Source organism: Pipistrellus kuhlii, unplaced genomic scaffold (assembly GCF_014108245.1).
Source record: "Pipistrellus kuhlii isolate mPipKuh1 unplaced genomic scaffold, mPipKuh1.p scaffold_m20_p_36, whole genome shotgun sequence".
Taxonomy (NCBI): Eukaryota; Metazoa; Chordata; class Mammalia; order Chiroptera; family Vespertilionidae; genus Pipistrellus; species Pipistrellus kuhlii.
The window spans coordinates 5,201,647-5,764,427 of NW_023425536.1; the positions used below are offsets into that span (position 1 = coordinate 5,201,647).

At 46.2% G+C, this 562,781-nt stretch overlaps 6 protein-coding genes and 2 long non-coding RNA genes across 10 annotated transcripts; 4 read left to right on the plus strand and 4 right to left on the minus strand.

The window, feature by feature from the left end:
• Positions 1–14,940: 14,940 nt before the first annotated feature.
• Positions 14,941–302,493, minus strand: LOC118732247 (aminopeptidase O (putative)). 2 transcript variants are annotated; one of them, XM_045570736.1, is made up of 17 exons: positions 301,552–302,493; positions 287,386–287,552; positions 262,387–262,540; positions 254,116–254,361; positions 155,707–155,896; positions 153,686–153,792; positions 131,461–131,563; positions 130,432–130,539; positions 121,111–121,154; positions 112,237–112,297; positions 87,679–87,732; positions 87,306–87,380; positions 37,668–37,784; positions 28,042–28,164; positions 20,224–20,310; positions 18,511–18,655; positions 14,941–15,427 (listed from the first exon to the last, which is right to left on the minus strand). In XM_045570736.1, the coding sequence occupies exons 1-16, from the start codon at positions 302,343–302,345 to the stop codon at positions 18,515–18,517; spliced, it is 2,571 nt and encodes an 856-aa protein (XP_045426692.1). In that variant the 5' UTR covers positions 302,346–302,493; the 3' UTR covers positions 14,941–15,427; positions 18,511–18,514. The 2 variants fall into 2 exon arrangements, with proteins under 2 accessions (XP_045426692.1, XP_045426693.1); XM_045570737.1 differs by lacking the exon at positions 28,042–28,164.
• Positions 52,352–55,625, minus strand: LOC123651096. Its single transcript, XR_006739575.1, has 2 exons — positions 53,384–55,625; positions 52,352–53,034 (listed from the first exon to the last, which is right to left on the minus strand). It is a non-coding gene; the product is annotated as an uncharacterized LOC123651096 (long non-coding RNA).
• Positions 271,865–284,485, plus strand: LOC118732248 (60S acidic ribosomal protein P1-like). Its single transcript, XM_036461371.2, has 2 exons — positions 271,865–271,878; positions 283,996–284,485. Exon 2 carries the CDS (start codon positions 284,093–284,095, stop codon positions 284,441–284,443), a length of 351 nt encoding a protein of 116 aa, XP_036317264.1. The 5' UTR covers positions 271,865–271,878; positions 283,996–284,092; the 3' UTR covers positions 284,444–284,485.
• A 116,911-nt stretch (positions 302,494–419,404) lies between the features above and the next one.
• Positions 419,405–442,523, plus strand: FBP1 (fructose-bisphosphatase 1). The gene is made up of 7 exons (XM_036461362.2): positions 419,405–419,707; positions 428,923–429,085; positions 431,189–431,281; positions 436,025–436,165; positions 439,207–439,344; positions 440,351–440,470; positions 442,043–442,523. The coding sequence occupies exons 1-7, from the start codon at positions 419,538–419,540 to the stop codon at positions 442,232–442,234; spliced, it is 1,017 nt and encodes a 338-aa protein (XP_036317255.1). The 5' UTR covers positions 419,405–419,537; the 3' UTR covers positions 442,235–442,523.
• LOC123651097 lies at positions 432,100–434,900 on the plus strand. Its single transcript, XR_006739576.1, has 2 exons — positions 432,100–433,313; positions 433,525–434,900. It is a non-coding gene; the product is annotated as an uncharacterized LOC123651097 (long non-coding RNA).
• A 16,339-nt stretch (positions 442,524–458,862) lies between the features above and the next one.
• FBP2 (fructose-bisphosphatase 2) lies at positions 458,863–486,523 on the plus strand. Of its 2 annotated transcripts, none has more exons than XM_045570739.1 (7): positions 458,863–459,197; positions 464,363–464,525; positions 468,490–468,582; positions 475,334–475,474; positions 481,042–481,179; positions 483,296–483,415; positions 483,653–483,738. In XM_045570739.1, the coding sequence occupies exons 1-7, from the start codon at positions 459,028–459,030 to the stop codon at positions 483,707–483,709; spliced, it is 882 nt and encodes a 293-aa protein (XP_045426695.1). In that variant the 5' UTR covers positions 458,863–459,027; the 3' UTR covers positions 483,710–483,738. The 2 variants fall into 2 exon arrangements, with proteins under 2 accessions (XP_045426695.1, XP_036317260.1); XM_036461367.2 differs by lacking the exon at positions 483,653–483,738 and adding an exon at positions 486,122–486,523 and having other exon boundaries at positions 458,877–459,197.
• A 5,729-nt stretch (positions 486,524–492,252) lies between these two features.
• Positions 492,253–496,767, minus strand: LOC118732242 (procathepsin L). Its single transcript, XM_036461368.2, has 8 exons — positions 496,628–496,767; positions 496,040–496,176; positions 495,624–495,746; positions 495,377–495,523; positions 494,963–495,187; positions 494,389–494,551; positions 493,430–493,547; positions 492,253–492,947 (listed from the first exon to the last, which is right to left on the minus strand). Exons 2-8 carry the CDS (start codon positions 496,163–496,165, stop codon positions 492,848–492,850), a joined length of 1,002 nt encoding a protein of 333 aa, XP_036317261.1. The 5' UTR covers positions 496,166–496,176; positions 496,628–496,767; the 3' UTR covers positions 492,253–492,847.
• Positions 496,768–521,599: 24,832 nt separating this feature from the next.
• LOC118732227 (NUT family member 2G) lies at positions 521,600–536,120 on the minus strand. The gene is made up of 8 exons (XM_045570743.1): positions 536,109–536,120; positions 527,398–528,263; positions 526,924–527,052; positions 526,327–526,475; positions 525,651–525,895; positions 525,103–525,219; positions 523,962–524,633; positions 521,600–521,674 (listed from the first exon to the last, which is right to left on the minus strand). The coding sequence occupies exons 1-8, from the start codon at positions 536,118–536,120 to the stop codon at positions 521,600–521,602; spliced, it is 2,265 nt and encodes a 754-aa protein (XP_045426699.1).
• Positions 536,121–562,781: the final 26,661 nt, after the last annotated feature.

Here is a 562,781-nt window from a genome sequence, read left to right on the forward strand (position 1 = left end):
CTGCCTGGTCCCCCAATATTTCCAAACTATTATTTCCGAACCCTGAACCGTGCGGGACGTGGGTCCCTCACAGCCGGCACCTCACAGGCCTCTGAGGAGAGGACTCTCCTGGAGCGGAAACACGGGGTTTCCCGGGAGGTGGGGTGGGACGCCGTGTAGGAGGGGAGTCTCGCCCGCGCAGAGCCCCCCTCAGCTGCAGAAACCGCGACCTGTAAGGGGGGTGGGAACGTAGCTTTAACCAGGCTAATGGGGCAGGATTCGATAAAAGAGGAAGGAACTTCATTATAGACATTTGGTTTGGTGCTTAAGGAATTAAGGTTTAAGAAGGTATTCTCTTACAGGTTTTGTTTGATGTCATTATAGAACAAAACGCTTGGTTTCCTGAAGATCTTGAATGTTTGGGGGGAAAATTGGTCAAAATTTGAAAAATCTCAACAGCAGGGAAAATACGCCTCCAAACTGCTTCTCCTTGTGGAACACAGTGCTGCAGCTTCTGCAGCCTTTTAGAGAGACTGAGGGTAAACCTCCTCCCCTCGCACCTCCCTCCTAAAGAGGAGCAAAAGGAAAAAAGGAAAAAAAATTGGAGGAATGGCCTTCATGGCCCCTCCACCGCCATGTCCTAATCCTGAAATGTTTAACTCGCTGTTAATAGAATCACTTGTCCAAGAGCTATCCCGGAAGGATTACCGGAGAAATTATGGGCACTGTTTCGGAAGCATTCTTGGCTCCTGCTGATCGGTATTCTCGGCTCCTGCAGCTCCCGGTGGAGGAGGGCCTTTACTGTAGGGAGAGCTTTGGAGAAACGCTTCAGGCAGGGCAATGTGGGCTCAGGCACTTCTCACGGATGCTACAGAACAAACCAGACTGCTGCTTCTTAAAAAAGATGGCAAAGATGACACGAGGAAAATACACAGGCTGGATTTAGGCAATAGGATTGTTTCCATAATAATGATAGTTCTTGAATAATAATGTATTGCCTCCCAAATCTTGGAGGCACTCTTGTTTTTATAAAATAAAATAATACTTTAGCATTGAAGCCACTAAAAGTCAACAAGTTATCTGTGTTACAATATTTACCAAAAGAAAATGCTTTGGACTGTAATTAGCTTAGAAATCTTAAAAGTTGCTAGAACGTAAATAACAAAAATAGCTAAAATAAAGAATGTGTGGTAAAGCTTTTCGGTAATAATGTATCAATGATATATTGTAATATACCAATAATATATCAATGATAAAGGGTCAGTCACTCTTCGTGTAAAAGCGGAGAAGCCGGCGGCAGCGACGTGTTCTCTCTTAGGAAAAATGTGGCGGTTTTAAAATTCCCCTCCCCCTGCCTTTTTGCTAGAAACATAGTTTTCCAAAGCCTTTCATAACTTAAGACTTTAGAATGTTGCTAAATTAAATAAAAATTACTGGATATCTGGGTATTTTTAAAATAACAAGATACTAAAATATTAATCTAAATTTGCCTCATATGAAAAAAAAATCTAGAGGATAGAATTTAATCTATTTGAATATGCCTTGTATTATATTTTAATTGAAATATATTCTCAAAAAATGTAAAAGTATTAGTTAGGGAAATGCTAAGTATTTAACTTGCTACCTGAAATTAGAAGGTTCTAAGGAAAAGCATAGAAAATACATTTCTTCCAATAAGATGGAAATTAATAAATTTTAGAGACTGTCTCAGAATATTCTGAAGTTAATAAATGTCTACACCCCGTTTTTCCCCTTGGGAAGCATGCCTCTGATTATCTTCATGGAAGATTCCCCAGACAAAGGGAGGCAGAGGCAACTAGAAAAGACCCCAGCCCATGTTGGGCTTTATTTTTGAATAGTCCATAGGGATACACTGAAATTCTAGAGCGGGGCAGTTCCCAAACCAGGGACAAAAGACACTGCTTTGGTAATTTTTAAGGCTGGACATCCTCTGGTATACACTTTCAGTGTGTTCTGCATGCCTGTATAAGGGTGTTCATGTTTTTGTGTCTCTTTGTTGTTGTTTGATTTATTTAAAGAAGAGGCAAGTCCCACTTTGGGGAGGCCTAGTTATGTGTGGTGGGATTGAAAGTGTGAGAGACATTGCAAGAACGTCCCAGCAGCTGCCGAGAATTCTTAATCCTGGGGGCTCTTCTTGCTCTCCCTCGCAGGGTTCAGCCACCAGAAACAGCTATGAGATTTCTGTCTGTTTGTCTGCGATATAGTTTTGACTACCTTTTAGAGATTTTGGTTTGCTCTTCCCTTGTTTATTGTGAGAATAAACAAATCATCTTTTCTGTCAAAGAACAGTTTAGACAGCCGCCATTTTGGACTTTGTGACTTGGCCGCCATGTTGGCCACATGGCTTGCCACTCCCTGGCCAACCCCTCCCTTTGAATTAGCCAATCGGGAAAGACCATGCACCTGGGCTCCAATTAAGAGCAAGGGACAGGTCACATGCATTGTTAAGGAACTCCCAAAGATTCAGAGCCAAGTTCAAACAGGGAACTTTCAGGGGGAAGCATGTGTCCAGTCAGGGACACTGGGCAAGCCAAGAGTCATGACTCCCTGTGGGGGTGTCTGCTAGGATACTCTGGGTGTTTGTGTTTCACAGATTGGGAGTTTATGAATTATTTTCAATGCTCAATACACCATGCAATATGCCATGTGCCTCATTTTTAAGTCTTACACATTATTTATTCTTTATATCCTGGAATTATAATTGAATCCAAGTAAAGTCTAGGAAAATTACTGAAACCTCCCATAATCCTTCTGTATATGCAAATAAGCCAAAAGGGATACTCTTTAAAAATATAATTTTAAGCTTAATAAAAAGGAGAAATTTTAAAACTTTGAAATCTCTTCTGCTAATATTTACAGGGTAAACTAAAGATTGTTGTTAAAATATTAAATCTGACTAATTACAGTCACCATAAGTGAAAAATTACTTGAAATATATGGCTTTGCGGCAGTATTTGTTAAGACCTCAAAAAACAACCATGTTTGTTATATTTGTTGCTTGGTATAAAAAAAGATTTTTAAAATGAAGTTCCCTAAGTATGGCATAGAGATTACTCTGGAAGGAAGTAAAGGGCAGTTTTCTTCAAATGTTTGGAGAACTGTAATTAAAAGTCAACATATTCATGCCTTGCTGGTGGGAATGCAGACTGGTGCAGCCACTGTGGAGAATAGTATGGAGCTTCCTCAAAAAACTGAAAATGGAACTCCCATTCAGCCCAGTAATCCCACTCCTAGGAATATATCCTAAGAAACCAGAAACACCAATCAGAAAGGAAATATGCACCCCTATGTTCATAGCAGTACAATTTACAATAGCTAAGATTTGGAAACAGCATGGATGCCCATCAGCAGATGACTGGATCAAAAAACTATGGTACATCTACACAATGGAATACTATGCTGCCATAAAAAAGGAATTCTTATCATTTGCAGCAATCTGGATGGAATTGGAGAACATCATGCTGAGTGAAATAAGACAGTCAATGAAAGAGAAACACCACATGACCTCACTCATTTATGGATAATAAAGAACATTATAAACTGATAAACAAAAAGATAGATACAGAGACACTAAAGCAACAAACAGACTGTCAAATTACAGTGGGGAGGATAGGGAGATATGGGGGAGATAAGAGATCAACCAAAGGACTTGTATGCATGCATATAAGCAAAACCAATGGACGTAAAACTCGGGGGGGGGGGGGGACATGTATGGGAGTGGTGGTGATGGGGGCAATGGAAAGATATGTACACATAATACCTTAATAAAAAAAATGTTTTAAATTCTTAAATAAAATAGAATTTACAAAAATAAGTCAATATATTACTTCAAGAGGGAAAGTAAATAATTTGTGTTTTTGCCTCCCTGACAAAGCTTATGTAATGTTACTCAAAGACTAATAGCAGAAATTTAATGTCATCTCCTGTCCATAACCTAAGATAAGTAAAGTTTTTTAAAAATCTTATTTCAGATTGATTTAAATTTGTTAATTAAAATAAATGAACATTCATAAAAATGTTGTATTGGGCAGGAAACTGTTCCTGAAGCATTAATTAATTTTTTACTAATGGTTTATCTCATAGTTCAAAAACTGATTAACATGCAATGAATCCAAAGCAGTCATATTTCTGTGCATAAAATTAAAATTAAAGTTATCAAGACTGCATTGCAAAATTTCCAAAAATTTATATTATTTTAGTCAAAAAAGGAAGGGGGATAGTGGAATAATCCCCTGTGAGTAAATTATATCAAGAAAAATTTTTACTCTAAAAATTATTTTTCACTTATAATGCTGAAGACAAGACACCCATGAAAATACACATGTTATCAAAATAAGCCAAAGGAAAATGGTTTGGGAACAATTAAAAGAAAGGATCTCAAGTCTGTTTTATAGAAAATATTCTTTTATTAACCTTTAGTGGAGAATATGTTTGTATATTTCCAGAAAACTCCTCCAAGCCTGTGTGGATTCCTGCAACCACGGATCCCAGATAGAAACTGACCAGACTGCTCCAGCCACGAAGACAAGAGGAGAAACAGTCCAGAGATGGAAGATGGTGAAGACACCTTGCCATACTAGCAGTCAGCAGCTGAGCGTCGCTGCAGGTTGCCCAGGACCAAGCCAGAGAAGGTTGGATCTGCATTGTCACTGTTTGCCCACCATCCAGAACTAGCATGTACACATAAGGAACTGTTGGACACTGAAATTGGGATTCAAAAAACTGTTGGCCCAGGAAGAAACTTACTACAGACTGATTCATTTGCCTCTGAGCATAACCACGAATGCTTGTCTCATTTTTGTTCTCCTATGTTTATTTCTAGCCTGCAGGTGTGGAATGAAGAGTCTTAAAAGGACTCGAACCCTTCAGGCGACATTCACTTTTCAGTATTTTTTAAGGAAAAGAAACGGGAGATGTGGGAAACGGCCTATTGTCTTCACTAGCAGAGAGGTGTGGACAGGAGCCCAGAATGCTGGTGACCCTTGGGCTCTGGCAACGGTCAGAGCTATGGCACCCACTGTTTAGTTGAGACAATGGCAGCTGAAGCAACTTCCCCACCAGACAGTCATGTAAATCTTACTGATAAGAGAGTCTGCCTGTTACTGGAAATTGCCTGGCTATAGGTGTATCCCAAATTGAATAAAAGGATGGCAAAGCCGGAGCTCAAGCAGAGTCCTTCCTCTTGGGTTGGGCTTCTGCCTGATCCCCCAATATTTCCAAACTACCGTGTTTCCCCGAAAATAAGACATACCTTGAAAATAAGACCTAGCGCATGGAAAGATAAGACATCCCCTGAAAATAAGACCTAGCGCAACTTTGGGAGAAAAAATTAATATAAGACACTGTCTTATTTTCGGGGAAACAGGGTATTATTGTCTTGTCTCTTTCATTTGTGTGAAAGCTTCTTCCAGAGCTTAAACCCTGAACCATGCAGGATGTGGGAATTCACAGTGGACCACCATTCACACTATTTTTAAAAAATCTTTATTGTTGAGAGTATTGCAGATGTCCCCTTTCCCCCCGCCACCCAGTTCTCACCTGCCCCAGGCCTTCACTACCCTACTGTCTGTGTCCATAGGTAAGATCTTTGGTTAATCTCTTCTCATCTCACCCCTTCCCTCTGAAAGTACAGTGAGACTGTGTGTAGGGAGAGGGTTATGGCCCTCCTTTATAGATAACTAACTGCTTTTCTCTTGCTGCTTTTAAGGTTCTCCCTTTGTCTTTAATCCTTGGCATTTTAATTATGATGTGTTCTGGTGTGGGCCTCTTTGAGTTCCTCTTATTTGGGACTCTCTGCTTCTTGGACTTGTAAGTACATTTCTTTCACCAGATAGAAGTTTTCTGTCATTATTTCTTCAAATAGGTTTTCAATATCTTCCCCTCTCTCTTTTCCTTCCAGCACCCCTATAATGTGAGTGTTGGTGTGCTTGAAGTTGTCCCAGAGGCTCCTTACACTATCTTCACATTTTTGGATTTTTTTCTTTTTGCTTTTTTCCATTGGGTGCTTTTTGCATCCTCATATTCTAAATCATTTATTTGATTTTCAGAATCCTCTACTGTAGGATCCCTGTAAATTTCAGTTATGCTTAATTTCTGACTGTAACTTTTTCATGTCTTTTACATTCTAAGATCCTTGAAAGTCTCTTGAAGATCCTTGAGTAACCTTATAACCATGGTTTTAGACTCTGTATCCAGAAGTTTTCTCGCTTCCATCTACTTCATTTGTGACATGTGTCTTTGTCTCCACATTTTGGCTGCTTCATCGTGTTGTTTCTATGTATTAGGTAGAGCGTCTATGTCTCCTGGAATTGGTAGAATGGCCTTGTGTAGTGGGTGACCTCTAAGGCCCAGGAGCTCAGCCTCCCCAGACACCAGAGCTGGGCACTCTAGGTGCGCCCCTTTGTGGGCTGTGTGCAAAATCTTGAAATTGAGCCTGGATTGTTGTTGCCGTCACTAGGAGTAGTTGACTTCTAGGCCAGTTGGCTGTGAGGACCAACTGCTACTGCAGTGGGAGAGCTGCTGTGCAGGAAATACCCCTCAGGAGCAGGACTTGTTCAGTGGGGCTTAGGTGCTCACTGAGTCTGCCTCTTGAGTGTGTCCCTTGTGGATGTGTAGAGTTGTAATCTGTTATGGTCTGAAAATGTCCCCCAGGTGCACTGGCTTGGACCTCCAGGGAGGTGAAAAGTCAGCCACTGCCTGGAGCCACCTGCAGATGGCTGCTATTTGCTCTTTGTATTGGGCTTGGAGGTGCCCAGGTGAGGCCCAGCTGTGAAGCAAGGAGGCTGGTGCCGGTGCCAGGTCTTGTTTTTTTTATAGACTTGGGGCAAACTGTCCCACTGCAGCTTGCTTGAGAGGTTTTAGCAAAGTCTGAAGCATGATCCAGGACAGGCCATTCATATGGAAAAGCTGCTGCAAGCAGCTTGGGTGAGGCTGCAAATTGGATGGGGCAGGGTCTCAAGGAATCCCCAGGATGAAGCGAACAGTGTGCTCCAGGCTGATGGAGACTCAGATATGGCTGCCAGTCAGCCCTGTGGACAGGGAGTCTCAGCCCAGGGAGAGTGATCCCGTGAGAAAGCTGTTTTCAAGTTCCTGCCCCAATGCAGACAGTCCAGCTCCTCCCTGACTGTGTCTGGGTCCCCTAAAGCTGCCACCTGGTGCTAGGAGTCTCCGCAAGGTCATGCACTGGCCCTTTAAGGGAGCACCTGGTCCTCCAGCAGCCTGTGTGTCACTCAGCCACAATCCCTGCTGGTTTTTACGGCCGTAGCTCTGGGACCCTGGGCTGGGGGTCTGTTGTGGGGCTGGCTGGGCAGCCTCCACAGATGGTCTCCCTCCTGATCAAAACAAAACAAAACAAAACAGCACCTGCGGGTGCCAGGCCAGCCTGGTCCAAGCCTCCACCCTCTTACCAGTCTCAGTGTGCTTTCGTCTTTACTTCTCTCATTGCAGACTTCCATTCCGCCAGCTTTCAGGCGGTTCTGAATGCGGTTGTTCTGTATTTCAGTTGTAATTCTGAGATGGTGGTGGGAGTACCTGCATTTCCTACACTGTTCAGGGCATTTCCAAAGCTCCCTCTTCACGTGAGCTCAGTGTCCTCATGGCTTCTGAGGCCCCACGCAGCCAGACCCCCTTTCACAGTCTGAGCTCACCTCCAATATTCTAACACACAGCACCAGCTCCAACACTCCAGGGGCTTCGCTGCACAGCCCGTGCCCACACCTGCTCAGTCACAGCCTGGCCACCCCCGGACAGTACCCCGCCCTCCGCCCTCACCCCGCACCTCAGCTCTGCCCAGCACAGCCTTCCACACGCCACCGCAGGGCCATGCTGACGCCTGCCCAGTGATGACGGTAAAGGTGCGGTGTTCTCTCCCGGGACCCTCTCCCTGCCAAGGCCCGGGCAGTCACAGGCACACCCAGGCTCCCAGTAGCTGCCGTTAGATCCGCCTGCATGGGCTCGGTGCCCGCCAAAGGCTTCCGTCTGAGGGAAACGGTGTGGGGAGTCAGGTGGGATCCGGCTCCTGGGTGAAATGCCCGTCCTCGCCCTTTACCAGACGCCAGGCCCGGTCCTGCTGGGCATGGGCTCTCCAGAGCGGGCGCCGGCAGGTCTGGCTGGAGAGGGAGGGGCCAGGAGGGCGGCTGCCACTTGGAAAAATAAAAAGGTCACGTATAAAATCGGGACTCCCCCTCCCATCCTGTAGAAAGAATGTGACCTTTCACTGACCTTTCACTGCTTCCTGGGTTTGCAGACTTTCACACAAACCCTGCCTCAGCCTCGGGCCCCCCACACCCAAGGGCCGCCCAAGGGTGCGAGTTCACAGGCCCTTTGATCAGGGAGGCTGCTTGGTCCTCTGGGCGAGGGTGCCGGGCAGAGGGCGGGAGCACCCTGAGGCCCCCCCCAACCCCCTCGTCACCGCAGACTCCCACAAATCCAGCATTTGGGTCCTCAAGGCCATTTCTAAGCAAGATGCAAAACCCAGAAACCGCGGAAGAAGGGGAATAGCATTGATCATACAGACAAAAAACAAAGTAACCAAAACCTAAACATAAATAACAAATGGCGTGGGGGGAGGGGGGGTTTGAAACAGAGGACAGAGCGGAGTTTCTCGCTTCTGAAGTGCTGCTTTCAATCAGCACGGAAAAGCCATCAACAGAGACACTTTCTGGCCAGGATACAAACAAGCACACAAATCGACAGCAGGAGAAATACGCACACGACTTTAAAACCTTTAAAATATTTAACACAGCTTACGAGAAATGCAATTATTTCCACCCGGGGGGGAAAGACAAAAAGCTTCGGGAACAGTGTGCTGGCAGGACCCTCGGGGATCTGTCCGTCCACGTGCACAGCAGCTTTCTCACAAGAGCTGAAGGGAGAGCTACCAAATGCCCTCCACAGGGAATGGACAAACGGGGTCTACGCAGACGACGGAATATGGTTCACCCTTCAAAAAGGAACGAAACTCAAACATGTTCCCCATGGGGAACCCTGAGGACATTTTGCGAAGTGAATAAGCGGTCACAGGGCAAACACTGCATCATTCACTCAGGGCATACGGCGGGGGGGGAGAGGAGGAAGGTGAGTGTCTAAAGGGGACGGAGTTCAGCTGGGGAAGAGGAAGAAGTTCTGGGGATGGATGGTGATGGCGGCACAACAATGTGAATGTACTTAATGCCACTGAATTGCACAGTTGAAAATGACTAAAATAGTAAATTTTATGTCCATTTTACCACAATCTAATATTGAATAAAGATTTAAGTATATATTTGTGCTGTATCCAGTAACAGGGATCAGATCTTCAGAGGAGCCTGCCTGTTTCAGGTTGGAGGGACCCCACCACAGGGAGCACATCCAGGAACTACACACCTGCACCCGCGCACACACACAGGCACAGGCCCACTCCTGCACCTGTGCACACGCACGGGCCTGCACCTGCACCCGCGCACACGGACAGGTCCACACCTGCACCTGCACCCGCGCACACGCACAGGCCCAGGCCCACACCTGCACCCACGCACACGCACGGGCCCACACCTGCACCCGCGCACACGCACGGGCCCACACCTGCACCAGCACACATGCACACGCACGGGCCCGGGCCCACACCTGCACCCACGCACACGCACGGGCCCACACCTGCACCAGCACACACGCACACGCACAGGCCTGGGCCCACACCTGCACCCGCGCACACGCACGGGCCCACACCTGCACCCGCGCACACGCACGGGCCCACACCTGCACCCACGCACACGCACACGCACGGGCCCACACCTGCACCAGCACACACGCACAGGCACGGGCCCGGGCCCACACCTGCACCCACGCACACGCACGGGCCCACACCTGCACCAGCACACACGCACACGCACGGGCCCACACCTGCACCAGCACACACGCACACGCACGGGCCCAGGTCCCTGCCCGCAGGGTTGTTCACAAAGCTGCCTGGTGGCAGCAACTCAAAGGCTCCCGGGCAGAGGGTGCTGGACACACTGTGCACCAGCGACCAGATCAGCTTCTATTGAACGAGTACAAACGTTTTACAAAGGATCATACTTTAAAAAGACGTAGCTTGTAAGAACATGTAATAAATAACTTCAACATGCAATGGGTATTTGATTTTGGGGCGTGCCTTAAACATTATGTGACACACTGTGTAATATGAAAGCACGAGAACGCTCGCGATCCGCCGCAATGTGTTAAGTAAAGGAAACCAAGAATACGTAGCACATAAATTATAACTGATGTCAGGCTGTTCTCGGGATTTTGCATAAATTCATTCCTTCAATTCTCACAATCGTGCAGCGAACTTACCAGGGTTTGGAGGACAGAGGTGCAGAAGGTGCGCAGCGGCCCCTGTCGGACAGACGGGGCTCTGCACCGGGGCCGTGGGCAGCTGTGGGCCAGTGCCTCCCGGTACGTGACCTTCAGCGGGAGCCTCGTTCCGTCCTGGAGCCGCTCCGTCCCCGGGGAGCCGGCGCGGGTCCGCTCCCGGCGGGGCGGCGGGGGGCCGGCGCGGCCTGTTTGCGGAGCCTCTCCTGTCGTCCCCACCAGCGGTGGGCTGGAGCGGGGACAGGCGAACAGGGGCGGCCCTCACCTGGGCTCACAGGTCGTTTACATCCGCCAACAAAGCGGCGCCGGTCGGCGTCGAGTGAGGAAGGCTCGCCCTGGCCTGTCGCGCCGAGCAGGGGAGGAGGCCAGCGCCAGCTGAGCGGCGGCAGGCGCGCCCTCCGGACTCAGTGCCGGCGCTGGACGCTCTCCTGGGAAAAGCAGCCTCTCGCTGTGGCTGGATCCATGAGCCCCAGCACAGCGGGAGGCTGGCCCGCGCCTGGGCTCCGAGCCCCCAGCGGACCGGCAGCCTCCGCAGTGAGGCCCCGGCTGGCTCTGCCTGCCGCGCCCGCGCCCGGGCCCGCACGTGGGGTTATTAAAGCTGACACGATCCTAAAGCTACAGCTCCTCCCCATTAAGTGCCTCCTTTCCTTTGTAACCCCACAAGCGCACACGTGTCCATCCCAGCACCGACCACCATGGGCTCCTCCGAACCCCCTGCGTCTCCTCAGGCACACGCCTCTCACCCAGAGCCTCCCTCTGCAGCATCACACGTTCAAAGTCCTGGAGGCTTAGACTGAGCAGCCGGACGTGGAAACCCGCCGACTGAGGGTAGAGAGTGGGGGTGGTGGTGGGGAGCACGGAGGGCTCACCCAGGGCGATCCCCCCTCCCCTTTCAAATCCGGCCAAGGCTCCTCTCCTGCCTGAGACAGGGGGAAACATCTCCACAGAAAAGAACTTTCCGGGACTATGGATCCTGGGTGACTGCACCTCCCAGACCGCCCCACAGCAAAAGCACGTCCTGGGCTGAGGGAACAGGCAGAGGAGCCGGTGGGGCAGTGGGCAGAGCCCGCCCCCGCCCTCAGCGCAGCTGCAGTGGCTGGTGAAGTGCCAGCAGCCAGCACAGGCTGGGGGAGCCCGGGTGGGATGGGGTGTGAGGGACTGGGGACAGGCCTTCGGAGTTTTCCCGTCTCCCACTCCAGTTCTTGGGGCTGAGAACCTCTTTATCTCCAAAGACCAGATCTGGGCTATGTGAGCTGCTGCAGAAGGTGGAAACGGGGTCATTTCTACATTGGCCTTGCTGCACACATGCATGCGCATACACACACACACACACACATGCACACTGTTGTTTTTCTCTCACTTCCCAGCCCCAGCCCCTAAGAGTGGGCTCTTGCCTCTGCTGTGATGGCCACCTCCACCCCCACCAGGCAGGCGGCCTCAGAGGCCAAGCGCCAGTCCTGGGGAGTCTGTATTCTGGCAGCTTCCTCGGCTCCTGGACTCAGTTCTGACCTCAGTCTTTTTTCACAGCCGTCAGTTAGCAGATTGTTGTCGGATTCAGCATCCACAGGTGGGGTAGGTCTGTAAAACGGCCTTGGATAGCCCCTAAGCCTAAGGCCTCTCTGCCTCCACCTGTAAGCCCTCAGGGCCAGCCAGGGAGGGGCCAGGCCGCTGTCATCAGGATAGAGTTCAGCCCTTCCCTGAGCGTGGCCCCTGGGCACCGCCCCGCGTGCAGGGGCCCTTCCCGCCACCAGGCCTCCGGGGCCGCCTGCCCAGAGCCCCTGGGCTCGGTCGGCCACCACCGGCCGGGTGTGCGGACGGCTGGGTCCTGCGGAGGCTGCCGCCTCTGCTCTTGTTAGTGATTCGGCTCAAGTTGCCCCGGGAGGGGGTGCTCCAACTGTCCCACCCAGAGGCAGCGCCCTTCCCTGGCCTCTCAGGAACTGGTGTGCAGGCCCTGCCCCCCAGAGGGGCCCGGGACACCGGAGCCCTGCTGGTCGGCCAGTGTCGCTCCCTGGGGGAGGAGGGGATGTGCCTCGCCCAGTGCTGGGCACCTGCCCTCAGGTTCCCCTCCCCGCGGCGGAGGCGCTGGCCCGGGAGATGGGAAGACACGGGGTCTGGTCAGGTCACAGCCTCTCCACCCACCTGCGCGCTCAGCTCAGGGAGAGGTCGTGCAACGTCCTGGGCGCCCGCCCCGCCCAGGCCTGCAGCGTTGGGGGGAGCGGGCCCCCCTTGCAGGGGCAGCCGAGGTCTGCGGCCGGCTGGGCGGGGCCCCGGGGGCGGCTTCCGCAGGGCTGCAGCTCCCGCTTCTGGCTCCCGCACGTGGGCCCCGAGTTCTGCCTGCTGGTGCGCCATCTCTGACCCCGTTCGGGACGGAGCCTGTTATTTCAATGTTCTGATTTGAAATTCCAATTAAAGTGCTGTAAACCGCGGGTTGCGGGTTTGCGGAGCCCGCTGGGCGCTCTGAGAGGCAGCTTCTTCCCACAGGGCAGCTGCTCGGCCATTGCCCACTCACTGCGCGCAGGGCAGGGCCTCCTCTCCCACCCGTTACCGTTACCAAGCCTGCGCCCCCCACCCCAGTCTGCGGGGCGTGTCCGGGCCCGGGGCTCCGTGGGCCGGGCGTCACCTGGAGCATCACCTAACCCCGATCCGGCCCGCCCGCCCGGCACGGCGACCTGCAAGGCCGCTCCCTGCCATGGCCGCTGCTGAAGCCCCTTCAGGTCCAGTTCACAGACAGGAGGCCGCAGCGACAGGCCGGGCTGGCTTTGCTTTCGCTGGAGAGGGGCCGGCGTGTGGGGCTTTGCTTTCGCTGGAGAGGGGCCGGCGTGTGGGGCTTTGCTTTCGCTGGAGAGGGGCCGGCGTGTGGGCTGGTGCGGACCCTCCGCTCGGTGGAAGCACCGCCTCGCTGTCCCCCCTGCGGTGCTCCCTGCACTCGGCCCGCGGGCCGCTCAGGGGCAGAGGCCGCAGACGTGGTCTTGGGGGTGGGAGCCCCGGGAATGGTGCTAAGAAGCGAGCCAGACTCCCGCTCGGCAGGTCTCCGCGGCCTCCCCATGGGGACCGGCGTGAGGATGGAGGTTCACGTTTGGGCCCGGGGAGCAGCGTCCTTGGCCCGCCCACCCCAGTCTGGGCGGCTGAGTGGCTGGAGGCCCCTCGGAGGCACTGGCTGGGCCTCTCACTACGTGACCCTGAGAATAATATCTGTCTGGGAAGGCACTTCCCTTCGCCCGCACTCCCCGACCTGGGCACGCACGGGGCAGGCTCAGCCAGTTTCCAACTCAGATCCTATCAGTCCCAAGTGGCCCTCCAGTTACCAAGGTGGAGCTTTAAAAAAGATGAAAAGCTTTAAAACGGAGAGTTCCAGTCTTACTTCTGTGTCTCCTTACTGACTGTGGGCTCCCGGGGCCTCGGCGGGCCCCGGCCACAGCCTCCCAGGAGCGGGGCCAGCTCGGAAAGCGGTCCCTCCGCAGCCTCCGGGCGGCGGTAACCGTGCGGCCGCCGCGCAGACAGGCCCCAGGCTGCCGGCCACTCCTCCGCCCCTGCGGACACCTGGCACACGGTGCCTGTCAGCAGACTCGGGTTCGACCACAGTCAGCGCCTGGGTTCTGACGGCTCTTCCGGGACCGACTGCAGCCTGCTGGCCTGGCCGAGGCTCAGAGCCAGCGGCCACGGAGGGGACCAGCCATCGTAGTGCAAAATCCCACGTGGCAGTTTGGCTCGGCCCTGTGGTTTCTAAAGGCGGGAGAGTGTGGCTTTAACGTTCTACAACACGGGGCCGCACCAAACCACCGGGCCAGCCGGTGCCCACAGCCCACGCGGAGGTGCCAGTTGTCTGCCGTGGGCGCTGGGTGGGTGTGTCTGTGCCCGCCCCATCCGGCTCCACCTCACTTCACACCTTCCAGAGGGAGGGAAAAGGCATCTTCACAGAAAGCAGCCTTCTTGTATTTTATTAAAATTTAAAAATCATGCCGGGACTGGTTTGGCTCAGTGGATAGAGCATCAGCCTGCAGACTGAAAGGTCCTGGGTTCGATTCCGGTCAAGGGCATGTACCTTGGTTGTGGGCACGTCCCCAGTAGGGAGTGTGCAAGAGGCGGCTGATCAATGATTCTCATCGATGTTTCTAACTCTCTATCCCTCTCTCTTCCTCTCTGAAAAATCAATAAAATAATTAAAAACAAAACAAAAAGTAAACCTTTTTTTAAAAATTTAAAAATCACGTCTGGATTCTTCTACCAATGTAACAGCAGCACAAGCATGCGTAGAGTACACGCAGCTGCGCAGAGCGGACCCTTCCAGGAGTCACAGCTGGGCAGCCCTGAGGCTCTGGAACTGCAGAGGCTGCCGCCACCCCATTGGCCAGTCAGGTGAAGGCGGCGCCAGAGCTTTCACGCTGGCCCCGCCCCGCCCCTCGCCATCACGTGACAGCAAGGCTGGCGCTGCTCTAGCTCTAAGCTGCGTGTGCACCGTGCGGGAGGCTGGTTTCGCCCTTTTTACGTGGGTGGGAAAGAGGCTCTGCGAGGCAGGGCCTCTGCGCATGCCTGTCGGACTACCGATGTCAGGCTGCCTCTTAAACACAGTATTAATTAAATTCAGGAACAAACAGGAATCCAAAACCATTAATCTATTACATTTTATTATTAAATACATCTTAGATTCTTATCCCATACTTTTACCAAATGGCACTAAAATCTTGGCAAGTATGTAAATAACAGAACTATCAGCCAAAACAATTCTGCAGCGTCTCTCTGAAACGAGCCGGAGCAGCCCATGCAGCGCCAGCCGCGGATGGGGGACCCGCAGTGTCTGCAGGTCTTCCGTGGCCGCAGGTTCTTCGGTGGCTCATGAGAACTGCCTTCTGCTCTGACCCTGGCGGGTTCAGTGTGTCGAGGCGGCACATTCGGGATGGGGACGAGGTGACCCGGAGGATGGGCCTTTCACGTGTGCCCTGCTGCGAGCAGCCGCGGGAAGGAGCTCCAGACGTGGACCCATGTTGCTCACGGCCCAGCAGCCCTGTCACCTTCCTCTCATGTCCGGGGTCAATGCCATCCTGGTCCCACCAGGGCTACTAGGAGCTTCTGAGAAAGCATCTCACTGTGATCTTTCCTGCAAAGAAACAGCAATAAAATCACTGCCCGCTCACCCCGAATTCCTGGGCCTTCGGGTGCCTCCCGCTCTGGAGGTGGCGGAGGGCAGGGCGGGCGGGGACCTGCCCCCTCTCACAGCCCCGAGAATGGTCTGCAGCTCACACGGCTGTGGGAGCCAATGCGGACACCAGAGCCCGTGTCAGAGCCGCCTCCACGCCGTGACGGAGGCGAGCCCGTCACCCCGCACTGGCCCTTGGAGCTGCACGGCCCTGCCCACGTGCACACCACGGGACACATACAGATGGCGCCCGCGGCACGGGTCTGCGGCCAGCGCCGAGGCCGGTCTTCGCCGAGTGGAGTCGCAGCCTCTGGGCACTTAGGAGCAGGCAGGCTTTTTGCTCGAGGGCTCGACTCCTGTTCCTGCTGAACTGAGCCAGTGTGTAAATGAGAACTGATATCAGCTCAGTAGGCACCGGAGGGCGGGTCCAATCCACAGCCGCAGCAGCAGTGCCTCAGCCGAGCTGCCGACGTCCTGGGCTGCAGGAGACAGAGGCCTGGGCTGCAAACACAAGAGAGAGTCACGGTGCTCCCGAGCAGCACAGGGTCTCCCCGCGCACCCAGCCCCACGCACATGCAACAAACCACGACAGTTTTTCTCGGCTACTGTGATGCATTTGGTTTCAGTGTTTTATATAAACCACTTCTACAGAGAGAAATACATGTGACCTTTCAGAGAGCTATCGAGTCAGAGTCCTCGTTCTGTAGCCTGCTGGTTCATTCCTCGCTTTGGCGACAAGAGGAAGTGCATCGTTGGGCTGAGCAGGTCTCTCCTCCAGAATCGGGCTCGCACCCGAGCTGCCCGCTCAGCAGCAGCCTCTGCCCCAGCGGCTCCAACTTACTGTCCCATCTCACCTTCTCTTCAGGTGCAGAACTTAGCCACTGTGAACAAAGCGGAAACCAGTCACTGTTCACCAATCAGCTAAGCTCTGCACCTCGGCAGAGAGGTCTCCAGCTGGGCACGCTGGAAAGGCGGGAGCGTCTTCGTGGCCGCTGGCTTCTTCTGTTTCCGGGAAGAGCTACCGAGTGCATCGTTCCCCTGCGGAGAGCGAGCGCCTCTGGCTCTGGAGAGCAGCCAAGGTCGTGGTTGCGTGGTAATCCCTGGCAATGTGATTTTACTCTTAAGTCACAAATCAGCATGCCAGGGACCCAAGCAGCCAGAGCACTCCGGAGCCGCGTCCTGCGCGCCGGGCCCACACCGCACAGCCAGGTCCTCGGCCACGAGCGCCAGCACCTCCAGGCCGGCCGCACTGCCGCACGGTTTTATGTTTGTCTTTCACTTCCGTGCTGTCCTAGAGCAGTTTTTTTAAACCAAAGGACTCGGAGATGCCCGTACAAACGCCAGTGCAGTTTTGAACGTAACTGAGGCAGGTTTGGTGGAGACGGCCGTCCCTCCTGTGACTCTGGGCTCAGGGAGGTCTGCCAGGCCCCCAGCTGCTGGCAGGAGCAAGTCCCTGGTCCTAACGGGCGGGCAGAGGGGACGCATGTGACCCCGTTCATCTGGAAGGGGAGGGACAGGAAGGGCCAGTGCAGAGGGGAGGGAGAAAACAGACTCCTCGCCAGGCCCACTCCTTTGTCTGCTTGGGGCAAAAACGGCACCAAGAGCCGTGAGAGCTGCGTGCCCACTGTGGTTCCCACGCTGAGACGGGCGAGCACGGGAGTCTGCCCAGGGCAGTTTCACACACTTCAAGACACACAAACTCCCCATGCAACTGAACATGGAAGAGAAATGATTTACACTGGTCGCTGTCGGAGGCTGGCAATAAGGTAACTGCAACTGCTCTGTTTTGTTAACTGGCCCGTCCGTGACCAGGGCCGGAAGCCGCCTGGGAACGCTGTTGGGATGTCTGCGCATAGCGCCTCACTCCCCACACCCTCCATCCCCTCCATCCCCTTCCCCCGCACACACACCCCCTCACTCCCCACACCCTCCATCCCCTTCCCCCGCACACACAGCGCTCACTCCCCACACCCCTCCATCCCCTCCATCCCCCTCCCCCGCACACACACCCCCTCACTCCCCACACCCCTCCACCCCCTCCATCCCCTTCCCCGGCACACACACCCCCTCACTCCCCACACCCCTCCATCCCCTCCACCCCCTTCCCCCGCACACACAGCGGCACACACAGCGCCTCCCCTGCAGCCCTGCAGCCGCGGTTCAGAAAGCCGTTCCTCCTCACATTCCACTGCTTTCCAGTGAGGCAGGCTCGTAAACATACTGGGCAAAAGTGGTTTTCCAAGACACAGCAAACTAAACGTACAACAATGGGTTAGGAAGACCAACATAAAATATTAAATACCCACTAAAATTATATAGAGAGAAGCTATAGAACATGAAAAATGATTGACATCTACTGTCATGTTTTTAAAAGGATACCAAATTAGAGATGCCCTATGTACAGCATGCAACACCTGGGAGAAAAACTGAGACCTGGGGATGATGGTTGCTGGAGAGATAGCACACTTATAACCCACAGTTCTATTTGAAGACGTTACCGGCCGTTGCTCAATTACTGTTCAGATGCATGACCCTCCACGGGAAGCCTAATGCTAGGAAGTAAATCTTAATAGGAAAAGCAATTCAGAGTTCAGCACTCCCTGCGAGTCTGCCCAGCTCGGCGAGCCGCCTGCAGCCGCAGCGCAGCTCGGGGGCCAGAGGCAGGCTCTGGCGGGAGGGCTCCTCCCGGCTCCCGGGTCAGCAGGGCCAACCCGAGCAGCACCAAGCTCTCACACAGCCAGGAGCGGGCCGCTGGCCACGCACTCCTGCCCACCCTTCTCTCGTGCTGGGCTTCCCAGGCCACCCCTAACCATCTCCAAAATGTGCTCCCCCAACTTCTGTCACTACAGGGATAAAGCCAAGGAGAGCTGTCCTACTGGGCGCACAGCTCTGCTCCCGGCGACCCCTCCCAGCGCGGAGCTGCAGGCGCCGTGCGGGGCGGAGGACTGATGCTGGGGGCGCTCGAGGCTCACTGTTTGGTCCATCGGGCTCCCAGGAGAAATCTGGTTAGAAACGAACAACGGGGAGAGGAAGGGGAGAGTTACCTCTTTAAAACAACATCTCGGCCACCACCTGGGCTGAGCACCTGTCCATCTGCTCCTTGGTCAGCTGGAAGCAGCGGCGGGCGAGCTGCTGCTGCCTGGCGTCCTCGCTCACCATCAGCTCCCCGTAGAGGTAGATGCCCATCGCCTGCAGGGGCAGAGCCGGAGAGGAGGAGACAAAGAAATCTGTGTCCAGTCTGAGTTTGTTTCACACAAACTTGCTGGTCCAGAAATTACAAAAGACCCCAGAAAAGCTCAGACAGTTGAATAGTTGTACTTGAGGAACCGTAGTCTTCAACCCCTTCTTTCTGGCTTCCACTGAAACTCTACGGAATTCTCAGCTCTCAGTTCCACCAACAGAACCGTGGGGACTTAACTGATGACAAAGTGGTGACCGTGAGCGCTTCTCTAGCGATGGCCGTGCAGGAACGCTCTGGAGGAGAGGGGTCTCGGCGCAGCTCACGGCAGCACGGAGGTGCTGTGTGCGTGTCCTGAGACATCGGCTCCTTCCCAGGACAGGTGCCCTCGGCACTGCGGGCCGCAGACCGCCGCGCCACACGCAGCCACCGCAGCACCACCACCAGGCGCCTGGGCAATGCCTGCTGCTCCAGCCCCGACCGCGTCCCTCCCTGAGGCCAACGCTGGCTCTGCTGCTCCAGACGCAGTGCTGCGAGGACCCCCGTCTGCATTTTCCCTCGTTTTAAAAAAGCCAATTGTGCTCTGAAGACCCGAGAGCCCTCGGCGTGCCTCCTCTGCACGCTTAGCTGTGCCGTGGTCTCTGCTGGGCAAATGAACAGGGGACCTCAGCGACAGCGCCAAAGGCTCACAAATTCTTCCCGTGAAGGCTGAGCTACGATAATCTGTATTTAGAAAAGTTCATGATTCTAGTACTCTGTAGTTAACTCTGGTTTTCAAACGGACCTAATTTTCTCTTGCATTTTGTCCTCCTTATACTCCACTCTGTTTCCAAACACCTCCTGCTCCACTGTGCAAATGTGACATTTCTTCTGGTACAAAGTCGTGCATTTTTCTTTGTGGGAATAACAAGCCCTTCCGTGCCGGCAGCCCCCCTACTCCGGCCCTCTCAAAAGCCCCTTTGTCTGCCCTGCCCCCGCTCTCCGCCCGACTGGAACACGCTCCATGCCATCAGCCCCCAGCTGGGCAGAAAGCTCGTTCACGGGCACACACTGGTCAAGCCCACAGGAGCTGCGGGCTGACTTCCAGCCGCACAGACTCCTTGGCACATGTCCCGCACGGACAGCCAGGCCAGGACAAGTGTGGATGGGCACAGAGGTGGCACGGAGGACATCCCCCAACACGGTCACCGCGCACGCTTCCTGCGGGCTCCCGGGAGGATGACCACTCTCCTCTGGTAGCAGGAAAGACACTCAGCACAGGCCGGTCTGGCGTCACAGGTGCAGACAGACAGACAGACAGACTGCTCCCGCGGCCGGGCTGTCAGGACCAGCATTACCGAGCCACCTGGACCCTAGGTCTGCGATGCCACGAAGTCAGCACAGGCCTCACTTGGTAGTGGCCACGGCCACCCCAGGTGAAACCAACGGTGCCTCCGAGCACCAAGGCTCGGTGCGTTTAAGGGACACTGAGCTCCTCCAACCCTCAGACTTTTGGAAAATGTTTAAGTATTTGTTATCCTTGGGTCCCGGACAGCCAGGCAGCAGCACGGCAGAGCACGAACTGCAAGGAACGACCTACCTGGTCCTCCTGCAGGAACTCCTCCACGGTTTTGTACGCTCTCGTGTACTTGTGCTTCACAATGAGCTCACACCACCGATGGCGGACCTTAAACGAGAGAAAGCCCAGTAAGCCACACTGGCAGGTTCTTCTTGCCGCGGGCGTTTAAGACTCGGAGCTCCTGTGTCCGAGTCCCCGCTCATCCTTGGGGGGATGTGCCAGGACCCGGTGTCCTACACACACACCTGTGCCCAAGTCAACGCCTTTCCACCTCAGCTAATCGCTCGGCACACTGTGGCTGTAACTTCTGCAGAATGAAGTACAGAAGCAAAAATAGCCCCAATTTCTTTTTCCTTCTTCGCAATTTCAAAAATAGAGGACTGGTTCCGACCACAGATCTCAGCATCCTCAGGTATGATTTCTTCCTTTCCTTACTGAGGGCGTCCACTGTTTTACACTGAGGACGCTCCACACGGCCCTCCCTGGCAGACGCGCACTGCCGCACGGCTCTCAGCTCTGGCGGGGACACGGCGCTGGGAGGTGCGGTGACAGCGGCCTGACTGCAGAGGCCGCCACTGACCCGTGTGCGGGGAACGCTCCTGTCCAGCCTGCAGAGACTGGACAAAGGAATGAGTCACGTTCTGCGGGGGAGGGAGGAAAAGAGCGAGGGCTCAAGATTTCATCACACTAAGAATGGCATGCAACCTCAATCTCATGAACTATTTATTTCTGTAATTTTCCTTTTAATATTTTCAGACTGCAGTCGACTGTGAAACCAGGTAACGGGGGCGCTGTACTCTCGGAGTGTGTGAATGTTGGCACCTTCAGCTTAACTTCCACTTCCGTTTCATTTCACCTGGTCCTCAGAGCAGCACTGAGTCCGCTCCAGGGGAGGAAAGTGCATGTCCCAGTGATGTTGTGATGTTTTTAACCATTTTGCTAGGAAACAGATAAACGAAAAATGTAGCTAAAAAACAAAAGACACATCCCCGGCCAGGCGGCAGGCTGGCCACGAAGGTTTTCTTTGAAACCACTTCTTAACTTCCTGTAATAACCAATACGTTTCAAAGCTGCTGATGGTTACAATGAAGGGAAGAGTCACTCTCCACATATCTGAGAAGAGGCAGAGTGGCCTCTTGGGAGTTTGGTTTGGGATTTGTGAGGGGAGACGTGGAAGAGGGACCCCAGCCTGCAGCCTCTGCGGACAGGACAGCAGCAGGGCCCTGGCATTTCCCAGCCCTGAGGCACGTCCTTCACTAGCAGATCCCACTGCACCAGGTTTTCAGAGTCCAGTTTCAGGCCAATCCTATGCATCCCAGGTTATGCTCAGTCAGCACCGGCCATGTTGGTCCACAGCGTGATCCACACTGGCCACACCTGGAAGGGGCTGTGTGCATGCAGAAAGCCTCCTTCCATCCTGTTTCACTGGCTTTTAAAGGAGCCCTTGTGTGGCAAAGGTAAAATATAAGACATTTTATCATTACCCACCACCTGGCCAGCTCTCTCCATCTCCTGTAAGTAGATTTACACGCCAACAGTTAGGAATGAAGGAAAGAAACATCTTCTGGAAAGAATCCTTCCCCAGGGCTAACTGCGCTCCCCGACAGTGTTAATTCGGGGACTCTGGTGGCGTTGCCCTTTGCCTGTGGGCAGCCAGGTCCTTTGAACTTGTAAGGACGGGATACCCGTGAGCGTTTACATCCAGGAGGGAATCCCAGAGGTGCACGGGAAGGAGTTAACAGCCTCGGACATCACAAGGAAGGAGAAGCTGCTCAGAGACAGCCTCAGCAATCTCTCCATCTTCGATAGAAGGTTCTTTTCTGTGCAAGCGACAGAAATCAACAGACCATAAAAGGGGAAGGCAGCCCAGAACTGCTCTGAGCGGAACGAACACGTGAGCGGAGGTCGGCTCCTCAGACCACATCCATCGGAGGAAGCCAGACCCCTCCCCCGCACTCCACACCCGGCCACGCACCAGAGGCCGCAAAAGGCGCCTCTGCCCCTCGTCTTATCCCAACTCAGGGCCATCCTGCCAAGCACCAGCGGTCCGTCTGGAAACGGGCTGCTCCCGGGCCACCGCGGGGGAGGGACAGAGACCGGGGAGCTGCTGCCGCGGCTCTGGCCTCAGGAAAGCCTCCCTCACGCACGGTGAGCGGGCTGTGCTCAGTTCCAGAGGCTCTGCAGCTTCACAATGTGCCAACTCAGATTCGCGTGCCCCGCTCACACCGTACCCTTGACAACTGCCTTTTCTCATTCTAAAACTTGGGGGTAAATTCACTTTTTAGCCCAGATTTTGAAAATGGAGGTTTTAAAAATACATATATTTTATTGATTTTACACAGAGAGGAATTGAGAGGGAGAGTTAGAAATGTCGATGAGAGCCAAAACACGTTTGACTCAGTGGATAGAGCGTCGGCCTGCGGACTGAAAGGTCCCAGGTTCGATTCCGGTTAAGGGCATGTACCTTGGTTGTGGGCACATCCCCAGTGGGGGGTGTGCAAGAGGCAGCTGGTCAATGTTTCTCTCTCATCGACGTTTCTTTTTCTTTGTTTCTTTTTTTAAATATATTTTATTGATTTTTTACAGAGAGGAAGAGAGAGGGATAGAGAGTTAGAAACATCGACACTCTATCCACTGAGCCAAACTGGTTTCGGCAAGAATGGAGGTTTTAGCCTCTCGTCGTTCCTTCCTGTGCTCACCCTCCGTCCTGTATGCACATAGAGAAATAACTCAGCATTAATCAGACCCCGACGAGCAGGCAGGGGCGGGATGGCCCTGTCCCCGCCCCCCCCCCCGCCCCCCCAGGTGAAAGAAGCTCCAGGGTGCACACACAGGAGCGCCTTTACATCCGTGTGGAGTCAGCATTAGAAATGGCGCACTGTCACGGTGACCAGGAGACTGGCCTTCTGGCCGAGGGCTGCGCGCGCCCAGCCTCCCTCTCCCGGAGAGAGGCCAACAGCAGGCCCTTCGTGTCTCCACGGCGGGGCGCTCAGTCATCCCAGGGCCCAGCAGACCCTGCTGCTCCGGCAGGAGCTGACTTCTCTCCCCATTTCCCTGAGAAACAAAGAAAGTCCTCATTTTTACCACTTAACCTGTTCTTACCGCCTTTAAAATCTCCTTAGCTACTTGTTGCCACATGGAATCGGGGTTTCCCGGGAATCTGGCAGCAGAGTGACTTCTGTCTCCATTTCTCCCAGAATATGTGACAGTGGGCACTGAGGTCAGCCTTCCTAGGTCGCTGGGAAACTAAAAATCTGAGAGGCCGTCACACACTGTCAAGGTCCTCGCCCCGTTGGCCAGCGGAAGGTGAAGGCCAGTGAGGGGAGCTCAAACAGAACTGAGCAGCAGCCTCGGAGGACGGCTGTCCGCTCCGCACATCTGCTCCTGTTTTCCAGTAAGTTAATGGGTGAGGTGGCTCCGTTTCTCACTTCCCCGGGGCGATTAAAGACGGCCACCGCGCACAGCTCCACCAGCCCTGGAGCAGGAGGCGCGGCGGCTCCCAAGCTCCAGTCCCTCCAGTCAGTCCCAAGAACGCCCTGTGCACACATACTCCGTCCAAACGGACCGAATCCCACTGGACACATTCCCGATTTGTTCCGCTTCTGTCCCAACGGGCCACCAGGGGGCAGGGCCGAGGCCAGGATGCCGCTCCGCCGCGGTCTGGGCCCTCAGGACTTTCTCAGCCACAACTCAAACCCAGCAGGTCACTCTCTCTCATGCTCGAGATCTCCAGAAGCCTGCAGTGGCCAAGGTCTGAGCTGACACCATCCACACAGGCAGGCTGGACAGAAGTAGGGCAAGGATGAGGAGGGCCAAGAGGCAGGCAGGGATGCCGGCGTGGGGCACAAGGGGCAGAGGAGCAGAGGGGACGGTGCAGAAGGGAGAGGCCGGGGTGGCGCTGCCTCCCCGGGCACTCGGAGCCTGGCTTCCCAAGGGTGTGCCCATCCGTCCCTCACTGAGCCTTCAGGGCAGACAGCAGCTGGCCCTGGCCCATTTCCCGCCATCCAGTGCCTGGACCAGAGTGCCCCCGGCACACACAGCCATGCTGAAGGTTCTGGAACCTCTGAGAACTATTAGCATAGTGCCTGGCACACGAGTGAGGGATGATTAACGAAGGGGGTGTACCTGGGGTGGAACTGGGGGCAGGCTAGAAGAGGTCAATGGAAGAAAAAGAGGGACATATGTAATCAAAAATAGAGATTTAAAGGGGATGGGGGTGTAGGCCCCTTTTCTTCCCATGAAGTCCCAATGAAGTCGTGATATACAGATGTGCGTACACAGGAGTACACACGTAAATACTAATAAAAATCAGCTTGCAAATCTGCTTTTCAGCGTGTTCTGCTGAGGGACACTGAAGACCAGGCGCTGCCCGCCGTGCACAGCAAAGCTGTGACCCAGCGGCACTCGCACCCCCTGCAAATGGCCTCCACGAGTCTCCAGGGTTCTGAAGCCTCCGAGCAAAAGGGGACGAGCACCCAGCAAAGCAAGTAGTGCAGGAGGGAGAGTCTCAGAGTTGGGTGGGAGGATGAAGAATGTTTGCAGAAGCCGATTCATGCCAGCCCCACGTTTGATAGCAGAGTGAGAACCTTCAGTGATCCCTGAACTGCAGCTGGACCGTGTTCCCCTGCTCCATAGTAGGGACCCCGCCAGGGCAGACTGTCTGCGGTAACAGGCCTCAGTCATCTGGGAGGCCTGGGTATCCAAGAGGAATTCTGCAGGAAACATACACGTAAGCCTCTAACTACAAGGCTGGTGGCTCATTCGCTCCAAATGCATTCACAGCAGCCAGCACTTATGTATATACACATGCATGTAGCAGGTACACATGCACACACTCTCCATTCTCTGTTCCTTATGCTGGCTGGTGACCTACTAAACTGACCTCCGGACCCACTGTGTCCAGGGAGCGGTGTCCGGGTCCAATGCAGCAGCCCTGGCCGCTGGCTGGTTGCTCTCCAGGCCCGCCCGGCCTGGCCCTGTGGCGGGGCTGCTGTGAGAACTGACTGTTTGCCGACCAAGTGCTAGACTAGAAACTCCCACACAGGAAGTGCTTTTCATCTTAGCAGGAGCCACATGCTTCGGCTTTATATCCTAATTCAAAGTTCATTATTTACTGAGCTTATAAATCTGGGGACTATTACTTCTAAGAGCCGTTTGTTCCCTGGTGAAATGAAGAAGCCAGTGCTGTCAGGGGGCTGCTGCGTGCGGAGGGAAGGGTGGGGAGGACTCGGAGCAGACTCCGCAGGGACAGAGTGAGGAAGTGGGGCACCGCCAGGGAGGGGCCGAGAGGCCTGAGGGAGCTGGGACTTCTCAGCCACCCCTGGGAAGTACACCAGGGGCCTGGGGCCTGGAAATTTTTCAAACTATTTGTAAAGGCAGATGTCTCTGCCTCGTGCCAGCATCAGCCTCGGTCACATGGCATATGTGCCATTTGAAGACAGCTCACTGCCCAAAGGCTGGGCTGAGCCGAACCATGAGCTCAGAAAGGCAGTCCAGGAGGAAGGGAGTCCTGGATGTCCAAGGGTGCCTTAAAAATGGCACCTGGGGGGGGGGGGGAGAACGTGTTCCCAAACCACTCCTCAGATTCTGAGGTGGTGTAACCACGGCTCGCCCACATGAAGTGTTCTCTCCTGGAAACGGAAGAAAATTGCCAAAGGACAACCCCATGCCTCACCTCAATCTCTTTCATCCCGAGACATTTTAACGGATGCAGATCCAGCCTGTGGTCTGCTAGACTCCAGGAAGGTGACAGTCAGCAAGTATTTTCTGTCAATGGCCAGCCAGTGAGCATTTCTGCCTGTTCTGCTCATTTGCCTTTGTATCACAAAGCAGCCCCGGACGACGGGTGAGCGATGGGCTGGGCATGGCTAGGCCAGGCAGGTCGTGGGCGGGACCCCGCTCTATCTGAGACCCACGCCCGGCTCAGAGTGTGCGTGCAGGCAGCGGGATGCCAGCAGACGTCTAACCCCCAAGCTACCAGCGTGCAGGCACAGGAGCTGTGAGCTGGCTCCCCAAGCTGCTCCCGAATGCGGCCGGAGCCCCTGCCCGGTGGGTAAGTTCACCTGCACAGCACACGCTCCGGCACTCCTACCACCGTCTCCCGCCGGCACGGCCGGACACACGCAGGTACAGGCCTGGTGTCACCCTGACTTTGAGGAAACGCAGCCTTTAGGAAGAGGAGCCTCACCCCAGCTCACGCCCAAGTCTGTCCATGCCAGAGAGGTGCCCTCTGGGAATCCCCCCCGCAGACCCCACGTTATTAACACATGACAACTCCCACTGCTCTTTTACAGCTTTTAACCCCAAAGGTGTGTTTCTAACTTCCATTTTAGATCACTGCATGAAGCTACTTAAAAAAATCATCATCTAATAAACTAATTTTCTGAAGTGGTTTTCAAACACTTCAAACGTAATTCTAACTTAATAAAAATGCAATCTGAAACCCCAGTGCAGCAGACAGTAGAGAGAAGACTGCAAGTGGGTTCTTCAAGCAGCTTCATGCTCCGGGTCAGGCAGGAAAACCGGGAAATAGGGAGCTCCCCTGTGGGCCATGGGTTCCTCGCAGATGGAGTGTGAAGACCAGTGTCTTCCGGAAGTTACTGTGCCTGAGGAATACATGGAGTCAGAGGCTGAGGAGACAGTGCTATAGGCAGAAGATGACAGTAGTTCCAATAACTTCTCAAACCAACCCCCGCCTGGGCTCTGCAGCCAGGGTGCCACCCACAAAGTGCAGGCGGCGGTCAAGGTCACAGAGTGAGCGAGCTGCTCTGCTCCGGCCACTGGAACCCTGGAGCCAGGGTTTGGTTCGCTGCACGCCCACTGCCCTACTTAAAAAAGCACCTACCTCGTATGTCTCCTGTAGGCAGCTGCTTCCCTTTTGTTTTAAATGTTTAGAAATTATAAACAAGTGACTTTACCCCCAGAGAACCCAATGAACCAGCCACTCAACCGAATTCATCTGACTTCGCAGCAGCAGCAGCAGCAGCAGCAGCTAATACTTTGCTTGCGTTCTCCCTTCTCTCCACTGGCCTCGGCAAGAGCGACCTCTCATTAGCCACAGACCTCACTCACGGCGCTGCAGGGCACTCCCTCCTGCTAATGCACTCCAGCCCCGTCAGGCCTTCAGTCTCCCGACGCCAGACGGTAGATCTCCGTGGTCACAGAACGCTCCCAAGTGGGTTAACGCCTTCCGAAGAAGGCTGTGAGGGGCCAGCAGACAAAAGGGACAGGAGGCCCAAGGCTACGTCAGATGGCGCTGTGCGGCCCCGCCTCATCCATCCAGCACACCCACGGGTGTCGGAGGAGCCTGGGCCGGCACTGTGACTGCCGCAGAGTGCGCCTGGCAGTCCCTCCGCTCACAGTGCTCTCGGACGGGACGCTTGTTCCCGGCTCCTGTGTTTACACTACAAGTCGAGCCTGGTGAGAGCGGGCCTCGGGGCCTGTAGACTGTCGCCAGTGCACTTGATAAACGTTTCTCAGCGAATGTACTACTTTAAAAATCTCAGAATGCTGTCCAGCTACTCTGAAATTATAACGCACAGTTGGAAACTGTGAAACACTTTGAAGAATGCCACCCATCCCATTTATGACAGGAAGCACTCCCCTTTCTTTTTAGTCCTTTTGATTTCAGAATTTACTGTTGAAGAGAAAAAAATCTGCCTGGGGAACATGATCTGGGAAGCCCATTAACCCTCATTTAGAGATCCATTTTGTAAGTGTAAACAGAAAGACAGGCTCATGGCTTTTGTGAGTTAATAAGTCTAACACTGCAGTAAACAAACCTGCTTTTTCAATTTGCGTCCTTAAATTAGATTTAACTTTGCTTTAAAGTGAGCTCACTGCTGGTAAGAGAAGCCTGCCGGGGGGCCAGGAGCGGGAAGGCAGCCGGACAGACGGTATTTCCAGCAAGTGTTTTGTCTGGGGCGTCTGTGATGGTCCAGTGTGGCTCACCTGCTCACTCTCCCGAGAAAAGATAGGAGAGCCGTCAGCTGACAAGGAAAGATTTCCAACATTTTACTGAGATCCTAGCACTTCCCATCGTTTCTCTCACCTTACTCATTCTTATTCTCAAAGGGCTACAATTGTAACACTATTTTTTTAACTAAAGGAAATGAAAAGCCACTCTATTTGCTGTCACAGAGCCAGGTTAATAAATCCCAGGCCTGGGGTTAAGACAACAAAGGAGGCATCAGAGGCCCTGGCTCTTTCTCCAGGACTCACCCTGACCTTGCTCAGCCAGGGCCTCCGCCCTCACCTGCCTGTCAGCTGTCTGTGCCGGCTGTCCCCAGTGACAACCTGAGCGGCAGGGCTGCCAAGACAGGGTCCCCTGACACCTCTCCCGCACCGCCCTCACAGGACACTCTGCAAGGGCGCGGGCATGGAGTGAAGGCGAGGCGGAGGCGACGACACACCTCCCTGTGCGTCCTCTCAGGGAAATGCTGCTCGTCTCCTTCCTTAGAGACACAATTTTATTTAAGGATGTTAGTGCCATTAAAGGCAGACCTCGGAAGCCCATGTTGGCTCTCCCTTGAAATACACCAGGTTTGCCCTCCTTCCGTCAACAGTGCACTTGCCACTGCGTTCTGATCAGTACCAGGTGTACCAGTTAACAGTGAAGATTTTTTCCAAAAGACGGCATTACACATGTGTTGATAAATATGTGGTTTGATATGTATGCTATTTTGTTGTATTGATAGCAAGCTTCAAAACTTGTATGTCAAATTTGCTGAAGGTGTCAACATATTTTTACGCTTAAAGATATAAAATTTCGTGCCAAAAAAAAAAAAAAAGCATTTGTGGGAAGTTGCAATTCATTACTTTATTTTGAAGAAAAGTGCTGCTGAAAGTTATTGTATACTTCGAGAAGCTTATGGTGAACAACTCCATCTTAAGATATTTGTGAACGCTGGTTTAAATGCTTTGAAAGTGATAATTTCTATGTGAAAGACAAAAAAACGTCCAGGTCAACCAAAAAAGTTTGAAGATCAACAATTACAAGCATTATTGGATGAAGATGCATGCCAAACTCAAAAACAACTTGCATAAAGATTAAACATTGTTCAGCAAACAATTTCCGATCGTTTACAAGCAATGGGAAAGATTTTAAAGGAAGGTAAATGGGCGCCCCATCAACTGAACGAAAGACAAATGAAAACTGAAATGTCATCAGTGAAAGGTGGCTTCAACGAAAGAAGGTCTTTTTTGCATCAAATTGTGACTGGCGATAAAAATGGATTTATTTTGAGAATCCCAAATGCACAAAATCACGGGTTGATCCAGGTCAACCATCAACATGGACTGCAAGGCCAAATCGCTTCGGAAAGAAGACAATGTTCTACGTTTGGTGGGATCAGGAAGGTGTGGTGTATTATGAGTTTCTAAAACCAAGTAAAACTGTTGGTACTAATTGCTGCTGACAACAAATAATCAATTTGAACCACGCTGTGATCATGAAACAACCAGAATGTTCCAGAAGACACGGCAAAGTAATTTTGCTTCATGATGATGCACCATCACACACTTCAAAATCAGTTAAAGACACGTTAAAAGATCTTGCCTGGGAAGTATTAACCCACCCGCCGTATTCACCAGACCTTGCTCCTTCAGATCACCACTTGTTCTGATGGATGGCACACGCCCTTTCTGAGCAGCACTTCAAAAAGTACAAAGAAGTGGGAAATTTGGTCTCTGAATGGTTTGTCTCAAAACAAGAAAAGTTCTATTGGGTCGGTATCCACCAATTACCTGAAAGATGGGGGAATGTGTAGCTAGCAATGGACATTACTTTGAATAAAGCACTTTTGGTGTTTCTCTTGAAATTATCGTGTTTCCTTTGATTATAAAATCATTAACCAGCACACCTAGTAAGCCTGCAACCAGGAGATAGCACTGCTTTTTCCACTGTGTAACAGGGGACACAGGGCCTCTGCTGGGAAAAGGCTTTACTGTTGCCAGAGATGTGAGCACGGGTACCTCCGCTGACAAGCTCAGAAGGGATCCATGCCTCACCACATCCCTCCATACCGCCAGGGTCCCACGCTCTAGGCTTTGCCATGGCGGCCAGAGGCTGGCTCTCACGTGTGCTTCATCACGGCCTCTGCTGTCCCAACCACCACGTGTCAGACTCTGGTACCTGCTGCTCCAGAAACCCTGGCAATCCAGGAAAAGTCCTCTAGAAAAATGAAGTACTGGGCACTGAGGATAAACAGAGAGGCTCTCTTGGGGCTTACAGTTCAGTAGAAAGTTTAAGAAAAACTCAGTAACCAGCAAGTGTGGATATCCATGTCACGGAACAGGGTGCAGTGAGGGAAGCAGGGGGACCCCAAGATGTGGTCAAAGACTCCATGTGCACTGAGAGCTAAAGGGGAAAAGACACCTGCTCCTGGTCAGGGCCCCCAGACCGTGGTCAGCCGTACCATGTTCCCCGAAACACTATCCTCTCTTCTCCCAACCTGATGCCATTTCTCCCAAGCCGTAACGTGCCGAACTGAGTCAGCTTCGGTGTTAAGTGCTCTGTTCCTTTTCTTTACAAACTCCAACAAGGACGACTGGACTGTAACTGCTTGCTTACAAGATCCTTTTTGGGACAATCTGGCAGATTTTGCCGTCGATGGCGCACTTTTTTTGTCTTTGTTGTTTAACAAACATCTGACCAGCCCAATGTGCTGTAGCAATCCTGGCCTCTGGGGTAAGAGCGGATATTGATTTAAAAGGTGAAGTCTTTTACTTTGTCATTATTTACAACTGCTTCTGAAAAATCGCTTCATCGCAGTCTACCAGAGGAGGTAGTTATCTGTTGCAAGGTTTCTACAGAAAACTTCCAGCGGCTCCAAAGTGAGTAACAGAGAAAGAAAACTCAAAGAAAGAACTACCCAGGGATAGCTTTCCAATCCTGGAGGATATCTTCTAGAACATTTATTTCATAAGCCCAATACCACAAAGAAGCCTCACACACATATAACTAAAGAATTACGTAAGGGCTCTGTTCTCTCCACATCGTTAAAGGCGCCTGGTTTAAGCAGACAGCTGTGTCTAGAGCGAACTGAAACAAACAAACAAACAAACAAACAAACTCCCTCTTCAATCCATACCTAGGCCAGCTCTCAAACTCGGGAAAGAACAGCAGCGTTGTGTCGAAGGGCAGCTGTGCCCCTCACACACTGTCCTGACTTTAAAAAAATCAATAGTCACACATTTATAGCTCACCTACTAACATTCAGATTCATCAGCTCGTGACCAGGTCAAGGGGCCGATGAAGAAGCTGGGACAGGCCTCGCCCTGCAGAACCACTTCACTAATTGCCACTCACTATTCTGACCCCCCACATGGGTCTCCTGTTATGTTCCATCTGTCAGGACGGTGCCTCCGACAATGCGGGTCATGCCTGGGAGGGGACGACCTGGGAAGCTCCGGGGCACGGATGCACCCAGGGAGGCCTCTGGGAGGGAGGCAGACACCCAGCCAGGCTGGGGCAGCACTAAGACCGGGCGGGGCGCCTCGCAGACCCTCGTCTGTCCAACCAGCAGACAAGACACGGGATACAGGACCTGTGCTCAGCACGGCCAGCCTGCCTCTGTGCTGCTTAGGTTCCCATGGAGCGGACCAAGGAGGAAGGAGGCACCAAGTTCACTACCAGGCATCTTACTAACGTAAACTGAAGTGGCAACAGAGCCAGAGATTACACCTCACCTGTCCTTTAAACTGGCCGGACGCCACCGGAAAGCCACCGGGAGAAGGGAACAGAGCCTCCCCGCTCCTGGCAGGAGGTCTGCCATGGGAGGGGATGAGCTGGACCACAGCTGCTGCCCACTGTAGCCTTCAGAGATGTGACGCCTGGCTAAGCCTGGGTTCTCTGCCCTGCCCACGCCGCTCCAGCGGTCTAATCATGAAATGCTCTCAGTTCACAGGACCTATGCTTTTGGCCCAGATAAAATTTAAAAATGAGCAGCAGAGCTGTCAGACCATTGCATGCTGGGAATCGTAACTTCCGCCTCTGGGCTTCAAATAAATGCTGTCCTGTTTTCTTTTCAAGCAAACAGTGGTTCTTAGGACAATGCTCTGAGATCCGTGTGCTCCCTGCACAGGCAGAACCCACCGTGGAGGGGCCTCCACAGGGCTCCGAGGCCGCCTCAGCCAGAGCGGAGGACAGGCAGTGATGCGGAGAAGGCCTGCAAGGCTGGGTGCTTTCCCATTTGCAATCGACCTTGAAGGCGTCCTTTTCGGAGCAGGAGGCGCCGGCCCTGGCTGAGCAGCGTGGCCCCTGTGCATTGTGGTGGAACACGTTTGCCTCACAACTGACTGGCTCCTCTGGGTGTGCTTGCTCCTACGACTTCTGCTTTGCCATTCTTTCTTCTTCCCAGGAGATTCTGTTCCCACCTCTCCCAGGCTCTGTTCTCTGGGCTCTGCGCAGGGTGGCCTCACAGCTGCTGCCACCTTCCTAGCCTGGCTGTTGTGGCCGTGGCCGGCACTGCGAGACGAGGTGAAAACACTTTTCTTTGTGAAGCAGTGGCTGTTGGAGCTGTGTTCTAACTGGAGCGGTTTTGCCTGCACTACACCTTTGGCAATGTTCTGGGGACATTTTGATGCCAGAACTGGGGTGGGCTACTACTGGCATCTCACGGGCAAACACCAGGTTGCTAAACACCCAACAATGCACAGCACAGGACAGCCCCCACCCCCAGCGGCAATGATCCATGCACATGTCAGAGCAAGGCGTCCCCCACCCCGTTAGAGTTTACCAGGTGCCTCGGAGCTCTAACAGCTGGGTAGATTATACTTTTCTCCCTGTCATTCCTGATAGATTAAAAATTAAAAAAAATCAGTTGAAAAATAAAATCTGACCATTTTATACCAATTGAGTGATGGTGAATATCTCAATAGAAGTCACATGACATTGGATGCTCACCAACTTTTCTCATGACAATCCTGTGAAGGGGTTAAGGAATTTTAAAAGCAATTTGCTGCATCACAATGCACTTTTTTTTTTTTTTTAAGTAAATGGAACAGGAAATAATAGAAAATATAAGAGTTAAGACGGTGCCATGAAACATTCTTTGCCACCTGGCTGCAGTCAAGCAGCCAGGAGCCAGCAGCCTTGTCTAGGTTCTACTATGCAGTCGAAGAAAACGGGCCGGGCGGGGGGCAATGTATTGGGACCTGGGCCCACGTCCATTGGTTGTGAAACCAATGCCTGGGCCAACACCAGGTGCTCAGCCTGGGCGCTCCATGAGATCAAAACACGGAAGAGTTGCTCACACGCTCACGAGCAGGTATCTGCCTTCTCACATGGGGCCAGGCACAGGTGGTGCCCGACAGACCGACTGGCAGAAAATCAGGGACACAATCCCCTCACTCTGCATTCCAACCTGACCAAGGCGGCTCTTCCTTTCAATCAGCAGTGTTCCCCACACACACTGAGAGGACGAACCGGTAATGGCTTCTCCCACAGAATTACTTTCTTGCTCAATCCACCTGTCACAACATCAGAGCGAGGCACGCTACCGTGGGGTCTTTCTAAGCCATGTCCTCCACTTCCTCCCTCTGAGACAGTTAAGGTGATGAGTTGCTGTTTCTGAACTTTCAAAAAATTAACTTGAGGTGGGTCCCCAATTTTGAAGTGCCTAACTGCAGTCTGTGGAAATAAAGTTGATTCAGGGCCAGCCATGCGCTCGGGGAAAAGGTCACGCAGCCACACTCCCATGGATCTCTGCTCACTCCCAGGGCCCAGCTCTTTTACAGCTGAGGAGCCTGCTACAGAGGGCAGAAATCCATGACTTAAAATGGGATCTTAGAAAACGTCTTTTGTTCCAAGAATCCATGTCCAATATATTTTTAAACTTTTATGGCTCTGGTTGAGCCAATCTGCTCAAAAACAAAGAAATATTCAGCTCCTTTTCCGTCCTGGTGAGAGGCGCTGGCATCTGGCTAGTCGTGTCGGACTCAGGATGTAAGAGGTGGTGACCCCACAGCCAGGTTCCTCTCCAGGCCCAGGAGCCGAGCATCCCCGCAGAGCCCACTTTCCAGAGGCGGAGTGGCCACAGGGGGTGGTTTAGGATGGATGCTTCATTCTGTTCGTCCTTATGCACTTTTCCTCTAAGACTCTGAACACGTGGTATCCCTTTGCCCAGAGCAGACCTGGGGATTCACATCACCTGGAGGACAGGCCGTGTAACCTACCTTTTTTTACCTCAGATGTAAAAAAAGCTGGTGGGCAACAGACCAGGCATCGTGCTCAGAAACTCTGGGACCAGACCAGACATCCTGTGAACACAACCAAGCCCAGAGCAACACAAGTAACCCAAATACTGAGCCACATAAAGAGAATTATTAAAAATAAACTTCCCAATGGACTTGCACCTGTCCACACACACAGTGGGAGAAGGGAGGAGGAGGAAAGGGACAAGGGGGGTGGTGGCGGAGAAGCAGCTGAAGCAGCTACTGAACGGAGGCCCCGGTCTGTGCTAGGACAGGCGGTCGCCTGCCAACAAGAGCTCTGAAGAGACGGGTGATCGGGAGTGAGCAGTGAGACTCAGCTTCAAGGACACATGTGAAATAAGAGGCTCACCCCTCAGAAAGTGACTTCCCATGAGCATGTGCTCTCGGGAAAAACGCCAGTCCAAAGGAGAGGAAGGGGCCTTCTATGCCTTAGGAAATACGGGGAACACCCCGCCCCGGTCGCATGCACTCCCTGCTCTGTGCTGGGGTTCGCAGACACCCAATCCAGCACTCCGGTCCCAGGGCTTGAGGGGGCGCCTGCACAGAGCACTTTCCCCAGGGCGCTGCACAGCCTGCCGCACTCTAGGGTCTCCGCCAGCTCTGAAGAGCCTGCCATTTATTACACATTTGAGAGCCCTGATAATGACTGAAAGACACTGTTCCTATTGGCTCAGCCAAGGAGAAGCACTGAGAATGAAGTCAGAGCCCTCAAGACTTTTCTCACCAAAACGTAATCCTTTCTTCCATGAAATGTTCTGTCACTTAAAATAAGGGCAGATGGTTATTCTACTAAATTCTTGCTAATCAGTGTCACAATAAATCACACGTAACCAATCATGTTTCTAGAAAACTTGATGCTTTTCTGCTTCCGAGTGACATTTCAAGGAAACACCAGTGAGATGGACTGCCAGTGCAACTACCTACCACATGTCAGGACGAGAGAGCTGGGGAAGGAGGCACCCCGTTACAATGAAAGCCCAACGGGGCCCAGGCCTCCAGGCCCCCCTCGGCCAGGCCCCTGCCCACCCCCACACAGGGGTCAACCAACTCCAGATGGGGCAGACCCAATCAGCTCCCTCACTAGGAGTGCTGTCTATGTTTTAAAACAGTTCAAAGGAGGAACGACAAAAACAAAAAGAATTATTTCGAGACGTGCTAATTACATGAAATCCAAGTTGCAGAGTCCATAAAGATTTACTGACAGATGGGCATGGCTGTTTGTTTGCATGTCTCTCTGGCAGCTTCCAAGCTACAAAGGCACAGGTGCACAGTGGGGACAGGAACCGTGTGGCCTGAAATATTAACTATCTGTTCCTTTACAAAGCCTGCTGACCCCCGTCCTAGCACATGCCAGCTCCCACGGTGGCACTTGCTGCTGCCTCTGTATGAAAGTTACCCTTGGCCCCTTGGGTTCTGCCCCGAATGCCACTTGTCTGTGTGGTCTTTCCCAAGTGCTCTATCTAGAGACAACCAGCCCAGTGTCACCTGTATGCCTCCAGTGTCATTCATACCTGAGAGTGTTTTGTTTATTTACTTATGCACTGTCTTTCCAGAAGAACCTACATTTCCTCAGGGTGGCCCCCAGTTGTGGTGCCCCCTGCTGTGTCCCTAGTACCTGGCACGGTACTAGTGAACTGTGTGACACCAAAATCAGCTCAGGCCCTGGTCTCCTGCCCCCAGGATCCAGGCAGAGGAGACGCCTGGCTTAGGCATCATGGTGTAGTTTGTGAGTTGTAAGACAAACAACCAAATAACACCTGTTACGCTTTCCAAAGGTTTGGGAGGTAATAAACAACTAAACTGAGCTGTAAGTTAAGAACGTGACATGTTTTATGCCAAAAGGAAGGGGAGCAAATAGTGTCGACCAGCTCATGGCTTCCGGCTGAGTGACAGGTGCCCGGGCCTGCTTTGATCCTCCCGCCTTCGTCTGTTCACTGCCCGTCACGGGGGCCTGGCATTTCAGTGGTATTCAGCTGGTTAAAACGTAACCTCATGTCTGTATATAGAAACATCTTTAAACACTAAAATATAAGAGCTGAAATAAACAGCACATCTGATCTGTGTCTTCTGAAGCTATAGGTGTCTTCTCTGAAGGTTTTCAATTAACTCTTGAATTCACTGAATTTTAAAATGTAAAACAATGGTCCTTTCCAAGTTACTCAGCTGGTTTTTCTCTCTCTCTTCCCCTCCCTTCCTCCCTCTCTTAAAAAAAAAAAAAAAAAAAAAAAAAAGATCAATGAAAACATGCCCTTGGGTAAGGATTAAAAAAAAAAAAAAGTAAAGCTATGTCCAACTTACAGTTTAATCTAATAATAAGCTATATTTTCTCCATTTACCCTGTTTTAATGATTGTAAAATTAATTTTAATAGCATTTTATTTAACCCAAAATATCATTTTGACAGTTTAACCAACAAGAAGAAATTACTAATAGGATATTTTGCTTTTTTTTTCATGCTACGTCTTTAGTATCCACTGTTCCTTTCACACCCGGAGCCACAGATCAAGGGATCAACAGCCATGTGTGCCTGATGGGCACCCTGAAAAACTGCAGTTTTTAAATGCTCAGTTATTTTCACCTGAACACAAACCAAACTTACTTGCATTTTAGGAGTTTTACATAACAGAACTTTTCTTGTATTTTACTTAAGATGACTAAATACATTAATTATTTTATAGACAAAAACCCTTGGCACTCATCTTAGGATTCATGGTGTATTCTTTACAAGAAGCTAAACGGTATTACGAACCACATCATATTGCTTTCCCACAAGCATCCAATTTTGCTTTTCAACCCACAGCTGTTAGATTTCGTTTTCATTTCCGTTACACATGGTTCCCTCCTTGTCCTGGCTGAAGGCGACCGCGCAGCTCTGGCACACGGGCCTCCCATTTCCCCACAAGCAGCAGGATGGCGCCACCAGCCCGCAAAGCTGACCGCCCCAGTCTGTAACTCAGGAGCACCCCACCCTGCCTCGCACATTCCTTTAGGAGACTGTGTCCCTCCTTAAGGTTTAAAGAGGGAAAACCGGTAATAAGCAGGTCCTGGGGGGCCCCTGCTGGAGGGAGCCTGACCAGGGAGCAGCTTCCACTTGGCTGCAAGGGTCTGCTCTTCACTCACAGCCACACAGCAGGGGAGGGGGGGGGGCACTGCTGATGGAAATCACAATGCAGTTCCACAGTCTGGGAAGCTCTGGACCACTCTGTTCACAACAAGAGGGCCCACTGTTTGCGCTGAGGGCAGTCCTGTTACCTCTGCATCCTGCTGGGAGAGGCAGTATGTCCTTTCGAGGCTCCGCAGAGTTCTGGGGTTCAGGGTCTTCTGCTCCAACAGATGCTCCAGAAGTAAGACCAGCTGATCTGGAAGGAGCTGAGGGCACACAAATAGCCAGTGAAAATGCCGTTCAGCTTACAAGGACTAAAACACAGACATTTAGAACAAAGACAGCAAGCCCAGGGCGGCCAGGTATTCAGCAAGTGTCAGAGGACTCTGGCCGACCTCAGGACTTACCTTGTACCCTCAGAACAGAGCAAACCTTATGTACCTTTTTTTAGGTTGTGTGTTTAAGGTGTACAATGTGATGATTTTAATATACAGACACTGTGAAATGACAAAAACGATATTTATCTTCATAAAACATCCTCATGGTTAATTAGATTCCTTTCTTTATGGCAAACATACGCCAAAAATGTCATTTAACCTAGACCAAGATTCCAGGGACCTCCTGATCTTAGGCATGGGAGTTTAACAGAAGTAAGCTGCTTTCAGAGTTTCTTTCTCACCACTGGAACCTTGCCAATGTGTACCAAGAAATGGAGAGCATGTCTCACAAACACTCCCTTATAAAAATCATGTTTATTATTCCATTACAATTTTTTAATATGTTGTAAATATGATCACACACACACGCTCACCCATACTCCTAAGTTTTCACACAGGGTAGGTAAAAATTGGTGTTATATAGTAAAGGACAGAGAGGAGGGCGTTTTTATATGGTACAAAAGTAATGAACGGTTTATGAACAAACACTGGGAATCCAAGAAGGTAGAGTCTTAGTCATGATGTGCTACAATGCCTAGTTTCGCCCCTAGAGCAGAGAGCTCTCACACACTATAAAAGGAGGAAAGAATGCATTTTAAATACATTTTGGAGGAGCTGAAAAATATTCTAGAACCGAGGTTTTAATATTATTACTATGAATGCCACTACTCTCGCCATTCAGCCTTACTCCCTCCCGACTTATGTCCTGAGCATCTGTTACTGAGCCCAAACTTACAAGTCTGCAAATCCATGCTAGGCCAACAGAACATTCACAAGAACACTGGCTGCCAGCTAGAGCCTTCCTTCGTTTTGTTATTCCTAAGAAATTTTAAACATTATTGGCATCTCTCCCCACCTCTCATTACCTTTCTGCCCCCAAGTGTGCACTCTGCCTGCACCCCCTCCCTCAGAATGCACATGGGGAAACCAGGTGAACCGCAGGTACAACGCTCACCATGAAATTCCACAAAGAAAGCATGTTTTGTATGTCCACACCCCACCCTCCTAAGTTCTACTATAATCCCTCTTCCCCACAGGCACACCCTGGCTTCTTGGGCATTTTTCCTTCATAACATCACCTACGATCCTGTGGACCGCCTCCAGCTGACAGGAGGAATCAGGTGCCCTCAGCTAACACAGAGAATTACAACCAACACGAAGCCCCCAGGGACTTGGAGACAACTGACAATTTCCTTCCAGGGGAGTCACGTGCCTATAAGATACTTTAAAATAACACATATATACACACATATATGGCTAACAGGAGACTGACTGCTCGCTATGACACGCACTGACTCCCAGAGGATGGTGCAAAACGAAGGAAGGCTCTAGCTGGCAGCCGGAAGGCCCCAATCAGCCCTGATTGCTGGCCAGGCCTACCTGTGCACAAATTCCGGTGTTACTACATAACAACCAGAAACAAAAAAAGCCAGTTTTCCATTTTCTATAGTTTTAGAACATGAGCCCACTTTTACAATATTAAGAGAAATCCAGGGCCACCAGCCTCTGGAGCCTCCTGACCCGGCCACAGCACGAGCCCGTGGCTGGTGGGAAGTCAGGGTGCTCTACCCCAGGCTCGGCGGCTCGGCCAGCGCCCAGGCTGCCTGGCCCTCCTTCCTGTCCATCTTGCCCTCCAGCCTCCTCCTCTGGATCTGCCTTCCTTGAGGTCTCTGGGGACGGGAGGGGTTCATCCAGCCTGACCCAGAGTGCCCCCTCAGGTCACTCCCTGGCTGCCTTCCAACCTCTTCACAGAGCTTGACCTTTATCCCCCACTAAAGTCTCTTCTACCTTAGTCATCCCTTTCCCAAGTATGGTCCACACAACCACTACCCTGAGGTGGCCTGGCATGGGCACCCCTGAGCAGCAGCCCACCTGCCTCAATAGGTGGTGGAGAGAGGAGGGGAGGACAGGAACCCAGACTGGGTCAGAGTGGCCGCCCAGCCCTGAGCCCCACAGCATTCTCAAAACTGGTGCAGCCAAGCCCAGGGTAGCAGGCGCTCAAATGGGGAGGCCACACCGGGTGCAGAAGATGGGTTCTGGGAAAGGGCAAGTACACCCAGCGGCTGGGGGTAGGGTCTGGTTCACTGAATAAGCCAGCTTGGACAACTGGCAGAATTGCAGCGAAGACAGAGGAGAAAGAAAAGCATCCCTCTATTCTGTGTCCACACTTACAAACAGGCCTATTGTTAGAACTTAAACCAGAGACCCACGGAGGAAAGAAGCCCCTGAGGAAGATTAGCTCAGTCCTAGACTTCACCTAACTGGGCTCAATCAATAAACCAATTCCAGTTTGAAATGGAAGAATCACGGTTATGTGAGCCCATGGAAACATCTGGAGTCACCTTTTATGTCTTATGACCTTTCTCTAAGCAGAAGTCCGTGCATCTACACACAGAGACCGAACAAAAGGATCCCTGAACGCGTCTGTCCTCTCCCGATTTTACACAATGGTAAACACTTAAAGCTAAGCCCCTGACTAAAGATAAACAGCTGAGATGGAACGGAGGAGGTTTTTAATAAGTTTAATTGCTCTAATTAGAGAGAGGTAAAGAACAGGCACGCACACAGTGCTCCAGGTAGCCCTCCTGGGCACGGAGGCGCCACGGACTGCTTTGTGGCAAGAGCCGGCCTGTTCAGAGGTGGAAGGAGGCAGAGGACCCCACGCAGGCGTGAGAACGGCCCTCCCTCCATAAGCGTAATGCCCCAGGGTTGCCCGGCCCACTCCAGAATGGGCTTGCGTAAGGGAGTCTCACTCAGTTAACAACTTGTAGTCACCTGCCTTTCAACTCCAACGCTTCTAATTTTCCAGGGAAAAACAGTTTCTAAGCAACGAGAAAAACGGAGAAAAATCAGTGATCAAATAGTTTAGTATAGACAATAAAACTAATTATGTATCCTTCATTCACCAATGAGCAAGTAAACATTACACAATTTTTAGATTACAGACCTTAGAAGAGGATATTAAAGCAAAAGTGTGGTAAGTAGAGAACATTTCTCTTTTAAAAATAATCATTTAATCCCTGTAAAAACACCATATGATGAAAGAAAAAATACTATGTAATAAACCAAAAGTTTGCAAAGCAACTGAGAGAGATGCACTTCCAATGTGCTCAGATGGTGCAGTGGGGACGGGAAATGTGTGGGTCATTCCCCTGCTCAGACACGGAAATCAAATTAAACGTCAAGTGACTTCCAGGCCCCCCGTGTTTTAGTACAGCAGTTCTGAGACGAACATGGCTTTAGTCACAGTACAAAGTGATTAGAAAAATACTGTGCCCGGTTCAGAGCATGATCTCATTAGAAAGCAACTCCGACAAGCATTATAAAAAGAACTTGCCTTTATTTCTGAAGGTCTACTGGTGCTCACAGCCACATTCGACAGAAACGGGAGTAGAAAGTCCTTTCCTTGCACAAAGAGTTATTATTTTTTCCACATGGAAACCAGTTTGGTATTTTTAAAATGCATCTGCCTCAACACTTAGACAAAACAAGGCTACGAGGTGCCAAAGTCATGTGGGTACTTGAAATAGAGAATTCCACAACACTGTAAAGCTTATTCAAATACAAAAAAAACCCAAAATACTAAAGGAGTCAGGCAGTGCAAATGCCATTTGTTACGGATTTAGTGGTCTGTATTCTTGCGCTGAATGAGGAGGAGTCCATAGTTGCTAACTGCCCAGAAATTTACAAAACAAAGTCTACCTGGTATTTTTCACAGTCAACTTAAGAACTGAGGCAAGCCACACAACTGAATAGCTTTTGAAGTTTCTAGACTCTTGGAAAGAAAATATGAATTTTCCAAGCCCACCCTCCCAGTCTACAAGCGGCAAAAAAGAGCACACCCTGACTCCTCCAGAAGCCCCTTCCTGCTGTCAGGGACGCCACTCACTCCTGATTCCAGAAGGACCACCCATGCGACTGGCCCTCTGCCGTTCCTTCCATTAGCAGGATCCGAAAAGGCCAGCTCGCTTCCTGTAGAAAAGGTCACCGACGCATCTCACACTGACCTTGTGCAGGCAGGTCCCGACCCAAGGAACGGGGTGCACAACATCTGAGCCCCCCTGTCCACCCCTCTCCAGAGACACGGGAGGGCACCTCCCTCAAGGCCCAGCCGGCGCGGGCGGCAGCGAAGGAAGTCTCTGAGCGGCTCCCAGACAAGGAAGGAGCCTGAGACTAATGCAGCCTCCGACCCACAGTGGCGTGAGTTCTATTATTACCCCATTATCACTCTGGGATCTGTGCCTAAATGAAGCATGCTTCCTCCCTGATGCCATTTCCTTTTATCCTGGCTGGAGACTAAAAGCGGATCAATGGGGGCAATACTTATGATGTCACTTCAATTTACAGCATCGGCCCCTCCCTCTCTTTCAGTCTGTCTGAAATACACACAAAGATCAATTCTTCCCAAAAATGGTTAAAAAATGCTTAGGGAGCATTCTTCTTCCAGAAAAGCATTCTCTGCTATATTTGTCTATGTTTCTACGGCAGGAACTGTTTACACTGAACAAAAAGAGAAGAAATGGGGGAGGGAGAAATCTCAAATTCTCCCTATGCCGGAGACTTGCTGGCTGAAATTCAACACAAGCAGGGTCCAAACCAGACTCAAGCGGCTGACCTCTGAGAGTCCCATGCGGAAGCTTTTCTGGCACCGGGCGCAATAGAGACCGCAGTTCTCCTTTGCCCCTTGGATTAAAAAGGTAATCCCATAGATATGCAATGCTTTTTATGAGACTTCTCCTTCCCTCCAACTCCTCCCAGAAAACACACCCAATACCCACTATCAGGTGCCCCAAAATCCACAGGTATCAGAGCAAACAGTTGCCATTCACAGTTTTCTCCGAGGGGTAAAAGGACACAAGACGGAATCGAAAACATGTCACCTTTCAGACACTGCTCTGAACCAAAATAAAATAAGTAGAAATCTCTACGTTTCCTTATGGTTTTTGAAAATGGGTTAAAATTAAAATATAATTGAGGAAGTTCCTCAAAACAAGAGCTTTTCCTCACAACTCAAAAGGAACACAAAATCCTGAAAGTATCAGAACGCTGGCATTGCAACTGACCCTGCCCACCTCAAACACTAGCAAGACCATGTCAGTGTGTAATCTTTCATCTATCATTTTCCTAATGATAAACAACTGTTTAATAATATGTGCATTGTCAAGTCTCTGCCCAAGAGTAGCTGTCAATTAGGGTATCATTAGTCTAAACTAGTAACTTGTATACAGGAAAAACAGAATTATGTGAATTGCAACCAAAACAAAGCTGAACACAAAAATTTCAAAAGAAAAACCATCCTTTACAATGTTAAAGCAAAATCTTAATACATTTTAAAGAACTGTGACGTTTAAGTATAAAAGTTTATAGTTCACATAATTTTGGGGACATAAATTTAATTTGCCAGTAAATAAGAGTCACAATAAAATAATTAGAAATGTAAATAACTTTCTTCAAAATAAAACAACCAAGGGGCATATATCCATCTAGCAGAATCATTATTTTTAATTACCAAACATTCTTTCGTCTAATTTAAGAAAGAACATTCAAGCAGAAGCAAATATTCGTGTAATTCACTTTACATAGGAAAAAGCATATTTACTGTATTCTTGGGAAACGGTTCTAACAGCTGCATTTTAAAAAGGCTGCTGCACTCTGAGCCCTGGCTTGGTCACGGTGCTCCCAAAAGTGACAAAAACAGATACCATCACTAGCAAACAGTATCTGAAATAACTCACTGGCACAAATTATTCTTACGTTTCTAGATTACAAGGGTCAAATTTTCAATTGCTAACATTCCCCTAACTTTTATAAAAGTTATTACTCAAACTATATACAATCTGACACAAAGCATATTATTTAAACTACATAAAATGCCAATTGGATCTCATAACCATGTGCACACTAATGTTTATATTACACATTTTAGAAAATAAACCGTTGTAAATACTCAAGTAGAAAAATCCTAAGTATTTTGTAAGAGATGCTTGGGATCTTCATGCTTGTCCCCCCTCATCCCCCCCCCCCCCCCCCCCCCCCCCCCGAGATCCTGCAAGACCAATAGCCAAGAGGGCCAACGGGGCCCATTCCTTACCTGAGTTTTATGCTTCTGAAGAAAATCACTGCTCATGAAGAAGAAACTATAAGTTCCTAAGTGACCCAGCCCGTTCACTGGCCATGACAACAATGGCATGCTCCATGTGGAACTTGATTCAGGCCTTCTAAAGAATTAGTATCGGAGAATACTTTCAATTTGTCTTGCATTTGCAGGGTTTTTTTGTTTTGTTTTCATTAAATCTGCTTCCTTTTTTTTTTTTTAACTCTGATTTCTCACAGCTTTTAAAAAAATATACATATATTATTGACTTTTTTTTACAGAGAGGAAGGGAGAAGGAACGAGTTAGAAATATTGATGAGAGAGAAACATTGATCAGCTCCCCACCTGATTCACCCCCCGACTGGAGATGTGTCCGCAACTAAGGTACATGTCCTTGACTGGAATCGAACCTAGGACACTTCAGTCCGCAGGCCGACGCTCTGTCCACTGAGCAAAAGCGGTTAAGGCTACATCTGCTTCTTTTAATTTCTTTAGAATTAATGCTCTTGCCTAAGTTAATAATATTGTATTTTATAACTGATATATTTATCCTGAATAAGCATATACATTTTATAAACTTGAATTCCTAACTTTTATAAACAGTGGTATTTCCTAATTCAAAATTCTAGTTATATACTACTTTATGATACTCTAAGGAACATCATATGACTGAAAACTGTCAGCTGGTTTTGTGTGTCAAAATGAAGGCACACAAATGGGATATAATCACACAATGGAATACTATGCAGCTATTAAAAAGAATAAAATGGAATTTTCTGTAATATGGTAAGATAGCAAGAAATGTTATTAAGTGGGGGTCAAAGTTAAGGACAGGTTACAGAATATGTTTGGATTTGTGTAAATAATTTCCTAGAGATAGGTTTTAAAAAATTAAGTACCGTATTTTTCGGACCATAAGACGCTCCGGACCATAAGACGCACCAGTTTTTAGAGAAGGGAAATGAAGAAAAAAAGATTCTGAAACAAATAGTGTCCTAAAATATTTTATGTGCATTAAAACCCAACATCACAGTCATAAACACATGTAATCAACCCTGTAAAGTAAACAGCAGCATTTAGAACCATTTTAGAGCCGGGCAAGCACACAGAGACCACACAGAGCTGGGCAAGTAAAAAAACTTATTTTTTAAAGTATATGTGTAGGCTATATTTGGACCATAAGACGCAGGGACTTTTCCCCCCCACTTCTGGGGGGGGAAAAAGTGCGTCTTATGGTCCGAAAAATACGGTAACTCTTTGAGTCCATTTTTTCTCTGAGTAACCTCTACCAGCTGCTTTTTTTTTTTTTTTTTTTTTTCATGTTTCCTTTTTTTCCTGCCTCCAGCTCAAGTTCAACTATTTTTTTTAAATCATGTTTTAAAATTCCCCCCCAAGTTTACCCACTGGAGGGAAGATCTACCTTAAGAAGGAATTCAGTGCTGTGACCTAACCCGGGAGCACTGAACTCTGTAAATGACTGAAGCACAGGCTCCACGGAGGTGCTGAGCGAACCAGGGCCTTCGGACAAAGCAGGGCTAGGTCACAGCAGGCCCTCGCACTCACACTGGTTTGCACCTAGAAACCTATCAGTGCCTCTCTGTTCTTAGTCGTAACAATAATACTTGAAGACAGCATAGATCTCAACTGTTCTGATTCCAATACTTCTACAAAGAGATGAATGCTAATGCCATTAAATATAAGGCATAAGTTCCGTGAGCAACACACAAATATTGGAATACTCTTAAATTTTCCTAATACTCTGCAAATATACATAGAGCAGTGGGTCAGTCATATGCCCAGACTATCATGTTGTCACTTATAATATTAAATGAACTAGAATTTAAGTGTTTTCAGTTTTGACGTTGTTTTGTTTTTGTAGAGGGGGGAAAAACAGTAACTGTAATTTCACTCAAACCCCGAATTTCTTCCCATTACTCCCGCTATGTCACAATGAGACATTTTGTGTGGGATTACTTATTACAAATTTAACACTTTTAGTAAATAACTATCAACACTAGGTTCTTCTTTGCAACATACTGCCTTATGTTCCTGTTGAAAAGTGATCTATATATATTTATAGTATGCACAAAATTAAGGTGTTCATATGCACAAATATGCAATCCTTAGGAATATTCCATCTGAAAACATAGATTTTTCTTCTAAATTATAAGTGACTGATTAGCAAATAGGAAAAAAACTAAGCTCTTACTGAAAATATGCTCTTCAGAATCTTAGGAATAAAAACAGACTCCTCTTCTTTTAAGTTTAAACAATGAATAACTGAGTTCAAACAAAACTATATGTTAACCCCTATAAAAAAAATGTACATTTTTAAGGCAACTCCTTAAAGATGGAACCCAATGTTGTTCATTTCATGCACCACCTGTAGCATGCCCGATACAAGTCTGTCCAATTTAAATGAAGGACTTCATGTCCTTAATGTCCTATCCAGTACAACAGAGTAACACTGTAAAAATAAGTACAAGATAGCTATCAATTAGCAATTTGGTCAGTTAAGTAAATCTATTAAAAGATAATTTATACATTGACAAATGAAAATTCAGGCCAGAAGCCATTCTCACTTCAAAACTAAGAAAAAATCCACAAAATCCACACATTCAAATATATCAACTTAGAAAGTTTTATAAACATTCTATATAACAACCAATGTGGTAGATGATTCTTACTTTAAAAATTAATGGTAAAATAACTGAAATGTCTCTTCAATTGTAATCAACCATGATCAGTGAAATGATGGCTCTGCAATGTTTTTAAAAAGCTAATAAGTTAGAGTGCTCTAAGTGGAAAAACTCAATACTAGTTCTAAGAGAGATCTTTCCTTTTGCTTTCCATAGCCTCCTTGTTTAAACTTGTCATAAAAGACTTAAACTTTTTCAGATTATTAAAATTAACAGCTAAAAAAAGGCAGTCATAAGCACTTAGACACAATGATACTAAAAGAGTTGCAAGGCAGGAAAAGAAAAAAAAAACAAAAAAAGAAAAGGAGCAGAGAGAAACTAAGTCAACTACTCTGGCTCTCGGCTTAGACAAACAACTCAGGCCTGGATACACACTTAACATATTTTTAAGCATAGAACACAACTTATAAACTAATTTCACTCTTGGGTGTTTATTATAGTCTAAAATACAAACATCCCATACTCCTAGTGCCTGCCCTTACTTCCTCATAGGCCCACAGTCAAAACAACCTAAGTATCTTCCTTAGTCAGATTTTATTTTCTGATATTCTTTCCATATTTTCTACCAAGTCCAAACTAAGCATAAATTTTAGCCACATGTCCACAATTTATTGTGGTTTCTGTCATAGAGTAGACAAAGAAACATATCCTTAAATATATGTATAGCTGACCACAACTAAAGAGGAATTGTAGGGAGTGAGATGGAAGAGGGTAAGGAGTCAAACCAATTGAGTTATTGCTGAAAAATAAAGTTGTGTTTATGTAATAAAAATGTGTTGAGAGTACTATACAACTTACTACCAATGACTCAGTGTTTTTTCACAGCAGTCCGACTTCACTCAAATCCTGCACACTTTTGGATTCTAGTCTAGACATTTTATATCCTGGATTAATTTTGAAGTTTTATGAGGAATAGAGCAAAGGATTAATTTAAAGGACAGAAATTTGTATTTTTGAAAAAGATAAGGACTTAAAACTTCAGGAGAAAGGCAGGAAACAAATTTCACATCTTTTCAAGAAATATTCATTTTTAACTTCTTTTTCTATCTCCCACCTCAAGACCAGCTCATATGAAGGGAGTGAAAGTTTTAGTGATCCAGCATTCTGCAAAAAAAAGCAGTGGCTGTCTCCGGGAGGCACACGCCTGGGAAGCTGAAACAAACAAGTGGATGGGAAACAACAATAAAACCATACGGACAGAAATGATGTCAGGTTTGTTTACCCCAAAGTTTCATGCTGTGCACAAACAGCTGAATAATTCATAAATTAATGTACTTCCCTTCTTAATAGGAACTACTACCAGCTACACAAGTAGACTGAAATAGCATTATAAAAATGTTCTGTTAGGGCAAAACGGCCATTTTACTGCAATGAAAGTTCAGACATTATAATCTTTTACTGCGAACTCCCAACTTGGACTCAAGGCCCTGGAGCAGCCTGAAGCTGATATAGGAGCAGGAAATGTGAAATGCGGCCTTGTTTGCTGCCTTGGAAATAGTTTCTCAAGTGAATTCAAATACTTGAAAGTCACTCAACAGAAGTTAAGTCTTCAAAAATACAAAACAAATACGTTTTAGCCGTGGGCCTAAAAATCCTAAAATTGTTGATCATGAATCTGAAATTCTAGTAGGTCTTCACAGGTGCCGGTCCAACCATGATTAAACCTAAGAAATCTTTCCTAGTAGCAATTTAAAAATCCCAATATTTGAGATTTTATTTAGTTATTTTTTATGGATTCCTAAAGAAATTTCATAAAAATATAATTAAGTTTTAGCATTACTACTATTTTATACCTGCCTTTATGTATACATAATGTGCTTATGTAAGAAAAAAAATTCAGTATTTTATTTTTATATGTTTTAACAGCACAGAACTTTTGGAAATTACAGGAAAGCCTCTGGATTTCGAAGTTTTCTGGCTGTTGAACTTAATAGAAAACAATCAGTCTATGGAAAACCAAATTTCCTCTTCCCTCAGTATTTCAGCTTAACTTATATCTATATTAATTTGGAATTTATCTTTTTTAAAAAAAGAGGCAGGATCGCGTTTTTTTTTACATAGGTTTTTAGAAAATTTTCTTATATAAAAGTACAATCTTTTTATAAAATGTCTACTCTTCACATTTTCATGGATTTTCTACTTTGTTTTTCACATATCAAAGTTACAGCATACCAATTATGACCTATTAATACATATCCTATCCCAAAGTGAAGTTTGATTAATTTAAAACAAATGAACTTGCATAACCAGTAATCCCCCAAAGGAAAGGTGGACATAGATTCTAAAATCACGAATCACAACCTCACAGGCTGAGCAGCACTTTCCTGCTGGAGGGTCCCCACTCAGACCTGTACAGACAATGGCTGAGACAGAATGAGAGGTGACCGGGCGGCCTGCGGGCAGCCAGCAACCTCCCGCACCGCCCGTTTAGCGCAGCTTCTCTCTGAGCGCCCGGGCTCCAACCCCGGCGGCCGGGGGCGGCGGGGGACCAGCGCCTGTCGGCGGCGCCCAGCCCCGGAGGGACCGTCCGGGACCGGCGAACCCGCGGACCTGCCCGGGAAGCTCCCGCCGGAAGCGGGCGTGTTGGGGCTCTTCCTGCGGCGTTCGCCCTTCACAGGAGCTTTCTGGAGCGCGGGCTTGTTTACCTGGTCTTTCCAACTTGAAGGCTTGGTAAACACAGGCACACAAAGAATTACAATTCTGACGCCCATTTATAACAACTACAAAAGCATTAAAACAAAGGCGACCTTAATCAATAAAGAAATATATATATATAAAAACAAAGGCAACCACCCGTCCGAGGCACACTTTTCCTTACGTAGATTTCTAGAAAAACTTAAGGGCGACTAGAACTGCCATCACACCGTATGCTCTTCCCGCAGGAGGGGATGCCAGTGGCCACGGAGCAGGAGCGACTGCGGCGCATGACGAAGCGGAACGGGTACAGCGCCGCCCCGGCCGCCCCGCCGCCCCGCTCCCGGCCCGGTTCCCGGCCCCGCGCCCGGCGGGAAGACGGCGGTTCCAGGAGGAAGGTGAGAGGGTGTGGACAGACCAACCGCCCCGCAGCTGTCAGGCAGGCCGGCGGCGGCCCGCGGGAGGGAGGAAGGGACTTACTCTCCGAGGCTCCCGCCGGGGCACGACTGGCCCGGACTCCTCCGGCGGCGTCCCGGGCGCCAGCCGCACAGTCCCGCGGCCGCCGCGCCCGCCCCCTCCCTCCCGGCCAATCCCCGCGGAGGCCGCCGCGCCCCGCCCCGCCCCCTCCCTCCCGGCCAATCCCCGCGGAGGCCGCCGCGCCCCGCCCCGCCCGGCGTGGGCAGCCGGGCCGGGTTCTCACCGCGCGCGCGCGCGCCGCCCCCTCAAGCCCCGCCCCCCCCCCCCCCCGCCCTCTTCTCCCTCCCCCCCCCCCCCCCCCCCCCCCGCCGCCGCCGCCGCGCCAGCCAGCTCCCACCCAGTGATTTCTCTAATTAGAAGTTTTAGTCTCAGCGGTTAAACAATGTAGAACCAGTCTCAGCACAGCCTGCAATTCAAATGGCTTGGAGAACAAAGGCAATCAGAGCTGTAGCAATTTTTCCTCTAATTTACAGAACGTGAAGACTTTCACTCACTACGCATTGTGCTTATAATTTAAAAAAAAGTTTAACCTCTAAGGTACATGCCACTTCACAAGGAAATTAGCATTTCTGTGCAAAAACGCCAGGCCATGATGACTACAATTAACAAACAAACAAACAAAAAAACACAGTCTCAAAAAAATAGATATTAAACTTGAAAGTTTGGTCCCTCCTGCAGAACAAATGTTCCTGGATCACCTGGTGGAAATTAGCAAGATGTACAGCGATGTGGGGGAGCTGTCTTCTTATAGTTTACAGACTTTGTGAATAAAAGAGAAGCAAACTGCCCAGGAAACTTACCTTTTATTATCTTTCCAGTAAAATTATGCAGAATTTGCATAATTTTTAATTAGTACTATTGGAGGTTGCTATTGTTCACACTAGCATCAGTTGAGGGGCTACTTGTCGGTCCAAATGGGAAAACACCAAATGCCAGAATTCAGTTTTTTGGGTGTAAGGGCAGCTTTAATGCCTACTGACTGGCATCTTCACTGGAAACCACCAGAACATTACAGCAACACACCAGAGGCCAGTCTTATTTCAAATCTCACAGCAATCCCAGTAAAGGTCACCAGATTCAAACAACAAAGTCAGAACTACAACTATAAACTAGAATAATTATTTCAAGGATTATGGGGAAATTTATTTATTGAGAAAAAGTGAGAGGAAGCCTCAGAAAGGGAAATAATCAGGCCTGTTTTCCATAAAAAACTAGAATACTCCATTCACGTTCTGAATATTAAACTCTCTAAGTTTTATGTGTTGTTGTTGTTTTTAATTGACTTCAGAGAGGAAGGGAGAGGGAGAGAAATATCAATATTGAGGAAGAATCACAGATCGGCTGCCTCCTGCATACCCCACACTGGGGAATTAAGCCTGAAACTCTGGCATATGCCCTGACGGGGAATTGAATCATAACCTCCTGGTTCATAAATTGACGCTCAACCACTGGACAACACCAGCTGGGCTCAAGTTATAAACGTAGAGTGAAATTTTTAGGATTAGTAAAATTATACATGCAAATATGTGCTTACAAAAAGCCAACAAAACACCAAAAAACAAAGAAAAAGCCTTTTTATACTTTATTTTCTACTACTGATTTGATCTTTAAAGCAATCTGCATCCATATTAAAAGAATTATTGAATAACTTAAAAGTTTATGAGCAAGATTTAAGAAAAAAACATAGGCAATGAACTATGAAATGGAGTAGAAAAGTAATAAAAACAAGCACTACAAAAATGTTGCATAAAATAGGTTATGACTCACATATCTTCCCCTTTCACTGTATATATTTTTTCAAAAATAGATTTTAATTTTTTGAAAATTTCAGGAAAGTATAGTTTTCAATCTCACTCCAAGCATTTACCAGGGCATGCTCTAAAATGTCTCCATTTTTTAAGGAAAAAAAACAACAACGCATTCACTTCGTGGAAAATTAATTTACTGCCTTATTTTTATTACAAAATGCTATTTTTGTTTGGCAGCTAAGTTTACCTCTCTAAATATGAAATGACAAATATCTGAACACATTTTCACTGTAACCATTTTAAAAGTTAACCTCTTTTTAAACATGAAAATAAACTAATTTCAAGTTAAAACAAGTGGAAAGTGAAAAGCAATTAAAAACAAATGCAAACATTTTCAAATGCTAATGTGTCTACCTTGCTTAACTTTAATGCCCTGAAAATAAGATGATATTCTTAAAATGCGTAAATTAAAAAACAACAACACAAAAAACAGGTGCCTGATAAAAATAGATCAGATGAGCAAGTGAGAACACAGGCAGAAAGCTCCTTCAGAGAAAATGTAATAGTCCCCCAAAACTTATCCTTTCAAAATTCCCCACTGAGTTAAAATAGAAACTTTTAAATGGCTTTAAAGTCTTAGCTAAATCAACCTTTGTGTACAAGACAGGACACCTCCCTTAACATCTATAAGCTTTATACATGCTTTCAAATATATAAGAATATTTAACTGGTTCAGTATAATTCTTTAAAAAAGGAATACTTCAGTTTGAAAAATCCACGATATCTACCTGCAGATAATAAACACTATAGTAAACATAATGAATATTCCGTAATGAGAGATAAAAATAAATAAATTCTACAAAATATACCAAAATATTCTTGTAAAAGTAAAGAACACCCATGCTGGCATCAGTCTCCGCGCTTAGTTTAGCACTTACTTTTAAAAGTAAAACGCCATTAAGCTAGTAGTCAAATCTGCCATTCTGCTTTAAATTGAAGGATAGAGACCGCAGATTAAGATGAAACCACGTACTGTCCTGAGAGTACCTCCAGTTGGCACAGTTCCCACCAACATCGCAGTTACCCTTTCTCGTTGATCCAATCCTATTTGTTGACGCTGTTTTTATAATAACCATTTATTTCCTCCTTTGGAAGTCAAATCGACAGCCCTGCTCCATAAACGACTATTTGTTGAAAGAAGCTGGGTCCCAGCTTCGGCGTGGTCCTCCGCCGCCCGCAGGGCGCCCTGCATCCCGCCCGCCGTGGCGCCAGCGGGGCCTCCCCGGCCGGCTTCCCAAGGCGCAGGGCCGCCGGGCGACGCCGCGCGAACCCTGCACACACACCTGGCTCCTCACTCGCAGCCAACGTCACTAAGTTTGAAGCCGGAGAGCACTACTCTGACATCTGTCCCCCGAGCACGTTCTTTTCTGAAAGCAAGACAGCCCAAGTGAGCGGCACGAGGAGGAAACGAGTGCCCCGCCGGGAGCGCTGCGGGGTGTGCAGCACCTCTGCCGCGAGTGCTTCTCCGGGGATCCGGAGCCCAGGCCCCGGGGTGCTCGGGACCCCCCGACATCGCAAACAGATGCCCTTCACCAGAAGGATCAAGCCACCAGCATCCAGCAGGCCGGCGCAGGGCCCCGCAGGGAAGACGGAGGAGAGATGTAGGGTAACTCCTGTCGGTACAAGCCGGGAGAAACCTGACTCAAGAAAGCTTTCACCAAGCTGGTCTTGCCAGCCCGGGGGCTCGCGGCTGCAGTTCGTCCTCCACACCCAGACCCTCACCAGCCTGCAGGCCTTGGCTAAGGTCCACCGTGGCACCAATGCCCAGGGCAGCTCCGTGGTCCCAGGGTCCGCACGTCCGGGCAGGGGCAGCATCTGGAGGGAGTTGGCAGATGGGCGGGGCCGCGGAGACCCAGCGAAGAGGCGGTGGTGGCCCCGCCCTGCCTGCCTCCCCGCAGTGTCCAGGGTGGAGCCCACTCCTCTCACGCGTGCTGCACCGCGGGGGCTAGGGTCTTGCTTGGTGCAGATGATCCGAGCCTCAGAACGCAAACAGCAGGTCTGATGATCACCTAGAACCCAGGTCTAATGCTGCTGGATGCTCACCTAGTTAGTAACCTTGGCACAAACTCTGCAACCTCCATTCCCTCAGGAGCAAAAGCTCCACCCAGCTCCAAGGGTGTCAGGAACACCACACGCGTTCTGTCTGTCTAAAGACCCTCTTTCTGTCCCAACACCCACTTAGCTCCTAGACGTGAGTTTACAGTGGCCTGCCCTCCTTAAAGGTACTGTGCAAAATAGCATGCAGCTGCGAGGTGCACCCCAACCCTATCCAACTAACCACCAAAGGTAAACCAGTGGCCAAAGCAGCTCTCCATCCTCTCCCCTCATTTCCAGCAGCCCCTTCCATGAGGCCCTCACCAGGCCTGCCTGTTCAAGGACATGGATAATAAACCCACTTTGCCCACCACCTTCAGGCCAGGTGAGTTACATAAAAGCACAACTCTGACCCTTCTCTGTCCTTGACTTAAACAGTGATGTGCATGCCCCAAAGGGTGTGGCACAGTGTGCTCATTTCCATCCCAATCCTCTCCTCAGCCAGCCAACAAACTTTCTGCAAACTGATACAACTGCTAACAGCAGCCCCTCTGCCTGGATTGTGCTCTCTCCTTCCCCTGCCCGCCCCCCCCCCCCCCCCCACACACACACAAACCTCCCACCACTTTTCAAGAACCCTTCTAGAAACCACTTTTGCTTTCTGGGTTTTATCCTCATCCATTCTTATGTAAGCAGTTCTATTCTGCCATGTAACAGAACTATTAGCATGCCACTGGATATGCTCAAATCTCTGAGCTCCTTGTAGGGCTAGGACTCCTTTTTAAAAATCTCCCTACTGCCAAGTATCCAGCACAGCCAATTTTGAGTTAATGTACTTGTAGCAAGAATCAAGGTTCATCAATCTTGTGCCCATTAGCACTGATTTTTAGCAACTACATGATGAAAAAAATTTTTTAATAGCGTCAATTTTTAAAGAGAAATTCAAAGATAAAGCAGTTTTTAAAAAAGCCTTACACCATTAATTTCACGGGAAAAGAAAGCCATTACAGGTAAATGTCATATCTATTTCAGGGACATTTTCTACGAGGAAGCTGCTGACAGCTGAACCACTGTAGCTCTGCTTTATGCAAATACAGGTGGTACTTTTCTCCTAGAGAACCTCACACATCTGTCTGTCATCTCAGGGGATGGAGCCATACGGAACAGGGCACACACTACCCAGCCTTAAATGAGATGACTGGGGGAAAGGGTCACAGAAAAGTCAAGCCACTTAGCACACAAGAACATGTACACAACGGTTAAAACCATGTAAAAATTATTCAGATATGAGCACCAAAAAGGATGTTTATATTGTCAAAAATAACATCATTTTTATTAGAGGTTCCTCAGTGAAGTCAAATGTCAAGAAAAAATTATAGCACAACAAATTCACAAGATGAATTTTTTATGCTATAAAAAATGATTAATTTTAACATTCTTAAGTCAATAAAAGCAGGATTAATTCTAACATTCTTAAGTCAATAAAATTATAACTAGATTATACTTTTGAATAAAGAAATGACAATTTCCTCCAAACTAACACTATAATTTTTTGTATATCACATTTACAATTTCTCTTTACATTCAGTAGCTGACATTAGATATCACAGCGAAATAGAAACGTCATTTAAACTGAAAATACAAATGACTTTTTCTATAGTGTAATAGCGTATGTGTGTGCACATGTGCACACATATGTATTTTTCCTGACAGTAGTTATAACAAAATGCAAGAAGTTATAAAAATCCACTTCTAATAGCACACCCTGTATCTGCCTACTCTGTAACCCTATGAACTCCCCAATTCACCACCCTTTACATTATCCACATTCTCTGGTGTGCCAAGCACGGCAATGGCCACACCCGGATCTCTGGAACCTGTGGACACATAAAGTGGCCTGACACAGGGAAGTTAAGGTTCATCAGCTGACCTGGAGATGGGGAGATGGATTATCTGCCTGAGCCAAGGCAATCACAAGGCAATCATGAGTGAAGAAGGCAGGAAGGGAAGACAGAACCAGAGAGACAGCTGCTGGAGACAGACTGAGCCTGACTCCGCCGGCTTTGAGGATGGAGGAAGGGCCCATGGGCCAAGGAACGCAGGGGCCTCTGAACGCTGGCAGAGGCAAGGACAGGATTTTACCCTGGAGCCTCCGGGAAGGAACAGAGGCCTGCCCACACGTTGACGTTAGCCCAGGGAGCCTGTTTGGACATCTGACCTCCAGACACTGCAAGATAACAGATCTGTGCTGTTTTAAGTCACTGGATCAGTGGTGATCTGTTATAGCAGCAACAGGAAACCAATGCATCTGGGTTCCAAGCTCCTCTTATAATCAGCATCAATGCTTCTCAATGCTTGGCTCAACCTGTGAGGAAAATAAAAACCACCTTTGAAAGCTCTCAGCTACACCTGAACTCTTCTAAGAAGGAAAGATTTCCTCCAGGTCCCTCTGCTCACCTTCCCCCAAGAACAAGCTCTATAGGGGACTGCAGGCTCGGCTCTGGTGGCTGAACGTCTGTTGTTGGGGGTGGGAGGGAGAGAAGAAAGCTGGACTGAGGAGAACAGCCCCTTTGGGTCTGGTTCCTCGCGGCCTGGCTACTTTTGTAGTGCCACCGAGGCCAGGGAGAGCATGTCAATGAAACAAAGGACAAGCATGAAACAAAACGCCATGGGCAACCCCGTCTTGATCAAATCTAAGAGCGATTCAAGTTAATAAGTAACATAACCCCACCACCTTTTCATGGCTTTAATTATTACAGCCAGTAAAAAATATTCAGGCCATCCCTGTTTAGTGATGTTTTATTTACCCCTAAAGGCTAAAGTCTTCATTAAATGCAGAAGAGCTGTGTTCAATTCAACACATATGGTGAGATCACAGCCGTTTATGGTAGGTTTTTCATGTGTCACCCCCTCCCCCAAACACAATCAATCAATCTTCCTCCCCCCTCCCCCCCATGTGTGTGTGTGTGTCTCTCTCTCTCTCTCTCTCTCTCACACACACACACACACACACACACACACACACACACACACGACTCTACATACACAGCACTGCCATTATAATCCTGCTGTATCAGATTTTACATTTTGCATAATTGATTTAAAAGCTAATCTTATTTCTGACTAGTTTCCCTTACTATTTTTCTAGCACAAATCAGTCTTCTAACAGGGTCTGCCTTTGCCCCCAAACACACAAACCGGGCTCAGTTCGTGAGCGGCACGGGCTTTTTGGACTGAGAAGCCTCACAGATGTGTAAGCAGTGAAGGGAATGGGTAAGAGGTTGAAGCAACCCACTGTTCACACGATCAACACCGTGACTCCCCCGCCCCTGGTGTATTGACTTTTTCAGGGACCTGCCTGGTTATGATGTTTTCCAAAGTTCACACTGTTTTATTTTCCAAAGGGAAACAATTAACCAGCCTTATCTTTTCAGGTAAACTCTTCACTGAGGAATGACGTGCAGTTCTTTATCACGTCTTACATGAGAAAAACAAATTTCCCCCATCATTTCACACTCAGTGTTTTTTACACCACTGATTCTCATTACTGTCTGCGGAGCTCAACCAAGATGAGAAGAGCTGGGACCACCGCAGGGGAGGGTCGCTGAGGCCCTGGCCGGTGTTGCTCAGTGGATAGAGCACCAGCCTCGGACTGACGGGACCCAGGTTTGATTCTGGTCAAAGGCATGTAACTCGGTTGCAGGCTCAGGGTGCATGCGGGAGGCAACAAACAAGATGTGTCTCTCTTTGTCTCTCCCTCCCTTCCCTCCCCTCTCTGAAAAGCAATAGATTTTAGAAATAACAAAAACCAATAGAGAGAGGGATGCTGAGGTGGGAGATTCTGCCTCCATGACCATGACCCCTGGAGGGAGCACCTCATCAGGGAGGTGTGACGGAGAGGAGGAGAAAGAAGACTCAGCTCCCGCTCTCCCTGAGCCTCAGGGATGGAGACAGGTTCCGGGGAGACTGGAAAACACGGAGTCTCTGGACATTTTTCCTCTGGAAAAGGTGCTTATCCTGTGGCTTTACACAATGGTCAGAGACTGAAAGCTCAATGTGGCTTTGTGTCTGATCATCTGTTTTATTAGCAGAATTGCAACACCCTCAGGTACAGCCCTCCTTGGTCTCTAGTTTTCAGAAAACCACTCCAGGTAGTAACACAATTCTAAAACAGGAAATAAGATTAAATTTCACAAAGGACAGGAAAGTAATGGCTGTCTGGCTTTGTATGGGCAACTGTTGCTGTCAGTGTAGGTGCAAGCCCCCGTGAAGCTGTGACCTGCAGCTACCTGCCCCATGCCCTGCTCTCCCCACGGAGGTCGCCCGGGACTGAGGACAGGCCAGGTGGTGACCTCCTGCAGCTCGGCATGGCACAGGGCTAACAGGTGGCCTGTGCTCGCCTCTTCCAGCTCCCCTTACAAGCTTCTAATGCTATTATATCCTCAGAATCAAATTAAATTAAAACAGCAGCTTTAACATGCTTTAGTTCTGTGTGTGTGTGTGTAATCAATCATGTAGTAACTGAAAAACTCAACATCCCCAAAACTGTTTTTATAAATGCTGAAGAGTAAGCAATGTCATTTACTCTGCCATCACAGATCCTTGTTCTTGACAATAAATAACACAGGTGTTATTTTAAGGATTTCTTACAATTAAAACCATGAAAAATGAATGACTGAATAAACAAACAAGATGCAATGGCAGAGAAAGCAAAACAACAAACGCAAAGGTTGTTTCTGTTTGTATAGCTTGCCCTAAAGCTTCAGAGAGAAGTATTACTTAAGTAAAATACTGTTTTTGCTGGTAGGATGAGAATTACTTATAACTGTGATCCAGTTTTTATTTTATTATTTTATTTTTTATTTTTAAAAATATATTTTATTGATTTTTCACAGAGAGGAAGAGAGAGAGATAGAGAGCTAGAAACATCGATGAGAGAGAATCATCGATCAGCTGCCTCTTGCACACCCCCCACCGGGGATGTACCCGCAACCAAGGTACATGCCCTTCACCGGAATCGAACCCGGGACCCCCCAGTTTGCAGGATGACGCTCTATCCACTGAGCCAAACCGGTTTCGGCATGTGATCCAGCTTTTAGCAAAGCCACAAATAACCAACATTGAAGACAGCCATGTAAAAACACGTACGTTTGTAAACTGTCTCTCTTAGTAGTACAGTATATTTGTTATTGACTTATTATTTGTAAACACATTATTCTTAAACCTGCCAATGCAACTTAAGTCATTTAATATTTGTGCTGAGAAAAGAAAGCACTGGCAGTCACCTCCCCTGATGGAGGGAGTGAAGGCGCCGAGGAAGGAGGTCCAGCTTCCTCTCTGCAGGTTACAGCCCAGGCCTGAGCGACCTGTCTGCAGGCCTAGGGTGGCAGCCGGCGTGGCTCACCCCGAGAGCCCTGAGCAGTGCCCTCACCGGTGGGGCAAATTCCATTGTTTAAAACTTTTCTCATAGGTCTTCATATTTCTTTTACTTGGACCTGTGTTAATTGATCTGCACTGCTGAAGATGCAGGCTCCAAAAGCATATAAAGCAGCCTGTCTGTCACCTCCTCACCTCCCTGCCATTATACCATTAACAATTCAAAGCCACAGAGCACACCGCTACGGGTGCTGCATCCAGCAGGTCCACATTAACCCTCCTTCGACCCCACAGCTGTCAGTCCCCACCTGGGTCTAAACAGTGCCTGGTCTAATGAGCGCTTAAGTCGGCATGCTTACTGGAAGCCTTATTAAACCTGCCTGGTCAATAAGTTCACCAAAGGTTCTCTTCAAGTTCAACTGCTCCTGTTACCTCCGGCTGGTGGCAGGGGTGGCCCTGATGGGCACCTGCCCCCTTAAAGAGGAATGGCTGGGTGAGGCTAATAAAGTCAACATTCAGGGCACCAGCTGGTATTCAGTCATGAAGGGCTTGCTGCTGGTGATAAGATCTACAAGTTCTTAGAATCATAATGCAGGACTAATAAAAAGTACAGGAAAAGCAATCTCCCTTTACAATGCAAACTGTCCCCATGAGGAGATCCCTTCTCCAGCAGAGGATCATGGAGGCAGAGTATCCATGATTTGCTTGCAATATGGAAATATTAATCATTTTGCAACAACAGGAGTTATTTATGACTGCTTTGTCTTGATTTGCTAGGGTTAGCCACCAGAATCTCTACATAACCAGGTAGTGGTTACTAAGGGATACAGCAAACAGGAGTTATATCATTAGGTTTTCTATAACTTTATTCATTTCGGGGGGAATATGTGTTTATATTCAGATTTAAAATTTGCGCAAATTGCCTAGAAACCAAAGCACAGAAGAACGCACAGCCTGATGCACGTTAAGGTGCAGCTGCTGGGAGCAGTTTCCCAAGCACACGCGGGCTGCGTTCACTCCTATCGTCATTCAAGGCTTTCCAGGAATCTGCCATGGCTACACCACCCCTTTGGGTATAACCGGAGAGAAATCACTGCTGTTTCTGTTCACCCTGCTTGAATGCACTTGATTCTTCAGGAAACTTAGATCCCTTCTCCTGTGTCAAGTCAGTATATAGCTTTAGATTTGGGTGATACAGTCCTAAGAACTTGCTTTGCGATGAAGCATGGGTGAAAGGATGGATGGATGGATGGATGGATGGGACCATTTCCCACACATTTTCACCTGAAGAGCCCCAAGCATCTCCCATGTATCTAAGGTGTGACCGTTCCCCGCCAGGTCCTCTCACTCCTTGTCACGTTGTAAATGGGAGCTCAGTCAGATAGCTGGTCAGGATCACTGCCGATCAGAAAGTAGACCCAGATCCACCCTGTGGAACTGATTAGCTTGTTCTGTCAGGTGATGGGCCAGGCCATTTGGATCAATCATTTGTAACGTTGCTGTAGTTCTCAGGACTACACGCTCCCCTTTCTCCGAGTGTCCGAAGGCGGCAGAGAGCAGCTGGAGAGGAACAACTGCACCGTTTATGGCTCAGAGGATGCTCTCTCTGCAGCCCTTCAGCAGTCTCCGAGACTGCCCAGAGCGAATGCCATGCCTTATTTACATCACAAAGGAGCGAGGGAGAGAAACGTAAATATTCCAGGGAAAATGCAAGTTAAACTTCACCAAAACTTCAATAAAAAATGCTGTGGTTTTTAAACCATAACCTCAAATAATAAAACCCTGCATATCCTGTATAACCAAATATGGCAATACTTTGGACAATGACTTTTAGGGGCCAAGAACAAAAACATTTTTCTAAGTTATTTGTCCGGCCTATCATTTTCTAGCAAAGAATTGGCTTTCTAGTTAAAATAAACAACGGATGACTTCAGAAAGAATTCTTAAGATAAAGTGGCTAGAGGTTGATAAAGGAAATTCCTTTATTATAAAAACTCAATAAAGGCTAAGACATGGATTAAAAAAATACGATTCCAGAAACTTCTTAAAACAGTCACTCATAACCAAACTACCAGCAATGCTCCGAGGTCTTCTGGGTGAAACACTTCAAAAGCCTCTGTGAGATCCAGTGTTCGTGCCCGCGAGGCTGCAGACACCTCGTCCATTAGCTGTGTTCCAACGGAGCACCAGCCTACCTGCTTGGCATGGAAGTCTAAGAGATGTTTCCACTTTTCCAAGTGGCACACTCAGAATGCATATCCTGCCGAACTGCAGTGAGCATCCGAACCCACAGCCGCTGACCGGCCAGAAGCGACGCCCAGGGGCTGGCTGCAGAGGCGAGCTCGGTGCCCGGCTGGAGAACAAGGCCCCGGGCTCTAACCCCAGACTCCAGCCTGGTGTGCAGTCCGGTGGAGCTCAGGGCAGCCGCTCTCCTCCGTCGGCCCCTCTGCCACACCTGCTAACATTCGGAACCAACATCAGCATCCCCCCAAGTTAAAAATCTCCCCACCATTCTGACATTCTGAAAATAATGCAATGCCACACTTGTTTTTCAAAAGCAAGTAAATTCATATTTTACTTTATAGCTAATATACTTAAAGACAATTAGGAAATAAGGAAAGCTTTTATTTAAAAAAAAAAAAAAAACCCACAAAAAACACACACACCCTTATGAGGGAACAAAGACCTTTCCCCAACCACCTTCCATTATGATTCTTGTCATTTTAAGGATCAGCTACTCTTAGAAATTTATTTAAAATTTAGAATTTTTTTTTCATAAGCAAAGAAAATAGGGCATACCAGATAAATTCCATCTTCATGCATTACATCAAAATATAAAATAAAAATATTTTCTTTTCATATTTTCAAATGTGAATCAGAAGTAAGATCTTGAAAAAAGCAAGATTCCAACTGCCCTCAGGCTTAGAGTTGGAGAGATTTGCTTGCACGTACATCCTCATAAAGGAAGTCTTAAAAACACCCCCATCACTAGATAGCAAGAGCCGGGGGATTTACACACGGGCATTGGCATCATCTTTGTGTTGGAGAACGAGTGCCTCCAATGCCACAGGCGGTCTCCGGGGCCCGTGGTCACTGCGCTCACGTCCCCTTTCTGTGAGGAGCATCTGAAAGCGTGGCAGGCGGGTCTGGGAAAATGAATGAGGGGACGGGTGACCGCCTTTGCTGACAGACATGCTATATGCCATGCAGCAACTTCTCCAAAAAACCATTCTCTGAGTCTGGTGTCAAAGGGGTTCATTTAAGAAACAGCAAACCCGCCCACAGAGGAAGCTCCTTAGAGATTTACTGCTCCTTAGCTCTTCAGGACATTCCAACGGGTCCTCACTGGAGCCACACTGCCAACTCTGGCTACTTACTGCTCGTTTCCAAAGCATCATTGAGCAGCAGGTTTTTTTCAAATCTGACAACAATAAGCAACAAGTTTTAGGAAAAAATTGGGGTGTGATTATTGTTAAAAATGGTTTTCTTCCAAATTATTAAAAGAAATGCTAGGTATGTAGGGTGCCTTCCCACTTCTCTCCCAGGGTCTTAACAAAACCACAACTGTCTCAATCAGTGCGACCCAGACACCACAGGGAATCAGCAAGGCCTGCCTGTGCAGCTCCCCTCCCCAGTGGCCCGCGTCACACCGTCACACTGGGGTGCCAGCTGCTTATCTTGGTGCGGCTCATGTCAAATCAAAGGCCCTCAGAGGGTCAGAAACGGAAGCATGCCTGCTCCAACCATTTCCCCCACACAAATATGCCTTTAGCCACTTAGAAAACTGATGAGCCAAACGAGGCCTCCCGGGTAGATATCCAAGTAGAGTTTAAGAGTAGCCATCTTTGCTCTTAAACTACGTACTTCAACCTCACTCCTCATCCGTTTCTGCCCCATTTGTAATTCTCTAACCATAAGTGTGGTCTCCAAGGCTCTCATCTCGGTGCTCTGTGTCAGAGAACTCAATTTTTGAGTTCTTGGGCATCCTGACATTATGCCATCAAGCTGACCATTTCTGCGAGGAAGGAGAAAATGGGGGAAATCGTGTTTTAATGGGTGTTGGGATCTATTTCCCTTTGTCAAGGATATCCAAAAGACAGTAAGAACGAAGTTGAAATGATCTCTGCCTGCATCTTGGCTTTGAGCAAAAAAGTGAAAAATCCGGCCTTCATACATGAACCCCGTAAACAAAGCACCAGGAACGTGAGCTCGGACTCACATGTCCAGCGGACGGCCAGGCCCACGCAGGGCGTGTCCTCGGGCGTCTTCAGACGCAGCTCTCACCTTCTGTGGCTCCGCTGCCGACAGCGAAACCGAGCGCAGCATACAAAACTGACCAATGTCCACTGGGTTAAGCGAATAATGCAATTTGATATTATAAATTTCTATTTATAGTACACCCGTTGAAGCGCTCAATTTCTGACTATACAATATTTTTACTATTTCTGTATGTAAACTCATTTTGTATTTCATACTCCATGACAGTTTCTGAAATGTCACAAAACAAAGACAAAAAAAAAAAAAATAGTATTGTGATCTGCTAAATCTTGTCAAGGACTCAATGTAAACCTCATATTTCCAGGTGTCAAAAATTTTCCAACATGATCTTTTTGATGAAAGGCATATTAAGTGGATTAAATTTATTATTAACTATAGTGTTATATAATTAACCTAATATTTCGTTTTCAAGAGGGGGAAACGTGGAGTTATGGGACTGCACCTCTCATTCATCTGACTTAACAAGAACCGCTGGCGGAGGGAGAGGCTGGCACCCAGGGCAGCCCATTGGCCCTGCTGGTGCGCCACGCAAGCCCCCGTGGAAGGAAAGCGAGGCAGGAAGGCACCGGGGCGGGGAAGGAGGGGACTGGGCGAGGAGGCTCTGGGGAGGAGGGAGACCCATGTAGGAGGCTGGCGGGTCAGAGAAGAGAATGGAGAGACATGCTGGACACCAGGACAGACAAGTCGGGGGACAGACTAGCAGCAGAAAGGGGAACAAAGGTATCAAAAGGTGAGGTGAGGGGAAACGAGGACACACAAGTACCTCAATGAGCGGTAAGGACTGCGCCGAGATTAGCAGCCGGCAGGGAGCTATTCTTAGCTATCGGTGTTGGCTGCAGCTGCCGGCTCCTTCCCCAAACCATGTCAGGTGTGCCTCCAACTGCATTTTTTCCAGGTGAAACCTCCTGGAAAGTCACACAGGGGCCCTAAAACCAGCCGTTCTAAAAGGAGCCCTCGGCATGGCACGACGGAGGAACAAGCCGTACGCACCCCGGCCTCGGGGGCCTGGGGCCCGGGCAGCACAGGCCCGGGCGGGAGCGGCCGCAAAGCCGGCTGGACGTGACCCGGGCTGAGCCCACGGGCGCGCTCCCTAAGCGCCTGTGCCTGGCTCCTGTCATCAGCCGGCCTCTGCGCCCCTGGAACAGAGCAGAGGGCGTGCTGGAGAACATCGTCTTCCAAAGGCCCCACAGACAGGAAGCAGCTGTGGCTTCACCCTGCGGCCTCTGCGTCAGTGCCAACACCTCTGGGTGACACTTCCTCACCTGAGGACGTGCCTGAGAGGCAGGTGTCAGCACCGGGGCCGCGGGCCCGCCTGCCTCCCTCGGGTGGGAGCCGCTCTGGTCCTGAGAGCAGGGCCTTCCGAGGGCCATGTGAGGACTGACAGGCCTTGGGGTGGTGGCGGGGCCCCAGGTGTGCCTGCACCTCCGGAGGGTGACCGGGAAGGAAGGCACACTGTGGACAGCTGGCCTCGGCTAGGCAGGGCCGAGGGTTTTCTCATACACGCGTGACAAAGCGCGGTCGCAGGCACCATGCTGCAGTGTGACAGCCTGGGCCACGCGTCTTCTGCTCAGGCCCCTCTCCATGTGACGGTTAGCACAGCAGCAGGGGGGAACCACAGGCACCGAACACTCAGGGGAACAAGGACCACTCATGTCCCTGAGGCACTGAAAGGGACGTCGTTAGGAAAAAGCACACACACTGAGAGGAGTGGGGGCTGTAGACCATCACAGCCCCTCAGCTGTGGCACCCAGTCCACCAACTGGAACCGCTCCAGAGAGCGGGGCCAGGCAGGACTGTCTGCAGCAGACAGCGCTCCCAGACTGACGGAGGCACATTTCCCCCGGGGCTCCAATGACAGGGCCCAGCCACCTGTTTGGTAAGCCTGCCCCTCCACCCTCCAGGGTTCGTCAGAACAGGACGGAGGAGCACGGGTACACTTCACAACTGCTTGGCTCCTCGTGGGACTGACACCCAGCAGCCCCTCTGGGGTCCAGGGCATGCAGTTCTGACCTCCTGCTCCGGGCATCGGCTCAGAGATGTGCTCCTGGCCTCTGGTGGACAGCGAGCTTTCAGGCAGGTGTCGGCTCCTGTCAGACACAGCCCGGAGGGACTCCGTTCCCTCCACACTGAGGAGGAGCCCTAAGGCATCCTGGGAGCACATTCTGCTGCTGCAGGCTGGGAGAGAAGGGCACCCATGCTTTTTAAACTCAGAGCAGATATATGAAGAGCAAAAGCATTTCACTGAAGTAAATACAGGTAAGTGCAGAGAAATCTGTTCATTACCAAAATAATTACTCCTCCTCACCCAAATCTGCACCTGAAACGTACTTTGTGTGCAGGGCGTGTGTGCCTGCCCACCCCAGGGTGAACTGGGCACTGCAAACGCCACACCTCCCACCAGCCTGGGGCCAAGCCTCCCCCCACCAGGGTTTTCCACGCAGAGAGCAAGCAAGGTGGTCGAAAAGCCAGCCAGGCCGACAATCGCACAAAACACCAAAGGAGAGGCAGAGCGTCAGAATCACACCCCTTTCCGGTTTGATGACGCTCCTCTCAAGTCAAAGCACCTGCATTTTAACAAAACAAGAACACGGGAGACGGCTGTGTGGCTGCACGCTCCTTAGAAACAGGCTGGGAGTATCGATTCCAGCAAAAGAGAAGGCTATCCTCGTAGAGGAGAGCAGGAGCCGCACAGGCAATGCTGAACCTGAACGAGGTGTCCCCACTCCCCGCGGGCGGCCTGCGGAGCGCGCCCACCCGCTCCTGACGTGAGGCCAGTCTGGTTCGGGGAGGCTCTGCTCCGGCACACGAGGGCCACACGCAGTCAGAGGCGGAGGGGGACAGGCACACCTCGTGTGACGGACCTCACGGGTGTGTTTTTACAAACCGAGGGCGTGACCCTCCACCAACAAAAAGACGGACCAGCCCTGAGGTGTGCCTGTCTCCCACAAGCTCTCGCCGCCCACGCCTACCACGGAGTCAGGACATCACGCCTCAGTGTGCACGGCCGCATGCCCTCCAGGACACGGGGTGTTTCCAGAGGGCTCGGTGGAGGCACACCGGCTGTAGGCCAGGGCCATGGCGCAGTGAAACGCTGGATGCAGCGCTCAGCGTCACTCAAGGATCTTTTTCTAAAAGGCACAGATGTTTCCAAAAAGGCAGAATTTCAAAATCGCTGAATTCAATTAGCTTTAAGAAATTAAAAGTAGCCCAAATAAACCACCTTGGGATTTCACCAGGAGACTCTCAGAGGCATATGTCAAGGCCTCGTGGAAACTCAGGTTTTCACATCCGCAGGGGACGTGCTCGTTACAAATGAGCAAACTAAATGCCCTCCAGCCTCCCTCCCGCAACGTGGCTGACTTCCTGTCCTCCTCACTGTGCCTCAGGAGCTGCCGGGAGAGGCGCTTCTAGCACCGAAATGTCTAAAATGTCAGCAACAAACTGCCAGAGCAGAGACACTCCCTGGTGGGAAATCTCCCGCCTTCAGCCAGTGCGGAAGCTGAGGAGCCGGGAAGCGCCAGCTCTCCCACCCGGGAGGGGCTGGCCGGCACCGGGGCCTGGCGCGGGGATGGTGGTGGGAGGGGAGCCAGGACGGGAGATGCTGCACCAACCCGAGGGCTCCAGCTCACTGCGCCTGCCGGGAGCACACGGGCTCTGCGGGAGCACACGGGCTCTGCGGGAGCACACGGGCTCTGCCGGGCTCTGCGGGAGCACACGGGCTCTGCGGGAGCACACGGGCTCTGCGGGAGCACACGGGCTCTGCCGGGAGCACACGGACTCTGCGGGAGCACAGGGGCTCTGCGGGAGCACACGGGCTCTGCCGGGAGCACACGGGCTCTGCGGGAGCACACGGGCTCTGCGGGAGCACACGGGCTCTGCCGGGAGCACACGGGCTCTGCGGGAGCACACGGGCTCTGCGGGAGCACACGGGCTCTGCCGGGAGCACACGGGCTCTGCGGGAGCACACGGGCTCTGCCGGGAGCACACGGGCTCTGCTGGGAGCACACAGGGTTCTGCCGGAGCACACGGGCTCTGCGGGAGCATACGGGCTCTGCGGGAGCACACGGGCTCTGCGGGAGCACACGGGCTCTGCGGGAGCACACGGGCTCTGCCAGGAGCAGACGGGCTCTGCGGGAGCACACGGGCTCTGCCGGGAGCACACAGGCTCTGCCGGAGCACACGGGCTCTGCCGGGAGCACACGGACGGGGCGAAGACCCGGGAACCGGCCTCGTGAGGGGCTTCATGTCTGCGCCTCCTAACGCCCTCGGGAACGTGGTGATGTCAGCAGGAGGCCGGCTTCATTCCCGGCTCCCGGCTTTGCCCTGTCCTCTCCGCCACCCTCTTCTCAGAAACAGGCTGTTCGGAGAGGTGCTGTGAGCAGAGGATGCTGCGCCAGGCGAGTTCAGAAGCTGAGTCCTGGGAACACCAGCCCGCAGAGCCATTAGAGAATCAATCACTGAACCAGAGCGCGATCAATGACAGACAGCTCCATTCCCAACAAGCCGGCCCCTTGCTCCCGCACCCTCTGAGAGCTGCCTTGGCTCCATCGCCTCCCCTCCCCCCGCACTCACAGGAGCACAGGAGCTCAGCACACGGACCAGAAGCCTGTGGTAGCCTGGAGCCCTGGCTCTCATGGCACCAAACATGACGGCTCACTTTTAAACCTGTACTGAGGTGGAATTCTTAGCTACCTTCACTCACAAAACAAAAACAATGGGAGAGGGTCCCCAACACAACACCCCCTCTCTCGCCTAGGGGGAGTGCCTGGGACGGACTCGGTGTTACAGGCCTGAGCGCCCGGTGAGACGGGAGGGCGGGACCTGTGAGCACAGCTGCTGGCACACTCGGCGGCAGGTGTGTGTACCCTGCAGTCAGACCCCAAGGCTCCCCCACTGACGACACGGCTTTCTGAAAGGGCAAACAGCTCTTGGGAAAATTCAACAAAGTACAATCTTCCCAGACTTACCAGGCAGTAGCGTTGCTAGAAAGTTCAGTAAACATTAAAACTGTGCACATAAAAGTTAGGTTCTAAGCTCAAATATTTTTCACTTGTAACTCTGCAGCAGGCATTGGGCAGAGGGAGGTGGCACAGTCCTGGCCATGCGGGCAGTGAGGTGTGGGCAGCCCACTGGAGGCCAGAGTGCCCCCAAGGCACCCCACGACAGTGATTCTGCCCCGTGAGAACCAGTCTTTTCCACCAAACTGCCCCCCAGAACAAAGTGCCAACGGAGGCCAGAATCACTCATGCAAATGGTGCTGCTTAGAGTGTCCAGTCAGACAGCAGGCCACAGGAAATCTCCACTGCGCCCCCCGCAGACGGCCCCTGGGTGCCCCTCTCGCCCTCCCCTCTGGGTGGCCCGGATGCCCCTGGAGTGTTATTTCCCCGGTCTCCGCTGCAGTGGCCTGGGGACAAGCGCACACTCAGAAGACCAGTGGCCTTCGGGGCGTGCTCACCACAGAGAAAAGGCTACTTCCACAGGCTGCTTGGTTACGACTGGGAATACGACTTTACTTAGGAAAGTAAGCTTATTTGATAAACTCATTGCCAAAATAAAACGCACCTGCAAATCCTACAGTAAACAAAACGAAGGAACAACTTTGGTCAGTGGGTCCCGGCCAGGCCCAGTACGTGCCGACCCTTCCCCGGGCAGCTGCCCTCGCCCCGAAGAGCCCCGGGCGCATGTCTAAGGGGAGCCCTTACCCAGAACCTCTACCCGTTTAATTATGTAAAGCACCGTAGAGCACGGTTCTACAGACATGTGTGCCCACTCTGAATTTAAACAATGTGCATAATCAGAAATATAAACTTACAACCTTTGGTGTGAATAACAGGGAAACTAAAAAAAAAAAAAAGGTCCACAAAATGAAATAAAATTCCTTTTCAAACTAATTTAATGTTTAGACAATTGACATCTCTCTCCCACATATACGCCTTCCAAACTTTACATCAAGTTCACGAGAAAAACACAGCACTAAACTAGTGACCACATGCCTGCGGCAGAACGAGAGAGGAGGCCGGGGCGGGCCAAGGACTGCACCCTTAGTTAAGGTGTTGGCAATGCTTGAAAAATTTGCACAAACCTTAAAGTGGTTCCTAGCTTTCTTTGGTTCACAGAAACGTCAGGAGTCAAAGGTTAAGAGTATTCCTTACGTACGGCCTGTGGTCAGGGTGTGGAGAGCGGAAGCCTCACACAGCACTGGTGGGAATGTGACCTGGGGGAGCCATTCTGGGAATGCAGACTTACTGTACGGCTCCCAGGTGCCTACCCGAAAGAAACGCAAATCCGTGCGTCTTTATAGCAGCGTTATCCATTCTGGCCCCAACTGGAAGCCTCCCGGGTGCCCCCCGACAGGCGGACAGACAGACAGCATGTGGTAAATCCACACCCCGGAACACTACTCAGGAATGGAAGGAACAGGCTGCTGATGCTCAGTGGAAGGAGACACTCACAGAGGCCACATACATGATTCCTGTAGGAAATGCCCAGAAAAGACACCTCTACGGAAACAGAGTGTGGACTGCTGTTGCCTGGGGCTGGGGAGGAGAGGAGTCGGTGATTGGGATCTCAGTGGGATGGTGCAGACGTTCTGAACCGGACTGTGATACATGCGCAACCTGGAAAATTTACTCAAAACCAGGGAATTACATACTCTTTTTTAGGGAATGTGAATTACAAGTCCAAACTGACACACACACACACACACACACACACACACAGCCTGCAGCTGAATCCCTGGGCAGCTACAAAGTGTAACATCTGCGTTTTGGTTGTCCCTCTCACTTTCTTGACTCCAGAGTGGAAAAGATGACATCAGGCCATTAACATTATGAGAATGCAGAATTTTGCTATTCAATTTCCTCTTAAAGATAATAAAGGAGCGTGGGGGGAGGAAGGCGCTCTGGGGGTGCAAATAAATCTGCTCTTTCCTCATTACGGAGTTCAAACAGGGTCACGGCCCTATTAGCCGGTAACCATGAGAAGCTTACTTATTACTGCCCGCTGCCAGGGGCTGGCTGGGGCCTGGGAATGTGGAGCCCCCCACCCCATGAACACAGGACCTTTGTGATGGCAAACCCAGGCTGGCACAAGCCCAAGCATGATAACGGCGTTCCGAACAACCAGGAAATGAAAAACTCAAGAAATTCTAATACAAGTCACCTACCTCCCAAACCTCAAGGTTAGGTTTGTTAAAATCAATATCAACCGCATAACTTTGCATAATGAAAAACCGCAATCGGGTAAACAGGCGGTGTGTGTGTGATGCCCTAAGATGATCTGTCTCGCCTTCCCCTCCAGTCCACACATGAATCAACTTTCACCGGGCACCTGCTGAGTACACACACTTGGTGGGACGGGGCCTGAGAGCCAGCGTGGCCGCTTGCTGTGCAGACGCATGACACACCCCTCCTGGGCGAGAAGAGGGACCGGATGGCGGCCGGCACAGCTGCTACCGAGAAAGACCGGGCTCTGGGGCCACGTCTGAATGCCGGGCTGACAGCGTTCAGGGAAGGCTACGGCGCAGGGCAGCAAGCACGGGAACAGTCCGGCTGGGAAACAGCACGCGGAAGAAATCAGAGCAAGGACAGGCCGGGCTCCGTGGTTTCCTGACGACCCCCAGCCCAGACGGCAGCACTGCCTGGCCCTACTCACAGGAAGTCCCAGCTGGAAGCCTCGGCCCACGTGCCACGTCTAGAAGACATGCATTTTAGAATTACTTTACACGTCTCTGTGCACAGTTTCTGAACAGGAAAAATATTATAGTACGTATGTAAGTGGTTAAGAGGGGCCAATCTGATAGAAACTGTATTTAATTCCCTGTAGCTGACATTGGTAGGAGAAAAACTCATGAGAAATGAAATGCTATGGAAAGAGTCGAGGGCAGGAAAACAGAAATGCTATATTTATCTCCTGCTCTTCCCCCCCCTCTCTCCCCTCCCTTGAGAATTTCCTCTATTTTGAGATGGCAGCAATAAGATCGTTCCCCCTACCAATGCTCTCCCCCCTCGGAGACACACTGTCAGACGAGCAGGCCAACGGGCATGGTGAGCCCACGCCCGGCCCCGAGGACAGAACCGCACGCCAGGGCAGGCGGCACTCATACCGCGTCAGACAACACACAGGGCCAACCACCGACTTGGCCGCCTGCTCATGGAGACGGAGGGAACCCCCTCGGAGGGAACGGGGGTGTCCAGCAGCCTCCTCCAGCCTGTCCCTGACTTACGTGAGCCTGCTGCTGAACTGCTGGTCTTTGTCAACAGTGGTAAGAATATTCCAGAACGCCAAGGACAAATGACATCGATCAGCAATGTCTTCTCATCACTCATTCCCCTAGGTCCCATCCTTTTATCATGCCTTCATCTCTACTTAAAATAAATTTCATAGGGGAGAAGTTGGGATCAGGTGGGTAAAAGTGACAATCCACATTTGACATGAAAATTAATCTACATTAAAAAAAAATCTTTCCCCATAAAATATTCAAGCACGCTCAATATCCATCTTAGAGGGCATGTGGTGCTTCAGTCCTTACAGTCAGGAAGCCAAAGACAAAACACTGGGTTTTGTCCAATGACCCTTTTAACTACTTGAAAATGATGTCTGATTATCAAATAATGTTATGGCTTATCTATAAAAACTTCTTTCTAAAAAATATCGATCCTGATTTATAGAAGCAAGGACATTCGGTGAGGCCTTTTAAAATCATGCTTAACACATTACTCATACTTGGAGACAAACACTGGGCCCTGTCTCCTGCGTCTAAGTGGGTTTCTATTAGTAAGCCAGTGCCTGGGGAGCATTACTGTGCCACGCCAGGTCTGTAAGAATGGCAGTTATTGTAAGCTCAGACTCCATAGTCGCCGGGGGGGAGTGCCCCAGCCCTCGTCGCTGAAAGCTGCCTGCAGCTCTGCCCCGCTCGGGGCACCGGCAAGCACTGCGTTTCTGGACGGCCAAGCCTACTGCAAGCTGAGCTCCCGTTAGTGAAGCCCTGAACGCAAATCAATAAGACAGCTCTGATGACGTCAACGAAAACTCTCTTTGGAGGAGCTGAGTGGAAACTTTCAACAGAACCTGAAGTGGTATTTGCCCGGGACAGAGTGGCCCACGCAGCAGATTCCTGTGTCAGCCTTGGGGACAGGTGCACCCCTCGGAGGGGCTGGGGCCTGCCAGACAAGTGATGGGGACACTTACACTGGCCCATGGAAGCCACACACCTCTTGGTCTATCCTCCTGGTTCTCAGGGCTTCTTTGTTCTTATAATATACCACAGATGACAGAGGACTTTACACCCTGAAAATGGTAGTGGAAAAGCCCACCACCAATGACAGCAGTAACTAGTGTTAGTAATATTACTAACAATGTACCGAAACCGGTTTGGCTCAATGGATAGAGCGTAGGTGTGGGGACTGAAAGGTCCCGGGTTCGATTCCGGTCAAGGGCATGTACCTTGGTTGCAGGCACATCCCCAGTAGGGGGTGTGCAAGAGGCAGCTGATCGATGACTCTCATCGATGTTTCTAACTATCTCCCTCTCTGTACAAAATCAATAAAATATATATATATATATATAAAATATTACTAACAATGTGAGCAATGAACCCATGGCAGCTTCTGCTAAATGCTTTTACAGAAACGATTCTATAGATGAGGAAACCAAGGCTTCCATAGGCTTGTGGTCTGAGGTACGAAGGTAGCAACGTGTGAAGACCGGATTTCAGTCCATCCGTCTGACTATAGATTCCATGTCCTGAAGGACTTGAGGGAGAGAAATGCACTTTACATGTTTCCAATTTAACTCTAAGAGCACAGATGACCCACAGGCATCAGCTGAGGCCATCTCCAAAATTCTATGGAGAGGGACATAAATGGAAACCATACATTTTGGGAAAAGGATAAAAAAAAAACAGTATTCATCCCCAAGAGATTAACATTCCCTTGCTAAGCAAACTAGAATTGGAAAACTGCTGGAGAGGTGAATGGTCTTGACAGAGGAATACCCTCTGAGCTCTTGTTACAATAGCTACTTTATTTTAATTATTTACTATAATGAACAGTCTTAAAAAATAAAGTATTGCCCTGGCTGGGTGGCTTAGTTGGTTGGAGCATCATCTTGTACATCAAAAGGTTGCGGGTTAGATTCCTCGTCAGGGCACATACTTAGGTTCCATGATCAATCTCCAGTTGGGGCACATATGGGAGGCAACCAATCAATGCTTTTCTCACAAGGATATATCCATCTTCCTCGCCCCCCCTCCCTTTCTCTCTAAAATCAATAAAAACATAACCCCAGGTAAGGGTTTAGAAATAGTAATAATAAAGTCTTTCTGAATATGCTGGACAGTGTTTCACAGGAAAAGGCCCTGCCAAGAAGACCACAGCGACACTTCCCTGCACGTCACCCTCCTGTGAACGACCCTCAGGTGCTGGCGGCCGTCCCGAGGAGCGGGACTTGGTGCGGAACATGACATGCGCTCTCTGCTCTCCACAGTGCATGGTCCCAGACAGGCCTCATACCAAAAATTAAAGACTGAGGAATTGCGAATATACGTTCGGAATCTACAACCACCACCTGTGGTTATTTTGCTCTCTTTCCCTCCTCCTGTTTAAGAATTTGAACACAAGAGCAAGTAACAACAAGTCAGAGTTCCTCTCTCCTATCATCTTGAACTCCATCAGGTTTATAGCAATTCCCCAAAAGAGTGATTATGAAGTTCAGCAAAACTAAACAAATAACATATTTCTTGCCTTCTGTTCTTGAGCCTGGTTTGCTCCACCTACACTTTTTCCACTGAGCCTCTCCCAGGATGGCTCCTGATGACCATGACTTTGCATTTTGAACAGGGCGGTCTCTGAGTGTGAGTCAGAGTCAGAGGCCAGGGGTGCCAGCTCTGGAAATAGCGCCTTCAACTTCCCTCAAAGATCGGAGCCAGCGGGCCTGGGCCCAAACCTCCCCTGCTTAGAGGTCAGAGGCCCATGGAAGATACAGAGTGTGCGTGTGTGTGTGTGTGTGTGTGTGTGTGGAATGTGAGTGTGTGGAGTGTGTGTGTGTGTGTGTGTGTGAGAGAGAGAGTGTGTGTGTGTGTGATTACACATGTGCCTGAGCTGCATGCACATGAGCACATCAGTAAGCTTTGCTGTGCTCTTGTCTGTGCTCTATGGTTGGGCAATGCTGCTGTTAACCATGTTATTGACTCCAACTCTAACAAAGACTCACAACATGCCAGGAGCAGCACCTCAGGGGCCTTCTCTCCAACATCTTTCACTTTGTGTGGAGGGGGCCTTCTACACCCTGAGCAGCTCACCGCCTGCCTTATTTGTTCACCTGCCCCGGTGGGCACTACTCTGCACCTGCCAGCTGTGTTGCAGAGAAAACACAAGCAGCTTTTCTCCTAAACAAAACAATGCATCCCTACTCGCTCGGCCCCGCCTACAGTACAGGGCGCTCTGGAAAACTAGCCTTTCCTAATCCAAGTTCAGCATTACTTTCCTCCAGACTGTTTTCTGGGAAGAAGGAGGTACAACGTGGCCTGCAAGAAGGCAGCCAAGTCAGTGAGACTGCAGCCAAACTTCACATAACTCTAAATCTGCGACACATCAAGGTATGAAAATCATAGTTACTGCATTTTAAAATAAAATGCCTAGTGATCTGGTCACATTCATGTTTGACTTAACGCAGTCTGGCCGGGTTTCTGGGCCACAAGGGAGGGACCTGTAGGGGCACCCGAGTCTCCTAGACCAGCGGTTGCCAGCCTTTCAGACCTCCGTGGACCACCGGTTGGCGACCGCTGTCCTAGACCGTCTTTCCCTACTTCCCTGTGTCTGTGCCCCACAAATCAACAAGCTTGGCATGGTTTCCCTCGCCAGGAACCAAAGGCTGCTCCTCCTCCACACCTTAGTTTGAGGAGCCGCCCAAGCAGACAGCAGAAAAGAGCAAAAATGGGAGGCGCCCGTTTCCAGTCCCAGGCCAGCCTTCTGGCCCGTGACCTAAACCCTCTCCGGGCTGCCCTGGCCAGTGCGGCTCAATGGGTTGGAGCGCCGTCTGCTGCACCAAAAACTTGTGGGTCCAATTCCCGACCCAGGTACATACTCAGGGTGCGGGTCATGGCGTGTACAGGAGGCAAGCTAATGATTAAAGTTTCTTTCTTACACTCTCCGTTCTTCTCTCTAAAACCAATAAACACATTCTTGGGTGAGGATTACAACAAACACCTCTCAGGGCCCCCATGTTCTCACGTGCACAGACAGGAGGAGCTAGAATTAGAGACATTGTAAGGCCTTCTCCACGTCTGACACTCCTGGCCGAGCACTGCACTCTGACGGGCTCCCAGCAGGCGCTGCAGTAAAACCCGAGTGCTCGCCTTTCCCCGGGACAGCCCCTCGCTCCGCTGGGCCAGGCACTCAGGTGCTGGGCTGCTCCGGCTTCGCAGCACCATCCCCGCCCGGCGCCCTCCTCCGGACCCTGGCTTAGGGCTTCTCCAGTTATCTCACACAGCCCTCGCTGCCGGTGAGGTTATTTTCTGCAGTTACCTCAACTTTCAGTTCTTCCCGACGTCCAGTGCACCGGCAGGGCTCCAAGATGGGTCGTCCACCCTGGAAGCCAGGCCCGAGCCCCCGAGCCTGTGCCGGCGGCTGAGGGGCAGAGGGCACCCTCTGGGCAGGCGCACACAGGAAACTCCAGTGAGGATGAGAAGGGCGTGTGCTGCAAAGATCAAAAGAAAGCCACACCCAACGGGCGAGGGCCGCAGCGGACCCTGAGTCACAGGGAGCCGGAGGCTGAACAAAAGCAGGTTGTTGCGGCTCTGACGCAGGGGGGCCGTGGGCTCAGTGACTCATTTGGGAATGTGAGGTGAGGCATTCACATTTTCCACTTACGGGCCACTGCCTTCGGACCTGTGAATGGAGGACAAAAGCTATGTGGGTACCTGGGCGCTTTCAGATCCTGGCAAGGAATAAAACCGTCCTGTACAAAAGGCCTGATTCATCACCCATGAGAACGGCTAAAATAAAGTCTGGCAATACCACATTCTGTGATGAGGCAGAGAAACTGGGAACCTTAAACGCTGCTCGTAGGAATGTAAAATGGTGCGGACACTTTGGAAAAACAGTTTAGTAGTTTCTTAAAAAGTTAAATATACACCAACAATATGGCCTGGCCAGGCCACGCCCGTCCTAGGCATTTACCCGAGAGAAATGGGTCTACACAAAGATAGCTAAGTCACTATTAATAGCCAAAAACTACAAAAACAATCCAAACATCTGTCAACTAATAAATGGATAAACAAAATATACATCCACACAACATAACTATATGATAAGGAACACATTACTGACACATCAACATGGCTGAACCCCAAACAGCTATAATAAATGAAAAAAGCAGCTCTGCCCTGGCCTGGTGGTTCACCAAAAACCTTTGGGTTCGATTCTAAGTCGGGGCATATATGGGAGATAACTGATCGATGTTTCTCTCTCAGATCAATGTTTTTCTCTCACTTTATTCCTTCCTCTCTCTCTAAAATCAATTTAAAAACAACACATATCCTGGAGTAAGGATTAAAAGAAAAAGCTAGATCCAAAAGCTAAAGTTCTACATGATTCCATTTTGATGAAACTTCCAGAAAAGGCAAAACTATGAAGACAGAAAGCAGATTCGCAGTTGTTTGGGGTGAAGGACCAAGGACAGACGTGACACCAACTGGACAAAGGAGGCTTTCTGGTGATGAAAATGTCCTCAGACTGGATTGTGGGGATAGCTCACCAATGGGTGAGTTTCTTAAATGTCAACCAACAGTATGCGAGTGAATTTCATGGCATTTAAAGTGTATATTACACAGAACTCAATGAAGTTGCTAAGAGAAAGAATCGGGAACACTCAGCACCTTTTACCCGTGAAAAATAACTGCTAAAGGCGGATCTTCAACAGTGAAAGCGAAGGCTTGAGCGTGACAGCTGAGAAAAGATCAGACACCAGACTGCACATGGACGTAACCCACAGCACGCCCTGTCTTCCTGCGGACTGGGTCCTGCTGGTCTCTTCACTATCTCGTCCCTCCCAGGCATCAGGAGTTCCTTTCCGCAGACACCAAGTGAAAATTGCCACTCAAAATTAAAAGCATGAGCTTTATGGCTTTCAGTTATAAATGAGGCCACATAAAATGACTACCGTTGCCTGTTCTATGAAAACGCCAGAAAACTAAAAACATATATTTCAGACCATTTTTTTTCTCATTTTACATGGTTTCCCTGGCATTAATTATCATAAATCAGTTTATTTCCCTGCTTTCATATATATAAAATCTGAATCTTCACAGATGTAAGATTTAGGACTTAATACTCTGAAAAACCAACATTTCTTGACTTATAGATACATAGAATGTTAAATGATTTGGATAGACTTTGGTACCATTTTTGTAACCCACCTGACAAGTCCATTTGCCCTGATCATCAGAAAGATACAAGGTGTATATACCTGTTTTTAAGTACCTTTTAAAAAAAATATTTTTTATTGATTTCAGAGAGGAGGGGAGAGGGAGAGAGAGATAGAAACATCAATGATGAGAGAGAACCATTGATCAGCTGCCTCCTGCATGCCCCCTACTGGGGATCGAGCTTGCAACCCAGGCATGTGCCCTTGACCAGAATCGAACCCGAGACCCTTCAGGCCATAGGCTGATGCTCTATCCACTGAGCAAAACCAGCTAGCACAGTACTTTTTTTCTTTTCTTTTTTTTTTTTTTTAGATGTCATGCTGTATCTGTGGAGCTGAAAATATGGGATTTAAAAAAATATATGTATATATGTTTATTGATTCCAGAGAGGAAGAGAGAGAGAGAGAGAGAGAAATATCAATAATGACAGAGAATCATTGATCGGCTGTCCCCTGAACTCGGGATCAAGCCCACAACCTGGGCATGTGCACAATTGAACTGTGACCTCCTGGTTCAAAGGTTGATGCTCAATCACTGAGCCAAACTGGTTTCGGCTGTGGGATGCTTTTTGAACGACAGAACATAACATCCAAACATCACAAAGGAGAGCGGCTCTGGGAAGTCACCATCCTTAATCCTGTAAGATTCTTACCTTGCCTTGAAACCAAAAGTTCACAGTGAAGAAAAAAAAGAAAGGCACCAAAACTTAATAGGAATGAAAGAAAAAATAAGGGAGTGAAATAGATTGGAAACTCTATGTTCCCAAGTTCAGAGGGAGTCTAAACATTTGCTGTAGCATGAGTTCCATATTAGTGAGGCAGAGAGAAATCCTAATTTCAGTTTCAGTTATGTTCTTAAGAAGTCAATCTGAATTTTACAAACAAAAGTCATGGCACCCTCATTCTACCAAGTAATAAAAGTTAAATGAAGGAAAACAGCATCTGTCCTGGATCCGCCCAGACGAGGCCGTGGGCAGTGCCGACAGCGTGAACAGGCGCCTGTCCTCGGAGACACGCCCGCTGCAAGTCTGCACAGGTTTGGTTCCGTTCTGTCTTCTGCTCCTCACAGCTTTCTACTTCTCAACTGTAAACCCTTTGAGGACCATTTCCCATTCATCTTTGCTCCTCACTGAAGGTTTTGTATGTTGTGAATGTGCAAGGCAGTTAGTAAATACATTGTTTAAATAAATACAGAATTTAATAAAGAATGCGTTATGTACAGAATTATAGGCAGTATTAAATTTCTGGCCTTGGCTTTCCAAATTATCGTGACTCATAAGTGTCAGCAGAATTTCTATGATGGGTTCCAGCTTTACTCGCGAAACGTGGACAGATTTATTTTTAAAAATCACAGATTCAAATAAAGACACTAGCACTATTTATATATCTATCAATCAACCCCCTATCTGTGCTTACAAATCAGGTAAAAGCATTAAAATGGACTCAGTTGATTCAATTACCCAATTTCCCACCATAACTTCCAGCCTGCATATTTAAAGGATTGCTTTATCAAAACAAGGCCCAGGCATGGAAACTCTAGGCCAGGGTAGCCCCAGGTGGCAGGCATCATATGCCCATGACGACGGTCTGCGCTGCCCTGGTTTGGATTTATTCGTCACATGTGCTTTGTGAATGATCTGTGATGTGTTGTGTGTTTCATCTTCACGGACAGAAATGACGTCTCCTGCTTCTCTAGGCATTTTCCAGCAGCTTCCTACATCGACTTTGTATACAACAAACCCAGGAAAACACGTTGGCTGATTAGACCGACTTGGGTTCCCAGCTCTCCTCGTTATTTGAAAAGTAAGAGTCCTTTAACTGTTTCCTGTGTATTATTTCTACGTGCATATAAAGTATGACCATGTAACTAACATCCGACGGGAAACTAACATATGACGGGCAAGAGAGTGAGGAGAATGGGAGGGAGATGGCGTTCCATGGATGAGACGCTCTGCAAGCACCACTGCTTTTGGCCAGCAGCTCCTACGAGGGTGTGGGCAGCCTGTTCACCGCATGGAGCCAGGTACAGATTTATTCATTATTTATTGCCAGCGTACAGATTTCTCACAGACATAAAGCCAGCTCAAGTCTGAAGGCCCATAAACTTTAATGTGCCTAACAACAAGAAAACAAAATGCATTTAAAACCGCTTTAAGTTATCATTATTCTCATTATATAAATAAGGAAAATAAAGCTCAGAAGTCAAGTTGACAACTAGGAAAACTGACCTACAAGGAGGCCTATTAGAGAAAAAAACCTGGAATTTAAGGGAAAAGATCTGAGCATCCAGGAGAAAAGAGCAGGTCGCTGTGAGGGAGATAAATGAGACCAGCATCAGACTTTACTCAAGATAATGGATGGATATATTAAAGATGCTTTAAAAAGGAGCCATGAGCCATGCTCGCCGAGCTGGCCTCCCTGTGAAGAGCACCCACCTGTGAAGCACAAGCTCGGGAAGCAGCCGCGCAGCTGCTCCGCGGACGATGCTTTCAGACGCCCCTCTGGAACCAGCGTCACACCAGAGTGGAGGGCAACCACGGTGGCCGACGAGCATTAAAGAGAGATTTACTTGCAGAATTAAAATGAAGTGATTTCATGAAAGATTCGGTATAGCACACAGGGTCTATCGCTCTGACATCATAAATGCAGTGCAGCTAACACACAAAACCGGGGAGGGGAGTAGGAGGGATACACGAGAAACACAAAAAACGTGCTGGTTGTGTTAAAAGTGTTTATCTGGAAGTAAAAAGACAATATTTCAGGTCACATAATACCAGTTAAAGAGGGAAAGGGCAAGGGAATCATTTCATTATTTCTCACAGCAAGAAACCAAAACAAAGAGGGGTGGAGGAGTGGACGAGAGAGCAAAGCTATGCTACGTCCAAATAACCACTGGAACAAAACACCAGCCTTCCTAAGAAACAACAACAACAAAAAAAGAGATAACATAAAACTATAGGAAAGAATCAAGGCCAAACATTAATGTCATAATTAATGTAAATTGGCTGCACTGGGCTATTAAACAACAGGATCTTCAGATGAAAGCAAAAGTCAAGTGGAAACTGGAGGAGCGCAGAGCCCGCAGAGGCCCCGGCTGAGCGCGCTCGCAGAAGCGGGAAAGCTGCCCCGCGCTCTCAGGGAGGCCCGGCTGGAGGGGACGACATAACGAAGGAAAAACCCGAACGGCGGAATCTTTCAATGCGGCAGCCACGTGGGACTCTATAAGACAAATGACACTTTGGGGAGTCACTCATCTAATTCACCCAACAAGCATTTATCAGGGCCGCAGACCCAGGCCTCGGCCTCACTGCTCCTGTGCGGAGGCCTGGGCACAGCAGAGGAACACGTGTTGCTGGACGGAAAGATAGTGGTCGTGTCGGTCTCCTGAAACAGAAGATTAATGGAAACCGTGGCAGGCCCGACGGTACCCCCACACCCGTAGGTGCCGGTGAAACAATGCGTCTTGTTAGTGCCATACGGCACCAGGCACAAAACCGCAGCTCATTAACATGCCTGCGATGAGAATGATTGCCAAGCAAAGCCTTTTGTCATAGGGACGTAACTAATGCTTCCTGTAAAAGTAACTAAAAAGTCACAAGTTTTTTTCTCTGCCTGCCTCCCTTTTCCGTCCAAACCCGTGCTTTATATTAAAATGCCTTTCATCTTCCGTGGCATGGAAGAGTTGATGGCTGCTGGCATCAACTCTGCTAAAATCAACAATAGTGTAATTACCTACACACTTTCAAGTGCTTTCAAAACACACTGCCGGCTGGGATTTTCCTAATTTAGAAATGTGTGCTTTATGCTGGTGGTCTAGGGCTGAGCCGGGTAGAGAAGAATTTTTACATCTTGCCTAAAGCATTCTTTTCCACAGCCATTACCTGATTTGCTTGTACCTCACCCACCTTCATAAAGCGTTTGGCTCAGTCTACAACACCTCACATCACACTACTGGTTTGTGACACGATTTTAATGTACAATTTTACATGAGCTGATACGCGGAAAGCTCTTAGCAGCACAGTGCTTGACACATGACAAGAGTCAGTTTTATTATATGAATAGTTCTCTTTAAAGCATGTAAATGAGGGTAAGTGGATGACTATATGTGTGTGAGGTAAGTGGATGACTATTCTTTCATTTTCCCCATTATGCAAGTTGAAAAATGGGAAGGAATTTTAGTACATTCAGATTTCTCAGAGTATTTTTTTAAACTGCAGATTCTAAAAAAAAAAAAAAAAAAAAAAAAGAGTAAATCAACAGATGAAAATTTAATGGTATAAAATAATACAGATCAGACTTCCTTCCTGAGGATACCAAAAAATACATTTTATCAGCAATTCTCCCTTGGTCCAGCTTTAAAAAAAGGGCGGAGGGAAGAAAAAAAATCCAAGCTCTTGTGAAACCAGATCCAACCTGAGACCTCGGTATGGAGTTTAATAAATTATGTATCTGTTAGGGATTTACAAGGAAAGAAAAAAACAAAAAATGGAGAATCACTCACAAGATCAAGTTCCAAATATTTCGATAAAATAACAAACTGCATATTAACAACACTATAATCGCTCCTTTTGTTTGGTTTCTCTGCAATGACTTTTAATAAATTACTCTGCCTCCCCCATCACTCAAGTGAGCTGTCATCCGAAGGCACAATCAGTACAACACAGGACACAAAGCCACTCTCAGGCAGGGAGGGTCCGGGGAGGGCGGCTGGTGCCTGGAGAGCTGGGACTTGGTGGAATCCATAAAGCTCTTGTGTGGAGATCAAGTATCAATGACGCTATTGTGAGATTACAGCCACACACACGGAGGCTCGCTATGAATCCTCACAGGGCAGGGCACCGACTCCTGGGAAAGGCGCCTGAGTGGGAAGGGGGGCCGGCTGCCCGTGCCCGCCCTCCTGCTGGCCGAAGCGGAGGGACCCTCCGTTCCGCTCCCCAAAGCCACCCGTGCCGCTCTGTAGCCTGTCCACTCAGGAGTCAAGCCTGTCATGGCTGCCGTCTGCTATTATGGATCCAAGAAAAAGCCTGGTAACTTGTATTAGTCTTAAATATCGTTTTCCAGAAATCACAAACCAAACATAAAACACACCTTTGCCACAAAAGGCAAACAGGAGTAAAGCACGTGGTTAAAATATTTGCACCTACCTTTATAGAGTATTTGAATATTAAAATTATAATAAAAGCATTCTCTTATTATAAGGGGGCCTCAAACTTTTTAAAGTGGGGGCCAGATCCCGGTCCCTCAGAGAGCTGGAGGGCCGGACTATATGAACTACTAATTCCTACTGTAACACCTCGGCTGCGCTCACTGCCCAAAAAACCTGGCGGGCCGGATCAGACTCCTCTGCGGGCCGCATGTGGCCCGCAGGCCGTAGTTTGAAGACGCCTGTAAAGTTTCTAGAAGCAATAACTGTGGTAAAATAGCATAAACCAAGTTAGGTTTTAAATATAATTTTAAAAACCTTCTATGAATTATTATTACTCATATGAAGATGATCACTGATTGCAGTTCAGAATCAAGTGTGTGAAAAGAACAAATGAAATGAAAGCTGAGTGACAAAGCTCCAGAATTTAGGAAGGATATTACCACAAAGAAACCAGTCTGGCATTTTTTTTTTTTCTTCAAAGACTCAGAAAATAGAATTTATCTTTGGGCTCCAACTAAAATGGCCACTAAATACTATAAAGTCCACTCTTGCACAACCCTCTTTCTAGATGTTTATGTTTCACTTGATACATCAAGGAAAATGTCACCAAGTTTTAAGCAATTTTCTGCTCAAGAGCTGCTGGCAGGAGAGAAGAATTAAGGTGACCTCACAGGTGCTCTCCCTGAAGCCGCTCGCACCCAGCAATCTTTACGGCCAATCGCACAGAGGCCTGACTCCTCACCCTCCCAAGATCACTCGCTTCCAAACACACACACACACACACACACACACACACACACACACACACGACGCCTGCTAACAATAACGAACAACCTCAATATTGTTCAACTGTCAATGTTTTAAGAGTATATCTATGATGGATTCTGGCATCACCATAAATTCTTACTGATAACCAGAAATCAGTATTTTAAAGTTTATTCCCCATATATTATCAAAGATGCATAAAGTAGAAAGGGTTGTTTCTTTTAAAGCTGAACACTGAAATTTTCTTCTTTTAAGGGAAGGAAATATATGGCATTTGTATATTTTCCTCAAATATTTCACAAAATATTATTCGAGTTATCCCTAATCTTTAGAATACTTACCAAAAAATTATTCAAAACTTGGCTATTTTACATGAATACGTATATTTATTAAAAGAACATTATACTATTCCTTAATCTTTTAATGTGATGGGTAATTTGTATTATCTTTGACTCAGTTAAAAATGCTGAGTCAGAGATAATCAGAAAAAGACACATGGGTTCTTCTTCGGAAACCGACAGCCATTTGGTAAAATCCATCCACGGAGTTTAACTCCCGGCGGCAGTGCCCACTGTCTCAGCGGCCCTCACAGCCCAGGCTGAGCCATTCACTCGGCCCAATTGTTCTCGGTGCGGTTGTTCATGCTCCCTTGCCTTCCTGCTACACAAACTGCTCAAACTAAGTAAAAGGAACTCAAAATAATGGAAAAAGAATAATATCAGAATGTAAGGAGAACGCACCGAAAGCAGAAGCAAAACAGATGACTTTTGTCATTTAAAATGAAGAAAGCAAAACACGGTATAAAGGAATTCAGTGATACCCAGGGGAAGCACCAGAACGTGATGGAGTAAGATGGAAACAAATGTCAAAGAAGCCAGAAGACGGGCAAAGGGGTGGAATACCTTCGGGAAGATGGAAGTCTGTGGGACAGCAGCGAGGCAGGAGCGTCGGGGCGTGGGGGAGGGTGGGAATGGCACCCACAGCAGCAGACCAGGGAAATCCAGAGCATTTCACGTCGCTTCTCTGGGTGATACCTCCCGTCCACCCCATTTACTTTATTTCATTATTCGTTATCTTAACCCACAGCTGAGCACAGGGTAAGTTTATTTTGCTTCCCCTTCAGAGTTCACTGAGAAAATCAGCTCGTACAGTATTTCAAGTGACTTCAGGCTGTGCCTTCCACTTGGCGCCTTTCTTTAAGGGGGAATACCAGTGTCTCCTGTGGGATTACAAGCCTCACACGGAATGGGCCGCCCCCTGCCAGTTCCAGACCCTGGCCTTGCCCCACTGCTGCTCTCCTCCCTCTCGCAGGACAGAGACTGCTTCCCACAAAGCAGAGCTGAACACAGACTAGTTAACCAAGTTCACTCAGCTGAGCTGAGCCCTGTGTGAGGCCTGAAGACGCAGCCAGAGACGGGATGGGCGTGGGAGGGGCACCGGGTAGATAGAGGGCAGGGAAACAAAGCAGGCAAGTAAGGAAAACAGCTAGATCTAAAATGTACGCCTCCCCGAAACACTCAAACCCAGGCTCTCACCTTACAGCAATGTACAGCGAACACCACAGAAAAGGTCATAGTTTTCATGTAGTAGCAAAATGCAGTGGATGCACGAAAAAAAAACACCCAGAAACTAACGTACTTCACTTGTGGCATGGCAGACATTTTTTAAAAAATTTACTACACGAAACAGTAATTTTACCTAGATTCCCACTAACAACAGGTTCAAACCCTAGCGAAAGATTACCACATGCCCGCGGTTTGAACACTCATGGCACACAGAATTCCATCCGCATTTTGGAATGGACGCTGGGGCGATCGGGGGACACCTCGGCAGGACACCTTTGGGCCTCCTGGAGCTTGGCCTGGTGCCCTGGGCTGTGCTGGCGGCACTGCCTTTCACCTTGCCCTTGAAAACACTGCATGCTTGGCCTCCCCAAGCTGCAAGCCAGCTCCTGGGCATGGCAGAGGCAGACAGCGGGCAAGGGGCTCAGCTGCTGTCCAGAGTCAGGAGGGAAGCCTGGAGACACCTAAAAACTTACTTTCTGACACAACTTTGAAAGTTCCCCCTTTTGCCACTTCTACCTCCAACGCTAGTTGAAGCTTTAGTCCTTGAAAGGCAGTTCGGCATGTTGCCCCCAACCTACTTCATTTTCATATCGTGAGAGTGCTGCCCGCGTTTCCTAAGAGGAGGGACGTGTGCATTCTCCCCGTAGGCTCCGGCACAGTCCCCTCTCTCACGGAGAATGCTCAGGGAAGACCTCCTTTCCTGGGAAGGAGATTCCGGTCTCCCCACCACGGCCCTGGCTCATTCTCAGATCACGGATGTCACAGACATGGTTACCTCGAGGTCAGGTTTTGGTAGTGACAGATAATGGCTTCCCCTTCTTGATGCATGATACATTAAGTGTTTGGGCAATCTTGTTTTGGGATTAAAAAATGATAACTAGGAAATATTGTTTGGCTGTACGATGTAAGCCGTAATTCTTTTTCCTCCTTTGGGCATTTTATGATCTCCTCCATCAACTCACGAACATTTTTACAAACATCTAGACCGTGGAAGTTAAACAAACACCACCTACCACAACATGCTGAGATATGATCAGAAAACTCAAGTCTGTTCAAAAGGACGACCTCTGCTACTCTCCACGGCCCTTTTTTATTCAGAAAGGGACGCGCTGGGCACCCTTTCCCCGTGCTGAACGTCCAGCTGCAGACGACTCTCCTCCTCCTCCAGTTCTCCGCGGAGCGCCCTCGCTATCCTCAAACGCACTCTGGGCCTTGGGGATCACCTTCACCCTGATGTGCGTTGTGCACATTCTCGGACGGACGCTGCGATGCCCATACTAAGGCAACACATCACAGAAGTTGGCAGCAACGCTATCAGCAAGAATTTGGCTTCAGAATCAGGAGTGATTCATCATACATTCTAGCAGCAGAAAAACAACACACCGCTATTTTAATCCCCTGGTGTTATCAAGAACCAAAAAACAGTGCATCGAATAATTTCAAAAAGCAACCGAAGTCCTGTCTGCTGTAACATTATTCATTTTTGAAGGGTTTTCAATAAAAGACACTTGGAAAACAACAGACTACTTACCTTATTTCACAATATTTATTACAATAACAAGTCACGCTTTTACTTAATACAACTTTAGGAGGTAAAGGGGAGTCAAACTTCTGCAAAGTAACACTGAAATTCTAAAGTAAGAAAAACAAATGTCTTGTTTGCTTTACAAAAGTAATGCACTTTTTTTTTCAGCTTCTCCTTCCATACCTGAGATGACTCCAACACCTAAACGGAGGGAGCGAGGGAGCATGCCAGTGTATCTGTCACAACCAGACAGAGAAACCCGACACCGGGGTGATTTACTGGGAAGATTCCACCAAAAATACCACCGGTCCCTGTGGTACTGGGACCCATGTCCCATTGCTCTGCTTGATGCTGAAACAAAACTCCATCCCGGTCACTCTTACCTCTGGAGAACACAGGATGCTGACCATTAGGATCCCCAGCCAATATTTTCACCGAGCTGTCCGTGAATTAAATTTAAACTGTGTGCAAGTCCTCACTCAGGGCCACTAACCCCACTCTGCGCGCTCTTCGGGGGACCCCTACCTTTTCAAACACTTCTCCGCTCCCTCTTCGTTTCCGTTTTCGGGGTCTCCGGTTCACTCGAGTCCATTTCGCGACCTGAAGTTCAAACACCGCGGAGCGTTGGAACCCGGCCCCGGCCCGGCGCCGCCCCGCGCGGGGGAAAGGCTCCGGCGCCGGCGGCTCGGCTCACGGCCCCGCGCGGCGGCCTCGGGGCGGGGACGGCGCGGCCCTGACCTTCGCGGCCGCCTCCTCCCTCCCGGCTCGGGCCCGGGGGCCACCCCCGCGCCGGCGCCCCCGACACGGGGCCGGCTTCCCCCCGGGGCTCCGCGGAGGGGATGCGGCGGGACCGCCGGCCCCGGAGGGAGGCTGCGGGGACCGCGCCGCCCGCACTCACCTCGGCGCCCACCTGCCGCGCGAGCCCGCTCTCCGCCCCGGCCTGGCGCTGAGGCTGCGGGGAAGGGACAGTCAAGTTTACCCGGAGCCGCCCGCCTCCTCCCGCCCGCGTGCCCTCCGCCGCGGCGCTGACCGGACCTCGCCCGCCGCGGGGGAGCGGTGAGCGGGGCGTCGGCGCCCGGCCGCCCGCGGAGAGCGCGGCGCGGGCCGCACACCTCCGGCGCGGGGCGGCCGCGGCGGCGCGGGGCCGGGCGGCGGGAGGCGGGCGGCGCTGGTGGGGCGGGGCCTGCCTTAAAGGTATAGGCGCCGCGCCCGCTCCCGCAGGTGCCCCCGCCCGCGGCCGCCCGCGATGTTATTGTTCTCCGCGAGCGCCGTCCGTCCCGGTCCGGCCAGGCCCGCGCCGCGCCTCCCCCGGGCAGAGCGCTCGGGTGCGCACGCCTCACCTCTCCGGCCCGCCGCCGCGGCTCTGCTACGCACTGGGCGCTGCCACCCGCGGGCGCTGCCACCCATGGGCGCTGGCACCGCGGGGACGTCTGGGCCGCCCCGGAGCGGAAGCGTCGCCCGCGCACAGAGCGCCCGCACCCCGCGGCCAGTCTGCGCTCCTCTGGCCAGAGACCCGGTGCCCACACGGCCTCGGCCGGGAAGGAACTTTCCTGAGGGAGTTTTCTCCAGAAACGCATTTACACGCCATTAAGGAGGCGTTTTCCTCTGGCTCTCAGGCCCGGGGCGGCGGCAGGTGACCTCCCCGGGCAGGAGAGGAGCCCTGCTCGCCCGCGCACACTCCCCGCACCACGCGCGCTGCCCATGAACCCGAGCTTTTCGGGAGAGCTTGAGAGGTGGACTGTCTGCCTTCATCGTTTGAGGAAAGGTTTTCATTTCGTTTATAAAAATGTGTGATGTCCCAAGCTTTTCCCGCCGCCGACCCCAGAAAGGCTTTTCAAATCCCAATCAGAAATGGGCTGAACCGGGCCGGGGCGCGCCTTTGCTGAGCCTGACCAGCACTGGGACTTTATCGCAGTTCTTTAAAGAAAATCTGCCTTGCCCTCTCTTTATTGCTACTCCATCCTTCTTTCAAGATCAAAAGCTTCAGATCAAAGCCAAGATCAAACTCACTACTTTAAATAGAAGGAACTTTGTCACGGACTCTTTTACACAAAGAGGAGCTTCTTAATGGAGACATCACAGTGGAAAACTTTATGTTGCCTCTTCATCCCAGTCACAATTGAACGACCTAAAATTACATTGATGGTGCACTTCTACTTCCTAAAATAAACAACAGGTCTGGTCAAATGGGGGATTCTTGACTTGGTGTTTCCAGGAATACTGAAAACAAAAACTATAAGATTTATACTATAGACATAGTGACCGTTTTGTATCCGTATTAGTTAAGTGCTATGAAATGCATGCTAATTTGCTAAAGATTTTTTTCAGATATCAAACGTGCTTTTATATAATGTATAAACAGCACATTCAAATGTTCTGTAAAAGAAATGCATAAAAAATAGTTAATGTCTTGCAACTCTCAAGCGCACATTTCAGTAGGCAGGTAAAACTGACAAATGATGAAGCAGATTATGTAATTACAGAGCTACTTAATTTTACATGGAAATAAAACGTTTGACTATTTAAGCTTCCATGCTACCAAAAACAGCTCCAGAGTCTATAGAAATCTATTATAGGCTGACATGGACCCTGGAGTTGTTTTCCTTGGGAACTCACCATCCCTAAGAACAGTTCACTATTGATGGACTAAAACAGTGCCCCAGCTTAATGGACCTTTCTTAACTGTTGATTTATCAACAATATGAAAAGAAGTAGTCTTTGAAGAAACAAAATCAAAATAACTGCCAACAATCCAGTAGCAGAAATAAAGATAACTATTGCAAATTAAATCTTATACAGCCTTCTACGAAAATAGGCTGTTACGCCTGGGTAGTTAATACTTGAAAGCTTTCCCCCCCTTGTAATTCTCATCTGGTTGTACTCTCAATCTGTCTCTCTCTTGGTCTTCTTCTCTCTCTTTCTCTCCTCCCCCCCTCCCCCCCCCCTCTCTCTCTCTCTCTCACACACACACACACACACACACACACACACACAATCGTTTCTCACACTATGAATTCCATTGAGCCACTGGAAAGACCTTAGGAACCCCATCTTGCTGCCACTCATGGTCTCCTTTCTTCCTAACATCCAGCATCTGAACCTGAACGTTTCTGGCATAAGCTGAGCCAAGGAAACATCCTACTGTCGCTCCCTTCTAATTGCCTCCTAATGTGCTGCCTTTGTACTCTTGCCTCCCCACCCCACCCACTCCCACAGTGCATCCTCCACGGAGAAACATGAATGAGGTCTACAAAGGTAGTTCAAATGGTCACTGTGCGCTGCTGGAAAGGTTTCCTTCTCTGCCTGGCCAGGCCCTACTTGTTCTCTAGTTCTGGTCTTAAATAACTCTTCTCCAGACAGGCCCTTCCTCATTCCTGATCCAAATTATGTCACCCCACTATTCTTCCTAATAGCATCCTGTTTATTTCCTATAAAGTGCTTATCTTTTATAGCTATTTACAATATTTTATTTCTTATTAAGACTTTATTTTTTAGAGTAGTTAGAGAAATTTACATAGAAGGCACAGAGTTCCCATATGCCAACATAACAGTTTCCTTTTTTATTATTTTTAAAAAACATATTCTTATTGAGTTCAGAGAGGAAAGGAGAGGGAGGGAGAGATGAAACATCAATGATGAGAGAGAATCATTGATCAGTTGCCTCCTGCACATCCCCTACTGGGGATCAAGCACACAAACCTGGCATGTGCCCTTGACAGGAATCGAACCTGGGACCCTTCAGTCCGCAGGTGACACTATCCACTGAGCCTCATGAGGGCACATGCTAATCCGGGTAGGGTAGTTTTCTTTATTATTAACATCTTGCATTCCTGGAGGGCATTTGTTATAATTGATGTACCATATTTAATACATTATCCTATCTAATAAAAGAGAAATATGCAGACTGGCCATCACTCCAACACACAAGATGGCCACCCCATGTGGTCAGAGATGGCTACCCACATGTGGACACAGATGGCCATCACAAGATGGCCTGCAGGGGAGGGCTGTTGTGGGCAATTAGGGCAGCAGGGGAGGGCAGTTAGGAGTGACCAGGCTGGCAAGGGAGGACAATTAGGGGTGACCAAGCCTGTAGGGGAGGGCATTTGGGGGGGACCAGGCCTGCAGAGGAGAGCACTTAGGCGTCAATCAGGCTGGCAGGGGAGTGGTTAGGGGGTGATCAGGCTAGCAGGCAGAAGTGGTTAGGGGCAATCAGGCAGGCAGGCAGGTGAATGGTTGGGAGCCAGCAGTTCTGGATTGTGAGAGGGATGTCTGACTGCCCGTCTAGGCCTGATGGGATCCCAGAGGGGTCCCAGATTGGAGAGGGTGCAGGCTGGGCTGAGGGGCACCACCTCACCCCACCCCCGCATGAATTTTGTGCACCAGGCCTCTAGTTATTAACTAAAGTCCAGAGTTTACACTAGGGTTCATTCTTTATGTTTTACAGTTCTATTATAGCTATTTTTAAATTAGTTTATTGAATGTCTATTTTACAGACTAGCCTTTAAAGTTCAGGAAGAAAGAGATCCTGTCTTTTGTTCCTGATTTTTGTCCAATCACTAAAAACACTGCCTTACACATAGATGCTCAATAAATTCATTAAGTAACGGAATCTAATATAATAATAGAGGAATATGCAAATTAGCCAGGATGCTGTAACTTCAGGACCAATCCACGGGCAGAAGGCTACCAGTGGCGGAGAGCTACAGGCGGTGGTGGGTGGGTGGCCAGCTGAGGCAAGGGGCAGCAAGCTACTCACACATAGATTCATGCATGGGGCTACTCGTGTAAAGAGAAAGGAATGAATGGCTTAATGAAAGGCATATGAAATTTCAAGAAGGGGAGTCTTAAGGTGAAGATTTTTCTAATTAACTCCTGTTTGTTTCTCCACTAAAATACCTTAATTTGTAGAAAGCATATAATTGTGCTTGAGAGAGAGAGAGAGAGAGAGAGAGAGAGAGAGACACCATGGGACACAGTTACATTGCCAGGGTACTTCTAAAATGATCTCTCTCTCTCTCTTTTTAATAAAAAGAAACAAGAAATAAAGATTCCTAATTTCCTCATATATTAACCACTAAAACTATATTCCAAAATGGTGCTAGCAGTTGAGTTTAATCTAGAATTAAATATTAGCCTGCTGGCATGACACTGGAAAAGTATTAATATTAAACCATGTTGACTGTGCCCAGTACATGCCTCCTTTTGTCTCAAGCTCCCTTTCTCCAGGGGCTGATCCCAATGAAGGTAGGGTGTGGAGAGAATGGAGGAAGACAGCTTTTTAAAATTGGAATTCTATACTATCTCTGAGAATGTGGTGGAGGTACTTTAAAGTTATTTTTCAAAAACAGATGTTTGCTATTTGAAGTATATCTTTATATCTACTTCGTCCAGTAGAGATGCTGGTTTTGAAAGGAAGTTGTTCCAAGAAATCCTTGTCAAAGCAGTTCACAATGGAGGCAACCAATCCATGTCTGTCTCTGTCTCTCTGACTCTCTCTCTGTCTCTCTCTCTCTCTGTCTCTCTCTCTGTCTCTCTGTCTCTCTCTGTCTCTCTCTGTCTCTCTCTCTCTCTGTCTCTCTCTCTCTCTGTCTCTCTGTCTCTCTCTCTCTCTCTCTCTCTCTCTCTCTCTCTCTCTCTCTCTCTCTCTCTCTCTCTCTCTCTCTCTCTGTCTCTCAATAGCTGCAATTCCAGAGGCTGAGGGAAATGCCTAGTTGCGGAGATTACTTCTGGAGGGAAAACCTTTTTTCCTGCTTTCTTCTGACTTGCTTTAGTGGAGAAGAAATGACTCCTGCCTTGTGATGAGGCTCAGCAGGCGGCATAGAGAGCAGCTCACTTTCCTGGTCAACCCACAGGCCGGAGGGCAGACAAGGGGCCCTTTAATTGGACCAAACCACCTCAGATGACAAATCACTACCCTGGGCACAGCAGAGGGGAAACTGATATAAGATGTCAAAAAAAACCTTTTAATACCAAACAAGGTAGGCAGGTCCCGAAGCCTTGGCTAACTATAGAGGGCTCTATAACCAACATACATTTGGGTGAACTAAAGAGTCTAGCTCTGGAGGGTGTGGCTTAGAGGTTAAAGTGTTAGCCCACAGACTGATGGATCTCGTGTTTGATTCCAGTCAAGGGCATGTACTGGGTTGCAGGTTCAATTCCCAGTCCTGATCGGGTATATGAGGGAGGCAACCAGTCCATGTGTCTCTCTGACACCTCTCTCCCCCCCCCCCCCCCTCTCTCTCTCTCTCTCTCTCTCTCTCTCTCAGTCTCTGTCTCTCTCTCTCTTCCTCCTCCCATCCCTCCTTCAGTTCCACTCTCCCTAAAAACCAATGTGGAAAAAATATCCTAAGGGTGAGGATTAACAAAACAAAAAAAAAGTAAGAGTCTACACATCTGGAAATAAAATCAAGCCTGTTTAAGTTGCAAGTAATAACAAGTGAGGATTAGGGGCAAAGTTATAAAATATTTATGCCTTTAAATTTTGCTCTATCATTTAAATGTAACATTCCTTTATGATACCTTGCTAGTTGACTTTAGAAAAATTATATACAATTTGTATTATTGCCCACGTTGCCTGTGTTAGAATGAACACTGGGTTTCTTTCTGAGGAGGATTTGGCCCTGCCAAGTGGGACTCTTAGTGGAAGTTGAGAGAAAGCATGGCTTTCTCGGCAGGGGCCTGGCTGGCAGAACCTGTGCCTCTGGCCACCCATGGCCCTGAAGCCCCTGCTGCTGGACACCTTTCACAGAGCTTGTGCTTCCATTTCTTGACACCCCCTCGCCCCCTAACCCCTACTGTTCACCCCCACCCCCGCTACCCCCACGCCCGGAATCTGATGAAGCCTTAGCGGTCAGCTATTGGCTCCCTGGAGAGAAACACCTACAGAGCCCATCCCCACCCACAGGGGCTACGGGAGGTCCACAGATGTTCCTGAGCCCAGACCCCGGCCAGCGCGCCCCAGACCAGGAGAGCTCACAGCCGCGGGCCGTGCTGGCCGGGCCCGAGAGTCCTCCCAGCACACTGCGTTCCGTGCGATGCCATCAGCCTTTCCTGAGGTGCATTATAGAAACAGCCCATAAAACCCGTCACACGCTTCCTGCAGAGAGGCTTTGGGGGGCTGTTTCTTACATTAAGGAGTGCTTTTCTGTGAGGATCACGGCAGAAACGTGCTCTGGCCCCAGCGTCAGGAGCACTGGGCCTGGGCAGCGGCTGTTGTACCCTGAGCTCTGCAGCTGGCCTCCCTGAAGCCAAGGCGGGAACCTCAGGGCGCGGACTGTGTGCTCATTTAACTCCTGGCCCTCACGTATTTTCCTACCGGTATTTCCTGTTGCTTCATTCTCCTCGTTTTAATTTATTTTTGATCATGCTGTATGTTGCATTGGAAGCTGCCTTAACAATGTTTTGTACAAGGAGGAATATGAATACATAAAATATTCTGGGCTTATGTTTCCTTTCTTTAATTTTCTTTTTGGGTGGCTAGGGGTTCTGGAAAAATTTCCGGTTCCAATATACCTCTCCATTAACAACATTGAATACTTATACCATTCAAGGAAAAAGACCCTTAAAATAATACAAAAATTAAATATAATACTATATCAACATCACGCAGGCCTAATAGGAAAATGTTAACCAACCAAGTGTTTTATATCCTTTGATATCAAACCGGAGGAAAGGGGCTTGGGTTGCAGGAAGAGGAACGTAAGGTCAGACACATGGATGGGCTGGTCACGCAAACACACTCGGTAGCTCTGCAAAGCGGAGCGCTCGCCCTGTGAACGCAGAGGGAACCAGGGCGCCGCGGACCAGGCATCTGTGCGAGGCCCTGGTTGGAGCCCAGCCATGGCCACGTGTTAGCGGTGTGGCCTCGCTCAGCCTTCCTCACAGGATGGTCAAGGTCAAATGCTGCGCGATGTGCGTGCTTGCAAGAGGACCAGAGGAGGAGCTGATTATCAGATCCCAGGCTCCTGGAACTCAGAGGCAGACAACATCGCTGCAAGTGGAGGAAAGTGACCTACAGACCAAAAGGTACTAACGTGCTACATGGATGTGAGACCAGGGACCTCCGACTGCGGGGGAGACCTGGACTGCCCAGTCCATACGGGCAGAGCCGTCTACGAAGCGCTTCCCTGTGCCGCCTGCTCATCGCGGTCTGGCTCAGCCCCGTCTCCGGACAGAGACACCGCGTCTCAGGGATCTTAGTGCCTTTAGGGCTGCACAGCGCACGGCCCGCCGTCTCCTGCTGGAAGCGCAGCGCTCTTCCCACTCCAGCACCACAGCTGAGGGCCGCCTGGCATGACCGTCTCTCTTTGACGTATTTGCTTATTATGTAGACAGATCAACCGCACATCAAAACACAGCCCAGGAAATACACCCCTATAGCACAGCCGGCGACGGACACAACCAGGTTAGAAAGCAGACAGCAGTCTATCTCCCTCAGCACCTGTCTGACTACAGTTCTTTATAGGAGCTTGACATTCATGACACTAAACCTTAAAGAGCTTCACGGGTGGAAGGTAAGATTCTGCAGGAGTGGCTCCGGATCATGGCTCCCTCCCCTGTCTGCTGGCTAAGATGGCCGGCTGTCACACATCCCCGAGCCCAGGCCGCGCCCCAGGGCAGCGGTCGCCAACCTTCCTTCCCGATGACCCCGGCTCCGGAGCACGAGGCTCAGAGGAGGTCCGGCCTGGGAACCGGTCCCATCCCCGAGAGTGGGAACCAGGCATCAGTCTTTCTTCCAAGTCCCCCACCCCGCCCTCCACCCCCGATATTCCAATGTGCAGCCAGTGTTGAGAACCACAGGTTTAGATCATCTTAATGATAACCCAACTCTAACAGGTTATTTTGAAGAAATTCCAGATAATTGGCAACCATCAAAATTTCAAGGTAATTGCCACAGAGAACAACCACTTTTTTTTTTTAAGAAAACCTCTAAGATATCAAATGTAAATGCTACCTGAACCTTTTGCCAAGTTTTTTTTTTTTTTTAATATATTTTATTGATTTTTTACAGAGAGGAAGGGAGAGAGAGAGAGCGCTAGAAATGTCGATGAGAGAGAAACATCGACCAGCTGCCTCTTACACACCCCCTACTGGGGATGTGCCCGCAACCAATGTACATGCCCTTGACCGAAATCGAACCTGGGACCTTTCAGTCCGCAGGCCGATGCTCTACCGCTGAGCCAAACCGGTTTCGGCGAGAACAACCACCTTTTATGTCCTCTTCCAGTGAGTCCCCGTGGGCGGACAGCAGTCACCGCTCTGGGTGGGCCGGGCTGTCAGGCTGGCCCACGTGGCATTTCTTACAGCTCACACTTAGGAATGAGCACTAGGCAGGAGTAGCTGTGCACACATACACAAAAGAACTAAGAAGACGTGGGAGATCTCAACCCAGCGAGGAGGCAAGGGTGAATGGATAGTTCACTTTTTAGGTTTCATTGAAGGTTCCTGGTTAATATGGTCTGGATCCTTGTCCTTAGGAAATCTGAATGTAGAGCTGACCTGGAAGGCTGTATATATGAAGCGGTGTGGCCTAGAAATCCTATATAGTAAAGAAATCCTATATAGTAAAGAAGGAATATGCAAATTGACCATCACTCCACCACAAAGATGGCTGCACCCACAGCGGAGGCCAAGTTCCTGTAACAAGCCTTAACGAGCAATCAGCAGGCATCTGAGGCTGTCCCCCCATCCCCATGGGGCTTGACAGGGGACCTCAGGCCACACCACCTGCCCTGGCGCCAGGCGGGGGGACCTCAGGCCTCATCCCCCACCCAGGCACCAGGCCGGGGACCTGAGGCTGCAATCCCCACCCCGATGCTGGGCCAGGGGGCTGAGGCTGTGCCCCCCACTGCCTAGCAGGGCTTGGCAGGGACCTGAGGCTACGCCCCTGACTAGTGGGGTTTGACAAGGGTGAGACCGGCTGGGTCTGGATCTAGCCCGGGGTGTGTGTGGGGAGGGGACGGCCGGGTCTGGGTCTTGTGTGATTTTGAGGCACATGTGGATGGGCGGGGACTTGACTCTGGGTCCTGTGGTGCGCCCCAGACTCTGACAGGAGGGAGATTTTCATATCCATTTTACTAATTCTCTTTCATCTCTGACACTTCTATTAGAGAAAAAGGGCAAATAGCAATATTAAAATATTTCCTCTAATGAATCCCCTTATAATGCGCACAAATTTCATGCACCAGGCCACCAGTGTTCCAATAATGTCAACAGCGCCCATTTCCTGAAACATTTTGCATTTGGAAGCTGATGGCTAGGATTAGAGGACAGTGAGCACCAATGCAAGAGACCCTTCACTGTGCGCAAAAGCTGCCGAGCCATGCAGGATGCCGCCAGGCTAAACTTCCTCTGAGTCTTGGGCACCCTGGTCTAGCCACATGGACTTCCTCGTTTAGAAAAGACACAGTACATTGATCCTACAGGACAACTGCTCTGGAAATGCCTTCCAAAAGATAGTAACTTACTAGTTACTTAAAATCACAAACCTCTGCAGTGACAGTCCCCGCAGGGAAAGCAGGGAGGCCCCTGGGTCTGCCCTGAGACGGGGCCGGTGTGGTCCTGTGAGCCGTGCGCAGGGCGGCCCTTGGAGGAGGCGGGGCTTCGGGGGGCTGTGGCCCCAGCGTGACCACCATTCTTTCCCAGCTTGTCTAGTTTTTAAAACTTTGGCACTCAGACTGGGTTGCCTGTGATCTGGCCTCCCAAAGGTACCCAATGAAGACACAGTTTGCAACAAAGAGGAATGAGCCTAAATAATCCTACCTCTAATCAGAAGACCACACACACACACACACACACACACACACACACACACACACTAATGTAAAATCCTGCACAGTTGGGGGGGGGGGGGGTGGCTGTCCCAAATAAAAACAGTGTCTGAGAAAGCTGTTTTCCAGCATGTTTGTTCACCAAACACTTAGATCCATGGAGAGGTGTTCCAGGAAGACAATGGGAAGGGCCCATTGATTGGCTGCTAATCCCTTTACCTTTTGTAGGAGGTTTCCTCCAGCAGGGGATTAAGTCCACACTGAATGCTGCCCCGGCCCAGCTGTGTCCATATTAGGACAGCCCACTCCTGGCTCCCTCCCTCTCTGCAAAGCCAGGCTCTGTCCTTCCTCCCTGGGCCCTGTCCCCCCTCGCCTCCCCCCCCCCCCGCCCCTCGCGTGTAGGTGGGAGAGGAGGAGTGGGGAATGTGAACTTGATCCAGCATCGATCAGCCAAGCAGCAAACTCTCATTGTTCTTCGGATACCAAACATAGCTCCTTTCTTCCAGGGATAAGCCCAGCCATTCTGCACACAACACCACTTTTATGCTCAGTTGTGTGAGGGATGGAAAAGAAGCACAAAGGACATGAGAGCTTTATTAGACTCACCCCAAACACCTCCTAAATAGGCAGAATTTAAGAATCCACCCAGTTAACTTATATTCATATCAACTTTAGGTATATTAGACTCTCTTAAAACCCAACAATCACCTGGTCCTTCCTGACTTCTTGGTTCATGAGAAAAAGGGGTGAAGTACTCACTTGTACTGTGAGTACCTGACCCTGTGATTCTCAACGGTCTCAAAGCAGAATCCTTAGATAATGGGTTTCAATTTATAGTGTAAATACTATGGTTTGTATTACGTTCACCTGTTCTTCACGCATTTATTTCACTGCCTTGCTCTCTGAGGTTCAAGGGCATTGAGAATCGTGCCAATGTACAAACAAATATGCTGCTGTCTCTTTTTTTCTTTTTTAAGTTAAGGTATTATATGTGTGCATATCTCACCATTGCCCCCTTCCCCACTCCTGTACATGCCCTCCCTCCCCAGAGTTTTGTGTCCATTGTTATGCTTATATGCATGCATAAAAGTCCTTCGGTTGATCTCTTATCTCCCCCATCTCCCCCTACCCTTCCCGCTGTAATTTGACAGACTGTTTGTTGTTTTACTGTCTCTATATCTATCTTTTTGTTCATCAGTCTATAATGTTCTCTATTATTATGCTGCTGTCTTTTTAAGTGCTGCCCCAAGAATGTGTCTGGCCTGTTTGTGCGCAAAGCCACGTGTGATGAGAACTCAGACCTCGGTACCCTCCCTTCCTGCCACCGAGAAGCTGTGTGACCTTGGGCATGTCCTGTGAAATGGAGAGAATGCTATCTGTGAGGAGGGGATGATGGCACATGAAGCCAGAGGCGCATATAGACCAATAAGTGCCCATTCTGAAACAAAAGGCTTTCTGGTGTTTGGAAATTCCAAAGGCCTCAAGTGACTGATGTGTGACACGGTAAGAAAGAGCCCTGCGTGGCCACAACACAAATGTGATGCCGTCGGATGGCACCTGCAGAGACATGGCATGTCTGAGCCACTGCAAACAAGTGCCTGTCCCTTCCCAGAGGCCGGGGCTGGGGGAGGGGAGTAAGCAGGGTCTCTCTCTGGTCTGCCAGATCAGAGGCATCACTCCCTCTCTGGTCCACGCACCCAGGATGAGCCCGCTCTTGTTACAAAGGGATCATAAAAGGGGACTGAGCGTTCCGGCATCATTCTCCGAGGCACCAGCATGACCAGGTGCAAGGCGCAAACACACTTAAAGCCCTCCCAGTAGCTACATGCAATTAAAACCAATGTAAGAATAACGTGGGCTTTTACGTTAGATTTGTTTCCTCATCCATAAATGGGTATAATGATAATGTCTACCTTCTAGAGCCCTGACTAGAAGTAAATAGCTGTGATGTTCAATGAACGTAGCATAGACCCTACTCAATCAGCAATAGCCTTTCTTTCATTTTGGATGCCCTAATTATTAGGGCATCCAAAATTTTACATATTAGGGAATGTGTAAAACAGCATATCCGGTATACTGGGGGGAAGAGGGGAAATGGAAGAATTGGATGAACATACAATTTAATAGTTACACAACCTAAACATTCTTGGATTTACCCGTCTACAGCTTAATTTGTTAGAAGCATTTATGCCCAGCCCAGGCAGACATCCCTCAATTACAAAATCAACCTCGGGGACGAAAAATACAGTTTGAGGAGGAGAGACCCGCTGAGCACTCCGAAGGAGCCCACTTTGTGATAAATGAGAACAAGAGTCTTAAAGAGAATGCACCTCTGCTGGGCTGCACAGAGGATGAAGATCGAAGGCTGAGGGAGGAGGGAGGAGCCCGGCCCCGGGAGGAGTCCATGCATCAGCCCCGGGGCCACGCCACGCCTCCGGGAACTGGCCGCTCCCATTACCACTTGTCGCCCTGGAGTCTCAGTCCCCAGCTCTGATGTATTGACTCTGCCCTTCCTCCCATGCATTTTCAAGCCAATAAAGTGGCTGAAATTAAAGAAGAATTGAATTGTGAAGCTTTTGGGGCATAAATAATGTCATACTGGAAAGCCGGGATAATGACAACCAGGATGCCCTTAACGCTCTTAAGAAAAACCATCTGATCCATGCAGCCCTCAATGCGGTCTGAAATTTCCTTTGACCTACAAAGGAAAATATTTTTAGCATGTAGCACACTTTGTAACAGACACATAAATGCACTGAAAATACAATTTTAGGAAAGCATCTGGCTTTGATCATTTCTTGTTCTGCCGCACCCCAAACAGGTCTGCTTTCTCAGTACGGGGAACCCGGACACGGCCCCGTCCTGCTGGGAGCGATGCTGCGCCCACCCGAGCAGCTTCCCCTGACATTTCACGGCTGGCTCTGCTTGCTTTTATTTATTTTTTTTAAGTGGCAAATACGCTAATTGTTTAAATATAAAAGCAGCACAGAAAAACTGCTCCGGGAGCATTTGGCCACAGTGATTCTCCTTCCTTCAAAAGCCACTGGGCTTCCCCCCCAGGCCTTTCCGACAACAGACATACAGGAGTGAGTGCTGACTTATTGTGTGTCTCCAACTGTATCTTAGAAAGAACAGCCGCCACTGTCCACGGGAAATGTCACCTCAGTTCTTACTGACTTGCAGGAATTTCAAGACATTAAAAAGCTGCGGTGCATGTACACGCTGGAATACTATGCGGAGGTGAGAAAGAAGGAACTCTTCCCCTTGGCAGCAGCGTGGAGGGACCTGGAGAGCATCATGCTGAGCGAAATAAGCCAGTCAGAGCAAGACAAGTGTCACATGACCTCACTCCTCCTACGTGGAATCTAATGAACAAAATGAACTGATGAACAAAATAGATCCAGAGCCATAGAACCATGAAGACCGTGGCAGCCCAGAGGGAAGGGGCGGGGGAGGGAGAGGGGCAGAGATAACGGGGAATTTATGTGCACACAAGCACAGCCGTGGGCACAGGCAATATGGCGAAGGCTTGGGCGGGGCGGGTGCAGGGTGGAAGGGGTCAATGGGGAAAAGGAGGGGGGACATCTGTAATACCTACAATAAAGATAAATTTTAAAAATAAAACTAGAATAAAACCCTAGACAATTTTTTTCATCTCCTACTAGTCAAACAGGTTTATCATCTGTGAATAATTGATCTGAATTACAAGCAAGTGCCTCTTCTTCACTGAACAACCAGCACAGATGCTTTTGCAGATTGATTATTACTTGAGGTTTCTCCCATAACCTTTCAGACAGCAGCTCTGCAGTGGGAGAGAGGAGCTGCGCCAGGGGGTTCGCAGTGCACGCTGGTGAGCAGCACTCTGGACGCCAGGGAAGAACTCCCCATACCTCTCCACGCCGAGGACAAGGCTCCAGTCCGAGGCCTTTAGTGGTTCCCAGTGAGGAGGGGGAGACACAGGACAAGCCGATCCCAACTCTCCTCCGCTCAGAGCTCAGCAAGGCAGCAGGCACAGATCAGTGACAGGCGCAAAGCCACTCCGGCCTCCCCTGGCCAGCTGCCCTCACTCCCCGAAGAAGCAGTGAGGACTCAGAGAAGGCAAGTGCCTCCCCCCGCCCCCCCCGCCCCTGCCCCCCCAGGCTACGGCGCTCAGGGCTCGGGAGCTGCCTCCAAAGCTGCATCTGCTGCATCAAAGCTCTGGGCACCAGTCCCTGCAGCGTGCTCCGTGCTCCGGAGAACAGCGCGGGGGCTGTGACAGTCGGCTTCCTCACCAGCCTCCATTCCTGCTCGGTCCCTCAAAATCACACAGCCTCGCATTTTGTGTAACGGTCCCCCCCACCCCCACCCCCACCCCCACCCCCACCCCCGCTTAGAATGCGGCAGTGGCCGCGGAGCTCCTGGTGGCCCAGCCCGAGGGCTGGCCTGGGAAGATGGGGTCTTCTGGACACGTGCCGGACACACGCGAGACCGAGCACCAATATACTGTGGACAAAGGTCACACAGAGTGTGCCATGAACTGTTAGCCACACGCTTGGACTTGGGCAACTTGACAGTCACCAACTCACCTTGACCTGGCTGGCCACCTCCAGTCAGGATGTGCTTTGGAGAGCAAAGAGGAAGCTGTAGGAAACACCCTTACACGCTTTAGAAGGCACATACACACTTTTCTGCTCAACCAGTTCTCTTCTCCTTGGTTTTGGGGGCCTGGTATGTACTGTCTCGTTTGCTTCCACCTTGAAAGAGGAACAGCTCTATCTTTCCGAAGGCAAAGACCTACACTCGTCTCTACACCCGCTCACGTTCATTCTCACCAAAACATACCCCAGCCCCTTCCCTGCAAGAGAGCTCAGTATTTCCTCTGCGGAGCGCTCGGTCGGATAGAGATACCCAAAGCAAGAGGGGCATGTGTACCTTTGGCACACGCTCACAGTCCTGGACGGGGGGAGGGTGTCACACTACTGCGCACACAAAGCACACTCTGCCCAGTAGAGAGCAAACAACGCTCAGGCACGCTTAGATTAAACCCGTCCCTGCTCGGGGCCCTCTGCTGCATTATTTATTATCTCCTCCCGGGTCTTGTAAAACCTAAGGCAAGGATGGGATCAAGCTGGTTTGGATTAAAAGCAACCCTGCTAAAAACACAAAAGGCCTGTCACGGGGAAGGCTCATGTATCAAACCTGGCCCCGGACCGTGCACCTTGGGGGCCATCCTGCTGCTTTCCCTGCACACGGAGCTGGCCGACGAGAGACCAGTGAGTGTGGCCGGCCCGCCCGCAGGCGGCTGCACTAACGCACGTGGTCTCCGCCCCGCCGGGCACGCAAACACGGGGTCACCCTGGTGCCTCCGGGTCCCGACTCCAGGCCGAGGCCCTTGCGCGCCTGTGGCAGCGGCGGATTCACAGCCACCCCCACGGGCTGCGAGCTCAGGGGTGGCACTTTGCATGCCCGCTGCCCAGCACAGTGCCTGGCATAGCGGTTGAACTTAAAAACCAGGTCAGAAAGCCAAACCTATGCATTTCTCGGGAAGAATATAAAACTGAAGGATTCTGAGAGTTTATTTAGATTGTTCTCAGAAATGAGGGAAACTCCCTTTGACAGAATATATTCCAGACTGTGATTTTAGATAGAGTACCTGAGAAATGGCGTTTGTCTAAATATATGTGCTGTGGGATCCTGGGTTCTTTTGGATCAGTAAACGCAGCTGCCGCAGCGGGCTCTGCTTTTGGGACTCTACTATCCTGGCTGTTCTCTCTGTCCGTGGTTGGACTCACTCTCTAAGTGACTACGTTTAGATAACTTGGATAAGGTAACCTTAGATCAGGGGTCCTCAAACTTTTTAAAGTGGGGGCCAGATCACGGTCCCTCAGAGAGCTGGAGGGCCGGACTATATGAACTACTAATTCCTACTGTAACACCTCGGCTGCGCTCACTGCCCAAAAAACCTGGCGGGCCGGATCAGACTCCTCTGCGGGCCGCATGTGGCCCGCGGGCCGTAGTTTGAAGACCCCTGCAAGTTAGATTCTCTCTACGGGTCAGAGCCTCTTAGGGGCCCTTATTCAGCAGGGGTGGGTGTAAACAGCTTCCTGGGTGAGTCCGGGGAGCAGGGCTGGGCGGAGCTGGCCAGGTGGCCCTCGGCCTCACGCCCCGCCTGCTGAGCTCTGCTTCTAGACAGCACCAGCCTCACCTCCTCACCAAACCATAGGCGCCCCGGCCACGATCGTCCACCTCCATCTCTGGACTGAGCCACACACACTTCAGAACTAGTGGCTCCAGCCTCCTCCTCCTCCTGTCCATCCTGAACCCACCACGCAAACACTGGGCTTCTCTCCACAGGGAGCACCTCGGGGAGAGGGAACACTGTCATGCTCAGGGTGCTCTGGTGTCTGGCCTCAGACTCCTGTGAGCGAGGTTCCAGTTCTTTCTGGAATCAGGTTTTGGGAGGGATAAGGGGAAGGAAAACGCCTCCTGGTTCATCCTGGGCCTTGCGCTGTGAGAGGCTGGCCGTCTGGACAGTGTTGAATAAAAAGCCCAGCACCGACCTTCAGTACCGCCTTCTCTCTGGGAGGATGCACCCCGTCTCTCGTGACTGCCCGGCAGTGCACCCCACTGAGTGACTGTGGCAGCTCCTCGCCAGGCCGGCCTGGCCCCCGGGGAGGCCAGAGGCCGGTGCTGCACTTCTAAGGACGTCTGATAAAGTGTTCCGTCACAGAGCGTGAGTCCGACCCCGGGCAAACCGAACAGCCAGGTCATCAGGCCCCCAAACACACACACTGCGGCAGCTCCGTTTCCGGGTATGAAAGAACCAATGGTCTCATAGCACGTGTAATGCGACAAATACAATTTCTCAGGCATTTTCAAAATAAGTAGTCTCCATTTCCTTGAGTGACCGTTCGATGTAGAACTCCTCTGGGCACGCTGAGCCTGGACCCTGATGGGCCTTAGAACCACGTGGCTGTTGTCGCCAGCCTGTGCTAAGACGCCTCGGCGCTCAGCGCTCAGTGACACACGTCTCACGTCATATCAGGTTTCCTCAGCTGCGTGACTGCGGCATCTTCCCTCCCAGACTGAAGTTTTCCACCACTTGCTGTGTGTGTGGCCTTTGGCCGCTGAAGGTGTCGGCTTGGAGAGAAGTGGCATTTTCCAGATGACACGGTCACCTGCTGCTCTACATTCTGATCAGGAGCAAGTCTGGGAGCTGGCGTTGACTGCTGCCTGTTTCCAGGACACTGTGACTGGCCGGTCCCCGGCCGCTCTGAGCCTCTCCCTGCCACTGCTGCCAGTGACTTTGCCACCTAACGGCTGCTGAGTAGAAAGAAGACACACAAGGGCTGAGAGGGTCACGGGCACCAGAGTGTCGCCTGGCGATGAATCAGGCTGCTCTGGGTGTCTGCGGGCCGAGCCTGCCCTCCACGGAGCCGGCAGAGAGGGCAGGGTGGCTGTGGAATGGCCAGTGCTCTTTCTCCATACGTTTGAAAAAAATACAGGTGCTTTCAATGATGCCCATTTGGTGGTGATGCTAAGGCAGTGGTCATCGGCAAACTCATTAGTCAACGGAGCCAAATATCAACAGTACAATGACTGAAATTTCTTTTGAGAGCCGAAAACCAACTTCTGCGCATGGGCCACGAAGTTTCAATCGCACTGTACATGCCCACCCGCACGTGGTATTTTGTGGAAGAGCCACACTCCAGGTGCCAAAGAGCCGCATGTGGCTCTTGAGCCGCAGTTTGCTGACCACTGTTCTAAGGTATTATGCACTCAGGTTTTAACTCAACTACGTACTAGCCTGAGAGCAGCACTGCCCAGCAGGAACATATGCTGGCCACATTTGTCATTTGAAATTTCCTAGCTGCCATGTTTAAAAAGGTATAGCAGCTAAAATTAATGTTAATAATATGTTTTATTGGGCATATAAACATTGGGTTTATGATGTGTCCAAAATATTACGATGTAAGCAAAAATTTAAAATGATTAATGAGCTATATTACCTTCATTTTTTTTGTGTTTGTGACTAAGTCTTCTAAATTGGATGTGTTCTCATGGTTCATCTCAATTTGGATGCTAAATTTTAATCAGAAATGCTTGGTCTGTATTTGATTTCATGAAATTTACAGCTGAAAAAGTGAGTTTCGTACACATACCTACATTATTCCAAACAATAACTGGATTACTAGATTTTAATGTAGATTGAGATTAAATTAAGTTAAAAACTCAACTCTCCAGGTGCACTAGATAGTCTTCAAGTGCTTAATAACCACACGTGGTGCAGCGGCTGCAGGAAGCACAGTGAGTCTGCCATCAGCCCAGTACGCACAGCAGGTAAGACGAAATGAATTGGACACACACATCCCACCCCTCGCCCTTGCTTCTGATGGGATGTATGAGACACATATACAAATTGCAACAATATAAAACAGGATGTTATACTCGCTAAATGCAGAGGAAGAAAAGCATTCATTCCAAGGAGAGGAAAAGTCCCTACAAAGGACAGCTGGTGTGGAAGTTCAGGTACCTGCTGCAGGTGATCATGGTCGGCACGTGCGTAGGAGGCAGCGAACGGAGTGTAAAAGGGAGCCTTGGGGCATTTCTGCGGGCCGCCTGAGACTGTGGCCCAACGGGCACGGCATGGGCACTGCTGAGAGGAACGGGCTTCTGGTGAGGGCGGGTCTGAGCTTTGGGGAGACTCGCTCACACTGCTGTGGGTGATGGCGGAGGGGGACAGCGTGGCAGCTAAAAGACCAATTAGCTCCGGCACTAGTCAGAGCAAAACATGAAAAACTGCGGGAGGCACCAGGAAGACCACCAGAAAATGAATAAATATGCACAGAAGATGATCAGGATGCGGGCAGGGAATCAGAGGAAGGGAGGAGTTGGAGAGCCCTGGAGCAGTAGAAATACAAAGTGCAGAAGAAAGGCTGATGGGCAAAGTCACTCCTAATGTCCTCACTTGTAAAACTTCTCAAAGAAGACTGGAATATACACATATGTGGGTTGGAGTGGTGGAGACCTTTGGCAGAGATAAAAAGAAATAAAAATCTATCTATAGAACTGTAAATTTAGCAGAATGGGCAACTTTCTGAGGAATGTGAGGGGGAAAGGGGGGCAGGTGTGAGTAAATTAAATTATTACTATTTATTAGAAAGCGTTGCAACTGTTAAAAATTATTACTCTTGAATTGTATTGAGGAATATGGAAGCTAAAGATATTTATTTGTGTTATGTTTTTATTTATTTTTTTAAGAAAATCTCTAATTCTAAAATCTTAGGAAGTTCCTGAACCACCCCAGTTTTGTTTTTTAAATATATATATATTTTTTATTTCAGAGAGGAAGGGAGAGGGAGAGAGAGAAGCATCAATAGTGAGAATCATTGATTGGCTGCCTATACGCCCCCTACTGGGGGGTCAAACCTGCAACACTGGGCATGTGCCCTTGACCAGAATCAAACCCAGGACCTTTCAGTCTGCAGGCCAACTCTCTATCCACTGGGCCAAAAGGCTAGGGCCAACCGCCCGTTTTATATCTACCGTGTTTTCCCAAAAATAAGACATCCTCTGAAAATAAGACCTACTTACAGGTTTCCTTCTGAGTGATATATAAGGCATCCCCCGAAAATAAGCCCGCCCCCCCCCCCCCCCCCCCGCCAGGCTAAACATGAGAGTTTTGGTCCACTGATTCTGAAAGAAATGGAGTCACAAGAAATTCACCAGGAAATTCAGGAATTGGATTGTTATGATGATGTTCCAGAAGATGTTAATAGATTGTCATTGAATAAATGAGTAAATTCTTGATACTGTAGGATTCACAGTTTGTCTGGTTTGTGTTGACAACTACCGTACTACCGTACTGTATACAGGTAAATTTCCTTTATTTTCTTTCTTTTTTTTTAATATATTTTATTGATTTTGTACAGAGAGGAAGGGAGAGAGATAGAGAGTTAGAAACATCGATGAGAGAGAGTCATCGATCAGCTGCCTCTTGCACACCCCCTACTGGGGATATGCCTGCAACCAAGGTACATGCCCTTGACCGGAATCGAACCCGGGTCCCTTCAGTCCCCAAGCCGACGCTCTATCCATTGAGCCAAACCGATCTCGGCTAAATTTCCTTTATTTTCATTTAACAATAAATGTGTACCATATTCTTCTTCATGGAAAAATAAGACATCCCCTGAAAATAAGACCTAGTGCATCTTTGGAAGCAAAAATTAATATAAGACAATGTCTTATTTTCGGGAAAACAGGGTAGTCCTTAGGAGCACAGAGCAGGGCTGGTGAAGCTCCGGGACTCAGTATCAAACCCCACTGACCGGAATGGAAACCTCACAGCACACAAACGTTCACCTCTTAATGTTCTTTGTGTTCCTTAAGGTATGCTTTTGTGGGTGACTATTTATTGTAGAATATTAAATGTGAGAATCCTTTTTTTTTTTTTTTTTTTTTAATACAAAGTAAAGTGATGTAACTTCCCGCTTCTAAAATGGGCAAGGTATGGAAGATAGTTTTATTCTCCAGCTCGTTAGCATTCTGGGTAATCAGGCAAATACAACTCTCATCACAACCCAGAGCACAATGGAATAAAATCCAATATCTTGTGAAATAATTATGACAACACAAGTACAGGAAATTGTTTTTTTCCTGTTACATTTTAAAAATCTAGTAATTGCTCTTTTTTAAGGTCACACATGGTTCATTTTCTAAATCTTCCCCCTGTTCCTCCTTGGCAACCACCAGTTAGTTCTCTGTGAGTCTGTTTCTGTTTTATTTGTTTATTCATTTGCTTTGTTTTTTTAGATTCCACATATAAGTGAAATCATGTGGCATTTGTCTTTCTGACTTATTTTATAGCACAATACCCTCTATGTCCATCCATGTGGTCAAAAATGGCAAGACTTCATTCTATTTTATGGCTGAGTTAATATCCCATTGCCTATACACTATATCTTTATCCATTCATCTATTGATGGACACTTAGGTTGCTGCCATATCTTGACTACTGTAAATAATGTTGTGATGGACATAGAGGTTTTTCTTATGTTTTAAATTTAGTGTTTATGTTTCCTTTGGATAATATCCCAAAGTGGAATTGCTATATCAAATGGCAGCTTTATTTTTAATAGTTTGAGAAACTTCCATACTGCTTTCTACAGTGGCTGCAACAATTTACAATCCACCAACAGTGCACAAGGGTTCCCTTTTTTCTCCACATTCTCGCCAGCACTTGCTATTTGTTGATTTATTGATGACAGCCATTCTGACAGGTGTGAGATGATACCTCATTGTGGTTTTAATTAGCATTTCCCTCATGATTAGTGACAGTGAGCATCTTTTCATTTGTCTGATGGCCATCTGTATGTTCTCTTTAAAGAAGTGTGTATTCAAGTCCTCTGCCCATTTTTTAATTGGATTGGGCTTTTATTAGTGTTAAGTTGTATAAATTCCTCATATATTTTGGATATTAACCCCTTACCGATCATTGGCAAATATCTTCACCCATTCAGTGGGTTGTGTTTACATTTTTTTAATGGTTTCCTTTCCTGTACAAAAACTCTTTAGTTTGATGTAGTCCCATTTGTTTATTATTTTCTTTTGTTGCCCTTGCCCAAAGATCAGTATCCCAAAAGTTATTGCCAGGAATAATGTTGAAGAATTCACTCCCTATTTTTTTCTTCTGGGAGTTTTATGGTTTCAGGACTTACATTTAAATCTCCTTACATTTAAACTGATTTAAATGAGTTTATTTTTGTATGTGGTAGCAGAATGTGGTCCAAAACTGAACAGATACATGTCCAATTTTCCCTACACCACTTGATTCAGGTGTATTTTTAAGTGAAGACTTCCAATTTTATTTTAAAAGAATATGCACCTCCATGCTGTACGGTCCTGACACAGACACACGAGGCAGGAAGATGCGAACTGCGCTCAGCATGGATTCCTCTGGTGGGTGCGGCTGAAGGGCCAGGCCTTTGATGCTATCTATTTTGCTCCAGCTTGAACTTGCTACAGAGGAGATATTATTTTTATTTTTAAAAAGGGAGACAGCCGAAACTGGTTTGGCTCAGTGGATAGACCATCGGTCTTCGGACTGAAAGGTCCCAGGTTTGATTCTGGTCAAGAGCATATACATTGGTTGTGGGCACATCCCCAGAGGGGGTGTGCAAGAGGCAGCTGGTTGGTGATTCTCTCTCATCGATGTTTCTAGCTCTCTATTCCTCTCCCTTCCTCTCTGTAAAAAAATCAATAAAATATATTGATTCATCATATTCATCTTGGAAAAGGACTGAAAGGATTAATTTTAAAAACTATCTCTGGGCCATTTTTATTTTATTACAAACTCTTTATATTCCAAAACATATATGTAATACTTCTATTGTACAATCAGGGGAAACAAAGCCATGAAAGGAAATAATCTGTAATACCAATGGTAGAACCAATTTTGATCTGTTTGCAAACCCAAAGGTTATGGGTTGGGTGTTCTTTAAGGAGGTGTGGATCCAATTTCTTTTACTTCCTTGGGGCTCATGCTTACTTTTATTGCTGGTGAAGCTATTTCCACATTTTAAAAATGATTTCCATTCAATGTGGCCAAAAAGGAAAATCAAGGTCAACCACAAGACACACCTTCCCGGGGAAGACAAAAAGCCACTGTAACCCTCGGAATGAAAACTTCACCAGTGGAACAGCCTCTTTTGTCGCGAGTGGCTTTGGTTGCTGGGGGACAGGAATGTTTAATGAGAACAAAGAGCAGCAGAGTGATTTCAGGGCTCCGGTTGGCGTTCCAGGTCCAGACACCGTAACTTTATATCACAGTGACGGAGACAAAGAACAAGGTGTCCCATTCACCCCGGGCCCTGCAGGCAGAGGGCCCCGCCTGCAGCGCCTTCCCCCGGAGCGGAAAGGAGAAGGAACTCCCGAGGAGGCGGGAGGTCATCACCACGAACCTTGTAAGTGCGGCCGGAATGGCAGGGATGAAAAGGCGCCGTCCGGTCATTCGAGGGGGAGATGTGCTCTAACTCAGGGCCCTTTCTGCCGCTATTGTTTTCACTGAACAGTTAAGCACCCAAGGAAATACCAGTTGGGTCTTAAAGACAATTTATAGCGGGGCTGGCCTCCTTGCACCTGGCTGTGTTTTGACAGCAGAGATGCTTGTCTGCACAATAAGCTTTCACTAATGCACCTAGACCTTCGGGAGGAACCTGGGGCTCAGAGGCTAATCTCTCCCCTCCAGGTGCCCTTCCCCCTTTCAATGAAAAGCAAAACCTCCCGCTGGCGGCAGGCCTCGGCCTCTTGGGGGAAATAAGGAGCCTCCTGACAGGGAAGGGCAGCCCCCAGAGACCGAGGCTGGGGCCCCGGGTAAGGCCTCTTCCCTGGGGACTGACCTCTGGGACTTATTTGGATCCGGGAGGTTTGGGGGTCTGCTCTCTGAGCACGTCCGGGACCCTGGCACCAGCTGCACTGGCACACCAGGCAGTGCTTCAGGGGATGCCCCGCCCCCACCGCTAAAACAAGGGTGAGTTTGGCTTTTTAGGGTCCGGTGGCCTCACCCTGTTTCCCTGAGCTTCTCAGAAGTCAGAGGCTCCTCACACCAGGAGAGCTGGAAGCACTGCCCTCCCAGGGCCAGGTGCTGCCTTACCGGCCCCTGCTTTGTTTAGCCTTTTAAGGACTCAGGGTTTTAATCTCCTTTTGATTCCAGAAGGATTGGGCCAAACAAACAATTTCTAACAGGTGGCCCCAGGCGATGCGGCTTTGCTAGGCATGAGTTCCCGGTGGCTGGTGGGGACAATCCGGCATTCCCCTGTGGTGGGGCAGCACCGAGATGTGAGGAGAGGGTGGAGAGGTAATGGAGAACACCCCCTCCCGCTCCTTAATTTCATGGTTCACAGACATCCATTGACATTCAGACACTCCCAGAGGGAAGCTCACATACCAGCCATGAAACCAGAAACGAGCAGCTAATGGGGCTAACGGGTCCAGGGAGGGTTCTCTCCGCCGCGGGGGTCCACTTCCCCCCCGGGGGCGGGGCGTGCAGGGGGGGGGTGCCGTGGTGGGCAGCCGGTGGCAGAGCTCCAGGCCTGCAGGGGCCTCCGGCCAGCCCACCCAGATGCCCCCCTGGGACTCGCCTGGCTGGTGCGGGGCAGCTGGGACCTGTCCCTGTGAACAGCAGGGAGTTCATAGGGGCAGGTCCCAGTGTCTAAGGCAGAAATGCATCTTGCCGTCCTTGGGATGCGGAGCCAGCCTGAGGAAGGGATGCAGAGCTGGAGGAGGGAGCGGAGGGGCAGAGATCATGATAGAGAAGCTACTGGGAGCAGGTCAGAGGAAGCTGTGGGCGGGCGGCTCACTGGCCACATCCAAAGAACAGAGCGGGAGTCCCCGCTGCAAACCCACCCTGGTGCCGCCATCGCACCCCAAATCCACACGGCACCCCAAATCCACACGGCACCCCAAATCCACACGGCACCCCAAATCCACACCGCACCCCAAATCCACACCACATGTCGCAGGCGCTCCCATCCCTCTCGGCCAGGGCGGGCAGTATCCTCCTGGCAGTGTCACCCGGGCAGAGGCCGGGGGCCATCGCCTCCCTGACTCAGGGAGGGGGGCCTCCGCCTGGCCTGGGGGTGAGGATTCTTCCCCGTTTCTATCAGCAAGCACCCCCTGCGCTCCTCCCTGGGGACCGGTGGGCTCACCTGTGGCAGTCCCGGGCGCTCCAGCCAGTCTCGGAAGATGCTTTCCACAGACAAACCCAGCCTTTACAGACAGAAAACAAGAGGCCAAGGGTTAGACGTTACAGAGCGCGGAGGACAGAGGGTCTAAACTAGGGGTGTCGAACTCAATCAGAGAAGGGGCCAAAATCTAAAATCCAGCCTAAATCGCGGGCCGAATGGTTTACTGAACAGTCATAAACTGTCATTGTGATGGAAACGCAGCGGAGTGCAGTGATGACAGCGCGGTGCGGGCCACATTGCAAGGCCTGGCGGGACGGATTTGGCCCGCGGGCCTTGTGTTTGACACATGTGGCAAACATTGGGGCACAGGACAGCAGGGCGGTCAGGGGAGCCGGTTCTCCCAGCAGGAGCCGCCGCCGCCGCCCCCTCCACGTGGCCGCAGCGGAGGATGGGCCTGGACGCCAGCAGCCAGCCTGGGCGCCAGGGCGGGGACCGGGCACTTCAGACACATCAGGCCCGGCCACTTCCTAAGAGGGCCACGTGAGGCCTGAGCCCTGCGGCCCGGGTGCGTCCACGTGAACCTGGGACTTCACAGGGACACGAGCATGACCACCGCGAGCGCAGGAGGGCGCAGGGCCGCCTCCGCCGCCTCCGCCGCCTCCGCCTCGGCCGCGAGCAGCCCTGAGAGGCCCCGCTCGGCAGAGTCAGCGGAAATCCTTCTGGTTTCACGCCCACTGACTTGAGTCCTCCCTAAACGCGCTGAGTAACCAGGATACTAGTATATTTAGGGCCAATGGGCTTTAGCTTGTGTCTCCCTGAAGGCGTAAGCAATTCCGCTCCTGCAGTCGGTGTCCCCGCTCAGACGCGGCCCCGTGCTGGGTGCCACAGCTCCGAGGTGACCGCGGCATCATCGGTTTGTTTGATTGGTGACTCCTCCCCGGCTCCTCGCTGCACCGAACTCTCGGAGACCAGGGTCCACGCCTGTTTCACTCACTTCGCAAACCCAGCGCCAAAATGGGCCTTGGCATAAAAGAGGTTCTCTATTGATATTTTTTTATTTGAATGAATGAAAACACGTTTCACTATTGGTGCAATAAGAACCATCCCTTTTAAAGACAATAATCACCTTTCCCACTAAGATGCTCCCAAGTTGTTAAGATGTGTATCTTTTTAAATTTTATATGCTCTATGCTACATTTTCTCTGTGTGGAAAGATGGGTGCTAGAGGCCCAGTGCGCCCCTCACCTCATGGGCGGTGTGGCATCGCAGTGGGAAAGGGAGGGAGGGAGGGAGGGAGGGAGGGAGGAGCGGCTGGGGTGAATGGGGGTGGGGGTGAGGGAGGAGGGGCTGGCCGGTACTTTCCCTTCCTCTTCTTCCCCAGAGAGAAGCGTGTCACTCGTCCATTTTCTCTCTCCTGGCCAGGGCAAAGGAAGAAGCCCTGACAGAGGGGACACCATACAGAGGAAGTGTTTTGGGTTCATTTTCCAAGACGATGCCCATTGGTGGGACAACAGTACAGGGAAGGGGAGAGCATAAGTGAGTCTGGGGGAGATGGCCACTTCCAGAGCCTGCGGGCCCAGGTTCCCAGACTCCGTGGTGCTCCTGGACACACCACTGCAGGGAAGCCAGGCCGCCATCCCTGGGCCTTTCCCCGCTTCCTGTTCTCACTTACCAGCGTCCATCTCAGGGTGAATGGCCACGCCCACTCTGTAAGCTGGGAGAGTGTGGACACGTGTGCACTCTCATGTGCTTGTGTGTGTGCATGCGTGTACCTTTGTGTGGCACACTCGTATGTATGCGGGCATGTGTCCTACAACTAAGTGTATCCAGAAGAAGCCACATCAATATGACTAGAAGGGGTGGAGACATGGAATGGGCTGGACCCACACCCACATGGGATGGTTAAACATTGGGAAGGAAATCTCAGCTGCAGAGGTCCCCCTGAGCAGCCAGGGCTCCCTGCTCCACACATCTCCAGTCCAGGGTTCCAATGCCTGGGAGAGAAGTCCCCATAACTTCTGATTGTAAAAACCAGCAGTGATTGTGGCTGAGCCCAGCTTCTGGCTGAGTGGCGCTTTCCTTGTGGGAGTGCACTAACTCCTGTGTTGAGTGTCTGCCTCCTGGTGGTCAGTGCACATCATAGCAACTGGTCGTTCTGACATAACGGTCACTTAGGCTTTTATTATATAGATAGCCAAGATATGAAAGTAACCTATGCCCATCAACAGATGACTGGATAGAGAAATGGTGCATATATACAATGAAATAGCATCCTACCTAATAAAAGAGTAATATGCAAATTAACCATCATCTGCTACACCCACCAGCCATGCCCACTAGCCAATCAGAGTGAGTATGCAAATAGACCCAACCAACATGGCTACAGCCACAGAGAGCAGGGGGGAGGCTTGGGTTTTCCAGGCAACAGAGGAAGCCAAGCTTTCCGCCTGCCCTTGCTGGCCTAAGCCTCCACTCCAGGCTACAAAGTTTCAATTATAGCAGGTAAACAAATCCAAACAGAAATGGCTGCCAGCCATGGAGCGAGCAGGAGGATTGGCTCCACTCCAGGCTACAAAGTATCAATTGTAGAAGGTAAATAAATTCCAGATACCAGGGCCTCCGCTTGGGTCGCCAGGGTGCCCCCATGTGGACACAAGATGGCCACCACAAGATGGCCAGCAGAAGAGGAAAGTTGAGAGGGACCAGGCCTGCAAGGGCAGTTAGAGGCGATCAACCCTGCAGGGGAGGGCAGTTAGGGGAGACCAGGGCAGCAGAGGAGGGAAGTTGGGGGCACACAGGCTGGCAGGGGAACCTTTAGACATCAATCAGGCTGGCATGGGAGTGGTTAGGGGGTGATCAGGATGGCAGGCAGAAGTGGTTAGGGGCAATCAGGAAGGCAGGCAGGCAGGCGAGCAGTTGGGAGCCAGCAGTCCTAGATTGTGAGAGGGATGTTCGACTGCCCGGACATCCCTCTAGGGGTCCCAGGTTGGAGAGGGTGCAGGCTGGACTGAGGAACATCACCCTACAGACTCATACGTGAATTTCGTGCACCGAGCCTCTAGTTTAGCTATAAAAAGAAATGAAATCTTGTCATCTGCAAGATTTCATTTCTTTTTGGATGCACTTAGAGGGTGATGTGCTGAGTGAAATAAGTCAGACAGAGAAAGACAAATGCCAGATGATTTCACTTTTATGGGGAATCTACAAAATGAAATAAACAAGCAGAACAGAAACAGATTCATAGATACAGAGAACATTTTGACGGTTGCCAGCTGGGAGGGGGTTGGAGGATAGATGAAAAGGTAAAGAGTTTGGGAAGTACAAATTGGTAGCTACAGAACAGACATGATAATGTAAAGTACAGCATAGGGAATATAGTCAATAATATTGTAATAGCTATATACGTTGTCAAATGAGTACTAGTTTTATTGAGGTGATCACTTTGTAAGTTATATAAATGTCTAATCACTGCACATCAACTATAATTTTAAAATAAAAAATATTTTTAAAAAGGAGTAGCTTGTTGAACATCTTCTATGTTCCATACACTACCAAAAAAAGATCTCATTTAATATCTGTGCAAAACCAGTATTATTGCCAGGTGTCACGATGCATCACTTTCTGATTTACGGTGCAGAGAAGCCTGCTCCAAACAACGCTGACCCCTCCATCTTGCGTTGAAGGTGTCCTGTTTGCCTGCTCTTGGATTAGAGCTTTGAAGAGACGGGGAGATTCTTGGGAGGGGCAAAGGTGTGAGGGCAGGAGAGTTCATCTTTCAGCTGCATCCAGGAGGGAAGTCTCAGATCACTTTCCTTTGGGAAGCTCTGAAGCATCTTCTAACCATTATGACTTCATTCTTCGTATTATCTTTGTGAAGTGGGTGTCAGCTGGGTGTGGCTTTTTAGCAGATGGAGCAACTCCAGCGTGAGAGGAGTGGCCAGTGTCAACCAGACAAAAGGCTGCGGACAAGACAGGTTTCTGGACTCGCAACATCCGTGCAGATGTCACACCGCACCCACGGCTGTCTATGGACGGCTGATGTGGACCAAGGCCTTAAGCCCGGAGAAGATGAAAGCATGAACTCCAGCTGCTAGAAAAATTATAGATACTCTAAGGGGCCGTACCTCACAAGGAAATGATGAGAGGCAGTGTGAAAATGCTCAACAGTCAGGGTGTTTAAGGAACATAAAATAAAGCACATAGATAGTTTTTGCGTTTTGATCCCAACGATTTGACGTGACAGAGTGGGTGGATTTTCGTTCTGGACAAGGATCTACAGCAGCAGTAAAGCCGAAGGTCGGCTTTTCTCGTCCAGAGACTCAGAGTCCAGCCCTGGGGGCTGTTTTTCCCTGAGGTCATGTGGCTTGAATCATCACCACAGACAAGCAGGAGCTTTTCCACTTCGCCGGGACCCAGGACTTACAGGAAATTACTCTTCTGCATGTCTGACCGCTATGGAAATTGATTTCCGACACATAGCTAAAAGTACACAGGCCCTCGGCTGCATGCCTTGCAGATCTGGGCCTGTGAACGGCACTCCACCTCCCGACCGAGGCCTCAGGGCCTGCACGGCAGAGGTGGGTCCGCCCAGTGGCCGGAGAACAGCCTTCTCGGGACTCTATGTCCTGGAAGGCGACTGCATTTCAGGGGTCTGTCTCCAGTCCCTGTGAGCTGCGAATGTGGTCACACGTGGTTACTGCAGCAGGGGAGAGAATATGTCAGAAAACCTGGCATGATGTTGGTTGGAAGCCACAAAGTGAGCAATTGTTTGTCTCTTTGTGAAGTTAAAGTATGAAGAAATAGACCCAGGCTCGCGTGGGAATGGCATGGCACATGCCGCATTGCTCCTTCAGTTGATTTCTGAGGGAGGAGCATCAGCCACATCTGCTACTTGTTCCTGTCAACGTCTTGTTGATCCGGAGAAATGTCTGTACTGACATTTCACTCTTCACTCCCGTCTTCTGCCTCTCGGGATTCTAAAGGACATGATCTACCCACGTCTTAAGGGAAAGCACATGGCCCAGCTTCCACATGACCTGAAGGACGAACGGCAAGACCTTGGAAGCTCGGGTACCAGACGGAGGCAAGCTTTGGGACCTCAGTGCTTGGGTCTGAATCGGAAGGTGCTCTTATTCTGGAATGCAACTAGTGGACATCTCAACTTTACTCACAGCTGTTTACTTTCTCGATCAAAACAAGTAGCTTGAGCTGGGGTAGAGAATGCAGGTTGCTGACTTAACATGTATAAAACAAGTATGCCCAGCTCCGCGGGGCAGGAAAAGCACTGAATGGGACCAACACAGGAACATGCACACACAAGCACAGTACTGACGAGCAGAGGAGGACCGGCTGCTGTTGATACCGTAGGAGTAATGGGTAGCAGGGCGCTCCCCAGCGAGCTTTTGCCAGGCAGGCCAGGGCCCAGGATTTGTCCCAATTTCCTTCCAAGCACTTCCGGCTTTCCTTCCCGTGGTCTCCTAAACATCACCCTTTGAACAGAAACCTCTCACTGACAGTGTCTAAAACACAACTCTCCATCTCCCTGCTTCCACTTCCAAACACCGCCTCCCATTCCCTCTGCACCACACGGACGGCTCAGACAAAACTTCCAGTGCAACTTCAGAGTGACAGAGTGCCCAGAAGGGAAGGCCAGCTTCGTGCTGGATGCCTCCATTCCACTTCACAACCCATCACCCGAGTCTTCTCTCCGGAGTCTCTCAGATTGCTCCTTACGCCGCCGCCACTGCCAGCATCCCTGCCCTCATTCCAGCTCTAGATCTCTCGAGTGAACTGCTGAACTGGTTTCTAATTGGTCTCTTGACTTCTAGTTCTTCCATGTCCATCTGTCTCCCATGCTGCCCCCACCCCAGAGTACCTCTCCAATCCGCTGGTGGCACCTCCTACCTAAAACCTCCAGTGGCGCTTCTCTGCCTGGAGGCTGGAGGCCAGGGCTGCCGAGGAGCCCTTCCTCTGCGCACCCAGGGCTGGGAAGCTCCAGAGCACCTCCCGCACGGAGTCCCAGCGCTCTGCTCCCGGTATGTCTGCAGCAGGCCACTCGGAGCTCCCTGGGGGCTGGGCATGGGATTTATTCCTTCTGCTCCCCCGAGTCCAGCTTAGCACCAGTGTAAAAGGTGCTCAGCAAAGATGTTAAATTAACTGAAGCAAGAGAACGACACAAAAGAAGCACGACAGCCCCTCTGCCCTGACTGGTGGGTCCAATCTGAAAACCCTTGCCCGGCAGAATGGCTCAGGTGCCCAACAGATGTGCCCGAGAGCCATCCTGCAGTGGGGCCAGCAATGAGGGGCTCTGGGGCCAGCTGTGGGGCCTCCATCTACTGGGAGAAGGAGATAAAATTGGTACAATATGCTGCCCAGGTAAAAGGGCAGACAGTCTGTTTCAATAGCTGAATTCGATTCTGAGATTAGTTAGCAGGAAAGACGGTTGAGTTTCAAAAAGTATTCCAGGACACTTGCTGAAATACATTCACTGTAGGAAAGAAATTGCCTTAACTTTTCAGGAGAATTTGTAAAAGAAGCTTAAACCTGTTGGCCAGAACACGATCTTCCTGGGAGAGGCGTCCCCCCAGAGGGGAGGGAGGTGGTGCCGCTGGCCACCGTCACCCTGAGATGCTGCTCGTAGCTTCCACCATCATGACAAAGGCCTCTTTGTGGGCCCACAGTGTGTCTCCTCCATAAATACGCCCGGCGACAATATCCAGGACCCCAGAACCACAGTGCTCAGGGCCGTGCAAGTGAACTCACACCCGCATTAGGAAGAGGACAAAAAGAGAGAAGCCTTCCCAAGCTAACAAGGCACTCCGTTGCTGCCATGAAAATGACTATATTTGTGCCCCAAGGCACTCCGCTGTGAAAGAATGCACAGTCATTACTCAGAAACAGACTCTGGTGACGAGGTAACACACAACTTCTATCAGTTCTTTTCTTGTTGCATTCGGTGTTAGTAGGTAGGGAAAGCACTCCATCCAGGCCAGGTATACAAGAAAAATATCGCAGGTAAATTATTGTTCCTGACCTTAGGAATAATGACCACCCCGTTTTGCATGACGAAAACCGCATTTCTGTTTAAGAAGAAAAGACGGTAAATCCAAAACATTTCAGACCTTCCTAAAAAAGCCACACCTCCTTCGAGCGGTCTCCGGGAAAAGCCAATGACTGCAGCCCACACGATCTCCCTGGATAAGACTTCCTTCAGCATCAAAGGCAAGAACAGAAAGAGGTAAATGAAGGAATTAAGAAATGATATGGCTATGTTAATTCTGTTTGATGCACTAATTTGAGTGATGTGTGAGTTTCCATCTGATTAAAAAAAAAAAAAAGCCTACCAATAACATTTCTAACTGTTGAAGGTAGGCAACGGTAGAGGATGAAGAAGAACTCTCCAAGCCCTCATGGCCCCCAGATCCTCCCTGAACTTCATGTCATCTCCTGGGGGCTCAGTCCTGACACCTCACCCTCACAACCCCAATCAGGCTGCCTGTCAGGCAGGCGCGGTGACATGGCGGGGTCTGGCCTTGCATGGGTCCATGTCAGTGTCTGTGTGAAGGAATTCATCTCCACATTTGGAAATCAGTTCTGAGCATAAATTCATGGCTAAAACTGGGGGTCAGAAAGGAGAGTAATACTGGCTCTTCTTGAAAGAAATGTTAATTTCCCAAGATGCCCCCTTTAATGTTTGAATACCAATTTTGCTTTTAGAAATTATGTTTCAGGCTATTTGCTTTTAGTGCCTACATTAAGATAGAAAATTAGAAAGAAAGGGTTGGGATGAATCTATCCAAACTTTGCGGTGGGCCTTACACCCTCCGGGAACCCCTGTAGGTCAGCCAGGCGAAAACGGGGCACCTCCAAGGAAGAGGTCTCCCTCTGTCAGAGCGAGCTTGCATTGCCAAGAGCGTGGGCGAGGCGCAGACAGACCTCACTGCAAACAGCTCCCCCCTCGCTCACTAAGGGATCTTTAAGTCACTGGGAGCCTCTGCTTCCTCACGTGGAGCATTGTGGGTAAGAGCAGAGGTTTCAGAGCGGCCGCCTGGGAGCAGCCCGCCTGCCACACGGAGCTGTGCCCCTGGCTGCTCACTGGGCCCTCGGCACTGCAGGCCTCTGGCCGGTAGAAGAGGAATAAAAACACAATGCCCGGGTAGCAATATTCAGATTTTAACTGAGCGCCTGCAAACAGCAACGTCCCACGAAGTACTGGCTTAAAATAATCACCATAATGATGAAGAGAAAAAGGAGGAGACGGGTGCTGTAATAAGGAGCCAATGTTCTCCTGTAAGCAGAGCCCGCAAGTGCCTGATGCACAGAAGCTTTACTGTTCTAGCGGCATCATCATTAACTGAGCACCTACTTTTCACGTGTTATCCCCTCGGGTCCTCTGGGAAAGCCCGCCAGAGAGGGCAGAAAAACGGGAATTCGGAGGGAGGAGGTGACCTGCTCCCAGTGTTACATATGGGAAGGGGCAGAGCTGGGTTAGAACCTTGAAGAGCCCGACTTCGACCCCCAGGCTTTTCTTACTCCCCACAGCTCACCTTCACCGACAGCGTTTCCTGTACCCAGCCACGTTATCCACAGTCCCGGGCTTTAGGACGGTCCTCGCTGCTACGCTTTCCACAGCAGCTGAGGCCACGCCGTGTCCTTGGCTCGCCTCATGTACCACTTCAACACTGGGGAACCCCTGCTGTGCCACTGGCTCCCAATATTCACGCGAGCCCATTGCTAAGTTTGGCGGGTCCTCCCAGGACCCCCGCGGGCTGGGCCAGGCCCGGCCTCTATTCAGAGAGGAAGGCGGAACCTCCTCAGTTTAGCAAACGAACAACGGCAGGTGGTTTTTAACGTTAAAAGTAAAACGAGGCTCTTGACTCCTAAGTTGGTGCTCACCTTTTTTCTTCTGGGATGTTCTCCAACAGCATTTGAAGGAAATCCTGGAATAAGAAAAAAGCACACCATGAAAGATGTCCGCCGATGTGTCACTGCCCCGGCTGCCGGCAGCTCACCTGCTCTGGAAGCTGGGTCCACGCTGGATCATTAGACTCTGCACCGATTTATTTATTAATTACGGCGCTTCGGTCCGATCAGGTAAAGAGGTTTGTTTTGTAAAAACCACAAACAAATTGAAAAATGTAATGTTTGCTATTTTGACCTAAAGCAACAGTTTATTTCATTTCATGTTTCAACTATTTATTTTCAAAAGGCTGGCCACAGCATAGAGCTCTGTCCCCACCGAGCCGAGTCCCCTCAGGAGCCTTCCCTACGGACCGAGCGACCGCAGAGCCCAGAGGCCGGGGAGTGACTTGCAACTCTCTCCTGGGCTCTATGGAAAGATAATGCCGAAGCTCAAGAAGACGGCTACCCCCCCACCGTCCCCGGGGAGGGACAAAGCGGCCACAGCCAGGATGCTTCCGGCTCCCTGGCTCCGTCTGCAGCCTCTCCCAGGGCCACTGACAACCTAGGATGTTTCAATAATAAATTTTTTAAACCTAGAGACATGACTTACACACACTCATTGTTTCCTACACTATGGAAAATTTCAAACACATTCAAAAGAAGACAAGAGTGTAATTAACCTTCATGTACCCATCAACCCACTGCCACTGTGCCTCTTGTATCACTTATCTGCCTCTTGTATTATTTAGAAGCAAACCCCAAACATTACATAATCTCACCAATCAATGTTTCAGTAAATTGCTCTGAAATATAAGGACTCTTTTTAAAACATGACCACAATACCATAATTCGCTGACTGGCTTATTTCACTTAGCATAAGGCCTAAAAAATTCACATATGAATGTTCAATGTCATTTATATTTAATTTGCACCTTGAATACTGTGACCAACCATTCCAGTCCATCTAATTCTAGAACCTTGATTTGGCTTCAACTAGGTTTGTCAGATACAATACTGGATGCCCAGTTAAATCGGAGGCATGCTTACACTAAAAGAGTATTTGCTGTTTATCCAAAGTGCAAATTTAACCTGGTGTTGTGCATTTTTACTTGCTAAATTAAACCTTCTATCATCTGAAGATTTGACAAGATACATTTTGGAAAAAATATAGGCCATGAAGCAAACAAGAACATCCTTTAACATTTTTGGGATCTACACTTGAAGTTTTTCTTTTAATAAACTGAAAATCTTGTAAAGCAGGTCCTTGCAAGGGCTCGGATGACCAGCTGCAGCAAAGCCAAATGAACATCCCTGATGGAAGCCCCGCCCCCCTCCTCTCCACGAGCCCCCCTCTCCCCCAGCCAAGCCTGCTGACCTGGGCAGTGCAGGCTCTGATGAGACCCATTTAACTCAGAATGTGAGATGGAAGCAGCAGCTCAGACCCTGGGATTACAAACAGATGCAAGCACGAAGGAGTGGAAATCTGCAAACAATTTGTATGACAAGGTGTTCCTCTTCTATCAACACACGAGGCAAAGCCGTCGCACATGGGCGAAGCCTGCCAGCCCTTTCTATGAGTTATGGGTGCATAGTAGGTCCACTTCTTCCAGAGGCAAAGTCTCCCTATAAAGGGCAGTAATGAAAAATTTATTTCTTGCAAATTCCGTTCTCCTTCTAAGACTTTACTTGTGTATTGTTGCTTCACCCCAAATAAATGATACCAAGAATAGCAACTAATATTAAAAAATGAAAGGTGACAAGCCCAAACAGAATGACCCCTCACATCTGCTATCCCTCTTTGCACCTGCAGTGGACACAGTCATGGAGAAAACAAGTACAAAGGGAGCAAGAGCACCATTTAGAATGTGAAGAATTGTTTTTGCTCGAGGTCCTTACTTTAGTAATTATTGTGTATAACTGTTGAATTAGAAATTAACTTATCACACCTGATTTATTAATAGGTCACATTCAGTTATTTCACTGGTTGAATATCTCGCTTCCTAAAAATCCAAGTACAGTAGTATAATTTCTTACTAATTTTACTTCATTATCTCCTTAGAGCCCATATTAACTTGTCCCATATTTGTCCAATAATGTATGCTCACTTACATGTGTGTATGTGAGTGTTTGTGTGTGTGTGTGTGGGGGAGGGGTTATATTAACTCAATGACAAAGGGGAGAATTTAATTGCTTGAGAAGCAGGAAATACAGAGTTAACTTTAATTCTGCCCTTTTGCATTTTCCAGTTACAACTGGATCTTTCTTTATAGAACTGCAGAGAACAATGTTCCAGAATTTTCAGTGAATACGGAAAATTTTTGTATTCTATTTTGTTTTTCAATTTATTTTACCCTATTTTGTTAGTCAATTTATGTTGTTCATTAGATTCCACATATAAGTGAAATCATGTGATATTTTTATATATTTTATTGATTTTTTACAGAGAGGAAGGGAGAGAGATAGAGAGCTAGAAACGTCGATGAGAGAGAAACATCGACCAGCTGCCTCTTACACCCCCCCCACTGGGGATGTGCCCGCAACCAATGTACATGCCCTTGACCGGAATCAAACCTGGGACCTTTCAGTCCGCAGACCGATGCTCTACCACTGAGCCAAACCGGTTTCGGCTGAAATCATGTGATATTTATCTTTCGCTGATTGGCTTATTTCACTTAGCATAATAATCTCCAGGTCTATCCATGCTTTGCAAAGGGTAAGAGTTACTTCTTTTTTTTACAGTCCCATAGTATTCCATTGTGCTTTTCTATCTACTCAGCTACTGATGGGCACTTGGGCTGTTTTCAGACCTTGGCTATTGCAAATAATGCTGCTATGAACATAGGGGTGCATATATCCTTTCTGATTGGTGTTTTGGGATTATTAGAGTATATTCCCAGAAGTGGATTCACTGGGTCAAAGGGCAGTTCCATTTTTAATTTTTTGAGGGAACTCCATACTGTTCTCCACAGTGGCTGCACCACCTGCATTCCCACCAGCAGCGCAGCAGGGTTCATAACTCTTCACATCCTCCCCAGCATTGGTTGCTGATTTATTGATGGTAGCCACTCTAGTATGAAGTGATCTCTCATTATAGTTTCAATTTGCATCTCTGATGATTACTGATGTTGAGCATTTTTCATATACATATTGGCCATCTACCTGTATGTCCTCTTTGGAGAAATATCTATTCAGATCCTTTGTTCCCTTTTTAATTGGATTATTTGTCTTCCGGGTGTTGAATTGTACACATTCTGTATATATTTTGGATATTAACCATGTATCAGGTGTATCATTGGCAAATATATTCTCCCATATAGTGGGTTCCTTTTTCATTTTGATGGTGGTTTCTTCTGCTGTGCAGAAGCTTTTTAGTTTGATGTAGTCCCATTTATTTATTTTTTTCCTTTGTTTCTCTTGCCCTAGGAGATTTATCTGCAAAAATATACCCACTACATAAGATGTCTAATGTTTTACTGCCTATGTTTTCTTCCAGGATTTTTATGGCTTTGTGGCTTACATTTAAGTCTTATCCATTTTGAGTTTATTCTTGTATATATCGATAGTGTAAGTTGATGGACTAGTGTTTTTTTGTGTGTTTTTTTTTGCATGTACTTGCCCAATTTTCTCAACACAATATATTGAAGAGACTGTCTTTGCTCTATTGATGCTCTTGCCTCCTTTGTCAAATATTATCTGACCATAATGACATGGGTTGATCTCTAGGTTTTCTATTCTGTTCCATTAACCTATATGCCAGTACCAGGCTGTTTTTTTTTTTTATTTGTTTGTTTGTTTTAAATCCTCACCGAGGATATTTTTTCATTGCTTATCAGAGAGAGTGGAAGGGAGGGGGAGACACACACACAGAGAAAAACATTGATGTGAGGGAGACACATCAATTGCTTGTTTTCTGCACATGTCCCAACCAGGGCTGGGGATCAAGCCTACAACCAAGGCTCATGCCCTGGACTGAAATCGAACCCGGGACCCTTTGGTTGGAGGGCAACACTCCATCCACTGAGCCAAACCAGCCAAGGCAGTACCGGGCTGTTTTGATTATAATGGCTTTATAATATAGTTTGATATCTGGTATTGTGATTGCTCCAACTTTGTGCTTGTTAGGATTTCTGAGGCTAATTTTTGTTTCCATATCAATTTTTGGAATATTTGTTTTAGATCTATGAAATATGCTATCGGTATTTTAATAAGAATTGTGTTGAATCTATAGAATGATGAGTATATGGACATTTTAATGATGCTAATTCTTTGAATCTATGAACATGGTGTATGCTTCCACTTGTTTGTATCTTTCTCTATTTCTTTCTTCAAATACATAGTTTTTTATTTCCCCCTTCATCTCATTGGCAACCCATTCATTGCTTAATAACATGCTGTTTAGCCTCCCATGGGTTTGAATGTTTTTTAATTTTTTATTATAGTTGATTTCTAGTTTCATGTCATGGTGATCCAAGAAGGTGTGTGTGTGTGACTGGGTGTGTGTTTTAAAATATATTTTTATTGATTTTAGAAGGAAGGGGGAGGGAGAGAGATAGAAATATCAATGATGAGAGAGAATCATGGATAGGCTGCCTCCTGAACATCCCCCTACTAGGGATTGACCCTGCAATCCAGGCATGTTCTCTTGGCTAAAATCAAACCTGGGACTCTTCAGTCCACAGACCAATGCTCTATCCACTGAGCAGAACCAGCTAGGGTGAAGAAACTGTTTGATATGATTTCAATCTTCTTGAACTTGTAAAGACCATTTTGTGTTCTAACATATGTTCTATCTTTGAGAATGTTTCATGTGCACTTGAGAAGAATATATATTCTATAGCTTTGGGATGAAATCTTCTATAAATATCAATTAAATCCACCTGATCTAGTGTGTCATTTAAGATTGCTGTTTCCTAGTTGACTGTTGGAAGATCTATCTAGTGATGACAGTAGGTATTAAAGATCCCTATTATGATTGTATTGCTATCAATGTTTCCCTTAAAATCCACCAAAAGTTTATATGTATATATAAACTCATGCTTTTTATATATATGTAGTGACTTTGTCTCTATTATAGCCTTTATTTTAAAGTTCATTTTGTCAGATATGAGTATTGCTACCCAGCCTTTATTTTCATTTGCATGAAATATTTTTTGCTATCCCTTCACTTTCAGCCCGTTCTGAGGTAAGTCTCTTGTAAACAGCATATATATGGGTTATGTTTTCTTTTGCATCCAGCTACCCTATGACTTTTGACTGGGGCATTTAATCCACTTATATTTAAGGTTGTTATTGATAGGTATTTGTTTATTGCCATTTTTATTCTTTATGCCTATCTCTTTATCTCTATTTCTCTCTTCTTCTTACATCTGTCTCTTTAACAGTTCTTATAATTCTGGTTTGGTGGTAAAAAAAACTACCTTAGCCTTTTTCTTTTTCTTTTTTTTTTTGGGGGGGGGGGAGAAGCTCTTTATTTCACCTCCAATTTTATTTTATTATTTTTTTTCACCTTCAATTTTAAATGATAGCCTTGCTGAATAGATTAGTCTTGGTTTCAGATCTTTGTCTTTCATTACTTTGAATATTTCATACCTTTCCCTTTTGCCTGTAGTGCTTCTGTTGAGAAATCAGCTGACAGACATCCTTATGGGAGCTCCTTTGTAGGTAACTGACTGTCTCCTTCTTGCTGCCTTTAAGATTCTCTCTTTGTCTTTAATCTTTGCCATTTTAACTATGATGTGTCTTGGTGTGGGTATCTTTGAGTTAATCTTGATTGAGGCTCTCTGTGATTCCTGAACATGTGTGACTTTTCCCTTCACTGGTTAGAGAAGTTTTCTGTCATTATTTTTCAAACAAGTTCTCTATCTCTGCTCACTTTCTCCTCCCTCTGTACCATTATGATACAGATGTTGTTACTTTTCATATTATCCCAAAGTTCCCTTAAACTATCTGTATGTGTATGCTGTTTATTTATTTTACAATTTAAAAGAATTATTAGTATTTAATCCTCACCTGAGGATATTTTTCCATTGATTTTTAGAAAGAGTGGAAGTGGAAAGGACAGTCAGAGAGAAACATTGATGTGAGAGACTGGTTGCCTCCTGCATGAGCTCCAGCCAGGGCCCAGGCTGGGAAGGAGCCTGCAACCGAGGTGTCTACCCAGAACCCTTCGTTCCGCAGGCTGACAGTCTATTCACTAAGCCAAGCCATCTAGGGCTATCAATTATTTTTTCTTTTTGTTGCTCTGATTGACTGATTTTTTTTCTATCTTATCTTCTAATTTGCTGATTTCATACTCTGCTTAATCTAACCTACTGCTCATTCCTTCCACTATATTCTTTAATTCAGATATGCTATTCTTTATTTCCAACTAGATGTTTTTCATGGTTTCTATGTCCTTTTTCATGCTGTTGAGCATTCTTTTTTCTTTTTTTTTTAAGATAATCATTCTTTTTTTTTCCTAAATATATTTTATTGATTTTTTACAGAGAGGAAGGGAGAGAGTTAGAGAGCTAGAAACGTTGATGAGAGAGAAACATCGACCAGCTGCCTCCTGCACACCCCCTACTGGGGATGCACCCGCAACCAACGTACATGCCCTTGACCGGAATCGAACCTGGGACCCTTCAGTCCACAGACCGACGCTCTACCACTGAGCCAAACTGGCTTCGGCCTGTTGAGCATTCTTGAAAACATTACTTTGAACTCTTTTTCTGATAAATTGATTACCTCCATTTTATTTAGCTCTTTTTCTAAAGATTCCTCCTATTCTTTCATTTGGGGCCTGTTTCTTTATTTCCCCACTTTTATTTGTTTCTATGTATTAGATAGAATTGCTATGACTCCCAGGCTTAGTAGGGTGGCCTCCTGTAGTGGGTGTTCTCAGAGACACAGAGGTGTAGTCTCCTTAATCTCTTGAGCCGAGTGCTCTAGGAATGTCCCTTGTGTGGGTTATGCTTGCACTCCAGTTCTAATTGGGTCTTGACACCTGTTGCCCCATTTGTAGGTAGGCTCGGCTCTTGGGCTGGCTGCCTGTGAGACTCAACCCCAACCATGTCATGCAAACTGTTGCACAGGCACTGACAGAACAATACAAAACAAAACAAAAACAACTTGGAAGAAAAAAAATCAACCCACCACCACAAACAAAAACAACATAGAAAAAAAAAAGAATAAAAAGGAAAAAAAGAGGCAAAGAAGAAATAATAAAAGACAAGAGGCACATGCACACACACACACACACACACACACACACAGGGGGCCTCCTAGGAAGGCACAAGGGCATTTCTTTTAATTGTTGACAGCTGAGTCCAAGTCGATTGGCAGAGCAACGTCTAGGATACACATTTCCCCAAGATGGTGGAAAATGTAATCAGCTTGGCCTTCATATCAGCCTAGGTAAGGGCAGGTCTAGATATGTTAATCCAGACAAGCAACAGGATTGCTCTGGCCTACTCAAGAATACAAATAAGCTCCTTTGATCCTAAGTTTTGGTGTTACTTCCTGGTATTGGGTGTATAAAATAAATGTGCTGGTGGGCTTAGTCACTGTCATGCTGCCTCTCTATCAGAGAGGATGGGTGCCACCCAACTCCCAGCTTTAAATCTATCTCTGTGACTTCTTTCTTTTCTTTCCCTCTTCCCCTTCCCCTTCCCCTTCCCCTCTTCCCTCCTTCCCTCCTTCCCTCCTTCCCTCCTTCCCTCCTTCCCTCCTTCCCTCCTTCCCTCCTTCCCTCCTTCCCTCCTTCCCTCCTTTCCTCCTTCCTTCCTTCCTTCCTTCCTTCCTTCCTTCCTTCCTTCCTTCCTTCCTTCCTTTCTTCCTTCCTTTCTTTCTAAATCCATGGCCACCTCCACTTAGAACCTGTTAGTTCATCTCTCTGTGCCAGATGCAGAAAAGAGAGATCCCCATCATGTTTGGCCCCACCACATCAGGCCCCCGCACGTGCACACACACAAGATCATGAATATCGATAGAAAGAAGGAATAAAAAAACTAAAAAAAAAAAAATAAGCCTGAAGGATGGCTGAATTCAAGACAGCCATTAAGGATGTTGGTGCCATTTTCAAAATAGGGAATCAGCCCAACCAGCATGGCTCAGTGGTTGAGTGTCAACCTATGAACCAGGAGATCGAGGTTTGATTCCCAGTCCAAGCATATGCCTGGATTGTGGGCTGAATCCCAGTGTAGGGTGTATAGGAGGCAGACAACTGATGATTCTCTCTCACCATTAATGTTTCTATCTTTTGCTCTCTCTCCTTTCCTCTCTGAAATCAATAAAAATATATTAAAACAAAAACAGGTAATCACCAGAAGAGGATCAGAAAGATCCTCCTCCATACTGAAGCACAAAAGACCCCTCCGGGCAGGAGTGCCCAGCAGGGGACTAGATAAAGTTTTGGAATCACTGGAGAGGTCATGGAGTATAGGTCCCTCTTCTTTGAAGGCACACCTCACCTCCTTGTTCTGAAAGTGGTAGATGAGCAGGTTGAGCATGACCCTGATCGAGGCAGCCAGCCAACTTCCTGTGACCCCCCTCCTCAGCCAGCTGGTCAACCTCCCATGGCCCCTGCCCCTTCCAGGCAACCCCCCATGGCCCAAAACGACCCTGAATTGCTGGCTAGGCCGACGGACTCCACCCATGCACAAATTCGTGCACTGGATCTCTAATATAATGATAATTAATGGCAATGACAATGAAGGCAATGAAAAAGGTAAAGGATAGAGATTAGCAGGGCGGATGCAGATCTGTTTAGCTGAGGTCACTCTGAGTGTGTGGCATTTGAGCTGAGACAAAAGGATAAAAAGGAGCCAATCTTGCGAAGATCACTGCAGGTGGAAGAACAGCAGGGCTGCTTTGTTTGCTTTTGTTTTTAAGGTCACATAAGATTCAACTATCCACATCCCTGCTCAGGACAGCTTTGGGTCTCAGATGGTCCCAAAACTCTAGGGAGATCCCTCCCTAAAACAACACTTTCCTATGTCTAATTCATTAACTTCCTATTGTATTAAATCATAAATCTTTTCCCCACTTTCTAATACATACTCTAGTCCAGCGGTGGTTGGCAAATTCATTAGTCAACAGAGCCAAATATCAACAAGTATAACGATTGAAATTTCTTTTGAGAGCCACATTTTTTAAATTTAAACTTCTTCTAACACCACTTCTTCAAAATAGACTCGCCCAGGCCATGGTATTTTGTGTAAGAGCCACACTCTGGGGCCAAAGAGCATCATGTGGCTTTTGAGCCACAATTTGCCAACCATGGCTCTGGTCCCCAGATGCCATACCTTCACGGACTCACAAGGACTCATATATTACCTGGGAAAGAATCAGCTGCCCATGAAATGTGTGCACAAATTTTCTTAAAAAGGAAAAATAGGTGTCATCTCCAAGTCTTTTGGCAAGGAACCGGAGAAGAAAATAGCCCTGGAAGACAGGAAGTAGGAGAAAAAAGATCCTATCATGAATTAATCAGAAAAATTCTTACACAGTCAGCCCTAGTGTACCCCCAGCTCTTTATGCACATCTAGAATGTGCCATGTGATGTGTTCCAGGCTGCCCTTTATATTCTTTATTTTAACTTTATCTTTATTGTTGAAAGCATTACAGATGTCCCCCTTTTTCCCCTCATTGACCCCCTCCACCTGGCTCTCATTCCCTCCCCAGGCCTTCAAAGCACTGTTGTCTGTGTCCACGGGTCATGCACATATGCATGTAAGTTCTATGGTAAACCTCTTGCTACTCACACTCCACCCCCATCCTCCCCTTCCCTCTGAAATGCATCAGTCTATGCATGCTTCCATGTCTCTGGGTCTATTTTGTTCATCAGTTAATTCTGTTCATTAGATTCCACATATAAGTGAGATCATGTGATATGTGTCTTTCTAGAAATTAAGGATCGACTACTTTGCTTTCAATTCATCTGGGTATTCCCCTTGGGTTACAGGTAGCCTGGACACACACGCCTCAAACCAGAGGGGCCGGGTCCTGGCTCCTTTCTCCCTCGGCGATCGGGAAAGGCCTTTCAACTTAAAATGCTTCCTTCTTGCGCCTATCTTCCACTTGGAACCTGACAACAATTTGAAGATTCTGCTCTTCAAAGCTGATGTGAAGCAGGGAGAAGGGAGCTACAGGGCAGGAAACAGTTCAGCTTCCTTTGATTCGTGCCTCATTTTTGGGTATAAAGTGTTTTAATTATTAGACAGTTACCTACCCAGTCAAATATCATCATAATATTGATCATTGTTTTGTTTAGCTCAACCATGTTATTGATCTTCACTGTTTATGTGTATAATCTAAAAAGTGCCATACCATAGTCACTGGCTTCTGACTCTTAGATGTGCTTACCTTTAAATAATGCACCTGCATGAAGACCTTCTCCGGATTGAGCCCATGCTTGATGACAGATGATCCTGAGTCACTCACATGGCCAGTTTTCTCTTTGTTGGGTCTAAAACGATGTAGTAAAAGTATAGCACATTCTTAACTAATTAGACCATAATATCGCATTAGTCTTATTTTTAGAGTTGCTCAACAGTGTCTTAATTCTATTCAATAGAATTAAGGTGTATGGTAATTTAAAACAGTTCACATTATAAATTCATATATTGAACAAGTAAGGATTTATATTTGGATTGGCAACCTAAGGTTGGCTATTGGCAATATTTTACATCATCTTATCCAAGATTAAAACTTGCCAGACCCTCATGGAATCTAAGCTCCAATATGCATTATTTAAGAACCTGCTTTTCTTTTGGTGGGAATGACAAACTGGGAAATACAATGAAAAATGTAGCTTTGCTTGGAAGAGTAAAGAACTTGCATTAAAAAAAAATTTTTTTTTTGAAAGCCCAATGTTATCCACTTCTTTCGACTTACATTTAAGGCTCCTTTAAGAAATGTTTGTTTAATAAACTAGCAAGAGAGGAGCAAACTCATAGACACAGAGAACAAACTGATGGTTGCCAGATGGGAGTGAGGTTGAGAACTGGATGAAAAGGTGAAGAGATTAAGAAGTACAAATTGGCAGTTACAAAATAGTTATGGGGATGTAAAGTACAGCTGAGGGAATATAGTCAATAATATTCTAATAACTACATGCTGTCAGGTGGGTGCAAGGCTTATTGGGGGAATCTCTTTGTAAGTTATATAAATATCTAACCACTATGCTGTACAGGCTGTACAGCTGAAGTTAATATATAATTGAATGTCAACTGTAACTGAAAAATAATAAATAAATATTTGTACTAGGAAGCTGTTTTAGAATCACACACACACACACACACTCACACACTCACACACACACACACACACACACACACACACACACACACTGTTGAAGCCATGCTTCTACAACAGGTAGGGACATTCACAGCCACACACTTCACCTCCTCACTTCACAGACAAGAGGAGCTGAGGGCTTGTGACTTGTTTTGATTAATGGTGACATTAGGACTGAAACCAATGTCTCCTCATTATCTATCCGAGTGTTTTAAATATTTTAAAGCATTTCCTTAATAAAATATAATTGTGTTACAGTGAAGCTTCACCAATTAGCTAAAATTAAAATATGTGGCAAGGTATTTGCAGCTTTTAGCTGTCCAAAAACCAGTCCCTTGTTGGATAAACACTGAAGATATGTCTTGGGTGAGTGACTAGGAAGCATGGGCCGATGAAAGGATAAGCATGTCAGAAAGGCCAGTGGCTATTTTCAACAATTAGTTTGCATAAGTTCCAGGGACATGGCCATTGGAATCTAAGAGAACAGGTGTTGAGTTGCAACCCTACTTCTTTTTTTAAATTTAATTTATTTTTTTACAGAGAAGAAGGGAGAGGGATAGAGAGTTAGAAGCATCGATGAGAGAAACTTTGATCAGCTGCCTCTGGAACACTCCCCACTGGGGATGTGCCCGCAACCAAGGCTCATTCCCTTGACCGGAATTGAACCTGGGACCCTTCAGTCCCAAGGCCCATGCTTTATCCACTAAGCCAAACTGGTTAGGGCACAACCCTATTTCTTAAACCTGTTTCTCACTAGCAGGTTAGTTAAATTCTCTAATCTTTAATTTATTCACTTGCAAACTGCAAATAATTCTATGTATGTCCCCAGTTCCTATGGGGAATAATTGAAATAATATATGTAAAATCCCCAGTAAGGGGTAGGGCTACATAAATTGCTCAACAAACTTAATAAAATATCACAAATTTGTTAGCAATAAATATTGCTAAATACAAGGTTGGCCATCCATGTTAGAGGCAATGGGTTAGGCTGTTCTTTCACTTGATGCCACATGACCACAGACACAGCATGTAAGGATGCGGGACTAAATGGAAGCGTCCAGGATGGGCCAGCTTGCCAAGCCAATCACTCTGCACGTGCTGTAGCTGCCACGCACAGAACGTCCCATAGGCCTCTGCCGGAGATTTCAGCGCACTGTCCCAGCAGACACAGGCCCGGGACCAGCAGATACCTCAAGAGAAGGCAACCCCCAGCCACGAGAGCAAACTGCATAGTTTCAATTTTTCTACGTGATCCCTGACTTATCGGCAAGCCAGTACTTGCAGGAATAGCTAGTCCCTTTCATCTTCAATAAGACTCCATTGAAAAGCACCAGCTTTATTCTTGTTCTTAAGTGTGTCCTGGGTGGAACGTTCTAAGAGGAAAACCACACTGGCTTTGAGAGGGAACACCCAGCCAGCCTTGCAGGAGGAAGGCTTCTCAGAACCCGAATTCAAACCAGTTTCCCTGCCCCAGGAGAGCCAGAGCTGCTGTGAGTTGAGTCCCTGAGCGCTGCAGAGACTAGAAGAAGGGCTGGGAACCAAAGACACATAGGCCTCTGTGGGGAACGCTGCTTCCAGGTTCCTAGTGACGCTTTCAGTTGCTTTTTATGCCCTTTGCCTAAAAACGTCCTTCCAGAGACCGGTGTGGCTCAGTGGATAGAGCGTTGGTTTGGGGACTGAAAGGTCCCGGGTTCGATTCCGGTCAAGGGCATGTACCTTGGTTGCAGGCACATCCCCAGTAGGGGTTGTGCAAGAGGCAGCTGATCGATGACTCTCTCTCATCGGTGTTTCTAACTTTCTATCTCTCTCCCTTCCTCTCTGTACAAAATCAATAAAACGTCCTTCCAAAACCCATCCCTCTTATTCTCTCCTCCCACCCTCTCCAAACGAAGAAGTACTCAAGAATATATGCTGACAGCGTCCAAGGCAAACGCACGAGTCCCCAGAAGATTCCTTTTAAAGTGGAAGTGGCGCTGGGGGAGCAGGGCCAGGCCAGCCTGGGCTTTCTGAGGCAAAGATGCTCCGTGAGCAGGAAGGGCTGGCTCCCCAGAGCCTGCTCCTCCCAGGCCTGTACAGACAGACAGAGCACGGAGAGGAAGGGGACCCCTGGCGAATGCAGCCCCGCTTCCTGCAAGGACAGTGACTCTCACGGTGAGTGAACGGAGCCACACAGCTGTCTCCCCGGCCCCCCGCTTTCACTCCCCGCAGCTTCAGTGACCTGCAATCAACCAGGAGCCAGAAACGTTAAACTGAAAATTCCATAAACAACTTATAAGTTGTAACTTGCATGCCACTAAGCAGCTTGATGAAATCTCACGCCTTCCCCCCGGGTCATGCCTGGGATATGAATCACCGCTTTGTCCAGCACATCCACATGATTATATGCTCCCTGCCCGTTAGTCACGTGGGAGCCTTCTCCATGATCAGATCAACTGTCTGGGCATCACAGTGCTTCCGTTCGTCATTCTTACTTTACTTCCTAATGGCCCCAAAGCACACGAGGAGTGCTGCTGGCAACTCAGACATGCCTGAGAGAAGCCGGGAAGGGTGTCCGTTAAGTGTGTGTCCAGGAAAAACAGCATGTGTCGGGTCCAGAGCTGGCCCTGCTTTCAGGCATTCACCGGGGGTCCTGGGGCATGCGTCCCATGGATAATGGGGTGGGGAGGGAGGAACTACGGTACGTACAAATGCACAATTCCATTTAGATGGAGGCAAAGAACAGGCAAACCAGAGCTGGGAGAGAGCAGAGGAGTGGTTCCGTTTGGGCAGCAGTACTGGCAGGCGGAAGAGAGAGATTTCTGGGTGCTGGGAGGGTTCCAAAGAGTAGCCAGAGTGGTGCTTGCAAGAGGATAAATAGGAAAACTCTACTGAGCCATCTAGAAACACCTCAGAGTGTGTGTGTGTGTGTGTGTGTGTGTGTGTGTGTGTGTCTGCGCATGCTATAGTTTAATTAAAAGGTTAAGAAAAACAGATGCACATGGAACCACATATTTTGTGAAAACAAAAGGGCTTTGCTGTGCATGTGCACGAACAGGTGACCAAGATTAACTAAGCCCTCTAACCTGACGACCCAAGACGCAGGAAGAACTGAGGCAAACACAACGGGCTCAGCCTACCCCACGTTCAGCCACCTTCTTCCTCGCCACTTATCCGATCAAATCTGAAAAGTTCAATGTTCACGGCCCAAGTCCTGCAGCTATAAATGGTCAGGAGACCTGGTCCAGGCCAGCGAGACAAAAGCAGAAGCCTGCTGTGGTTGGAAGCGGGGCTCTGGGGTAGCTTTTGCTTTCTTTACAGAAGGGGGAGTCCCTGGTACTGCACCCGCCCCCAGCCATGGTAGACGGCGTGCAGCAGCCACCGTGCAGCCATGAAGCGGCAAATCAAAACGCTCTGGAGACCGGAACGAGCGAAAGGCAAGTGGCCCTTGCTGGTGCCATTTGGCTGTTGGCTGCGGTGACTTGCCAGCCTTCAAGCTCCTTGCTGTGCGAGAAAAATAACCCACATGTTTAAGCTGATACTGCTCACTGTCCTAGTAGCTGTAGGTAGATTTATCTCTAATAGATGGAGAACCAAACTAACATTCACCACTACCATTTCCTGGAACTCCCTGTGCCAGGGCCTCTGCCAAGCTCTTCTTATGCCTCATGCCCTTCTACCCGCACAAGAACCTGACGGCACAGGTCCTGTGATTGGGCCATTCAAACGCAGAGAGGAGTGAGGCCTGGACACACAAGACCAGTTAGTGGCAGACCCGAGGCTGGACCCGAGGCCCAGGGAACACCGGTCTCCGCTGCATTCCGCGGCCTCTGCAGGACCCAGTCCCCATCTTGGGGCTGTGCCGGATACTAGGCGGAGAGCCTCAGGCACGTTTCTTACCCGCCCGGAGCTCAGTTTCCTCACAGGTAGAGTGTGATGGCCCTGGCCGGTTTCCTCAGTGGTTTGAGCGTCTGTTCATGGACCAAAGGGTCTCAGGTTCGTTATGTGGTCAAGGGCACGTACCTCAGGTTCATGTTTGACCCCTAGCCACAGTCGGGGCGCATGCAGGAGGCAACCAGTCACTCTGTGTCTCTCACATAGATGATTCTCTCTCTTTCTTTCTCTCTTTCTCTTTTTCTCCTGATCCCCTTCACTCTCTCTAAGATCAACGGGAAAAATATCCTTGGTGAGGATTAAAAATCATCATAATAATAAAAAGAATGTGACGAGACTCCGGTAACATAAATAAAAGCACTCTGTAAATGTGACCGCGCCAGGCACTTCTCAGACATGACATGCAGTGTTTGTTTCCTTGGCTAGAATACAAGGAATGCAGGAGATCAAGTTACGAAGGTCGTTTGGGCTGAAATGCCCTTGGTTTCTGCTGTACCTGGCACCAAACACAACCACCGAGATTAGCACGCCCTGCCCACCTCCGCCCCTTCCCGCTGCTCTCCGGGCAGCAGTGTGGGCATCTCGGGATGGGCACTGACCCTTCACACACAGCGATGTGATCCGGAAGCATGCCTCCTGAGGAAAGGACTGACTCCGCAGGACTGTCACCAAGGGTGGGGCTTGAGAAAACCTCTGAAGGTGCTCAGGGGGTCAGCTGGGTCTGGACACCGGCTGCCGCGCCACGGCCCCGCGGCACCGTCCGGCAGCCTTCTCCCTCTCACTCCCTCGGCGGAGGTCGGCCTCTATAAGCGCACACTGCAGGCTGGGCCGGGGACTCAGCATCCGGCAATGAGACAGAAAGGGATCAATCAGCATTTCAGCGTCCCCGTCTGCGTATCAGATGCAGCTGCCCCACAAGGTGTGACTGTCGGGAGCAGGGCCTCACTCACCACATCACGGAGGAAGCGGAAACTACCTTTGTGCAGACACTGGCCTCGGGGTACTCATCTGAGCCCCAAATGTACGAGACACACAAGGGAAGCAGCATTACACACTGGTTAGGAGTTTGGGCAAGAATCTTGACTCTTAAGTGCCACATAATCTTTCTTTTTGAAAAACAGTTCTGTTTTTATTGTTGAATAGAATAGATGCCCCCCTTTTTTCCCATGGACTCCCTCCCTGCCCACCCCCACCCGCTTCATCACACTATTGTCTGTGTGCATGGGCTGTGCATACATGCTTATAAATTCATCAGTTAGTCTCTCTCCACCCACCCTCCCCCGCCTTCCCTCTGAGATTCTGCAGTCTGTTCCATGTTTCTATGTTTCGGGATCTATTTTGTTCATCAGTTTACTTTGTTCATGAGATTCCACATATGAGTGAGATCACGTGATGCTTATCTTTCTCTGACTGGCTTATTTCGCTTAGCATAATGCTCTCCAAGTTCCTCCATGCTGCCTCAGGTTAAGAGTTCCTTTTTTTCTTTCTTTCTTTTTGTAGAGTTGCATAGTATTCCATTGTGTAAATGTACCCCAGCTTTTTTATTTTTTATTTTATTTTTTTATCCACTGATGGGTACTTGGGCTGTTTCTCGATTTTAGCTATTGTAAATTATGCTGCTATGAACATAGGGGTGCATATACATAATTTCTGATTGGTGTTTCTGGCTTCTTAGGTTATATTCCCAGAAGTGGGATCACTGGGTCAAATGGCAGTTCCATTTTTAATTTTTTTGAGGCAACTCTGTACTGTCTTCCACGGTGGCTGCACCAGTCTGCATTCCCACCAGCAGTGCATGAGAGTTCCCTTTTCTCCATATCCTCATCAGCACTTGTTGTTTGTTGATTTACTGATGGGAGCCATTCTGGCTGATGTGAGGTGATACCTCACTGTCATTTTAATTTGCATCTCTGATGATCAGTGACATGCAGCATTTTTCCATATGTCTCTGGCCATTGTATGCCCCCCTCCCTTACTTTCTTAAAGCCTCACCAGAGGACATTCCCCCCCCCCCCCGCCCCCATTGATATCTAGAGAGAGTGGAAGGGAAGGAGGAAGAGGGGGAGAGAGAAACATCAATGTGAGAGAGACACACTGATTGGTTGCCTCCTGCCTGCGCTCCTACTAGGGCTGAGAACCTGCAACTGATGTACATGCCCTTAACCGGGAATCTAACCAGGGAATCTTCAGTCCGCAGGCCAACGCTATAACTACTGAGTTATACCGATCAGGCCTATATGTCCTCTTTAGATAGGTGCTTATTTAGGCCCTCTGCCTGTTTTTAAATTGGATTGTCTTTCTTTTGTTTAGTTGTGTGAGTACTTTATATATTTTGGAAATTAACCCCTTATCAGATGTAATATTGCAAATGTGTTCTCCCATACAGAGGGCTCCCTTTTCATTGTGATGGCGGTTTCTTTTCCTGTGCAGAAGCAGCGTTTCAGTTTAGTAGTCCCATCTGTTTATCTTTTCCTTTGTTTCTCTTGCCCTAAGTGTTGTATCAGTGAAAATTCTGCTACATGAGCTACTTGATATTTTGCTGCCTACATTTTCTTCTAGGATTTTTATGGTTTCATGACTTACATCTAAGTCTTTGATCCTTTGTATGTTTATTATTGTGTATGGTGTAAGTTGGTGGCCTCGTTTCATTTTTTGCATGTGTCTGTCTGTCCAGTTCTCCCAATACCATTTATTAAAGAGACTGTCTTTACTCCATTGTATGCTCTTGCCTCCTTTATCAAATGTTAACTGAGCATAATAATGGCTTGGCGAGACCACCAATTTTGAATGTAATCTCTTTAAGGGTTGGTCTGGAAGCCTGCTCCATGCCACATCACCACCAGAAAACAAATCAAAAGAACAAACAAACTTTAGGGGTTGCATAAAGTTCCGGTAAGCTAGATCTGGGCATATTCCTTACATACACACCCCACAGTCTACACCATTCAGTGAAGAAATTGCTAAAATTCTGGGTGAAAAATGGAGGCAGAATCATTGAAAGTACGGGAATTTTAGACCTCTCATTTGTTTTAACAACAATTTTTCTATCTAAAAAGTGTGCTTGTTGACGATGGCCACCGACTTGCTTTCGGAAGGTACTTGCAGGGCACACCAGTAAGCAAGGAAGCTGAATGGCACCAAAGCTCTGGAGTCCGGCAGCCTGACTGTGCTCTGCGCTGGACTGGCAGCTTCCAGCAGAAGGGTGTCCCCACCAGGGACCATGGTCCTAGGGCAGGCACAGCAGGGTATCACTGGGTGCTGGAAAGGCAACTGCTAAAGTGACACCAGTCAGAAGAAGGCATGTCTCCAAAGAGTAGGAGGACTGCCAGGATGGCATATTCTGTCTCCGACAATGAAAGGACCAGTGGGCGATACCGATGGGAGGAGAGGTCCGATGCTGAAAAATGGTGATAAGGAAAGATACTGCAGATCATGTGGAAAACATGAGCAAACTCTGCAAATTCTGATAAGCAGGGTAGGGAAATAGAAGATGAAACTTAGAAAAGCAAGAAGTAATGGGCATCAACACAAAACCAAAAGAGCCCTCGGGTTTAAACAGCCATAAGTCAGAAACTCCTCTTTAAGAAACAGAACTGCACACAGAGAAAACCCAAGGGATAGGCAAATACAATGATCTGAGCGAAGTCCATCACTGCTGCCAACACAGCAAGAGAAAATCAGACACGTTTTCCGAGGAGACAAAGCAAACGGGGAGTGAAGACACCAGTAGGACCTCACAGGAGGTTCCTGATAAGGTGATTTTCAAGAGACACGTGCAACGGATGAACGGGAACGCTGAGAAAGAAAACAACCAACGTACTCCAACATCCAGGAAGCCGTAAAACTGCTGCCAGGAGGGCAAAGGTCCCGAAGGAGCCGGTGCTAATGGAGGAGACCCAGGGCCGTGAGAAGGGCTTTAGAGGTAATATCTGTGCTGAAGGAAGACCCGGTGCTAAGAACAGAACTATTCACTCCCACTTTGCTTCAACTTTGTAGCCAGGGAGGCAGATCTTCAGAGTGTGCATGATAGAGCAAGCACTGTTAACGGGAAGTCCGCTCTGTGTCCCGAGAGTGATGCTCAGGGCAGAGGGCTCCTTCCCTTCACCCTGAGAGGAGGCCGACCCCAGGCTCAGGCGAGGGACACGACAGCGGAAAGCTTCCCCTGCCGTCACAGGCCCCGGGGATCATCACGGAGATGGGGCGGGGCCGATGGAGAGACACACCCTTACTATGATGTGTAAAGGAAGAAGGGATGGGGACAGGGAGGCAATCTGTGAGTTGGTTATTGAACAGAGAGTCTGAGAAGAGAACATGATTAACTACAGGAGTTAGCACGGGACCTGGGCCTCTGCCAGAAGTTCACTGTGGGCATCAGGCGTCCCGGCTTCCACAGGCAGCCAGCAGATGGATGTGGTGGTGAGCGTAAGGTGCTGTTTCATGGCTTTACAGAAGGTAAAGCACAGAACCCCAAGGCTGTGGATTAATGACTTGCTATAGCCCAAGGGCAGTGACCAAGGAATGAAGACTTATTGGCTTAACCGATTTGCAAAAGAGTCTAGGCTGGGAGTCTCCTTGGTTGATGGACAGCATCCATCTTCAAGAATAGAAACCACAGGCTTCCATAGTCAATGAGGACGGAGAAGTTTTTAAAATTAAGCATTTACCTGTGAAAAAGATTTAGTTTATTAATTGTCTGTGAGCTCAACATGCAGCAAGAGGTGACGATGTGGCTTCCGAAACAACCAGCAGGATGGTGGGTGGGATGAGGGCAGGTGGGTGTGAGGGGAGGCAGCGGGGAGGGTCAGGCAGAGTGGAGAGCCAGACTCCTCCGCTTTCATCCTGCTCTGCCACTCTCTGGCTGTGGAACATGCCAACCACCTCAGACATCTCTGCTCAGCTGCCCTGGAAAGGAGGATGGACCAGAACCTGTCACAGGGGCCACTGTCAGGATTAAACGAGATTCTCTCGCCGCGAGTGGAGCAGTGTTTGGCGCATGAGAAGCACTCGGTGCATGTTACTAAGGAGAAGAATGTACGGGAATTGGAGCGGTAAGACTGCCATGAGACATGGTATATGAGTTAATAACAAGACGTGGTGTATATGATATGCAAACATCACACACATACAATGGAATACCACTAAACCATAAAAAGGTGACATATTGCCATTTGTGATAACATGGATGGACCTTGAGGGTGTCACGCAGGTGCATCCCAGCTAATTTGTGCTTGTCCTTGCTTTTCCGATTATACAGAGAAGGCAGCAGCCAGGGTCCCCGTGCGTTCTGCGCAGGCGCAGCCTCAAACAGAGCACTGTGCTCAGTTCAGGGGTCACAGGGGGAGAAGGCCAGTCAACACAGAGGACAGCAAAGGACCACGCCCAAAAAGCAAACTTTTCCCCAATTGCAGTGCGTGTGACAAATTTATCAAGACTGGGATTTGGCCGGCACCAGTTTGGCTCAGTGGATAGAGCGTAGGCCTGCAGACTGAAAGGTCCCGGGTTAGATTCCAGTCAAGGGCATGTACCTTGATTGCGGGCACATCCCCAGTAGGGGGTGTGCAAGAGGCAGCTGATCGATGATTCTCTCTCATCGTTGTTTCTAACTCTCTCTCTCTCTCTCCTCCTCTCAGTGAAAAATCAATAAAATATATTCTAAAAAAACAAAACAAAACTGGGATCTGGTGGCCAGCAAAGGCAAGAGGATGGCCTTCAGGATGGTTTGTGAGCACGGGGTGAGCCTGGGCAGCGCAGAAGGTCCTCTCTGATCTTCTCAGACCCAGGGCGGACCTGGCCAGGGCAGCCCTGGGTCTGAGAAGATCAGAGACGACTGTCTGTCAGGGACGTGGGAGGTGAAGCAAAGTCACTTTTTAAGCCCTTGTGGAGCCTAGTTCTCCGTGACTCGGAGGTGAAGCAGCTGGGCCCTGAGCAAGCGGCAGTGTCTGAAAGTGAACTCATATCCATCCCGCGGCTGACAACGGGCCTGCCTGCGGCCTGGGCCTCATAAGTCAGCGCAAAGGGTGGTTTTGATGAAAAGAAAGCACAGCACAAAACCTAAGCCCATGGTAATTAGAGGAACCTTCACGGGATTTACTCAGCCACGTGCACCGGGGAGAGGGTTAGCCGAAGGCACGGGAGCCACACTGTGGCTGCCTCTGGGCGGGCGGGGAGCAGCGGTGCCCGGACGCACACCTGGTCAAAGGGCCCTCACTCTGCTCAGGGCCAGCGTGACCATAATAAACCCAGGCTGTCTGAGCCAGGAAAACAGAAAACCGGGAAACCACAGGAAGCAGAAGAGAAAAGAGACAAGTGGGAAATTGTTTTGGTGCTGCATCAGAACCCCATGACTTCATTCCAGAAACAGGCCAATGGGACACACAGCAGCTTCCTTTTCCAAGGGAGGCGCGAAGCACGTGCTGAACCCCAGCAGCATGTGCCTGCCCCGTGTGGAGACCTGTGCGCGGAGATAAGGGCCTCCCGGGGGAGAGGAGGGGGGATGGAGCTAAGGAAGCCTTCCTTCCTCCGTCTGAAGCCCAGCGCACACGGGGCGGGCGGAGGCAGGGAGAGCAGCGCGCCCTCCTCTCGGTCCTGTGGGCCACTGTGCGCTATTTCTACTTTTTGTCTTATGATGAACACACTGTGCCCTGACAGGAAGTGTAAGACCGTTCGCCACAGCACTGCTTGTGAAAGCAAAAAACCAGAAATGCCCAGCTGCCCGGTGGTGAACAAGTGGTTAGAAAGTCGGTTGTGAAACGCTCTCGTCCTGGGCATTCTGCATCGGTTTAAGAAAACAGACCCTCGTGTGTCTGTGACAGAACAATACGCAGGATTATATTAAGAGGAAAGTGGATGTCACCACGCTAGCAGGAAAGTCTTCTTTCATGTCTTTGCTCCAGGACCAGACAAATACTTAACCAGCTTCTGCCAGCTATTCTGGGTCAAAACCACTGGCCAGGAGGGTGGGCAGGCCACGACTCTAGAAGAGGTGGAAGGAGGAACACCACACCGCATGTGAGTGCGTCTGAAAGGCAGTGGCTTGCCGAGCGCGGCACAGCCAAGAGGATGGGCAGTGAGAGGGAGCCATTAGGGATGGGCTTACGCGTGCGCACTCGTTTCTTAGAAAAACCTAACAAGTGCCACACAGGGCAGCGATACAGATGTACATGTACTTATAAAATCTTTGTTTTCAGAAAGATTCGCAGGACAATGCTAGCAGGGACATCTTGGGTAGGAATTAGTGGTGGGGATGGGATTTGATACCTTTCTAAACTGTTTAAAAAATGTTTCCTGTGAAATATTTTTATTGAAAAAAAAAAATGATGGCTAACTCGGCAGTAATGGTAAACTGATTTCTATCTTATGTTTTTCTATATGAAAAACCCCTACTAAATGCGACTACAAAATTGTAACACCGTGTACAGTAAACATATATAATTAGGGGCCTCCTGAGGAGAAGCCTATCCTTGCCCTGGAAATACCTGCGTGCTGAGCAGCCAGGGAAAGGCCTAGAAGAATGAACAGGCAGGGTTATTTGAGGTCGCTGCTCAGGACGTGTCTGTGGTCTCTGCTGGCTACAGGGGCGGGAGCGCGGGTGTCCCACAGCAGGAAACAGGAACCAGTGGCCAGCGCCGGGCGTGGAGCTGGCCTGTGGGGCAGGAAGGGGGGGCGGGATCTGCTTCTGGCTAGCCCAGAGCCCCAAGGGTTTTCAGAAAACGCTGGCACCGGCTAGCACCTCCTGTCACGAAAGGACAGCAACATCCACACGGCAGACCAGACAGAAAAACCACGGGAGGAGGCTGGGGGGACCCAGCCTGGCGTGCGGGGCGCGGGCAGGGATTCCCACGTGGACGTGGACACGGACGCTCTAGAAGCTGCACAGGCCATGGCGGGGCTCAGGAGGGGCTCCTTCTTCTCAGGCTGTGGCCAGAGTCTGCCCGGAAGCGAGGAACGCTGTGGAGGGCAGCGCCTGAGGGGACAGGGTGGCCTCACGCAGAGATTAGACCAGAAGTGAGGAGCGGAGGAGGATCTCATGAGTCATAAAAACTCTGCTAATGTAACTCTTACCAGCAAGCTATCAGTTTGTTTAACATTCAAGATTTTGGGGGGTTTGTTTTTGCTTTTAATCCCATTTTTTCATTTGTAAACTAGAGGCCTGGTACACAGATTGTGTACCAGCGGGGTCCCTCGGCCTGGCCTGTGGGGATCGGGCCAAAATGGGCTCTCTGACATCCCCCAAGGGGTCCCGGCTTGCGAGAGGGCCCAAGCTAGGCTGCGTAATCCCCACAGGTGCAGAGGGAACCCCACCGGTGCACGATTGGGGTTGGGGAGGGACTGTGGGAGGGCTCCAGGGCGTGTCTGGCCCTTCTTGCCCAGGCACAATCAGTCGGACCCCAGCAGCAAGCTAACCTCCCAGTCAGAGTGCCCAGCCCCTGGCGGTCAGTGCACATCATGGCAACAGTTGGACACTTAGCATACTGGGCTTTTATTATATAGGACAAGCATTCTTATACTTACAAAAAAATGTCCTTTTTTAAAGAATATTTTAAAGTTGATTTCAGAGAAGAAGAAGGGAGAGAGAAATAGAAACAACAATGATGAGAGAGAATCATCAATCATCTGACTCCTTCATGCCCCCTACTGGGGATCGAGCCCACAACCATGGCATGTGCCCAAACCGGGAACTGAACCATGACCTCCTCATTCGTAGGTTGATACTCAATCACTGAGCCACACCGGCCGGTCCAAAAAATGTCCTTTTTACTTCTTAGTAAAATTAGCTTTTGAACACTCTAGCCAGTCGTGTTTGTCAGGAGGAGCGGTGGGTGTTTCTAGGTTCTGGCTGGTAAAGGGACAGGCACAGGGGGCCTCTGAGGGGCCGGGGAGGGTGGCAGCAGTAAGAGACATGGCTGGCCTAGCTCAGAGTCTGGGGAGAGGAGGGCAAGGCCGCCGAGGAAACCAGACAGCTGGGCGGGGGAGGGCTGGCTCTGAGGCTGCGTCCCTGGGTGCTGTCGCTTCTTGGGCAACCTTCCCAGAGCCAGAGGGCCTCGGTGACAGCCTCTGACCATCCTCGGTGCTCACTATCGGCTGAACAAGAGGGGACTGGCAGCCTGCAGCCATTGTAGATGCAGCAAGACGGCAATTCCCTGTCCCACCTCATCCACGCTGAGTGATCTGCACGAATTCCTCCAGGCACCCCTCTCCCTCGCCGCCGAGGAGCGGAAGCTCGGTGTGCCTGGCCATGCAGCATGTGGTGGAGTGAGAACTGAACCAGCTCAGCCGAGGGCCCCCGGGCTGGCCTGCCAAACGCGCAGCCTCTCCGGGCTGGCCCCGAAGACTGGCGTCCTCAGGGGAGGTTTCTCTAACGCGAGGCAGGTCAGCCAGGCCGTGCTCAGGAGCGCTGGGTTCCTGGCTGTGAACTCTCTCAAAGCCACAGCCAGGCCTCCCGTCCCCTCCCAAAGCCCCTGCGAGTTCTGAGCCCCCAAACAGAGGCTCACCGGCGCCTGAGGCCAGCCGCGAGGCCTCGAGGTCTCAGGCTCCTCTAACCTCAGGCCTGGTACCCAAACAGCCTCCCATTTCCATCTGCCTCTAGACTCAGTCTCTGATGGTGTGTCAGGCCCAGTCTGGGTAATCTTCCCAGAACTCCATTTTTATTAGGTCATTCTTGGAACCCAGAAAAGCTCCCGTCGCCGGATGGCCCCGGGCCAAGTCTTGAGTCTGGCCTCCACGGAACTCCACTGCGCAGCCTGCCTCCTGCCCGCGCCGTCTCACGTTCTCCATGGCCGTCCTCTCCAGGAAACCCGTTCGCGTTTGCTGCTCATTTCCACCTCCGATTCACCGCGTACGCCCGCCAGGTGGGCTCTGGGTTCCCTGCCCTTCGCCCGCCCCAGCCTTACTGCTTTCCCGCCTCACCACCCAGCTCCAGTCTCACACTTCCCAGCGGCCCTTTCTCACAAGCCCACCAGCACTGAACGCTCGCTTCTCAGAACTCTCAGGATGCGGCCGAGGGTCTGTCTTGTGATCAATATCCCAACTCTACAAACAATACACAGAGCACCCCGGGGGCAGAGGTCGCTGTACATTCACTCCCAACGCATGTGCCACGTGCCCCTCAGGGCCCAGCACTGTGGCCCTCAGCGGGAGGAGGACACAGTCCCTGGCATCGAAAAGCCGGTCAGAGAGATGCGTTAGCTCAGACGTACAAGTGCTGGCTTTGTAGGTGACAGATGGTTGAATGTTGGCAATTCGGTATTGTTTCATTCTAAAGATAATTATCCAATTATGTAGCAAGATCAGGATGGAGACACAAGCAGAGCCCTCGGGCATGGAGGAGGGTCCGCCTGGCAGGGCCTGGCACTTTGGGAAGGCACGGGTCTGCTGCTGAGGCGTGATAATTTGGAGTTGTACAACAGGGAGGAACATTCTGAAGACAACACGAGAAAAGGCGAGGAGGTAAGAAAGAACAGGCGGACAGTAGGTGTTATGGGCTGGATTATGGTTCTCTAAAATGTTTATGCCACAGTCGTAAGCCCAATGCCCCAAATGTCGGTGCATTTGCAGACAGGGCCTACGAAGAGGTAGCTCAGTTAAAACAAAGCCAGTAGTTTGGGCCGTAATCCAGTCTGGTTGGTGTTCTTATGCAAGAGGAGATTAGCATGGAGAGGGAGACGGCTCACACAGAGGACAAGACCGCTGGAGGACACAGCCACCAGGCAGCCTTCTGCACACCAAGGCGCCAGGCCTCAGAAGAAACCAAACCTGCTGACACCTTGACCTTGGACCGCTGGCCTCTAAAGCTATAGGACAACACATTTCTGTTGTTTAAGCCCATACCAGTCTGTGGCATTCTGTTTGGCAGCCCTTGCAACCTCACACAATAAGGTCCTATGACCTCTTTGGGGTGGCTGGAGGGGAAGCAAAGAATGGCAGGAGGGGAAGCAAAGAAAGGCAGGAGGAGGGGAAGCAAAGAATGGCAAAAGAAGAAACTGAAACAAACAAACAAACAAACAAAATAAACAGGTAGGAGGGACGGTGTGGGGGACCTCGACTACGATATTAAGAACCGTGGCTTTTCCTGGAGATGAGGGGAAACTTTCGGAGGGTTTTAAGCAAGGAGGTGGCAGAATCATAAGCAGTTTTAGGCGGAGCTGCCAGCGGAAGTGCGGAAGGAGGATGTGACGGCAAGATTAAAGGTGGAGACAATGCGGAGGCTGCTGGATTGCTGCATGCGAGCCATTGGGTTCTAAGCAGAGAGCCGGTTGTGTTGGGGGCGGGGACTTGAGAAATCATATGAGGTGAGCTCACAGTGGTGGCATAAGCCCTCCCTGGGGAGGGAGGAGAGGGGAGGGAAGGAAATGAGGGGGAAAAGGAGGGGAGGGAAGGGGAAGGATGGTTGGATGACCCCAAGGTTTCTACTGAGTCCAACACTAGAGGGGTGAGCAGATGGGGTGGGAAGAGGGGATTACTAGTGTGAGATGTTTGTGACGATGCCAAAGGCGCAGGTAAGCATCGCATCTGATCTTTAAGAGAGGGCTGGGTAGGGCGGGGCGGAACTGGGCTGGTGATTTGGGAGCTTCCAGCGTGACTGGCAGCGCCCCTGCCCCACTTGCATCCTGGGAACGGGTGTATTTCCACCTGCACATGAGCTCCTGGCGTGTCCTCCGTGACTGCCAGCTGCGGCCCTTGGGGTGCCCGAGGCTGCTTTGCCCGTGAACACCAGAGCCAGCAGTGCCCGGGAACGTGCCTTCTCCAGGCACGCCGCCCGCAGGGGAGGGGTCACGCACTCCGGGCCCCAGTGACCTCACTCTGTCCGGACGCCCAGCGGCCTCCCTCCCCCACTCCCACGCCCCCTCCCGTGTGCCCCTCCTGGGAATCCGTCCTAATAATCTCTTCTCTGAGCCTTGTCTGAGGGTCTCCCTGGGAGCCCACCGAACCCAGGGATGTGAAAGAGACCACCCCAGCAGGATACATGCCAAGAGGAGACCTCCGGGGCACCAACTCCGGACAGACAGACAGCAGACAGCCAAGGAGATGGAGAAAGGGCGACAGCAGGGACAAGGAGAACCAGGGAGGGGTTGCATGAAAGCCAGATGGCAGAAATTCCCGGAAAGCAAGAGCCATCCATGGCACCAAACAAAGCAGGGGGTCCAACCAAACGGGAGTTACAACGGGTTACAGAGGGGGCGCTCACAGGAAGTGCACCCCTTCCCAGGATGCACGTGGGGCAGGGCGCTGCCAGTCACGCTGGAGGCTCCCAGATCACCTCAGGAGGTGTTCCCCAGGCTCGTGGCCCCTGCCCTTGGTCTACAGCTCTGCTTCCTCACCTGTTCACACAGGTCCTCCCCTCCCTCCCTCCTCTCCCTCTGCACGGACGGGCGTTTTAAATACCTACATGTACTGACGTCCCCGCTTCGCCTGTAGAATTAGAGCGGAATCCTGACTGAGAGCAGGTGGCACTCGGGCCCTGGGAGGTCAGGGGAGGTGTGGGTGCAGATGCATTTACAGAATCAAAGGGCCGGCAGGCCGATGGCTCAGCTTTCCCCGTGGGGCAGGAGGCAAAGGCGGAGGGAGGGAGAGTGGCTGGAGGGAGCCCTGAGGCACCAGGCTGAAGGAGCATGGAGGAGCCCGAGCCTGAGCCGGGGGTGGGCATGTGATAGCAACAGGGGACTGTGAAGGGCGTACCTGCTCCCTGAAGCAGGCCTGAGGCGCGGTGGATGTGTTCCCACTCCTGGGAAGGACAAGACTGCCATGTTCTTTTTTTGTTGTTGTTCTTTTTTTTTTTTATTGATTTTTTACAGAGAGGAAGGGAGAGAGATAGAGAGCTAGAAGCGTCGATGAGAGAGAAACATCGACCAGTTGCCTCCTGCACACCCCCCACCGGGGATGTGCCCGCAACCAATGCACATGCCCTTGACCGGAATCGAACCTGGGACCCCTCAGTCAGCAGACCGACGCTCTAACCACTGGGCCAAACCGGTTTCGGCAAGACTGCCATGTTCTTGAAGGATTAGAAGTAAAACTTTTGAGAAAAACTTCAGAGGTGAAAACTTCATGCACGCTAGAGAAGGTTCACGCATGGAGCTTTTAAAAACCCTCCTGAGGATATGTTTTCACTCACTGAGGGACAGAGGACGGCAGGGGGATGGACGTGCTCCAGCCCACGGCCACCGGGAGGACCATAGGGCTCCCCGTCCCGGCGTCACGGAGCGGAGGGCTCAGGCTCGGGCGGCCACAGAGCTTTTGGCCGTAACAGAGCGACACTCGGGGTTCCCCGGGATGGTGGGGCGTCCTGGTGGGCAGGGGCGAGGCCCTCGTGTGGGAGGGCAGGTGTCTCCTTCCCCTGGAACCTCAGGCCGTGGTGGCAGCAGCTGGAGGAGCTGGCCATCGACTGCCTCCTCCACGTGACATATTTTAATGTTTTTCTCAGCACAAGCTTGACTTTAACAATGAATCCAGAAAAAGGGGGCATGGTAATACATCACAATAAAAACCAACAGAGATTTCTTCTGACCCCACCCCTATAGCTCTTCCGCCCACCGGCCCGCAGAGCTGGACTGACAGCACTGAGCGGGGCAGGGTCCCGCTGGGCCCCCGCGCCAGGCAGCGGCCAGGCAGCGAGCCTTTAGAAGCCCCGTCTCCCCCGTCTCCCCTGGCCGGAGTCAGGAAGCCTCCCTGGCTGAGGGTGGGGGTGACAGGAGGAAGTGAAGAGGTGGCCAGGCAGCGGCCAGGCAGCGAGCCTTTAGAAGCCCCGTCTCCCCCGTCTCCCCGGGCCGGAGGCAGGAAGCCTCCCTGGCTGAGGGTGGGGGTGACAGGAGGAAGTGAAGAGGTGGCGGCCAGGCAGGGGGGAGCAGGACAGGAGGAGGTCAGGCCGAGCCTGGCGCACAGCCCCGCCAGGGCTGAAGGAGCGAGAGGGAGAGCCTGCACAGAGTCACTGGGGTCTCGCCTACGGGAAAGGCGTCTTTAATAATTAACAAATGAGAAAAGGCACAGAGTCAGCAACGTGACCCCTGGCATTTTGAAAGTCTGAGCAAATGGCCACGCCTCCACAGCCTGCAGTCACATTGCCGGCGCCCCACCGAGGAGGGCTGAGCAGGCCAGGAGCCGCTCCGACCTAAGACACATCTGACGAGACCCACAATGCACCACTGGACACACGGAAGGCACAAATGCATAACCGCTCCTACAGATTACTGAAATTAGCAGGTCAGAGCCAAACAGAATTCCCGTTTTTCTCTTCTCACTTTGCTATTACTTCAGTATCTAACCAACACAATGCTGCTTTTCTCCCTTTCCCCCCACGCCCACAGCTATGCTCTCATGTGTAAAAAGACAAAGGTGCTTGGTCCAAGGATATTTTCCCCCACCTTCATGTCCTCCCTCAGTTCAAGATACACAAGGACAGTGCCATCGAGTTCCTTGAAGGCAGGGAGATGGCCCGGGGAAAAAGGACAGGTGCACTGGCTCTGCTCCTCAGCCAGGCTTTCTGAGCCCGAGCCATGCCTGCGAGAGCCGGGAGCCGGAAGAGGGAGGGGAGCGCCGGTGGGTTGAAGGGAACCAGAAGCATGTGTCGGCGCCGGGAGAACGTGCTGCAGGGGCGGTGGGCGGGCAGGTGGGGGCTGCGCGAGGCGGGGAGAGGCTCCCACAGCACCGGGCAGCAGGCAGGAGCGCAGCAAGGCCACGCCAAGGCTCCGCCTTGTGCTCGGCCATCCTTCCAAGACCATGCGGTATCTTCAAAGACAAAACAAGACGGCATCCTGGACCACTGCGTTGCCTAGGAGACTTCTTCAGCAAGCTCTCGTTTGTGTAGCAAACCTGAACGAAGTCTGAGAACCGGCGTTTACAACTCTGGTTCCTCCGTTCCCTCCGGAACCTCTCGGTTCTCCGTGTGCATGGAGGGCGGACCCTTGGCCTACGTTCAGGCTAATGAATTTCTGAACGTGAAGACAAAGAAAAATAAATGCCACATAAGCCTTCTAGTGCACGGGTACCAACAGTGTATTCTTCCTCCTGGCTCCGTACGTGAGGGCAACGCTCATGGCCAGCAGAGCTGGGCTGACCACAGCCCCGGAGCTGAGCCTCCTCACTGTGCTGGCCTCCCAGGTGCAGGCTGCTGGCTCACAAGCCGGACACACACGTCATCAACTGATGCGAATCACGATGCCCGCCCCCCGCACGTGGTCACACAGTACCCGGGCGTCAGAGGGACGCAGGCACGTGGAGAAGGAAGAAACCGAGGGGAGAGGGGACAGGTCGGCAGGGTTACCCGGCGCACGGCCACCCCAAACAAGCCTCTCTGACCTCCACCAGCTTCCCCTCCCACGTGCACACACTGCCTCCGCTTCCGGTCACCCACTCACTCTCCTACCAGCCCCAGTCTGCCCCCCCCCCCCCCCCCCCCCCGTGAACAAAGGCACGTGTGCCGAGACCACAGCGTCGTCGTGAGGTCTCCCTCCCCGTCACACGCCCTCAGCAGCATCCCACACCCGCTCCCACCTTCTTCGCTCTTTCCTGGCTTCTGGTGCCTGAGCTTTCTCCACACTGATCCCCTCCCCCCACTCCCTCACCTCCCTCCCAGCCTCTTCTCTCACTGTCCTCTCTCCCTGGTGATGTCAGGTGCCCACATTTTAAAGCCTTTGTGCGCCAAAGGGTCTAATCTCTCCAGCGAGCTCCTGACCTGTGGGCCCCGCTGAGCTCTCAATGTTGAAGGGCTGCTTGGGCATCAACCTGAAGCACGTGAACCTGGGATCTTTGTTTTCCCTCCAGAGCCGGCCCCTCTCAGAGTCCGAGCCTGCTGGCCCTCATCATCCACCAGCCACTCAGTCCCAAGCCCGGCCGTCCTGCCGGGCGGGCCCTCTCTCCTCTCCGCACAGCCCATCCACCCAGACCTGCCGGAGCGCGCACACAGGCTGCTCCCTGCGCCCACCCGCTCCTGTGCAGACGGCCGCTGTCCACCCGCCGCCCCTCGGTGAGCTGCCCGCACCCACCGCACAGCAGCCAGAGCAGCATGCAACCCACAGGACAGGGCGCTTCCCTGCTCCAGGCCCTTGGGGCTCCTGCCTCTCTCCCTGCTCTGACCTCAGCGGCACTGCCCTCCCTCCCTCTGCCCCTGCCCCTCTGCCCCAGCACCACGCCACTCCCTTTCCTGCCTCCGGCTTTTCAGCCTCCCCCAGAGGCATACCTACCCCTCACCAGACATCCCTGGGCTCCCTTCGCCCCACTTCTCAGCACCTGCAACCAGCCACGCACATGGCCAGGTCCCCCTAAGCGGAAGCTTCCTGCGGGCTGGGCCCTGTCCCTGGGGGAGGAGGGGCACGCGGTGGGCTCGCCACCCACCAGCCCAGTGAGTGGGGACGGAGGGGCGGGCGGGGGTGGGGGGCGGGGAGGGCTCGGCTCCCCTGACAGTGCAGCAGTCAGAGCTGAGGGCTCGCAGCCACCAGCCCAGTGAGTGGGGACGGAGGGGCGGGCGGGGGTGGGGGGCGGGGAGGGCTCGGCTCCCCTGACAGTGCAGCAGTCAGAGCTGAGGGCTCGCAGCACCCGGCCGCCCTGCGGCAGGAAAGCGCCAGCCGCGGGTCCGGCTGCTCCACAGGCCCCTCACACGTGGGCTCCGCGGGGAGTCACCGCGGCCTCGGGGGTTTCCTTAAAACTGGGGAGAACACGCAGGCGTGGGGGCTGCCAGCTGAAGTGGGGCAATTCCTAGATGGCCGCCTTCCCACCTGTCTGACTGAGGACTGCAAACACTTGGCGCGCGCCCAGAGTGGGCAGGAGGAGAGCTTATGTTGCCATGGCAACCGCAGTGCTCCTGGGGCCTAGGCTGGAGGTTTCCGATAAATAACTATTCAGAGAAGTGAAGAAAACCAGCAAAGCAGAGGGGGACGAAGATGGCAAAAAGGCAAGAAGTAATCCTACAAGCCTTCGAGGCAGTCTAGAAAGGAACGCAGGAGCAGGAGAAGGCTCCTCTGGGGTGGCCTCCTGCTGGGGCCGATCCCACACAAAGGCCCCCTGACACAGACAGCTGCTACCTCGGAACGCTTAGGGCCAATAGCTTCCTACAGGGTTTCCCCTGGGCTTTGAAGGGTTCCTGCCTGCCAGGCCACCAAACCCGACCTCCTCCAAATCCCTGCCACCACGTGAAGTGACTATTAGAACTTCAAAGGAAGAATTTGGTCCCAGAAATGCCTTATGCTAGTGTTTTCCTGAATAGAGACACCAGGAGAATGTCAGGAGGCAGGTCCAAATCCACACCCGCAAGGCTTAGAGCATAACAACCACATCCCAGGGGACCACAGCCCTGGGAGGATGAGTAACCTGGTCCGACTTAATTAAAAAGGAAACAGCAGATTTGATACTCAGCCCGCATGTGCGGAAGGGAAGGAGGCTGGGGAGGGAGGAGGTGCGGGAGCAGGGGCGGGGAGGGATCCGTGGGCTTTACCTCAGCACCTGCAGCTGCTCCGGGGAGTTCCGCAGCTCGTCCTGGAGGCGCCGCCAGCGCAGGCTTGCCCGCAGCTCCTGCTGCTCCTGGGCCTCGTGGGGGGCCAGCTGCTAAGTCAGACACACAAACACACGTGCACAAACACCGTCACTGCTGTCCTTGCACAAGGTCACAGCCGCCCGGGAGGACGCAGAGAGGGCCTCCTGCTGCCCCGCACCCATCGGAAACGTCGGGAGGCCCGGCCTCTCAGGTGCTGGAGGGAAGAGCCAGCTGTTCACCATCTTGCTGCCGGTTCGGGAGGCAGGCCTGGCCCGGGAGCCCACCCCGCCCCGGAGAGAGCAGGCTTCCCTCGGGACCATTTCCACTCGGATTCCATCCAGCCCTTCCTGCTCTGTGCCTCCGCACAGGGCGGGGAAGGTCCCAGCACTGGCCTCTCTCCCCAGCCCGTTTCTGTAGGGCTGTTCACCCTGGAGCCCGCTAATGCAGCCCAGCTGGCTCTGTTTGCCTATAACCAGGCCGGCGCAGGCCGGGCGCACTGGGGGAGGCCTGCACCTGCACCGCCGTCCATCAGCCCGTCCCCTCCTTAAGGCAGGGCAGCAAAGCTTCCACTGGGAGGGACTGGTCTGCACCGAGACCCACTTCCGGAAATAGAAGGTCTTTAACGGCTCTGGCGGGTGCAGGGGCAAAGGGGGTGGAGTAAGAATACCCTCTGAAGGAAGAAGCCAAATGCCCCCTGGCCACCGCGGGTGGGGGTGTCGGAGGCTTTCCTCAGGGCGGAAGGACCTGAGCTGGTCTCCAGGGGAAGCAGGAGTCAGGCCCTGAGGAGGAATGTCAGGAAGAGGCGAGGCTCATGGGGCCGGAAAGAACCTGGTGTGCTTAGGCCCAGAGGGGTGTCGAACTCAATCAGAGAAGGGGCCAAAATCTAAAATCCAGCCTAAATCGCGGGCCGAATGGTTTACTGAACAATCATAAACTGTCATTGTGATGGAAACGCAGCGGAGTGCAGTGATGACAGCGCGGTGCGGGCCACATTGCAAGGCCTGGCGGGACGGATTTGGCCCGTGGGCCTTGTGTTTGACACATGTGGCTTAGGGAATGGCAGGGATGTAGTCAGACGAGGAGCAGGCTGCATCGGAGAGGGACTCAGGTGCCAAGCAGTCAGCAGAGGCCAGTAGATCTACAGCAAGCATGTCAAACTCAGCCCACGGGCCGCATGGGGCCCACAACAAATATTTTTGTGGCCCAGCCAATATAACGGTATGTAAGAAACATTTTAATAAAAATTTCATAACTTAATTGTTATAATATCCCATTATACATAATTATTAATAACGAACTACAACATTTAATTGATTACTATAATCCTGTTGCATTCATTTCCTTTCTGCGCCTTCTGCACAGGGCACCATTTCTCTCCACTAATACTAGCAGTGAATATTTTAGCAGCCGATGGCCATGTCATTAGTCTTGGACTGACTTGTTTGGTGTGCACAACAGAAAATCTTTTGTTTTCAGAGAACAATAAAAATAGATTTATTTGCGTTAGGCTCATTAATTTGTCCAGTTATTCAGTGTCTGGTAAGTTAATGTTCAAGGAAAAATATTAATTTCTATTAAAATGTTCTATTATTTTATGTTAACGATTACCTGTTTATTTCAGTCCTTTGTATTCAGCATGTCTCTATCGAAATAAACTTACGTTTCTATGAAAATTGAAGCTTTTGGTTTTTTTTCGGCCCACATACACTGAACCTTGTTTATTTGGCCCGTGCTAGCCTTTGAGTTTGACATGCTTGACCCACAGACTCTGTATGTCCTATTGTTATGGACGTGGCACAGGTGATGCCCTCTTTCTCCTTTGGCTCCACCCTGCAGGCTCAGGGACTGCCCCTCCATGATGCAGCCCCCTCCCAGCCCCGCCTGGGCAACAAGCACTGGGTACATGTCTGCTGACTGAAGGAATGACCGTGAACAGAACCTGGCTGCAGGGAGTGAAACGTGCAGGGTCACTTTAAACCCACCTGCTGTGCTTTGGCCCAGAACACATCTTCCAAGTGAGTGGCAAACCCTTCGCTCAGCCACTCCTCCGTCCAGTCGCGGGCCCCGATGGCCAGGCCAAACCAGGCGTGAGCAATTTCATGGCAGAGCCGGGTCCCGCAGAGGTGGCGCCCCCCGGTCAGGGCGCTCTGAGAGAGGAAGACGAGGTGTGGGCTGTGGAGGGGAGGGGAGAAAACAGAGTCCTGTCAGAGCCTGTCCTGGTAGCGGCTGGGCGGGCCCTCGGCCCGAGCCTGCTGCTCTCATGTGCGTGCTGCTCTCATGTGCGTGCTGCTCTCATGTGCATGCTGCTCTCATGTGCATGCTGCTCTCATGTGCGTGCTGCTCTCATGTGCATGCTGCTCTCATGTGCGTGCTGCTCTCATGTGCATGCTGCTCTCATGTGCGTGCTGCTCTCATGTGTGTGCTGCTCTCATGTGCATGATGCTCTCATGTGCATGCTGCTCTCATGTGCGTGCTGCTCTCATGTGCGTGCTGCTCTCATGTGCGTGCTGCTCTCATGTGCATGATGCTCTCATGTGCGTGCTGCTCTCATGTGCGTGCTGCTCTCATGTGCATGCTGCTCTCATGTGCGTGCTGCTCTCATGTGCGTGCTCCGTCATGACCGAGCTCCGTGCTCTCAGGAACGCACTGCGTGGCGGTTTGCACCCTGGCAGCAGCTCGGGTTGCAGTGGGGCCCTCACCGGACGCTGTTGCCTGCAGTGAGAGACCTGCAGCAGGTTCACAGGGAAGACACTACAAGGCGACGGGAGCGCTGACTCGGAGATGTGGGCGAGAAAGGAGAGCAGGTGTGAGGACTCGGAGCCCGTCCCATCCAGAGATGACCAAGGAGGGCCCTTCGGCCGGACCCCAGCAGCTCCCGAGCAGACTGGGGAGTCATGGAGGGAGGGGGAGCCGGGAAGCATGAACCCAAATTCCCATTTCAGACGGGCTGTTGGGCTGTTACCCAGTTAACTACCAGGTGCCATGGAGGGTGATGCTGCCAGGGCACGCAGATAAAAGTGGAGTCTCCCTGAGGCAAAGGCTGTAAATGGTATCATCTCCTGTCGTAGATGTTTACTTATTCACATGGCATAAAAATTACACACACTCACACACACACACACACACACACAGAGAGAGAGAGAGAGAGAGAGAGAGAGAAGGGAGTTAACCCACCCAGGTGTGCAAACGGCCCCAGGGCTGGCACCAGCCAGGGAGATTTATCTAATCTCCTTTCCATACTCTGTTTTGAAACCCAAAATACCCTGGGAGAAGAAAGGGAGGGAGGGCGGCTGAAGAGGAGGCCACAGGCACGGGGGCCCCCCCCCCCCCCCCCAGGCATTCCCATCATCCCAGCTTGTTTACAGTCTATTAGTGAGGAATCTGCGCTTGAACCAACCTCTCCTCCATCAACTGAACAAAACCAGTTGTGAAACCTCCCAATTAAGCAACTGTCCACCCTGGGCTCCTCCTTCAGAAGCCACGTGTGAGCATCCTGCTGCTCCGCACAAGCCGGGCGCTCAGCCCCCTGCCCACCCGCATTTCTCTTGCACAACATCCCCCACCGGCTCGGCTCGGCACAGCTGAAAGCGGTCTGTGCCAAAGCAGACAGCTTTCATGTGGAATAATCACAGGGCAGACACGCACATGAAACAGCGTCTGCCAGGCCCTGGCCAGGCTCCACCAGGAGCTCCAATAATAAAGTGCAGCGGGGCACCCAGGACATGGGGCCCTCACAGTGCTCTGAGCCCGGTTCAGAAAAAAATAAGGAAAAAGGAAGGGAGGGAAGGGAGGAGGAATGGAGAGAGGAAGGAAGGAAAGGAGGGAAGGGAAAGAGAGAGGGAAGAAGGGAGGAAGGGAAGGAGGGAGGGAGGAGGGAGAGAGAGAGGGAAGGAAAGAAGAAAGGGAGGGAAGAAGGGAGGGTGGGAAAGAGAGGAAGGGAGGGAGGGAGGGCGGGAAAGAGGGAAGGTGGGAAGGAGGGAGGGAGGAAGGGAAAGAGGGAGGGAGGGAAGAAGGAAGGAAGGGAAGGAGGGCGGGCAGGAAAGAGGGAGGAAGGGAAGGAGGGAGGGAGGGAAGAAGGAAGGAAGGGAAGGAGGGCGGGCAGGAAAGAGGGAGGAAGGGAAGGAGGGAGGAAGGGAAAGAGAGAGGGAGGGAAGAAGGAAGGAGGGAAGGAAGGAAGGGAAGGAGGGCGGGCAGGAAAGAGGGAGGAAGGGAAGGAGGGAGGAAGGGAAAGAGAGAGGGAGGGAAGAAGGAAGGAGGGAAGGAAGGAAGGGAAGGAGGGAACCGAGGACAGGAGCTGAGAGTGCCCGCTGCACCCTGCCTGTCAGTGGGTGAGCCGCTCCGGCCTAGGCCGCGCCGCAGAGAAAGCCACAGCCAGGCCCCAAGTAAATAACATTCCAGACATAACGCTGGCACCCTCACCCTCTGGGCTAAAACCAAACACAAGTAAGATCAGGCCTCCCACGGCTCACAGACCAGCTGCCTCGCAGGGCCTGCCGGCAGACCCGATGGTGCGGGTTACAGAGGCGCCGGACTGGCCTGTGGCTCCGCAGGAGGTTACCCAAGCTGGGGACCACCATGACCCTGTCCTCCGTGACCGCTCACTGCTCTGCCCAGCGGGGAAGCCTCTCCGAGGCCCCTGTATGCAGCGAGCACGGTGCAGGTCAGCGCATCGCCCACTGTCCTCTGAGAAGGACCCAGCGGATTGGGCCCCGGACAGGAAGGAGGGCGCGCCACTGGGCGTGCACGGCCCTCCCGCTGTCAGCGGGAAAGCACGAGAAAGGCCCCCTCCTGGCTGAGGACCGGACCCCCAAGCCTCGGCACTGGAGTTTGCCCTCAGGCGGGGCTTTCCCTGTGGGGGTTCTAGGGTTTTGGTTTCTTATGAAGAAAATGGCTTCTTGCTTAAAACTAAATTAAAATATGGAGCGAGGTTTTGATAACCTTTCTCAAGGGTTGTTAACAACATCCTATTCAGGGGTCCTCAAACTTTTTAAAGTGGGGGCCAGATCACGGTCCCTCAGAGAGCTGGAGGGCTGGACTATATGAACTACTAATTCCTACTGTAACACCTCGGCTGCGCTCACTGCCCAAAAAACCTGGCGGGCCGGATCAGACTCCTCTGCGGGCCGCATGTGGCCCGCGGGCCGTAGTTTGAAGACCCCTCTATAATAAAAGGCTAATATGCAAATCGACCAAGTGGTGGAACAACCGGTCACTACAATGTGCACTGACCACCAGGGGGCAGACGCTGAATGCAGGAGCTGCCCCCTGGTGGTCAGTGCGCTCCCACAGGGGGAGCGCCGCTCAGCCAGAACCGGGCTCACTCCTGGGCCGCCTCCACAGCAGGCGGACAGCCCCCACGGGTCCCGGGCCCCCTCAGCGCCCCCAGTGTAAAAACGTCCTATGCTAGGCCTCTAGTTCTGACTTAAAAGGGCCAATAGAATATTCTTTGAAGGAGAATTTCCTCCCCTCCTTTTAACCCCAAATATCAAAACTTCTCAGGTTAAGTAGAATTTTTAAATTGCTTTTTTTCAACAGTGAGTAAAGAAAAGTATAAGTTCACCTCACGGAGTGAAATAAGTATTCCTTTACCCAGAGAGAACCTACTGCGTGCCTACCTTCCCAGCAGAAGGCATGGCTTGGAATTTCCTACGCCCGCCTTCGCCCTGATTTGTAAGTCCAGCCCTGGCTCCTCACACGCAGCCTCTCAGCATCTATTCCTGGCCCTGATCAGCCACAGCTCATCCGTCTTCAGGCTGACAGGGCCCGGTTGAAAACGGTTGCCTTTTTCCCCCTGAAAGGGCCTGTGTCAACTGCCTCTAAAAATGCCAAATCGTCGATTCATCATCATTGCAGAGGGTGGAAGGTAATCACTGGAATGACATTTTTTTTTTTTTTTAATCATCACAGAATTTATCATTTTCCCCAAATAAGAGACGGTCAGGAAAGTGTTTTCAGCTCTCTCGGAGCGCCAGCCTCGCCGTGTTCCCATCACCAGGTCCCTGTGGCTACAGGTGGCGGCGGGGCCGGCAGGCGGGGCGGCGGCGGGCGGCACATGTCCTCCCTCGGTGCCGGGGCCACCGGTGGCCACCCCCCCACAGGGCCACGTGGGAGCCCTGTCTCTCCGAGATTAAAAATATAATTTTCGGTTTCTTAAGACTGTTCTTAAAAGCTGCCTCCCCACCCAGACTGGAAGGCTGTGTCAGTTCATTTAGAAGATGCTTCATTGCCGCCGAAACCGGTTTGGCTCAGCGGTAGAGCATCGGCTTGGGAACTGAAAGGTCCCGGGTTCGATTCCGGTCAAGGGCATGTACCTTGGCTGTGGGCATATCCCCAGAGGGGGTGTGCAGGAGGCAGCTGATCGATGACTCTCTCTCTCATCGATGTTTCTAACTCTCTACCTCTCTCTTCCACTCTGTACAAAATCAATAAAATATATTAGAAAAAAGAAAGAAAAAAGATGCTTCATGGCCGGGCGCTGCGCAGCCCTCGGGGAGGGCGTCCGTCTGAGGGAAACGCAGAGCTGCATGGGGCCCTGAGCGGGGCAGATGGTCTCAGGCTGCCGAGTCCAGGGGGACGGGACGGCGTGGGCTTCCTGCTGCTCAGCACTCAGGCTGCGGTGGGACCAGGAGGGCCGGACAAGAGGAGCCCGGGCCACCCCTGTCACACTGCAGCCACGGCCCCCCCGCGAGGTGCGGCCAGGACGCAGGCTCAGGTTCACCGCGCTCGGACTTCTGGTGGGTTCAGAGTTCTTCTCGGTTTCAACGGCACCCGAAGCCCATTTCCCACTTAGAGAGGAAGGAAAAAGCGTGGAGACTGAGGCTCTTTCCCTCCAGAGTCACACTGGAGAGTGAGTTCTCAGGGCCTCACTTTTAAGCACCTGAAAGCAGCTTCTGCAGGCACAACTCGATCCCTGCCAATTCACCCTGGACGCCTGGAGGGCAGACTCCCAGCGGCCGGGGGCAATCGGAAAGGGGGGGCCAATGTCCTTCTCCTCCCTTCTCCCTTCGTTCAGGACGGGCTTTCTCTTTCCTTCACAGGGTGTGGCGGGAAATCGCCAGCCCAGATACCGGTCCGCCCCGCATCTCCACGGCGAAGCCCCGTCCCCTCCCTCTCCCGGGCAGCCCAGTGGTGGGCGAGCGCCCTTGTCCCGGGGCGGAGGCCAGGCGTGGGTGACCTGGCAGGCCCTGCGCCCCTGCCCGCTGCCCACTCCGTAGGACTCGTCACCTTCGTGTGCCCCGGCACCTGCGGTGGCCGCACAGTTGGCCTTTACCCTGCACCCTCAGGAGATGAAGGGTGCTCCTTTGGGAGACCAGTTCTAAAAACTCGAGGAAAACTCCCTACATGGGATCAACACGGGGATCTGGGTTTGAGAGAACACGGTAACATCTGTTTCTCTTTGAAAATCCCGAAGAGCAAGTATCGCGGTGTCTCCCCATGGAGGGGCCGGTGTGGCTGCAGCAGGAGTGGCTGCGGAGGCCCCGGCTGCTCTCACTGGCGCCAGCCCCCCTGTCCCCCCCGGAGATTCACCCGGTCTGAGGGACTGAGCCCACCGCCCACCACCTCACTAACCACCAGGCCCTCGGGGATAGGCATCATCTCCACTTCACAGATGGCGAGGAGCGAGGCACAGCGAGGCAGCAGCCAGCTCCGGACCACACAGCTGGCAACCCCGGAGCCAGCAGCTTAGCTCACGCAATCTTGACCCTGAAGCTTATTCGGACCCGCCCTGCGGGGCTCCACCCCTCCATGCCAGCTGCTGCCCCCTGGTGGTGGTGGGGGCATTGCTCCCCAGGAGCTCGGTCTTCAGAGGCCCCTCCTCGCCGCAAGGGAAGCCGCCAGCCATGGCCTGGGACCTCGCTCCTAAGGCCACATCCCGGCCAGAGCTGGCCGGAGGTTGCCGGGCCTTCGGTCAGCACAGCGCTGGCCTCTTCCCGGTGAGAAGGCCGGTGCGGGGAGGGTCTGGAAAACAGCCCGCCTCTGACAGCGCAGTGGGCACTTCACTTGGGCACCGCCAGGCAGCCCGCCCCCAGCCCCCGGCCCTGCGTGCCCCGTGGAGGCAGCGCCGTCACTGGGCGATTGGGTGTCGGCTGCACCGTCACTGGGCGATTGGGTGTCGGCTGCACCTCGCTGGGGGTGGCTGGTTATGCTCATCTAAAAGCTAGATAAAGCTGCAAGTGGATGTCTCAGTTTTACGGCTAAAGAATCAGAGAAAACAAAACAAAAACCAGTATTTGACTGGATTTTCAACTTGACAGGGACTCCTTTCCCTCTACGGGGCCTATTCAGCCCAGGCAGTCTGCATTCTCAGAGTACAGAACCAAGAAACAGTGTTCTGTTCTGTTTTGAAGTTACTGAACGCTCTGGGGTTTGGACCCCAGGGACACACCGTATCCTTACTCTGTGAGCACTACTGGTTGTAGCTGGCATGTCCCCCAGGCACCGCGGACTCTCCCATGACCGGGGGTGCGCTTCCTGCAGGATCTGGGGGACTCCTGGCGAGTGGTTACCCTTTAAAACCTGCTGGCGCCCCCCTCCCCCCCCAAGCACCTGGATGACAAAACCGATGCGCTCCATTCCCTCAGCCCCGCCGCCATCCGCCCAGCCAGCGCGGTGATGTCTGCTCCCATAACAACAGCTAATGAAATCAGCCTCCTCTGTGATACAGGGGGAACTTTATTGGATAAAATAATGCGCTCTGTCCACTCCCAGAGCAGCAATAAAGTGGCCCGAGGGAGAACCACACGGCTCACCCCGCTGGTTCTGCCGTGCGCCCGGCCTGTAAGGAACGTTGCTTCATGCAGGGGTACCCTGGGCAGCTGGCACCGCCCTCAGTTGGGAGTCTCCTCTGAAACACAGTGCATGTACTCTCCGGATCCTCAGATTGCTTTCCCATGTCCCCTGTCTAGAGAAGATAAAATTTCCCAGAAAGCACTCAGAAATGTAACTGGGGAGGGGGCAGCGGCTGCTTCCACGGAGGAGAGCACCCGCCCACGTGGAGGGTGGTGCTCTGGGGGTCTTCACACACCAACCAACCCTGAATTTCAACAGGACAACCAATCCTTCTTCAGGGCCTGTCCCCTGTGACACACAGGGTTAATGCAGCTGCTGTAATAATCATAACCTGCATGCCTTTTCCACACGGACAACGATAAAGCCACGTTGCTATGTTTGCTAAACCTGGCAATTCTGCCTGGGGGAGGGGAGGGGGGCTTGTTAAACAGATGGCCGGGCCGCTGGCAGGCTGAGTGGGACCTGAGAATCCGCCTTCCGATGCAGGTCCCAGGGGAGGCTCCTGCGGCTGGTCCAGAGGGCCGCTGACCTACACTGTGGTGGCTGCGTAGCATTAACTTAAAAAACAAAAATCCATTGCCACAGTTTACAAGTGGGAAGATTTTACCTAGAAATCCAGTATTTCAAGTTATATTGAAAATCTGAAAATCTGGCCATACCAGGCCCACAAACCCCATGCAGAACTGGGCTGAATAGCTCTGGCCCCTTTAGCTGGGCTCCGCTCTCTCCACTGCCTCCTGTCTCCCCGCCACTGGCGGAGTCCACATGCCATTTACAACCACGTGTGTGCTCGCCCCCCTTCCTACAGCAGGACAGAGAAACGTGACGTCCCGCCTCCAGCACAAGCAGCAGAGAAACCAGGCTTCCCTCAGAGGATGCTCTGCCCAGTCGGCTCCTTTATTTTCTCGGCCCGACTCCTCATAAGCATTTGGATTTAATCTGCTTAGTCTTCCTTATGAAAAATTCTACTATCAGCCTTGTTGGCGGCTGTAAAATGGCTTAGCAAACTATTTTCTAACTGGAGAGGGCAAAGACACCCATTTCAGCCTCGTTCAAGTCGGTCACTAGGCATTCCATATTACTAAGCGTCGAATTAATTAGGTTTATTGTATTTTCGAAATCCAAACACAGTTTCAATTATTACTTGCTACTGATGGCTTATAATGAAGGCAGGGCTTGTTAGCTGAGCAAACAACTGGCAAGTCTGTTTCAAGTGTAAACAGAAGGAAAATGCATGAATTAAACGAGTGAATTCACCGATTGTTCTGGCCCTGCTGTAAAGCAGCATTCAGCTGCCACAATACGTATCGCCACCTTTGTCCAAAGGGCAGCCTGCTCCCGCTTTTTTTACGGGGCAGAGCTCCCCGGTGGTCCCGGACAGCGTACATTCTCTGGATCTTTGGAAGTGCTCATCTACACCAGGGAGTGTCATTGAGGGTAAGGGATCGCCTGGCTCCTGGGGGTGCGTGAAACCCGGAGCTGTTAACAACAGCCGCATTTCCCGGCCCCGAATTGCGACTTGTGAACAGACCGGTCGGCTGGCAGGCTTGCGGAGATAAAGGGTCAAGACTGCCCATGTTCCCAGGGTGGTCCCACAAAGTATGGGACAGATGGTTATTCTCAGAGGTATTCAGCTTAACAGCATTTCCCTTTAAAGGGCAATAAACCTCGCCAGGAACAAAAATAAACAAACAAAAGGTTTTGCTCCCCAAAGTCTCCTGGTTTTAACAACCTTTTGTTTAAAGTTACGAGCCTGCATTTCTTCCCTCCGAATGGGATGCCCCGGTTTATGGGCTGGCTGCGGTGAACTCCCACTCCTCTGGATGGTTCCCTGGCCTGGCCATTCTCCGTGTGCTCACCAGGGTGAAGGGTGGGGGAGAGTCACAGGAGTTCCTCCCCTCCTGAAGAATTCCTAGCTCCGCGTCCCCATTCCTCGGCGGTTGCCATCTTGTGACGGGAAAGGCACCTGGGTCCCTCTGGAATGTATTTGGCTGCAAGTAACGGAAGAGACAGCGAACGCTGGCACACAGGAAGAGGATTCTTTTTTTTTTATTTTCTTTTCTTTTTTCTTTCTTCTAACAAGGCCCCTGGAGAAAGGTGGCTGCAGGGGTTGGCTCAGTGACTGAGCAATGCAGTCAGCACTCTAGGTCTTTCTACCTTCCCACTCTGCATTTCCGAGCATGATCACTCTTGTCCTCATGCTTGCTACCTGATGGCCACATGTTGACCACCACGGTTCCAGGCATCACCTTCATGTTCATAGCAAATAAGAGGGGGCGGGGGGGCTGTGCCAGCAACTGCCATCCCTTTATCAGGAAAGCAGAACTTTTCATGGAAAGCCCATGCAGGTTTCCACTTGGTTACCCCCCTCTGTTCCCACCCCTCTCACCTCCCCATGACTCCCTCAGCATGGCTCCTGATTCTCCGGGGAAGAGAGAGGGGAAGGGCTTGCCTAAGGGCGTTAGCTACAGCAATCAAGCACGGCCCTCTTTCCAGGAAATGGTAAAGCCATTCCTTGTCACCATTTAGAATGCAAACGCTTTTGGAAGGGGAACGTTAGCGATGCATCCCAAGATACTGTTCTAAACAGGAGGCATCTGAGCACAGGGACGGAGGGCGGGCAAAGACGGAGAAGTCAAACACACAGTCTTTCTATTTCCCAGCTTCAACGGACGCTGGCCGGCGTCGGGGCTTTCACTATACCTTCTTACAGCGCCCGGAAGACCGAACCCCAGAAAAGCTACAGGCAGGACCAGGGCTTCGGACCCCTGGCCCCCTCTCTCAGCAGCTGCATCACTGCAAGTTTCCTTTGCAGCTGCAACAAATTACCACACACTTAGTAGCTTAAAACAACACAAATTTATCATTTTTCGGTCCTGCGGGTCAGACGTCTGACACGGGGCGCACTGGGTGAAAACCTATGCTGTTAGCGGCCAGGTCCCGGCGTGCCAGGCGGGAGGCGGCTGGAAGGGGCAGAGGACCGCCTGAGGGTTGGTTATGCTCTGCTCCCCGGTCACTGATGTGCATTTTGTGGTCATCGGACGAGCTGTACACTTAAGACACGCACGCCCTTCCCTGCACGTGCTCTGCCTGGTAGAAAAGCTGAAAACAAACCCGCAAACAGGTATCGTGGGAGGTCTCCGTTTCTGCCTGGGGAAGTCACGGCAAAGATGAAGCCAGAGCCCCTTCCGTGGGGACAGAAGCGAGGCCAGAGGCTGGGCAGCCTGCCCCTTCGGGTTGAGTGTAGATGAGGCCGGTTCCCAACACTAATTACACACATATTTTTAAAAGCTCTTGAGGAAAATTCTGTTTTCATTTGCTTTTGCCATAGAGTTGCATTTCTTTTGCAAGTGAAAGGTACCTTGTGTCCTTCAGACACACCTGTACAAACAGAACTGATACTGTCACATATACATGTCTGCTTCATTTTCTTTCAGACACAGTGGAAAACATGCCATAATAATAAACCCCTTTTCCATCCTGGGCAGCTGGGAAATTACATTATGGTTGAAATGACATCATCCAGCCATGAAGCCGAGCCAGCAGCTGTTCGGAGAAATCTGGGTGAGGCAGTGACAACATGGATGTGAACGCCACTCGGCAATGACTCCTTCCCTTCTCATTAGCAAACAGCTTTTCTACTGCGGTGACACAGAAAATGAAACGGAGGCAGCTACATCGTCTGATGCCACTGACCACCCAACATCTCTTATCTCTGAAACGAACCACAATGGCCAAGACAGGACAAGGGGGAGCGTAGGGGGAGCGAGGGAGGCCGGTGACGGCGCCAAGGCCGAGGTGGCTCCGGGCGTGGCTCAGCCTTCTCTCCACTCTGTCCGTTAACTGTTTCTGAAGTGGCCACAAGCAGCAGCGGTCATGACGCTGGCACAAGCAGCAGGAATTACAGGGCTGTGGCAGTGCCCTTTGATGTGGACAGTTGACGCTCTGTAACAGACACGCTAGGCAGAGCCCAGCATGCTTATTAGGCAAATGGAACCTCAGGAGAGGCCCCGACTCTCCTCCAGCTTCTCAGCTTTTAGGATGAGCCGCATGAAATGGTTGGTATTTGACCATTTTCAACCTCCCAAACTGGGCAGTGTCGTATGGCTCACCCTACCAGACTGTCTCTCCCAAGGCCCTTTGCAAAAACGTGAGGAGCTGCCGAAGATTTAGGGTGGTGGTCGGCAAACTCATTAGTCAGCGGAGCCAAATATCAACAGCACAACGATTGAAATTTCTTTTGAGAGCCAAAAACCAACTTCTGTGCATGGGCCACAAAGTTTCTATTGCACTGTACATGCACACCTACACGTGGTATTTTATGGAAGAGCCACACTCAAGGGGCCAAAGAGCCACATGTGGCCCGTGAGCCACAGTTTGCCAACCACTGATCTAGGGCAATTCCCCTACTTCTCAAGCCACAGAGCACCAGGAAGCTCTGCATGCCACCGTGGAGCAGCGCAGACGACAGGCCCCAGGCAGAGGACGCTGTGCTGTCCTCAGAGAGGGCTGGACCCCAAGGCAGAGCCCTGGAGCTTTGCCTGCTCCATGTGCAGCCATGCGTCTGAGGTCAGAAGCAGATCCTCAGTCAACAGCAGAGCAGGAGTGACCAGAGCAGGAGACTGAGCAGCAATCACTGCCCAGCCCCGACGGTGGCTGAGCGGATCTGTAGCTGATGTGCTACCTGATGCAAGGCCGCCAGGAGCGAGGCTGGCCTCCCTGCAGCGGCCGCCATGCCCACCAGCCTGCTCAGAGCCTGCCCTGCCTTCCCCAAGGGGGTCACCGCACGGGCTCAGGCACTGCGTGGACCCTGACTCCAGCGGGGGACAGCACGCTGTTTCGGTGCTGCTCCCCACAAGGGAACACGTGCGCCGTATTCTTTCAGCCAGCTGCCAGGAAGGGCTCTGGGGAAAAGAGCAGGCCTGGGGATGAGGAGGGAGATGTGAGTGTGGGGCACCGGCAAGGAGCAGAAATCAGTCCATAGTGTGGGAAGAAGAGCAAGTCTAGGGCAGGACCTGCTCACTCCTGGCCCTGGGCCCCGGCCGGCAGGCGCTAGCTCGCAGCAGTGAGCTGGGGGATTAGGCTGCTTCTGGACGCCCTGGGCCTTCAGGCCAAAAGGCACCTCAGAGACCCACCCTTCCTCATTCTCCACGTGGGAACGCGGAGACCTGGGATCCAGGCCTGGGGTGTGCCACAGTGTTCCCCTCAGATCCCAGTCTGAGCTGGCTTACAAATGCCAGCCTCCCCGTCCCAGCAGGGCAGCCTGAACCTGGGCACCAAAGCCAGAGCGGCGATGGAGGGCGGGCGTCGGCGAGCGCCGCCTGCTAGCCACATTCACCAAAAGCTTCCGAGGCCACTGTCACAGGCCAGACAGCAGCGGACACTGAAGATGCTCCCCGGCCCTCGGCCGTGGCTTCTGCTGGCGAGGCGCTGCCCGAAAGGAAAGATCCCAGCACACCGGCTTGTTGTCTGCTGGCTTCACGTGGGAGGAAAGTTACAACCAGAAAAAGAAAACACTTCATGCTCTTTTCTAAGGATGACAAGTGTCATGTGTTGCCCAGTTGTGGGACTACAGTGGTTTACCTAATTGTTTCAGGTTTTCTCTCATTCTTTCATTCTTTCTCTCCCATTCTTTTTTAGGTTCTGAACGTTCCCCTCTGGATTGGACCGTCGGTGGGAGGCGAGCCTGGTGCCAAGAGGCCCCGGTGCCTGGCCAGCGCAGAGCAGGTAACCTGAGCCGCCGCGTTCGCTCCTGCAAACACCGTAATGTATGAGCTGAAATATTAACAGCCATTACCTCAGTCCTTCTGAGAACAGGCCTGAGTCACAGCTCCGGGCTCCCAGCCGGCCTCGCTGGAGACCGCTCGCCCGCGTTACTAGGCGCTGGAGGCTCAGGCCGGCGAGACCAGGCCCCGTGCGTTTTCATTCCATAATGTCATGGGCAGCACTGCTTACTTTGGCCACCGCGCCCAGTTCTCCTGAATTTACCACCTAGCACACATTTTAAGACTAATCGCCTTAACACGTAGTAACAGGGTTGGCAACATTGTTTTTAACTTAGAAAGGAAAATATTAGAATCCCAGAGTAAGATGCACATCTCTGTTACTGCTCAGTGACGAGACTCCGCGGAACGTTCTGCCGTGCGGGGGCACCGAGCGGGCAGGCTCCTTGTGTGTCCGATGCCTCGTGCGCGCCCTGCAGACGGACGGGACTGGGTTTTTAAGCTCCGTGTGCGCGGTGTGACGGGCACCGCGGACACCGGCTTCCCGGGGCTCCGGCAGGCCTGTGCCCCTCTCCTCCCTCTGCTTGTCCACTGGCTTCCTGAGAAGCTCCAGTTCTTAGTGACGTGAAACCAGCTGTGGGACAGCTCTGTGCCTGGTGACCCCGCAGCTGAGCTGAACCACCGTGGAGGCCCAGGGCCCGCCCAGCCCCTGGCGCCCGGTGGGCACGCCACCATGCCAGCCCCTCCCGCTGGCACTGTCTTGGAAGCAAAGCGTCTTCACGGCCTTGCTTAGAATTGTGTCTTGGAATCCCTCACAGGAGCGTGTCGAGTGAGCGTTCCGCTCTTCCTGTGGGGCCGGGCAGGGATGAGAGCGCGCTTCCTGCCCGGGACCCGCCCGGCCGGAGATCAGTGGCCCCTTGAGGTGGCCGCGAGCGCGCGCGGAGGAGTGTTTTTAAATCTGCAATAAAGTGCGGTGCGGTCGGAGGGCGGGCGGGCGGGAACCCACCCACAGGCAGACGACATCAGCGGCCCAGGGAACACTGGCTCCTCTGTTCCCCAGCCGCTGTGTGCGCAGCAACCTGAGCAGGAAGCTGACTTTCCAACAAGAAACAGCCGCCTTGGCAGCTGCCTGAGACAGCCTGGGGCTGGCACTTCCCTTCTCAGGAAAAGTGGGGAAAATAATTTCCATAAGTTGGAAAGGAAGAAGCAGGGAGTTCAAAGAGCCTTGGTGCTGCAAAGCACTAGAGGGTTATTGGGCGCAGTCTGCCTTTCAAACAGCAATAAGGAAACTGAGGCTCCGAGCCGGCGGGGACTGAGCCCCGCCCTGACTGCAGGACAGCCACCCTCTGTGCCTCGTGCTCCCACAGCCACTGCCCGCACCTCCGCTGCGAGTCCCCAGCGGCACAGCGCAATGTCCGCGGGCACTGGCGGCCGAGGGGCCAACTGTCCCGACCTGCCACACTGAGACCAGAGAGCTGGCCTGGAAGGAGCTCTGGAGAGGCTGTGTGTGTGTGTGTGTGTGGTGTGTGGTGTGTGTGTGTGTGGTGTGTGGTGTGTGTGTGTGTGTGTGTGTGTGTGTATGTGTGGTGTGTGTGTGGGGGTGTGGGGTGGGGGTGGTGTGTGTGTGTGTATGTGTGGTGTGTGTGTGTGTATGTGTATGTGTGGTGTGTGTGGGGGTGTGTGGGGTGTGTGTGGTGTGTGTGATGTGTGTGTGTGTGTGGGGGGGGGTGTGGGGTGTGTGTGGTGTGTGTGGTGTGTGTGTGTGTGTGTGGTGTGTGTGGGGTGTGTGGGGTGTGTGGGGTGTGTGTGGTGTGTGTGATGTGTGTGTGTGTGTGTGTGGTGTGTGTGGTGTGTGTGTGTGGGGTATGTGTGTGGTGTGTGTGTGTGTATGTGTATGTGTGGTGTGTGTGGGGGTGTGTGGGGTGTGTGTGGTGTGTGTGATGTGTGTGTGTGTGTGTGTGTGGTGTGTGGGGGGGGTATGTGTGTGGTGTGTGTGTGTGTGTGGTGTGTGTGTGTGTGTGTGGTGTGTGTGTGTGGGAGGAGTGTGTGTGTGTGTGTGTGTGTGTGTAAGGGGCATGCCACCAGGCACCTGTCCCCACCTATACCTCTGCCCACAGCAAACAGCCTGCTGTGGCTGAGCACCGGGCCCGGCCCCGCAGCGCACCCAGAACTCGGGAGCCACACCGCTCCGCGGGGCCACGCGCTCCCGGCAGGAGGACCCTGGGCTGAGAGCTCACCCAGAAGCTCGGAGCGGGCTGTCCACACATCCACACACGGGAGGGCTCAGCTCTTCCCTGTGTGTCCAGGAAACATTCCGCCCGATTTAAAACCCTGCTGTCACTCAGGAGCTGTTTGTGCTTGGTGACCTCCCCCCAAATTCCTTCAATGAACAAAGCGACATACTTTTATAACATAGCACTATTACCCTTAAGTTTGATCATTTTTACCTTTATGCATTAAAGGTCATTCACATTCATCTTTTCTTTCTCTTTTTAATTGAACTGCAGCAGTTTTGTGCGGGCTGTGGATCTTCCTTCATGTGAGACATGGGAGGTCAGAGAGGAGAGGACCGCTGGGCCAGCCAGCGTGGGCTGGGCAGGCTGAGCGGAGCCACTGGAATTCCCGGGCCGTGGGGCGTGGGTCATGGTTCACCGAGGGATTTCAACCAGGGGACGGACGTTCTTGGTCCAAGATGGGGTTGGACAATTGGGACACAGAGGCGGGTACTGATCTTGAACCTTACATACATACTGTACATACATACATTCATGCATTCAGTATTCCCTGAGAGCCTGCCAGGTGCCAGGCCCTGAGCTCAACGCTTGAAATACATTAATGAACATAAGCAACAGGGACAGGGTCCTCAATAAGCAAAGTCTTCCTTCTGTATTCCGTCATTCCTTTCTCTCCCTCTCTTGGGCCCCTGTTCTCACAGTAGAAACTTGGAATCACGTTTGTGTCTGCACCTGCTTTGTACTCTGCTCACTCCTGGCCTCCGCAGCCCCTCCCACAGCCCCTGCCCCAGCAGCCCCACTCCCCGCTCCCCGAGGAGAAGGCCGGAGTGACGGAGCGGTGTGCACAGGGGCTGTCTGCTAGTCTGCGTGCTGGCGGTTGTCAGTGGCGGCTGCTGTTACCCGATCACTGGTAGATCTCATCACTTGCAGCTTTCCAGCGTGGTGTTTACCGGAAGTGGGGTGTGTGTATCCTAGAGTATGTTTTACGATGGGTTTTAATGGGGTTGGGTAGAAGCATGAGGTGAGCAGCTCTACGTGAGACATACAGGGAAGCTGCCTTTGAATGACAAGACTATTCCCGTAAATACAACAACAGAAAAGAAATGATGGAGTACGTGTATTTTTACTGTCCTGATTACACAAGAATTCTAAACCATAGTTCTTTCTTTTCCTCTTGTCTATATGCAAATCTCAGCTTTTTGCTCCACAGGCTGACTCTTCCATCTCACTGTCTGTTACTGGGGACTTAGGACGGTTACTTAATGCAATCCCTCAACTGCATCCAGCACAGCCAGTGGTGAACTTGAGAAGGGGAGGTGAAGGATTAAAGAAAACAGACAAGAGAATACAGCTGGGGCCAGGTGGATCCATGTGCCTGGATGAGGAAACAGTGAACCTGCCTGTAAGCCGAGTCTTTATTTTATAGTCAGATCACACAAAGCAAAACAAGGGCAAGATGTTTACAATGTTTTACAAGTTTCAAATCTGCTTCTTTCCTGTTGTTGCCATCTCTGAACTCTACCAAGCTTTCCATCCCTCAGCTACCTAGGACTGCAGGGTCAAGATTACAATCGTAGCCTTTTGGCTATAATTTTGCTGGGAGGGCTTTGTCCTCCAAGCTGGGACTTGTATGTGGCTTTGCTACAAGTCAGTCCGAGGCTTGATCCTGTCTGAACACGGTAGCTACTCTCCACAAGTCCCCACATAGTAACTGCTTCCATAACATCTCACCCACCTTTCTTAAACAATGTGCACATGGAGTGTAGAGAAACCAGGGTTTTACAGTTCCTAAAAGATCACCAATTGCTTTTGAGCTTGTTATTGAGATAAATGAAATGCAATTTTTTTAATGAGAAAAAAATAATAAGAGGAAGAAATCACATAAAAGCATAAGTAGCAACTCAAAAATTATTGTCCTGGTTTATTTCATGTTGCAGCTACACAGCCTTTCCTTTTTGTGCATCCATCAATAAGATATCTGTTGTGCTTTTGTATAAAGAACAAAGATGCTTTTATCAATTCTCAAAAGTCTGTAGGACAAACCATTCATGCTGTCAAACCCTCTAAAACCTTTTCAACAAATAATGAAACCCATCAGTGACAAATGTCAACATACTAATTTGTTAAATGCAAAACAAAAGCAACATTCAGAAGAGGCGCTTCATTTCATGTTATATCAGCACTCCAATTTGTACCAAGTTTATGGCAACCCACAGATCATGAAATATTAAACAGGACTGCATTATAATGGCTAAAACTGGAACAATAAACTCCCCTCAGCTAGAATACTAATGGTGCAGCTGAAGTCGTGCTAAGATTCTAGTACACTCAACTCCTTCCAACTACTAGAAATTCTATGACAATACCTATTTCAAATCAAAAGTGGTAGTATAACCCAGATGGATGCATTTCTGGTGGATAATAAAAGAAACCTGAAAAATAAAACTGAAGTCTTAGAGAAGACCTCAGAACTCACTTAGTCCCTCACATAAGATCAAATGCAGTACTGTGACATTCTTAAGGTATTAAATATACAATGAGAGGATCTTCCTAATTTTTATTATTGATCATGATAAAAGAGATATTTAACCAAGCCTGTCACATTCCATGTTATGGCAGACTTAGAAAAAAGCCTGAAAAAACACGAGAGTGAGTGATGCTGAGGCACTGTGTGAGCGAGAGCCTCTGAATCAGGTTCCCTATTATTAAAAAATATATATTTTTATTGATTTTAGAGTGAGAGGGGAGGTGAGAGAGGAGGAGAAGGAGAGGGAGAGGGACAAGGAAAAACGAAAGAAGAGAGAGGGAGAGAGAGGTCGGTCAATGTGACTCAACTAGGGTCTGAAACTGTAACACAGACATGTGACCTGAACATGTGACCTTCTGGTGCATGGGACAACCAACTGAGACACACTGGCCAGGGCTCCCTGTTGTTGTTGTTGTTGTTATTGTTGTTGTTGTTGTTGTTATTACTAGAGGCCCAGTATACAAAATTTGTGCACCAGTGGTGGTGGTGGGGGGGGGTCCCTCAGCCTAGCCTGCCCCCTTTTCAGTCTGGGAGCCCTCAGGGGATTTTTACTGACGCCTCCCTCTGCCAGAGGTGACCGGCTGACAGGTAAAGGCACCACCCCATCACCTCTTTGCTGCTGCTGCCTCTGGCCTCCCTCTGCAGGAGGCGACGCTTCCATCATGCCTCTGGGGAAGACGATGCTTCCATCATGCCTCTTCTGCTGCTACTGCCAGCCCTGGGGCTGCCTGAGCCTCGGCCTTCATGGCCACTGCGGCTTGCCTGAGCCTCACCCAGCCTCACTGCCTGAAGCCTTGGGCTCTCGCAGCAGCAGCAGCAGCCATTGGCTGGGCCCTGGGCAAATGGCCACCGTCAGCAGCTTGCCTGAGCCCAGGACTGGCCCCGGGCAAGCAGCAGCTGCCACCGTGACCCCAATGCTGCAAGTCCCCGTCCACCTGCGCCTGCTGCGCACCCAGCCTGCTGATGGGTCATTATTGTGACGATGTCCTGACCAATTTGCATATTACCCTATTATTAGATTATTTTTTTAAAAAAACAGCTTCAAATGACACCCAGTGCCCTGGGAGACTTGCAGGCAGACATACGTGAGCTCCTGGCTCAGCTGCATGATGCTGTGTGACCTCAGGCGACGTCCTTTCCCTCCCCTGGCCTGACTTTCCCATCTCTGAAATGCACACCACAACCACTTTCAGAGAAGCTGCAGAGGTTTGCAGTGCCAGGCACATCTTTGATACATAGATGTCTTGGGCAGGCTGCCTTCAGATCATTTGATTTCACCTCCTTTATTTCTAGAGAGATTCACTGATTTGGGCTTGTGGGCAGCTCAACAGAAAAGCATTAAAGAGCATGATTTCAGACAATAAGAGAAATTGAGTAGTTACGGTGTGCAGTCAAATGTCACCAAATGGCCATTAACTGGCAATAACAAGTGTTGTAGGGATTCTTTAAAAAGTGTATCTCGTTTGGATTTCTCTGTTTCTCCAACTAATTCAATGACCACAGGAGAGGGTGAGGTAGACACCTGCTGAGCACACCCTTAAACCCACCCACACCATCTCCCCTGCCTGGGGCCCGGGCCCGCTGCCCCCCTTTAAAACTGAAGCAAACAAGCAGAGCTATTTCAAAGAACTGAAGTACCAAAGGTTATCACAAAAAGACAAAAAGGAGTTTCCACCTTTCTTCTTTAACTGGCTGGCATGTGCGTGTGAACACACACACACATTTCAACTGAAGAAAATAACAGAAAACAGAGGGCTTGAAAAAGTAACTAACATGCGGCTAAAGAGGTAGACAACTACATCTCTGTAGATGTCACACAAATCACACCACTGATATCTTGGCTAAATTCACTTGGACAATTGCCACCTGTCTGTCTCAAATGCCACTCCTTGTAATTTTTTTGGATAAATTGCACTCCTATACCCCTAGTCCTTTTGGGGGAGACATTAAATAGATGCTGTGTTTTACCTTCACAGTAACCTGTGTTTTAATACCTCACTCTACCACCACTATGGATCCGGTGGTCACAAGATTCACTATTTTCTTTTCTCATCTTCTGAACATCGTTCATATTGAACCTACTAACCTTTCCCCATCCCTGTATATACCATGTATGTGTGTGAAAAAAATATTAAGTGACACATTACTGGAAACTAAAACGTCTTTTTTTCTATCTTAAATACGCAGTCAATTAGCAGCACTCACAAGTCAGTTCTAAGTTCTTGATACTCAAAGTGTGGTCTGGGAACAGGCCCATTGGCACCTCAGGGAAGCTTTTGAGAAATAAAGAATCTTGGCCTCATCTCAGAATTGCCAACTTAGAATGTGCATTTTAATAAGATCCCCATTTGACTCATATGCATCTTAAAGTTTTAGAAGCACTTTTCTAAGTGAAAGTATATGTGTTCTAAGTAAAAGTGGTTGAAGAAGCTAGATGTTATTTTGTTTGTTTTTCCTCTGGTGGACAGTAAAAGGTGTGTGGGGCGCTGAGTAGCAGGAGCAGTCCCTAGAACTCACAAAGGTCAATCCCTAAGTTAACCCTAAACTCCACATTTATCACCTATCAGATGAACGCCAACCACATGTGGAATACTGTGCCAGGTGGAGGGGGTTAAGGATGAACAAATGCAGGGCCTGTCCTCTCATTTAAAATACTCATATTTCCTCAACGTAATAAAAGCCATACATGACAATACCATACTCAATGGTGAAAAGCTGAAAACTTTCCCTCTATTAGGAATGAGGCAAGAATGCCCACTCTCGCCACTTCTATTCAAAATAGTATTGGAAGCCGCAGCCAAAGCAATTAGGCAAGAAAAAGAGATAAAAGGCATCTACACTGAAAAGAAATAAATAAAACTGTCAATATTTGTAGATGACATTATATAAACCCCTAGTTTTTATATATTAATAAACTATCAGAAGGAGAAATGGAAAAAAAATCCATTTACAATTGCATCATAAAGAATAAAATACCTAAGAATAAATTTAACCAACAAAGTGAATGATCTGTGTACACTGAAAACTATAAGACACTCTTAAAAGAAATTGAATTAGCACAAATAAACGAAAACATATTCTGTGCTCAGGGACTGAAAGAATTAATATTGTTAAAAAGTCCACACTACCCAAAGCAATTTACAGGTTCAGTGTAATCCCTCCCAAAATTTCAATGGCATTTTTTCACAGTAATAAAACAAACAATCCTAAAATTTGTGTGGAACCACAAAAGACTGAATAGCTGAAGCAATCCTGAGAAAGAAGAACATAGCTTGAAGCATTATACTTCCTGATTTCAAATTATATTACAAAGTGATAACAATCAAAACAGTATGGTATTGGCATAAAAACTGACACATAGATCAATGGAACTGAATAGAGGGCTCAGAAATAAAACCAGGCATATATGGTTGATTAATTTATGACCAAAGAGGAAAGAATATACAATGACAAAATGGTAATTTCTTCAATAAGTGGTGCTGGGAAAACTGCAAAGCCATATGGAAAAGAATGGTTTTGGATCAGTATCTTACATGGTACACAAAAATTAACTCAAAATGGATTAAAGACTTGAGTGTAAGACTATAAAAATCCTATAAGAAAATGTAGGTGGTAAGCTCCTTGACACCAGTTTTGATTTTTAAAAATTTGACATTAAAAAAACATAGATAACAAAAGAAAAAATAATCAAGTAGGACTATGTCAAACTAAAGAGCTTCTGCACAGCAAAGAAATTCAACAAAATGAAAAGACAACCTACCAAATGGGAGGAGATATTTGAAAATCATATATCTGATAAGGGGTTTACAATTCAATAGCAAAAAAAGTGATTAAAAATAGAAAATCTGAACAGACATTTTTCCAAAGAAGATATACAGATGGCCAATAGGTAAGTGAAAGGTGCTCAATATCACCAATTATCAGGGAAATGCAGGTCAAAACCACAATGAGATTTCACCTCATAATGGTTAGAATCATTAGCCTAATTATAAAACCAGATAAAAACACTACAAAGAAAGAGAATGACAGGCAAATATCTCTGATGAACATAGATGCTGAAATCCTCAACAAAATATTAGCAAATCAGATCCAGCAATCCATTAAAAAGTTGATACACCATTACCAAGTGGGAGTTATTCCTGGATGCAGGAATGGCATGATATTTGCAAATCAATAAATGTAATACATCACATAAATAAATTGGAGGACAAAAGTCACGTAATCATATCAGTTGATGCAGAAAAAGCATTCGACAAAATAAATCCCAACACCCTTTTTTGAAAAAAAAAACAAACTCTCAGCAAAAAAACTCTCAAGTATGAATAGAGGGATCATACCACAACATAATAAAGGCCATCTATGACAAACCTACAGCAAACATTATGCTCAACAGGCAAAACTAAAATCATTTCCCATAAGAACCGGAACAAGGCAGGGATGTCTGTGTCACCACTATTATTTAATACTAGAGGCCTGGTGCATGAATCGTGCATGGATGGGTTCCTTTGGGGTGGCCTGTGGAGATCAGGCCCTAGCTTGTGCCCCCAGCTTTGCAGCCCCAGCTCACACTCCTAGCCTTGCATCCCCGTAGCCCCTAATGGCACCTCGCCTTGGCCTGGTGCTGCCCCCTCACCTGCTCCACCATCCCACCACAGTGCTGCTCTCATCAGGGCCCATCAGGGCTAGCAGTGCCTCCACTGCTGCCTGCTGCCAGTGCCACATTGCCAATGAGCGGTCGAACTCCCAGTCTCCCAGTCAAACTCCTGGTCAAACGACCACCCAAGGGGACAATTTGCATATTATTATATGGGAATAGTGTCCTGGTACACAAGTTCATGCACATTGAAAGGAAATTAATTAGAAGAAATGTTTTAAAATTGCTATTTCCCTTTCTCTATAATAGAAGTGTCAACCAAATTCACAATTGACAATGACAGATTGAAACACACATGTGCGATTGGCACCAGTGATATATATATATATATATATTTGCTTAATTAAACCTGCTTTCTGATTTAGCTAAACTTTTTCCAGCCCAGTGAAAGACCCCAACTTCTCCTTCAGGTAATTAGTTAGCAACACAGCAGTAAATAGGAACGTAAAAGATTATTATTGTAGATCACGCAGGGAGAACAAAGGGTGAAATATTTAACTGCAGCAGTGTTTGACTATATTCTGCACAGTGAGAATAAAAGAGATAGAGGAAGATATAAACAAATGAAAGAAAATAGCATGTTCATGGTTTGGTAAAATCAACATCATTAAAATGTCCATACTGCATAAAGCAATATATAGATTCATTGCAATCCCTATTAAAATATCAACGGCATATTTCACAGACCTAGAACAAACATTCCAAAAATTTATATGGAACAAAAAAAGACCCAGAATATCCACAGCAATCTTGAGAAAGAAGAACAAAGTTGGAGGAATCACATATCAAGTTATACTATAAATCCATTGCACTCATAATAGTGTGGTACTGGCACAAGAGCAGGCACAAAGGAACAGAACAGAGACCCCAGAAATCAATCCAAGCCATTATGCTCAATTAATATTTAACAAGGGAGGCAAGAGCACACAGTGAAGTAAAGATAGTCTCTTCAATAAATGATGCTGGGGAAAAATGGAAAGTTGATGAAAGGAAGGAAGGAAGGAAGGAAGGAAGGAAGGAAGGAAGGAAGGAAGGAAGGAAGGAAGGAAGGAAGGAAAGAAGGAAGGGAGGGAGGAAAGAAAGAGAAAGAAAAGAAACTAGACACAAGAATAAATTCAAAATGGATAAAAGACCTAAATGTAAGTCATGAAACCATAAAAATTTTAGAAAAAACAATAGGCAGCAAAATCTCAGACATCTCTCATAGCAATGTTTACCAATACATCTTCTAGAGTGAAGGGAACTAAGGAGAAAATAAATAAATGAGACTACATAAAAATAAAAAGCTTCTGCTTAGTGAAAGAAACCATTAACAAAGCTAAAAGAGCCCACTGTGTGGGAGAACACATTTGCCAACGAAATGTCTGATAAGGGGCTAATTTCCAAAATATATAAGAACTCATACAACTTAACAAAAGGAAGTCAAATAACCCAATTTAAAAACTAGGCAAAGGACCTAAATAGACACTTCTCCAAAGTGGACATACAGATGGCCAAGAGACATGAAAAAATGCTCAAAGTCACTAATCACCCGAGAGATGCAAATTCAAACAACAATGAGGTATCACCTCACACCTTTCAGAATGGCTGCCATCAACAAATCAACAAATGACAAGTGCTGGCAAGTATGTAGAGAAAAGGGAACCCTTGTACACTGCTGGTGGGAATGCAGACTGGTGCAGCCACTGTGGAGAACAGTGTGGAGTTTCCTCAAAAAACTAAAAATTGAACTACCATTTGACCTAGTGGTCCTATTTCTAGGAATATATCTTAAGAAACCAGAAATATCAATCAGAAAGGACATAAGCACCGTTTAAATTACAATAGCTAAGATTTGGGCCGAAACTGGTTTGGCTCAATGGATAGACTCACAGGGGTCCTCAAACTTTTTAAAGTGGGGGCCAGATCACGGTCCCTCAGAGAGCTGGAGGGTCGGACTATATGAACTACTAATTCCTACTGTAACACCTCGGCTGCGCTCACTGCCCAAAAAACCTGGCGGGCCGGATCAGACTCCTCTGCGGGCCGCATGTGGCCCGCGGGCTGTAGTTTGAAGACGCCTGGGTCGGCTTGGGGACTGAAAGGTCCCGGGTTCGATTCTGGTCAAGGGTATATACCTTGGTTGCGGGCATATCCCCAGTAGGGAGTATGCAAGAGGCAGCTGATCGATGACTCTCATCGATGTTTCTAACTCTCTCTCTCTCTCTTCCTCTCTGTACAAAATCAATAAAATATATTTTAAAAAAAACAACAATAGCTAAGATTTGGAAACAGCCCAAGTGCCCGTCAGCAAATGAGTGGATAAAAAAGCTGTGGGACATTTAAACAATGGAATACTACATGGCGGTAAAAAAAAAAGGAACTATTAGCATTTGCAACAGCCTGGATGGGCTGGGAGAGTATTATGCTAAGCGAAATAAGCTAGTCAAAGCAAGGCAAGTATCACGTGATCTCACTCATATGTGGAATCTAATAAACAAAATAAATTGATGAATAAAGTAGATCTAGAGACAAAGAACTATGAACAGACTGATTAATTTCAGAGGGATGGTGGGAGTGTGTGTGTGTGTGTGAGTGAGTGTGTGTGTGTGTGTGGAGAGATTAATGGGAAACTTATATGCATATGTGCATAGCCCATAGACAAAGATAATAGTGTGGCAAAGGCGTGGCAGGGGTGGGTGTGGGAGGAAAGGGTCAATGGGGAAGGGGGAACAAAAAAAGCCAAAGTGGATATCTGTAATACTTTCAGCAATAATGATAAATTAAATTAAAAGAAAATAATAACAAAAAAAAAGAGTGTTGGCTAAGATGTGAAGGGAATCCTTATGCACTGTTAAAGGAAATGTAAATTTGTGTAACCACTATAGAAAACTGTTTGTAGGTTCCTTACAAAATTAACATAGAACTACCCTGTGTTAGAGCAATTCCACTCCTGGAAATTTATCTGAAGATAAATAAAAAAGGTATTTATACCCCATGTTCATTGCAGCATTATTTACAATATTTCAAGACATGTATTGGATATCCCAGTATTTATCAACGGATGAATGGATAAAGAAAATACAGTATACATATAGGATGGAATATTATTTAGCCATAAAATGAAGGAAATGCTGCCAATTGTGACTGCATAGATGGGCCTTGAGGGCATTGTGCTAAGAGAAATAGGTTAGACAGAAAGAGAAATACTGTATGATGATCAGTTTGATGTGGAAGGAAAAAAGCACACGGACACAGAGAACAGATTGGCGGGGAGTAGGAGTGTAGGCAAAACAGATGGAAGTGGTCAGAAGGCACAAACTTCCAGTTCTAACATCCACAAGTCCAGGGGATGAGATGTATGCAATGGTAAGTATAGCTATTAAAACAGTATGTAATGTTTGAAAGTTGTTGTGAGAGTAGATCTTAAAAGTTCTTATCACAGGAAAATAATGTGTAACTGTGTGGTGGCAGATGTTAAGTAGACTCGTGGTAAATTAGAATCAGACACCCAAATGGTAACTACCTTCTGACAGGAGGAAAAACCGAAGAGAGGGAGAGGGAGAGGGGAGGCGGAGGGGGAGGGGGAGGGGGACTTTAGCAAACCCCTCATCTTTCTGAGCCTTGGCGCTCACCTCTGTAAAAACGAAACTATTGGGTAAAAGGTGGTAGGAAAAGACCCATCTAACTGAATTCTGTGATGCATGAATATTCTAATCTGTACACTCTAAATGCCACCAAGCTGGTTGTGATGACCACAGTTATTGTCAGCTGTAATGTAACCGCTCTTCAAACCGCACTGTCCAAGGCCTCAGCAATGTGAGCCCCAGGTGCGGGTGAGGAGCTGGCGGCTCTTCACCCGGATGGCGATGGCAGGAGTGCAGAGCTGCCTTTTCTCCTCCTGAGCTCTCAGGGGAGGGGGGGGGGAGGGAGAGAGAGAGGGGAGGGAGAGAAGTGGGTAATCCAAGCGCGGAGCTTTTGAAGAAAGGATACTCCAGCGAGCGAGGGCTAAAAACGGGGCACCGGAAAGTGAGTCAGACACATCCCCGCTGGGAAGCTTCCTCATTTTGCGTAAAGGCTGTCCTCGGAATCGCAGCTATATCCAGAATCCAAGACCAAGTAGAAAACACAGGCTAAAGCCAAATATAGATGACATCTGGACTCTCTCTCCTCAGCTGCGGGGAAACCCGAGAGCTAAGATATAGATATGCTGAGAAATAATGTTTAAAAGAATTATTCGTACTGGCTACTATTCCAGAGGAGATGGTTTGTTCCCATACCTCCTGCCCTTGGAGCCCCAGACCCTCTCCTCACGCGGTGCGGGCAGGAGCGGTGAGACGTGGGGAAACGCGATGGCAGGGCCAGAGGGAAGCGCCGGGGAGACCTGAGAGGCTCAGGAGGGAGAAAAGGCACAAGAGCACCAGCTCCTCACCCGCACCTGGGCCTCACATTGCTGAGGCCTTGGACAGTGCGGTTTAAAGAGCGGTTACGTTACAGCTGACACTAACTGTGGTCATCACAACCAGCTTGGCGGCATTTAGAGTGTACAGATTAGAATATTCATGCATCACAGAATTCAGTTAGATGGGTCTTTTCCTACCACCTTTTACCCAATAGTTTCGTTTTTACAGAGGTGAGCGGCAAGGCTCAGGAAGGTGAGGGGTTTGCTAAAGCCCCACAGCAAGCACACGGGGGAGGCCGAGAGTGGTGGCATGTATACCCTGACCCCCGTGCTCTTCCTGCTGAACAGAGGCTCCCAACCTGGGTTCTGCTGCCGCCCTAGAGTCCTCTAAAGTCCAAGGGAACCCAGGAGCTATGCTCAGTATTTTATTTTATTTTTTAATATATTTTATTGATCTTTAACAGAGAGGCAGGGAGAGGGATAGAGAGAAACACTGATGAGAGAGAAACATCAATCAGTTGCCTCCTGCACACCCCCCCACTGGGGATGTGCCCGCAACCAAGGTATATGCCCTTGACCAGAATCGAACCCAGGACCCCTTAGCCACAGGCCAACACTGTATCCACTGAGCAAAACCGGCCAGGGCAATGCTCAGTATTTTAAATATGTTTTTTATTTATTTCAGAGTGAGGAAGGGAGAGCGAGAGAGTGAAATATCAATGATGAGAGAGAATCATCTATTGGCTGCCTCCTGCACACCCCCTACTGGGGACCAAATCCAGACCCTGGGCATGTGCCCTGACTGGGAATTGAACCGAGACCTCCTGCTTCACCGGTCGAATCCTCAACCACTGAGCCAAACCGGCCAGGCTATGCTCAGTATTTTTAAAAGTTCAACTGAATCTACGATTTCCCGGAAAAGAGGCAACACAATTTAAAGCAGTGAGTTTCTGCTTTTGGTTAAATTGACTAACTCAGTGTGTTCATTCTAGTTAGAGACAGTACTTTGGCACGTAACTAATGTAAGTTTTTAAAATATGCAATGTTTCTTGAAAAGGTTGTCTAAACTTTGTTCTTATATTTAGTGTTTTTTTTTAAATTTTAATAAATAACAAGGTAACATGTACACAGGGAAAAAATTCTGTGTAAAAAATTAGCACGTGAAGAGAAAACTTCTCATCAGTCCTCTAGGTCAAGTTTTTCTTCTCCATGGTAACTACTGTCAAAAGCTTACTCTGACTCTTTCCAGAAAACATGTCAGCTGTACAGGACGCAGGTGTGGTGACACTGCACCTTGTTTCTTTAGTTGCTACTATCCGAGACTTCTCCCACACCTTATTCTACCTCACCCCCCTGCAGGCCGCAGGGAACTCCAAGGAGTGGTGAGCAGAGTGCACTGATCCCGGCCCTCCTGATGGACACTTTCGTTTTTACCGAGAATGCTGAAGCGAGCGTTCCCACCCCTTCACCCACCTATACTGGTGAAATTCCCACCAGAAGAGCTGAGTCAAGGAGAATACAATATGCTTTTGCAACGTTGGTAAATTTTGCCAAATTGCCCTCAAAGAAGTTATACCAATTTCTCTTCCTACAAGAAAGAGAGAATACAGGTTCATTTGCCCAGTTTTCTTTTGGGTTATACTACATTTTCATTTTGGGAAGGCAGATTTTTAAAAGTTATTTGTTAGAACACTTTAAAAATAAGGAACTTAGCTCCTTGTTTGTCATGTGCTTCAAGCATTCCTCTTCTCCCACTTGTTTCATTTCTTTAGATTAAAAAATTTAAATTTAATATAAACATGTTTATCACTATTAAACATGTTTTTTTTATCTGACTGGAGAAGACTTCCACACTTTATTTTTGATTTGACAGGTTTCCCACATTGATCCAATTAGTGTATTTTTGTAACATGTTTGATAGGACTAGAACTCTTTATTAATCTTTTTAAAAAATTTACCATTTATTCTCATACATTTATTTTTTCAGATGACCTTTAGTATCCTTTTTAAACTTCTCCAAAAAATTATATATTGTATTGATTTTGTATCTTGCAACCTTACTGTATTCATTGTTTCTAATAGTTTTTTGGTGGAATCGGTAGGTTTTTTTTATATATAATATCATGCCATCAGCAAATAGTGACTATTTCACATCTTAATTCCCAATTTGGATGCCTTGGCTAGAACTTTCAGTACTGTGTTGAATAATAGTCATAAGAGTGGGCATCCTTGTCTTGGTCTTGATCTTAGACACTCAGTTTTTAACTACTGAGTATGGTATTAGCTGAGGATTTGTCACATATGTCCTTTATTATATTGAGGTACTTTCTATCAGTCCTCCATTTTGATGAGTGGTTTTTATCATACTAGCAAATGGATGCTATTTTGTTGGTTGCTTTTTCTGCATCTATTGATATGCTCAGATGATTTTTATCCCACAACCAAGGTACATGCCCTTGACCAGAATCGAACATGGGATCTTTCAGTCCGCAGGCCGATGCTCTATCCACTGAGCCAAACTGGTTAGGGCTCTATGGACATATTTTTATGGGTAGGACTTACCTGGTTATTCAAATTTTGAGCAAATTCACCTATGAAACCATCGGTGTTTTCCTAGGAGAAACTCTCTGATAACTTTCTCTATTTGTTCCCTTTATTTAGGTTGTCTAGTAAAGGTTCTTCTAGTACCAATTTTTGGTGATTCATATGTTCTTAGAAAATCACTTATTTCGTGCAGATTGTCAAAATTCTTTGCTGAAAAGTTCAAAAAGTACGATTTGTGATTCTTTTAATTTCCTCTACATCTGTTGTTTGTCATTTTTATTTCTAATCTTTTGTATTAGTGAGTTCTTTCCTTTCCCCCTTTTATTAAGTTATCCAATTTTATCTGTTTTATTGGTTTGGCAAAAAAAAAATCAACTTTTGTGTACACTTATCAGTTCTGGTTTTTGTTTTCATGCTTACTAATTAATTCATGCTTTGATCCTTATTTCTTCTGTTCTTTAGGTTGATTTTATTGTTATTTTCTAACCTCTTGAGAAGTGATATTCGCTATACATTTGTCATCAAGAACAATTTTAGTGACACCCCATAGACTGAGCTATAGTGTGTTTTCATCCCCCCCCCCCCCTAGATATTCTGCAGATTAGGTTTAATTTCTTCTTTAAGTGCAAAGGTTCAGAGAAGGTTTTTTGTTTTTTTTTTTGTCTTTTGGGGGGGGGGTATATTACTCCTCTTTTATTTTATTTATTTCCTAATTTTATTATTTTATTGCACTGAAGTCAGGTAGTTTTATTTCTACTTTTGAGGAATTCATTTACATGTTTAGCAAGTCCTCAGATATTATTAATATCTATACATGTTTTAAGAACTATGAATATTTTTTAAAGCAGACACACTTTATATTTTTCTTTCTGAGAACACTGCAAAGTTGTTTTTGAGTAAACTCTGTGGATTGTACCAATGTCAATTTCCTGGCTTGCTAACATTGGGGGAGGGTGGGTTATTGGTGTAGGAGACCTCCCAGTACATTTCTTTGCAAATTCCTAAAATTTTAAATACACTCATACACACACACATGCGTGATCTCAATTTATTCTGTGATGGGTCAGTGTTATGTTAGCACTATGGTCAAAGATGTTTAAAGTCTTATTTTATGAAGAAGGGAATAAAATTTTAATCACCTCAGCTGTTATGAATAGATTTTCCTGCTCATTTATATTTTTACCCCTTTTCTTGTCATTAAATTAGTTATGTGCTACTATAATTAAAATAGTCCTCCTTTGATATAATATTGGAAAAAAGGTGAGTTTGGTGAATAGACTATTTTCAATAGTCAAAGCAAACAATGGCCTTATAATTAAAAAAAACGTGCAGTATGGCCATTCCATTTCCAATAAAACCCCACTGCTCACTGCCTGAAAAGGACCACTTCATATGTATACTGGACTGATTTCTCTATGGGCTTAATTTACGTAAACTTGCACAGCCCTACCTTTTCTCTGAAGTTCAAGAAAAGAGCCCAGCTTACCTTCACTACTTCAAATACAGCAACACTACTCTGTGCCTGGGTCCAACCAAGTGTGTTTGTCCTTGGGCAACGAACAGAGACTGAACCACCTCATTGATTTGGTAATCCAAGGTAACCCGTCAGAAACTCATGAAACTGCAATAGCAGTAAGACCTACTCCTGTCCTCCTGTCACTCAATCTGGTGGAGACTGCTTGATATGTTTAGCATGTGAGTTTACATTGTTTCATTTGATCTTTAGTACAACTGGTTAAATAAGTATACGCCTCCATTGGAGGTCAGTCTTAGAAAGATCCTTGCATCCCTCTCCCCCCCTCCCCCCACAAAAAGCCAGGATTCAACACCAGCCCAAAGCTTATCCTCTGCACCATGGAACCTCATGCTGTGTGAATTTAACTTACATGAATTAAACAATACCCACTCATAATAAAACAGACTGATAACCCTAACGGATTTGGCTCAATGGATAGAGCATCAGCCTGCGGACTGAAGGGTCCCAGGTTCAATTCCGGTCAAGGGCATGCACCTTGGTTGCAGGCACGTCCCCAGTAGAGGGTATGCAGGAGAAAGCTGATTGATGTTTCTCTCTCATAGATGTTTCTAACTCTCTATCCCTTTCCCTTCCTCTCTGTAAAAATTTTTTTTAAAAAAAATCAATATATATTTTTAAAAACACAAAAAACAGATTGATAATTTTTTTTACCATAACACTTGAATGTATATTTCATCACTGACTATACATTAATCTAATTAATCTAATCTTACATATTCATATTATACAAAGACTTATATCAATATATATATTTTGTGGATGTGTCAAGGAATTTTGAAGATAATTGCAACTATTGGGATTTTAGCCTTATGAACATAATTTAAAATGTTGCATATACCCTGTGTAAAACTGACTCCACTGTCCACAACACGTCAACAATAATAAGGAATGAAGAACAATCCCACTGTGAGATTTTTCTAAGAGAATCTTGTATATCATCTTCTTATTTTTCTTAATTCTAAAGGTAATACATGAATTAATTTATCATAGAAAATTTTACAAGAAAAAAAGCAACATTAGCCCACTTCTATTCTGGATTGTTAATCCTCACCTGAGGATATGTTTATTAATTTTTTAGAGAGAGAGGAAGGGAAAAGGAGCAGGAGAAGGAGAGGGAGGAGAGAGGAGATAGAGATAGAGATAGAGATAGAGATAGAGATAGAGAGAGAGAGAGAGAGAGAGAGAGAGAGAGAGAGAGAGAGAGAGATATTGATCAGTTGCCTCCCATACTCCCCAGACTGGGGATTGGACAGAGCACCCAGGTATGTGCCCTGACGTAATTGAACCCGCAACCTTTTTGGTGTAAGGGACGACACTCCAACCAATTGAGCCACGCGGCCGGGGAACAAATTTGATTTGTAGCCCTTTCTGGGGGCTCAATTACACAGGTATTTTTCTAAACCACTAAAATTGGATTTTTATGAATCCAGTTTATGGGCATCTCAGGAGTGTTTACACATCCAGGAAAGCACACCTGGGCCTTGGCTATATTTTATTTGTAGACTTTAAAAAGTGCCAAGGCTCACTGCCTGTCAGATGCACATACTGCTGCCTCTTGGTGAGCTTTTCATCAGACAGCTCTCTATTGGTCTGACCCTTGTGTTCCACCCAAACTTCTCAATTTCCCACCATGCTTTGTGGTCTTAATTTTCACCCACACCTTTGGTTTCAACTTTACTCGCCTCAGGTTGTACTGACACTGACCCTGGCTGCTGAGAGAATAGACTGCACGTGGATTTTATAATGATAGATGAGTCAGTTGTTCATTACTGAACAGAGAATGTGTTTCAGAGTCTCTGGCACTGCCCTGATTTCATATAATGAGATCCTTTTCAAAAAAGGCAACTCTCTTATTGAATATACAGCCAAACATTTAATTTTCATGGTTTTTGTAAGACTTTTCATACAAAAAGCTTTCACAAATCAGAAAAAAATTCCCAGGCTACATATTAGAATGTTCAGCAGCAAAATATTATTATTGTACATGCATTTTCCCCACTTGAACGCTTAACAGAAAGAGCTAGAAGACTACTGAGGACTTTAGGCTTGTGATGGAGATTTCTGCTGAGAAAATCCCCATTCTCCTCTCTGGTCACTGGACTCCCAGTGCTCAGGCTGTATGTCCCAGCTTCCTCTGCAGCTAGGTGTGGCCATGTGACTGAGGTTCAGCCAATAGAATGTGAGCAGGAATAATGTTAGCACAGCTCATAAAAACTTCCAGCGTGTGCCTTTTCCCCTTTGACCATCTGAATGGCAGTATATAACTAATACAAGATATTTTTACACTTGTAAGTATAAAACAATAATAACTGCAGCAAATATTAATATAGTGCCTGCTCTGTGCTAGTCTCTGATTTAGAATGATACATGTATCAATTCATTTTCTCTGCAGACCCTGTGAGATAGGTACTTTATTTATATTCTCCCAGCTTTTCAGATGAGGAAACGGAAGGGCAAGGAGGTTAAGCAGCGCCCCCTAGGTCACACAGCTAACAACAGGCAGGGCTGTGATCAGCGGTCCCAACCCAATGTTTGGACTCCGTGCTGCATCACCTCCATTACACTCCAATTCTTTCAGACTGGTAGTATGCGTTTCACATGTTGTGGTAATTCTCCGTGAGCCTAAATGTGTGTTCAGACAGTAAGTCCTTACCTACCAACAGAATCTCCTCTTCAGCTTTCCTAGCAGTTAGGTAGGGTACCACAAACAACTCCTTATCAACTCATTCCTTAGCTGGTAGAACAACTCCAAAGCCTCACTGAAGCATCACTGCCCTTCATTGACAGCTATACCTCGTCATGTGCTGGGGCAATCCCAGACGGAGGAAGAGGTAAACAGCACTGTTAAAAGGTATTTCATGGCTTCTTCCTTTCCCCATCTCCCTCCAGACCCAGAGGGGAAAGTTTGTGGCTTGCTTGGTGCTGAGGAGAACAGAGGCCTAGAGGGAGGATCCAGGCAGTGCTTCGCATTTCAAAGCAGATGAGCAAAGCTAGGGCTGCTTCTGCCTGAAATTCCAAATTGAAGACATTCAGGAAGTGGCTCCATCTCCGGGTTAGTCCAGAGGAGTGAAGTGCTGGCCAGAAGTCAGCCCTAGATCCCAGCTTCCAGAACCTCTGCCTGGATCGGGTCCTCGTGATTCCCATTATTCTCACCTTCTCGATAGGGTCTTCAGTGTATCTGACAATATCTCTCTGATTTCTATCTCAACCTTCAACTCACGTTTAACATTTTAAATAAATGTCTTCTGTCACCAACTCAAGTTGTTTCAGTGAAGTATACTTATCTAGAAATAAACTTGTTAGTATATGCTAGATATATTTATGCTAAACATTTTTCTAACACTTAGAAGTAATTCTCTTATTTCTATAGCATCATTATGTTCGTAAATTATGACCCATACTCATAAACAGTGCTTTCTCACCATTCTTATACTGGGAGTGGAGTAATTAAAAAGCACGTGGGTGAAATATATGGCCCTTGAGTTGTAAAATATCTCCTAAGACAATTCTCTACTTTAACAACTCAGAGTGCTAGAAAGGCTGTTGGCTTTACTACCAAAGGAAATCAGTAAGACAAAAATCTTAATGGACATTTAATAAAACTTCTAAGTACGGCAGTCTATTTTCCTGTCCTTGGCCTGGGAAATATTCATAGATGAAATTTTAAGACAAGAATCCATCCTTGATCCTGTTTCCCTACACAAGTAAAAGGCACAAACTCATGTTTGGTAGATATATTACAAAGAGCATAGTTGCCCTATTGTTCAAAAAGAAAAATACTGATTGAAAGGCCATTTCTGCAGAGCAAGCCTGCCTAATGTATCTTGCAATTATTTAGAACCTGGAAATCTGCATGCCTTTTGGATCCTTCAAAAATATGCAGAGATTTCGGCCTCTGGTTTTGAAGCTGTAGCATGTGTTCCTGGGAATTAAAGAGCTTTCCCATGGCTCCTTTCTTCATCACACTGAGTGTCTAGTACATTGTGGTCAAACCATATTCTTGTGGCCTTCCACAGCAACAACAGAAAAGATAGAAAAAGAGAAAGAGGATAGAAAGACTTAGAAAAGGAAGAAAGGAAGGAAGAAGAGGGAAAAAAGAAAAAAAATAGAGTCCACATGTCTTAGGACACAGTGAATTCTTTGAAATTGAATGGAAGCAGAATTATTGCCCAATCATCTAAGTGTGTCATGGATTGATGAGTCAAGATTTGAAAAGTATTTGAAAGTTCTTAGATAAAAGACCACAGATTCAGACAAAGTATTATCATTTTTAAAATAACTCAGTTTTCCTGGGATTATTTTTTAAAATGTCTTTTTGGTTGCTGTTTGAAACCAATTTAAAAATTAAAACAAAATCCACCAAATGTACGATATTCTTGAAGAATATTAAATCATCAGTAGTTTCTGGGACTAAAAAAAGGGAGAAGGTGGCTAAGCAATACCTTTGAAAATGCTCAATGTGCATTAATAATAAACTGTATTATTATATTAAACATATTTAATAAACATATTTAATAAACTGTAAAAATAACATTTCTAATCATAATTCTCGCTTTTTATCTACTGTTTGGAAGGGACCTGGCATTTCTCCATGATTACAAAACAAAACGTGCTAGTAATGCCCCCGTGTTCTTTACACCCCCTTCTCCCTGCCTTTCCCATTGCTGTTGTTGAAGAGAAGAAGCTTCCAGGCTGCACGCAGAAGGAAAGTGCTCAGTCAGGTCCTAACTCATCCTCCACCGTCAGCAGGCACGCCTCTCTTCACTGAGTGCAGTGGCCATGATGAGGCTGAATTCTGTTGGGAATACCCATTTACTACCTAACAAACACCTCTGGAGATTTTGAGAAAGGTAGTCCTACACCTGCTTTTTGAAAGCCATTGCTCTACATAGAGCAAGCCTGTCAAACTCAAAGGCTAACAAGGGCCAAATAAACAAGGTTTAAGTTTATGTGGGCCACAAAAAAACAAAAACTTCAATTTTCATAAAAACGTAGGTTTATTTCTATAGAGACATGCTGAATACAAAGGGCTGAAATAAATGAGTAATCGTTATATAAAATAAGAGAACATTTTAATAAAAATTATTTTTTTCTTGAACATTAATTCACCAGACATTGAATAACTGCACAAATTAACAAGCATAACACAAATAAACCTATTTTTCTTGTTCTCCGAAAGTGAAATATTTCCTGTTGCGCACACCAAACAAGTCAGTCCAAGACTAATGATGTGGCAATCGGCTGCCAAAATATTCACTGCTAGTATTAATGGAGAGAAATGGTACACCTGCGCATAAGGCACTTAAGGGAAATGAATGCAACACAATTAATCAATCATTAGAAAATGTTATAGTTTGTTATTAATAACCAGAGGCCTGGTGCGTGAAATTTGTGCACAGATAGGATCCCTAGGCCTGGCTGGTGATCAGGGCACATCAGGGCCTCTGGCTGCCTGTAGGGGCCTTCCTTCATTCTCCACCACCCCCTGGTGGTCAGTACACATCATAGCGAGCAATTGAACTCCCAAGGAGATAATTTGCATATTAGGCTTTTATATAGAGAGATTATGTATAAGAGGATATTATAAAAATTAAGTTACAAAAATTTTTTTTAAACATATTTTATTGATTTTGTACAGAGAGGAAGGGAGAGAGATGGAGAGTTAGAAACATCGATGAGAGAGAGTCATCGATCAGCTGCCTCTTGCACACCCCCTACTGGGGATATGCCCGCAACCAAGGTACATGCCCTTGACCGGAATTGAACCTGGGACCTTTCAGTCTCCAAGCCGACGATCTATCCATTGAGCCAAACCGGTTTCGGCAAGTTACAAAATTTTTATTAAAACATATCTTACAGCCCTAGCTGGCTTGGCTCAGTGGATAGAGTGTTGGCCTGTGGACTGAGAGGTCCCAGGTTCGATTCCCAGTCAAGGGCACATACCTGGATTGTGAGCTTGATCCCTAGTGTGGGGTGTGCAGGAGGCAGCCAATCAATGATCCTCTCTCATCATTGATGTTTCTATCTCTCTCTCTCCCTCTCCCTCTTTGAAATCAATAAAAACATTTTAATAAAACAACAACACAAAACAAAACAAAACATATCTTATATACTGTTATTCTGGCTGGGCCTCAAAAATATTCGGCCCACGGGATGCGAGTTTGACATGCTTGGTTTGCAGGCGTCTTCAAACTACGGCCCTCGGGCCACATGCGGCCCGCAGAGGAGTCTGATCTGGCCTGCCAGGTTTTTTGGGCAGTGAGCGCAGCCGAGGTGTTACAGTAGGAATTAGTAGTTCATATAGTCCGGCCCTCCAGCTCTCTGAGGGACCGTGATCTGGCCCCCACTTTAAAAAGTTTGAGGACCCCTGGTTAGAGCATGCTGATGAAACAGAAAAAGATCTTACTATTTCAAAGAAGCTATCCCAAACTATATTTAGCATTTTCACCCTTTATTAAATCAGTATAATAACTATGTAAGTATAACCAGTAAAATAAAAAAATCTTATTTTTTTTCTACGGTCCACAAATAACAGCTCTGATTCTCCAAATTGATGAATTCTTATGAACAAACACATAGAAAGGGAGAGGAAAGTGAAACCAAGAGCAGGGATTTTTCCTTGTCTTTGTTCCGTCTTCCAATTTGGCCCAAGTCCCGAGCTCCTTCTCAGTTATCTCCGAACTGCCAGGCAATTGCAGTTCACTAAGCTATTCTCTGGCTCCAAAGATGTCAGGCCACTGCCTCACAATGTGACCATATGAAGACCACACCACATATGTTAATTCCAAAGAGTTCCAGAATCAGAAGTTTAAGATTATATTCTTGGTCAAAAGGTATAATGCCTTCTTTTATTTCCTTTCAAATTAGAAAAATAAAAGTAGAGGTTTGGGGAAAGCATTCAAGTATTTTAGCAGGGAGTTTTCGCCTAAGTTTCCTTTGGCCACCAAGCCGAAGCATTTTGACAGATAATTGGACTAGAAATGGTGCTCCTGGAAACCATCAGCCGGCATTCCCACCCATTAATTAGATGATTCATTTTCATATTTTCTCCGCCCCATTTGCCCCCCATTTCCTTTTCCCACCCTTTCCTTGTTGGCTTTCCTTTGCACCATCTATACCTCTGCTCTCCTCCGCAGTCTATTTATTTGTGTTAAAAACCAGTGCCCCTGGCTACACTGGCTGTTCTTACTGCCTCTCCTGGCCTCGGGGTTCCTCTTTGCCAAATCCTTCTGTCTTGTTGCTTAGCCTCCATGGAGAGACCTTGATTATCTTGCAAGGAGAAACCTCTCTGGAAGCTTCCCCTGACAGCTCCAACTTCCAGGGATTTTTATTTCCCTCAAAGTTCTGTGGCACCACTGATTGGTACCACTCAATTAGCGCAACATTACTGTTAGAGAATCTTTGTTGTCTTTTCAAGAACAGGGAAGAGAAGTAAATCTAAGTCTGGAAAAACCATATACATGGAACAGATATCTACTGATTGAATAGGATGGTGGACATATCACATGGAAATAAGTTATAGCCATATTTGGGAATAACAGATTATTATTATCTTAAATAAGCTTTAGATATTTAAGTTCTTTTATCCAAGAATATAAGAAACAGCCTATATAATGAAAAGGTAATATGCAAATTGACTGTCAAGCCCTTGCACAAGATGACTGCCCCCAAGTGGTCACAAGATGGCTGCCATAAGATGGCTGGCAGGGGAGAGCAGTTGTGGGCAATCAGGCCAGCAGGGGAGAGCAGTTGGTGGGGACCAGGCCTGCAGGGGAGGGCAGTTGGGGGTGACCAGGCCTGCAAAAGAGGGCAGGTGGTGGGGACCAGGCCTGTAGGCGAGGGCAGCTGGGGGCAACCGGGTCATCAAGGAGCAATTAGGTGTCAATCAGGCAGGCAGGGGAGTGGTTAGGGGGCATCAGACTGACAGGCAGAAGCAGTTAGGGGCAATCAGGCAGAGGCAGGTGAATGGTTGGGAGCCAGCAGTCCCAGATTGTGAGAGGGATGTCCGAGGGGTCCAGATTGGAGAGGATGCAGGATGAGCTAAGGGACACACCCACACCACCAGTGTACAAATTTCATGCACCGGGCTTCTAGTATGGGTATAACAGGCTAAATAGTAGAATATAGATCTTTTGCTTTAAATTTTGTTTCTATTGCTTCCTCAGTCAGTGACCCAATTTTATACGTATGTGAGGATTCAAAATCCTCCCTGGAGGTTCTGAGCACATGAGCTCAGGAGTCCTGGGCCTGAGGCCCTTTCTGCCATGAGTGATCTGAGTAGCCATGACTAGGTCAACCTTCCTGGCTTCGGTTTCTTCCTCTGTAAAATGAGGGAATTGGAAAGATGACTTTTATACTAAACCAAACACACAAAATAAAGCTAAGACTAAAGTTTCAGCACCCTCATTTGGAGCTTTCTCAGGAAGTGTGATTGTTTACCCTGTTATCAATCTATTTTTAACACATGCCCCCCTTAGAGGATCACTTATTCAGATACCCAGAGAAAAGTCATCCAAATAAGACCTAGAGAAGAAATGATGGGAAAAAAATGATAGGGAAATTCTAGGTACTACTTTTATTGTCACCAGAACCATTTACTTCCTATGGATATCATGTTGGAATAAAAAAAATAAAAAAATAAAAAAAACTAGTAGGAAAAACCTTCAACCTTTATATTTCTTGTTGCTCTATGAGATTCAAAAAGGGGATGAGGGGAGGGCCTCGTGTGATCTTCAGTACCAGCAAATATCAGAAAAGCAAAATACTTTTAAGTCTGGAATAATCAGGTTGATAAGGGGAAACAAATTCAAGTGTGCTGGAATGCCAACTTGCCACTCCAGTGTTAGTGAAAACAGTGCATACCAGAGCTACTTTCATAAATCAAGCGATCTCTGTTGGTAAAGGAAAAGGAATCAAAATACCAAGACGAGCATGCCTTTGGCTTGAGGTATGTGTCAGATTTATTGTGGCTGAGAAGATTAAAATCAGTCAGCGTTAAGGAGGGTGTGTATGTGCCCCATTCAGACGTCAGAAAGTTTGAAAATTATACCAGCAACCTAGAGTGGGGAGATGATAAGTAAAGGTCACATTTAAAACAGACAGGCTGACAGTCGGACATCCGTTGAGGGTGCAGGCTGGGCTGAGGGGAAACCCCCGCCCAACCCCCCGTGAAAAAATTTCATGCACCGGGCCTCTAGTTTGTTTATCATAGCCATTCTGTCAGGTGTGACATGGTGATTCATTGCCATTTTGATTTGCATCTCTTGAATGAGTAGTGACTTTGAGCATTTTTTCCTATGTCTCTTGTACTTCTGTATGTCCACTTTCAAAAAGTGTCTATTAGTATCCTTTGCCCATTTTTTGATTGGATTGTTTATCTTCCACTCCCACTTGACCCAGTTATCCCACTTCTAAGAACAGATCCCAAGAAATCAGAAACCCCAATCAGAAATAATATATGCATCCCTATGTTCATAGCAGCACAATTAACTAAAGCTCAGGTTTGATAATAACCTAAGTTCCCATTAGCAGATGAGTGGATTAAAAAACTGTGCTATATCTATATAATGCAATTCTAAATTGCTATAAAAAAGAAAGAACTCTTACAATTCTCAACATCATGGATGGACCTGGAGAGCATTATGCTAAGCAAAATAAGCCAGTCAGAGAAAAATAAGTACCACATGATCTCACTCATTTATGGAATATAATGAACAGCATAAACTGATGAACAAAAATAGATCCAGAGACACAGAAATATTGAACAGATCATCCTACCTGAGAGGAAAGGCAGCTAGGGAGGAGGGGAGGAATGGGGGATTGGGGGACTTGTTGGGGATTAACTAAAGAGCTTGTATGCATGCCTATAAGCATAACCAATGGGCACAGACAGTAGTGGGGTGAGGGGCATGCGTTGAGAGGTGGGAATGGCTGAGAAGGTCAATGGGAGAGGTCAATGGGAGAAAGGGAGACATGTAAACTTTCAACAATAAAGAATTCCAATTTTAAAAACAAAAACAAAAACAAAAAAACAAAAAACAGACAGGCTGAGGAGTAGCCAGGGCCTGGCGATGAAGCGATCACGTGAGCTGTGGCATTACCTGTGCCGATGGTTGAGAGAGCACCGCTGAAGATAGCAGGATGAATCAAGGGCACGTGAAAGGACTCTAACGAAACTGAGCAGAAGGGCTGCTGACAGACTCGAAAACACGGTGTCAGGGTGGAGCACTGGAATGCACTCCACGGTACCAACCTTTGTGGAGAATGGAATTAAGAGCTACACCCATGTTTCAGGAGAGGGGGGCCGAGGCCACGGAGGATGCAGAGAAAGAGGAACGGCCAGCCGTCGGCATTGGGAAAGGGCTCTCAACTGCCGGAGCAGTGGCTCTGGCCCCGCCAGCCTGGGCCCAGAGAAGCGGTGATGGGCCGACCACACCTCAGAAGGCCAGTCAGCCACAGGCAGACCTCAAGGAGGGCAGGGATCCTTTGAGGCCAAAAGAAGGTCTGTGAAAACCCAAATCCTGGTGACTTTTTAGTCTTTCTGGCTCTTATTTAGAAACCACATAACCACTAACATTCTCCTTCTTTTCCCACTGAGCCAACCCACATCCAACTTATATATTCCTTACCCACAAAGGTCACAGCATATGCCCAGGCATTCCCCGTGCCAAGCACCAGTGGTGTGATTCTTGCTTGAGGCAGGGCTGAGGTTGCAGACAAACTGTGGCATCAGCAAGCTCGGTTTACTGGAGTGTGTCAAGAGTCTTGCCTCCGTGGCCACATTTGGGGTCCAATCCCAGCCCTCCCATTATCAATTCTGGGACCTGTTTTAATGTCTTTGAAATTTTCTATCTGTAAAACTATAAATATCTCATTTGCAAGGTTGTTTTGTAGATTGAATGGGATTTGAATGTGTGCATGTGCTGGGCATGTGCTAGGTATTTTGGAAATGGAAGTAATTATTATTAATTCTCTGTACTCTTCTTAAAAAAAAAAAAAGTCATAACTGTCCCCTCTTCCTTTTCAAAAAATTCATTGCCTCAATCCCTTCCCTGCCCAAGTGCCCAGAGCCCTTACCAGGCCCCACCTGTCCTATTAGGAGAGAAATCAATTTGATAATGTCACTATATCAAAAAGGGGACACAATATTACAAACTCTAATGGGACTGGAAGATAATTACATAAAATAATAATTTGTGGAGCGATATTCACAGCAGATAGATGAATAGTCAATCATTTATTGTGCTTCTAGGCAAAACGAACCTTATTTGGCTTTGATTCTACATCTTTACAAGCTTCCTTTCATACTAATTCAATTGAATTTGAAGGTAAATGATGTAAATAAATAAAAAATTACCCACTTCATCCTACATGGCTACACCATCACACAGCAAATGGCTGCCAAAAGACACTAGTAAACTTTTCCAAAACACAGTTTGTCCAGACATGAGTCGAATGGAAACTCAATGAAACAGATAAGGGTTGATGACTCAAGTCTCTAAACAAAGTTTGTTTTTAATACGTCTTTATTGATTTCAGAGAGAAAGGGAGAGGGAGGGAGAGAGACAGAAACATCGATAATGAGAGAGAATCATCTATTAACTGCCTCCTGCTTGGCCCCTACTGGGGATCAAACCCACAACCTGGACATATGCCCTGAGCTGGAATCCAACCACTGAGCCACACCAGCCAGGCCAAACAAAGTTTTGGTTAAATAAAGGCACAAAGGTTAATTACTAGACATGACCTACCTGAGCCAGAAATAAGGCATTCACTAACAATCAACAGTTCTATAGGATCAAATACCTGGAACTTCAAAAACATAACGTTATACTGGCACAAAGGCTACTGCCTCAGCAACATGGACACAATTCAAAAAGATATAGTTGAGTTCAGAAATCAAGTTGCCAGCTAAGTACCAAACGATACTGTTCACATTGTTTTAAAACACTGCAAGCAATACAAAATACATGTTTTAAGAATACATACACAAAAAGTAAAATAATAAAGACATGTAAGGGAATGAAGAATAGTAGTGGCTGCTGGAAGGAAGGGCAGGGAGAAGAACAAACTTGGGGAAGGTAACACAGGAAATCCATTGTATTTGTGATGTGTTAAGTCTTATTTGGACGATGGTTACCCAGATACTCATTATGTAATTCTCTAAATCGTTTCATATTTCTGAAATATTTTATACTAAAAGAATATAAAAACTAAAAATAACTCTGTGACTAAAAACTATTGACCTGGGAGAGAGAAATAAAGTCTGTTTGATGATATTAGTGAGCAGTAGTAATAAAATGGATTTCCATTTTACTGGTTTGGGTAGGGGAAGGCTGGAGGAAGGCTAGATAAGAGGGGTCTGAGCTAAAAGAGAGAAGGTACCTCTTAAGTGACTCCTTGGTAGAGCAGGGGGACTTATTAGCAAGGGCAACCTGGGTCAGCATCATGGACACAATTCAAAACGACACAATTCTCCGTCTCATTCCTGCTCTGAAGGCCAAACAGGATGAGACAAGTGAAGCAAGGAGCCCTATACTTTTCAGGATCTTCCCCCACATCTGACGTCAGCTAACGTACAGGCGTCGTCGGGGCATGTGGCCTGTGTAGACACACAGGGGCTCCTGGCTGCCTGTGCGTGGCTTAATGTTCTACTGTCTTAAAATTCTGAATAGTGTTGTATTTGAACTTGTGTCTTACACATGAAGATGGATGGGACAATGGTGCATGTTCACGAGCAGAGGAGTAACATGCATAGGTGTGTGCCAGCATTTCTTGCTAGCCATCCACAGAGAGCAGCTGCAATGCCAGGAACAGAGAATTCCCACAATGAGTGGGAGTTTAGTGAGACGCAAAGCAAGTACAAGGTTACGTCCGTCTAAGACTAAGTGGGATTGCTGACAGCCCTGAGAAGCTCTGCTTTCCATTTGAATGAGAATTTTCTTCAAATGAAGAGGTCAAAAGTGTTCTAAGAAACACTGACAACCCAGGAACCCTATAGTATCACTTCTGATTCCTGTTACTTCCTTGTATTGGCCAACCATTTATGATGAAAATGACTTAGAAGCAACGGGAAAGATACAGCAGCCTACAGTTCACTTTCCTTTTCATTCTTCTTTTGTCATCAGTAAGTCAAAGGTAGAGAGAGCTGGCAGAATGTGTGTGTATCAAGAAGTGAAATAAAAACAGCAAGTTCGTTTTGTGCAGCTTTATCACCTTTCTGGTAAGAAAAAAAAATATGAGTACAAGCTAAGAGTGTAATTAATTAGAATTTAAAATTGGCTTTGCATAATATAAACATGATCAAAATTCATATGAATAATTTGATTTTTAAAAAGTTTACTTAAAACAATATTAAATGGCAAATAAAACATTCCATAACAAGTTGAGAGAGACGAGGAACAAAAGAGGAAAACCAGTAGGTGTCTTTTCCCTTGCTCTGGAATAAGGTGCCCTGCATTTTCATCCCGCACTGAGTCCAGCCAATCACGGAGCAGTCCAGGGAATACTGAACTCCCCAGTTCTCCCCCAGAGGAAGTCTGGCTTCCATTGTCTGAAATGAGTGTTCGGTTAATTGGATAGCATTTGTATTTATGTGCATCTCTTGGCCAGTGTCTTGGGAAGTGCAAATTTGGAATACATGGTTTGAAAGGAAGAAAAACTGATAAATCTGGGCCATTTTGAAGAGAAGAAAGGACTGTGATTAGAAAATACACTTCCTTTCCCAGTGTTGTTTGGCAATGTTAATCACATAATTTTCTGAAACAGCCTTTTCCCCAAATATCATTAAGTAGATATGGTTACAGTTTTTGGTTAAGGCACCCTGAATACCTCTGTAAGACTGTGTGTGTGTGTGTGTGTGTGTGTGTGTGTGTGTGTGTGTGTGAATACAGGGGAAGTTAGAACAGAACCACTCTCTCTGCAACCTGGCTCTAGATTGCTGTAACTTCTGAGGGCACCTCCTTGGATTCCCAGTTAGGAAGGGGGTCCCTGGTTTTACCTTTATTTATTCTACTTAAGGCATTTCACAAACATTCTTCAAATGTCTCAAAAGCCTAAGAGACATGGGAAGTGTAACTGTTATTGTTACAGAAAACCGGAGAAGAACCAAGCAACACTTAGAGAGATGGAGTTACATTTATTTTGAGTGGGTTCAGAGGAAAATGTCTCTCAAATTCTGGGCCCCAACATGGAGGAACTTTCCCTATTTATATGTTTTTACCTTCTTTGTCTCCTAAATAGGGGGTGTTTCTGGCCCCCTTTGCAAGTTCTTAAAGAGCCCAATGTGCTGGGGCCTTGAGACCTCAACCAAAGGCCTGGCCTGGTGCCAGCACTGATAATTCCATCCGGGGAAGGTTTAATGGCCTCTCTGAAGTGGGAGTAGTCTTATTTTCCTTATTATTTAAGCAAGTAAGCATTTACAGAAGCCAAATAGCAGGGTTAAAATTTCAAACAGCAGTTTTTATATAAGATGGATGCTTCATTATGATGGAAAAATCGATGTTTTAAAATGGATTTTCTCCAAGGTCAGAAAGCAAGGTCCTGGAGATCAAGGGACTCACAGGTATTCTTCCTCCCAGTGGTGGCCCTCCCTGCTCTGGGGTAAGGCGGTGCCTCTGGGACAGCTGGTGTGAAAAGATGGACTCTAACGATGGCCCCTACACCACTTTCCCTGGTGCAGCCACTGTGGAGAACAGTATGGAGCTTCCTCAAAAAACTGAAAATGGAACTCCCATTTGACCCAGTAATCCCACTTTTAGGAATATATCCCAAGAAACTAGAAACACCAATCAGAAAGGATATATGCACCCCTATGTTCATAGCTGCACAATTCACCATAGCTAAGATTTGGAAACACCTGAATGCCCATCAGCAAACAAGTGGATTAGAAAACTGGTACATCTAAACAATAGAATACTACGCTGCTATAAAAAAGAAGGAATTCTTACTATTTTCAGCAGCATAGATGGACCTGGAGAGCATTATGTTAAGTGAAATAAGCCAGGCAATGAAAGAAAAATACCACATGATCTCATTCATTTATGGAAAATAAAGAACATTATAACCTGATGAACAAAAAGATAGATACAGAGGGAGTAAAGCACCAAACAGACTGTCAAACTATAGCGGGAAGGCTGGGGAGTGTTGGGGAGGAGGGAAAGAGGTAAACCAAAGGACTTGTATGCATGCATATAAGCACAACCAATGGACACAAGACCCTGGGGGGGAGGGGGGAGAGGGCATGCGACAGTGGGTAGGGGAGGCTGGGGGAAGGTCAATGGGGAGGGTGGGGGTGGGGAGAAAGGAGATATATGTACTATTATATGTAATACTTTAAACAATAATAAAAAAATAAATAAGCCACTTTCCTGGAAAATGAGGGACACAAGGCCTGCCCGTCCTGGTTGTCATAGTAATTAATGCTAATGGATCTTGGGAATTACTGATTTTAGTCAACTATTATACCCAGCACTGAGTTTGTTTATTTGAGGTCTGCAATTTTCTTTACTAAATAATCAACAAATCCATAAATCGGTCACCACCATCTATAGACAAACCTCCGGAGTGCTCTGGCTGTGAGAATGGAAAACAGCCAGGAGAGCAAGGGTTGAGAAAACAGGAAAGATTTAATAAACATGTTACTGTCCTGCCTCTCATTTTCCTGGCCGGTCTGATGTGATAGCTTTATCTGATACTTTGACATGGTTGAAATGAAAGGCAACTGGCTTACATTACCCACCCAGAGGGGGGTCAGTGTGCAGAAAAGCCAGGTGTGTGCTGCTTTTCTACACACTGAAAAGCAGCTCCTTGAGGTCCTGATCGGAACAGATCCTATCACAGCGGGGAGAACCCAGAGGAGGCTCAGGGGCTGGACCTCATGTTGTTCCGAACTCCAGGCCAACGGCATTTGGAAGGGAGCATTCAGCTGTGCCAGCTTTCAAAGGGCAAGGAGTGTCCCAGGCAGGAAAAGTAACCTAAACCTATTTTCAGAATATGAGGTGAATTTTACCACTCTTTTAACGTATATGCAAAGAATTTAGGCTAAAAAAGAAAGTAGGGAGGATGCCTTGGGTTAAGTATTTTCTTTTCCTTACCAGTTGCTTGGAGCAGGCAGGCTTATGTGTGGACTGCTATGGTTGACCTTGAAGTGACCTCTGAAAGCAAACACCCCAGTGAAACTGTTAGGAAAACCGAAATGACTAGACATTCCAGACCACCGTCACTTAGGTCAGGTTGTGTTCGTGACAGCCAGCCACCAAGATGCTTGGATGCAAATATCTTCTCCGATTTTACATTAGAAATAAAATTTTACATTGGATAAAATTCTGTAAGCAATGGAGATCTAAAATAGTTCAAAATTTGAGAGAAAGGCTTTATAAGCTTAATAGGTAGAAATAGGAAGACTTTGCTGTTTCAAATCTGAATGGTAAGAATTTAATACCTAAATTTAATCAAGACAGCAGGCTGCAGACTGGAGAGCATGTAATATAATATGGACTAATGTGTTATTAGCTCATGTTCACTACAATGAGATTAACTCCAAACAGCATTATAATCAGATTTTGGTGTTTTGCTGGGTTAGGTCTATGTCAACGGACATGTAGCCAGAAATAAGCTTGATGTTTTTTCAAACCAAAAATTTGACTTCATTAAAATTTCTTTTAAAAAATCCTTACACTTTATAAACCGATTGTGGATCATCAAACCCTTTGAAACCTCTTAAATAAATAATATTTTTAAAAATCCATTTGAACAGTAGTTACATTGATGATGCAAACAGTGAGTTTTATTTGTAAAAGCCAGATTTGATTTTTAAAAGCTATATTCACATTAAAAAACCTGCATATTCAAGTGAGTTGCTTTAAAAAAAAAAATCCTCAAGTTCTATAAACTGACTAAAGTCACCAATCTCTTCTAAGGACTTTTCTTAAACAATCTAAAATTTTCGTTTAAAAAAGTGGCTTCACTGATGCTTGTTATATTTTTAATCAGCCAATAAGCTTTATTTGTAAAATTCGAGACTTGGTTTACAAATGCCATGAAACCTGGGCAGAATCATCAGAGAGGAGCCCTGCATTTCCTTTGTGCATGAGCGTTAATGAGATTAAAGCTTGAAGAATTTAATAAACCCTGAGCTGGTTAAGATGGACGTATCACATTTCAGGGTTCCCATTTCATAACTGGCATGTACCACATTTCATAAAATAAAAAAACGCTGGTGAGCTTATTTAAATGGCTTTCGGGAATATGTTGATTTCAGATACTTTAAAAGGGTAGCATGTCCGTTTCCTTCCTTGAGCCATATGGCTTTTTGTGTATTCAGGCTGCCTGGTGTTAACCTCGCTCCTGCTTCTCAGTCGGCAATGCTCTGCTTCGTACGGTCCAGTTACATGGGGAAGAGAGCATACATTTTTGTGCTGAGAGAATTTTGGATGTGAATGAATAGTTTCTAACTTTCACAATGGTGCAATCCGCACTGGCCTTACTCATCTGTAAATATAGCAAATCTAAGCTAAAATGCCCAAGACCCGTTATCTTCGTCCAGATCATGTAATGGAACTGGGGGTCTGCTGCTCCCTGCTATCAAGGTGGTTATTATCAAGGATAATTTGTGGCTGGAAATGTTTGGCATTCCTGTCTAGCAGTAGCCCAGAATGTTTAGAATAGATTTTTACATAGGAGTTCAAACATCTGTCTGTTTTAGGTCAGATTTCTGTGAGAACTTATGCATATAGTCTCTAAATATATGCAGCTGTCCCCGATTAAATGGGAATGGTTCCTTGCATTACGATGACAACAAAGGGTCAAGTTTAAAATTAAAAATATAAAGATAAGGCTAAGAATGGCAAGCAAATGTATTCCCATTCTAAAAAAACGCAAGATAATGTTACTAATTAAAGAGTTGGACTTGAAGGCTGTTTAAGAACTATCGTAGCAAAAGACTCATTAATTAGCAGTTTATAACACCAATTTGCCTATGGACTAATAAGAAGCATAACAATTTCATTATAGAGTCCTTTCATTTGCAAATCGTCTGTGATAGGAATCCAGTTTGTTTGAAGTGAAAAGTGCTTATTAAATGAAGCTGTATATAAAACTGCAAAGAAACATAATGTCACATTTTGGAAAGGAAGTTAAAAAAGAATTAAAACAAGCTGTGATGATCTTAACAAAGACACACAAAACCTGTTACTAGGAAGAGTTCTTTGGTCAAATTTCCTGTTTTTTCCTAAGTCCTGGTTTGTTTTAAACATACCGTCAGCGCACAGTTTATTGCCGTTGATTAACGTTTGTCCGTGTGAAGCCCAGAACTGTTCTCCAGGACTCACTCAAAGACATTCTAAAAAATGTGGACTTTCTTCCCCAGACTGCGGCCTTGCCCACAATTAAGAGATGATAAGTCTTGGACCAAAATTGTTGAAAATTAATATTAGAAACTAGAAAGTTCCTCAGTAAGGGTTAATGAGAGAGTCATAAAACGAAAGTTTCATAAAGTATCTCTTTATGAAGAAGTTTTACTACATCAAGTCAAAGCCACACAAGTGTCGGTGATGGTTCCTTGTTTTGTTTTATTCACTTAAAAAATCTCCTCTGCAAAGACAAATCTGACTCTACTGGCAACCAATTATACATTTTAAATAACTGAATCATATTATTGTGTATGGAATGTAGGGAAATAAAAATTCCACCCTTGGAGGGGAAAAGTATAAAACATTAACATTTTCCCAAGTATTTTATAAATTATGCAGCTTTATTAAACACACACCATTAGAAGTCTCTTCTGTACTGACAACACTTTTCTTAATGGTCTTTACATGTTTAAATAAATGGCTCCTGAAAATGTGCATTTATATTATATAAATAAAGCCCTAATTAATATAAACGTACCCAGATATAAACTTTTTAGAAATGTCAGCTTAAAACTTTCCAGTCTAAATAAATCCTCTTATGAATGGTCCAGCAAAGCAATTTCAATGCATTTCCCCCCTAAAAACCTCAGAGATTTACAGGCACAATCCAAAAGAAAAACCAAAGTAGCTTTGAAGAAGACTGAATGTTTCATTCACATGATAAACAACTCTCAGCATATCCAATAGATGGATAGCTTTTGAAACAAACTAAGGTCACGTGACTCTCTTTTCTTTTTAGTATTATAATATCTTGCTCACTTATTTGTTCTCCTGTTTATTATTATCATCTCCTTCCCTTGAATTGTTATCTTTCTGAAAGTAAAGACCACATCCATCTAGTTCTTTGCTCTATCTCTAATACTTAGTGTGGTGTCAGGTAAACAGTAAATGCAAAGAGTGGTCCGTTGAAGAATTCATGAATGGTTTGATGAAAAAGCTAAAATGACTCAGTTATTTCCATGTATCTCACTTTGTCCAATTTATCCCATGAGTCAGAGTCTCTGGATATTTTCCTCCTTCTTCCTTAGTATTCCCAAGTTTTCACTGAATACATATATGATCACCTGGAATGAAGACTACATTTTTCAGCCTCCCTTGCAGCTTTGTGTCACTAGATGTGACTAATAAGACAAAACTGTATAAGTACTACCCTAACCGGTTTGGCTCAGTGGATAGAGCGTCGGCCTGAGGACTCAAGGGTCCAAGGTTTGATTCTGGTCAAGGGCATGTACTTGGTTGTGGGCACATCCCCAGTAGGGGGTGTGCAAGAAGCAGCTGGTAGATGTTTCTCTCTCATTGGTGTTTCTAATTTTCTATCCCTCATCCTTCCTCTCTATAAAAAAATCAATTATATGTATATGTATATATACTGTATTAGTACTAATACAATTAAAAAATAAAAATTTAAAATAACATGAAAAAAAATCACATCAGCTACTGGGAAAGCTAACTGAAAGATAGCTGGTGTGACCCCTTTGCTTTTCTTCTTCTGCCCTCTCTTTCCTGCTGCCTGAGATGCGCATGTATGGCTGAAGCTCAAACAGCCATTGTGGACTATGAGTTGACCTTGAAAATAAAAATTGCATGTTAGAAAGAGAAAAGAAGTCTGGGTTCCTGCCCTGTAGAGTCCCATTCCACCCTGGACTTTACCTCTACCTTCTTTTACACAGAGAAAGAAAGAAATGTCTCTTACTTTAGTCATTAATTTTTTTTAAGTTTTCTGTCATGTGCAGCCAAAGCAAGACTTAGTGTTGTGATTTTGAAAATAATTTGAGAAACAAGCACAGGTAGACTTTATGTGTGCTTTTCTAACTATATTATTTGATAAACACATTGGGATCTCTTCCCAATGATGAGGCAAGTATTTGTGAGCACATAGTTTGTCTTCAGAATTAAGCCTGATACTATTAGAGGATGTAAAGAAATTAGGATCGGGATTCCTATCCTTAAGAAGTTAATGATTTAGCCAATGAAAAAGAAAACACATGAACTTCCCACCTCTCCTTCCCAACACACCTACCCAACAGAAACTACAAGGAAACAACACACAGCAGTAAAGAACTAAGGGTGAGATTCCGCAGTGAGATGGCAATTGTGGAGGAATTCAGAAACCAAAGGGCCACTGAGGATTGGGGCTCTCAGGGGAGGTTCAGGGAGGAGCCGGCTCTTGAGGTGAGCCTTGCAGGAGGGGCAGACCCTGCAGAGGCAGTGGAAACCGGTTGGGTGCCTCCAGGGTGGAGACAGCAGCAGGGACATCGCTGTTTCAGTCATGCGCACAGACCGTGTAAGGAGCCTGGGAGGAGGTCAGCCTCAGGAAACAGAGTCCTCCCTCTTTGCAAAATGTGGCCTCTCCGCCTTGAAGAGAGTCCTCACCAAACCGTTGATGCCACATTTGAAGACAAATCTCTGCTCCAGATTCTCCTTGCCTTGCATCAACTGTGTCCATGATAGAGCTTACATCTCTACTGAGTCTACTTTGCAATGGTTGGCAAACTGGGACTCGCGAGCCACATGTGGCTTCTTGGCCCCGAGTGTGGCTCTTCCACAAAATATCACGGCCTGTGCGAGTCCATGTTGACGAAGTGGCGTTAGAAGAAGTTTAAGTTTAAAAAAGTTGGCTCTAAAGAGATTTCAATCTTTGTACTGTTGATATTTAGCTCTGTTGACTAATGAGTTTGCCGACCACTGTCCTAGACCCAAGGCCCGTGCTTTTCTTCAGGGTTTCTGCTCAGACCTCAGCCCAGTAGTGACTTCTGGAGAAGTCTTGCTCACACCATCTGACGAAGTATTTTAAGTTAGAATGTTAGGCAGAGGTAGTGTGCTCTACCCTCTGGGCTGTGAAATAACAATAAAGCCATAAACTGACCAGTCATTGCTTCCAAAGCAGCAGCCAGGGAATCTGATTACTCACAAACTAACCACAATCACAGGATGAAGCAGGACCGTTCCAAGTAAGTTCCTTTTCAGCTGCTCTTCACATACAAAGCCAGGGTTCAGTTTTTAAAAACCAACCGACCAATGCCTTGGGGGAAAAGAGCACTGTCTAACCTGAAAGATCGGACACAGCCTTCGAGTGCAGAGCGTGTTTCAGAAGAGCAAGTGCTGTTACCGCTGAGGAGCCCCGGGAAGGTCAGTGAAGTAGAAGCGTCCCTGTGGGATCAAGGCCCAGTCAGGTTTCCTCGTGAGTAATAAAACACCAAGGAGAGAGCCCAAAATACAACAAATTACGTAAAGTGCTTTTATATCTGGAGGATCGGAGGAGTGAATAATCTCTCTGGGGTCTGGTCTAAGGCAAATGAAACCAAACATCACCCTCTCTCCAAAAGTGGGCCTGAAATGGCTTCTGGGGACCGTCCCAGCCTGGGCGGGGCAGGAAAGCACAGGGACAAGATGGCAGGAGGCCTGAGTGCTGGTGTGGAGATGCCTCCTTGTCACTTGTTGTTGACCGTGGTTTCTTTATCAGTAAATAAAGGGAGTTTGACTGGAGATGATCCATCCCTGATACCCACCCTGGCTCCAGTGATGACTCTATGCCAATACAGATAGATGCTTGCACAGGAAAGAAGGAAATACCATCTTTCTCTTCATCTTTCCTGCTCCTCACCATTCCTCCACATGCCCCAAATCACATGGAGTCACCAAGTAACAAACAGCCATTCTCGGTCGCACTCTCCTCTGAAGCTTGGTGGATTTCATGCTTATTTGGTGACAGCAACAGCTGCTGCCCTCTTCAAACCACATCCTTCCCCTTCGTCATGAGACCTTCTAGCTAGCCACAGTTTGCCTTGGCCAGAGCTCCCTCTGCGTCAGCTTCCACCAGAAACTGCCACCCATATGCAGAGTTCTAGTTCATCAGCCTCTCTGAAGTGGATCCAGCTGGCCAGAGCAGCCTCCCAGGTGGTCAAGACCAAAGACTTGCAGAGCACTGCAGGCATATTAAAGCTGAAAGGGGCCACGAAATGTATCCAGTTCAACTGCTTCCAATTTACTGATGGAGGACACTGATGCCCAGAGAAGTTTATTTATCTAAAGTGGCCTAGCCATGCCAGACCCTAAGTCTCAAAAGCCAGTTATGACTTTGAAATGACTGACTGAAATAGAAGGTACTACTTGCAGGCGTCTTCAAACTACGGCCCGCGGGCCACATGCGGCCCGCAGAGGAGTCTGATCCGGCCCGCCAGGTTTTTTGGGCAGTGAGCGCAGCCGAGGTGTTACAATAGGAATTAGTAGTTCATATAGTCCGGCCCTCCAGCTCTCTGAGGGACCGTGATCTGGCGCCCACTTTAAAAAGTTTGAGGACGCCTGACTTAGGGTGTGCTCCGTGCCAGGCACTGTGCCAAGGGGCTTCTTAAAGGTTAAAATATACAAACTTGAACTCAGGATCTTTTCTCCAAATCTGCTTCTCCTTCTGTCCTCCCACCTTCATCAATGGCACCCCCACCCATTCAGCGGCTTCTGCCGGGAACTTGGGAGTCATCCTTGACACCTCCCACTTCCTCATGACTCCCTCCGATAAAACTCTCAGTCCTGTCTCTCTGCAGAGCACAACCTAAGCTGCTACACTTCCTCACCATAGCCATCGCCACTCCATTCCAAGCCACCTTTGCCTCTTTCCTGGATGATGGTCACACCTCTGATCACCATCCCACTGGCGCCACTCCTGTTCCTGGCTGTTCATCCTTCAACCAGAAGTCAGAGTAATTATGTAAAAACATAAACCAGATCATGTCATATCCATCCCTATTCTCACCCTCTCACTGCTTAAACCCATGATCTTCCTAATACACTTAGGATGAAACTAGATTTGTATAAGACCCTGCGTAGTCTGATCCCCAATGACATCCTCAATCTTGTTTCACCCCAATCTTCTGACAGCTCCCTAAGTCTATTAAAACGTCTCAGTTCTTCCAAAGTTCCAATTCATTCCAACCACAGGCTGTCCTTCATGAGATGTTCTTCTTTCTACTCCTACCCTTGTTCCCTTCAGATCTCATCTTAAACATTAGTTCCTCAGATGGACCTTCCCTAAGACCCTACTGGGGCCACTTCTGCAGAGCATTTACCAGTCTGTGGTATTATGTTTTTGAGAGTGTTTATAAGCGTTGTGAGGACAGGGACCACATTAATTTGTTCATCATTGTAGTCACAAAGTTTAGTGGCAAGCATATAGTAGTTCCTAAATAAATATTTGTTGAATTAATTTATGTATGCTATTACTACCAAATGACATCAGAAGAGAGGGAAGATTTATGAGATAGTGAGTTTTGCTGTTGATTCATTTAGAACAAATGGAGTCTGTGATAGGCTGAAAAATGACCTCCTACGTGATATTCTTGTCCTAATTCCTGAGACTTTTGAACGTTACCTTAGATGGCAAAATAAGGGGATGGGTAGATCACAGAGTGATTAAAAATCTTAAGGAAATTATCCTGAATTATCTAGGATGGCCCTAAATGCAATCACGTGTGTCTTTACAGGAGAGAAAGAGGAGATTTGACATAGAGGAAAGGGGGATGTGATAACAGCAGAGAGGAATTCGAAGAGGCTGTCTTTAAAGATTGGAGTGATGCAGCCACAACTCAAGGAATGCCAGCAGCCACCCGAAATTGGAAGAGGCAAGAAACAGATCCTCTCCTATCACCTTGGGAGGGAGTGTGGCCCAGGCGTGCTGGTCTCAGGCCTGTGGCCCCCAGAACTACGAGAGAATCAATTGCCATTGTGTGAAGCCACCAAGTCTGCAGTGGTTTGCTACAACAGACAAAGGAAACAGTACAGAGCCCACAGCATTATGTAGGTACCACAAGTGGTTTATATCTGCCAAGGTTTCCCTCCCTCCCTAAGCCCCCACTGTGCCATACACGGTTCAGATACACATAAACATGGCACTTACGCTCTCAGCACCATCTCTACTATACGTCCCCTAAGTCAAGAATTAGCAATGGGACTGGGAAATTTACCCGGCAAAATAAAAGAAACAACTGACCATGGGGGTAAAAATGCTTCAAAGCCCAGGACCTGGGTGAAAACCACAGTAAGCAATGTCTTAATATTCCTTCCAAAAGGTGTTTGGATCTTCTGTTTTCACTTTCACAACACAGTAAACAGATCAGAAAGAACTGCCTTAGAAGAGCTAAAGAATCATAGTCCATGAAAGTCAAGGCCTTGTACTTTCAAGTGCATCTTCCAGCCTACCTCTGGATGATGGCTCTGCCTCATATATTAAAGGCCTGGACTTGGCAGACTGGTAATGCACTCTGCTTTAAGACAACCTATAATTTTATAAGACAAGATGCCTAGAAATATAAATTTTCTATGACTCACATTAACATCACAAGAAGTCACGTAATATTTATGAGGTGAGACACACTGTGAAGGAGAACATTTTAATATACTCTCAACATCCCCACCCAAAGGACAGGGATAACGGCTCTCTTGCCAGAGCAGCCATCTTGCTATTATTCCATTTAGAGCTTCCAGATGGGAAAAGGATATTAAGTCGGGGAAATGAATCCTGCCAAAGGAAATAGGAGATTTCCAAAGCTGTTGTCAATATGGCTCTGCAGTTTGAGATGAACACGCAGGAGGTGAGTTCACAGCAGTTAAAATCTGGTTGAAGAAATGACTGTCATCATAAGTGCTGCTGTGAGAGAGCTCTAGATGCTGAAAGGAAGAGAGAAAATCCTGTGGAGAGAACAGGGTGAGGGGAAAACTAATTTTTAAGCACTGTCAATCTATTCTATAAAGAACTACTTCGAGATGACTACTTTTGTTGTTGTTGATCCTCACTGAGGATATTTTTCCATTGATCTTTAAGAGAGAGTGGGAGAGAGAGGGAAAGACAGAAAGAAACATTGATGTGAGAGAAACACATCTATTGGTTGCCTTCTACATGCACCCTGACCAGGGTCCTGACTGGGGAAGACCCTGCAACCAAGGTATGTGCTCTCGACCTGGAATCGAACCTGGGACCCTTTGGTCCGCAGGCCAATGCTCTATGCACTGACTAATTTTTACCAATTCTTTTCAACATGATATTCAAATGGATGTAACACCTCATCACCTTCCTACCGCTTCCTTTGCCCTTTGCCTCTGCTTGGTATCCGTGGTGGTAGAGAGCTACTTGGTCAAACAATTAATTTACTTTGAGACTACCCAGTTATCACACCCGAGTCCTCCCCACACCCCTCACAGCAGCCAGTGTTGATGCAACCCCTTTGATGATGCAGGTGCTGGGTGGGTGTGCATACATGCTGGTCCACGGGTGTGGCCTGAGTCAAGTGCACGTGCCCCGCGGCTCTGCTAGGGGCATCCATCCCTCTGTTGCCATGCTGTGCCTTCACCCCATAGCCGGTGCCCCGAGGTGTCAGCCTTCCAAGCTTGCATCTTGAACTCTGAAAGATGGAATTCAGGCTGAGCCACCCTAAGATGTGAGCTGGAGCATAAGTCCCTTTGTGGGTTCAAGTCCAGGGCTTCCTTGGTGGTGACGGACATGCACTTGATGGCAGGAGTGCCTGTCCTTCACCATGCAGTCATTGAGTCTCATCACAGAATCCAAGAAGAGGACACCTGTGCCTTTCTATAATGTGAGTTTGTTGTTGTTGTTTTTGTTTGTTTTTATATAACTAAAAGAATAATGTCTTTTTTTCCTTTTTTAAAAATTTCTTTATTGATTAAGGTATTACTTATGTGTCCTTATGCTCCCATTGCCCAACCCCCTACTCATGCTCTCACCCCCCTGTTGTCTGTGTCCATTGGTTAGGCTTATATGCATGCATACAAGCCCTTTGGTTGATCTCTCCCCTTTACCCCCTCCATCCCCTACCTTCCCTCTGAGGTCTGACAGTCTGATGGTTGCTTCTCTGTTCCTGGATCTGTTTTATAATATTGTTTTTATAACAATAACTAGAGGCCCAGTGCACAAAATTCATGCATGGGGGGAGGGGTTGTCCCTCAGCCCAGCCTGCATACTCTACAATCTGGGACCAGGCCTACCCAAATCGGGCCTAAACGGGCAGTCAGACATCTCTTTCACAATCCAGGACTGCTGGCTCCCAACTGCTCGCCTGCCTGCCTTCCTGATTGCCCCTAACCACTTCTGCCTGCCAGCCTGATCACCCCCTAACCACTCCCCTGCCAGCCTGTTTGCCCCTAACTGTCCTTCCCTGCAGGCCTGGTCCTCCCCCCACCCCCAAATGCTCTCCCCTACAGGCTTGGGTCTCCCCCCTCAAACTGCCCTTCCCTGCAGGTCCGGTTGTCCCCAACTTCCCTCCTCTGCCACCCTGGTTACCCCTAACAGCCCTCCCATGCAGGCTTGATCACCCCCAACCTCGTTCCCTTGCAGGCCTGGCCCCTCCCAAAAGCCCTCACCTCCTGGCCTGATCACCCACAACCGCCATTAAAAGATAAATGTATGTTTCTAAGAAAACATCTTTTGCCCATTACTCTTTGGATCTGATGACCCTCAAGACCCCATTCGAGTCCAGTTTCCTCTGAGTAGCAGTCAACTCCCCCAATTTCATGGACCATCAATTACTCCCTCTCTGTATCTTACAGAAGATCCTCCACATCTTCTTTATACACTTAAATCAGTGTGAGTTAAAAATTATTTTTTCAAGTCCACCTTTTCCAATGGACTCTCAGCTCCTGAGTGAAAAGAGGTCCTTGTTGAGAATGGCTGTCTGGAAGCTCAGAGCAGTGCTCAGCAATGGCAGCTACGTTAACAGTATGTGGTGGTCATAGAGATGTTGTGAGTCCTAGAGTAATAATTCTCAGTCTCAGCTGCTTTTCAGCAGCACTTATGCCTGCACCCCATACCCGGAGGTGATGACTGAACTGCTGTGGGGTGGCCTGGACACTGGTATCTTAAAGGCCCCAGGGATTCTGAATGCAGTCAAATGACAGCCACTGTCCTGGAGGGAGAGAATAACATTGCCAGAGGGAGAGAGGAGGAAGATTATTTTGAGAACTGTGATGACAGATGTAAAAATGCACCAGCTCACTAGATCCAGAGAATCCAGCAGGGAACTTGTACAAGAGCTCTGATGAGAGACGATGATCCCAGCAGGTGGGTGTAATCAGTGGGCATAACAGCTGAGGGGCTGGGAGATGCTCTAGGGCAGTGCCACCTTATGGTAGTGATTTTATCCTCTCTACACATTAGAACCACCGGGAAACTTTAAAAACATAAATGCTCCATCCCAAGATTGATCTGGGCAATGACACCTTTTAATTTTTTATGAGTTGCCAAGCTTGAGAGCTATTCTTATGAAATACTAGAGGCTCGGTGCACAAAATTCACGCACACACCTTTTGTGTGTGTGTGTGTGTGTGTGTGTGTGTGTGTGTGTCCCTCAGCCCAGCTTCCCTCTCTTGTCAGCCTGATCACCTGTAACTTCCCTTCCCTGCTGGCCCGATTGCTCCTAACTGCCCTCCTCTGGCAGCCCAGTCACTCTTAACTGCTCTTCCCTGCAGGCCTGGTTGCCCCTAACTGCCCTCCCCTGCTGACCTGGTCCTTCCAAACTGCCCTCCCCTGCAGGCCTGATCACCCACACCTGCCCTCCCCTGCTGGCCATCTTGTGGTGGCCATCTTGTGTCCACATGTACTGTGTATTGGAGTGATGGTCAATTTGCATGTTACCTCTTTATTATATAGAATAATAGTCGCAGTAGAATCTGACCTTATTTCAAAGTAGATATCGACCAGAGATTATTCTAAGCTTCCTGACTCGAGATGTTGAGAACTCTGCATCCCAGGGGTGTGAGAGGACTGGCTGGAAGTTGGGCTTGGGGTAAGGAGTGGGGGTGAAGACAAACACTTCTTCACAAGTTCAGTTTAAGTTGACAGTGAGGTCTGAAACTTAGACGACTTTTAGCTGAGTGTTACACAGGGCTAAGTCAGGCTGATTCCCTGAGACCAGTTCGTTTCTCAGTGTGCAGCCTTTTGTATGGGCATAAAAACTTCATTGGGTAAATACCCAAAAGCATGATTGCTGGATTTTATGATGAGAGTATGTTTAGTTTTTAAGAAACAGTCAAATTGTCTTCTGGATGTGATAAGATCAGGAGAAGAGAGGTGTCCTTCCTTGTGTGTCTATTTCTCTCAGTGAAGAAACTTACCTCAGAAGTTCACAGAAAGTTACCCCCTCATACTCCCGTGGCCAGAATTTTGTCAAATGCCCTTCTCTAACCAGATTCCTGGCAAGGAGAAATGGATACCATGATCAGCTTGGTGAAACAGAGTTAAGTCATGGACATGTGGACAGGATCCCCTTCTCTGAGACACATGGGCAGGGTAAAATACCAAACAAAATCAAGGTTCTTCCATCAAGCAAGAAAATGGGACTGGGTTTGGGGCAAGTAACCCATAGTGTCAGCCTCTATTTACATCATCACATTAGAAACAGGCCGTAGGTACTGTGGTTAAAGAGCACACACTCTGGAGGGAGGCAGTGGGCTCAAATCTCACTGACCCATGTACTAACTGGGTACGTGGAACTGAGTTTTGTTTTTTTCTGAAAAAAAGAATAGTAAGAGTTCCTCACTCAGAGGGTTGCTGGGAGTATTAAATGTATAGTTCTTAGAATAGACTCTGGCACATACAGGGCTTAATAAGTGTTAGTATTCATCTCCATAGTGGCTATCATCCTATCTGATAAAGAGTGAATATGCTAATCGACCCTCACACCATCCCAAAGATGTCGGCACCCACAGCCAATAAGGAGGAAATATGCTAATTGACTGCCATGCCCTCAAAGATGGTGGTGCCCACAGCCACAAGATGGCGACCCCAACCCCTTAGCCCTGCCAGGGCGGCAGGCACACAGCAGAGCCAGGCCCGCGCCCAGGTGGGCCCAGCTGCTTCCGCACCTGCCTCTGGAGTCTCCTAGTCCCCTCAGCCCCCCAGCCTCCCAGGGCTGGCCCAAGCTGCAGGCAAGCCTCAGATGGCAGTTGCCCAGCTGTCCAGGGCTGCCAAAGGCTCAGGTAACCAGGGCCAGCTGAGGCTTGCACTTCTGTGCAAGGTGATGGGATGTCTCCTCCTGCCTCTGAGGGCTCCCGGACTGTGAGAGGGGGCAGGCCGGGCTGAATGACCCCTCCTCCAGTGCATGAATTTTCATGCACCAGGCCTTTAGTAGGTTATAAACAGCCAACGGGAAGGGACCAGATCTGTGGTGGAGAACAGTTGTCTCTGATTAGCTCTGAGCACAATGCCATGCTCAAGCAGCAATTCAATAAGTTTGTTTTTTTGGCATATTAATCACTTAATTAAAAGGTCTGTTTTGTCTTATTGACAGCAAAAAGATGTTACTGATTAAGGGGTAATATTTAATTGGAAATACTTCAAAAATATTGCTCCCTGAAAAATATATTTAGATAATAAAAATTATTATAATTTACAATGAATATTTATTGAGCCTATTGTGCTAGAGACTGTTATAAATGCCATACATGCATTATCTTATTTAATCCTAAAACAGTCTATGGAGTCAGGTTTATCAATAAAACACTCTAAAAGCTAACCTCAAACAAAATGTAGGTTTGTCTTTAAAGTGTAAATGTTTCCAAAATATAATATCAAATGAAAATCTGAGTTACCTAACTTCCAATCCTAAGACTCATTTCCTCCCCTTCTCCCTCCCCTCCCCTGGGTGAACACGGCTGAACTCAGGATGCACCCACTTCCAATGCTGTTGTTTACTGTAATACTGCGCCTCCCCTTGCCATTAATGTGGAGACACCTTCGCAGATGGGAGGAAGCTCAGCAGTACAGGCTTCAGGGAATCAGGCTCTTTGTTTACTCATTTACCCTCATTAACCAAATGTATGCAGATGAGATGCTGCCTTTCACAGTGAGCACTCAAATGGAAACCCAATAACTAATTGCAGTATTTCATTGCCTCTGGAGGTGCTGGCCAAATAATTCCCACTTTAAAATGGTAGAAATTATGGGAAGCAGTTAGGGCATGAACATTAAGGACTAAGTGAGATGTCCTCAATCTTGCAGGTGGCTTACAGTCATGATTTATCACCTTGCTTCAGTCCAGGGACCAAGTAAAGAACTAGAGATTCAGGGACGCCGTTGAAATCCTGGAACGTTATGAATCTCGTTGATACCAGGAGCAGTTACTGAAAGGCCCTGGGCTCTCATTCTTGATCCGTTAATGGGTATGAACTGTCCCTACAGAAGGTCTGAGAACATTAAGAGTAATAATGAGATTGTTTCGGTTCGAACATAACTCGAATTTTCTCTGCTCATATCTTTTTCCTCTTTTACCACACAGGAAGGCCCCCACCTTCCACCCCACTAATGATTCAACCTATTAAGGAAATCAGCTTCTCGCCTGGCAGCTAACAGAGTTCTGCTTCATTACTTCTTGAATGAATTTCACTGTCTTAGTCTTCTATGAGAATCTGCTCAGTTTCAAAAAGGTAGGTGTGAACAAGAAATCAACAGCATAAAGAACCAAAAAGACATGTCACCTGGCCACAGCCACAGCCTGATTCCCCCATCCAGCATGGAACTCCCTCTCTGGCTCTCCCACCACCAAATCTGCCACCCTGCTGGCACCCCCCTCCAAAGATGCCTCCCCTTCTGGGCGCCCATCAACACCACTTTACTAGGATTCCGGATCCCTATTGCTCTCGCCACAGTAATGCATATGGTTGCTGCAGTCATTGCCTGCCCTCTCATTCTCTCCTTTCTCATAAGCTTTTTTCTCTTTACTCAGCTCAGGCTCATCAGTATTCAAAGCTGCTTGCTACAGTCAAAACTTAAAACTTGACTTTACATTCTTCTTCAGCAACTTCCCAATCTCTTGAAAGCTCTTGAAAGAGCTTCACTTGGTGTCTTCATTTTCTTGCCCCCATTCTCTTCTAAACTCACACCAGGTAAGCTTTCCTTCCCACCATTCTATCACCATTGCCTTTTCCAGATCACCAGTTGGCTCTGGTGGACCAAATCCCTTAGTCAATTCTCAGGCCACAGATACCCCACTTCCCAGTGGCTGACACCACTTGACCACATCTCAGCTGTCATACATCTTACCTCCTCTTTCAACCTCATTCCATCTGTGCCCTCAGTCCAATCACTTTAAATACCACCTGAATCTTAAAGACCCCCTCCAAATTTATATCACTAGCTATGAGTTTCCGTTTGAACTCTAGCCACATTTCCACTTAAACATTTCAAACTCAACACATTTAAAACCAATCTTGATTTTCTCCCACAATCTTATTCTTTTCTTGTTGTTTCTATCTCAGTAAAATGGCATCAATATCTCAATAAAATGTCCAAAATCCACTCCAAAATGTCATCAGCCCCATCTTTAAAACAGCCCATAATTTGAACTTCTTACCTCATTAACTGCTATCACCCTAGTCCAAGTGACCATTTATCTCTCGCATGGATTTCTCTATTAACTTTTTCATTTATATGCCTGTTTCCGCTCTTATCTGTCTCTATCCGCCAACCCAAAATATCACCCAGAATAATCTTTTCAAGGTATAAATTAAAGCATGTTACTCACTACACCAGTACCACCCTGATGACTCCTTTGGACCTCACCCAAACTCAAAGGTCCACAGGTTCTAGGCATATGGCAACTAGCCTCAGTGTAACCAGAGACTTTTGTTGAGTGGCCTCTGGCCCACGACTAGTGCAAATCTGAATTTGTATTAACCTGGTGGATACCAATTGCCCTACTCAGGTGGCTCCCTGAGACCCTGCCTCATGGGTCTGTCAGTGACGGAGCCTTAGAAGCAGCCAGTGGTTGACCGTAAGTTTTGAGGTGCCTTGGTTCTTTGGCTGACTTGCCCCTGGCTCAGTAATGACTGCAGCCAGCTTCGGTTCCTAGCATGGCCCCTTCCACATTCATCCAAGCCCAGAATAGGCAGCTACCTTCTGTGGATTGCTTTGTAGCCTCTGACATGTATCTCTGACCTGGTCAAAGGCATTGTCTGACATTAACTTACACTAGAGTCCCATTCAAGAAGTCCCAGAACCAACACACCTGGTGGCTGATTTCAGACCACAATAGAGCACTATCCAATGAGCTCCACAAGTGATACATCCCAAGAGTTGTCTTGGCATGCATGAGATCCTGCTGGGGTGAATCCTACTTTGTGGGGTCAGCCCCTGCACAATAGTTTATACTCTGTGGTTGTGGCCAACTGTCACAGCCACTCCGTCTGAGAAGCAATCCTACCCACTGACATGCCAACAGCATTTAAGGCTCAACTACAAGAGGGCACACAAAACCCAAACAAGGGATTACTGGAGTACTCGGCTCAGGAGACTACAACACTGGGCCTAACAGAACACCTCTTACATAAGGGAGCCATACCAAGACCGGAAGATGTAGCAGATCTATCTAATACATAGAAGCTTAAATGGGGAGACAAACAGATATATATCCTAAAGGAAATAATGGGAGAAATCTCCAGAAAAAAACCACAAACATAAATGTGATGGAGGCAAGCAATCTACCAGATACAGAGTTCAGATAACTAATTATAACCTTATAAGGATGCTCAAGGAACTAAAAGAAAAATAGATGAGTGCAATGAGAACTTCAACAAGGAAATAGTAAGCATAAAAAAGGACATAGAAATCATAATAAATAAGCAGTCAGCTAAGAAGAACATAAGAACTGAAATGAACTAGAAATCAACAGTAGATTCAATGAAGTAGAGCATTCGATCAGCAATTTGGAAAACAAGGTAACACCCAATCAGAACACCAAAAAGAAAAAAGAATCCAAAAGTAATGAGGATAGTTTAAGGAACCCCACTCAAGCATAACAACATTCACACCATAGGAATACCAGAAGGAAAAAAGAGAGAACGAGGGACTAAAAAACAAACAAACAAACAAACAAAAAGACTAAAAGCTTCCCTAATCTGGCAAAGGAAAAAAGACATACAATTCCAGGAAATCCAGAGCGTTTCAAATAAGATGAATCCCAAACTGCATACCCCAAGACACATCATAATTACAATGGCAAAAGTTAAAGAGATTCTTAAGAGCAGAAAGAAAAAGGCAATGAGTTACCTACAAAGAAGACTGTTAATTAATTTCTCAACAGAAACTTTTCAGGTCAGAGGGGATTGGCCTGAAATAGTCAAAGTGATAAAAAGCAAGGACTTACAACCAAGATCATTCTATCCAGCAAGGTTATCATTTTATTTTTTTTTCATTTTTTAAATTAAGGTATTATATGTGTACATATCTTACCATTGCCCCCCCCCCCCCAGGTTATCATTTTAAATTAAAAGAGAGAAAAAGAGCTTCCCAGACAAGAAAAAGCCAAGAGATTTTATCACCAACAAACCAGTATTACAAAAAAATATTTAAAACAATTAAAAAAAATAAAAGAGGAATAAAGCTGTAAAGAAAATGGCAATAAAATGTACCTATAGAATCTATGACTAATCACTTTAAATATAAATGGCTTAAATGTTCAAATCAAAAGACACAGGGAAGCTGAATAGATGAGACCCATATGTATGCTGTCTACAAGATACCTATCTCAGAACAAAAAACACACACAGACTGAAAGTAAAGGGGTGGAAAATGATATTTCATGTAAGTAAAAGAAAAAGCTAGGGTAACACTACTTATATTAGACAAAATAGACTTTAAAACAAAGCTATAATAAGAGATAAAGGATCCTATCTAATAAAAGGATAATATGCAAATTAACCACCACTCCGTTGTAAAGATTTGGTGCCCATAGCCACAAGATAGTGGTGCCCAGTCTTCTCAGCCCCACCGGAGGGAGTCCCCCAGTTCTGGGGGTGGGGGGTGGGGTGTCACAGTGAGATGGGTAGTGTGAGCATTTCGTATCCAGCAGCAGATGGGCCTCCTGCCAGCCCGTGGTGCAGAATGCTTGTGTCATCGCCCTGGTGACAAGGCAAGCATTCCGTGCCCGGCCACGGATGGGCCTCTGGGCTGTGGAGAGCCTTTGGGTAGCAGATGCATAGTGGCCAGGCCTCGCAGAGAGCTACTAGCGCATGGATTTGTGCGCAGGGCTACTAGTAATACTATAGGGATATACCCAACAAAAGGATATACCTCTTGTAAACATTTATGAACCAAGTATAGGAGCATTTTTAATTAATTTAAATATTTAAATAAAACAAATCTTGATGGATATAAAGGGAGATATTGAAAGTATTACAGCCATAATAGGAGATTTTGACATCGATAAGTATTTCAGTCAGAAATTCAACAAGGAACAGTGGCTTAAATGACACACTAAACCAGATATATTTGACATTTTCAGAACATTTCACCTTAGAGCAGCAGAATGTACACATTTGTTCAAGTGCACATGGAACATTTTCTATGATAGACCACATGCTAGGACACAAAACAAGTTTTAATAAATTTAAGAAGATTAAAATCATGTCAAGCATCTTCTCTGACCAAAATGGTATGAAACTAGAAAAAACTGTTAAACACATAACACATGGAGGCTAAATAACATGCTTATATAATAAGATCAGGGAGTAAATCAAAGCACATCGTGAGACAAATAAAAATGAAAATACAACAAACACAAAGTCTATGGGACACTGAAAAATCATAAGAGGGAAATCCATAGCAATACAGCACTACCCCAAGAAACAAGAAAAATCTCAAATAAACAATATAACCTTATTCCTAAAGGAACTAGAATAAGAAGAACAAACAAAGCACAAAAAGAGTAGAAGGAATAATATAATAAAGATCTGAGCAAAAATTAACAAAATAGAATCTATAAAAACAAAAACAAAATATCAATGAAACCCAGAGCTGGTTCTTTGAAAAGATAAATAAGATTGATGAACCTTTAACAAGACTCATTAAGAAAACAAGAGAACCTAAATAAATAAAAACATAAATAAAAGAGAAATAATAACTGACACCAAAGTGATACAAAGGATTACAAGAAAATATTAAGAAAACAAATTAGACAATCTGGAAGGAATGGATAAATTCCTAGAAACATACAATCTTTAAAACTCAATTAAGAAGAAACAGAAAAACTAATCAGATTGATTACAACTAATGAAATCAAGGCAGAAAAAAAAAAAAACCTCCCAGCAAACAAAAGTCCTAGACTACATGTCTTCACAGGAGAATTTTCCCAAACATTCAAAGAATTAACACCTATTTTTCTCAAACTACTCCAAAAAATTCAATAGGAGAGAAGACTCCCAAGCTTATTTTATAAGGCCAGCATTATCCTAATTCCAAAACCAAATAAAAACACTACAAAGAAAGATAATCATAGGCTAATATCCTTGGTAAACATAAATACAAAATCCTCAACAAAATATTAGCAAACTGAATTCAGCAATATGTTTAAAAAAAAAAATCACACACCATAATCAAGTAGGTTTTATTCTGGGGATACAAGGTTGGAGCAATATCCACACATCAATTAACTTGTTATACTACATAAATAAAATGAAGAATAAAAATTATAATCATATTAATAGATAGAGAAAAAGCATTTGACAAAATCCAGAACCCATTTATGATATAAAGAAAACCTCTCAGCCAAGTGGGAACACAGGGAACATACCTCAGCATAATAAAAACCATATATGACAAACCAATAGCTAACATCATAGTCAACTGGAAAAAGCTAAAAGTGACAGTAACAAGACAGGGTTATCCCCTTTCACCCCTTTTATTCAAAGTAGTATTGGAAATCTTAGCTACAGTAATCAGACAAGAAAAAGAAATAAAAGGCGTCCAAATTAGAAAGGAAGAAGTAAAACTGTCATTATATGCGATAAGATGATATTATATAGAGAGAACCCTAAAAATTTCACCTAAAAGAACTGATAAATGCATTTTGTAAAGTAGTAGAATACAAAATTAATATTCAGAAATCGGTTTCATTTTTATACATCGATAATGAACTATCAGAAAGAGAAACTATGATAATCCCTTGTACAATTGCATCAAAAAAATAAAATACCTATCCATAAATTTAACCAAGGAGGTAAAAGCCCTATACTTGGAAAAGTAAACTACCCAAAGTACTCTACAGATTAAATGCAATCCTTATCACAATATCAATGGCATTTTTTAACAGAACTAGAACAAATAATCCTAAAATTTATATGGAACCACAAAAGACCCCAAATAGCCACAGCAATCTTGAGGAAAAAAGAACAAAGTCAGAGGTATCATGCTATCTAATATCAAACTGTACTACAAGGCCATAGTGATCAAAACAGCATGATACTGGCAAAAAACAGACACTTAGATCAATGAAACAGAAAAGAGAGCTCAGAAATAAACCCACACCTATATAATCAATTATTTTATGACAAAGGCAGCAAGAACATAAAATGGATAAAGACAGTCTATTCAATAAGTGATGTCAAAAAAATGGGACAGATACATAAAAAAATAAAATAAAATGAAGCTAGACCACCTTGTTACACCATATACAGGAATTCAAAATGAATTAAATACTTAAATGTAGACTTGAAACCATAAAAGTCCTAGAAGAAAACTTAGACAGCAACTCTCTAACATTTTTCTTAGTAATATTTTTTTTTCTGATCTATCTAATTGGGCAAGGAAAAAAAAAAATGGGTCTACATCAACCTAAAAGTTTTTGCACAGCAAAGGAAACCATTCACAAAATGTAAAAACAACCTACTGAATGTAAGAAAATATTCGCCAATGATATATCCTATAAGGAGTTATTATCCAAAATTTATAAAGAACTCATACTGCTCAACAACAAACATTCCAATTAAAAAATGGGCAGAGGACTTGAATAGACATTTCTCCAAAGAGACATAGAGATGGCCAATAGACATATAAAAAGGTGCTCAACATCACTAATTATCAGAAAAATGCAAATTGTTGGCTATAATCAATAAATCAACAAACAAGCCAAAACCAGTTTGGCTCAGCAGTAGAGCATCGGTCTGCGGACTGAAAGGTCCCAGGTTCGATTCCGGTCAAGGGCATGTACGTTGGTTGTGGGCACATCCCCGGTAGAGACAGCTGGTCGATGTTTCTCTCTCATCGACGTTTCTAGCTCTCTCCCTTCCTCTCTGTAAAATATCAATAAAATATATTTTTAAAAAAAACAACAAAAAAACAAACAAACAAGTATTGGCGAAATGTGGAGAAAAAGGAACCCTTCTGTACTGTTGGTGGAATTATAAGTTTGTGGTCATTATGAAAAACAGTATGGAGAGTCTCTCAAAATTTTTAAAAATAGAACTACCTTATGACCAGCAATTCCCTTCTGGGTATATATCCCCCCAAAAAATCTAAAACACTAATTCGAAAAGACATATGTATCCTTATGTTCATTGCAGGTTACTTTCAATAGCCAAGATATGGGAGCAACCTAAGTGCCTATCAATAAATGAGTGGATAATGAAGATGGGGTACATTAATATAATAGACTAGAGGCCGGGTGCACAAAATTTGTGCACGGGGCCGAGGGGAGGGGGTGTCCCTCAGCCCAGCCTGCACCCTCTCCAATCTGGGACCCCTTGAGGGATGTCCGAATGCCTGTTTAGGCCCGATCCCACCAAGAGGCAGTCGGACATCCCTCTCACAATCCAGGACTGCTGGCTCCCAACTGCTCGCCTGTCTGCCTTCCTGAGTGCCCCTGACTGCTTTTGCCTGTCAGCCTGATCACCCCCTAACCACTCCCATGCCAGCCTGATTGATGTCTAACTGCTCCCCTGCCAGCCTGTTTGCCTCCAACTTCCCTCCCCTGCTGGCCATCTTATGGTGGCCATCTTGTGTCCACATGGGGGCAGCCATCTTTGACCACACGGGGGCAGCTATTGTGTGTTGGAGTGATGGTCAATCTGCATATTACCCTTTTATTAGAATATTACTCAACTATGAAAAATAGCAAAATCTTACCATTTGTGACAACATGGATGTAAAGGATGAATAGGGGATATAGTCAATAACAGGGGATATAGTCAATAACATTGTAATAACTATGAATGGTGCCATGGTGCAGTGTGGGTACTAGAATTATTGGAGGTGAGGAGATCATTTCATAAATTACACAATTTTTTAACCAGTATGATGTACACCTAAAACTAGTATAAAATAATATCTAATGTCAACTGTAATTGAAAAATATAGTAACAAAAATTTTAAATATATAAAAAGCATATGATAAAGTTCAACATCCATTCATGTTAAAATTTCTCAGCAAAGTAGGAAAGAAGAGAGTGTATTCGACCTGGAAAAGACATTCATAAAAACCTACAGGTAACATACTTAATTATGAAAGACTGAATGCTTTTTGCTTTAAGATCAGAAACAAGACAAGGATGTTTACTTTTATTATTCCTATTTAATATCATACTGAAAATTCTAAGAGAGCTATAAGAAAAGAAAAAGGAAAAAAATCATGCAAATTAAAAAAAAGAAATAAAACTATCCATATTTTTTTACTCCTAGACTAATGAGAAACAAGATGAAAACATAGAGGGTCAACCACACAAGTGAATCATATATTTATACATTAGCTACTAAAACTTAAACCCCCAAAATAAAAAACAGTTATAGTAACTCTAAAAAAAGTGAAAAAGATCTTGATTTAATAAAGCATTTTTAGGGTATGTATACTGTAAACTATAAATCACTAATGAAAGAAATCAAAGAATACTTAAATAATTGGAGAGACATACCATGTTCATGGATTGGAAAACTCAAAGTAAAAACTCACAATAAAAATGTCAATCAACTCTTCCAATTTTATCTCTAGATTTAATGCAAACCTGATGCCAACCCAAACATATTTTTTGAAGATATGTGTTGATTTTAAACTTATATTGATAACTAAAAGAACTAGACTACTCAAAACAATTAAAAAAAAAAAGAATAAATTTGGAAGAATCAAACTACTGAAGCTTTATAATTCTTAAAATTGGGCAATCAAGGGAGACACATATAGATCCATGGAAATTCCAGAAATAGACCCAAACAAATATGGTCACTGATAATATCCATTAAAGGCAATTCAAAAGAGAAAAGATAGTATTTCAACAAATGATGTTAAAGATGTTAAAAAAATTATTGCACATACAGGGTCAATAAATGAACCTTGACTTAAACCTCAGACCTTACTCAAAAATTATCTGAAAGTGATCTAAGTATAAAGCATGAAAAATATAACTTTAAAAACACATAGAAAATCTCCAGGTGTTAGTAAAAGAATCTCTAGACATGACACCAAAAACACAATCTATTTTTTAAAAGCTTGATAACTTAGCCTCCATCAAAATTAAATCATATGTTCTGTGAAAAATACTGTTAAATAATGAAAAAACAAGCTACAGACTGAGAGAAAATATTTGCAAATCATGTATCTGACAAAGAACTTGTATCTATAATAAATAATGAGTTATTAAAATTCAACAGTAAGAAAACAAGCAATTTAATTATTAACAAAATATCTGAACAGATACTACACCAAAGAAAATAAGCATATGAAAAAAAATGTTTAACATAATCAACTACAGGAAAATGCAATGAGAAATCACTATATTCCTGCTAGAATGACAAAAATTTTTAAACTGACAATACCATTTGTTGACTAGGATTTAAAGCAATGGGATGCTTGTCTACTGCTAATGGAAATGTAATATTGTAAAGCCACTTTGCAAAAATAGGTAGCTTCTCATAAAGTTAAAAATATGTTCTACCATATGATCCAACAATCCTTCTCATAGATATTTACCTTGGTGAAATAAAAACGTATGTTCGCATAAAAACTTGTATATAAATGTTTACAGAAATTCTATGCATGTCTTAAGTTACATGGGAATTACGTTTCCCAAGCAGGGGAAAAAATCAACCACATGTGCCTTAGCCCGGTGACTCAGTTGGTTGAAGAGTTATCCCTACAATCAAAGGGATTCAGGGCACATACCTAGGTTGTGGGTTCGATCACTGCTCAGGGTGTGTACAGGAGCAACAACAGATTGATGTTTCTCTCTCTCTCTCTCTCTCTCTCTCTCTCTCCCTCCCTCTCTCTCTCTCTCTCTCTCTCTCTCTCTCTCTCTCTCTCTCTCTCTCTCTCTCTCTCTCTCTCTCTCTCTCTCTCAAATAAATATAGATCAGGTGGGGATAAAAAAAAAAACCCACAACCAAATGTATAGAATCTCATCAAGGCTCTTCTAGATAAACACACCCAGCTACACACCCCCACCCTGCACCACTACCTCTCTGACCTCAAGAGCACCTGCTCTCGGACTAACTGATTTGGGGGTGGAAGGAAACAGAACAAAGACAAAAACAAAGAATGGTAGGAGAATCCAAAAACAAAACAAAACAAAACATTGAACAGTCAATCGATTGATCAAAGGAGCCTTTGAACTCATAAGCTGGAAGAGACACTGGTAATATCCATAAACAAAGCATACCCTTCGCCCTCTGTTTCCAACACTCACCTAGTCTTTGGAATTTTATATAGATACTATTTCAACTGAAGCAAAAAGAAAAAAGTTCAAGCACTGCCCTTGCCTATAAACTGTGCAAAGTCTTTGTTCTTCTTGTCTGGTTTAAAGAGAAAGAAACAGAGAAAAAATTTAACATAAACAAGAATCAGTGAATTTCTTAGAGAGGCCTTGCACTTCTAACTTAAGTCTCTGGGTAATAGAAACCATGAGAGCAAGTTAGACTTCCTTTAAAGGAGAACAGAGAGAGGCTTAGTTGAGGGTGGAAAATTTTTCATGCCCTCTTCCATCCATCACCAGATTCCCCCCAGTGCCCGGGTTGTTTCTGATGAAGGAAAATGCTGGTCAAGGTTAGGAAAGCACAGACCAAGGGTGACCCCAAGGCAACAACAGTTGAGCCAAAGCAAAACCCTGACTACATCAACCCCTAAGTAAAGAGTTATAGTATACATTGCTGCTGGGGGGAAATCGCTAACATATGTCTTAGGCTGGCCCTTCCCTAAGTGGACTCTTGTCCATCCAATCCATTCTGCTCAGTCATTTACATACAGTAAAATGCCCTTGAAACTAGTGCATTTTACTAGTTTTATCAAGTCTGTACCCCCAAGTAACTTCATTATGACAGTCAAGATGTAGCATATTTTCCATCTTGCCAAAAAGTTTACTCATGACCTGTTCCAATTAATCACACTTGGGATAGTTACTCTGGGTTGTTATGCCACCAACCGAAATACAGACAAGTTGTTTCATCTTGCTTTTCATTTTTAGGGATTGCTTAAAAAAAGAACTAGTTTTATAATTATTAATTAGTTTTTTTTTATAATTTATAATTAGTTTTACAATATTTGCTTGGTTCCAAAGTCAAATCTACAAAACAAGGTATAGTTAGGGGCGTTCAGTTCCAATCACTGTCCCTGCCACCATCTTCTCCTCTTTCTACCATTTTTGAAAAATGTATCACTTACTTCCCATTATTATTGTCAGATACCAATGGAATTAGTACTTACCGTACTATACACACTTTCTCCAGCTTGCTATTTTCACGTAACAGTGTGTCCTAACGTCAGCCACGTGGTTTTGGAGATAGTTCATGTTCTTTTTCACAGCCACAGTGCTCCATTGTGTGGCTGTCCCACCCTTTCAAAAAGCGGGCCCAAGCTGATGGGCCATGGATTGCTTCTAGTCTTTCACTGTGTCCATAAAGAATCATGTACATGAGTATTTTCATCTTTTTGCCGGTGTGCCTTTAGGATAATTCCCTAGACGCTGGAGTGTTGAATCGAAGACCTATCTAATTTTGCTGATATTGTAAATTTCCCTCCATGGAGGTTAAACCGTTTTCCATTTCTACCAGCAATGCAGATTGCCTTATCCACAAAGCATGTTGTCAAACTCTTGCATCTTTGCCAACCTGATAGGTACAAAATAATATCTCAGTGCAGTTTTAATTTGCATTTCTGCTGTGATAAACAAAGTAGAGCATCTTTTCATCAGTTTAAGAGATATTTGCATTTCTTCTCTGTGAACTGTTTATATCTCCAGATCATATATTCCATATGGTTGTTGGGTCTTTTTTTTCTATTCTGTTTTTAGAAGCTCATTACTTATTTGTCTGTGGCATGAATTGCAGATATTTTTCCCTAAGGAGTTATTTGCTTTGCCTTTTTTTGTTTTTGTTTTCAAGTGGTCTAATTTACCAGTCTTTTGTTTTCTTGGTTCTGGATTCTGAAACCAGGAGTTTTCTCCACTTTCAGGTTAAAAAAGAAATTTATTCATTTTCTTCTAGGACTCAACACATCTTTGATGATGATGATCACCTTTCCCCCCTTGCCCTCTCTGAGAATTAACAAAAGCAGACCAGTAGTCAGTTCACACACTGAAGCAGCTCACCCTCCATTTTTTCAAACACCTGATGCAGTTGATGCAGTCATTCTCCCAGCGCTGCTCATTCACCCCTGGATGGTTCCGGCAACGCACAGAGATATGCTTGTGACTGTCGCTCTGATTCCCCTACGAGCTCCCCCGGACCACCTGTGGTCCAAACGACCAAGGTCCCAAATGCCAAGAGAGCTGAATCAAGGCATTTTGTTTTCTCTCCAATTAGGGAATGAGCAACAAAGGCAATTTAGGTGCCAGGGCATAATAGGTTTTCCCAGAGGCCAGTCAGCACCTGCCCAGTGGCCAGTTTGTGTACGAGGTACTGGGCGTGTTTATGGAAGCGAGAATACTACTAGCAGATAGAGCAGCTGCAGCCAGCTGCTGGGGGAAGTTCTGCTCGCTGCCCTGGCAGCACAGGCATGGCCTCCTTTGTGAAGTGTGTCCAATTCAGGAAGGGGGAACACTTTCTTACTTCTCTTTCCAGAGATAGATCATGTTTCCCATCCAAACCATCCTCCACCACTGGGCTTTTTGCAAGAATGACTTCCACAACTGCAGTCTGGTATGTGGTTAGACAATGGCTTTACTTCTTTGGATCTCAAAATAAGGCCAAAGGAAAGGTCTGATTTCTTAAATGTTGAAAAATATAAATCAATGATATTCATATATTTAATAAAACCTAAGAAGGAATAATAATAGAGATATATTAATAACCACATATGTATGGCCTCTTTCAGTGGTCGGCAAACTGCGGCTCAAGAGCCACATGCGGCTCTTTGGCCCCTTGAATGTAGCTCTTCCACAAAATACCACAGCCTGGGCGAGTCTATTTTGTGGCGTTAGAAGAAGTTTAACTTTAAAATATTTGGCTCTCAAAAGAAATTTCAATCGTTGTACTGTTGATATTTGGTTCTGTTGACTAATGAGTTTGCCGACCACTGGTCTATTTGATTTCTTAACAAGCAATCCAAGTATTTCTAATGCAGGTTTCCTTGTATTACGCTTTGAAAAACTCTGCTCAATAGTCTAAATCCTGTCTAAGACTACTTTATCTCCCAAATGTATTGAATTGCTCTTTTTGTCCTGGGTTCTGAAACATTGATACCTCTACTATTTTGTTGCCAGTTTTATCCCCAGCACTGGCACATTCCTTGGCACACATATTTGCTGAATTAAGAAAATAAAAATCTGAAACAAGTAAATAGCCACATGCAGAAGGAGGAAGGTCTCATACCCGAAAAAAAGTTAACTCAAAATGGATTGGAGACCTAAATGCAAGAGCTAAAACTATAACATTTTTATAAGAAAATATAATCTTCATGATCTCGGATGAGGCAATGGATTTTTAGATATGACAGTAAAAGCACAAGTAATAAAAAAAATAGAAAATTCATCAAAAATAAAAACTTTTGTGTTTCAAAGGACTATCAAGAAAATGAGAAGACAACTCAGAGCATGGGTGGGGGGAGAGTGAGAAACATCTCTCATAGCCTCCGCCTTCCTAAATCCTATAGAAACAGCCTTGGGCACCCACTCCAGTCGCTGCCATTCACCCTTCCTTTCCTTGCTTTCCGTCTCCGGTCCTTTCTTTTCCATTTTTTCTCATCTCTCTTTTCTTTTTGTTCTCAATCTGTTTCTCCTTCATTTTCTATCTGTGTCTAGGGAATGCAATTTATATTTTTATTTTTATAAGTGGAATTCTGATTTTTATTTTTGCTTAAAAAAATGTCACCAGGGAATTTGTTTGGGTTAAAGGGCCTGGGTACCACAGAGTCTTACTGTACCGCAGGTCGCCTGCTTCTGTACACTTAGCCCAGGCTTACGAACAGACACACACAAAGTAGGCCTTTGATCCTGAAAACCTAGGGGTCCCACTGGGACGAGGATAAATATTTATCTCTATTTGCTTTTTTCAGTTGGGGCCTGGTTTCTGGCTTGCTCAATGTCCTATTTGGCCAACGACCAGCCAGGTCAGGAAAAGATCACTCCACAGTCCCAGCCCTGAAAACATGTGGGAAGAGCCTCCGAACAGTTCCCACATGAATTGTGAGAGGGTCATCTGAGTGCACTGCGGGGGTACGGCAGCGCGTACGAAGGAAAGACACGCTCTGCCCTCACGCTAAGTTGGAGAGGAAAACCAAATATAGAATGCTCTTTACCAAGCTTTCCCATACGCTTACCTAACTAAAGACAAGAAACATTCTAGAATGTTCTAGGAGTGTTAAAATATCTATCTGGTAGCTGTAGTGGAGAAAAAAAGTAAAGGGTTTGAAGTCATACAAACCACAGTTTTCAAATCCTGGTTTTGCTCACTGTGAGCCAAGCCTCCCTTTCCTAATCTGTAAAACTAAGCTACTTTATAGTTATAAACTAACTCTACTTCTAGAGTTGTTGAAAGCCTTTGTCTCGATAGCACGCATGTAAAGCAGCAGGCACGGTGCTTTTGGCGGGAACACCAGCCATGTCCCTTTCTCCCTACCACTGGCGCTGGGCCCCAGAGCTGCGGCCACCACGCTCCTGGGCCCTAACCTCAGGACAAGGCAGGCTGACCACGTCTCTCTCGCGGGGGCTGTCTCTGAGGAAGGGGCACCTGCCCATCCCTCGCACAGACCACACTGACGGAGAGCAAGGACACAAAAGCCTGTGAGCCGCGCTGGGCACTCTGCGTGCAGGGAAGGGGCACGAGCAGGTTGTCCTAAGCCACTGCGTCTGCAAAGACGAAAAATGCTCAGGAGGGGGTGTGCAGGAGGCAGCTGATGGATGGTTCTCTCTCATCGATGTTTCTGACTCTCTACCCCTCTCCCTTCCTCTCTGTGGAAAATCAATAAAATATATTTAATAAGGAAAAAGAAAAATGGCTTCTGCAAACAGCTTGGGCAGGGAGACATCTGCCGTGCTCACTGATGCCGTCATCATCGTCACCACCCATCACCATGTTACTCCCGCCACTTCCCGTGCTGGTCCTGCCGTGGCGACCACCATGGCCACCGCCACCTCCAGGAGCGACACCATTGGCACCGGGGGCTCCCCGATCTGCCCTCCTCCTTCCCTCATCACAGCCACCACTGCCAGCACCCCCTCACACGGTGCCAGCCGGGACCCTGGCTGCTAGAGAAGGAATGGCTGAAGGTCCATCTGACTAGCATGAAGCCTTGAAGAAAGTTCCAGCTGGAGGACTTCTGAATCATCTGCGTAAACCATGTCACACCCATCTCTCAGCAGGCACAGAGAGGGCCCCGCCTACCGCAACTTGCTACAACAAATGCCACAGAAATGAAGACAGACTCCCAGAGATGAATTCCCTCCTCCTCCCCTCCCCTGCCCTCCCCTTCCTACCCTAACCCTCCCCTCCCTTCCCCACACACATAGGGCACAGAGCAAGGGCTGGGGCGAGGCTCCCAGCCCCAGCAGGGTCTCACAGGCGCAGAGGTTAGGTCCGAGTGGGACGAGTGAGTGGTCCTGGGTCCGACGTGGCAGGGCTGGCCACCGGCCTCTGCCAGGAGGGGGCGGCGCCCGGGCCGGGTTTTGTGAGTGACCCGAAGCCCCTGACAAAGCACTCGGGCGGGCGGGGTCCTGGGGAGGCCCCGTCTGGGAGAACAAGGGGACTTTACTGGTGCTCTGCCCCTGGCCACGAGGAAAGCGGCACATATCCTTTAAAAACTCTTCCCCAAAGATGCTTTCCTTTGAAGACATAAAAAGTGTCTAATAACCTTGTTCTCGTTTTTAAAAGAGGATCACAAGTTTTTGCTAAAAATAAGCTATTTTTATTTCCTTGCTTACTTGTAACTTAACAGTTCTAAACAGCTAAGCTGAATTTTTAATTATCCTTTTAAAAAGGCTTTTTTTTTTTTTTAAAGTAAAGGTTATTCCTAGGCTGACACTGAATATGCCAGGTCTGTAGCTAGAAGCAACTTTTTATAGCCGGTTATAAACCCCTGAAATATGAGTTTATATTGGAAAAGCTGAAGCAACCTTAACTCTAACCACGCCAATGGGCGCCAATTTAATTACCGTCCCAGAGCGAATGAAACAGCCTCTCTCGGAGGGATCATCACAAAGAGCCCATTAACTCCCCAATTACTGACCGGAGAGCCCACGCCAGGGGGGGGGACAACAGCGCCTTTTCCAACCGAAACCTTGAACCTGGGCTTCAAGGTCCCGGCTGAAAGGAGGCGCTGCCCGGCGCCCTGTTTACTTCAATCGCTTGGAACAGCTGAGCAGCTCTGCCAAGGCTCACAGGCCGGCTCACAGGCGGCTATTTGTTTAACAAATAAAGATGTGTGTTTCCTGGAGTGTTTCTAATTGGGATCTGAGATCCCACCTCTGAAGGAATCCAGGGCTCGGATACCTCCCACGCGAAGCCTCTGACAATGTGGGAATCCCAGATTGCGGGGCGTGCCGGGTCTGGTGTTCATAAGGGAGCCCGCACATGGCAAGAACTCTGGAACAAATGGTTTGTCTCCCACCGACGCATCCATCACGCTTTCAACAGGAATGCACGCTGGGGAAGGTCAAACCAATATCCAGTAGGATTTGTAAATTGAGCTATTCAGTAGGCAAGCAAACTTTAAAAATAGTGATTTGGGGGAGGCCGGTTTCCCTTGGCCCCCTCCGTTCTCTCACCCCTCCTCCCCATCTGCCCGGCTCCCCCTGCCGTCTTTGCAGCAGAAGTTAAACAGCCCTGTTTTCAAAGCGGCACTGACATCTTGGGAACCGCCAGGGCAAAATCAAAAATTCTTTGGCTGGGCGTGTAATATAAAACTTGAAGTTGTTCCTGTTAAATAGAAACAGCCGTGTTAATTTTGGTGCCATTGAAAACACAGGAAAATGCTGTTGCCAAGTGGAAAGGGGGGGAAAGCTTACCAAATGGGAAGCAGTTGTATTTTCAAGACTTGAGCAGGGCCTTACAAAAACTAGAGAGCAAAACTGAAAGAGGGGGAAAATGTAAAGGAAGGCTGTTTTTTCTCTAATTATTTTCCTCCATCAAGGTAGTGGAATGCATCCATAATTCCCTCAAGGAGACAGGAATTCCAGTCACGGGGATTCACTCCCTTGCTTCGTCAATAAGCAGACATGGTTTGCTCAGGCCACCTGCCCCAGCTTCCACCTTCTGCAAATGCTCCCAATAACACACTCCCCCCAATTTCTGTATTCAAGATCTTGTTTTGAACTGAATTTTGACACATGGTTGGAAGAGCATAATGATAGAGGCAGAAATGGTCTGTTTTCTGGTTCCACCCGAAAGTTAAGAAGTTTTCTCAGCCGTGTTTCCAAGCATCTCTGAGTTCTCAAATACAGTAGACATCAAGCTCTACTTGTAATGACAGATGAAATCACAGACGATTCACAGGAGACCAGCTTTGGCTATTTTTTTTATATTGTTCGAAATACTACAAATAATAGTACATATTGTATGTCTCCTTTTCCCCCCACTGACCTCTCCCATCCCACAGCACTATATCCTCACCCCTTAGTGTAATAGTTCTCAACCTTTCTAATGCCACGGCCCTTCAATACAGTTCCTCATGTTGTGGTGACCCCCAACCATAAAATTATTTTTGTTACTTCATAACTGTAATCTTGCTACTGTTAATGAATCATAATTTAAAAATCTGTGTTTTCCGATGATCTTAGGCGACCCACAGGTTGAGAACCGCTGCTGTAGAGCCTAAGACCATTGAAAAACACAGATATTTAAATTACAATTCATTAACAGTAGTAAAGTAGTCATGAAGTAGCAACAAAAATAATTTTTTGGTTGGGGTTCACCACAACATGAGGAACTGTATTAAAGGGTCGCGGCATTAGAAAGGTTGAGAACCACGGCCCTAGTGTCTGAGTCCATTGGTTGTGCTCATATGCATGCATACAAGTCCTTTGGTTGATCTCTTACACTTCACTCCATCCTCCCCTGCCTTCCTGCTTAAGTTTGATAGTCTGTCAATGCTTCTTTGTCTCTGTATCTATTTTTGTTCATCGGTTTCTGATGTTCTTTATATTCCACAAATGAGTGAGATCATGTAGCATTTATCTTTCTCTGACTGCTTATTTCGCTTAGCATAATGCTCTCCAGGTCCATCCACACTGTTGCAAATTGTAAGAATTACTTCTTTTTTACAGCAGCATTAATAAAATTGGGCAACAAATGAGAAGGAGAGGAAAGTTAAAAGACTAAGGTTCTTGAAATCCTCTTTTTAGGGGACTGAGAAGATTCTAGAACACTGATTTTTGTTCTTATTATTCTCTAAAATGTGTCATGAGAGAATAATTTTTTTACCTTAATTTAAATTTTGAGGATAACAGTAATGGTTATTATTATATTACTAGAGGTCTGGTACATGAAATTTGTGCACTTAGGGGGGGAGGTCCCTTAGCCCAGCCTGCACCCTCTCACAGTCTGGGAGCCCTTGGGGCTGTCTAACAGCCAGCTTAGGCACAGTCCCCATGGGGAGCGGGCCTACGCCGGAGTTGGACATCCTTAGCGCTGCTGCCAAGGCAGGAGAGGCTCCCACCATTGCTGCTGTACCCGCAGCCGTGAGCCTGTGGGAGTGCACTGACCACCAGGGGGCAGTTCCTGCATTGAGCATCTGCCCCCTAGCGGTCAGTGCACATCATAGTGACCAGTCATTCTGCTGTTTGGTTGATTTGCATATTAGCCTTTTATTATATAGGATATTTATCATTATTATTACTATTATTATTATTACAATTATTAGGATTTCTATCTTAGTCTTCCCTGCTTAAACTGGTATCTGTACACTGGGGAAACACACTAGATTATCTTTGGCAAAAACTAAGATTATTTTTATCACCATTGCTATTCCAGCATGCGCTCTTTCCACCACTTTGTAAACAGTAACTGAATGGCAGCTAGATGCCCGGTAGTGTGTAGTTTGCTGGTTGTGGTACAATTCAACGTCAGAACAATGAGTACATGTAACTCTGGCCTTAAATCAAAATGCAAGTTAAATTTCTGTAGTTCTGAAGTTACGGTGCCGTCTCCAAATCTGAATAGCTGGTATCTAAAAACTCATTGCCACTGAACAGCCAACACTGTTGTCATTCTATCCCTCCTTCCATGAGTCTGCCATGGGACTCAGGGGCCAGGGCGAGTTCTGGGGACGACATTAGGAGGGCACTGCACACCCAAGACTCCCTGGGCAGCTCAGAGTTAAGAGACCTCATCTTATTAGACCTTCCATGGAACCGAGCTAAGAGGGGTTAACAGCCTCTTGAAGGACTGAATGAAAATTTAGTGAGCATCAAAGAAGCTGGAAAAGTGGTTAAATAAAATGCATTTCCAGGAACACAAGCAGACCAGTCTGCTGTAAGGAATGAATAAGCATGTGTTGATAAAGCAGTAAAGGAACTGTAATGATCTTTAAGTGGAAAGCCAGTCAGCTGCCCAGCACAGTTGTCAGAGTTAAATATAAGACCCCAGGGCTGGTGAATGAAATCATGGCACCAGGGAGAAGCTGTGCAGACTACAGGCTCCAGTCCGAACCGGGGTTGAGTTTCAGCTGTGTCACTTGGGAGACAGGCAAGACACAGAACTAAGTAGTCTTTTCTCAGTTTCCTCATCTACGAAAAGCCAGTGAGAACAGCCTCCACCCTGCATGGGCCCTGAGGCTCCAGTGGGACATGGCGTGAAATGGCCTCAGCACAGGGCGGGGCTGGGGAGCAGAGCTCCTTAAGGAATCCTGGCCTCACCATGGAGTCGCCTTTGCCTGGATTTGGGCTTTTCAACTTCTGAACGATGAAGAAAACCAGAAAGTGAGCCAGAAAGAAGCAACTGGGGTGACTAAGGAAAAGGAATCTAGACACTATAAAGAGGAACTAGAAACTTCGGGATTATCTAACCTAGGAAAGCAAAAGCTGGAAGGTCCACTAACAAAGCAAATGAGCAATAAAGCACCCCAAACTCAGTGTGGGTGACCAGCTGTTCTGCTGCTACAGTTGGGCCAGGAGGGGAGGTGTCCTGTCACAGCAAGGGTAGCACAGGTTAGCTGTAAGAAGGACGTCTTACCATTTTCTCTTTATGGAGAGTCCTTCCCTGGGGCGGGAGAGACCAGACAAGCACAAGCCTCTTCCCCTCAGGCCAGGCACCCGTTTGGAAGCACAAGAAAAATGGCCCTGCAGCCGCCGCTTCAGCTTCCAGCAGTTGTGATCACCACACCCTTAAAGGGCCCAAGGGTCCTACCAAGTAGAGGAGAGGGCGCAAATGACCAGCTCCCCTCCCTGCACTCCCGGAGCTCCTAGCCCCGCCGGCTGTCTGCTTTGTCTGTTCCCTCTGGAATGATGGTCCTGGCAAACCAGTGTGGGATCCCGTATTCTGTGTGTGTCTATAGGAATTAACTACCAGGGAGGTCAACAGACTGAAAGCACGTGTGTGTGTGTGTGTGTCTACATTAATTTTGTATCCACTAAAATGGTTGTCCTTTAGAGATTAAAATATAATTTGCCCTGCTGGTAAAGAACACTTTTGTCCATCACTTGCCCCTCGTTGATGTCACTGAAAAAATGCCATTATTCTAGCCTATATGAAACCACATGGAGTCGCAGCCTAGGCTCTGCCTGCCATTAACACCTGGTTTTACTCGATATGCTCTAGAGTTAGGGGTGGGGGCGGCATATGGACATTATTCAGCTGAGTTTTAAAAACTGTTTCAATAACTCTGCCACAGTCAACCAACTCCTTGAGGAGCCTGGAAATTCTGGCACATTTGGTTGTTTCCATAACCCAGTACTTTCCACTTCCCTTTCTGGCATTTCACTCCACGTTTTCTGTATTCAGATCACGCTTGGCTTTCTGCCCAAGTCTGAAGATTAAAACCATTAAAAATCTCTGTCTTCCCAACATCCTCCTATTTAAAAAAGGAGACAGCATTAGCCTCCCCCTTCAGTTTTCTTCTCAATGTGGTTAAAGAATATTTTCCCTTTTCCGCCTTCCAATTTTCTGACTTGAAACCTACACAGCTTTTTTTGTGAGGCTGGTCGCTGGTCTTTGCCTGGGCTCAGCACAGATGCTGCCTGCCCACCTCCGAGTCTCCAAGCAAGTGTCCTGCTCCTAGACGCCCAGCTGTGGTCCCCGCCCCAGCGTGTGCCATTCTCTCAACACCAGGGCAACCCACTTAAATAACACCAGCAGCCCAGCGTATAAATAGCATCTAGTTTTCTTTACCAGGAAAATAAATGGCATTTCTTAATGCTATTTAAAAATTTCATATATGTGAGTGCATTTTTTTAAAAGAAGTTTTCTTTGAACCTCCAAACTTACTCAGAGCAGGATGACCACAACTTAAGAGCTGTTAAAATGGCCTGAATTTAAAGAATAACACTATTTCCAAATTGCCATCAAGGAGATTTCACAGTTTCTGCTAGGCTCACTAAATGAGGACTTGAACCGAAATATTATACTAGTAGGCAAGAGCTTCACAATGACATGTTGGGTTTGGGTGAGAGAGTATTTCTTACTTCCATCCCTGCTTTACTATATGTAGGCTCCTCCAAGTCTTAGTGAACCACACAAGAGTGCTTTTGAAACTTCCCCAGATAAATTTCAGTACTAGTGGGGCTGAATAAGGTGCAGGCACACCCCTACTTCCCACAACATGAGGGGGTATAGTCACAGAATCTCTGTGCTCGTACTGACTCTAAAATGCACCAAGCACTCAAGGCACTGTCCACTACTAAAATACTGAGGAGAAACCAAAGATGCATATTCTGGGAAAATAAATGTATAGCACCCATAGAACTGAATACCATGCAACTAAATAAAAAGATGAGGAAACTCTCAGGTCTAATAATAGAAAAGAAATCCAGGATATAATGTTCCCCAATGAAATCACAGTGTAAAGAGTACATGCTCTGCCTTCTCTCACAGAAGGGAGGGTGGCACAGACCTATACAGTCTTATTGACTATTATTGCATCCACATGAAGAAACACAGGTTATACAGAAAACAAATAAAATCCACTCATCTACGGATAGGCAGTGGGGCTGTTTCCAGATCTTAGCTATTGTAAATAACTATGTTGCTATGAACATAGGAGTATGTATATTCTTTCTGATTGGTGTTTCTGTGTGTGTGTTTTTTAATTTAATAAATCTTTATTGTTTAGACTGTTACAATTGTTTCTCTCCACACCCCCCACACCCCAGCTCTCCTCCACCCAGTCCCCACCCCACCCTCTGCCCTTACCTTCCCCCATTGTTCTCATCCATAGGTATATGGTTTTTGTCCAGTCTCTTTCTGTACCCCCCACTCAGACAACCCTTCCCCCTGAGAATTATCAATCCCCTTCCATTTTATGCCCCTGATTCTATTATATTCACCAGTTTATTCTGTTCCTCAGATTTTTAATTCACTTGACTTTTAGATTCACTTGATAGATATATATTTGTTGTTCATAATTTTTATCTTTACTTTTTTCTTCTTTTTCCTCTTTTTAAAGAACACCTTTTAGCATTTCATATATAATAATACTGGTTTGGTGGTGATGAACTCCTTTAGCTTTTTCTGATCTGTAAAGCTCTTTATCTGGCCTTCAATTCTGAATGATAACTTTACTGGGTACAGTAATCTTGGTTGTAGGTTCTTGCTATTCATCACTTTGAATATTTCTTGCCACTCCCATCTGGCCTGCATAGTTTCTGTTGAGAAATAAGCTGATAATCATATGGGTGCTCCCTTATAGGTAACTAAGTGTTTGTCTTTTGCTGCTTGTAAGATTATCACTTTGTCTTTTGCCCTTGGCATTTTAATTATGATGTGGTCCTCTTTGGATTCTTAAGATATACTAGAGGCCCAGTGCGTGAGATTCGTGCACAGAGAGGGGTGTTCCTCAACCCAGCCTACACCCTCTCCAACCTGAGACCCCTTTAGGGATGTCCGATTGCCGGTTTAGGCCTGATCCCATTGGCAGTTGGACATCCCTCTTGCAATCCAGGACTGCTGGTTCTTAACTGCTTGCCCACCTTCCCACCTGATCGCTCCTAACCCCTCTGCCTGCCTGCCTGATTATCCCTAACTGCCTCTACCTGCCGGCCTTATCGCCCCTACAGGCCTGATCATCCCTACTTTGCTCCCCCTGCCCCCGGCCAGCCTGATAGCCCCTACATTGCCCCCGTGCCAGCCTGATGGTCCCTACTTTGCTCCCCTGCCAGCTTGATCACCCCTAACTGCCTCTGCCTAGGCCCCCAGTCTGAGCTCCCTCCGTAGGAGGCGACCTGGCAGATCAGGGGATGGCACCACCCCCTTTACCTCACTGCTACTGCCACTGCTGGCCTGATCCTGGCCCTTCGCAGCTGCTGCAGCTTTGTCCAGAAAGACATCTGGAAGTCGTCCGGAGGACATCTGCTCTAATTAGCATATTATCATTTTATTAGTATAGATTCCTACAAGTGGGATCACTGGATCAACTGGCAGTTCCATTTTTTATTTTTTGAGAGAACTCCATACTGATTTCCATAATGGCTGCATCAGTCTGCATTCCCACCAGCAGAGTACTAGGACTCTTTTTTCTCATAAGCCAGTCAGAGAAAGACAAGTATCACATGATCTCACTTATATGTGGAATCTGATGAACAAAAAAGGTCCAGAGACATAAACATATAAATGGACATATAAATTTCAGAAGGAAGGGAGGGGGAGATTAATCAATGAACTTATATACATATATGCATAGCCAATGGACAGACAGTAGTTTGGGGAAGACCTGGGGAGGGAACAGGAGCAGGGTAGAGGGGATAAATGGGGGGAGGGGAACATCTATGGTGCTTTCAACAATAATTTTTTTTAAAAGCTAATAAAAGTACCCAAGGAATAGGGGCATGGGGTGGATGGGAACAGAGATGGGCAACAAAAGTAGAAAACAATTCCACTAAAGAAACTTACGAGTCATATGCTTTTAAAGGTTGATTCTTTTGTAAAAGTGTCTTAAACCATGCCTATTCAGGCCTAAAGGATTACCGGTACTTCAACTGATGTGGGCAGGTATTCTTTACCAAACACCGTGTGGGCTTCTGGGAGCTGGCTGGGGTTCCAAGGAGAACAGCTCGGGCAGTGCCCGCCCTGCCGGGCCTCTGGCCTCCCTGGCCGGCTCCCCTCTGCCACGGAGGTCTGGCTCCCCGTGGAAGTAACAGTTGCTGGCACAGGGTTCTTTCGGCGGCTCCAGCATGCTGTCATGCTGTCATGCAATCCTTCCAAGCACAGGTCAGATAATGCCTTTGAAACCCTGCGGCAGACCTGAGACAGCTGCTTGGGAGAGGACAGGACTCCATTTCCGAGTCAGAAGTGACAGAAAAAGAGATCAAGAACACGGACTTTGTCCCACCACCGGACCCAGAGCCCGGGTAGCTCTGCTTGTGTTAAATGTGGAAAGGGAACTAAAAAGTGCATTTGGCCTAAACCAAATGCCCAGTAGCTTTATTCTGCTGCCTTCCTCAATTCTCTTATTTGGGGGATGAGAAAGTTAGCATGTAAACTACTAGAGTTGAAGATACATCCTTGAAGAAAGATTGAGCAGAAATGTAGATACAACACTAAAATGTTCCTTCGGTGAATTGAGGAATTACTTTTGTAAAATCTGAGTGATCTAGACTCAACTATCTATAATAAACCATTCATGGTTTTACACTGAGTGGCCAGATTATAATCTCTGAACGCATAATAATCTGGCCACTTTGTGTGTGTGTGTGTGTGTGTGTGTGTGTGTATTAGAGGCCCAGTGCATGAATTTCTGCATGGGTGGGATCCGGCCAACTTGGCCAGGGAGAGGGGACATGGGTGGTTGGCTGCTGGTTGAACTCCTGGCTGAGGGAATAATTTGCATATTAGTCTTTTATTATATAGGATATACACTGAGTGGCCAGATTATTATGCATTCAGAGATCATAATAATCTGGCCATTCAGTGTGCACTCCCATGGTAACATCAAATTTTATTTTTGCCGAAACTAGTTTGGCTCAGTGGCTAGAGCGTCAGCCTGTGGACTGAAAGGTCCCAGGTTCGATTCTGGTCAAGGGCAAGTACCTTGGTTGTGGGCACATCCCCAGTAGGGGGTGTAAAAGAGGCAGCTGATTGATGATTCTCCCTCATCAATGTTTCTAACTCTCTATCCCTCTCTCTTCCTCTCTGTAAAAAATCAATAAAACATATATTTTTTAAAAAAAAATTATTTTCTCCCTGGAGCTTGTATTTCAGAGAATCATGGATATTCTGGGTTGGTAGGAGCCTTAAAGTTTGTGATTTACACTAAATGAGCAACACATCTTAGGGATTTTTTTGACCCACAAAGCTATCAAATTTCTGCAAGCTCCTGAGCTGGGAGGGATGTTTGCAGAGGGCCTGCTATGTACCAGGCACCTTTCATGTGATCCTGTGGAAGGCACACAAGTGGCCTGGAAGTGAGTGGGTAGTACCTGCCCAGTGCTTTCACAAACGAATAACTGGGCAGGGGCTCACAGCAGCAGAGCACACAGCTGGACTGGCAGCGGTCCCTCTGACTCCACCATCTGTGTTCTCTTCCCACCACCGCCCGGGCCGTCCCGAGGGGCAGAAGGGCGGGGGGCTCTGAGGAAGCCCAGCGCAGCGGTTCTAAAGGCTCCCCAGAGGAGAGAGAGATGACAGAGGGAATATCCGGTGCCCCTGGCTGCCTGGGGCTTGCCCTTGCTGAGCTCACACTCCGGCGTGGGTCCTCAGGTGTCCACTGGTCAGCTCAAGCGAACAAACACTCGCCAGGATCCGCTTGCCCCCTGCTCGGAGGCCACGCATCACCAGGCCTCTGCCTGACCCCAGCTGTCAGCACCTGCTGGGACGGGACACTCGCTCACAAGATGAACTACCTACGGGGCTGAGCAGAAAGCTGCTGTGCCGGCGGGGGGGGGCGGGAGGCCTCTCGGAGCAGCAGGCCTCCAGGCCTCAGACTGGCCGCGCCTGTGTCAGCGGGGCCACAGGAGGACAGGCCACTTGTCAGTGAGGATTAAATGAGAAACGACATATGAGGACATTCCACACACTACGGAGCGGGAGAGGAGCGGGAAAGTTACGCCGCACTGCACTGTCATTAAGACATTTGAAGGCTGGAAGGGAGGGGCTCCTGAGTTGCTCACTGACTGCTCTCTCCAACCTTAAGGTCTAGGGACCTTTTTGTCTGTGAAAGCGAAAAAACAAAAAAACAAAACAAAACAAAACAAAAAACTAGGAGCCCTTGTCAGTCAGCACCCTGGGCTGTAAATGGCAAACCCAATGCAAGCCGCGGGGACCAAACGGCGCCCTAACGTGAAGGCACCCAGACGGACGGAAAGGGCAGGGCATGCATGTGCATGCCATTTCTCACCTGCATCTCAGCTTCTCTTACCCTGTGAGAGCAGGTTCCTCCCGGGCCTGGAGACATAGTCCAGTCACTCTCACACCACACACCTCCCAGCCCCTGCCCTCTTCATTCCTCCTGGGAAACCCCAGGGAAGGACGTGTGCCAAGCCGAGTAGTAAGATTCCAATGCAGAGGGGATGAGGAGTAAGAAGTCTTGTCCCTGGAGGGGGCGGTGGCTGCACTGCCATGGCGAGGGAAGGTGCCCCCCTCAGAGCCTCCGTCAGATCTTGAGAGGCTATCCAGAGGACCATGCAGAGGTCTCCTCCAGCCGCCTCTGTGAACCGACGCAGCGATGGAGCACAGCGTGGCAGTGGCGGCAGCCGCTAGGGAAACACTGAGATCTGGGCCCATCTCTTGCAGACTTTGGAGAAAGTACTGCAGAATGGTAAGATGCACAGTCAGTCTTGGGAACAAACTCTCTCTCTCTCACATCTACCTCTACAGCCTTTCTTACAACGTTCCCTCGGGAAGGAGCCATCATCTGTATCCTCAAATAGCCTGAAACCATCCAAGCATTGGTAGGCATGAGGCTGGACCCAATGGGGTCCTTTCATCTATTCACTCTCCTCACCCCAACTTCTGGACACCAGCTTATATGGCCTTGGAAGGCAGAGGAGAGACTCAAATTTTATAAAGATAAATTCAAAGAGATGCAATGACCTGGGCCCCATAGGACAGATCCAAATAACTCCCAAGGAGGTCTTCCCAGCAGCATTTCAGCTGAGGAGGTGCACACCTCCTCCCCACACACACACCAAACCGCCTGGCCCTGAGGAGCTGGAGGGCACCAGAGGCTGGCAGGTTTCTGGGTTCGATTTCCTCTGGGGACAGGGGTCTAAGCCCCCTGCCGGCCAGTGTCCCTGCAGAGCTCTGGGGCCTGTAACCTCCCGGTTGCTTGCAGTTCCGCAGGGGATACCAAAGCCAGGAAGAAATGGTTTACAGCCAAACAGAGGAGGCAAGGGAGCACAGAAGGCTGACTGGGGATGGAGGGAGTCTGAAGGGGATGAGGGGAGGGCCTGGGGGCTGAGAGGTGTAGGCCAAGGAAGAAGAAAAATAGGAATTAAATGAACACAGCGATTGTGGTTGGGGTCCTCTCAGGCAAGTACTGCCGTGAATGCATTAACCCTCCACGGAGAACAAAACCCAGGGCACACAGAGCTCAGGGATGTAATATCTTCCAGGGGGGTGTGCCCAGAAGCGCACAAAGGTGCCTGACAAGTCATTTCAAACGGACTGTCAAGGTCAAAGCAACAACATCTGCAGGTACAACTGAAGTGTTCTCACCCATGCCCCTCTCTGGGTTCTCTGTTGCCATTTGTTTTAAACTAAAGCCCAGCTGAGCAGCAGACAAACCTGGTAATTGTTCAAACATGTATATGTGACTTATCAGCTTGCAAATGGAGATAATGGGGGGCTAAAACAAGGGGTGGGGTGGGGGGACGAGTTAGCTGCTAACTCTGTGGGGGCAGGGGCAATGCCCGGCTGAAGGAAAGAGGCCTGAATTCTTCCAGGAAACCTACTCCTGGCGTGGCATTTAGAAATGCTGGTTTGTACGATGGTGCACAGAGCACAGGCGGTTCTTAGGAAAGGAGGGGTGCCCTTATCCTTGAGATCTGCCTGTTTTGCAATCAAAGAGAGGCCTCTTCTGAACCTTCTGCTTGAGGGCCTGAAATTTAAATGCCTACTGCTGCCCAGGTGCCCAAGGTGTACAAGGAGATCGCAGGCTTGTGCTCTAACTAGCTCAAACATCAAAAGAAAACCTGTATGTATGTAAACTGTTGAAAGAAACTGAATCACCCAACACTTGTTGGAAATAAAAACTCCAGCCCAATTAAATCAAAGAATGCTAGGGCTCTAAGGCACTTTGAAGGCGATTCTAGATCAGCCCCTTACTTTTCGAGAAAGAATCTAGGCTAGGGAAGCCCAGGATGTTGGGATCCTGGCCTGTCCCTGGGCCCCGCTCCTCAGGAACTCACCTTCCTGACAGTCACAGACAAGCAGGGTGCTCCCGCAGTCTGGCATTCGCACCGGGGTGTGTGTGTGTGTGTGTGTGTGTGTGTGTGTGTGTAGATGGCAGGGCATGGGGAGTCTGAGTTTCCGGGATGCCTGCGCAGTCCTCACGCTAACACGGGCAGCAGAATCGCCCGGGCGGATGTGTTAACACTCAGATGCCAAGACCCCAACTCAACCCACTGAGTCAGAGTCTCCGTGGGGTTCCAGTGGGTGCAGGGACCCCAGGGCACGAGCCAAACCACTGGGTGCCGGCAGAAATGACAGGACTTCCTTTCATAACTGGTTGTCCTCATCCTTTGACATTTTGTTTGTGTGTATTTTATAGAGTACCTATTATATTAACAGTGTACTAAATGCATACAACTTATGAATAAATATCAATATTTGAAGGGGGTGAGGTCCAGAAAGAGATTGTAATCAGAAACGGGGGCCTTCTGCGCTGAGCTGTGCGCCCACTTTCCTCTCTGAGCTAAAGCGGGGCCTCAGCCACCGCCCGCAGGACGGAGCTGGACTCCGCAGAAGCTGCACAGCAACAGTCATTCCCCGAGGGTGCGGGGAGGAGGGGATTCCGGGGGACAGCGGGTCCCATGAAATGCACACTGTGAAGGGGGTCCTGGGCACAACATCCAGGGGGACACTGCACATATACACCAGGATATTACATCCGGATGATAAAGATATTAAAGGCTTTATCAGAAGCCCTCCAATAGACTGCCTTTTAACTTTGTTTAATTTGTTCATTTCCTAAACTAATTAACCCATAGTTCCTTTTCCCGTATTATTAACATTCCACAAAACTAGTCTTCCTTGGAACCGACTATAAAAACAAACAAACCCTGATTTAGGCTACAGGTCTCGTATTTCTGTGTAGCCGAGGAATCATCAGCATTCATCTCACCTGCCAGTTGATAGTTGTCTACTTTAAGGATTCTCAGCTTTGCCCATCCTTCCCTTTCCAACCAGCAGCTTCCGAAGGGGTGTTCAGAAATCGTGCATGCCTGATGAGAGCCGGAAGATGGAGCAGACCATTCTCCGTAGGCTCTCAGGTCTCCTCTGAGACAAAACCAATTCAAAAACTAGGATCTGCCAACCACAACCCCCACAACTTAGCAAGCTGGCTTCTGAGAAACGGAGGCCCACTGCTGGGTCCTAAGAGGCAAACCCTCCTCGCCCACCCCAAGTCCTGGCTAAGGAGCTGAGGTACCATTCACACTCGCCTGAACTGAAATTCTAGATTTCCATTTCATGGTGAGAAGAGCTGATGGATATTTTCAACAAGATAACTGGGGAGGTGAAGGGCAGATCTGGCATTCTGTCTCCCCTGAACAATGTCTAGACTTTCTGAGCAGTCACCTCTATAAATAGCATGGTCAGTTAACCAAGAAATGTAACACGTTCTGCTCTGCGCTTCACTCTGATAAATCAGGGTGGACTTTTGCATGGTTCCCATAAACCCCACAAAGTAATCCATTTTTAAGAAGTAATCCATTTTGTAAAGGTGTGTTTCCTCACGTCTTTGGCCTTTCAGGGCACTTCTTTCCAAGAAAAGGCAACTGGGATGGTCTTCCAGTTACATGCTAGGGTTGGGGTAAAGCAGCAGCAATGTCTTGCCCACATCATGCCAACGGGCCTCTGGTACCTGGCTCAGATGTGGGTGGGAGGTGAAACAGCACAAGTAGGGTCCCTCGAGCAAAGTCAGGCATCCGCGTGCCCCGCTTGAGCACTGTCTGGAGTTGGTGGTCTCCTCCAAAAGGAGTCCAGCCTTAAAGGAAATACACGCACAGCTCCATGCCCACAGACACACAGAACACGTCGGAAGCCAGTAGCATCTGCTCACTTAGACTATTTGTAGCGGTTTGAGGGGTGAAACCAGCATAACCGGGAATATTCCACCTCGGCAACTTGACATTGAATTCTATTGTTCTTTTTCTCCCATGGAGGGTATGCTCTATTCAGCAATGGTGTTTCTGTAGAGAAGTAAGTGGGAGGGGGGAAATAAAAAACTTTCCTTTGCAATGGAAAAATGGAAAGGTAGTGCTGAATGGCCCTCTCAGGCTGAAGGGCTGGAAGAGATTAGGGGCCCATGATGACATCAATAGAGAGAGAGAAGATTGCAAATGTAGGTAGAGGGATGATTGCTTCAGGAAGGCCTTTCAAAGGCTGACAAGTTCTCTTGAAGGATGGCCCCAGCAGTGTTCTCTGAAGGCTGGACTGTCAGTCTATGCGTGTGGAGGACAGTTCAAAGAAAATAACACTTAAGCATAATCTTTCAGAGGGTGAGGAATCATGGCGTAATGATGATAAAATGCTACTTCTGGATCTGACAAGCAGCACAGCTGTTTGATGGCAAGAAGAAGATTCTGGCTGAGCCAGAAGCGATGAGTTCACTCTGTCTGTTGTTCCAGCAGCAGAGAGAGCCTGACCCACCACACTCCTGTGACTTGGTGGCTGCCTCCAATGAGCCCACGGTTGTGACCTCCATGGTTCCCATGGCCAGCCCCTGAGGCAGACACACACACCTCAGAGAGGGTGGCAGATAAGTCTGAATTCCAGGCTCTGCGAGCCATCCAGACTGAGCCCCTTTGGCTTCTCTCTCTGACTTCCAGCTCTGGTGACTTGGGGACATCATCTATCCTCCTGCACCTGCACCGTAAAGAATGGAGCATAGCCCTGCCCAGTAACTCACTGGTTGGAGCATTGTCTCTTTCACCAAAAGGGTGTGGGTTTGAGTCCCGCTTAGGGCACATACCTCGGTTGTGGGTTTGATCGTACGGGGAGGCAACCAAAGGATGTTTCTCTCTCACATTGGTGTCTCTAGCACACACAGATCTCTCTCTCACCTTCTCTCTAAAAGTCAATAAAAACATATTCTCGGGTGAGGATTAATAAATACATAAACAAATGGAGCATGCACACAGCTCACTAAGTACAAACGGGTATTGTCAAGGAGACCCAAATAATTGCAGCCAAGGGCTGTCAAGAACATCACTTTATAAATACCAGTTCCCAGTTCAAGAAAAATAAATGAAAGAACCAGAACACATCAAAAGTGGAAAGCCCTTCACTATAAAATAGGAGGGAAGGAAAGTTAAGTAATATTCTCAAGAAGAAAAATAAAAGTAGAGAACAAAATGAAGAAATGAACACAAAGAAAACAACAAAGGGGTGTGTGTGAGGGGCATAAGCCACCTCACTGACCATGCCGCTCACCAGTTTTGTTTGCTCAGAACTATAGCAATGGCGTGGTACCAGGAACAAAGCTTTAAAATTTTATAGGAAAAAAAAAAGAGAAGGGTAGCATGAGCTGCTTTCTGTCATTCACACCCACCCGTTTGAAAAAACATAAGAGTTATACTGGAAAACAGTGGATGGAAATGTCCTTCAATTTTTAAAACGATCCACGCAGAAAGAAATTTGAGAATTTATTAGTCTGGGGAACAACCATCACAAGAGACGAAACTCACACACGGACCTCCGCGTCCTCGGAGAGCAGAGGGAGTGGGCAGCCTGGGTAAACACAGAGGTGCGCTAACCTACAGCTCAAATCGGATTCCAGAGGCAAGAATCACGACTGTGGCGCCCTGCCTCAAAACCGGCATGTAAAGGACTGCTTCAAGCTATGGCAGTTTGTTTTGGGGCATCAAAAACTTCAAGTAGAAGCTAACAAAGAACAAGCAAAGAAAATTCCCAAAGCTGTGAAATCTTGCTATTTAAGATAATGACAGAAATTTATGACTGCTTCCTTCCTGGCAGAGAGAAGCCCAGTTAGGATTTGAAAATAAGAGGCCCTTTGTCCCAGCATGTTGTGTTTTGCTGATTCTATTACGCATTGGCTGGGAGATAAGAATAAACAGGACAACACCCTGTCTAACCCAGGAGGAGGAGGAGGAGGAGGGGGAGGGAGAGCTGGTTATGTTCATTCCTGGGCATGTACATGCACAGCATTTATTTGCAAATTGAGGTGCTTAAGAAAGCTGTGCATGCAACAGTCAGGAGCAACTCGACGCCTTTTATTGCACAACCAAATCTTTTAAGAATAAGCCATGTGTAATAGGGAGCGTTATAGTTTTTCTCTACTGTGAAGTACCTTGAAGATAGTTAAGTAATTGGCGATTATTTCTCGAAGCTCCTTATTTACCAATCCTATTTTTGTTCAGTCTTTTAAAGCTTAAAATTAGAATGAGAGAACATGTAAACGCAGCCTTCCTCCCTGTATCAAAAAACCTTGCAAGGAATCCATCAGCAGCCGCTGAGGGAAGGAACCTGTTGATCTGAGACTCATCCCTTCTCCACAAAGGGAGAGCTGTCGCTCCAGGCAGGTGCTCCATGTCCTAGCGATGGAGAGTTTTGCTTAAGGACAGCAGCTGCTAAGCTCTGTCAGCTTCTAGCTGGCCTGTCCCGAGATGGGGTGGCACTGCTGGCCCCAGAATGCTGAGAGCTCACTTGCCCTCTGACACCTGCTGCCTGGAAGCACTTCCACCAACCCTTACTGGCTTCCCTCGCTCTTCCTCACGCTGGTGTGCAGCTGGCTCAGGCGACCAAGCCCTGAGGGACGATGGCAGCTCCTGGCTTCAAAAATGAGTTTAAGAAGGGGATGAAGGAAAGCCCTTCAGCTACTTTCTGTTCCTCCAGCCCCTTCCATGGTTTCCACCTTGGGGCCTTTGGACTTGAACCTCCTCAACCTGGGTTGCTTTCCGATCAGACGGTCACAAGGCTGGCTCTTCCCATTCTCCAGGCTCTTGCAAACATCGCTCTTTAAAGAAGCCTTTGCCTCGCCACCCAAGCAAAGCTACCTATCCTCAGCCACTCTGTTGCTGACTTGGTTTTATTTGCCCTCGGCACACATCTTGGTTGTTTGTTTTTATGTATCTGATTTTGTCCTCTGACTAGAATGGAAGTTCCATGTGGACAGAAAGACCACGTCAATCTTATTCCCACGTAGACTCAGCATCATTAATCCTAATTGGCATACATTAATCAGAAATCTCCTGCAAGAATGAATAAATACACAATGAACAGATGAACGAGACAATCTGGCAGAGGACCGGTGGGCAAGGTCAAAGCAGACGCTGTGACTTGCGTGAGCACACGCTGCTGTGCTGTTTGTTTGCCTGTGGGACCAGGCTGAGCCCCATGGGCATGAAGCAGGGCCACGGAGGACGTGGCGTTTTACTCAGAGCTCCGTATGTAAAAAACACTCCAAAAATGATTTGTAGGAGATGCCTGAAAGTGAAATAGAGAAAGGGGGCGGGGGGCGGGGAGAAGAATATTTGGATATCAGCAAGGTAGTTCTGCCAACCTACTTATGCCCTGTGACATGTAGCTGTGGACTGCTGAAATGCTGAAAGACAAATGAGGAAGCAAAGCATGTATTCTAACCGCACTCACAAGGAAGACTGAGGTGCTAATTTTTAAGCAACCATCATAAATCTGATTTCAGGATATTTTCCCACTAGCATTATTATTATTATTATAATGAAGAGTGTAAGCATAATGATGAGATCCGTTCATGCATTTCTCAATGCCTAGGAAATCAGGCTCACTCGTGAATCCCCAGCTGAGACGTCTGAGAAAAGACCAGGTTTCAATGGACAAAAACTCTGGGGAGGGAGGGTATATGGGAGGGGAGTGGTGGTATGATATATACACATATAATACCTTAATTAAAAAAAAGAATAAATAAATAAAATAAAAAAGACATACCAGAAGAAAAACAACAAATATTCAGAAAATAAATTTTAAAAAAAGAAAGAAAGAAAGAGAAGACCAGGTTGCAGTGGAAAGGGCGGAACACTCATGATACCCACACGAAGACAACTAGCTGTTCTTCAGTGGAGAGCCATTCAAAGCGCATTCAGACCTTCGGATGGACATCAAATCACACAACCCACAAACTGTGCCCTCCATAGCTCCTTACGTGGTGATCAGCGGAAGGCAAAAATAAAGCAAAACACAAAACGGACTTACGAAATGAGAGAAGTATGGGAGTGGAACCTCCACTAGTGTTTTAAAAACAAACTGGTGATTTTTCTCTGAATCAGAATGGAAGGGAAGCATCTATTCCATGGAACGGTGATTCAGAAGAGGGTTGGAGGGGGTGTTCATAGGTCATAGGTCTAATGATTTGGGGCACCTATTCTATTACTAGGTGTCAAAAATCATTAAATGCAGAACTGACAAATGTTCTAGTTACTGTTGTGTTTGAAAAGCATTCCGGATTCTAAGAAGATGTTTGTATATTACTTTCCTTCTTTTAAACTGATTTGTCATTTCATACATTCAAGTTGAACAAATATGTTTTCCCTAACTTCACTGAATATCAGAATCAGGCTCAAAGACAGACTCAGAGAAAGAGTTTTAAGATTATTCATACAACCTATGACATATAATATTAAAAATACAGTGCAATCATTATTTATATCATCAATTAAAAACAAAACAAAACTACTTAACATGGTTATTAACAATTTACCCATTTTAGTTCATATGGAATTTTAATGTCATTTACTGAAAAAAAAAAAAAAGAATTCTAAAATGATATAAAATGTGATTCAATATGATTAACCCCTAATCACTATAGTAGTCTAAAGGTGTGGAATTTATAACCTTGCATATATGTTTACAAAGTGTGGACTCAGGGGAAAACATTTAATTTACCAGAAACTCCTTTGATATCTGATGCATACGAACAAGCAGGACAGTGACAAGTTTCAGTGTGAAAGTCTTTTCCGGTGGCTCTGACTGGCCTTGATGTTTCTCTGTTCCTATTTTGGGCACGAAATTGACCTAGAAGACTGTCATTTTTGTCCCAGCTTTGCTTTCCAGAGCCCCAAGCAAAGCCATCACCATAAATCAGGCAGCAGGACCCTGAGACCAACTGAGTCATAGACCCCACTTGGTCACATGTGCTCAAGGTGTTGGGATCCCAAGAGAGTGACGCCAAACAAGTGGAATCAATTTAGGTCAGAGTTAGAAAAACAGAGTGCTCCCCCTCCCGCCCCCACCGCTGGCAGTGGAAGATACCACAGCCCTGCCCACTCAAACACGGGGAGCAGTAACTAAGCCCAGGAAAATATCTAGGCCAGGGCAAACTCTTTCCACAGTCCAACAAGAAGGGGGAAAAAAGAAAAAAATGATATTTGACAACCCACGAATGTTTAAGTAGTGTGGTTCTCCTGTTCAGCATGAAAGCACTCTTGTTGCTGCTAAGTTATTATTACCATCACATTTTTCACATTTGTGCCCAATACCATTTAGCCTTAGGGTATTTAGGCTTATTGCTTTAAAAACACAGTGTTAAGCATGTTTAAATCACTTTAAATATCTCAAAAAGCAGCAAACACACAGCCTACCTGCTTGGGCACGCAAACTTGAAAAGAAAAGCTTTACAGAATGGCCCGCAGGTCAGCCGGTCCTGGCCGAGGCAGACGGTCAGGAAGGAGCGACAGAAAAGAAGGCCCTCTGGAAAGCCTCCGCCTGGCTTCCCTCGGGTCAGCTGAACTGTGAGCAAACATGCCCTGCAAGCTGCACTCTCATAAAGTGCTGCAAACTCCCCACAGACACGGCCCCTCAAAACTGTGTACAAATGAGATGCGTTTAATGAACGACCCTTTATTTGCCAATAATTCTGCTTAAATTAAGTCCAGCAGACTCTTCAAAGGGACCAAAGAAGCCCGCTTGTTAAGAAGGATTCTATATATAGACATCCAAGACAATTCTATGATGCATGTAACCAAATATATATAATTATCCTAGCTCCTACATTCCCATTATCTTCATAAATATAGGATAAAAATCAGCCTAAGTGACTTTCTCAGACCTCCGCAAGGATTAAGACTAGCCAGCCAGCTCTTTAAAAGTATACGTATGTAGTAAAGATCAAAAGCAAATGTTCTGGACAGTTCTTTTCTACTCATGAGTTTTTACTAAGAATGTGTGCAGTTTTCAGGGAAAACACCACAAATGACAGCTGTTCAAAAGCATGGAAATTAATTGGCAGCAGGAATTTCCTTGACTAATAGGGAAAAACTTAAAGTCACATGTTTTGATGAGCTTATTTTTTTCCCATCTTTAGTCAAGCATATTCACTGTTAATGATTAAGATTTTCAAACAGAAATAAACCAAGTACAATGCTGAGTGAAATCCAGCTATTCCTGAGTGAACAACGGCATTAACGAATGAATTTTAGGTGTAAATAATTCATATAAAAGGTTCCACTTGCAGGTCTTGATTTTTATAGGAACTAAACTATGACAACAATAAGAAGAACAATATAGTGATTGTATTGAACATGAGCAGTAAGACAAGCATCTCCCGCCCCCACCCCATCCCCTGGAAGCCGCCAGCTTTGAGCTGTTTTGCTAGCAGTGGGGTTGGATTTACACTGATCCATCCGCAGTCTCTCTGACAAGGGGGCTCTTAAGGCATTGACCTTGAGATGATGTGAGAAGGGATGAGACAGCTGGTCAGGATTAAGCGAGCAGCCTATGGGCCTGAAACCAGGTTGTGTCACCCTGCCCAGAATTATGACCTTAGGATCATGAGCATTATGCTCTCACCACCTAAGCTAACCAGTCACTGATCAGCCACGATCCAGCATACAACACTCTGGGGACACTATGTCTTCTGAATCCCAGCGACAATGTCATTCTATTTTTAAGGCAGCTGAATGCAACCCAAGACACCCAGAGGCTCCTGCATGATAGAGTCTATGCACAGACTGTCCCTCAAGGCAGCAATGAGATGTCCAAGCACAAGCAATCATGGCCCTTCCATCCTAATCAAATGACAGCTCTGTCAGAGCTTAGGAAAAGCAAGACACAGTCACAGAATTCCCCAAGCACGTTCTCTCCAAGTGCCACAATGGAACAATGTACCTGGCCATCCCCAGGCTTGGAAAGTTGGCAGGAACGATGAGTACATCCAGCCGGGAGAATGGGTGTGTCCCCAGCACAGAGTGTGCTGCTGAGAGGCAAGGAGACAGCAGCTGCAGAAGGGTCTCCTGGCAGGCACCTGTGAGGCTCACGGGGGCGAAGGCCCGATGAGGAATGACCTCCTGGGTTGTGGCAGAAGGGTTCTGGAAGCGGCAGGGGTATGCCACGTGGCCACAGACGCCAACACACCTGGAGACAACATAAAACAAACAGATGCATTTACGGTCTCGCTGTGGAGGTTAGGAGCTTTCACAGGCACGGGCAACTTCTAGGAGAGAGCAGTTCACAGGTTCCCAAGCAAAAACCGTATTTGAGTTTTCGGTCGCCTGATCTATGCAGCCGTGATAAAACACAGGTGGAAATACTTCTGATTGTGCTCAACTGTTGGAGTAATTTCAATCTAAGCTAAGTGAAAGTAGTAAAAACTTGTTTTAGAATAAGTGGGGAAAAAGCCCCAGGACTCAAAACAGTAAAACAACTTTCAAATATCACGATGGAAAAAAATCCTCTCCAAATCAGGGACGATTCATAACTCAGGAAGGAAGGGATGGTGCAGCCAAAGTAAAGATTGAATTCTGGAATTTGCTAGAATAAACGACGTGGGTTTCGGTAGAGAACAATGAAGCAAATGACAGTACAGCTTCTAATTCCAAAAGAGCACAATCCATTCTACTGAAAAGTAGTCTAGGCGGTTCTTTACAAAGACCATCAAAAGGTATGCTGTTAAGGAATACAGAGGTGCTCCCCCCCCCCCAATATATTTATTATTGATTGATTTTAGAGAGAGAGAGAAAGGAAGGGAGGGAGAGAGTGACACTGATTTGTTGGTCTACTTATTTAAGTATTCACTGGTTGCTTCCTGTGTGTGCTCTGACAGGGGACTGAATCCAAAACCTTGGACAATGATCTAACCAACTGAAATACTGGCCTGGGTCTACAGAAGCACTTTTGTATAGATTTTCACCAATCCATTTTCAATACAAATGTAACTAAAACAGCTTTTTAAAGAAACAGATCAGAGCCCAGCCTGCACCCTCTGGCCGCTGTCCTTTATTCTACCAAAGGTGGGGCTGAAAAAGAATTCCTTTAACCTGACTCACAGGCCCCAAGAGAACCATCTATGCAAAGAAATCCACATCAAAGGGAACTATTTTTTCACTTCTTAACAGGCCCTTTATTCAAACACTAGCGACCCAGTGCACAAAATTCATGCACATTTAAAGGGGATTACTTAGAGAAAATAATTTAATATTGCTATTTGCCCTTTCTCTATAATAGAAGTGTCAGAGATGGAAGAAAATTAGTAAAATGTATATGAAAACCTTCCTCCTGCCAGAGTCTGGGGCTCACCATGGGACCCAGAGTCAAGTCCCTACCTACCCACATGCACCTCAAAATCACGTGAGACCCAGATCCAGCTGCGCGCCCGCTCCCCGCACCACTACCACCACATTGGGCTAGATACAGACCCAGACAGTCTGACCCTTATCAAGCCCTGCTGGGCAGGGGGCGTAACCTCAGGTCCTCTGGCCCAGCACCAGGACAGGGGGCATGGCTTGAGGTCCCGCAGCCTAGAGTGGTGTAGGGGGCATGCCTTGAAGTCCTCCGTCAAGCCCTGCCAGGTTGGGGGCATAGCCTGAGGTCCCCTGTCAAGCCCTGCTGGGTGGGGGGCACCGCCTAAGGTCCCCAGTCAAGCCCAGCCAGGCAGGGGGGTGCAGCCTCAGGTCCCCTGGCCCGGTGCTGCGGCAAGGGGGTGTGGCCTGAGGTCTCCTGTCAAGCCCCGCTGGGCGGGGGTTGCGGTCTGAGGTCCCCCAGCTTGGTGCTGGGGGGGAGGCGTGGCCTGAGGTCCCCTGGCATAGTGCTGGGGCAGGGGGAGCAGCCTGAGGTCCCCTGTCAAGTCCCATGGGGCAGGAGAGGGCATAGCCTCAGGTCCCTGCTGATTGCTTATGGGAATTTGACCTCAGCTTGGGGTGCAGCCAGCTTTGTGATGGAGTGATGGTCAATTAGCATATTCCCTCTTTTTTAGTTAGGAAACAGTCCTCTACTTTTAATTTATAAATTATATTCCTAGTTATGAGGTTTATTAGATTCACTGAGAATTAAAAAAAAAACAAAAAACTTAAAATACTGGTACATTCCAATATGGGAGGACTGTAACAATAATGCTTCTCCAGATTTCTGAAGTGCCTTTCACCCACCCAAGGTCAGCAATGACTGCCCAGGAGGTCCGCAGAGTGATGGAGAGAAGCCTTGTCCTCCACCGTGTGGTACATAGAAGGCAGCTCCCAGCACCCATGCAATTTCGTCACAGCTGAGGGAAAAATAATGGGGGAAGTCTCATAAATACTTCGCCCAGGTTAAGGTGACAGGGAGAATATAATTGTTAAGCTTGCCAAAGTCCCTGGATGATAACCTTGCTTTTTGGAGAAAGTGAGAATAGGTGCCTGTTGGTAAACATTTAACCAAAAGGTTCAGTGTCCGCGTAAGGACTAGTACTGTGCTGGAGCATCAATTTAATGACAGCTCTCACAAAGTGAAAAATCATTTATTAAGTTAACCACCACAATACCTTCTCCTAATGTGTTTATATGGGTATGCAATGTGCTATGGTAATTTAAGATCACACTTTCCATTGAAAAGTTTGCAGAGACATTAAATAATGGGAAAATTAGAGGTGAAGTGGCATCTTCAGGACATCCCTCTCACAATTCAGGACTGTTGGCTCCCAACTGCTTGCTTGCCTGCCTACCTGATTGCCCCTAACCACTTCTGCCTGCCAGCCTGATCACCCTCTAATCACTCCCCTGCCAGCTTGATCGAGGCCTAACTGCTCCCCTGCTGGCTCAATTGCCCCCAACTGCCCTCCCCTGCAGGCCTGGTTGCCCCTAACTGCCATCCCCTGCCAGTCCAATTGCCCCCTAACTGCCTCTCCTGCAGGCCTTGTCCCCCCAACTGCCCTCCCTTTCAGGCCTGGTCCCTCCCAACTGCCCTCCCCTGCTGGCCTGATCACCCACAACTGCCCTCCCCTGCCGGCCATCTTGTGGTGACTATCTTTGACCACATGGGGGCGGCCAACTTGTGTGTTGGAGTGAGGGTCAATTTGCATATTGAAAGTATTGCAATCTGAATACTTTCCATACATTTCCCAGATAATGCACACAACATTCCTATAAGCAATAAGCACTATTCATCACAGCAGGAGTCTTCAGAAGCTCCTCCCTCCTGACTCTTCTTCATTAAACCTTATTTGCTTCTTAGGTAAATTTGGGTGCTAGAGTTTTTCCAAAGCTGAGCTCCGCGGCCCTTGGTTCTCCAGTGTCTGTTTCTCCTTGACAGTGCCGCCTGTTAATTCTGCCCGGAGTGGGAAGAAGGGTAGAACCACATTCGGCTGCTAAATGATGGGCACCAGACGTTGGTTCCCTCTCACAGGATGCTGGCCGAGACGACGTCACAAGCGGTCTCTCCAAGGAGCAGGGGTGGCCGTGTCTGACTCGGACCCACAGGACTGGACCCCACCTCCGGAGGTTTCAGACAGCGCTGTGCTGAACCCCGGCACAAACGGTCCTCTGTCCTGGGTTCAAAAGAAATTACTGGAAAGTCTCTCTGGGGAATGCACAGCCTTTTCCCACCAGCCTTCCCGGGCTCACGGTGCGGACTCAGTCACTATCCCGCACTCCTGCTCTTCCCGAGGCACTCCACGCGGAGCGGCCCTGCTCAGACCTGCGCGTAAGACGCCGACCTGACCTTTGGGGAGTTTACAGCTTTATCAGAAGAAAAAAATGTTAGATTCTGATTAGTTTAGTGACACAGTCCAATGTTTACCCAACTTATTAACATGTTTCAGCTAGCAGAGAAAATGCTTCCTGAAAATCACAAATGCTCAAACCACCACCACCTGCCCCCCAGCGGGTGGCTGACAGTGAAGGCCACACACATGATGATGTCATGGTGTCTGCACGCTGGAGTGTTTTCTGCGAACATTCGGTATATTAAAAAGCAAAATGAGATGTGTGCAATACGGGGCAGAAAGCCGAAACACCCTAGGGGAGCAGAGGCTGGACAAACAACCAGCCCAGAGGCCTGGAAGGTCCCCCCCAGGGAAGGTGCCCGGATGCTGGAGTTCCTGTGATTTCCCTCTGCCATTCCTTCTCCCTAAGGAGATGGAAACAAGGCCTCGGCCTCTCCGTCCCGCTCTTCACCGGCTCTGCAGCCTCTGCCAAGTCTGCCCTTCCACGGACGGAGTGAGCGCCTCGGCGCCCCTCACCCCCGGGCTCCTCCAGGCTCTGTGTGCCTGCTTTCCACGCTTCTCACTGTTTTTCCTGAGCTCCTCCGACTTTATCCAAGGTCCTGCTTAATCTGAATAGCCCCAAAGTGAAGGCAATGCTTTAACAAAGGCCTGGAGAGGTAAAACTTAATACAAAGATTTCCTGGTGGCTGGAGAAGGAATACTGCAGCCAAATAAAATTAATAAACTTTCCACAGTTTGTCTAAGTGCCTTATAATTAATGTATTTACCAAAATGCTCACCCAGAGTGAGCTGGAGCACATGAGGAACTGGAGCTGGAAGAGGACTGCTCTCCCCATAATTTGGCCCACATGGACAGGGATCAGAGATTTAGTGACCAGCCCTGGCCAGTGTTGCTCATTGGGCAGAGCATTGGCCCATCCACAGAAAGATTGTGGTTCGATTTCTGGTCGAAGGAAGGGCACATACCTGGGTTGCAGATTTGATCCCTAGCCCTAGTTGGGCAAATGCGGGAGACAACCAGCTCCCCCCCACAACCCCCTCTCTTCTCTCTTTCTCTCTCTCTTCCTTCCCTCCCTTCCACTCTCTCTAAAAATCAAAGGAGGAAAAAAAAAATCTTGGATGAGGATTAACAACAACAAAAGTTCAGTGACCAATACTTTGGCCAAATTTCTGGGACCCAGATGAACACATTAGGCAAATAAAAGCCTACAGTATCTAAGGCCCCTGTAAAAGTTACATTTCTGTGAAGTGAACTAGTGGTCTTAGGAAGGTTTGAGGTAGAAAGGGGGGTTGGGAGAGAGAAGGGGACCAGATGTGAACATAACCAAAAACAGTGCAGTTGGCACTTCAGAGCACCTTTGTTGGCAAACTTAGCGTAGAGCCAGAGATTTAACGGATCAAAACACAAAGCCACCCTCTGACGACTAAAGACAGCACACGTGAAGCACGCAGCCGGGGAAGGATTAAGCAAATGTAAGCTATTATTCTATCAGCAGCGCATTTCTGACGGACAAGCACAGTGATAAATGAAGGGAAAACTTAGTCGTAGCATGTCAGACACGGAAGGGAGTGCGGGAGGGACTTCACCCACCAGACCTCCTATTTCCAAACCAGGACAGGCTGCCCTGCAGTGTGCCCATGCCCTGGGTCTCCAGCTGATCTGACTGGCGGGGTCCCTCTGGACTTTCTCTTTAGCTTCTGCTTGTCCACAGAGGGGGCCCCTTACCTCTTAGGCAGGCTGTGTGCATCGGTGCAGTGGAGGCTAGCAGTGGGCCAGCTGGGGGAGGCCTGTCTAATTTGGAGAGGGAGTATTAGAAAGCCCGTTAACCCTGTACACCTGAGCCTTCCCTCAGTCCAGCTTCTGTCAATAATAAAACCTTTCTTTTGTTCTCCTGTCTCTCAATTGGTTCTGAACTCAGGAGGACAAGAGAGGGGTTGTGTTTGCCCCATTCCCTAAACCCTAACAGGGATACAGAAGTCCTGTCTTCCCAGAATCCCCATCACCTGCCATGCGCTCCTCCTTCGCAGACATGGATGCCAGAGGAGTGCACAGCCATCTCAGCTGCTTCCAGGCAGCAGAGAGCACGCACAGGAGGTGCTTGCTGCCTTCTCCCCACTTAGATCTCTGGGACATGGCTAGCAGACAGAATAACAGATGTCTTTCTCCGCCTTCCCCTAGCCTTCCTGAGGCACACATTTTATAACGGCACACCTCTGACAGAGAACCAGGCCGCGCTGTGCGTGAAGAGCAGGATGCTCCTTCCCAGGAAGAAACCGAGAAACTCCCCTCCTCAGCACACCCCCGGCGAGCTCTGTATTCTACAGAGAAGGATGGTTTTTTCCAAAGAGACTTACTTAGCCAACAGGGATAGCACCTCCAGGCTCAAAGGTAGTGCTCTCGCCTCCTATTTTCTGTCACAACATGAATCATTCAAATTGCTAACAGTGACTCAGTCCTGGCACTGACTATCCCGGTGAAAGTGGACCAGACTCCAGGTGGGGCATGGGTGTTATGCACAATTTTTAAAAGTTCCCAGGTAAGATTCTGAACCACTCTCCAGAGGGTTCAGCCCAGATATGAATCCAGATCTTGTAACTCAGGAGGCATGAACAAGTCCTAGCATCGTTATTTTACCTATAAAATAGAAATAATAAAACCTATCTATCATATAGGCTTATCCTAAGAACTAATCAAGATGACATTTAAATCAAGACTTTCCTGGATTTCAAACATCCAATGGCGTCTGCATCAATTCAGGCTAGGATATGCTGCCATAACTCACAACCCCAGTATCTTAGTCACTTAACACAAACAATTTATTTCTTGCTCATACCAAGTGTATCGTGGATCCAGGTGACTACCCTAGGCAGCTGTCCTCCCTACTCAGAAATCGGGCTCCCCAGAATTGCAGAATGAGGTCTACTGTGGGATTTCAGTGACAGGGGAAGAGGGCATTAGGTCTCACAAACAATTCAACATTCCCACGTGAAAATAACATAGGTCACTTCTGTCTACAATTCTCTTCTTCCCTCAAGAGTGCATAAGTACAACGCAAAAAGCAATCTAGGATACTCTATATAGATCAGGGAAGATAGCCCAGAATAGGTAAGTTACTAAGTAAGAAGTGGAAATTACCTCCCTTCCTCCAAAAAGCAGTAGGTAGGCAATAAGACATACCCATCAAAAGAGAGGGCTCAAAGGCTTTGTCTTTGAAAGACACCAACCACCACCATCACTGCAAAAGCAACCTGGCAAAACAAAACCAACACAAAAGGGATTTGTCCTACGAGCGCATCTTAGCTGGCTTTCAAGGATGAGCTAACTCTCTGTCCCGAGACTCTGGGCGTCCTCCACCTGAAGGTACTGACTTAGTGACTACCTGTAAATAGGAAAATGATTAAACTGAGCTGGATGTAAAAGTTCTAGAATGAAGCGCGATTCCACACGACATGACCAGCACACTCCCATGCCTGGTACGTGCATTCCCCTTCTCTCCTTTGGCTCTCAAAACAGCTGAACATCTGGGAAGGCTGCAAGTGAATAGCTGTTAGAAGTAAGGTGAGCCCCCCAAGTCAGGGGTCCTGGTAGAATACAAAACACTCGGGAGCCAGGCAGCAAGACAAACATATTGACTTCTACGTAGCAGGGTGCACACACATGGTCTGAAAGCGTGTGCACACCGAGCAGACTGTCTGCTTGGCTTTATAATCCCTGATGCATGCGACCTGTTCTTTGCTCTTGATTGGAGCTCAGGTGCATAGTCTTTCCAATTGGCTAATTCAAAGGGTGGCCCCCAGGGGAGCTGCAAGCCATTTGGCCAACATGGCGGCTGCCAAGTCATGCGGTCCAAAATGGCAGATGTCTAAAAATGTTCTTTGACTTGTTTATTCTCACATACCTAATGGTCTATACTAATTTTTAAAAAGTTTAAGCCGATTTTCTCTGATCAACTCTGAAATAGAAGGAATTGCTACTGAAGGGAACAGAGCCCTAACCTAGCAGGATTCTCATAACGCAAAGGCCTGTGACGGCTTCCTTGGGTCCTATGCTCCCAGGCTTCCCACAAATGCACTGCTAACAGCAGTCAGAGGGGCTTACAAAGGAATCCATCCAACAGCAGCTTATTTTTGTTGTGTTTTTTACTAAATAAGCTCTGAAACCCAAAGTTAAGAGATGTAGGAAGAGGAAGTTTTGGATCTGAAGTTCCTGTTGACTTAACCAAATATACAAAAATATTTCACCTGACTTCACAGAAGATTTCTTATACATTTATCTTATTTTATTGTTCTTTCCGCATGAACAATATGCCCACATGTCTACCTCTCAACTCTCTTTCCCTCCCAGCAGGGCTTTTCCTGCTTTGAGTAACCACAGTCTGGGACTACTCACATCCCCAGGGCTTAGAATAAGTGCATCATTCTGCTCCCTGGAGTGTCTGTTTTCCAGCAACATCCCAAACACAAACCTGAAGTCAGCCTCGGGCGGCGAGAGGGTCCGCTTTGCTGCCAGGTCACGTAGTGAGCAGGTCTCTGGCTTCACTTCTGTCCAGGATCCCACTGCAATTGTGAAGGTAGATGCTGGCATTGGCATGGTTACGTAGTAATGCCAGCTTGAGCACCCTATAAACAGAAAGAGAAAAATCACAGTGAGACCCATGTATGGTTCTAGACCTCGCTTGTATCTTTTCTCTTTAGGCCATTAAAGAACTTGTGTCCTAAGATGGTTCGTATGAGCCAGTTCTTGGAGGTGGGCTGTGTCAACTGAAGGGGCACTATTCCAGGTCTCAGGAAGAGAGATGATAGTTTCAGGGCAACCAGGGAGGTTTGGATCTATTCCAAGCATCAGTTTGAAGCCATTCAAGTGAGGCTATAAACGTAAGGAACAGGGGACCAGCCCAATATATTAACAGATAAAAAGAATGAGGAATATAAGACCTGGAGTTCCTGAGTTAACTGGTGGTTGAGGTGATCACTAATAGCTGAAAACACAAAAAAAGTATAGGTTGTATGCTTCTATAGAGACCAAAAAAAAAAAAATATATATATATCTTATTCATCCTATTGCCTAATACAGTACTTGGCATAAAAAAATAAAAATAAGAAATAAAAATAGATGCTCAGTTGAATGAATGGATGGATGATTAATAAACAAATGAATTATCACTTCTATTCTGCTAAACTCTTTTGTCTGAATTCAATTCAAGCCCATCTAAAATGGATATAGTAGAATACAATGACACTAGAGAAAGGAGATACCTAGGTTTTAGCCCCAACTCTGAAACTAATTAACTGTGGAAGTTCAGATCTCATATTCCTCATCCTTTTTAATCTGTTAATATATCGGCTGCTCCCCCTTTCCTCACTGAGCAGGTGAAAAGCAGGCCTGGAAAGGTTCCATGGAGCCAAGGAGTCCCAGCTAGTTGTAACAAGGCTGGACTTACAGTTGGGGCTCCCCACCCCAGCCAGGGGTGTGCCCGCCAGTTAGTCCACACCTTAGAGAAGGCTTTTACCAAGGAATAAATGATTGATAACTTGTAACACTATACTGCCTTACTTCTGAGATAGAAAAATGATTTTAATGTTTTTGAAATCTGAATGTGTCATACAACCTGATTTTCCATAGTATTTTTCTCTGAGTATCTGCTATAAATTGTCTTAAGAGGAATTACTATCACCTCATATTATCGAACACAGTTCTCCACTCCTTATTCTCCTCATGTTCCATTAGAGCACATGTGTCAAACACAAGGCCCTCGGGCCAAATCCGTCCCGCCAGGCCTTGCAATGTGGCCCGCACCGCGTTGTCATCACTGCACTCTGCTGCGTTTCCATCACAATGACAGTTTATGACTGTTCAGTAAACCATTTGGCCCGCGATTTAGGCTGGATTTTAGATTCTGGCCCCTTCTCTAATTGAGTTCGACACCCCTACATTAGAGTAACACAACCTAGACTCTCTTTCAGCCCCTCATTAACCCCACCGACTCCTCCAGCCCATCCCCACCTCCGACCCCAGGCCCTCACCACCCCACTATCTGTGTCCATGGGTGCTCCTTTTAAAAACAAAAACAAAAACAAAAAACACACCAGTTTTATTTTTTAAATTGATTTTACTGAAAGAGGAAGGGAGAGAGAGAAAAGCATCACTATAAGAGATAAACATCAAACAGTGCACCAGTAAGCATCCCAACCTGGATCAAACCCAAAACCTGGGTATGTACCCTGATCTAGAATCAAACCTGTGACCCTTCAATCAATCCTGTGCACAGGATGATGCTCCAACCAACAGAACCACACCAGCCAGGGTAAGGCACGCTCCTCTTTAAAGATGAGAGACTTTGGGCAAGATGGCAGGGTAGGTAAACATGAAATGGGTACTTCCCTCCTCCCAACCACATTATAATTAAAACTAAACTATAGAAAACGACCATTCCACTCAGAACTGCCTGAAATCTGGCTGATTGGAAGTCCTACAACTAGGGAATTGAAAAAGCCAAATCAAGACTGGTAGGAGGGGTAGAGACGTGGAAAAAGCTGGTCCCACACCCACATATGGCAGAGAAAAATCATGAGAGATATTTCGGCCACAGAGATTCCTCCCCTGAATTCCCCGCTGAGAAGTGATGGGTCCCAGTCCCAGGACATCAGCCCAGGGTACCAGTGTCAGGAAAAGAAGTCCCCATAACTTCTGGCTATAAAAATTAGCCGAGGGCCGAAACCGGTTTGGCTCAGTGGATAGAGCGTCAGCCTGCGGATTGAAAGGTCCCAGGTTCGATTCCAGTCAAGGGCATGTATCTTGGTTGCGGGCACATCCCCATGGAGGGTGTGCAGGAGGCAGCTGATTAATGTTTCTAACTTTCTATCCCTCTCCCTTCCTCTCTGTAAAAAAATCAATAAATTATATTTTTTTAAAAATCAGCCGAGGATCATGGCTGAATGACACAGAGGCTGCTGGACTCCCAGGTAGTTCCTCTTAAAGGGTCCACATGCAGACTTACTCAGACTCATTCCCTCTGAGTTCTAATGCTGGACAGCAGCTTAAAGGACAACAGAGGCAGATGGGGAGGAACTGAATTATTTGCTGAGCAAGAGCTGAGGGTGGGGTAGCTTTCTCCCAGACTGAAGTGCTGGCAAAAGCCATTATTCCTTTGATGATCCCTCCCCTTCAGAGCTGGCAGTCAGAGTCTCCATCAACCCGGCTAACACTGTTTTCCCCACCACAGTGATTTTCTGAGGCTCTGCCCCACCCAACTTTCGGGCCCACCCAAGCTGTTTCCATTGGCTTTTCCATACCAATGGCCTGTCTTGGCTAATGCTTCAAATTTTCCTAAAATCTCTCAACCAACCAGCATCTGGCCTTGGTTCATAGCTTGGCCTCTCCTGGGCAACTCCAAGCCCAGAACAAGTAGCAGCCATTTGCAGACCACTTTGTAGCTAATGCTGGGTGGCCCTGGGCAGTGGCTGACCTTGAATTGCACCTCCCTGGAGGTCCCAGAGCCAGCGCACCCAGTGAATAGCTTCAGACAATGATGAAGCATCACTCTCCAACCACCTTCGTAAGCCACACACATACTAGGTGTACCAAGTAATACGGATTTTTTTCAGTAGATGGAATTACACATATGTTGATATATATGAAATTGGATATGTATGCTATTTTCTTGTATTGACAACAAGCTTCAAAACTTCATATGTCAAATTTGCTGAAGGTGTTAACATCATAGATATTTTTGTGCTTAAAAATTTGTGCCAAAAAAAGAGCATTTACGGGAAGTTGTACTTCATTATTTTATTTTGAAGAAAAGTGCTGCTGAAAGTTATCGTATACTTTGGGAAGCTTATGGTGAACATGCTCATCTCAAGATACTTATGAATGCTGGTTTAAACACTTTAAAGTGATGATTTTGATGAGAAAGACAAAGAATGTCCAGGTCAACCGAAAAAGTCTGAAGACCAACAATTAAAAGTATTATTGGATGAAGATGCATGTCAAACTCAAAAACAACTTGCAGAAAGATTAAACATTGTTCAGAAATCAATTTCCGATCATATACAAGCAATGGGAAAGATTGTAAAGGAAAGAAAATGGGTGCCACATCAACTGAACAAAAGACAAATGGAAAACCAAAAAGTCATTAATAAAATGTTGCTTCAATAGCACGAAAGAAGGTCTTTTTTTTTGCATCAAATTGTGACTGGCAATGAAAAGTGGATTTATTTTGAGAATCCCAAATGCACAAAATGATGGGTTGATCCAGGTCAACCATCAACATTGACTGCAAGGCCAAATCGCTTCAGAAAGAAGACAATGCTCTGCATTTAGTGGGATCCGGAAGATGTGGTGTATTATGAGCTTCTAAAACCAGGTGAAACCATTAATACTGACTGCTACTGAAAACAAATAATGAATTGGAACTATGCTTTGATTATAAAATGACCAGAATGTGCCAGAAGACACAGCAAAGTAATTCTGCTTCATGATATTTCAAAAAATCTTGCCTGGGAAGTATTAACCCACCTGTCGTTTTCACCAGACTTTACTCCTTCAGATTACCACTTGTTCCGATAGATGGCACACACACTTTCTGAGCAGCACTTCAAAACATAAGAAGTAGTGGAAAATTGGGTCTCTGAATGGTTTGCCTCAAAACAAGAAAAGTTCTATTGGGATGGTTTCCACAAATTACCTGAAAGATGGGAGAAATAAGTAGCTAGCGATGGACATTACTTTGAATAAAGCACTTTTCTTTTCTTTCTTTTTTATTTATTTATTTATTTATTTATTTTTTTTACATATTTTAATGATTTTTTTTTGCCCCCCTCCCTCCCTCCCCCATATCCCCTCCCTCCCCATAGTTTTATGTCCATTGGTTGTACTTATATGCATGTATACAAGTCCTTCGGTTGATCTATTATCTCCCTCAGATCCTCCCCTCCCCGCTGTAATTTGACAATCTGCTTGTTGCTTTACTGTCTCTATAGCTATCTTTTGGTTCATCAGTTTATAATGCTCTTTATTATCCACAAATGAGTGAGGTCATGTGGTGTTTCTCTTTCATTGATTGGCTTATTTCACTCAGCATGATGTTCTCCAATTCCATCCAGGTTGCTGCAAAAGATGAGAATTCCTTCTTCTTTATGGCAGCATAGTATTCCATTGTGTAGATGTACCATACTTTTTGGATCCAATCATCTGCAGACGGGCGCCTAGGCTGTTTCCAAATTCTGGCTATTGTAGATTGTGCTGCTATGAACATATGGGTGCATATATCCTTTCTGATTGGTGTTTCTAGTTTCTTGGGATATATTCCTAGGAGTGGGATTACTGGGTCAAATGGGAGTTCCATTTTCAGTTTTTTGAGGAAACTCCACACTGTTCTCCACAGTGGTTGCACCAGTCTGCATTCCCACCAGCAGTGCACGAGGGTTCCTTTTTCTCCGCAACCTCGCCAACACTTGTCGTTTGTCGATTTGTTGATGTTGGCCATTCTGACAGGTGTGAGATGGTACCGCATTGTTGTTTTGATTTGCATCTCTCGTATAATTAGTGACTTTGAGCATGTTTTCATGTGCCTTTTGGCCTTCCTTCTGTCTTCTTTTGAAAATATTCTATTTAGGTCCCTTGCCCATTTTTTAATTGGATCATTCATCTTCCCTTTATTTAGTTGTATCAGCTGTCTGTAGATGTTAGAGATTAAACCTTTATCAGTGGTGTTATTTGCAAATATGTTCTCCCACACCGTGGGCTTTCTTGTTGTTTTGTTGATGGTTTCTTTTGCTGTAAAAAAGCTTTTTATTTTGATGTAGTCCCATTTGTTTATTTTCTCTTTAGCTTCCATTGCCCTAGGGGCAGTATCAGTGAAGAAGTTCTTTTGGCATACGTCTGAGATTTTGCTGCCTGTGGATGCTTCTAGTATTTTTATGGTTTCCCGTCTGATGTTTAAGTCCTGTATCCATTTTGAGTTTATTTTTGTGTATGGTGTAAGTTGGTGATCTAGTTTCATTCTTTTGCATGTGTCTACCCAATTTTCCCAACACCATTTACTGAAGAAACTGTCTTGACTCCATTGTATATTCGTGCCTTCTTTGTCAAATATTAATTGAGCATATTGATTTGGGTTGATATCTGGGTTCTCGATTCTATTCCATTGATCTATATGTCTGTTCTTGTGCCAGTACCAGGCTGTTTTGAGAACAGTGGCTTTGTAATACAGTTTGAAGTCCGGTATTGAGATCCCTCCTACTTTACCCTTCTTTCTCAGGATTGCTGTGGCTATTCGGGGGTCTTTTATTGTTCCAAATGAACTTTTGGAGAGTTCTTTCTAGGTCAGTGAAATATGCCCTTGGTATTTTAATGGGGAGTGCATTGAACCTATAGATTACTTTAGGAAGTATGGACATTTTGATGATGTTGATTCTACCAATCCATGAACATGGTATGTTCTTCCATCTCCTTACATCATCCTCTATCTCTTTTTTCAATGTCGTGTAATTTTCTGCATATAGATCCTTTACTTCCTTAGTTAAATTTATTCCTAGGTATCTTAATTTTTTTGGTGCGATGGTAAATGGAATTGCTTTTTTAGTCTCTGTTTCTGTAGTTTCACTGTTGGTGTATAGAAATGCCATGGATTTCTTGGCGTTAATTTTGTATCCTGCTACATTGCCAAATTCATTTATTAAGTCAATTAGTTTCTTAATGGAGTCTTTTGGGTTCTTTATGTACAATATCATGTCATCTGCAAATAAGGATAACTTTACTTCTTCTTTTCCAATTTGGATGCCTTTTATTTCCTCCTCTTGTCTAATTGCAATGGCTAGTACTTCCAGTACTATGTCAAACAGGAGTGGCGAAAGTGGGCATCCCTGTCTTGTTCCTGTTCTTAGAGGGAATGGTTTTAGTTTTTGCCCATTGAGTATAATGTTGGCTGTGGGTTTATCATATATAGCTTTTATTATGTTGAGGTATGATCCTTGTACTCCCACCTTGTTAAGAGTTTTTATCAGGAAAGGGTGTTGGATTTTATCAAATGCTTTTTCTGCATCAATTGATATGACTATATGATTTTTATCTTTCAATTTGTTTATGTGATGTATCACGTTTATTGATTTGCGGATATTGTACCAACCTTGCATTCCTGGAATAAATCCTACTTGGTCATGGTGTATGATCTTTGTGATGCTCTGCCGGAGCCGATTTGCTAGGATTTTGGCATCTATGTTCATGAGGGATATTGGCCTGTAATTCTCTTTCATTGAGTTGTCTTTATCTGGTTTTGGTATTAGGGTGATGCTGGCTTCATAGAAGGAGTTTGGAAGTGTTCCTTCCTCTTGAATTTTTTGGAAAAGTCTGAGGAGGATAGGTTTTAGTTCTTCCTTGAATGTTTGGTAAAACTCTCCTGTGAAGCCATCTGGCCCTGGGCTTTTGTTTTCTGGAAGCTTTCTGATGACTGTTTCGATTTCTTCCCAAGTCACTGGTCTATTGAGATTTTTAGATTCTTTCTGATCGAGTTTTGGAAGTTTGTATTTTTCTAGGAATATGTCCATTTCCTCCAGGTTGTTCAGTTTGTTGGAATAGAGTTGTTCGTAGTATTTTGTAACAATCCGTTGTATTTCGGTGGGGTCTGTTGTTATTTCACCTCTTTCAGTTCTGATTTTGTTTATTTGGGTCCTCTCTCTTTGTTTCTTAGTTAGCCTGGCTAGAGGTTCATCTGTCTTGTTTATTCTTTCAAAGAACCAGCTCTTGGTTTTGTTGATCTTATGTATTGTTTTTTTGGTCTCTATGTCGTTTATCTGTGCTCTAATTTTTGTTATTTCCTTCCTTCTGCTTACACTGGGCTTTTCTTGTTGCTCCTTTTCTAACTCTTTGAGTTGTAGAGTTAGATCATCTGTTACCCTTTTTTCTAGTTTTTTGCAATAGGCTTGTAAGGATATGAACTTCCCTCTCAAGACTGCTTTTGCTGTGTCCCATAGATTTTGGATTGTTGTGTTTTCATTGTTATTTGTTTCCAGGATGTTTTTAATTTCTTCCTTGATTTCTCTGGTATCCCAGTCCTTGTTTAATAGTGTGCTGTTTAGTCTCCATGTGTTTGATTTCTTTGGATTATTTTTATTGTAGTTAATTTCCAGTTTTATGCCATTATGGTCTGAGAAGATACTTGATATGATTTCTATCTTCTTGAATTTGCAGAGACTTTGCCTATGACCCAAAATGTGGTCTATCTTTGAGAATGTCCCATGTGCACTTGAGAAGAATGAATATTCTGTGGCTTTGGGGTGGAGTGTTCTGAAGATGTCAATTAATTCCATCTGGTCTAGTGAGTCACTTAGGATTGATATTTCTTTGCTGTTTTTTTGTTTAGATGATTTGTCGAAGGGTGACAGTGGGGTATTAAAATCTCCTACTATGATTGTATTGCTATTAATCTCTCTCTTAATGTCCTCCAGCAGTTTTTTTTTATGTATTTGGTTGCTCCTGTATTGGGTGCATATATATTTACCAGGGTTATTTCTTCTTGTTGGATTGTTCCCTTTAGTATTATGAAGTGGCCTTCATTATCTCTTATTATGTCCTTCACTCTGAGATCTAATTTGTCAGATATAAGTATTGCTACCCCAGCTTTTTTTTCATTTCCATTTGCCTGGAAAACTTTTTTCCATCCCTTCACCCTCAGTCTGTGTGCATCTTTTTTTCTGAGGTGGGTTTCTTGTAGACAACAGATGTATGGGTCTTGTTTTCTTATCCAATCTGTTACCCTATGTCTTTTGATTGGAGCATTTAATCCATTTACATTTAAGGTTATTATTGATAGGTACACATTTGACGCCATTTTTATTCTATACCCGTGTTCCTTCTTCACTTCCTATTTCTTTATTTTTACAGTAGACCCTTTAGCATTTCTTGCATTGCTGGTTTGGTGGAGATAAATTCCTTCAGTCTTTTTTTGTCTGTGAAGCTCCTGATTTCCCCTTCAATTTTGATTGATAGCCTTGCTGGGTACAGTATTCTTGGATTCAGACCCTTCCTTTGCATGACTTTGTATATTTCATCCCATTCCCTTCTGGCCTGATAAGTTTCTGTTGAGAAATCAGTTGCTAGTCTGATGGGGGTTCCTTTGTATGTAACTTTCTGTCTCTCTCTGGCTGCTTTTAAGATTCTTACTTTGTCGTCGTTGTTTGCCAATTTAATTATAATGTGCCTTGTAGTCTGTCTTCTGGGATTCATTTTGCTTGGGACTCTGCGAGCATCTTGGATTTGTGTGGGTTTTTTCTTCTCTATCTCAGGAAAGTTTTCTGTCATTATTTCTTGAAATACTTTTTCCATGTCTTCCTCAGTTTCCTTTCCTTCTGGAACCCCTATTATTCAAATATTATTTTGTTTTGTATTGTCCCAAAGCTCCCGTAGGCTCTCCTCCTGCTTTTTAATCTTTTTTTCTAGAAGCTGTTCTACTTGGGTATTTTTTTCCATCTTATCTTCTAGCTCACTGATGCAGTCTTCTGCTTCATCTAGTCTACTCTTGATGCTTTCTATTGAGTTCTTCATGGTAGCGATGTCATTTTTCATTTCTTCTTGGTTCTTCTTCAATTCCTCATGGTTCTTCTTCAGTTCCTTATGGTTCTTCCTCATTTCTTCTTGGTTATTGTCAAATTTCTCTTCCATTCTTTTTAGCCATCCTATGATCATTATTCTGAATTCTTGTTCTGGTAGGCTGCTTACCTTGGGCTCGTTTACTTCCTTTTCTGGTGATGCCTGCTTTTCTTTCATGTGCGGACTATGTTTTTGTCTCCCCATGGCCTCTCTTCTCAGGATGTCTGGTTATGTGGTGTTCCTTCTCCTGCGTTGATTTAAAGTTTCAAAATATAACACTACCTTTCCGTGGGTGACCGAAGAACTCCCCCGATTCCACGCGCCCGTGCCGATTCGGGCGTCTCAGCTGCTCGATGGATCTCCCCGCTGTGTGTTTTTCCAGGCCTCAGGGATGCTCCTCCTTTCCTGGTAAGATGGCGCTGCCTTCTCTCCGCGAGAGCTTGCTGGGAGAGCCGCCGCTACCGCGGCAGTGCTGGCCTCTTGGTCAGGAAATCCTGTCCAGCGGACCTTTCCTTACCTTCCTAGAGAATTCCGAAGCCCCTTAGCTGCCAATCAACATTCCCTGAGCGACTCAGACGCTGTTTCTATCTGTTCTGGGACCAGAGTCAGAACAAGTCTGACTGTTCGGTCGCCATCTTCAAGCTCCGCCCCGAATAAAGCACTTTTCATGTTTCTCTTGAAATTATGTTTTCTTTGATTACAAAATCCACATTATTAACTGACACACCTGGTAAAAGACAGACTCAGTGGGTAGCAGAACCTTACTGAAGTAGTTCTTGCTCTGTGGGGTGGGCCATGGCACAACTGATCATCCATGGTGATCGGAAGTTGGTGGTTGGTGGTCAAAGACAGCTTTTGCAGCTGATTGACCTGGGGGTAAATCCCTCCCATTGACATGCCAATAGTAATCAAGGCCCAACTACAAGAGCCCACAGCCCACGTGGGGGCATACCTTGAGTGTGCAGCTTAGGAGACTGTGGAGGCTGTGCCACGGGGCCATACAGGGCATCCACTACATTAGGCCACTCCACCAAGCCTGGGAGAGGTAGCAGATCCACCTCATACACAGAAACAACACAGGGGGGCTGCCAAAATGAGGTAACAAAGAAATATGTCCCAAAAGAAAAAGAAAAAAAACTTCAGAAAAAGAACTAAACAAAATGGAGACAAGTAATCTACTAGATGCAGAGTTCAAAACACTGGTTATAAGGAGGCTCCAGGAACTTAGTGAGGACCTCAACAGCATAAAAAAGGACCAATGAGAAATGAAGGATACACTAAATGAAATGAAGAATAATTTAGGGGGAATCAACAGTAGAGTGGTTGAAGCTAAGAATCAAATCAACAATTTGGAATACATTGAAGCAAAAAACACTCAATCAAAACAGTATAAAGAAAAAAGAATTTAAAAAAATGAAAATAGTGTAAAGAGCCTCTGGGACAACTTCAAGTGTATTAACATTCATATCATGAGCCAAAACTGATTTGGTTCAGTGGATAGAGGCGTCAGCCTGTGGATTGAAGGGCCCTGGGTTTGATTCCAGTCAAGGTCATGCACCTTGGTTGAGGGCACATCCCCAGTGGGTGTGTGTGTGTGTGTGTGTGTGTGTGTGTGTGCGCGCGCGCAAGAGGCAGCTGATCGATGACTCTCTCTCATTGATGTTTCTAGCTCTCTATCCTCTCTCTTCCTCTCTGTAAAAAATCAATAAAATACATTTAAAAAATAAAATAAAAATGATTTTAAAATGAAAAGAAAAAAGACGAGATAACAAGTGTTGGCAAGGATGTGGAGAAAAGGATCCAGCTACTATGGAAGATAGTAAGTATGAAGGTTTCTCAAAAAATTAAAAATAGGACTACCATCTGATTCAGCAATTCTACTTATGGGTATTTATCCAAAGGAAATAAAATCACTATCTCAAAACTATATCTGCACTCTCATGTTCACTGCAGCATTATTTTCAAAGATCAAGACTTAGAAACAATCTAACTTCCAGAGTAATGACCAGATAAAGAAAATGTGAGATATATATATAAATTAGGACTACCATCTGATTCAGCAATTCTACTTATGAGTATTTATCCAAAGGAAATGAAATCACTATCTCAAAACTACATCTGCACTCTCATGTTCATTGAAGCATTATTTTCAAAGATCAAGACATAGAAACAGCCGAAACCGGTTTGGCTCAGTGGATAGAGCATCGGCCTGTGGACTGAAAGGTCCCAGGTTCAATTCCGGTCAAGGGTATGTATGTTGGTTGTGGGCACAACCCCAGTAGGGGGTGTGCAGGAGGCAGCTGATTGATGTTTCTCTCTCATCGATGTTTCTACTGTAGCTCTCTATCCTTCTCCCTTCCTCTCTGTAAAAATAAATTTAAAAAATATATTTTAAAAAAAGACACAGAAACAATCTAACTTCCAGAGTAATGACCAGATAAAGAAAATATATAAAGAAAATATATATATTTTATTTATATAAAATTTGTTCAGACATAAAAAAGAAAATCCTTACATTGTGCATTTGTGACAACATGGATAGACCTGGAGAACATTATGCTAAATAAAATAACTCAAACAGAGGAAGGTAAATACTCTATGAGATCTCACTTATATGTGGAATCTATAAATACTATATGAGATCTCACTTATATGTGGAATCTAAAAAACAACAACAACAACAAAAACAAAACACCAAACTCAGAAACAGAAAATAGATTGGTGATTACAGAGGTAGGGGTTTGGGAAGACATTGAGGGGAAATGAGTGAGGATGTTCAAAGGATGGAAACTTCTGGTTATAAAATAAATAAGTTCTGGGGATGTTATGCACTGCAAGGTGACTGTTAACAATACTGTATTGTATATAATTAACAATACTATATTGTACATTTTATAGTTGCTAAGAGAGTAAATCTTCAGAGTTTTCACCACACACAATAAAACTATGTGGTTTAGATGTGTTAACTAACCTTTTTGTGGTAACCATTTCACAATATATTCATGTATCAAATCATCACATTGTGTACCTTAACTTACAATGTTAGATGCCAATTATAACTCAAGAAACCTGGGGGTAGGGGGGGAGAAACACTATGTGCAATAGGCTTCCTCTCTAAATTTAGCATTGAATGTTTGCCCTGGTTTTTTGCTGCCTCTCTGGCCCTTGTACCATCCATCTAGCACACGGAGAAGAAGATTGCTAGAAGCAGCAGGAGCTGAAACAGCTTTCAGTAGAGACCGCTAGCGGAATAGAGGCATCTGTTAGATGCCTTCACGAGGTCACGAAGAAGCCTCACCGAGCACCCAATGACATCATGTCCCGACACCTTTATCAGAATGTCTGTATAGTCAAGGTGATGGGAGGAGGGTGGTGGAGGCCATAAATGATGTGGCAGCAGAGAGGAAGGAGATTAGCAGTTAAAAAAAAAAAAAAAAAGTCAGAAACTTTAAAGGACCTGGAGTTTGGGAGCAAAATAGCAAAAGTATTAACAGAATCTGAATTAAATCCAACAAAAATATTTTAAAACTATCATTACTCCCTCAGTCTTCTCTGAAGTTAAATCATGGAAGAAAAAGCATTTTGGGGGGAGGAGAAGGGAAAATTTTACTGAAAACATCACCTAAATCCATATTTTAAATGCCCAAGATGATTTTTTTTTCCTATAAAGTCTTCAAGACTTTTAATTTATTGATTCTTAAAGTTCTTTTACTTCGTGGAGCTCACTGGGAATAAACTGTTTCATACTTTAAGCTTTTAAAGCCAGAAATTTTCAGGATACCTATTGACAGTCAAATAGGGCCAGATCAATAGCCTGGGCCAGCCAGGCGCCCACATCCCAAAGACCCTGGCCGGACTCTCTATAGAAGTTTCTCAAAGGTGTCCATCCTGGGCTTCTTGTCCAGCCCTGGGGGAAGGCTGAAGCCACTGCTGTGACACCTGAATCTTCCACTGCTCCGGGGAGGCTTTCACGGGCCCCTCCCCTCAGGGCAGGTTGCGTGGCCTCACGCTTGGAGTTGTCTGTTCATGGGCTGTTCCACAGGCCCTGTCTTCCATGAGGACGGCCCACTGCCCAGGGAGCTAGCTGCTCAGGGAACACCGGGTCCCACCTTCAAACCAGACTGCAGAAAAGGCAAAGGATCACGTGGAAATACCGCCCCAGAATGCAGAGTGTAAATTCCAAAGAAAAGAGAAAAAATTTCTGGATTGGCAATTGCTGGGGATGAGCCTATTTTGAAAACTGATGCAGAGCATGTGTCTTGAGTATGCCTACTGATGTAGCTCCAGCCCTGGGATCTGATGACGTGGGTTCAGCTGCCTGCTCCACATTTGCCAGTTTGGACACATCACTTACTCTCTCGATGTACCAGATCCTCATCTATTAACAAGGGAACGATCACAGTGTCTCTCTCAGAGGATTATGTGATTTAGCTTAGGTGATATACACATAAATCACTAAGGCATGGTAACGGGCACATCTTAAGTGTTGGAGAAATCGTAACTGCTGCCATCTTTACAGCTACCTCCCCCTGTTGCTTGGGCTGACTTCTGGAGGCTGAGACGGAAAATGTTGAAGGAATGGCTGCCACATGTGCACTGAAGCCTGTGGCCTGATGAGGCCCACATATGGGGTTTAAGGTTGAAGAGCATTAAAATGCAGTGCACACAAAGCGATCCATTTAAGAAGAATGACAGCCCGAAAGGGGGCATACTGCATGACTTCATATAGAATGGGCCATTTGGAGGCTATTTAAATGGTGTTTACTTTAATGAGCCAACCTTGATGAAATAGACAGTGAATACCTTCATTTTCCTTTTTTACTCAATCCACTTGCCCTAGGCTCCCTGGCTACCCCAGCTGTGAAACGACGAGAACATGCTGTACTTGAACTGAGCGAGTTTTTCCTCTGCAAAGGCCAGAAGCACATCACACCACTGGACAATTTCAGGGCCAGGCCTGGAATCACTACCAAGATGAGTAGGGAGTGGAAGGGTGGGGACGACAGGAGCGGGCCCAGAGGAAGCGGCACTCCCAACTGCGCAGGGCGGAGCAGCCACCCAGCTCGCGTCCCTCCTGAGCTCCCACAGAAAGTTCCAGAGGCTCTATGTCACCATCTCAAACTGCAACTTGTTTAAAGGGTGAAATTCTTAGACTTCAATTGTCTCACTAGTAAGACAGAAATGTAATATCAGATATTGTTCTTATAATCATACTAGCAGCTGCTACACGATCCAAATAGACATTTTCATCTCTGAAATAGGATTGAAATTGTCCTTAAAGATAACTGGTGTGTTTTTTGTAGGAATGGTAAGTATTTGAAATGGGTCACTTTTCAAATCATAGGAGGCAGTCTAAAATTTAGTTTTGAAAATACTTATAATAGAGACTGTTAAAACAATTACAATAATTATAATGATTATTATAATATTTTTCTATATTTACTACTCTAAAAAACTGTCTTACGAATAGTTTTGAAGATCCTGTCTTCTGAGGGAGTACGAGGGAAAAAGAAAAAAAGAAGGATGTGATGGAGTTGTCAGTTCATAGTTAGGAAAGAATTTTTATGGAATACCTGTGAAAACCTGTGCTAATTACATATGAAAGTCATTTTTACAAAAAGAAAAAAGCGTGAGAAAAACATCAAGATACTGTAGTCATCTTTACATAACAATTATGCCACTAACAGTAAATTAAACACAAAATGTATGTCAAGCCCTGGGGCTCTTCTTAGGGGAGTCCTGGACGCACCCCTTCAGCACAACAGACGCAGCCCACAGCTCAGCTCCCAAGGCAAAGCAGAGAATTTCCCTTTGCAAAGGCAGGCGTCTCAGTGAGTTCCTTATATTGAGAGAGTTAGTATTCTCACTGAAAATTAAAACAGGCACTTAGTTCTTCCTATTAAAAGCATATCAAAGAAGGTGAAGGGATTAACCAAAGAACAATTATGCATAACCCACAGACACAGACAACAGTGTGGTGATGGCCAGAGGGAAGGGGGGGGCGGGGCTAGGTGGAGGTGGGGGGAACGGGTACATCTGTAATAGTGTCAACCATTTTTTATAAAGTTAAAAAGAACACAAACTTTTCCACTGTAGGTTAGACAAATAGCATGAAGCACTCAGAAACCGATAAATGCTTTTATTTAGGTATCATATTTCTCTACTCAACAGTCCCTGCTGCTTTCCTATTTTAAGATTGTTTCTTTCACTAGTCAATATTCTTAGTCTGAGCTTCCTGCCCAAACTATTCCATACATCAAGCTATTTCATTATTTTGGAACATCTTTGTATTGCAAATGAAAGATGCTTAGCAATATATACAGGAATATGCATGTTTGTAAGTACATGCAGACACACTATATATAATGGATGTATTATATATACTTTGTGTATTGATGACAATACATGTAATAGATACGTAAAAAGGAGGGAAAGCTCCCAGTTTCAGTTGATCTTCCTTTCTCGGCTTCCTGCTCAAGTGCTTGGGTCTTTCTGCGAACCCCAGCTCCCTTCTGTCACTATTACATAGATGCCGAGCCTACACATTCTGGTTTTATGAGCTGGTGTCACCCTCCTGAATATCCATGGCGTGACTGTCTTTCGTCAGTTCTTCTCCACTGTCGCTCAAGGGTAGGAGCTGGCAGCAGAACAAAGTGAGAGTAACAGCGCCCTCGGATGCTATGTGCCAGCACTGCTTAACCAGGGCCATGTGCCAGGTCAAGCCACCTCTTCTCAAGCACTGGCAAGTCTTTGGGTTTCCTTCCTTCAACATGGTACCGCCTAAGGCCCAGGAGACCCAGGAGAGAATGACCTCCAAGATGATTCTTGTGAACCAGGTAAAAGAGCGCCACCTACTGAACTGAGGACACAAGCACCTCCCTCGGTTTTGAGGTTTCCCTTGGTGGCTAAGGAATACCTAAGGAGTACATCCCACCAGGATTGGGATTGGTCTTGCAAGCCTCACCCTCCATTCTGACAACCTTGTTCCCCTGAAACTTAAGTACAAAATGGGTCCTCGAACGACACCAAACCTCCCGTCCCCGAGGGTCACGGGTACACTTCAGTACTTGACCCACATGAGAAAATTCATGAATATCAAGCCTAAGACAAAAATCCACAGCCAGAATTGGTATGTGCATGCCTGCCAAAGTCATCATTACCCAAAAGAAAGCCTGATGACTTCCCGGTATGCTCAGTATGGTCAGTATGGCGCGAGGAAGGCAAGAAAGGAAAGAATGACCTGACAGGGACTGAGAAAGTGCTGGGCATTGTCTGAGCCCTCGGGGGAGCTGTAAGAGCAGAACACGGCCCTCTGTCACCAGCTTTCGAGAGAGATGAATGCGTTCCCTCTACCTCTAGCCCTTGGAACATTGCTTGTATGTGTACTAGCCCACATACAAGCAGTGTTCTCTCTACTTTGCATTATCTGTGGTGAAAACACTTAATCATAACCATTCCGAATGCCTTTAATCTACCATTTCCTTACACATAATTCCGGGTGGGAGCAGTCTAAATGGTATTGCTCATTTTGAGCCATCAAGAGGGAAGAAAATTTGGCTTCCAATTGCACACAGGAGGTCTGGACTCTGCAATCTTGGCTTTTCCCTGGAATTTCCCACACCAAGTCAGGAGAGAAAATGTCAGAGAGCCGGCCTGTTGGGCAGGCCGGAGAGGAGCCTTTTGCCCAGGATGAAGTAATGTCTACGCTCTTACTTTCGAATAGAAAACAATGAAATCAGATCCTATGTGAAGGCACATGTGGTTTTTAACACCTTTCACTTGTTCATATGCTTTTCCTCCAGTCTTGTTCATTTACCGGAGGCTTCCCATGAAAAATATCAGTGGGGTATTTTATCTTTCTAGGACGTAGGAATGCACCAAACTAGATTCTACAAAAATAAAACAAAACTATACAAAAAAATTTTTACCAAACACGGGAAAATAAGGATGTACCGCACCCATTTTTTTTTTTCTTTAAAAATCTACTGAGCCTAGAGAAAAGGCATGAACTCTCATCAGAAGCAGAGCCAGAGAGAGGCCTCTGGATTCACTGCTGTCACTGTCAGTAACGGCTTAAAAGCTCTCCCGTGAACATATTCCTTCTGACTGATTACCCAGGACAGTCATTCCACACGTAAGCATTAAGCACGTGGAGACAAAGCATTGGGTCTCTGTGCTTCACAGGATGGCTACATTCTGGCAGGGAATACAGGATAACAGCAATACCCAGGCTTCCACTTCTGTCTGCCCAATGACAGTATGCTGAGGAGGTCAAATAATAAAGAGGCCAAACAAGTGGATCTAAATCTATGGCCTTGACTTAGCCCTCCTGAGAAAAGGACAGTGGTTCCTCGGCTAATACAATTCTTACTCTGGGCATCAGGCTACAGTCTAAACCACGGCCTTCTCATTACAGACAGTCAGGAATGGCCTCCCGCAGGCAGCAAGGACTCAGAATTCCCATCCTGTCCCCAGCCACTGTCATCTCTGTCCCTGTTACCTGCCTCACTGCACTATGCTCTTCTGGTGCTTTGCTCCTTTCCGGAAACCAGCTGACGCCTGGCAAAGGTGCTAATGGGGCTGGTGTGGGAACTGTGGGGTGAAGGTAGGGTTTGCCACTCAGATTTTCAAGGATAGTTCAACATTTTAAAGGGCACTGTGCACAACAGAGGAGGTCCTCTGGACCAATCTACCAATCTACAAAAACGACTTAGGTAGGAAGTGGCATCATCTTGAACCCACACACCATGTTTTCTAAGAAGGACAGAGATATCTAGAGACGGAGTCCTCCCTCACAACAGCCATCCCGGGCTGCAGGGCGCTCCGGCGGCACTGGCCCGGCCGCCCTCTCAGGAAGCCAGCTGTGGCTGCAGGAGGGACTGCGTGGCAGCATGGCGCGCTCTCCCCTTGCCAAGCCTCCTCAGCTGGAGTTGGTAAAGTCTGCTCTGAGGTATCATACAAGGTGCAAGTGGTATGAACATTAGCAAGTCCCGATTAGCATGCAGTTGTTGTTTTTGAACTCTGTGCTGAATTGGTAATTCTGAAAAACAGTCACAGATATATTTCTGGAGGTATGAAAAGTTTCCACAAAACTTACTAAAGCAATTCTTGTTTTAATTTTTATGATACTCTTCAGACAGACAGACAGACCTGAAGGGGTCAGATGACGTTTTCTGTAAAGGACCAGCTAGTAAATAGTCTAAGCTTTGCGGGCCACGCAGGCTTTGTTTCAACCGTCCGGCTCTGCCATTACAGCACCAAAGTAGCCACAGACAAGGGCCGTGTTCCAATCAGACTTATGTCTAAAAACAGGCAGTGGGCTGGATTTAGCCAGTTGAATGGATTATTCAGATATAACCCAGTATGGCCAACCAATCTGAGAGTTCGCGCGTGCATGCGTGCTGTGCCCGCGGGGGACAGGCACCGTGTTAATTACTGAGAGCTAATGAGGAGAGGACCTCAGGATGAGGCTTATCATGAGTGCAGGCTGTGACTTCGCCGCAGGCTGTGCAAGCAAAAGCTTTCCCGCCTAGGAAGGAACATGGTGGAGAGCAGACCACGGTGTGACTTACGCACAGCAATCTCCAAAGAATCCTCACGGGCACACCCACACTGCCAGGGGCAAGACATTACAACAAATTAACCTTTGCATTAAACTTACGTTGTTTATTTGAATTTGCTGATTTAATAACTTGGTCTGTGCTTAACTTACAACTTTATTTTAGCTTCATAGATGTGTAAGAGTTATAAGCATACAGAATTTATATGTAATCTTAACATTCATAGTTTTAAAATATAATTCTAATACAAATAATTTCAGCCAACTCTGCTGATTCATGAGGTTTTTTTCCCCCTCTGAAAAGAAAAATAATGCCCAAAATTCAGAAACACTGCCCACCACGAGCCTTTCTGTCGGAATTGCAGGGCCAAACCGTGAGTGAGAAAATATGCAGGCTGGATTAGGTGGGGGGCAGGGAGAGCCACTCCGCATGGCATCGTGGGGTGTGGTGACTGCAGGTCAACCTCTAGAGGCAGCCGTGGAGGCTGGAGGTGACCAGGTATCAGGACCAGCTTGACACTCAGTGCTCCGGGTGCTCAATCAATCTCAGCACATCCGGGCACTACAGAGCGGGGGTGGAGAGAGAGCCTGTGTGAGTCCAGCAGGATCTCACTAGGCAATTGCCAGCAAGACCTGCAGCAGCCTACATCAGTACCTCCTGATGAACAGAGAGTTTCAGAAAGGACATGTGGAAATTCATAGGCTGTGTCCTGTGTGTGGGTAGACACCAACGAGGGGAGCCAGGAAAACTATGGGAAGAAGTACCGCAAAATAAAAGTAAAAGAAACATCATTCGAAGGACTCAGAAAAACAAGCCTCGGAAATGAATTTACTGCAGAAACCAAAAGCAGCTTAGGAAACTGGCATTCCCATTATGATACAGGAAGATATAACTTCTACGAAAATATATTAAAAAGTATGAGAAGATAAAAGTATAAGAGAGTGAGTTCAAAAGCTAGCAGATCAAAAAGATAAGGAAGAAGTATAAGGAAACTTAACAATTTAAATCTATAATGGAATTACTAAAGAACAAAATGTTTCTACGGAAAAGCAGTGGTGTAGAGTGTGAATGAAAGGGCAAGCTATACCGACTGGGAGAATATATTTGCAATACATATATCTGATAAAAGGCTTATACCTAGAATATACAAAGCATTCTTTCAACCTACTAATAAAACAAACAAAACCTCACATTAAATAAATGGGCAAACAACTTGAAGAGATGCTTTCCAAAGGAAGATATAAGAATTAACAATAGCCGAAACTGGTTTGGCTCAATGGATAGAGCGTCGGCTTGGGGACTGAAGGGTCCCGGGTTCGATTCCGGTCAAGGGCACGTACCTTGGTTGCGAGCATATCCCCAGTAGGGGGTGTGCAAGAGACAGCTGATCGATGACTCTTTCTCATCGATGTTTCTAACTCTGTATCTCTCTCCTTTCCTCTCTGTACAAAATCAATAAAATATATTTTTAAAAAAAGAATTAACAATAAGTATGAAAAGTTGCTCATGATCATTCATTCTCAGAGAAAGGCAAATTAAAACCACAACAAGCTAGCACCAGACACTAGTTGGAAGCTGGCAATCCCAGTGTTTGCAAGGACGTCCAGCAATGGTGTGGAGTGGCGGGGGGAGGTTCTGATACATTACTGGTAGAATAAAAAATGATACAATCACTTTGGAAATAGTTTGGCAGATACTTACAAAGTTAAACATGCATTTATAGGATCCAGCAATTCCACTCTTAGGTATTTATCCAAGAGAAATGAAAACCTATATCTTCAAAAAGACTTGTACACACATGTGCATAGCATTATTTATCATGATGGCTAAAAACAATTCAAACGTCCATAAACAGGTGAGAAGATAAACAAACTGGTTTATTCATATAATGGACTACGATTCACTGATTTTAAGAAATAACAAAGTATTAACACTCACATAAAATGGGTGGCTTTGCCAAACATTATGCTGAGCAAATGAAGCCAGACACAAAAGAGTACACGTGGAATGGCTCCATTTACGTGAATCTTTGGCAGAGGCAAAAATAATCTACAAACATGGAAATCGGGTCAGTGGTTGACAGGAGTGGGGTTTGGAAGAAAGACTTAAGGAGAGATGGGAGTAAGGGGAGGCCTAGGGTAAAGAAATGTTCTACACCTTCATAGGAGTGCTGATTAAGTAAACTGTGTATTTTTCAAACTCCATTAAACAAGACATATTGTATACATTTTATTACACACAAATTATCTATATAAAACTCTAATAGGCAAATCTACCAAACAGCGGAACAACTGGTCACTGTGACGTGCACCGACCACCAGGAAGCAAACGCTCAACGCAAGAGCTGCCCCAGCCTACAGGCCCCAACTGGTGGTGGCAGTGGGGGGCAAAGTCAGCGAGCAGGCGGCATCAGGCCAGCCAAGGTGAGTGAGAGGGACCTGCCCCCGCCCCCCCCAATCACTCCACTGGTCACTACACAGATTGGCACTGATCAGCCCTGATTGCCAGCCAGGCCTAGGGACCTTACCTGTGCACAAATTTTGTGCACTGGTCCTCTGGTACTTTAATAGTTAATTAAAGCCAAAGGTACTCATAACTAGCTTCTTTCTAGAAAGCTGTAAATTACATAAATAAAAATAATTCTATGAGCCTCTAGGCAGGGAAATCAGACTTTCAAGGAACTTTTTAAAAATTGACATCAGATTTGCTAAGTAAGACATGATAATGAAAATGTTTTTAGTTAAGAGAGAAAAGAAGTCCTAAGAATTTTATACCTAGCCAAGGATTGTTCATAAGTGAACAGAACTAAAAGCCAACCTAAATATGAGATGGCTCATAAAATATACCACACATCTACCCTTCTAGAAAACAAATATTGAAACAATTTTCCAAGAGCCTGAGAAATTATTCAAATTTAAAAGCTCAAGCATAAAGGTGCTCGGTTCTTCCGAGGAAGCTAAGGCCGCGTTGGGGTGAGGCCCTCACTTCATCCGGCGACTAGCACCGCTCCTGGCAGCGCTCGCCATGGCCTCCATGTCGGAGCTCGCCTGCATCTGCTTGGCCCTCATCCTGCATGAGGATGAAGTGACAGTGATGGTGACGGAGGATAAGATCAATACCCTCATCAAAGCAGTTGGTGTAAATGTTGAGCCTTTCTGGCCGGGCTTGTTTGCAAAGGCTCTGGCCAATGTCAACATTGGGAGTCTCACCTGCAATGCAGGGGCTGGTGGACCTGCCCCGGCAGCTAGTGCTGCACCAGCAGGAGGTGCTGCCGCCTCCACCGCTGCGGCCCCAGCTGAGGAGAAGAAAGTGGAAGCAAAGAAAGAAGAATCTGAGGAGTCTGATGACGACATGGGCTTTGGTCTTTTTGACTAAACTGGCTCTTTTGTAACACAGTCAATAAAAGCTGACCTCTGTTAAAAATAAATAAATAAATAAAAGCTCAAGGATAAAGACAGTATAAATACTTATTACAAATATGATTTGACTAGATGAAAATGTAAAAGAAACAATAATTGTAACTCCTAGAAGAGAATATATAATAAAAAAACAAAATATAGAGACAAGCCTGTCCAGTGTGTCTCAGTGGTTGAGCATCAACCTATGAATCAGGAGGTCATGGTTTAATTCCTGGTCAAGGCAAATGCCCAGGTTGAGGACTGGATCCCTAATAGGAGGCAGCCGATCAATGATTCTCTCATCATTGATGTTTTTATCTCTCTCTCTCTCCCTCCCTCTCTCTGAAATCAAGAAAAATGTATTTTAAAAAATATAGATAGCTGATATGAGTTATAAATCCCAACTGTATTCACTAAAACTGGGGGATGTGAGTGAGAGAAGATGATAGAAGTAAATGCCCATTTACACTGAGTGGCCAGATTATTATGATCTCTGAACGCACAATAATCTGGCCTCTCAGTGTATTTGTATCTCAAATGGGTACCAAAAGTATTCTAGTCTTTTGCTGAAGATCAATTACCTATTTGCCCTGAGCTTTCTATCAGCCAGTGCAAAGGGGAAAACCATTTATAATATCTTTGATATCAAATAAATGAGGTACTCAAGAGAAGTACACTGAGTAGCCAGATTATTGTGTGTTCAGAAATCATAATAACCTGGCCACTCAGTGTAGTTCCTTATTTGATGGAGTGAAGTCAAGAGCTATTGGTTCACTAAAGTGTAAAAGATCCATTTATGAAATATTTTATAGTCATAAAAATAACGAGAAAGCTCTTAATGCTCAGATATGAAATTACTTGTAAAACAATTTTATTCTAAAGGGTGAGGTACAAAACAAACATATGTGCAGCATGTTCTGGTCTGTGCAACTAATGGAAAAAACATCTTAAATAAAGGAAACTGGTGACTTTGGTTACCTTGGGGGCAGGGTTACTGGGTAGCTTGGAATTAAGGGTAAAAAGGAAATTTTATTGCAATTTTTTATCCTTTGTTCATTTGTAAATGAACCATATAAATGTGACTTATCTTTTTTTTAAATGTATTATTTGTGTTATTTTCACTTTGAGAATCAAGTAAATTATCATCGAAGACTCTAGTTTGTGTTAAATCTAGTTTATGATAAATGAGACATCACAAGTTAGAAAAGATTCAATAAATTATCTTAGAGCAACTTGTTTCCTATTTGAAAAAAAAAAATGTAATCCTCATTTCACAATCCTCACTAGAATAAACTACAAACAGATTAAAGACGTAATAAAATTTTAAATTGAATACAAATATTAAAACAAAACAGATGAATCTCAGATCAAATGAAGAAAGACCTTCAAAGAATAATAATTATTATTCAAAGAAGAATAATAATTTTCACTAAATAAAAATTAAAATCTCCAATTGATCAGATACACAGTATAAAATTAAAAGGCATATTAAAACTGGGACAAGTACTGGGGCAAATACGATAAGATAAATATTTTTATATTTTAAAGAGCCAATCAAATTAAAAGACAAAACAAACTTTTGAAAATCTCATTGAAGCCTCACTGTAAAAATGGGCCACGGAAATAAAAAGTCAGGAAATGAAGATGGTTAAGAAAAATATAAGGACATGTAAAACCCCATTGATAATCGAAGTAATCTATGTTAAAGACAGACCTTTTCTTGCCTAGAAAATTGGTGAAATTCCTGGGAAATGGGGATCCCATAACTACTGATGGGTGTGTAAATGTACTATTGGCACAACTGTAAATTGGCACAGCCTCTCTGGGAAGCAACTTGAAATATGTACCAACAGCCTTCTCCATGCTGAAAACTTTTGACTCAGTAATTCTAATTTTATACCGAATGCCTCCTCAGGAATTTAATGCAACTTTATAACAGGGAAAAAACCTGGAAATAATAAAAATGTCTAATAATACAAAAATGTTAAAATATGAAATATTCATACAATAAAATATTACGCAGACATTAAAATTATAGTTTTAAAAAATACTGAATGACCTAGGAAACATTCAAAATACACCATAAGTTAAAAAAACAAAACAAAAACTGTTATGTGCTATGTGGCAATTTTGAAATGACAATATGTACCATCTGTGTAGATTTTAAATACTGGAGGGAAATGAAACAAAATGTTAGCAATCACTTTCTCTAAAATTATTTAATTTTATTACTTTTAATTTCCTGTGAAATTTAAAGTTTCTATAGGTATGTGAGAGACACCATATTTAAAATGAAGAAATGTTACAATTATAAAAATCTCACCTGGCATCAAAATGCTTAGGCTCTCAATTGAGTTAATTATTGCAATAAGCAAAGAATTCCCTGACCGAACCTTCATCTGCAGTAGCACTCTCCTGCCTTTTACACTTCTGGTTCAGAGCCCTGAGGGAAAGGCGTTTAGAACAGGGCTGGACTCGGACAGCTCAGGTGGGCCCGCCAACAGCAGCGCTATCGCTCGGCGTAATGAACCCCCTGTGCACTGAACCCCTGTGCAGGCCCACGACCCAACCACAGACAACTCAACTGTAAGTAACGGTGTTTCCATGACACACTTGCCTGCCCAGAAAGTCTTCAACCAAGACCACCCACTTCTGGCCCACAAACCACCAGGGCAAAGCAGCCGCTGAAAGACTCTAGGAATTGATAAGTCTGGCATGAAGAGCCCTGCACGCCTGCCCAGGCTCCCCACAGGCTCCACCTCCTCCCTGCTGTTTGCTCTGGCAGGATGTCTTCTAGCATGTTCATTCCAACCCAACTAATAAAGGGGCTCTTTAAAGTTGCAAAAAACAGCCCGTCTTGGGTTCCTGGGTCCAGCATGTGTGCAACCCAGAAAGAAGCGCAGAACACATGTACAGTACCTTCCCGAAGCTGTGTTGGCTTGGCAGAATTTTCCCCACTCATTAAGACAACAAAAGATGCAGCTGCTCGGACTGTGGCCTGCCATGTTGACATGGCAACGGGGGGCTCCTGGCACGGAAAGAAGGCCCTGTTGTTTATGGGGGATCCCATGGTATAAACACATGGCCTGCAAAAGAAAGACAAAGAAACAAAGGGGAGAATCTTTAGAGTGAGTTGTCACTTTTCTCATCTCCATGGTAGAGAAGGTTAAATTGAACTTTCAAAGAAAAAACATTTGAGGCTTTGTAGTTGACTAGTTTCAAAGCATTTTGAACTGAAACTGCCAAGGGATGGCTAAGTGATAATTTCTCCCAAATGAATTACTTAAATATGTAAAGAAGGTTGTTTTTTAATATTTTTTTTTTTTGATTTTTCACAGAGAGGAAGAGAGAGGGATAGAAAGTTAGAAACATCGATGAGAGAGAATCATCGATCAGCTGCCTCTTGCACAGCCCCCACTGGAGGACGTGCCCGCAACCAAGGTACATGCCCTTGCCCGGAATCGAACCCGGGACCTTTCAGTCTGCAGGCCGACGCTCTATCCACTGAGCCAAACCGGTCCCGGCAAGAAGTTTGTTTTTTAAGGGAAAATAATTTTTTGGTTAAAGTTTTAAACACTAGACTTCCAAGTTAAAATCTGTATTACCCTTGCCCATCCTCTTAGGCTAACCTTATGCCTTTAAAAGAAAAAAGCTTTTGAGACATTCTTACAAAACTTGGAAAATATTCCGGGACAGAAAATATGTTTGGAGATCACTGAGATATTAATGTTTGGAAAAACAAGCTGGTGGTCTCAAATCCAGCGCTGGTGGGCAGCTGTCCCAATCCTGGACACCATCTCAGATGGAGCCCTGATGGGAATCCTTGTGTGGAGGCCAAGAACAGGGGTAAACAGGACTATAGGTCACAACTACCAGGAAGGCCAAGTGTAGTCATTACCAAAGCAACTTTGGAAAACCAATGGCATGGCATTAGGGCTCATTCTGTTGCAACTAAAATATACACACCCACGGGCACCAAGAACCAGGTCTTCCATGATTGAGTCACTGCTGACAGATGAGATCAAAGGGAAGGATTCACCACTGTTTAGTTACCATCAGGAAAGTGTCTCAGGAAAATGTGTCCACTTGTTTGCTTCACTATGACGAACATGTATTGTGTCACTAACATGTGCAGCAGCACACAGAATGATGGTCCCACTCTAGCAGTCAGGGTGCAGCCAAGAAAAGAGAGAACAGTCCAGGTCTTGACAAACAGATAATTTAATACAGGGGATTGACATACTGATGCTAGAAGAGCAGAGAAGCCAAATGGGGACAGTGAGGCAACCCGGAGATTAAGCAGAGCAGTAAGCAGCTGTGACTCCTTGGGTTGGAGAAGCTGATGTTTCCAGATGTTGCCGGGTCATCTGGTAGAAGTCAGAGTCACAGTGGAGACTGTCCGATGGGTGCTGGGGCCAGAGGAGGCTTGGTCACTGGTGGAGATGCCGAAGGAAACAGGGGAGAAGAAATGTTTCTCGACAACTCCTGCTCTCAAATTTTTCCACCCGTGCCACCCCCAACCCTCCCAAACTGGCCAGATCTCCCAGGAGATAGAAGGCGAGGGAGCCTAGGTTGTGGGGTGCCTGGTCATCCAGAGAAGGCCACGATAAGAGCAGAAAGTGGACGGTAGGACAGATAGGCAGGTACGGTCTTCCTTCATACAAGTGTCCATGATAACTCACAAGCTTGACAAGTAGAGAAATATCAGAAAACTTTAGTCCTTCCTGGGTTTTCAACTTATTAAATGACTATGGGTAAGTCTCTTGACCTCTCTGAGTCACATGTAAAGTGGGGATGGGACACAGGTTGATGACTTCTATTCTGGACCATAAGTCTATGATTTTGTATTCCAAGTTTATATATTCAAGAACAAAATTTCATGGAAGACCCAGAATCTCCCATCAGTTTCAACAAGCCTTAGTTAGCTGTCCCACCTCAGGCTGTCTGAGGAAGCCCGCCAGAGCGGTCTCCTCCCAGGCAGAGCTGGTGGTGGTGGGTATGTGGTGAGAGGTATGCTATAGTAGCTCAAATAACTCAGCTCGGTTGGGTCAAGCATGCCTATTTTAATAATTCCACCTATTAGGTGTTTTATTCCCCCACCCCCACCCCCACAAAAGCCCATCTTAGAGAAGGTCCCAAAAAGGAAAAGTGAGTGTTGTCAGTGGAAACAAGGTGTATTCCCAGTAGCCAAATAGTAGGCATGACTCGTGCCTCCTCAGACAATGGCAGACCTGGAGATCAAGGCTTGCTTTCTCACTGAAGCAGAATGGACCCCACAGTTTTTCTCAGTTCAAGAGCTATCAGAAGCCACTTCCAATCTAAGTAGACGTGTGGAGTTAAACTTACTAATGATGCTCACAGGGAAATGGAAGGGCCCTTGCTTACTGCTCTCCTACAGCTTTTTCTGCCTCATGCAAAGGGGGAGTTGTCCTTATTATGGTCTTACATCCTAGGGTGCTCAGGCTAAGTCTAAAAGTATCTACACTCTCTTGTGCTCAGCACCGTATTTCCCTAGGATGACTGATGCTACAGGTCTCCCCTTCTCTGTAGAGGGAACAAATCCTCCCCAAAGTATTAGCTTGCCAAGAGGTTTATTTTCCTTTCCCTACAAAGTTGGGTTGGAGGCCATGCTAACATATTAATATGCATTTCACCTGTGTCCTTAGGCATAGGGTCCCCAAGACTTCCCCATCAGCTTCCACAGCTCTTCCCAGAATAAGCAATCAACTTTAAGATGAGGTCATATCTGAGAAACACCGCAGAGGAGGAATCAGAAGGACTTGGCGATTTGCTGAAGGAGAGGGAAAAGGAAAGAGAGGCCTCTCTGAGGAAGCCAGCTTCCAAGTTGGTCCCCAATGGCCCCTACCTCCTACATTCACATCCCTGTGTAGTCCCTTCACACGCTGTACGAGGGTTAGTCTGTATCACTTGTGAGATTAGGTTATTTGAAAATCTGTGACTTCCATTGTAGTGGCTCTTTTCCCTCTGTCTCTCATTCTCTTCATCACTGACTCTGGGGGAAATCCAGCTGCCATGGAAGGAGGACACACTGGGAGCCTATGGAGGGCCCATGTGGTAGCAACGGAGACCTTCACCCACAGTCAGCAAGGATGTGCAGGCTGGCAACAGCCTGGCCTGTGAGTTTGGAAGAGGACCATCCAGCTCTGGTCAAGCCTTGAAATGCTTGCACCCCAGCAGAATGCAACCTTGTAAGAGATACTGGGCCACAACCACCCAGCTAGGCTGCCCCTGGATTCCTGAGAACTGTGAAATAGTAAATATCTATTCTTTTAAACTGTTGAGTCTAGAAATAACAGAATTTTCTCAGGTTTCTGGCTCAAATGATAAAATAAGTCATAAAGTTATTAAACAAGAAAGAAAACCCAGGACCACAAGCAAGGTCACAAGAAGAGTTCTTACCTGTGTATACTATATATATATATATAAATAAAAGGCTTAGCGACCATCTGATTGGCCAACCAGTAGCTATGACATACAATGACCACCAGGGGGCAGCTGCTTCGACCAGTAGCTATGACATACACTGACCACTAGGAAAGAGCCAGTACGCTCAATGCAGGAGCTGCCAAGCTGCAGTGACTTGGCAGTGGCAGTTCTCAGGTGACACACTCTGAACCAGAGAAAAGGGAGCCCAATTTCTGGGCTAGAGGGGCTGGACATACCCTGGAGCCAACCTCCCGTGGTTGAAGGGCGTCTGCAGAGTGAGCCGGATCCCTCTGGCCGGTGGGGTCCCTTGCCTTGGCCTGAGGGGCTTGGACTGAAACTGGCTCTCTGACATCCCCCGAGGGGTCCCATCCCACCAGCCACTTTCTAATTAATTTCCTTTCAATGTGTACAAATCCATGCACTGGGACACTTATAGTTCACATACAAAAGGCTTTATACACCATGTGGCTGAGGACATTTGTATGAAGGCAGAGTGACTTCCTAACTTCAAACAGCATAGTGTCCAACAATGGGACTGAGTGTCTAAAATCAGACTGATCTCAGAAAGTTTAAGAATGATAAATCATGCTTTTATTATGTAGTGTTTTTTGTTAGTCAGATTTGAGTCTGGGTGTCACACTCAAATAGGGAATTAGGGATGCGGGGGAAAGCCTTCCATTGGCTGATTTTTTAAAAAGCACATTATCACCATTCTTTTCTCTATTATTAGAGAAATTCCTATTCTCTAACTCTCTATTATTTCCCCTTTAAAACTATCTACTTCTATGTATTTTTCTCTAGAGTTTTATCCTGATTTCCGTGTCATCTCCTCAGGCTCTTTCTGCCACATTGTGCCTGGGCACTGGGCACCTGACTCTCCCACCAAGGGACTTGACCAGACCCCCGGCAGCTCTCACCTCCAACCTCCCCACTGTCCTCACCATTCTCTCTTCTTACCCTCCTCTCCACATGGCAGGGCATCCTTTCTGCTAAAGACTCTATGTTTTCTTTCTAGCTTCCAGACCTATACTCTTAAAATTGTGGATCAAGTCAGGTATATAAAAGCCACACCCATAAATAGAAGACTCAAACACTTTCTTATTGGAATGTGATCGCAAATCAGGAAATAATCACAGGAGAGTCTCTAGGCATACTTTCTTGAAAATGCAGATTCTCCTTGTGCTCCCAGCCTACTCCTTTCCTGGCCTTCCCTCTTTCTCAGTTGCACCTTCACTCCTCACTTCCCAACACGCCCAAACCAAGTGCCAGTGACTTTATATCCAATGGTCCTTTGAGCTTTTCTAACTTGATATCTTTATGCACATAGTGCAAATATCGAACAATTTAGTTAAGTCACTAAGAAAAACAAGTCGTGGAATGGAATCAATGGAGCTAGAAACCATGGAGCCCATTGGTCGACTCTGGGTCAACAAGTGAGTTGGATCACCAGGAATTGTTCATCAGGGTGACAGCACAAAGAGCACCCAAAAAGTTCAGAGGTACAGAAGCTGGAAGAAGACCATAAATTCAAAACCAATCAGAGGAAACCAGTGGCATCTGGTGAACAGGACCAATATGCACATCCAGATTTCACATATTACAGATGATTGAACAATGGTTGGTATCTGCACTCAAATGAACAACATTCAAAAGTTAATGTCTTGTAAACAGCTTACAAAACTATCAAGAATCAGATTCAGCTCTAGCCAGTTTAGCTCAGTGGATAGAACGTCGGCCTGCAGACTGAAAGGTCCCAGGTTTGATTCTGGTCAAGGGCACATACCATTGTAGAAGGCTCCTCCCTGGTCTGGGACCTAGTCAGGGCGTGCACAGGAGGCAACCAATTGATGTCTCTCTCTCACATCAAAGTTTCTATCTTTCCCTCTCTCTCCCACTCTAAAAATCAATGAAAGATATCCTCAGGTGAGAATTAAAAAAAAAAAAATCAGATTCATTTTTAAATAAAAATTCAAAGTGTGTTTCTAAGCCAATGAATATTAAGTTATTTAAATATGTCTGACTCAGGACTTACCTTTTAAACATGACACCAAATTCACTCATTTTTATGCTAGCAACATAAAAACTGAGGGTTAAAATTCCTCTCTGCCTGGTGACTTAAGGGTAAAGAGGGCTCCCTCATGCACGCATTAAATGAAAACTATGTGGAGAACTGGTTCCTGCCCTCCACTCCTCAAGAGGGGAAGAACATCCATGTGCATTATAAACATGCTCCCATTATCTGGATGTGTGATCACTGAAATAAATGCAGCTGTGTTTATTCAATGTGCACAGCACAGCCTTGCACCTTGGCTATGTTGCTAAAACCTGCCAGTTGGAAATTCTCTGCTGCTCATAACTTCATTATTTCCAGACTGGATAATTCCTTCCAGCACACAAAGGAAAACTCCCACATCATGGCCCACGGGAGACTCCTGGGGGAGCCCCGTCAGTGCCCAGGAGCTGTGGGAGTGGGAAGAGGACACTGAAAATAAAAATTAAAAAATTAAAATAAAACAGGATAATAAGCCAAAACCGGTTTGGCTCAGTGGTAGAGCGTCGGTCTGCGGACTGAAAGGTCCTAGGTTCGATTCCAGTTAGGGGCATATACGTTGGTTGCGGGCACATCCCCAGTGGGGGCTGTGCAGGAGGCAGCTGGTTGATGTTTCTCTCTCATCGACGTTTCTAACTCTCTATCTCTCTCCCTTCCTCTCTGTAAAAAATCAATAAAACATGTATTTAAAACAAAACAAAACAAAACAAAAAAACAACAGGATAATAAAGGGGTTGAGAGGCAGGCCCCATGACTTGCTGCTATTACAGAAGGAACGTGAGGAAGAACCTGTTGGAATAACAATTGCCTCAGTGTGTTACATGTTTGTGTGTTTGCAGAGGTCAAATGAGGACAAGACACACTATGTTGCTTTGATGTGAATGTGCTCCCCTCAGTTCTAACGTTGGAATCCTAATGGCCAATGTGATGGCATTAGGAGGTGGGGCCTTTGGAAGGAGCTTGGATCCTGTGGCAGTGCCGTTAGTGAGATTAGTGCCCGTGTAAGGGGTCTGACAGCACTGTGAGGACACGGCCAGAAGGCAGCAGTCCACAAACCGGAAGTGGGCCTCCACAGACCCCAACCATGATGGCTCCCAGCTCTCAGACTTCCAGCTTGCAGGACTGTGAATAAATCTGTTTATAAGCCACCCAGTCTGTGGTATTTTGTCACAGTAGCCTGAACACACTGAGACCTATGCCATCTATGGAAAACAGCAACAACAACAAAAACTTGTAGGGGATTGATTCAAACCGTGTATTTCCTTTCCCTTCAGTTGACTACTTACTGTATGCATTTATCTTTTTGCAGTTGTGGTAAAAAAGGGACTATTTTTAGTTTTAAAACTATTTCAAGTTCCATTACTGTCCATAAAATCACTCATTTTGTTTCAAGTTCCAGTACTGTTCATAAAATCACTCATTTTCAGACTTAGTTATCACTATTCAGTGACTGGGGAGCAGGCTGCTCAGGCGAAGCAGGTAGGAGGTGAGGGGCTCCCAGTTGCCTGGGTGTGGAATGATGGGGTGTTTTCCCACAGTGAGGCACTGACCTGGTCCCTGGAGGCCAGGGGGCCGCAGATGTGACAGCTCAGAGGGTCACATTTAGGCTTCCCAGGGTTACAATATCCTCAGGTCTCCACCAATTCCTCTCTATCTGTTCTCCTTCCAGCATCTGACCTTTTATACGACTCCCTGGTCTCATTAAACTGTTAAACCGTTAAGTTTCCATTGCAGGTGAGCAACCCTATTACCTTCTTGTGCCACAAAAACCAAGAGCCAGACTACCAAACAGGAAGAGTAAAGTATGACTCTCTCTCCTGTGTGTGCGCTCGCTCGCTCGCTCTCTCTCTCTCTCTCTCTCTCTCTCTCTCTCTCTCACACACACACACACACACACACATATGTGCGCACAAATCCTTCCTTATATCATTCTACTTCATGGCACAATTACCAAAACCAGGATTCATCAATCATACTGAACGTATGGCAGGTCAAAGAAGAAAGCTGCTTTGACTCAGATTTTCTGTATAGTCAAACTGGACTGGACTGAATAAAAGTAGCTTTGAGTCAGAAATTGACCACTTTTCACCAGAGTTGTTTGGGATGTAAAATAGGCAAGCTGCTTATAAAAGCAAAGACAGCATTTCTCATCTGGAAGTCCCATGTAAATATAGAATTTAACATCTGGAAATTATTTGGAGATCCTCAGATGGAACCTTCTCGTCTTATTCATGAGAATTAAGTTTCAGAGAAGTGAAATGACTTGTTGAAGTCACACAGCTAGTTGGCGGCATGGCTCTGAGGAGTACTCTGGTCTTGGGGTTCCCGCCTTCTAGTTCTTTTTGACATATTACACGTTTGGTTATAGTTAGTTGTGCTTTGTTATTTTCTGTTGATGTTGGTTATTCTTTTTGTTGTTGCTGTTGTTTGGTCGACCATTTTGGTTACTTGTTTAAGACAATCTATTGTCTTTTCTCCCAGGACTCGATAGGATTCTGGGAAACAGAGGTGGTTCTATGTGCAGCAAGGGGAGAGAGGCTAAAGCAGAACCCTTCCAGACCTTCCCAGGTTTGGAATTTTTCATTCCTCCTTTGTAGTTATACAATGATATTATATGATTAATATATATTTCCAGTTCAGTTCTCATGAATTTTGTATAGATTTCTGGAAGCAAATAAAAAAATAATTGTAGAAATATTCCTTTTAGGTTTTAGAATCTCTTCTGAAAGATCTCCTGCTCATTCTTCTAATTTAAAACTTTCCTTTATAGGGAGATCTAAAACAATAAAACTATTTTAGTGGGGGAGAAAACATGTTTTAACATCTGGTTTTGATGTCAAACTAAAAATACTCCAAAGGTCTACATCTTTCTTGGTCCAATAGCTGAGCAATAAATATAACAGGGGAAAAAATCGCTCTCCTTTGTATTTTGCCAACTTCATACCGGTCTTGTCTAAAACAAAGAAACATCATAGTGATTTAAAAAAAAATTTAAATTTTAATATTACTTTAAATTACAATGTATTTTCCTGATCAGTTCCTCTTTAAGAATGATCCAAATAATTATAGTTTTAAAAATAAATTTGCTACATTTAACTGAATTTTCCCCTCCATTCAACTCATGGCCACTGATGTCATCAGCTTCAGCCCAGATCTCCCTGACCTAGACCATTTGGCTGGTTCCACAAACTATTTCAATGACGCTAAGGGAAAAGGGAGTGGGTTACCAGAGAGAATGCTTTGGTTTTAACTAACATTTTATTCAGTGGAATGGAAAAAAAAAATGTGGGGAAATGCAGAAAGTACATAAACTTTGAATAAAGATTACTATCTTTGAAAGCTGTTGTTTTTTTTATGTCTAAGAACCAAGAATAAAAAAGATATTAGTCCCCTTCTTTCTAACATAGCAAGAGTACCTTTACACATTCTTGACCCTGTCTCTGTTCTCAAATAGTTCTTCAGAGTATTTTTAAAGGGAATGGACACAAAGTAAACACTGTTTCCAAGATCCAAATTCTATCAGATTATTATATGTGTTTGCTCTGGTCATTTTTTAATGTCAGCTAAAAGCTGTTATCTGAATGATGGACACAAGAAAGAGCATTTCAGTTCAAGCACTGCTACAACCCCAAATGGCTAAACCAAAGTAGGAAAATGTAGCTTTTATATTTCCAGATTTTTATTGACAGTGATTGGAAGGAACACAACTTTTATAGCTTCAAATGTATTTTTAGTTCTCCGGAGAACACTTACACTTGGTAGAAATGGGAGGACAGCCCCTACAAAATGGGGATTTCAGGGTGGAAAGATGGTAACTTCTTTCCAAATTTGAAGTTTATTTTGTTTAACCAACTTTTTATTTTGGAACAGTTTTACATATTTTTTTTACTAGTAAGTGCAAAAATATGCAGAGTTCCCATATACCCCATACCCAGTTTTCCCTATTATTAACATCTTATACTACTTGTATGTTACATTTGTTGATGAGCTAATACTGACACATTATCATTAGCTAAATTTTATTCAGATTTAGTTTTTCTCTAATGTCCTTTTTCTGTTCCAGGATACTGCATTACCTCTAATCATCATATCTCCTTAGGTGGTGGGTTTCTTAAGACTTTCTTTATGTTGATCTTGGGTTTTGAGGAGCTGGTAAGGTATTTTGTTGAATGTCCCGCCATTGGGATTTATCTGATGTTTTCCTCTTGGTTAGACTGGGGTTATGGGGAAGATAACAATGCTGACATTCTCATCACATCACACCAAGGGTACATACTATCAACATTACTTATCACTGTTGATGTGATCCTTGATCTCCTCGCTGAGGTGCTGTTTGTCAAGTTTCTCAGATGTAAAATTGCACACACACACCCCGCTCTCCATTCTGTCCTCTTGGGAAAGAAGTCACTATGTGTAGGCCACACTTAAGAAGAGAGGAGTGATGCCCCACTTCCTTGAGGACAGAGTAGCTACAGGACTGGACTTCTTCTGCACCATGGATTTGTCCATTCTCCTCCATTTGTTTATTTAGTCAAATACTGTATCAGCATGGGCTCAGATATTTATGTTATACTTTGCATTATTATCCAAAGCTATTTGCTTTGCTTTGTTGTCCAGCTGTGGTCGTTAGGCATTCTTTCACATGGCTCCCTGGACCTCTGACAGGCACCCAAGTTGCAGGCTGTAGCTGTTTGAGCATTTCCTTATTTTCTGGCACTACAAGATGCTCCAGGCTCATCTTGTATATTTCTTTCCCAGTCCTACCTATTTCCCCAAGAAGCCCTGATTCCTTTATTGGAGAATGGCTTTAGAAACCAAGACCAGGAATCTAATGTGTTCGTGCTCCGAACTTTTTTAGCTGACAAGCAAGGAAATATGTGTGTATGCTAACCCTTGGAAACACCATCTCTATACTTATTTCCATGTACAAACATCCATATCTATATTAAATATGAGTTCATAGTGATGTCTCTAGTTCTAATCCATTTCCACATGCATTTGTCTAGCCACTTCCCCTTCCTCATCTGTAACCTTGCACTTGAACAGTGAGAAAGCTGGCTCCCACCATCTGCCGTTCATTACTTAATTGTTCAATTCTAGCATACATGTACAGTGATACCAAAACTGTTAAACTGTAGGCCCATGGGAAACAACCTTACCAACCACAGTATTATGTACAGTTTTCTTTGCCTTTAGTTGTATAGATTCCACACATTTCCAGCGTTATTTAGGTCAGTATCCTTTATCCCTATCCCCTTCAGTAAGGTGGTTTCACACACTTACATGTAATTAGATTGTTTTGTCACATTTTGCATTCCACCCTGGGTTCCTCTGACCTCCTAAGTTAGGGGTGTCGAACTCAATCAGAGAAGGGGCCAAAATCTAAAATCCAGCCTAAATCACGGGCTGAATGGTTTACTGAACAGTCATAAACTGTCATTGTGATGGAAACGCAGCGGAGTGCAGTGATGACAGCGCGATGCGGGCCACATTGCAAGGCCTGGCGGGACGGATTTGGCCCGCGGGCCTTGTGTTTGACACATGTGTCCTAAGTGATTATTTATTTATTATATACAGAAGAAAATAACATGAGTTTATTCTGGACAAAGAGTGTGGTGGGGATAAGAAGAGGAGAAGCCACTGATGAAACTTGAAGGGTAACAAACCAATTTAGAGGTTACCTAAGCTTCTGTCTAAAATAGGCTTAAAAGATAAATTTATTGAAAATTACCACAATTCATTTATTTTTAAAATGTATTTAAATCTTTGCATACAGTAAGGGACAAGGTAATGATCAGATGTAAGAAATGTAGCTCTTTTTAATAATTAGACATGGATTTTTCTAGGAGCTTTCAGTAACTTTATTCAATTTTCCTATTTGTAAAATGAGAATAAAAAGTTTCTCATCTAGGACTAAGAATTTATGGTAGGTACACTGATAGTATTCTGCATTCAAAGGTAAAAATGTAACAACTATTTATGTTTTAATTAAAGAAAATAAGCTCTACCCAGTTGTATTTTTCACGTAATTGTGAAATTTTATATTTTCACACAATTATATTCATAAAGCATTACAACCCTGATAATTACTATTCACTCATATCACTAAGAAATTATTTCTGTCTAGCTATTAGAGACCCCTTGGGCATTTTTAAAGAACTTAAAGTATCCAAGAGGCCTGGTGCACGAAATTCCTACACGGAGTATCACCCCTGAACTACTCCCCTGCCAGCCTGATTGATGCCTAACTGCTCCCCTGCCAGCCTGTTTGCCCCTAACTGCCATTCCCTGCAAGTCTGATCACTTCTAACTTCCCTCTCCTGGAAGCCTGGGTCGCCCCCAACTGCCCTCCCCTGCTTGCCTGATGCCCACAACTGCCCTCCCTTGCAGGCCTGGTCCCTCTCAACTGCCTTTCCCTGCTGGCCATCTTGTGGCGGCCATCTTGTGTCCACATGGAGGCAGGATCTTTGACCACATGGGGGCAGCCATCTTGTGTGTTGGAGTGATGGTCAATCTGCATATTATTTTTTTATTAGATAGGATACCTAGATATATTCTTAAGCATGTAGTAGAATTTACAAAGGTTTGGTGGCCATTCATGCAAGATAATCTTAAGTAAAATCCCCCCAAAACAGTGGGAGAAAAAACATATTTTGAGGATTAAAAAAACACAAAACAACTTATTATCCTTATAAAACTGCATAAATGCCATTTCTGTTCTAAAATATAACCACAAACTTCCAAGGATACAATTTAAACTCTCGCTGTGATCATGCATTTTATTAAATTATCAGAATTTATCAAGAATCAATTCATGCCCAAACTGGTTTAGCTCAGTGGATAGAGCCTCGGCCTGTGGACTGAAAGGTCCCAGGTTCAATTCCGGTCAAGGGCATGTGCCTTTGTTGCGGGCACATTCCCCATTAGAGGGTGTGCAAGAGGCAGCCAATCAATGTTTCTCTTTCATCAATGTTTCTAACTCTCTATCCCTCTCTCTTCTCTGTAAAAAATCAATAAAATATATATATTTTTAAATCAATTCACCAAGTCAGCCTTTGCAGGAGCCAGTTGTGCCCAAGGACCTCTTTAGTTTCTTTATGGAAACCAGCATTCATTCATTCATTCCTAGTCAACACTTTGCATGTAATTCACAAGTCTGCTCTCCTTGCAGTGAGCACCAAGAAGACAGACATGTTTGAGGCCATTAATAAGTATTTCTTCTATCAACAGTTTCTTATTCCCCTTTATTCAATTCCAAAAGTAGTATCTGTGAATATAAAAACTACAATTTCCTAGTTAAGTATTCAAAGACAATATAGTTAAATCTTATTGAAAACCCATCTTTACTAAGTTCAAAACAACTTTGAAGTCACAATAAGAACACCTGTTTCTTTCCCCTCCTAGTCTCCCAAGGATAGCCAGTAAGTTATTCTACAAATAAATCACTCTGCTTTTGTACTGATGCAAGTTTGTATCAACCCTGCAATTTCCCAAAGGCTGCCTCAGACTCCCGCAGAAATAAGGCAGGAAGTGCACTCATTCCAAGCGGGGGCAGGAGACCAGAGCGGGAGGTAAGATTAGAGGCAAGGAATGGGATAATTAGAGCTCAAAGTCAAACTGATGTTTAAAAAAAAATCTAAAAGGCTTTTTGGGGGGTGGTTGGAGAGAGATGGAAGCAGTTCAATGAGACCGCTGTCTCCATGAAGGAAGTCCAACGCTACAAAAGAAGGCGAGTAAGCAAGCTCACAGATCAATGTCCCTCCAGCTAGCTCTGCAGGAACTGCCATACTGATTTGAAGTACGTTAGCACAAAGAGATAGTTAAAATAATGAGGGCTCTATAAAGTTTGATTTTAAAATTCTCGTATTCTCAAAATCCTCAACAACTGCTGGAGGAAGGGCAGGAAGAAAAGCACAAATGGCTCCCTACATACATGCCCTGGACACCGACGCCTCTCCGCCTCTTCTCCCCACACTGAAAACCGGGGTCTCCCTGTGTCCAACACTACAGTTCATGGCCAAGGTGAGTGTGCACTGTCAGCAGGATTGTCACGCCCTCACAAACAGACCGTTTGACGGCTGGCTTGGGAGGTTGGCATATGAAGTCCAGGGAGGCAGAGCTGCCAAGAGACAGGTGCCACAAGGAAGTCACAGAGCAGAGCTGGCTCTGTTTGGAGGCACTTCACACTGCCCCAGCCTGGCAGCAGGCCACTCCCTCCCTCAGGGGAATGAGGGCGCGCCAAGGAAGTCTGTACCCTCCCATCTACAGCACTGCCAGTGGCCGGCAGGGATCTTCACGGAGGGTGAGGCTCAGGATTTAATCGTGAGGCTTGCCTTTTAATTCTCCTAACTCAGAAATACGGGGACTTAATAAAGTCAGTTGTTCACCCTGACTTAAGGGAAGTAATCCCATTCAGAGCTGAGCATGCTGGGGAATTTACCTGCTTCTAAGGAGGCTGACTGGGTGATGCCACAGATGGAGAGGCAATCTTTGCAGAGCTGGTCCCCCGCCTGAGGGCACTCCTGCAAAGGCTCGTCTCCCAGCGCGTGAGATCAACAGGCAGGGGCTGTGGGGTGCCAGATACCTACCTGCCACTCTGGTCTGAGGTCCAGGTAACTGATCGCCCCTGGGGTTTGGTTCTGTACCGTATCCGTATGGCGTGAGGAAAATCAGTAGCTGTCTGAGCCCCTGTCTTCCTGATCTGTAAGCTCCAAGTGTCAGTGTCAAACAGGAGTTCCCCACAGCCAGGAGCCTGGCTGCACCGAGCATAATAGTCTAACTGCTCCCTCCAACGATCGGCAGGCAGAGTCACAAGTTCACGAACAATCTGATTCCTGAGCTCAGAAACAACCGTGAGCTTGGGAGACCTTGTAAATTTTTCAATACCTGGCACAGCAGCAACATCCACCTCCTCAACCTTTAACACAGATAAATCACAGCAGTCCAACACTAGCAAAAAATCCTCACTCCCATGATTCCCTGTGTCACAGCAGTGCTTCGAGCTAGAAATCCCATAAGTCTGTTCCTGGTTGTCATGGTTACCATCTTTACCAGAAGTATCTCTTTCACCTTTACCACAAATTGCAAAATCACTATATCCCATTTTAGACAAGGAGGTCCTTGTATCTGCCACAGGAGCATGGCAGGGTTCCGGCTTCCTACATCTGCAGGCTTCACTGGACTCTGATCGGCAGGCTTCCTCAGTGGAACCACTCTTTTTCCTGGATCTGTTTCCAGACTCTAAGAAAAGCACTAAGGTGCCATCGATGATTTGACTTTCAAAATCCACATCTAAATCCAGAACATAGTGTTTCACAAGTATGTGGCTGGTGTTGGCCATGAGAGGCAGGTCATCGCGAGAAGGGTCCAGCTTTGTGTCCATGGTGCAGCTTGTTGAGAGCTTTGTTAAACTCTCAGAAGGGGCTTCCTATCTGCCTTAATCATTTGGAATCGTAAATGGCTGTCTGTCCAAAAAAAAAACAAAAACACACACACAAAGCACTCTGATTCACAAATTATGGTTCCACAACCTGCCAAAGAAGAAAAACACAATTAGACATAATTCCGAGACCCTACATGCTCCTGCAGCCACCGCTCCTCCAAAATGACTGCCTCCTCCCATGATCCCCCGGCGTGGGAGAAGCGCATGGCAAGCAGGCAGATGAACCTTTGTGACTGGCATCAAAGAAAGCTGCATTATGGGTTTCTAAAAATCTTTCAGTTACCAATGGAATGGAAGGGGCTTCCACAGAGCCAGAAGAATTCTGCTCCAGACTTGAATAGTCCTTGTTTGGGAAAAGAGCAATTGTTATGCAAAAGCATAACTGAGCATCACTGTACCTCTTGTTTTAAAAGATATTAAATGTATCATTTCTAATTTTGTGCCCCAAAAGATAAGTGATTGTTTCTCTGCTGTGGTTCTAACTAACAGATGTGAATGAAGACTAAATGGCCTCATACATTTTATTCTTTGAGAGTAATAATTTAATACATATAATGCAACTCCAGGGATTAATGTACTTTTCACATTAGGACTGCTCTCATATCAGCACTTCCAGTAAATTACAGGAAAATGAGCCAATTTACCAGGAGTGCATTCTAAGTATTCCTCTGAGATTGTTCATGGAGATTTTTCAAATTTATAGTTAAATACTTAAGGTATATCATTACATCCTAATAGCTGAAAACCCATTAACATTCTGGATAATAGCCTTCTTGTGGCAAACAAAAAGGTCTTCTCATTTGAAAAAAAAAAAGTATGCAAATACCTATAAAAAAGGAAGGAGAGAAATTAAAATGTAGAAACAGATGTTGCAATAAAATGCCCAAGTTCTTCATAAAAGTTCTGAATCAAAATGTATTCTTATTTTATAATAGCAATCCAGTTAAAAGAAAATTTTTTTGAAATTATTTCAGCCCCTGTTGTGTACCTAATTTGTTTCAGCATATGCTGTTTATTATTATACTTTAACCAAAAATGGAAAAATAAGTAAAAACTCAAGCAGAGTAGGTATATTTTAAATAATTTTTGTATTTATAAATATCAGGAGCTATTTTTTTTTTATCAACTACCAAAATTACTAGCTTGACTTTTCAAGTAAAAGAGAGCCTTGCCTTATTTATTCTGTTTAACTCCTCCTCATTTCCCTCTGACCTTCTTCATTTCTAATAGTCTCTTAGTTCCCTTCCCTCCAGGACCTCATTCCAGCAATCAATTCCACCGTCCACCTCTCCGCAGGCTACTCCCTTAGGAAAACCTTACCGCCTTAGGAGATCCAGCTTCCTGCAGCCTTGCACAATCTGTTTTTATGCTATTTTTCTGGTCATGGAGACCACACTTCTTTTGCATCCTTGACCTAAAGCCAAGGACCTACTCAACACAGTGCTCCCCGAAGAGGATACCACACCTCCTTGCTTTCTGGATTCAGCCATGTGCTATAACTGGAGTGCTCCTGGCTTCCACCTCCCATATCCACCTGCCAAATTCTATTCTCCCTCCACAACCAGTTCAAGTGCAATCCCCTCCCAAAATCCCACCCTGCTCCCTGCTATTTCTCTCCCCACCAAACTATACATGCTAACATACATTTTGACTTTTAAGAGTAAGAGAAATTGAGAGAAATCAGAGATGCAAAGAAAAATTTGAGAATACTTCATGGGAAAGCTGGTACTTCCCTTGGTCCTAGAAAAGTCAATAGGCAAAAGAAGTAAGCCAGGGTTATTTTTTCTTTTCTCCATGAAAGCGACTCAACATGTGACCCAAAGAATAATAATCTATAATAATAAAAGCACAATGTGTAAATTAACCAAAGGGCCAAACAGCAGAAGGACTGTCTGGACTACCATGCTATGACATGCACTGGCGCTAGGCCAGCCAAGGCAGGTGCAATGTGATTGGCCAGGGGCCCTGCCATTGCCCCCATGACTGCCCCATAGAGGGAGGCCCAGGCCACTGGCCAGTGAGGGGTCTGCTTTCAATCGCCCAGCAGAGAAAGGCCCAGGCTACCAGGCCATTGGTCCTGCGGCAGGTAGTCTGGGCCTCCCTCTGCAGGGCAGTCCATCATGAGGCTCCCAGACTATAAGAGGACACAAGTCAGACTGAGGGGCCCCACTGCCCCTGCTACAGTGCACCTGGCCTCTAGCCTTCAATAAAGCCACTGGCTATATCTATGTAATGAAAACACTCGATGTTAAAAAATTCATCCTGCTGGTATTTGGGGCTGCTACCATGTAGTATTTTGTTGATTGGGCTCTTTAAAAAATTCTACATAATAAAAGAGTAATATGCAAATTAACCATCACTCCCCTACATCCATAAGCCATGCCCATAAGCCAATCAGAGCGAGTATACAAATTAACCCCAACCAAGATGACTACAGCCACAGAGAGAAGGAGGGAGGCTTGGGTTTCCCAGGCAATGGAGGAAGCCAAGTTTTCCGCCTGCCCTTGCTGGCCTAGACCTCCACTCAAGGATACAAAGTTTCAATTATAGAAGATAAATCCCAAGAAAAATGGAGGCAACCACCAAGCTGGAGAGAGCAGGCTAGGGTTGCCCTCCGGGACGGAGGAAGCCAAGCTTTCCAAACTCCCTGACCAGCCCAGGCCTCTGCTTATGGCTACAAAGTCACAATTGTAGAAGATAAATAAACCCCAGATACCAATGCCTCCGCTTGGGTCATCAGGGGGTGTGGCCAGCCTGCAAATCACCACAGGCCCCTCACTCAGGCCACCCACACTCCAAAGGAACCCCCATCCTGATCCGGAACACCCTTCAGGGCAAACCAGCTGTGCACCAGGCCTCTATCCTATCTAATAAAGGAGTAATATGCAGATTGATCATCACTCCAACACACAAGATGGCTGCCCCCATGTGGTCAAAAATCCTGCCCCCATGTGGACACAAGGTGGCCACCACAAGATAGCCAGCAAGAGAGGGCAATTGGGAGGGACCAGACCGGCAGAGGAAGGAAGTTGGGGTGACCAGGCCTGCAGCGAATGGCACGGGGGGGGGGGGGGGGGGGGGGGCGCGCGGAGGAGGGGAGGCCTAGGCCTACAGTGGAGAGCAGTTGAGGGGGACCAGGCCTGCTGGGTAGAGCAGTTAGTGGTGACCAGGCCTGCAGGGGATGGAAGTTAGGAGTGATCAGACTTGCAGGGAATGGCAGTTAGGGCCAAACAGGCCTGCAGGGGAGCAGTTAGGCATCAATCAGGCTGGCAGGGGAGTGGTTAGGGGGTAATAAGGCTGGCAGGCAGAAGCGGTTAGGGGCAATCAGGAAGGAAGGCAGGCAGGCGAGCAGTTGGGAGCCAGCAGTCCTGGATTGTGAGAGGGATATCCCAGATTGGAGAGAGTGCAGGCTGGGCAGAGGGACACCCCCCATCCTGTGCATGGATTTCGTACACCAGCTCTCTAGTGTTCAATAAAATAAAAATCCTGAATACACACACAGACACACACACACATACACACACACAAAAGGAAAATCTGTATCAGCTGAGATAAAGGTTAACTATCATATTTACAGAAGTATAGTTTCACATTTGTAATAGTACTGACATAACTACAGATTGGCCAACCTTAACAGATTCCTTCATTTATTTCTGAAAATTAATATAACTTAAGAATAAAATATATTCCATAGAGCAATATTCATCACTTTGACCCTAGTGGCAAAGAACAAGCCTATCTTTGATTTCTATCTATCTATGCTTGTTAACATCATCTTGTTTGCCATCCTAACTGGAAATCCTTTGGTCCTCTTCAGTGGATTCTTGATTACATTCCCCATAGATACAATTCTAAATCTTCTTTTAATTTTCCAATTTCATGCTTGCTGAATCATCCTCAGAAAATTATCTGGCCTCCTACTTTATTGAGATGACTTTGAATCTCTGAAGCTCCATCATGCCTCAAAGATCTCTAGTTCCTCACAGCTATTGCCTTCTTCTGATTCAGAGGAAACAATAGCTCTTCTCTCCAAAGCTAGTTCCCCTCCAAAGCTAGTTCCCCTCCCCTGGAATCCCAGCATTTGGGGTGAGGGGTGATGAGAGGCCCAAATAAACAGCACTCTTCTTCGCCTTCTGAATTCTAATCATACTGAGAAATGAGATAAGGATATGCAGAGGGAGAGCAAAATGTCACGTTTTACTGATGAAGGCTAAACTAAATAATATGGTTTAGCATGAGAGCCAAAGACACCTGCAAACCAAAGCACCAAACTCGACAGATTTACCCTAGAGTCATGAGCAATGCTGGCTCAGGTCAAAGCTCCAGACAGGAGGTACCCTCTCGGTAAGACATGGGTGGGAGAAATAGGGAGAACAGCCCTCTGTGGTTAGGACTAATGTCCAGAAGCAAACTGAAAGAGCTGAGCTGAGCAGAGCATACCCAGTTCCTTTTTCCCCAAATTACCAGAATGTCGCTCTACATCCTTACAGGTAGAAGTGACTGAGGTATGTTACAGTAATTAAGAAGAAAGGAAACATCAGCTATGGGAAAGAAGTGTTTGCCCCAACATCATTCTCTCCCATGAATTTGGAATCTTATTTCATTTGACATTTTTCTCTTGCCAACATTTTGTCCCTTTCCATCTCTCCATCCTATTCCCAGTTTCAACCACTCTAGGGCTGCCATCTTTAAAAACGTACAGTGCAATATCTATACTAATAAAAGGGCAATATGCAAATGGTTGGGACACCCTCACACATAATGACCAATCAGCAGGAGGCTGAGTGCAGAGTAGGCACAGGTGGGCAGGGACTTGAAGCATCGGAGACTTGTGTCACACCATCACCACAATTCATCACCAGAAGGCCCGGGGCCCAGCAGAGGCCTCCGCACAGCACTGCCAGGGGTCTGGAGGCCTCTGCATGGCCCGGCCTGGGGGCAGGACCCAGCAGCCGGGAGGTGGGACCCAGCAGAGACCTCCAAGAGCAAGGCCTGGAGGTGCCATGGCTCTGTGTGTCCCAGAGGAGGGACCCATGGCTCCGGCATATCTCCTTGGGGCAATTCATCAAGGAGCCCCAGCGGGGCTACCTCTTTGGGGAGATGGATCACGGGGCTTCCACACTGTGACAGGGCACAGACCAGGCTATGTGAACCCCACCCACCCTGAGTGCACAACTTTTGTGCACTGGGCCATTAGTCCTATATAATAGAGAAGTAATATACAAACTGACCATCACTCCAACAGACGAGAAGGCTGCCTCAATGTGATCAAAGATGGCCAACCCCATGTGGACAAAAGATGGCCACCACAAGATGGCCAGCAGAGAAGGGCAGTTGGGGGGAGATCCAGGCTTGCAGGGAGGGAAGTTGGGGGGGACCAGGCCTACAGGAGAAGGCAGTTGGGGGGAACCAGCCTTAAAGAGAAGGGCAGTTGGGAGGGACCAGACCTGCAAGGGAGGGCAGTTGGGGGTAACCAGGCCTGCAGGGGAGGCAGTTGGGGGGGACCAGGCCAGCAGGGGAGGGTAGTTGAGGGGGCCAGGCCTGCAGAGGAGGGCAGTTTGGGGGACCAGGCTTGCATGAGAGGGCAGGTAGTGGTGAGCAGGCCTGCAGGGAAGAGGGGGAGACCAGGTCGGCAAGGTAGGGCAATTAAGAGCTATTGGGCTGGCAGGGGGTCATTTAGGCATCGATCAGGCTGGCAGGGGAATGGTTAGGGGTTGATCAGGCTGGTAGGCAGAAGCATTTAGGGGCAATCAGGCAGGCAGGCAAACAGGCAGGTGAGTAGTTTGGATCCAGTAGTCCTGAATTGTGAGAGGGATCCCAGATTGGAGAGGGTACAGGCTGGGCTTAGGGACACACACACATACACACACAAAATCGTGCATGAATTTCATGTACCAGGCCTCTAGTCTGTATATAAAAGTATTATGTTGTACACCTTACACTAATAGAATGTTATACGTCGTCAATACAACTGGGGGGAAAAACCATAAAAAACTATATTTGTCCCTGTTGCCCATTTTAACTAGTGTTTATTTCACTGAATTTAGGAATTGAAAAATTCCTTAGGGCTCTCTAAGTCCAACTCTCTAGTTTAACAAATGAAGACAGTGAGACTCGGGGAGGTAAAGCAATTTGTGCAAGGCCATCCATTTCCTTTGCTTTTCGACTTGTTGATGCTTTTCCTTGGAATTCTCATCTCCAGCTCTCATGGCCATTTCCTTCACATTGGCCAAGTCATACATCAAATGTCACCTCCTAAGATTTTCCATATCCCCATTCTACCTTTGTAAATCTTATTTAAGTTGTATGGACTAGGATCAACCTGTACTGAAATGGCTTTGGGGAAAATCGAATTTTTAAACCAGCCCTATATTCAGAAGACCCCATCGCCTCTGAATGTTTTTAACCTAAGTTAAGTATAATGTGTAAGTCTATTATAACGTGTTGCTTATTACGTCTATTTTGTACTTGCCTTAGATTCATGGGTGATCCAAATCTCCCTTTTCTGCAAAAACATAACTCTCACTGACATCAGTCAGGGTCACAGTCCCAAATTTAGGGGAGAACTGAACTGACCGTGGTTGCAAACGCGTGTACGTGGCCATGTTGAAAGGCCACTCATCAAATAGTAACCATATTTCTAAGCAGTCTGTTGACTTCAGCACTTTTTGCTATTATTGTGCTCCAATTTAGAATGGCAGCCCGTCTCACTGGAGCATTTTTCCATTCTCTGTCATAAACCATAGCATATAAAATTCCCCCCTTTATCAAACCCTATGGTTAGTTTCCAGTGGCTAACCACTGCTGCCTCTAAAATGTGGTGTCTGTTTTAAATGATTGCCTCAGAAACACCATTAAAGGCTTTGAAAAGCAATATTTAATGTACAGCAATATTTTTCTTAAGAAAGGAAGGGAGTAGGAAGAGGATCAAATAGTAGACAGAGCAATGGCACAGCAAAAAACTTGCCTACCACCTTCAATCACTCAGATAGAAATGCACACCCTCACAAATGTGTGAAATGGCCTCTGAAGAGTCATTCGGGGTCCCTCCGAAGAAAACATTTCCTTCTCCTTTCAAGCTAGTGAATCAAAGTGAAACACTGGCAGGGCCTTAACTCACCTTGCCTCATTTTATAATTACCTCCATCTTCCACAGATCTAGAAACAACTTGGGACTCCCAACGCACCTTTGTGCCCACGGCCATGCTAAGTAGAGTACATTGTACATAGTAGGTGCCCAATAAATACACACAGAATCGATATCTAAGGGCAGTTGTCATTTCAACATCTAGTTATTTACAAAACAGAGATTCTGGCCTGCACAGTTTCTAGTAGAAAGTTGTTACTTAACAAACATCTTCCTCCAGACAGCTCTCATTTTAATTTCATAGGATACACCTGTACTTCTTTATTCCACATCTGTTTTGTTTTAAGCAACTCGGGAGAAAGGGAGACATTTTTGCATGTGTGCTTATTATATAATATTGAGCACACTGTGAGTAGTTTCAAAGCATCTAGTTCTACAGAATACTGGCACAGGGGAGGACAGCTTGCTGCCCTTCCAGGAGCACTCAGTCTTTAGCACACGGTGACTGCTCTTACTGACGGCCAGCTTACTGCCACAGCATACTGTTTCTGGGACAACTCCTCACACTCAAATGCATACAGTCATGGGAGCATAGCTTATTGCTGTGAGATTTGAGAAAATAATTTCAGAATTAGAAGGAATCTTAGTATTATTTTGTGTTTAGAAATGTCACACTGGTTGGTATTCTATAACTTCATTCTTTCACTCAAGGTTTTGAAATATTGCCATGTGAATGCAGAGATTTAGTGTCTTTTCACTGCCATTTAGTGTCACTGTATGAATATTCCACTATGTATATATTTCCCTGTGTGTGTTGTGTGTTATATGTCATTAAGTAGGCTCTGACTCCAGGTGACCCTATGAATGAGTGTACTCACAATGTCCTGACCTCAACAGTTCTACTCAGCTCCTGCAGTCTCATGCCTATGGCTTATTTTATGGAGACAATCTAGTTCACTGGCCTTCCTCTTTTCTGGCTGCCTCCGATTTTTTCCCAGCATTGTTGTCTTTCCCAAAGAACACCACCTTCTCATGATGTGCCTGAAGGAGGGCAACTCCAGCAATGTTTGAGGCTTACTTGTTCTAGGACCCATTGTTCATCTTTCTGGCAGTGCAGGACGTCCAGAGAGCTCTCCTCCAACACCATATTTCAAAAGGATCTATTTCCTACTAGAGGCCCAGTACACGAAATTTGTACACTGGTTGCGTCCCTAGCAGCTGCCAGCTGCTGGCTAGGTATTTCCTCCCTTCCCCTGGCTGCCTGCCACTGCCACAGCCACGGTCACCACCACCAGCCAGAGCTCCTTCCCTTACCCTGGCCAGCCCCACTTTTCTGCAAGCACATAACTCTCACCGACATCAACCAGGGTCACAGTCCCAATAGTCAGAGAGCAATTTGCATACTATGCTTTTATTATATAGGATAAGACTTCTTCACTGCCCAGCTGTCCTCGCATCCATACATAGTATTGTATAATTGGGAATACAAGGGTCTTTAATGATAAATCTTTCCTTGTAATGATTTTCCTAATTCTTCTACAGCTGCCATTCTAAGTCTCAGCCTTCTCTTGACTTCTTGGCTGTAGTCTCCATTTAAATTGAAGACTGAATCACGGTAAGCAAAATCTTTAACAATTTCCTTAATGATAGATAGTTAATTTCCTTTAAAATTGTTATTATCACAAATAATGCTGCGATGAACATCCTGTACATGTCTCCTGGTACACGTGTGCAAGTGTTTCCTGGATAACACACCCCAAAATTCCATTTTGCCTGATATTCACATTGTCAGGCCTGCTTTCTTTGCTTTGCTTCTCCTTGAAATATTTTCCCTATCCCTTTATTTTTATATTTTTTAACTGTGCTGGTTTGCTTTGCATTGGGTGTCTTTTTAAGCAATATTTGGGTGCATTTTAAAAATATAATTATCATTTTTGATAACTGAAATGAGTTTACTGTAATAACAGCACTGATTTCTGCCAACTTATTTTTTTATCTACCATAATTTTGTTTCTTTGCTTTTACTTTTCTGATTTGGGTTAATTTTTTTCTGAATTCTCTTTTTTTCCTCTGCTGTTTCATAAGCAATACAATCAACTTATTTATTCAATATGCCTATTTAAAGTCAAACTCTAGTAACCTTCTGAACAATATAATGCAAAGAGCCTAGAAAGTTCTAGCACCAGTCTTTCCTCTTCCCCACTCTGTACCAGCTTCCATATTATTGTTGCTAATATCCTACCATCATGTTGTTTTTAACCCTCAACCAGCTTTGAAAACACACTTGATACTGACTTTTATTTGTTCCCCAGCTTCCTTTAGCAGGACTGATAGGGACATCCCACTCCTTCCTTCAGGGTTCCATTTTGTTCTAGTTATTATTGCTACTTGACAAAGTAAGCCAAAACTTGGTAGCTTCAAACAGCAACCATTTTATTATAACCTGTGGGTCAGGAATTTGGGTAATACTCCAATGGGCCGTCCTTCTAAATCTTATAAACCTGCCATGGAACAGTGGTCCTCAGCTGGAGGATGGGCTTGTCCGACAGACAAAGGGGCTGTGCAAAGCCTCTCTGACATGGAGGCTCAGAAGAGTTGACCATCTTATAAGGCAGCTGGTGGCCACCAGAACAAGTGTCCAAAAGAACCAGCTGAAAGCTGAATGGGAACCTTTCTGATCTAGCTTCAAAAGTCACTGTGTATCACTTTCACCGCATTCTATTGGTTTCAAGAGTCATATGGCCAGTCCAGATGCAAGGAGAGGGACTTAACTCCATCTCTTGATGGGGGAGTAGTTAGGTCACATTGGAGAAGAACATGTGAGATGGTTGCTGTTGTTATGGCCATTTTTGGAAAATACAATATGTCACACTTTCCTTTTTTACTTAAATATATATTTAGTAATTCTTTCAGAAGGAGTCTATAAACAGTAAACTTTTTCAACACTTGCAAGTTGGAAAATGATGTTATTACATCCTCACTATTGAATGATCACTGTTAGGCTGACCGTTATTGTTACTTAGCACTATATATATATATATATATATATATATATATATATATATATATGTAATTTACTATATTTTGACATCTCCTTTTGCTAATGAGAAGTTTGTTATTAATCTGCATTTCTTGATATGTATCTGTTTCCCACTGGTAGTTTTATAATTTTTCATTATCTTTTATGTTTTATAGTTTCACTCATTATGTCTAAATGTGGATTTATTTTTATTTGATCTGCTCGAGATTCAGTGCGCTTCTCCAGTCTGAGGACTCGGAAATCATTTCCATGAATAGTGTAGTTTTTGAATTACCATCATCCCTTGCCTTAAGTGAAGGGGAGTACCGCTTCTGGTAACTGTGATAGTTTATATCAGATCAATCCTACCATCAATAGCACTTCTAAACTCTAAACAACAATGAAAATAATTTGAGGGTACAAGAGTGAGCAAAAAGCTAGTAGAAACTATAGGGAGTTGACACTCAGGGAAAGGGAATGGCACTGAGTTTCCTATTTTATAGTTTTTATCTGAGGGTAGCACTAGTTGATATTATGCCAAGAGCTGAAATTAAGAATGAAACTTGCAGTCTCACTGGCTGAAGAATCAGAAAACAAAGTTCAGAAGTGACTCAGTGGCTGCAAAGTAAAGGAAAACTCCAGACAAGGTAAGAGCCCCATATTCTGCATATACTAGTAAACTGCCCAATTTTCTAGGTATGAGACAGACTACACAGTCCATTCATGGCTAAAGGAACAAACTAAACTAGGATTTCTCCCACTGCTCACTGCAAAGAAGGCAAAATTGGAAATCTGAGTTAACTGCCTGTTGATACAACAACATTAATACACTTCAGAGGAACACAAGAAATCCAGAATTACTATAAAATTTCAATCACAATGTCTAAGATAAAATCCAAAATCATTAGAAATTTAAAAAACAAAAAAATATGACCCATACTAAAAGAAAAGGCAATCAATGGAAACTGACTTAAGTAGACCCAAATATTAGAATTAGCAGACATGAACTTCAAAGTAGATTTTAGTATTATAGTTCAGGACATAATGCTGTAATATAAATGAACTAAAAGGATAACTCAGCAAAGAAATAGAAATTACTATTAAAAAAAGGAAATTCTAGAACTGAAGAATATGGTATTTGAAATTTAAAATTCACTGTTTATTAGCAGATTAAAGATTATAGAAGACAGAGTAAGTGAACTTGAAAATATTTATAGAGACATTATACCATCTGAAAAACAGAGAGAAAAAATATTGAAAAGATCAAACAGAGCCCAGGTACTTTGGGAACAAAATCAAAACGTTTAACAAATATTGATATAATCAAAGTGTAGGAAGGACAGGTAAAATAGGATGCAATGTTAAAAATGTTTTTGAAAAACACTGAACAGTGAAAACAACCAGAGCTCAGATTGTGGTTTCCAAAGACCATTTTCCTGTAAAAGGAACCAGGCCTCTTTAGAGAAAGGGAGGATTCTAGGGCTGGGGCAGGCAAAATACACGATGAGCCTGGAGCATCAGATAGGCCTCCAAAGTAAGGAAGTTAAACAAAAATAAAAGAAGTTGCAAAAAAAGAGTAGGGAGGGCTCTGGCCAGTGTGGCTCAGTTGGTTGGAGAGGTATCACTTACACCAAAAGGTGGCGGGTTCAATTCCTGTCAGGGCACATACCCAGGAATCCCTGGTCTGGACACATATAGAAGGCAACTGAGTGATATTTCTCTCACACATCGATGTTTCTCTCTCTCTCTCTCTCTCTCTCTCTCTCTCTCTCTCTCTCTCTCTCTCTCTCTTCCTCTCTCTCAACAAAGCTGGAACAATCTAAGCAAGAAAGTAAATAGAGTATTGAATTAGAACCCAAAGAATGAAATATCATGACTATTCTGATATAAACATGTGATTGAAAAAAAAAAAAAACACAAACAAATAAAATAAATTGAAGTGGGGATTTATTTTATTTTTCTTACAGAAGAATTCCAAATAATAGGTAAAGATACTACCGCTTCCAAGAAGTAGAGTTGACTTTCCCTTTATTTAAGTATGAGCTGTACTTAGTAACTTGCTTCCAAAGAACAGAGAATGAAAAAGGGAAAATCTTATGGTTACAGCAGAGAAACCTGGCTGGCAATGCACCAAGGTTACTTTTATAGATTAACAAATGCACCATGATATGTAAGACATTAACAATAGAGGAATCTGGTTGATGAGTTTATGGGAATTCTATCCTATATTTACAACTTTTATTGGTAAATCTAAAAGTATTCCAAAGGGGAGAAACCAAGATGGCGGCATAGGTAAACACCTGAACTTGCTGCCTCACACAACCACTTCAAAACTACAGATAAAAGACAAAACGGACATCATCCAGAACCACAGGAAGGCTGGCTGAGTGGAAATTCTACAACTAGAAGGAAAGAGAAAAACACATGAGACCCAGAAGAGGTGTGGAAGTAAAGTGCTGAGGTAAGGAAGCACACACAGAGAAAGGACTCGCAACTGAGGATGCAGTTGTCTTTTTCAAATTGGGAGGGAAATACAGCTCCCAAATGCTCTGAACTCCAGTTCCTGGCGAGACTCTGGGGACCCAGACTCATACAAGTGTGTGTGTGTGGGGGGGGAATTAGGGGGGGAGAAGACCTGGACTGTCTGGCATCAGGCCGGAATACAAGGCAGCTTTCTCTCAGAGATGCTTGCAGTGATTATCACAGGATACTGAGGCAAGGGGACCTCTTAGGGCAGGGCTGAAAGTCAGCCATTGCTGTTTTCTCTGCCCTATTGATTCCTTGAGACCCAGCCCCACCCAATTTACAACCCCTATCCCAGCTATGCATAGAGGCTTTGGCATATGAATGGCCTGGTCGTTTGAAATCTAAAATTACCTAACAAACTGCAGCTGTGTCAGAGAGCCCCAGAACTTCCAAAAGCAGGCCCAAGGCCCCACAGCAGCTTACATTGCTTCACAACTGAGCCTCATCTGGGCACCTCCAAACCCCAAACAAAGAAGAGGAACATGCAGATCTCTTTGTAGCTCTTGCTGGGTGGCCTCAGGCAGAGGCTAAATTTGCATCTCCTTGGAGATCCAAGAACCAGTGTACCCAGGGGTCAGAGTGGGGCCATCCGGATTACAACTCCTCAGATCCATAAGGGACACACTCAGGGGGCAAGTCTTGCCCCATAAGGGTGTCTTCAGCACAGAAGTTCTCCCATTGTAGACACAACTGATCCTCACAGCCATTTTAATCTTTGAGTTTAAGATGTGCCAATATGCCTTCAGTCATTTTATTTGGTTTTTAGCATTTTAACTTCAAGCTTTTCCCCTTTGTTCATTCCTCTTACTTTTCTTTTACTTCAGGAAAAATACGGTGGTAAAACATTAGCTATACATTTTAACTGAACAAGTACCAGGATATTCAGATTTTAAAACCCCTCTGGAACCATAACTCTAGCAACCCGCCCCTCCCTGTCATATAAATTTATGCTACAATAGGGTCTTTCATTGCAAAATTCATACCGTGAGGCAATGTCATTTGTCACTGAGTAAATAATGCAAGATAACATAATGAAAAGGGGATTTTGCTTTATTCCCTTAACTATAAATAAAAATATGTAGCACTTTGCAAGATTATCACATGTGGTATGATATTAACTTAAATACCAATCTTTAAGCCAAACTGTAAATAAGATAAACTGTGCTCTCTGGTCTCAAGTTTTAAACAGTCTCTCTTTTCTTTAAATTTACTGCTTTCATGAAGCATATACGAGTGATGGCATATAATTTGTGATTATGTAATGAAAGACCCAATTGTGATATGTATATTATGCCCCTCCCCACCCCCTACCCCCATAAAAGCCCGACAACTGAGTTACTGTTGCTGTGGGAATTGTAAAAAGTGCTCGTGATGAAGATCAACACAGTGAAGCCGAGTCACAATCAGAGTCCAAGACCTTTTCCCGGATAAAGCAAGCAAACCACTGTCAGCTGTGGCTTGGTTTACACTTTACACCCAGTCAGGGGTGGGAGACCGCGGTCTAAACGTGAATACCAAAAACAAAAATGGATTCCACTCACATCAGTATCACATAGTCAGTCATACTCTGACTGAGCCTCCACACGACGGCACGCAGCACCCGGTGGCCGCTGTGTTTATTCTGGCTGTCATGGCCGCAGCTCAGCATGCAGATGCCATTCCTCTCGGGTGCCTAATGTGTTTATGCTCACACTACCAGCAGGCATTGGGTTGCAAAGATCAGATTGGAAGTGATTTCACTGTTTTCGAAGAGAAAGGAATTTATCCCTTTGATTGCTACTTGCTTGCAAAGCAGAGCTTGCTGCAGTGTTCCAGAGTGCCACTTAAACTAAATTACAGCCGTGACGGGGAGAGGATGCCGGGAGAACTCGTTACTGTTCCAGAGAAAAGACTTCACTTTTTCATTCCTTTTCAAAAAAGCCATACTTGCCCAAGGAGGCTGACCAGCGGAGGGCCAGGAAAGGGTATTAACCTGCTGAACTGCAATACCTGGTTCCCCCTTAGGAAATGTGTCTTAATAAACACGGATTTGTTTCCTGGAACTATCAACAGTTAAGGTTTTCATAAGAGATATCTAAATTTTAAAACTAGAATGTAACCTTTCGGTGTCAAAACTGTTAAAGGCATGTCAAAGGGAAACAAACAAGAACTAAGCAATCAGAGCACAGCCTGTTGGGGTACACCTCTCCTATCACATCTGACTTTGTCCTCACGCCATCCCTTTGTCCTTCCCGTGGCCTTTGTCTCTTGCTCAAGGAGCAAGACTTTACATATAGTGACACTTTCCATTTCCCAGGGGCAAATAATTTGTCTGGTTTTGTGAAAGTGCCTCTATGAAAAACTTAAGACTAGCAAAAATCTGGGAAAACATCTATTTAAAAATGATCTATTTAGAATATGTAGCTGACATTCTCCTAATCTTTTGCAATCCTTTTTAATCTTACTATCCCTTTGTACAAATTAGTGACCTAGTGTACGAAATTCGTGCACATTTAAAGGGGATTAATTAGAGAAAAGAATTTAATATTGCTATTTGCCCTTTCTCTATAACAGAAGTGTCAGAGATGGAAGAAAATTAGTAAAATGTACCATATTTTTCGGACCATAAGACGCACTTTTTTCCCCCCAGAAGTGGGGGGGGAAAGTCCCTGCGTCTTATGGTCCAAATATAGCCTACACATATACTTTAAAAAAAAAAAAAGTTTTTTTTACTTGCCCGGCTCTGTGTGGTCTCTGTGTGCTTGCCCGGCTCTAAAATGGTTCTAAATGCTGCTGTTTACTTTATAGGGTTGATTACATGTGTTTATGACTGTGATGTTGGGTTTTAATGCACATAAAATATTTTAGGACACTATTTGTTTCAGAATCTTTTTTTCTTCATTTCCCTTCTCTAAAAACTGGTGCATCTTATGGTCCGGAGCGTCTTATGGTCTGAAAAATACGGTATATGAAAACCTTCCTCCTGTCAGAGTCTGGGGTTCACCATGGGATCCAGAGTCAAGTCCCCCCCTCCCACATGCACCTCAAAATCATGTGAGACCCAGACCCTGCTGGCCCCACACCCAACTGGGCTAGATCCAATCCCAGGCTTGTCAAGCCGGGCTGGGCAGGAGATGTAGCCTCAGGTCCCCTGGCCCTACTCCAGGACAGGGATTGTGGCCTGAGATCCCCCAGCCCAGACTGGAGTGGGGGGCATGCCGTGATGTCCTCCATCAAGCCCCGCCAGGTGGGGGACACAGCCTGAGATCCCCTGTCAAGCCTCACTGGGTGTGGAGCATGGCCTGAGGTCCCCCATCAAGCTCCACCAGCAGAAGGGGGCACAGCCTCGGGTCCTCTGGCCCAGTGCTGGGGTAGAGGGCACAGCCTGAAGTCCCCTGTGAAGCCCTACCTGGTGGGGGGCACGACCTGAGGTCCCCCAGCCTGGCGCTGGGGTGGGGGGAGCAGCCTGAGGTTCCCCTAGACCAGCACCAGGACAGGAAGTGCACCTTGAGGTCCCCCATCAAGCCCCACAGGATCAGGTTAGGGCATAGCCTCAAGTCCCTGCTGATTGCTCATTAAGGCTCCTTATGGGAACTTGGCCTCAGCTGTGGGTGCAGCCATCTTTGTGACAGAGTGATGGTCAATTAGCATATTCCCTCTTTATTAGATAGGATGAGGAAACGATGCTCAGAGAGGCTAAGTGCCCAAGGTTACTAAGTTTGGACTCAAGCAGCTGGACTCCAGAGTTCTCCTAACCTCTAAGTCCATGGCCTCTTCCCATGCAACCCTACAGAGTAACCACAACATGCCACCTTGTATCAAGGCATTTGGGAAATGAAACAGACAACAGCAAAGATGAGGAGAAACCTCAGGGCTGGGTTTGAGACTTTGAAGGAAGAATAGTTAGGTGAGAGAAGAGAGGGACAACAGACACTGCATCTCTGTCCAGCTCTTTTCCAATTCTACTTAAAAGATAAGACAGAGCTGAATGAAAATGAGTAACATTACTTTGACAGGTAGGAATTTAGAGGCACATTTTATTTTTGTTTTCTCTTTTAAATCTTTATTGTTGACAGTATTACAGATAGCCCTCTTTCCACCCCCTTTCCACCTAGTTCCCCAGTTCCAGGCCTTCACCACCTTATTGTCTGTGTCCATAGGTAATGCATATACTTTATGCATATAAATTTGGTTAATTTCTTTCTTCCCACCTCTATCCCCATTTCCCTATGAGATTAGTCAGTCTTTCCATGTTTCCATACTGCTGGTTCTATTTTAATCATCAGTTTATTTTGTTCATTAGATTCCTTGTTCATTTATTTTGATTTTTAGATTATATTATTAATAGATATGCATTTATTGCTATTTTGTTGTTGTTGTTCTCTGCTCTTCTCTTGTTGCTTTTAAGATTCTCTCTTTGTCTTTAACTTTTGGCATTTTAATTATGATATGTCTTAGTGTGGGCCTCTTTGTGTTTCTCTTGTTTGGGAATCTCTGTGCTTCCTGGACTTGTATGTCTATTTCCTTCACCAGGTAGGGAAGTTCTCTGTTATAATTTATTCAAATAGGTTTTCAGTATCTTGCTCTCTCTCTTCTGGCACCCCCATAATGTGAACATTGGTATGCCTGAAGTTGTCCCCAAGACTCCTTACACTATCTTCATATTTTTTTTTTCTTTTTTTCTTTTTGCTCTTCTGATTAGGTGTTTTTTGCTTTCTAATATTCCAAATAATTGATTTGATTCTCAGACTCCTCTACTGTTGAATTTCTGTAAATTGTTCTTTTAGTGTGTGCTTAATTTCTGATTAGTCCTTTTTCATGTCTTTGATGTTCTAAGATCCCTGAAATTCTCACTAACTCCCTTGAAGCTCTCATTAAGATCCTTGAGCAACCTTATAACCTTGTTTTGAATCTTGTATCTAGTAGTTTGCCTGCTTCCATTTCATTTAGGTCTTTTTCTGGAAATTTCTTCTGTCCTTTCTGCTTAACAATAACCCACAACCTTCAGACCAACTTCTTCTGTCCTTTCATTGTGACATGTTTCTTTGTCTCCACATTTTGGCTGCTTCCTGGTGTTTGTTTCCATATATTAAGTAAAGCTGCTATGTCTCCTGGAATTGGTAGAATGGCCTTGGATAAGTAAATGTCCTGTGGGCCCAGTGGCTCAGCCTTTCCTGTCACCTAAGTTAGGCACTCTTGGTGCACCATTGTGTGGCCTGTGTGCACAGCCTTGTTGTAGTTGAGCCTTAATTGCTATTGGCATCATTGGGAGGAATGGATCTCCAGGCCAATTGGCTGTAAGGACCAGCTGGACTACAGTGGAAGAGTTGCTGTGCAGGAGATTTGCTTCAGTGAGGCTTTGGTACTCACTGAGTCTGCCCCTCAAGTGCATCTTGCTTATAGATGTGTGAAATTAAAATCTGATGTGGTCTGAAGCTGTCTACTGGGTCTACTGGCTCTGGGGCCACACAGGAGGTACAAAGTCACCACTGCCTGGGGTCACCTGGCAAGAGCTGCAGAGTGATCTACAGATGGCTCCTGCTTGTGTGGGTCTTAGAAATGCCAGCTGAGTTCAAGCTGTCTTGGGCCTCTTATTGATAGGTATGGGGCATGCTGACACCAGCTGCTGCTTATTTAGGAGATTTTAGGAGAGTCAAGCATGAGCAAGGGCAGGCAATTCATGTGGAAAAGCCACTGCAAACAGCCTGGATAGGTCTGCAAATTGGATGCAGCAGGATCTCAGGAAATTATCAGGGCGGAGGCAACAGTGTGAGTCAGGCTGACAAAAACTCAGATATGGCTGCAAGTCAGTTCTGAGATGGGGGAGGTTTCAGTATAGGAACAAGCACCCCTGTCAGGGAGGAAGCTGTCCCCAAGTTCTTGCTCTAATGCCAGAGAACCTGGTTCCTCCTATATGTCCCTGGATCCTCCATACTGTTTCCCCAGTGCTGGAACTCAGAGGGAGTGATTCAGAGTAAGTTCATGTGCTGGCCCTTTAAGAGAGAATACCTGGGACTCTAGCACCTTCTGTGTCACTCAGCCACAATTCCCACTGGTTTTTACAACCTGAAGTTATGGGGTCTTTTATTCCCAGCTCTGGAACCCTGGCTGGGAGTTGGAGAAGCCCTCAGGGGCAATTGGGACCTGCAACTGCTGTGCACATCTGCCAATAGCGCTGAGCGATCAGGACTGGCGCCAGGTGCCGGCAGTGGGTGTGAGTGGGGCCAGCGCCAGCAGCAGGTGTGAACTCCTGGTGGGACTGCAGTGCGTGGGAGCAAAGAATTTTCAGTAACCAGTATAGGCTTGCCCTGATGACAGCAATCTGCGCCCTGCCTTGGTCTGGTGCCCCTGCTCACCTGCTCCACCATCCCGCCACAGCTGATGCCTGCCATATTCTTCACTCTGCCACCTGCTGCCGATGCCTACCATGTTCCGCACCCAGCCCCTGGTGGTCAGCGCATGTCATAGCAACCAGTTGTTGGGTTGTTCTGCTATTTGGACTATTTGCGTATTAGGCTTTTATATATATACTAGAGGCCCTTTGCAGGAAGATTCCTGCAATAGGGCTTCCGGCCGAGGTATCCGCCGCCCCTCCTACTTCCCTCCCTTCTCTGCCTGGATATGCAAATTAACTTCCATCTTGGCTGAATTAATTTGCATACTTTCTCCTGATTGGCTGGTGGGCGTGGCTGGTGGCCATAGCACAGATATGGTCGATTTGCATGTTTCTCTTTTATTAGATAGGATACACTAGAGGCCCAGTGCACAAAATTCATGCACTCAGGGGAGAAGAGTCCCCAGCCTGGTCTGTGCCCTGTCACAGTGGGGACACCCATGATCAATCACCCCACAGAGGTACTGGTAGGCTCCACCCACCCATTCTTGATGGATTGCCCCAAAGAGGTAGGCTAGAGCCAGGCATCCCGCCTCCACGCTACATGGAGCTGGGAGGTGGGATGCACAGGACCCTCAGGCAGGCCTCATGCACAGAGCCAGGATGTGGGAACCCCAGGACCCCCAGGTAGACTTCACTGCATGGAGGCAGGGGACCCCCAGGCAGGCCTCACTTCACAGAGCTGGGGGATTCACCTCCTCCCAGTTCCACGTGCAGAGCTAGGAGGAGGCAAGACTCTGCGCCACGCACGCAGGCTCTGTGCCACGCACACAGCGTCAAGCCCAGCCCCACCCACATGCATGCGCCCGCTGTACATGCAGCCATCTTGTGACAGTGTGAGGGCATCAGGGCATGAAGACCACCTAGGCTTTTATTAGTAAGGACTAGAAGCCCCACACATGAAATCGTGCAAGACCCAGACCCACCATACCAGCGGGACCCCAGACCGGCCACATCGACAGGACCCCAGACCTGCCATGCATGAGTAGCTAACCACTGCAAGCAACCACGCCATGCAAGCTGTTATGCAGCATAATGTTATGCAGCATAAGGATTAATATGAGCCATAACAATCAAAGATGGACAGCATACAGGGCGAAGTGGTACCATAAAATAATGCAATTCCAGTTCTTCCTTTCCAGCCCCTCCCCTTAAACACAGGACTGCCATTTCTGGAGCCCTTGTAACTGGTGACTGCCCTACAACTAGTCTAGCCAATGAGCCGTAAACGGAAGCATCCGAGTATCACTTTCGGGCCTAGTTTTTAGTGGCTTGTGCATGACCCTCCAGAGTGCTCTTTTCCCTCCTTTCAGGCAAACAAAATATGACATGGCTATTCTATCAGCCTGCGTCTCTGAGTGATGGCGATAAGCAGAGCCCCCACTTGAGTTGTGATGAACACACAGCATGAGCAAGAAACATGCCTTTATTTATTTTTTTTATATTTTATTGATTTTTTTTTTACAGAGAGGAAGGAGAGGGAGAGTTAGAAACGTCGATGAGAGAGAAACATCGACCCGCTGCCTCTTGCACACCCCCTACCGGGGATGTGTCTGCAACCAAGGTACATGCCCTTGACCGGAATCGAACCTGGGACCCTTCAGTCCACAGACCGATGCTCTACCACTGAGCCAATAAAGGTTTCGGCATGCCTTTATTTTTTTAAAACCACGAAGATTTTAGAATTATTACTACTGTTAACTTTATCTATTGTACTTTGACTTAATCTATCTACTCTGCATATACCGAGCATCTCCTCCCTCTAAAAGCATTCTGCCAAGACTGTTCCTGAGGCACTTTAATGCTATGTCCTCACTTTAAAAAAAAAAAAAAAAAAAAAAGCCTCTGTAAACTCCTTAGCTCTTACCAACTTACATTTTAAACCTTATCCTACCAGAGCAACCTCCTATTGCCTGACTCAGAGGCTTATGTCCAGCCTCCATTCTTTCCTCTTCTGCCCCAACAAAGGAGCATTCCACTCTCTTTCTTCTCTTTAAAGTTCAATTCTTCCCACTTCACTAAACTTTCTTCCACAGACCTAATAACAGCTAACACTGAATACTTACTAGGTGCTAGGTTTTGTTCTAAGTACTTTTGATGTATTAACTCATTAACTCTATGAAGTGGGCACTATTGTTATTAAACTCATTAATGGTTGAGGAAATGAAAACATGGGGATTAAATAACATTCTCAAGGTTCCACAGCTAATAAATGAAGCCAGAAGAACCCAGCAGTCTGGCTCCAAAGCCTATCCCCTTCACCACAGTCCTCTGTTGTTTCTAGGAGGCTCTGATCTCCCTTCTCTCTGAACTTGCTCTACCCTGTGTGGATCTCTCCGGCACACGTTAATCTTGTGCCCCACGTAACTAGTCACTATTTCATGTGTGCAGCCCTTATCTACTAAGATAAACTATAACCTCCTGGAGTGTAGGAAGCCACCATACCATTCTTTGTATCATTCACTTTAAAAATGCCAATAGCCCTGGCTGGCTTGCTCAGTGCTTAGAGCATCAGCCCTCAGACCTAAGGGTCCAGGTTCCATTCTGGATCAAGGTCATGTGCTTGGGTTGCAGGCCCAATCCCAGCCCAGGCTGGGGTGTGTGCAGGAGGCAACCAATCAATGTGTCTCTCACATTGATGTGTGTTTCTTTCTCCCTCCCCTCCCTTCTACTCTCTCTAAAAAAAAAAAGAAAGAAAGAAAGAAAAAGAAAAAATGCCAGTTAAATAAATCACTTCTGTGATAAGCACAGGTCCACTGGAAAGGGTATGTATTAATAAATATTTTTTATTTTCTGTGTTTTATGACACTTTGACATCATGAAGCCTTACTAACCTTGGAGGCACAATTCCTTCCAGGCCTAATATGCAAACCAAACAGGGTTCATAGCCCCAGCCACCTCCTGTATCTAACTTACAGACCGAGCTAATAGTCCCCTAAACTACAATAACACTCCAGGGCAAAATACCAGACAAGTACAGACTGCCCTATAGCCCAGAGCCCTCCGAAATTTTCCAACTCGCCAATCAGCAATCTGCCTGCCCTGCCCCACTTTGCCTCTGTCCCAAACCCAGCGCTCCTTCTGCCTCCCGCCTGAGGCTGGTGCTGCCAAGTGTAGCCCTGAGTGGATGCCCCTCCTCTTGGGAAACTAAATAATAAACTCTTCTTTCAAAGCCAGTTTGCTTCCTTGTCTGTCACCTTATCACATCTAATTAAAACAACTCTCAGGTGCATTTTAAAAGAGAGGAGCACCCTATCTAGAGGCCCTGGAAATGCAAACCACATACTTGAGACCAGGGAGGATTCCTATGGCTCTTCCTTTATTTCATCCACCTCCACCAGTGCTGGGAAGGACGGTCAGGGCGACAGAGGAGTCACAGGAGCAGTCAGAAAACAGACAGTCTGTGAGCTCCCCGGTCAGTGTGAGGAAGGCAGAGGCCCATCTTGTCTTCCTGTTACTTTAGCGGTTATGATCTTAGCACTGAGTTGGTAACTAAATTGTAAAGGCTTCAACTCTTTTAAGTGACCTAACATTTGTTAGCTCTTTTCTATCTTTGCCCCATAAGCATTAACAGTCAGATCCCTAACCCCAAAAGGGTCTTAAAATACTCACAGGGACAATAGGGAAAGGTGAAAGTTAAGGAAAGTGAATCTGGGGGGGGAACAAAATGCCAGGAGAGGCAGTGCTGAGAGGAGCGGAAACCAGGACCAGCCCCGCACAGCCGCCAGGCAGAGCAGGGCGACCAGGGGCCTGGCGCTGCGGAGCAGGCTGTGAGGAAGCCCCGGGGTCTCTCTCTCCTGGACAAAGCTGACCAGTGTGAGCAAGTGCTTAACAGAGACCTGCTGAATGGACACCTTAATCATATGAAACTGAATAGTTTTATGATACTCATGGGGATTTTAGAGTCCACTGTCATCCATAAATTTAAAATATTTTTCCTTACCCTTTTCTATATCTCCCTTGAGACAAATATACTGCTTTTCTTGTACAGCATAGGATGGTGCAATTTTGCAAAGTGTTATGATGTTTTAGTGTTCCTGCGAAGTAAGTGCACATTCCACTGAAAAATGCTACAGAATGCCCATCCCACAAACACCCCGAGTCTCAGAGGTTCAGGGACGAGGCGTGGCACAGATCTAGACCACTGCAGGCCAGGAGAATCCCCGTCACCCAAAACCGGCCTACAATGTGCTGATCCCAAGCAAGCACATGAATGTGGGGTGCTTAGAGAGGCCATGTAGACTGCAGTCTTTCCCCTCTGGGATCCAGTCAGTTCACAACTCCTCTGGACTATATGAAATCTTTAAGAAGGCACTTGTCCTTTACACACTAGTATTAACAATGAGCAACTGTGTCTAACATCTGTTGGGTGCTTGCTGTGAGACAAGTTAGACATTTTAAGTACATTATTACATTTACTACTACTAGCCATTGAGGTACATCTATCATCTCCATTTTACAGATGAGTAAACTGAGGCCCAGGAAGTTTAATATACTTCCCTAAGTTTACAGTGATTTGATGGGAGAGTTGAAATATAGATTCATATGGTATGGCTCCAGATTCCAGATTCTTAGCACTATACTGCCTAGATCAAAAATGCCTGTTTAAATCACAGAAAAGTGCATTAGATCCAAAAGCCATAAGTTGAATGAGACAAACAATACTGAAATCAAGAGATATCCCCATATCACCATACAAACAAGAGTACCCACCATCCCCAGGGGTCTTCACACACACACACACACACACACACACACACACACACACTTAAATACGACCATAAACTGCTGCTTATTGCCAAAGTGATTTATAATACATTACAGCTCATGATTTTAAGGAGTGACAAAATATTACACATATACCAAATGGAAGGTATATTTTAATTCTGACCTAATAAAATTTACATATAAAATTGTATAACCCAAACACTTTACATGTTTATATTCTACTAGTGCTCAGTGCACGAATTCGTGTACATTGAAAGGAAATTAATTAGAAGGTGGCCAGCAGGGCAGGACTGGGCGAGATGGGCCAGACAACTGGGGCAGCACTGTGGCTGGGTGTCTGCGGGGTGAGCGGGGTCGCTCCGGCAGGTGGGGTCCGTCAGGCTGACCTGTAGGGATCGGGCTGAAAATGGCTTTCCAACATACCCTGAGGCGTACCAGATTGCAAGAGGGAGATTCGTGGGTGATACACTCCAGAAGTGGGCTCCACCCTCTCTGGAACATCATCCAAGAACTGCTGCTGCCAAGTAACCGCAGCTTGGCAGCTCTTGTGTTGAGTATCTGCCCCCTGGTGGCCATTGCACATCATAGCTACTGGCTGGACAGTTGGAAGGTCACTTAGCCTTTTATATATTATACTAGAGGCTCAGTGCACGAAATTCGTGCAATTGGGGGGGCGTGTCCCTCAGCCAAACCTGCACCCTCTCCAATTGGGACCCCTCGAGACATGTCTGACTGCCCATTTAGGCCTGATCCCATGGCAGTCAGACATCCCTCTCACAATCCAGGACTGCTGGCTCCTAATCACTCACCTGCCTGCCTGCCTTATTACTCCTAACTGCTTCTGCCTGCCAGCCTAATCACCCCCTAACCACATTCCTGCCAGCCTAATTGATGCCTAACTGCTCCCCTGCCAGCCTGGTCCCCCCCTAACTGTCCTCTGAAGGCCTGGTGCCCCCAACTGCCCTTCCCTGCTGGCCATCTTGTGGTGGCCATCTTGTGTCCACATAGGGGCGGCCATCTTGTGTGTTGAAGTGATGGTCAATTTGCATATTACCTCTTTATTATATAGGACTAGAGGCCCATTGCACGAAATTCGTGCATGGGGGATGTCCCTCAACCCAGACTGCACCCTCTCCAATCTGGAACCCCTAGAGTAGGGGTGTTGAACTCAATCAGAGAAGGGGCCAAAATCTAAAATCCAGCCTAAATCGCGGGCCGAATGGTTTACTGAACAGTCATAAACTGTCATTGTGATGGAAACGCAGCAGAGTGCAGTGATGACAGCGCGGTGCGGGCCACATTGCAAGGCCTGGCAGGACGGATTTGGCCCGCAGGCCTTGTGTTTGACACATGTGCCCTAGAGGGATGTCCGACTGCCTTTTTAGGCCCGATCTGGGATCAGGTCTAAATGAGTAGTCAGACATCCCTCTCATAATCCAGGACAGGTCACTTAGCCTTTTATATATTTATATATTTTATATCACTCAACTGCTTGCCTGCCTGCCTGCCTTCCTGATTGCTCCTAACCACTTCTGCCTACCAGCCTGATCACCCCCTAACCACTCCCCTGCCAGCCTGATTGCTCCTAACTGCCCTCCCCTGCAAGCCTGATCACCCCTAACTGCCCCCTCCTGCAGACCTGGTCCCCCTCAACTGCTCTCCCCTGCAGGCCTGGTCCCTCCCAACTGCCCTATCCTGCTGGTCTGATCACCCACAACTGCCCTCGCCTGCTGGCTATCTTGTGGTGGCCATCTTGTGTCCATATGGGGGCAGCCATCTTGTGTGTTGGAGTGACAGTCAATTTGCATATTACTCTTTTATTAGATAGGATAGATTTGTTAAAGATAAAATCAAGTGTTAATGATGATGTGATAATGTAATAATGTAACATTCCATAAATCCCTAAATAGGCAAAATACTATTCAGAAACCATACTTACCATCAGACACTGGACTAGGTATTTTAGGAATTGGATGATGGAAAAGTATGTAAGGATAAATAATTAGAAAACAAATTCATGTTTTAGGCCTACTTATAAACTAACAGGAGTACCAGCCTTGCTTATATATGCTTTTTTCACTCCAATTCCTCCCCATCACTCTCCAGAACATGACTTCCACAGACAAGCTCTGAATGGCTGGGAGGGCTGTTATGACACTGACCAAGTCTTCTCTCACCTGATTCTTACATGACACAGTTTCTAAAACCTTCATAATCCAGGTCCTACTCAAGTTCATGCACTGCCCTCCCAGTAAAATCTGAGCACAATAGTTGAAATAAGGTGTGACCACAGCAGATGCAAAAGAAAGGGCTATTATTCCAGGAAGTCCTTTGCACATCACTGGCCCAACAAAAATAAATATTGAATACTTTTGTGAATGTAATTCAATTAACATAGCCTTTTAAAATACAAATAACTGGCTTAATATTTAAAAATGAGGTCTTTATCAGACCACCCAGCTATTTTTGTTATGCTAGGATAAAAATTAACAAAACCTTTAAAACTCCACTAGGAGAATCAATATAATTTATTATTGTCTATAAATATTCACGTACTGGTAACAGGATCAGGATTAACAGAGCTGGGTTGCAGGGTTCAATGGGATAAAAATAAAGAAATTGAAAAAAATATAGTAGACAAAAATATCAACTTTTTCAGTAAGATTTTCTCAAAATGTTAAAGAAACACTATTTTTCATAGAAGCTATTTTTGAAATTCAGTTCTTAAAGAAGTAATGAGAAAATAGTTAATAATGAATGTTCTACTATGGAGAAAAAGTTGCTGCTCTGGCTCTTAGTAGCACAAAGGGATGGCAGATACAGACTCTTCAAATCCATGATGACAAGAAACCCAAAATACAGCCTCCACTCTGCATGAATCCCCTCTACACTCATCAAGTGACTATTTCAAAAGCCCAGGTATCTTTGTATACTGCTTAAAAAAAAACACACCACATCAATACAACTCAAATGTCTCTAAAGTGATGAATGGATACACAAAATGTGGTATATCCATGCAATGGGATATTAGGCATAAAAGGGAATGAAGTACTGATACAAACTACAACATGGGGGGGGGGGGGGGAGAGAGAGAGAGAGAGAGAGAGAGAGAGAGAGAGAGAGAGAGGGAGGGAGAGAGGGAGGGAGGGAGGGAGGGAGAGAGAGAAGGGGAGGGGAGGGGAAGAAACATTAATTTGTTGTCCCACTTATTTATGCATTCATTAGTTGATTCTTTAAAACATTATGCAAAGTGAAAAGAAGACACAAAAGGCTACGTATTATATGATTCCATTTACATCAAATGTCCAGAATAGGCAAATCCACAGGGACAGAGTAAATTAGTGGTTCCCATAGGCTGGGGGAAAGAAGAATGAATGTGACTACTAATGGATAATGAGATTCCTTTTGGAGTGATGACAATATCCTAAAGTTAGACAGTGGTGACTGCTGCACAACTCTGAGCATACTAATAGTGAATTATACACTTTTGAAGGGTGAATTTTATGGTATGCAAATTATATATCAACTAGAGGCCCGGTGCACAAAATTCATGAGTGGGTGGGGATCCTCAGCCCAGCCTGCACCCTCTCCAATCTGGGACCCCTTAAGGGTGGTCAGACATCCTTCTTACAATCCAGGCCTGCTGGCTGCTCGCCTGCCTGCATGGTCACCCCTAATCGCTTCTGTTTGCCAGCCTGATCACCCCCTAACCACTCCTATGCCAGCCTGCTCCCCTACTGGCCCGATTGCCCCTAATTGCCCTCCCCTGCTGGCCTGATCCTCCCCAACTGCCCTCCTCTGCAGGCCTGGTCCTCCCCAACTACCCTCCCATACAGGCCTGGTCCCCCAACTGCCCTCCCTTGCAGGCCTAGGTTCCCTTCCCCCCATCCCCCCGGCAACTGCCCTCCTCTGCCAGCCCAGTCACCCCTAACTACTCCCCACCCCCATAGGCCTGATCGCCATCAACTGCCCTCTCTTGCAGGCCTGGTTCCTCCCAACTGCCCTCCCCTGCTGGCCTGATCACCCACATCTGCACTCCCCTGCTTGCCATCTTGTGTCCACATGGGAGTGGCCATCTCATATGTTGGAGTGTTGGTCCATTTGCATAATACCTCTTTATTAAGTAGGATAAAGCTGTTATTTTTTTAAAAAGGGAAAAAGAACAAACCATTTAAACCAAGTGTTATAGTAATTTTCTCACCTGTGTCCTACAGAAGATAGAAAACCTTACATAATTTTGAACAAAAGACACAAGAAAGGCATGGATTATTATAAGGTTGGTGTTTTTAAAAGGACTATTTAAAAGACATGCATATTAATTTGAATAGGGACTTGAAGTTAAAGATCTATGCTACACCAAGTACACATCTCCTCCCAACATGGCACAGCATTTTAATCTTAGCACTTTTAAATTATTTTAAAGACTATTTCCAGAAGTATAAACCTTGAGTATTTGTTTAAAACAGTATTTCCAAACTTCAGTCATGTACCACCTCAGTATCTTTGCTATTCTCATACCATCTGTGTTATTATTTACTAAGACATTTCTTCAGCCCACTTTACCACTGATTCACCTTCAATAGTATCATGAAATCATGAGTTTGATTTGCTAATTTACATTTCCCTACTACATATTAAAATAGGTACATAACTATTAAGATTCAAAAGTTGCTTATCTACATACCACTTTAAATCATCTTGCACACAATTGGAGAAAACAGTGGTTAAAAAATCAGCTTAGCCTGGTAACATATCTATATCTAAACTTTAAAAATGACAAGAAAATTAGAATATTCATAAAACAGAACATATTTTTATTCTATAAAGCTCTGGGTGTTTGTTTTTAATTGATTGGGGGGGGGGGAAGGTGGAGAGAGAAAAATCAATTTGTTGTCTCACTTACCTATGCATTCATTACTTGATTCTTGTATGTGCCCTGACCACAATGTTGACATATTGGGAGGATGCTCTAACCACCTGAGCTACCCGTCCAGAACCTAAAATTCTGTTTCACAAAGTTCTGTTCTATAAAGGCCCATGTTCAATGGGAGCAACAGGATGGGCACTTAGCCAAGAAAACGTATTTGAGAATAATACTGGAGTGGATGGTAGAGGGAAATGGCAGGCAGGAAGCCTCCACCAGGGAAACTGTTGGAAGAACAAGGATGCTAGGTCTTCCGCACCAGTTCTTAGGCACGGTGTGGTACTGTCCAGGTGCCACGCTACACTCTGTCTGTCCGACAGAGCTGGACATCAGTGTGTTGTTCCACTTATTTATGCATTCGTTGGTTGTCTCTTATATGTGCCCTGACTGGGGATAGAACTCACATCTCTAGGGTATGGGGATGATGCTCTAACCAACTGAGCTATCTGGCCAATCTTAATGTAATGACTGCAGTACAGAGGGAGGGGGGAGGGGGGAGAAATTAGCAAGGGGGTGGGGGAGAGATGCTTCCAGTCCCATTCTTGTTCATTAACCATCTTTTAGAAGCTAAATACAATTTTTATGTAATTCCATGCAGGAAAAAAAAATCATACACCATTTTAGATAAATTTATTCCTGCCTCTGACGTGAACTCAGGGTACTAGCCTGTAGGCTCATTAACAGTATTTTCTTTATACTCTTGATACCTTTTAAGCTCCTAGCACATGGTTTAGGGACTCTGAAAGATAAAGGGTTAATCTATTTTCTTACTGTGTGAGTTTTTAATATGAGGCCCCTTAAGTGTAAAGGTAGGTGTCCTAAAGATTATTTAGAAAATATTAATTACAGAACTACAACATGTATCAGTCTGATTGGCTTTGTGTTATAAAATTACTCTGACAAAGTGGCCTTAGGAGGCAATTTTTAACTTCGGAAGATTACCCATGATTTCTCCAATAATTTTATCCCAAGTATCTCTGTATAGTCTCTCAGTGAATATTAAACATTCAGATAGTTTCATTACTCGCAATTAAGATCCATATCTGTAAATATCCGCCAAAACCCATGAAAACATTTATATCTCAGAACTCCCCAAGAGTAAAATTATAAGCAGATAAATTAGCACTGGTTTTGGAGATAAGTAAGCAGTGTTTCTCGAAGTGTGGTCAAAGGAGCACAGACCCAGAATCACTGGGCAGGGGCAGGCTGGTGGGAGGGTTGCTTGTTAAAAATAAGACTCTTGGACACTATGTCAGACCTGCTAAATCAGGATCTCCAGGGATAGGGGCCATTAACCCACATTTTAAATAAGATGTCCAGGTAAGTCTTATATATCTAATGCTTCTGAACCTTTTTGCTACTTGAACCGACTCTTGCTCTCAGATAGCCATGAAAATAGGATTCTCATAGGCCATTGCATATACTATAAATAAAATAACCAAGTAGCCGAGACCGGTTTGGCTCAATGGATAGAGCGTCGGCTTGGGGACTGAAGGGACCCGGGTTCGATTCCGGTCAAGGGCATGTACCTTGGTTGCGGGCACATCCCCAGTAGGGGTTGTGCAAGAGGCAGCTGATCGATGACTCTCTCTCATCGATGATTCTAACTCTCTATCTCTCTCCCTTCCTCTCTGTACAAAATCAATAAAATATATTTTTAAAAAAACAAAGAAAATATTTAAAATAAATAAATAAATAAAATAACCAAGTAATAAATATTTAAAATGAAGGAGGCAAGGTGAAAGCTCTCCTCCATGACAGTCTGGCAGAATTCGGTATGGACTACAGCCAGTAACGGGGGTATTCTCTACTATAAGCACAGTGTTACCCATTACTAGTGAAGATAGTACTACAACATGAGAGAGAGAAAGAGAGAGAGAGAGAGGAAGGGGAGGGAGTATCTTTCCTGTCCTTAAACTTGAAACACAGCATACTCTGTAAGAGTAACACCATTCCTGAACAAAGATGAAAGGATGTGCTAGAATGTGATGAAGCTTTCACTCAGTCTTTCTCAACACTGTGACTCTGCCACCACAATTAGGCAAAGTGGTCAGTTCTCAACCACTTTGAATTGCTTGGGCCACTGGTTTTCAAACTTGATGTGCATTTAAAACCACCTGAAGAACTTGTTAAAACAGATTACTGGCCTCCAAGAGTTTGCATTTCTAACAAGTTCCAGGCGATGCTGGCACTGCTGGTCCAGAGACTAGACTCTGAGAACCATAGGCTTAATCTAACTGTGCTTTCCTCTGAACCAGCACTATTTACACTTCACCATGGAGCTCAATGACGCTAAACAATGGCTCCATCTGGCAAATGCTCTAACTGCATGTTGTATGGCTTCTCGTGTAGGACTCGTGCTGCTCAGTATTTTTAAAAAGTTCCCATCCTCCAAAACTTTTAGTATGGGTGATAAACTTGTCTTTTCCTGGCAACTCCCTTCCTATTCCTCCCCCAATTCCTGGCCTCCATCTGACCCTACAGCCCCCACTTCCTACCCTGCATGGACAATCTTTCTGTCCCCTGAAGGAAACTATATACTTAGGAAGGGCAAGAGGTCCCTCGGTCCCTGTCTTAGAGATCTACATGTCCTTTAGCAGGAAATCAAGACAGGTGCCCACCAGTTAGCAAACTACCTGGTGATTGTTAACAGAGCTAGAGCTGTGCAGACAGACTCGGTAAGGAGTACTGCATGAAGAGGCAATCTTAGTTCAAGGATAAAGTCAAAGATTCTTAGAGAGATAGTAAGCATTAAGTTCTCAATATTTATATCCTGGCCCTTCGTAGAAATAAATACAGATTTTTCCATTCAGATAATTCCAGAATTTATACACTACAATTGGGTGCATCATTCTCTATAAATGGCTTTCAAATCCATCTCATCAAGATTTAAATTATATTCCGAGCATCAGGTTCTAAGAAGTTAAGTAAACATGTATAGAGTTCATCTTCCCAAGGAAAAAGGTTTCAACAAATTTCTAGAAATTAAAGCATTTGGGAGCAAAACCAAAAACAGCTTTTATATAGTTTAAATATCTTAGAAGATCTTCCAGAGTTCCATATATTTTAAATTTGAACACATACCCTTGGCCAGGGTGGCTCAGATGGTTGCAGGTTTGATTCCTTGTCAGAGCACATGCCCAGATTTCAGGTTTGATCCCAGATTGGGGTATGTGCAGAAAGTAACTGATCAATGTTTCACTCGTGCATTAATGATCAATGTTTCTCTCTCCGCTCCCCCCTTGCTCTCTCAAATCAAAGAAAGTATGTCCTCAGGTGAAGATTATAAGTAACTTTGAATATATAACTGACAATTTGGGGTCCATATTAATTAGAAAGCTTTAAAGGTTAAACAATTTATTTTCCTTTGAGACTTTGCTATATGCTTAAGAAAAAAGTGTAAACCTGAAAAATGAATACAGAACTACACCAATAGGGAAGGATTTAAAAAATATATATATTTTATTGATTTTTTTTCAGAGAGGAAGAAAGAGAGATAATTACAATAGAAGCATCAATCAGCTGCCTCCTGCACACCTCCTACTAGGGATGTGCCTGCAACCAAGCTACATGCCCTTGACCAGAATCGAACCTGGGACCTTTCAGTCTGAACTCTATCCACTGAGCCAAACAGGTTAGGGCAGTGGTCGGCAAACCTCGGCTTGTGAACCACATGTGGCTCTTTGGCCCCTAGAGTGTGGCTCTTCCACAAAATACCATAACCTGGGCGAGTCTATTTTGAAGAAGTGGTGTTAGAAGAAGTTTAAGTTAAAAAAAAATTGGCTCTCAAAAGAAATTTCAATCGTTGTACTGTTGAATTGGGCTCTGCTGACTAATGAGGTTAGGGCAGGGAAGGATGTTTTGAAATTGTTAGTCATAAGCTGGTTAAATGTTGCAAATACTGCATGACATTAATAATTTACCATGTAGTATAACATATATGGCTTTTTGAAATTATTATAAGAAAATGACTAAACACTACATGTACTGTATTTCCTGAACCTAAAGCTCTCTCTTTATTAGAAAAGATGGTAAGCCATGTTTTGAATCAAAGAGATTTGTTACAAATGATTGTCCAAGTCCTTGGGCATCCATTGGCCCCAATGTGACCACTGAAGAATCAGGCTTGTCAGGTACTGAGCACAGTTGGAAGCTGAGCATGCAAATGGCTTAGTGTCATCTGCCACTAGAGTCAGTGATGGGAGGTGCTGCTGCTGCTTTATAAAGTGCAGCTTCTCTGACAAAATACTGTCTTCTGGCACATTTTCACAGTTAGTACGAATGTCCGTTTTCATGGTTGGAAAAAGCAACCCACTTCTGCTTTGAGGTGCTAGATCCTAAACACCAAAACAAATCAGGTCTATATGAAAAAGACCTGGCTATCACTCTTTATTGAGGTAACAAATTAATCTTTTTCTTAGAAATCCTCATACTTAAGTACAGAAATAAGGTTACAAAAAATCATTGCTAATCACCCATAGAGAATATAGCTATCACAGATTACTCCTTGATAAAATCTGGTTTTTATACTATACGAAATAAATCAGCTCTCTCAAAATAATTTGTATGAGAAGGAAGTAAAAATATCAAAGCTTTTAATGAATGCCACCTACTTACTTCTCATTTTGCAATGACAACACCTGTGACATAACAAAACCTAAGTCAACTTGTATCTGTGGATAATACTTTGTTAATGCTCTGTTAGTACTCATTCTTCATTGGGCTCTTTCAGCCTTATTTTTGGAGCAGTGACATAAATTACCAAGCCCTCCTTAAAACTCTCTCCTCTTTTGGTATTTGCAATACCATGACCACCTCTCTGTCTTCCCACCTCTTTAGCCCTTCCTTTTCTCACTTCTTAGATGCTGGTGTGTCCTGTAGCTCTACCTTCAATCTGTCTCATTTGTCTTTGCAATCCATGCCCTGTCCATTTTAAATTCATACCCTGCTCTGATCGCTCCTAAGTTTTTCTAATGAATGACAGTACCATCCACTCAGTTACTCAAGGTAGAACCCTAGGAATCATCCCAGATTTCTTACCTTCACCTACACATAAACAACTGCAAAGTCCTATCAATTTTCACTATCTCTTGGATCCACCATATAAGGTCATTCTTTCTGCAACTATCTAATTCAGGTCAGAATCTCTCACCTAGAACATACATTATAATAAGAAAGATAATTGAGCCGAAACCGGTTTGGCTCAGTGGATAGAGCGTGGCTTGCGGACTGAAAGGTCCCAGGTTCGATTCCGGTCAAGGGCATGTACCTTGGTTGCGGGCACATATGTGCAAGAGGCAGCTGGTCGATGTTTCTCTCTCATCGACATTTCCAGCTCTCTATCCCTCTCTCTTCCTCTCTGCAAAATATCAATAAAATATACTTTTAAAAAAAAGATAATTGAGTACATATGAGTAAGAAAACTTGGGAGTCTGCTCTTACAAATAAGGATACTACACAAATATGCTACACAAATATTAAAAAACAAAACAAAAACAGAGCATTGGTATTTTTTGTAAAAAAAAATTTTTAAATTAATATTAAAAAAATTATAACATTGTACTAGTATATTTCAGGGAATCATTTAATCATCCCAGGCTTTAGACTCTCAAATACTGCGTGAAGAGTAAAAGAGATGGGTCAAATGATCCTTTCAATCCTAGCATTCATTCTATAGCTCTGTTTCTACCGGACATTGTTCAAACAGTTCATACCTTCAAATATGCACCAAACTTGCTACATACACAAGAAACTATTGATGCCAGAAGAGGCAGATATGTCTCTTTTGCTGCCAAATATATCAAGCATATCCTCATTCCCATCAGTTTCAAAAATTAAACCTTTCAGTTGCAAGTGTCAAAAAAATGTAAGAAGAAAAAAAAAAGAATTTGATTTCAAAATAATTTCTTTGAAAATCAAACAACACAGAATAATGTAACAACTGAGTGAGTATGCCATAAACTATTGTGACAGTCAATAACAACATCATGAACAAAAAGCTCTTTCTATCCACAGAACAGCAGTGTGGGAACCATACAATTTTCTAAAAGTCAAACACCCACACAACATATATGCAATATGAGATCATAATAAGTTTCAGGAACTGTTTTTCAAAGGCTCTCAGAGAAATGATATGAACTAAATTGTGAAAATGCAACCTGGGTCTATTAATATACAATATCACCCCAATCAAATGAGAGGCACCTGTTACCCTTTTGACAGGGTGGGTTCAGTTGCTCTTCCATTGCCTACAAAGCTCAGAAGTAATGTTCGGTATCAAAGATCAGATGAAAGGAGAAGATAGAGGAAGAATGTGGGAGGCAAAACAATTTACATTGCAAAGCTGATACTGTCCTAAGGGTCAACTCAAAATTTAGGGTAAACCAACTCTGGAGCCACACAGCCTGGGTTCAAATCTCAATTTTAAAAAAATCCTCACAAGAGGATAGGTTTTTACTGATTTTATAGGGAGGGGATGGGAGAGAGAGGGAGAGAAAGAAAGGTATTTTGTTCATCTTATATAATAAAAGAGTAATATGCTAATTAATCACCACCCTGCTACACCCACAAGCCACGCCCACCAGCCAATCAGGAGTGAGTATGCAAATTAACCCAACTAAGATGGCTGCAGCCACAGAGGGAGCAGGAGGCTTGGGTTTTCCCAACAATGGAGGTAGCCAAGCTTTCGGCACACTCTAGTCAGCCCAGGCCTCCACTCAAAGCTACAATGTTTCAATTATAGAAGATAAATAAATCCCAACCAAAATGGCTGTAGCTACAGAGCTGCAGAGAGCAGGAGGCTTTGGTTTCCCTGCAATGAAGGAAGCCAAACTTCCTGGCCTGCCTTGGCCTATGCTCAAGGCTACAAAGTTTCAATTATAGGAGATAAATAAATCCCAGATACCAGGGCCTCTGCTTGGGTTGCTATGGGGTGTGACCAGCCTGCAAACCACCACAGGCCTCTCGCCCAAGCTGCCCCATGCTGCAAGAGAACCCCCACCCTGATCCGGGATACTCTTCAGGGCAAACCAGCTGGCCCCCACCCATGCACCAAACCTCTACCCTATCTAATAAAAGACTAATATGCAAATTGACTGTCACTCCAACACACAAGATGGCCGCCCCCATGTGATCAAAGATGACTGCCCCCATGAGGACACAAGATGGCCACCACAAGATGGCCGGTGGGGGAGGGCAGTTGGGAGGGACCAGGCCTGCAAGGGAGGGCAGTTGGGGGGGGGACCCAGGCCTGCAGGGGAGAGCAGTTGGGGAGGATCAGGCCTACAGGAGAGGGCAGTTAGGGGTGACAAGGCCTGCAGGGAAGGACAGTTAGGGGCAAACAGGCTGGCAGGGGAGTGGATAGGGGATGATCAGGCTGGCAGGCAAAAGCGGTTAGGGGCAATCAGGAAGGCAGGCAGGCGAGCAGTTGGGAGCCAGCAGTTCCGGATTGTGAGAGGGATGTCCGACTGCCTGTTTAGGCCCGATCATGAAACAGATCCTACCAGAACTGGGCTTAAACGGGCAATCGGACATCCCTCTCACAATCCAGGACTGCTGGCTTGTGACATCCCTCAAGGGGTCCCAGATTGGAGAGGGTGCAGGCTGGGCTGAGGGACCACCTGCCCCTGTGCATGAATTTTGTGCACCGGGCCTCTAGCACTTCAATAACAATGTTATTCCAGTTGATATTTCCATTCTATCCTCCAGTGGCTCAGTCAAATCCAGTCACCAAGTGTTAAATTCATATCACATGAAATGAGAAGTATAAAGAGTCATAATTCACACAAAAACAGACATATAGATGCATGAAACAGAATAGAGAGCCCAGTATTACTAATAAACCCACATACAGAGTGTGCTCCCAAAATGTATACACAACATGTCTGTAGATTCTATAACATTTTGAAAATAAAATGTATTTTAATAAATACTGCCTTTAAATTATTCAAAGTGTGTATACATTTTTGGGACACCTTGTATATAGTCAATTAAGTTAATTAATTTATGACAAAGGAGCCAAGACTATAAATGAGGAAAGGTCAGTCTCTTCAATAAATGATGCCGGGAAAATTGGACAGCCACAAGCAAAAGAACGAAAATGGACCACATTTTACTCAAATAAAAATAAAGACTTACTAGTAAACATAAGACCTGAAGAAACCATGAACTCCTAGAAGAAAACATATGTGGTAAACTCCTTGGAACAGGTCTAGGCCATAATTTTTTAAAACTGACACCAAAAGCAACAAACACAAAAATAAACAAGTGGGACTACTCAAACTAAAAAGAATCTGCACAGCAAAGGAAACCATCAACAAAATAAAAAAGCAAACTATTGAATGAGATAAAATATTTGCAAATCATATATCTGAGAGGGGTTAATATCCAAAATACTATATAAAGAACATATACAAATCAAAAGCAAAAAATTTGATTAAAAAGGGGCAGGTCTCAAGAAATATTTTTCCAAAGAAGACATATGGGTTGTCACCAAATACAGATCACTTATTCTCAAGTTCCTAACTATGGACACCAAATGAGTGAGTATTAACTCTTAGCTGACCTTGGTACACTCCTGAAATGGGTACATACCTTGCAAATTTCATAAGAAACATTATTTCACTTTGTTGATTACATATTTTTTTGTTTTTTTTTGTTTTAGCTCCTTGAAGGGAGAGAAAGAGAACTATACTGAAAAGATAGCTTTATGAATGGTCTATATACAATGGAGGCTTTATAAGGAGGTATTTACCTACATAGAATCATGGTAACATGAATACAAAAATACACCTGTGCAGGGCACCACAAATGGATATGTAAACAAGTGACATTCAATTCAAAAATAGAAAGGGTTTCATGTACTGGTAAACCATAATTTAAACCACGGAAATACAACTCAAATTCAAAACAGAAATTAAAAGTGCACTATTTTGATACATATAATAAAGTAATATATTTGGATATTTACTCCAAACACACAAGAAAAAGTCTTACTGCAGTACAAAAACAATAAACATGAACTTAATAAATTAATATTTTCCTAAAATGGCTTAGGATAAGGGATTCAAGTTGGGATTATTTAATTCTCCAGTAAACTAGTAATTACAATATATTAAATATCACTCAAGGAATAACAATTTTCAGAGAAGTAGAAGGCAATGTTCAAAGACCTTAAGGTCAAAACTAGCCTAATAATAACAGAGTGGGGCAAAAGTATATTTACAGCTTTTCGTATGGAAAAAATACAATAATTCGTAAGTAATAATATAAGAATGAACTGTTCTGCATATTCACACCTGTATTAGCAAACATTATATGGCTCTTACAATAAGCCTGGTATAGTCTAAGCTTTTTATATATACTAACTCATTTTATTCTCACAACAATCTTGTGAGAAAAGTATTACTATTCCTATTCCACAAGTAAAGAAACTGAGGTGTAAATGGGTCAACTACTTTGACCTGGCCCACTATCTTGCTATATATATATAATTGGTTGAGCTAGGATTTGAATCCTGGAAGTGTGGTCCCCAGTTCCATCTTTTAATTACAATGGTTACTATCTCTTGTTAACATTAAGGAATGGACAACATAAAATACCGGCAAACGCAACACACAGAACAATTTGTGAGTCAAATATAATAAAAGGTTTGAGGAAATCATCATAATACAACAGACGACAGTAAGTGCATTCATAATGACTGCTCTGAGATAGGGAAAATTAAAATGTTTGGTATATTTAGTGTTTAAGAAGGTATTGTTTAGTACAATAGAAATTTCTCAATCCAAAACAGTAAAAGTATCATTTTAATTTTAAAGGGGTAAAACTTTCAACTATCAATAATATTGAAACTCATTCCCTGAAGGTGCCAAACAATAGGGTCAGACTGAGCAATCTTAGTTGCCGATTAGCTCATTTTTAAGGATGGTCTGTGTGCGTGCGTGTGTGTGTGTGTGTGTGTGTGTGTGTGTATGCATGTGATGTGTGTAGGAAGATCATAAATTAAGTTTTCCAGGTTTGAATTCCAGGTATGAGAACTTAATACTAAAGGTATTAGAAAGGAAACCTGAACTTAAAGCTTGGGTCCACCATTTAGTTACTATGAATGTTTGGCAAGTTTTTCACACAACTGAGTCTCAATTTCCTTCTCTGAAATTTGAGGATAATACAATAATTCCTAGCTCACAATGTTAGCAAAGAAGAAAACAAAGGCAAAGTGCTGAACACAGTGAAATATAGCAGCAGACAGTCAGTGATTACTATTATTCTCTAAACTCATCTGTCCCCCTAGAATATTAATAACAACCAAACGGTATCAACTAGCAAGTCACTTGGTAGGCTTCGCAGAATTATATGAAGTACAATATGCCCTGTTAAAAAATGGAACGTACTCAAAGTACAAGAAAACACAAACCACCAATGAGATAAAAGATTTCAGAATCCTTCTCCTTCCATATCTTTTCTGGTTGGTTTTGAAATAGCCTATATTCCTTTATCAACAATATGAACACTGTTGAGTTTTGTTTGTTTTGCGATCTACACATTCCTACTGGGGTTCTCTTGCTTATTTATCTTGATGGTTACCTTGGCAAGGGTAGTTATCTTTGCTTGGAAATAAGAAAAGAAATCCAGGAACAAGGAGCATTTGTTAATGAAATGCTAAAACGGCTTTATCCGTCTCAACAGGTGATGGGATGCCAGGTGGGTCATTTACTATCCCAGCAGGTCTGCTCATGGCTGCGCCGCCCCTTCACCCGCACACACATGCTTTCCTGAGCAAAGGGCCACCCTGACAGAGACACCCCAAAACTCAAAACGGCACTCTCGGTCAGGACCCCTGGGGAGGAGGGGGGCGGGTGGCTGCAGGTGGGAAGGACCAGAATCGGTAACTGTTTGCAACCTTAGGCAAGGCTGGCGGCGAACCCGCGGGCTGGGCGCGGAGAGGCGGGTGAGCCGGGCCTGGAGGCCAGAGGAAGGGGGTGGCCACCGTGGGCTGAGGAAGGGTCGGTGCCACCAGGCACCGGCAGAGCCCGGCGGAGGTGGAAGAGGACCGGCCGCTCCCCCCCGGTCCCCAGCACCCGCTCAGCCTCCAGGAGTCTGGGATGAATGGGAGAGAATGGGGACCCCGACACCCACGAAAGATAGAGCAGGGCGGGCTCCCGGGCGCCTTCACAGCGGGATGCTGGGGTCCCCGCCGCCATCCCGCGCGGGAGACGCAGAAACCACGCGGGTTACCTGTCTCAGCCGCCTGCCCCAGGGTCTCCACTTCCGCAGACTCAGGGTTACCACGGGCTACGGGCACGCGCCGGTGACGTAATCCGCGAGCGCCGGGCCTCCGGCGGCCCCGCCCCCGGGGAAGAACCACCCGGGCCGCCCGGCGGAGGAGGTTGCGCATGCGCAGACCGGGACCGCGCGCACAGCTTGGCGGGATTGGTTTTTCCTAGGGTTGCCCTGTGACCCGACCAACTATTCCTAATTGCAAAGTCTTGTTACGTGAGAAAAAGACAAGTTGTTGAAATACAAAAGTGCATTTTTTTGTTCCGCATTTTTACTCCACCTCTACCAGCCCAGCCCTGGTGCAGAACCTGGCATACAGCGGTGAATGGAACAAACACTGTGCCCAACCAAAAGGAGATTATTTTCTAGTTCAGGAAGCAAACACTGTGTCTCGCAATAAATGCATATGCTTTCTAGAGATGATAGTGTGTGGCTGCAACACCAAAGGAGAGAGGGTGCCCCTTTCGTCTGAGATGTCAAGGAAGAACCCCCTGAACAGGCCCCTTGAGGAGAGAAGCAGCCAGCTCTATAAAGATCTGGAGGAATCGGAAATAAGAGAAGAATCTACAAGCAGCAGCAAAAAAAAACTTGCTATTTATTCTAGAGAGAAGTTATATGTTCCTAAGAATCTGTGGGATTCAACTTGATGGAAGGTCTTTCAAAAGTCACTGAATTTTTCTAATTCTATCACTTTCAATAATGGCAATGTTTTAAGGGTTCTGATTTTAAATCCCACTTAAAACATAAACATTTCCATAGAAGGTTGGATAAACATTATTCTCTTGTCTCCTAACAAAGGTTACTACTGGTTGGATGCTTGTATTTATAGGAAATCTGGTTTCAAGTATGTAAGGGAATTTGTTATAAAAACACAGTAGTGACTCACATAATCCAAGGACAGGGAGGCAGTGGGGTCAGAGGAACCATGGGAATCCTGCAGAATCTCTCTTCTCCCCTCTCTCTTTAGTTTCCAAGCATTTCTGCTTCATTCTTTTCTCTTATAGATCTACTTTCTCTGGATATCTAGCCATTCAATGGATTAAAATAGTCATCTCAGAATACTGAAGTTTGTATCTCTTCCTTCTAAGAGATACTAGATCTCTCAATTCCAAATTACTGAGAGGAGGAATATGATTAAGGCCATTTTAGGTCAAGTGTTCACCAATAAGGGGAGAGGTGGGGCAGTCAAGTCACCTGACAAAAAGGACTAAGGATGGGTAATTCTCAAATCTATTGCTTTATTGCCAGGAGTGTGAGAATATGAAGTAAAGCCCTATGCTAATCATGCAAACATTCTAGACACATGTCTCTGGGTAATTGTTGGCCTATCATAGAGCAATACAAAAACATTGGCTTACAGATTTACAAAGAAAATCTGGACAATCAACAATACTGCTGCCTCCTACCCTCTTCTACCTCCTTGGAAAAGCTTAACAAAAATCTGCAGATTACCAGATGAGACCCCAACTTAAATGCCTGCATACCCCTTGGTTGTGTATAGCTGTGATGTTTGGTGGAAGTAAGAATGACCACAGCAAAAGAATTACAGTATGTGCTATTTTACTACTGCTGCCAGAAAACGAATGTAATTCATTATACTGTGGAGGTCTATCAAGACTACTGTTTTGGGATATTTTTATGTTGTTTCTCATGAAATTAAATTTAGATCTTTAAAGTTGCTCTGGGTGAAGAATAAGTTTCTTCTACTCTCAAGGTTCTTTCTGCTGTTCTAATCATTAAATTTACATGAGACAGATTAATAAGAGAAAAATGACCAAATTTAATTGCATGCATATGTATGGGAACCCCACATACATGAGAGGGTCAAGGCCCCATATACAAGGCCTCATATCCTAGAGAGAAAGGGGGAATTACATATATATGCCATTCTGAGCTAAGGGTCACCTTAAGGCTTTAGAGGGGAGAGGAAGGCTACTACAGGACAATAAAGAAAAGCAGATATTCAGTCATTAGCAGCTCGCCCTGCCATATAGTTAGGTCAAAAAATGTTATCTCTGATCATCTCTTGGGCAAGTCGCCTAATTCAAACTCTTCCAGGTAGTTAAGGGCAGGCAGAAATTTCTCTTGAGCCTGCATGGTCTCAGTTGCCTTTAGCTCAAAATAATCTGAATAACATATATATTTTTAGCTTCTTCAGGCAAAGGATAACATGAACATTGCTCAAAGTTCTGATATCTATAATAATAAAAGAGTCATATGCTAATTAGATCAAATGTCTTTCCAAATGACCTTCTGGATGAAGCCAGGCTATGAGGGAAGCCAGGAACCTGGGTACAGAGGGAAGCTGGTGCCAGAAGCCGGTGCCAGCAGCAGGGTTGAATTCCATGCATCGGGCCTCTAGTACGTATGTAAGAGGAAAGATTTTTCCTATATTAGTAATTAATTGACCTAGGTAAGATATTGAATTGGCTTTTATAGGATAATTATGGCAGGATATTAATTTGTGGGGTTTTTTTTTAATGCAATAGAAATGAATGAGGAGTAATTGTCTTTCCCCATCCCAAGAAGTCAGTATTCTGCAAGGGTGTCTTTTGTGTTAGGAAACTGAAATTTACGGTATCTGGAAGTCAACTCCTCGCCATCTAGGGAAGATATGGGTAATGGGAGAGTGGGGGGAGGGGGGACAGGTAGTAGTAGGGGGAAGGTAGAGCTGATCCAAGCAGGAGAAATGGGGGAGCCTTACCCTAAAGAGGAGAGGTCCCAGTGGTGGAAGGTCAGGTTACTCTGTGGATGTGAGGGCTGAGAAGCATTCCAACAAGAGTAGCATATGCAAATATCCCATGCAGATAGAGATACTACAACTAAGGTACTGCAGAAGAAAGGAGGAACCAAGTCGGAAAGAAGGTTTGAGTGATAAGGACAAACTGGAGTTTAGAATGTCTTATACCTAGTGTTAGGGGGCTGAGGAGCTGAATGATAGCCAGAGGGAAAGGGGCAGGGGTGGAAGTGGAAGTGAGCAAAGGGTGGAAATGGAGATAAAAAGAGATTGACATTGGGCAGTGAGTGCATGATGCAGTATGTAGATGATACTTTATTGAGTTCTACATGTGAAACCTGTATGGTTTTATTTACCAATGTCACCCCAATAAATTCAATGAAAAAGAAAAACAAATAAAATGCATTTTCCTATTAAGTGGGTGTGGGGGAGAAGATGATCTTTTTCCTGAGAGCACTGAGAAACCATTGAAAAATTTTAAGCAGGAGAATGACACAATTACATTTGCCTCACCGTCATTTTATCCGCACAGCAGTTCTATAAGGTAAGTACAATGACAGCCTCGTGGAACTAGTCTTTGGGAAGTTTGGCAACCCTGTATTTCCCACCAGCCATCCCCCATACACATGCATTCTTACAAGACAAAAGGAACAGCATGTTTACTGTGGAAATGGCCCTTCTACACAAGTCCTTAAGCACTTCTTCCTAACACCTCTGGTTCTGGACCTGCCACTAAGTGAGTGCCATTATTATTGTTCTGGGTGAAGAAATTGAGGTTTAGAAGAATTAACTAACTTGTCCAAGACTAAACAACTAGAAAGTTTCAGAGTAAGGATCTAAACCAAATCTGACCAGAGTTCTTGTAACAGGCATGGTCAGTGTCCCACCCATATCCCCCTGGCCCACCAGGAGGTCACCTGCAGATAGTCTCTCAGCATGCCTACTGGCTTCCTGCAGATCTCTGTGTGAGGGCCTTCACTGGACCTGTGCACAGGGAGGTAACTCATGGAGGTGACACTCAGTCATAGAGGTGACACTCAGTCCTAAGGACAGGAATTGGGAAACAGCCCAGCTTCTTCGCACCTCACTCAGATTCTGAGTTATGCTTCACCAAGTCAGAGGGTACCCAGCAGAAATGAGATTCAGCTGCCCACAGAGGTCACATTAATTAAACATGATTAATTTATCTTTTATCGGCTTTCCTCCCTTCCCCAGCTCCCCTCCCTAACTCTCACTCAGTGCTTCTGGGATCAACTTTTATATAAATTACTTACACCTAAACCTTTGTCTCAGGGTCTGCTTTGGGAGAACCCAAACTAAGACAGCTCTTAGCCCGTAGTCTACTGTATCACTTCATAGCAGTTGGAGAACTTCCAAAAAAATTCTTATTATAAGATCAACTAATGAGCATTTAATGGGTACATGGCTCTACACCATGGGTGCAGAGGAGCCATTCGTGACACCGATCCAGGCCATTACTTTGGGAATAAGGGGACAACTCCAAAGAGGAAAATTAATAAATAAATGATGGAAAGAGAAAAATGACAACTTTGTATGTAGGTGGCCCTGTATGGGATTATGAGAGAGCAATAGCACTTATTTCCTAATATATTACTCTTCACTCTGATTCCAGGATATTAAATGTCTCCATCAGGGAAAGTAATGTCATGGTATTAAGAAATAATAATATACAACTATTGGAAGACATTGCCTTATTAATTGTAGTTGTATCTCAATTGAACACAAATGCTATTCAGTGTTTGGATGACTTATCAAGATATGAAATAAAGCTTGCCAAATTGCTAGCTAGATATAGTAATAAATAATGTCGCCCTCTTTTACTTCACATTTTCCTCTTATAAGCCACATACTGGCAAACTTGTCATGGGTAGACTTTATGTCTCACATTATAATTTGAGCATGAACTCTAATCTTTAAAAGTGGCATAGATCTCATGGATTTTCTAAAAGTATAAGTCCAACCACATGATATAGAGTCCTACAGGAATCATTCATAAGATTTGCAAATCTACTTTTCTTTTCTAGCCACAGTGAGGGTGGCTTTAGCTGTCCTAAGAGGAAACAGCAGGTGGCTTGGCTTCAGCCAAGCCAACTCCCAAAAGCAGTAGAGTTTACTTCACAGATGATTGAAGACACTTGGACAAATCCAGTCCTCAATTTCCACTGATGTCTGACCTTTGTTGAAACAAGCCCGATGGCTCTCATTAGGAATAGCATTTGTGCAATTCTGTCTCCGTATGAGCACAGGGAACTCCAGAATGTCCCCGCATATTGCCACCATTCCTAGTGCTGAGGTGCTAGTTCTGAGGAACTGACATGCAAGCAGAGGGGTTCAACTCCCTGGAATTCTCTGAATATTGGGTAGGATTTTTTTTAGGCACTTAGAAGTGGAAGAAAACTTCTGTCACCTAAAACTACCCCAAAAATATCAGTAGTAAGAGAGTCTTTGTGTGTTTTTACATTTATTTTTCAATTACATTTTATAGTAGTTTCAGGTGTACAACATAGTGATTAAACTGTATTTATGTTGTTTAACTTATGAAGTGATCTCCCTGATAAGTGTAAGAGGAACTTTTGGAAGTTAGTGTCTTATGAACATCCGGATCACTTGCAATCACTCTGGGGAGACTTTTTCTGAAATACTTTCTTTATATTGCCGCAAACCTAGGATTAAACTAGGTATTCTGGTATCACAATAAAAGTATGGAATGAAAGGTGGGGTGGGATGCAGGCACCAAGTCACAGGTTCAGTGGTTGTAAACCCATCTATCCAAGCTCTCCTAGATATCCCAAATCATTTGGATTAAGTGATAATGGTAGAACAGAGACAGAGAAAATTCACAAATATGCTTGAGATGTAGAGAAATTGAGAGATTGCAAGGGAGAATTCTATTGACAACATATTCAATGAATTGACATTTCCAAACTATAAACGATAATGGTTCAAATTTCAAAACAGCTGAAGAAGAATGAGTAACTGTGCAATGTGTATATTGATTTGTTGGTGCCTGTATAGGTGACAACAGGCACCAACAAATCAATATAAAAGGAAAAGTGGAACAGGAGCTAGGTAGACAGCAAGACTGTCACCACCAGCTCAACACATATACAACTTACAGCATTCTTTTTCTACTAGGAGCCCAATGCACAAAATTCGTGCAAGGGGCTCGGCCCTCACAGCCCTGGCTTTGTCCAGAAGGTTGTCTGGAAAGTCCTCCAAAAGGATGTCTGGATGGTCATTCTGCTGTTCAGTCTAATTAGCATATTAGCTCTTTATTATATAAGATTTTATGCAAATTTGCAATTGTTGTATTGTTTTTCTGTGTTTTTTTTTAAATATATTTTATTGATTTTGTAAACAGAGGAAGGGAGAGTGATAGAGAGTCAGAAACATTGATGAGAGAGATCCAAGATGGCTGTGCCCAGGTAAACACCTAGCCGCAGCTGCACACAACAATTTCAATAAAATACAACTAAAATATAAATTGGACATTACCCAGAACTACAGGAAAGTCGACTGACTGGAAATTTTACAATGAGAAGCAAGGAGAAAACCAGAAGGAAACGCGAAGGAGCTGTAAAAGCCCAAGGTACGGAGACGCAGCGCGCGGAGAGGACAGAGCCGGAGAGGAGGGAGGCCGAGTGCCTGGCTGGCATTCCCTAGCGGGAAGGAGATAAAACTCCAACTGTATTGGGCCCCAGTTCCGACTGCTCTGAACCCCAGTTCTAGGCCAGACCCCGGGGACCCAGGCTCATCCACAGGGAGCCGGGCTGTAAGGTGGAGCCCCGGGGGAGCGGCGAGAGGAGGTCCTGGAGGCGTGCACACTGCTCAGAGAAGGGACGGTCGGCTGTGCCGCGGGATTGCCCTGACCGGAAGGAGACTGGGGCTCCAGACTGCTCTGAGCGCCACCTCCAACTCCACCTCCAACTGAACTGAACCCCAATACCGGGCTCATGGGGGAGAGCATAGACTGTTTGGCAGCAGGCGAAATTGAGGGCACCTATCTCTCAGAGGCGCTTTGCAGCGAGTACTGAAGGACCCTGAGATGCAGGAGCCACATAGGGTGGGGCTGACGGAAGCCAAGGCTGTAGACTCCACCCTGAAATCCCGTCCCATCTGTAACTGCAAAATGCAACAACGAAATATTAATAGATCACAAACAAAAGAACTTGAGGACAAAAAGCGACTGGATATAGAGTTCAAATCTACGCTTATAAGGTTTTTCAAGAATTTCCTAGAAAAGATGGATAAGACCTATGAGGATATGAAAAGAAATCAACTAGAATTAATAAGGAGTTATCAAAAAATGATAAGGGATCAACAAGAAATAAAGAATACATTGTCTGAAATAAATAATATTATACAGAGTCCTAAAAACAGAATGGATGATCGCAAGAATCAAGTCAAAGATTTGGAACATAAAAAACCAGAAGACACTCCTCCACAGAAGCTAGAAGGCAAGAGAATCCAGAAAATTGAAGATAATGTAAGAAACCTCTGGAACAACTTCAAGCGAACCAACATCAGAATTATGGGGGTCCCAGAAGATGAGAGAGAGCAAGATATCGAAAACATACTGAAAGAAATAGTGACAGAAAACTTCCCCCACCTGGTGAAAGAATTAGACTTACAAGTCCAGGAAGCGCACAGAACTCCAAACAAAAGGAATCCAAAGAGGACTACACCAAGACACATCATAATTAAAATTCTTAGAGCAAAAGACAAAGAGAGAATATTAAAAGCAGCAAGAGCAAAGAAGGTAGTTACCTATAAAGGAGCACCTATACGATTGTCAGCTGACTTCTCAACAGAAACCATGCAGGCCAGACAGGAATGGCAAGAAATATTCAAGGTGATGAATAGTAAGAACCTACAGCCAAAGATAATCTACCCAGCAAAGCTATCACTCAGAATCGAAGGTCAGATAAAGAGCTTCACTAATAAAAAAAAAAGCTAAAGGAGTTCATCAACACCAAACCAAAATTATATGAAGTGCTGAAGGGGGTTCTTTCAGATGAGAAAGTAAATAAAGATAAAAATTATGAACAACAAATACGTAACTATCAACAAGTGAATCTAAAAACCAAGGAAATTTAAAAAATCTGATGAACAATATTAACTGTTGAATATAATAGAATCAGAGGTATGGAAGGGGAGTGAACTGACGATTCTTGGGGAAAAGGGGAGAGGGGGATGTGGGAAGAGACTGAACATAAACTGTGCACCTATGGATGAGGAAAATGGGGCGTGGGGAAAGAGCAGAGGGTGGGGTGAGAACCTGGTAGAGGAGAGCAATGGTGGGGGGTGGGGAAGGAACATTTGTAATAATATGAACAATAAAAACTTATTAAAAAAGAAAAAAGAAAAAGAAACATCGATGAGAGAGAGTCATTGATCAGCTGCCTCCTGCACACCCCTTACTGGGGATATGCCCGCAACCAAGGTAATGCCCTTGACCGGAATCGAACCCGGGACCCTTCAGTCCCCAAGCTGACGCTCTATCCATTGAGCCAAACCGGTCTCGGCGCAATTGTTGTATTGTTGTAGACCAAATAAATCAGTGACTAACATTTCCATAAACTTCGTTTGGTGTTTTGTGTTTTGACAATACCATCATGCTTTCAATTGTTACAAAAGCCACCTCCCCTCTGCTCTGAGCTGCCTAAGAGAAGCACTCTCTCCATTTCCTCTCAACCTTCAAAATAACATGCTTACAAGTAACTATTTTAACAGCTTTAACAAAGAATAATTGACATACAATGTGCTGCACATATTTAAAGTATAAAATAGAATAATTTTTACTATGTATACACTGTGGCATCTTAACATCACTCCAGAAATTTTTTTCTTATTCCTTTAGAATTCTTTTTTCTCACTCTTCCCCATCCTAGGCAGCCACTGAACTTTTCCTGTCACTATAGATTATGCTGCATTTTCTAGAATCCTACAATATGTATTCCTTTTTTAAAACATGTTTTTATTTATTTCAAAGAGGGAAGGAGTGGGAGAGAGAACTGTAATCATTAGTGATGAGAAAGAATCATTGATCAGCTGCCTCCTGCACGTCTCACCACTGCAGATCCAACCTGAAACCTGGGCATGTACCTGACCAGGAACCGAACCACTGACCTTCTCGTTCATAGGTTGATACTAAACCACTGAGCCATGCTGGCTGGGCCATATGGCTATTTTTTAATTATATGAAGGTAGCTACAGGGCAGGTGGCCTCTCCTAACTATTGACTCTAAGGAGTGAGTGGATCTTGGATGTGGCAGAAGCCAACTGTTTCTTATTATCAGCCTTTTAGTATTATTTTATTTTAACAATGTGTGCTATGTTGCTTAGAGTTAAAAAAAAATAGATCTGAAAATATAGAGTTTGACTTTTTTGAGTAAAGTAAGGTCTGTGTTGGTTCAATGTCATAGTGAAGGGCAGAGCTGAATGAGGCTTTTTAGGAAAATTAAACCAACTACATATGAAAAATGATTCTTTCATTCATTAATCAACTGATCAAACTGTTAGGTAACAAACAGGCCTAAGAATAAGGTTGCCAGACTTGGCAAATACAAATAAGTCTGTCCCATGTAGTATTTGATACATACTTATACTAAGTGTTATTTGTTGTTTATATGAAATTTGAATTTAACTTGGCGTTGTATGTTTTTTCTTATGTTTTTTCAACTCTATCCAAGAAATAAACGATTCCTCAAAATTGGTAGCAGGGAACCAGTGGGGATGGGAGTTGGGAGATTTTTTATTTACTCATCTTGAATGGAGGTGGCCCAGCATTGAGCTCAAGGTATTTCTGGCGTGAGATCCTGATGTTGCACACATTTTTTTCTTTGTCCACTCCAGTCCTCCGAGTCTTCCATCAACAGTTGCAATCCTTACAAAATGAACCTTGGCCCCCAGATAGATAACAATTTCTTAAAAACTTTTTTTTTTAAATTATTGATTTTTTACAGAGAGGAAGGGAGAGGGATAGAGAGTTAGAAATGTCGATGAGAGAATCATCGATCAGCTGCCTCTTGCACACCCCCCACCAGGGATATGCCCACAACCAATGTACATGCCCCCGACCGGAATCGAACCCGGGACCCTTCAGTCCGTAGACCAATGCTCTACCACTGAGCCAAACCGGTTTCGGCTAGATAACAATTTCTAACGGCTAAGAAGAGAGTGGTCAGAAAAGGAGCAAAAGTGCATTTCGGGGACATTTACTTTATGGTGTGGGCATTCTGAGCAGGAGAAACTTAGGTCTGTGGTTTTGTGCTTATTGTCCAACTAGAGGCCCGATGCACAAAATTGGTGCAAGAGTAAGCCTTCCTTCCCCCAGCTGCTGGCACTGGCTACCCTCTGGCACCGGGACCTAGGCTTCCCTTGAAAACCCGGCTTCATCTGGAAGGATGGAAGGACGTCCAGTCTAATTAGCATATTATGCTTTCATTATTATGGACTAGAGGCCCAGCATGCATAAAATCGTGCATGAGCTCACTTTTGCTCGCCTCAGCTGGCCGCCCGGCCCTCCACTGCTGGTAGCTCTCCCCCCGCAGTAGCTCTCTGCCGGGAGTAGCTTGTACCCCACCCCTCTGCCCCACCCCATCTGCCATCAGAGCCGCTGCTTGTTTGGTGGTAACTCCATAACCACAGGCCTGTTATGATATAGATTGTGACCTTTACGCCAATTTCCCCTCTTCTGTGAATATAAAAAGAATTAAAAATTGTTATTATGGAAAATTTTAAATGCATGCAAAAATAGAGAGAATAGTTTAATGACTCTCCATGTGTCTATCACTTCAACAATGACCAACTCACAACTGGTCTTTCTTCATCCCAATTTTTACTCTTTATCCCTCCCCAGATATTGTGAAGCAAATTCCAGATATCTAATTTCATCTCTAAATATTTCAGTAGGTATCTCTGACATATATGGACTATCCTTTTAAACATAACCACAATAGCCTCACCACACACCCTCCAAAATCAATAATAATTTTTTTAAAGGCATTTTGAATAAAATTTGCTAGATGAAAAAGAAATACTCTCCCAGGATTTTAGGCAGCATAAAGCTTTCTGGTATTAATTAAACACCCTGGACAAATTCAAATACCAGTCGGGTACCACTTCAGAGGAGGTAATTCAAAGACTCCACTGGGGTCTTAAAATAGCTTGCTATTTTTCAAAGAAATGTTACTATTGTTCATTCAGTCATTGATCCTATAGATATTCATTGAATACTTTACTCGCTAAGCCAAGATTCACAGATCAGCAAATCTGAACTTCGCTCTCGAGACATTGTGAAACATGCAGGTTTACATCTCACGACATCTGATTCAAAGCAGAAGGAATGAGGTACAATTAGGGTACAAGATAGGACCAGCAAGTGACAAGAGTGCTATCGGAGGTGTGCCTCTTCTCTGTGCCTCCCTGGAGCAATCAGCGTGAACAAAGGCATAAAAAAGATAAAATCTTCTAAATTCTTCATTCTCTAAGAGCAAAATGAGGCCTTCCATGTCTTTGTAAATCTTACACTGGCCTGTGACAAGCACAACGCTGGACACACAGTGACCACTCAGTGGACATCTATTAAAGAAACGAATGCAAAATTCGCTTTTCCCCCAAGTGCTTATTAATTCATCTTCAGCCAGTCCTCAAACTCCTAGTTTATATTGTGCTGTTTTCAAACACAAAGACTATACGTAGAATCCTTGCGACTGCTATCAGGAAGGGGTAGTGCGGAGATCTTTATGAATGCTGAGCATTTTCATAAAGATGCTTCTTCCCTTAGACTCTGTCTCCTTTCATATGCCTAATCAGTTAGGTGGTGATCGTTTGCTGTTCTCTTTTATGAGTTTAATAGATGATTATACCATTTGTGGTCCCCAGTTATCATGACCTGCTCAGTGGCCTTCTAATGAGCAGATATAAAATTTACCTCATTTTCTCTAAACATAAAAGCCAGAGTGGAGGAGTTTCACCAACCACATGAGTGAAATACATTGCCACAGAAAGGCTGGTGTGTGTGTGTGTGTGTGTGTGTGTGTGTGTGTGTGTGTGGAGTTTGGATCCTGCTCTAAATTAAAACTTAAATAGCTCTCTGTAATCATTACATGGACTGTAAGGCCCTGGTAGTAGGATGTAAGCCTCTCTGTTCAATAGGAGAGAAGGCTGCATACTCACCAGCTGGCCAGCAGTGAAGTAAATTTATATGGAGTTATTTCTATATCATTTTGTTTATTTATATAGGCCCGATTAGACCCTTTTAAAGGCTTAACTTAGTGTGGCTGCTGCAGACAACTAGTTTACACCAAGTCCTTCTTGGCAAGACTTGAAAGCAAATGGTAAATGGTGTAAACAATTGTATGTGATTACACACTGCCAAATGTGTGCATCTGGGAAGACAAACAAAACTTATTAAACAGACAACAAATAGCTGAGGTAAATATCAAATATGTTAACTCTACAAACTACAGGGCTGGATCTCGTCAAAGTTCTATTAACTCAGCACAGCTGGATTAAAATAAAAAGAGCCCGTTAGACTTAAAAGCAGGAGATCCCCAACTAAGAAAGTCTGGATTCTGTTCCTGTCTCCATCACTAATTCGCTAAGTGACATTGATTATTACTTTGATTTTTGTTTGAGTTTTCCCATCAATGGCAAGGGAATTTAAGGGCTGCTCCTGAGAGCATGAGAGAATGGTTGCCATATGCCTCCCCTGGAAAGGAACAAAAGAAAACTGCTGTCTGGTCACCTCCCATTTTATCCTGCAATCTCCAAGACCTTGATGTCGCTGAAAACTGAGTCGACGTGGGCAAAAATTGGTAAAGGATATGATGCTTGCAAGTTAAGTCACCGCTGTGGCCATGGCAGACTTTGGGTACTAGCAAACAGCATGGGGGCACGGTTACTGCTGACCAGTGCTGCTTCTGAGTGCACATGGGAGAGGGAAGCATGAAGACGGAGAGAGCCTGGCAGCCCCAAAGTATGCAGGCATGCAGGACCCTTGACCTACCACTTACAACCAGAGACATTTGTTTGTTTATTTGTTTATTATTAATCCTCACCCAAGGATATTTTTCCATTGCTTTTTAGGGAGAGTGGAAGAGAGGGGGGAAGACAGAGAGAAACATGGATGTGAGAGAAACATGTTGATTTGTTGCCTCCCTCACAAGCTCTGACCAGGAGACCTGACCAGGGGGGTATGGCCAGGGAAGAGCCTGCAACCAAGGTACATGCCCTTAATTGGAATCGAACCCAGGACCCTTTAGTCTGCAGGCCAACACTCTATCCACTGAGCCAAACCACCTATGGCACAACCAGATATTTAGACCCCCACATGTTCACTCTTGAGTGTTCTTACTAGAACTTGCTTTGAAAGAAAGCATTGTCAATGAATTTTTGGACCTCAATTTACTGACCCCTACCTCATGGCCTGAAATGTCTTCTAGGTCTCTCCTTTGTGTTCCCACTTTTCTCTAGATCAGAAATATTCAATGTGGCTGCTCGTCAGAATCAGCCAAGGAAAATGCTAAAATCCTGACATCCAGGCTTCCACTCCTAGAATCTCAGAGGGGACCAAATCGTCAGTGTTTTTTATGCTCCCAGGAGTATAAAGTGCACCCACATTGAGAAGCATCGAACTAATGATCTGAAAAAACAATTTTATTTTAAAGTAGAGGTGCTCCTTAACCTTGGAGATTCACGTGAGGAGATTCACTGGCATCAGATGTGATGATTTTATAGGTCACATTTGCCAGGCCACTGGCTCAGTTGGTTGTGTGTTGTCCCATACACCAAAAGGTCATCCCATACACCAAGAGGTCATCGGTTCATTTCCTGGTCAGGACACGTGTCTAGGTTGCAGGCTCGTCCCCAGGAGGAGGCATGCAGGAGGCAGCCGTTTGATGTTTCTCTCTCATAAATGTTTCTAGTTCTCTTTCCCTCTTCCCTCTCCCTTCCTCTCTCTAAACTTTAGAGTCTAAGAAATCAATAATATATATATATATATATTGCCACATTTGCCTGGACCCCATTGTCCTAATGAAACACTCTCCTACTCTAGTGCCTCTGTCTTAATTCAGACCACTAGCATCTCTCTCCTATACTTCTGCAGCAGCATCGTTTCCACAGTACCTAGAATGAGCCTTTGATAATATATCATCCCACTCACAATTGTAACAAAATCTTACTTTCTGACCAAAGCCAGTTGGCCCTAGTCAAGGCCCTGCTCCTTTCTCTCTAGCCTCACTACCTCCCACTCTACCATCTACTCAGTCGTCTCCAGCCTCGGACAGCCCAGCACATGCTTATCTCTGGGCCTTTGCATTTGCTATGCCCTCTGCCTAGCACCTTTCCTCCCAGATACCACATGGTTTTACTCCCTCCATTCAGGATTTTATTCCTCACTGAATGCCTTTCTATCTCAAATAACACCACCTTTCATTTTGTTCCCATATGCTGCTAAATTCTCTTTCAAAGCTCTTAGCAGAAGCTGTATTGCTTGCTAGTTTATTTACTAATAGTGCCCATTTCTCTCTAGAAAATAAGCTCTATGAGGGCTAGGACTTTGTTCTGTTTGGCTGTAACCCAATACCTAGAGACACAGTAGTACCTGAAACATAGTAGGCATTCTACACATAGTAGACAACTGAATAAATGAATGGATAATATCTCCTACTTTCTTTTTTTTTTTTACATTTTTTAAAATTAAATTATTATCTGTGTACATATTTTAACATTGCCCCCCCTTCCATACATACCCTCCCTCCCCAGAGTTTTGTGTCCATTGGTTGTACTTATATGCATGTATACAAGTCCTTCCGCTCATCTATTATCTCCTCCAGATCTCCCTACCCTCCCCGCTGTAATTTGACCGTCTGCTTGTTGCTTTACTGTCTCTATATCTATCTTTTGGTTCATCAGTTTATAATGTTCTTTATTATCCATAAATGAGTGAGGTCATGTGGTGTTTCTCTTTCAATTTACTCTCATACTCAAATATATCATAATTATTAGACTACCTCAGAAAGAGGCTATTTAGATCAACCAGGTTTTTCAAATAAAGCAACACTTGAATGCATTTTGATCAAATTTATTTGACCTTCTTTAATTTGAAACCTCAGTTTCCCTAGCTCTCACAGCCAATAATATGTTGGGTCATATAAAACATCAACAAAAATTTATTTTTATTGGAAAAGGTAATTGCTCCAAATTGGGACTATCAGATTTAGCAAATAAAAATATAAGCCGTGTAGTTAAATTTGAATTTCAAATAAACAATGAGTAATTTTTTATATCAGTATATCCCAGGCAATTGGAACATACATTAAAAAATTATTTGTTGCTCATCTGAAATTTAAATTTGATTGAGTGCACTGTATTTTATCTGACAATCTTATTTCAAAAAGTCATGTAATTGGTTTTAATATAGGAGCAAGTATGGAGTCAGATAACCTAGGTTTGAATCTTAGCTCAGCCACCCATTGGTTATGCCAGGAAGTTAGTAAAATCTGTGGTAGTTTTTCCATCTCTAAGATGAGGGTAATAACTCATACTTTCTAGGGCTCTCTAAATCACTCAGTGTGGCATCTGGCTCCCATGAGCACAAGTCATAGTCACCATCGTTATGGATATGTCAGGACTGAGGGGTTTTCGGGGATGTAGAACGTTCAGTGCTAAAACTGAGCCAGTTCCTGGCAAGCTGAGACAGTTGGTCATCTTAGTAGCTACTTTAAAAAAAGTTAGAAGTTTAGTGCTCCTATGCTATTGCATTTATTTTAAGCTTTAAGAACTAGTACATGAGGATTGTTTTTTATCAAATGAAACTCCTGGTTGCTACAGAAAATTTTCCAGTTTATATTTCAAAAAACAAATTTATTGGTATTAATCCTAGTCACATTTAGATCTCCATTACTGTTTGAGTTCTGTATACTTAGAAAATCATTCCTGCAGCTAAATGTTGGTTATACTTTTATACCATTACCAACCCAAATGAAGCATTGGATGGCCTGTAGTTGCATTTGGAGTTCAGCCTTTTGTCCTCTGTATCAAAAAGAGCCTGGTGGCTCAGTGATTAGGGCACTGGCCTGCAGACTGAAGGGTCTCTAGTTGGATTCTGGTCAAGGGTACATATCTCAGTCCCAGACTCCATCTCAATCAGCCAGGGCATGTGCAGAAGGCAACCAATCAATGTGTCTCATCAATGTTCCTGTCTCTCTCTCTCTCTCTCTTTCTCTCTCTCTCTCTCCCTCCTTGCTACTCTCTAAAAATCAATGAAAAAAATATCCTTGGGTAAAGATTAACAAACAAACAAACTAACGAAAAAGAGCTGTTTCACAGAGGAAATGTACTAATTTATGCAAATACAATAATTAAAGCAGCAAGGTGCAAAGAGTTTCTATCTTAAACCTCTCAGGCGGGGGAAGGAGTCCCTAAAGCCTTCTGTGATGATTTTGCCTTTGGGTCAGAGAGGTGCCTCTGTGAGCTGGCACTTGGTGATGGGGTGGAATTGGAGAGGGAGACATCCCTTTGGCCATGATGAAAAGTAGCAGAGTGGTTACATAGCGTCTGTGAGCCAGGTTTCAACTTTCAGAGCTAGCCTTACTAGACAGAGCACAAAGACTTGGTTGAAGTTTAGGTAGAATCTTAGTGATAAAATGGTGAGGGTATAACCAACAGGAGGTGGGAGGAAGAGGAGAGGGAGAAGGGGGAGAAAAGAGAGGACAAACCCCAATTAAACACCATCCTCATCTTAAAAATGAGGAAAGTGCTGAAAGAAAAACTAGAGATTCAAGAATATTATTTGTTATCCTATCTAATAAAAAGGGAATATGGTAATTGACCCTCATGCTGTCCCAAAGACGGTGGCACCCACAGCCACAAGATGGTGGTGCCCAGTCCCCTCAGCCCTGCTGAAGCTGAGTCCCTGAGTCCCCTCAGAGCTCCAGCCTCCCAGAACCACCCCAGGCTCAGGTAACAAGGACTGGCTGAGTCTTGCACTGCCGGCAATGGCAGCAGCAAGGGTGTGATGGGGCGTCGCTTTCCCCTGATCACCAGGTGGCCTCCCACCCAGGGGAACACCATGTGTTCCAGCCCAAAATTCCCCTATCAATTCAAACTACTAAGCAAAGAAATATTTTGGAAGAAGGACTGAGGGGAAGAGAGAGAGGAAGAATTCCAAGGTCACTTCCTTGATGCCATCAGTAGGGAAAATAACACCCATCAGCTTGAAATGCCAAGAGCCTTAGCACTGCACTAAACATTCGTTATGTTTATGGAGGAAAACATCCTTTCACCTCGCATACCCAACTGGGTCCTCCCAGCTTTCTCTTGTTACCACTCTGTCTCTCCATACCTTCAGCACTAAGCAATTTAGCATTTTTTCTTTTCTCTTCATTTGCCATCTGTATTACGTTTTTCAGACATGCGATATTATCGTATCTGGGTCATTTATCGCTGTTGTAGTTAACAAGAGATTCTCCCCCCCTTTTTTTTAAGCGAAGCATTTGGTCTTAGCAGTAAATCAACGGTTCTCCTTTGGAGAAAGCTCACTGCTTGAGAGGATAAGAGCAAAGCCCTTGGTCCTGCTGTTGAGTGAGGACAAATAAACGTGGCCTGGGAGTGGATGACTTCTGCTCTGCGCTTTATTTTTCTTTCGGATTTGAGCTTGCATTTTCCTTCCTACTCAAGAGCTGTTGTGGCCCGGCCTGCTCATGTGAATTAAAAGCTTTCCAATTACAAAGGAGCCCTTCTTGGGGTTAGAGAATCTCGTCAGGCTCCGATGCACTTTATAAGGGACATGTCTCCAATCACTGTCAAATCGTCTCCTTTTGAATCGCCGCCTCTCCCCAGCCAACCTTCTCTCTCCAGGCTTCCCTCCCAGCGCTGCCTGTTTTCACACCATTCCAGGACTGCGTTCATCTGCAAAGGTGCTGGCCCAGGGCTGGGGGGTGAGGGTGGGGAGCGTGCGTGCCTCAGATGTAGGAAGCCAGGCAGTAAACACCTGTTTCTCTCCTCTCACGCTCAGAAACTTCGAGCAGCACAGACACTAAGCCCTCACAGTGTTGCTGTGGCATTGAACTGTGGTGGCTAATGACAGTTGTGACTTTATTGAAGAAAGCCAAACAGCCGGCAAGGCCTGGTGGGTGTGCTCCTAATTTGTGCAAAGATAGCTTTGTAGTTCGTTCACAATGGGTTCTGGCCAGCAGTGACTGGAGCCAGACCAAACACACACACACACACACACACACACACACACACGCACACACTGCCTTCTTTTGAAAATGTGGCTTCCTTCTCCCCATAGAAGTCAATGTCAAAATTTGCTTTTGTGTGAGCCAAAGGGTTGAGCACAACAGTTTAAAAAAGGAACACACACACACACACACACACACACACACACACACACACACAAAAGCAGTCTCCAAAGCCCAGCACACTTTCTCATGAATTCTGAATGCCTACTGCCTTCTCCTGGCTGGCCAGTGTACAGAATCAACTTGGACATGATTTTTGAAAATTATCACTATAAAGATAGTCCCTTTGTTTCCAAATAAAAATGTAAGAATTGTTTCTATTTGAGAAACCATCCTTGGGTCTATTTGGGACAATATGATACTTTTCTAAGACTTTCTGAAACAAAAGGGACATGGTGGGTACACACAAGGCCAGGGGGAGGTGGAGAAGACAGTCAGCTCACTTCTTTAATTCCATAGCTTGATGAACTGCTCCTGCCTATTATGTACTTGCATATTCCTTCAGGAAATCTCTTCTTCCTCATTCTGAGGCCTGTGGCTTGGGAGGGATTGACCCCCCACCTCCTGCTCCAGATAGACTCTAGTTGGCTTGAACAGAACAGTTTTTCTCATTTACCTACTCATCTCCTCCACTGGCTCCCAGATAAGCCAAAGTTGTGGGTTCAATCCCCCATCAGGGCACATGCAAGAATCAACCAATGAATGCATGAATGCATAAATGAGTGGAGTAACAAATCTCTCTCTCTCTCTCTCTCTCTCTCTCTCTCTCTCTCTCTCTCTCTCAAATCACTTTTAAAAAGAAAGAAAAAAGGAGGAAGGAAGGAAGGAAGGAAGGAAGGAAGGAAGGAAGGAAGGAAGACAAGGGGCATTTGAGACCTTGAGAAATACAAGCATCCTATTCTTCCACAGGTATTAACTGAAAAGATGCTCATGGTTCCTCTGGAAAGAGAGGGAGGAGATCTGAGGTCTGGAGCTGCCACCACAAGTGGAGAGCCTGGAGCTTCCTGTGAGGAGGACGGGATGGGGAGGAAGGACAATATGGCATCTGAGGGTGAAGCCAAATCAGAGAGGAACCAGTCCCTTGGTCCTTGTTGGGAATGCTAGGTCCAGCCTCACTGAGGCCAGTATCATTTGAGGACATTTGCATTGTGTAAGCTAAGAAACCCACTTTATTGATTAAGCCAGATCAAATTGGGTTGTCTGTTGCTTATGCTAGAATAGTCCCAAATAATGTGTTACTTGTTAAGAACCTTCTATCTCTCCCAATTGTCCATACAAATGAGCTTAAATTTCTTAGCATTTGAAATAGTCCACAAGTGGAATATAGACAACCTTTTTATTCTGGTCAAACCTGTCTTATAAGAGTTCCCACTTGTCCCTTCTCTCTGCTGTTTTTATTTAAAGATCACTGTCCTTAAATTTAACATCTTCCTTGATCTTCTTGAACTATACTTATCTCTCTTGTACTCTGTTTCCCTTCCCATTTCCAGTTATTGTTTGAACTGTTCTATTTTCTTTGCCCTTTTCATAGGCTATGTTGTTAATCATTTTAATGTATGTTTAGCTTACCTTTGTAAAAGTAGGTTTACAGTTCTCCAGTCTGTGGCTATCTCTGAGCACTTAGAATTATGCCTCACATGTAGTAGGTATTAGAATATGTGCTGAGTAGTTTGAAATAGTCATTTTTTAAATTATCACCAGCATGAATGGTAATGTCCAAGTAGACACAAGCAGTAAAAACAGAGGAGTCTGGCTGAATAATTTTCACTTGAGAACAAAATGTGGGTGTGTTTTTTTGTTTGTTTGTTTTTGTTTTTGTTTTTTGAGGAAAAGACAAAAACAATTTATATGATACAAACTGAATTATAACCTAACTTTTTTTAAAAAAATACATTTTATTGATTTTTTTATAGAGAGGAAGGGAGAGGGATAGAGAGTTAGAAACATTGAGAGAGAAACATCGATCAGCTGCCCCCCGCACCTCCCCACCCCCAACTGGGGATGTGCCCGAAACCAAGGCACATGCCCCTAACCAGAATCAAACCTGGGACCCTTGAGTCCACAGGCTGATGCTCTATCCACTGAGCCAAACCGGTTTTGGCTATAACCTAACTTTTAACTTTTCAAATCACAAGGCTCATGGAAACAAATGAGGTAAGCTGATTTGACTAGTACTTCTCTATTACAAAAGCCCACTGGAGCTTGCTCAAGTATAAGCAGGTATCAAGTAGCCATATAACATAGCCCTGTCACTCAAGAGCTGCCCCTAGTCTGCTGGGGAGGTGTGCCTGGCAGCTCCTGTTCCCAGCTCTGTGCAAAGCCTCTGAGTGGGCTGTTCAGGAGGCGCAGGCCAGACGCCTGCAGGGCTGCTCTGGAACGCTGCTCATCATTTCCTGCACGTCTTCCCACCTATAATCTCTCTGGCTGCACGGAGGCTGTTTGCAAAGAGAAGGAAAGGCCCACATTCTGCTTGGCCTCCACATAGGTTTTATTGTAACTCTTAAAGCTTTATGACATTCTGGGGTGTATTTCCCTAGCATTCCAGCATGACCCAGAGTACAGTGGAAACAGACGGCCTTTAGCATTTCATGGCCTGCACATTTCATGACATCATTCTGTGAGATGAAGGGAAAGCTATAAGGAAAATCCAATTTGGCCTGCTCTCGCCATGGTTGCCTTAATTAGCCTCCACTTTTAATGCAATGAAAGGAATAAGCCTGAAGATGGCTGGCCAGGAAAATTATGAGCCTTCAGGTACACTTGGTTACTGTAATTTTTCTGCTGGCAGAAAATGTTGTTAAACTATAGATTTGCTCTCCATCTTGAGAACTCAGACTAGAAGAAGAAAGTCACATACATACATCAATTTTTAAAAAGGCATTAAGGTATGCTATCTGGGAGCATCACCATCTTGGCATCTTATTCGCCCCAGAAAGCATAAGCACTTTGCTCTCTGTATTGGTTTTTCCCTCTTTTTTGCTGTGAGCCATATAATTTTGTGAAACATAAATATATAATATTGAGCTGGTTTGGATCTGCCCTTTACTATAAAACTACATTGTCTTCATTTACATTCCTCAGGAATAATCGTTAGGCAAAGAACTATTTGGAACCTCAGCTAAGCTAAGGCACATTTTCTCCTGAGTGTGGGTGTTAGTCATCCAAGTAAATAGATGCTTTAGAAGCAGCCAAGTCTCCATTTGGTATATCTGAGTAGGAGTTTGGTATTTGCGAGAAATATTAAATTCCTAGAACACGAAGAGATGATTCAAGAATTTTCTTACAAGTCACTTAAACCTTAAATCAATTATGTGCATATTCATGAGCAGATATATTTCTTTAGTGCACTCTAAGTATAAAGAAAACGAGCATCAACCATCCAACTCTACCTTTTCTATAGACACTAGAGGCCTAGTGCACAAAATTCATGCATGGGGAGTCCCTCAGCCAGGCCTGCACCCTCTTGCAATCTGGGACCACTGGCTCCTAACTTCTCACCTGCCTGTCTGTCTGGTTGCCTGCCTGCCTGATTGCACCTAACCACCTCTGCCTGCCTGTCTCATTGCCCCTAACCACTGGCCTGCCTGCCTGATCTCCCCTAACTGCCCACTCTGGGGTGAGGCCAGCTTGGGCAAGGAGCCATGGTCATTCTGGTCATTCCGCCATTTCGGTTGCTGGGCTTTTATCATATAGGATATGATACCCAAGAATCAAGTCATGTGGTTTTTTTAAAAAGTAGATTAGACAGAAAGTCCTCAAGGCAACTAACTACTCAGACCTTTAATATCTATGGAGTTAGAAGAGTCACAGCTCTGCTAGTGTCTCTGATATGTTGTGATCTGTAGATTTGAATCATATGCTGTAAACCACTTGCCAGTTGAAGGGGGGTGGGAGGGGGGCACGGCTCACCAATCATTTGCTTCCACTCCCAAAGCAACTGCATTGCTCTCTTCCTCATGTAAGATGCACAGTAACTCTGGGACTTGTTAAAAACATTTGTCTATAAAAAAGGCAACTTCTCTTTCACCCCTCTGCCCTCATAAAGACCATGAATGCTGCCAATGGAAATGAAGAAAAAAATTAAAAGATTTAGCAAAGGGGTGGTGTTTATAATTTAAACCTCTCACTCACTGTATTCTAAAGGAGTAGGACCAAAGAAGATAGCTAATAAGCCACAATACCTGGTTGTTTTTAGTTAGCTGGGACAAATAAGACAAATTTATTATGATTCTACCAAAAAAGATTTTGTATTTAATTATTTTTAAATTGGGGTCTGCCTTTTAATTAAGCTTTATAAAATATGCTGAAGGGCTTATTCTAGTGTTTTCCTTCGGGCAGCATTCGGGATAAACTGGAGGCAGAAGAGGAAAAGAGGCAGGGCCTCCTCCTTACTAACTGCATTCATTGCAGAATTTACTTCTCCTCTTAATCCTCAGTGTGACAACAGCGCTTTCTCAATCAACTTCTAGCTTAATCTGAGAACCAGCCTGGGTGAACCCTGGGGCAGAGCACTGTGAAATACAAGGGCTGATTCTGGGGATGCTGATTAAGGTGCAGTTGTGTCAGTGACAAGAAGCAAGTTGTGTGTGTGTGTGGGGGGGGGGGGGGCACTCCTTCCTTAGTGTAAGGTATTTCTTCCTGCAATTTTTTTCAGATTTGAAGGGGGTCCAGATGCAGTTTGGCATGGCATCATTGACAGTTACAGAACATGTGTTAGACACTTGCCTAAACATAAACCTAAACCATAGACTGTTGACATTGTTCCCTATGGGCTCATTCATTTCCTTATGCGGCAATCACTTCCATAATGGGCATTACCAGATCAATGAATTGGCCAATTAAGCAATGGCCTGCACCTTCACAGAAATTCTTACTCGATTTGGGCTGTAAACGTTGCATTTGCCTTGTGTTTTTTTAATCACCAACATTAATATTTAAAGTTATGTAAATTATTTCCCTTAGAGGAAATTGAACAGACTATTGGTAAAATAAAACTGCATAGATGATATCTTTTTCTATTCTCAATCTGTTTTGGACTGAAGACAAGAAAAGACCATATTAGCAAAATAAAATGTGGCCTAAATGTGAGAACAGTTGGCTTTAAAAATATATCGTTAAATATTCACAGAATGGCAAGGAGCCAGGAAAGCACTCAGTGGAGTTTTCCATTCCTCTCCTGTGTCTTGCTTGCAGAGCGTATTTTTTGCCTTAAAGTGCCATTCTCCAAAGCTGAGAGAGGTAGTCTGTCTTTCTTATTTCTGTGTAAATAACACAGTTAAATATGAAACAAGCAGGATTTTGATTTGAAGAACAGATAAGTAGGTTAATAAATATTAAGCTAATGGAACTGTTTTTCCTCAGAGACCTTGTCCTTGTTAGGGCTGACAGTCTGGTCCTATTCCCAGTGCAGCTGAAAGCTAATTGACTGTCATTCCCTAAGCATGGGAGACAGGCTGGTGAAAAGACCAGGCTCAGAACTCATGCTAGGGATGGAATGAGTCTCTGTTATAAGTGTGAGATTTAAAGAACTCCTTTTGACCTAAAAGAGATGTATGTTATGGCATTACAATAAAAAGAGATGAGCTACTGATATGACCAACAAAATGGCTAAATCTCAAAAGAAGACACAAAGGAGCATATACTGTGTAATTCCATTTATATGACGTTCAAGAATAGACGAGACTAATCTATGGAGAGTCCAGAACAGTGGTTGCCTGTGGGAGGGGGGTACTGATTGGAAAAAGAATGTGAGAACTTTCTGGAGTGATGGGACCATCTTTTATCTTAATTTAGGTCCGTGGATGGCAAACTGTGGCTCGAGAGCCACATGCGGCTCTTTGGCCCCTTGAGTGTGGATCTTCCACAAAATACCACAGCCTGAATGAGACTATTTTTGAAGAAGTGGTGTTAGAAAAAGTTTAAGTTTAAAAAAATTTGGCTCTCAGAAGAAATTTCAATCATTGTACTGTTGATATTTGGCTCGTAGACTAATGCGTTTGCCGACCACTGATGTAGGTGGTTGAGAGGTAGACACACATATGTGGAAAGTCACTGAGCTATACTTTAAGACTTGAGCATTTTTCTGCTTGTAAGTTTTATCTCATTCATTTTTTTTAAAAAGAGCATAAGGTTTAGGAGCCACCTGAGCACATGTTTGTAACAATAGCAATGATTCATGTATTTATAACACTTGCCATTCTGCAAAAGACTTTCATACGCATTATCTCTTGATTCTCACAAGTATCTTTGAGTAGATGAGGAAGGTGAGACTCATCAAAGTTACAGTTTACAAGGGTGTCCATTCCCTCCTGATTCCCACAACTCAGGGACACCAGATCACCTCAGTGGAGGTGCTGATTGTGGCATTTGGTCAGCATGCACTTCCATGTTGTAAGTCTGTTCCATTAATTGCAGAATGTGTGCCATCCCTGGCAAATGCCCTTCCCTAAAGGTCAATGGTCCCACCAGAAACACCTTTGCACACTTCCAGATGCCCCCAGGACCTCGGTTGAAAGCCCTTGTGCTTACTGCATCCTTGGAAAATAGAGCTTAAGTGCCAGTTAATTCTTGACTTCCTGGAGCCCTGAGAGGGCACTTGTGTTTGGTAACTGATGCAGAATGAGGTGTCGGTCTGGGTCCTCCAGTTGAACACTGATTTTTCATTGGCTTGAAGTCCACTTCACAGGTCACTTTATCCATGACCCCAGCACTGCACATCCATAAATCTGGAGTTGAGGTGGGTTCAAGCTCAGAATCTGTTTCCTGGAGGTTCAATCCTCTAACCATGTTTCTTCCCTCTATTGTTTCACTAGGATCAGGCATCTGGAACTTTCTTTGGTTCTGGAACACAGGAAGTTAGCCAGGATCCCTAACTCTGCCCCACCCATTGCGCAGTGGAGCTTCCATTATTGTACAACCTCCACCAGGGCCTTCTGCAATATATGAGACTGCTGAGGGTCACATGATAGTAAGTGGACAAGGGCTTGAGCCTAGGTCTCCTCAGATCTTGCTCTCATTCCACTATAACCTGTGTTGGCAAACCATGGCCCATGTCCAAATCTGGCCCCCTGTCTGCCAGCTCAAGTGTGTTTTTGGAACTGTTTTGTTAGTGACATTTAAAGTGGTTACATAAACATCTATACAAAATATTCTTGATTTTGCCTCTTGGCCACAAAGTCTAAAATATTTACCACCTGTCCTTTCACAGAAAACTTTTTGTCTACCCTTGCATTGCCATTATGCTTTATTCCGGTGTGTATTCAGTAGAACTGTGACAGGGCTTATGACAAAAGCTCCCCTGCTGGCAGCAATTGTGATTCCTTTTATACTGTAAGAACTGGACAGGGGGCAGGAAAGAAATCAATCAACTTTATTAAGATATCAGCCAAGCCTATTAGGAAACGAGGAGACTTAAATGAGGGTGTAAAGATAATCCATCACATACACTGTCCTATCATTTTAAATAAAATGGTTGTATCTGATCATCTTCTCACCTGTGCCCCTCTTCCCCATGACAGCTTGATGACCAAATTCTACAGTCACCTGGTTGACATTAAGAAAATTACTCAAGATGTAAAACTCTAGCAATCTGCTGAATCGATTAGATTCTTGCCTTGGGGTTTGTAGGGCCACAGATCATTCATTCTTCTGTCAACAGACATGAGGCTATAGACAGAGAGGAAAGAAGACATCTCTCTCCTGAGGAACTTACTGATAAGTAAACAGGTGTTTACCCAGCAGCTGAGACAGGAGCAGTTGAGAGGCACGTGTCCCTGCTGGAATGGAGAACATGAGGCTTAGTCTAGGACTAGGTCTTGAAGGATGAGTTCATCTGTCAGGTGAGCAAAGATCAGGGGAAGGGCATCTAAGTAGAGAAGAGCATGAATATCTATTGTGTAGCACTGTGTGTGTGTGTGTGTGTGTGTGTGTGTGTGTGTGCGCGCGCGCGCGTGCACGCGCACTTATAATAAATAAATAAAGGAATGGAAACAAAATGAAACATGTTAGAAACCAATGAGGAACCTGGTACAGCAGACAATAAAGGTGAGTGTAAGGGTAAGAGATGCTTCTGGAAATAATAAGGAGCCAGACCCTGAGGCTTGTGTAGGCTGTTGTATTAGGTTGGGTTCCTCCAGAAGCTGACCTGGAGATAAGGTGAAGTAGATTAAGCATGGCCACAACTCTTTGCTACTTCTCCCCCTGAAGCTTATTCCTCACCCCTTGAATACAGACTGACCTCAGTGATCTACTTGACCAATAGAACGTGATGAAAGTGATATTCTGGAACTGAGACAAAGTTGCACGAAGCCTTTCAGCTTGTGCCTGGGGGTCTTGGAACACCTTCTGTCTGGGATCTCTGAACCACCACATAAGAACTCTGATGACCTTCAAACTTCGATGTGCAGGCCCTCTGAGTCCAGCCTTCCAGCCATCCCTGAAATCCCTGCCAAAGAGCCAGACTCAGAATGAACTGTCCTGGACACTCTGGGCTTGCCCAATTGTCAGTTGAATAGCAGTGAGTAACCTTAGTCAACACCACAGGATCCCTGCTCAAATTCCTGACTCAGAAAGTTGTGAGACAAAAGAAAAGTCTCTAAGTCTAGAGGTGGTGATGAAAGCAACTGATGGCCTCATCAGTTCCCAGGGCTGCTGTGGCAAAGCACCACAAACTGGGTGGCTTAAACAACTGACATTTATTGTCTCACAGTTGTAGAACCCAGAAGGCCAAAAGCAAGGTGTTGGCAGGGGCATGCTCTTTCTAAAGACTTGTGGGGAGAATCTGTCCTAGCTTTGCTCTTAGCTTATGGTATTGCTGGCAATCCTTGGAACTCCTTTTCTTGTAAGGCGTATCATTCCAATCTCTGCCTCTGTCATCATATGGCAGTTTCCTGGTGTGTCTCTCCTCTTTTCAGGAGAAAACAAGTCATTGGAGAAGGGCCCACTCTTACCAAGTGTGACCATGTCTTACTTACATCTCTAAGGACCCTCTTTCCCAGCAAGGTCACATAGATGGGCACCTGGTGGTTGGGAATTCAACGTATCTTTTGGGGAGACACAATTTTACCTACAACAATAACACAAACACAAAGATTTGAGTACCAGGAGTTTATTTGGATGATGATTCTAGGGAGCATTGGTAAAGCAGTGGAGAAGTTAGACAGAGAAAAGAAGGAATCCAAAATAATGTTCATTATGGAGCAGATGACGACTGTGGGCACTTAGAGTCAATTCCACTGGGAATCTGGGAGACAATATGCAAAATACCTCCAAGTGATTCTCTCCCTATTTCCCACTCAGGGACCAGGGATATGGAGAATTTGTCCTTGGATTCCCATCCATCATTGGCTGAGGGTTGCTCCCTAGGAGCATTAATTCCTGGCACTTATGGCCCATTGCCCACAACTAAGAGAAATCCCTCAAGTGAAGAGTAGCAGGTGCTTGAGATAGGATGCTGTGGGCATGTTCTGGAACAGCGAGAGCTGGGCTAACGAGATTGAATTTGATTCTGAGGTTATGGGGGCTGGAGGGAGTGGGGAGTTGAGTGATTTAATGCACCAGAGTGATGTGTTCAGATCTGAATTATAAATTAACTCTGATGGGAACTGAGGAGGGCTGGACACTCCAGTTAAGAAGCCGAGTCTATAATCCAGGGGAGAACTCATGAACGCACAAATAAGTGCAATGGGAGGTCAGATGGAGGCGGAGGGATAGACTCAATATGTATTTAGGAGATATAATCAACAGGTCATACAAAAGGAAGGTAAGGATAAATTTGAGGAGCTTCTAAAGGAGCAATAACACCGACCTAAGCTAAAGGTGAAAGCTTATCTTTCTTTCTTTTCTTTTTTTTTTTTAATATATTTTATTGGTTTCTTACAGAGAGAAAGGGAGAGAGATAGAGAGCTAGAAACATCGATGAGAGAGAAACATTGACCAGCTGCCTCTTGCACACCCCCTACCGGGAATGTGTCCGCAACTGAGGTACATGCCCTTAACCGGAATCGAACCTGGGACCTTTCAGTCCCACAGACCGACTCTCTACCACTGAGCAAACCGGTTTCGGTGAAAGCTTATCTTTCATACAGAAGGAATACAGATGTGGTGGCAGCCCTTACACAGGCTGTCTCCTCTGCCTGCAACATCTCCCCATAGTCTAGACCCCCTCCAAGCATGTTTTGCTTAAATGTTTTTTTCTCAAAGACACCTTCCCTGCCCTGGCTGGTGTAGCTCAGTTGGTTGGAGCATTATCCCATAAACTGAAAGGTGATGGGTTAGATTCCTGGTCAGAGCAGTTCCCTAGATTATGGATTCCATCCCCATTGACTGGGGTGCATACAGGAGGCAACTGGTCAATGTTTCTCTCTCTCTTTCTCTCACCCTTCCCCTCCCTCTAAATTTGATAAACATATCCTTGGGTGAGGGTCAAAGAGGCCTTCCCTGACTACTTAAAATGTTGCAAACAACCTCCCTCTGCTGCTTGATCTTTCTCCACTTGCCACATCCTGACATACACTCATTGTAACTGTGCATTTGTTTATTGTCCACCCCCAACCTCACCGCCCCCCTCTCCCTGAATATAAGCTTCACAATGGCACGTTTTGTCTGCTGTGGTTGCATCTCATCTTCTAGAGTAACACCTGGCACAGAGAAGGAGACAGACACTTGTTGAATGAAGGGGCAATTCAAAAAAGTGTTGGTAAACACAAATGGACTCTAGCTGCTGCTGTTTCTAGGGGGAGCGGTGATAGTGATGCAATTTTTACTCTGGGAGAAATACATTTTCCATTTCATCCCCTTCCCCCTGTAAGGACTGGTGGTGAAGAAGAAAGGCAGAGTTCTGGTGACGGCCCCTGGCTGGGCAGCGTGCAGGCAGCGCTTTTAAATACGCAAGGGGAAGCCTGCTGTTAGATAGGGGTGCAGCAGGGATGGCTCCGACGGGCTGTGGGTTTTTGAGGAGCAATGAGCAGACTGTCTCTCGGGGTGATGGAATGGGTTGAGTGGCCACAGGCTTTTATGGAGCAACTGAGTCTCAGGCTCAGGTTTATGGTATTTGGAGATTCCACTGTGTGAACCCAGCCAGTCTCCTAAAAAACCTACCATAGGTACAGTCCTTATGTGAAGTTTTGGGGGGGAATGAGGAAAGGGCCCAAGTTTCACATCGGGGCTGAGGCACTAGGGATCAGGGACAGCGAGCCTGGAACCTGAGATGATATGGAACTGGGGTTCAGAGGCAAGGGCACCACGGGGAATACAGGGCTCTGAGACCTTGTAGAGATGTTGGGACATTCTTTGGAGTAAACAGTCACTTATCAGACCAGTCTTGTCATTGCCATGATACACTGCAGTCACATGGCACTACATCATTCACAAAACGTCTCTCAGACATGTTTTTTAAAAATCTGCATTCTACACAGGTCCCTTACCCAAGAAACATCTGAGTGTCAGAGCTGGAGTTGAAATAGATCTTTGGACTAACAGTCAAGTACGTTACTAGATTACGCTTGGCTTTTGCAGATTTCATATTGAATTTTCAGCTATTTGAGAAGTTCAAGGGATGCAGTAACTTGATGCTTTTGCCTGGGCACAGCCTGGAATCCGTGTTCTGGGAGGCTGGCTGGCAGGAGGTGCCCCTGAGCAGTGAGTGGCCTGGCTGCTTGTCCAGCAGGCACAGCTCCGCTCACCTCTGCTGTTCCATCCTGTGCTGCAAACTGGAGGTTTTGTAGTTGCAAGATCTTGGGATCTAACTAAGACCAAGGGCAGAGGGTTAAAACTTTTCACTGTCTACCTGTTTTCAGAAGGGGAACTTAAGGGTTGACTTCAATTTCTCATGCCATGTTTGGGTCCTCTGTGGTTTAAAGCATGAATGGAGCATGAATCTGGGTTTAGACAGTTTGGGAAGCTCTATTTCCGCAAGCCTTTCTTTAGTTTAAGCTGTTGCTATGACATCTTAGCCAAAGCATCCTGACTCGCTTCTCAAGAGATTGCTCTTCTGGGAAAAAATGCGAAGACACTCCAGTTAGAAATTTAGCCACGGTTACTCTTCTCGCTGCTTCCTTGGGTTGAGGAGGGGAGGAGGTGTTTGTAGTTCTGGTTATAATTGAAGCAAAAATAATTTATATGGGTCCAAACTAAAATGAGGGAAAATGCCATTTAAAAATTTTTGTTAACGTATATGTTTATATTGGTTTGTGGAATGAGAAATAAACACACCTATTTTTTTTTAACCTCCCCAAAAATCCACAAATAAAATCCAGGGTGGTGGGTGCAGGAAATTTAATTATTTACTCAGATACATTACAACTGCTTTCGCCTCCTTTCTGTGAATGGCTAGTGTGCCTTGAACCATGAAGGTAGATTGTGCAAAATGAATGCTAAATCTAGTTCTGCTTAGGGAGACCGAGTAAGTGGGATTTGGGATGACTTCTTTGCTTTTTTTTCTTTGCACTTTTCTGTACTGCTTAATTTTAAAAATTATGGGTCTGTATTAACTGTCAAAACAACAAAGCTATTCCAAATTCAGTGGTTATCACTTCCATCAGGGTGTGATGGGGAAGGCAGAGCCAGGGGAGGTATGAGATGTGGATCTGTTACAGGAAGTAGACTTTCCACAACGGCGGGAGGTGCTGGGGAAGTGGAGGCTTGAAGGGAGGGTGGGGGATCAGAAGAGTCAGACCACGCACATCCAGTCCCTCGAGGTGAGACTGCCAAGAAGCGGCTGATGGTCTTCGCGCCTCCACAGCTGGCACCTGCTGAGGGGCCCGGAGTCAGGAAGAAGAGGGAAACATGGAGCACAGTAGACACAGAGCAACCTGCGGCCGCCAGCACCCTAGGAAGGCTGGTCACTGTATCTAACCAATGACCCTCCACAAGTTATGGCTGTTCCTTCACTTCCTCTTTCAAATTCCTCTTTTGGACAAATCTAACTGGAACCCACACAGGGAGGAGATGCTGCAAACAAGCTCCCATCTTAACCAAGTTGACAGCAGATATCACAGATACCATGACACATCGTATGTACTCGTTTCTGACCAAGAGCTTTAAATTAAATTGGGCATAAGGAGGTCTATCCACAACCAGTTTGCCCCATTCTTTATCAATCCAAACCTCTGACACAGCCTGTCATATGCGTACATCTTGCCTTGTCACAACTTGTCCCCATTGGAAAGAGCCTATTGTTGGACAATGGCTCTCTGCAACAGTATTTTCTACTGATTGTGTGTAGCTGAGGAAAATCTACACTGACATACTCATGTTGCTACCACTCTTAATGCTGCAGAGACAAAATCTCATTAACACCAGAGCTGATTTGATTCTGTTCATGCACCAGCTACCAATCAGTGACAGATCACGGGAATTTCGTTGTAAGACATACAAGGAGAGCAACCAGAAAAAAAATGTGTAACTATTGCTTTATTTTCATCCCAGTGTTTAGCACAGTGTTTACCCACTATAAGCAGCACTATTGGGGTGTCTGATAAAATAACACAGAAAGGCTGGTCTTGCCGCATCACTCGTTTGTTTCATCTTAAAGCTTCCAGGAGGTGCCACACAAGTGTGTGCATTGGGGTTACACAACCCGCACCATGGGAACATTTTCAATAACGATGCCAGAACACTAAAGGATTCAGCTTGGTTGTATGTAAAAATCACCCTTTCACAGCCGTTTAGAAATCACCAAGACTATCGTCTCTCTATGATGTAACTGGGAATGTCATTAGTATAGGCCAGGTTAATTTTGATCGTGTTTTGTTTAGTTCCTCACTTATACCTACTTTGTGCTTTATCTACTCTTGCTTGAGAAGGTATTGTTATGTGCTTAGGATTTTTAAAAATGATGAGGGATTCTAAGTGTCGCCATAAAGAGGGACCAGCTTTTGCTCATCGCTCTGCAAAGAGTCTTATTGTTTTATAATCACATCATGAGTTCTTGAAACATTCTCTTTGAAAGGATAGATGCCATATTCAAGAAAACATGTTATTAAAATTTCATAACCTGAAAACAGCCATTTGTGGTTCTGTCAGTACTTACGGCTCCTTCAAGATAGTGCTTGCAGCTCTCCTACGGTGCATTATTTATGACTATAAAGGAAGAGTAAAGCACTCTGAGTTAATATTAAAAGAAATGTTGGCCAGTGCAATATGAGCAGTGTGGTAGCTTATGGATTTTGCTAAGTTCACCTTCGTGGAAAGAGAGTGAGCTTCAGAGCCACCAGATTTGGGTTCAAAATCTTCTCCATCATTTTCTAGCCAAAAATCTGACGGCTGGTTACGGATCCACTCCAGGGCTCAGAATTCTTATCTATAAAATGGGAAGGATTATTTTTAGTTTGAGCCAAATGCTATTGCAGCTACTCTGACTTAGAAAAGTGACCATTGTGTGTGGTTCAGCCTAGTGGACTCTCTGCTGCCCACCTGCAAGACGGTCCTCGCTCAGTGGCTGTTCACTGCGATGCTGCCTTTTCTCCCGCCGGGCTTTGGAGCGCGTAACTGGGGTGTCTGCATCCGTTTTCTTCAGGTGACGGCATCTCTGAGCTTCTGGTTCCTCTGAGCTTTCCTTTGACGTCTCCCTACTCTAGTAAGGCCTCAAAGCAGAACTGTAATCATCATCTTGAGCCAATTTTTCTAAACCTATGATCCCTTTCACTCCGAAACCCAAATCACACCGTATGGGGTCAGAAAACAGAAAGTCAAACTGGCAAGAGTAGCTACGTAGTCTGGACTTCAGAGCCTGAAGTGCGGACTAAAAGGGTGCGGACTAAAATCTACGTACAGCTCTCCTGCTCTACGTGGGACAGACACCGCTGGTATTGGGAATTAACAAAAGGAGAGCCCCGGGCGGGAGACACCCCGCTCACCAGCCCTCACAGTCTAATGTGCATTCTGTCCCTTTGCCCCTACCAACAGGGCGCCTCTGGGTCCTGCCTCAAGGTGTGACTCCCCCAGGGGAGAAGCCCTGGGCCCCCTCCTGTCCTTTGCCAGCTGTGGGGGAGGGGCCTTCCCATTCACATCTGCAAAGTATTGGGAGTTAGACTCTCTCAGTTTCTTCGGTGCTCATTTCTTTGGTTCTATAATTCCATGTTCTCTGACATTTGGGGGCTCCTCCGCAAACACCTGGGTTTTCCCGTTCATTACAGACAGCATGCGTCTTGCCAAACACAACGTGGCCGTCCTTCCAGTCACTCGGGAGGTGGTAAGTGGGCTCCAAGCTGCTTCGTGGAACAGTGAGGGCCGGGGAAGGCCAGCATGTGACTGTTCATTCTGTGGGCGCGTGTGTGCCCGCTACCTGCCGGCCACCGTTCTTGGGGCGTCTACGAGTGACCCAAACTCCCTGTTCTGCATAGTTGGGGGTGAACAAGAAATAAACCTAAAGGGAAGTTATAGTCGAAGATGTCGGGTACCCTGGTGAAAGTTGTAAGAGATGTGCCTCCGACTTATTGGGATAGAAAAGCAGCAGCATGTGGCCAGGAGGCTGCTGCTGGATTCCCAGAGCCCACAGGATGTGGAGTGGTGAGGGAGGACGAGAGCTGTACTCGTGGCTGATAGCTCATGTCCTAGGAAGATTCATTCCCCTACCAGTGTTTCCCAAAGTGTGGTACGCATACCCCCAGGGGGACGGGAAGAGTTTGGTGGGGATGTGCACTGCACTGTGCTTAGCTGCGCCTAATTCTATGTTCTCATGAGTACGAGGAGTACTCAGTGTTACAAAAATTATAGAAGGGATACACATATGTCAAAAGTTTGGGAAACACTGCTAGACAAAGGGAAGTAAGGCAACTTCTAAAGAAGGCCCTAGACCATTTTTTAAAATAACCCAATGGGATACAGCAAGACCTGGGCAACCTATTAGGAAACCAGTGACCAAATAGTCCTCAGCCAATGAGGAACTGGAGGAGGGTCTAAATAAATAAGCAATGTTCGCTGCCCCACGTGCGATCCTGGACAAAGGGTGCCCGCCATAGAGAGTGTTATTAAAAGTCTCATTCTCACCATGCTTCTGTTTCTAAGTCCATCATTTGACATTTGGACAGGCGAGCCATTTCTCACGAAAATAGAGCAGAGTGAGGGACTGGGAGGCCAGCAGTGACCCGAGCTTGTAGCAGGTCCCGGCCCTCCCAGAGTTCCCTCCTGCCCTGGCTGTGCATGCAGCAGCTCCAGCTCCTGGCGGCAGCCTTGGTGAGAGGCAAAGCAGGCCCCACAAGGCAGCGATCACTCACTCGTGCAAACTGTATGCCTGCTGGGAAGGACATGCCCTGTAAGAGAGCCCCACATTCGGCCACATCTAGGCCCTGGGTGTGTGTGTTCAACAAAGACGAGGACAACATTTCCTAATTTTGTGAAGAATGGCCTTCATTTTGAATTGAAAAATAGCCTGACAAATCCTTTGAAATGTAGGAGGCCTCAGAGGAACCCAGTCTTCCCCACCCTGGCCTGCCAGTGCTCCTCAGTGTCCTCCTCGCACAGCAGCAGTGGCATCACGGGGAGCACAGGGAGGATGGGAAGCCCGGGAGCTGGCTTCCCCCCGGCTCCCTGAATCAGAACCTCTGGGAGTCGGCAGCCCAGGATCAATAGCCCTTCAGGCGATTCTGAGGATGAAAATAGATAATACAAACATCCCATAGTTTTCATAGTCTTCTCGTTGGAGCTGAACTATGACAGTGCAGAATCAGCAGAGCAGACATGATGCTCGTGAAAGAAATAAAAACAAGGCAGACAGGCTGGCTCAGAGGCTAAAGGCGGCCTCGGTCACACCGCTGGTGAGCACTGAGAGAGGAGGTTCGTTCGGCATTCCGCTTCCTTGCTGCTTCCAAGCTCTCTCCCTTTATTCTTTCTCGGCCCTCGCTTCTTTTAGCCACCGTCTATATCCTGGGACTGAGAGGCCCGCCTCAAAGCCTCCGATCAGTAGGGGACAGAATATAGAGACGACAACGGAGATGTCGATATTGATAACAAAGATCTCCAGTGTCTGAACTGTACGTTTCTTAAAGTGGAGGGCGCAGAGTTCAGTTCATTGTTTCTCTCTTTAGCAAGAGAAGTGACCTTGCAAAGTTGGAAAATATGTCCTCAGAGGCCTCTCCGGTTACTTAGCGGTCTGCCTCCTGTTTCCTGGATCCTTCAGGAGGCCTGGAGCCCAATGCCTGCCTTGTACCCGCAGGCCCCACAAGCTGCTGGCCTAGCGGCCCTGAGGATGGTGTGGTTTTGTGATCCACACTGCCATCTTCTGGGGAACCCCGCTCATAGCCAGCTGCTCAGGTTTTAGTGCAAAGGTCCAAATCAAAGCGAGGCCTGCCTATCTCACTGGACCTCTTCCAAGAGTTGAAATGATGATGGCGACGATAAAATGCAGACAATGCTGAGGCTTATAGCTGTCCTCACTGTTTTAATAGCATCTTTCATGAAGAGTACAGCTGAGGGGAACAGTGAAAGAGAAGAAAATACATAAGAGAGCTGTCATTATTTTGGAAAGCTCAGAGTGGATGGAATGGCTGTGGGGAGGAAGCAAAGAAGATTAAATGTGTACGGTCCACAGTGATCCGCTCTGGATCGCAGATACTTTGTAAAACAACAGACCATTATTGATTTCTTACAGAGAGGAAGAGAAAGAGATAGAGAGTTAGAAACGTCGATGAGAGAGAAACATTGATCAGCTGCCTCTTGCACACCCCGGAGATGTGCCTGCAACCAAGGTACATGCCCTTGACCGGAATAGAACCTGGGACCTTTCAGTCTGCAGACTGATGTTCTATCCACTGAGCCAAACCAGTTTTGGCAATAGGGCACATTCTTGCTGGAGGCTCTCACCCCAATCTCTGTTTCGTCCATCCTCCCCTGGCATTCCCTGTGCTTCTGAGTTTCCTCTCCTCCCAGGAGGACACCAATCCCAGTGGAGCAGGGGCGCACCCTACTCCGCCATGATCTCCTCTTCACTAATCTCACTTGCAATGACCGTATTTCCAAGGAAGGTCCCAGTCTGAGGTTCTGGGAAGCACGCGGGCCTTGTGTTCAGATCTTGGCTCGGCTACTGATTAGCTGTTTAACTTTGAGCAAACCATTGGCTCTTTCTGAGCGTTTGTTCCCTCATCTTTAAGGTGAGGATGAGAATACCAACCCCACAGGCCTTTTGTAAGGATGGATGTAAACAGCTTAGCCTGTGCCTGGCAGAGTAAGTTCCAAGCAGGAGACAGCTATTATTTTTGCTTTCACTGTCAGACAAAAAAAAAAAAAAAAAAAAAAAAAGCTTAACAAATTTAACAAATTTCAAGAGAGGAGAAAAAAGGGTCACACACACTCTGGACCAAAATGTATCATTTAAATCTAGAGAACTTTTGGGAGTACAATTTACCTAACATTCTTTTCTCTCTGCGTTACGTTTATCCCAGTAAGACATTCCAGTTTAGCCCCACCGACATTACCTTGCGGCTAACTGACTGTTCCTCATGCAAGTGGTAACAATTGGGTCTATTTCAGTCGCATCTGGGAGCCTTGCAAGAGAGGCATTATTGTAAAGTCTAAGAGTGCCCGCTGTAGCTGCCTTTCCCATCCAGCCCCGCCCAGCTCTGTGCAAGCCTCACTCTCTGGGACTAGGTTCCTTCTAGCCCGACTCCTTGACACCAAGACCCTGGTGTTAACAGAAGGGAGCTGTGAGGTCTGCGTGGCAGAAAGGAGCCCCCTCCTCAGCCTGCGTGCTCTCTTCATGAAGGCCGGGGGTGGGGGGTACAGAGATGGTATCTGGGAAGGCCATGGTATCGACTTATTAGAAATCACTAACATGTAAGTTGTATTCCTTTTCCAATAAATTAGAAACTCAAGAGGTCAGGACTTTCCCTTGGGAGGAAGGAGGTTGAGAAAATTCCAGAGGCTGGCACTGTGGGGTCCATTTTTACCGCAGGGAAGGTAGTAAAATTGAGTTACCGAAGAGCCTCTGAGCGGTAACCATTTGCCAGCTGAGAGAAAAGCCCCCAAGTCATCAACTGTGGTATTTACATGAGCAACATGTTCCATGTGCTCCCCTAAAAATGTCCATGTGGCTCTGTGTATACATGTGTTTACAGAATGTGCAAATAAATACGGGTGGAATATGAAACACATGCGCCTGTGTTTACAAGACACGCATCCACTTACGCTAACGAAATCACTCCCATCTGAGAACAAACGGCCATTATCTACAGAAGTGCTACAAACTAGAGAGATTACTGGGATTTTCGTCCTCACGCTTGGAGAAACTGAGTCACCAACGTTTTTGTCACAAAAGGCTCCTTCTTGTTTAAAAGAAATCCTGCTTTGACCACAGAGGAACTTTAAGCTCACAGTTCACTCCATGCTCCTGAGAATGGTCCTCCCAGGGACTCCAGTATTCCTCTGAGCATACTTCTCTGAGCCTCCCCAGAACTTGGTGAGCATACAAACCTCTGGGAGCCTCAGGTGTTTAAAATGCGAATTTCTGAATCCCACCTGCGGAAAGGACGTCTCAGTGAGCTCCAGGGACCTGCACTCTTAGCGTGGGCCCTAATGTCCCCGAGGTGGAATGATGATGAGCAGTTAGTTGTCTTTTTTTTTTTTTTTTTTTTTTTTTTTAATGGGGGTGAGGGGGCTCAGTGCACCCTCAGAAACCCAGCTCCGCTGGCAGCTCACGGATTTGAGGTCGCAGAGGCCCGGGCAGCGCAAATAGAGGTGTGCGCGGCGGTGCCCCCGTCACACAAACCCGCTGTGGACCAGCCCTGGCCGAGCAGCGCCCGCCCTGGGTGCAATGGACTTCACAGTCCCATGTCCCCGCCATGCAGCTCCCACCACGCAGCCTCCTTCATGACCATGGCACCTCACTGCAACCCGGAGATTGCCATTGGCCTCATGCATTGAACTGCTGCAGAGGAGCGGCCTTGCTCAGATCTCACCGACGCTCACATGCACACCTTGTTGTGCACGTGTGTTACTGTCACGTGTGTAGGTTTGTATGATTGCAATCACCGTCAGGCCACAGAGCTCTCCCTCACCACAAAAGTCGATGTTACCCCTTGTATAGTCACCCTCTCCCCCCCTACCAATCCCACCCAGACCCCTGGAAACCACTGACCAGTTCTCCATTTGAGCAACATTTAAAAAAAAAAAAAAAAAAGAAATACAACAGAGCAAATGAAAGTATCATGTAATTCAAAGGAGAGGAGGGAGTATTGATTTGGGAAACTTTTGGTCTGTTATATACACACTAGTGACTCAGCTCAGGAAATCACACGAGACCCAGACCCGGGACCCCAGACCCCATGCCGCGGGACGCCCCCGAGTCCCGCCAAATCTCCAGACCCAGAGTCAAGCCCCTGTCCACCCAAGCGTTCCTTGCCACACACGCAGACTCCTGTGACCAGTCTTTGGTCGTTATGGCATTAGGGCCACTGGGTTTTTACAATATAGATGTGTATGTGTATGTGTATGGGTATGGATATGGGTATGGGTATGGGTATAGGTATAGGTATAGGTATAGGTATAGGTATAGGTGTAGGTGTAGGTATAGGTATAGGTATACGTATAGGTATAGGTATAGGTATAGGTATAGGTGTAGGTGTAGGTGTAGGTATAGGTATAGGTATAGGTATAGGTATAGGTATAGGTATAGGTATAGGTGTAGGTGTAGGTATAGGTGTAGGTGTAGGTACTGTGTTGTGTTAGAAAATATATTTCTTCCCTAGCCAGTATGGCTCATGGATAGAGAGCATCAGCCTGCAGACTGAAGAGTCCCAGGTTCAATTCCGATCAAGGGCATGTACTTTGGTTGCAGCTCTATCCCTGGCCTTGAGGGCTGGGGGAAGGCAACCAATCAATGTGTCTCTCTCGCATCAGTGTTTCTTTCTCTCTCTCTGTCTTTCCCCCTCCCTTCCATTCTCTCCAAAAGTCGATGGAAAAGTGTCCTTGGGTGAGGATTAACAAAAAGAAATTATATTTTTTTATGGAGAGTTGCAAGTAGAAAGTAAAATAAAATTGAAAAATGCCCCGATATAAGACAGCCTCCAGCCTCAGCAAAACCTCCCTGCCTCCCCAGGCTCACAGGCATGGGTGGCATGGAGGCCTCTGTCCTCCTCTGAGAGCTGCTGCTGTCCTGCAGGCCTTTAATTAATGACTATCCGCTTCATATTTGGATGGAAATTTACCATCTGAACCCTAAGTGTTTGCATATTCGCCCTTAGACCTGCAGCTGGGGACAAAGGGAACAGAAGAGATAAAGGGGTTCAAGGGATGTTCAAGTTCTGCTTCCCAGGCCCAACCTCCCCGGGGCTTAAAAGATAACCGAAGCCAAGTGATAAGCCCCTCAGATCTACTGACCCCCCAAAGTCTGTTCCAAGGAGCAGATAATGATGTTCCTGGGACTTTTTTTTTTTTTTTTTTTTTTTTTTCCCCATGAGCCATTTAATTGTGTGCTACACACACTCGGGCAATTTCAGAAAATCCTGAAGGATTTATCACAATTTTAAATAAAAATATTTGCTAACATTCTTAACTTTAAGATAAATAATCCTTTATTTCCTTGTTTCACAAAAGAAGATGGCTGAGTAGGTGTTTTTTGGTGTTCTAAACTGGGAATAGAGCATAACTGTCTCAGCCCAGGTCCTCAAGAAAAGCAGAGCCTGAGGCAAGGATTGACGTTTTGCTATTGCATTTGGGAAGAGCAAGCCACAGGGAAGGCGAGGGAAAGGGGCTCAGGGGCAAGAGAAGACGTGAAGCCATGTGATGTAACACCTTGCCGCACTGGCCGCGGCATCACCCTGAGCCGGGAAGAGAAACAGTGGGCTGTGCACGTCCACTCCCCAAGGGGCTCCTCTCTGAGAGGGGCCGCTGCCTGGAAGAGGCGGAATTCATCTGACCAACTAATCCTGAATTCTGTATCCCAGGGGTCAGTGCCCACCCCCGATGGCCAGACGCCCCTCACTACTGGTTGAACCATCTTATTCTTTTCGGCTTCTTAGGTCCCTTTCTGTCCTCTACCAAATGAAGAGGACATTGTGAAGTGCCTTGAAGACTAAACCAAATAATAAATTTAAAACCTTACCCATAGCACGTACTCACATAAAGGATTGCTAAAGGGAAAGATCCTGGGAACTCCTAAACGCTCAGCTTTAGAGCACGGTTCCCATTCATCTACGAAATGACGAGAACCTGTGATCAGCAACCACAAAGGGACAGCGGAGACATCTGGGTGTGGTGACAGACTGAGAACCTGTCCCACAGGGATGGCAGCTGGTTTGACTATATTCATGAGGGTGGAGGGAAAAAATGGAATCCAAAAATGTTTCTGCAGGAACAAGCAAACATTAAATGATTTGAGATGGAAAAGACCAATGGCCAAACACAATAACTTATAATGGCTCCCTCAGGAAAACGTCCATTTCAATATTATTCTAGGAACCCAGAAGATGCTGGAAATCACTTATTCCACCTTGTTTCTGCCTTTTCTTTCTTTCAATTTTTTTTTTCTGTAAATTAAGTTTACATCTCCATCTCTAGTCTCACTGGGGCAGAGTTACTCCTTTAAATGTGGGAGGTAAGAAAATCAAAGTTCCAAGACTTGGCTCTCGACTTCCCCCCACGTGGAGCTCACTTATTGTGAGTGGCACCGTCACCGGTTCCGCTGCGGAGTGGCAACCCCGCGGCACGCCAGCCAAGAAGCTCACGTGCGAGAAAAAACACCTCGAGCCCTGCGGGAAACAGAGCCAGCGTCAACGCAGCCAAATCAAACCCTGAAGCCGAGACGTTTAAAAAGCGCCGTTCTCATGTTACTTGTTACTTCTTTACAGGGCGCACAACCAAATACCTTAACTCTCTGTTGAGTCCCGTAAGGACACATTTTTCAGTCAGAAAATACTTCTTGAGATTTGGGCTGGGACTATAAACATTCATGTGAAAGCATTGCATGAACTTCCTATACCCAGGACCTTACCATTTGGTTGAAAACATGTGAATTAACTAAGATTATAGTGAAAATGATGTCTAAGGCTGTAAGATTCTGGACAAATGAGGGATAAAGATAGCTAAGACCTGGACAGACGTAGACTTGAGGCAAATTGGGAGAAGATAGAAAGAGCTTGGCTGAAAGCAAGCGGACCTTCGAGGCCCAGGGAAAGCCATGCACACAGGTCTAGAGGGAAACGTGCTTGCCACAGTCAAGGAGCAGAGTGGGAAATAATCACAGAAAGTGGTTATTGAACCCTTACTGTCCATGTGGCGGTACTAAGCCCTTCAAAATTATTCTCATTTAGTCCTCTAGGAGCCCCACAGAACAGGCATTCTCATCATCTCCTTATCAGAGGTAACACTGACCTTGGAAAGGGAATGACTTGCCTAAGGTCACAATGTTAGTTACTGACTGGCAGGGATTTGAACTCAGGACCAAGGTTCAGACCAGACTGTGAGGAGCCTTACCTGCTAGACCTGTGGGGGGTAATGGGTGAGGCAGAGAGAATGCAAGGAGGAATGAGCCTCCTCCAGCTGGGGAGAAAGACTAGATCTCCAAGCAGTAGACAGTGGTGTGTGGGATGGGCCGGAGCTGGGAATGCAGGGCCAGGGGAGGGTGTAGAAGTCAGATCCTCAGGCTGCATCCCAGAAACGCTGGGGTGAGCCCAGCAACCTGTGAAAGAAGGGAGAGAGGGAGGGAGAGAGGAAGGGAGGGAGGAAGAAAGAAAGGAGGGAGGGAGGGAGGAAGAGAGAGAGGGAGGGAGGGAGAGAGGAAGGGGGGAAAGAAAGAAAGGAAAGGAGGAAGGAAGGAAGGAAGGAAGGAAGGAAGGAAGGAAGGAAGGAAGGAAGGAAGGAAGGAAGGAAAGAGGAGCCCACTTTCCCTCAGGGGGTTCAGATGGGGAATGAGAATACAGTGGTCAGACTGGGCCCTTTTAGGCCTGGGTTTGAGTCCTGGACCTGCCCCATCCTGCACCTCTTTGAGCCTCAGTGTCCCCATGTGTAAAATGGAAACAGCAACAACAGCTGCCTCACAAGGGTCTTTTGGGCATGGAATGAGACCATGTAGGAAAACATGCTATCGAATGTTCTACAATATAGGCTGTTATAGGTGACAGACAGGAAGAGGTAAAGGGAGCCGCGTTCATGGCTTGGTTTCATGAAGCATGAACTACATGTGCAGTTACCATCGCTAACTGTGATGGTACCATCGCTAACTGTGAATGTCCTTGTGGACAGTTAAGGACCCCAAGGTCAGGGATGGGGATACAGAGTTAGGAATTATCAGCAGTGAGATGAGTCGCTTTTTGTCAGGAAGAGGGAGCAAGTTTAAAAGTTTAAATAGAGGGTGCACCACAATAGACAGATATGGAATCTGGTCGGAGTTAGTATAGTATTCAAGCTACAAACTCAGTCTACAAGATATTTAACATTTAATTAGTTAACTTATTTGATACAATTCAGAGGTTTTTAGTATATTCACAATTATCCACTGAATTAGCATACCTATTTAGATAGCGGTAACCATTACCGCTACCCAATTACTGAACATTTCATCACCCCAAAGGGAAATCCCATAGCATTGACCATCAGTCCATTCCCTCTACCCTCAGCACCTGGCAGCAATTAATCTACTTTCTGGCTCCGTGGTCTTGCTTATTGTGCACAATTTATGTAAGTGAAAACATACATGTGGCCTTTTGTGTTTTCCAGCTTTCTCCATATTGTAGCATAAGTCAGTACTTCATTTCTTTTTACTGCTGAACTAGAGGCACAATGCATGAAATTCGTGCAAGAGTAGGCCTTCCTTCCCCTGGCTGCTGGCACCCAGGATCTGGGCTTCCCTCTGGCCGCTGGCAGGCACCCGGGACCCCGGCTTCCCTGGGAGGTCATCTGGAAGGACACCTGGAAGGACATACTATCTAATTAGCATATTATGTTTTTTTTATTATAGATAATATTCCATTGTATAGATCTAACACAGTTGCTTAACAATCATTAATTCATGAACATTTGGATTGTTTGCACTCTTGATATTTAGAATAATGCTGCAATGAGCATTTGTGTACAAGCTTTTGAGTAGACATATGTTTTCAATTCTCTTGAGTATATATCTAGGAGTGCAATTATTCAAATCCTTCGCCTATTTTTAAAAATTGGGTTATTTGCCTTTTACTTTTGAGTTTTAAGAGTTCTTTATATTTTTTTTTATAAAATTTATTGTTGATAGTATTATAGATGTCTCTCATTTCTCCTCCTGGCCCCCTCTATCCAGCCCCTCCCTGCCTCAGGCCTTCCCACACGACTGTCTGTGTCCATGGGTTATATACTTTTGATATAAGTTCCTTGTCTGCTGTATGACTTGCAAATATTTTCTCCCCTTCTATGCATTGTCTTTTCACTTTTTTGGTACTGTCCTTTACATTACAGCACAAAGACTTTTAATTTTTGATAAAGTTTTATTTAACTTTTTAAAAAAATTGCTCATATTTGTTATGTAATAACTAAAAACAAAACCATGGCCTAGTTTGAAGTCACAAAGATTAGCACCTATATTTTTTCAGAGTTTTCTAGTTATAGTGAGGTCTTCTATCCATTTAGACTTAGTTTTTATATGTGATATTAGGCATGGGTCCAACTTTTGCACATGGATATTTGGTTGCCCAAGCCTTATTTGTTGGAAAAAGTATTCGTTCCTCATTGAATTTTCGTAGCGCACTTGTCAAAACTCAATTGGCCATAAATGTAATAGCTTATTTCTGGACTTTCAATCCTATTCTATTGATATATATGTCTATCCTTTTGCCACTATCATACTGTCATAATTACTAAAGTTTCAGAGAGGAAGTGTGAGTTCTTTTACTTTATTCTTTTCAGGGTTGTTTTGGTTATTTTTGGTTTTTGGTTGTTTTTTTGCATTTCTCTATAAATTTTAAGATCAACTTTTCAATATCTGCAAAAAAAGCAGCTGGGTGTTGATAAGATAATAATAGTGTTGAATCTGTAAAACAATTTGAGTATTGTCATGTTAATAATATTAAATCTTCCCATCTATGAACATGGGATGTCTTTCTATTTCTTAGGTATTTTTTTATTTATTTCAACGATATTTTATTTATTTCAACAGCATATGTCTTATATTTTTGTTAAATTAAATATGCAATTATTTTTGATGCTGTTATAAATTGAACTGTTTGGATTGTTCATTACTGGTGTTTATAAATACAATAGATTTTTGTATGTTGGTTTAGTATTCTGAAAACTTATTCTATTTGTTTAATTCTATTATTTTTTAGTGTGTGTGTTCTTCAGAATTTTCTGTCTAAAAAGAATGTCATCTGCAAATGAATACAAATGGTTCTACTTTTTTACCAACCTGGATGCCTTTTTTATTATATTTATTTTGTCTAATTGTCCTGAATTTATTTTATTTTTATACAATGTTTGTTTTTTTTTCTTTAGCTTCTATTCTGCCAAGCTGTGGAATCATAATTATCAGTCAATTTGGATAATTATCAGTCAATTTGGATCTGTCCTACTTTTTCTGGACTTGTGTCTGATTTCTTAAGGGGCTTGTCCAGAATCAAATCATCCATAGAGGAGAGTCCTGGATACCATCATCATTCTTGTTTTCATCTAATTTTCAGCCACTGATACATGTAGATCACTGCTCCGTCCTCCCTGGCCCTGCTGCTGGCCTCCTCAGACCTATAGCTCCGTGTTGAGTTGCTATAGCTCTTGGGTGCTGACAAAACACCCAAATAGCTCCCAGCTTCCTCTGGGCTACAGGAAACTCTGTTAGGATTGTCTTGGACCGGTCTCCTAAATATAGGGTAGGTCTTTTGGCCTTGAGGGTATTAGAAGAACGTGTACCTTGGGCTTTCCCTGGGCATGGGGAACATGGTTCTTTTCTGCCTGGAGTCCCTAAAAAACGTGGAGCTCAGTTATCTGACCCTGAACCCCAGGGTTTGGCTACAGGTTGGGGCCACCTGCAGAGCCTGTCTCTCAGGCACATCATTCCAGCATCTCACTCTCTGGGTTCCTTTCTGCCTCTGAATTTCCCCTCTAGAGTATTTTCATATGGGGAGGGTCATTTAGATGGGCTCCTTACTATTCCTTCTACATTGGTGACTTTGCCCCCAGGGGATATTTTCCAATGTCTGGAGACATTTTATATCTGGGAATTAAATGGGTGCTACTGGCATCTAGTGGGTAGAGACCAAGCATGCTGCTAAATGATTCACAATGCACAGGATGCTCCCACAACAAGTAATTATCTGGACTAAAATGTCAGTAGGTGGAGGTGGAGAAATCCTGTAATATAGGGGTGTCGAACTCAATCAGAGAAGGGGCCAAAATCTAAAATCCAGCCTAAATCGCGGGCCGAATGGTTTACTGAACAGTCATAAACTGTCATTGTGATGGAAACGCAGCGGAGTGCAGTGATGACAGCGCGGTGCGGGCCACATTGCAAGGCCTGGCGGGACGGATTTGGCCCGCGGGCCTTGTGTTTGACACATGTGCTGTAATACATCTGTTGTTTAAGCTTTAAACCCCTGTTTAAACCCCTGAGGATCTGGGTTTATGAAATACTTTTCTAAAAGCATTTCAATCTGATTGTCTGTTGTCACATTGCCATCCCATGGGCATGGAGGCAGGTCTGTTTGCTCAGGAGTTGTAGGAGCAGGAGGAAATGACAAGGAACACAGATAGCAAGGAAAACAAATGAGCCACAGGCATGCATAACACATAATAAAAGGATGTTGAATAAAAGAATACCAGGTATTAGTCCTTGTATATAAAGTTCAAAAAACAGGCAAAATTGCTATGTTGGGGAATTCATAGCTGGATGGTAGCAGGGGTATGCTTGCCATAAAAGTCAGGGTGGTGATTAACTCGGGCCTGGCAGCTGTGATAAAAAGGACACAAGATGAGAATCGAAGGTACTGGCTCTGTTCTCTTTCTTGTGTCCTTTAAACAGTGCATTTTTGTTTTATAAACTTCTAAAAAGTAAAGCAAAAACATCACATTAGTCAAAAACCACATTAGACTTAAAAAAAAAAATCTCATTTTCCTGGAACAGAAAAAGTATATAAGTGGAAAAATAGGTAAATTTTAAATAAAATCTGGGGTTTAGTTCCTTGTAATGTAACGATGTTAACCTCATTGTTCAGTAAATCTAGAATTAATTCAGAATAAAAGTGTATTTTTTTAAAAAATCACACCTGAACATGTTTAAACATGAATTACTCTAGATGTGTGGCTTTTTCCTCGCATGGTATGAGCAGTAACAATGAAAATAACAGCAGCTAACACTTGCAAAGCACTTATTTTGTGTAAGGCACTGCTCTGGGCACTTAACACATGCTCACTGACTTCATCCTGACGGAACTCCTAGCATTAGGTTTCATACTGTCTCCGTTTGGTCAGCGGGTAATAGAGACGCAGAGGGAGGCGACGAGGAGGGGAGAGCCCAGCAGTGGCAGCAGGCTGGCCCCACAGTCGTGACGAGGAGGGGAGAGCCCAGCAGTGGCAGCAGGCTGGCCCCACAGTCCTGCGCATGATCAGTTACCACTGAGAGTAGCAAGTCCAGAGAAGTACAAAGAAACAGAAGAAGCCAGAGTCTCGGATGTAAACCAGTATTTTCACTCAGCATGTTTCCTTCCTGCCTTTTCCCCTTATGTTCTCATTTGACATACACCTATTTGTAGCCCGATTTTCTTTTTACCTTGAACATCATATGATGAGCATTTTTCATGCCACTAAAAGCTAAAAGACAGCGTGAAAGGCTACCCAATAGTCTGTGTAGAGATGCACTGTGCATTTGTTTCCAATTCCTGTGTCATTATATAGAAGGCTCCCACGAACATCTTCTTCTTAATTTATGCTTATTTCTTTGATTATTTGTTCAGTTTCTTCTCCTTCTCCTCCCCCTCCCCCCCCCCCTCCTCCTCCTCCCCCTCCTCTCCCTCCTCCTCCTCCTCCTCCTTCTTCTTCTTCTTCTTCTTCTTCTTCTTCTTCTTCTTCTTCTTCTTCTTCTTCTGCTTCTTCTTCTTCTTCTTCTTCGTCGTCATCACTTTTTTTCTGTTTTCTTACCACATTAGTATGATATCACTTTAGTATGAAAATTCACAAGCTTTTAAAATTCTCTACCTCACACCATTCAGTATTCCCCCTTACGCTTCAAGAATAAGGGCATATCTCCCACGCTCCGGGCGTGAGGAAGCAATGGCGTCTGTTCTAAGCCCTGAGGGAAGGGAGGCCACATGAAGCGGGATTGAGGCAATGATGGCAGCAGTAACTTTGCAAAGCTCCTAGTCATGTGCCACCTGCTGTTCCAGGCGTGTCTCACTAGTCCTCTGACAATAAATACTGGCCATCCAGCTTATAGATGAGGAAACTGAGTCCCAAACCCACAGAGTTCGGTTTAGAAGGAAGAGTGGGCAAGGGAATAGGGATGGTTTGGAAGCGGAGAGCTGCAGACAGACCTCTTGGGCTATGTCTCTGAGCAACACACTGGATGCACTTATGCCAGGACTTGCACTTAATATTTACTATACACACACACACACACACACACACACACACACACACACACACATACTGTAAGCCCTGGCATCAGCCTGTGGACCAAAGGGTCCCGGGTTCAATTCTGGGCAAAGGCATGTAGCTCGGTTGCAGGCTCCTCCCTGGTTGGGGCTCGTGCAGGAGGCAACCTATTGATGTGTGTCTCTCACGTCGATATTTCTCTCTGTCTTTCCCTCTCTCTTCCTCTCTCTCTAAAATTCAATAAAGAAATATCCTTGGGGGGAGGATTAGTATTTATGTGTGTTAGAGACACATCCAGAAGTTAAATTGCTGGATCATATGGAAGCTTTATTTTTAGTTTTTGAGGAACTACCATACAGTTTTCCATAGTGGTTGTACTATTTAGAATCATACCAACAGTGCATGAGGGTTCACTTTTCTCCACATTATCACCAGCACTTGTTATTTGTTGACTTATTGATGTAGCCATTCTTGCAAGTCTGAGGTGACATCTCACTGTGGTTTTAATTAGCATTTCCCTGATGATTAGTGACTTGAGCATCTTTTCATTTGTCTGTTGGCCATCTGTATGTCCTCTTTGGAGAAATGCCTATTCAGGTCCTCTGCCCATTATTCAATTGGATTGTTTGTATTTTTGGTGTTAAGCGTATGAGTTCCTTTTATATTTTGGATTTTAACCTCTTACCAGATGTATCATTTGCAAATATATTCTCCTACTCAATAGATTGTATTTATGTTTTGTTGATAATTTCCTTTGCTGGGCAAAAACTCTTTGAGATAGCCCCATTGTTTATTTTTTGGGTTTTTTTTTCCTCTTGCCTGAGGAGACATACCCAAAAAGATACTGTTAAAAGTGATGTCAAAGAGTTTACTATCTATATTTTCTTCTAAGAGTATTATGGTTTCAGGCCTTCAGTTTTTAATCCATTTTTAATTTATTTTTGTAGGTGATGTAAGAAAGTGGTCCAATTTCTTTTTTCATATATCTGGACAGTTTTATCAACTTTATTTTCTCAATATCTTTATTAAAGATATTGTCTTTACCACATTGGATATCCTTACTCCTTTTGTCATATGTTAATTGGTCATATGATGAGGATTTGTTTCTAGGCTCTCTATTTTATTCCATTTCTCTGATATGTTTATATGTCCGTACCATACTGTTTTGGTTATTGTCACTTTGTTTGATATTGGGGACCATGATACCTCCTAATCTGTTCTTTCTCAAGATTGCTTTGGCTATTTGGAATCTTTTGTAGTTCCATATAAATTTTAGGATGAGCTGTTTTAGTTCTGAGGAGAATGCCATTGGTATTTTAATAGGAATAGTATTGAATCTGTGTATTGCTTCAGCTCTTAAGGATATTTTAACAATATTAATCCTTCAATACATGAACAAGAGATATACTTTCATTTACTTGTATCTTTACCAATTTCCTTTCTCAGTATTTTAAAGTTTTCAGAGTATAGGCCCTTCACCTCCTTGGTTAAATTTATTCCTAGGTATTTTATGCTTTTTGATATCATTGCAAATGGGATTTAAAAAAAATTTATCCTTGTGATCATGTATTATTGGTGTATAGAGACACAACAGAATTCTATATATTAATTATTTAACCTGCAACTTTACTGAATTCATTTATTAGTTCTAATAGGTTTTTGGTGGGGTCTTTAGGGTTTTTTATATCTGATTTCCTATTGGGCAGTTTCTTGATTCCCTACCTTTCTGGTGATGACTATGATGATGCAGCAGTTTGTGGCAGGCTGTTCCTCCAAACCTTCTCATGATCTCGTAAACATAAGAGTCAGCAGTAAATCCCTTTCCGCCTAAAGTGTTCAGGGCACTTCCATTTTCTGCTGCTGAACCATGACGCTTCTACGTGTGAGGCATAAATTTAGAATAAATTATAGTAGGAAGGAGCTCTAGAACGAACCATTTTTTTCCTTTTTCCTCTGAATACTCAAGCACAGTATTTGAAACATAAATTATTTTCATGATGTACCCTTATTTTGGAATTTACATTATGTCATCACCCAATCTTACTGGAACCGTGGACTATAGGAATATAAATATTATCATACCTCCAAACTCTATGCACCAGAAAAAAATGCCAGAGGTTTCATTCAATTCACAATGGGAGGTTCTTGCTGAAAGAACACACAAGCATGACTCAACAAGAGTTACTGGGGACAGGAAAGTTTTCTTTTTCTTTTTCACATCTGCATGCAAGCATCTCTAGTGTTGAGTAATTGCTTACTTTGTCACATATGGCACATTCGGCCTGGAAGATGGTCCATATTAAAGCCCCCTACAAAGGTTTGAAATTAACCATTTAAAGAAAACATTATTTAAAATTCCAGCTTATTTTAATAATATTAATAATATACATGACTACTATATATTATGCTTTTTCTGAGCTCCAGTCACTATGCTGAGTGTATTTTATCTCATGTGCATTATTGGCTTGAATATTCCCATAGGTATTGTAGATGTTATTATTTCCATTTTACAAATAATAAGCTGAGATTCAGTGAGATTATTCATCTTGCTCAGGGTCACACAGCTAGTAATTGACAAAGCTGTCATATGGACCAGGCCTGTTTGACTCTGAAGCTCAGAGCCCTTCCACTTTTGTCTCCCCATTCAGCACCCACTGAGAGAACAGGGCATTTAGGGTGTCACGTGGCCTTAAGACATGCAACATGTCTGCTACAAATTCTGATGTAACTAAAGGATGACAAAGGGATTTTTTTAATCTTATTTTTCCCCTGATGAAATTTGGTCGTGTAAAATTTTTACATGTCATAATCCATGGAGTTATAGGAAAAGGAGCCAGTAACGGGTACTCAGGAAAAGGTAAATTAGACCCAGTTAGGACAGGAAATACTCCTTTTGTTTTTCCCTCTTGACTACCTGAGGGTTCTGTGCCATCACCATTTGGCAACAGCTTATAAGGATCTGACATTTGCTGGGTCTCACTCCTGGTGAGAGAAAGGCACACAGAGGGGTGTATGGTGAACACCGATCAGTCATCAGGAAGCCTCTGCCTCACCTGCACCCAACAGACAAGCTATGTGCACATCCCTCAAACGTCCACACTTTCAGTCCTGGGCTAAGAAGTGCATCCAAGTCTCCCTCATCTGTTCACGTGATCTTTCCTGATTGCTCAACATTTATGACTAACGGGGCTGGAGGCGGGAACACTCTGCCGCCGGCAGCAAAGGACTTTGTTCACCTGGGCATGGGATACCGGGCCTTGGCAAGCGGTGCTGAGAAACTCGGAGCTGGGTTTCAATGTCAGCGTTGTCCAGTCCCCAAGCCAAACAGGGACCCGGTGCAAACACATGCTGGCTTCCCTTCCCCGCTGTACGCGTCCTGGAGGGGCCACGTCCCAGCTTGTTCAGCGGGCACCACCAGCTTTTCCTCCAGAGCAGCGGAGGCACACGGCTGTTCCTCTGCGGGCTCCGCGCTCCAAGTCAAACACAACCACCCGCAGCCAGAAACCAGGCCTTCAACTTCTGCTGACTCTTCAGCCTGGACCTTCCCCCTATAATCTCTAAGCTTGTTTTTAATAAATGTTTAACTTCCTGATTAATTTCCTTGATTTCTGAGGGTAATTTTTCAGAGCTCAGATAATGCCTGCCACATGCTTGCCGCGCTGTTGGCGCACTCAAAACCGCAAACCCCGCAGACGGCTCTTGGCCTGGAGACGCTCGCCTCTTCCGTGGGCTTGTGTGTCAACGAGATGCTGTCTCCCTCCTGCATCGGGGTGATTGCCGCATCTCAGGGCACTTGCTTCTCTCTCTTTGCCACTGGGAGTTGCCTGTTCAATCTTCACTGAACTAGTATTTCTCTGGCTTCCTCCTTTCTTTTTTTCTTTTTTTTAATATATTTTGTTGATTTTTCACAGAGAGGAAGGGAGAGAGATAGAGCTAGGAACATCGATGAGAGAGAAACATCGACAGATGCCTCTTGCACATGCCCTACCGGGGATGTGCCCGCAACCAATGTACATGCCCTTGACCGGAATTGAACCTGGGATCTTTCAGTCCGCAGACCGACGCTCTACCGCTGAGCCAAACCAGTTTCGGCTTCCTCCTTTCTTGAAGAGTAGATATACTCACCTCTGACATGCTGATGGTTTTCACACTACTGCCTTTTCTTTGGCAATTCACCTGCTTCCTGCATTCTTCCCCTCATCAGCTTATCAGCTGCTCGCCCACACCTTTATTCCGTTTGCTTTTGAAAAGAAAATGTTATCACTGCCCTGGCCCGGACCGTCTCCGCTGTCATTCTGCCCACGCTCACTGGGTCACCACCCGGGGCTCGGTGCTTGAGTATTAGATTTGGAGGCGCCATGTGACCCCATGATGGAGCCGCAATTAGAAGCCTGAGGATTCCTCGGGGCACGGTAGCTCCAATGCGCCCCCATTACTGACATTGGTCGCTATGTGCCCGACGAGCAGAGCCACGGAGAGGATCTTGGAAAGGCAGAAGGCCAGGATGATGTGGCTCTCGGCATATTTTTTTCTGGTGTTTCTCTCCCCTCCCACTCCACAAACAGGCCCCTCTCTCCTTACTATGTGGCAGTTTCTAATGACAGCTGATTATTTAAACTAGATGTCCTGTGATAAGATTTTCTAGTCATTGATGCAAACTATTTAAAACACAAATTGGAGAAGATTGTCTTACTTCTTTCATTTGTAACCGGTAGCTTGAAGATTATCCCCTTCCCCTTTTCTTTCTTTTAAAACAAGAGTGTCCGATAGGGCATTACCATTTTCACATGCAGAGGTCACGTTTCCACGCACATACATGTACCCTTTTACACAACTGAAGAGGCCGGACTTTCCATTTCAGGCTGCTGTCTGAGGTGTCCGTAACCCCCGTGTCTGGCAGAGTGCCACGCCACTGAGAACTCCATCTGGGCTGGACTGGAGATGAACCGACACATTTTAAAGAACAAGTTGAGTAGTCGATTGGACTAGTCAGAGGGGAGGTTTAGGAAGACTGGGTTCTGAGCAGCCAAAGGCACTCAAGGAGTTAGTTTCCTGTTGTTATTGTTGTTGGTTTCCTTTAGAACGACCTAAATTGTTTTCAAATCTCTCCTCAAGTGCAGTGAGTGTTGTCCTCGCACCAGGGAAGGCAGGGCAGCACAGGCACGTGATTTATATTTCCCTCCCGGAGGACTGGCGAGTGGACCTGCCTGGAAGTCTGCAGGTTGGACTAGGCCAGGGGTCAGCAAACTCATGAGTCCACAGAGCCAAATATCAACAGGACAACGATTGAAATTTCTTTGGAGAGCCAAATTTTTTTAAATTTAATTAAATTTTTTAAATTTAATTTAATTTTTTAAATTCTAACGCCACTTCTTCAAAATAGACTCACCCAGGCCGTGGTATTTTGTGGAAGAGACACACTCAAGGGGCCAAAGAGCTGCATGTGGCTCGCGAGCTGCTGTTTGCCGACCATGGGACTAGACCATCTCTTGAGGCCTTGGCCAGCCCTGTGCTTTTATACCCAGCATAAACCAGTAGAATGCGCCTGATCGATGTGGTGACGTCGCGCTCTCCCGGGCCGGGCCTAAGCCGCGCCAGACGAGGGACGGACATTCCTTGGCGAATGGGACCGCTCTTCTCGCTCTGCCCGCGGGCCCCTCGCCTCTTACCCTCCTGCCCGATGGCGGTGTGTGGAAGGGGAAGGGGTGCGGAACCCGGCCCGACCTCGGTGGTGTTCGCGCCCCCGTTGGTCTTTGTGACGCAGCGGACACTCTCCGCGCTGGCCTTTCCCGGCTTGCGTCTCGCGGGCCGCCTCTCCCCGCGGCGGGGAGGGGGCCGGCCCGCCGTCGCGCCGCACGCGCCTCTGCCGTTGGGCGTGCGTGCGCTTTCGCCTTGGCCCTCGGTTGGTGCCCCTGGAGCAGGCGTCCTCAAACTTTTTAAAGTGGGGGCCAGATCCCGGTCCCTCAGAGAGCTGGAGGGCCGGACTATATGAACTACTAATTCCTACTGTAACACCTCGGCTGCGCTCACTGCCCAAAAAACCTGGCGGGCCGGATCAGACTCCTCTGCGGGCCGCATGTGGCCCGCGGGCCGTAGTTTGAAGACCCCTGCCCTGGAGTGTTCCAGGATGTCCTTCAGGTGCCCGAGGCCGAGCGGGTGGTGTCGTTTCCCGTTCCCCGCGGGTCCCCCAACGAAAAAAAAAAACACAAACAAACCAGTAGAATGACCAGATCACAGCTGCTTTAAGGTAAACTCAAAAGACAGTGGAGAGACGAAGGGAAGTTGACCTGGGTTTCCCTAGAAGCTTACAAAAGCTTCTTCCCCTGAAAGAAACTCTGAACCGATAAGTAGTCACACGACATCCCTTCTCCCTGCAGCCCAGGCACCACCACTCTGACCGGTGTCTCCGTGGGTTTACCGCTCTCAGACCGTTCACAGAGAGGGTAGGACGCGCGCTGGCCTGGCTTAGGCACTGCTTTTGCAGCCGACCATGCTGCAGCCTCGGCTCAGCTTCCGGAGTCAGCGCAGGGCTGACTCTGTTAAAGGCAGGCTGAACCAATGCACTGTGGCCAGCGGGGCCTGCGAGGCAGCAGGGGTTATGGACTGTAATTTCTCTTGGAAGGAACTATGAGGAAGCATGCCAATTTGATATCCCTACAACAACACTTGAAAATAATTTGGGAAGGTCTGCTTTGCTAGGGAGAGAAAGAACTGAGAAACCTAAGAGCCACGTAGAGAAAAATGAAGAAAAGGAATACCGAGGAGAGACGTTTTAGAACTTAACAATATTCCAGCTGCCTGAACTGGGTGGTCCACACGGCTTCTCCATAATGAAAGCTCCTAGACTGAGCTCAGAATCTCCTGCAGAGGCTTAACCATATGCTACAGGGTTCCCCCTCCTGGTTCTTTGGGGTCTAGAGATGGTGTGTTGGGAGAGTGTATTTCTGAAATATCCTCTGATGATTATGACATGCACCAGAATTTGAGAAAAACCCTACAGGAATTTTCAGTAAGAGGAGAATGAAAACAATAGAACACCAAGCCTCATTCCTAGAGAGATAATTCCTTCTCAGCTGCCTGTCATCTGCCCTCGCTCTGGAGGATAATTGCTGAGAATGAGAAATTAGAAAACATTTTATTTTTTATGTTTTTATTTTTTTTTAATATATTTTATTGATATTTTACAGAGAGGAGGAAGGGAGAGAGATAGAGAGCTAGAAACGTCAATGAGAGAGAAACATCGACCAGCTGTCTCCTGCACACCCCCTACCGGGGATGTGCCCGCAACCAATGTACATGCCCTTGACCGGAATCGAACCCGGGACCTTTCAGTCCGAAGACCGACGCTCTACCACTGAGCCAAACCGGTTTTGGCTAGAAAACATTTTAAAGCTTAATAGTGAAAATGGAAATCCTATATAATAAAAGAGTAATATGTAAATTAACCATCACTCCGTGACAAAGAAGGCAGCACCCATAGTGGCCGGTGCGTGATGCTGGTAGCATCACCCTGGCAACACAAGCCAAGTGTTTGCACCCTCTCTGCATGGAGGAAGGGGAGGGGAGGAGCCTCAGGCCCGAAGCAGAAGCCCAGAGTGCAGGGAGCACCAGGAATGCTGAGAATTATGGTTCTGGTGGTGGTCATGTTGTTTGATCTCTTGGACACGAGGGAAGTGAGCCTGGAGCAACTTACTGTTGTGGGTGGAGGGTGGAGGGAAATGAAAGGTGAGAGACATAGGTCAAAGTGTGGAGGAGAAATTAAAAGGAAGATATCCACCAATGGAGCAAAGGGGAAAAAAAAAAAGAGTTCTATTATTCTGTGATCACCAAACCAGACTGGGCTAAGGTCTCACACGATTCACTCATATGATTGCAACGATAGACAGAAACTTCACTCTCTCATGTACCCAGGCAGATACCATGCTCAACATGCACATTTTCATGGAAGAGGACGGAACAGACTGTTTGTTTTACACCCTTTGGTAAGTCACCTTTTTGGTGGCCATCTGAGTTAGCTAATTACCAAAATCAAGGGTAAAAATTAAAACTTTTCTATCTCTATGACAAGCAGGTCCTTACAACTTGGAGCAAGGCAACTATCTATAATAACGAAAGTGTAATGTGAGGGGCAATGAGGCAGGCAGGCAGAGGCAGTTAGGGGTGATTAGGCAGGCAAGCAGAGTGGTTAGGGGCAATCAAGCAGGCCAGCAGGCAAGCGTTTGGGAGCCAGTGGTCTGATTGTTAAAGGGTGCAAGCAAGGCTGAAGGACCATCCCCCTCCCCCCATGCATGAATTTCATGCACCAGGCATCTAGTAATAATAATAAATGGCATAACAAAAAGACAATTAGATTCTAAGAATGGAAAGGAATACAGTTATGCAGGAGAAGAAAGGACCCGAAATTCTAATTAGAAATTTTCAAAGCTAGTCTTGAGACTTCCAAAACAAAAAGGAGCAACAGGGACTGAATTTACCCTCCCACCTGAAACGCCTGGGAAAACTGGACAAAGTATCAAGATGTCAGGATACAAGGTCAATATGAAACCCCAGTATGTCAGCTATGAACCACCAGAAGTTGAAATTAAAAAAAAAAAAAGGTATTTATTATAGCATCAAAAATTATGAAATACTGAGGAGTAAATCTGACATAGATGAGCAATAAAGGTACATTTGAAAAATACAAAACATTGCAGAAAGAAATTAAAGAATCTCTAAATAAACTGACAGTTATGCTATGTTTATGGGTCAAAAATGTTAAAATTATTGTAGGATTTTGTAGGAACTGATAAGCTAACTCTAGAATTCATATGTAAATGCAAGAATCTAGCAAAGCCATAATAACTTTTAAAAAGAAAAACAGCTCTGGTCAGTGTGACTCAGTTTGATGTCATCCTGTGCACAAGAAGGTTGCTAGTTTGATTGCTGGTCAGGTCACATGCCTGGGGTACAGGCTTGATCACCAGTAGGGGGCATGGAGGAGGCAACTGATCAATCAATGTCTCTCTCTCTCTCTGTCTCCCTCTCTCTTTGCCTCTCCCTTCCTCTGTCTCTAAAAATTAATAAAAAATATTTTAGAAAAGAAGGAGGACTAACACCTGATTTCAAGACCTATTGTAGAGCTACAATAATCAAGACATGATTTCATGATTTTGATGTAAGATAAACAAACTGGTCAATGGAATAGAATTTGGAGTCTAGAAATGAGATACATACATACACGGACAACTGATTTTTTGAGAAAGGTTCAAAAGGAATTTAATGGAGAAAGGAAGGTGCTGAACAATTTCCATACACAAAAAAATTGAACTTGAATCTATACCTTATATCATATATAAAAATTAACTCAAAATATGTCATAGACCTAAAGGTAAACCTAAAACTGTAAGCCTTCTAGAAGAAAACATAGGAGAAAATTTTGTGAATTGAGCTAGGCAAAAAATTTTTTCTCATTTCACTCCAAAACACAATCTATTAAAAAAAAAAAAAAAAAAAAAAAAAAGTCAGTAGGACTTCATCAAAATTAAAAACTCTAGCTCTTCAAAAAACACAAAGTTGCCGAAACCGGTTTGGCTCAGTGGTAGAGTGTCGGTCTTCGGACTGAAAGGTCCCGGGTTCGATTCCAGTCAGGGGCATGTACCTTGGTTGCGGGCACATCCCCGGTAGGGCATGTGCAAGAGGCAGCTGTAGATGTTTCTCATCGATGTTTCTAGCTCTCTATCTCTCTCCCTTCCTCTCTGTAAAAAATCAATAAAATATATTTTAAAAAAAACACACACACAAAAAAAAAACACAGACAGTTAAGAGAATAAAAAGACAAGCCACAGTTTTGGAGAAAATATTTGCAAATTATTTATATAACAAGAGCCTGAACGACCATTATGGGGGGATAACCAGACGATTGGTCATTATGATGCACACTGACCACCAGAGGGAAATGCTCAAGGCAGAAGCTGCCCCCAGGTGGTCAGTGCACTCCCACAGAGGGAGCGCTGCTCAGCCAGAAGCTGGGTTCATGGCTGGCAAGTGCAGTGGGAGTGGCAGGAGCCTCTTCCACGTCTGCGGCAGCGCTAAGGAGCAGTGAGCTGAACGGTAAGGAGCAAGGGGTCCTGGATTGGGAGAGGGGGCAGGCCAGCTGAGAGAGCCACCTCTCCCCCTCCCTCTCGCCACCCTCCCCCAACACAAATTTTATGCACTGGGCCTCTAGTATATTTAATAAAAGACTTATATGCATAATATGTAAAGAACTTTCAAAACTCAGAAAGAAAACAATTAATCCAATTTAAAAAATGGGCACAAGATTTGAACAGTTAACTAAGGAAGATGTATGGTAGGCAAATAGGCATATAAAAGATGCTCAACATCATTGTCATTATGAAAATGCAAGTTAAAAAATTGCAATGAGATACCATCATACAACTAATAGAACGGCCAAAATTAAAATGATTAACCATTTCAAGTGCTGGCTGAGATGCCGAGCAAGGAAGATCACATGCACTGCTGCTGGGACCTAAAATGGTACAATGGCTTTGGAAAATAGTCTGGTGGTTTCTGAAAAAGTTAGCCACACACCTACCACATGACCCAGCCATCCCACTCCTACATATCTTCACAAGAGAAATGAAAGCATATGTACATCGAGCATGGCAGCTCCAAGCTAGAAACAACATATGCATACAAGTAATTATACTGTGTGAAAGAGCAAAACAAGAGTACATTCCATTATGTGGAATCCTAGGATACAAAAACTAATCAACAACGACAAAAACAGATCAATGGTTGCCTGAGTTTGTGTGGGTAAAAGAGGGAGAGATTCTAAAGGGGCATGAGGACATTTGGAGGAGCATTGGATATGCTGATTATTTTGATTGTGAGGATAGTTCATACATATGCCAAAACATCATATTGCATATTTTATTTTATTTTATTTTAAAATATTTTTTTATTGATTTTTCACAGAGAGGAAGAGAGAGGGATAGAGAGTCAGAAACATCGATGAGAGATAATCATTGATCAGCTGCCTCCCGCACACTCCCCACTGGGGATGTGCCCACAACCAAGGCACATGCCCTTGCCCGGAATCGAACCTGGGACCTTTCAGTCCGTAGGCCGACGCTCTATCCACTGAGCCAAACGGGTCCCGGCTCACATTGCATATTTTAAATGCATACAGTTTATTGTCTATTAATTATCTATAATAACAAAAGCATAATATGCTAATTAGACTGGACAGCTGAATGACCTTCTGGACAACATTCTGGGTGAAGTTGTGGTGGCAGGGGCTAAGGCAGAGGCGGTTAGGGGAAATCGGGCAAACAAGCAAGCAAGATGATCAGGCAGGCAGGCGAGTGGTTAGGGGCAATGAGGCAGGTAGGCCAGTGGTTAGGGGTGATCAGGCAGGCAGGTGAGTGTTTAGGATCCAGCAGTTCCATATTTTGAGAGGGATCCCTGTGGGATTGGGATTAAACCATCAGTCAGACATCCCCTGAGCTGAATTGCGAGAGGGTGCAGGCTGGGCTGAGGGACCCCTCCCATGCATGAATTTTGTGCACTGGGCCTCTAGTTATTTAATATAAAGCTATCCTTAAAAAAGGAAGATATTGTTAGGATCCTTAACTTCCTAAGACTCTTCCCAAGCAGCTGAGAGATTGGGTCTAGAGTAGAATGTGGCGACAAAGCAGGCTGGGCCTGTGGCATCTTCCAGGATCCAGGCCTCTTAAGCACCAGCTGAAGGCAGAAAATGTTCCAAAGGCTGGCTCTGGCTGTGTCTGGACCGTAATTAAAGCTGCAAATAACCCCAAATGAATTAAGTCTGGCTGGCTAATGTGTCACTCCTAATGTGATCAGTAGGCCTCTGAGTGAGAGCCTCAGCCTGCCTCAGAGGCAAAATTTTCCAAATGAAGTGAATTTAAACTGCTAAGTAATTGCAAACTTGGGTGCTTTATCACAAGAACAACTGTATTATTCTTTGATTACTTGCTCAACTGGATTATTAGCTCATTATCATTACACCATTGGCCCCTTGAAACTTAAAGAATTTTACAAGAGAGACCAAGCAAGGCTCAAGGGAGTTGTTGATTATCTTAACTTTCTGAGTGTTTGGAGAATCTTAAAGGACATTTCATGAACAAATGAGTAGTCTGTACCACTCATTTAAATAATTAGCAGCTTACTACCTCTGTGTTTGAAGACATCAATTTTTTTTTTAGTCCCAGGCTCTAGGTTATGAACTTTGAAGTCATGCTATTAAAACGATGTCTTGTTAAACAGTTTTGACCTTGAGATGAAACCTCTTATACCCGGTAAGACTCCTGGAGCAGAAAAGGAGAGGAAAAACAGGTCTGCATTCTACAATAGATAGACTGTTTCATCAGCTGTGTGATATGGACATGCTGCCGGACCTCTCTGAGCCATGGACAGAAAGACTCAGTGGGCAAAGTATGAGCTTCGCAAGAAGGATCTACCTGCTGCTACTGTGCTCAGCTACTTATTCTCAGGCAAGTCATTGAACTACTTAGGGTTTCACTTCCTCCATCTTGAGCTTCTAGTGGTTCCAGGCATGGCTGGCTACCTCTTAGAGTTGCTATGAAGATTGAATGTGGACATGGTCAGTTATGTGAAACATTTTATACCCGATAGAAGTATTTTTTTAATTTTTTTATTGATTTCAGAGAGGAAGAGAGACAGAAACATCAATGATGAGAGAATCATCGATCGGCTGCCTCCTGCACACCCCACACTGGGGATCGAGCTGCAGCCCAGGCCTGTGCCCTTGGCCAGAATTCCTTCAGTCCATAGGCTCCATCCACTGAGTCAAGCTGGCTAGGGCTAGATATAACTATTATTTCCTAATCTGAAAAATGAAGGAATTCAACCAGGGCATGTGAATAGTCCCTGCGTTAGTTTCCTGAAGCTGCCATAATAAAGTACCCCAGATTGGGTGACTTGAAACAACAGAAATTTGTTCTCTCACATTTCTGACGGCCAAGGTGTTGGCAGGGCTGTGCTTCTTTCCACGGCTCTAGGGAAGCATCTTTGCCTCTTCCAGGGTCTGGTGGCTCCAGGAGTTCCCCCACTTCCTGCCTACGTCACACCAGTCCCTGCCTTCTCCTCTGTGTGACCCAAATCTCTCTGCCCTTCTCTTATAGGGCCCACCTGGGTAATCATGGATGAACTCATCTCAACATCCTTATTTACATCTGCCAAGACCTTTTTCCAAATAAGACCACATTTAAAAGTTCTGAGTGAACATATCTTTGGGAGGGGGGCCACCATTCAACCCACTACAATTCACTTTAGTGTAATTGCCCTAACATTTTGTCCTGGATGCCAACATTTGGTTTAAACTTAAATCAGTTTGACTTGTATATTGAGTAATATAAATATGACCAGCCCTACCTAGTGTGACTCAGCTGGTTAGGCATAGTCAGCTTGATTCCCAATTAGGGCACATGCCTTGGTTGTGGGTTCCATTCCCAGTAGGGATGAGCAGAAGGCAGCCAATCAATATTTCACTCTCACTTGGATGTTTTTCTCCCTCACCCTCTCTCTATTCTCTCTCTCTCTAAAAATAAAAATTTAAAAAAATCTTTAAAAAGAGCTATGACCAAATATGACATTCTAATATTATTTGAGAGTATATATTTTTGATACTTCCTTATACATATGCACTCAATAATTTGCCACTGTGAGAGTAGGGAATATACACTGAGTGGCCAGATTATTATGATCTCTGAATGCATAATAATCTGGCCACTCAGTGTGTATCCTATAATAAAAGGCTAATATGCAAATTGTCCCCTCTACCAGGAGTTTGACAGCAGGCAGGCCAGCCAAGGGCCTATGTCCCCTCCTTCTGACCAGTCTGGCAAGAACCTGCCCATGCACAAATTCATGCACCAGGCTTTATGCAAACTTGGGGTCTTTAACACAAGAACAACTGTATTTTTCTTTTTAAAAATATATATTTTATTGATTTTTCACAGAGAGGAAGGGAGAGGGATAGATAGCTAGAAACATCAATGAGAGAGAATCATTGATCAGCTGCCTCCTACACACCCCCACCAGGGATGTGCCTGCAACCAATGTACATGCCTTTGACCAGAATCGAATCTAGGACCTTTCAATCCGCAGACCGACGCTCTATCCACTGAGCCAAACTGGCTTCGGCTATATTGTTCTTTGATTACTTGATCAACTTGCCCACACACACTGAATGGCCAGATCATTATGCGTTCAGAAATCATAACAATCTGGCCACTCAGTATATATGTAGGACAAAAACCTATTGATGACAAGTGGAAGCCATCTACTAATAAACAAAAAATAACAGTTTCAAGCAGATTGTGGCACCATAACAACAACAAAAATTTGGCTAACAAGGAGTTGGTTTTAATTAAGACAGTTGGAGGAGTGACTATCACCACTGAGCCAAGTTTATTAGAATTGGTGTCCCTGAATTACTGACGGTTGGATTTCTCCTTCAGCTGGCAGATGTCTGCTAGTCTAAAAAGCTACAGTAGAGTGTAGAAAGAGAAAGTTGTTAGAAAGAATGTTCCTCATAGACAACAGTGGCTCATTGTACTTCCTTTACAGATAGTCATTAAAGTTATGCAACTATTGAGATGTCCCCATGTTCGCCGATCCTAATTTTAGAGATTGAGCCACTGAGGAAGTCTAGGACTTAGGATGTGTCATCAGAGCTGCCACCATCAGATTTAATTCAGTCTAACATGGACCACAGATGAATTATTCTATTTTCAGACAATCTGTTGTAAAGAAAGGATTAGGTCAATAGCATGAGTCATCAAGGTGGCCAGATTGCAGCCTGTGGACTAATAAGGTCAGGACAGACTCTCTCTCCCCCACCCCTTGCTCTAGACCTCCAAGGCAGAAACAAGGGAAGTTGCTGGGTTGATATGTCCTCTCTGTACTTCCTGTGTCCCCTAGACCACTCCCTAGTTTCAGAACACTTACTCATCAATAGTTGGCTGGCAGAAGAACTACATTTTCTCTGATGTCTGTTCCAGGAAAGTAGTATATGTACAGTCAGTCTGTGCTTTCTGAGTGCTGTGGAGGTGGTAGCCTGGACCTGGGAGAGCAAATTTCTGGCTCTGATAACTGTGCTCTCGGGACTTGTACTGTGTGTCTTTAGTTTGCATTCTCCATCCAATGCTGTAGGCCCTGGGAGGGTGATCTCTGTTTTCTAGTTGGGTGTGGCCAATGCAGAACCTCTGAAAGATAGAGTAAAGTGAAAGTCAGTGCATTTTATTCATGTCACATCAGAGTCACCATAGACAGGCCACATACCTCAACCCAAGTTCTCAGCTCCTGACTGGCAGCCCCCTCCTCTCTTCCCTCTATGTGCGGGTTTGTAACCTTCAGGCCTAGGGATATTAATGGAGTTCTTCCAGTCCCTACTCACTCTGGTGTATTGGACCCTCTCGCATATCTTACTTTGCCTCCGCCCATGGTCTTACCAACAGCCCCTTTAAGCAATTCTGAAACTTCTTATTTTGAGTGTGCCATTGGTTTCTCATGGATACCTTAACTGATACAGCTCCTTCATTTATAAAAATTATAAGATAATGCCCATCTTATGATAACTTCAGGATTAAACAGGATAACTCCTAAAAAGCACTCAGCATAATAATGAACACATATTTATGTGCTCAGTAAATGATAGCTCAAGATCCATTTCAGAGTGGAGCAGATATTGTACATCAATTCAAATGAATTCAATTCAGTCCTACCAATATTTATTAGGTCCCCACCAGGGGCAAGTCATGGAGCCAGCCATTTCCCAGGTTTCAGAGATGCATTAGGAAATTCATCACAGCCTACTTATTCAGAGAACTCACAACCAGCAGCTTCATTTCTCTCTCTTCCTCCTCTCCCCCACATTCAATCATCATTTGATAAATATTTATTGAGAGCCTACAGTGATCTGGGTCTTAGCCTATATAATAAAAGAGAAACATGTAAATTGACTGTATCTCCACTATGCTCACCAGCCAATGAGGAGTGAGTATGTAAATTAACCCAAGAAAGATGGTGAACAGAGCCCCAGGTGGAGAACAGCCGGAGAGCTGGCAGAGAGTGGAGCGGAGCGGCTGGGGGAACTTGGCTCTCCAAGCTGCCAGATGGAGAGCAGAGAGGGAGAGCTGGTGGCTTGGAGAACTTGGTAGAGCATGAGGTCATGGCACAGAGACAGAGCACAAAGGGAAAACCAAGAGCACAGGGAGCATCAGGAATTCTGGGAATAGTAGTTCTGGTGGCAACCCCAGGACTAGACGCAGAAGCCCAGAGGGCGGGGAGCACCAGGAATTCTGGGAATCATAGTTCTGGTGGCAGACGGATCTCCTAGACCAATGGTTAGCAAACTGTGGCTCATGAGCCACATGCAGCTCTTTGGCCCCTTGAGTTTTTAGCAAAGGCCAGCTTAGGAGTACCCTAATTAAGTTAATCACAAGTACCTACCTATATAGTTTAAGTTTTAAAAATTTGGCTCTCAAAAGAAATTTCAATCATTCAATATTTGGCTCTGTTGACTAATGAGTTTGCTGACCACTGTTCTAGACACTACAGCAAAGTGAGCCTGGAGCATGTTATTGTTGCAGTGGGGGATGGAGGAAAAGCAAAGGTGAGAGACATAAGTAAAATCAGAGTGTCTAGGGAAAATTAAAGGGAAGATATCCTAAAACTTCCAGGAAATCTCCACCAATGAAGCAAAGGAAAAAAAAGCCTCTATTATTCTGTGAGCAACAAACCAAACTGGGTTGGGGTCTCAGACAATTCCCTCATATGATTACAAAGACAGACAGAAACTCCCGGATTGGAGAGGGCCACCTATGGGCTCCTGGATTGGAAAGGGTGCAGGTCAGGCTGCGGGACCCACACCCAGTGCACCAGGCCACTAGTGTTAATGATACTTGGGGATAAAACAGTTAATTAAAACAGAGACACCTCTGATCTTAGAGCATGAAAAGTCTAGTGGGAGGAAAAAGGCGTCCATCATAATTACATCAGTGAGTATGTTTTACAAACTGATACAAGGTTCTGAAGAAAGAAAAGTTGTTTCTGTAAACTACAAAACCTGGCCTGAACTCAGGTTTTTTGCTAATGACATGATATTGACCATGATAAATGGATGAGTAGGACTGACCCAAGCAAAAGGCAGGTAGAGAGGAATATTACACTCAGAAAAACAAACAAACAAACAAACAAACAAAAAACCATGTGCAAAGACCCTGTGGAGGAAGGGGCACCATTCTTATGGACTAGAAAGAGGGAAGGAGGGGCTGGTGGTGGAATATGGGAGAGATGAGTAGGGGCCAGAAGACCCAGACTCTGTAGGCCAAGGTCAACATTGTGGGGTGTTTTTTTTTGTTTTTTTTTTAAACAAACAACGCTATTGGGATATTTTAAACATGGGGGTTTCACCATCATTTCAAGGTTTGAAAAAATCACTTTAGCTGCAACAAAGAGAATAAGATAGATATGAGAAGAGCAGTTAGAAGGCTTTTTGCCATCATCTGGGTGAAGGATAAGACTGGACTACAAGGGTGCCAGAGGAACTGAAAAGAACTGGACCAATCTAAAAGACTTAATGAACAAGCAATTTGGTGGTTGATTACATATAGAGGATGAGGAAAGGAAGTATCAAAGAAAAATCCTAGGTTTCTGTCTTGTTGGTCATGTCATCATCCAAGAGATGAAATACTGGATAAAGATTTGGTTTGGTGTGGATGGGGTGAGAAGACCATAAGTACAGTCTTGAGTTTGGCATGCCTTTTGAGACATCTAGATGAACAAATCAAGAAGCAGTTGGAACTGAGGACACCAAATGTTGGTGAGGATGTGAAGCAACAGGAACTCTTATGCTGGTGGGAATGCAAAAATGATACAACCACTCTGGAAGACAGCTTGATGGTTCATTACAGAACGAAATATAGTTTTACCATACAATCCATCACTCACCATCCCTGGTATTTACTCAAAGGAGTTGAACACTTACATACATATAAACCTGAAGAAGGATGTTTATAACAGCTTCTAAAATTTGTAAGTAACCAAGATGTCTTTCAGTAGGTGAATGGTTAAATAAAATGTGGTACTTTAAGACTATAGAATATTATTCAACACTAAAAAAAATTATCAAGCTCTGAAAAGACATGGAAGAAACCCAATGCATATTACTAAGTGAAGAAAACCAATCTGAAATTGCCACTTTGGTGCAGCACTCCAACTACATGGCATGCTGGAAAAAGCAAAATCATGGAGACAATAAAAGGATCAGTAGGATAGTGGGAGGGATGAATAGGGAGAACACAGACAATTTTTAAAGCTTTGAAAATGTTTTGTATAATATTATAATGATGAACATAGGTCATTATATGTTTGGTCCAAACCCTAGAATATACAACACAAGAGTATACTGTAATGTAATCAATGAACTTTGAGTGGTACTATGACAATATGGGTTCATCCTCAGTAACAAGTATACCAGTCTGGTGAGTGAAGTTGATTATGGAATAGGCTATGCATGTGTGGGGTGGAGGGTATATGGGAAATTTCTGTATCTTCCTCTCAATTTTGTTGTGGATCTAAAGCTGCTCTTTAAAAGTCCTTATAAAAATGAAGCAATAGGGTATAGGAGTCTGGAGCTCCAAGGGGCAAACTGAGATGGAGAATGGAGTTTAGTAACCATTAGAAGATAGATAGTAACTAAAGCTATTGAATGGCCTTGGGAGACTACTTTCTGACAGGGTCCGTAAAGAACTCCAGAGAGGTACAAGGCAAAGCCAGAGGGTGTGACAAACAAACCAAGAGAGTGTTGCAAGAAAAGGGAGCAGTCGACAATGTCTAATGTTCCTGAGAAGTCAAGAGGAGAACTGAAAAATGTCTGTTGAGTTTAGAAAAGTGAAAGTCATCAGTGACCCTGGAAAGAGTTGTTCTAAAGGGAAAATAGAAGTCAATTCCAACTTGCAGAAGGATGAGGAAATGAAAGGGATTTTTATATTCATTGGCCATTTTTTTTCCATTTTCTCAAGAAATTTGACTGTGAGAGATAAAAGGGTCAAAGGAAAATTTTGTTTGTTCTTTTAAGATGTGAGGGATTTGAACATATTTAATGGCAATAAGATAGATCTACTTGAGAGGAGGTAGTTGAATAGGAGTAGACAGGTAAACAGTGGGACAGGTTTGGTGAGAAGCTAAGTGAGTGGCTCCAGAGCTTTGATGAGGATTGGTGTTAGGAGGAGGAAGGGAGGATCGGATGGGGACAGGTATAGTGAGATTGCTAAAGCAAGGAAAGTTGTAAAGCTCCTGCCTGAAGTTTTAATCAGTGAAGTTGGATATGTGGGCCTGGAGGTTTGAGCATAGATGAGTGAATCAGTTGGAGAAATATCCAACAGAGTTGAGGGTAAAGTGTGGCTTTATGAACTGATAGTGAGCCCCATATATTCGGTTGGTGGGACTTGCCTAGAACGTCATTGAAATGAAGCCTTATGGGACCAATGCAGAAGGGCTGGAACAAAGAGAGCATTGTATTAGGAAAAGGTAAAGAATGACTAGCAACCCTGAGTTCACTCCTCACTTTGTCTATGAACACTTCCACAATTATCTTGGGGGGCCTTGATTCTGCCTTCCTCCTGATTCCAAAGATATCCAAGTGTGGATATTCTGTCATCTGACACAGTAGTTATTTGTATTTATGACACTCAACAAATATTTATTGAACCTACCATGTGTTGTCCAAGAATAAAACAAAGCAAATCAGAGCCATACTGAAATACAATAAGAATAATAGTAATAAAAATATAATAGCAATAAATTGGGTTTATTTACTTGTACCATTGGAGGAAAGGCAAAAAGAAGTGCAGGGCAGCATGGAAAAGGGATCAGGGGAGTTTCAGCTGAAATGTGGGGTTTGGTGACATGTGGTAGTGGCCTTCAATCTCCTGCCCAAGAGTTGGGTTATTTTTTCCCTGGACAAGGGGAAGCCATGAGAAGTTTTGTAATGAGAAGCGACAAGACCTGGCTGCCTTCAAAAGAAGCATTGAGGGCGGAGATAGAAGATGAAGGGACCAAGACTGGTGAGAAGGGACGAGATGGGAGAGCTGCTTCAGAAGCAGAAGAAAGGTGCCTGATTGGATGTGGGGCCCAAGCATGTAGCAGGGCCAAGACTGCTCTGAGACTTTGGGTCTGCGAGATCAGGCAGGTGGTAATGTCATCTTGCCTAAATACTGTCCTCAGAGTTCCAGATGGATTCTATATGGTGCCTGAAGTGTAGGGGCCACCGAGAAGTCCAGTCCCTATGTATTCAATCATTCTAATTCTCCTTCCACATTGAAGCCTTTATGAAGTCAAGACCCTGTTGCTCAGCTGGTTAGAGTATCATTCTGATACATCAAGGTTTCAGGTTTGGTCCCCAGTCAGGGCACATGTAGGAATAAACCAGTGAATGCATAAGCAAGTGGAATAACAAGTCTCTCTCCCTCCCTTTCTCCCTCTCTCTAAAAGCCAATTTTAGAAGAAGACCATGGTAGAACAGAAGTCCTGCCCTGATTCCAAGATCTCAGCTTCCACTGGTCTCTATTGACTCCCACCCAGGCAGTCCTGGGAGCCTCCTACTTTGTTTCGCTTCTTCCATTTTCCCTCTTCTTCAATCTGCCCTCAGGATTTCTCTGGGAAACACAGAATTCCATAATGTGTCATTTGCCCCCTGCTTCAGTGATGCTTCTCAAACTCTCTCTGGAGAAGGAACAGTTTTTAAAAAAGATTTCTAGTTCTGGCTGGTGTGGCTCTGTTGGTTGGGTATAGTCCATGCACTGAAAGGTCTCTTGTTTGATTCTGGGTCAGGACATATTCCCTGGATGGTGGACTCAATCCCCAGTAGGGACACGCAGGAAGCAGCTGATCGGTGTTCCACTTTCACATTGGTTGTTTCTCTCTCTCTCCCTCTCCCTTCCTCTGTCTCTAAATTATCGATAATAATATTTAAAAACAAATAAATAAAAACATTTCTAATTCATCCTGGTCATCATTTTTGTAAAATACAATAAAAAGAAAATTCTAGGAAAATGAAATAAGACATAAATATAGGTCCCATTTTTTTATTATTTGATTTTTTAAAAATTATCATTCTGTCAAATTGCTACAACTTTTACTCTCAATTTCTGTATTTATCGTTGATGGATACAAATACTGCAGGCCAGACCCCACCTGTAGTGGTCTACAGAACAACAGCCAAGCTCCTTACTCTCATGCTCAATCCTTCTGCAGTCTCCAGACTTGCTGACTGTTCTCACACTGAAACTCTCCATGTTGTCTTCCTGTGCTTTGCTCACTGTCTCTCAAACTCACTGTCAGCTTTGTCATGTTCCATTCTGGCTACCAAGCCTTCACACCTGTCTACAGCCTTAGAATGATAGCAGCAGGAGCGGTTCCGGATTGAACATCTAATTCCAGGCATTGAACTTTTACTATTCATGATTTCATTGAATCTGTGTAATAGGCAAAGTGCTACTGTTTGTGCTGGATTACATCTTTTATAAACGTCAGCAGCTCTAGTGTTATCCCTACAACAACAATCATTGGCTAAGGAACAGTCCCCTATCTGAGCCAGTAAGAGTCCAACATTGGATTTTGGCCGGAACCACGGGGAGACCGGAGCTGGTAGAAGACAGGCCCGGAAATGCCCGTGGCCATGCATGCCCCCTCAGGGGAGAGATATCTGAGTGATGGCACAGAGAAAAGGGAAGCTGACAGATGCAGAGGCAGACTCCTGCTCCTTGCCCAGGTCTAGTCTTTGCTTGATTGCATGGATACTGTGACATGCCACCCAGGTCCTCACTGTAAACCAAGAACTGGTTCTCCAGCTCCTTGCAGAAGAGAGCCACTTCTCCCATGCAATGCCCTTCCCAAAGCAGTCAGTAACCAATGGCAGCTTGGCATGGGGATGTAGGTCCTGGCCCCTTTACTCCGACTCAAGACACTCTTATCCCAGCTTCGCAGGTCCTGGCAGTACTGGCTGGACCAGTTGTTGCCACTGCAACATCCGCCACTGCCCTATCCTGCTGCTGCAAAAATCAGCCTGCTGCTAGGTTATAAGAAAATAAAGCTAATTCTTTAGGGAGGAGAATGGACCTTTCCTGTGACAAAGGCTGGGGAAGAGGAGGGAATCACAGAAATGGAATGGAGTGTGGGAAGGAGCTGCAAGAAGTCAGGGGGTCCAAAGCAGGGGGAGGAGAACTTCAAAGCCTTGCCATATGAAGAATAATGGAAGGAACTGAAGATGTTTAGTGGAGAAGTAAAGATTTATGAGGAATGTGACAGCAGCCCTCGCATATTTCACAGGCAATCAAGTAGAAGATGGATTAAATTCATTCTGCTGGGTCTTCCTCTTCTGCCTTGACCCCTACAGTCCATTCTCACATATTTAGATCAGGTCATATCACCCTCCAGTCAAACACCCTCCAGTGACTTCTCACCACACTCTGAAGAGAACCCAAGTGTCTTGCTATGACCTGCGAGGTCCTTCATAATCTGCCCATTGCCTTCCTTCACGAGGCCATCTCCTGTGGCTCTTCCATCTCCTACTCTCTGGTCACACTGGCTATCTTCCTGCTGTTCCCTGAATATGCCAGCCCAAATGTACCTCAGGGCCATTGCACCTGCTGCTTTCTTTGTTTTTTCTTCTATAAGTCCTTTTATGAGCCCTTCCTCTGCCCCATTCCTTCCAATGTCTGGTCTTCATATATATTATTGATTTCAGAGAGGAAGGAAGAGGGAGAGGGAGATAGAAACATCAATAATGAGAGAGAATATTGACTGGCTGCCTCCTGCATGCCTCACACTGGGGATTGAGCCCACAACCCAGACATTTTTCCCTGACTGGGAATCTAACTGTGACCTCCTGGTTCATAGGTTGATGTTCAACCACTAAGCCACACCAGCTGGGCTGATGTCCAGTATTAAATCAAAGTCATGTCCTAAGTACTCTTCCCCTGATTAGCTTGTACCTCAATGTTGTTTTGTGTTCCTTGTAGCATTCTTTGCTCCCTGAAATGATTTTGTATCTTTGTTTATTATGCGATTCTGCTTCCTGATTATCTCTTTCACAAAGAATGTAAGCCTCATATGGACAGAGATGTGTCTGTCCCATTCACCACCATAACCTCGTCATGTGAGATGGTTTTGGCACTAGCAGGTGCTCACTAACTATTTATTGAGTGAAAGAACAAATGAGCACAAGCTTAAGAAGTACCTCTAGAGCTAATGGGTAGACATCTCTCATAGAGCAGACTTTATTTCCCCCCCAAATGTTCTATTCTTTCCATTTGGTTCAATGCATGGGAGAGGGCTTAGGGTGGTTAAAAGAAAGGCTAATGGTTTTGGGGAGAGGCTCAGGCAAAAACCAGACACCAGGGGAATGCAGAGGGGTCCCTCAAAAGCCTCTGAGCTCAAAGGTTCCTACTCCTGCTTGAGGGTAAACTTTTCAAAGAGATCCTCGCCCAGCCCTACTGGGGGCTGGCCAGCCTATGGAGGTGAGTCAGATGGTCACCCATCTTCTTGATGCGCCTCACCTCCTCCTCCAGGACATGATTCTGCAGGAAGTCACCGAGCTGAGGGTCTGCAGGTAGAGCCCAGGGCCTGCAAGTCCAAAGGGCCTGGGTGGGGTTCTTCTCCAAGGCCATGGCAGCTTCTCTGTAATCCCGAGTTTTGCCCGCTCCTCTGGGGGGGGAGGGAGGGGCAGCAGCACATCCTGGAAGAGAATGCGGCCTCCGCACTGGTTTTGCATCTCTAAGAGATGCTCAGCACCCTGTCACTTCTGCTTCTCCGCCAACTGGAGGAAGAAGTGGACCACGTCCTGGAGGCCACATCATCGCTGTGGAAATAGCAGCCCAGAGGGAGTAGGTGTGGGGGCTGCAGAGGCAGGCTGCCAGATGGTTGACTGCAGCTTCCACCTCAGTGAAATAATTCCGAAGAATTTCAGCAATGAGAAGTTAAGTAAAAAAACAAACCACAGCCCAAACAGGTTTGGCTCAGTGGATAGAGCGTCAGCCAGCAGACTGACGGGTCCCGGGTTCGATTCTGGTCAAGGGCATGTACCTTGGTTGCGGGCACATCCCCAGTAGGGGGTGTGCAAGAGGCAGCTGATCGATGACTCTCTCATTGATGTTTCTAACTCTCTATCCCTCTCCCTTCCTCTCTGTACAAAATCAATAAAATATATCGATATTAAAAACAAACAAAACAAAAAAACCCACAAAATGTTGGCTAGTCTCGGAGGCTGAGGAGGTTTCGAAGGTGGTGACTGGAAGACAGGAGGGTGGTGGGAGGTTGGAAGAAGGGGCGTTCCTGGGTCTGTTCAGAGCCAGCGCCCAGGGCACTGCCACAGAGCAGCCAGCAGCTTGGCACGGCCGTTCTGTCATTTCGCAGGGAACCGGTACGTGGGGTTTGGAATCAGACAGTCCAGGGTGTGAGTCTTGGCCCTGCTGCTTCCTGGCTGGCCACCGGCCTTGGACAAGCCCTTTCACCCTCAGAAACCCCAGCCCCTCGTCTGTAGGGAGTGCGAGCCACTCCCGGGGGTCCGGGTTGGCTAAAGCAAGTGCTGGGCATGTGACAAGGGCCAAATAGGTGTTAGCCCTGCAGCTCGTGGTTCAGTTCCCGCTGCTCCAGCGATCGCAGGTCCTGTCTCCACTACCCGGCCACCGAGGTAGGGGAGGGCGGCTACAGTCCCTCTCTGGGCATTTCCTCGCTGTCTCGCTCACTAACTGCCCTCCTGGGGAAATAAGCAGAAGTGCCCGGGTACAGGGAGTGGGAGTGAGGGCGGTGAGCGATCATTCCGATTGTTACTTCTCAACTTCCTGCTTCTGGAACACACCAGAGTTGACCCTGGGGCTGGGGCCGGTGAGGAAGTGGGTGATCACGGCTTCTCCACCGATTTAGAGCTGTGATAAAATTGGTACCGACGCTCACACCGCTCAGACCCGCAGGCTGTGTGAACTGGAGTGTGTATGTGCTGAGAGAGGGGAGAGGTCATGGAAGCCAGCAAGGAGCAGCTGTGCAGTGGGAGCGGGGAGGGAGGGGTGGAGGCGGGAGGAAGAAATCCCATGCGTGGAGTTGCCTGCCTCCCTCTGGTCCAGCTCCTTCCTCAGTGTCTGGCTAACGCCCCCGTGATGGGTTATGCCCCTTGTCCCTGAAAAGAGCTAATCACAGTCTCCCAACTGCACGGGTCAATGTGGCGGAGGCCAGCCATTCCCATGTCCCTTCAGCCCCCTTCCGATGCCAAGGGACCTTGTTGACGTCTGCTCAGATGAAAACAGTTGATACTGTCCTTATAAAGAAGGGAACACGTACTTAGCATGGGCTTACCGCAGGCGGGCACGCTTCTTAAACACGTAATCCCATGTGGCAGCTCCAGTCCTTAGCACAGATTCCCAGGTGAGGGAACCGTCACTCACGAGGTCAGTAACGAGCACACATTTACACTGCGGGGGAGGGGCAAGGCCAGGTTCCTCCCGGGCCTTCCAGCTCTGCACTGGGCCACCATGCGTCCTGGCCTCTCCCTAAGGGGATGGCCTTCCTCGGAGGTGGTGGGCTCCCCGTCCCTGAGGATGGCAGGCATCAGTCACTGAGCTGCACAGACATCTCTTCCAGGTGTTAGTGTGTCCTCTGTATCCACTCAGAGCTGAGCACCCGCCAGCACCTCTCATGTCACGCTCCTGCCATCCCTGCCTCCTGGAGCGTCACCCCACTTCACAGGCGAACGAATTGAGATTCAAGAGACTGAATAGTGGCTGAGGCCGCAGGGCTGGGAATCCAGCAGGACTGCCCACCCCGAGCCTGAGCTCGTTTCCAAGGGATTAACTTCAGGAGGGCTGGGTTGGACTAGTTAACTGTGATGGTCCTGGCTGTTGGACCAGTTACTGCGATGGTCCTGGCTGGGCTGGACCAGTTACTGCGATGGTCCTGGCTGGGTTGGACCAGTTACTGTGATGGTCCTGGCTGGGTTGGACTAGTTAACTGCGATGGTCCTGGCTGGGTTGGACCAGTTACTATGATGGTCCTGGCTGGGTTGGACTAGTTAACTGTGATGGTCCTGGCTGGGTTGGACCAGTTACTATGATGGTCCTGGCTGGGTTGGACCAGTTATTGCGATGGTCCTGGCTGGGTTGGACCAGTTACTGTGATGGTCCTGGCTGGGTTGGACTAGTTAACTGCGATGGTCCTGGTTGGGTTGGACCAGTTACTATGATGGTCCTGGCTGGGTTGGACTAGTTAACTGCGATGGTCCTGGTTGGGTTGGACCAGTTACTATGATGGTCCTGGCTGGGTTGGACTAGTTAACTGCGATGGTCTTGGCTGGGTTGGACCAGTTACTATGATGGTCCTGGCTGGGTTGGACTAGTTAACTGCGATGGTCTTGGCTGGGTTGGACCAGTTACTATGATGGTCCTGGCTGGGTTGGACTAGTTAACTGCAATGGTCCTGGTTGGGTTGGACCAGTTACTATGAAGGTCCTGGCTGGGTTGGACTAGTTAACTGTGATGGTCCTGGCTGGGTTGGACCAGTTACTGCGATGGTCCTGGCTGGGTTGGACCAGTTATTGTGATGGTCTTGGCTGGATTGGACCAGTTACTGTGATGGTCCTGGCTGGGTTGGACTAGTTAACTGCGATGGTCTTGGCTGGGTTGGACCAGTTACTATGATGGTCCTGGCTGGGTTGGACTAGTTAACTGCGATGGTCCTGGTTGGGTTGGACCAGTTACTGCGATGGTCCTGGCTGGGTTGGACCAGTTATTGTGATGTCCTGGCTGGGTTGGACTAGTTACTGCGATGGTCCTGGACGGGCTAAGATCTCAAGGGACTAAACATCGGACGCATAAAGGGGCAAACTCGTAAGCAGCGCTGCTATAACCAGTGGCTAGGCCAAACATACTAGTCATCACATTTCTGCTTTTATATTTAAGGAAATATTTCTCTTCCAAGGCTCCCAACCCCTGAAAGAAAAGCTGCCCAAGGAGCAAAGAGTAAGTGGGCTTTAAAGTATCTGCTCTCTCTGGTGGACCAACCCCTCCTGGGCTCCACAGAAACAGGAACCATCTGTCCTGTGGCACCACCATCGCCCTCATCCAGGGTCCCCATTTGACACCCCAATCCGGCACCAGCACACCAAGCAGGTCCCCCCATGGAGCCAGAGCTCCGTGTTTGGGGCTGTCTCGCTGGCCTCACCGGTGGCACTATGCACCGGGGTCAGCCTGGCTCCCTGACTCTCCTTCTTTCCTTGGCTCCTGTTCATGCTCCATCCACCATTCATCAGGGAGGGTCTCCGTCTGTCTCCAGTGTGGACTTCTCTGACTTCCGGACTCACAAACCTGACCATCGGCTAGACGTTCCCTTGGATGCCTCATAGGCATTTCAAACTGCGGTGGGCATTTTCTCTGTTTTCCTGAGTGGAGGAGCACAGACAACACACACATTTATTGGTTTTCAAAGGGGAGTTTAATGTCAAAAGGAGTTTCGGGTGTGCCCAGATCCTTTCATCAAGATCTGGGTAAGCTTGCCGAAACCGGTTTGGCTAAGTGGATAGAGCGTCGGCCTGTGGACTGAAAGGTCCCAGGTTCAATTCTGGTCAAGGGCATATACCTTGGTTGTGGGCACATCCCCAGTAGGGGGTGTGCAAGTGGCAGCTGGTCGATGATTCTCTCTCATCGATGTTTCTATCTCTCTATCCCTCTCTTCCTCTCTGTAAAAAAAAAATCAATAAAATATATTTAAAAAAAAAGATCTGGGTAAGCTCCTCATTTTTTGGTACAAGATTTAGCATATCAAGATCTGGGTAAGTCAAGATCCTATTTGTTCCTCATCCCAAGCACAGGGATAAAGATAAGAAATCAGTACTGATAACAGGATTCTGCCAGCGCCCTTGGGTTCAGCTGATAAGAATTAAAAGAATGCTCCAGTGGCTCTCTACAACACTAACGTAGTGTATCCCATAATGAATCCCTCACCTCCCACCCTCCCCATAACGCACTCCCCACCTGGTCTCCCTAGTTGAGGGCCACTCCACCTTCCCAAGTGCTCAGGCTCCAATTAACCTGCCAGCGGGGCCTCCGGGCCAGAATCCAGCCAATTCTGCCCATTCCCTCTGCCGCCACCCAGGATCACCATCTCTCCTCCCTGGATCACCATTTCTCCTCCCTGGATCACCATCTCTCCTCCCTGGATCACCATCTCTCCGCAGCCTCAAGGGCACCGCCTGCTCTGCCTAATCTAACAGCACCACCGGCCAGGCGGGCATAGGAAGCCGGGCAGGTAATGGCTCTCCTCTAGTGCAAGCTCTCCAGTGGTTCCTCCCAGTGGAACTCAAACTCTCTCACTGGGCCCTTCTAGCCTCCTCCTATATCCCCCCCCCCCCCCCCCCCCCCCCCCATATATCTCCTGTTTCCCCCAGGCTAGCTCTGCTCCAGCTCCCCTATCTCCAGGCCATTCCTCATTCCTCGGGGCCACACTCTCTCCCCTCTGGCCCCAGCTCCTCTGGCTTTTCTCTCCCAGGAGAAGAGTGCTCCTCCCCTCCCCACCGCTCCTGCCTCCCTCACTCCCTTTAGCTCTTGGCTCAAATGTCACTTTCTCAGTGACCTGTGTCCTGACCCCTGTAGTGAACACCCCTCCCCACATTCCCTGTTTCCCTCTTCTCCACGCACCCAGGGTTCACCTAACTTCCTCCTCTATCACTTAGTTTCCGTCTCTCTGCTAAAGTGTAAGGTCTTCCCAGCCGGTTTGGCTCTGGATAGAGCACAGGCCTGTGGACCAAAGGGTCCTGGGTTGAATTTCTGGCAAAGGCAAGTACCTGGGTTGCAGGCTCCTCCCTGGCCAGGCCCTGGTCTGGCCTCCTGCAGTAGGCACCCAATCCATGGGTTTCTCTCACATGGATGTTTCTGTCTTTCCTTCTCTTTGCTATGCTCCCTAAAAACCAACGGGAAAGTATCCTCCGGGGAGGATTAAAAACAAAGTAAGGCATGGTTGTGTGGGTTTTGCTCAGTCCTCTCCCCAGAGCCAGGCTCTGTAGCAGGTGCTCCCTGTTTTCCCAGGACTCAGTGTGTGCACTCGCTTAGGGGCAGCACCGCGGGCTGAATTAAGGATCCACACATGGGCCACCACAGGCTGAAGGGGGAATCCCTCCGGAGGCCGGCGCAGCGGGGAGGACGGGGCGGGGCGGAGCAGGGGCGGGCGGGCGGCCGGGAGGGAGCTCGGCCTCGCGGTGACCTGCCCGCGGGTTGTGTAACCTCCTGAACTTCCGCTCCCTGCGGGGATCCTGGCTGCACCTCGGGGCAGGCCTTGCAGGGCCTGAGGCGCCCTGGGGTGGCTCGGCGGCCGTCCTCAGAGGGCGGGGAGGCGGGCGCACAGAGGAGGAAGCGGAGGTGCCGGGAGCAGGTGGGCGAGAAGCGGCGGGGAGGGCGTGCCCGGAGGATCGGCCCGAAGGGGACGGAGCTGGCGGGGCCCCAGCGGGCGGGGCGGGCGGAGGTGTGCCCGGGGCGGGGCGGACGGCACCTATAGGTGTCCCCGGGCCCAGCAGCCGCACTCACGGCGGGAGCTCCCGAGGCCGGTCAGGCTCAGCACCCAGCCGCCCTCCGAGGCTCCGCTCCCCGCGCCCTGCGCCCTCCTGCCTGTCCGCCTCCAGCAGCACAGCCGGCCCCAGCATGACGGACCAGTCGACCTTCGACACCAACATCGTCACCCTGACCCGCTTCGTCATGGAGGAGGGCAGGAAGGCCCGCGGCACCGGCGAGATGACCCAGCTGCTCAACGCGCTCTGCACCGCGGTCAAGGCCATCTCCACGGCCGTGCGCAAGGCGGGCATCGCGCACCTGTGAGTCAGCCTCCCGCCCCTGGGGCACCCGGCGGCCTGTCTGTCTGTCTGTCTGTCTGTCAGCTGGGAATGTGCTGACCAATGTGCTGACCGTCTGATGTCTGGTTCCAGGCCTGCCCTCATGCTGGCAGCCTGTGTCTGTCTGAGCTGGGAGGCTGGCCTGGCCGCGTTCTCTTCCTCCTTTCCTCCCTCTCCTGCTCCCTCCCTTGAAGTTGGTTCCCCTTCTCTTGAGCTTGGAGGTGCCCACGCGGGGGCCTGTCACCCCAGCCACACCTGCCGCTATCCTGCAGCCCTTTCAGTGGCTGATCCGCCTGCCCTGCTTGGCACCCCTGTCAGCTTCCTCCTGGTGGAAGTGGCTGGCGGGTGGGCACCTGGCCTACTGGCCCTACACATCCAGCCTCACTCAGGAAAGTGCGGCACCGAACCTTCTTTTCCCTTTCTCTTCTTTACCTCCTTCACGCCCTTCGGATTTGGGATCTCAAGTTGGGTTCAGGCTCAAGTATCACCTGAGCCTGAGCAGGTCCTGTCAGGAGCCAGGGAGGCCCGGCAGGAAGCGGGCAGCAGAGCTCCCAGGAGCAGCAATGCCGGTGCGGAGGGGCAGCAGGCCACGGAGGCCTGAGACCTGCATGTTAGGAAGTTCTTCAGTGGTGCCCATGTCGCTGTTCTGCAGATCACCTGTGTGTGGCAAAGGAGTCACAGGGCATGGGGTTCAAAGGGCACCTGCTTGTGAGGCTTTTGTAAGTGACACAAACACTCTGTGGTTCGCTCTGTGTATTCAGCTGGCCCTCCGGAGCTGAAGAGTACCTGGGTTTTCAGATTGCCCCCACTCTTCCTAATAGTCCACTCCTCCAGGGACACTACAAACATTGTGCACAATGTTTTTAGCTGACCCCAGAGAGCATGGCCCCTTCAACTGTTTGGCTCTGGTCCCACAGCATGTATTGCTGACTCTTAAGAAAGGAGTGTAGGAAGGTAGGGGAGGGTGGGAGTAAGGGGGAGAGATCAACCAAAGGACTTGTGTGCATGCATATAAGCCTAACCAGTGGTCACGGACAACAGGGGGATGGGGGAATGGGTGGGAGGGGTTTGGGATGGGAATGGGGGGATGAGGACAAATATGTGATACTTTAATCAATAAAGAAAAAAATTTTAAATGAATCTGATAAAATAAAATAAAATAAAATAAAGGAGTGTGGTCACCCATATTTTCAGAAGTCAAGCAGGGATGGCCCGGCCAGGAGAGGACTGGGACAATATGTTAGGAAGGGTGAGACTCTGCCACTATTTCACTTATGGCTCCTCTTAATAGTACATTTCTAAGGAGTCTTTGCTTTAGGAAACACATTCAATTAAAATCTTGCTTCAGATTTAATTTACAACAAATAGAGGGGGCTTCATAGCTATACTTGTCTTTGAGGATGAGAGGCCTTCTTTAAAAAGTGTACCTGTCATTTCCTGTATTATTTTTAAAAGGAGCTTGAAAATGCAAGATCTGCTTTGAAGTGTATATTTCCCACCTTCGATGAAACCTCAGATGCTGGGATCTGGACAAAGGATACCGTATTTTCCGGCGTATAAGACGACCCCCTAATTTTACAGTTAAAACATAGGTTTAGGCCTATATTCGCTGTATAAGACTACCCCCCACTTCCGAGACAACACCAGTTCTTTTTTTAATAGACCGCCTCTCTGACTCTGGCCAATCTGAGCAGGCTTTTTATTAGAACACAGTGTAGCTTCAGGTACAGAACATGTACACTGTGTTCTAGTAAAAAGCCTGCTCAGATTGGCCAGAGTCAGAGAGGCGGTCTATTAAAAAAAGAACTGGTGTTGTCTCGGAAGTGGGGGGTAGTCTTATACAGCGAATATAGGCCTAAACCTATGTTTTAACTGTAAAATTAGGGGGTCGTCTTATACGCCGGAAAATACGGTACTTACGTTGGCTGTGTGAAATACATATATTTGTTTAGACTAAATAGTAGTGAATGCCAGGTTTAAAAAAGATTGCTATTGTTATCATTATAACCTACTTAATAAGATGCACTCATTGACAAAAATTTAAACCATGCAACAAGGCAAAGAAAAAGGTGAAACCCACCTCTATCCATTCTCTGGGGTGGTCTCCGTTTATATTAAGTTATATTTATATAATTTACAGGTTATTTTCTCTGATGCGTATTTGTACTCATATAAGTTTATACATGAATATATATTTACATGCATCCATATGTAAATAGCAAATGAAATGGGATTACAGTTAACATATTCTTCAATAATTTACTTTCATCATTCAACAATATGTAAAGATCATCCTTCAATGGCAGGACATATAAATCCAGCCTCCTTCGTTTTAACTGTTGCCTAGTATTCCATTGCACAAATATATCGCTATTTTACTCTTCCCCTATGTTAGCGCATTTCACCTGTCTTTGATTCTTTCAAACAGCATTCCTGGAAGAGGGATCCACCCTCGTCATGTGGGCGGTGGACCGGGAGGTGCAGAATAAACACTGAAGTGCTCGTGTGGGAAAATAAGAGTTTGCTGTCTCAGTATGATGTGGTCAGGGAGGCAGCAGTATGACAAGATCTCAAATCAGGGTCCAAATTACATTCATTACTGGCTTTGATGTCCTGATGAAAAAGCCATGTGTGGGCAAATAGCTGGTTAGTGCTGAAGACTTGCCCTGGAAGGGCATGGACCCAGAATGACGAGTGAAAGAAAATGATTAATAACTTCAGTTTTAATTTTGGAATTACAGGTCAGCTAATACATGCTTCCATTTATCTTCAAATTTGCAGAGCTTGTGAAATGAACCCCTTGCAGGCTTTCTCAGATTTATGTTATGCTTCTTGAGTTAGCTTCTCAACAGAATTGTGACTCCCTTTTCACACCAGAAGCACAGCTACCTCCACCCTATTTGCCCACTTTGGCCCCATGAACTCCGGCCAAGCCTGAGGACTGTGACCTTTAAAAGCTGCTCTGGTTGATGTCTCTTCTTCAGCGTGCTTCCGGTCTGACCCTTGGACGTTCCCAGCTGGGTGAACAGTTAGTCATTTACCTTGAAATCAATTAGTAACAAGTCAGTGTCACCTTGGACTTGAGTGATGAGGATTGGATAAGCATCCGTTGGGTGTTCTGAGAATGAGCTTTCCCCTGGTCCTTTGTGTGCTGTGGGGAAGGCTTCTCGCAGCCATGCTGTCATGTGGACATCAGGGGGAGAAAGTCTGGAGCTAGCAAATCGGGGAGCTTCTGAGCATTCTTCCCTAAGTGTGGCCCTGCCTCCAGTCCTTCTGCTTCAGATATCCCAAATCACAGACCATGGCTGCGCAATGGCTCAGCCCCTTCCAGAAACCACATGCCAATTTAAAACTGTTAATTCAGCCAAAACCGGTATAGCTCAGTGGATAGAGTGTCGGCCTGCGGACTGAAAGGTCCCAGGTTTGATTCCGGTCAAGGGCATATACCTTGGTTGTGGGCACATCCCCCGTGGGGGGTGTGCAAGAGGCAGCTGATTGATGATTCTCTCTCATCGATTTTTCTAACTCTCTATCACTCTCTCTTCCTCTCTGTAAAAAAATCAATAAAATATATTTTAAAAATAAAAATAAAACAGTGTTAATACTTACATAATTCTAAGGATATTAAAAACTGGCCAAATTAATCTATTCTTCTAAGGAGTTCCCCACCATATGAATTAAAATGACTTGCAGTTTTTTAGGTTTTCAATGAGGTTTTCAGGAAAAGAATATATATTCGACAAATTTTCCAATCAGCATTTGCTCCTCAACCTCTAGAAAGAGAACTTTTGTGTCTCTGGGGGTTTAAAAAGGGACCTCTACGAGGGCTTAAACCCTGCCAGGACGACCCCCTCCCCACCTCCAACCCAGTGGATTGGCTGCAGAGACAACTACTTTGAATGAAATGGGAGTGAAGTGTTGAACTTGGAACATTTTCTTTTGCTGCCAGTTACCTGTGACACAGTTGCCAGGAGCTGCCTGTGAAACTGGTTTGGAGGCTTCGGTTCCTTGGTTTTCGTTCCCCTCATCCATCAGCATTTACCTAGTAGGTGCCTGGGGGCTCCATTAAGGACAATGGTGGCTGCCACTGGGCTGCTGTGAACCAGGTGCATCACGCACTTCAGCCCTTATACTTACCAAGTCTGGAAAGGAACAATTCACCAGGAAGCTGAGCCACCCCGATATGCAATCAGCCAGAGGGCAAGGCCGGATTAGGACCCGCCTTGGGTGGTTGTATGCCTGCCTGGGGAGTTAGGGATGGGCATGGGACCAGAACACCTCTTGCTCACTTGCCAGGCTCGTTTCTCGCCCTTTACCTAGATAAACACATTCAAGGCCTCTCTCTGCACACTGGGTTGTAGATGTACTGAATGCCATGTTACTGGTGAGGTGACCTGGCCGGGGTTGCTCAGCATGTGGTGGGCGGGGCTGGGATTTGGACCCCAGTGGGCTGAGTCCCTGCCCATGGGAAAAAGCCCGTGCTGATCCGTCCTCTTCATGATGACTTGCATTTTGGAAAAGCTTCCTCAGCAGATCAAGTCCCTGGCTCAGTCGTAACTAAGGTCCCTGTCCCTGCTTGCTCAACACCCAACTGCTCCTGACTCTTTTGCATGAGCGGGGCTGGAGCTAAGCCTAGGGCTTTGCAGCTTGCTGGGTCAACCCTTTTCTCCAACCTTTCGAGTGGTCTCTCTTTGTCTATGGATGGTAAGGCAGAGCTGGCCCCTGGACGGCTTTTTTGGACAGAGTTGTGTGATGATTTCCCCACATTCTTGCAGCCTTATTTGCTGACTGATGCTGGCCCCAGGGAGCAGCACCTTGAGGACTGATCTAAGAATGAGCCGGGCAGTGTGTGAGAGGCATCGCTCACGGCCCACTGAGGCTCCGTGGAGCCAGACTCTCCTGTTCGCAGTGGCGGAGGGAAGCTCCTTCCCAACCAGGCCGGCCCTCCTGACCCGCTGGGCTCTCTGTGAGTCTGCCTGGAAGTCAGCCGACTCATTTTCTAAGCCCTGGTTAGCGGCCCAGCAAAGGAGGGGGCTGTGTCGCCGGGAGCTGAGGCCCAGGTCTCCTCTCCATTCTGTAGGTGGTCACACTGCTCCTCCGAGTGGCAGTTGCGCTGTATGGTGACGGCTCTTGTTCACCGACCGGTCCTTTGAGGAATGAGGGTTGATCAGAATGCGGACATTTAATGTTTCCAAAGGGGGTTCTGAAAACTTGTGTAGAAACTAAATGCCGTATGTTCTTTAGCGGCTTAGTTCTGAGAGGATATTTCTGAGGGCATTTCCATTGTCAGAGTCATCAGAACCGTGCCTGCTTCTGACCTTTCACTGACCTGTGGAAGCACCCTGCTGCCCCCTGAAGGCCCCTTGAGGCGGGTGAGGAGAGCCCAGGGCGTGCCTCGCGCCTGAGCAGCGGGCAGGGCTGTGTGTGAAGCGCCAGCCACAGACACCCCTGTGAGCTGAGATCCGGATGGAAGACCACCTGGCGATGTGTGTAAACTCAGATACTCTTGCTGCCAACACGGCAGGCTGGGAGCTCATGCTCCTGAACCCTTTTTCTACCTTAAAATCTCTTTCTCAGACTCCTCTAACAGCGAGTTTTACCAGGGACCCTTCCCATGAGATGTCCTAGAAAAATTTTGAAGTGCCTGCATTTTAGGTTAGAGGGGCCCAGAATAATTAACCTCCATAGTTTTTTAATGTTATTCTTCACAAGCAACTGGAGAATATTGAAGAAGGGTTCTTCCGGCTAAAACTAAGGGCAGGGGACCCTCAATTCTGGGGGAAGTGAAAGAGAAGGAAGGGTGGGGTGACTACATAATCTTCAGGGAGGTGGAACCCGAGGACTGGACAGTTGTCTGCGATGGGTGATTTGGTGCCTGGTATCATTTAGCTCAAGTGGCCCCTTTGCAATGAGACCTTCCTTGACCGGCCAATCCACCCCCTGTCCCCCAGGCATCTCATTTCATCTCATTAGCACTGGTCACCATCCAGCATTAACTCATTCATTCAAAACTGTGCCATGCCAGTGTCAGTGCAGCCAAGGGTGAAGGACTGAAGAAAAGACAGACAAGAGAATACAGCTAGGGCTTGGTAGATCTCCCATGTCTGGATGAAGACACAAAAGACCCAGCCTGCAAGCCCATGCTTTATTTTATAGTCTGATTAAAACAAGGGTGGATTAACATGTATACAAATGTTCTTGTTTTGGCAACACTTGCTGCACCTCCCACAGCCCATTAGCTGCTTAGGAAGGATTAGGGAGAGTTACAAGGTCAGGCTTAATAATGCTGAGAGAGCTCTGTCCTCCAGGCTGGGACTTGTTTGTGGCCCTGCTACAGGTCAGCCTGAGGCTTGACCCTAGAGCCGCTCCCTACACAAAATTACTTACTTGTTTCTTGTTTGTCTCAGTGGAATATAAGCTTCATGAGGCCAGTGATATCATCCGTCTTGTTCTGCACTCAGGACACACTAGGCATCCAATAAATACTTGTGGAGTAAATGGACACTCAAACAGCTACTCCAGGAGCTGACTGGCCTTTGCCCGTCTTACTGAGCGAGATCCCTGAGCTGGCAGAGCGTGGGCCAGTGTGAACAATCCGTCCCATGTCTGCTGTCCCTCTGCCCCAGCCTCCCAGCCCTCCCTGGAGCTGACCCAGTGCGCCTGTCCCTGGGACACTGCCGGTGGCTTCCCCTGGCACTGCTGAGAGTGGGTGGCCTTAATTTAGAAGTTGGTCACTCTTGCACTCATTCCTTCAGGCAATTTCTCTTCTCAGTGAATGCCATTCATTCATCAGCAAGCATAAATGTGTTACTTATTATTAGTTATTTATTATTTTATAATCTTCACCCAGGGATATGTTTTTATTGATTTTAGAGAAAGAGGAAGATGGGGTTGGGGGGTGGAGAGAGAGAGAAAACGATGTGAGAGAGAAGCATTGATTGGTTGTCTCCTGCATGCATCCTGAGAGGGAATTGAGCCCACAACCTTTTTTTGATGTATGGGGCCACCTGGCCAGGGCCAGCACGTATTTATTGAGGGCCTGCTATGCACTGGAAGCTGGGGCATTGGGAAGAAACATGCCCTCTGTCCTCCTCCTTCTGGAAGGAAAGGATAAGCAACTGTGCCAGCATTATGTGGATGAAGCCCCGGCATCGGGCATCGCCGAGACCCCACTCCTCTCCCCACATCTACAGCCCTAATGAGAGCGCCCTGTAGGGAGCAAGCGCGGGATGAACATTGGCGCCTCATGTATGTTACCCCTGCGGTCCTCTAACACCTCCCGGAGGAGGGAGCATGGCTTCCATGGGCAAAGCAAACAGGAGGCTCAGCGAGGCCAGGGCTCCAGAGCCGGAGGCAGCCAGGTCTCTGTCCTGATGCCCAGGTTCTTCCCATCAGCGCTAGCCTTCTGGGATCAGCGGTGACTGTAACCATGGAAACCTCTGGCAAGGAAGAGCTGCTTGGTGCCAGTAGGCCAGTGAGGGAGATGTATTTCAGTGGCGGGCCCTGCCACGCCCTCCAGCTCCACCCAGAATTTGGCTGCTCTTTCTCCACCGGCGTTGGCCTGCAGTTGGGGTGAGAAAGAGGGTCTGTGGCAGGAGATCAAAAGGCTCGGGCCGGCATCATTCCCTCGCCCACCGGGACAAACAGCATCTCCTCCGTCAGCCCTCCTGCTGCTTCTCTTTTCATCCCACCTCATTCCGCGGGTTAACGACCAAAGGACCCCTGACCTGCAGCTGAGCCTGTGTCTCTAAGAAACACGGGCAGCGGGGTGATGAGACCCCTGGAGTTCCCTCCCGGAGAGGCAGGCCGGTTGAGACGCTAGGGTTTGGACGATGCCTGGCAGATTTGTCCAGCCAGAGAAATGGCAGTTATGCTTAGACAAATGCCTTTTTGGGAGCTGAGGCGGTGGGTGCCGGGACAGTCCGTTCCCAGGTGAGTGCTCCCAGAACGCTGACCAAAGTGCAGCTGGGCCCTGAGCCCCTGCTCCCAGCCCCTTGGAGGTAAGTTCCATTGCTCTTCCTGCCCCACACCCAGCCTCTATCTTGTTCTGGGCTCCCTTCCTTTAGAACATCCCCTCCTTTCAGTGTTCCCATCCAAACCCAGGCTAGGAACACCCTCCAGTCTCTTGAGGCAAATGAGGCTACATTTTGGACAAGCCACTGGGATTCTGGGAATTCCACAATTACTGTCTGCAAGTACCTTGAAAATAAGGTAGAAACTGCACACTTTCAAGCCTTCCTCCCCAACCTCCCTCTCTCTCCCCAACCCTTAGGATTCCTGCCAGTGGCAGTGGGGTGCCACTGAGAGAGCCTGGCCTGGGGTCCCCATGGGCTTGCCACCTCTGCTCCACTGCTCAGGCTTGGACAAGCCCTTTGCTGTCTCGGCAGCTTCCACCTGCCTCTAGGCTAGGGGTGTCGAACTCAATCAGAGAAGGGGCCAAAATCTAAAATCCAGCCTAAATCGCGGGCCGAATGGTTTACTGAACAGTCATTAACTGTCATTGTGATGGAAACGCAGCGGAGTGCAGTGATGACAGCGCGGTGCGGGCCACATTGCAAGGCCTGGCGGGATGGATTTGGTCCTCGGGCCTTGTGTTTGACACATGTGCTCTAGGCAATGAGGGGGGACCAATCCGTATCTTTCCTTTTAGGATGTTTTCAGCTATAAAACCACAGACTCCCTGGGCTTCGCTCACATCTCAGGACCCCTCCCACCCAGGTTTCCCTGCTCGCTCTCTTTAAGCATCAGCCATACATTCAGGGGTAAAAACCAGTCTTGGGGCAGGGGGTGAAAAATCAATCTTTTTGTGTATAAAACACAGCTTTGCAGACAGTGCATAAACAGATATGTACCATGTCTTTAGTATTAAAATTAGTATTTCATGGGAGAGTGTGATTAGTGAAAACAACCAAAAAAGGTTATTTAGAGGCCATAATGAGGGGGATGGGGAAGGCTCGAGAAACACAGATTTCACACAAGGTGTGCTGGGTACCGTGCCAGGTACCAGACAGGTGAGTGATGGTATTTCCTCCCCTCCAGGAAGGAACGTTCATTTACAGGGACGATCATGCTTCTTGTTCTTCTAAACCTTCTTTCCTTTCTTCTAAATCCTCCTACACGCCACGTTCAGTGGTTTACATGCATTTACGTGTTCTGGTGGTCATGGCTTGTCTTTCTGTGGCTTTTCTTCCCTCTAGCTATGGGATTGCTGGCTCTACCAACGTGACGGGTGACCAAGTGAAGAAGCTGGACGTCCTCTCCAATGACATGGTCATCAACGTGTTGCGGGCATCCTTTGCCACCTGCGTCCTTGTGTCGGAAGAAGATAAACAAGCCATCATTATAGAACCTGAGAAAAGGGTGGGTCTGAACTTTCACCATCCAGGGCGGTTTTTTTGTTGTTGTTGTTTGTTTGTGTGTTTTTTTGTTTTAATATATTGATTTTTTACAGAGAGGAAGAGAGAGGGATAGAGAGTTAGAAACATCAATGAGAGAAAATCATCGATCAGCTGCCTCTTGCACACCCCCTACAGGGGATGTGCCCACAACCAAGGTACATGCCCTTGACCGGAATCGAACCCGGAACCTTTCAGTCCACAGGCTGATGCTCTATTCACTGAGCCAAACTGGTTTCGGCTACCATCTAGGGTTTTAATGTCACCATTTTTCTCTCTACCTTCATAAATGACTCCAATTACTTAGCCAGGCTGGATTCCTAGGAATCACCCTAGATTCCTCCTGAACCATGAGTCATCATTTCACAGATTCATCCTCACTACCATCTCTCAACCCGTCCCCACCTGTCCCCTCTACCACCATACGCAATGTCATTATCTATCCTCCAGTGGACTCAGACATGGGAGAGATGCATATATACTCATATTCATCTCCACTCCTAACTTTTCATTGCCATGTTCAAGGCTCTTCAAAGTCTGGCTACGATTAACAACTTCTTTTGCTTCATCTTCATCCACCAAATTCCTATCCTCACACTCCAATTCTTCTGCCAATGTAAGATGCTCCCAATTCCTGTCGCTGATTTATGATTTGGAATCCTATTGATCTAATTGTTCATTGAGGGAGGAGAATGAATTATATTCTTCTCTGTATCCCAGCATCTAGCATAACGCCTGGCCCACTGTAGGGGTTCAATACTAAATTATTGTTGCAAAAGGGAATGGAAAGAGTATATCCAGCTTTTATAGAACAAAACAATTATATAATAATTAAAAAAAAAACTTGAAATGAGGAGTGCAGTTCCATGGAGTTGCCGTCTTTCCCTGTTTGAGATGAATCGGGGACATGAAGGAGTAGAGTTAGAAAAAAGCAATCAGAAGATGAACTTAGAGAGGCTGCCTGATAACAGGTCTTTACATTTTGAAGAGTGTAGGGAGCTATATCCGATTAATTTATATTATCCCTAAAGTATATTATATGTTGGATTCAAAGTTCATGTTCTCGGTTGGGCTTCTCAAAGTACTTGGCCTTTCAGGCATGTGAATTGAATTTGCTGTTCAATGTTCTCTACCAGTCGGCACAACTTCTCTGACTACCATATGCTTTTCTAAGAGGCATGTTCCCGTTTTCCAGATAACAGTGTCTCCTGCATAAACCAGAGTGATTTAAGAGCAAGTGGTCAGGGAATGAGAGACTTGTCTTAATTTGATGCAGAACTTAGAAACCACATCTTAAAGTAGCTAATCTGGATATCGAAAATCTATGGAGTGCTGATAAATTGGTTCTGTTTTGAAAAAGTCTCTGATTTGCAGGAATAGCCAATACCACCTTTGTAAATACTCCCTCATAGTAGATTTTAAACTACCAATGTGATATCCCTGAAGGCAGAGTTGGGAAGAGATGTGTACAACTCACTCTTGAGACTAGCAACCAGGCGGCTCCAGCACACCACTGACATCCCCATTCATGGCAGTTGGGATATCCTTGAGGGCTCTGTGCACTGTAACCCAGTGTCATCTGTAAGAACTGCACAACAAGGCTCTTAAAGACTTGAATGCAGCTAATTCCTTTAGCTTCACTTAAGGAATTATGTATATGTCCCTAATGAACAACAAGAAATAAAAGACTAACCTTGCTTCTCTTCTTCCTCTGGCTGCCAGGAAACTCAAGCCAACATTATGATTCAGCTATATCAATGATGTAGGAAATTAAGACTTACTTATCTATATTCTATTACCTTCATCTATGCCTCCCGTTCTAAGTTGTGTTTTCTCTGCCTAATGATGTTTTGGTACAATAGTAGTCATATGATTATGTATATTCATTGTTGTCATTTGCATTTTGCATGCCACTCATAGCTTCCATGACAGAGTATAAATAAGATTCACATTTCTTAAACTTTCCCCTAGATTCCCATTTTTTTTTAATCCCCTTAGTGTATATTTCTATTTTGTTATACTGTGTTTGTTTTTAAAGTAGAGTTTACTTCCATTTTTTGTTGTCCAGGGTAAATATGTGGTCTGTTTTGATCCCCTTGATGGATCCTCCAACATCGATTGCCTTGTGTCCATTGGAACCATTTTTGGCATCTACAGAAAGGTAAGAGGTAACGTATAAGCCCCTGGTTTGGAACCCAGAGGAAAGTTAAGGTCTAGCATCCAGACCTGTTTCACTATTGGTGGAGCAACCAGAGTGTATATCATGAAACTTTAAGGTTTATGTCTTGAATTCTGACTTTTTCAGCATTTGATACATAGTAAAGATCCATTAAGTTGTTAGAAAATGTAGTACTGTGCAAGTAGGAAGAGAAAAATAGTTTACTCTTAGCCGTACCATGCTTTCTTTATAATAGAAAATGAAATAAAAAATAAAGGGACAGTAGAGGGTAGTTACAATGGTAATACTATGTGAGCTGAGAATTGTGAGTGTGACAACAATGAGAGTATATATGTCAGAATTGACCTTGAAATCTTCTACATCAGGGCTTTGCAAACTTTGACTCTCCCCAGAGCCAAATTCAGCCAATTGCCTGATTTGTATGGCCTCTGAGCAAAAATAACCCTTCTGCATTTAAAAAAATATATTCTGGGGGGAAAAAACTAAAATAATATTTCATAGCCCATAACATTTATGTGAATTTCATTGTCACTGTCCCTAAATGAAGTTTTAATGGCATGTGGTCAACTCATACGTTTACATGATGCTTTTGGCGGGTTCCATGATGCCCTGGCAGGGCTCAGCGATTGTGATACTTAATGACATAAAACCTACAGTGCTTACTGCCTGTCCACTTATGGACAGAGTTGGCTGCACACTGCCCGGATCTTCTACCTGTGTACCTGGCAGGTCACTATCTCCAGAGCCTGCCTCTCTTCCCTTCTTTTTCTTTCAGTGCCGTGTGTGTGTGTGTGTGTGTGTGTGTGTGTGTGTATGTGCCGTGATGGTGGAAGAGCACTCAAGTATATAAATAAAATAGAATGAATACCTGTGGCCCATCATAAAACACGAAATCTGAAATATGTTTTCATGTTTATAATTTGCAGTGTCCTTTAAATAATCTAGTTCCCATAACTCAGCCCGTATTGTTTAATTTAGAAATAAAACCTCACAGATGCCCTTGCATCTGAATCACTTTATCTTATGGGCAGGTGGCTGCAGAGGCTTCTCCCCATGCTCATATTGTAGCGTTCGGAGGCCGTAGTTTAAGTAATGAGGCCCATTTGCACTTTATTGTTCAAAGGGACTTGTTGCCTAACATTGCGTATAATTTCCTTTCAAACATGTGGAAATCAGGACACCACAGGACAGTTCTCTTTGGTCATTAAGTGTTTTTGCTTTTGTCTCAGCGAGAGGGACAAAACACCCCTTCTGCATTTGTACAGATTGCGAACTCCTTGAGGCAGAGACATCATCTTATACAGCTAATCGATTTGAGTAATCAATGCTCAAAGCAGGAAGGTCAAGGCAAGAATTTATCTATTTTCCAAGTCAACATGGAATGTACCATGCCTGTTACAGGCAGGGAGGCAGCCCATCTTATCTGCAAACTACCAGGGCTATCTACAATAGCAAGAGAGGTTTGTAGCAAAAGTCTTCCTGTGAAGCAAGACTTCTGGTTAGTGACTCAACCCAAACTAAGCAGCGCGAATGTTTGCCAGCTCCAGTCTCCACCTCAACCCCCAAATAAAGATGCCTTGAAGGAAACCAGATAAAACTAGAAAACGGAGACACTGACTGTCAACTAAAAAAATTAAACCAGCTTGCAACAGCAGCATGAATGAAGGATGATACACTCAACAGTGAATCTCCACACCCTTCTCAGTAAATGTGGTGTGACTCTTCAAAGACCGAAAACAAATATGAGTGGGATGCTGCCTTTGCCATTTCAGTTTTCCAAAGCCTTATTGATTATTTAAAGCCATTTGAGGGCCTTGGGGCATAAACATGGATGTGCCCGATGCTTCAAAGGTGCCTCTCCTGCTTTCTGCATAGATGGCTCTCGGCTAGCATTCAGCTCCCTGGGCGCCTGTCAGCACACAGCATCTGAAACAGGAACTGCAGCAGCATCAGGCCCGGCCTACCACTGCCAGGAAACAGGCTCCAAAGGGATCTCCAAGGGCTGGTGGGCTAGGTCCGTGGTCGGCATACTGCGGCTTGTAAGCCCCGGTTTGCCACTCTGTTGACTAATGAGTTTGCCGACCACCGACCTAGACTCTTGATTCCAATAATTGCAGGCTGTTGCTGGTCCTTGTGATTAAGCTCCTATCCCAGTGGTCAGCAAACTCAGTCGACAGAGTAGCAAACCGCTGTTTGCGAGCCGCAGTTTGCTGACCACTGGCTAGTGTCCTAGGCATTGCCTGCTGCTGTGCCTCAGGAGGGGTCACCCAGCTTCCAGCTGGGGACACCCAGAGGAGTATAACTCTCCTGAGGTGTTGGACACCATCACGGTCAGAATGTTTGCCTGAATGTGCCCACCCCTGGAGCTGAGAGGGAGGGAGGCGGCATCCAAAGGAAGATTAAGAGGAATTTGTCAGTGGGATGGCGATGGGCGCTGGCCAGGCAAACCAACCCATCTGCAGTACAGGTTACACACCCCTGGAGGCAGGGCGCCGTCTCGCACACGTTTTGCCTGCGAGGCTTCCTGCTGCAGTCGTAGGTAAGCGATGTTGGCTATGTTATGGGGGGGACTCTGCCAAATGTCCTGTAAGACTTTCAAAGGAGGTCTGGCTGCCCCTGAAGGACAGCCATCTGGTGACATGACAGCCACCACACCCTCCTGCCATACTCGATTTTCCCGTCTACCACCTTGAATCTCCAGAATCCCAGTGTCTTTTCCTCATCCCTATGGGATGGCATGGAATAAAGGAAACCCATATCCACAGCAGGTGGTGGCCAGGGCGGCACAGACAAAGGCAGGGTCCGGAGGCTTTCTCCTTGTGCCGGGCTCTTTAAGCACATGGCCCTGCGCACCCGCCTGGGAATGTGGCGCCTCCTACTGGGGGTTCCAGGAGGGAGCCCTGCATTGGGAAGGGGGCAGGCTAGGAAAGAATTCCCCCAAGTCCGCGATTCGATGGCATTCTTTTCTGTTTCTTGTATGTGGGTCATAGATAGTGCTGCCATTTCTTCCTTCTTGCAAAGATGTCACAGGGCAGGATTGTCTGGCGACGGTATTTCAGGGAACTTCTGCTTCCTCTTGCAGCTTCCCCACAGGCAGAGATGGACGGCGCTGGGCAAGGTGGGATCTCTGGGGAACTCTTACTGGTGGAGAACTGATTACTGGGAGCCTCCAGCAGCTCCCAGTCAGCCCATTTGTTCCCATATTCCCATTATCTGGTTTCCCGCTGCACTGGCGGGTAAGCTTACATGGCTGTGGTAGAGGGTGGTTCCAGGCCTGAGTCCGCCCCTCTGTCACTGGCTTCGAAGGAAGCTGTTCCTTTCTCAGGACCATGCACCGGCAACGTTAGGAGTTAGGAAAAACTCAAACTTTCAATACTGTGTTTAGTCTGTGTTGACACAACCCAGCCAACCAACCACCTTGACTATCGAGTGACATTAGTGCTCAGGGGCTCAGGGCCTGGCCGGTGTGGCTTAGTAGTTGAGCTTTGACCAATGAACCACATGCGGTCACGGTTAGATTCTGGTCAGGGCACATGCCTGGGTTTCCAGCTCAATCCCCAGGATCAATGATTCTCTCCCATCTGTCCCTTCCTCTCTGAAATTAAAAAAAAAACCAAAAAAAACAACAACAACAACAAAAAACAACCCACAAAACAAAACACCAAGAAAAACAAAGAAAACACAGTTGTGGGGATGAAGGGAAAATGGGAAGAAATGGTTTTAGCAGTTCTTCCTTGTACATTAGTAGTTCTTCCCCTCAGCTGCTGGCATCTCTTGGCTGGGAAAGGAATAAATAAAATTGCCCATTTTCATTTCTGTTTAAATTCAAGTAGAGACTATTCAAGCTGAAAGCTTTGTTTGGGCTTCTTTGAGGAAGGAAGAAGCCAATCAAGTGTTGATGAGATGGTGCTCATCCGTTAGCAATCCATTCACTGGGAGCCGTCTCTTTCAGAGAGGGTTTCACCCCTCCATCTTAGGCAAACTGGGCCACGTGACCCAGCGGGCTGTGTTCTTTATGAAAAAAAGAAGAGATTAGAGTGCATGTCATGGTCTAAGTGTCAGATTGTTCCGTCTCATTCCTGCAGTTGTGTGTGCGTGTGGGTGTGTGTTGATACTGTTCGTGGCGGCACCAGTGTTTCTGACCGTGGGTCATGCTCAGAAACCAGAAGCATCTGCCCTGCTCGGTCCTGGCTCTGGAGGGATTTTCTATTCCTGAGAGTCTCTTTGGTGTGTGTTGATGTGGACCGCATTGCTCCCTGGGGGATGGGCTGCGACTGGCAAGAACTGGTGGAATTGATGTCCTCACCAGACCTCTGGCCCCGCAGCCCAGGCCTAATTGGTTTAAAGAAAGACGGAGGAGGCAGGTGAAAGACATCGATGCCCATAATAAGATTAAATTAGTGGGAGCTGGCAAGAAGGCATGCTCTTTTTTGAAAGTGAAAATGGAGAAATGAGGGAATATCGAATTAGTAAAATGGGAGGAGGGTGGTAATTGGGAAGAAGGGCCCAGCTGCAGGAAGTCTGGGGCTTGTGGGAAGGCTGCCATGGGAATAGAATCAGGACATCACTGTCCTGAAGGAGGATCCGTCCAAGAAAATGCCCTTTCATTAAGAAAGCATCTTGCTAATGCATTTTGCTAATGGTTGAACTGAAAAAAAAAGAAAAGAAGAAAAAAAGAACCGCAAAGCAGAACAAAAATGTGTTTTGTTTTCTTTCTTGTCCTAGAACTCTACCGACGAGCCTTCCGAGAAGGACGCCCTGCAGCCGGGCCGGAACCTGGTGGCAGCCGGCTACGCCCTCTATGGCAGTGCCACCATGCTGGTGCTGGCCATGGCCTGTGGGGTCAACTGCTTCATGCTGGACCCGGTGAGAGAGCCCGGGGGCTCGGGTGGCGGGGCAGGTGCCTGGCCCGTGGCTGTGTCAGTTATGTGTGTGGGCATGGACTGGGGTGCACAGAGGTGGGGGCGCAGAGGAAGACCACATGTACGTCAGGAGGAGATGATTGAGGTGAGGGTTAATGTCTGTCCAGAGCAAAAAAGAGGGCCTTAATTCCAAGATGAAATCTTCGGAACAGACATGATTCAACTGGCTCCAGTGCCCATCGGGGCCAGGCAGGCCATGTGAGTGAGCAGAGCGTGCTGCGGAGCCAGGCCGGGGTGCTGGGACCCCAGAAAGCCTCAGTGGTGAGCTGGACAGGTGTCGGTGTTTAGGAAACACGGTGGTGTGTGTGTTTAGTGAGATGGTTTGGGTTAAAACACCATGCTAGCCAACTAAAACGTACTTATGAACCAGATGGGGCCTCTGGATGGCCTGTTGACCCCCCCCCCCCCCCCCATTGCATTCATCACAGCCCGCCTGAACGTGTCTGCTGTGCACTCACAGGCATGCCTGGGGCCAGCCTCCGCAGTCCTGCCAGTGCTCTGAGACCTCAGGGTGTGAAGGGGAAGAAGGAAGGGAGGTCATTCAACCCCCCTCATAGAGAACAGCTACCTTCTGCAGAGGAGCCCAGGTGCCATGGAGAGACACTCACTGGCAGCTTTGATTTGTGCATAAGTCCTACCTGTCTATGAATTGGGGTTATTGACCTATTGAGTTAGGTGGCAGTTTCGACAGAGCAGATGAATTGGGGGAAGAAACCTTTTCAAATATCTGGTGCCACGAAATCCATGACTGGGTACAGACGCCACAGAACAGCCTTACTATGTCAGCATGTCCATTAGGCAATTGGCCCCATGTCCCACGGGGAAGAGAACTGGGTTTATAACACCTTTCGCGTTTGGAAACGTCCTTGGATGACATCAGCGATTTCATTGTTGATGAAATTGGCGTGCAGGAGCCTCCCTCCACACCTGCGCTGCGGGAGGGGGTGGGCAAAGCATGGCTGAGTGAGCTGTGTGGTGCACTCAGCCGGCTGCAGGGCGTCCTTCTCGGAAGGCTCGTCGGTAGAGTTCTAGGACAAGAAAGAAAACAAAACACATTTTTGTTCTGCTTTGCGGTTCTTTTTTTCTTCTTTTCTTTTTTTTTCAGTTCAACCATTAGCAAAATGCATTAGCAAGATGCTTTCTTAATGAAAGGGCATTTTCTTGGACGGATCCTCCTTCAGGACAGTGATGTCCTGATTCTATTCCCATGGCAGCCTTCCCACAAGCCCCAGACTTCCTGCAGCTGGGCCCTTCTTCCCAATTACCACCCTCCATTGTTGATTTGGTGCTTTTTGCTGACGGACGGAACCCAAGGACAGCAGCTGGCTGGGATCCGGGGAGCGGCGGCTGCTCCGGAGAGGCCCTGGGTTGGCTTGCGGTGGGCGGATAAACGGGGGGTGCAGGCGCCTTTGCCCCCGACACTCTTGCGCAACTGCACTTTGTCCCTGGAGGTACTGGCGTTTAATAAATAAACAAGGGCGGGGAATCAGCACCAGATTACATCTCCAGCGAGGTGACCTCGGGGAAAACAGTGGCAGAACCAGAGCACAGGTCATGGGGAGCCGGGGCTGGGGCACCGTTTCTGAAATCGCTGATGTGCCAGCTCCCAGACCCTCCGGCTTCCGCACATCCTCTCTGCTACCTGTGCTGGTGGGCGCGTCGGGAAAAATACATCTCTTCTTGTTTCCAGATTGCAGACCGTGTCTCTGGGAGTGAGCGTCTGTGTATTTGATGGCCCTTTGCCCTCCTCACACGGTGTTTGGAAGGACTGCCCGGTCCCCCTGCCGGCTGCCTCTGGGACCTGGGATCTGGCCAGCCCTCTGCCGGCTGAGCCTCCGACGGGTCTAGCCTTTCCTTTTCCTTTTGGCTCGCTGCACGCACAGGCTGAGGGTTTCTGCTTAAAAGCTATGTTTGCGTTCTTAGCTCATCAGGAACTTAACCTTCAAAAAGCTTTCCCGTCTCTTGTCTGGCGTGCAGGAGCCTCCCTCCACACCTGCGCTGCGGGAGGGGGTGGGCAAAGCATGGCTGAGTGAGCTGTGTGGTGCCTGCTATGCAGTGGCTTCATGTCCCAGACTTTTTCATCTTTTTTTTTTTTTTAAGATATTTATTTATTTACTTAGTTTTCTGACCACAAAAATATTCCTACATATTTGTGGCCAAAATAGCTAGAAATACCAAGAAGCATATAAGAAAAAAGAATCACACACAGTGTCCACTGTCCATGCCAGTCTCTTTTCTCTCCTCACCCTTCCTCCGCCCCCCCCCCCCCAATCTCACGTGCTCCATCCCGGCGGGAACCAGTCTTCACTGTGGGAATAAATTGGGGGGAGAGGTGTTGATGGGTCCTCCCTGCTTCTAACTCTTGCCTCCAGGGAGCATCCCCTCCCCAGAGGAGCAGCACCCCAATCACCCTCTCAGTGACACGCAGGAGCCCAGAGAGCCTCAGTGCGGAGCCGCAGGAGCTGCTGGTGCTCGCCCTCCCCATTGCGTCCTGAGCCTGTGGGCGGGGCTCTGAGAAGCACTGAGCTCCCTGAGCAAAGGCAGCTGCCGTCACACGTTCTGTGCGTTAAGACCCGGGCTCTGCTGTCTCCTACAGCCGCACACGAAAGGGAACACCGTCCCTGAGCGCGCCGGTGTCACTGGGCTGTCTGTCCCTCCTGAGGCCCACCTCCTGTCTGCACCACCGTCCCTTAAATGACATGTTTTCCCAGAAGGCATGCACATCCTGAGGCATGGGCGTCCCAGGGCCAGGCGCTCCCTGTGCTGGCGGTCCTCCCGCGATGTGTACAGATAGGGAACCCTGCGCTGTGCCCCGGAAACTAACGCAGTGTTATGCCAGTCATCCCTCAGGAAGAAAAACCCGGGAAGGAAAAGCCAGGCTCCTTGTGCTGGTGCATGGGTGTGACCGCAGGCCCCTCCCGCACCGAGCCCGCCCTCACACAGGCCGGAGGCTCATCGCCCCTCTCCTGTCCTCCGGTCCCACAGGCCATCGGCGAGTTCATTCTGGTGGACAAGGATGTGAAGATCAAAAAGAAAGGGAACATCTACAGCCTCAACGAGGGCTACGCCAAGGACTTCGAGCCCGCGGTCACCGAGTACGTCCAGAGGAAGAAGTTCCCCCTGGTGAGTGAGGCCCTGAGCCAGGCAGAGATGTGCCGGCTGCAGGCTTCCCTGGAGGGGGACGGGGGCAGGGATGAGAGCAGCGTGGCTTCCCCTGTGAGGTCCCCGCCCAGGTACCGGGGACGTCAGAACCGGGAGGTCTGTTCCAGCCTCTCCGCATTCCCCTGGCAGCACACGGTCAGGGTAGCTGGGCCGCTGGCTACATGAGCCCAGGGCAGTAAAGCATGTTTCACTTCTGGGGCTCCCGATCCCAGATGGTACAAAACGTGGCTCTAGCACCCAGGACCTGCCCCACGGCGTCTGACCGGGGTCTGTCAGTCACCTCAAGGTCAGGGTGCCCTTCTCCGTGTCTCTCCGTTACACATCCCTGAGCTCGGAGAGGGAAACGGCTGGCTGCAGAGCTGGTTCTGGGCAGGGGTGCCCAGCTTTGCCACACTCTCGTCACGTGCCATCGATGCCTGCTGTGTCCTGACGAGGAAGCTGACAGGTGGTCAGCATGGCACTGGGGGCCGTCGGAACTGGCCGGGCTCTCTCTCCCGCTCCATCATCTCTCCTTCTACCCGCCTTGGCTTCCTCTCCTGCCCCCTCCCTGCCCCCACCCCGTGGACAGCCTTTGCTTCTCTGCCTGGTTAGTTGTGTATGTCCCTTCCCACAAGACGAAAACCCCGCCCTTGCCCAGCTCCTTAGCTCTGCAAAATCCTTCTTACCCCACAAGGTTCTGCGACCCGGTATCGTTGGTGTGATGCCTGCCCCAACCCCATAGCTCACACCAACAGCAGCGTCCTGGGGGCTGAGGGCAGCGGGGCCTGCTGGGAAACGGACGAGAGGCGGTCCCCATTGCTCCACTTTCTGCTCCTGGGGAACAGGATCCTCACCCCGTTCCCTCTACACGCACCTTGTGGGTGCTCACTTAACAACCGTCGAGTCAAATCAGGGTAGAGGACTTGGAGGGCTCCCTTCCTTCCTTCCTTCTCTGCACCCCTCGTGATCGCTGCTCTTCGCTCTGCAGGATAACTCGGCCCCCTACGGCTCCAGGTACGTGGGCTCCATGGTGGCCGATGTGCACCGCACCCTGGTGTACGGCGGGATCTTCCTGTACCCCGCCAACAGGAAGAGCCCCAAAGGAAAGGTAAACCGGCCCCCGAGGAGCAGGGTTTTGTTTGGCTCGGGAAGAAGAAGAAAAGGTTGGGATGGCGGCGAGCTTCTGGCGTGGGATGCCGACCATGTCCGCGGCGGGTTCTGATCTGGATGCAGGTGGTCCTGGCTGACGTCAGGCGGGGTCTGCAGAGCCCTTCCGCTGCTAACGAGCAGTGATGGTGGTCTGGTCGGGAGCGGCTGGAAGTGCTGGCTCTTCCAGTGGGCACGCGGTGTGGCTCGAGCAAAATAAATTCCACTCACGGAGAGAAATGAACCAGCCCGGCCCCATCACCGAGGCCGCAGATCAAATCCGCGTTCCAAGGAGAGGTTTTCTTTGATTGCATTCAAAGGGCATCAAATAGCAATAACTAACGAGCGGCCATTAGCGGCCTGGAAAGGGGTGCCTTTCTAGGGAACGAAAGCTCCTCCCGGAAGCCGTGGGTGAGCCGTTACACAACTGCCCCGGTTACTGCCCGAGGCGTGTGCGTGTGCGGGGCTGGGGGGCTGTGCGCCCCGCCGGCTGGTGGCCACACGTCTGCTGCATAGAGGGACAGTGCTGCCTTCCCAAGTACCGTCCTTTGTTTCTTCCTAACAGTCTTTTTTTCTTTCTTTCTTTCTTTCTTTTTTTAATATGAGAGAAGGAATTTGGACATACCCCTTTAAGATAGAAATCCTGTATTCAGGTCTCTGTTTACTGCACATGGTGTCCGCCTCACTGAAGACATTGTGTTCACGGAAAACACCACTCCTGCCACAGCCACCCCCCCCCCCCCCCACACACACACACACCCTGCCCCGCCTATGTGATTAGCTGCTTAATAGCACTTTTCCCTAATGCCCCCCAAATTGTTTTTTAACAGAAATGCTGAGGTTCCTTCTTTTTTCTTTTTCTTTTTTTTTTGGTTTTGCAAACTTGGCCATGACACCTGTATGGAAATAGAGGCAGGAAACACCTGCAAGGAGCTGTCTGCTCCGCAGGCGACTGCATGAAAACACGCACAATAAAAAAGTTAATATTTAAAAATAAATGCCAAGCCTTATAATATAGTAAATCCTAGCCCGCAAGCCTTGGGAGAATTATAAAAGGAATGTGTATAGAGCTGCAAACAATATCATACTGTTTGGAGGAGCCAGCCTGCTTTCCAGATGTCTGCAGCCAGACACAACCATGAATTCTTTTTATGCTTTTAGAATAGGCAAAGCTCCATCCAAAACACACAGAATCCCTCATTAGGCCCAGTCGCCGTGCCGTAAAGAACAGGGAACCGCCAGTTCTGCCAATATGTCATTCAGCCCCGAGCCCAGGTGCTCTGTCTCATATTCGCATCGAGCAGTCTATTCCTGCCTCTGGCTTGATGAATGGCTTAATTAACCAAATGGCTAACTTAACCATTTGGTCTTATATGCAGCCTTGAGGTGTGTGTGTGGGCGGGGATGGGGTGGGGAGGGGGATTTGAACCTTGGAAACTTCCACCAGCCCTGCGCTGTTTTGCTGTGGAATAAATCCTCTTTCTATGAAATACTTTCTGGTGTGAAGACGCAGCTCTGGGCTCTTGTTTTCCAGCTGAGACTGCTGTACGAAGGTAACCCAATGGCCTATGTCATCGAGAAGGCTGGAGGATTGGCTACCACTGGGAAGGAAGCTATACTGGACATCGTTCCCACTGACATCCACCAGAGGGCGCCAGTCATCTTGGGGTCCCCTGAAGACGTGACTGAGTTCTTGGAGATATATAAGAAGCATACTGCCAAATGAAGAGCTGACCTTGCCCTCATTAAAAACAAACAAGCAAACAAACAAACAAACAAACAAACAAAAAACACCTTTTATCTGGACTTTTACCTCGCATAGCGCCACGCCGTTCTGACTGCATTCTGCATTCCTAGGCAGCAGAAATAGAAAGCACAGGTATCTTCACCATCAAGTGCTCTGTAATGCGCCTGGTGCTGCCTAACCAAAATGCTATCTGTATAATGCTACTGGTGATCAAGATATATTTTGAATAGATAGAGGAGAAATAAACATATTTTTCCTTTTCCTAAAATGTCTTCATTGCTTTGTGTGAAATAATAGTAAAAGTAATAGTAACAGTCAATGCATATAACATTAGGTAACTCATTTAATCTTCACAGCAACCTAATGAATTAGGTGCTACGAATAACTCATTTTACCATGACATCATGTGGAGGACAGAGAGGTGAGGTCACCTGTCCCGGGTCTCCAGCCAGCGAGCCACAGAGTTCAGATGGACCTAGACAGTCTGGGCGCTACCCTCGGAGTCAGCCTACTGCTTCTCCTAACGTGTTGTCTGTGCAGATCTGCATGTGCAGACCTGACCCCAGCAAGGATGTTTATACCTCCGGGGGCTGGAGAGGTGAGGAGTTTGAGATGGTGCCTGTCTATAGCCTCTTGGCCTCCCGTACATGCACATAATTATCTAAGTCATAAGTGAAAGTTTATATCATTGCTGGTGGTGACTTTTAAAGATCTAATTACCATAAAGAAGAAGAATCATCATTAAAAGCAAAATTTATGGAAATAATAATATTGTTGCAAGCAAGTGAATTTCTTACTAGACTCTTTGTGTAAACATTTACTCCCCTTAGCTGACTCTGGTTCTTTCTGGACTAGAATTGCCAAGATCATGGCAAATTATACCAGGTTTTAGGAATCACTGGTCGGTTTTGTTGAGTTCTAGTTTCTTTCATTTTTAAAAATGTTTCAATTACAGTTTACATTTAATTATTTTTTGTATTTGTTTCAGGTGTACAGCAACTGTACAAGTTAAGCTCTTGATTTTATAACAATTGTTTGTTTTTACTTGGGAACTTGAAAAACGTTTTTTGTGTAAATCCTGCTTTTTTTGTTGTTGTTAATCCTTACCCAAGAATATTTTTTCCATTGATTTTTTTTTTTTGAGAGGAGGAAGAGGAAGAAAGAGAAACATCAATGTTAAAAAGACACATCAATTGGCTGCCTCCTGCACACACCTGACTGGGGCCTGGGATCAAAGCAGGAAAACCATTGATGTGAGAGAGACACATTGATTGGTTGCCTCCCCACACAAATACATTCAGCCAGGGTCTGGGGTTATATCTGAAACCCAGGTACATGCCCTTGTCCAGGAATCAAACCCATGACCCTTCAGTATTCAGGCTGATGCTCTAACCACAAGCAACACTGGCCAGCGTCCTGCTCCTTTTCCTTTAAATACACCTCATCAATTCCACAGTTTTCCAACAGGAAGCTTAGTTTGATCTTAAGCATCGGACCTGCTTTTATGCGCTGACTAGACCCCACGCCAGTATCTCCCCCCTCCCACTGAGGCTGGTCCTGCAGGAAAGTCCTCTGGCTCACACAGCACCTTTTGGTTTTTAACCAATTTGTCAGTTCTTATACCTTCTGGTTCTCCAAGCACCGAGGGAGATGTGTGGGTCTGGGAGCCGGATGGAAATGGTATGCCCCCACATCAGTGCCATTGTTTCCAGTGGAATGAGTGGATGTCTTTCTCCATTGCTAGTGGGAGTGGGGTTTCTGAGGTACTGCTGGATTAAGCATTCCAGAGGCCCCCGTGGGAAGATGTGATGTGACAGAAAACTTTATTTTTGTGCAATTACATCCTTGGGTTTCCAAAGACCTGCTTCCCTTAATCAGGCCCTAGAAGATGTGCAACGGGGGCTTCAGTAGAGCTACAAGCAAACCCGGTATCCATTTTTCTTTCCATGGTGGCATTGGGTCTGCACGGCCCCACACCCATACGTGTGAAGTCCCCGCAGCTGTGACTCATGTGGTCAAATACAGGGGAGCCAACAGAGTACGCCCCCTGCAGCAAGAGTCCCAGGAGCCCCCAAAACACAGGAGCCAAGCGTGTAGAACCAAGAGCGTGAACTCCTTCATTCAGGGGAGTAAGGATCTCAAACCTTCCCGCTCACAGGGGTCACCCCTGCTCTGGCCGATGACCTGTTCCCAGGTGTGACTGACAGGTACACCTTCCCATGTCACCCAATCCTCACTGCATTAGGATGCATCCATTCTCCCTGCCCAGCCTGCTGGAGCCAGCCCGGTGGCTCCCTGGACAGAGTTCCACTGCAGCCTCCAGGCAAAGCTGCACAAATGGTGTGCCTGTGTGATCTGGCCTCCCCTCTGCTCCGCTCCTGTTATTCCTGACTAGGTTAGTACTGCCGTGATGAAACACCATCCCAACAAACAAAACGCCCAGCAGACTGAAGAACAACAATTCCTCTCGGATCCCGATGCTGAGGGAGGACACAGGGCAAACCGCTGAGACCAACAGGGGTCATGGGTTTCTGGACGAGAGACTCACCAGGGGAAACCACCATGGGGACTAGTGCGTCAAGAGGACCTGAACTGTAATTGGCAAGTGGGCTCGGTGTGGGCAGGTCTGTGAGTTAAACATTCCAAACATGGGGGAGAAAAAGGGGGGAAGGGACCATTTTATTTTATTTTATTTTATTTTATTTTATTTTATTTTATTTTATTTTATTTTATTTGATGTAATAAATCTTTATCGTTCAAATTATTAAGGTGTTCCTCTCCCCCCCCCAATAACTCCCCTCCACTTGATTCCCCACCCCACCCCATGCCCTTACCCTCTGCCACTGTCTTCATCCATAGGTGTAAGATTTTTGTCCAATCTCTTCCTTCACCCCTCAGACTCCCTTCCCCCTGAGAATTGTCAGTCCACTCCTTCTATGTCCCTGATTCTATTATGTTCACCAGTCCATTTTGTTCTTCAGATTTTTTATTCACTTGATTTTTAGATTCACTTATTGGTAGGTACGTATTTGATGTCTTTTTGTTGTTCATAGTTTTTACCTTTACCTTTTTCTTCTTCTTCCTCTTCTTAAATACCCTTCAGCATTTCATGTAATCCTGGTTTGGTGATGATGAACTCCTTTAGCTTTTTCTTGTCTGTGAAGCTCTTTATCTGACCTTCAATTTTGAATGATAGCTTTGCTGGGTAGAGTATTCTTGGTTGTAGGTTCTTGCTGTTCATCATTTTGAATATTTCTTGCCACTCCCTTCTGGCCTGCATAGTTTCTGTTGAGAAATCAGCTGACAGTCATATGGACACTCCCTTGTAGGTAACTAACTGTTTTTCTCTCGCTGCTTTCAAGATTCTCTCTTTATCTTTTGCCCTTGGCATTTAATTATGATGTGTCTTGGTGTGGTCTCTTTGGATTCTTCTTGTTTGAGGTTCTGTGTGCTTCCTGGACTTGTAAGTCTATTTCTTTCACCAGGTAGGCAAAGTTTTCTGTTATTATTTCTTTCAATAGGCCTTCAATATCCTGCTCTCTCTCTTCTTCTGGCACCCCCAAAATCCGGATGTTGGTACGCTTAAAGCCGTCCCAGAGGCTCCTTACGCTATCCTCACAGTTTTGGATTCTTTTTTCTTTCTGCCTCTCTGGTTGGATGTTTTTTGTTTCTTCATATTCCAGATCTTTGGTTTGACTCTTGGGGTATATTGATCTACAGTTGAATTTCTGTATATTCTTTATTTCAGACAGTGTATGCTTAATTTCTAACTGGTCCTTTTCCATTTTTTTGGTATTCTCATTACAGTCCTTGAAGGTCTCTTCAAGTTTCTCAGCGGTTTTTAGAACATTCTTGAGTAACCTTATAAATGTCATTCTGAACTTTGTGTCATCCAGTAGTTTACTTTCCTCCATCTCTCTCATTCATGACATGCTTATGTGTCTCTGCATTTTGGCTGCCTCCCTATGTTGATGGAGTGGCTTTGTGTGGTAGGTGACCTATAGGGGCCAGTAGCTCAGCTTCCCAATCACCCGAGGTGGTTGCTCTTGGTAAACCCCTTTGTGGGCTGAGTGGAAAGTCTTGGTGTAGTTAAACCTTGATTGCTGTTGGTACGCTGGGAGAGATTGACCACCAGGCCAATTGGCTGTGAGGACCAGCTATGTCTATAATGGAAAAACTGCTGCACTGCAGACACACTTATGGTGCAGGCCTTATTTCAGTGGGGCTTTAGTGATCACTGGGTCTGCTTCCCGAATGTGTCACTTAGGATGTGAGGAGTTGAAATCTGGTGTCTCACACTGACGACTAGGTACACTGGCTTCTGGATCTTCAATGGGGTGCAGTTTAGTTACTGTCAGAGGCCACCCTGCAGGAGCTACAGTGAGAACCACAGTCCTCTCCTACTTTGGTAGGTTAAACAGCAATAGAGAAGGCCATTCATATGCAAAAGCTGCTGCTTGGAGCTTGGGTGTGTTTGTAGATTGTGTGGGATGTAGTCTCAGGGCAGAGTCTCAGGGTGTCACTAGGCTGGGGCATGGCCAACAGCCATGGCTGACAGTAGGGACCATTTTGAAAAACATCAGAACACTGTGCTCTTCACAAGGCCAGCCCTCAGGGAAAATGAGTTAGCCAGTGCCTCACCTGGTCTTACCAGAGCCTGATGGACCTGGGGAGGGGAAATGCCTAATTCCAGCCCACTCCACCATCCTGTCTCAGCTGAGGGGAATGAGGGGGGCCAAGCTGAGAAACACTATGAAGTTCACAGTCCAGAGCCATAAGCTCACTGAAATATGGAGACCTCATCACAGGACTGTAGAACACTTCCCTCCCCCACCTCACCATCACATTACAGAAAGCCATTTACAGTAGTTCCTTTTACCCAGTACATCAGTACACCTATCAATAAAAAGTTGCAAAGCATACCAAAAGCAAGACACACATTGAAAAGTAGCAGAGCAAGCACCAGAGCAAGACAAGGCAGGGACATTGGAATTATCAAACTAGGAATTTTAAACAATCATGATTAATATGCTAATGGCGCTAAGTGATCATGTAGACAATAATCAAGAACAGATGGACAATGTAAGCACAGAGATGGATATCCTAAAAAAAAGTAAAAGAGAAAGAAGAAGGAAGGAAGGAAGGAAGGAAGGAAGGAAGGAAGGAAGGAAGGAAGGAAGGAAGGAGGGAGGGAGGGAGGGAGGGAAGGAGGGAGGGAAGGAAAAGGGAGAGAGAGAAAGAAAAGAAATGCTGGAAATTAAAAATTACTGTTATAGAAATGAAGAATGCCTTTGATGACATAGCTGAGGAAAGAATCTCTGAATTCCTGAAAATTTAAAACAAAGATTGAGAAAACAAAGCAAGAATATCCAAGGACTGTAGGACAACAACAAAAGATGTGACATATGTGAAATAGGAATACCAGAAGAAAAAGAGAGAAAGAAACAACAACAACAAAAATTTAAATTAATAATGACTGAGGATATCCCACAAACTAATGTCAGACACCACACTACAAATCCAGGAAGCTCAGGGAATACCAAGCAAAACAAATGCAAAAATAATAATAATAATAATAATAATTATTATTATTATTATTATTAAATAAATAAATAAATCCCTACTTCTTCAAACTACAAAAAAAACACAAAAAACAAAAAAACACACACAAATGAACATTAACCTTCACGAAGATAAATTAAGTAATTCTGAAAGAAGCCAGAGGGAATAAACATAGGAAAAGAGTGAAGAAATAAAGACATTCTCAGACCAAAAAGAATTTTTTAAGAAATTTGTTGCCAGTAGACTGACCTTTCAAGCAACGTTGAAAGCGGTTATTTAGAGAGAAGAAAAATAATATAGACCAGAAACTTGGATCTACATAAAGAAAGGGAAAACACTGAAAGTAAAATAAAAACTTTTACTTTTCTAACTGTTAAGAGCTGCTAGCATATAACAGTTTGTTCGAAATAATAGTAGCAACACTGAATTTGGTTATGTCTGCCTATGAATATATCTCCAAGAAGATATAAAAATCCTTAACATGTATGCTCCTAACAAGAGTCAAACTAGGTTAGTCCAAACTGATGGAATTGTAAGAAGAAATAGATGAAACCACTGTAATAGTTGAAGAAATGGACAGATACAGCAGGCCGGAAATCCGTGAGGACACAGTTGAACTTAATACCATCCTAATATATAAAAACCCTAGGTTGTAACGACCAGTAACCACCAAGGTTTGACTATCCAGAAGTCAGTCCTGCAGCCCAGTGCTGACTGCTTCTGCTGCAGGATCAGTGCCCAGCATTTACTGCTGAGGGGACTGCAAATCAGGGCCAGAGAGAGGCCTGAAGAGAGAAACAGGGACTGATCCATTGCTTCTGAGGCAGCTTTTGATCAGCACTTGCCTCTCTCTTTCCCAGACTGGCCAGCAGCCAGGCCTCCATTTCTTTCCAGGCCTCCACTGGGGCTGCTGATCAGTTCTGCCTTTCTGATCACCAAAGACTAATAGGCACAGAGATGCTAACTGGCATAGAAACCGACCAATCTGAACCAAATCTGGGTGAAGTGAGAGGAGCTAATGGCTGCTTAGGAGGCAGAGCTTTTGACACTGACTGGCATAGAAACTGACCAATCAGAACCAAATTGGCCAGCAAAAGATGGCAGTTGCAGGCAAGATGAGGCTGGTAGGGGAGGGCTGTTGGGGCGAGATCAGGCCAGCATGGGAGGTGAGATTAGGCTGGCATGGGAGGGTGATTGGGGGCAATCAGAGAGGCAGGCAGAGGCAGTTAGGGGTGATCAGGCAGGCAAACAAAGGGGTTAGGGACAATCAGGCAGGTAGGCAGAGGCAGGGGCAATCAGGCAGGCAGGTAGGTGAGCAGTTAGAAGTCAGTAGTCCCAGATTGTGAGTGGGATCGGACCTAAACTGGCAGTTGGACATCCCCCAAGGGGGTCTCAATTGGAGAGGGTGCAGGCTTGGCTGAAAGAATCCCCCCACCCCCTACCATGCACAAATTTCATGTACTGGGCCACTAATCAATCAATAAGATACAACTGGGCTTTCGTTGGCTCGACATCTGATTGATGTTGCAGTGGTAGCAGCTGTTCTTCGCGTTTACTATGCCACCCAAGGACAACTAGAAGAAGGTGCCAGAAAGACAGCCAAGAAAGACAAAGACCCAGTGAACAAATTGTGGGGCAAGCCTAAAAAGAAGAAGTCATACGAAGGCAAACTTCAGACAAGCTCAATCACCTAGTCTTGTCTGACAAAGCAATCTATGACAAACTCTGTAAGAAAGTTCCCAACTATCAGCTTATAACCCAGCTTCTGCCTCAGAGACTGGAGATATGAGCTCCTTGGCCAGGCCAGCCCTTCAGGGAGCTCCTTAGTAAAGGATCTATTACACTAGTTCCAAAGCATGGAGCTCAAGTGATTTGCACCAGAAACACCCAAGGTGGGAGGCCCCAGCTGCTGGTGAAGATGCATGAGCAACAGGTACCACCTGCTGTACATTTTGAAAAATAAAACTTTATTAAATGAAAAAACATATAAGTAGCATTGGTGGACTACTTCATTCAACAATAGCAGACACACACTCAGATATACCTTATTTGTAACCATAAAACATACCTTAACAAATTTATGAGAATAGAAATCATACAATATCTGCACTCAGGCCACAATGGAAATAAATTAGAAATTAATAACAAAAAATGAACTGGAACACACTAAAATACATGGAGAGTCAACAACATACTTCTAAATAATGTGTGAATGAAAATAATCTCAAGAATAATTTTAAAATATTTTGAGCTAATTAAAAGATAAAAACACAACTTGTCAAACTTTGTGAGTGTTTAAGGGAAATTTATAGCATAGAATGTATATATTAGAAAAAAAAAATTAACCATTGAGGTTAACCATTGTAAGAAACTGGGAAGAAAAAAAAAAGAGCAAATTAAGACCAAAGTAAGCATAGGTTGAGAAATAATAAGAATTAGAGCTGAGATCAATGAAATTGAAAACAAACAAACAAACAAAATCAACAAAGAAAATCAATAAAACCAAAGCTGGTTCTTCAAAAATATCAATAAAATAATAAGTTTCTGTGGGTAAGTGTTGGAAGCCACCCATTGCCTTCGCTAGCAGAGAGGTGTGGACAAGGAACCCGGAAGGCTTGTCAACCTTGAAGGCTCTGAAAGGTAAGAGCCAGCCACCCACTGTCTAGTTGAGACAAAGGGAGCTGAAGCAACTTTCATCTTTTAATCTCATGTAAGTCCTTGCTGATGGGCTATCACCCAAGCTATTACTGGAATTGCCTGCCTAAGGGCTATGGGTGGATCCCAAAACCTGAATAAAAGGGATAGCAAGGTGGGAGCAATGCCAAGTCCTTCCTCTTGAGCTGGCTCCCGCCTGGCCCCCAATATTTCCAAATTAATATTTTCTAGTTTCTTTCATATGTGTTCAGCCTCCTCCAGAGCCCAAACCCTGAACCTGAATTCTGAACCATTAGGGAACCCTGAACCTGAATTCTGAACCATTAGGGATGTGGGGGGAACACTCGCAGGTAAGCATGGGACTTGGTTGGAAAGTCTGTAAGAAGGGTTCTCTGAAAGGTCAGGGGGCTCCTGGGAGGAGCTTGCCAAAGGTGGCAGCCCCTGCCTTGACTTTTCCAACCAAGTCTGAGCCCCCAGGTGTTTTATTGGAATCTTTACAGTTAGACTTCAAAACGTCCTTGCTTAAAGGACACTACAGACACATGCTTACCCTGCTGATAGTATCTAAGAGTTAATTTTAGTTCAAGCTGTTGTTACAATAAAAGCCTAAGGAGGCAGATGAACGAGGCTGTTTGGTCTCTCTAGCCAAGCAGCCCCTTAGCCCTCTCTTTCATAGAAACATGTGTCAGAGTAATAATTCACTCATCTCTCAGTTGTCCGCTGATCAGCCCCAGCAAGTTTCTGACCACAATCAAACCGGGGACCCTTCCGTCCACAGGCTGGCCCTCTATCCAATGAGCCAAACCAGCTAGTGCAGATAAAGTTTTAATGTAGTTTCTTCCTTGGTAAATCTATTCATTCTGGTGGGTGACGTTGATAATGGGGGGATATGCATGTGTGGGTGCAAAGGAATGGGAAATCTCTATACTTCCTTTCAATTTTGCTATAAACCTAAAATACTGTTTAAAAATTTGTCTTTAAAAATTAAAAAAAAAAAAAAGCAGAGTACGATGGGAATATAAGTAGAAGACACAATGGACACTACAAAATCAAAATACAGGCTTAATATGTGCCAGTCCCACTTTAACTTTGTTTTGTGTTTGAAGAATGTTTGCAACACTTTCTTACAGAATTTTTACACATTGAAAACTGGACTTGGTGTAACTATTGTAGCTTTCTTTCCTGTTATCCTACAAAGCTAGTGCTTAAACATCGAGCTGATTTCATTGGTGCATGAGAAAGATGGATGCAATCTGCAAGGAACCAGATTTCCCTTGGGCAGCAGAGTAAAATGGCAGTCAGTGTTACCCCTCGAGTAGGTAGTAAGTCTGTAGTCCAATGGGGCCAATGTGGAGATTTTTTAAAAATTTTGATATACTTGTGTAACTCTTTGCATTTTTACAGGATGACATTGTTTCTTACAATAAAACCTTTTCTGATTGAAAACTTTTCTTAAAAAGCAGATACCTAGGAATAAATTTAACTAAGGAAGTAAAGGACCTATATATGGAAAACTACACGACACTAAAAAAAGAGATAGAGGAAGATGTAAACAGATGGAAGAACATACCATGTTCATGGATTGGTAGAATCAACATCATCAAAATGTCCATACTTCCTAAAGCAATCTATAGGTTCAATGCACTCCCCATTAAAATATCAACGGCATATTTCATTGACCTAGAAAGAACTCTCCAAAAGTTCATTTGGAACAATTAAAGACCCTGAATAGCCACAGCAATCCTGAGAAGGAAGAGTAAAGTAGGAGGGATCTCAATACCAGACTTCAAACTGTATTACAAAGCCACTGTTCTCAAAACAGCCTGGTACTGGCACAAGAACAGACATATAGATCAATGGAATGGAATCGAGAACCCAGATATCAACCCAAATCACTATGCTCAATTAATATTTGACAAAGGAGGCATGAATATACAATGGAGTCAAGACAGTCTCTTCAATAAATAGTGTTGGGAAAATTGGACAGATACATGCAAAAGAATGAAACTAGATCACCAACTTACACCATACACAAAAATAAACTCAAAATGGATACAGGACTTAAACATCAGATGGGAAACCATAAAAAATACTAGAAGCATCCACAGGCAGCAAAATCTCAGACATATGCCAAAAGAACTTCTTCACTGTTACTGCCCCTAGGGCAATGGAAGCTAAAGAGAAAATAAACAAATGGGACTACATCAAAATAAAAAGCTTTTTTACAGCAAAAGAAACCATCAACAAAACAACAAGAAAGCCCACTGTGTGGGAGAACATATTTGCAAATGTTACCACTGATAAAGGTTTAATCTCCAACATCTACAGACAGCTGATACAACTAAATAAAAGGAAGATGAATGATCCAATTAAAAAATGGGCAATGGACCTAAATAGAATATTTTCAAAAGAAGACAGAAGGAAGGCCAAAAGGCACATGAAAACATGCTCAAAGTCACTAATTATACGAGAGATGCAAATCAAAACAACAATGCGGTACCATCTCACACCTGTCAGAATGGCCAACATCAACAAATCAACAAACAACAAGTGTTGGCGAGGTTGCAGAGAAAAAGGAACCCTCATGCACTGCTGGTGGGAATGCAGACTGGTGCAACCACTGTGGAGAACAGTGTGGAGTTTCCTCAAAAAATTGAAAATGGAACTCCCATTTGACCCAGTAATCCCACTCCTAGGAATATATCCCAAGAAACTAGAAACACCAATCAGAAAGGATATATGCACCCATATGTTCATAGCAGCACAATCTACAATAGCCAGAATTTGGAAACAGCCTAGGTGCCCGTCTGCAGATGATTGGATCCAAAAAGTATGGTACATCTACACAATGGAATACTATGCTGCCATAAAAAAGAAGGAATTCTCATCTTTTGCAGCAATCTGGATGGAATTGGAGAACATCATGCTGAGTGAAATAAGTCAGTCAATGAAAGAGAAACACCACATGACCTCACTCATTTATGGATAATAAAGAACATTATAAACTGATGAACCAAAAGATAGATATAGAGACAGTAAAGCAACAAGCAAACTGTCAAATTACAGCAGGTAGGGTAGGGAGATCTGAGGGAGATAATAGATCAACCGAAGGACTTTATACATGCATATAAGTACAACCAATGCACATAAAACTCTGGGGAGGGAGGGTATGTATGGGAGGGGGCGGGCAATGTTAAAATATGTACACAGATAATAATTTAATTTAAAAAATGTAAAAAAAAAACTAAATTAAAAAAATAAATAAAAAGCATATGTGGGTACGAGAAGCCTATGAGCAGAATTGCTAGCAAAGGTAGCCCCAGGGCAGATTGCTCCTCTGGCAGGAGGGCCTGCTTGTCCTTAGGACCTAGAGGCAGGCCTGCGAGCTCGTCCACTGGCACTGAGTGGAGGGAGGCTGCCCCTGGCACTGAGTGGAGGGAGGCTGCCCCTGGCACTGAGTGGAGGGAGGCTGTAGACAGCTCCTCGCAGCCAGAGCAGCCCTGGGTCGGAGAGAAATGTGAGCTGGGAGCGCCGCTCCCTTCCGGGGCTTTCCACCGCAGCTGCTCTGGTTCCTGCCTGTGTGCCCGGGGAACTTTGGCATTTGCTGAAAGGTCATCGGCTGCAATTTTAGATCGCCGGGTAACTCGGGCGTCTAACATCGCAGCGCAGCTGCAGGGACCGTGATTGCTGCACTCGGCTGTCAGAGGTGGTGGCAGAGGCAGCAGAGCCTCCCGCGGGCCTTTATGGGAAAGCAGTTGACGCTGAGAAAGGACCCTCACCAGTACCTCTCCCTCCCGACCCCTGACCTCTGCATGACCCCTCACTCTGCACATCCACCGCTGCCACAGGCGTTTTAAGGCAGGGGTTGGTTTATTTCACTTCCACACTCGTGTGGAAAAGACTTTATAAAGCATAATAAAAAGGGTTACTGGAAAGGTCAATAAACACGTGAAAAGATGCTCAACATCACCGGTTATTATGGAAATGCCAACCAAAGCCACAAATTAGATATGTCACTGAACTCATCAGAATGGCTCTTATAACACACACACACACACACACACACACACAAAACCATACACACACACACACACAAAACCACACACACACACACACACACACCACCAACTGAAAGTAGCAATAGTTGGCAGGATGTAGAGGTACTGGAACCCTTGTGCACCACTGGTGGGGATGTAAAATGGTCCAGTTTCCCAAGATATTAAATATAGAATTAACCTAGGAGCTAGCAATTCTACTTCTGGGGACTCATCCTAAAAAACTGAAAGCAGGGCCTCAAAGAGATGTCCACATTCAGGGCAGTAGTATTCACAACAGCTAAAAGGTAGGAGCAATGCAAGTGTCCACCGCCAAATGGATGGATAAACAAAACGAATCTAGACGATGGACTGGTGCTCAGACTTAACTAAAAAGGAGGGAAACTCAGACAAATGCTACAGTATGGACAGACACTATGCTGAGTGAATAAGGCAGTCACAAAAGGACAAATATTGCGTGATTCCACTGATATACAGTACCTGGAACAGTTGAATTCATAGGACAGAAAGCACGGGCCTGAGTGGGAATTGCTGTTCACTGGCACAGAGTTTTACTGAGAAGACGAAGAAGTTCTGAAGATGAACGGTGTTTGCAAAATATCTCGAGTGACCTTAATGCCCACGAATTACACACTTAACAATAGTTAAAATGGAAAAAAAATTTACTGGAAATAGTGAAATTTAAAAATAGTTATAAAACATAGGCCCTGATTGTGTAGTGTTAGGTAGCAATTTCATTTAAAATTAAATTACATTTTGTTGTTGAATTTAAATTACATTTTAATAACTATGAACAGAACAAGCATAACATTTGAAAAGGGCTATAAATACTCTCAACTTTCCTGCCTACCTGACCACATACCTGGGCAGTTTGCACACCGTCCATGATCCACTTGTACTTTGCTTTGCAATAAGGTGATTTTTAAAAATGTACAGCTGCAGGAACTGCCACACACAGATGCAAGTCGCCACTGCCCCCCCCCCCGCCCCCCCCAAATCAGGGTATAGACAGTCCCACAGGAAAAACACTCCTCTTTTCTGTCTATTCCGCTCCCTCCCAGCCCCTGGCATCCACAGACTGGTTCTCTCACCCTGTGGTGTGTCTGGTTGAGAACATGGCACAAATGGAATCAGAGCACAGACTCGTTTGAGATTGGCTTCTTTTGCAAGTGCAGGGCCTTTGCGATTCAGTCAGTGCTGCGTGTAACAACAGCTGTTCCCTTTTGCTGCTGAACGCCATCCCATCGTCTCCATCTGCTCTAGGTTTCCTGTTCGCCCTCAGAGAACAGTTTCCGACAATTATAACCAGAACTGCCATAGGTGTGTGTGTGGATGGGTTTGTGTGAACCCACATGTTCATTTCCGTAAGGAAGATGTGACATCCACCCTGAGTGACTGCTTTGCACCAGTCCAGTGGGAACTCCTCTGTCAGAGGATGAGGCCAGAGTTCAAAGGAAACCTGGACACTGTGAGCCTGGCACCCCCCCCCCCCCCCCCCCCCCCCCCCAGCCATTCGCTGGTGTGAGCCAGCGCATCCTATGATCTGTCTGAAGAATCGCAGGACAAAAGTCAGTTATTTGTTGGTGGTAACAGGACTCATCGGGACCTCAGAACGTTCCATTCTACAGTCCAGAAGCTGCAGGGAGAGAGAGCTTTCTGGGTCAGGACCTGGTGATGTCAACAGGAACTCGTTCTGACAGAGCGGGACAGAGGGACACCCTCGCACGGTCCGGCCCACAGAGGAGGGAGCTGGCTGCAGGCGGCTCTGGCCCACGCGGGCACAGGCACTCGATGTTGACGCGACCCTTGCAGCCAGGGTTCGCCGGGGACACGCACCCCGCCAATCCTGGGTCAGAGGGAGTCTGCTGGGGCGGGGGCGAGGGTGTGTGCTGGGGGAATGTTTCTTTTCTAATGAAAGGGAACTGGTGTAGCTGGAGGTGTCCTTTCTCTCCTCCCCGCGGGCCTGATGTTCAGAGCTGTGGTGGCCGTTTCGTGCCCCTGAAGTGACAAACCTGGGCAAAAGCCAGCACCAAGGACCCCAGAGAAGAGACAGAATCCCTAATGGAACCTGAACGGCTGACGGAAGGCCAGCAGCCGCCTCTGAGCGCACGTGAGACGATAGGAGGGAAATAAACTCCCACATAGTTACATTTCTGCATTTTCCATCACATGTACACACATTCCGATGGAAATAACTCTCAAATGAAAATAATCAAATTGCAGAGCAATGTGCATATTCTCATTTGTAAAATTAAAATTATATATATACATAAATAATAGCTATAGGTACATTAAAAATTTAGAAGGGTAGTAATAGCTAAAAAGTGTTGAGCACCTGTTGTGTGCCAGGCACATGTTACACTTTAATCCTCACAACCACTCTATAAGCAGACTTACAAGTGGGGACACCGAGGCTCTCACCACATGAGGGGGGACTCCGAGCCCGGTCCGCCCGTCCATAGGGAAAGTGCCTGGCCCTCCCCAGGCAGACCCGCCGGGCTATTGTCAGTACTGACTCCCACCAGCTGTCATGGCAGTTATATCTAGGGAGTGGGTTGGGGATGGGCTGGTGAAGAGGACTTTTTCTTTATATATTTCTGCAGTGTTTCCTTTGTAACAAGGAAGTATCCTATCTAATAAAAGAGAAACATGCAAATTGACAGTACCTTTGCTATGCTCACAGCCAATCAGAGCAAATATGCAAATTGACCCAAACAAAGATGGCTGTTAATTTGCATATGCAGGTGCTGAGCAGCCTGGGTTCCGGAAACATCCTCCAGACCCATGCTGCTCCTTGTCTGCAGGCCTGCGCTTAGGGCCTGAGCAGCAGCGTCCCAGAACGCCCCCTGGCCACTTGGAGCCTATATGGGTGCAGGCGCCAAGTGGCCTGGCGGGCGGGAACATCCCCGAGTCGCTATAGCAGAGATGTTTCCGTCCCGCCCCCAGCGGCTTGCAAAGACTCGCACAGGAACTGCTGGCCTCTGTATGTGCCGAGACCCTGGCGGCCACCACTGGGGGGCAGAGGCAGGCCCCTAGCCCACCCAGTGGACACAACCCAGGGGCTGCATGAGCTGCAGAGGATACGCCTTTTTAAAAATATACCCAATATATATATATTATTGATTTTTTTTTTTTTTTTTTTTACAGAGAAGAGAGGAGAGGGATAGACAGTCAGAAATATCAATGAGAGAGAAACATCAATTAGCTGCCTCCTGCACACCCCCCACTGGGGATGTGCCTCCAACCAAGGTACATGCCCTTAGCAGGAAACAAACCTGGGACCCTTCAGTCTGCAGGCCCACAGTCTATCCAGTGAGTCAAACCAGTTTGAGAGTAAATACCTCTTCTGACAGCTCACTGGCTAAGCTCCCTGTAGGCCGCCACTTGCAGTGTTCTTGGTAATTTGGGTTATAAGAATCCAAGAAGGTGATCCCTGGTTTTTCCACCACATTCCTGGAGGGAAAAATGAAGGTCCCTTGAGGGGTCCCAGATTGGAGAGGCTGCAGGCTGGGCTGAGGGACAACACCCCCTGTTCCCCATGCATGAATTCTGTGCACCGGGCCTCTAGTCTATATATATAAAAGCCTTAGCAACCAGCCAACCCACTGACTGGCCTACCAGCCAGTAGCTATAACATGCACTGACCACCAGGGGCTGCCACGTTGTGGTCACTGTACAGCGGCAGTTCTCCGGTGACGTGCCCAGAACCAGAGAGGAGGGAGCCTGATTCCAGGGAGCATCACCCGAGCCCGCCCTCTCACAATCCGGGTCCCTCGGGTGGTGTTGGGAGCCCGTTTCTGCCCGATGTCCTCAGGCCAGGCCGAGGACCTATCAGTGCACTAATCTGGCACCAGGCCTCCCGTTTTTGTCTTAAAAGTACAAATCTAGAGAAGTGGATAAAACAACCCCTGGTGCTAGGCACTGTGCTAGGAATATAACCTATGTTTCCCAGGTTTGGATATCTCTTAGGGCAATCCGTCCAGTCATACATGTTTATGGGTTTGTTTTTTTGTTTTGTTATGTTTTGGAAATAAAAAGCATCCTTCAAACTTACAGGACAGAACCCTGGCTAAGAGGTCCCAGGATTGCCATTACGTTAACATGTCACCTGGACCCCAGATAAGATGTCTGCCCACGTGCCCTCAGGCTGCAGTCCTGGAAGAAAAGGGCTCCGTGGGTCTCTCAGTGGCTGGATTTCTCCTCTCCCACCTATTGCTAAATGGCTCTTCTTGGGTCTTTAAAGAGAGCCGCTCACAAGAGAACATAGGTCCGTGTCCCCGGGTTCCCGGTTCTATTTCCAGCTTGCTGGGGCCCTGGCAGCCTGCAGGGTGGCCACGCCCGGAGAGATCCGGGGAGCTTGCCCAGTGATCGCAACCACGTGGGCTGGGACACTGCTCCTCAGAGGTCCTGCCAGCTCTGCTGCCACGGAGCGACCGCTCTCCGAGACACGCAAGGGTTCCTGCGGGGAAAGGCGGGGGATTTGGAAAAGGACCGGCCACAATGACGGACAGAAGCCCCTTCGAGACGGACATGCTCACCCTCACCCGCTATGTGATGGAGAGGGGCCGCCAGGCGAGAGGGACGGGGGAGCTCACGCAGCTGCTGAACTCCATGCTGACGGCCATCAAGGCCATCTCCTCGGCCGTGCGCAAGGCCGGCCTGGCCAACCTGTGAGTGCGGGAGCCGGTGCGGGCGCAGAGCCCGGCCTGGGGACAGGGCCCCTCGGGGTGAGGGCAGGCGAGGCGGCAGGCCCTTGGCAGGGAATCCGGCCAAAGCGCTTTGCCTGTGTGCCCTGCACGGAAGTTGCCTTCACGTTTCTGTCCCCTTTGTCAAAGGGGACTTCGGCTTTTTTCAAGAAGGGAACAAAATACTCGGAGACGTGCTCTGGAGAGAAAAAAATATATGTATATAATGCTTCTAGTTGCCATTATAGTGATAGCAAGCTCAGGGACTTGTTACATTAAAACATGTTGAATTACTGTGGCTTCTGTCCTTGCATTCTCACTGGCACAGAGAAACAGCCAGGGGACTGTGCCCTCTGCAGAGGGGGCGTTTTATTGTCCTGACCTTGGCCAGTTCATCAGGAGCTAGGAATCAGTTACAGAGTAACTTCTCAGGGCCCGCTCCATCTCCTTTCTCACACCGAAAGGAGCCCCTTGTCTTTAAAACAACTTTTTAGGGTACAGCGTTCTACACATGGTTCTCGTTGGTGCTTTATTCAAGCACGGAGTGAGGCCAAGTTCAGGCCACGGGCACTGACCGACACAGCCAGTGTTCAGGGTGAGTCTGTGATAATAAGAAGCAGTCTTCCTTGGACTTCACTTCTCACTATAGTCATCCCAGGGAGGTCCTCTCAGGAGCTGAAGGGGCCTGTTATTTATTAGTAGAGACCCGGTGCATGACATTCATGCACTTGGTTGGGGCTGGGGGGGCGGGGGGTGTCCCTCAGCCAGACCTGTGCCCTTCTGTAGTGCAGGAGCCCTCAGGGGATCTGACTGATGGTGCAGGGAGGAGTGGGCCAGTGGGCCTAAGCCAGCAGTCGGACATCCTTAGTGCTGCTGTGGAGAAGGGAGAGGCTCCCATCACCGCCACTGCTCTCACCAGCTGTGAGCCCGGCTTCTGACTGAGTGGCACTCCCCCTGTGGGTGCGCACTGACCACCAGGAAGCAGCTCCTGCATTGAGCATCTGCCCCCTGGTGGTCAGTGCCCATCACAGCCACCCATTGTTCCGCCATTCGGTTGAATTGCATATTACCCTTTTGTTACATAGGATTATTATTATTACTCTAAAATGAAGAAATAACAAAGGTCCATATTTAAAATTTTATTATTAACTATTTTTTAAGGGACATCTGTAATACTTTCAACATTAACGATAAACTAAATGAAAGAAATAAAATAGCCCTGGCTGGCAGGCTCAGTGGGTTAGAGTGTTGGCCTGTGGACTAAAGGGTCAGGGTCAGGGATTTGATTCTGTTCAAGGGCACATACCTCAGTTGTAGGTTCAATCCCTAGCCCCAGTCAGGGAGCATGTGGGAGGCAACCATTCAACGTGTCTCCCTCACATCAATGTGTTTCTCTCTGTCACTCCCCCTCCCTTCCACTCTCTCTAAAAATCAATGGGAGGAAATATCCTTGGATGAGGATTAACGAAACAACCAGAAAAAAAAAAAGAAAAAAAAAAGGAAAAAAGAAAGACAATATAGTGCTTTTAACACAAAAATGTGATGGCATTATATGACAAGTATAATTACCACAGATAATTACTAGGTAAATACTTGCATAAGATTTTGTGACCCGTTAACGGGATCCGGGTAAAGACGCCGTATTGTCAGCTTTTCCACACTGTGCATTGCTGCCATGTGGAGACAATGCTAAGCTCCACACTCAGGGACCCTCACGAATGTGAGTGCAGCCATTTGCCTCTGCCCTGCGCCTGCCAGGCGAGGGGCCTGCTGAGTGACACGCGGCAGTGACTTGCCTCGCCCTGTATGAGGGCCTGGCTTTGCTGGGTGCTGATCCCTCCTGCATCTAAGGGTTACTCACCCACGCCCACGGGCTCTGCTCTGGCAGGACGCGCCGGGCAGCGGCTGCTGTGGATGGTCGGATCACTCGGCTGCAGGACTGACTCTCTGGCCGTTGAATGTCAGATGAAGTGGCCTCAGGAATTGGATAATTAAGGGGCTCACCTGACCTGGCTTTTCCTTCCGTGAGTTCGTGGGCGCTTCACCTACTCTCGCTGGGACCTCGGTTTCCCCGTTTGTAAAATGGAGGGGCTATTGATAGCCCCTCACTTGTAGGGCTGTGGTAAGGGTAAGTCCATGTGAGGATGATGGCGACAGTGCGGACCCTCGATGCTCAGTAAATGCTCTTTATTACCGTAGTTCACAGCCCAGACCTGGGGAAATTTGCCAACGGGTTGGTCGATGCTGCAGACTGACCACTAGGTGGCAGGCGCAGGCCGTGGAAACGAGACGTCAGGCTCCCACATTGGCTGGGGGCTGTTTTCCTGGGTCTGACCCAGGACTCCACCTTCTGCCCAGGCAAACGGCAGCCTTCCCCCTCCTCTGGGACAGCACCACAGTGCAGTGGGAGCAGTGCATTGGGTGGAAATTCCTCCTTTCTAGCAAGATGCTGAGACGATTCGAAGAGGCCCCTGGGATCGCTTCTCAGAGAGCGAACGGGTTGCATTCTGTCCGGAGGAACTCGGCTCAGGGGAGGGGGACTCCCCACAGGCTCCTGCCACTTCCCCTCAGGGGCCTGAGGCCCCTCACCCTTCGCTTCCTCTTTTTGGGGAGACACTTCTAGGCACAGGCTCTAGGCATACAACTTAAAAGCCGTCAGACATTCTCTTTTAGGAAAGACATTCTCTTTTCCTTCACTCCTCTCCGAAGGAAGAAGGGAATGCTAGAAGGCCTTCCCTGAAAACATCTCTATGGCTTTTCTTTTCCAACTAGAGGCCCAGTGCACGAAGATTCATGCAAGAATGGGCCTTCCTTCCCCTGGCTGCTGGCACCCCCTTTGCTCCGGCCACAGCCGCCTTTCTGCCTTCCCACGCTGCCCAGAGGCCAGGAGCAGCTGGGGCGGGGCGGGATGCTTGCTTTCCACCCTGACCCTGGCAGCTCAGTGCCTGAGCATGCAAACCAACCCACCATCTTTGTTGGGTTAATTTGCATACTCACTCATGATTGGCTGGTGGGGCATCATGAAGGTGCAGTCAATTTGCATCTTGTTCTTTTATTAATGTAGATGATGATGGGACATCCCACGTAAACATGGTCAGGAAAGCTTTAGGGCTGCTCAGTGGTTAGAGTGTTCTGGGGGCAATGAAGCTCACCCAGTCTCTCACTCGGAGGGGTTGTTGGCCAATTGGTCGTCATTGTGGATGAGCCTCCATCCCTTCTGGAGGGTAGGGGTGTGGGTGCAGGGTGGCCGGTGCCTGGGGGAGGGGGAGGGGCCTGTTGAGGGGTGGGTAAGGGTGTGTTCTGTGGGGTATGGGAGTGCTTGCAAGCACAGGGCAGAGAGCCTGTTGTTCATTTCTGCCCACCGCTCTTCATTCCCTGCAGCATCCGCCTCAAGAATCCACATTACACTCCGACACACAATAACCAGCTTTGCTGTTGCTGTTATTTGTTTCTTTGCTTTTATTTTGAACCCAGCTATGGGTATTGTTTTCCAAGGCTCAGCACCTGACATCGCAGCAGACAGCGAATGATGGGGGAGGGCTGCGGGGGAGGGGAATCTATCCATCAGGGAAGAGGGTGGGGAAGGACTTGTCCCCACTGGGCTAAATCCAAGGTTCTTAACCCAGGCTACCTGTTCATCCTCCTGGGAATTTTTTCCCCAGCAAATAAATGGTGCTTAAAAGGGAGAGGAAGAGAAATTTCTGTTCTGCATCCTTTATTCACCATTCAGTGAACAGGCATCGAGCATCTCCCATGACTCTGAATACGGAGGAAACAAACACAGGGTTTCAGCGGGCAGGTACGGAGCAGGAAAGACATTCCCATGAGTAGATGGGAATGTCTTTGGACCGGGATGGCAGGGGTGTGCCTGGCGTGTGGTGGGAACATGAAGGGGACAGTGCGGGGAGTGCTCCTGTGCGGGCAGTGCCATGAGCGAAGGTGGAAAGGAGAGGAAAGCTTGCTGGGCACGGGGGCCACAGCACCTGTGAAGCTGTGGGAATGCAGAAGGCGTGAGTGGGTGGTAGCCCTGTGGCTCCTGGAGGGAAGAGCATGGGGGCGGGCAGCAAACCTGGGTTTGGCCATAAGGCAGCTGTGAGTCCAGCGGGGCTGGAGGCTGAGAGTGGCCAAGGGAGGCTGAGGCACAGGGACAGTGTCAGGGTGGGGACAGGCATTGCTGGTGGCCTGAGGGGTTCCCCTTCCAGGTGGGGGGACTTGGGAACTCTGAGTGGACCAGTGATCTGACTCAAATATTAGAAGGATCCCTCCCATAGGAGGGAAGGTCTGAGACCTTTGCATATTAATACTCTAAAACACAAAAACCCTAGGTAGGAGTATAGAGTCGTGCTATTTCTGATTCGTTTGAAAAGAGAGAGTGAAAAACCATATTCAGTTAGTGAAGTCTGTCTCCACATTTCCTTCTTATTCAAGTAAAACCATTTGATAGCAGGGTGGTTTTTAATTCAGCTCAGCAGGCCACTATTTGACATAAGTAACAAATATTGAAATTCCAGCCGAAACCGGTTGGCTCAGTGGATAGAGAGTCGGTCTGTGGACTGAAAGGTCCCAGGTTCGATTCCGGTCAAGGGCATGTACCTTGGTTGCAGGCACATCTCCGGGGTGTGCCCCCAATAGGGGGCGTGCAAGATGCAGCTGATTGATGTTTCTCTCTCATCGATGTTTCTAGCTCTCTATCTCTCTCTCTTCCTCTCTGTTAAAAAAAAAAATCAATAAAATATATTTTTTAAAAAACACGTTATGATTTATAAAAGATTATTTAAAAAAAAATTCCAGGGCTGGAAAGTCACGGTTCTTTACTTTCTGGATCATTAATTAGACTAATTATTAGAGGGCTGTCTGGCTTTAGAGCTCTGACTCCGCAGCAGTGGGGGCCCAGGGCAGGGCTGGAAGTTAGCAGCACTGGATTCTGGTTAGCGTGTCCGGAGAACAGGGACCAGGAAGCAGGTGGAGAGTCTGTGCTCGGGACATGCCTTACTGGGGCTGTGTTTATCATTTGGAGACCCCGGAGCCATGAAGGGAAAAGTAGACATACTGGTGGTGTGTTAGTGTCTGGACTTGTTTGTTGGAGTTCAGAATCCTTCAGGGATGTCAATCAACTTTTTTTTTTTTTTTTTTTTTTTTTGTCTTTTTAGGTATGGGATTGCGGGGAGTGTGAACGTGACAGGGGATGAGGTGAAGAAACTGGATGTGTTGTCCAACTCCCTGGTCATCAACATGCTGCAGTCCTCCTACAGCACCTGTGTGCTGGTCTCAGAAGAGAATAAAGAGGCCATAATCACCGCCAAGGACAAGAGGGTGCGTGCGGAAGGGGTGCAGTTCTGCTCATCACCACTAGGTGGTGATAATGAGTTGAGAAGATTGTTGCCTTGCATTTCTTGTTTCTGGGGTTTTCCTCTATTGCTTAGCTTACTTGTTTTCCGTAAACTACTGCATATTTCTTTAGTTGGAAGTCTTATGTTATCTTGCAAAAAAAAAAAAAAATACTCCATAGCAGGACAGTGACTCATTCAGAATGTAAATCAGAGTGGTTTACCGAAATGCATGTCAGGGGAAAGCCCCAAAAGCCTAACTTCCGGATGGATTCTGAAGAACTGACACAGAACCTCATCCAAATTCCTGAGAGCTCTCATAGGAGAAACTCACAGACAAGGGCAAAGCAGCTGCTCCCAGTGGTTGTGGGACTCGAGTCTGAGCTGTTGGATTTATTGTCTCCAGAAGCTGATGAAAGAATTCACAGACAAGGGAGGGGTAGGCAAAGGGAAATAGTTTATTACAGCAAAAGTAACAACGCTCTCAGCATGGGAGGGGGATCCTGAAAAGGGTACCTGAGGAAGCTCACTAGTCTTGAGGTTCATTTTTCTCTCTTGCCCTCTATTGGCTCTTTCAGAAAAACGCCAGCCAATCTCTTTTTGCCCTCATTTCCCACTCTTGGGTTCTGGAGGGGAGGGCAGCTCTACGGTTGACTGGTACATTCCTCCTATCTTGCTCACATCCTGACCACCCAGCTCGTTCCCTCCTTAACCACCACCTTCTGTCCCCACGGAGCTTGCCCTGAACTGCCTGATCCCATCTGACTCCAAAGACACCCTCCCAGGACAGGGTCTCGTTCCCACGGGGGTTAATAGAAAGCCGTGTGGTGGGTAGTCAGATAGACCACTAGAAAGAGCAGGGCATTCCCGAGTTAACAGGTAACGTCAGGCAGTTATCCACACTCTGTACTTTTGTAAACCTCCTTCCTGGGGCCTGGCATTCCGGCTTTCTGAGTAGTCAGCCAAACCCGAGGCTACAGAGATAAACAGGCAGAGAGGGCTAAACAGAGGCCCAGCATTTCCCAGAAGCCCTTACTGCTGGAGACATATAGCATCTTTGCAGTGGGGTTCATGGATTTTCAATTAATGTACCCATCGGTGACTAGAACTGGCATTTGTGGGGGAGGGGGGGAGGGGATTGAAAATCATCAAGTTCAGTAAAGAGAGTAGAGTTCCTGGGAAGAGCTTTCTTACTTTTTCCTTCCCCATTTCCAGACCCCCCCCCCCCCACTTCCTCAAGGAGGTTATGATTTCAATATTCATTCCTGACACACGGTCAGACTAATACTGAAGTCGTAAAGATGGTGGCTCTCTGCATTAATATAATGGTCAACATGGTTAGTCAGCGCATGGCTGGGGGGGTCCATTTTCACTAGGTCTCATGGACAGTTTATAAAGAGAGAGGTTTGCTGGTGGCCAAAAAATTCAACTATGTTCGGCTGTGATACAGAAATACAAAACACACGCTGGGACTGCTGGCTCTTGGTTTATATGTTGGGTGTTAGGGACAACGTGCCATTTCTTTATGATTAGCTGGTAGGACCAAAATGGTGAAGCCAAATTTATTAAGCGCCTACTGTGTGCCAGCCATTATGGAAAGCACTTTACTCTTCTGGTCATATGATTTAAGTTAAATCACACCTATCCTTTTCAACTTTCAATTTCACTGATGTGACACTCAATTCTCTCTCAGTCTCATCTACTGTTTTCTTTCCCAGCTGGCCTGAGGTACACATGTCTTCATGCTAGTTGTTGAATGTTCCATGCCTCTTTCCATATAAGTTCCTTAAAATACTTTCCAACTTATGATAGGTGCCCAACAAATACTAATTGAAACCATGAATGAATGAATGAATGGGCTAAGTTGGATTATTCTCGGGGAGAATGGGAAATTTCCAAGTTTATGAGTTACCCCACTTTTTTGTGCCCTTTTCCAGTGTTGAACAAGGCGGGGGGATAAATCTCAACTTAAGGGAGGGTGTTACCCATTGGAAAGTCATGGAAAAGTAATCTTAGTGGCAGCAGAAATGATCCCTATTTTACTTCAAATTTTTTAATAAATTTAAAAAAAAATTTATTTGTTGATTTGAGAGAGAGAGAGTAAAGGGGGGGGGGTGAGAACAACATCGATTTGCTGTGCCACTTACTGTGCATTCATTGGTTCTTGTATGTGCCCTGACCGGGGATGACACCCACATCCTGGCGTGTATGGATGATACTGTAACCAACTGAGCCACCCAGCCAGGCTCACGTTTTGTGGGGTTCTCCCCCTCCGCTGAGGATATTTCCTCCATTGGTTTTCAGACGGAGTGGAAGGGAGGCAGAGAGGGGAAGAGAGAGAGAAACATCCCCGTGCGAGAGGCACATCAGTTAGAGAGGGGTAGAGAGAGAGAAGCATCCCCGTGCGAGAGGCACATCAGTTAGAGAGGGGTAGAGAGAGAGAAACATCCCCGTGCGAGGGGCACATCAGTTAGAGAGGGGTAGAGAGAGAGAAACATACCCGTGCGAGAGGCACATCAGTTAGCTGCCTTCCCACGCGTGCCCAAACTCCTGGCTGAGATATGTGCCATTGACTGGGAATTGAACCCTCATCCCTCTGTCCACTGAGCAAACCGGCCAGGCAAGGCTCAGTGTCATTACCGAGTTTAACCAGCCAGGGGACTCCGCCCTCCTCTCAGGCTTGCATAGGCCCTGCACAGAGGAGCCTGGAGGCAGTATCTGGTGATTCTCCTCGTGCAATGCTGGCTGGACTGGTTGGGAGAGCAGAGTGGGGGCGTGAGGAGCTGGAATCACAGACACCTCCCTTCCTCGCCCTCCCTCCCCCGTTCACTGGCCTTCACGTCCGCAGGGGCTGGATGCCGAGGAGAGTCTTTATTCCTGAGGTATCTATGCACACCAGCTTTCTTAGTAAGACCCACAGGCCTGGGCATTGCTCTGAGACTTTCTGATTTTTATTTTTGGCAAAAATGTTCCAAAATGAAGAAGAAAAAAACTGGGGACAGAGTCAGAAAGCATTATTAATAAACCTATAACTAAAAAACAAAATAAAAACAAAAATCTCTTACTGCCCTACTGTGGCTGTGGGTGGAGTGAGTCCAAGTTCATCTTCAGCTTCCCCGCCTCTTCCCAGCAAGATGCCCTCCTCAGGCCTTCCTCTCCGGCCTCAGTGGCTCCCGCCCAGGGGCCAGGCAGGAGAGCCCGGGGAGGAGGGCCCGGGAGGAGGGCCGGGGAGGAGGGCTGGGGGAGGAGGGCCCGGGAGGAGGCCCTAGGAGGAGGGCCCAGGGAGGAGGCCCGGGAAGGAGGCCCGGGGAGGAGGCCCGAGGAGGAGGGCCCGAGGAGGAGGGCCCGGGGAGGAGGCCCGGGGAGGAGGGCCCGGGGAGGAGGGCCCGGGGAGGAGGCCCGGGGAGGAGGCCCGGGGAGGAGGCGGGGGGGGGGCGCCAGGGAGGAGGCGGGGGAGGGGGGGAGGAGGGCCCGGGAGGAGGGCCCCGGGAGGAGGGCCAGGCAGGAGGCCCCGGGAGGAGGGCCAGGCAGGAGGCCCGGGGAGGAGGGCCCGGGGAGGAGGCGCGGGGGGGGGCAGGGAGGAGGCGGGGGGGGGGGCCGGGGAGGAGGGCCCAGGAAGGAGGCGGGGGGGGAGGGGGAGGGCCCAGGGAGGAGGCGGGGGGGGGGGGAGGGGGGCCCAGGGAGGAGGGCCCGGGAGGAGGGCCAAGCAGGAGGCCCGGGGAGGCAGGGGGATGCTTTTCGGAGGCGGAGGGGCCTCCCTGGCGCTGTGCAGCTTAGCCACTCTGTGGTGGCACGTAGGCCTGAGTGGCACAGGGCACATGCACAGGTATGCTCTGCTTTCCAAAGTAATTGATTTTTTTTTTTATAAACTACCCCTTTGCCGCCATCGCTTGCTGGCGCCGTGTTGTCGGCACGGGCGGCGCTGACCGGCGGCCCCCCTCTGCCCGCAGGGCAAGTACGTGGTCTGCTTCGACCCCCTGGACGGCTCCTCCAACATCGACTGCCTGGCCTCCATCGGGACCATCTTCGCCATCTACCGGAAGGTGAGCGGCGTCTGGCCTCTGCCGTTCCCCTGGGAGCCCCGAGGCTGCAGGTGTCCCCCCGTCCCCCCGCCGAGCAGAGGCCGGGGGCGGGGGCCGCTCCGCCCCGCGGCCGCTGGGGACAGGGACCGTGCCTCGCTCCCGGGCACTGCGACCGCGGGCAAAGGGAGGGCACAGACCGGCCTTAAAAGCCCCAATGAGACCCAGCCGGGCGGCTCCGGGCATGTTTCTCCTCCATGTCCCCAATCAGCGCTCAAACACCCCTCCGGCGACTCCTGGTCCCAGGCTGGGAGCCTGGCAGGTGCGGCTGGTTCTCTGCTGAGCCTCTCCCCAGGCCGAGCTCGAACCCGTGCCAGCCTGGCCTCGGACGGGGCTGAGCAGCGGGGCTGTGGGGGCAGCGGCGCTTCCGGGCTCACGGGCCTTGGGGGGCCCTGGCTTCTTGGCCGGGGTGCGGGCTCCTTCAGTTCCCGGAGGCTTCCTGCAGAGGAGGCTCCTGGCTCCTACCTCAGTCCAAAGAGCCAGCAAAGACAGGACCAGACTTTCTCACTCCTGGGGCCTCTCTGGCACCTTCCCTTTGCCCCATCGCCCTGCTCCCGCCGCAGACATGACTTTGCTTTCAGCAGTCCCTCTGATCAGATGTGGGTCCACCCAGAGTTCCCGGAGAAGCTGCTGTTTAAGTGGGTAAAACGCTGATTCCGTCTGCAAGGCCCCTTTTGCCATGTGACACCGCATGACCCCAGGCTCTGCTCCACAGACCTAACCACAGTGAGATCAGCTGCCTCAGTCTGAGGCCACCAGAAACTGCAGACAACCACATTCTCCGCACGCCTCCTCCTCCTGAGGATGGCTTCGGGGCAGAAGGAGGCACTGGGGATCTCAAGGTTGCTCATTTGGTAACTTGCCCTGGGACTGCTTTCTGAGGCCCGCTCTCTGGCTGCCCGGTACACACTCTTTCCTCTCCTCTCCCTCCCATCAAACCAGCGCAGGCCGGCCAAGGTGCCGTCTGCACACATGCATGACGCTTGGCTGATGGTTGTCCCAAAAACGGGCAAAGATTTGATTCTCAGGGCAAAAGCTTAGCAGAAAACTAATCTTGGCAGAAATAGATGAACTGGCCCAACCTTTCTCTCTGAGAAGAAAAGCAAGGCGCAGACAGGGGTCTCTGCCTCCTGCCGCGGAGGACAGAATGGAAGCCACGCCTGCGCGGGCTAGAGGACACCGCCGCGCGGTCAGCGTGCCTCCTTTTGCGTTGAAGAGAGACAAGGAGACTTTCATGAGAGAGGAGAGGACTCCAGACACTTCTCTGGTATTGGAGAAAGGTAAAAACTAAGATGCTATTTGAGGTTTAAGCAGAAACGAGTTAGGTGAGTGAAGGAGCGTCGTTCCCCCCTTGGAGGTGCAGCTTACAGGTAAAAATAGAGATCGCTGGGGTGATATTTATGAGATCCTGAAAAAGAGCAGGAGTCAGCACAGGACTCCAGGTGAGTCCGCACCTCAGCCCCGGGGGAGGCACACATACTTCTGCCGGTTTTTTAGAAACTGGTGAACAAATTGAAGTACAGAGGAGGTAAGTAACTCAGTTAATATCACCAGGCAGGACAGGGATTCAAACAGGCATCCTAACTTCACCATCACAGCTCTTAATAGCTCCTTCCCCAGTGTTGTCTGCACCAAGAATAGACAAATATGTAAATTGACCATACTTCTGTGACTCCTGCAGCCAATCAGGAGTGAGTACACAAATTAACCTGACAAAGATGGAAGGCCTGTGTGCAGTGCGCATGCACCCAGAGGCGGGGGCTGATGGGATGCCCCCCGCCCCTCCACATAGTCAGGGTGATGAGGCGTGTGTGCACTGACTCCGAAAGCTGGGGTCCCAGGGACACCACTGGAGTGTCCAGTCCTGTCAGCCTGACCTGGGGGCGGCTGGAGTTTGAAGTCCTTTTGGTTTGTGCAGCCCCTGGGCTAGAAGCAGAAACCAAGAGTATGGGGAGCACCAGGAATGCTGGGAATTGTAGTTCTGGTGGCAGATGCGTTGTGGGATCTCCTAGAGCACATGTGTCAAACACAAGGCCCGCGGGCCAAATCCATCCCGCCAGGCCTTGCAATGTGGCCCGCACCGCGCTGTCATCACTGCACTCCGCTGCGTTTCCATCACAATGACAGTTTATGACTGTTCAGTAAACCATTCGGCCCGCGATTTAGGCTGGATTTTAGATTTTGGCCCCTTCTCTGATTGAGTTCTACACCCCTATTAGAGATTAAAGCCGTGGTTGGCAAACTTTGGCTCATAAGCCACATTTGACTCTTTGGCCCCTTGAGTGTGGCTCTTCCACAAAATACCATGGCCCGGACGAGTTTATTTTTGAAGAAGTGGTGTTAGAAGAAGTTTAAGTTTTAAAAATTTGTCTCTCAAAAGAAATTTCAATCGTTGTACTGCTGTTATTTGGCTCTGTAGACTAATGAGTTTGCCGACCACTGAACTGGAGCAAAGGGAGCCCAGAGCAAGTTCCTGTTGTGGGTGGAGGTGGAGGGAAAGCGAAGGGGAGAAGCATAAGTAAAGACACAGTGTCAAGGAAAAACTAAAGGGACGATACCCTGCAACCTCTACGAAATCTCCACCAATGGACAAAGAACAAAAAAAAAAAAGCCTCTATAATTCTGTGGGCACCAAACCAAACTGGGTTGCGGTCTCAGACGATTTGCTCATATGATTGCAAAGACAGACAGAAACTCCGGGATTGAAGAGGGCTCCCCTGAGGGCTCCTAGATTGGAGAGGGTGCAGGTCAGGCTGCGGGACCCACACCCACTGCACGAATCTTTGTGCACCGGGCCCCTGGTTGGAATATAATCGACATGTAACATTGTATTAGTTTTAGGTGTACAACATAATGAGTTAGTATATGTATATATTGTGAAATGATCAACATGATAAGCTTATTTAGCATCGATCACCTTACATAGTTGCAATGTTTTTTCTTGTGATGAGAATTTTTCTGGCATACTCTCTCAGCAATGTTCAAATGTATAATACAGCATTATTAACTGTAGTTACCATACTGTCTACTACATTTCAAGAACTTATTTATCTTATTACTGGAAACTTGAACCTTTTGACCACCTTTACCCATTTCTCCCCAACCCCCCACCCTTTGTCCTTGGCAAGCATCATTCTGTTCTCTGTTTCCATGAGTTTATTTTTTATAGAGTTTACATATAAGTGAGCTCATACAGTATTTATCTTTCTCTTTCTGACTTTTTTCACTTAGCACAATGCCCTCGAGTTTCATCCATGTCGCTGCAAATGGCAGGATTTTCTTCTTTTCTTTTTTTTTTTATAGCCAACATTCCAATATATATATATATATCACATTTGCTTTGTCAATTTATCCACTGATGGACACCTAGTTATTTCCATGTATTGGCCTTTGTGAATAATGCTGCAATGAACATGGAGGTGCAGATATATCTTCAATATAGTGATTTCATTTCCTTTAGACATATAACCAAAAGTGGAATTGCTAGGTCATCAATTAATTCTATTTTTAATTTTGAAGAACCTGTTTCCATAATGGCTGCACCAACTTACTTTCCCATCAACAGTGCACAGGGTTTTTCTTTTCTCCACATCCTCACCAACACTTACCGCTTATCTTTTTATCATATCCATTCTAACAGGTACGAGGTGATATTCTATTGTGATTTTGATTTATATTTCCCTAATAATTGGTGATTTTGACCATCTTTTCATGTACCTGTTAGTCCTTTGTATATCTTTTTGGAAAATGTCTAGCAATTCCTCTGTCCATTTTTTAATCTTATAGTTTGTGTTTTTGCTATTGAGTTATGAGTTCTTTTTATATTTGAAGAGCATTGGACATCAAGGCCATGGAAAATCAATGAAGTGTTTTAAATAGAGAAGTGACATGGATCAGAATGGGGCAAGGACCCGGCAGGGGGTGATGGTCACTCGAACCAATGGGTAGTAGTGAGGGACCAGATGATGGTACTATTTGCTCAGATAGGGGGCAATGGAAGAAGAGTGGAAATTTTGGGGAGTGAGACAGAGCAGAAGAATTCCATATTTGACATGTTGAGCTTGAGACATCTGTGGGACCTGAGTAGGAATGTCTGTTGGGCAGGTGGCTCCAAGAGTTGGGCCATCAGGAGAGATGAAGATGGAGGTCTGGGAGGTACAGACACCTATGTAGGGTTGGAACTTTGGTTGTGGGTGAGGTGGCCGAGAAGTGTGTAGATGAAGAAGAGAAGAGAGCTTTATTAGTCAGGACTCTGGTGTAAATGGCAGGAACAAATCAGGAAACCCCAAGACAGAAATATGGCCAGCCTCAGTCAGGGCCTGGGCCACAGAAGAGTCAAAGTCTCTCATCTTATCTTCCCATGGCCGCCGAACTCTTTCCTCTCACTGCGGGCCAGTTTTTCTTTTTTCTTTTTTTCTTTTTTTTTTCTGATTCTTTGGCCAATGACAGAAGAAAGATGGTCACCCCAATGCTCCTAAGTTGCCATCAGCCAGAATGTTCTAGCCCCAGATACAGATTTCTGGAGCAGAAACTCTGGGCCAGTTAGGGGCAGGAATCTATCTCAGACCCCATTAAATTTCTGCGGAGGGTTTGGGACTCATAGCACAAATACAGCAGCTGAGAATCCCCATTCTGAATAGGGTGAGGTCCATTTTACACTGGGTAGACAATGGGGAGGAACCAGAAGGAAGACGAACATTTAAGAAGAGGAATTGGAAAAAGCAAGGGAGAAGAAACATCTAGAGAGTTAGAAAGAAAGCCAGATGAGAGAGAAGTGGACAGAAGCTCTGGAGAAGGAGCATCTCAAGAAGGAGGAAGCAGCCAACGGATCCAACACTGCCTATAGGTCAGGTAAGAGGAAGACTGGAAAATATGCATCAGATTTACCCTGTTTCCCTGAAAAAAAAGACAGTGTCTTATATTAATTTTTGCTCCCAAAGATGCGCTAGGTCTTATTTTCAGGGGATGTCTTATTTTTCCATGAAGAAGTATACGGTACACATTTATTGTTAAATGACAATAAAGGAAATTTATTACCTGTATATGGTACAGTAGTACAGTAGTTGTCAACACAAACCAGACAAACTGTGAATCCTACAGTATCAAGAATTTACTCATTTATTCAATGACAATCATGTCATCATCTTCTGAAACATCATCATAACAATCCAATTCCTGAATTTCCTGGTGAATTTCTAGTGAATCCATTTCTTTCAGAATCAGTGGACCAAATCTCTCATGTTTAGCCTAGGGGGGGCCTTATTTTTTTTGGAGGGGGAGGTGCCTTATATTTCACTCAGAAGGAAACCTGTAAGTAGGTCTTATTTTCAGAGGATGTCTTATTTTCGGGGAAACACGGTAGTAGGTAGCGTCAGCCTGCTGTGGGGACAGGAGAAGGAAGGCAGTGTAGACAGACATCCTGGTCTCCAGGATATAGATGAAGACAGAGACAGGGCAATAGGAGGGAAGTCTTGTGATCTAGAAAGTATTTCTTGTTTTTTCAAGGCCAGGGATTCTACAAGTAACTGAAGGCCAGTGGAGCCAGTTGGAGAGGAGGGATTGTCTTTAACCCACAGTGCAAGCTTCCAAGGACCAAGGGGAGATTGTGATGCCCTGAGGAGGCTGCAGGCTCACAGTTCAGAGAAAGGAAAACCTCCGCTCTGGGAAAACTGGTTTCATATGAAGAAAATGTGATCTTTTTGATGGATGAGCACAGGTATTTCAAAATCTCCAATGGGGATGACTAAAGATTTTGAATTTAAAAACTTAATACCACCTTTGCCATCTATGTCTCTGAGGAGACCACGCTCTGGAGCCGTGGTTCTGGAATCACCTGGAGGGCTGATGCTGAGGGCTCGGTATTTCTGACTCCGGAGGCCGGGGACGTGCATGTCCAGTGAGATCCCAAGCGATGCTGATGCTGCTTCCCCTGCTCTGGGGCCCGCCTCTCAGGGTCTGTGTGTGGCCTGGGGATCTGCAAACAAAGCCAAGTTGTTAAGCACATACACACAAGTCAAACGAAAACATAATTGTTTGTAAAATGTGTGTTAGAAAGAATGCGAAATTGTAAAAGTAAGGAAAAACATTAAAAGGAATGTGCCATTGTTAATTAAATTAACTTGTAGCTCTAGAAAAATATTAAAGGGAAAGTGACATTTTAGGAAGATCTGGGGGAGATAATAGATCAACCGAAGGACTTTTATACATGCATATAAGTACAACCAATGGACACAAAACTCTGGGGAGGGAGGGGTTATGTGGGAGGGAAAGAGGGGGGCAAAAAAAATAAATAAAATATATTTAAAAAAATAAATAAAGAAAGAAACCCTTAAAGAAGATGAGATTTGCTTTTAAAATAAAGTTGTTAGGCTGTTACTAGCGGAGGGCAAGCTGGCCTCATATTTTGTTAGTTGTTTAGAACGAGGCTGGCTTAGCTATGGGAGACATGCGTCCAGCCCGGCCTTACTGATCTGTTTCAAGATGTTATGTGAGTTCCTTCCTGACCTCCGACGCTTCTCTTCCCAAGAGGGTTGGAGAGCCTCCCCACTGCTTCACAGAAACATGCTGTGAGCATCTTTTGAAAGATACAGAGTTTCCTGTCAACACAACGTTTTATTTTACCCTTAAAAGTTATTCCTCAGGAGAGTTAAGAAGCTCACACCTTGGCAAAGGCTCTCTCCGGAGACTACACACTGTTTCTTCCTCTCTTCTTCAGACCTCAGAGGAGGAGCCTTCGGAAAAGGATGCCCTGCAGCCGGGCCGCAGCATCGTGGCGGCGGGCTACGCCCTCTACGGCAGTGCCACCCTGGTGGCTCTTTCCACTGGGCAAGGAGTGGACCTCTTCATGCTTGACCCAGTAAGTACCAATATGGCAGCTTCAGCGCTTGGGACGCCATGGGGCTCTGTACTTCCATTCTAGTCACCTGGCATAAGTTCCTGGTCATTCTAAAATAATTTCTTTTTTCTTTTTTAATTTTACTTATTTTATTTGTTTGTTTGCTTATTTGTTTGTTTGTTTGTTTGAGAGAGAAAGAGATTTGTTGTTCCACTTATTCATTGGTATGTGCCCTGACTGTGGATGGAACCCAAAACCTTAGGGTATCGGAATGACTCGCTAACCAACCGAGCCACCCAGCCGGGGCCCTGGTCATTATTAATACTTGCTTCTGGAGCCAGAGTCTAGTTTGGGGCACCAATAGCGTCATAAAAAAACTTTAAGGACCTCTGTCCAAGGGAGGGAATGAGAGGGGTTCTGCAGGTTCAGTCCTCTCAACTCAGGCCAGTCCCTTAAAGAATGTATTCCTGCTGAAACCGGTTTGGCTCAGTGGATAGAGTGTCGGTCTGTGGACTGAAATGTCCCAGGCTCGATTCAGGTCAAAGGCATGTACCTTGGTTGCGGACACATCCCCAGTGAGGGGTGTGCAGGAGGCAGCTGACCAATGTTTCTCTCTCATTGATGTTTCTGACTCTCTATCCATCTCTCTTCCTCTCTGTAAAAAAAATGAATAAAATATACTAAAAAAATAAAATTATAAAAAAAGAAAAAAAGAATGTATTCCTCTTTGGTTTACGAGAATACAGTGGCTTAAGAATCCCAGGGCTGCCGATTTCCAGACAGAAACATGGGTTCTGAGGCGCAGCACCACGCACTAGCACATGCATGCTTTGGGTGGCATGCTGTCTAACATGGGAGCCACTATCCTCATGTGCCTGGTGAACGCCTGCAGTGAGGCCAGTGTGACCCAGGAGCCGGGTTTGAAAATGTTACTTCATTTTAATTAACTGAAACAGCCACCTGTGGCTGCTGGCTACCCGATTGGACAGCCTGGGTTCAGAGGACTTCCCCAGAGGAGGCACGATGGTGGAAACTACTGTATCAGGTTCTGTGTTAAGCTCTTGTTTCTCCCAATGAAAGCATGCACAGCCTCAGGGTAGCTGAAAAACCCAATAGCCTGATGCTGACTAAAGGAAGAAATAATTAGATAAAGATGCAGGAGTTCAAAAAGGAAGGCTGGGCTTTCATGGCAAGTGTACAATGAAAATATTCAGCAGAAATTTTGGGAAATATTTGTAACTTAGAGAATTTCTCTTTAAAATCTGGTTGCGTTGCCTATCACCTGTGAACTACTCTGCCAAATACGGTCAGATCTTGTGACCATTAAAAAAATTTAGACCGAAGGTCATTTCCAAGTTTCTAGTATTGGGTAAGTCAAAAGCACCTGTTCAGCAGTTCCATTGCATTTGACTTTACAAATGTTTACTGAGCATCTGGTACGCCCCAAAGCAGCATTCTAGATGGAGACATAGTACTGGTCAAGCAGACAGACACTCCAGCCCTGGTGGAGCTCACGTGTTGGTGTGTGTGTGGAGGGGAGGAGGATACAAACTTTCCAAACAGTTAAAACAAACTTTATCATAGGGAAACCCAGTATCTCTTTAAATATAGACCTTCCACATATAAACTCATGAGATAAAAACCCACTGAAGTCTCAGTTTGCTGGTATTCTAAATTCTCCTAATGTTCAAAGAAGCAGGCAAAACTGGAGAAATTCTGTAGTTCACAAATATTACTCTCAGACCATAAAACAACCTTTCTAAAATTGTTCTGGAATAATAGCTAACAGTTGTACAGTGCCTGTTAAGTGGGGATAGGTCTCTGTTCTAAGTAATTTGCATGTATGAATGCGTTAAAACCTCATAGCAGTCCTCTGAGGTAGGTCCTACTATTATTCCCATTTTTCAAATGAGGAAAGTGAGGCACAGAGAAGGTAAGTAACTTGCTCAAGGTCATGCTAGCGACCTGGAGGCAGGAGTCACACTCAGGCTTCAAATTTATAAGAAAAATATGTATTCGGTCATTCAGAGGACCAAAATGTATTTCTTGTATACATTTGATCTTCACCCATAGTTCCTGGCTCACAGCTCCCTAGGTGTTGGGAATGTAAGGTACCTATGCTATTAGGGTGACTTTCAGAAAGCACCAATGGAGCAGCTCTGTGACCAAAGGCTCAGAGCCTTCGATCCCACCCTCTGGTCTCCGCAGAGAGGAGAGGGGCTGGCGTTGACTCAGTCACCAAAAGCCAGTGGTTTAACCAATCATGCCTATGTAATGAAGCCTCCATACCCCCATCTTTCTGGCTGGTGAGCCCATGGAGACTGGGGCGAGTAGATGCCTAGCGAGGGAATGGGAGCTCTGCGCCATTTGCCCTTACCTTACCCTACACGCCTCTTCCATCTGGCTGTTCCTGAGTTATATTCTTTTCTAATAAATTGGTAATCTGGTAAATAATTTGTCTGAGTTCTGAGCCACTCTAGCAAATTAATCTGAGGAGGTGGTGGTAATAGGCATTCTATAAATCTCTAGTTTAGCCATAGCTGGTTTGGCTCAGTGGATAGAGTGTCAGCCTGTGGGCGGAATGGTCCCAGGTTCATTCCAGTCAAGGGCACATGCCAGGTTTTGGGCTGGATCCTCAGTGGGGGGCGTGCAGGAGGCAGCCAATCAATGATTCTTTTTCATCATTGATGTTTCTCTCTCTCCCCCACCCCTTCCTTCCTCTCTGAAATCAATAGAAATTATATTTTTTAAAAACAAAACCAAAAACCTCTCGTTTATAGCCGGTTGGTCAGAACCATAGGAAACAACCTGGGCTTGGGTCTGCATCTGAAGTGGAGGGCCTTGGAATCTCATGCTATTTCCAAGGAGATAGTGTCAGAGTTCAGTTAGTTGAATGAACTTGAATTCTCAGCCAAACCTGATGATGTGCCCGAAACACACACACACACACACACACAAATTGGTCCCAGAACGCCTATTTACAGGCAGTCTTGTGCTTAACTATTATATCAATTTTGAGTAAACTGCTCTTGATTGCAAACAAAATATTTCCAAGAACATTCGGAAGTGGTTGTTCCCATCTTCAGTCACAACAAAGAGCTTGGTCTGGACATAGGTAGCAGAGAGCTTGATTGCACTTCAGAAAGAAGAGGCACACTGATCCTTCTTCACTAGCCTGAAATGGCCTTGGATCACATGACCCTATTAAAAAGGAAATGTCAGCAAAGACCCAGCGTGGGAAGTTTAGGGCTTGTTTGGGAGGTTGACTTCAAGTTGAAGTAGCTTATGGTCACAGGTCACAGATTGAGAAATCATGGGGAGGGGCCAGCAGATTCCTTAGGCAGGGACTCACAGGCCAGAGGCTTTCAAAGTGAAATGGTCAACCAGAGCCTGTTTGCAGGGCTGATCATTTGATTTGTCAGAGAACAGTTCCTGTGCAGTCAGAGAGGGTCCGTGTTAACCAAACTCAAATGTGCTATAAACCACAATGTCAAGGCATCCATTTACAAATGGCAGAGGTGTTTCTGAATGACGAAGATATGGTGCCTAATAATGAGGCACCTTCTCCTCAAAGCCATGGGAAGCTTTTTAATAATCAGTGGTTGTTAGTGATCACAGAGTCAAAACAAAGGAACATATTTTTTAGGTTACTGTAAGCCTCCACAACTATCTCCTTCCCACAATAGGGAGCAACCCTCTAGGGGATGGGTTAAACAAGTGAATGACATTAGTTAGACAACAGTTGTGTATGTCTCACTCTTCCTGCTAAGCAGGAGAGAAAAGGATTCTGGTGCAATTGAGTAAAGGATCCTACAGCATTCAAGGGAAAGCTGGAGACCTAGGCTAGAAATGGGGACCTAGGGGACCAGGCAATAAGACGCACAGGAATGGACTGGCAGCACCACAAGTCTGGTTTGGACACCACTGCGGATTCTGCCTCTCATTCAGACGATAGGGGGAGTATCTAATTTGTCACGCTCAGCCAAGTGCCTGACCTTGTGCTGGGGGAGGCCCAGCTTAGTGTCTTCCTAGACTGGCATCCAATGGGAAGAAATCACTCACCAAAGGACGTTAAGATGCTTTTAGGAAGTAGAACTCTGTGCTAGGCTGCTCCAAAGCAACAAATGTGCACATAGGATATTAAAGCTCATGAACCAGAGACCATCAAGAACATACCTAATGAACAACATAAACTGATGAACAAAAATAGATCCAGAGACAGAGAGACATCGATCAGACCATTAAACCTCAGAAAGAAAGTAGGGGGGGTATAGGTTATGGGGAGAGATCAACCAAAGGACTTGTATGCATGCATATAAGCCTAACCAATGGACACCATCAACAGGGGGGTGAGGAAATGAGGGGGGGGTTTAGAGGGAGTAATGGGGGAATAAGGACACATATGTAACACCATAATCAATAAAGAAATTAAAAAAAAATACCTATAATAAAAATAAGTTAGATTTACTGAGCAACAGAGAATGCATGATGGAGGAACCAGGGGACTGGCTATGATGACACATATTTTGCTTGATGATTCTAGGAGGATTTGAGAAAAGTCAGTTCTAGATTGGGTGTTGTCAAGAAGTGGGTGCACTTAATGATTCTATATCTCAGTGATTTTTCTCTAGGAGGTGGGAAGATTAAAGTGAGGGCAGGGACTCACTGGTAGGGAAGCAGCCATCACACACTCCACAGGAGTATCCTTGTCACTGTCTCACTTCTCACATAGCAGGTATGGCCGTGTCTCTTTATATTCTGGAAATGTCGTTTATGTTCACCAGGAACCTCCTAGTCTAGCTGCCGTATTATAACTGATGGGATTTCCAGGCCCTGGCTTCCCTTCCCGTGACTTGGGGAGACATCCAGCCTTTCGAGGTGAAATGTGCCCTGGCTAATCATGTCCACAGGGACTGACGTCATTGCACTCAGCACCGGGGTACCCGAGAGTGTCCTACAGATGGTGACCATGCGGGGCTGGGCACAATGCTATTAATAATTCTGAGGATTTCTTTAGGTTTTATCCACTATTCCTTATGCCAAGTGCATACAGTTTCTGATTGACGAGATTTCCCCTTTACCCCATATAAGAACTGGTACACCAGGAGCTTTTAATGGTTTCCAAGACTGAATTATTAAAATAAAATAAATGGACCACAAATTAATGGTAGAACTGCCTTCTCCACCTTTATGGCAAATCCCCATTTGTGTAACTTGTTCCTCTCACTGTAATGGCTCAAGTTTTCCTGAAAACATTAGGAATTAGCTGAGGGTGGTAAGTGGGGGGATAAACACAGTGAGGGGCCTTGTAATGAGTAGTCTAGCTGACTGTGGATGTTACAAAGGAAACTCTCTCTTCTTGAATTATGTTATATTGCTGCTTATGCTTCCTGTGCAGTCAATATTGTCACTGTTCTTTACAGATCTCATGCAAATATCACTGGACAGGCTGCTGAAGGACTTGGCAACCCCCTGGTCTTTGCAGGAGGCCCACATCTTCTTATGTTCTGGGATTGTTGGGGTGCATGCCGCTGGCTTCTGTTTCCTGGTATCTCTCTTCTGACCGGTAATTTTCTTCAACTTTCTAGGCTCTTGGTGAATTTGTTCTGGTAGAAAAAGAGGTCAAAATAAAAAAGAAGGGAAATATTTACAGCCTCAACGAGGGCTACGCCAAGTATTTTGATGCTGCCACCACGGAATACGTGCAGAAAAAGAAATTCCCCGAGGTGAGTGAAGAAGCCTACGGCAGAACGCCGTCTCAGTGGGCTCCTGTTTCAACGGTGGCCCTGAGGGCCTGGCCACAGTAGGTTTGGTGCCGCTGTTCATGGCTCTGATCAGTATGGAGTGGCAGACTGCCTTCATAAGCAATCGGTACCTTCTACAGCTAAAGTTTGCCTGCTAAAGATGACACCACTTGAGTTTTTCCAGGAGCAATTGTTTTTAATGAGCCCATATTTTCAAAACCCGGTGTTTCAGGCCAGAACCTCTCTCTAGTCATTTGTTTTGAGGCTTCCTACATGCTGGCACTCAGTTGTATTGCTTTTAGATGGAAGAGTTATATTTGAAAGTCCCATTCATGTGCTGTGACTGGGCCTTGTGTTTATGCTGCGCTATAGGGAGCCTTTTGACTCTCATTGTGATCACCCGGTGCCAGACTTTATGTGGCTGTTATACAGCCCAAACCACCCATTAAGCATGCCTGCCATCCAGGGAGAGCTTCTAAGGCAGAAGTGGACACATAGTTAAAGAATTCCCAGGTCAAGTGTAAAGTCTGGCCTAACTTGGGAGTCAAACAAAAGCTTGTTTACAAGTGGGACCTTTTCTCACTAAATCCTGGGGGGGAGGGGGGGTGCGCGATGGTGAGAGAGACCGTTTTCACGCAGGGGGGAAGCGCTGGTGTGGGAGGCCGACCTGGAGGCTCCTGGTGGGATGCCATGGGACCAGGTGGCACTCTGTCAACAGGCTGCTGGGACCTGACTTTGCTGCCTCAACCTTAAATTGAAGCTTTGAAGAGTTTCTCCCTCTCTCTCTCTCTCTCTCTCGCTCTCTCTCGCTCTCTCTGTTGTTGTTGCTTTTTAAAAATCCTCTCCCAAGGACATTTTTTCAGTTGATTTTTAAAGAGGGAGAAAGAGTGAAAGGGGGAAGGGGGGGGAGGAAAACATGGATGTGAGAGAGATGCATCAATTGGTTGCTTCCCAATAAATTCAATTAAAAAAATAAAAATACCTCCCCCTCCCAAAAGGACATAGAGAATATTCCACACTTTAACCACTTTTGAGATATGAGAAGGAAAGGGTTGTAATGAAATCTGCACTAACACACAATGGCCGCAGGAGGCTATGGAACACCTGAGCGGTGCCGAGCCCGATGGGAGAGGTGCTGGGAGACACACCGGACTTGAAACATAAATACCGATTGATTCTGTTCTCTGTGGGTCACACATTGACGTGATAACATTTCGATGCACTATTTTAAGTGAGAAATGGTTTCTAAAGCTGCTTAAAAGTTTGCCAGTGGGAGACTTTTGGGTTAAGTGCAAATCGTTGTCCTTGTCAAGGGGCCTGGCTCTCGGGAAGTGAAGAGGGCTCTGAGGCATGGCGCCAGGGAGTCACGGGGGAGGAAAACCTTTCTCTCCTTCCCTTCTAGAGTCTCCGGCTGGTCTGCTGATTAAGTTGACATAAGACAGACTAACAGGAGAAAACTAATTTCATTTCACACTTATAGGGGCTCCATGGAAATGTGAAATGACAAAAGCTCCTTTTAGACAAGGAAACAGCAAATGTGTGAAGAGTTGAGAGGACAGAGAAGGGGTTGTAGGGTTGTAAATTAGTGAAGATGTAACCAGCCTTGTCAGCCCTAAACACTCTGCTGAGTCCTCCCTGCCTCTGCGGTGAGGCTGGCTCTCCCTCCTGAGACAGGGAGGGTACCTTTCGCAAGGGACTTATTTCCTGCTTTCGGGGGCAGAGGTGGGTCAGGGCTAGGCCTCAGTGGACTTTAATTGAAAAGAATCAGTATTCTACAGTGGCATAACTTGGGGTGGCATATCTGCTTTTCTGCAGTATATACTTCCTTTTTAAAAAATAGCTGTTCTCGTAAGGTTGTTTCAGGGTATAGTGTCTTAATTTAAGTAGTCCTCACTTAATGAATTCAATCACTGGTCCAGCTATGGGGAATCCTAATGAATGAAATGCTTAATTATATAATGTTTTCAATTCTTCCACTCCTGGGTGCAGGATGAGAACCTGGAACGCAGAGGCCACACCAGCTGGACGTGTGCCTGGGAGTGGGTGTAGCCAATTGCAGAACTCACGGCATCTTGTCTCTTCCCTCTCTGCTTCCCAGGACAGCGGGCCTCCCTATGGGGCCAGGTACGTGGGCTCCATGGTGGCCGATGTGCACCGCACCCTGGTCTATGGAGGGATCTTCCTGTACCCGGCGAACCAGAAGAACCCCAAGGGCAAGGTAATTCTCCCTTGTCCACTCCCTTTCTCTTCACACCTGCTTCTCGGCTGCTGCTGCCCTGGGCCTGCCACCTGTGAGTGGGCAGCAGGGAACCAGTGAGGTGTGTGAGCGAACGGGGCTGTTGTGGTCTGGAGGAGAAGGCTGAAGTTCGAGTGGTGACTTTCCTGGCCTTCCCTTCCTCTGCCTTCTGCCCTTCACTCACCACCAGTCAGTGTGTTTATCTCCCACTTCCCACAGGTTCTGTCGGACTTTCAGCTGCACCATCAACTCATTTTGGATCATAGACCCCTTTGAGAATCTAATAAACTATGGCCTCACTTCCTAAAAAGAAATGCATTTAACACCCACTTTACAAACGTGTTCAGGGGACTCACAAAGGGCATGTACTTTGGTTGTGGGCACATCCCTGGCGGGGGGTGTGCAGGAGGCAGCTGATCGATGTTTCTCTCTCATTGATGTTTCTAACTCTCTATCCCTCTCCCTTCCTCTCTGTGAAAAATCAATAATATATATATATATATATATATATATATATATATATATATATATTTTAAAAGAAGTGTTACGGAGAATTAAAGGAGATCAAGCAAAAGATGAGGAAACTCTTAGATACAACCATTCTTGCCACCTTCTCAGTTTCAATGGGGAGAACATTAAGACTAATTATTACTAATTGTTAAAATGATTTCAAATTTGTCAAAAATGCACATATATAATTATATAAACATTGCCATAATTGCCTACATAGACTGATGTGCACAGCACCATAGCCACCACCCATAGTCAGAGAACCATTGGCTCCGACCTCCATGTTTTGGCTGTCAGGGTCTCTGTGGCCCCATCTGTGTGTGTGTGTGTGTGTGTGTGTGTGTGTGTGTGTATGTGGGGAGAGGATAACTCTCCTCTGTTTGCTTGCCTCTGTAGAGCCGTGGAGATGTTAACTGCAGGGGGGAAAATAGATTGTAAGGGCCACAGGCCAAGGCGGAGGAAGCCTGGCGTGTGCTTCGGAGCAGTTAGTGACAGCCCTGGGATCTTACGGTCAGAGCAAACCTTGGCTCCAGGACCAACTATGTGAAGGCCGTGCTTGGTTTGTTTGATTTTGAAGTGTCTGAGTCAACAAGGTACAAACAAAGGCCAGTTGGTTACAACCTGGGACGTTCGTGTCTGACACCCAGAAGCCCTGCCCTCACCCCCGGGCCAGGGAGAGGCGCGGAAAGAGCCAAGCCCTACAAGTGGCCGGCCAGAGTCTCCCTGGTGCCGTCCTCCTGTGGATTATCAGGGACAAAACTAGCGACTCCAGGTGTCCACGTGCGCTGGGCTCCACTGTGCCCCGCCAGGCTGCCCACGGCTCTGCGGGCAGGAGGTCTAGGGGAGGGCATCCTACTCTGTTTCACCAAAATGGCAAGTAAATGCCCCAGAGTCTTAGCATACTCTCTCCTGAGGGCCTGGCTGTCCAACCCAAACCAGACACACTTTATTCCTCTCCATGCAACAACAACAAATCAGCACCAGATGTGGCTGTTTCTCCAAGTGGTTTCAATATGTCTTCAAAATGGATGTGAAGGAAAGCAAAGAGAAAGGCTGCATAGAGCTGGGTTAGCCACTTCCTAAGCTGATTATAGAAAAGGGACTTAAAAAGTTATAGATTTTGCATCTATGGGGGAAGGAAGGAGAAGATAGAGTGGTACCAAGTCAGAAAAATTAGCTAGAATGTCACCTTGTATCTAATGGTGTGTGTGTGTGTGTGTGTGTGTGTGTGTATGGTGGTGGTACTCTGGGGAGGGAGTCACAACATAATTACATAAATAAGCCCAAAAAGAACATTCATTCCAGCCCATTTCAGTCCAACTCATCATGAATTATTGACACGGGAGGTCACCTGCTAATTTCCATTATGCCGTTTACAAAGGGTATTCCTTGTTCAGAACAGGCTCGGCCCTGGGTCCACGGGTGCAGCTTGGCAAGCAGGGCATGGGCCACTTTTGCCCGCACCCCCATTTTTGCCACCTGCTGGGAGCCCTGGGGCGAGGTCTGTGGCAGCCTTGTTTGGACACTTACTTTGCGTCAGACAGCACAGGGACTGGAGAGGCCACAGTGACCCAGATAGAAGCTGTGCCTGCTCTCAGGGCGGTGGCACAGGAGAGGCAGGCCACGAGCAAACCTCACTGCTAGACCCTGAGGGGGACATGCAGGCTGCTGTGTGCTATAAGCAATGGGAGTTCATTTATTTTAAGGCAATTTAAGTACCAGCACACTGCTCCGCCAAGTGGACACGTGAGAAGTGGAGTTCCCTGCCACCCCCCGGGGTACTGCGGTTATCCTGGGAGAGCACCCAGCACTCTGAAGGGACCCTCCAACCCCATCCAAGCTCCTTTCTCACAGACAGAGCCTCTTACCAGGCTCAGTTCCCCTCCCTAGGAAACTGGCAAGAAAGGGGCACTGAGGTCTCCTCTGCCGAGTGAAGAGGCAGGTCTCTCCTAGGTCACAAGTCAGGTGGCTGCTGAGCAGAGGTGCCTGCGAAGGCCCATGCCCTGCTTAGCAGCCGATGCACCCAGCTGCCTTCCCGAGGAGCTAGATCTCTGCGGAGGGACTTGAGCCCCCTGCACCGACCAGGCAGAAGTTCAGCGTAGGAATTCCGTGTCCAGCCTCAGGGGCAGAGCTTGAGATTTGGGGCAACCTGCAACTTGCCTGACCCTTTCTCTGCAGCTCCGGCTCCTGTATGAGTGCAATCCTGTGGCCTTCATCATTGAGCAGGCGGGGGGCTTGGCGACCACGGGCACCCAGCCGGTGTTGGACGTGAAGCCCGAGGCCATTCACCAACGAGTCCCCCTTATTCTGGGGTCCCCGGATGATGTGCAGGAATATCTCACCTGTGTTCAGAGAAACCAGGCAGGCAAGTAGTGCAAGCTCTCTTCTTTCAGTCTTGTCCTCTGTATTAAGAACCCTAGGTGACTGACAGGCAGAGACAGGGCTGATGAGTCCCAACAGGCCAGTCCACCCAACCACAAACAGAAGAGCAGCATCAAACTGCTCAGGACAGGTCTAGAGGCCAGAGGAGACTGTCCTCAGTGTACATGGCTAAGAATAAAGATCCACATGTGAAAAGAACAGCTTGGATTTGTCTTTTGTCCTGAACAGTGGCTAAAAAAAGGGTTGTAATTCTAAGTCTGTCAGTTCAAGTAATCGGTAGCTATCTACTTGGGGCAAAAAGTACAGTGATCAGCCGAAACCGGCTTGGCTCAGTGGATAGAGCATCGGCCTGCAGACTGAAAGGTCCCAGGTTTGATTCCGGTCAAGGGCATGTACCTTGGTTGCGGGCACACCCCCAGTAGGGGGTGTGCAAGAGGCAGCTGATCGATGATTCTCTCTCATAGATGTTTCTAACTCTCTATCCCTCTCTCTTCCTCTCTGTAAAAAAAAAAATAATCAATAAAATATACTTTTTTAAAAAAAGTACAGTGATCAGTTAAGATTTACCTTGGTTGGCTTAAAATTTGAACCTAGTGTCTTATCCTATAGTGATTCATTTTATTTCTCATAAAATAAAAATATATATTGAATATATACATTATATATATATTTAAATGTGTGTCCTATATAATAAAAGGCTAATATGCAAATAGACCAAATGGCAGAACAACTGGACATAACCATCTCAGTGTCCTGACCTGGTGGCTCAGGTGATTGGAGGTTCATCCCAGACACCAAAACGTTTTGGGTTTGATCCCCGGTCAGGGTGCACACCTAGGCTGAGGGTTTGATCCCTGGTCATGGTGTGTACAAGAGGCAACTTATGAATGTTTCTCTCTTTCCCTCTACCTTCCTCTCTCCCTAAAAATAAATAAATATTATAAATAAATAAATAAATAAAGATATTCTTGAGTGAGGATTTTAAAAAAATTAACCATCTCAGTCTGAAATACAAACAAGGGCCTATAACTAAGCTATAAATGGTAGGTGGAAAAGGCATTTTGCAAATAGATATGACAGAATGCCATTTTTGTAAAAAATTTAAAAAGCACACAACAAAACTGCATGTGTTTTCGGGTAAAGGCCAAAAAAGAGGACTCTTCCTATCGGTGAATTAATAATTGTGGCAATTCCCTGAGGAAGAGGGATGTGTGTGGAGGATAGAGTACCAAAAGGGGACTTAGCTTTTCTTCACTGCTTGACTCTTAAAACCCTGACAATGTGCTCGCACATAACTCAGGCAGGTCATTTCCTCCTGGCAGCAGATTTTCTTGTGTGCCTGCTGTTTGCTAGGTCCTATCCTTAGTGCTGAGAATAGAGAGGTGAACAAAACTTCTTGATCTCTATATAGACTCAGCGCTAATGTGAGCAGAGACACAATAAACAAAAGCAATCAATAAAATGAAAGTGTGTGTCTGGTGGTATGAATTCTGTGGGGAAAGTAAGTCAGGGAAGAGAAGAGCAATGCTAGGGAAGGTTATTCTAATTTTTGTTCTGTGCAGTGACAGGCTTCATGGAGAGGGTGACAGTTCAGCCACTTTCAGATGTGAGGGAGGAGCCTGGTACACCGGTGGGGGAGAGTGGGGGGAGCCTACAGCCCACAGAAAACACACACAAAGACAATTAGAGTAAAAGAATATTTCAAAACATTACAGAATACTGTATTCGAGGTTTTAGGCATTCTTCTTCCCTGCTGGTATCTCACCGCCTCTTAGAATGGCCTGAACCACGTCTGATAGCTGAGAAGATGCATGGGAAGAAGATAAATGAAGGTTCCCAGCAGGGAAATGGTTGACTCTACTGGAGGCTGTGTTTTCTGGGCTTTCTGTTGGGAAATGCAGCTCATCCCCAGGAACCTATCTCCTTCTTGGAAGGAAGACTGACACCCAGGACAGCATGGCTATCATGTGACAAAGGCTCCTAAGACTTGGGGGAGAATGATGGTGGTAAGCTGGGAAGTGCCAACCAGGTTTTAAGAGTCAAGCAGTGAAGTAAAGCTAAGTCCCCTTTTGGTACTCTATCCTCCACACACATGCTGTTGAGCTCCCAAAACCCCAGAGTTGACCCGGAAGCTGTGGTCTCAGAAGAAATCTTCCTGTCAAAGTCAGGACTTCAGTGTCAAAAAGACCAGCTGTAGGCCCCATGCTGAGGTAGGCTACCTTAGGTCACCACTACTTTTTGAACATATCTAATATTAAGTCCTATTTCCATCATTGCCCATGTATCTTTTATATATTTCTCATGATCTTTTCTCTCTCACCAAGAAAAGCAAAATAAATAAATAAATAAATAAATAAATAAATAATTTGATGTCATCCAGTGAAAGCTGGACCAGATGTTGTGGGGTTGAACCCTGGGTTCAAAATAAGACCACCGGAGGCTGATGATTGATTAAAAAAGCAGGCAAGGATTTATTGAAAAACAGGCCAGGACGGCTGCAAGAGCACCACACACAGGTGGACTCCTCACGACCGCCCCATTCCAGGCGTAGGCAGTCCTTTTAAAGGCTTAAACCACAAGAATTTTCCTTTGTTCTAAATTCTAAATTCTAAAGGCTGGGAATAGGGTCGTTCCCAGTCACATCCCGCTGGACATTGGAATGCGACCCTATCTTGCGATAGCCGATAATACAGAAGCAGAGCTCAGCAGCTAGTCTCTAAAGGTTATCTACAGTTTCTACCCCTGAAGCTACTGAGTCAGTGGGAATCAGTCTCTTGTAGTTCCTAGTCCCAGGCAGGGGAAAATTGCTGAGGTAACTATCCTGTGTATAATCAGGTGCAGGAGCCAGACTAGAAGGGTTAAAATTCAAACAGCAGTTTTTACCAAAGTATGGTTGCTACCATATTTCACCAGAGAGTAAAGAGGCAATGTGTGTCTTACATGCATTTTGATGAGTGAGAATGCTGTTCCATAAGGTATCATGGTCTCCGGTATGGAACCCAGCCAGTGCTGGATTTAGACGAGAGGATATGTGAGGAGGCAAAAGATTCCCAAACCTTCTTGTGCCTTTTTTCCTGTGTGGCAGGTCCTTAAATTCCCTGCTACCCGTGATACCCATGCTACATCATGATGGATTTCTTAAATGTCTCCTATCTTACTTGATTCCCCTGTGGACGGGTAAGATTGTTTGAGCTCAGCGGAAGCCTAAGCCACTAGATAAACACCTGTGAAAAGAAAACTCGGTCTTGATGCGAACCATGTAGAGTGGACGATCTTTTCCTTGTCATGCCTGGATGGCCAGCAAGTCTAACTTGTCCTGCTCAGCGGAGGCCAGCTGTGCCCTGGGCTGCTGAGGAGAACACGAGTCCAGCTGTGCCCAGGAGCGTCAGTGCCCAGCTGACATTCCGCTGATCATACACTTGCAGGCTTGGTGCTCACCCTCTTGAGGCTAGAATTCCAACCGAGAGTGTCTGCGGGGCAATACTCCCTCTGAGGTTGCAGAAGCTGAAAGTTCTGTTGCCTCTTCCAGCTTCTGATAGTAACTTTATGTTTCAGACAAGACTTTTGTGTAATTGAAATTTGTTTTCTGCTTTATTTAATCTTTGTTCATGGACCTATTTTAAAAATATGATAGCTTTGGCTTGGAACTCTCCACAAGTTAAGTTAATTTGAAAGTTTCAGAAACTTCTGATACCTGTTTAATCATTTAGACATCATTCAGTTTGAAACTTTCCCCAAGTTTAAATATGTATGTCTTTAAAAATGGCAACACCTTATAAAATGTGTTTAATCATTTGGACATCTGAGAGGCCCCAGTCTTTCATTCCTTTCAGCACCTGGGCCATTTCTCAGAATCTTGGTCTGAACTTCCGGAATTCCAGGGACAGCAGCCTGAGCTGGCCTCTTATGGTGAAGCAAGATGACATTCCCAAAGACATTCTTTCCAGTGGATTTCCCAAGACGAAATGTGCAGGTTTGCATTTTCCAAAGATGGCCACCGCCATAGCGTCCATGTCACAGGCTCTTCTGCTAGTGACCTCGCCCCAGCCCCCTCCCTGGAACCCGGGCTCTCTCTGTGACATCCTCTAATACAGCAGCAGAGACCCCACTGGGCACTAGACAAGGTCCTAAGTAGCCTGGCAGGTCCTCCCTGGGCGTCCCGGCACCTGCCTCCAGGGACAGCCCTCTCAGAGGCAGTCTCTGTGCTGTGGGCCCCCACGCCATGCAGTAATCTCTGGTCAGCAGCATCCGGGACAGTCACGTGAGTCCACTTGGCTGTGAGCCACTCCAGACCTACAGACAACTTAGGCACAATGCAGGAGAGACTTCCAGCGGTAACCCCCAGCTAAGCCAGACGGGAGATGGGAAAGATGGTTACTGTGAAGCTGTGATGTTTAGGGTAGATTTTTACAGAAACAGATAACCAGAACAGTCTTTTCACCGCACTCCCAGGGCCCCCGTGTCTGTAAAACCCACGTGTGGACCCGGCCTCATCTCCCACACCTCAGCTCACTCTCTCCCCACTTTCCCTAAATGTGGCTTCTCTTTTCTCAGAGCTGCTGACCACAAGTCTCTGCTCAGACACCACCTTTATCCTGTCTCATTGCCTGGCTCCCCTGGGCTCCTGTCAGATTCCTCCTCCTCCTCCTGGTGTTCCCAGGCCTTCCTCTCCCTAACGCACCAGCTCCCGCTTGTGACTCCCACGGGTGATGACTGGGGCACTGTGTGGGCACATCGATTCCACATGTTTCAACATTGGTACCAAGCAGCAAAAGGGGTTCAGCTTGGGAGCCTCCCCAATCTTCCTGTGAACGCACTTGTTAGTCTGATCACAGAACCCACAGGGTTTCACTCTAAACACATTTGTCATTTTAGGTCACAGCGTCGTAAACTTAAAGACCTGCCAGGGAAGGCCACATGAGGGTCCACAGGCCACATGGTCCAGCACAGACGGACTTGAACAGGGGCTGCTGGAGGCCTGGGGGCGGAGTCCCAGCTGTCCTACACTCCATGTCTTCCTATGTAATTGTGGGGCCTATTAACTAAATACTTCCACCTGCTCTTTATAGTTCCTTCAGTGGAAATAGGCAACAAATGGAACTATGTGCTTCTTTAGCCTGCGGAATGTAGAATTAGGTTGCTGTTTTTGTTTTGAAATAAATTCACAGAGATAAGGTAGCTAGGTGAATTAGGCCTATCACTTTAATATATATATATATTGACTTTTTACAGAGAGGAAGAGAGAGGAGAGAGGGATAGAGTTAGAAACATCGATGAGAGAGAATGTGCCCACAACCAAGGTACATGCCCTTGACCAGAATCGAACCCGGGACCTTTCAGTCCTCAGGCTGACGCTTTATCCACTGAGCCAAACCGGTTTCGGCAGGCCTATCACTTTTGACCCTCACCTATCGCCCACCTCCGAGGCCACAGCACTAATTCTGAAGCCCAGCTCATCCCTCAACCCTGGTGGCCGCAAAGACAAACATGCTTGGCGAGCCTTTGGATTGTGTCCTTTCTCAACTGCAAAGTAGCCCCATGGTCTTACAAACAGTTGGAGATGATGCTTCAGAAACTGGCCTGTGACATTTGTCCTGTCACTCATCTGGACTGTAACCATCTTGTGCAATAGCCATGACCTCTCAAGCCCCTTTCTACTCTGGAAATCCTTTGTATGTGTAATCTCTTATTTAATATGTGAATTTTATTTATTAAAATAACGTACTTTTGTCCTTTATGGATCCTTTGTTAAATTTTGCTCCATTTAAGCAAAATTTAACAGTCAGACACAGCCAATGGACAACAAACATCAGATCTGTCTGGTTATAAGTAGAACGGCCACTAGCACATTGTTATACCTCCAGAGCCCAATCACATGTTTCACTATACAAAATGTTCATGACTTAAAAACAAATAGAAGCTCCACCTCTATTTCAAAATTAAGTTTTATTTTAAAAGATAAAAAGGTGTACATTCTTTTAAAACATAAAAATGCAAAAGTTATTAGGCAAGTCAATCATACAAACTGTTAACACAATAATTAAAGAAGTGAAACATTTTGCCAGTGTAAAATGTTGCAGAATTCAAATCACAGCTTGGATATTCAAAGACTCAACTGTTTTATCCCACAGGTCTGAGCAGGGTTTTGGTTTTTTGTTTGTTTGTTTTGTTGTTGATAATTCCCACCTGAGGATTTTTTTTCCTATTTATTTATTTATTTATTTATTTATTTTTAGAGAGAGAATGGACAAGAGAGAGGTAGAGAGAGAGTGTAGAGGAAGAAAGAAACATCGATGTGAGAGAGATGTTGATTGGTTGCCTCCCACACAGGCCCTCACGGGGGTCTGGATCAAACCAACAATCCAAGTATATGCCCTTGACTGGAAACTGAGCCCAAGGCCCTCGGTTGCTTGGGCTGACACTCTAACCACTGACCCACATCGGCCAGGGTTCTGACGAGTTTTGAGATCATATTCATCCTCTGGTTATTCTGTTCTTCATCACATCTCAGTCACCACCGTCTCACACAGTAGGGTAGCTGGCCATGGAGGCGATCCCACAGTGGTTATCCTGGTCCTTGGCCATCTTTATGTAGCCATGCGTGCCCCACTTTGTGCCCCAGCTGAAAGAAGAGAGGGTTTCCGCTTCACACAAGTAACCAGACACATTTATGTTTATCAACAATAACACCAGATGCATAAACAGTGCACCTGAGGCCCAGACAGATTCAGAAAGAAGCAGGAGAGACCGCTGCTCTTGCTCATGGCTGGGTTCCAAACCTGTACATGTTTCTATCCCTGAATCTTTCACAGAACTGTAAAATTAGAGACTGAAAAAGAGAACTCTTGGGGCCAGGTGTTTCAGAATTAAGAACATTTTCAAATTTAGAAATGCATTGGTACCAAAACGGTACCAACGCCCTAGCAAGCTTGGGACAGTATCTTAATGTTACAATCCAACATTCATGTCTCGGTTCATCCTAAGTGGGATAAGGACTTCTGGGGTTTCAGAATTGTGCTCCAAGTTTTGATATGTGTCCAAATACTGATTTCGAAAAGGATTCCCTTTCCACAATAAAATGTAAGTATTTCTGGCATTTTATACCTGTTCTTGACAATCCAATATTTATTGTTATCCAATTCTCCTCCTTCAAAGCCATAGCCAACCACCAGAACACCATGATCCAGGTCCTCGCTGCTGCAGTCCGGATCATAATAAATGCCTAAGAGATAGAAGTCATTGCTGGGGTGCAGATCTCCAGGTAAGAGCTGACAGTAAGTTTGCCTACCAACCACAGTAAGAGAGGTGTCTCAAAATTCAGTTAGATTACACAAATCCAGGTAAGATTTAAAAGCAAGATTTTAAAAACCGAGGCTGGGAGTTAGGCCCTCCTATAATATAATACTATCATTTTTAGAAACATCTGTCAAGAGTCATAAAAGACCACTGGTTGAAAATATTCTACTTTTAGGATATCAACCTACGAAAATAAACAAAACACAAAATTACCTGAGCCAGTTTTCATTTAGTAGTAAAATTCTCGGAATATTTTAAAGGTCTAACAATTTTTAAAACTAAAGTAAATGGCCGAAACCGGTTTGGCTCAGTGGTAGAGCGTCAGTCTGTGGACTGAAAGGTCCCAGGTTTGATTCTGGCCAAGGGCATGTACATTGGTTGTGGGCACATCCCCAGTAAGGGGTGTGCAAGAGGCAGCTGGTCGATGTTTCTCTCTCATCGATGTTCCTAACTCTCTCCCCGCCTCTCCCTTCCTCTCTGTAAAAAAATCAATAAAATATATTAAAAAAAAAAAGTAAAGTAAATGAAGCTATATCAGCCAAATTATGTAGGTATCTGATCTATTTATGAGGCACTTAAGATCACGGGCATATGGTTTAAGTCATGTCAGATGGACAATATCTGGCACAAATATTACATGTGTAGAATGCACATCTATGTTAAACCCACACATCCAGCAATTCCACATGCCAAAGAGTCGGTCTTGCTGTATGTCAGGGTGGTTTTATAATATCTCTGCCTGAATTTATGTAAAGAGAAATCCTCACCTTTTTCATAGAACTGGAAGGATGCAAGGCTTGCATCGATAGCCACGGAAATGGGCCCCACACTGGCCACTGCTTTCATAAGGGACCTCTCGTTCTTACGAATGTCCACGAAGCCAGTGTCATTGGCAGCAGAAAACTCAGGCTTGTATTTGCAAGTGTCATCCTTTTAAAGGCCAAACGGAAGAGACGTGATTACATCATACCTCCCCGGGAACATGAGTTCAAGACAAGTTGCAGTTTGATGATTTCTAGGCCAAAAGCATCCCAGGAGGTGAAGGGCTATCGGTTGCTTTGAAATTGAGAAACTAGCTGTTATATGTATATTCAATGAGATAGTCTTGGTCTCCCTGGCCATGAGAAACTTCTCCTATAAAGAGAATGATATGTAAATCTCATGTAACACAGAAGCAGGAACAGCTATACATTGACCATCTAAACAGAGAATCTGGCAGCTTGGACAGTTTACAGATACAGATTCTCCAGGCTTAAATGTGAGTTCTAAATATGGTAAGTGTTTTCTCTGAAGTGCTCAACACTCAAAAGCAGAGCTAGAATGATAAGGCACGTGTTTTACCATTCCACAATATGGGTAGGATTCCTCTGTGTCCAGGCCTTGGTTGTCCTTGACGTACTGGAAGGCATTATCCATGAGGCCACCACTGCAGCCCTCATTGCCCTGATCGCGAGAGCAGTCCACCAGGTTCTGCTCACTCAGCGAGATAAGTTTGCCAGTTTTCCGGAACATCTGTCCTTCAAGGGATCCAGTTGCACTAAAAGCCCAACAAGAACCACACTGACCCTGAAAACAAAATTCAAAAGTGCTCATTCTATAAAACAAACAGCAAGACTTTGGCAGCAGACAACTTATCTGGAAACTGTTTTTAAAAACAGCAAACTGCACATAGTTCCGAGGCCTCCCGCGTCACGGGCAGCAGTGGATGCACGGCCGTGCTCGTGGGGAGCAGGTGATCTGCGGGCACGGCCATACCTGGTCCTTCACAGGCGTGACCCAGCCGTTCTCTCTCCAGTCCACAGATCGGGGCACCTCGGCTAAGGCAGGTTCTTGGAACATTTCCCTCTTCTTGTGCTTCTGGTTTTGAAAACCATTCCTCGCCTGCCTGAACTCCTCACTGGTCTTCCAGGAAAAAGACACAGAATGTTATAAAGGAAGAGGTTATTCTGCTAAAAGTACCGAGGAGAAGCACACAAAGCGAAGCCTCCGAGGCCGCACTCACCATGTCGCCAAAGGCATTCATGGCCATGGTGAAGTTATGTCTCCCTTGGCCGTGTTCCTGGTTGTGCAGTTCGATCATTTTCATGTTCTTCTCCCACACCGCTCTCCTCCATCCTTCTTCATTCTAGAGGCAAGCACAGACCACGCCCTGTTCATTTCTACCGAAAACCCAACTCACCTTCACCACGTGGGTTTGCAGACAGAACACAAACCACTGTCTGGGGCGGCTCTGCACCCCTGGGAGCTGTCCTCCAGCACCCTGGCGGCAGGGGTGCATGGCCCGTGGTGTCAGTAATGGGGGCCATGACCTTATGGCCTGTTAAGAGTCTCCAGAAGCTACTCTCCGCTATAAACTCCCAACAGCAAGAACCGTGTTCTGGGGGGGGTCCCCTCTGGACCTTTTCAGATATTAACAACCTTATTATAGCGTTTCCCGTGTGTTGCCTTCCACTGGTTCCACTGTGCGTCTGCTCTGGGATCGAGTTTTGGAGCAGCCGAGGCTATTCCCATGCAAAGGGCAGTCAGGAGGAGCGAAGGATTCATGTTTCAAAAACCTAGAAAGGAGGGGGGAAATGAGTGATCTGATTAGACCAATCCTTCCCCTGAATCCTTCCTCGGAGAGACCTGGAGTAAAATATTTAATTGACCCTCCCAAGGAAGCACACAGGACTGTGGCGGAAGGCTGAGGATGTGGGTGGAGAAAAACAGCCCGGAGACCCCCTCCCCAAGCCTGGAGAGGGTGAGGCTCCCAGGGGCCCGGGAGCCAGCTGCAGCCCCGCCCTGCCAGAGGCGTGCTGCGCGTGCCCAGCTCTGCGCGCACAACAGGCGCTGCCAGAGGATGCTGACGGTGCAGGGAGCAGCGGCCCCACAACCTCGATTCCGGGGACCCCCCCACCAAACCCTCGACCCCCAAGGATGGATGACGGCGGCCCTCGTTCTCGGGGTGGCCCTGCCGCTCCACGCCCCGGCTTGAAGGGGGTGGGAGTGCTGAGAGGAGGCGCTCACCTGCGGAGGGGGCAGCTGCGCCAACAGCGGTCAGCCGGAGCGGGCCCAGAGTCTGCGGAGCTAGGCCGGGCCTCCGGGCGCCCATTTAAGGTCCCGGGGACCCGCCCCGGCCCCGCCCCGCCCCCCACCGCCAGCTCGCAGCGGGATTGGCGGAGCCGGCTGTGGGCGGGACCTCGGGCGCGGGGACTTGGCTCCGGACCCCGCTGGGTCCCCAGCTGGTCCCGGCCAGAGCGCGGGCCTCAGTGGGCTGGGGTGGGGGAGGCCTCCGGACAGCTGTGAGGAGGGTCCCGCGCCTCCCGGGGGACCTGGATCAACAAATACCCCGAGTTTATGTGCGCACAGGGTGGTTGACGAAAAACAGATATGGAATGCCCCCGGCGGACTCCGGTGTAACCAGTGCCCTTTGGTCCCGGTCCTGGTTAAACCTCGGGACGCCGGGAACAGACCATCCAGTCCGGCGGCTCCCGCTCCTCCCGCGCACACCGGGGGGCGGCTGCGGGAGCGGAGCCGCAGACGGATGGGCGCTCACTGTTCGCAGGGGGCGCAGCGGGGTTTGGGAAGAATCCGGAGCGGAGTGACAGTGCCCCAAAGGCAGACACGGTGGTCGGTCACGGCCCATTTCCCGGGGAGGAGAGGGGACCACGGGAGGGTCTCCAGGGAAGGCTGGCATTCCTAGTGCCCCTGTCCTGTCTTCCCCAGGCAGGGATTTTCTCCATCACAGGCTTCTCTCAAAATCCACAGAAAGGAGTTGTTTACAGGAAAATGTGGTTTAATAAAGGAGTAAATAGAAACTGCTTTTACCTCCCCACTCTCTGCGTTATGGATTGTTATGTCTTCAATAAGCTTTTCTTGAGGTTTAATTTAAGAAATTTACTTTAGTGACATTTACTTCAATTATTTCTTTTAAAAAATTATATATACATATAATTGATTTTGGGGAGAGAGAGAAAGACAGAGAGAGAGAGGGAGAGAGAGAAACATCAATGATGAGAAAGAATCATTGATTGGCTGCCTCCTGCATGCCCCCTCCTGGGGATGAGCCTGCAACCCTGCCCTGTGCCCTGACCTGGAATAGAACCGTGACCTCCTGGTTCATAATTCAAAGCTCAACCACTGAGTCCCCCTGCCAGGCAATGATTTTTAATTTGCATTTAATATCAGGATTTAAATGACAGTTTGGGAAAATATATTTACATGTTAAATATTAATGTATATCATTAGGACTTTAAGGAACACAAACCAGAAATATGTTTGTTCATTTTATTACAAAAAATATTCATTGCTGAATATATTTTCTAGGAAAAAAATATTATCAGTATCTCATTTCCCTTCCCACTTCACCATTTTCTATGCATATTTTGAAATCTTTTGATAAAAATTCCTATTTAAGACTAATTAATAAACCTTCCAGAAGCACTATCAGATGAATAGTATTTTTTGTGTGCTTTTTATTTTTACTCTGGATATACGTATATAACAAAAATGTGATGTGGTTTTTTTTAAAAAACAGTTTTAAGTGTATAATTAGTGGCATTAACTCCATTCACATTGTTGTGCAACCATCACCACCATCCATGTTCAGAATGTTTTCATTGCTTAGAGCACATGTGTCAAACACAAGGCCCGCGGGCCAAATCCGTCCCGCCAGGCCTTGCAATGTGGCCCGCACCGCGCTGTCATCACTGCACTCCGCTGCGTTTCCATCACAATGACAGTTTATGACTGTTCAGTAAACCCTTCGGCCCGAGATTTAGGCTGGATTTTAGATTTTGGCCCCTTCTCTGATTGAGTTCGACACCCCTAGCTTAGAGAATATAGCCGAAGTGGATTTACTGAATATGGCAATTCTATGCTTAATTTTTTTTCTGTTTGCCACAGTAGCTGGAACATTTTACATTTTCCAGAATTATACTCAAAGGGTTCTAATCTGAATATGATATGATTTGCAAGCATTTTTTCAAATCCTGTGAATTACATTTTATTAAGTTGACAGCATCCTTTGATACCCAAAAGTTTTTAATTTTGATGAAGTTTGATTTATATACTTTTTCTTTGGTTATTATTGGACTAGCCTTTGGTTTCATCTAAAGTTTTATAGTTTTAGCTGTTATATTTAGTCTTTGGTCCATTTTATTTATTTATTTATTTATTTATTTATTTATTTATTTTGCTTGTCAAAATGATCTTTATTTGAGTTCTTTTCCTTTGTAGTTCATAACTAGCCGGACATTCCCTGCACCACTGTTGATATCATCTATGATGTCATGAGGGTGGCAGCCATCAGCATTGCACCCCTCAGACTGGGCAGTCCCAAGATCTCTTTAATGGTTCCAGAGAGTTCTCTAGCTAAAGATCGGTGCAGCATCTGTCGGGCCACGGTCCATTTTGTTTTAATATTTGCATACGGTGTAAGGTAAACGTTCAATGTCATTCTTTCGCATGTAGATATCCCATTCTCCCAGCATCATTTGTCAGCTGGAACCCTGGAGTGTCTAACAGTCTGGTTCTTAGAACAGTGGGGTGGGTGGCCATGCGCCGCGCCTGTCACTGAGGGCTCCTTGAGACAGTTCAGGTCGTAAGCTCTGCCTCTGCCTTTGTCCCCTCAGTAAACTCAAAATGCAGGGGGTGGCAGGCTGATCCCACAGGGCAGGAAATCGCCGTTTGGTTTGGAAGCATTTGAGGGATCCAATGCAGGACTTCTGTCTACTGCTTCCTCTCCCCCACCTGACCTCAGGCCCTCAAGTCCACACCTCCCTCCTTGCACCAATGCCTTGGGTGTATAGTTGCAAAGGAAAACTCCTGTGCTCTAGGTTTAGAGATAAAAATTTAAAAAAAAAAATTTTAAGAATTAAAAAAATGCAGCTTTCTCCTCTAGTGGCTCAGGTCTGCTGGGTCTTGCGACCTTTTTAGCTGCTTGGATGATATGGGCGCTGAGGGTCAGGCTGCCGCAGGTCAGGAGGCACCACAGGTCAGCCGCTTCGGGCTGCAGGTGGGTGTGTATGCTCTGGGCAATTCCCCCTCACGATCTCGCCCTTCCTACCCGCCTGCAGATGCCTTCTGTTCTTCCTTGTTATAAGTCACCTCTTCAGCTAGAAATTCCAGAAGAATGTTTTCCAATTTAGTTGTATTTCCAGCCTGGCCCTGGGACGAGGTGCCCAACAGGTCTGCCTGTTCAGCCGCCATTTTCTCCTCTCCAAAACATACTTCTCCAATGTCCCTTTTCATGCTGTTGTAGTTCTCACTAAGTTCCTTGAACATCTTTATAACTATTACTTTGAACTCTGTGTTGGATAAATTGCTTGACTCCATTTCATTTAGATCTTTTTCTGGAGTGTTCATTTGGGGTCTGTATCTTCTTCTCCTCATTTTGGCTGCCTCTTTTTGTTTGTTTCTATGTAGTAGATAGATCTGTGACTCACAGGTCCTTGTGGGGTGGCCTTATGTAGTAGGTGTCTGGTGGGACCCAGTGGCACAGTGTCCTTGATCACCTGAGCTGAGTACCATAGGAATACCCCTGGTGTGGGATATGTGGGCCTGCCTGCTGTAACTAAATCCTGATTGCTGTTGGTGCATTTGTGCCTGGGATCCATTCTCAGACTACACTGCCTGTGAGGCTCAACCCCGACCATGGCATGTCAGCTGGTATGCTGGTGCTGACCACACGGAGTGGAATTAGCCTCAACAGGGTTTGGTGCCCACCAGTATCTCCCTGTGGATATGCTGTGTTTTGAAGTTAATTGGATCTATTGAGATGTTGTCTGAGGCTGGTACTTCGTGTGTTGGTTTGGAGCCTGTTGGGAGGTACTCTGGAGCAGACCAATGGCAAATGCTATCTGTGCCTGAATTCAGCCACCGGTTTGGAGTGACAAGTTATCCACAGGGTGTGGCTGCCTCTGATGTGATTGGGTGTATGCGGGAAGGTCCAAGCAGCACACCAAGGATGGCTTTTTTCAGTCCCACGTCCAGACGTAGGTCACCAAAAGTCCAAGGCACCTTGAAAATAGCTTCTCTCTGCTGGCTGTCTGTTAGGCTCAGTCATTGAAAGAGCCGCTGGCAGAGTCAGGAGGCTGTCGGCTTGTGGATCTCCCCTGAGGCAGGTGCTTGTCAGGATTCTGGGAAGATGGTGGGTATTGTTGCGGGGTCAAACCCTGGGTTCAAAATAAGACCACCGGAGGCTGATTAATTAATTTTAAAAAGCAGGCAAGGATTTATTGAACTGGCCAGGACGTCCGCGAGAGCACCACACGCAGGTGGTCTCCACACGACTGCCCCGTTTCAGGGGTAGGCAGTCCCTTTTAAAGGTTCAAACCACAGGAATTTTCCTTTGTTCTAAATTCTAAATCCCAAAGACTACATTCTAAAGACTGGGGACAGCCCACAGGGTCGGTTCCCAGTCACATCCTGCTGGACATTGGAATGTGGCCCTATCTTGCGATAGCAATAGCACAGAAGCAGAGCTCAGCAGTTAGTCTCTAAAGGTTATCTACAGTTTCTATCCCTGGAGCTACTGAGTCAGTGGGATTCAATCTCCTGTGGTCCTGGCCCCTAGGCAAGGGAAAACTGCCTTAGCCTCCAGGTCTCCACCTGGAAGCTGAGGCAAGTACCCAGTGTTTTAATCAGATGCAAGAGCCAGACTTAGCAGGGTTAAAATTCAAACAGCAGTTTTTACCAAAGTATGGTTGCCACTATATTTCAGGTGGGGGTCTCCAAAGCCCCAAGGTTGGATCTGCTGGGGAATGCTTCTCTCCATCTCTCTTGAGGGGGACGAACTGGTCAGGTTCACTGGAAAGTGGGGGGGGAATGGCCCCTGGCCCTTAGCCAGACAACTCAGTCACTGACATCCCCTGAGTCTGCCAGACTGCTACACCTTGGTCAAGGTTTTTATAAGGAGGGAGAGGGAAAGCCAAACAAATAAATCAGGTGTGGGGGGTTGAAAAGTTCTCTATTTGCAAGCCAGCACAGTCCATTCCAATAAGGATATTGAAACTGCTCAAGTGATGGTCTGGTGTGCGTGATCCTGGCCTTCATCACCCTGGTTCTGTGTCATCCTGGTTCTACGTTGGAAGGCCAGCAAATTGCCCAGAACTGGGATAACTGAAGGTCAAAGTCTGTACCTTCTGAAGTTAGTTCCTAAGATTCTAATGCAAACACGCTGTTTCTCTATAAGCTACATATGACTCAATCAGCATTTACAGAAACAGAGTCAAAAGAATGGTGGGTGGGGTTACAACCCCCCACTCTTTGATGGAGACAACAGCTTTCAAACACCTTGACTTCATTATTTTATCACCCAATTGCACTGGCTTTGAAATGTAAATAATTTCAACATCATGTTTTGCAAGTAAGTATCCTCTTCATGCCTTGGTTTCACTCACTATGAGGGAGGATAGTAAGAATCTAGGAAAACTCCTTGGCCCATGGAATGGGGAAACCAAGACAGATAGCTGAAAAATCAGCAGAGCAAACTGGTGGAAAGCCTCAGATGCCTAGCAACGGGTAAAACCGGTGTCATACCTCACTCCTGGGTGGCCTTTTGCGGATCATGCAGTTTATTTATTTATTTATTTTAATATATTTTATTGATTTTTTCACAGCGAGAAAGGGAGAGGGATAGTTAGAAACATCGATGACAGAGAAACATTGACCAGCTACCTCTTGCACACCCCGTACTGGGGAAATGCCCACAACCAAGATACATGCCCTTGATCAGAATCGAACCTGGGACCTTTCAGTTCGCAGGCTGACACTCTATCCACTAAGCCAAACCAGTTTTGGCGGATCATGCAGTTTAGACCTCTGACCTTTCATGTCATTGGTCAGGTGACGTAGATTCCCTGGCATTTCCTCCCTAGAGAGAACATCTAGGTTTCAATTGTAGAGAGAACAGTGTTCCAAGGGTCCTCAAACTTTTTAAAGTGGGGGCCAGATCACGGTCCCTCAGAGAGCTGGAGGGCCGGACTATATGAACTACTAATTCCTACTGTAACACCTCGGCTGCGCTCACTGCCCAAAAAACCTGGCGGGCCGGATCAGACTCCTCTGCGGGCCGCATGTGGCCCGCGGGCTGTAGTTTGAAGACGCCTGATAGGCCCAGCAATGCAGCAAAACTAGGTGGGCAATGCCAGGACCAGCTTTGGTGACTAATGATCCTAGTCAGTGAGGATCACTGCCCTGAAAGCAGACACCTGAAAAGCTGACGAACATGCTATTGCAATCCTTCTCTGAGACCTCCCCTTTATTTCCATCCTTTAAAAACCCTCACCGCGAAGGAGCTTCCTGGGAGCATGCCCTTTCCTTTCCCTTCTTCTTCCATCTCAGATGTGCATCTCCTAACCTCTAAGGGCCCCCGTGAGACTTACAACCACAAGAGCCACGGTCGCCGAAATCGGTTTGGCTCAGTGGATTGAGCATCGGCCTGCAAACAGAAGGGTCCCGGGTTCAATTCCAATCAAGGGCATGTACCTTGGTTTCGGGAACATCCCCAGTAGGGGGTGTGCAATAGGCAGCTGATCGATGATTCTCTCTCATAGATGTTTCTAACTCTCTATCCCTCTCTCTTCCTCTCTGTAAAAAATAAAAAAATATATTATATATATATATATATATATATATATATATATATATATATATATATATATATATTATATATATTATATATTTTTTTTTTAAATAGGGAGTTTTCCATTTATGGATATTAAAGAACATTATAAACTGATGAACCAAAAGACAGATATAAAGACAGTAAAGCAACAAGCAGACTGTCAAATTAAAGCAGGGAGGGTAGGGAGATCTGGGGGAGATAAGAGATCAACCGAAGGACTTGTATACATGCATATATTCGATAAGTACAACCAATGGACACAAAACTCTGGGGATGGAGGGTATGTATGAGGGGGGGGGGGGGCAATGTTAGAATATGTACACAGATAATAATTTAATAAAAAAAAAAAAAAGAGCAACGGGCAGAAGCAGCTCACCTGGGCGAACCCCCTGAACCTGACTCCAAGGCCCCCTTTCCTCTGACTTTCCTCTGGCTTTCCTGTGAGCCCCCTTTCCTCTGACTTTCCTGTGAGCCAAAGCGGCCCCACCCAGGCTTTCTCCTGTTGCTTCTTTTGTTCTAAGCCCTTCCTTGTTTCACTGACCCCAGCTCTAATAAATGTACTCTCAAAATTACCTGAATGAATTTCTAAAATATTTTTATGCTTACTTCCCTCACTGTGTGTGTGTATGTGTATAATATCCAAGTATTTTTCTTGACGGAGTTCTCCTGTACCTATGTATTCCATAAAAAGCTATTTAGTTCTATTAATACTATAAATATCCACTGGATGTTATTAGGAGGGTGACAGTGTAAAAAAGAGTTAACATAGCAAGCCTGAGCTAGTCATATTGAGAAAGGTCTGCTTGCAAGATTGTCTGATCGCTACCATCTGCAAACAGATTGTTAAGGGTTCCCACCATTTCCCTAATTAATAAGGGTGGTTTAGTGTGCCTAAAGCTGTTTGTGCAATCTATGATCTATGTTCAGCACCTACCCGCTTTCCTTTGGGAGTCTGGGATTTTGGTACATGTTAGGCAGAGGGTGCCTATGTGACCAGCCCCCATACAAATCTTGGGCACTGTCGTAGTGGTTTTGGATTGCTATCACAAACTAAAGCCACAAAGATTAGGTCGTTTTAACAGCAAGCACTAAAGGCTGAGGAGGCCAGGACCAGGCAGCCAGCTGACGTGGGGTCTTGTGTGCTCCTGCCTCTTGTGTGGAGGTGGCCGACTGCCCATTGTATCCCAACGTGGGAGAGAGCAGAGAGTGGAAGCAAGGTCTTTCATGTCTCTTCTTATATGGGCACAAATCCTATCAAGATCTATTTACCTCACAAAGGCCCATCTCCAAAAACCATCACACTGGGGATTAGAGTTCCTACATATGGATTTTGGGGTGGGGGAACACACACTTTCAGTCCATAGCACACATTGAATTTTTTTTAAAATATATATTTTATTGATTTTGTACAGAGAGGAAGGGAGAGAGATAGAGAGCTAGAAACATCGATGAGAGCCATCATCGATCAGCTGCCTCTTGCACACCCCCTACTGGGGATATGCCCGCAACCAAGGTACATGCCCTTGACCGGAATCAAACCCGGAACCCTTCAGTCCCCAAGCCAACGCTCTATCCATTGAGCCAAACCGGTTTTGGCCACACATGAGCTACCCTGGTTGGCAACCTATCAGTGTTGTCACACGTCAGTGCAGGAGGAATTGAGCATATCCTGGGCAGTTCCACTTAGACAACTTTTGGAAGCTTATGGATGGATTCTTCCCCCCCCCCCCCCCCCCCACACACACACACACACCATCACCACCATCCCTGCCATAGGCCTTTTCCCTTTACTAATTTTCATCTGTATTTTTTGTTGTTATTGTAATAAAGAATAAACATAGGTACAATAACTTCTGGATCCTGGGAGTCTTTTTAGGGAATCATTTGCACCTGAGAATAGTGTGGGAGACCCAGGAATTACACTCTTAGTTATATACCCCAAAGAAGGGAAAACAGTAACTCAAATATTTATACAGAAATGCTCATCGTACCATTATTTACAGCAGACAAAATGTGGAAACAACCTGAATGTCCAGCAACAGAGGAATGGATGAACAAAATGTGTGATATATATATATAGACAATGGACTATTTTTCACACTTAAAAAGACCTATAATGTGGTGAACCTGAAAGCATTGTGCTAAATCAAACACAAAAGGTCACATGCTTTATGTGTCCGTGGTAGACAGTTAGACAGGCATGAGCAGAGCAACAACAATGGGCCAGGTACAGAAGGTCACCAGGGTGGAAAGCCCCAGGTGCCTAGAATGGCCAAAGCTGGAAAAACAAGGACCACATCCCCAGGGTAACCTTTCCTCCCCTAGCACCGCTGGTCATGTGACTTAGACCTCCTGACGGTGCATATTGCTTGTGATGTGGTTCAAACTTTTCCTCCCCTCGCATGTCACTAGTACTGCGATAGACTCCCTTGGAGGAGGAACAAGGGGCCAAAGATTGGCCTTCTGGCTTGCAGGACCACTCCCTTAAGCAGTAACCCTTAGGGATAACATATAGGTCTCAGTTGTGTTTCAACTCCAGGCCTAGAAAAGCAGCAAAACCAAACAAGCAATGCCAAGACTGATATCAGGACCAGCCTCCTTAACAAATGACCTCCTGCCCTGGTGCCAACCAACCAGTAGAGACCAGGATGCTGTGGAGACACATCTGGAAAGCTGATGAATAGTCTATTGGGATCCTCCCCTGAGATCCCCAGATAAATACCCTAAGACAGAGGACCCACGTGGCTCTTCAGGGAGTATGCCTGCGACTTTCCCAACCTCCTTCCCCCAGGCGCATTTTCCTTGCCCTCTCTTCATTAAGGTCCAAGGGCCCTTCTTTTCCCTCTGTAACTTGTTTCCTGAGCCCATTTCTTCCACAGCTCACTTCTTTCTACCTCTGTGACTTTCTAAATAAACTTTCTCTTATGGTTTGAGTCTTGGCTCTGAATTGTTCTTAGCCAAAACTCAAGTACCAAGGTTGCTAAACCAAAGTCTGATCTGACTCCACCTATCTAATACCTGGTGTCATTCTCACTGCCAACAATCCCATTTCTATGAAATATCTAGAATGGATACATCACAGAGATAGAACGTAGTGGAACAGAGGATAGAGGTTACCAGGAACTGAGGGAGAGAAAGAATAGGGACTTATTGCCTATTGGATACAGAGTTTCTATTCGGGATGATGAAAAGGTTTTGAAAATAGTGGTGATGTCTGCCCAACCTTGTGAACATAATTAATGCCACTGAACTAGATGCACTTACAAATGGTTTAAATGGCAAATTTTTGTTGTGGGGTCGAACCCTGGGTTCAAAATAAGACCACCGGAGGCTGATAATTTATTTTTTTTTAAAAGCAAACAAGAATTTATTGAGCTGGCCAGGGCAGCCGCAAGAGCACCACACACAGGTGGACCCTACACGACTGCGCCGCTTTAGGGGCAGGTAGTTCTTTTTAAAGGTTCTGAGAAGGAAAACCCCTATTCTACAACAAACTGTTGTTTGGAATTCTCTGTTGTTTTTCCTAGATAAAATGTTGCTTTCCAGTTTGCTTTAGCCCGTTTGAAGAATGATGAAGACAAACCTAGCTGTCTGACCTTGCGGGCCAGAGACCAGACATGCCCACAATCTCAATACCATGCCAGGTGCACCTTCTCAATTGGATAGAACAGCATTGTTTTCGAGGCCAGCATGGAGATAATCACTAAGTGCACATATGGCTAGCTCTTTAATGAAAAAGAAAGTTCTGCCTGTCACCTTGCCCAGAACTTGAAATCATCCTCCCTAAGCCCATCGCGCGACGAACAAAGCAAATCTCTTCAAATTCTCCCCCTGCACCATCCGACCGCTTGGGAACTCTGCAACAGTTCAAACCACAGGAATTTTCCTTTGTCCTAAATTCTGAATCCTAAAGACTATATTCTAAAAACTGGGGTCAGCCCGCAGGGTCATTTCCAGTCACATCCTGCTGGACATTGGAATGTGGCCCTATCTTGCAGAAGCAGAACTCAGTGGTTAATCTCCAAAGGTTATGGTCCCAGGCACAGGAAAATTGCCTTAGCAGGGTTTAAAAATTCAAACAGCAGTTTTTACCTGAGTTGTATATTCTTAATTTCTTATTTCAATTTTATGTTATATATATTTTATATAGTGTAAAAATATATAGAATACCACGCAGTGTAGAGTCAAAAGCTCCTGTCCACACAGTATTGCCTACAACCTCTTAAGGAATGCTTGCTAAAAGGTTGGTTTCTCACATGTACTGCTGGTTCAAGGATACACTGGTCCAACCTTCAGCAGGCCTAAGGAACAAAACAAAACGAATAAAAAACATAGTCCTGGTGTTGTCTTTCTTTTTTTCCTCTCCTCCAGGTGGGAGGAGACAGGCCCAAACATTCCCAGAGTTGGGCTCTGAGTGGGCCAAAACTGTTAGAAGTTTGTTTCTTTCTCCTATAAAACAATTGTAGGGAGCGGCTATAGGGCCAAGCCTCAGTCTGACCTGTGGCAGAGCCACCTACAAGTCCCAGCTGGGAGGGCAGAGCCCTCCAGCACAATTGAGCTTGACCTTATCGTCCTAGGTAGCTAATGGGCTGTGGGAGGTGCAGCAAGTGCTGCCAAAACAAGGCTTGAGAAATGAAATAGATTTGAAACTCACAAGAATATTGTAAACATGTTGACCTTGTTTTGCTTTGTGTGATCTGACTATAAAATGAAGATCCTGCTTATAGGCAAGGATCACTGTTTCCTCATCCAGGCAGTGATCCACCTAGCCCCGACTGTATTCTCTTAGTCTACTTTAATTCTTCCTCAGGTACACCCCTGGTGGTGCTGGACAGGGTTCAAATTTAAATCAGGTTCCAGGGATCAAACAAAGCACAGGTAAGCCAGGGTGGGGGAAAGAGGGAAGGGGGAAAGGAGGGAGAAATCCAAAAGGGGGCAGGGAGAAATCCCACTTCAGATCCTTCACAACACCTCCCCACTCCTCCCCCAATTCCTAGGCATTACCCAGCAGGTGAAATTATTAACCTCATAAATGCCAAATTTGCCTCTGAAGATTTAAGTAAATTTACAATGAAGGGAAAAGGAGGTTTATTTTTTAATTTTATTTTTTAGGAGACTTTTTAAAGTGGCTTTGTGTTTTGTATTTTATGGCTATTGCACCTGGATACATGATAATAACTAATACAAAATATTTTATGCTTGTAATTTCATAAATAATTTTCTGGTCAGTAAAGCTAAAACAAACAAACAAACAAACAAACAAAGCCAACAACCCCCAACTCCCTCAAATGTTGCACACCTCTTTGCTTTTGGTTGCTGGTGAGTCTATTGTTACAGAAGACCAGAGAAAAACCAAGCAACACTTAAAGAAATGGAGTTACACTTTATTATTATTATGTCAGCGAGCTCAGAGAGAGAAAAAAAAAATCTTTTAAATTCTGAGCAAAGCAACAGGCAGAGGTTTTCTTTTTATTAAAAAGTCAGGCCTACATGTGCTCAGTAGTTATCTCGCTGGGAGCTCGTGGCCTTGAGAACAACACAGTTCTATTCAGCTGAAAAGCACATCTGCATGAGAGCCTGGGAGTATCCAGCTCTACAATGTCAGACAGATAAGTTTATCTTCCTTATTATTCAAGCAGGCTAGAAAGCAAAGTTATTTTTCCAGAATAAGGGTCTGTCTAAATAACAGAGAATTTTAAACAGTAGTTTTACAAAACAGGAGTTAGCCTTCTCACCATTGCAATGATTACAATTGACTTGAGTACGAAAAACAATATAAATTTCCATAGGTGATGATTTTTGTTATAATTCTGCCTATTGGAGCCTCTGAAAACAAGGGAGACAGCCTGAAAAGAGAGGTAATTTCTACTTTTGGGGATTTAAAAAACAGTCTTTAGTTGTTAAAGAGATCTTGTAAAATCAGACATCTAATAGAGGCTGATCATTTTCTGGTCTCCATATATATTAATATTAATATATATATATATATATATATATATATATATATATATATATTTTTTTTTTTTTTTAATTGAGTTCAGAGTGGAAGGGAGAGTGAGAATAAGACAGAAACATCAATGATGAGAGAGAATCCTTGATCAGCTGCCTCCAGCACGTCCCACACTGGGGATTGAACCTGTAACCCGGACATGTGCCCTGACGGGGAATCAAACCATGACCTCCTGGTTCATAGGTCGATGCTCAACCACTAAGCCACGCTGGCCTCTGCTCTTTTTGAATGGATCAACTGGCCCTAACAATAAGCTTAAGAGGATTTAGGAAAGCCTTGCTGGTCACTTGGATTTAGAACATTGCTCCTGGCTGTGCAGGGGTTTTTCTTGGAATCCTAACTTACAGATAATAACTGCCCGGTACCTGACTCCAAACTGAAACCTGATTCTACCTGCTGCAGGCTATTTCAGCCTCAGATTGCAATCTGTGCTGAAAGAACACACACAGAACTCAGGCTGTGGTGTCACTGCAGATTCAGGACACACACAGCAGGGATTGTGAACTCTGCCCACTCCTGGCTAAATGGACTCTGACCTACCCCCTGGGGGCTGGCTCACTGCTGTTGATGATCACACAGGTTTTGGTTTTCCAGATTAGTTACAGTTTGCAAACAATAGACTGATTAATGGACCCAACTTTCCTCCTCTTTCTCCTGGTACCTACACGTTAGTAAAGCAAGCTGGTCATTGAGTGCAGCTCCCTCCAACAAAGAATTAGTCTTTTCTAGGTGCTCACTGGGTACATCTTCAGGATGGGAGCCTGTGGGTGGTTATGAAAACCCATTTTGAAATTTGTAAAAATTCAAGATTTTTTTCTGGGCTGAATCTTGACCATGACACGTCTTTCCAGTAAAGTTGTATAGAAATGTTTTCCTGCAAAAATTCTCTTACTCCTCCTTACACCACACATAAGAATTAACCCAAAATGGATAAAGGACTTAAATGTAAGTTGCAAAACCGTGAAAATCCTAGAAGAAAACATAGGCAGGAAAATGTCAGATCTTCTCAGAGCACTATTTGGGCCAGTATGTTTCCGAGGGCAAGGGAAACAGGAAAAAGAAATGCATGGGGCTACACGAAACTAAAAGGCTTCTTCAGAGCCAAAGAAACCACCAGCAAAAGAAAAGGGAACCCAGTTTATGGAGAACATATTCAGATTAAGCTCCAAAATATGTAAAGAATTTATACAACTCAACACCAAAGACAAGCAATCCAATTTTAAAAATGGGCAAAGGACCTGAATAGACACTTCTTCAAATGTTACAGGATAGGGAGAAGCTGGAGAAATTTCGAGGCAGAAGGAATAGGGAAACTGAGACAAGAAAATTAAACAAGGTCACGCCGTTCGGACAGCTTGCAGCTGGCTTGTAAAGAACACGCCATTGTCTTCCCCAAAGCGAGGGCCCCTGAGAGCAAATCCTTAAACGCCCCCCTAGGAGAGAACGCAGGGCAGGAGGGGGAAGGAGAGCAGGGGAAAGGACAGTTTATTTTTCACTCCCTACACAGAGAAGCCAGCTGACTCCGGGCTTGGCAAGATGAAATTGCCAGGTGCACCTCACAAATCCTGGGAAAGCTGAGACAAAGTAAAAGGGGCTCTTGAAGATTAACCTGTATCAAGATATCCGGCAGAGGAATCTAAAATCTGTAGACAGGAAAGTATATAAGGCAGAACCCCCCACCCTATCCGTTCTTCAGATTAGAAAAAGAACCCAGCCAAGCATTATGTTGCATAATTTGCTTGCCTAGTTCCTTTAATAAATCTGCATGCAGTACTTTCTTAATAAATTAGCTTTGTCACAATGCTACCATCGCTCATTTGAATTCATTGCTCTGAGCAAGAATTGAGGTGGGGCCTCTTCCTCTCCTTCAAGAGGCTGTCCAGTAACCCCTTTCCTGGTGTTTAGTGCCTGTAATACAAAGAAGATACTAAGGTGACCAGACGTCCCGCTTTTGGCGGGACAGTTCCGATTTTTAACAATTTGTCCCGTGTCCCTCGTTGTTTTAAAAAAGTCTCGATTTTTGGAAAAAAATCTTTTAAGTCTTTTGGACTTTTTAAAACGCCATGGGACGTGGGACAAATTGTTAAAAGTCGGGACTGTCCCACCAAAAGCAGGGCGTCTGGTCACCTTAAGATATACAGATGGCCAAGAGACATATGAAAAAATGCTCACGGTCACTAATCATCAGAGAGATGCAAATTAAAACTACATTGAGGTATCACCTCACACCTGCCAGAATGGCTACCATCAATAAATCAACAAACAACAGGAGCTGGAGAAGATGTAGGGGAAAGGGAGCCCTCGTGCGCTGCTGGTGGGAATGCAGACTGGTGCAGCCGCTGTGGAGAACAGTATGGAGTTTCCTTACAAAATAAAAAATGAAACTAACTTTTGACCCAGCAATGCCAATTCTGGGCATAGATGCTAAGAATCTCGAAACACCATCAGAAGGAATATATGCACACCTATGTTCATAGCAGCACTATTTACAATAGCTAAATTTTGCAAACAGCCTAGGTGCCCATCAGGAGACCAGTGGATTAAAAAGCTGTGGTACAGTTACACCATGAAATATTATGCAGCAGTAAAACAGAAGGATCTCTTACCCGTTGAGGCAGCACTGAGGGACCTGGAGAGTATTATGCTAATAAGTAAAATGAGCCACTATTTAACACTACAACTAAATGAATTGGAAAGACAACAGCAAGAAAAGCCCAGAGGAAGTAGAAGGAAGGAAATAATAAAGGTTAGAGTGGAAATAAATGACATAGAGACAAAACAAAACAATAAACAAAAAAACAGTATAAAAGATGAATGAATATATCCCAAGAAACTAGAAACACCAATCAGAAAGGATATATGCACCCCTATGTTCATAGCAGCACAATCTACAATAGCCAGAATTTGGAAACAGCCTAGGTGCCCGTCAGCAGATGATTGGATCCAAAAAGTATGGTACATCTACACAATGGAATACTATGCTGCCATAAAAAAGAAGGAATTCTCATCATTTGCAGCAACCTGGATGGAATTGGAGAACATCATGCTGAGTGAAATAAGCCAATCAATGAAAGAGAAACACCACATGACCTCACTCATTTGTGGATGATAAAGAACATTATAAACTGATGAACCAAAAGATAGATATAGAGACAGTATATCAACAAGTAGACTGTCAAATTACAGTGGGGAGGGGAGGAAGATCTGGGAGAGATAATAGATCAACCAAAGGACTTTTATACATGCATATAAGTACAACCAATGGACACAAAACTCTGGGGAGGGAGGGGATGTGTGGGAGGGAAGGAGGGGGGCAAAAAAAAAATCAATAAAATATATTAAAAAAAAAAAAAGATGAATGAGTCCAAGAACTGGTTCTTTGAGAAAAAAAAAACAACAACCAAGATTGATGAACTTTAGCCAGATTAATAAAGAAACAAAGAAAAAGAACCCAAATAAATAAAGTCAGAAATGAAAGAGGCAATAAAACAATGGACACCACAGAAAAACAAAGGATTATAAGAAAATACTATGAACAATTATTTGCCAATAAACAGGAAAATCTGGATGAAACTGATAAATTCCTAGAAACAATCTTCCAAAACTAAATCAGAAAGAATCAGAAAACCTGAATAGACCAATAACAACTAATGAAATTGAAGCAGTAATTTAAAAACTCCCAGCAAACAAAAGTCTTAGAATGGATGGATTTAAAGGATAATTTTACCAAAAATTCAAGAAAAGCTAACACCTATCCTCCTCAAATTATTCCTGTTATGCCCAGATTTCGTGATCCCCAAAGACCACCAAGGAGCTGAGTCCGATGTAAAAACAAAGAGCCTTTTTATTCGAGCTAGCCCAAGCTCAATCCCATGCACACTGATGCAGTGGCGAGGTGGAGAGAGAGAGAGCTTCTACAGAACAAAGGATTTATAGGGGTCTGGGGATGGGTGGTGGGGTGAAGCTTGGATCACTGATTTGGCTGACCCCGATTGGTTGGGCAAGGACTAGAGTCTAGTTACACAGTGACATAGTTACACAAAATGGAGGACACAGTACAAAATGGAGTCAGGAGTTAACCCTGTCCTGCCCTCTCAATTCCAAAAAAATTCAAGAGGAAGGATATATATATAAAAATATATTGTACATCATGATCAAGTGGGATTTTTTTCGGGGGATGCAAGGCTTGTACATTATTCACAAATCAATAAATACAATACATCAAATAAACGCAATAAAAGAGAAAAATCACATGATCATATCAATATACACAGAAATAGCATTCGACAAAATCCAGCACTCTTGGGAGAAGATCCAAGATGGCTGCATAGGTGGATGCCTAACCGCAGCCTCACACAACAATTTCAATAAAATACAACTAAAATACAAAATGGACATTACCCAGAACTACAGGAAAGTCGACTGACTGGAAATTCTACAACGAGAAGCAAGGAGAAAACCAGAAGGAAACGCGGAGGAGCTGTAAAAACCTAAGATACGGAGACACATGGCGCGCGTGGAGAGGACGGAGCCGGAGAGGAGGGGCGGCTGAGTGCCTGGCTGGCGTTCCCTAGCGGGAAGGAGATAAAAGCTCCTGACTGTGCTGAACCCCAGATCCGACTGCACTGAACCCCAGTTCTAGGCCAGACCCTGGGGACCCAGGCTCATACAGAGGGAGCCTGGGCTGTTAGGTGGAATCTCAGGGGAGCGGCAAAAGGCAGAGCCCCTGGAGGTGCTCAAATTGCACGCAGAGGACAGACTGTTGACTCTGCTGCCAGATTGCCCTAGCAGGAAGGAGACAAAAGTTCCGGACTGTGCTGAGCCCCAGTTCCAACTGCACTGAACCCCAGTTCTAGGCCAGACCCCGGGGACCCAGGCTCATACAGAGGGAGCCTGGGCTGTAAGGCGGAAAGCCAGGGGATCGGCGAAAGGAAGTCTCGGAGGCGCGCACATTGCGAACAGAAAAAGGACGGTTGACTGTGCCACTTATTGCCCTAGCGGGAAGGAGACAAAAGTTCCAGTCTGCTCTGAACCTCACTTCCAACTCCACTTCCAACTGAACTAAACCCCAGTTCCTGGCTCATTGGGGGAGAGCCTAGACTGTTTGGTAGCAGGCGAAGCTCGAGGGCACCTTTCTATCAGAGGTGCTTGCAGCGAGTACTGAAGGACACTGAGGAACACTGAGACTCAGGAGCCTCATAGGATGGGGCTGAGGGAAGCCAAGGCTGTAGGCTCCACCCTGAAACTCTGCCCCAACCAAGCTGAACACAGAGACTTTTAAGGCTACCAACTCAGGAAAGCTGCGAAAATGCGGAGACAAGGAAAAGATCACAAACGAAAGAAATGGAGGACAAAAAGCGATTGGCTATAGAGTTCAAAACCACACTTACAGGGTTTTTCAAGAATTTCCTAGAAAAGACCAATAAAATAAACAAAACCCATGAGGATATGAAAAGGGATCAACTAGAAATAATAAGGGATCAACAAGAAATAATAAGGGATCAACAAGAAATAAAGACATTGTCTGAAATAAAAAATATTATACAGAGTCCTAAAAACAGAATGGAAGATCGCAAGAATCAAGTCAAAGATTTGAAACATAAAGAACCAGAAGACACTCCTCCGCAGAAGCAAGAAGACAAGAGAATCCAGAAAGTTGAAGATAATGTAAGAAACCTCTGAGACAACTTCAAGTGAACCAACATCAGAATTATGGGGGTCCCAGAAGAAGAGAGAGAGCAAGATACCGAAAACACACTGAAAGAAATAGTAACAGAAAACTTCCCCCTCCTGGTGAAAGAATTAGACTTACAAATCCAGGAAGCGCACAGAACCCCAAACAAAAGGAATCCAAAGAGGATCACACCAAGACAAATCATAATTAAAATTCCAAGAGCAAAAGACAAAGAGAGAATATTAAAAGCAGCAAGAGCAAAGCAGGTAGTTACCTATAAAGGAGCACCCATACTATTGTCAGCTGATTTCTCAACAGAAACCATGCAGGCCAGACGAGAATAGCAAGAAATATTCAAGGTGATGAATAGCGAGAACCTACAGCCAAAAATAATCTACCCAGCAAAGCTATCACTCAGAATCGGACAAAATCAGTTTGGCTCCGTGGATAGAGCGTCAGCCTGTGGACTCAAGGGTCCCGGGTTCAATTCCGGTCAAGGGCATGTACGTTGGTTGCTGGCACATTCCCAGTAGGGGGTGTGCAAGAGGCAGCTGATGACTCTCTCTCATCGATGTTTCTAACTAACTCTCTCCCTTTCTCTCTGTAAAAAATCAATAAAAAATAAAAATAAATAAAAAGCTATCACTCAGAATCGAAGGCCAGATAAAGAGCTTCACTAATAAAAAAAAAAGTTAAAGGAGTTCATCACCACCAAACCAGAATTATATGAATTGCTGAAGGGGGTTCTTTTGGAAGAGAAAGAAAATAAAGATAAAAATTATAAACAACAAATACTTAACTATCAACAAGTGAATCTAAAAACTAAGGGAATTAAAAAAAAATCTGATGAACAATATTAACTGGTGAATATAATAGAATCAGAGGTATGGAAGGGGAGTGAACTGACGATTCTCAGGGAAAAGGGGAGAGGGAGGTGTGGGAAGAGACTGAACATAAACTGTGCACCTATGGATGAGCACAATCGGGGTGGGGAAAGGGCAGAGGGTGGGGTGGGAACCTGGTGGAGGGGAGCCATGAAGGGGGGGGGGGGAATGAGGAACATTTGTAATAATATGAACAATAAAGATTTATTTATAAAAAATCCAGCACTCTTTTTTGATAAACACTCTCAGCAAAGTGGGAATAGAGATCCACTCCCCCAGCCCGTTCCTTCTATGTGACCTTGCTGCACGTGTCCTCTATGAGCCACTCTGGTGCACTACCCACCGTGCCATGTGCTTGTCATGTTCCACAGGCCCTGCTGGGAGCTGCCCTAGCTGGGAACAGTCCTCTGTGTTTGTGGATCCCCAAAGGTCGTGGATTTGCCTTCTTAATAAGGATTGAATTTTCCTTTCTTTTGCAAATATGGACCGAATGCAAAAGGTAAATGTGACCAACAGTGGTGGCAGTTTAATAAGCCTTCAACCCTGCCACGTGTATTTATTTTATGTAAACAAGATGCTTTTCACTTTTATGTAGGCACAGAAAGTTAAGAGTAAGTTTTGCAACTTGGTTCTCTTCATCCCCCTTAAAATTCATTACTGAACAAGTCTGTTAGTGAGTTTTGTTACTCCTTTAACACTTCATAGATGTTTCCCATTTTCCTTATTTCATATAAATGCATTTAAATATTTACTTCTGAATTATAAAACATTGGTGGTACGATGCATGAATAAAGATTCATGCAAGAATGGGCCTTCATTCCCCTGGCTACTGGCACTGCCTTCCCTCTAGCTGGAGTCGCCTTTCTGCCTTCCCATGGTGCCCAGAGGCCCTGAGTGACTGGGGTGGTGTAGAATGCCTGCATCATCTCCATGGTGATGATGCAAGCATCCTGCCCAGTCCCCAGCTGCTTGGCGCCTGTGTATGCAAATTAACCACCATCTTTGTTGGGTTAATTTGCATACCCACTACTGATTGGCTAGTGGGAGTCCTGAAGGTATGATCAATTAGCATGTTACTCCTTTATTAGGTAGATGCTTTCTTCAGTGCACTATGGGATCATAGAAGCTCCCTCCCACTCTCCATCCCTCTTCCCAAACATAACCAATGTTAACTAGGCTTTATTCAGTGCAGACACAAATAAACACACATTTCTCAAAAAGTACTGTGTCCACTTATTGTTTTCTCACTTACAGTGTTTTGTGTCCCAGTTGTTTGGTCATGGTTTGTAGGACATTTTTTTTCCTTGCTGCATATCATTCCATGTAAGGGTATAGAATATTTATTTAATTAATACCTCTTTAATGGATTCTTAATTCCTTTCCAATTATCATCATAAATAATGTGCAGTGAATATCTCTATCCATATATATTTGCATATTTATGTGATTTCTGTGGTACAAATACCAAAAACCTAAGATTTTTTCCATTGAAATGTGTGTACATGTAAAAATTTGGAAAATGTTAACAAATCATCTTCAGAAAGAATGTGCTGCCCTAGCCAGTTTGGCTCAGTGGATAGAGTGTCAGCCTGCAGACCAAAGGGCACATATTGATTGCAGCCTCCTCCACAGCCCCAGCCCTAGTCAAGGCTTCTGCAGGAGGCAACCAATCCACATGTTTCATTCACATTGATGTTTCCCTCTGTCTTTCCCTCTCTCTTCCATTCTCTCTAAAAGACAATGGAACAATATCCTCAGGCAAGAATTAAAATTTTTTAAAAAGTGCTAATTTATGTTGTTTCCCCACAGCCTTCCAACACTGGTTAGCCTTTAAGATCTCAATGAATTCAATGTTTATGTTGTATATTCATATTTTTGTTGGGTTTGCATCACTTTTCTCTCTACAAATGAGCTTTTCCTTATTGTATTGCAGTTGCTCTGCACAGTATCTTTGGCATCTGTCTTGGAACATTACTTATAACTTCTCATTGTGGTTGTTGTTGGCCAAGTAAAAGTGTTAAGTTTTTACATAGTGAGTCTTTTTTTATTTTCACTATTGCCAGGCATTGAAAGGCCATCCAAACTCAAGATGTATACATTTTCACCTGTTATTTTTTCTGATATTGTATGTGTTCTCTTTAAATCTTTGGAATAAGAATTTAAATCATTTGGAATAAGAATTGATAGAGTAATGCTGGTATTTTTCCCTCCAAAATTAATGTTAATACAGAGTGTGTCATAATTTTATAATCCATAATTATTATTTTATTAATTGCAAACCATTTTATTACATATCAAAGTCCATATGAACCTGGATCTATTTGTGGACTCTAATCTGTTCCCTTGATATGTCCATCATTGCACCATTTCTTTATTTTCAGGATTTTTCCTGGTTATATTCTCATATGTGATTAATAAAGATAAACTTTAGAATAAGTTTTTTAGGGTAAAAGTAATTGTGTTTAGATTCTGATTATCATTCTATGAAATTGATAATAACTAATTGGTAAGAAATTACATCACAAAAGTAATGACATTTTTCTAAGACTATACACTGAGTGGCCAGATTATTATGATCTCTGAATTCATAATAATCTGACCACTCAGTGTATATATGCTTAGATAGGATACTAGAGGCCCAGTGCCTGAGTCTTTATTTGTGGAAAAGTGCTAGAAATTCAGGTGAGAACAGTGGGAATCCGAAGTTTTCTGGTTTGGGGCTGTTCCCCTTATCACTTCCAGTGCAGTCAGAAAGAACTATCATTTTTCCAGGATGGATGTATCAGTCAGTATCTGGTCAGCAGAGAAAAACCACACAGTAATTTGATCAGAAAAAAAAAAATTATTCGAAAGAATGCTTAGCTATAAGAAGTGATTGGAGCCCTGGCCTGTGTGGCTCAGTCAGTTGGAGGATTGTCCCACACACCAAAAGGTTGAGGGTTTGATTCTAGGTCAGGCATGTGCAGGAGACAACTGCGTGTTCTCTCTCTCTCTCTCTCTCTCTCTCTCTCTCTCTCTCTCTCTCTCTCTCTCTCCCCTCAAAGACCAGTGATGTGATTGGGGTAACAAGGTATTAGCTAATACAAGTAAAAAGGATGCTAAAGACTATCAGAAGAGCAGGACTATAAGAAGCAGCCACTACCCTTGGGACTGAAACAGAGTGCCCAACGAACACCTCTGTCCCAGCGTCCCCAGGCAGAAATCCAGAACGTGGAGAGCACAGTTACAACTCCCCGAAGTCATAACGGCGCCACACCAATGGAACCCGCTGAGAGAAAAAACCTACCCTCTGGAACTCCCTGAAAATCTGACGATTAAAGAGTGGGGGAGCTCTTTGCGGAGAGGCACTGACCACAAACCAGGCTGAAGGGGTGGCGCGAGAGGCTGCTGGCCTCTGGGGTGCTGCCGCCGCACCCTGCAGGAGCTGGGGGCTGGAGAAGCCACGCAGGCTGCTCCCTGAGGGCGCACACGCTGCAGGGCTGGGCGCCAGAGGAGCCAGGAGCCGCGTGCTAGCAACCTGCCAACTCTGAACCTGGAAAGAAAACCTCTTTCTTCTGCGATGTGTCCCTGCCGCCCTCTACTGACGAAGTTTAAACATCATGCCAAATGGCGAAGGGGATCACACAGTGAAGAATGAATTTGGAGAGCATAGCTACAGTGTGAGCACAGAAGCACGACAAAATGTTATCCAAAATGCCCAGCTTTCAACTGAAACATTACAAAACACGAAAAGATACCAGAAACTGTGACCCAGATGCAAGTCAAGAGAAATGACACTGCCTGGGTCCAGCTGTTGAATTTAGCAAACAATGACTTCAAAACAGCTATTACAATATGTTCAAAGAATTAAAGCAGTGGTTCTCAACCTTTCTAATGCCACGACCCTTTAATACCATGACCCTCATGTTGTGGTGACCCCCAACCATAAAATTATTTTCGTTGCTACTTCTTAGGCGACCCTGTTAGTGGGATTAGGCTCTACAAGAACCGCCGCCTAATCCCATCGGAAAACAAAGCTATTTACATTACGATTCATTAACAATAGCAAAATTACAGTTATGAAGTAGCAACGAAAATAATTTCATGGTTGGGGTTCAACACAACATATATTAAAGGGTCGCGGCATTAGGAAGGTTGAGAACCACTGAATTAAAGGAATGTTAATAAAACTGTGGAGTAGGTCACTCCAAGGGCCTGTCCCTCTATGAAAACATTGAAATACCAAGAAAAATTTGTCAGAATCAACTTTATCAGAACTTTGTAAAACAAAACAAGACAAAATAAAACAAAACAAAAATGCCAAGCCAAGAAAAAGGCAACTTCAAAATGGTAGGAAAGCTTTGGCCTATCTTAACCCGCCCTTGCTCCCCGCTCGCTGGCCTGGTGGCAGCTGTGTGAGGGACCCTGCCTCACCTTTGCCTGCGAAGGAGCAGAGTAGACCGTATTCTCAGAGAACTGTGTCTGTCACATCCAGCAGTTTCCAAGGGGTCTCCGCAAAGAATTTTTAAAACATGCAACACCTGACTATTTATCCAGGGGCACTGACCTCCTTTCCCTTCGATGGTCAAATTAAAAAATGACCACAGCCAACACAACAATAGCCTCCTGGTGTGAATGAATCAAAATTATACCTTTTTTATTTTTTTTTCCTGATCAGCAAAAAATATATTTGTGGCGTGTGCTGCAGAGTGTTAGTAATTGGTTTATGTGTAACCTGAGGTGACAAAGGTTGGAAATCGCTGGTCTAATCAAATCTGTCTGGAGCCACTTGAGGGGCTGGTGCAGGCACTTGTCTTGGTTCGGCCCGACTTGGAGCTCTCTTAAAGGAGAAAGGCATGAGCAATCCTCGACAGCACTGTGAGGCCAACACGCAGCCTGCAGCCGCCTGGGGCTCAGTGGAGAGCGCGGAAAGCCTGAGAGGAAAATCTGGGGGGAGAGCTTCTTTGGGGAAACATGACATTCACAGGTGCCCGCGTGTACGAGGGAATGCAGAAAGCGGTGCTGCATGCCTGGGCACAGTGCATGCTCAGGAGAGGGCTGAGAAGACGCTCCCTGTTCACCTCTACTGTCCTCTTGGCTCAATGAAGCAGGAAGTGGAGACAAAGGCAGAGTAGTCAATAGCCTGGTTACGCGTTGACTGGGAGGTACAACCCAGACTCAACCTGCAAAGACTGGAGGTTCCCTCTCTCTTCCCCTCTCTCCCCTCTCCGTTCTCCCCATCCCCTTCCCCTCCCTCTCCCTCTCTCATCTATTTATATCTATTTCTGTTTCTCCATTTCCTCACGTTCAAGGAGATCCATTCAAACATAAGCTAAAGGAACAAAGACTTCAGAGATGACATATGACGAGAAATACAGACTTCACCAAAATAGTTTAGAAAAGTCATCAAACAAGCAGCTACAACCTAAAGCAAGCAACAAAAACAAAATTTGAAAGAGGGTGAGGAATCAGACTTCCAATGTTTCCACATTACAATCGTGTAACTTACGTTACCACATTGTAAAATATCTAAATTTCAACAACAACAACAACAAAAACTATCAAACATGCAAAGACTCCAGCAATGAACAATCTGAAAAGAAATTAAGAAAAAGCCTTCCGTTTGTAATAAGAATACAAAACAATGCAAAGAAGTTTGCACTGACTCTGTAGGCCCTTTGACAAGAGGTCATCTTAACAATATTAGGTCTTCCCGTTCGTGAGCATGGGATGTGCTTCCGTTTGTTTGTGTCTCTTTAGTTGCTTTCACATGTGCAGTAGTTTTCCAGATACAACTTCCACTTGCCTGGTGGCATTCAGATCACTAGCACTGCCTATGAGACAGATCCAGAACAGGGAAATCCACAGAGACGGAAAGCAGCTTGGTGGCGCCCAGGCACTGGGCGCAGAGGGGATGGGGGGCAATTGCTTAATGGGTACAGGGTGGTTCCCTTTAGTGCTGATGAAGAGGTAGAAGTGGTGGTTACACTACTGTGAGTGTAGTAAATACCACTGAGCTATTCACTTTAAAATGGTTAATTTTGTGTTATGTGAATTATACCTCAATGAGAAAAAATATGTTTTTAAAAGAATAATAGCGAGGTGTGTTTAAAGAATTACAGGAAAATAATATGACAAAGATTCATCAAGTCAGGAATCTCAGTAGAGAAATATTCAGATGAAAAGTACAATAACTAAGTCCCCTTCAAACACTCAGTGTTCCTGACAACCTAGGGGGCTGGGGGGAACCTGTTTCATCACCGAGACCCTGAAAGCAGGGAAGTCCCAGGACTAATTCGCACCAGGGAACGAGGGTCCAGGCTGTGTCCCTCAGCCTCACATTGGCATCCAGGGCCGGCCACCCAGGCAGGGACACATCGGGTGCCCATGGGGAGGGTGCTGACCCGGGGGGGCTGGCAGCTTCTGGACCAGCCCACGGCACACGCAGAGTCTGGCACAACCGCGGGCCCCTTTCTCTGGGTTGAGGCCCAGCTGGGCAGGGAGAGGCAGCGGCCAGGAAAGACGGGCCCAGGTGAGAAGTCTCCTTCACAAAGTGCCCAGAGGCCGCAGAGCGAGTGTGCCCGCCACACGGGACAAGAGAAGTCAGCGGAGGAGGAGCTGAGGGCTGACCATTGATTCTGTGGGAGGGGAAGGCCCTGACATGAGGCCATTCTCCCCTGAGCTGTGTGGGCAGCAGAGGGCCAGGCCTCCTTTGGAACTGCAGGGCTTCAGCCCTCCCATGGCTGCTGCGGGGCCTCCGCCCGGACCACAGCTCTGCTTGCTGGGTGGGCAGGGCCCTGCCCAGAGCCTCAGCCTTCCCACCCAGCCTGAGCCCGGGAAGGAATCAGAACGTGAACTTGGGGAAGAGGCATTGGCCTGAGGCAGAGGGTGAGGGCCAGGGCGGGGCCACGTGGGAGCAGAGCTGGGACAGGCAGTTCTGCAGACGGGTCTCCTCCTGGCTCTGCTCCTGCCCTCACTGTGGCTCGTCTCACTCTTACATCCGGGGTTCGGGCCCCGCTTTGTCTGAGGGGTCTGTAGCAGTGCCCACAGAGGTGATTGGGGCCCCTCCCTCAGCCTGGATCTCAGCTCCCACCAGCCCTGGGCCACACTTACCATAGACCCTGCCGTCCCTGCGGGTGGCGCTGGTGAAAGGGCCCAGGGGTGTGAGGAGGACCTGTTCCCACGCGGATGTAACTCTGCGTCAGCATCTATCACACAGAGCCGAGCCATGGCTGGAGGGAAGGGACAGCAGTCGTGGGTCCTTGAAACCCAGTTGTCCCTGAGCCCAGGCCCCCAGCCACACCGATGGGTCTGCCTTCCCCAGCTGGACAAGACTGTCCCACACAGAAATCCCGCAAGGGACTTGGGATCCTCCCGCCATGTCATTCCCGTGTTCCCACCTTTACAGGCGTGTCGCCGTTACTCCCTGTCACCCCTGTTTCAGCCTCCCCCCATCCCCTCACTCTCAGTCACCCACTGAGACAGGGTGCTCCCCCTGCAGGAGGCCCACGGGGACAGCCTGCCCCTGAGGCCCAGCCTGTCCCTCTCAGCTCAGGCCTCAGTCAGGCCTTGGGAGCAGAATGACAGGAGGGGTCCCCGGGGATGAGAGAGCTGTGTGCTCCCAGGAGCAGTGGGAGGAGGTCCCTGTCAATCAGGAGGAGGGACTGAGGGCCCCTGTGGGTGCAGAGCGCCCAGGACCTCCCGCATCCTCCCTTCCTCTCAGGTCCCCTCCAAGGAGCAGCGCAGACCCGAGTATGGACACAGCAGCCCCAGAGCATTTTCAAACAAAACTATCTTTATTCATAACTGACCCACAATGCCCCACAGGTGCTAGTCCTACCCCCACCCTAACCCACCCTGCCCTAATGGTCCTGCCCTCCCTCCTATCCCACCCCAGGCCCACCCCCCCAACGGTCCTGCCCTCCCTCCTGCCTCCATCCTCCCAGGTCAGGGGACCAGCAGGATCAGCCCTGCCATGAGAAGGAGCCCGTGGCTCCTCTGGGGGACAGCCAGGTCCCATCAGGTCTGGGCCCCTCGGGGCGCGGGCAGTGGGGGGCACTCCCCTCTGCTCCATTCTGGCTGCAGTGCCGCTTCCTCCAGCTCCCTGGGTCAGAGGGCTCACGCTTTCTCTTGTGAGGCTGTGAGGAGGGAACCTGCCCCGGAGCCAGTGCTGGCCTCCCCCAGACCCCAAGGTCGGCCCCTGGGCGGGGGATCTTCTCCGCATGGGCAGGGCCGCCCCCCAGAGCTCGCTTCTGAGGCTGGCAAGCTGCAGGGGAAGCGCGGCTGAGGCCTCCTCTCTGCAGGGACCGGGCCTGGGCAGCGCCCCGGGGCCCCCGGCCTCCAGGGCAGGCCGCGCCCGGGGCAGGGCCAGGGCTCAGAGAGAGCGCGCAGGGCAGCAGGCGGCGGGGGGAGGCCCAGAGGAAGGCCAGGCTGGGGAGGTCCTCCTCGTCCTCACGGGGCCTGGCCGCTGGCCCCAGCGTCTCCCTGACCACAGAGGCCTCTCCGGGGACGCAGGCGGCCCTGGGTGCCCGTGCAGAGTCCGCAGGCCCGTGGCCCTGGGCAGCAGCGGGGGGGCATCCAGCCCGGAGCGGTGGCTGCTCCTCAGGCCCCGAAGAGACAGCACCAGCCGGGGGCCGGGAGCGGGGGGCGTCTGCTGGGCCGCGCCCCTGAGGGTCCTGGAAGCCAGTCTCTGGCGGGCAGGCTGTGCCACTGACCCCCAGCTGGGGGCCCTGGTGACGCCTCCGGGCATCTTGGCTGCTCGCAGGCTCAGAAGGACGTGAGCCCCACAGGGGAGCACCGAGACTCGGGGGTGCCTGCACGCCCCCCTCCTCGGAGGCCAGGAGTCGCCTCTCTGCCAGCTGGAGGGAGAAGGGACAGTGACTGGCGCTGCACACGTGTGAGAGGAGGAGGAGCGGGCGATGGGACAATGGCACTGGGGGGAGGGGAGAGGTGACACCGTGACTGAAATCCACGACAGTCATGAGGCTCTCCTCCGTCCCCTGTGCCATATTCCCAGCTTTGTGCCCCCTTCTAGGCCCCCATTCCTCCTCCTCTCTTTAGCCCTCTCCTCCTTGTCCTCCCGCTCTGCTCCCACCCAGGCTGGCCCCTCAACATGTGCTGCCTGCAGGCAGGGGTGGCGTAGACAGGCTGTATATCCTGGTTCTGGGGTGCTCCTGGCTCCCTGAGATCCCCCCAACCTGATAAACCTGGATCCCTCCCTCCCTGACTCACCAGGGCCTGTCCCCGTCTAACTCCGCTGGGGTTCCTGGGTCCTATGGTCACTTGGGTCCCCCCATCGCCCTAAGGTCGCACCCTCCCCTGGCTCACCTGGGCAGCAGTGAGCCCTTCTTCCTGCTCCAACTCCTCAGCAAGGGCCAAGGGGTCCAGCTGGGCGTCTGGGGAATTCAGATGCTTCAGGAACTGGGGGTCAATGACCTCCTCCACCTGGGACAGAGGAAGCAGCCGTGAGCCCCTTGGCAGGGAGGGAACTGGGAGGCAGCGGGGCCTGGAGGACAAGTGGGAAAGCCAAGACCCCCGTCCTCCTGCACAGGTGGGTGTTCCCCTCCATCACGGTCATCAGGTACACACACATGTACACACACAGACACACACAGAGATAAACAAGAACACACATGCACACACAGATAGATACGTGCATACACATAAACACACAAGGGGACACCCACATGAACACAGATACCACACACCACACCCACACAAAGCGCACACATGCACACACAGACACACACACTCTCAGGCGCCCAGCTCAGGAGCAAAGAGCAGAGCCCCATCCCATCAGCCTGGAGGAACCCGGGTCTGGGGCAGCAGCGCCACCCTCTGGGACCTTGTAGGCCTGGAGCTGCGGGCCAGCTCACCTGGGTGACAAAGTCTTCCTGGGAGCACAGCTGGTCCAGGTAGCTCAGGAGACCCTCATCCTGCAGCCACTCCTTCACTTCCTCTGCCCATCCTCCGCCGGGCGCCCCCATGGGCAGCGCCTCCGTGAGGTCCATGTCCTCCTGCTCGGCCTCAGGGGGGATCATATTGTGTGACTCAGTTTCCCAGGGCGGCTGGGCGGTGTGGGCGCGCTGGGCGCTGGGTACAGCCTTCCTGGGAGTGGGCGCTGGGCAGAGGGAAGAGGAGGAGCGTGAGGGGAGAAAGCTCCCACCTGCAGAGCACGCGAAGCGGAGGGCAGTGTTGGGGCAGTAAAACGGGTGCGGCTGGGTCAGGCCACTGAAGCCTGTGACTGTGTGAGGGGAGGCCAGAGGGCAGCACCCAAGAGGTTCAGCGGTGAGGACGTTGGGAGCCACCGACTCCAAGGGGCCCCGCAGCCAGCCCGCTTCTCAGCAGACTTTATGTGGGCCCTTGGCAGGGAGCGGGGCGAGGGGATGAGAAAGGGGACCCGGCCCAGACCCCATGGGGACACAGGGCGCTGAGGCCCGGCTCTCTGGGCTGCTTCCCTTCAAGCCCAAAGCCCCCTGAGGAGAAGGCCATGTGGGGGACAGTGGCCTGCACTGGGCCCTGTTGCCTGGGGGCATGGGCTCCTGTGGGAACCTGTTGACGTACCTGGCTGCGCGCCCACCACTGGGGCTGGGGGCCCCCGAGGACCAGGTCTCGGTGGGGCAGGAGGCTGGGTCTGCGCCCCCTTCTCCAACTGCAACTTCTGAGCCTGCACCTGCTCCTCCGCCTCAAACGCCATGAACCTGGGGTGAGGGCACAGGCTGTGCTGAGAAGGAGCCGCCAGGAGCCCGCACAGGCAGCAGCGGGCAGAGGATGGAAAACAAGGGCCTTGGGGCTGTCAGGGCCCGGACCCTGGGGAAGCAAGAGGCTGCTGGCACATTGCTGCACAGCCCCTCTGGCTGGGGTCTGGCCCCCTGGGCGGGCACCCCCTCCCCAGCCTGTCCTGAGCCTTCATGTCCCGCCCAGGACAGGTCAGCCTCAGAGGAGGGGGAGCTCCCGGGAGGTGGGACAGGAGCACCCACGCTCTGAAGCTGAGGGAGGGGCTTCCCCAGGAGAAGTGCCTCTGGGCTGTGGGGACCCCATGCTGAGTGCCACCCTCCCACCCCCTCCTCTCTGATGAGACCTCACAGCTGGACCCTGGCCCCCAGTCAGCCTCCTCCCCCGGTGTGGGGAGCCAGGACCCTGACTCACTTTTCTGCCATCTCAAAATAGACCCTCCGGTCACAGTAGCTCTTGCGCTGCCATTCCTGCATGGCCCGCCCTATTCCCTCCTCCAGCGTCATGGTGGGCTTCAGGCGGGACAGGGGCCGGAGCTCTGGCCTGTAATGTGTGAGGTTCAGTCACCGCCCAGCCTGGCCTCTGCCCATCTGGCCACCCCAGCTCAGTGGAGCCCATCCCACCCCCACCCGGCAGGACTGAGCACCCGCAGGTGAGGGAGGAGGCCTCTGTGTGCAGACAGGCCTTCCAGCTGCTGCTGTCAGGGCCTCACTACACACCAGCCCAAGAACCAGGCCTGGAGGTGACCCCGCACTCTCATCCATAGCTGGGACCCCACCCTCAGGCCTTCCCGCCAGCGTCCCTGCATCAGCCCGCCTGCAGGGCCCTCCCACTCCCTCTGTGATGGGAAAGTTCCAGGAGCGCCCCTGCCCTGCCCAGTGCACTCACATGAGGAAGCAGCAAAGAGCATCCACATCAGGACTCTGGGGAAGGTGCCCCCGGGCCAGGGCCTTGAAGCGCCGCCAACGACGGAAGTCCTCGTACACACTCTTGGGGTCAGAGGCGTCCAGCGAGGCCTTGGACTGGGAGGCGGCCAGGCCACCCTCCCTGGCAGCCCCGTGTGGCCCTGTTCTGGGGTCTACTCGGGAGACGATGGGGATCAACTGGGCAGCTGGCGGTGGAGCTTGAGGAGGAAGGCTGGGACACCAGCCTCCATCGCCGGCCTGGGTGCCCCCGAAAGCCGTGGCAGGCATAATGTTCTCCACCGCAGTGGCTTCCAAGAAGAGGGGTGCAGGACACACAGCACCCCCACAGGCGGCACCTGGAGCACTCCCGTAGAGGGGCGCCTGGGTCAGGACAATGGTCTGAGTCTGGGAGGGCTGTGGTCGCCTCCCTTCTGAGCTGACCTGGGCCATGATGTTGTAAGCCCCAGTCCCAACGGAACCTTGACCAGCATCTCCTGCCACCAGAGGTGTCCTGGGCCAAGCCGGCAGCACCAGGGGGCGGCCAGGAGGGAATGATGGGGTCTTTGGGGACGGCAGGTGCTGCTCCCCAGGGGGCCGGTGTGCGGGGCCAGTAGAGGGCTGGGGACAGGGCTGGGCCATGAAAGCAGTCAGGGAGGCACCGGGCTTCAGGCTCACATCCGCTCCCAGCGCTGCAGATGCTGTGGAGACAAAGGAAAGGGGGAATGGAGGAGGAGGCCCAGCAAACAGCACTGAGGCGCTCTGGGCCCCTTTAGCCACTGGGGAACCAGGGCAGTGAGTCTCACCAGGGAGGGCCCTTTGGATGGGCAAACTGGGGAGGTGGCAAATGTCCTCAGGTCATGGTCACACTCTGACCTCCAGTTGGGAATTATTCCACTGGAGAGCTTGCTCCCCGTTCGCCAAGGCTCCCTGACCCCTGTCTGCGAGAAGCACCAGCCCAGCCAGCGCTGCCCTGAGAGCCTCCCTAAGGACTCCCCGGCACCGACCCTGCCAGCCTCAGAGGCCTGGCCCTGGGAGACGTCTGTTCTGGTGGCCTTGGCACAGGCCGGGTCCTCCTGCCCCTGGGCTCCCCTTCCCCCTTTAAAAAGGAACCCACCTTCACAGACGTTCCGTGGAACACCACCCACGCTCCACATTTATTTTCTGTCCCTGAAGTAGGGACGTGCACTGTCAGCAAAACCCTCGTCCCAGAGGTAAAGACAGGGCAGAGGGTGCACCATGAGATGCAGGACAAGAGGAAGTCGGCCTGAAGACCTGGTGTCATGGGGGGAACAATTGGGGACAGCTCAGGGAAGCGGGCCCTGTCTTGGTGGAAGTTTCCTGGCTGCCCTGCCCATGTGGAATCTCAGCCACCAGGCAGCTCCTTGGGCTGAGGAGCAGTGGGCTCTGGGCTGGAGGCAGGGAAGAAGCTCTGGGCGGCAGCAGGAGGAGGACCTTCCAGGTGCCCGCAGAACAGCACACAGGACTGGGCTTTCCCATGACCACCCTGTGCCACCCCCACGATATCGCCCACTACTCTTCCCTCTAGGAAGAACCCACATGTCTACTACTGGCATTTCTCCACACCCAGGCATGTCCCTGAGCCACCCTGACCCCCTCTGAGGAGCCCTCCGGCCAGTGCCGTCACCGGTTCCCACTGGCTCCCAGCCTCCCAGGGTGACAGGTCCTTGGAGGTCCAGTGCTCTCTCCCCCTACTTCAGTCAAACCGTGTTTCCCCAGAGTCACATTTCAATCCCAAGTCTTGAGGGACAGCTCAGTGTTTAAAACTTCCTCCCTCCAATCTATAGTCCTACCTCCTACTGAAGCCATCCCCGCAGGCTCATTCACGGACCACCGCTGCCTAGAAGCCTCCACAACAAGAAAAGTCAAGCCGAGGATCCAGAGAGTGACCTGCTCCAACAGCTGCTCACCATCCAGTGGAGGGAAGGTTGGGATTTAAACAGTAGAATGTGGGGCTCCTGACCTTCTGCAGCGGGGGAGGGGCAGAGGGCTGGTTGGCTGGGGTGGTGGGGGGCATTCCATGGAGGGCTCTGATAGGTAGGCAAGAACCAGCAGTTCCTTTCAAATTTAAAGTCATAAATTTAAAGACACACTAACAGTAATGACCCCCAAAGTTAAGTTCTAGGCACCCAGTTATTGATGTGTCCTTTATCTCCGTTCTTGATCCATCACCCTAGTTCAGGGTCCTTCATCCTGCTTCCTATCTGGTCTTGGTTTACTTCAACACAGGCTACGCTTTCTGAACAAAATTCAGAACATGGGGTCTGAAGAAATAATGAGAATGTATCGCTCATGGATCCCAGTGTTTGAAATTAGGATTTACCCCACAGAGGCAGCATACTGGGTTGCTGTGTGCACCCATTCCTTAGGTGGCCCCAAGTTCCGCCCAGTGCTGGGAGCCCTGCAGAAGCAGCCAACCCAGCCTTACAACCCATTGCCTTTGCCCCAGTCCATCAGGGCAAGGCCTGCAGCCTACAGGGCAAGACCAGAAATCACTTTTGTTTCTCAGAGTACTATGTTGTTCAATGTCTAATCTTTCACCTTTTGTAATATGTTAAAGAAGTAATGCCTTTGCGTAGTTTAGAGTCAAATTGTGCAAAATGGAAAATGCAGTGATATGTCTTTCTCCTGCCACTTTCCCTTCTTGCAAATGAGCGGGAAGGGGATCAGATAATTTTAGTTTCTTTTGAAAGTATGACAAACAAAAGTATATTTATTCTGCTACTATAAGTATGTTTTATTGACGATTGAAATTCTGCAATATAATAAATACAAATATGCAGGGTGGGCAGAGTGACATTGTTCCCATGCTACCTGCCATGTCAAGGGAAACTGGTGCAGACAGCCACGTTTTGACCAATGTTTGAACAACAACCTTGCAAAGGAAACATCTGTGAAGCAGCTTTTATTGAAAAACCTCCACATACTGAATAAATACTGAAGGGACGGGGTCAGGGTTCTCTTCCTCTGCTGCAGGGACAGCAAGGGCCTCTTCCCAGGGTGCCTCGCGCCAAGACGCAGGAGCATGCCCACTGGGGGCGGGGCTCTGTCCTACAACTGCTCCCAGCGTCCGTTGCGGCGGTTGGCTCCCAGGGGCGCATGCGCTAAGGCGGTTGGCTCCCATAGGCGCATGCGCTAAGGCGGTTGGCTCCCCTAGGGTAGCGCGCATGCGCTAATGGCAGGGAGCGTCCCCAACCGCCTCCCAGGCTGCACGTGGTGCCTGGCATGGCGGCCTGGGGAGTCCGTTAGGTGAACAGGAGGGAAGGGGCGCGCGGCCTCCGCACCCCTCAGGTGTCCCCCTCTTCTCTGCTGTTTGCCCCCAGGTCTGTGTTCCCCACCCCGCTCACTTGCGGTGGTGCTCACAGGGGAATGGGCTCTGACTGGCGGTGCTGGGCGGGCGGTCAGTGTGCGGGGCCTCCACGGGTCCAGTGATGCCCATGAGCTGTCCGCCCGGCTCCTCTGTGTCCCCGCTTTCTGGACACGCAGCTCCCGGCAGTTCTTCCGGATCTGAAAGCGCCTCCGGGTCAGCAGGAAGCTGCCCTCATTGGAAATGAGCGGACATGGCGGAGCCTCCCCTCCCACAGGTCCCGGGGCTCCTTCCCCCTGGAGCCCCTCAGCCAGCCGCTTCCTTCCCCGCACCCCGCCCTGAGGGCAGCGGCCTTGTGACCACATAATGCCTCTGCCAGGAGCCTGGGGTGGAGGGCAGGCCTGGGTGTGTGAGGCCTGGGGTGGAGGGCAGGCCTGGGATGTGTGAGGCCTGGGGTGGGGGACAGGCCTGGGTGTGTGAGGCCTGGGGTGGAGGGCAGGCCTGGGTGTGTGAGGCCTGGGGTGGGGGACAGGCCTGGGTGTGTGAGGCCTGGGGTGGAGGGCAGGCCTGGGATGTGTGCCTCTTAGCTTGGTGGAGGGAATCTGAGATGTGGACTCAAATGTGTGCGCTCGCTCTGTCTGTGGATGTTTGTGATCACGGGGAGGTCCTGCCTGTGTTTCTGTGAGTGTGTAGGGTTGAGTGCTGTATTTGGGGGTGTTGAGATGCAGTGCATAAATACTCAAGCAGTTAGTGATAATGTGTTTGTAATTTGATGTTTGCTGAAATTTACTCGTTTTGTTTTCCCCCTTCGAATTCTGGGTTTTTTCTAATGGCTGATTTGGAAGGATTATCTGCATACGCATAGGGCAATGTTAGGACAAGCTTGGGTGTATGATCTGTGTTTTGTATTTGGGGAATGTAGACGGATCATTGTGTATTCAGGGCATGTTGTAATATTATGTGTATTTCTTTTTGTGATCTTCGCCTGTTTCCGTGTGCAGAGGGCAGATCTGTGACTATGTTTAGGACTGGTAGGTCTTGTATATGCTGGTGTGCAGTAGTGATAGTGCGATTCTGTGTGGTGTGTGTGTGGCTGTATTCTGCAAGATGGAAGAGTTAATTCTGTGGGAATTTGGGAGTGTGGGGTTCTGTGTATGCAGGTAGTGTGGCATGAAGTGTATTTGGGACATAAGTACAGGGAGGTAGGTTTGCATATTTGCAGTGCACTGGGTGTTCATGGGTCTATTTGGGGCTTGTGTTGAGTGTGTGTGTGGAGTTGACGTGTGTATTCCTGTGTATTCCAGAGAATTTTTCAGTAGGGGCTCTAGGGCGGACATATTTTGGGTACCGAGTATATGTGCATTTGTTGAGGAGAGAGGTTTCTGTGCTTATACAGGGGAGTGGGAGGATTGTGTTTATGTATCAGAGGTGTGTGATAAGGTTATTGGTTAGTATTTGTAGATATGAGGTCTGACTCATTAGCTAGGGGTAATTTGGAAGTTATTTCATATGTGATTTGCTGGAAATATTTCTGCATGTCTTGCCCATATATACTGGTTTGTGCTTACCGTATTTTTCGGACCATAAGACGCACTTTTTCCCCCCCAGAAGTCGGGGGGGGGGGGGTGGAAATCCCTGCATCTTATGGTCCAAATATAGCCTACACATATAAAAGTTTTTTAACTTGCCCGGCTCTGTGTGGTCTCTGTGTGCTTGCCCAGCTCTAAAATGGTTCTAAATGTTGCTGTTTACAGGGTTGATTACATGTGTTTATGACTGTGATGTTGGGTTTTAATGCACATAAAATATTTTAGGACACTATTTGTTTCAGAATCTTTTTTTCTTCATTTCCCTTCTCTAAAAACTGGTGCGTCTTATGGTCCGGAGCGTCTTATGGTCTGAAAAATACGGTATATCTATCACCAGGTGCATGAATTATCAATTTGTTCAGGGGCTCTTAGGAGTATTTAAAGTGTATTTTTTTGGAGAATACTAAAGTGTTTCTATATGTATTTGCTAGTAGTTATCAAGCAGTGGTCTGTATATTCAGTGATGCTGGAGAAAAAAATGTGTACAGTGTGCTTTTGTTACATACTGCAGAGGGGAGGTGATGAGGTTATATTCTGGAGAGGTGGCATAATGTATAGTGTTTGAGGGGTTTATATATATTCAGTAATTGGGAATATTTGCGCACTGCACACGCGCCTGTGTGTGTGTGTGTGTGTGTGTGTGTGTGTGTTTCCATAGGTGTGTGAGAATTGTGTATGCACATTAGTGAGAGTTAAGGGATTCTCAGTGCTTTTGTGTTTTGCATGTATCTATTGAGCATGTGGGGTGGATATTCATGAGTGATTTGAGGTTTGAGTATTTCGGATTTGTGAGTCTATCAGGAGGCTTAGGGTCCTCTTTGCATCTGTTCCAGAATGTAATGCTTACAGAATTTGGTATTGCTCCTTGTATGTGTTGTCTCAGTGTGTATGAAGTGGTCTTATGTGTATTTGATAAGTAGTTGTTTGTGACTGTTTATGTATTTAAGTTTCTGGAGATTATGGATGGGCTGTATATTATAGAGCAGCGTTTTTCAACCGCTGTTCCGCGGCACATGCCTGGTGTGCCGTAGGTGCAGACAAGACAAGAATTTTATAATTTTTCACTATTTTGTTTACTTAATATTTCATAATAAAGTAATTATAAAATACTTTCTTTGTGTTTATTTGATTCCTATTCAAGAGAATTACTTTATATATAGTCAATATAGGCACAGAGTTAAATTTTTTAACATTTTCTAATGGTGGTGTGCCTCGTGATTTTTTTCAGGAAACAAGTGTGCCTTTGCCCAAAAAAGGTTGAAAAACACTGTTATAGAGAATGTGAGGGTTCACTTTGCGTGTTTGCAAGCAAGGAGACTATCCAGGTTTTTTTTTTGTGTGTGTGTGTGTGTGTGTGTGTGTGTGTTCAGGAATCATGGAATATGTGTATTTTAGGGCTTGTGGGATTGCATATGGATCTTTATTTGGGTGACATATGAGACAATTGTGTACATGATGGTTTTAGAGGGCCTGTGTGTGTATGTATTCAGTGTTTCTATCTGGATGGTATATTGGTTGCCCATGTTAGTATTCAGGCCCATGTTATGTGTGTACATATAATTGTAGGTGTATACTGTGAATATTCAAGGATAATTAGGGTTTTGTCTGTAACAGTGTAGGTAGTAAGAAGTGGTCTATCTGTATATTCAGTGAGGAGAAGGATGGAAATGTGCTTATGTGTTCATTTATGTAAAATGATTTTTAAATATATCTGGGTGGGAGTGGAGGGTCACAAGCAGGGGGTAAGTGGCTTGTGTGCACATAATCATTTGACAGGGGATGGAGTGCACTGAATCTGGCTCATACTAGCTTTAGGTAGTCAATGGTACATGTCTCTTCTGGGATCTATGTTCAGTGACATCAGGTGGGTAGCTTGAAATTAGTCATGCTGGGAATATTTGTACCAGGTACTCACCACAAATGACGTCTTTCCTGCATCCTCCTGAGAGTGGTCAGATTCACCAGCACCCCACTTGTGTGTGTCTGGATGCATGTGTGTGTGGAGCAAGAATAGTCAGGTATCAGTAGGCATATGCTTGGGAGGCTCTCCATGAATTGCAAGTGAGGCATCTGGGGCTGTGGGCCCTCCTATCTGTGCATGGTCTGTTATTCTGAATCATTGCATTGTTCTTAATCAGGTCAGCCCTTTCTTGAGGGCCAAAGAATCCCATAAATGTTGGTGAAATCTGGCCCCCCCTTCATGCAGATGGGTTGTGGGTGTCTGTCCCTTAGGCAGGTGGGCACTTCTTTAGCATTTGTATGGTCCTGGCATCAGGGGACCTAGATGGATGGGCCTGGTAGACAGAAAGCCATGCAGGGCAGAAACTTCACCCGTGTACTGCTGACCTGACAGGCCACAGTTAGAAAGACGGGAGAGGCTTCCTGGACAGGAAGGAGGTCAGATGGCGGCCAAGTGTTCCCCCAGGCAAACTCCCTAAGAATCAGCTGGGCACATACTCGTGTTACTGACCCTTCTGGGATAAGGTCGGTGGGCAAGGACACCCTTTCACATGGGGCCAGCTGGTGAAAGTCTACAGAGCCTAGTGTCCCTCAAACCATCTGCCTCACAGTGGTGGGTTGTACTGGTTATCAGGCTGGCCAGTGGTGTCACTGGTTCTCAACCCACCTATCTCTGGAAACCTCAATCCTTAGGCATTGGAAGTCCTTTAGGGGTCAGTGAAGTGGCAGGGATGGAGGTGTGGAGGCATGGGGCCTGTGGAGGACTGGGGGTTAAGAACTGAAGAAACTTGGGTGTGTGACTCTGATGAGATAATGGCTCTGACATTCAAAAACCCTTTAGACATGCTCTCCTTTGTTTTCTGAATGCTCAGGATGCTTCTCCCACTGACATGAAGCTTATCTCTGCCTCGCATTTCACTGAGAGGATGACCTGACCCTATTTTCTCTATTCCATGTTTAGCTGCACACTCACCAGAAGGAACCACGTGATCAACATAGCTATCAGCTGATCCCATAGCTGCCTCCTGGCTCCTTTGGTTCCACTGAGGATTTCTGGGCTTCCTTATGGTGAGTCTCCACCTCTGGGCCTTTTCTCGCTCATGGTGAATCCTCCAACAGAATGTGCCAGCCTCATTTGCTTGAATGCCCCAACAACTGCTTCTCTTAGTACAAGCAGATTCCTAGTTGCTCTCACTGCCCCTTTCTAACTAACCTATCCCCAATAAAAGGACCATGTGTTGCACTGATCATATTGTGTGTTCTAGGTGTTCTAGGTGTTTATAGTATAAACAAAAATGCAATATAATGTGTATATAAGGTACAGTAGATGTTCTTGGGTTTGTTTATTGAATTTCCTTGGTTTGGTTGTGAAATGGGACAGTATGGCTGCTGAGTTTTAGCGGGAGGAGCAGGAGTATCTCATTATCTTGAATCAGCATTGAAAATCCCTACCAGGTAGAATGAATGGAGTTGGACAGAGCTGGTTTTTCAGAGCCCAATATTTTGTTGGAGTGTATGTTATTCCCCATCTCTCCTTGGACAGAAGGAATCTTCCGCTTTTAAAAAGAGAGAGAAACAGATAGAGATAGATAGAGAGAGAGAGATTTTTATTATAGTTTTCATACAATATTGTATTCATTTTAGGTGCACAACATAGTGATTAGACATTTATGTAACTTACAAAGTGATCACCCTAGAAAGTCTAGTACCCATTTGACACCATATGTATTTCTTACAGTGTTATTGGCTTACTAGAAGCCTGTCCCTTGGCCTGGCCTGCAGGGATCAGTGGACCTCCTCACCACCACAGCCTGGACTTACCTGCCAGCTCATGGGGCTTCAGCCCACTGTCTGCGTGGATCCACAAACTTGTGCGAAGCAGCAGGTGGCTGGGGAGGAGCCCGAGCCTAGGCTGGGTGTCAGGCTGCTCCCGCTCATCCTGGCCAGGGGGGAATGTCTGTGGGTGAGGCTCACACTGCTGCAGCTGTGCTTGCCACCTGTGAGCCCTGAGTCTGGGACCCATCTATCAGCTGAACAGTGCTCCTGATGTGGGAGCACACTGACCATCAGGGGTCAACTTCTGCATTGAGCATCTGCCCCCTGGTGGCCAGTATATATATATTATATATGTATGTGTGTGTGTGTGTGTGTGTGTGTGTGTGTATATACTGGCCACCAGGAGGGCAGATACATACATATATATATATATATATATATATTTCATGCATACATATATACATACGAATTTCATGCACTGGGCCTCTAGTATATATATACATACATATACATATACATATACATATACATATACATATACATATACATATACATATACACACACATACATACTGGCCACCAGGGGGCAGATACATACATACATATATCAATATATGTGTGTGTGTGTGTATGTATATATGTGTGTGTGTGTGTGTGTGTGTGTATATATATATGTATACACACTAGAGGCCCAGTGCATGAAATTTGTGTACATTAAAAGGGGATTAATAAGAAGAAATAATTTAATATTGCTATTTGCACTTTCTCTAGAATAGAAGTGTCAGAGATGAAAGAAAATTAGTAAAATGTATATGAAAACCTTTCTCCTGTCAGAGTTTGGGGTGTACCACGGGACCCAGAGTCAAGTCCCCGCCCACCCACATGTGCCTCAAAATCATGTGAGACCCAGACCCGGCCAGCCCCTGCCCCCATTGGGCTAGATCCAAACCTGGCCAGTCCCACCCTTGTCAAGCCCCGCCAGGCAGGGGACGTAGCCTCAGTCCCTGGCCCAGCGCCAAGACGAGATGTGGCCTGAGGTCCCCCAGCCCAGACTGGGGTGGGGGGCATGCCTTGAGAACCCCCATCAAGCCCCACCAGGTGGGGGAAATGGCCTGAGATCCCCTGTCAAACCCCGCTGGGTGGGGGCATGGCCTGAGGTCCTCCGACCCAGCATTGGGGCTGCACCTTGAGGTCCCCTGTCAAGCCCAGCCAGGCAGGGAGGTGCAGCCTCAGGTCCTGGCCTGGTGCAAGGCCAGGGGGTGCAGCCTGAAATCCCCCGTTAAGCCCTGCTGCGCAGGAGATGCCATCTGAGGTCCCCCAGCCTGGTGCCAGGATTGGGTGGGTGAGGCCTGAAGTTCCCTGTCAAGCCCCACCTGGTGGGGGGCACGACTTGAGGTCCCCAGCCTAGCACTGGGGTTGAGGGCACAGCCTGAGGTCCCGTCAAGCCCCATGGAGGCAGGGTAGGGTGTAGCCTCAGGTCCCTGCTGATCGCTCGTTAGGCTCCTCATGGGAACTTAGCTTCAGCGCTGGATGTATCCATCTTTGTGATGGCCAATGAGGATATTCCCTCTTTGTTAGATAGGATAGATGTTCTACTTTACATCCCCATGACTGTTTTTATAACTGGCAATTTGTAAATATTAATCTTTTCCCCCTTTTCACCCATCCGTCCAACCTCCCTCCTATCTGGCAACCATCAACATGTTCTCTGTACCTATGAGTTTGTTTCTGTTTTGTTTGTTCATTTGTTTTCTTTAGATTCCACATGTATTTGAAATCATGTGGTACTTGTCTTTGTCTGTCTTATTTCACTTAGCATAATTTCCATTTCTGTTGTTGGAAATGATAAGATTTCATTCTTTCTTTTGGTAAATAATAAATGATTGTAGATAGTATCAGACCTTCTTTACCCATTTGTCTATCCGATGGACACTTAGGTTTCTTCCATATCTTGTCTATTGTAAATAATGCTGCAAAGAATTTGGGATGCATATGTCATTTTGATTTTGTGTTACTTTGGATAAATACATAGAAGTGGAATTGGTGATTACTTCTTAGTCTCTTAGTATAGCCTTTGATTTAAAGTCTATTTTTTCTGATAGATGTATTGCTAACCCAGCTTTTTTTTTTTTTTTCATTTGTATAAACTATCATTTGGTGGTGATGAACTCCTTCAGCTTTTTTTACTTTATGAAAAGCTCCATATTTCTCCTTCTCTTCTAAGTGATAGCCTTGCTGAGAAGAGTAATCGTGATTGTAGGTTCTTGCTTTTTATCATTTTGAATTTTAATCCCTCTAACCTACAAAGTTTCTCTTGAGAAATAAGATTATTACAGGAGCTCTGATGTAGGTAACTAACTACTTTTCTCTTGCTGATTTTCAGATTTCTTTTGTCTTTAACTTGCATAATTTTACTTATGATGTGTCTTGGTATGGACCTCTTTGGGTTCTTCTTGTTTGGGACCCTCTGTGCTTCCTGGACTTGTATGTCTATTTCCTTCACCAGATTAGGGAAGTTTCACATCCTTATTTCTGCAAATAGGTTTTTAATCTCTTGAAATCTCTCTTCTTCTGGTACAACTGTGATGTGAACATTGTTACACTTGAAGTTATGTGGATCATTATACTCCACAAATGAATGAGATCATGTGATATTTATCCAACTGGCTTATTTCACTTACCATAATGCCCTCTAGGTCAATCCATGCTGTTGGAAATGATAAGAGTTCTTTATTTTTCACACCAGCAGAGTAATTCATTGTGTAAATAAATGTACCACAGTTTTTTAATCCACTCATCCACTGATGGGCATGTAAGCTGTTTTCAAGTCTTAGCTATTGTAAATTGTGCTACTGGTTGCATGTATCCTTTCTGATTAATGTTTCTGATTTCTTGGGATATAGTCCTAGAAGTGGGATTATTGGGTCAAATGGGAGTTCCATATTTAATTTTTTGAGGAAACACTATACTGTTTTCCATAATGGCTGCACCAGGTTGCATTCCCACCAGCTGTGTGAATGATGGTTCCTTTATCTCCACATCCTCGGCAGCACTTGTCGTTTATTGATTTGTTGATGGTAGCCATTCTGAAAGGTGTGAGATGGTACCTCATTGTCATTTTGATTTGCATCTCTCAGATGATTAGAGACTTGGAGTATGTTTTCATATGGTTCTTGGCCTTCTGTATGTCCATTTTCAAAAAGTGTCTATTTAGGTCATTTGCCATTTTTAAATTGGGTTGTTTTTCATCCTTTTGTTCACTTAGGAATTCCCTATAAATTTTGGAGATTAAATCCTTATCAGATGTAACATTGGCAAATATATTCTCCCATGCAGTGGGCTCTCTTGTTTTGTTGATAGTTTCTTTTGCTGTGCAGAAGCTTTTTATTTTGACATTAGAGGCCCAATGCATGAAATGCATGCCTGGGGGGGAGGGCATGCATTTCAGCCCAGCCTGCACCCTCAGCCCAGCCTACACCCTCTCCAATCTAGGATGCCTCGAGGGATTGGGCCTAAACGGGCAGTTGGACATCCCTCTCACAATCCAGGACTGCTGACTCCCAACTGCTCGCCTGCCTGACTGCCTGATTGCCCCTAACCACTTCTGCCTGCCAGTCTGATAACCCCTAACCACTCCCATCAGCCTGATTGACACCTAACTGCCCCCTTCCTTACCAGCCCGATTGCCACTAACTGTCCTCCCATGCCAGTCTGGTTGTCCCCAACTGCTCTCTCCTACTGGCCATCTTGTGGAGGCCATTTTGTGTCCACATGTGGCATCCATCTTGTGTGTTGGAGTGAGGATCAATTTGAATATTACCTCTTTATTATATAGGGTAGTCCCATTTGTTTATTTTCTCCTTAGTTTTCATTGTTCTAGGAGATGTATTGGTAAAGATATTGCTACAAAGATATGTCTAATATTTTGCTGCCTATGGATTCTTATAAGGCTTTTCTGATTTTCCATCTTACCTTTAAGTCTCTTATCTATTTCAAGTTTATTTTTGTGTATGGTATAAGTTAGTAGTCTAGTTTCACTTTTTGCATGTGTCTGTCCAATTCTACCCACACCATTTATTAAAGAGACTGTTTTGACTCCGTTGTATGCTCTTGCCTCCTTTGTCAAATATTGAGCAAAATGGCTTGGGTTCTGGGTTCGCTGTTCTGTTCCAAGGTCTACATGTCTGTTCTTGTGCCAATACCAGGAAGTTTTGAGAACAGCGGCCTTCTACAATAATATAGCTTGATATCTGTTATTGTGATCCCTCCAACTTTGTTCTTTTCTTTTTTTTTTTTTTTTTTCCAGGATTGCTGCAGCTATTCAGGGTCTTTTTTTATTCCATATAAATTATTTTTGGATATTTCTAGGTTTGTGAAATATGCCATTCATACTTTAATGGGGATTGCATTGAATTGTAGGTTACTTTATTTATTTTTTTAAGAGTTTAGTGTTTTCTTTTTTTTTTAATTTTTTTAAATTGATTTTTTACAGAGAGGAAGAGTGAGGGATTTGAGAGTTAGAAACATTGATGTGAGAGAATCATCGATCAGCTGCCTCTTGCACACCCGCTACAGAGGATGTGCCCGCAACCAAGGTACATGCCCTTGACCAGAATCGAACCCGGGACCTTTCAGTCCGCAGACTGACGCTCTATCCACTGAGCCAAACCAGGTTCAGGGAATTGTAGGTTACTTTAGGTAGAATGGACATTTTAATGATGTTGATTATACCAGTCCATGAACTCAGTATATTCTTCCACTTGTTTATATCTTCTTTTGTTTTTTTTCAATATCCTGTAGTTTTTGAGTACAAGTCTTTTACCTCCATAGTTAAGTTTATTCCTAAGTATCTCAAATTTTTTGTTACAATGGTTAATGGACTTTTTTTTTTTTTTTTTTTTTTTTTTTTTTAGTTTCTCTGTGCATTCATTGTTGATATATAAAAGGCCATAGATTTTTCTGGGCATTAACTTTGTATCCTGCCGAATTCTTTTACTAAATCTAGTAGTTTTTTGAAGGAGTCTTTAGGATTCCCTATGTATAATATCAGGTCACCTGTGAATAATGATAGTTTTACTTCTTCTTTTCCAATTTGGGTACCTTTTATTTCTTCTTCTTGACTGATCACTATGGCTAGCACTTCCAATGCTATGTCAAATAGGAGTGGTGAAAGTGGGCATCCCTGTCTTGTTCCTGTTCTTAGGGGAAATGGTTTTAGTATTTGCCCATTGAGTATGATGTTAGCTTTAGGTTTGTCATAGATTTGTTATTTATGTTGAGGTAATTTACTTTTATTTCCACTTTGCTGAGAGTTTGTATCAAAAAAGAGTGTTGGGTTTTGTCAAATGCTTTTTCTGCATTGATATGATCGTGTGCTTTTTGTCTTTCAACTTGTGAAGTATCACCTTTACTGATTTGTGGATATTGTACCAGCTTTGCATCCTTGAAATAAATCCCACTTGATCATGGTGTATGATCTTTTTAATGTATTGCTGGGTGTGATTTGCTAGTATTTTGTTGAATATTTTAGCATTTATGTGTTTTTTTTTTTTTTTTAATATATATATATATTTTATTGATTTTTTTACAGAAGAATAGAGAGCTAGAAACATCGATGAGAGAGAGCCATAGACCAGCTGCCAATGTACATGTCCTTGACTGGAATTGAACTTGGGACCCTTCAGTCCGCAGACTGACGCTCTATCCATTGAGCTAAACTGGTTTCAGCAAGCTCTCACTTCGGAAGCAGCTTTTTTTTCTGCCTATATTTCTGGGCTGGAAAGGGAAAGCTGTTTCCAGGTGGCAGAACTTTGGTCCCTTCAGTCCTGCCTTTTAAATAATAAAGGTTTACATTCCAGAAGCCAAGTTGGTAGACGGCTCCTTAGTTCATTGACTCGATTATGTAGTCTTGAAAATACACCAATTCCATTAAACTGTTGAGTCTCACTTCAGGAGGCAATGATGCAGAGGGACTTCCAGAGTGAGGCCTGTGTGGCATACACAAGCAATCAGGTATTTAATAAGGAGTGTGCCTCTGATTCTATTATATTCAACAGTTAATATTGTTCATCAGATTTTTTTAATTTCCTTGGTTTTTAGATTCACTTGTTGATAGTTACGTATTTGTTGTTCATAATTTTTATCTTTGTTTACTTTCTCTTCTGAAAGAACCCCCTTCAGCAATTCATATAATTCTGGTTTGGCGGTGATGAACTCCTTTAGCTTTTTTTTATTAGTGAAGCTCTTTATCTGGCCTTCGATTCTGAGTGATAGCTTTGCTGGGTAGATTATTTTTGGCTGTAGGTTCTTGCTATTCATCACCTTGAATATTTCTTGCCATTCCCTTCTGGCCTGCATGGTTTCTGTTGAGAAGTCAGCTGACAATCGTATAGGTACTCCTTTATAGGTAACTACCTTCTTTGCTCTTGCTTCTTTTAATATTCTCTCTTTGTCTTTTGCTCTTGGAATTTTAATAATGATGTGTCTCGGTGTGGTCCTCATTGGATTCCTTTTGTTTGGAGTTCTGTGTGCTTCCTGGACTTGTAAATCTAATTCTTTCACCAGGTGGGGGAAGTTTTCTGTCACTATTTCTTTCAGTATGTTTTCGATATCTTGCTCTCTCTCATCTTCTGGGACCCCCATAATTCTGATGTTGGTTTGCTTGAAGTTGTCCCAGAGGTTTCTTACATTATCTTCAATTTTCTGGATTCTCTTGACTTCTAGCTTCTGTGGAGGAGTGTCTTCTGGCTCTTTATGTTCCAAATCTTTGACTTGATTCTTGCGATCTTCCCTTCTGTTTTTAGGACTCTGTAAAATATTTTTTATTTCAGACAATGTATTCTTTATTTCTTGTTGATCCCTTATCATTTCTTGTTGACTCCTTATTAATTCTAGTTGATCTCTTTTCATATCCTCATAGGCCTTATCCATCTTTTCTAGGAAATTCTTGAAAAACCTTGTAAGCGTAGATTTGAACTCTATATCCAGATGCTTTTTGTCCTCCATTTCTTTCGTTTGTGATCTATTTTGTTGTCGCATTTCGCAGTTACAGATGGGACGGGGTTTCAGGGTGGAGCCTGCAGCTTTGGCTTCCGTCGGCCCCGCCCTATGCGGGTCCTTCAGTGTTCGCTGCTGGCGCCTCTGAGAGAAAGGTGCCCTCGATTTTCGCCTGCTGCCAAACAGTCTATGCTCTCCCACAATGAGCCCGGTATTGGGGTTCAGTTCCGTTTGAAGTGGAGTTGGAGGTGGTGTTCAGAGCAGTCTGGAGCCCCAGTCTCCTTCCCGTCAGGGCAATCCCGCGGCACAGCCGACTGTCCCTTCTCTGTGTGCAGTGTGCGCACCTCCGGGACCTCTTTCGCCTCTCCCTGGGGTTCCGCCTTACAGCCCGGCTCCCTATGGCTGAGCCTGAGTCCCCGGGGTCTGGCTTAGAACTGGGGTTCAGAGCAGTCGGGGGTCCAGCTCAGTCGGAGTTTTATCTCCTTCCCGCTAGGGAACGCCAGCCAGGCACTCGGCCTCCCTCCTCTCCAGCTCCTTCCTCTCCGCGTGCGCCGCGTGTCTCCGTACCTTGGGCTTTTACAGTTCCTCCGTGCCTCCTTTTGGTTTTCTCCTTGCTTCTCGCTGTAGAATTTCCAGTCAGTCAACCTTCCTGTAGTTCTGGGCAATGTCCGTTTTATATTTTAGTTGTATTTTATTGAAATTGTTGTGTGCAGCTGCGGCTAGGTGTTCACCTGGGTGCAGCCATCTTGGATCTGCTTAGCATTTATGTTCTTAAGATATTTGCCTATAATTCTTATTCTTGGTAGTGTCTTTATCTGGTTTTGGGATTAGAGTAATGCTAGCTTCATAGAAAGAGCTTGGAAGTGTTCCTTCCTCTTGAATTTTTTGGAATAGTCTGAGAACTGGTGTTCTTCTTGGAATGTTTGGTAAAACTCCCCAGTAAAGCCATCCAGACCAGGGTTTTTGTTTCCTGGAAGTTTTTATTACTGCTTCAATTTGATCAGTAGTTGTTGGCCTATTTAGGTATTCTAATTCATCCTGATTGAGTTTTGGAAGATTGTATTTTTTTTCTATGAATATATCCATTTCATCTAAGTTGTCCAGTTTGTTGGAGTAGAGTTGTACGTAGTGTTTTGTTTTTGTTTTGTTTTGTTTTTTTTACAATCCTTTGTATTTTTGTGGGGGCAGTTGTTACTTCACCTCTTTCATTACTGATTTTGTTTATTTGGGTCCTCCCTCTTTGTTTCTTGGTGAGCCTGGCTAGAGGTTTATCAATCTTGTTTATCCTTTCAAAGAACCAGCTCTTGGTTTTATTGATTATTTGTTTCCAGAATGTTTTTTTATTTATTCTTTGATCTCTTTGATAATCCATTCATTGTTTGATAGCACACTATTTAGCCTCTATGTGTTTTTTTATTGTTTTTATTGTATTTGATTTCTAATGTGATCTGAGAAGATGCTTGACTGATCACTATGGCTAGCACTTCCAATGCTATGAATTTCTAGAGACTGTGCTTGTGCCCTAATATGTAGTCTACATTTGAAACTGTCCCATGTGCTCTTGAGAAGAATATATATGTATTGTAGCATTGGAGTGAAATGTTCTAAAGATGTCAATTAAATCTGTCTGATCTAGTGAGTCATTTAAGATTGCTGTTTCTTTGCTGAATTTTTATCTAGAGGATTTACCAGTGATATCAATGGCAAATTAAAAGTTCCCTACTATGATTGTATTGCTGTCCATCTCTCCCTTGATAACTTCCAGAAGGCTTTTTGTTTTGTTTTTGTTTTTTTTTATGTACTTGGGTGCTCCTGTACTAGGTGCATATATGTTTACCAAGGATATATCTTCTTGTTGAACCTATCCCTTTGGTATTATGAAATGGTCTTCCTTAACTCTTATTAAGGCCTTCAATTCAAGATCAATTTTGTCACATATAAGTATTGCTACCACAGCTTTTGTTTTTCATTTCCATTTGCCTGAAAAATCTTTTTTTTTAATTTTTATTTGTTTTATTTTGTTGTTAAAATATTACATACGTATGTCTCCCTCCTCCTCCTTCTTCTTCTTCTTCTTCTTCTTCTTCTTCTTCTTCTTCTTCTTCTTCTTCTTCTTCTTCTTCTTTTCTTAAACCTTTTTTTCATCCCTTCATTTTCAGTCTGTGTGAGTTCTTTGTTCTGAGGTGGGTCTCTTATAGACAGCATATATTGTATATTGTTCATGCTTATTCATCCACTCAGCTTCTCTATGTCTTTTGATTGGTGCATTTAATCCATTTACATTTAAGGTTTCAATTTCGAATGATAGCCTTGCTAGATAGAGCATTTCTGGATTCAATCTCTTGTGTTTCATCACTTTTTATACTTTATTCCATTCCCTTCTGGCCTAATGCATTTCAATTGTATAATCAGTTAATAGTCTAATGTGAGTTCCCTTGTACAGAACTTTCCGTCTCTCTCTGGCAGTCTTTAAGATTCTTACTTTGTCATTGATGTTTAACAATTCATGATGTGTCTTGTCAGTCTTTTTGGGTTCATCTTGTTTGGGTCCCTGTGTGCTTCTTGGACTTGAGTGACTCTTTTCCCTAGTCAGGGAACTTTACTGTCATTATTTCTTCAAACAGGTTTTCTATTCCTTGTTAAGCTTCCTCTCTTTTAGGCAGCCCTATTATGTGGATGTTGTTTCATTTTGTATTGTCCCAAAGCTCCCTTAGACTCTCCTCTTGGTTTTTATGTTGTTGTGGTTTTTTTTTTCCAGTCGCTGCTCTGCTTGGGTGTTTTGTTGTGGTTGTTATTTTTTACCTTGTCTTCTAACTCACTGATTTGTTCCCCAGCTTTTTATAATCTACTATTGAAACTTTCCACTGTGTTCTTTACTGCAGCTATGCCATTCTTGATTTCCGCTTGATTTTACAAATGTTGGTGAATTTCTCATCCAGACTTTTGAGCATCCTTATAACCATCACTATGAGTTTTTTCTTTGACAAATTGCTTGCGTCCATTTCATTTATTTCCTTTTCTGGTGATTCTTTTATTTTATATGGGGGTTGTTTCTTTGTCTCCTTATTTTTGTGGTTCTTTTGTGATTGTTCTATAAGATCAAACTGCTATGCCACCCAGATTTTTTTAATTTGTCTTCTGTAGTAGATGTTTTGTGGGACCCAATGATGCACTCTCTCAGGTATTCTGAGATGGGTATTCTAGGGATGCCTCCTACTTGAAATATTTGGGTTCACTTGATGTATTTGGGTCTTAAATGCATTGTCCTGTTCGTGGGTCGAGTCTCCCCTCAGGGTTCTGATTATATGGCTTACTCTCTCCCAGGTTGTATCAACTATTGTGGAGGTGTTGACTGAACAGCACAAAATACAACACAAGACAGACACAAAAGGAACAGAGCACAAATGTACACAAAATACCTATATTGCCAATAAAAGTGACCACCAGAGAAAAGAGAATCATTAGAGAGAAAAGAAGGCAAAAAAGGTATCAAGAAAAGTAAAGAGAAAAAAATATATATATATAATTTATTAGTTTCACTTTCTAAATTTAAGCCTATCTGCTCTCTCCTCTATTCTCCTTTTCAAAAATAAATAAAAATTTTTAATTTTTCAATTTTCCACAAAACAAATCAAAAAGTGCAAACAAAAAACAACCAGAAAAGTGGGAGAAGGGGGCAGAAACTGTAGAGGAAGTTCTAAAATACAGAAAATAGGGTTAAGGAATTGGATGAATAGGGGAAGGACTACGTTTTATTAGTATAGGTCAAAAGAGAATGAGTGGATAAGCGGGGGGGGGGGGGGGGAATGGAAAAGTTAAAATTTTTTAAATTATTTATTTTTGAAAAGGAAAATAGAGGAGAGAGCAGATAGGCTTAAATTTATGAAGTGAAATTAATTAACATATAGGGAAAAGAAAAGAGTAAGACAGGAGAGAAAAATAAATGATTAGTGAAAAAAGAGTAAAGAGAAAGGGGTATGGAGTAGGAGCAGGGAGGAGGAAATTATGACTGTGCTAATAGAGACTACAATAATAACATAAACAAAGCAAATAAGATCAATTTTTAGCAAGGGGTGAAAAACTAAAATGGTTTTTCATCGATGAGAAAGAAACATCGATCAGCTGCCTCCTGCACACCCCCCACTGGGGATGTGCCCGCAACCAAGGTACATGTGGAGAGAAGAAAAATAGGATGAAAAGGGGAGAGGGAGGAAGAAAAAGTGAAAAAAAAAGAAAAATTATTAGATAAAAATAGAATAAAGAAAAATAATACTAAACAAATTTTTAAAATAAAATATAAAAAGTGAAATGTTCACTTCAGCTGAGTTTTAATGCCCCATAGGGGTGCTTTAGGACCCCACTCTTCTGTTCTGTCTGCCAATTCTGGGCTTCCTGTTAGGTAGGTAGGTGTTGACCACTGTCAGGCACTGTCTTTGATGTTAGCACAGTGTTGAAGCTCTAAGTCATTCACACTCCTCTGCTTGTTTCTCTTTCCTCAGGCCTTGGCTGCAAGCAAGCAAGAGCAATCTGCCCACTTTGCCTATCTGCCAGCTGTCAATTTTATTTTTTACTTATTTTTTTTACAGAGAGGAAGAGAGAGGGATAGAGAGTTAGAAACATCAATGATAAAGAAACATCGATCAGCTGCCTCCTGCACACCCCTCACTGGGGATGTGCCTGCAACCAAGGTACATGCCCCTCACCGGAATCGAACCCAGGATCTTTCAGTCCGCAAGCCTACACTCTATCCACTGATCCAAACTGGTTTCGGCCAGCTGTCAATTTTAATCACTCAAGTATCTCCCTGCCCTGCTTCCCTCCACTGCCTCTCCTCAGGCTCCACAAGTTTGTGTCTCTACCTGCACCCCAGCCTCGGTGAGAGTTTGCAGTTGAAAGGTCCTATGAACTGGATTTAGCTAATAAAAGGACAGACAAAACAACCACAAAACTGTGCGTTTCTCTCCCCAGCACCATGTTGCTCAGGACACTTTTAAGGCCCCTTTTCTGGATGCAATTTTTGCAGCTGTGGTCTTAGACCTAGATTCCCGGGCTGCTAGCAGCCTTGTGGCTGTTTCTTTCCACAGTCAGATGCTATGCCTGCCCGCAAGGGACTCAGATTTGGTGCAGTGCATCTTCCCTTTCACCCTCTCGGCCTGATGGTTGTGTGTCCTCCTCCAGTCTAGATTCCCGTTCCTACAATTCCTTGGGAATCTTCTTCCCTTCCATGTTGTGAATCATCTCCTCAGCTGTGTCTAATTTGTTCATTCCGGTGGCTGTCCTCCAAGTAGTTGCTTTTCCAATCTTGCCCGTGGACGAGGTGCATGACATGTCTGCCTTTTCAGCTGCCATTTCCTCTTTCCTGTACCACAGCTCTTTTATTTGTTCCATCTACTGATGGGCACTTAGGGTGCTTCCAGATCTTCACTATTGTAAATTACACTGCTGAGAATATAGAGGTGCATATATTCTTTCGTATTGGTGTTTCGAGTTTCTTAAGATATATTCCTAGAAGTGAGATCACTGGGTCAAATGGGAATTCCACTTTTAATATCTTGAGGAAATTCCGTGCTGTTTCCCACTGTTAGCTGTACCCGTCTGCATTCCCACCTGCAGTATACTAGGGTTCCCTTTTCTCCACATCCTTGCCATCACTTGTCCTTTGTTGATGATAGTCATTCTGACCGGTGTCAGGTGATATCTGATTGTTGTCTTAATATCCATCTCTCTGATGATCAGTGACTTTGAGCATTTTTCATATGTCTCTTGGCCTTTTGTATATCCACTTTGGAGAAGTATCAATTTAGGTCCTTTGCCCATTTTTAAATTGGATTGTCCTCCTTTTGTTAAGTAGTGCAAATTCCCTATATATTTTGGAAATTAACCCCTTGTCAGATGTGTCATTGGTAAATACATTCTCCCATGCAGTGAGCTCCCTTTCATTTTGTGGATGTTATCTTTTGCTGTGCAAAGCTTTTTATTTTGATGTACAATAGTTTCAAATTTGTTTATTTTCTCCTTAGTTTCCTTTACCCTAGGAAAGTTATCTGTAAACATATTGCTACAAGATATGTCTGATGTGGTTGTTGGTCACCACGACATGAGGAACTGTATTAAAGGGGAGGTATTTAGGTTGAGAACCACTGTTAGAGGGTGGTAGGGAAGAAAGACAATGAAAATAATAAAAATTAAATTAAGTTATGCTACAGCAACAAGCTCCTAGACTCTTGGTTCACCAGCAACGAGAGAAGAAGCGTCAACCGGCTGGACTGATCCCTGAGAGGAGAGGGGAGAGGAGCTGGGCAGAAATCTCCATTGGCAGTGCTGGCAGCTGTGATGTGGGCAACTAGTGCAAGTCAGGCCCAGCTTGTGGAGAGCTACTACTATGGTCATCGCTTAGCTGGCAAAACTATATTAATGTGGACGAAAGGGGCCACATGCTGACCTGACAGGCTCAGGGGAGGCCTGCATGGCAACCTTGCAAGCTCAGAGACCTAAAGTTACCACAAAGGATGGTCTGAAATTAAACTTTAACTAAAAGCATTTATGGTGGGCAGTTATGTCCTAGGCTGGTATCTTCACTGACAAGGTCAACCTTTACCTTAACTGAGCCTGTCTGTCTTTTGCATCTATAGTAACATACCCTTGAAATGTCTGGGTAACTAGTAACTTCCCTTCTCCTGGACCCCTTGAGGTGCAATTTAATGTGCCTGGCGCCAGCACAGACACTACAAACCCCTTCATTGGTATCATGTTAATTGTTGACTGTTGGCTATCCTACACCCATAAAATGATACGTGTCTATCATTTTACCTTTTATCCAATCCCAGAGGTTCCTCCCCACTCGCCCGCCCCACCAACCCCGCCCTTTGCTTTCATCTGCCGTTCTAACCTATCACCTATGGATTTCTTGTAACCCACCCACCTCCCCTCCTTTGATTGCAATGTATAAAAATAGACAAAAACCCACCATTCTCTGGAGCACTATCCGTTGAGATACTCCTTCCTGGCAATTGTCCACACTTTGGCTCAAATAAACTCACAAAAATTCTTTACAAAAAAAAAAAAAAAAAGATATGTCTGAGACTCTTCTGCCTATGGTTTCATCTAAGATTTTTATGATTTCCTGACTTATATTAAGTCTTTTATCCATTTTGAGTTAATTATTGGGTATGGTAGAAGTTGATGATCTGGTTTCATTTTTTCTGCATGTACCGATCCAATTTTCTCAGCCCCGTTTATTGAGGAGACTGTCTTTACTCCATTGTATGGTCTTGCCTCCTTTGTCAAATATTAATTGAGCATAAGGGCTTAGATCTATTTCTTAGTTGTTCTATTCCATTGATCTATATGCCTGTTTTTGAGCTTTGTAGTATAGTTTGATATTTGGTATTGTGATCCCTCCCTAATTCATTCTTTTTTTTTCAAGATTTCTGCAGCTATTCAGGGTCTCTTACAATTCCATATAAATTTTTGGAGTATTTGTTCTAACTCTGTAAAGTGTGCAATTAGAATTTAAAAGGGGTTACATTGAATCTGTACATTGTTTTCAGTAGTATAAACATTTTAATGATGTTAATTATTCCAATTCATGAACATGTTATACACTGCCATTTCTTTGTATCTTCCTCTATTTCTATTTCCAGTGTCCCATAGTTTTCCAAGTACAAGTATTTTACCTCCTTGGTTAAGTTTATTCCTAGGTATTTTATTTTGTTGTTGCAATGGTAAGTGGAATTGCTTTTTTAGTTTCTCTTTCTGAGAGCTCATTGTTAATATATAAAAATGCCATGGATTTCTGGGTGTTAATTTTGTATCTATTATGTTGCCAAATTCATTTATTAAATTCAGAAGGGTTTTTTTAATTTAAGAAATCTTTATTATTCATAGTATTGTTTCTTCTTTTTTCTCCCATAGCTCCCCTCCACCTGGTTATCACACCACCCTCTGCCCTTACCTCTTCCCCCACCCCCGACTGTCCTCATCCATAGGTATACGATATTTGTCCAGTCTCTTCTTGCAACCCCCACATCCTGTACCCCTGAGAATTATCAGTCTACTCCCTTTCTATGCCCTTGATTCTATTATATTAACCAGATTATTCTATTCATCAGATTTTTAATTCATTTGCTTTTTAGATTTACTTGCTGTTAGATATGTATTTGTTCATAACTTTTATTTTTAATTTTTTCTTTCTCTTTTTAAAGAATATCTTTAAGCATTTCATATAATACTGCTTTGGTGCTGATGAGCTCCTTTAACTTTTTTTTATTTTTTTATTTTTTATTATCTGTGAAGCTCTTTATCTGATCTTCCATTCTGAATGATAAGTTTGTTGGGTAGAGTAATCTTGGTTGTAGGTTCTTGCTATTCATCACTTTGAATATTTCTTGCCACTTCCTTCTGTCCTGCATAGTTTCTGTTGAGAAATCAGGTGACAATCATATGGGTGCTCCCTTGTAGGTAATTAACTGTTTTTCTCTTACTGCTTTTAAGATTCTCTCTTTGTCTTTTGCTCTTGGAATTTTAATTAGGATATGTCTTGGTGTGGTCCTCTTTGGATTCCTTTTGTTTTGGGTTCTGTGTGCTTCCTGGACTTGTAAGTCTATTTCATTCACTAGGTGGGGGAAGTTTTCAGTCATTATTTCTTCAAATAGGTTTTCAATATCTTGCACTCTCTCTTCTTTTGGCATTCCCATAATTCAGATGTTGATATGCTTGAAGTTGTCCCCGAAGTTTCTTACACTATCTTCAGACTTTTTCATTCTTTTTTCTTTTTGCTTTTCTGGTTGAGTGTTTTTTGCTGCTTTGTATTTCAAATATTTTACTTCATTCTTGTGATCCTCTACTCTGCTGTTAGATCTCTGTATATTATTTTTTATTTCAGTCAGTGTATGCTTAATTTACAATTAGACCATTTTCATATCTTGAGTGTCTCAAGATAAATTTATCAGTCTTTTCTAGGAAATTCTTGAAAAACCTTATAACCGTGGTTTTGAATTCTATATCCAGTCATTTGTTTTCCTCCATTTCTTTCGTTTCTGATCTTTTTCTTTGTTTTCACATTTTTGCTGCTTCCCTGGGTTGATAGAGTGGCTTTGTGTGCTAGTTGTCCTATATGGCCCAGTGGCTCAGCCTTCCCAGTTACCTGAGGTGTACACTCTTAGTGCACCCCTTTGTGGGCTGTGTGCACAGTCTTGTTGTAGTTAAGCCTTGATTGTTGTTGGTATTACTGGGAGGAGTTGACCTCCAGGCCAATTGGCTGAGTATCAGCGGTGTATACATGGGGAGAACTTCTGTGCTGGAGACAGCCTTATGGGACCAGACTTGCAAAATTGCAAAAGTCTCTGTGCTGAGCATGAATGGGGCGGAGTCTCAGGGATGAGCAGACAGTCTTGGCTTCCCATCCTCCCTGCAGGCTTCTGGGTCTTAATGCCCCTCTGTAATCATTGCAAGCACCTCTGAGAGAAAGCCACCCTCGAGTTTCGCCTATTGCCAGTCAGTCCAGTTTCTCCCCCAATGAATCTGGATTCCCAGATTCTTATCCAGAACTGGAGTTCAGCACAGTGGGGAGCTTCTAGTTCCCTCCAGCTAGAGAAAACCTGTGGCACACTCAGCAGTCAGTCCTCTCTGTGCGCACTTGCACACGTGCCTCCAGACCTCTCCCTTTTGCAGTTCCCTGAGTTTCCGCCTCACAGTCCAGATTCCCCCTGTTAGACTGTGGGTCCCCAGGAGTTCGCACAGAACTAGGGTTCAGTGCAGTCGGAACTGTGGTTCAGTGCAATCAGGAGCTCCCGACTCCCTCCAGTTAGGGAAAGCCAGCAACAACCTCGGCAGTGTGGGCCTCCAGACCCCTCCCTGCTTTGGCTTTCTCGAGTCTCCGTGTGCCTTCCTCTCTACCTGATAGTGCAGACTTCCCCCATATGAGCCTGTGTCCATGGGGTTTCGCCCGGAACTGGGGTTCAGTGCAGTTAGGAGCTTCCTTTTTCCTTCTGCCAGAGAAAGCCAGCCAGGCATTCAGCCGCCCTTCCTCTCTGTGCACATGTCTCCATACTTCAGCCCTTTGCAGCTCCTCTGATTCTCTGTGACCTATTCTCTTTACTTCTAGTTGTAGAATTTCCACTCAGCCACCTTTCCTGTGGTTCTGGATGATGTCCATTCTGTCTTTTAGTTGTATTTTTGAAATTTTTGTGCAAGGCGGCAGTTTAAGTGCTTACATATGGTACTATCTTGGTTCTGTCTAAATCCAGTAGTTTTTTGTGGAGTCTTTAGGGTTTTCTCTGGCGTGTACAATACCATGGCATCTGCAAATGACAATTTTACTTCCGCCTTTCCAATTTGCATGCTTTTTATTTTTCCTTTTTGTCTGATTGTTATGGCTTGTACTTCCAGTGCCATGTTGAACAAGAGTGGTGAAAGTGGGCGTCCTTTTCTTGTTCTTTATCTTAGAAAAGATGTTTTAGTTTTTTTCCTATTTAGTATCATTTTTACTATAGTTTTGTCACATATGGCTTTTATTATGTTGAGGTATGATACTTGTATTTACACTTTATGAGAGTTTTAATCAAAAAAGGTGTTGTATTTTGTCAAATGCTTTTCTGCATCTATTTATATGGTCATGTGATTTTTGTCTTGTAACATGTAAATGGTGTATCACATTTATTGATTTGCGAATACTCTACCAGCATCCCTGGAATAAATACCACTTGGTCATGGTATGTGATCTTTCAAATGTATTGCTGGATCTGACTTGCTAAAACTTTGTTGAGAATTTTAGCATCTATTTTTCATCAGAGATAGTGGCCTTTAATTCTCTTTGTCGCATTTTTATCAGTTTTGGAGTTAGGTAATGCTGGTTTTATAGAACAAGTTTGGAAGTGTTCCTTCCTCTTGAAGTTTTTTGAGGAGGACAGGTGCTAGTTCTTTGACTGTTTGGTATAATTTTCCTGCGAAGCTATTGGGACCAGGACTTTTGTTAACTAGAAGGTTTTCTTTTTATTACTGCTTCAATTTCATCAGTAGTTATCAGTCTATTTAAGTTTTCTGACTCTTCCTTATGCAGTTTTGGAGATTATATTTTCTAGGAGTATGTCCATTTCATCCAGGATGTCCAATTTACTGGAATATAGTTGTTAGTACTATATATATATATATATTTTTTACTTTGTACTTATTTGGAGTCAGTTGTTATTTCACTACTTTCATTTATGATTTTGTTTACTTGGATCCTCTCTATTTATTGATGGGTCTAGCTAGAGGTTCATCCATCTTGCTTAACCTTTCAAAGAACCAGCTCTTGGTTTTATTAAAATTTTATATTGTTTTTACTCTTTACTTCTGTCTTTATTTTAGTCTTTATAGCACTGGAAGTTCAAGCCATTTATTTCTGCTCTGGTCTTTATTATTTCCTTTCTTCTACTTACTCTGGGCTTTTCTTATTCTCTTTCTAATTCTGTACATTACAGTGTTTGGTAATTTATCAATTTTTTTTGTTGTTTTTTTCTTTAGGCTTCTCTTTCAGGACTGCTTTCATTGTGACCCATAGATTTTGGGTTTTTATATGTTCATTTTCATTTGTTTCCAATATGTTGTTTTTTTAAATTTTTCTTTGGTAATCCACTCATTTTAATAACATCCTATATAGTTTCCATGTGTTTAAATGTTTTTGAGTACTTTTATTGTAGTTGATTTCTAATTTCATGCCATTTTGATCTGAAAAGATGCTTGATATGATTTCAATCTTCTTGAACTTGTAGAGATTTAGATTGTGCCTAACATGTGGTCTATCTTTAAAAATGTCTCATGTGTACTTGAGGAGAATGTATATCCTGTAGCTTTGGGGTGAAATGTTCTGAAAATGTCAATTCCATCTCTCCTAGTGTGTCATTTAGGGTTGATTTTTTTCCTAAGCCTATCTAATGATGTTAGTGGGGTATTACAGTATCCTACTATGATTGTATTGCTGTTTATATCTTCCTTAAAATGCTCCAGAAAGTTTTATATATATATATTTGGATGCTCCTGTATTGGGTGCATATATGCTTACCAGAGTTATATCCTCTTGTTGTATTAATCACTTTAGTATTATGAAGTGGCAATTATTATCTCTTGTTATGGTCTTCACTTTAAAGTCTAATTTTCCAAATATAAGTATTGTTACCCCACCTTTTTTTTTTTTTATTTCCATTTCATTGCTATAGTCTTAGACTAGATTCCCCAGCTGCCAGCAACCTTGTGGCTTTTCCTTCCCACAGTCCACAGTCGGATGTTATGCTGTTCCCAAAGGGGCAAAAAGAAAGAAAATAGAAAAACCAAAGTGGGGATAGAAGAAAAGTGAGTCCTTTGTTCTGAGGTGGATCTCTTGTAGTCAGGATATATTTGGGTCACATTTTTCTTATCATTCAGCTACCCTATATCTTGATTGGAGCTTTTAACCCATTTACATTTAAGGTTCTTATTGATAAGTATTTATTTATTGCCATCATTTTTTTATGCCTGTGTTGTTCCTATTTCTTCTTCTTAAACTAGTCCCATTAGCGTTTCTTGCAGTGCTGGTTTAGTGGTAATAAATTCTTTTAGTTTTTTGTTTGTCTGTGAAGCTCTTCATTTCACCTTTGATATTAAATGATTTCATTTCTGGATAGAGTAGTCTTGGGTCCAGTCCCTTGGTTTTCTTTACCTTGTGTACTTCACGCTATTCGCTTCTGGCCTGAATTGTTTCTATTGAGAAGTCAGCTGACGGTACAATGGGAGCTCCTTTGTAGGTGACTTTCTGTCTCTCTCTTGCAGCCTTAGGATTCTTTACCTTTAATTTTTGCCATTTTAATTAATATGTGCTTAGTGTGGATCTTTTGGGGTTCATCTCGATTAGGGCTCTCTCTGCTTCCTTAACTTGAGTGACTTTTTTCCTTCACCATGTTTGGGAAGTTTTCTGCCATTATTTCTTCAAACAGGTTCTCTATTCCTTTTTATATTCTGCTCCTTTTGGTACCCTTATAATGCCAATATTGTTACTTTTCATTTTGTCCCAAAGCCTACTTAGACTCTCTTTTTATTTTTCATTTACTGCTCTGAATTTATTTTTTTCCCTACCTTATCTTCTAATTCACTGATTCAGTCCTCAGCTTATTTTCATTGCTACTTCATAACAAATTTTGCTGCTGTTATGAATCATAATATAAATGTCTGTGTTTTCCAATTGTCTTGGGCGACCCTTCTAGTGGTTCTCAACCTGTGGGTCTCATCCCACAGGTTGAGAACTGCTGCTGTAGAGGCTAAGATCATCAGAAAGCACAGATATTTACATTATGATTCATAACAGTAGCAAAATTACAGTTATGAAGTAACAACGAAAATAATTTTATGGTTGGGGGTCACCACAACATGAGAAACTGTATTAAAGGGTCACGGCATTAGAAGGGTTGAGAACCACTGTTCTAGACCTTCCAGCGTGTTCTTTATTTCAGCTATGCCATTCCTTGTTTCCAATTGATTCTTATTCATTGTTTCAAGATCTCTTTGCATGTTGGTATAGGTCTCATCAAGACCTGTATAATTCTTATTAAGTTCTTTATAGTTCTCACTGAATTTTTTTGAGGATTTTTATTACTATTACTCTGAATTTTTTATCTGATGTATTATTTACCTCCATCTTATTTAGTTCACTTTCTGGTGATTGCTCCTTTTCTTTCAATTGGGGGTTGTTTCTTTGTCTCCTCATTTTTGCTGTCCCTTTGTTTTGGTTTCTGCATATTAGGTCAAACTGCAGTACCTTGCATATTTTGTTGGGTGGTCTTAATGTAGTAGGTATTTTGTGGGACCCAGTGATGCAGTCTCTTAGATCTCCTGAGCTGGGTGCTCTAGGAAAGGCCCTTCCTTGTTTTGTTTGCGTTCTCCTGTTGTAGTTGGGTCTTGAATGTTATTGTTGCATTGGTGGATGGAGTCTCCTCTCAGGCTGGCTATATATCTCACTGATAGCCACATCATGCGAACTGTTGTGGAGGTGCTGACTGAGCAGAACAAAATACAACACAACAAAACACTAAGCAGGAGAAACAAAACCAAAATGTACTCAAGATCTCTATACCACCAACAAAAGCAACCACCTGAGCCGAAACCAGTTTGGCTCAGTGGATAGAGCGTCGGTTTGCAGACTGAAAGGTCCCAGGTTCGATTCCGGTCAAGGGCATTTACCTTGGTTGTGGGCACATCCCCAATAGGGGTATGCAGAAGGCAGCTGTTCGATGTTTCTCTCACCAATGTTTCTAGCTCTCTATCCTTGTCCCTTCCTCTCTGCAAAAAAAATCAATAAAATATATATTTTTTTTAAAAAGCAACCAGCAGAAAAGAGAATTGAGAAAGAAGAGAGTAAGAAAAACAGACAAAAATAAAAGAAAAAATCTGAGACAAAACAAAACAAACAATAAACTAAAAAACCACACACACACACACAAAGAAAAACAACAAGAAGAAAAGGGGGGACAAGAACATGTAGATGAAATACAGAAAATAAAAATAAAGGATTGAAGGAATAGGGGAAGGAAATGGATTAAAATAAAGAATGGAAAAAATAAATGAAAAGATAATAAATGATTGAAAGTGAAAATAATAAATTGAAAGGGAGAAAGCAGGTAGACCTAAAATTAGAATAAGAAAAAAAGATGAGCAAACAGGAGAAAAAGAAAAGAGACAGAGAGAAAAAATGAATAGTGAAAAAAGAAATAAGAAAATAATTGAGCAGGAAAATGAGATATATAAATGAAACAACAGAGATTAGAATAACAAATCAATAAAGAAGGTAAATGTTAAAAGGTAAAAAATAAATAAATAAAAAAGAGAAAAATGGAAAAAGAGAAGAAGAGTGGGGAAAATAAAGGGAGAGGGGAAGAAAAGTGAAAATAGCCTTCGTTTCAGCCAAGCTTAGGGCTCCATGGGAGCTCACTTTGGATCCCGCCTGTCTGCCAATTCTGGGCTTCCTGTTAGGTCCGCAGCTGCTAACCACTGTCAGGCACTGTCCTTTGGCTTTCAGCAACCTGTTTGAAGGTCCAGGTGATCCACACTCCACCATTTGTGTCTGTCTCCACAGGCCTTGGCTGCCAGCAGGAGGAGCCAATCTCCCAATAAACATTTTTAACTAAGTTATGTACATTGTTTGGTTTGTTGGTTTTTGGGGGTTTTTTTTTGTTTTGTTTTTTTTTAAGCTATAATGATCCTGCACACTTAATTGACTATAGTTTGGTATAAACGTAACTTTTATATATAATCAAAAACCAAAAAATTCTTGTGACTTGTTTAATTTTGATATTTACTTTATAGTGATGATCTGGAAGCGACCCCACAATATCTCCAAGGTTCACCTGTATAATTCTTTTTTAAAAATCATGGTTGGATTTAACTTGCTAATAATTTTTTTTAATCATTTTTCATATGTCTTCAAGAGTTATTGGTCTATAGTTTTACAATTTTGCACTTTGTCTGCTTTGGTATAGGGTAGTATTGGCCTCAAATATAATACTAAATTAAGAAATGCTTCCTTTTTTTAATTTTCTGTGAGAGATAGTGTAAAATTGGTATTAATCCTTCCTCAAATGTTTAGTAAAATACTCCCTCAAATCCTGGCAAAGAACATACTATTTTCAACTTCTAGATGTTTCACTATTTTATATACTACACATAAGTGGAATCATGAGGCATATGTTTGTCCTATAATTTCCACTTGAATTTTTGGTATAACTTGTCTTTTTGATAATATCTTGTACATTTGCTTCAAGAAAACATGTAGAGGCCTATAGCATTGTAATAATAGCTGCTTTAGCACCCCTGTCAGATGATTCCAATGCTGTACTCTCTCTCTCTCTGATGGTGCCAGTTGATCATCTTTCCTCATTGAGGTTGTGATTTCCTGGTTCTTGTTATGATGGCTAATCTTCTGTTGTATTGTAAACTTTAACTGTTAAAGATTCTTGGTCCTATTTAAAACCTTTATTTTAGCAGGAAGCCTCCCCATTTTTAAGATTAGCACCCAGATGCTGGCCTACTTTTCTTATTCCAGCAACAATTTAACATTCAAAGCCCTTGGAATGCTAGGTAAATCTCCTCAGTCAGTTTGGTAGCTTGCTATTTTTGCATTATGAGCTTCTCCAAAACAGGCTGCTTATTTCAAGATAATGAAATGGATGCTCTAGGGCAAAAGGGAGGGAAAACTTCACAAGCTTAGCCACTAAGGTGTCAGAGTTCCTCTTCCCTGTGCCTCTTGGCCGCCAGATGTCTGTCACGGGACAGGAGCCCCTTCCTGGGCTGAGCACTTTACCAGGAATGTCATTTCTGGTTCTGCCTGGCTACCAGTTGTCTTGGATCCAGGTGGGGAGTCTCAGGTCTATGGGGAAAGAGCACTTCCCAGAATAGGTATTTCTGTGGCAGAATCCCCCTGGCTGGTGCCACCTAATTCCTTGTTGTCTCAGAGTGAAGATAGTGTCAATCCTATGGAAAAACAGTCCTCTTTATCACTGTCTGTAGGGGGCCTAATCCAGATGTCCCACCTGCTGGTGCTGCTGGGCTTACCTGGTGTTAGCAGCAGGACTCATACCCCATCCAGGGGGAGACAATGTGCCTGGACTACTTTGGGAACCAAGAAACACCAGGCCACTCCCTTTGGGAGGTGGAGGATGTAAGAAGCACTGTTCCCTATGTTGCTCTTCTAGTCACAAGGTCCACTCTGCAAAGATGGAGCTTAATTCCCACCCTTAGAGTATGGGCTAGACTTACCAAACTACATTTACCAAGTGATCAAGGTTAACATCACTAGGAGTAAGTCCTGTTGGCATCATGTACCTCTGGATAAGATGCAGTCAGGACATTTTACTTCTGTGTTATTCTTCCAAAGAGTCCATAATACACATCTAATAGAGCATCACGTAATTGCAACTTGAGGGGCATTCAATAAAATACCCAACCTGCTTTCTTCAAGTATCAAGGTCATGAAAGACAAAGAAAGACTGAGGAACTGTCACAGATGGGAGGAGACTAAAAACATATGGTGACTAAATGCAATGGGGAGACATGGGTTGGATTCTAGATTAGAAAAGAGACAATGGTGGAAAATTCTAAGACAGTGTGCAGTTTCTAGTGGTGTTGTCACAAGGTTAATCTCTTCACTTCAACAAATATAATTATGTAAGATGTTAATTTTAGGAGAAAAAAGTGGTTACCATTTGCTGTTGTCACTGTACAATAAGCAACAGACTTCATTTATTTATATACTAGACTCGCAGTGCATGAAATTCATGCACAGGAATAGGGGTCCCCTCAGCCCAGCCTGCACCCTCTCCAATCCAGGACCCCTTGGGGGATGTCCCACTGCCGGTTTAGGCCCGATCCCTCTCACAATCAGGGACCACTGGCTCCTAACTACTCACCTGCCTGCCAGCCTGATCGTCCCTAAATGCTCCCCTTTTATCCTGGTTGCCCCTTACTGCCCCCCTCTGCTGGCCTGGTCACCTTCAGTTGCCCTCCCTGCTGACCTGGTCACCCCACGAAGCCTGCTGTTCAGTTGTTTGGTGATCCTTCACTAACCTCCCTGCTGACCTGGTTGCCCCATGCAGCCTGCTGTTTGGTTGTTTGATTGTCCTGAGAGGGCAGGGCGGGGTGAGGCTAACTCCTGACTCCATTTTGTACTGTGGGGCAGGGCAGAGCTATCCTCCATTTTGTGTAACTGGACCCTAGCCCTCCCCCAACCAATCAGGGTCAGCCAAAGCAGTGACATCACCACCCCTATAAATCCCCTTGACCTGTCGAAGTTCGGTCTCTCTTCCACCACGCTGTGTCAGTGTGAGTGGGACAGAGCCCATGCTAGCGTGGAATTCAGGCTTTCTGCAGTTGCATCGGACTTGGCTCCCTGGTGGTCCATGGGGATCACAAATTCTGGGCGTAACAGTCCGTCACTAACCCCTCTGCCGGCCTGGTCGCCCCACACAGCCTGCTGTTTGGTTGTCTGTCTGGTCGTTTATGTCATGATGACCCTGGCTTTTTGTATATTAGGATGTTATAGACCCATTAGTTTCTTTTTCCCCCAATGGATTATGGCTCAATTAGTTTGTGCTTGACTTGTTCCAGATGTAGCCACTGGGTTGGAATCTTCAAACTGAGTCCTGTGTTTTGGTATCATGCTTTATCCTAGTTTTTGTTTTGGGGTGTATTTTTTTTACACTTCCTGCCCCCTTGGCATTACCAGAAGATTGGGATCATCTCTTACCTACCCTGCCCGCCGTTAATCCAAGAAACCTGCGTTTTTACTAATGGAAAATGGTGTCAGGACTGAAATCTGGATGCTAGATGTGCTTGCTGCTTCAGGATTGTCCTTGCTTCTTAGTCTTTTCAGCAGGCAGACATAGAAAATAAATACAAGTGTATAATATACATATGCACAAATATGTATTAGCACATAAACACATACAGGCACACATGCAAATGTCTAAGGAATCTTAAATTCACGCTAGTACGTCCTCACATGGTTCTTCCTTGCTTAGTCCCATTCTCCATTTGAATGGCTTTCCTTCCTCGGTGAGAACTCTAGCTCCCAACCACATTAGCACTTGTCAATCCTATAATGCAGGGGTGAGGAATGTCTGGTCTTTGGGCCTGTGGGGCCCGTGAAATCATTTAGTCTATCCTGCCAAGGCATTAGGAGTGAATTAAATGTTTGACCAGAGATAGCAGGCTAATTTTTAACTTGATAATATTGTGTGACCTGTGAATGATGTTCTAAATATCAAAATGGCCCTTGGCAGAAAAAGGTTCCCCACCAAAATAGTTTCAGAATTGTTTCACCATATACAATAGCTACAGGAAGCAAACCCATTAAAGAGTTTAGGATTTGTTTATAATTCTAACACACACATGTAAAATTAAACCCTGCCCAAGACTGAGGATAATACTGTAAAATACTATGTCATTATTATCCCTTTGTTCTTAAAATGTTGACAAACTATATGTGCTTATGACAGTTGGCTCTTTTCATTTAGGAAACTTCCTCCATGTTTCACTAGGATGTTCTTCCTTGGTGTTTTCCTCAGGTGCATTTTCCCCACTGAGTATATGCTCCAGTCTATATAATTGACTATGCTTAAACATTCAATATTCTGGAAATTATGAAAATAACCATGTATGTGTGTACATTCATAAAACTGACCCTTCAGGAGAGACCTTGGAAGTGTGCTTACTGTTTCAACAGTTACAAGTATAGTTTCCATATTGCCAAATTGCCCTCTCTCTAAAAGACTTTACCATTCTGCATTCCTCGCAACAATGCATGGCAATGCCTGTTTTCTCACACTAGACAGCTGCCAAGCTTTTGAATTTCTGCCAAGCTGATGAGTGTGAAATGGTATCCCAATGAAGTTATAAATTTTCCCTTTTCTTATCATGATTGAAGTTGAACATATTTTTATTTGTGTATACTTCTTTTGGTAAACTGAGTTTGTTTCTTGCCCAATTTTCTTGAACTTCTGGTCTTTTCGGCTTGATTTTTTTTTTTTTAAAGTTCCTATAATGTAGGGATATTAACCCTTTATCTGCAAAATACTGTTGATTTATGTTATATATTTTTCTTCCAGTCATTTGTGTGTTGTTGTTTTTGACACTATTTATAGTACTTTTGCAATGCAAAATACTGCTCTTGTATTCAACTTTATCAATTATTTTTTATTATCTGTGTATTTTAAACGAGGA

Bases quoted from the DNA above. Each gene is read 5' to 3' on its own strand.
- LOC118732248 (XM_036461371.2), top strand. From the start codon at position 284,093: ATGGCCTCCATGTCGGAGCTCGCCTGCATCTGCTTGGCCCTCATCCTG.
- LOC118732247 (XM_045570736.1), bottom strand. From the start codon at position 302,345: ATGGACACAAAGCTGGACCCTTCTCGCGATGACCTGCCTCTCATGGCC. The intron at 262,541-287,385 runs GTACTGTACATG...TTCTGTTTATAG, and splicing joins GCCAACACAGCTTCGGGAAG to GGTGCTCAAGCTGGCATTAC. The intron at 87,381-87,678 runs GTGAGTGCGGGC...TTTGAACTTCAG, and splicing joins CGCGGCAGGTGGGCGCCGAG to GTCGCGAAATGGACTCGAGT.
- FBP1 (XM_036461362.2), top strand. From the start codon at position 419,538: ATGACGGACCAGTCGACCTTCGACACCAACATCGTCACCCTGACCCGC. The intron at 419,708-428,922 runs GTGAGTCAGCCT...TCTTCCCTCTAG, and splicing joins AAGGCGGGCATCGCGCACCT to CTATGGGATTGCTGGCTCTA. The intron at 440,471-442,042 runs GTAAACCGGCCC...CTTGTTTTCCAG, and splicing joins GGAAGAGCCCCAAAGGAAAG to CTGAGACTGCTGTACGAAGG.
- FBP2 (XM_036461367.2), top strand. From the start codon at position 459,028: ATGACGGACAGAAGCCCCTTCGAGACGGACATGCTCACCCTCACCCGC. The intron at 459,198-464,362 runs GTGAGTGCGGGA...TTGTCTTTTTAG, and splicing joins AAGGCCGGCCTGGCCAACCT to GTATGGGATTGCGGGGAGTG. The intron at 464,526-468,489 runs GTGCGTGCGGAA...CTCTGCCCGCAG, and splicing joins TCACCGCCAAGGACAAGAGG to GGCAAGTACGTGGTCTGCTT.
- LOC118732242 (XM_036461368.2), bottom strand. From the start codon at position 496,165: ATGAATCCTTCGCTCCTCCTGACTGCCCTTTGCATGGGAATAGCCTCG. The intron at 495,524-495,623 runs GTGAGTGCGGCC...TTTTCCTGGAAG, and splicing joins TGAATGCCTTTGGCGACATG to ACCAGTGAGGAGTTCAGGCA. The intron at 493,548-494,388 runs GTGAGGATTTCT...TCTATCTCTTAG, and splicing joins CTTCCAGTTCTATGAAAAAG to GCATTTATTATGATCCGGAC.
- LOC118732227 (XM_045570743.1), bottom strand. The intron at 526,476-526,923 runs GTGAGTCAGGGT...CCCTCACCCCAG, and splicing joins TATTTTGAGATGGCAGAAAA to GTTCATGGCGTTTGAGGCGG. The intron at 525,896-526,326 runs GTTCCCACAGGA...CCCTCTGCCCAG, and splicing joins GCAGCCAGGTACGTCAACAG to CGCCCACTCCCAGGAAGGCT.